The following is a 576,716-nucleotide window of genomic DNA, read 5'->3' on the forward strand; positions in this document are numbered from 1 at the left end:
CTTTTTCCCAGTTGTAGGTAATCTTTTTACTCTTTTGGTGAAGTCTTTGGATGAGCATAGGTGTTTGATTTTTAGGAGCTCCCAGTTATCTAGTTTTTCCTCTGGATTGTTAGTAATGTTTTGTATACTGTTTACGTACCTTGGCTATTCTTGGCCCTTCACATTTTTTTTTATTGTACTTTACATGAATGTTTAAAGAACAAACTAGCTTCTCATTAAACAATTAATACAGATACTGTTTTATGACATTGGTTAACAATCCCATGACATGTCAACACTCTCCCTTCTCGACATTGGGTTCCCTATTACCAGGTTTCCTGTCCCCTTCTGCCTTCTAGTCCTTGCCCCGGGCTGGTGTGCCCCTTTAGTCTCATTTTGTCTTTATGAGCCTATCTAATCTTTGGACGAAGGGTGAACTTCAAGAGTGACTTCATTACTGAGCTAAAAGCATGTCCAGGGGCCATACTCTCAGGGTTATCCAGTCTCTGTCAGGCCAGTAAGTCTCGTCTTTTGAGAGCTAGAATTTTGTTTTATATTTCTCTCCAGCTTTGTCTGGGACCCTCTATTATGATCCCTGTCAAAGCAGTCAATGGTGGCTGCTGGGCACCATCTAGTTGTACTGAACTCAGTCTGGTTGAGGCTATGGTAGTAGTGGTCCATTAATCCTTTGGACTAATCTTTCCTTCGTGTCTTTAGTTTTCTTCGTTCTCCCTTGCCCCTGAAGGGGTGAGATCAATGGAGTGTCTTAGATGGCTGCTCACAGGCTTTTAAGACATCAGACACTACTCACCAAAGTGGAATGTAGAACATACTCCTTATAAACTTTGTCATGCCAATTGAGTTAGACGTTCCCCAAGACGGCCCTTCATATTTTTATATAAATTTTAAAATCAGCATTTCAATCTTCACGTACACATAATTCTGCTAGTACCTGGATTGGAACTGCAATGAGATTTGACAGCTTTATAACACTGAGTCTTTTTTAGTTGCCATGCAGTGGATTGACTCATAGTAACTCCATGTGTTACAGAGTAGAATAGCTCTGTAGGGTTTTTATGGCTGTAATCTTAACAGAAGCAGATCACCAGACCTTTTCTTTCATGGTACCACTGGGTGGTACCTTTGGGTTAGCAATCGAGCACAATTTGTGCCACCTAGGGTTTCATGAACAGAATACAGCCTTCAAATTATTTAGGTGTTCTTTTATTTCTCTCAATAATGCTCTGTAGTTTTCAGTATATATCTTGCACCATTGTTACCAATTGCCAATCTGACACAAAGGGTCCTTGTGTTTTCCCTAGTAAGAATACACACAAAAGACAAACTTCATCTTCAGCAAGCTTTATTTTGCTTGAGTCAAGCAAAAGGAGTCAGCAAGGATCTAAGCCTCTCCAAAAGACTGACTCAAAAAGGGAAGCAAGGCTGGGGCTTATATGGGTTCGGTGGAGACAACAGAGTAATGAGTATTTAGGGGGATTCTGTCAAGGGTTGGATACTTCTCAGAATGGCAGTGTATTTTAATTAGGTTGAGCACGCATCTGGAACCTAAGACGGAATCCTCTCATATTCAAGATGGAGTCCTCTTGGTAGCCCTTGGCATCCCTTATTATGGGATATAGCGCAAGAGCACTTGATCTTCGGCACTACATCGCCATCTTCGCAGGGCTAAGGAAGGTTAAACAGGGGTCACACTTTGTTTTTCTGTGCATGTGGAGCCTGTAAGGGAGGAGGGGACTAGAAAAACACTAAGAAGGAGATAGTAATTCATGGGTTGTTTCGATCTTCTCTCATGTTGACAGGGTGGGTTCCTGTTTACCCAACTTCTACATGGTAATCTTTTAAAAGCTTTTTTGTTCCACCAGCACAGTTAACCCTATCTGTCTCAGGACAGGGTGTGGTTTCTGTTTACCCAACTTCTAGGTGGTAATTTTTTAACAGCTCTTTTGTTCAGCCACCAGCATAGTTAACCTTATCTGTCTCACCATCTCTCGTTATATTTATTACTAGTACTATCTTAATTTTTTTTTATCTTAATTTTTAGGACTAGCTAACTAGTCACTATCAGGGAATTCCACCTTCCTGTCTACTGCTAAGCTATTGGGACTTGAATCTAGTATGAGTTATACCATAGGAAAATGACAATACTGATATTTTAGTATTGGTTTTGCATATTACCAAATCAGTGGTGTTTCGTAGAAAATACGATACTGTTGTCATAGTCATGTACATGTTGTCCTCAGATGCTGTTACACTTGACAGAGGGCCAGGATTCATGGTTAAGGATTCTCTGTACTTCTGGATTGAATCATTCCAAGCAGAATGATTGAGGAAGAAAATTCCTGATTGAAATTGCTGAGGAAGCGTCAGGCCATGTGAAAGTGTATTTGACTTTGGAAAGAAATATAACCATGGGGGAAGGGAAGTTGTTGGGTTTTCAGGGGTCCTGGAAACCTGCCTCCTCTCTTCTTCCTTCTTCTTTAATCCCTACTATCCCCTCTTTCTTTTATCCCTAAGGTTTTCCCACCTCGATTCTAAAACAACTCCATGGGAGACCTCTGGAATTAGACGGAGGAGCCAAATTGGTTCTAAGGGAAATACAAATAAGTAATAAATATAAGAAAAGATGTTCAGAGTTACTGACAACAGGGAATTAGTAATTAAAACAAGACACCTTAGAAGGATTTTTAAAAAACAGGAGAGTGGTAAGAATGCTTTTGAACAAAACTAGTACATCTTTGGTTCATGGAAATTCTCAAGTACCATGAACTCCTTGGGTATGACTTGGGATGTAAATGACTTGGACTTCAGATTTTTTTTAAGTACTGAAATAACAATACTATACCAACAAAAATACTTATTTCAGCATTTCAGTACTTTAAAAAATCTATCTAGTGACTAATTCAGTTCCTATAGGGGGCCTTCTCCTTTCCTTTCCCTCTCAACCGCAAGAAAGTGATTAGATCCTTCTGTGTACTTACAATATAACACATATTTTTCCACTAGCACACAGGATTGCATTTGTTTACATGCCTGTCCTCTCCACGAGACAGCAAACAACTCGAGAATGTAAACCTTTTTCTTTTTTCTTCATTCAATGAAAATGTACTGAGCATCTACTAAGCAAGTGTGTTAGAAAATGAACATACAAAGATGAGTAAGAGAATGCTCCTGTCCTCAAGGAGCATTTTGTTTAGTCCGGGACAGGACAGTTACAAGACAGAGTACTAGAGGGCAGCGTGCACTGAAGAACAGATGAAGGGTGTAGAACCCAGACTGGGAGGTCAGGGCAGCTTCCCAAAAGAAGTTACAATCTTTGAACTGTTTTCTGGGGGAGAAAGCATTTCATTAATTTTATTTAAAGATTATAAAAAGAACTTCAGACCCAAAGTTTGCTATCTGCATCTGCTGGTCACAGAGCCATGGCCAGCCCAGGCATTATAAGCTGCAAGGTTCAAAACAAATGACCACCTCTGAGTCTGGATATTGGGCACAGCCAACGCATTTTACAGTTTTGTTTGTTTTTACAGCTGGAAGTCATTATTTACAAAGCACTAAATGGAATATACTGATCATCACTTGATTCTTCAGGCAGTTTGTCTGAATGTCCTTAAATTGTCACCCAAAGGAGCCTGAAGACCATCCCTCATTTCCACCATGAATCATACTCTAGCCAGGACTCAACATCAAAGACCAAACACAAAGTGTTGTCAGTGGAAATGTGTACAGGAAAAGTGAGAACATAGGTAAAGGGACACAAAGTTCTGAAGAGTCACCTCTAGATTATTGTTTTTGCCTCCTTCTGAAAGTTAAATTAAAGCCCCTCCTTCTCCCCACCGAAATTCAACTTTCACAGATAAAAGGGAGTCAATCGAAACTCCTCCCACTTTCTGAAGTGCCACTGGGAAATACCTCTCTCATTAGGACCCTCCTCCCAGTGATCTAGAGGTCAGGAAGCAATCAAGGTGTACTAATAAGGTCTCCTTGTCTCCAGGGAGTAATTTTCATCTTTGAGTGAAACCTAATCCAAGGGAAATTTGCTGTAAAATGGTAAACCTTCAGGCATTTCCTCAGAATAACACCAGTTGTCATCCAGTCAACTCCAATTCATGGCAACCCCATGTGCATCAGGGTAGAATTGTGTTTCATGGGGATTTTAATGGCTGAGTTTTCATAAGTTGACTGTCAGGTCTTTCTTCTGAGGTGCCTCTGGGTGGACTTGAAACTGCAACCTTTGGGTTAGCAGCCAAGTGCGTTAACCATTTATACCATCCAGGTACTCCTTTCCTTAGAATAAAAAGCTTCAGTAAATTTCTTTGCCTTTCTCGGGCAGGTTTTCTTCAGCAATAAAAATGAAGGGGCTGATTTAAATGTTATCTAAAGGCCCTTTGGCTTTGACTTTTCTATGATATTAGTATATTACTACAGTTGTTGATCTCATTCTTGTCCAGAATTGGGCAGAACCCATTTAAATCAAGATCTAATATTAACATATTTGTTCCAAGCTTTCTAAAAATACTATTTCATTGCATATTACTAAAAAGATTTGTAGCTATAATGGCCTCGACAAGCATTCCACAGCTTCTTCAGACATCCCACTACAGAACATCCTATATTTCAATTGATTTAATTCAACATGAACTCTGAATATCACAAATGACATATATTCAAAATTAAATACATCTGGAAGGAGCACTACAGTTTAGTCCAACGTGATCACCTTAAACTAAAAAAAAAAAACCCACTGCCGCCAAATTGATTCCAACTCATAGCAACCCTATAGGACAGAGTAGAACTGCTCCATAGGGTTTCCAAGGCTGTAAATCTTCATGGAAGCTGACTGCCACATCTTTCTCCCTCAGAACAGTTGGTGGGTTTTGAACCACTGAATTTTCAGTTAGCAGCAGAGTACTTTTAACCACTGCGTGACCAGGGCTCCTTCTGTGATCACCTTAGGATAAGAAAATAGGTCCAGAGAGGTTCGAGTGCCTTGCCTATGGTCACCTAGACATTTGCAAATGTACTGTTGTTCAGTCTCATATAACTTGAAAATCTGGGTAATTGTTTCCAATCAATTACTTGTACTTAGGACCAAAATGGAGTTACCTAAGTGGGGTATGACCAAAAGGGAACTGCCTAGACAAGGGGTGCTCACTGACTGAGATAAAAGCTAGATCAACCATTGAAAACAGGCATTCATCTACTTGGCTGTATTGATTAATCTAATGGGTGACAACATTAATGAATAACTATATATTGAGTCCTGAAAGAATACATCTCAATCTAGACATAATTAAGGAAATGGGCCTATCAAACTCATTGTCGTTAGGACAACAAGAAATTTAATTATAATTTCAAAACGGAACATTCTCATTTTACTATTCTAGTCTAGTGTTTTTTTTTTTTTTACTGGGTTAGTCTAGTGTTTAGGGTCGATATGAGTCGGAATCGACTCGACGGCACTGGGTGGGAGTCTAGTGCTTTAAATTCACCCATCTTTAAACGGAAAATTTGGCAATGATTATGGGTGATGATTACACAACATGATTAATGTAACTGATATCATGAAACTATACATGGGAAAAATGTTGAATTGGCAAATGTTTGCTATATATGTTTTTCCAATAAAAAAGAAAGAAAAGTAAATTCTCCCCCTCTTTAGATGTTAATCAAAAACTCAGAATTCACATTGTAAAAGTTTATTGAAATGATCAAAAAGCAAACAGCCAGACATTTGGTTATCTTTGCCACTACAATGTGTCATTTTGAATAGTATTTTTTAAATGGATTACAAGTGATATTTAAATGATTACTAGGAAAGTAAATTAAGTCTACTTAAGGCACTTCAGATGAAAGCCGATTTCAAAATCTCCACAAAAGTAACACTATTTTAAATGTAGCAAATCCGCTTTCCATAGATTTTAATCAGATCGCTACTTTTCTCTTTACAGAAGAATGTGCTCTTACAGATAAAGGAGACAAAAATATATATATATAAAACTTCCATTCTTTCAATGCTCATGGCAAATTATTTGGAGCTATAGATTAATGGCAGTAGTAGTCTCCTGGTCAGTCTGTACAAACCAGGGCATTTCATACAAGTCTCAACCATAAGAATCCCAGCATAAATTTATTTGGCCTGAGACAAGTACAAGAACAGCAGAAAAAGGAACCCAGAATCACATAATTTACAAGGGGAGTAATTAACAAAAAGCTACATTAGAGTAAAAATCAACTATATGGCTTCACCCACCAGATCTACTAACAACAAAAAAATAAAATAGGCAATTTCACCCATCTCTTTTTGCAAATTTCTATTTTATAACACACGTGGGAGATTTATTAGATAGTGAATTATCAGAGGCAGTGACAGTATTTTTTTAATTTGATACTTCTGAGATTTCTTTACAAATTTTTTTCACAACCACAATTCTCGTGTTTCCATAATAGTGGCATTTCAGGTTACTTTTCATGACTATGGGCGAGGTTATAGTTAGATCTAATAATAACCATCAACTTAATTTTTCATAGAAATTTGGTTAGTACATATGGTTAGCTCCACTGACAGGAAAAAACACAAAATTCAAACAAAACCCCTTCAAATTTTTTCATTGTTTCGCCACTTAAAGGGAGAGAATAAACGCTACAGTAATAGCAAAAACAGAACAGTTTTCATGAAACACTTTTTATACACAGGCAACAACTCAATTATTTCACGGTTATCTTTTCAAACTCTAGGTCCTCCTCCTAAACACAAGGGTTAATGAAATATGTCCTAACTTGTAATACAGAATTCAACTTCACCAGCTGAGTTATGTGTAAGCCTATTTTTCTCTTACGTACAAATATGTAATAATCTGCAGGAGCATTTTAGACCATTTATAAATTACACTGATTTAAGCACTAAGCTACATTTTTATTAGAGATAGGCCACCTTAAATAAAAGAAGGGAGGTGGAATGAATCTGAAATCTTACCAAAAACAAGGTAGTTAACACCACACTTATGAGAAATCATAATCCTATATTTAGAGATGCTTTCCAATGACTACAACCACCAAGAAGCACAGATAGCCCTGTATTTCAGTAGGGAAGATGAGAGAAGTACTGGCTAGGTATTTCTTTTTTCCTAAAGGCTAAAAGTGTACTCTGAAGAATGGTGTTCCATTTTCAGAAGACCATATAGCAGATATAGTTTCTCTGCCTAAAAGGAAAAATGTGCAAAGTATACACATCCATGCAAAGATGGAAAAGCTAAGAATGGATTCCTGATGCAGTTATCTGCAGCAGACATATGGGAGAACACCTGGTCAGGACTTTTATCTGTCATCTTTAGATAAGAAAATATAAAATTAAATGACCAAAAGTTAACTAAAGCCAGTTTTGAGCCTTCTTCTAATTAAAATGAAGTAGCAGTTTAAATTTATTTTATAATATATTGAATTCTACTAAATTAAATGCTCCACAATGTTCACTGGGAGGGGAAGTTTAAGAAGAGGAGAATCATATCCCAAATACTTCATGAATTTGAAAGGAAATTGCTTGTTAAGGCACTACACATCTTCTTTGGTTAAATGATGAACTATTTAAATCACTTGAAAAAAAAGAAGTAATACAAAATACATAAATTCTTCTTTTCACATACACATACATCTTTCGTTTTTCAATTTCCGTTACTCCAGTGTCTTCATTATCTCTGGGATCCTTTTTAACTCATCAGAAAGCTGAAAAAATATAAATATATACCAAGCCATTAGTCTGTGAAAGAAGTGTAGACTTTACTTGTAATCAATACGCAGTATCTTGATTTTAGCAGAATAAAGAGTGCTTTGGTACATGTGTGATAATCTCTGAGAAGCAATAACAAAAAGTAAGAAACACTGAGACTAGGCAGTCTTAGGAGAAATGGAAATAGACACAACCTCAAGTTAAATCTCTCTTGAACAGAGACACCAATTAACAACTGGATCAACCCTGGTGATCAAATAAGTAAAAGAAGTACTGGCAAGATTACCCTAACATTCTAGTTAGTACTCTATAGAGGAAAAATTATTTTCAAACACACAAACACTGAAGAATGAAAGTATAAAGTTGGAAGATTTTTACATGAAATAGTCAAGGGTCTAGGAGGTTTCTGTCTCAAAATTAAATAAGTTGCCAAGAAAAATAAATAAAAAAGATTAATTTACGTTGTCCATTAATCAGAAGACATCTTGACTTCAGCCATAGATTAGACAGGCCCATAAAACAAAAGGAGACTAATGGGCACACTAGCCGAGGAGCAAGGAAGAGAAGGCAGGAGCGGACAGGAAAGCTAATAATGGGGAACCCAAGGTTGGGAAGGGGAGAGTGCTGACATGTCATGGGGTTGGGGTTGACAACCAACATCACAAAATAATAACGTGTGTTAGTTATTTAATGAGAAACTAATTTGCTCTGTAAACCTTCATCTAAAGCACAATAAAAAAGACATCTAGAAATATGAATCAACTAGGAAGTTGTTCAAAATTATCTACTAAAAACTTGTGCTAAAAATATGAAGAATGAATTTGTGTCTCAAAAATATATATTAGTTGATATACTTTATCTTTACTGTTCATAGTCCTTTATACAACAGGACCAAACCAAAACCAAACACGTTGCTGTAGAGTTGATTCCGACTCACAGTGACCCTACAGGACAAAGGAGAACTGCCCCACAGGGTTACCAAGGAGCAACTGGTGGATTCCAACTTCCGACCTTTTGGTTACCAGCCAATCTCTTGACTATTTCGCCACCAGGGCTCCAAAACAGGATAGTATTGTGTTTAAAAAAAAATAGGAATTATATTAACATTGAGATTATGAAATTCACAACGCCCTCCCCCCATTATATAGGTACATTTATCTCAGCTATTAAGAAGGTAAATCTATAACCAGGAAAATAATTTCGTCTCTCAGCTTTAGGGACTTTTATGAATATTTCAAACTGATTAGATTTTCTTAAACATGCTTTCTTAAATGATCTGCAAACTGCATTGTGATCAAATGTTCTGTTTATGCCATTCAGCCTTGAGGTGTAGACATGAGAGGAAGTTAAAAAATATATACATAGATATTACTTCCTCCACAAGAGGAAGTGTAGTATGCAGACAAAGAGTTGTGTGAGTAAATGTGGTAAAAAATGTTCTAATCACTATGTGTTGTAGATTTCTGGACCAAATTACATGATGTCAGAGTAACTCCAACAGATAGTCCTGAGACAAGAAATCATATACTACTGTCTACTATACCACAATTATTTTAATTTTCATATGTAACATATCTAAATTAAGGCATATCTCTCTGTTCTAGAAGCTAGAATAGTTTGTAGGAAAGCAGAAAAGAATATAGTATAAGAAAATATTCTAAAATAACTCTAATTTTAAGTATAGGTAATCATCATATAGATTAAAAATAAAAATCATACCTATACGGGTATCCATGATATTTAGATCTGAAAATAGAGAGCATCCAACTGAAGAATAATACAACGAGTCCAATACCAGCCATGCACATTACTGCAGAAAAACAAAAGGAGAGTAAAATGAGCATGTAAACCATAGCAAACACACAAATCTAGTCTACACTTCTCAGAGTGAAAAGCAAGGGCTATAATCTACTGATAAATTTCAACTTTGCTACAATTTTCTTCCGTATTCTTTAATCTTCAGAAGTTTGCTTTCCCCTTTAATTTGCTCTATTACAATACAATAGAGTGACTCCATTTATATACTTGTACAATTAAATTGTAGGAATAATGAATTTCTTTAAAGCTATCTCACTCAAGAATTCAGTGTCAGAAGCCTTTTACTACTGACAAGAAAACTACTAATTAAACTACTGATTAAGTTATTAAACTTCTTTTAAATCTTTACAAGTAGCTTTATTTTATTATTGACATCTGATAATGTCATTGTGACAGCCTCACTTTAAAGTACTTTATTCATGTACAGGCAAAGTACAGTGCCTTCTATGAGGAACTGATTCAACGTGGATTCCTCATTTGAATAATGAAGAAAAACCTGATTACTAGCTCAAAATTCATAACTCACTCCACTAATCCCAGATGCTCTGCTTCAGCATCGTAATTAACAATCTTAACTCCAGATGCTGACCCTACAATGCTCAACTAAGGATTCCCAAGACTTGAAGTTGTTTGAGTCCATGGATTAAGACTGGCTAAAAAACCAACCCAAACCCACTGCAGGACAGATTAGACTGCCCCATAGGCTGTAAATCTTTACGGAAGCAGACTACCACATCTCTCTCCCAGGGAGTGGCCGGTAGGTTCGAACCACCAACCTTCTGGTTAGTAGCCTACTGCTTAACCACTACACCACCAGGGCTCCTTAAGACTGGCTAAGGAGCATTAAAAAGAAAAAAAAAACCCCAAAACCCATTGCTGTTGAGTGGATTTTGACTCACAATAACCCTACAGCCCTAGAGGACAGAGAAGAACTGCCCCACAGGGATTCTAAGGCTGTAAATCTTTATGGAAGCAGACTGCCACATCTTTGTCCTACAGAACAGCTGGTAAGTTCGAACTGCCAACTTCTCCATTAGCAGCCGAGCACTGAACCACTGCTTAGAGCTCCTATAAGGAGCATAAACCATACCAAACACCAAACACGTTGCCGCAGAGCCGATTTCGACTCACAGTGACCCTATAGGACAGAGTAGAACTGCCCCATAGGGTTTCCAAGGAGCGGCTGGTGGATTACAACTGCCGACCTTTTTGTTAACTGCTGAGCTCTTAACCACTGTGCAACCAGGGCTCCCTAAGGAGTGTAGAGGTATGGATATGGGAAATCATGTGTGCTACACTAACGAAAGCTTTAAAGAAACATACATATTCGCTAACATTAAAAACAACTTTTAGTTTTGGTATACTTAAAGAAACCAGTTGCCAGTTCTGATTCATAGCACCCCATGTTGTACAGAGTTAGAACTGTACTCCATAGGGTTCCCAAGACTGTGAACTTTTGGAAGCAGGTTGCCAGATCTTTCTTCCCAGGCATCTGTGGGTGGGTTTAAACTACCAACCTTTTGATTAGTACTTGAGCACCTAACTATCTGCACCACCCAGGGTCTCCTTGTTATATTTAGGGAAAAAAAAACTTCCCCTTTTCTAACTTTGACAAAATACGATCTATGGCTAAACATTTAAAAGTTAAACATAATATTTTTTCTGAGTATTAACAAATACTCAGCATAGAAAAAGTATAGAAAAGCATCACTTTAGGCAAAGGACTAAGATTCTAATAGATAAATGGAAAAAGACAATTTGCAGAAAGGAAAATACAAATGACTAATAAACATTTAGGAAAACATCCAACCTCACTAATAATCAAAAGAATACAAAATAATATAACATTTCCTCCTTATCTAATTTGCAAATATATTTATACATATGCATATGTATATGAGATTACTTAATGCTGATAAAGTTACAGTGAAACAAGCATTCTTAAATACCATTAGTAGGAATTGAAAATGTTACAACTTTTGGAGAAAAGAATTTGGCATCATCGGTTTAAAACATTAGGAGAATTGAAAATATGCATACACAGGACCACACAGTTACTTGACGTCTAGGAATCTATTCCAAGGAAATAATATGAAATGAGGATAAAGCTTAATGTACCATGTAGTTAGCACAGTAGCATTTATAAAATGAATTTCTAATGAAAATCAGAAAAAGCCTGAACATTTAACAAAATCACAATAAAAAAAAAAAAAAAAAAATTACATTATAGTTAGAGCATAATTTTAAAACTATGTATAAGAAAATATATATTACCATAGGAAAATACTCCAGTTTAAAAATGGGAGTACAAGATTCAACATTTTAGACATATAATTTTTAAAAAGTTTTGAAAATTGGAAGAAAATATATTACAATGTTAAAATTACATTTTTTCAGTGGTAGAGTAATGGGTGAGTCTCCCCTACAAAATGTTCCACACTCTTGTTTTTTCTCTTTTATTACTTTTATAATAGTAAAGAAGGAAAATAACATCCTTATCCTATAACTAATGAGGGAAAATGATTAACAGAATATTCTTTTTCAGTATTAAAGGCAGAACTGATAGATTTTGGAAAATGATATGACTTACTCTTTCGTTTCCCAATATCCATGTCAGAGGTAGCAGCTTCACATAAAAGCACCATCCCTAAGGTAACTCCACCATCTTAGAAAATTTGTTTAAGGAGAAATTCATACAGGCACGAAAGACATACCGTCTTATTATCCCTAATCTTTCATGAAGAAAATTAAAATGAATAAATAAACTTTCAACTCTTAATTACTAAAAAATAACTAAAATAAGCAATCTTGTGCCCATACAGCAAAACAATTATTTACTATGAAGATATAATTTAAAAGATTGAAAAGTTACTTCATTTGCACATACAAAAACTGTTATTTTAAAAAAGATGTCCCATTAAAACCTATACAGACAAAATAGAAGTTTTCCTGAAATTGGACGTTGGTATAACCTGCCTGAACATACTACCAACTATCACTCTGACCCCATACATATTTTAAAATATTAAATATCCATTTTGAATATTTCAATCCCTTTCCTCCCAAAATACCTGAAATATACACATTTAGAGACTAGCAACTAATTTTTTTATTGTGTTTTAAGTGAAAGTTTACAGTTCCAGTCAGTTTCTCATACAAAAATCTATACACATTGTTATGTGACCCATTGCTCTTGCTATGATTTGACAACACACCCCTCCTTTCCACCCCGATTTCCTATGCCCATTCAACCACCTCCTGTTCCTTTTTGCCTTCTCATCTCGCCTCTGGAGAGGAGCTGCCCATTTAGTCTCATGTATCTGCTTGAGCTAAGAAGCATCTTTTCATGAGTATCGTTTTATGTCTTATAGTCCAGTCTAATTTTTGTCTGAAGAGTTAGCTTTGGGAATGGTTTCAATTCTGGGCTAACAGAAAGTCCAGCAGCCATGTATTCCAGGGTCCCTCCAGTCTCGGTCTGACCATTAAGTCTGGTCTTTTTACGAGAGTTTGAGTTTGCACTCCACTTTTCTCCTGCTCCATCAGGGACTCTCTGTTGTGTTCCCTGTCAGGGCGGTCATCGGTGGTAGCCAGGCACCATCTAGTTCTTCCAGTCTCAGGCTGATGGAGTCTCTAGTTTATGTGGCCCTCGCTGCCTCTTGGGCTAATATTTTCCTTGTGTCTTTGGCGTTCTTCATTCTCCTTTGCTCCAGGTGGGTTGGGACCAATTGATGTATCTTAGATGGCTGCTCGATAGCTTTTAAGACCCCAGATGCCACTCATCAAAATGGGATGCAGAACATTTTCTTAAGCTTTGTTATGCCAATGGATCTGGATGTACCCTGAAGCCATGGTCCCCAGACCCCAACCCCTGCTACTCTGTCCCTCGAAGTGTTTGGTTGTATTCAGGAAACTTCTTAGCTTTTGATTTAGTCCAGTTTTGCTGAATTCCCCTGTATTGTGTGTTGTCCTTCCCTTCACCCAAGATAGTTCTTATCTATCTAGTCAGTAATTGCCCCTCTCCCTCCCTCCCCACCCTTGTAAGCATCTAAGAATGTATTCTTCTGTGTTTAAACTATTTCTTGAGTTCTTTTAACAGTGGTCTTATACAATATTTGCCCTTTAGTGACTAATTTCACTCAGCATAATGCCTTCCAGGATCAACCATGTTAGGAGATGTTTCACAGATTCATTATTGTTCTTTTTATCGTTGTATAGTATTCCATTGTGTGAATATACCACAATTTGTTTATCCATTTGTCTACTGATGGGCACCTAGGTTGTTTCCATCTTTCTGCTATTGTGAACACTGCTGCAGTGAACATGGGTGTGGATATATCTAGTCATATGATGGCTCTTCTTTCTCTAGGATATATTCCAAGGAGTGGAATTGCTGGATTGTATGGTACTTCTATTTCTAGCTTTTTAAGGAAGCACCAAATTGACTTCCAAAGTGGTTGTACCATTTTACATTCCCACCAGCAGTGTAGCAGTGTTCCAGTCTTTCTACAACCTCTCCAACATTTATTATTTTGTGTTTTTTGGATTAATGCTAGCCTTACTGGGGTGAGATGGTATCTCATTGTAGTTTTGATTTGCATTTCTCTAACGGCTAATGATTGTGAGCGTTTCCTCACGTATCTGGTAGCTGCCTGAATGCCTTCTTTGGTGAAATGCCTATTCATATCCTTTGCCCATTTTTTAATTTTTTTTTTGTTGTTGTTGTTGAGTTTTGCAGTATCTTGTAGATTTTAGAGATTAGACGCTGATCGGGTTTCTCATAGCCAAAAATTTTTTCTCCCAGTCTGTAGGTGGTCTTTTTACTCTTTTAATGAAGTCTTTCGATGAGCATAAGTGTTTGATTTTTAGGAGTTCCCAGTTGTCTAGTTTCTCTTCTGGTGTTTGTGCATTTTTAGTAATGTTTTGTATTGTTTATACCACGTATTAGGGCTCCTAGCATTGTCCCTATTTTTTCTTCCATGACCTTTACTGTTTTAGATTTTATAGCAACTAATTTTTATTTAAATATTTTTATCGTGAAACATAACATACAAATATAAGTACATCAAATATAATTACAGTTTAACAAATTACAAAGCAAATATTCTTGTAACCATCACCCAAGATTAAGAAGTAGAACAACCCCTGCACCCTGAGGCTCCTCACTGTGCCCACTAGGAACTAATATTTACTTGAAAAATAAATTCTCAAATTTTTCCAGAATTTCAACAATTAACCTTTAAAGCACAAATTACCACTAACTACCTAATTTTGTCCTATTTTTTTTTTTTTTTAATAAAGAAAAGTAAACCTCATGTCATAACCTTACTTTTATTCAGCTTAATAATACAGTTACAGTTCCTATCAACTTGATTCCAACTCATGATGACCTCATATCTGTCAGAGTAGGACTGTATTCCAAAGGGTTTTCAGAGGCTATTTATCAGAAGTAGATTGCCAGGCCTTTCTTCTGAGGTGCCTCTGGGTGGTCTCAAACTTTCAACCTTTCAGTTAGCAGCTGAGCACTTTAACTGTTTGAACCACCTAGGGACTCCAGCTTAATAACAACCAAAAAACCAAACCCACTGCAGTCAAGTCAATTACAACTCACAGAGACCCTATAGGACAGACTAGGACTGCTCCATAGGGTTTCTGAGGCTGCAAATCTTTATGGAAGCAGACGACCACATCTTTCTTCTACAGAGTGGCAGGTGAGTTCGAACTGCCAGCTTTTCAGTTAGCAGCTGAGCACTATAACCATTGTGCCACCAGGGCTCTCTCAGCTTAATAACAGGAGCTCCATAAATACAAAAAAGAACTACTCATGCAAATAGGTAACAGGTGGCATGGATGAACGCTAAAATAAGTAAAACAGAACTCTGAAACATACAGAATGTGTCTAGTAGAAAAGAAGGATTCACACACAGTTTCCTGAATACTAACAGTAGTTAAAATTTCCCAAATTGAACAAGAACAAAACAAGGATGCCCTTTATCACCACTAGTATTTAACATTGTGCTGAAGTCCTAGCTAGAGCAATAAGGCAAGAAAAAGAAATACATGGCACCCAAACTGGAAAAGAAGTAAAACTATCCCTATTCACAGATGGTATATGATACTGTACATAGAGAACGACAAAGATTCCACAAGAAAACTACTGGAACTAATAGAAAGATTCAGCAGAGTAGCAGGATACAAGATCAACATATAAAAATCAGCTGGATTCCTTGACACCAACAAAGAACTTCAAAAAGGAAATCAGGAAAGCAATATCATTTTACGTCACCCAGGACGTAAAAGACCAATACAAAGAAAACTACAAAACATTACTGCAAAAAACCAAAAGAGATCTACATAAATGGAAAAACATTAAATGCTCATGGATAGGAAGACTCAACACTGGGTAAATGTCAATTCTACCCAAAGCAACCTACAGAGATAATGCAGTCCTGACCCAAATACCGACAGCATTCTTCAGCAAGATGGAGAAATTAGTCATCAACTTTATATGGAAAGAGATCCCAGGTAAGCAAAGCATTAGAGAAGAAAAAGAACAAAATAGGAGACCTCACACTACCTGATCTCAGAAACTACTATACAGCCAGATCAAAACCAAAAGCAAACTCTTGCCATCGAGTCAATTCCGAATCACAGAGACTACAGGACAGAGTAGAACTGCCCCATAGAGTTTCCAAGGAGCACCTGGTGGATTCAAACTGCTGATCTTCTGATTAGCAGCCATAGCACTTAACCACTACACCACCAGGGTTTCCTGGTATTCAACCATAAAACCCAGTAAACCCATAAAAAAAAAAAAAACCCATACGTGGGAATAATTAAGCAGAAGAGAGGAAAATAGGTGTTCTTGTGGGGCTTGAATTTCTAATTTGCTTTATAGTCTACTCATTCCTTCATTGCCATCTTGCACTCTTCAAAACCCTGTTAGAGGTGATGCCCATTCTTCAGGTTTTTGCTTGCTTAGCCAAGTCTTCTTTTCCAGCAATTGATGTGATGAAGTTTTTGTTTCTTTGTTTGGCTTACTGAGGTTCTTTATACCTAGGTATGTGCAAGGATTGATCATTTCTATAGGCTTTGGTGGCAGAATACTCCCTGATTAATGGTTGAAACTTCTGTTTTTGGACCTGCCTTTGAATCATGATCTACATACGCTTTTAATGAACTTTCTACCTTGATATATCCCCCATATGTCTGTCACTTTGTCTTATTGAGGGGGCATGTGTGTTGCTGTGATGCTGGAAGTTATGCAAACAGTATTCAAATACCAGCAGGGTCACCCATGGAGGACAGGTTTCAGCTGAACTTCCAGACTAAGACAGACTAGGAAGAAGAACCCAGCAGGCTACTTCTGAAAAAAATCAGCTAGCGAAAACCTCATGAACAGCAACGGAACACTGTCCGATATAGTGCCAGAAGATGAGCCCCTCAGATTGGAAGGCACTCAAAATACAACTGGGGAAGAGCTGCCTCCTCAAAGTAGAGTCGACGTTAATGATGTGAATGGAGACAAGCTTTCAGGACCTTCATTTGCTGATGTAACACAACTCAAAATGAGAAGAAACAGCCGCAAACATCCATTAACAATCGGAACTCAAAATGAGAACAAACAGCTGCAAACATCCATTAACAATCGGAATATGGAATGCATGAGGTATGAAGATAGGAAAATCAGAAATCGTTAAAAATGAAATGGAATGTATAAACATCGATATCCTAGGCATTAGTGAGCTGAAAGGGACTGCTATTGGCCATTCTGAATCGGACAATCGCATGGTCTACTATGCCGGAATGACAACATGAAGAGGAATGCCGTTGCATTCATCATTAAAAAGAACATTTCAAGATCTATCCTGAATTACAATGCTATAAGAGGATAATATCCATATGCCTACAAGGAAGACCATTAACACAACTATTATTCAAATTTATGCACCAACCACTAATGCCAAAGATGAAGAAATTGAAGATTTTTATCAATTTCTGCAGTCTGAAATTGATCGAACATGCGATCAGAATGCATTGATAATTACTAGTGATTGGAATGCAAAAGTTGGAAACAAGAAGGATTGGTAGTTGGAAAATATGGCTTTGGTGATAGAAACAATGCCAGAGATCACGTGACAGAATTCTGCAACACCAGTGATTTCTTCATTGCAAATACCTTCTTTCACCAACATAAACGGTGACTATACACGTGGACCTTGCCAGCTGGAATACACAGGAATCAAATCAACTACATCTGTGGAAAGAGAAGATAGAAAAGCTCAATATCATCAGTCAGGACAAAGCCAGGGGCCAAATGCAGAACAGACCATCAATTGCTCAAATGCAAGTTCATGTTGAAACTGAAGAAAACTGGAACAAGTCGATGAGAGCCAAAGTAGAACCTTGAGTACATCCCACCTGAATTTAGAGACCATCTCAAGAACAGATTTGATGTGTTGAACACTGATGACCGAAGACCAGACAAGCTGTGGAATGACATCAAGGACAACATCCATGAAGAAAGCAAAAGGTCATTAAAAAGACAAGAAAGAATGAAAAGACCAAAATGGATGTCAGAAAAGACTCTGAAACTTGCTCTTGGAAAGGAAGAAATGATGAAGTAAAAGAACTGAAGGTTTCAAAAGGTGGCTCAAGAAGACAAAGTATTATAATGACATCTGCAAAGAGGAGGAGGTAGAAAACCAATAGGGAAGAACACACTCTGCATTTCTTAAGCTGAAAGAACTGAAGAAAAAATTCAAGCCTCGAGTTGCATTACTGAAGGATTCCATGGCGAAAATATTAAACTACGCAGGCAGCATCAAAAGAAGATGGAAGGAACACACACGGTCACTATACCAGAAAGAATTGGTCAACATTCAGCCATTTCAGGAGACAGCATATGATCAGGAACTAATGGTACTGAAGGAAGAAGTCCAAGCTGCATTGAAGGCATTAGCAAAAAACAAGGCTCAACAAACGGACGTCTCAACAAACAGATGCAGCACTGGAAGTGCTCACTCGCTCATGCCAAGAAATTTGGAAGACAGCTACCCGTCCAACTGACTGGAAGAGACCCCTATTTATGCCTATTCCCAAGAAAGGTTATCCAACCAAATGGGGAAATTATAGAACAATATCACATGCAAGTAAAATTTTGCCGAAGATCATTCAAAAGTGGCTGTAGTAGTGTATCGAGAAGAAACTGCCAGAAACTCAAGCCGAATTCAGAAGAAGACATGGAACCAGGGATATTGTTACTGATGTCAGATAGATCTTGGCTGAAAGCACAGAATACCAGAAAGATGTTTACCTGTGATTTACTGACCATGCAAAAGCATTTGACTGTGTGGATCAGAACAAATTATGGATAACATTGCGAAGAATGGGAACTCCAAAACACTTAACTGCACTCATAAGGAACCTGTACACGGATCAAGAGGCAGTCGTTCGAACAGAACAAGGGGATACTGTGTGGTTTAAAGTCAGGAAACGTGTGCATTACGGTTGTATCCTTTCACCATACTTATTCAGTCTTTATGCTGAGCAAATAATCTGAGAAGTTGGACTATATGATAAAGAATGGGGCATCAAGATTGGAGGAAAACTGATTAACCTGCGTGATGCAACACAACCTTTCTTGCTGACAGTGAAGAAGACTTGAAGCACTTACTGATGAAGATTAAAGACCATAGCCTTCAGTATGGATTATACTTCAACATAAAGAAAACAAAAATCCTCACAACTGGACCAATAAGTGACATCATGATAAACAGAGAAAAGACTGTAGTTGTCAAGGATTTCATCTTACTTGGATCCACAATCAGCACCCGTGGATGCAACAGTCAAGAAATCGAATGACACACTGCATTGGGCAAATCTGCTGTAAAAGACCTCTTTAAAGTGTTATAAAGCAAAGATGTCACCTTGAAGACTAAGGTGCGCCTGACCCAAGCCATGGTACTTTCAATCGCCTCATACGCAGGTGAAAGGTGGACGATGAATAAGAAGACCAAAGAAGAACTGATACCTTTGAATTGTGGTGTTGGCGAAGAACATGGAATATACCATGGGCTGCCAAAAGAATAAACAGATATGTCTTGGAAGAATACAACCAGAGTGTTCCTTAGAAGCAAGGATGGTGAGACTATGTCTCACACACTTTGGACATGTTATCAGAAGGGATCAGTCCCTGGAGTAGGATATCATGCTTGGCAAAGAAGAGAGTCAGCGAAAAAGAAGAAGACCTTCAATGAGGTGGACTGACAAAGTGGCTGCAATAACAGGCTCAAGCATAACAATGACTGAGAATGGCGCAGGACCAGGCAGTGTTTCACTCTGTTGTACATGGGGTTGCTGAGTCGGAATCGACTCAACGGCACGTAACAACAACCTCAATATATACCACTAAGGTCTCTGTGTGCTGTTGGTTATTAGCTGTCAAGAGCTGTGATGCACTTCCATGTGTATTGTTTCATTACAGTTATAGATTTATTAAACATTTACTATCACTGCCTACTGTATGCCAGGCACTATTAGATGCAGGAGTTTGCAAGGTTGACTGGAGCAGAGAACCTTTCTTGAAGAAGTTTATACTCTAGTAGGAGATACAAATGATGAAATAAAAATGTAATTACATTATCATGGTGTCATGGATTGAACAGTGTCCCCCCATAACATCTGTTAACTTGGCTAGGTCATGATTCCCTTGTACGATTCTATGATTGTCTACCATTTTATCTTCTGATTTGATTTCCCTATGTGTTGAAAATCTTACCACTATGATGAAATACGATGAATTAGTGGCAGTTATGCTGATAAGGTCTATAAGATTAGGTAGTGTCTTAAGCCAATCTCTTTTGAGATATGAAAGAAGAGACAAGGAAGCAGAAAGACACGGGGACCTCATACCTCCAAGAAAGCAGCACTGGGAGCAGAGCGCATCCTTTGGACCTGAGGCTCCTGTGCTGAGATGTTCCCAGACCAAGGGAAGACTGATGACAAGGATCTTCCTCCAGAGCCGACAGAGAGAGAAAGCCTTCCCCTGATCCGGCACCCTGAATTCGGACTTCTGGCCTACTGAACTGTGAGAGAATAAACTTCTCTTTCTTAAAGCCATCCACTTGTGGTATTTCTGTTATAGCATCACTAGATGACTAAGACACATGATTAAATGTTACTCTGAGAAAAGTGAGTAAAAATTAAAGGAAGTGGTTTTCCATAACATACAAAACTAGACTGTTAAGAGAGCTAGTAGAATTAAAGTATATTAAATACGACAAAGGGAAAGACATTTGCATAAAATGAAGCATAGTTACAAAATTATGGGAAAATTTTCAATTTACTTTATTGTGATCCAAGGTACATTTAAATAATGAGGTACGATTTCTTTGCCTACTGAATTAGTAGTTTAAAAAAATAAGAATAATAATGGCAAGGGCTTGCCATGGACACCAGTGCATTTATACACTTCTGGCAGCAAAACCCTTTTAGAAAACAATTTGGACATCCATCAGGAGCAACAGATGGACTCGTGCCCTTTGTTTAGAATTTTACTCCTAGAAATTTGGAAATATGTGAAATTATTTTTATTTCCTAGAAAACATTTATTGCAGTGTTCAACAAGAGAATAACTGAATTGTGATATACGTATTATATAAACACTAAAAATGTTGATTATTTTTCCTTTACTTTGTATTTTCTGATATCTCTGTAACCCTCACATACTTTTGTAACTATGAAGGCCATACAACATAGAAAATGTTTATAATACCTTCAGATACCAAACCATATATAAAGTATATCTGTAACTACAAAAAAGACACGTCCCCCTGCATAAAACATACACATGGGCAAAGAATGAAAGATGTAAAAATAAAAAAAGTCTTTAATGTTAAGGCTTAGATTATGGGTAAAATTTTTACATATTGCTACTTTATTTTTAAAATCCAAATATATTTATTGTATGATTCCATTTATGTAAAGTTAAAAAGTAGGCTAAACTAATCCAAGGTGTTAGAAGTCAGGGATAGTAGTTACCTTTGGGCAGGAAGGTAGCAATCAGGAGGGGTCACAATGGGAAGAACGGTCTGGGATATGGGTAAAGTTTTATTTCTTGATCTGCGTGGTGGTTACACAGGTATGTTCATTTTGTGAAATTTTATCAAACAGTATACTTACAATCTGTAAACTTTTCTGCATGAATGTAATACTTCAATTAAAAAGTATTAAATGTAATTTTAAAACTTGCTTAAGTAGATCAGGCAACTCATTATATAGTTTGCTTTATTAATCATACAATAAATGGTATAATACCAAAATGCTTATAAATATGTGGACATTTTCCAAAATCATAACTAATACTTAGTAGTAGTCTCTTCTATGAATTCTTAACACAGAAACTGTGTTGAGTCTTTAGTCTTCATGTCTACTAAAAAAAGGGGAAGAAGGAATTTAAGCCTTCTCTAATATTCCCTATCCCAAACAAAGTAAAATACACTCCTTTATTGTCTCACCATCATACCAAGCACATACACAGTACTTAGTGTCTTATAATCTGTATACATGCCTGTTTGTCCCAGTATTATAAGTTCCTTAGGCAAATCATGCATTCATTACATTTGGCAAAATAACTGCTCAGCAAATATTACATGACCCTATCCAACCACTACCAAAAAAGTAAAAACAAAATAAGAAAAAATATCACCCTGAAAAATATCCTATTTTGCGTAATCACAAAACTTATAAGAAATTCTATATTCCAACAAGTTTACAATATTTTCCAAATGTATGAGAGACCTTAACCAATGTTTAACCTTTAGATAGAAAAAGTAAAAAAAAAAAATTTCAATTTCTTAAACTTCTATATAATTATATACAAAAATTTAGGTCAAAGCTAAAAAACCAACAAACTGCAAATCAATATTTAACAATTTTCACTACCCTTTTTGCTTACTGTGGAATTTCAAAGTACTATTGAGTACTTTTAACTGAGTACATTTTAGATACTGAATATTTTCCAAGGTATAATAATTTGTTAATCCATCAAATCATAAATGAACATTTTCCAATTAAATCCTAGGATTTAAAAGCCATAAAGTTTGAGCAATATATATATACATATATATATGTGTGCGTGTGTGTGTGTATATATATATATATATAATTTTTTTTTTTGTAATTTTCTTTCTTACTACAGGAACCAAGTATTTATTACTTTTACCTTCTAATCTTCTCAGCTCACCATTACACAGCTAAATAGGTAAACCCTCCTGGTTTCAGACTGAAATTTAAACAGTAAATGTACTTTCCATATTTTTGTTGTTAGCTGCCATCAAATCAGCCCTCAATTCATGGCAACCCCATGCACAACACAATCGAACTATTGTGATCCATAGGACTTTCAGTGGCTGATTTTCAAAAGTAGACTGCCAGGCCTTTACTCCTAATCTGTCTTTGTCTTTGTCTGGAAGCTCTGCTAAAACCTGCTCAGCATCACAGCAACACATAAGCTTCTACTGATAGATGGGTGGTAGCTGTGCTTGAGGTGCATTGGTCTGAAATTGAATCTAGATCTTTCACATGAAAGGCAAAAATTCTAAACCACTTGAACCACCAGTGCCCTCAATTCTCATATTAGATAAGAAAACTGTTTAGAAAAATTCTGTTTTCCCAAATGTCTTTCAATGAAAACCAAAAGTTACATTTTTTTTTCAGAACGTTTGTCTTAAAATCTCTTTATCTAATCATCAACAAAGCAAAATAAAACAGAGGAAGATATACACAAACAATTACTAAAGGTGGTATTTTCAGTATTTTGAGTTTTTTCTTTTTATACTTATTGGTATTTTCTAAACTTTCTTTAATGATTGTATTACTTATAATTAGAAAAAAACTTTCTTAAACAAACTTACACATATTGATTGCATTCACTTTCAAAGTTCTTAGACTATGTTAGCTAGACAACCCATTTTCAATTTAATAAGGGGTGAATTAGATGATCTCTAATCATCTAGTTGATAAGATGAGAAGGCAGAGCCAATGACTTTACCACCAAGTTATTGTCAGATTCTCTAACAGCCTGTGCTACAACTGATCCCAATACATGTGGGCTATGAAATCACCTTGCAGAAAGCAATTTGGCCTTTGTTCATGGGGAGGCCAGTAAGAACCCTGAAGCCTCAGGCTCAGAGGTGCTTCCTGGATGAAGGCCATGCACAGGAGAGGTAGTGCATCCCTCTTTAGGACATGGAAGCTCCACGCTGTTACCCCTCCTAGACCTCACCGTATGTCTCTTCATTTGTATCCTTTTTGGGTGTAATAAGGCTGTAGCCATAAGTATGGTGTACTCTTCATGTGACTGTGAGACGTTCCACTGAATTAATGAACCCACAGAGGCAGTGAGAGCCAGCATGGGCTGGTGTCTGCCTATCTGGCAGTCTGAAAGAAGGTGTCCTTCTAATGCATGAGCTCCGACCTAGCTCTGCCTAGGGTCTGGCTGCATGGGTAGCTGGTCTGAAAGATGGTGTCTGTCTAATCTGTGAGCTCTGACCCAGCTTTGGGTGGCTAGGATCAGAGAGAGTGTTTGCTGTGTGAGCAGCTGAGGACGAAGGTGGAGAAGTGGGAAGATGAGGACTGGATTGGATTCATGCTAATCTTTACCACACAGCAAGGAAGGTGGGATTTACCCACTGTGCCCGTGGCTTAGTGCAATATCATTGTAAGGACACCTTGGCCAAGAAGCTTAATTCTGGGAACATTACATTTGTTCACCTTGTTGATTTGTTCCACAGAGTCACTGCTGATATATTCAGACAAGTATAAACTGTGTTCAGTAGTACTAGGAAATTTAGACTCTTACCTATCTGATGTCACTCTTATCCTTGCAGCTTAAAGAGGCATCAATTTTCAGATGTGAGAAAGTAAAAATTAACTTGGACTGAAAAAATCTGCTCTGCCATTGAAGAGGATAGAATAACACGTATAAAGCCAGCTGCAACTAAAAAATGTCATAATGACCCCCATCTTTGAGTAACTACTGCTTTTTTTACTCACTGAGTGACACTGTTGTCTAAAATCATAACAACAAAACCAACCAACCCGTTGCCATTGAGTCTATTCTGACTCACAGCAACCCTACAGGACAGAATAGAACTGCCCCATAGGGTTTCCAAGGCTGTAAATTTTTACAGATGCAGGCTGCCACATCTTTCTCCCATGGAGCAACTGGTGGGTTCGAACTGCTGACTTGTGGTTAGTAGCTGAGTGCTTAACCACTGTGCCACCAGGGCTCCTTTGAAATTATACCAGTAAGAATGAAACATTCCACTCTTGCCTGGAGGAGAGAAGTCACTTAGAAACAGAGAAGTAGCTTCAAATTACAACCAAAGAACAGAGTTTCAGATAAGGAGTTTCTGGAAACAAAATTCAACCTTCATCTTAAATTTGCAGTTTCCAAGGAAACAAAACTCTGGGTCCACTTTACAGTCCAGACCTGACGTTGACCTCTTTATAATCAGTCTTGCTTTGCTTTTAGCATATAAAAACATTGCTTCATTTAGACTTTACCTAAACTCTACCCTTCCTCAAATTCCTGTAACTATCTTTTCCTTTGGTAAGATGCCCCCTCTTCCTCTGATATGCAGCAATGAGCCAATAAACCTGACTTTATCAGACTGCAGATTTGTCCCTGGTGGCCTTCAGCTGATTGAGCTAAGACAGATGACACGATAATATGATTCCCAAAGGATATTATGACCTGAATTAATATGACAGGAGCCCCAAACAAACACTGTAGAGAGAACAGCAGAATTTGAGAAAATAGACAAATTATAATACAGCACAAGGATTATAAAGAGGATACTAAACAGAAGAACAATATGTGTTTCAGCTACAAACTGGGCTTGGCTGCTTCCATGGATATAATTCTGGGGGAAAAAAAGACAAAATGGAATCTTTAAATACATATTAAATTTTGGCATCCTAACGCTAAAATGGGCCATTTTTAAATCCTATAAAAATATTAATGCACCCAATGTATGTAAGCATGTAACATATTTTAGGTCTGTGGCACTCATCAGTAAAAAAGCTGAGTTACTACAAAAGCTATTTCAGTACTTATTTTTTATTTGTATTTTCACTGTATTTATACTGTTTAACAGTAGAATAGCTGAAAAACAAGTATTTACGTGTACAAGAGCGTGAGGTACAATAATGTAGACTCCAAGAAGACAGGGACCATGTTTTTCTTGTTTACCACTATGTCTCTAAGAATACGTAGCACAATACCTGGACAATGGATGCTCAAGTACTTGATCAATTATTCTACTGTATTTAGACGAATGCTGACATTCATTCTTAACCAGCTCGGTTAAAAGGACTCACCAAATGAGATAAGAAACTTCCCATTTTTAAGAGAACAGCACAGTATTTTCAGCAATTGAAGCTTGTTAACCAAGAGATGGAAAAGTCAAAAATAAATCTAGTTCCTTTATATGCTGGCACTGTTCTCATGTGCTGGCACTGTTCTCACAGGGTAATAATCATTAAGATTCACTTTGGTATATAAAAGAAAGAAACCCTGGCCTTTCCTTACCACATGTCCTGTGTGGGGATTCTTATGAGCATATGGTGGTCCTCTTATATGGTTCCACATTTGACCAGATGTCATAGCAAGCACAAAACACTAGGGAACAAAAAGTAATGAGATATTTATAATTGCATGGTTCAGATGTTCCCACCTTGATTAGACTGGCTGGTATAAAGGTACATCTGTTCAGGTATACATGCTGAAGCAAATCATTTTCAGATAAGTGATGCCTTTCTTTTTTATTTTTTAGTGATCCCTTTCTAAGGCCTGTGTTTTAACCACGAGGATCACAAGAATCACAATTCAGTAATATTTACTTCAGAAAGAAAACATTACTTTAAAATTATAAATAAGCTGACACAAATTTCAAAATTGAATTTTGAAAAGGCCCTCTAGAAGAATATTTTCAAAAGAACTGCAGGTTTTGATGGAGTTGACAGCCTATCATTTAGATTGAATAAAACCGGGTATAATCAGGTCCTCTCAGCTCTGGCTATTGTAATGAGATAACAGAGGAAATAAACTGATTTCAAGGCAGAAAATAAAAATATGTAAACTCCTTTCCCTCAGGTAAGAAATAAACAAAATCCTACTTCTCATATAAATGAAAGCTTACCTGAAAATACAATATTAAGAGTTTAACTCAATTTTTCGCCTAAATTTTACTCACCAAAGCCGCAAAAGCCCATCCAGTTTTGTTAAAGAGAAATTCCATATTGCTTCTTCGAAGATACACAAGTCCACCAATAACAGCCAAAAGCAATCCCAACATAAGTGGACCAGCGTAATTTGGAGGTCTAATTACTCTAATCTAAGTGGAAAGGAGAGAAAAACATTTTAAAGTATAAAATTTATTCATTAATTATATAGGTTGAACTAATTTGAAATGAAAGCAGTCAAAATTGGTATGGCTGCTCTAAGGAAAAATTATACTTTTTCATTACATACCCAATCAAAATAGTTTATATTTTATCCAAAAGTGGAATGTAATAAGTACAATATTCTGTTCAACCACAACATATGGATCATACTATCTTTTAGATTAAGAAGAATCTGCCAAGTACAGCTAGATAGTCCATGGACTTAAGAAGAGTGGTTTCCAGGCTGAATCCAATAGGGTAATAGAGGATGTTTCACTCTTTCATCGGGATGATTCTGTTAAATGGTACTTGTGAAGGGACAGCTAAACTATTACTTACCATCTCAGTGATATAGGGACAAGACCAATTAGGACATCCAAGTAAGAGTCAAAGGGGATAACAGCAAAGTACCTTTCATCAAAGTAAGGAAACTTACATTGACGTCAGTTCTGTCAGCTATCCACCGGGCAATCTGCTCAGCTGAAAAACCCCGCACCTGCAACTCATATGTATCACCTCGTTTGGGTTTCCCTTTTGCAGGAAAGTTGATGAAAGTTGGAGCCGAATTCATGTTTAGCTGAATAAAAAGTATTTCATGGAAATATAAATTATCAAGAAAATAATCTCAACTGCAAATATCTTAAAATTTAGGCATATCACAGATAAGGAAGCCCAGGTTTAGGAAGGTTAAGTGATTTGCCTAAGGAATTAATCAGTAAGTGGTGGAGCTAAGATTCAAACCCAAGGTTACCTGTGACCTTAACCACTATCTTTACCGATCAAATATTAATTCCTAGCCAAGAAACCTGCATTTTACTCCATTAGAATGGAAAAGTGTTCCCATACCACAAATATTTTAATCTGTTCAAAGATCATGCAAAAAGGATAAATTTATGAGAACTGTTTCATGTAGCTAAGGTAAGCTCCAAATAAGGTACATCCTCAATCTGGAGGGAATAAGACCAGGATAAGACAACGGCTCTAAAATTGCAGCAAAAACCAATACAAAATAGTAGCTATATACAGAAATCATCCATTCAAATGGGTTTATAAATGTTTACTGATGAGCATCACATTTCTCTCTTCTACATCGTGAGACCCGTGGTATGCTTGAAAAACAATACTGGGATTGCTGACATAAACAGACCATAACCCATTCATCTGCATTGTACGTTTCCTGACACAGACAATTGTACTTGTGGAAAACAGAAAATCTAATTAAGTCCAGGGGAAAGATCCTGACCAACAGATGCAAGCATCAGGTCCCCTTAGTAGGTAACTCCTACAGTAGACATTGGCTTATACAAGCAATTACAACTTGAAGATATCAGTCAATAAAATAATCCAATTCTCTTGCTTTGATTCTATGCTCACAATAAAACCCTTCTAAACAGTAATTTCTAGACTTTCCTATTAGGGGAGAGAGCGTACTGATTATGGAATATGATTATTTTGGTCTCTTTGGCAGTATATCACGGTGAGTTAATGACTTAATAGATAAGCCTTTTGGTTACCAGTGCCCAAGGATTTTTACACTTGGTCAGTGTGCACAAGGTCTCCATAGCTGGATAAATTCTGGCTACATTGTTCAAATTCAATTTCTAGGTCTGCAAAGCTAAGAATCAGATTCTAGACAGTGTTCACTTAACCAAATTCCTGCCCAAATTTTAAGCCAAAAAATTTTTTTTTGATATTTGTTTAGCTATGCCACCTTTGGATTGTTTTCAAAATGTATCTAATAAACAAAATTAAAACCATATAAATAGTATATGAATATACTTTCTTTGCAAAAATTTTTACAAATATAGGGTTACAGGAATGAATCCCACTCCATGCTGGTAGCCACTATTACCATTTCTGACCTTCCTGAACGTATTCATATACATGTGTATATATCGACAGAAAACATGTAATACTACTTTGTATCTGTTTTTGTAACATAAATGGTATCATATTAACTGTATTATTCTACAATTTGCTTTTCTAATTCAACCATGTTTGAGAGATCTGCTCACAATTAAAAAAACCAAACCCATGCTGTCAATTCTGACTCATAGTACATATGTATCAACCTCACTGTCATAATCTATTAAGAAATGACGCTATTATTGGACTTTAGGGTTTTTCTCCCTTTTTTCCAATTAAAAATAATGTTACAATGAACATCCTTGTACATATCTCCCTGTACACACATGAGAGTGTTTCTCTAGGGAACCACACACACAAAAAAAACACCCAAATCCACCGCTATTGAGTTGATTTAACTCTGACATGGATTTTATTACTCATGGCAACAGCAGTAGCCAAAGTATCAGCATTTTCATGCACCAGGTTCCCAAGCCCTAATTCCCAAAGGGGGCCAGTGGGTTGCATTATGGGAGAGGGATTCCAAGCTTAGGGAAGCCAAATCTTCTACATGAGTGGTAAGCATAAAGTCCTTTTGCTCTGACATGGAGCCCTGGTGGTGCAGTGGTTAAGAGCGTGGCTGCTAAAGAAAAGGTTGGCAGTTTGAATCCACCATCCGCTCCTCGGAAACTCTTTGGGGCACTTCTCCTGTCTCCTGTTGGGTTGATATGAGTTGGAATCAACTTGATGTCAATGGGTTTAGCTCTGAGATAGGGGTATTGTGTGTCCTGCCAGCATTCATGAAACTGTGGCAGGCTAACTTCTTAACTTGGGAGTAGGGTAAAATCTCAGGCTCTTCACAGTTCTTGACACCCTGAAGTAAATAAACCAGTTTAATTTTGTTTAAACTAGGGTTTCTCAAAGTTAATTTTTCCGAAGTAATTCTGATCAATACACTGTAGAACAAACCCTGGGAAATGTTACAGCAGGCAATATGGAGAGAATACTAAATGGAAGGTAAGTGGACCAGTTAAAAGGCTACTGCATTAGTTCAAGTGAGAGAAGATGAGGGTCCTGGAATGGAAAGGGGGAGGGGGTGGCTACGGCAGATGTCATAAAAGAAGATGAAGATGACAAATAAGTGTCAGTGATGATATAAAACACAGGAAGACCAGGTTTGGGTAGGAGAAAATAGAAGTTTAATTTGGTACATAATGAATTTTTGGATCAGGAAGTCAGTCATCCACGTGAAGATGCATAGCAAGGATTTATACTTAGATCTTTCCTTTCATGTTTTGTACAATTATTATTGAATAAAACATGTTCAAATATATGAGTTAGACCAGGGCGCATGACCCAGTAAGCAAGGTAAACACAGGCTTACTTGTGCTTACTACTAATCTGCAGTGACATGAAATTGTTCACTACAGATCAGTAAGTAAGCCCATGCTTACTGGGTCATCTGCCACTGCCAGGGACTGTAAATTTGAAAACAGGCTTTGATTCTGTAGGAAGGGGCTATGGGGCTGGGATAGAGACAGATGTCAGCCACACCTAGAAGCAGAATCTTTGATGTGGTAGAAAAATGTGAAATTGTTCACTACAGATTAATAAGTAGGCACAAGTAAGCCCACGTTACCTTGCTTATTGGATAAGATGCCTCTGTTAGGCACATTTATACTCAAACACAAAATTGAATCTGTGTCCTTAACGTTTATATGCAAAGGGGAAAGAACTAGTAGAGAGGGTGAAGTTAAAAGTACAGGTGAGAGGGATCATGATTGACAGAGCAGATGGGCACAGGATCCAGGGCACAGGAAAAGAGTTTAGCTTTGAACAAGAATTTTTTCCATTAAGACAAGAAGCAAGGGGGTAAAGACAGGTACCTAGTTTTGTTAAGTACTTCAGAGTGACCACCAATATCGCATAATGGTGGCATAATGGTAGGATTCATGATGTGATTTTAAAAACTACTTGACAGGTACTACCCAATCTTCATACTCTAATAAGTTATCATTGACAGCTACATTTCATGGTTCACTCATGTTTAGCTTTTAGTTCACCAACTACTACAAATCTTACATAAGACCAGTCCTATTTAACTGTTTGTGGCCATTTAAAAAAATGCATCGCACTTTGTCCAGATTTTACCTATTCCTACTAACAGAATAAGCCAAAGATCTTACCATCTGAAATACATCAGAGCCTTCATCAAAATCCACCATAGCAAAAAATATCTTGTTGGTAAATGCACTGGAATATCGCCAGGAGTTTGCCAGGATCTGGAATTCTTCATCAGCTTGCCTGAAGGCAATCAGATTTGTGAAGACAGCATATATATATATATATATATATATATATATATATATATATATATATATATATATATAAAGCAAATTTTAAAAGCAATCTAGTTTAATCAGCAGTAAAATACATTCAAACAAGCAATAGCAAAGTTTTTTCGACAGAGGAAAAACAAATATTTTAAAAATGCCAACCCAAGTCAGGCTCTTCTGACAGGGTTAGGGTAAACCTTGGAAAACACTGTCATTGTTTTGGCATAAAAGAAACCTTAGCCCAAGTATTGGGGACTTCACCAGAAAGTAGTAATTACATGACTACTCTTCATACTTTGTGTCTGTTGCCCATCCTAAAGCTCTTTCAGTGATCACTGAAAAATCTGAATAACTGTCTCTATAACAATCTTTAATATACTAAATTACTTCCAAAAGTTCAACGAGAATATAGTATTCAATTTTAAAAATCTAAAGCACAGATGCAATTTACCCATTGCCGTCGAGTCAATTCCGATGCATAGGGACCCTATAAGACAGAGTAGAACTGCCCTATAGGGTTTCCAAGGAGCGGCTGGTGGATTCGAACTGCCAACCTTTTGGTTAGCAGCCGAGTTCTAACCATTGCACCACCAGGGCTCCAGAGGCTACTTAGTAAATAAAAATACAGTCAAATGCATTACTACAGTGAAAGATAAGAAGAGTCTAGGAAATTCAGATTAATTAAAACCCAAGTCATCTTTGACTTTTCCCTTATCTTCCATATGCTTTCAGTTTCCAAGGTGTGTAAACTCTTCATTTCTGATTGTCTTTTAACTCCATTCCTTCCTGCTTATTTCCACTGCTATCATCAAAAGTCATATTTTTAATATGTGACATTAAGATATTAAAATACTGACTCTATTCCCTCCCCCCTTCAATCCTTACACCATATAGATCAGTCATCCCAAATGACCACCTTCCTGAAACCCCTCTTCTCAGAAACCACTGTTGCTTTTCTATTACCTTCAGAATAAAGTCTCCAAGCTCTTTCACTGGTTATTAAAGTTTTTTTTAAATCATCTAGCTCCAAATAATGCATCTAGCTTTTATCTAGCCTTACCACTTATCAATCTCAAACAGGATCCCTTAACTCCAGAACCTTGTTTACTACTATCTCTGCACCTTTGCATACATCAATGCTTCTAACCAGAATAATCTTCTTCTAGCTAAATCTGATGCATCTTGTGTAGGCCTAGCACACGTTCTATCTCCTCCATTAGGCCAATCCTAACCACTCCTATTATATGTCCTTCCTGAAATTTTACAGTATTCGTTATGTATACAGTTCATTTGGTACTTAATCATAAATTGCTTTATATTGCCTGATAAATTTTCATGTGTATAACTCATTTCCCTAACCAGATGATAAGGGTAGGGCATTCCTCTTACATGTCTCATCTCAACAGCATCAAACATACTATATTATACACATTGCTGTTACTTAATTTTTTTTAATAATTTTTATTGTGCTTTAAGTGAAAGTTTACAAATCAAGTCAGTCTGTCACATATAAGCTTATATACACCTTACTCCATACTCCCACTTACTCTCCCCCTAATGAGTCAGCCCACTCCTTCCTTCCAGTCTCTCCTTTCATGTGTTACTTAATTTTTAATTGTTCAATGAGTTTAGGAAAAGCTGAGCTAATTTTAAATTTGGTCTTGTAGAAAGTAAGATACCAGTAAGGAGTCAGGTTAGTGCGAATTCCATTAATTTGCATTTAAGACAAAATTATTAAGGAGTTTATGCTTATTCCTTGACATTTTTATACTTTTTAATATATTTTATTATGTTTTAGGTGAAAGTGTACATAGCAAATTAGGCTCTCATTTAACAATTTTTATACAACTTGTTCCATGACATTGGTTTATTTTTTGCATGTGTCAACACCATCATTATTTCCATTCTTTTTGTTCTGTTTCCATTAATCTATCTTCCCCGGCCCTCCTTTGCTTCTCATCTTTGTTTTAGGGTAAATGTTGACCATTTGGTCTCATATGGTTGATTAACTTAAGGGAGGACAGTATTCATGGGTGATATTGTTTATTTTATAAGCCAATCTATTATTTTAATGAAAGGTGACCACTGGGAGTGGCTTCAGCTCAAAGGGTATCTTAGGACAGTAGTCTCAGGGGCTCCTCTAGTCTATCAGTCCAGTAAGTCTGGCCTTTTATAGGAATTTGATTTTTGTTTTACATTTTTCTCCCATTCTAACCAAGACCTTCTACTGCGTCCCTGGATAGAACGGTAGGTAGGAGTAGCTGGGCACCACCTAGCTCTTCTGGTCTCAGGCTAGAAGAGGCTGCGGTTCTCACAGGCCATTAGCCATTAGTCCTGTGGACTGGTTTCTTCCTTGAGTCTTTGGTTTCCTTCACTCTCCTTTGCCCCCAACAGGAAGAGATCCATAATTAAAAGCTCGCAAGCTTTTAAGACCCCAGATGCTACTCACCGATCTAGGTTGTAGAATATTATCTTTATGAACTATGTTATGCCAATTGACCTGGATGTCCCCCAACACTATGGTCCAGAGCCTTCAAACCCAATTACTCAGTCCCACAAGATGAATGGATATGTCTAGGAAGTTACCTTAAATGTGCCCCCTATGTGCTCTATTATATATGTGACTTCATCCATGGTGGCTATTGCCTTTCCTATCATCAAAAATAACAAATGTTTACTATCTAGAAAGTAGACATTTTCGTACACTCTTGATCACCAGTGAGTGAACTGAATGAATTGGGAGTAGTTCTAGATTTTAAGTTTATTCGTAGTTAATACAAATTATTCTTTTTCTTTCTTCTATTCACTTAAAAAAAAAAACTTTTGATTTATATTCAGCAGACACCCCCAAAAATAAACACTTTGGAACCAAAAACTTTAACTATCTCCCACCTCTAGGAAGAAAATCCTTTAAGAAAAGTTACCAAGGCTTAGGATTGCATAACATAATATTCTGAAAGAAGGCTACGTATTCTTTCACATGGTCCAGGCTGTCTGATTTTGGAGAGTCTCCAAGTTCTTACTAAATTAATTCTTTACAGGGAGGCTTTGTCATTCATTTAAAGTGAATTCTCAGATCATAAACAGATCATACATACTGATCTAAAAATATAAGTAAAAAAACACTTAAAAAGTAAAAGCTATTTTTTAATATCTGCTATTTTGAATTATTCATGATGTTTTTATTTAAAGACCAATATTCCTATGATCAATCAGAAACAGTAAAATGAAACCAATATACCATTGTTTCATGAAAGTTTAAGTGAGATTATTCTCCATCTTAAAGGTTACATTCACTATAAAATAATCTAGAAAAAGGAAAAAAATCAATAAATTCAAATTCACAAAAAAAGACCAGACTTAATGGTATGAGAGAGACTGGAGGAACCCCCCAAGACTATGGCCTGAAGACACCCTTCTGAACTGGAACTAAAGCCATTCCTGGGGACTACCTTTCAGCCAAACCATAGACAGGCCCATAAAATAAACAATTTAACACCTAAAAGGACTGTGCTTCTTAGAACAATCAGTTATAGGAGATCGAAAGAGTGACATTTGCCCAAAAGCATAGATGAGAAGGCAGGAAGAGATAGAATATCAGGATGAAAGGAAACAGGGAAACCTAGGATGGAAATGGGGTGAGTGCTGACACATTGTGGGGAATGAAACCAATGTTACAGAACACTTTATATACAAACTATTTAATGGGAATCTACTTTGCTCTGTAAACTTTCACCTATGCACAATAAACATTTTTTTAAAAATTAAAAAAGAAAAGATTTATAGCCTAGGAAACCCTATGAGGCAGTTCTATATAAGGTCGTATAGGATCACTATAAGTCATAATGGACTTTATAGCACAGAACAACAACAGCAACAACAAATACAGACAACCAAGAACTGATACAAAAAGAGAAATAGTATTATGTGTTACTACGGATATCCTAAGTAAGGTATGCATACTAATTATTCATGTACCCACCGAACTAATTTGGTTCTTTTGTGATTGAGAAGTGTTTAAGATTTTATGAGTTAATTTTAAAATGCAGTTGAAAGTTCATACTTGCATACGATACACTGTCTATGAAGTTGGAGAGCAGTGAACATGACAATAACGGAGTAGTTTCTTGGTGGGGCTTTAACAAGGCGACGGAACTTGTCTCCATTCATTCTTATTACAGGTCTTTTACTGGTCCATTCCATCAGCTGACTAACCTTTTCAGATAAAACCATCTAAAAAAACAAAGGCAGCATGCTGTTAATACACTCACTTGACATTTAAAGTTCCTTTTAAATAGGCAACTTACTTAAAAACAAGACTAACAAGCAGAGATACATAGAAAATGTAAGAGATCTAAACATGAACTTTGGTAGTTGGCCTGATAATACTGATTCTTAAAATTACATTCTTCCATAACGAGATTTAATCAGATATTATCCTTTTGATGCGAACTATTTTTTTTTATTATCTACTAATAAATCAAATCATAAAACCTTTCATTTGCCAAAGACTACAAAGAATGTTGAGTTAAACCAATAGGTTAATTTTACATAAGAGATTGCTATTCTTTATAAAAAAAAAAAAAGGATAACATATGATCCAGAAATTCCAGTCCTAGGTATATACACGATGGAATTGAAAGCAGGAACACAAACAGATACTTGTATACCAATGTTCGCTGCAGCACTATTCACAATTGGAAAAAAGGCAGACATAACCCAAGAGTCCAACAAGTACAGTATAATCCCACTTATATGAAATATCTAGAATAGGCAAATGTACAGAGACCAAAGTTTATTCGTGGTTACCAGTGATAGGAAGGGGGGTGGGGGGAGAGGGGGTCCTTGCTCGGAGGGCACTGAGCTTCTGTTACGGGTGATGGAAAAATTTGGAAAATGATAGTGGTGATGGTTGCACAACATGATGAACATAATTTTCACTGAATTATACATGTAGAAAACATCGAAATGGCAAAAGTTTTACTATTTATGTACTTACCAAGATTAAATAAAAATAGCTACAAAGAAACTAGAAGAGTTAGCAAACAGTGCAGTGGAGATCAGACAGCCACAGGTCAAAAAAAAAAACAAAGATGCTCTAAATTGATACAAAAATTAACTCAATATTAATCACATACTTAAATGTAAAATATAACACTATAAAACTTTGAGGAAAAAAAACATAAGAGAAAATCTTCAGGATTTAGGGGCAGACAAAGAGTTCTTAGACTTGACACCAAAAGCATAGTCCATAAAAGGAAAAATTTGATTGGACCTCGTCAAAATTAAAAACTTTTGCTCTGTGAAAGACCCTGTTAAGAGGATGAGAAGACAAGCCACAGAGTAGGAGAAAATATTTTTGAACCAAAAATGTGAAAAAGGACTACTACCTAGAATATAAAAACCCGCTGCTGTCGCATCGATTCTGACTCATAGCGACCCTGTAAGACAGAGTAGAACTGCCTCATAGAGTTTCCAAGGAGTGCCTGGTGGATTTGAACTGCTGACCTTTTGGTTAGCAGCCATACCTCTTAACCACTACGCCACCAGGGTTTCCAGAATATATAAAGACACCTTAAAATGCAACAGTAAAAAAGGCAAACAATTCAATTTTAAAAAGTGGGCAAAAGAAATGAAGAGCCATTTCACCAAAGGATCTACAGGTGGCAAATAAACACATGCAAAGATGTTCAACATCATTAGCCATTAGAGAAATATAAAATAAGACCATAAAAAGACAACACTACATACCTGTTAGTAAAATAAAATATTGTCACAATACCAAATGCTGACAAGAATGCAGAGAAACTGGATTTGTCATACATTGCTGGTAGCAGTGTAAATACAGTAGAGCCACTCTGGAAAACAGTTTGGTGGTGTCTTATTTATCTACTACTGCTAGTAACAGAAATACCAAACGTGGATGGCTTTAACAAACAGAAATTTATTTCTCTTACAGTCTAGGAGACCAGAAGTTTGGGGGCTTACGTGTTGCTGTGATGCTGGAAGCTATGCCACTAATATTCAAATACCAACAGTGTCGCCCAAGGTGGACAGGTTTCAGCTGAGCTTCCAGACTAAGGCAGACTAGGAAGAAGGACCCGGTAGTCTACTTCTGAAAAGAATCAGTCAGTGAAAACCTTAAGAATAGCAGAAGAACATTGTTTGATATAGTGTGGGAAGACGAGCCCTCAGGTGGGAAGGCACTCAAAATACAAGTGGAGAAGAGCTGCCTTCTCGGAGTCGACATTAATGATGCAGATGGAGCCAAGCTTTCAGGGCCTTCATTTGCTGATGTGGCATGACTCAAAATGAGAAGAAACAGCTTCAAACATTCATTAATAATCAGAACCTGGAAGGTATAAAGTATGAATCTAGGAAAATTGGAAACTGTCAAAAATGAAATGGAACACATTAAGATTGATGTCCTAGGCATCACTGAGCTGAAATGGACTGGTATTGGTCATTCTAAATCAGTCATATGGTCTACTATGCCAGGAATGACAAAGAGGAATGGCATTGCATTCATCATCAAAAAAGAACAATTCAAGGCTGTCGGTGATAGGATAATATCTATGTGTCGACAATGAAGACCAGTTAATATGACCATTACTCAAATTTACACACCAACCACTAATTCCAAAGATGAAGAAATTGAAGATTTTCACCAACTTCTGCAGCCTGAAATTGACCAAACATGCAATCAGGATGCATTGATAATTACTAGTAATTGAAATGTGGAAGTTGGAAACAAAGAAGGATGGGTAGTTGAAAAATATGACCTTCGTGATAGAAACGATGTCAGAGATCATATTATAGAATTTTGCAAGACCAATGACGTATTCACTGAAAATACCTTTTTACACCAACATAACCAGCGACTATACACATGGACCTCGCCAGATGGAATATACAGGAATCAAATCAACTACATCTGTGGAAAGAGATGATGGAAAACCTCAACATTATCAGTCAGAACAAAGCGAGGGGCCGACTGGAACAGATCAATTGCTCACATACAAGTTCAAGTTGAAACTGAAGAAAATCAGAACAAGTCCACTTGAGCCAAAGTACAACCTTGAGTATAACCTGCCTGAATTTAGAGACCATCTCAAGAATAGACTTGACGCACTGAACACAAATGACTGAAGACCAGATGAGTTGTGGAATGACATCAAGGACTTCATACATGAAGAAAACAAGAGGTCTTTAAAAAGACAGGAGAGAAAGAAAAGACCAAATGGATGTCAGAAGAGACTCTGAAACTTGCTCTTAAACATCGAGTAACTAAAACAAAAGAAAGAAATGCTGAAGTAAAAGAGCTGAGCAGATTTCAAAGAAGATTTCAAGATGACAAATTAAAGTATTATAATGACATATGCAAAGACCTGGAGATAGAAAACCAAAAGAGAAGACATGCTTGGCATTTCTCAAGCTGAAAGAACTGAAGAAAAAAGTCAAGCCTCGAGTTGCAATAGTGAAGGAATTCTACAGGGAAAATATTAAATGATGCAGGAAGCATCAAAAGAAGATAGAAGGAATGCACAGACACTATACCAAAAAGAATTGGTTGATGTTCAAACATTTCATGAGGTAGCATGTGATCAGAAACTGATGGTATGGAAAGAAGAAGTTCAAGTTGCATTGGTGAAAACAAGGCTCCAGGAATTGACAGAATACCAACTGAGATATTTCAACAAATGGATGCAGTGCTGGAAGTGCTCACTCACCTATGACAAGAAACTTGGAAGATAGCTACCTGGCCAACCAATTGGAAGAGATCCATATTTATGCTTATTCCCAAGAAAGGTAATACAACCAGATGCATAAATTATTGAACAATATTATTAATATCACACACAAGTAAAATTTTGCTGAAGATCATTCAAAAGAGGCTGCAGCAATATGTCAACAGGGAACTGCCAGAAATTCAAGCCAGATTCAGAAGGGTGTGTGAAATCAGGATATCATTGCTGATGGCAGATGGATCCTGGGTGAAAGCAGAGAATACCAGAAAGATGTTTACCTGTGTTTTATTGACTATGCAAAGGCATTCGACTGTGTGGATCATAACAAATAATGAGTAACACTGCGAAGAATGGGAATTCCAGAACACTTCATTGTGCTCATGAGGAACCTGTACTTAGACCAAGGGGCAGTTGTTGGAAGAGAACAAGAGGATACTACGTGGTTTAAAGTCGGGAAAGGTGTGCATCTGGGTTGTATCCCTTCACCGTACCTATTCAATCTGTATGCTGAGGAAATAATCTGAGAAGCTGGACTATATGAAGAACGGGGCTTCAGGATTGGAGAAAGACTCATTAACAACCTGCCTTATGCAGATGACACAACCTCACCTGCTGAAAGTGAAGAGGACTTGAAGCACTTATTGATAAAGATCAAAGACCACAGCCTTCAGTATGCGTTACACCTCAACATAAACAAAACAAAAAATCCTCACAACTGGACCAATAAGCAACACCATGATAAACAGAGAAAGACTGAAGTTGTCAAGGACTTCATTTTACTTGGACCAACAATCAAAACCCATGGAAGCAGCAGTCAAGAAGTCAAAAGACACGCTGCATTGGGCAAATCTGCTGCAAAATATCTCTTTAAAGTGTTGAAAAGCAAAGATGTTACCTTGAAGAATAAGGTGCGCCTGACTCAAGCCATTGTGTTTTCAATTGCCTCATATGCGTGCAAAAACTGGACGATGAATAAGGAAGACCGAAGAAGAATTAACACCTTTGAATTGTGGTGCTGGAGAAAAAATATTGAATATACTATGGACTACCAAAAGAATGAAAAAACCTGTCTTGGAAGAAGTACAACCATGATGCTTCTAGAAGTGAGGATGGCAAGACTTCATCTCACATACTCTGGACATGTTGTCAGGAGGGATCAATCCCTGGAGAAGGACATCATGCTTGGTAAAGCAGAGCGTCAGCGAAAAAGAGAGAGACCCTCAACGAGATGGACTGACACAGTGGCTGCAACAATGGGCTCAAGGAGAACAATTGTGAGGATGGTGCAGGACCTTGCAGTGTTTTATTCTAATGTTGCACAGGGTTGCTGAGTCAGAATCGACTCGAAGGCACCTAACAAGAACAACATCTCTATTCAACCACAGAAATGTATGATCATTCCAACAAAACATACATGTACTTTGCATTATTTATAAATACGCAGGGTTTTTTTTTTAAACAAAAAGTCTTGAAAACACTTTTTCCAAGAAGGCCTATCTAAAAAATTTATGATATTATTCTTCCTGTTTATTAATGGACTAAAAAGACCAGATTCCCAAGGTTTCCATACCCAAACATTTTATCAAGTAGAAGAAATTATTTCAAAGAACTACACATTCCTTTTAAAGTTTTTATAAAATGGCATTATCACCTCAAAAGATTCTGCTTAATGTAGAGTCACTTAGGTTACTTCCTGAATTCATTTTCTTTAAAATGAACTGAAGACAGATTACAGCAAGAGATAAACTAGTTTTAAACTTTTACAATAAAATTACGTGAACATAGCCTGGCACATGAGAATTAGAAGTCAAAATCCTTATTTTCAATGATCTTTCAATATTTTAAAGTAAGCCTATGCCAAATTGGTTTTAGAGAGAAAGTAGTAGAAATACAAATAGAAATACTATTTGAAATGCCTAGTATGTCAGGCAGCTACTTCTCTCTTCCTAGAGTATATAATTTAGTTTAACTCTCAGAACAACACTATTGCCTTTAACTGTTGAGTAAGCAGAATCAAGAACGTTAAGTAATTTGCCCAAAGTCCCACAGTTAGTAAGACACAGAGCTGGGACTCAAACAATCCATGCTCTTTCTAAACTAGGGGTAATAAACAGTGACACTATTGATATTTTGGGCCAGATAATTCTTTGTTATGGGGAGCTGTCCTGTGAATTGTTAGATGTTGAGCAGTAACCCTGGATTCTATCTACTAGACACAAGTAGCATCCCTGTCCCTAGCTGTGACCAACAAAAATGTCTGCAGACATTGGCAAAGGCCCCTGGGGGCAAAATGCCCCCACTTGAGAATGCTGCTGTAAACCGAAGAGAATTTTCACAGTATGATTTAGGTTTTTATAATTGTATCATGTATTTTAAAATCTTTTTTTGTTTATCATTACTGATCAGGATACAACGTGAAAGACTCAGGAGTAAATAAACCAAAACTTCCCACAGCAACTCTTAGCATAATGGATGATAAATTTTCCAGACCCGTCTTTCTCAAACTATGGTATAAAGTAAACCGTTAAAAATGCAGACTTCCAGGTATCATTGCCAAATAAATCTGATTCAATAGGTCTAGGGGTAGTGCCCAGGAATATGGATTTTAACACGTAACCCCAAGTGACACTTCATATACACAAAAGTTTGAGAACTAGTGTTCTATATTTATGTGACCTTTTTTTAATTGAGGAAAAAATGTATAAAAAAATTTGCCATTTCAACCATTTTTAAGTGTACAATTCAGTGGCATTAATAATGTTCACAATGTTGTCCAATTATTACCACTATTTACAAAACTTCATCACCCCAAGAACTCTGTACCTATTAAAGAATAACTCCCCATTTCCTCCTCCAGCTAGCCAATTTAATTTCTGTCTCCATGCATTTGCCAATTCTAGATATATAAGTGGGATCACATACTATTTGTCATTTTGTGTCTGGCTTGTTTCACTTAGCAGAATGTTTTCAAGGTTCATTCACAAGGTAGCATGTATCAACTCCATTTCTCTTTATGGCTGGATAATATTCCATTGCATATATATACATTTTGTTTATCCATTCATTTGTTGAAGGATTCTGGAGCTGTTTCTACCTTTTGGCTATTATGAACAGTGCTGCAATGAACATTGGTGTACAGGTTTCCGTTTGAGTCTGTGTTTACAATTCTATTGTGTATATACCTAGGAGTGGAATTGCTGGGTCTTATGGTAATTCTAGGAAACCCTGGTGGTGCAGTAGCTAAGAGCTATTGCTGCTAACCAAAATGTCGGCAGTTCGAATCCACCAGGTGCTCCTTGGAAACCCTATGGGACAGTTCTACCCTGTCCTATATGGTTGCTATGAGTTGGAATCGACTGCACGGCAATGGGTTTTTTGGTTTTTTAAAAATAATTCTATGTAGACCTTTTGGAGGAACCACCAAATTGTTTTCCACAGCAGCTGTACTATCTTACATTCCCACCAGCAATGCATAAGGGTTTCAATTTCTCCACAACATCACCAACACCTGTTATTTTCCTTCCTTAAAAGCCATCCTAATCTGTGTGAAGTGGTATCTCTTTGGGGTTTTGATTTGTAATACTCTAACAACTAATGAAGGAGCCCTAGTAGCGCAGTGGTTAAGTGCTCATCTGCTAACCAAAAGGTGGGCAGTTTGAACCCACCAGCCACTCGCAGCATAAAGATGTAGCAGTGTGCCTTGGAAACCTTATGGGGCAGTTCTACTCTGTCCTATAGGGTCACTATGAGTCAGAATTGACTAGATGGCAACGGATTTGGTTTGGTTAATGACTAATGAGGAGTCCCTGGGCAGTGCAAATAATTAAACTCTCAACTACTAGCCCAAAAGGTTGGTGGTTCAAATCTGGCTTTAGGTACCTTGGAATAAAGTCCTGACAATCTGCTTCAAAAAAATCACAGCCTTGAAAACCCAATGAAGCACAGTTGTATTGTGCAACACATGAGTCAGTATCAACCCCATGGGATCTGGTTTGGTTTTAGGTTTTTTTGGTTAATGACTAATGCCGTTGAGCATGTTTTCATGTGCTTATTGGCTATTTGTGTATCCTCTTTGGAGAAATGTCTCAAGCCCTTCACCTTTTTTTTTTTTAAAAAACAGGATTAAACAATAATGAAATTTATTGAATCCCATGACAAGAAATCCACAAATTAGGCAGCTATGGAAACAATGTAACTAGGGCTTCAGTTCCATTTTTCATCAACTCCCTTGGCTCAGGCATTTTCCCTGTGTGTTGGTTTTATCCTGAAACAGGCCCACCTCATGATTCCAATATATTCTCAACCTCAAGACAAAATAACAACCAAAGGGGAAAGTTTCCTTTGCTAATTTTTTTAACAGATTTTGTTTTTAATTTTTTTTATTGTAATTTAGATGAAGATTTTACCAAGCAAACTAGTTTCTGATTAAACAATTAATACACACATTGTTTTGTGACATTGGTTGCCAACCCCATGACATGTCAACAATCTCCCCTTCTAAACTCTGGGTTCCCCATTACCAGCTTTCCTGTCCCCCTTCTGCCTTTTCGTACTTGCCCCTGGGCTGGTGTGTCCATTTAGACTTGTCTTGTTTTATGGGCCTGTCTAATCTTTGGCTGAAGGGTAAACCTCAAAAGTGACTTCATTACTGAGCTATAAGAGTGCATGGGGGGCCATATTTTCAGGGTTTCTCCAGTCTCTATCAGAACAGTAAGTCTAGTCTTTTTTTGTGTGTGTTAGAATTTTGTTCTACATTTTTCTCCAGCTCTGACTAGGACCCTTTATTGTGATCCCTGTCAGAGCAGTGGGTGGTGGTAGCCGGGCACCATCTAATTGTGCTGGACTCAGTCTGGTGGAGGCTGTGGTAGTTGTGGTCCATTAGTCCTTGGGACTAATGTCTCTCTTGTGTCTTTGGTTTTCTTCATTCTCCCTTGCTCCAGACGGGGTGAGACCAGTGGAGTATCTGAGATGGCCACTCACAAGCTTTTAAGACCCCAGACGCTACTCACCAAAATAGAACGTAGAACATTTTCTTTATAAACTACATTATGCCAATTGAGCTAGATGTTCCCCGAGAACATGATCCCCAGAGCCCTCAGCTCAGTAATTTGGTCCCTCAGGAATTTGGATGTATCTATGGAGCTTCCATAACCTTGCCTTGGACAAGGAGTGCTGGCTTCCTCCGTATTGTGTACTGTCTTACCCTTAAACGAAGTTATCACTTATCTACCGTTTATTTAGTATTTTTGCCTCCCTCCCCTTCTTCCCCCTGGGAACCATCAAAAATTGTTTCTCTTTGTGTGTAAACCTTATCATGAGTTTTATAGTAGTGGTCTCATACAATATTTGTCCTTTTGTGATTGGCTTATTTCACTCAGTGTAGTGCCCTCCAGATTAACCAATGTTGTGAGAAGCTTCCCAGATTCGTCACTGTTCTTTATCTTGCGTAGTATTCCATTGTGTGTATGTACCATAGTTTATTTATCCATTCATCTGTTTATGGGCATCTAGGTTGTTTCCATCCTTTTTGCTATTGTGAACAATGCTGCAATGAACATGGGTGTGCATGTGTCTATTCATGTGGCAGCTCTTACTTCTCTAGGATATGTTCCAAGGAGTGGGATTGCTGGATCATATGGAATTTCTATATCTAGTTGTTTAAGGAAGTGCCATATCGTTTTCCAAAATGGTTGTACCATCTTGCATTCCCACCAGCGCATAACAGTTACAATCTCCCGCAGCCTCTTCAACATTTGTTATTTTCTGTTTTTTGATTCATGCCAGCGAAGTCAGGGTGAGATAGTATCTCATTTTAGTTTTGATTTGCATTTCTCTAATGACTAGTGATTTCATGCATTTCCTCATGTATCTGTTAGCTGCTTGAATGCCTTCTTTGGTGAAGTGTCTGTTCATATCCTTTGCCCATTTTTTAATTGGATTGTCTTTTTGTCGTAGAGGTGTTGAATTTTCCTGTAGATTTTAGTTAGACATTAGACCTTTGTCAGATCTGTCATAGTCAAAATTTTTCTCCCAGTCTGTAGGTTCTCTTTTTACTCTTTTGGTGAAGTCTTCTGATGACTATAAGTGTTTAATTTTAAAAGAAGATCCCAGTTATCTAGCTTATCTTCTGGTATTTATGTAATGTTAGTTATGGCTTGTATCCTGTTAACGTAGTGCATTAGGGCCTCTAGAGGTGACCCTATTTTTTCTTCTACGATCTTTATAGTTTTGTTTTTTTATTTAGGTCTTTGATCCATTTTGAATTAGTTTTTATGTATGTTGTGAGGTATGGGTTCTGTTTCATTTTTTTTTTTTGCAGATGGACATCTAGTTTTGCCAGCACCATTTGTTAAAAAGACTGTCCTTTCCCCGTTTGATGGACTTTGGGCCTTTGTCCAAGGTCAGGTGACCGCAGGTCAGTGGATTTACATCTGGGTTCTTGATTCTGTTCCATTGGTCAATGTGTTTGTCATTGTACCAGTACCAGGCTGTTTTGACTACTGTAGCTGTATAGTAGGTTCTGAGGTCACATAGCAGGAGTCCTCCTACTTTATTCTTCTTCAATAGTGCTTTACTCATCCAGGACCTCTTCCCTTTCCATATAAAGTTAATGATTAGTTTTTCCATCTCTTTAAAGAAGGCTGTTGGTATTTAGACTGGGATTGCATTGTATTTGTAGACTGCTTTACGAAGAATTGACATTTTCACAATGTTAAGTCTACCTATCCATGAGCATGGTATGGTTTTCCATTTATGTAGGTCTCTTTTGGTTTCTTGCAGTAGTGTTTTGTAGTCTTCCTTGCATAGGTCTTTTACATCCTGGTTAGACTTGTTCTTAAGCATTTTATTTTTTTACGGGCCCTCTGCCCATTTCTTAATTAAGTTGCTTGTCCTTTTGTTTTTGAGTTATTTGTTCTTTATATATTCTGGCTAGTTGGCTGGCTGGACAGATGGCTGCCACTGAGTCAACTCCAACTAACTCATGGGGACCCTACGTACAACAGAATGTCCAATCCTGCATCACCCTCACAATCGCTGACAATTTTACGTGGCATCATTGCAGCTATTGTGACAATCCATCTCACCAAGCCTCTCCCTCACCCTCACCGGCCCTCTACTTCACCAAACAGGATGTCCTCCTCTAGTAACTGATTCCTCCTGATGACGTATCAAAACCACGTGAGTAGGACAATGTTCTGTTGTGATCCATAAGATTTTCGTGGGCTACTTTTTGGAAGTAGATTGCCATGCCTTTCTTCCTAGTCTGTCTTAATCTGGAAGCTCCACCACAGGTGACACTGATGGCATTTGAAATACTGGTGGCATAGCTTCCAGCATCACAGCAACATGTGAGCCACCATAGTGTAACAAACTGATGGATGGTAAACTCTTATCAGAAATATGGTTATTAAATATTTATTCCCATTCTATTGTTACGTTTTCACTTTCTTAATAAAATTTTTTGATGCACAAAAGTTCTGAATTTTGATGAAATCTAATTTATCTTCTTTTCTGCTCATGCTTTTGGCATCACATCTATGAACCCACTGCCAAAAGAAGGTCCTGAAACTTTACCTCTGTTTTCTTCTAAGAGTTTTATGGTTTTACTTCATATAAGGTCACTGATTCATTTTAAGTTAATTTTCTTATATGGTGTGAGTAAGGGTCCAACTTCATTCTTTTGTATGTGGAGATCTAGTTGTTCCAGCGCCACTTTATGAAAAGACTATTCTTTCCCCCATTGGATGGACCTAGCACCTTTGTCAGAAATTGACTGATTATAGATGTTGAGGTTTATTTCTGGACTGTGGATTCTATTCCATTGGTCTATATGCCTATCCTTGTTTGTACCCGTACCACCTGTTTTGATTTTTGTTGCTTTATAGTACATTTTGAAACTTCCAGTAAATTTTTCATTTCTGGTATTGTATTTTTCCCCTTGACTATTTCTGTTATTGCTTGGTTACTTTTTATAATTTTTCTCTCTATTGATATTCTCATTTTGTTCATGCATGGTTTTCTTGATTTTCTTTCATTCTTTGTGCAGGTTTTCCTTCAGTACCTTGAACATATTATTTACTGCTATTTTGGAGCCCTAGTGGTGCAGTGCTTAAGAGCTTGTCTGCAAACCAAAAGGCTGGCAGATCAAATCCATGAGCCGCTCCTCAGAAACCCTATGGGGGTGTCCTATAGGATTGCTATGAGTCAGAATCGACTTGACAAGAATGGGTTTGGTTTTTGGTTTTAATTTAACATCATTATCTATAAATTGCATTATCTGAGCTTCCACAGGAACAATTTCTGTCAGTTTACTTTGTTCTTTTGAATGGGCCATACTTTCCTGTTTCTCTGCATGCCTTGTGATATTTTGTTGAAACCTAGACCTTTGAATATCATAATGTGGTGATTATGGAAATTAGACTACTTACTTCCCTAGGGTTTGCTATTTATTTTTATTGCTGAAGGCTGTAGTAGTCTGTTTGTTTAGTGACTTCCTCTATTTTTGTAAAGACTACATTCCACGTCATGTGTGGGCACTGAAGTCTCTTTTCCTTAGCTTGTGTTCACCTTGTGTTTTGACAGAGATTTCTTTTAATGCCAAGTGTTGGTGGGAAATTAAACCTCTTCCAGTCTTGCAGATTGGCTCTGTCCTGTGGCACTCCTTCAACACTTAGCCAGGGTTCCCCTGAGCCTAGGGATCACCCCGAAGTGAAAGCATATGGTCTTCTCAGGTATTTTATGTGCATACGTCTTGCCCTGGACGCACGTGTGGCTTTCTAAATTCCTCTGTGGCTTACACAAGTTTTTTTTTTAATATTTGATTTTTTGTGTGTGTGAAAGCTTACACAGCAAATTAGCTTCCCATTTAACAATTACTATACATATTGTTCAGTGACATTGGTTACATTTTTCAAAATGTGTCAGTATTCTCATTGTTTCCATTTTGGTTAGTCTGTTTCCATTAATCTAGCTTCTCTGCCCCCCCCCCCTTACCTTCTCATCTTTGCTTTAGGGTAAATGTTGACCATTTGGTCTCATATAGATGATTGTTTAAAGGAGCATGGTACTCATGGGTGATATGGTTTATTTTATGAGCCAACCCGTCATTTAGCTGAAAGGTGACCTCTGGGAATGGCTTCAATTCCAAGTTTAAAGAGTATCTCAGGGCGATAGTCTCAGGGGTTCCTCAAGTCTCAACCAGTCCAATAAGTCTGGACATTTTTTTAAATTGTGCTTTAACTGACAGTTTACAAATCAAGTCAGTCTCTCATACAAAAACTTATACACACCTTGCTATGTACTCCTCGCTGCTCTCCCCGAGACAGCAGACTCTTCCTCTCCATCCTGTATTCCCCATGTCCATTCAACCAGCTCCTGTACCCCTCTGCCTTCTCATTTTGCCTCCAGACAGGAGCTGCCCACATAGTCTCATGTGTCTACTTGAGCCAAGATGTTCACTCCTCACCAGTATCATTTTCTGTCTTAAAGTCCAGTCCAATCCCTGTTTGAAGAGTTGGCTTCAGGGATGGTTCCAATCTTGGGCTAACAGAGGGTCTCGGGACCATGAGTTCTGGGGTCCCTCTAGTCTCAGTCAGACCACTACGTCTGGTCTTTTTACTAGAATTTGAGGTCTGCATCCCACTGTTCTCCTGCTCCATCAGGGATACTCTGTTGTGTACCCTGTCAGGGCAGTCATCAGTGGTAGCCAGGCACCATCTAGTTCTTCTGGTATCGGACCAATGAAGTCTCTAGTTTATGTGGCCCTTTCTGTCTCTTGGCTTCCTATTTGCCTTGTGTCTTTGGTGTTCTTCATTCTCCTTTGCTCCAGGTGGGTTGAGACCAACGGATGCATCTTAGATGACCACTTGCTAGCGTTTAAGACCCCAGATGCCACTCACCAAAGTGGGATGCAGAACATTTTCTTAACACCTTCTGTTATGCCAAGTGTTCTGACCTAGGTGTTAAGTTTGGACATTTTTAGGAATTTGCATTTTGTTCTATATTTTTCTCCCATTCTATCCAGGACCATCTATTGTGTCCCTGGTCAGAATGGTGGGTAGTGGTAGCCAGGCACCATTTAATTCTTCTAGTCTCAGGACAGATGAGACCGTGGATTGTGTGGGCTATTAGTGCCAAGGAATAGTTTTTTCTTCGAGTCTTTGGTTTCCTTCTTTCTCTTTTGCGCCAGACGAGTACAGACCCATAGTTGTATCTTAGATGGCTGCTTGCAAGCTTTTAAGACCCCAGGTGCTACTCACCAAACTAGGATGTAGAACATTATCTTTATGAACTATGTCATGCCAGTTGACCAAGTTGTCCCACAAGACTATGGTCCTAAGCCTTCAAACCCAGTAAACCAATCATGCAAGGTGTTTGGTTATACCTAGGAAGTATCCATATGTAACTGTGCCCCTATGTGCTTTATCATATATATGAATATATACGTAGCACATACCAACATGTATACACATATACCTACAGATACGCCTATATATGCACAACCATATACTCACATGGGCCTTCTTACACATACCCATGCATCCATATCTACCTATGTTCAGGTAGTCTCCAACTTAGAACACATTCGAGTTACAATGAACTGTACTTACGACCATCTGCTGTTTCCTTTATACATCTTATCATTAATAATATGTACTACATACAAAAAAAATTTTTTTAACTACATACAATGGTGCAGTGCATAACTTGCTGATGTTATCATTCCCAGTGCTCACTCGCAGATGTTCCTTTTTCCAATTTACTGTTCAAAACACTGTCGTATAGATTTAGTTTTCTAAACTCAATCAGGGGCTTCAGTTGCTTGAAAACATGCACCCAAATGGTGATTGCTTTCCTCAAGTCGAAAGATTCAGGTAGCTGCAGGATATTACTGTGAAATACATGAAGAAAAAGAAAAAGACCATACAGGCAACTCTCACTAATTTTCTGACTAGGAACACCATCCCTATTCCCAGGAATAATCCAGATGATCCAGAAACTTCCACAAGTAGAGTTATTACTGTAACTGGCAAAATGCCAACATCATCCAACTAAACTTCAACATTGGATTAAATTTTTATTTTTTGTGTATTTTTTCATGAATGTATAGGGTTGTTTTGACTCAGAATCAACTCAGTAACAATGGGTTTGGGTTTTTTTGGTATGTGTGCAAAGGCATTCGACTATGTGGATCATAACAATTTATGCATAACATTGCGAAGAATGGGAATTTCAGAACACTTAATTGTGCTCATGAGGAACCTGTACATAGATCAAGAGACAGTCATTCAAACAGAACCAGGGCATACCGCGTGGTTTAAAGTCAGGAGAGGTGTGCATCAGGGTTGTATCCTTTCACCATACTAATTTAATCTGTATGCTGAGCAAATAATTCAAGAAGATGTACTATAAGAAGATTGGGACAGCAGCATAGGAGGAAAGCTCATTAACAACCTGCAATATGCAGATGACGCAACCTTGCTTGCTGAAAATGAAGAGAACTTGAAGCATTTACTGATGAAGATCAAAGAGACTACAGCATCCAGTATGGATTATACCTCAACAAAAAACAAAAATCGTCAAAACTGGACCAATAAGTGATATCATGATAAATGGAGAAAGGAATGAAGTTGTCAAGGGCTTCATTTTACTTGGATCCACAATTAACAACCATGCAATCGGCAGTCAAGAAATCAAGAGAGGGATTGCACTGGGTAAATCTGCTATAAAAGACGTCTTTAAAGTGTTAAAAAGTAAAGATGTCACCTACAAGAATAGAATGCATCTGACCCAAACCATGGTGTTTTAATTGCCTCGTATGCATGCCAAAGCTAGGCAATGAATAAGACTGAAGAAGAATTGATACTTTTGAATTATGGCGTTGGCGAAGAATACAGAATATACCATGGACTGCAAAAGAATGAACAAATCTGTCTTCAAAGAAACACAGCCAGAATGCTCCTTAGAAGCAAGGATGGTGAGACTACATCTCATATGCTTTGGACATGTTATCAGGAGGGATAAGTCCCTAGAGAAGGACATCACGCCTGGTAAAAAGTTGAGGGTCAGCAAAAAAGAGGAAGACCCTCAACAAGATAGTTTGATACGGTGGCCACAACAATGGGCTTGTCTTAGTTATCTAGCGATGCTATAAGAGAAACACCACAAGTGGATTGCTTTAACAAAGAGAAATTCATTGCCTCACAGTCTAGTAGGCTAGAAGTCCAAATTCAGGGTGTCAGCTCCAAGAGAAGGTTTTCTCTTTCAGCTCTGGAGGAAGGTCCTTGTCATCAATCTTCCCCTGGATTAGGAGCTTCTCCGTGCAGGAACCCCAGGTCCAAAGGATGCGCTTTGCTCCTGGCACTGCTTTCTTGGTGTTATGAGCTACCCAACTCTTCGCTTGCTTCCCTTTCATCTCTTTTAAGATAAAAGGTAGTGCAGGTCACACTCCAGGGAAACTCCCTTTACACTGGATCAGGGGTATGACCTGAGTGAGTTTTACATCCCACCCTAATCCTCTTTAACCACAGGCAGAGATTATGATTTACAACATACAGGAAAATCACAAAATGGAGGACAACCACACAATAATGGGAATCGTGGCCTAACCAAGTTAATACATATTTTGGGGGGACACAATCCAATCCATGACATTTCACCCTTTGGTCCCCCAAAATTCATGTCCTTGCCACATGTAAAACATATTCACCCCATCATATCATAGCAAAAGTCTTAAACCAACTCCAAGTCCAAAATCCAAAAGTTCCTCTTCATGTATGAAATCTAGTATACAAGTTATTTGCTTCCAAAGTACAATGGCAGAACAGGCACAAGCTAGACATTTCCATTAGAAATAGGAGAAACTGGAGAGAAAGAGCGCATAACAGGCACCAAGCAAATCACAGAACACATTACATTAGCCATCAAGGCTTTGAAAATAATCCTCTCTTCTCTGAGACCATTTACACAATAGCCCTGCCCTCCAGACTCTAGGTATTGACCACACTCTCCGGATTCTGTGGTGGCCCCTCAGTCCTGGGCTTCAGCTCCACCTTCCAGGCTCACTGCGATGGCAACTCTGCTTCTTGGGCTTTAGGCACACCATTCTTCTAGACCATCTGAGTTGTGGCTCCACTCTTAGAAACACCAGAGGCTATGGCTCCACCCTTTGAAACCCTAGAGGTCATGGCCATACTTTTTGAGACTGAGGTAGCTCAGCTTCCTGCATTCCTTGGCCTCTTGGCCCTCAGGCCTCACGCCCGCATCTGCCCTGCTGGGTTAAGAGTTCCAAAGCTCACTAGCTTCATCGGTAAGTGCCTGCAGGCACCCCACTCTGCCAGAAAGCCTCCTGCGCACAGCCACTCAGCTCCTCTCGCTCCGTGGGTCAGCTCCAGCACTGTCTGGCACTGGTCTCCTGGTTCTGCTGCTGCCGATTTGCTGGTACTGCCAGTCCTCTGCTGGTGTTTCTCACCATCTGCTCCTTCTCTGGTGTTAACAGTTTTCCTCACTTCCTTCTGAGTCTTCTATCCATTCACAGTTTCAAAACTGCTTCCACATTTCAGGTATCTGTTAGAGCAGCACCCCACTCTCTTGGTACCAAATACTGTCTTAGTAATCTAGTGCTGGTATAACAGAAATACCACAAGTGGATAGCTTTAACAAAGGGAAGTTTATTCTCTCACAGTCTAGAAGGCTAGAAGTCCAAATTCGGGGCATCAGCTCCAGGAGAAGGCTTTCTCTGTCGGCTCTGAAAGAAGGTCTTTGTCATCAATCTTCCCTGGACTAGGAGCTTCTCTGTCCAAGAACCCCAGGTCCAAAGAATGTGCTCTGCTCCTGACACTGCTTTTTTGGTGGTACGAGGTCCCCAACTCTCTGCTTGCCTCCCTTTCACCTCTTTTAAGATAAAAGGTCATGCAGGCCATACACTTCAGGGCAACTCCCTTTACATTGGATCAGGGACGTGACCTGAGAAAGGATGTTACGTCCCACTCTAATCCTCTTTAAACACAGGCAGAGATTATGATTTATAACATATAGGAAAATCACAAAATGGAGGACAACCACACAATACTGGGAATCATGGCCTAACCAAGCTAACACATATTTTTGGGGGACACAATTCAATCCATGACAGGGTTCAAGCATAACAACTATTGTGACGATGGCTCAAGACCGGGCAGTGTTTCGTTCTGTTGTGCATAGGGTTGCTATGAGTCAGGACCAAGTGGGTGGCACCTAACAACAACAACATGTATGTATGAAAATATATCTGCAAGTTTATATGTAATGTTTCCAACCCCCAAAGACAAATGAAGATTGGATTTATAAGGATATTGATAATAAAAGGCAATATTAATGAACACTAAAAAAAAAACAACAAAGTATTCGACTTAAATGTCACAACGACTTACAACAGAGTCGTTGGAACAGAAAGGTCCTAAGTCAGGGACTACCTGTAACCATACACATATTTTTTGGTTATTACTGTTGTTGCAAAATTGTATATGTTATAGCATTTATACACAGGTGCTTTTGAATGCTGTAATTTACCAAGGACCCTCTTTCTCTGGCTTTCCTTCCAGTCTTTAGGCAACTGCTTCGATCGCACTCTTTATCCCCAGGACAGCTACAGGTAGTTACAGATTTTGGACATTGCCTGCCACTTTTCTGCCATGTGAGAGCTCTGTGATAGGCCAAGATGACTGCCTTGCATTAATCCTTCAGGGAGCCCCCATATAAGTAAGAACAGATACACACAATAATTTGAGAATGAAGTCTGTTCTGCTCCCTCTGGAGCCAGAGACTAAGGTCTCTCTCTGGGAATGTGGGCTACCGCTATATAGCTAGCACTGCTATAACAGAAATACCACAAGTGGATGGCTTCAACAAACAGAAATTTTTCTCTCACAGTCTAGGAGACTAGAAGTCTAAATTCAGGGTGTCGGCTCCTGGAAAAGGCTTTCTCTGTCGGCTCTGGGGAAAGGTCCTTGTCATCAGTCTTTCCCTGGTCTAGGAGCTTCTCAGTGCAGGGCCCCAGGTCCAAAGGACATGCCCTTCTCCTGGCTCTTCTTTCTTAGCAGTATGAGATCCCTCTTCTCTCCGCTTGCTTCTCTCTTTTATATCTCAAAAGAGATTGACTCAAAATATAACCTAATCCTGTAGATGGAATGTATATTAATGACACTGCTTCATTAATATAACTGCCTATAATTCTACTTCATTAACATCAACATCATACAGGTTAGGATTTATAAAACATAGGATAATTATGTTAGATCACAAAATGGTGGACAACTACACAATACTGGGAATCATGGCCCAGCCAAGTTGACACACACTTTTGGGGAACACGATTCAATCCACAACAACAGCCAAGGAAGAAGTGGTACATGGGAATGTAAAAATCCAAAACTTTCCTACAGTTTTGAAGTTGCTTTTTTTCTTCTTATTGTGGAATAATTTTAGGAAAAAATTACAAAGAGAGGAAAAATTACAAAAGGAGTTCCCACATAGTCTTCACCCAATTTCTCCTAATTTTAACGTTACATAACCATGATACATTATAGTAAACCAAACTCCAGACTATACCCAAATTTCACCATTTTTCCCACTAATGTACAATCCAGGACACCACATTGCATTTAAACAGTATTGTTACATGTGACGTCATCACTTTGACCTCCCCACAACATTCCCCCCCCCTTTTCTTCATTCCATAAAAAATCACAAAGGAGTAAATCTGAAAGGAACTCTGTTGTTGTTAGGTGCCGTCAAGTCGGTTCTGACTTGTAGCAACCCTTTGCACAACAGAACGGAACAGTGCCCGGTACTAAGCCATCCTTACAAGCGTTGTTATGCTTGAGCTCATTGTTGCGGCCACTGTGTCAATCCACCTCCCTAAGGGTCTTCCTCTTTTCCGCTGACCCTGTACTTTGCCAAGCATGATGCGCTTCTCCAGAGACTGATCCCTCCTGACAACATGTCCAAAGTACGTAAGACGCAGTCTCGCCATCCTTACTTCTAAGGAGCATTCTTGTTGTGCTTCTTCCAAGACAGATTTATTTGTTCTTCTGGCAGTCCATGGTATAATCAATATTCTTCGCCAACACCACAATTCAAAGGCATCAATTCTTCTAGGGTCTTCCTTACTCATTGTCCAGCTTTCGCATGCATATGATGCGACTGAAAATACCATGGCTTGGGTCAGGCACACCTTAGTCTTCAAGGTGACATCTTTGCTCTTCAACACTTTAAAGATGTCCTTTGCAGCAGATTTACCCAATGCAATGTGTCTTTTGATTTCTTGACTGCTGCTTCTATGGCTGTTGATCGTGGATCCAAGTGAAATGAAACCCTTGACAACTTCACTGTTTTCTCCGTTTATCATGATGCTGCTCATTGGTCCAGTCGTGAGGACTTTCGTTTTCTTTATGTTGAGGTGCAGTTCATACTGAAGGCTCTAGTCTTTGATCTACATTAGTAAGTGCTTCAAGTCCTCATCACTTTCAGCAAGCAAGGTTGTGTCATCTGCATAACGCAGGTTGTTAATGAGTCTTCCTCCGATCCTGATGCCCCGTTCTTCTTCATATAGCCCAGCTTCTTGTATTATTTGCTCAGCATACAGATTGAATAGTTATGGTGAAAGAATACAACCCTGGTGCACACCTTTCCGACTTTAAACCAATCCCCACAGTCTACTTCTGAAAAGTATTAGCCAGTGAAAACCTTATGAATAGCAGCGGAACACTGTCTGATATAGTGCTGGAAGATGAGCCCCCCAGGTTGGAAGGCACTCAAAAGATGACTGGGGAAGAGCTGTCTCCTCAAAGTGGAGTCGACCGTAATGATGTGGATGGAGTCAAGCTTTCGGGACCTTCATTTGCTGATGTGGCACAACTCAAAATGAGAAAAACAGCTGCAAACATCCATTAATAATTGTAACCTGGAATGTATGAAGTATGAATCTAGGAAAATTACAAATCGTCAAAAATGAAATAGAATGCATAAACATCAATATTCTAGGCATTAGTGAACTGAAACAGACTGGTATTGGCCATTTTGAATCAGACAATCATATAGTCTACTATGCTGAGAATGACAACTTGAAGAGAATGGTGTCGCATTCATCGTCAAAAAGAAGATTTCAAGATCTATCCTGAAGTACAACGCTGTCAGTGATAGGATAATATCCATACGCCTACAAGGAAGACCAGTTAATACGACTATTATTCAAATATATGCACCAATCACTAGGGCCAAAGATGAAGAAATAGAAGATTTTTATCAGCTGCTGCAGTCTGAAATTGATCGAACATGCAATCAAGATGCATTGATAATTACTGGTGATTTTAATGTGAAAGTTGGAAACAAGGAAGAAGGATTAGTAGTTGGAAAATATGGCCTCAGTGATAGAAACAATGCTGGAGATTGAATGATAGAATTTTACAAGACCAACGACTTCTTCATTGCAAATACCTTCTTTCACCAACATAAATGGCGACTGCACACATGGACCTCGCCAGGTGCAACACACAGAAATCAAACTGACTACATCTGTGGAAAGAGACAATGGAAACGTTCAATATCATCAGTCAGAACAAGGCTAGGGGCCAACTGTGGAACAGATCATCAATTGCTCCTATGCAAGTCCAAGCTGAAACTGAAGAAAATCAGAGCAAGTCCACGAGAGCCAAAATATGACCTGGAGTATATCCTACCTGAATTTAGAGACCATCTAAAGAATAGATTTGATGCATTGAACACTGGTGACCAAAGACCAGATGAGTTGTGGAATGACATCAAGGACATCATCCATGAAGAAAGCAAGAGGTCACTGAAAAGAAAGAAAAGACCAAGATGGATGTCAGAGGAGACTCTGAAACTTGCTCTCAAACGTCGAGCAGCTAAAGCAAAAGGAAGAAATGATGAAGTAAGAGAACTGAAGAGAAGATTTCAAAGGGCAGCTCGAGAGGACAAAGTAAAGTATGATGACACGTGCAAAGAGCTGGAAATGGAAAACCAAAAGGGAAGAACACGCTCGGTGTTTCTCAAGCTGAAAGAACTGAAGAAAAAACTCAAGCCTCAAGTTGCAATAGTGAAGGATTCCATGGGGGAAATATTAAATGACCCAGGAAGCATCAAAAGAAGATGGAAGGAACACACAGAGTCACTATACCAAAAAGAATTAGTCGATGTTCAACCATTTCAAGAGGTGGTATATGATCAGGAACAGGTGGTACTGAAGGAAGAAGTCCAAACTGCTCTGAAAGCATTGGTGAAAAACAAGGCTCCAGGAATTGACGGAGTATCAATTGAGGTGTTTCAACAAACGGATGCAGTGCTGGAGGTGCTCACTTGTCTATGCCAAGAAATATGGAAGACAGCTTCCTGGCCAACTGAGTGGAAGAGATCCATATTTATGTCTATTCCTAAGAAAGGTGATCCAACCAAATGTGAAAATTATAGAACAATATCATTAATATCACACGCAAGCAAAATTTTGCTGAAGATCATTCAAAAATAGGTGCAGCAGTGTATCGACAGGGAACTGCCAGAAATTCAGGCCGGTTTCAGAAGACGATGTGGAACCAGGGATATCATTGCTGATGTCAGATGGATCCTGTCTCAAAGCAGAGAATACCAGAAAGGAACTCTAGTATGTATTTATTTCAGTGTTTCCCAAATGGTGGTACACAAACTGCTGGTGGCACACATGAGGTAACTTTAGTTGATGTACAGGTGAACGTTTTAAACAGTTATGCATATATTTGAATAGGAATTTTAAAAATATATAACAATCCCATCAGATACAATTTCACATATAACATTTCCAAAACCAAAAAAACAAACCCGTTGCCGTCAAGTCAATTCCGACTCATAGTGACCCTATAGGACAGAGTAGAACTGCCATATAGAGTTTCCAAGGAGTGCCTGGTGGATTCGAGCTGCTGACCTTTTAGTTAGCAGACGCAGTTCTTAACCACTACACCACCAGGGTTTCCAATATTTCCAAGGATCAGTGTAAATTAAAAAAAAGGAAGTCAGTATAAAGATGGCTTAAAGGAAAATATTAAGCAAGCAATCGTAAAATGGATTTACAGATACCTTTTTTTTTAAGTAATGAGAGGGACTGAAATTTGGAACCACTGATCTCTTTCAAATCCTTCCTTATGCACATGAGGAAACTGAGGCATGGGGGGGAGTGGCTTATGCTTCCCAACTTCCATGTCCTACTTCTTCCTTGTAGAGTCTGGGCCTCTACGCAGACCCAGGAGATGGCTCCTGGGTGACTTAAGCCAATCAGAGTGGCCACATATATCCTCCCAGATGATAGGTGCAGTTATGGGCTTCAGATCATTCTGACCAATGAGACATGAAAGCAAATCTGCTAGGGAGCTTCTGGAAAAGTTTTCTTCCATCTTAAAAAGGGACATAACTTTCAACAGTGGGCAGGTTTAATTAACTAAGGCATCTCCACATGGAGGGAATCTCCAAAGTATGTTGTTTTGTTAAAAAAACCTAAGACAGGTGTATATCGTATGCAACTATCTAAAGAAGAAGAATATAAATATATGTACATTTGCCTATATTAAAAATTAAAAATGGAAAGATGAACCATAAACTTTAAAAAATGGTTATCTATAAGGGAAAACAGGAAATAGAGCAGAGTAGAACCTAGACTTCTCTAAAAACAACCTTGTTTGGTAAATTTTAGCTTGGTCCCACCCAAGTAAATATTTTACATGATGAAAAATTAAATTAAAAATTTTAATGCAATCCCTAAGATTTAAAAAGCAAAATGAAAATAAGAACTTAAGTATATATTGACTTGGTAGCATAACTACAGACAGGAAAGATTTCAAGTGACTTAAAACATGATAATTTGACTATATATCCTTGGTGGGATATACATGTCCAAAGGATAAAAAGAACTTCAAAAAAGTCTTAAACTATTTTTTAGTCATCATATTGTTGGCAGTTGAGTTGGTTCTGCTATTCTTAGACGGCGTATATACTGAGGAATAAAACAAGTATTTGTCTCTCAGGTAAGATGGTTAGTTTAAAAATCCTTTTTAATGAAATCTTATTGCTAATTAATATATAACTTTTTTTTATCTATCATATAAAATGTTGGGTAAGGTAAGTAAGCTTAATGAAGTCAACTTTTTCTTGATTTAGCATTTGGTTAGTTGCTGTAAATCTTTAACTGGTTTCCAGAGTTCTGACAAAGTTGGTTCTGCCAGTTTTTTTTTTTTTTTGGTGTTTCTCTGGGGAGATGGGACCATGGTGCTGCTTATGCCACCAACTAGCTCAGGAGTCTATCATTTTAATTCTTAAGGGCAGGGACCACATGTTATATAAATGTCTATACAAAACACAGGAAAATTCAATAAACATTAAGTGGTTCAGATGACAAACAACAGGAAAAAATAAACCATTCCTAATAATAAACCACCACCTTATCTCCTGGAATCGTTTAAAAATGCAATATTCTAGATAATCCAAATATAACACCACCTCAGTAATCCCTAGACACTTCTTTCATTAGTGTTCCTCTTTTGTCTTCTCTATTAAACCCAACCCACTGCCGTCAAGTCGATTCTGACTCATAGCGACCCTACAGGACAGAGTAGAACTGCCCCGTAGAGTTTCCAAGGAGCACCTGGCGGATTTGAACTGCCGACCCTTTGGTTAGCAGCCACAGCACTTAACCACTACGCCACCAGGGTTATCTTCTCTATTATACGGTGCTTTTTTTGTTTTGTTTTTTAATATAATAACATTTTTATTGGGGTAAAAATATACAACAAAACATTTGCCAATTCAACAATTTTTACATGTACAATTCACTGACATTATGTTCATCATGTACAACCATCACCACTATCCTTTTCCAAATAATTTACCACCACTAACAGAAATTCAGTGTCCCCAAAGCTGAGAACCCCTTCCCCTCCCTCCCGCTCCTTGTAACCACTTTGGTCTCTATGTATTTGTCTGGCTTCTTTTTAAACTGTGCTCTTTATCTCTGGTTTTTAGGAGTTTGACTATGAAGTACCTAGGTATGGTTATCTATGTATTTATCCTATTATATGGTTTTATAAAGGGATTTCTCTTTTCTTCAAATTTGAGTTAAATGTTTTCTTGATCAGGGTAAATCTCTAATCCCAAAGAACCTTCTCACCCTTTGTCAAGAGCCCATCGTTTGGGTACTGAAAGCCATGGTTCAGAAATAAAAATTGTGTTCTCCTACAACCTCTATACTAAGTCTTACTGTTCATTCTCTAGATATTCCTGTATATTCATAGTCACAACCTTCAAACAGAAATGATTAAAATGCCACTTGTGCCCTTAAGGTCCTTCTGTTTACTATCTAATACTTTAAATTAATAAGAAACACATTTTTCCAAGGACTATAGTACGGAAAGCGTCCCAGGGTGGTGCAAGTGGTTAAGCGCTTGACTACTAGCCGAAAGGTTAGTGGTTTCAACTCACCAGAGGCACCTTGGAAGACAGGTCTGGCGACCTGCTTCCAAAAAGTCACAGATTTGAAAATCCTGTGGAGCACAATTCTACTCTGCACAAATGTGGTCACCATGAGACTGAATCGACTTGACGGCAGCTAACAACAACGCAGTACAGAAAGGTAAGAGATTTTTTAAGTGAGCCACCCAGCAACCCAAAAAAGCAACTGATTTGGAAATACCTCCTATTGCAAATACTTTTTCCAGTAACAGTTTTAAACACTTAAGAAAATGTACCCACCCACAGATTTTAATACTCATTGAGTATTTTTATATAAAACAAAATACAGGTTTACTATGGGGAAACACATTAAATTTATAAGCAAAGATATTCATGATCAATTGAGTTTCTCTCCCTTATCCTTGGAGTACATTAATCTATTTTCAACTATTCAAATAAAACAAAAAGAACACTAATATTCACAGTTATTATATTTACCAACAAAGCTAAGTAAGCTTAAAATCTCTCTCTTCTCTTGAAACATTCCAATTAGCATAGACACAAAATAACCCCACTACGGGAAATGAATTAATGTCTCTAATCCCTGTTAGTAATAATCAATTAATGTCTCCAATCCCTGCTAGTAATAATCAAGTGTGATGAGAATCCAGGACAAGGGATCTAGAGGGCCAAGAAAGGAAAGTGAGACAGCAGTTTTAATTTCATTCAACCTGCTCTCATAATATTTATCACAATTAGCTCTAGCAAAGTACCATAATGCTTAACGACGACAAATTCTCCTAGTGTCACTGAATAGCACTCAAAAAAAATTGAGTATAAGAATCCATTAAAAATCATTTAAAGCTAAGATCTGATTCTACCATTCAGATTTATTTTGAATTTCAGAATAAAGGTAAGCATTACCAGTATGAATTCCTCTAAAATGTACCTCCCCTTCCTTCAAAAATTTTTTAGTGTACAGATAGTCCCCGACTGTCTTAGTTATCTAGTGTGCCACAAAAGAAATACTACAAGTGGATGGCTTTAACAAAGAGAAATTCATTCGCTCACAGTCTATAGGAGGCTAGAAGCCAGAAATCAGGGTGCCAGCTCCAGGGGAATGCTTTCTCTCTCTATCGGCTCTCGGGGAAGGTCCTTGTCATCAATCTTCTGTGGTTGAGGAGCTTCTCAATGCAGGGACCTCAGGTCCAAAGGAAGTGCTATCCTCCTGGCTCTTGTTTCTTGGTGGTATGAGGTATCCCCCCCTTTTCTCTTGCATCTCAAAAGAGATTGACTTAAAACATAACCTAATCTTGTAGATTGAGCCCTGCCTCATTAACATAACTGCCGCTAATCCCACCTCATTAACATCATAGAGGTAGGATTTACAACACATAGGAAAATTACACCAGATGACAAAATGGTGGACAATCACACAATACTGGGATTCATGGCCTAGCCAAACTGAAACACATTGTTGGGGATACAATTCAATCCATAACATTCTACCTTTTGGCCCCCCAAAATTCATTTCCTTGCCTCATGTAAAACACATTCACCCCATCAAATCATAGCCAAAGTCCTAATTCAACTCCAAGTCCAAAATCTAAAAATTCCTCTTCATCTGTGAAATCTAGAATACAAGTTATCTGCTTCCAAAGTACAATGGTGGAACACACACAAGCTAGACATTTCCATTACAAATGGGAGAAATTTGAGGGAAAGAAGGGATAACAGGCACCAAGCAAGTCAACAGAACACATTACATTAGCCCTCGAGGCTTGAAAATAATTCTCTGTTCTCTGAGACCATTTACACAATGGCCCTGCCCTCCAGACTCTAGATATTGGCCACACTCTCCAGATTCTTAGTGGAGGCCCCTCGGCCCTGGGCTTCAGCTTCACCTTTCAAGCCCACTGGAACAGCAACTCTACTCCCTTGAATTTGGGCGGCCCCATTCTCCTAGTCCATCTGAGTGGCGACTCACCCTTTGAGACCCCAGAGGTTATGGCCCAACTCTTTGAGACAGAGGCAGCTTGGCTTCCTGGACCCTCAGCACAAGACTGGAACCAGTCCCAAAGCCAATTCTTCAAACAGGGATTGGACTGGACTATAAAACAGAAAATGATGCCAGTAAGGAGTGAGCTTCTTGGCTCAAGCAGACACGAGACTATGTGGCAGCTCCTGTTTGGAGGTGAGATGAGAAGGCAGGGGGTACAGGAACTGGTTGAATGGTCACGGGGAATACAGGATGGAGAGGAGGAGTGTGCTGTCTCATGAAGGGGAGAGCAGCTAGGAGTACATACCAAGTGTGTATAAGTTTTTGTATGAGAGATTGACTTGATTTATAAACTTTCACTTAAAGCACAATTAAGAAAAAAAGAATTGACACCTTTGAATTGTGGTTTTGGTGAAGAATATTGAAAATACCGTGGAACTGCCAAAAGAACAAACATATCTGTCTTGAAAGAAGTACAACCATAATGTCCCTTAGAAGGTTTCCGAACAACTTTCATTAACTCAAGTCCTAAGTAACCGGTATTAGAACAATGAGTAAGGCGAACAGCATTAACCTATACAGTAACATAGCCATGCAAGATAACCAGATATAGGGGTACTCCCTGCAGTAAAAACATGTCAGTCCAGGTCACAAAAGGTGAGTAGGACCGTAGTGACCAGGTTAAAGAAGAGTGATTAGGATAACTGAGTAGAAACTGCCATGAAATAGATCTATAAAGCAGAAATACTTAACACACACCTCATACACTGCAGTTTACTTAAGGCATAACAAGTAAATATTCTCTCTGAATTGGAGGCGTAAGAAACAAAAGGAAGTGAATATAATTCAATAAAGGACATTGAGGGACCAAGAAATCAAGATCTTAATGGACGTCAGAACATAAGTGCCAGCAGACTTGTCTTTAGAGCCTCATTTTTAGGAGATTCCTTGAACTATGTTCTGCAGGAACTAACACTGATGCTTCTTACTTCTCTGAAGTTGGAAAGCACAACTCCCTGAACATGATATCAGGGTATGTCTTAGACATCTAGTGCTGCTATAATAGAAATACCACAAGTGGAAGGCTTTAACAAAGGGAAATTTATTTTCTCACACTCTAGGAGGCTTTAAGTCCAAATTCAGGACGTTGGCTCCAGAGGAAGGCTTTCTTTCTCTGTTGGCTCTAGAGGAAGATCCTTGTTATCAATCTCCCCCTGGACCGGGAGCTTCTCCACACAGGAACCCCAGGTCCAAAGGATGTGCTCTGCTCCCGGCACTGCTTTCTTGGTGGTATGACGTCCCCCTCTCTGCTTGCTTCCCTTTCCTTTTATCTCTTGTAAGATAAAAGGTGGTGCAGGCCACACTCCAAGGAAACTCCCTTTACACGGGATCAGGGATGTGACCTTAGTAAGTTTGTTACAAAGCCACTCTAATCCTCTTTAACATAAAATTACAATCATAAAATGGAGGACAACCACACCATACCGGGAATCATGGCCTAACCAAGTTGACACATATTTTGGGGGGACACAATTCAATCCATGACATTCCACATTTTGGCCCCCCAAAATTTATGTCTTTGCTACATGTAAGACACATTCACCCCATCATATCACAGCAAAAGTATTAAATCAACTCCAAGTCCAAAATCCAAAAAATTCCTCTTTATCTGTGAAATCCGGAATACTGGTTATCTGCTTCCAAAGTACAATGGTAGAACAGGCAGGCACAAGCTATACAGTTCCATTACAAATGGAAGAAATTGGAGGGAAATAAGGCATAACAGGCACCAAGCAAGTCAGCAGAATACCCTCGAGGCTTGAAAAAAAATTCTCTGTTCTCTGAGACCATTTACAACAATGGCCTTGCCCTCCAGACTCTAGGTGTTGGCCACACTCTCTGGATTCTGGGTGGGGGCCCCTTAGCCCTGGGCTTCACCTTTGCCTTCCAAGCCCACTGGAATGGCAACTCTGCTCCCTCACATTTGGATGGTCCCATTCTCCTACTCCATCTGAGTGGCTACTCCACCTTTGAGACTTGAGGCAGCTCTGCTTCCTGTGGTCCTTATCTCTTCAGCTTCTGCTTCCTGGTTCTCTGGCCTCTCAGCCCCTCGGGCCCTGCTGCCCGTATCTTCCCTGCTGGGGCAAGTGTTCCAAAGCTCTTTAGCTCCACCGATAAGTGGCACCCCACTCTGCCAGGAAGCCTCCTGCCAAAGGCACTCAGCATACTTGCTCCATAGGTCAGCTCCAGTGCTGCCCCACACCGGTCTCCTGGTTCTGCTGCTGTCGTTTCTCTGCTGCTGCTTCTCACTGTCTGTGCCGTCTCCGTATAACAGATTTCCCCATTTCCTTTTGAGTCCTCACCAGAACTGACTTTGATGTCCATAACTCCACCAACAGTCTCTTCAAGGCAATCTAAGCTTTTACTGTTAGGCACTTCAAAACTCTTCCAGCCTCATTCACAGTTTCAAAACTACTTCCACATTTAGGTATGTTTTAGAACAGCACCCCGCTCTCTCAGTCCCAAAGTTTGCATTACTTATCTAGTGCTGTTATAACAGAAATACCACAACTGGATGGCTTTAACAAAGAGAAATTTATTCTCTCATAGTCTAGGAGGCTAGAAGTCTGAAATCAGTGTGCTAGCTCCAGGGGAAGGCTTGCTCTCTCTGGCTTTCTCTCCCTATTGGCTCTGGGGGAAGGTCCTTGCATTCAATCTCCTGCAGTCGAGGTGCTTCTCAATGCAGGGACCCTGGGCCCAAAGGACGTGCTATTCTCCTGACTCTTGTTTCTTGGTGGTATGAGGTGCCCCTGTCTCTGCTCACTGTGATGGTTAAGGCTGTGTGTCAACTCGGCTGGGCCATGATTCTCAGTAGTTTAGCAGTCATATGATGTTGTGATCACTTCCATGATGAGACTTGATATAACGTGATCACCATCATGATGGAATCTCTTGTGAGTAGCTAATCAGTTGAAAGGGAGTTTCTTTAGGTGTGTGGCCTGCATCGAATATAAGTGGACATTCTGGCAAGGCTCGTAGGCTTTTGCTCACTCTGGATCTTGCAGTTGGCTCTTGTTCGTCTGATCTCAGGTTCTCAGGACTTGAGCTAGCAGCTTACCTAAGGTCTTGCCTGCCAATCTTGGAATCTGTTGATCTTCACAGCCTGTGAGCAAGAGCCCTGCTATCTGATCTGCTGATGTTGGGTTCACCAGTTCCTGGAGCTACATGAATCAGGAGATCTCTCTATCCTGACCCATGGACTTGGAAAGTTCCAGCTTCTACAACATCATGAACCATTTCCTTGATATAAATCTCTCTCTCCATATATATATATATTTATACACTTTACTGATTTTGCTTCTCTAGAGAAACCAATCTGAGACATGAACTTATGACAGAGCTCTGAGGACTCCTTCGTAAGTCAGTTCTGACATAAGTCGAAAAGCTCTTTTTTTTTTAGTTTTCATTATTATTACCTTTTATTACCAGTATCTTTATAAATCCAATCTTTGTCTTTGGGGGTTGAAAAAATTACACATAAGTTCACAGATACATTTTAATACATACATAAAGCCACCTCTGTCCCGTCAACTCTGACTCATAGCAGCCCTATAGGTCAGAGTAGAACTGTCCCATTGGGTTTTCAAGGCTGTAAATCTTTAAGAAGCAGTCTGTCACATCCTTCTTTGCAGAGTACTGGGCGGGTCCAAACCACCGACCATTTGGATAGCAGCCGAGCACTTTAACCACTGTGCCACCAGGGCTCCCAATAAATACATAAAACCAAAACCCACTGCCATCAAGTCAATTCCGACTCGTAGCGACTCTACAGGACAGAGTAGAACTGCCCCATAGGGTTTCCAAGGAGCACCTGGTGAATTCAAACTGCCAACCTTTTGGTTAGCAGCTGAGTTCTTAACCACTGTGCCACTAGGGCATACATACATACATAAAAAAATACACAAATCAAAAAAATTAATCTGACAATAAAGAAGAGTTGGGTAACGTTGGCATTTTGTCAGTTGCAGTTCTGGATCATCTGGATTATCCCTGGGAATAGGGAGCATTTCTAGTCAGAAAATCAGTGAGAGTTGCCTGTATGGTCCTTTTCTTTTTTTCTTCATGTATTTCATGGTGACATCCTACTGCCTGAATCTGCCTGTCAACTTTAGCAAAGCAATCCGTGTTTGGGTCCATGTTTTCAAGCAACTGAAGCCTCTGATTTAGTTTAGAAAACTAAATCTATAAGGCAGTGTTTTGAACAGTAAACCACAAAACTGAATATCTGTGAGCGAACACCTGAGAATGACAACATCAGCAAATTATGCACATAGTACATTTTACTAACAATAAGATGCACAACAACAAAAGACTAAACTGGGATCATGGTCTCGGGGGACATCTAGCTCAACTGGTATAACATAGTTTATAAAGAAAATATTCTACATTCTACTTTGGTGAGTAGTGTCTAGGGTCTTAAAAGCTTGTGAGCAGCCATCTAAGATAATCCACTGGACCCACTCCGTCTGGAACAAGGGAGAATGAATAAAACCAAAGACACAGGGGGAAGATTAGTCCAAAGGACTAATGGACCACAACTACCACGGCCTCCACCAGACTGAATCCAGCACAACTAGAAGGTGCCTGGCTACTACCACTGACTGCTCTGACAAGGATCACAATACAGGGTCCTGGGCAGAGCTGGAGAAAAATGTAGAACAAAACTCTAATTCACAAAAAAACACCAGACTTACTGGTCTGACAGAGACTGGAGAAACCCCGAGAGTATGGCCCCCAGACACCCTTTTAACTCAGTACTGAAGTCACTCCTCAGGTTCACCCTTCAGCCAAAGATCAGACAGGCCCATAAAACAAAACGAGCCTAAATGGGCGCACCAACCCAGGGGCAAGGACAAGAAGGCAGGAGGGGACAGGAAAGCTGATAATGGGGAACTCGTGTTCAAGAAGAGGAGAATGTCGACAGGTCGTGGGGCTGGCAACCAATATCACAAAACAATACGTGTATTACTTGTTTAATGAGAAATTGCTTTGCTCTGTAAACCTTCATCTAAAGCACAATTAAAAAGTTAAAAAAATTAAAAGCTTTTGTTTATTAAAATATTTTACCAAATAAGTGAAAAGACAATCTATAGGAAAATAACGTTGGAAACCATGTATCAGTTAAGAATCCAATACAAAAAGACAAACAACCCAATCAAAAAGTGGGCAAAGGACTTAACAGACATTTCACCAAACAGGATATTCAAATGGCCACCAAACAAATGAAAAGATGCTCAGCATCATTAGCCATCAGAGAGATGCAAATCAAAACCACAATGAAATACCATTTCACTCCCACTAGGATGGCTAAGACAAATAAATAAATAACAAAGGTTGGCTATTATGTGGGGAAACTGGAATCTTTATCCATTGCTGGTAGGAATGCAAAATAGTACAGCTGCTGTGGAAAACAGTACCACAGTTCCTCAAAAAACTAAAAATAGAACTACCATATGACCCAGCAATTTCACTTCCAGATATATATCCCAAAGACTTGAAAGCAGAGACCCAAACAGATACTTGTACGCCAACGTTCACTGCAGCACTATTCGCAACAGCCAAAAGGTGGAGACAACCTAAATACCCATCTATAGATGAGTGGATAAACAAAATGTGGTACATACATATAATGGAATACTACTCGGCCAGTAAAAGAAATGAAGTCTTGATGCATGCTACAATATAGAAGGAGCCTGATGACATTATGCTGAGTGAAATAAGTCAATCACAACAGGACAAATATTGTGTGACCTCACTCATGAAAAAAGACAAGAAAAGGATTTAAAAAAATTATATAGAGACCAAAGTTTATCAGTGGTTACCAGGGTCAGGAGAGAGGGGCAGAAGAGGGTTACTGCTTATGGAGTACTGAGTTTATGGTGATGGAAAAATCGTATTGACTCAGGGTAGGGTTGCACAGCCGATTAATATAATTACTGTCAACATGTTGTACACTTGTAGAAAACTGAATTGGAAAAAGTTATGTGATAGATATATTTACAACAATGACCGAAAAAAAAAGAGTAGCTGCTGAGGCTGCTTATGTACAACCAAACACCTCAGGGTATTTGTTTCCTTGGTTTGGAAGTTTAGTCACGGTTGCATGGGACATCCCAGTTAATTGGCCTAATATCATGTTTAGTGGTTTTGTTCTACCTCCTAGTTCATTGCGTACAACCTTGAGTCTTAAAAGCTTGCAAGGGCCATCCAAAGCACAACAGTCAGTGTCATGGACTGAATAGTGTCCAACCCCCCCGCCTCAAAATATGTGTCAACTTGGCTAGGCCATGATTCCCAGTATTTTGTGGTTATCCACCATTTTGGGATCTGATATCCTATATGTTCAAAATCCTAGCCTCTATGATATTAATAAGGCAGTATTATCTGCAGCTATGTTAATGAGGCAGGACTCAATCTACAGGATTAGGATGTATCTTGAGTCAATCTCTTTTGAGATACAAAAGAGTGAACCTAGCAGAGAGAGAGAGGTACCTCATTACTACCAAGCAAGGAGAGCCAGAGGCAGAGCGTGTCCTTTGGACCTGGGGTCCCTGCACTGAGACACTCCTAGCGTAGTGGAAGATTGTTGACAAGGACCTTCCCCCAGAACCGAAAGAGAAAGCCTTTCCGTAGAGCTGGTGTCCTGAATTCGGACTTCTAGCCTCCTATACAGTGAAAGAATAAACTTCTGCTTGTTGAATCATCCATCTGTGGTATTTCTGTTACAGCAACACTAGATAACTAAGACAGTTGGTTTCTATTCAACTGGAACAACATAGGAAGGAGAGTCAGGAATAGGAGGAGGAAATGGAGTATTTGGCTAATTGCTTCCAAGAACAACTGCCTCCTTTGCCATGAGACCAGAAGAAACGGATGGTGTCCAGCTACCGCTATTGAACATATTGATAAAAAATCCAATAGAATAATCCTGATCAAAGTAGGGGAAGTGCAGTACAGAATTTCAAATTCTTATGTATTCTCAACTTTCTGGAGCCATGGAGGCTGGATGAACCCCTAAAATTGTTCCCCTGAAATAATCTCTAAATCTTAAACCAAAAATATCCCCTGAAATCTTAAAACCAAACAATAGTTTAGCTGAACTAGTAAAGAATGGCTGCCTTGAACACTGTGCTTTTTTAAGATCTATCTATACAGGATGAAATTGACAACAGCAACTTGAAAGATTAGATAAGAAACTTAGGGGGCAGTGAGTCTATGTTAATGAAGGAGGAACAACTTGGAAAAGTAGGGTCAGAATGGCTACACAACTCGAAGGATGTAATGAACGTCACTCAATTGTATGTGTAGAAATTATTGAATGGGTATCTGTTTTGCTGTGTATATTCTCAATAAGAAAAAAACTTTTAAAAAGTTATTTTAAAAATATTACCAAAAACTCAGTTGAAAAAAATGTTAATACTGCGGAGGAGCATGATCTTATCTTATTTTCTAATAATCACCTAATGTCGTCTACATGGCACTTTAAAGCCCTCATCTCATTTGATTTTCACAAAAGCCAAAGAAATAGGCATTTTTTCCGTTCTACTGATAAGGAAAATGAGACTCAGAGTAACTTGATAAGGATCACTCGGGTTGGATTGAAGCACATACTCTTTAAAATTTTGGAAAAAAAAATTGTTTTGGAAACAGAAGAGGGAAAATAAAACTAATACGCCATTCTAGCATTATCATGACCATTTTTATTATATTTCAGCATGCTTTATACTTTTACCCGGTTTCATATTTCATATTATTTATTAAGATTCCAAGAGTAAGTAAAAATATGAATACTTTTATCAAAGACCATACTTTTTCATTTTTACGATGCTGCCTTCCCTAAGACACCACAAGATGTGAAGACAAGCAACTTCCCTTCTACCACAGAGGGGATAAAACTCACCATAAAAATGAAAGAGCCACTACAAAACAAACCTTTGTGGCCTAGTGGAGAGTACAGCCTTTAGAGTAGACCAGAGCTGAAATCTGAGTTCAGCCTCTTAGAGCTGTGCATCTCTGGGCAAGCCCCAATCTCTTTCTTGCTCAATGTCAGTTTCCTCATCTTTCAAACAAGGTTAACACTTAACTCTGCAGGGTTATTGTGAGGATTATACTTAACACGAGGGATTCAATAAATGTTAGTAAATAAGTCCATGTCCTAGTGAAAACATTGTTAAAAGTATAAATAATCAAATAAGTAGGGTATCATTCCATTTAACAATAGAAAGCGATAAGAAACTTGAGGTTTTTAGTCATATTCATTTAGGAGAGGTGTCTTTTTAAAAGCAATATTTAGATTTTAAAAACACACATTACCTTACTATTTAAACCCAAATCTACTACAGAGTATAGACCAGGGATTTTCTTTTTTAATAAGGTTGCAAAATTAACAAAAAATAAGCATTCTATAACAGATCACCTATATTTCTAAACTGCTTCTAAGTATTATCATAATAACTAAAAAAAAAAAAAGCCTAAAACACTCCCAGGGAGAGGGGGAAGAAGTGAAAACTAAAACAACTTTACTACCTGTCATGGATTGAATTGTGTCCCCCAAAAATGTCTGTCAACTTGGCTAGGCCATGATTCCCAGTATTGTGTGATTGTCCACCATTCCGTCATCTGTTGTGATTTTCCTATGTGTCGTAAATCCTATTTATATGATGTTAAGATGGGATTAGCGGCAGTTATGCCAATGAGGGAGGACTCAATCTACAAGACTGGACTGTGTCTTGAGCCAACCTCTTTTGATACAAAAGAGAGAAGTGAGCAGAGAGACACGGAGACCTCCTACCACCAAGGAAGAAGCCCCAGGAGAAGAGTGTGTCCTTTGGACCAGGGGTCCCTATGCTGAGAGGCTACTATTCCAGGGGAATTCTGATGACAAGGACCTTCCCCCAGAGCCAACAAGAAAAAAAGCCTTCCCCTGGAGCTGGCACCCTGAATTTGGACTTCTAGCCTCCTAGCCTGTGAGAGAATAAATTTCTCTTTGTTAAAGCCATCCACTTGTGGCTTCTCTGCTATAGCAGCACTAGATGACTAAGACACTACCCTACATTAATCCAATATTTACTGATGAGAAAATCCAATTTTAGGTTGTAAAATCTAAGCAAGCTTGCAAGCAAAAGAACAGATTCCTGACTGTACATGCACCTAATTAATTAGATCTTTATTGAGGACTTTTTCTTGGACAGACACTGTTGGGCGAGAGGGGAAAAATTTAATAAAAGTCCATTTTGCATTCAAGGCACTCAGGGTTTAATGGGAAAGATTGGAAGTACATAAACAATGACAATATGATGTGTGGAATTCAACCCAATTCACCTGGGGGAACCAGGAAAGGCTTAGCTGAGGAAGAAGGTAATGCTTGAGGTAAGACTTGAAGGAAGAGTAGGAACCTTCAGGTGAATGTGGGTGGGAGGGAAGAAAGGACACACTCCAGCAGAACGTCCTGGCATGCAGAGACTTGAAAAAGAGTACAGACAGATCAAGGAAGGTAGAAAGGTCAGAATGACTAGTACAGAGGAAAGCCTGGACAGACTGGGTTGTTGTTGTGTGCTGCTGAGTGGATTCCGACTCATACCAACCCTATAGGACAGAGTAGAACTGCCTCATAGGGTTTCCTAGGCTGAAATCTTTACGGGTGCAGGTCTCCAGGTTTTTCTCCCGAGGAGCCACCAGTGGATTCAAACCACCAACCTTTTAGTTAGCAGCCAAGTGTCTAGCCAGTGCGCCACCAGGGCTCCTTGGGACAGATTACTGTTGTTGTTGTTAGGTGCCATCAAGTTGGTTCCGACTCATAGCAACCCTATGTACAACAGAATGAAACATTGCCCAGTCCCACACCATCCACATAATCGTTGCTATGATTGAGCCCATTGTTGCAGCCATTGTCTCAATTTATCTCCTTGAAGGTCTTCCTTTTTTTCACTTACCCTCTACTTTACCAAGCACGATATCCTTTTCTCCAGGGACTGGTCTCTCCTGATAACACGTCCAAAGTACGTGAGACAAAGTCTCACCATTCTCGCTTCTAAGGGGCATCCTGGCTGTACCTCTTCCCAGAAAGGTTTGTTCGGACAGACTATTGAGACTCTCTTATACTTTGCAAAGTAGGCTGAAGGATTTTCAGATTTCCACATTAGCCCCTGTGGCAGCAGTAGGAAGGATGAATTGGAGGGAGACCAGTTACGCAGTTATTGCAACATACTTTCAACAGTGATAAGGATCTGAACAGTGGACATGAAGGGAAGGGAGTTAGAATCTTATTCCTTTTCAAAATTTTTAAAATTGCAATAATTCAGATAACATAAAGTTCACCATTTTAACCATTTTAAAATGTACAATTCAGTGCGAAGTCCTTTTTAAAATGATCAATTTCTTACTAAATAAGACCCTATACTTCTAGTTCAGGAAGGGAGTAAATGAATAAATATAAATTCACTGGTAGAAATGCTAACTTAAAAAAAAAAAAACCTTGGCTTTACAAAAAAAAAAAAAAACGCTTGGAAACAACTGAAATGCCCACCAGATGAATGAATAAACAAAATGTGATATATACATAAAAACCCAAACCCAGTGCCGTCGAGTCGATTCCGACTCATAGCGACCCTATAGGACAGAGTAGAGCTGCCCCATAGAGTTTCCAAGGAGCGCCTGGTGGATTCAAACTGGGATATATACATACAACAGAATATTATATAGCTGTAAAGAGAAATGAAGTTCTGATGAGTGCCGTAACATGGAAAAACCTTGAAAACATTACGCTGAGCAAAATAAGTCAGTCGCAAAAGGATAAATATTATATGATCTCGGGTATATAAAATAAGCAAATATATAGAAACTAAAGATTATTAATTGTTACCAGGGGTAGCAGGGAGGGGGAAAAGAGGGAGCTTTTGTTTCGGGGACATTGAGTGGTGAAATATTTTGGAAAAGTATAGTGATAAATCCAAAATGTAACCAATGTCATTAAATTGTAAATGTGGAAGTTGCTGTGCTGGCAATTTTTTTTAGTGTGTATAATTTCACCACACACAAAAAACCTTCATGTTTTTATGTTAAAAAAATTAGTGGCAATTGTAAAAATTCAGGCAATACCAGCATATAAGGGAAAAAGTAAAAGTGTTCCCCTTATCAACTATTCCACTCCCCAAAGATAGCCAATTAACAAACAGCTTGTTGTGTATCCTTGCAGAGGCTTCTCTATACATATAATCTCCTTGTGTTAGAGTTGATTCTGACTCATAGTGACCCTATAGGACAGCCCCATAGGGTTTCCAAGGATGATGTAGTGGTTAAGAACTACATCTGCTAACCAAAAGGTCAGCAGTTTGAATCCACCAGGTGCTCCCTGGAAACCCTATTGGGCAGTTCTACTCTGTCCTATAGAGTCGCTACGAGTTGGAATCTACTCGACAGCAACAGGTTTGGTTGTTTATAATCTTTACAATAGAAGACTACCACATCTTTTTCCCTGAGAGCGGCTGATGGGTTTGAACCACTTACCTTTTGGTAAGCAGTCAACTACTTAACCACTGCACAACCAGGCTCCTTCCACATACATATATATACACTTATATATGCGTCTTAAAAAAATAAAATGGCACTAGAAAATAAGACTATGTATTGCTCTGCATCTTGTTTTCCTCCTAAGAATGGCTTGGCAAACCAAAAAAAAAAAAAACCCGTTGCCATCAAGTCATTCTGACTTATAGCAACCCAGTGCTATATCCTTTTTAAAATGACCAAAGCCACCAGATTACAACTGCCCCACTGGGTTTCCAAGGCTGTAATCTTTACGGAAGCAGACTGCCACATCTTTCTTGTGTGGGGCGGCTGGTGGGTTCAAACTGCCAACCTTTTGGTTATCAGCCGAGCACTTAACCGCTGCACCACCAGGGCTCCTTCAATTGCTTGGAACTTCCTAAAAAAGCACATCAATTTCTAGCTTTACAGTGCATTATCCTGCTCCACCACACCTTTGATAATTGTATATTTTTTAATTTTACCTTTTGCCAACCTACTAATAATTAACTCATTGTTTTAATTTGCTAGCTTATTTTTTTCTTATGGAATAGTTCAAATATTCAGAAACAAAGATAAGACAGTTTCTTAATTTAGTTCAAGTTGGCAAACATCTGCAATGTTTAATTGGTATTTTACAAATTGCACTTACATATGTTGCGTGCTACAGGGAGCATAAAATGTTCAGAAAATAGCACTAAACTGGTTGAACTAGTATTTTAGTCCTTGTTCTGCAGTAGTTAACTGTGTAAACCTAGGACTCAGTTTTCTTCATCTATAAAATTGGAGTATCGGCATAAATAATCTCTGATAATCTGTTAAATCTCTAAGATTATATGGCTCTAAACAACAAATGTTTCAAAATACGATGTTAAAATTCCTCTTCTTGGATTGCTTAATGGTGAGTAAACAGTACTGTATCTCTCCCTACTTCCCAAAGCCGGTAAATTCCACAACGAGGGATCTCAGTTTTGTTCACGTATGTATACGAAGTGTCTAGAACGGTGACTGGTACGCTTAATATTTTGAATGATTGAAAGCTGGTTAAGTGCCCCTGATAAATTACTTTTAAGTAATTTATTGGAACACGTAATAAACCTGGCATAGTTTCACTCTTCAGTCTAATTTTTACACTCCTGAAGTGAAAATGCTACAAAAAATATAGCTCTTATACGTTCAAGGAGTTACATCTGCCGACAGCAGAAAGACGCTCTCATAGTGTACCCTCTAGACTTAAAGGCGAACTCCCCTCCCATCACGGGCCCCATACCTTAAGAAGTGTCAAAACTCGTAGCTACATACATTCACAGGCTTATAGAAGCCGGTTGTCACCTACCCCTCCCCAATCTCAGACTCTACACCCCGACAAAACAAGGAGTTACAGCGCCTTCCCTCGCGGACCCCTTAACTCCGAAACCGGCGGAACTGAAGCCATCAAAGGCACAGAACTGGCAGGGGAAGTGGTGGGCAGGAGAGAAGAGACCCTCTCAAGCTCCACTCTCACTGGTATCAGCCCGTGTTACAGCAAACAGCGTCCTCACCTCTTTCTTTCTTTGGGCAGAGGCCGAGGAAACCCCGTAAAAGAGCACCAGCGCCACTGCCGCGGTCGCAGAGACACACCAAAACCACCAACGCGCTGCCATGTTCGCTCCTCTCGCTCCCATAAGCGAAACTTTCCTCCCGCAAGGTCTGAGGGTGGGGCGTGAGAACAGGCAAACCTGCCCCTTGCCCTTCCTCATTGGTCCAAGTCAGCCCTGCCTGGCGAACCCTCGCATTACATCACAGAGCGCTATACTAGACGCCCGCTAAAAGACGGGTTACTCCTAATTGGTCCGGGTTAGCCAATAGAAATGAACTAATCTGGAGGTTTTTCATTGGCCCGCTAAGGATGATGGGCCGTCCCTTTCAATTACGTAATAATACGCGCCTCGAGGCTCTTCAAACACGCATGCGCAGTTGTGAAATATATGTGTGTGTTGGGCTTGCAAAATGGCTTAAGATCGGTAAACGCAGACACGTACCTTGTTGCTTCAGTCGGTTTGAGTTACGGCGACCGTATACGACAGAGTGGAACTGCCTCAGGGTTTCCGAGGAGGGGCTGGTGAATTCTAAGTGATGACCTTTTGTTAGCAGCGTGCTCTTAAACAGTATGCCACCAAGGCTCCGAGGTTGATAAACAAGGCGTCTTTTTTCCAGACTCATTCAGAAGTCCTTGAAGTCCACCCGTTTCGAGAAATTTCTAGAAAAATGGGACTTAGTCGAGTCATTGATAAGAGCTACTGTAGTCCCTCATCTTGCCTCTAAAGTATGTAAAGTCAATAAAAAAGTAAAAGTAAGAAAACAAAAATAGACAATATCAAAACCATAAACCAAACTTGTTGCTGTCCAGTGGATTCTGACTCATAGCCACCCTATAGGACAGTGGAACTGCCTGATAGAGTTTTCAAGGAGCACCTGGTGGATTGGAATTGCCAACCTTTTGATTAACAGCACTAGCACTTAACCACTAGGCCCCCAGGGTTTCCATACTTAATATCTGTGAGGGAGAATTTTAAGAAGTCAATTAGCAGGAGCTTGTTGAATATCTTCTCTGTCTCCGAAACTCGGTCAGGCATACTGAACAAAACAAAGTCAAAAATTATAAAAGACGCTTTGTGTTTATTCATAGCTTTTTTTTTTTTTTTTTAGTTACAGTGCTTGATCTACTATGTAAGACACCAACAAGGACTTAAATTACAAATTATAGACAGCAAGTGGCTTTTTTGTCATTTTTGTTTTAGAGATAAGCGCAAAAGGTTGGAAGGCAATACTTTGCCTGTCTTTAAAGTTTTTGTGGTCGTAGGTGGTTTTCATTAAACATCAAATTCCCCTACTAAAAATAATGAAAATCCTACACAGTTGAAGAAGTTTCCATTTATTTGGTCAAGTTCTGTTTATCATTGTTGAAGATCATTAAAAAATGGTTGCAACAGTACGTTGACAGATAACTGCCAGAAATTCAAGCCAGATTCAGAAGAGAATGTGGAACTAGGGATACCATTGCTGATGTCAGATGGATCTTGGCTGAAAGCAAAGAATACCAGAAAGATATTTTCTTGAGTTTCATTGGCTATGTAAAGGCATTTGACTGTGTGAATTATAGCGAATTATGGGTAACATTGCGAAGAATGGGAATTCCAGAACAACTTAATTGTGCTCGTGCAGAACCTGTACAGAGACAAAGAGGTGGCTGTTTGAACAGAACACGGAGATACTGTGTGACTTAAAATCAAGAAAGGTGTGCATCAGGATTGTATCCTTTCAATATACTTATTCATTCTGTATGTCTAGCAAATAATCTGAGAAGCTGGACTGTATGAAGAAGAAAGAACGTGGCATCTGGATTGGAGGAAGACTCCTTAACAACCTGCAATATGCAGATGACACAACCTTGCTTGCTGAAAGTGAAGAGGACTTGATCAAAGACTACATGTAGCCTTCAGTATGGATTACACCTCAACATAAAGAACACAAAAATCCTCACAACTGGACCAATAAGCAACGTAATGATAAATGGAGAAAATATTGAAGTTGTCAAGGATTTCATTTTGCTTGGATCCACAATCAATGCCCATGGAAGCAGCAGTCAAGAAATCACAGGATGTATTGCATTGGGTAAATCTGCTGCAAAAGACCCCTTTACAGTGTAAAAAGCAAAGATGTCACTTTGAGGACTAAGATGCACCTGACCCAAGCCGTGATATTTTCAATTGCCTCATATGCATGTGAAAGCTGGACAATGAATAAGGAAGACCGAAGAAGAATTGATTCCTATGAATTACGGGATTGGCGAGAAAAATATTGAATAGACGATGGACTGACAGAAGAACGAACAAGTCTGTTTTGAAAGAAGTATAGCCAGAGTGCTCCTTGAAAGCAAGGATGGTGAGACTTTGTTTTACATACTTTGGACATGTCATCAGGAGGGACCAGTCCCTGGAGAAAGACATCATGCTTGGTAAGGTAGAGTGTCATCAAAAAAGAGGATGACTTGACGAGATGGATTGACAGAATGGCTGCAACAGTGAGCTTGATCATTGCAAAAATTATGAGGATGGCGCAGGACCAGGCAGTGTTTCATTCTGTTGTACATAGGGTCGCTATGAGTTGGAATCGACTCCATGGCAACCAACAACAACAACATTATAACCTTATGGGAACATGGAAGTATACGTGGTCGGACATTACCTGAACGTACATTATGTGGCGCATGACTGTTTTTTTTTTTAAAAAAAAAAAAAAAGAGCAAGTGTAAAAGTATATATTATTTGCTACATTTGTGTAAAATAGAGGAGAAATAAGAAAAAAATACGAGTATTTACCTATTTTTGTAAAAGGAAACACAGAAAGGATAAACCAGAAACTAATGAAACTGGTTACCTATGGGATGCTGGGGAAATGAAGTGGAACGTATAGGGGAGGGAGTGATGCTTCTCTCAGTACAACAGTTTGTATAGTTTTGACTTTTGGAATAATGTTATTGTTTTTAATATTCTAAATATGTAATTAAATCAGAAAGAATGAGAAAAAATTTAAATTGAATACACAGAAAAAGGGAGTCCAACTCTATTTAAAATGGAAATCATAAACGCTAAGGAAAAAATAATCTAAATAACTTAAAATGCACTGTTGTTGTTTTTTGTTAGCTGCCATCGTGCCGGCTCCGACTCATAGCGACCCTATGCACAACAGAATGAAATACTGCCCGGTGCTGTGCCATCCTTACAATCGTTGTTATGCTTGAGCTCGTTGTTGCAGCCACTGTGTCAATCCACCTCGTTGAGGGTCTTACTCTTTTCCACTGACCCTGTACTCTGTCAAGCATGATGTCCTTCTCCAGGGACTGATCCCTCCTGACAGCATGTCCAAAGTATGTAAGACGCAGTCTCACCATACTTGCCTCTAAGGAGCATTCTGGCTGCACTTCTTCCAAGATATAATGCACTACTTTGACCATATACCTCTATTCTAAAGAAAAACAACTACAAGCTAGTCTTGAATTTACTACTTAGTAGGCTTTTAAAATTTTTTTTATTGATTTTGTTGTTGAGAACATACACAGCAAAGCATACACCAATTCGACGGTTTCTATGTGTATCATTTTAATGACATTGATTACATTCTTCGAGTTGTGCAACTATTTTCACTCTCCTTTTCTGAGTTGTTCCTCCCGTTATCATAAAGTCACTACCCCCTAAGTTTCCTATCTACTCTTTCATATTGCTGTCGTCAGTTTGATCCCATTAAAAAAAAACAAGAAAAAAAAAAACAACATTGTCATGAGTCGATTTCAACTCAAATCGAACTTATAGGACAGAGTAGAACTGCCTCATAGGGTTTCCATGGAGCGGCTGGTGTATTCGAACAAATGACCTTTTGATTAGCAGCTGATAGATCTTAAAAGGACACAATGTTTAAGGTAGACATTCTTTTTTTTTTAATAATTTATATCGTGCTTTAAGTGAAAGTTTACAAATCAAGTCAGTCTGTCGCATACAAGCTTATATACACCTTACTCCATACTCCCACTTACTCTGCCCCTAATGAGTCAGCCCTTCCAGTCTCTCCTTTCATGACAATTTTGCCAGTTTCTAACCCTCTCTACCCTCCCATCTCCCCTCCAGACAGGAGATGCCAACACAGTCTCAAGTGTCCACCTGATACAAGTAGCTCACTCTTCATCAGCATCTCTCTCCAACCCATTGTCCAGTCCCTTCCATGTCTGATGAGTTGTCTTCGGGAATGGTTCCTGTCCTGGACCAACAGAAGGTTTGGGGACCATGACCGCTGGGATTCCTCTAGTCTCAGTCAGACCATTAAGTCTGGTCTTTTTATGAGAATTTGAGGTCTGCATCCCACTGATCTGCTCCCTCAGGGGTTCTCTGTTGTGCTCCCTGTCAGGGCAGTCATCGGTTGTGGCCGGGCACCATCTAGTTCTTCTGGTCTCAGGATGATGTAAGTCTCTGGTTCCTGTGGCCCCTTCTGTCTCTTGGGTTCATAGTTATCCTGTGACCTTGGTGTTCTTCATTCTCCTTTGATCCAGGTGGATTGAGACCAATTGATGCATCTTAGATGGCCGCTTGTTAGCATTTAGGACCACAGATGCCACATTTCAAAGTGGGATGCAGAATGTTTTCATAATAGAATTATTTTGCCAATTGACTTAGAAGTCCCCTTAAGCCATAGTCCCCAACCCCCCGCCCTTGCTTCGCTGACCTTTGAAGCATTCAGTTTATCCCGGAAACTTCTTTGCTTTTGGTCCAGTCCAGTTGAGCTGACCTTCCATGTATTGAGTATTGTCCTTCCCTTCACCTAAAGTAGTTCTTATCTACTAAAAAAAATCAGTAAATAACCCTCCCCCACCCTCCCTCCCTCCCCCGCTCATAACCACAAAAGTATGTGTTCTTCTCAGTTTATACTATTTCTCAAGATCTTATAATAGTGGTCTTATACAATATTTGTCCTTTTGTCTCCGACTAATTTCACTCAGCATAATGCCTTCCAGGTTCCTCCATGTTATGAAATGTTTCGCAGATTCATCACTGTTCTTTATCGATGCGTAGTATTCCATTGTGTGAATATACCACAATTTATTTACCCATTCATCCGTTGATGGACACCTTGGTTGCTTCCAGCTTTTTGCTATTGTAAACAGAGCTGCAATAAACATGGGTGTGCATATATCTGTTTGTGTAAAGGCTCTTATTTCTCTAGGGTATATTCTGAGGAGTGGGATTTCTGGGTTGTATGGTAGTTCTATTTGTAACTTTTTAAGAAAACGCCAGATAGATTTCCAAAGTGTTTGTACCATTTTACATTCCCACCAGCAGTCTATAAGTGTTCCAATCTCTCCACAGCCTCTCCAACATTTATTATTTTGTGTTTTTTGGATTAATGCCAGCCTTGTTGGAGTGAGATGGAATCTCATTGTAGTTTTGATTTGCATTTCTCTAATGGCTAACCTTCCATCTTCTTTTGATGCTTCCTGCGTCATTTAATATTTTCCCCATAGAGTCCTTCAGTATTGCAACTCAAGGCCTGAATTTTTTCTTCAGTTCTTTCAGCTTGAGAAATGCCGAGCATGTTTTTCCATTTTGGTTTTCTATCTCCAGGTCTTTGCACATGTAATCATAATACTTTGTCTTCTTGTGCCGCCCTTTGAAATCTTCTCATCATCTCTTTTACTTCATCATTTTTTTCCTTTTGCTTTAGCTACTCGACGTTCAAGAGCAAGTTTGAGAGTCTCCTCTGAAGTCCATTTAGGTCTTTTATTTCTCTCCTGTCTTTTTAATGACTTCTTGCTTTCTTCATGTAGGATGTCCTTGATGTCATTCCACAACTCATCTGGTCTTCACTCATTAGTGTTCAGCACATCAAGTCTATTCTTGAGATGGTCTCTAAATTCAGGTGGGATATACTCATGGTTGTACTTTGGATCTTGTGGACTTGTTCTGATTTTCTTCAGTTTCAACTTGAACTTGCATATCAGCAATTGATGGTCTGTTCCACAGTTGGCCCCTGGCCTTGTTCTGACTGATGATATTGAGCTTTTTCATCTTCTCTTTCCACAGATGTAGTTGATTTGATTCCTGTTTATGCCGTCTGGTGAGATCCATGTATATAGTCACTTTTTATGTTAGTGAAAAAAGATATTTGCAATGAAGAAGTTGTTGGTCTTGGAAAATTGTATCATGTGATCTCCGGCATCGTTTCTATCACCAAGGCTGTCTTTTCCAACTACCGATCCTTCTTCTTTGCTTATAACTTTCACATTCACATCACTAGTAATTATCAGTGCACCCTGATTGCTTGTTCGATGAATTTCAGACTGGAGAAGTTGGTAAAAATCTTCAATTTCTTCGTCTTTGGCCTTAGTGGTTGGTGCGGAAATTTGAATAATAGTCATATTAACTGGTCTTCCTTGTAGGCGTGTGGATATTATCCTTTCACTGACAGCATTGTACTTCAGGATAGATTTTGACATGTTCTTTTGATGATGAATACAACGCCATTCCTCTTCAAGTTGTCATTCCCAGCGTAGGCCATATGATCGTCCAATTCAAAATGACAAATACCAGTCCATTTCAGCTTACTAATGCCTATTTCACTTTTGATGATTTCTAGTTTTCCTAGATTCATAATTTGTATTTCCAGGTTCTGGTTATTAATGGATGTTTGCAGCTGTTTCTTCTCATTTTGAGTTGTGCCCCATCAGTAAATGAAAGTCCAGAAAGCTTGACTCCATCCATGTCATTAAGGTTGACTCTACTGTGAGGAGGCAGCTCTTCCCCAGTGACAGCTCTTCCACCCTGAGGGGCTTATCTTCTGGCACTATGTCAGGCAATATTCCGTTGCTATTCATATGGTTTTTACTTGCTAATTCTTTTCAGAAGTGGCCTGCTGGGTCCTTCTTCCTAGTCTGTCTTAGTCTGGAAGCTCAGCTGAAACCTGTCTGGCACGAGTGACCCTGGTGGTATTTGAACACCAGTGGCATAGCTTCCAGCATCACAGCAAGACACAAACCCCCACAGTATGACAAACAGATGCGTGGGGGATATATATACATACACATACATATATATACACACACACATACACAGAGAGAGAGAAAACAGAAGTGGGAAAATATTACAAATTAGTGTTCCTATGTAATGAATATACAGTTCTTTCCCCTCAGTATTTTATTACGCAAATTTTAAAACATTAAAAAAATGGAAAGAATTGTATTGTGAACATCCATCCCCAAGATGCTACAATCAACAGTTTGCTATATTTGCTTTATCATGTACATATTTATCCATATACTACTGGAGTTCTTTTTACTATTTTTACAATTTTTCTCTAAATTTGAAATTATTTCAGAATAAAATGTTAAACCAATTAGTATGCAATTAAAAAAAAAAGTTTCCATCTAGTCAATTCTGGCTCATGTCAGAATAGAAGTGTGTTCCATAGAGTTTTCAACGGCTGATTTTTTCCAAAGGGCTTTCTTTCAAGGTGACTGCGAAGTGGACTGGAACCTCCAAACTTTCCGTTAGTACCCAGGAGCGTTAACGGTTTGCACCTCCCAGGGACTTACAAGTTGTTGTAGAATTGATTCTGATTAGTGGCATCCCCATGTATGTTAGAGTAGAACTGTGCTCCAGAGTTTTCAAGGCTATGACCTTCTGGATGCAGATTGCCAGGCCTTTTTTCCAAGGCACCTCTGCGTGGGTTCCAACTGCCAACCATTCCACAAGCGTTTAACCGTTTGCACCACCCAGGAACTCAACCCGGGGACTAGTATATAATAAAAGGAGATAAAAATTAGAGAAGTAAAGGAAGGTTTGGAGGGAAGAGAAAGAATTAATTAGTGTAGCATGAGATAAAACCCCAACTTGTGGAACTTTAACACTGTCTTGAAGTTAGTGTCTTAGCCTACTCAGCCTAAGTCAAAATCAGTGTCTCAGCTCTTCTCTAGAGAGTCCTAAACTTGGCTTCAAGGGGTTCTCTAGTTATTTATTAAACACCATCAAGCGTCATTTTTAATGTCTGCAACTACATTTCCCGAAAGCCCTCTATCTTTCCTCGCGGAAAAGAGAACAATTTGAGTGTTCCCCCCCCCCCCCGCCCCCACTTCAGTGTCGCGAGATTTCATCAAATCTCATTAGGAGCCCTTCCGAAAGCCATTTTGTTTTTCAGGGCTCTTTGCAAGGGTACCGGACGCGAATTGCACCTAACCAGCAGCTGCAGTTGCCGCGATTCTATTTACTTCCAAACGATGTTTTCCATGGCCAAAAACGCACTAAGTCGTCTTCAAGGTGAGCAAAAATTGTGAGCAAATCATTTTCAGCAGTCTCATATTCATTCGTCCTCGTGGTCTTTTTTGCCCTTTCCCTCCACCAATATCCCTGCTTTGTATTTCTAAAATGCTCTGTCCTCCCGCCTGTGTCCCCCCCGCCCCGCGCCCCGGCAATTGGGACTGTGTCCTTAACATTGGCTTTATAACCCCGGTTTTGCTTTGGTTCCCAGCCTTCTGTTGCCGAAGAGAGTAATAGTTCATTCCTGCCTACGATTTCAGAGAAGGACATTCTTGGTGGATACCTCTCGTTCCTGAAGTGATTTTCTAAGTTTTAGTTATGGTGGTACATTTATGTCTAAACCCGCGTAGAACCTCCTCCCCAATTCCTGTAGCCATGACGCAAGGAAACGTAATCTAGGTCTTCACCTGGTTTCATTGCAGAGAGACAACCTGAATGGTAACCCTGCAGCTTTCAAGTTATTTGTGGGTGATTAACAGAATATTAGCTGTCCAGAAAGCAATCATGTTCATTTTTTTTCCGTACTGGAAAATTAGGTACAGGGAAAATTTGAGACCAGCATTAATTATTGAGAATGCACTAGAGAGAGAGAGAAAAAAAAAATCTGTGCTTAATTTGTACTGAAGGTGACCTTGAGTAATTAGTATTTTTGCAACCTGAGCAGTTGTCTTACAGTCAAGGTGACCTTAAGCAATTACCTTTTTAGCCATTTTTCTCCCCGCCCGTCCCCCCACTTTACAGAGTCATGGAGGGGGTGGCTATTATAAGATTGCGTTCTTAACACTTAAGCACCTTTGAAAATAACCAAAAATAGTCACCTGTCTGGGTTTTCATGTTCCAAAAGCTACATTTTTATGGGGCAGTTCTACTCTGTCCCACAGGGTCGCTACGAGTAGGAATCGACTCAACGGCACTGGGTGGGTGTCTGGGTTTTCTTGTTCCGAAAGCTACATTTTTATTATTTCTTTCACTTTGGGCAAATGATTTAATTTCTCTGAATCTCGCTTTACTCCTTTGTGGAAACAAAAAACCCGTTGCCTGCCGAGTGGGTTCTGATTCATATCGACCCTACAGTTCAGAGTAGAACTGCCCCATAGGATTTCCAAGGCCGTATTCTTTGGGGAAGCTGACTGCCACATCTTTCTCCTGCAGAGTGGCTGGTGAATTTGAACTGCCAACCTTTCAGTTAGCAGCAAGCGCTTTAACCACTGCACCACCCGGGCTCTTTTGTAGTACCTCAGGAAAAGATTTTTTTTGTTGTTTTTCAATTTTTATAAATGTGGAATTCAGCACATACTCACTTTGAAACTGTTCTAGAATAGAATATATTGTGAAATGTTTGCAATTTCCTCATTCTAGGTGTGACTACTTAAAGGTGGTAAGGAAAGCCGTATAAAGCAGTCACGGGAAGAAACTATATCCTCAGCCCATCATGTCACATAGAAGCCATTATGTTCTTAAGTACTAGTAGGAAATGGACAACACTGCTGTTTTTCTAACATGCTTTTCATTACATACTTGATGTGAAAGTACCTTTTAAGGCCCTGTTTAAAACAATAATGACCTGCTTAGATTGGAAAAAATAGATTGGAGAGGAAGCAAAAAGCCAACCTGACCAAAAAAAACAGCTGGAAATACACATTTTCCAGTCTTGGTCCTTTCCTAAGCACTCCTAAGAAACTCCAAGAGACAGTTTGAAAACAATCCTTGTATCCCTCCTACTAGAATAATAGTAAAAGCAAAGTTATAATCTGGTTATTCTGCTCAAAAACCTTTACCAGCTCCCCTTGCCTACCAAAAAGAGTAGCCTAGTATTCAGGACCCTCCATGATCCTTTCTAGTTTAATGCTGTTAACATGTTTATACATCTACCAAACTTAATTGGTTTTCCAGTACGCTGGCCTTTTCTACTTCTGCCCGTGGTCAGATTCCCCTTTATGACATCTACATAACCAAATCATACTTGTCATTCAAAGCTCTTAGCTAAAATTCTGCTTCCTTGTATTATTATTTTTGTCTACATTGTCTAATTTCCTCGTTTAGACTGGAAGTTTCCTGAGGATGGGGTCTGTGTCTTAACATATTTTTATATACCCATTTCTTTTAGCATGCTGCCTTATTCATTAATGATTTTTAAAAAATAAATATTCCCCCAATTTTTAGTTTTTTTTTTTAGTAACTTTAAGGTGATAAATATTTAGTGTGCTTAAATTTGAGTTTCATTTTGAGTTTATTTGCCCTTGTATGTTTTAAGTTGTTGAGCACTGTTGAGTAAACTTCAGTGAAAATTTAAGACATTACTATTCAAGTTAATGAATAGGAACCAAGTTCCAAAGGTTATATAAATACTAATTTGAGGAAAATGTTACTGACACACTGCTGCTTTGCTTTTTCCCTCCAACGTTTTATTATGAACTTTGAAACAAGATGGAGGAGTTGTATGATGAACACCCACGTACCCACCACCTAGATTCTATAGTTAGCATTTTGCTATATTTGTTTTATCACATCTTATTTTTGATGCATTTTGAAGTATGCTACTTTGCTTTTAGCTAAAATATGCTTTAACATTTTCTTGAACCGTATTAATACTGTAAAGTTAAATTCCTTGGCTTTCTTTATTGGCAGTATCCATCACGTATATTCTGTTTTCCTGATTTTGTATAGATATGCTTCTGTATTCTTTTTTTTCTTTCTTTTAAGTTCGAAGCATTCAGCAAACAATGGCAAGGCAGAGCCACCAGAAACGTGCACCTGATTTCCATGACAAGTATGGTAATGCTATATTAGCTAGTGGAGCTACATTCTGTGTTGCACTATGGACATATGTAAGTACTAAAAAAAAAAAAAAAATGTAAGTACTAGTCATTGGTAATTTCTATTTTAGATGTTTTTCATTCTCACTTGGACCGTGTGTTCAAAATGTTTTTACACAGTAGCATACATTTGTGGTTAGGAGAGACTTAAGAGATTCTGTAATCTAATCACCCACCTAATGCATGGATTTCTTCCTTAACATTAAGCATTCATTTCCTAACATTTCCAATAGCAAGTTGCTCACTGGATCACAAAGCAGCCCTTTCCATATATGTAGCTATCAAAAGGATCTTACATTATGTTAGAATCTGCCTTTTTATATTCTATTCATCATTCCATTGCAACACAGAAATTCTGATCCTACTTCCATGTAACAGTCATCAGACAATGCTATCATGTCTCCTGAGGCCTCTTTCAGAGTAAACATGCTTAATTCTGCCAGTCATTTATTGTTCTGTGGTTTTCAGGATTTTCACCATCTTTGGTCACTTTACTGGATGTACACCACTTACCAGTTTTTCTTCTAAAATTGTGCATTCAGAATTGGCACAGTATTCCTGATAGATGAGATGTGAATTTAACTTGCTTTCAATATTTTTGTTTTCACATTTTATATTTAGCAATCTAATTACCAGTCGCTGTACTTGGTGGTTAAAAGTAGGAGTTTTGAAGCTGTAATAAATATAAAAGTTTGTTTTAATGTGTTTTTGCCTTAATAAACAAACTTTAAGAGACCTTTCCCATTCTTGTTTTGATCTGCCTGAAATGAGATATGCTATTAAAATAAATGAATACTTAATTATAAGGATAAACAGATGTTGTCTTTGAAGGAGTTTTTGGAGGAAATGCTCCTTGATGGTGAAGGGATATTACAAAGGGCTCTTTGGCATTTATTTAGGTAGTCGTGGTTGAAGGAAGCAATGTTTTGAGGAGGTAGTGTAAAAATGTGAAATATAATAGAATTAAGTTCAGTTCCTCAATCATACTAGTCATATTTCAGGTGCTTAATAGCCACATGTGGCTAGTGGCTACTGTATTAGACAGTAGAGATAGAAAACATTTTCATTATCTTTGGAAGTTATATTGGACAACACTGCTCTATTAGGACAGCATTTAGGTTTGGACTGCATGGAAGGCATTATAGCCCAGGTGAGTTTCTGTGTGTTTTCAAACCTATAGAGCAGAATACCTTTCTGACTTCTAAGAAATAGACTCCAAGGGAGAGTAGGTTCTGGTACTGACACCATTTTAATTCTTACAGGTAACAACACAAATTGGAATAGAATGGAACCTGTCCCCTGTTGGCAGAATCACCCCAAAGGAATGGAGAGATCAGTAATCAAACCAGCTGGTGGTATAATACTGAATTGTTTTAAAACCGACTTATAATTGATGCCAAGTAAAAGCACTGTGTACCCATTAAAATATGGCATTATTGAAGAAATAAAGTCCATTTGAAACTTTTATTGTAGGTTTTCATTGTTTCCTATGTAAATGAAACCAAGCTTGATTACCATTTATTTAGTCTTTGTGTTAATATTAAAGTCAAAATGCTATACAACTTCTTAAATAGCTTTTCTCTGTAAGGTAATGTGAAAGGAAAATTAAGTTATCATCTGGGAATCAACTTTACATTAAGCTGAATTATAGCTCATGAATAAATGATTATCTTTGAGCTAAAAATTTGGTGTCCAGATTTTGTTTATGACTACTATTTTCTACCTCTTATTTATGTTTATATTTGGAATTGGTATTACTAAGTCCTTTTCATTCCTGCCTAGAGAACTTATGGTGTCATTAGACCCAAGGGAAGAGTGGTCCTATAAAGTGAACTCCTAGGATGCGTGAAGACTGGTTAGCTCTTTGGCTCCCTTAGCATATTTATTTAGGTTTTAGATAATCGTATATATTAGGGAAGTTTAAAGTGTTACTAAAAAAAGGATCTGTCAAATACACTTTTTCCCTGTTGTCTATAACAGTGATCTTTCATGTTGCTTTACTGTAATCTATAACAGTGTTTGGTTTTGTGCATTATCCTGAGTTTGAACCCACCAGCAACTCCATGGGAGAAAAGACCTGGCAATCTGCTTCTGTAAAGATTTCAGCCTAGGAAGCATGAGGCAGTTCTACTCTGTCCTATAGGGTCGTTATGAGTTGGAATCTACTTGACAGCACCTAACAAGAACAACGTCGTGTGTTGATAATGCTCAAGTAAGCAGAAAATGGAATTTCAGTTGAGTAACCTATGTGTATTAGCTAAACTTAGAGATTTCTAAAATTCATTTACCTGATAGTATCAAAGGTATCAAAGGTATCAGATAAGTGGGTTTTAGGATTCTCCAAACTTGCCTAATGTAGATAAAGATTTATACTTAACCAGACATTTGTAAATTTTTTGCTTACCTGTATTACATGAAATACTAGAAGTATGCTCTAATGCAGTATGTCTTAGTTTCTCATTAAATTAAAATTTTCATTCAAGTCAGCAACTTCATAGTTTGAGTAGGAAAAATAATTTGAATGTCATTGCAAAATAAGTAGTTTGCAAGGTTTGTAACTATAGTAGTACCACCATTTGGTAGAATTCAAACAATATGATATCCCATTTGTAGAAAGGATGTTACTTATAAGACTAAAGTATTCAAATGCATGTAACCCTAAGATGTGACTAAGCAAAATAAGCATGGTTTTAAGGAAGCCTCAACCTTCGATTAGATGACTTTTTCATCACTGAATTACCACTGAGTATGATGGTGTGGTTAAGAGCTACGGCTGCTAACCAAAAGATTGGCAGTTTGAATCCACCAGGCAGTCCTTGGAAACCCTGTGGGGCGGTTCTACTCTGTCCTATAGGGTCACTATGAATCGGAATCGACTCAACGGCAACAGGAATTCTAAAGAATAGAGGTAATTTTTAGTATGATTTGTACTACTTCTGTCACATAAGTGTTAACTGTCAGCTATTTTGACAGGTTAAAAGGAGTATAACATTTTAGAGTGTCTATTTGTCCATTTGCCAGCAGAAGTATATGTTACTTTGTGTGATAAAACCTGGTGGTGATACAAGCTTCTAAAAATTTGTGGCTAACCATGTTCTGATGAAAACTGCCATGGCCCCTACTAGAAATGAAGCAGTAGTTTTAAGTTTTTTAATTTTTTCTATCAGTATTCGAACTTTGTAGCTTTTCTAGTGCACTCAAATAAAATAAACTTATAACACATCCCTTTGAGAGTTTTAATAATACCTAGAGTTGCAAAGTTGTCTAATAAACTAGTCAGTCTCCCGGTCCTCAAGTATCTGTGTGTCTGAAGAGTTCAGGTAAGTGACCTACTTTAGAAACATTTCAAATTCTTTAAATGCTTTGTTGTAGAGCTATGAAGTATCTTTTTAATTAGGGGGAATGTCATAAATCCCATTCTTAATTTCACTCTAACATGAATTAATTTGCCACCTGTGTACTGTTCTTTTAAATTCATTCAATAAACTTTAGGTACTTCGTTAGTTGTGGAAGTGCAGATGTTGAGTCTCACTTATGACTATTAACTTTGGCTGAGATTATAGGTGGCTCCAAAATGCTTACAAGGTGGTATTAGTATCTGCTCAATCCCCAGCAAACCTGATACTTCTCGAAGACATTTGCCTTTATTGAAACTCAGTCAAAATAATACAGTAATTATGAAAAAAGTATGCTCGTGTGTTGGTAAGGGGGATTAGGGATGATGGATTATAGATACAAGGTGTTTTGGAGTGAGGGAAATGCCCAGTTAAGAATGTACATGTTTGGTAGGGGACCTTACAGTGCGTAACGATACATTATTATTTACATAAAAGAACTAGAGAACTGGTAGATATGATATTCTCCTTCTGGTAAGGTTGTATTTCTGGTTTCAGCCTTTTAGTGAATTTCTTTGAAAACTTAAAATTGTTAATAGTTACAAACCAGTTTGTTAAGTATTGGAAGCCCACTTCAAAACTGTCTTAATACAATGTAATTTTTAAAATTTTCGATTTGGGCTGAATTCACATCTTAATAGTTAAGGCTGTGCTCACTGGTTGACATGTACAACTTTCAGGAAGAAAAGGAATCTTGAGGCTAATTTTATATTTATATAGGTGGGTGGGCAATTTTAAATGTTGCCTGACAAAGCTTAGTAGGAATTTAACAACAGGTAGGATGGAAAGTATTTAACCCTTAAATGTGCTTGCCTATGTGCCGGACACTGTTATAAGCCTTTAATGAATATTAAATTTATGTAATACTTATGCTTTGTGTACTCTCTTAGGCTTGATACTACTCTTCTATGGGAACTGGGCTCAAATGGTTCCAGTTGAAAATATAGTCATGTGATTAGTTTGCTCTTACATCTTATGACACATTTAATGAAAGGAAATATGAAAAGGCCACATCTTGCTTAGAAATAAGTGAAAAGCAGCAGCTCCCTCTCTAATGTTTATATTTTTAAATATCCTAAAATTCTGTTTTTTAAAATGTTAAGTTGGAAAATAATGCATTTTTCACAATTTTTTTTCTGTACCACTTATTTATTGCATTGTATTGTTACATTTTATGCATCTCATCTATCTAAACTCACGGTGATACTCTTAATTTTTGCACCCCCGGAACTCTAGCTATTTAAAATGATGGGTAAGTTAATGAGTAAACGGGAAAATTGTTCAGAGCTTGGGATGGCGATATGAAGGTTAGAGTCCCCTTCCTCTCAACACACACATAAAGATTATGAATTTGAAAACATACATTTTTTTCCTTGAGGTCATTTTTCAGTGAAAGGATAAGGTGAAATTCAAAGTTCTGTCATTTACATATGGAGTTAGGTAATACAGTCTAACAGAAGCAAGCTAATTACATGTTGGGGAAGGATGAAATGTGTAGATGACGACTTAAAAAGAGTTCTTATGGTACAGTGACAACTTGTTCCCCTTGGTTTGACGTTAGGAAACTACAGATGACAAAGGCACTGTTTTGGTGGAGTATTTTTGGTTGTTTTTTTTTGGGGGGGGTGGGGCTCTGCCGCGCCGAAGCGAAGACTTCCGCCCGAGGCTCCTTGTCAGTCCAGGGGCAGCAGGAGGCGGGAGAAGCTTGGCGTTTCCTGCGTTTCCCACTCACGTGACGCGCCCCGCGCGCGCGCGCCCTCTCTCTCCATTGCTTGTCCGTCCAGTTTCCGCCGGGGCACCACCCGGAAGTGGGGGTAGTGGAGGGAGGGAGGGGTAAGGCGGGAGGCGGTGGGAGCAAGGGGTGGAGAAAGAAAAGAAGCAGAGGGTGGGGTTGCGGCGGCCGTCACCGTCACTGCCACTGCCACTGCCACAGCAGTCGCTGCTACTGTGACCTCCCAGTGTGTGAGATTGAAGCCCGTGCTCTTGGATTTATTGCTGTAGCTCCGGAGGTTTGACGATAGGACAGAAAAACCAGGTAAGTCGTACGTTGGCTTCCCGTCATCCCCTTCTACTGGAGGGAGTGTCCTGTACTGTCATTCTGTACTACCGTGTGGTGGGAAGGTCATTTTCATATGGGGCAGTCTTCAAACTCTCACTCCTTCCCAACTCAGGTACTTGCCACACTTGAGGTTTTACCTCCTCAACCAAGGGAGACGGGAGGGGAGATGAGGTCCTGACCTGTGTCGCTTGTTGTACCCACCTGGGGAGAGTGCCCTGATCATTCATGGCGTATGTTACCTAATTAATTGAAGGTACGAAGAGGTCTGTGCCCAGTGCTGGAGGTCACGTAGACTGGGGTCTCTCCTTAATGACACCTCTTTATACTTTGGAAACTAAAACTACTAGGATCACCATTATTAATGAAATAATAAAAAGTAGATATTTTGCTTTTTGTCTTACTGTGGAAGCATAAGCTAAACTGTGAGAGCACTCGTTTCCACTTTGTTTTGTTTATTGTGCCCGCTTCTCAGTAAAGTTAGTCTCCATCCTTGTCCCACCCTGTTGCATCTTTATTTTTGACATCATTTTTGTTGTAGACATCATTTTTGTTGTAGACGTTGAGGTTATTCTAAACACTAACAACACTTTTATCATTTTATAATTCAGTGTTTTTCAGGATTTGATCTTTGTTTTAATCATAGTTTTGTCATTTACAGTACTATGTATTGAGACTTAATGTGTGCAGAACATTGAATTAGGTGATACTGAGGTGGGGTTGGGAGATGTACAAGATGTCCCTGCCCTTAAAAGAGTTTATAGTCAAGTTAGTTGAGTTCAGCAATGAAGACAGTGGGTTCTAGCAACACCACTGATTGAATAACTAGGCTGCTTATCTCATCCTTTTTTAAAGACTATTTTGAACTGAGATTTTATTATTTTTTCTTTTTTTTAATATTTATGGTGCTTTAAGTGAAAGTTTACAAATCAAGTTACTTTCTCATACGAAAATTTATATACACCTTGCTATGTACTCCTAGTTGCTCTCCCCCCTAATGAGACAGCACACTCCTTGTCTCCACCCTCTATTTCTGTGTCCATTCAGTCAGCTTCTGACCCCCTCTGCCCTCTCATCTCCCCTCCAGACAGGAACTGCCCACATCAAGTTACTTTCTCATACGAAAATTTATATACACCTTGCTATGTACTCCTAGTTGCTCTCCCCCTAATGAGACAGCACACTCCTCTCCACCCTCTATTTCTGTGTCCATTCAGTCAGCTTCTGACCCCCTCTGCCCTCTCATCTCCCCTCCAGACAGGAACTGCCCACATAGTCTCATGTGTCTACTTGAGCCAAGAAGCTCACTCCTCACCAGTATCATTTCTATCTTACAGTCCAGTCCAATCCCTGTCTGAAGAGTTGGCTTTGGGAATGGTTCCTGTCTTGGGCTAACAGAAGGTCTGGGGACCATGACCCCCGGGGTACTTCTAGTTTCATTGAACTGAGATTTTATTTTTTATATTTGAAGTTTTCTTGTGTTTAGAGTCATAACATGAGAGATGAGAGTTTTTTTTTAAACGGGAGGATCTCACAGTGTAGTAGAAAAGACAGATACATAATTACTTAAGCATTTTTTATTGCTAAAAACATTGAATATTAGGAACAGAAAATGCTAAGAGTCCAGGGAAGGGAGCATTTGAGATGGGCCTTGAAGAATGAATAAGGTTTAGCTTTGCAGAAATGGAGGTAGGATATGGCTTTTCAGGCAGCAGGAATAATGTGAGCATAGGCACTTGGGGGCTAGAAAGATGCAGAACATCCACAAACACACTGCTGTGTCAACATTGGAGCCCTGGTGACGCAGTGTGTTAAGAACTTAAGCTGCTAACCAAAAGGTTGGCAGTTGAAATCCACCAGCTGCTCCTTGGAAACCCTATGGGGCAGTTCTACTCTGTCCTATAGGGTCACTATGAGTCGGAATCGCCTCGACAACGCCAACGGGTTTGGGTTATAGGGTCAGTATGAATCAGAATCAACTTGATGGCACACAACAACATGTCAACATTACTATTTCTAACACAGGCACATCTTCTAGGACGTTACTCGTTAGTGAAAAAGCATATAGATTTCAGAGCTGTAAATACGGTAAGTTGACAGCTATATCCAACTACCCTCTAGCGCCTCTCCTTATCCTTAAAAAGTCTGTACATAATAAAAGAGCATGGAAATGACAAAAGCAGTGTTAATGTACAAGATTTAATTCTGACGTGAATTCAAACCTAAAACAGAAAAAAGTAAAAGGAAAGCTTCCTATACTTTAATTCTGTTTGAGTGTTGTGTCTTAAATGTAATTTGGAATAGTTTTTTTTAGTTGCCGGGAATGAATAACAGCATCATCTAAAGCCAGGAACTGTTCCAGGTTTTCCTCAAAGGAACTTCTGCTTTTCCTTGTCTCCTCCAAATTGATTTCTCTACGGATCATCTTAACCTGATAGAAACTTTTCTTTTCCAATCACAGCCTTAGAAAGATCCTGATTCCTGGTCTTCAGTTACGGTCAGATTAGACACTAATACCCTCAAAGGATAAGTTAATGTCTCTGTTCTCTAATGTGAAAGGTTGTTTTTCTTTTAAGCATACATGCAGAAGCAGTAAAGTTTGTTTAAAAAATAGAGTGCAGCTAACACACTACAACCTTTCTGTGAGAGCTCTAAGGCGATACATAACTTTTAATAAATTTCTTGTTATAACTGGTTTTATCTATATATTTTAAAATGCTGGACAAACTTTAATGAAGACTTTTGACATCCCAGTGAGTGAAAATAATCTTCATTTGCCAGTTGGGAAAGTTGTGAGGAGTGAAGATATGTTTGAGGTGATAACAGGCACTGGCAAAGATAATATTTGGGAGTTTTGTCTCAAAATTCTGTCTACTCATCTTTGTTAAAGAGCAGTACTAGTTTATAGTGTGTTTTTTTTTTTTTTTTAAACAGTGATCTTTTGTAGGACATAAGTCAAGGGGCGGGGTAGCCGATAGCCCTATAGTTAGTGGTTAGGCAGAGTATTTCTGTTAGTCAACCATCCCAGCAATCATGTTTTTCACTTCTAAATTCCAGTTTTTAGATTTATTTAATGTGACATAACTTTCTTGCTGACTTGCTGAGATAAAATGGCAGGAAAAGTATTAAAATTCCTTTAGAATGTGTTTCATGAAAGTGAAAGGGTACAATATTTCTGGTTTAATAAATACATTCCTAGTTTCTCCACCAGGAGCCCTGGTAGTGGAATGGTTAAATGCTCAGCTGCTAACCAAAAAGTTGGCATTTCGAACCCACCCAGAAGTTCCGTGGAGAAAAGACCAGGTGATCTGCTCCCATAAAGATTATAGCCTAGAAAACTCTATGGGGTAGTTCTACTTTGCTACGTTGGGTCACTATGAGTCGAAATTGACTCGGTAGCACCAAATAGCAACAACAGTTTCTCCGCCACTGCCAGCAAATTGAGGTGATACCTCATCTTTGTGAGTGGCAAATGTGTTGGTAGATTACATCAGTTTTCCCAGATATTTCTTTCCTTGAGGGAGATAAAGATAAAAATACCCATTTTGAGCCATTTTGTCCACATTTAGAATTATATAGCTATGTCTCAAGGAATTAAAAAAAAAAGGTTATCCATTTTTACATTACAAGTCTCTAATGTAAAAAAGCCCAATTTCCCTGACCTATAATCAGGAGTATCTTTTAACAATTTGCTATTTGAAATAAATGGGTTATTTTACATCTCAGGGAAAATGTTTTAGCCTGGCCATTTATATTAGTTGATTTTGTTTGTTTTGTTTTGTGTTATTGTATTTGCTGTTGATCTTGCAGGTGCAATTGATACCTAATCAAAGGCGATAGGGATGGGAAAATATCTGAATTACTGTCCTCCCCCACTCCCACCATAGAGTTTGCAGAGCACTGTTTAGTTCTTGGAAACCCTGGTGGTGTAGTGGTTAAGAGCTGCAACTGCTAACCAAAAGATTGATGACTGCTAACCAAAAGGTTGGCAGTTCAAATCCACTAGGCGCTCCTTGGAAACCCTATGGGGCAGTTCTACTCTGCCCTGTAGGGTCGCTGTGAGTCAGAATTGACTCAGCGGCAATGGGTTTGGTTTGTTTTTTTTGGGTATAGTTCTTGGATTTGTGAAGGAAATCATTTCTGCTCTCTTAAGTATTTACCTGAAGCACTCTACCTACCAGTCAGGAGAGGAGAACATTAACAGGGCTTCTGTTAAGACCTGAAAAACAGAGAGAGAGAATTTCAGAGTAGTGATCCCGCTAAAGAGAATTCTCAGGACTATTTAGGATAAGTTTGTAGCTGACCTCTAGTGTCATGAGGATACTTGAGAGATGATCCTTGAGCTAACAAAAGCTTATAGAGAGCCTAGTTGTTAAAGAGTTCCAAATGTAATCTCCTTTGTTCATCCCTGCACTTAAACAGTGGTAGGATAAAATAAGATGTTTAATTTTTTAGATGATGATAAAATTATTTGTTCTAGTAATTCTAATAGAATTCTTAAATTAGTGCTAGATTTTGTATTATTAAAATAATATTTACTGTAGTATTAATAAAATATTAAAAACAACAACATTAAATTATTTGCATACTAGTGGTTTCATTTTGACCTATAAATGCTTTCTTCTATGTTACTGTACTATTTCACTGTTAACTCTAAATATTACCTTTTAGTTCAGATTTATAGCCACAATATATTGGTAGTAATTTTAACCACAGCTCTAAATGCATTTTTAGGTACTTATTAGCATAGAGATTATTGTCATATTTCTTCAGGTATTGTCTGTCTAAAGTAAAGTGTTTATTTGTTCATCTGTTTCTAGTTAGGTGATAACAAGATAAATTTTAGTCATAAATACCTTTGTAGTTTTTAGATAGTTTTAAAGCCTTAAATTCATTGTGTGGTGATGGATAAAAGATTAGTTTATTTATACAGTATATTATTTCACTTTGAGTGCCAGAGTGTGGTTAGGATTGCCTAAAAGTTTGTCCACTATGTTTGTTACAAAAATAACCCACAAATTCCTGTTTCTTAACTTTAGGGCAAGTGGTAAGTCATGGGATTTTGAATCTTTAAGTAGTTTTTTGATGCACATAAGGGAAAGAGACCAGAACTGTTCCTTTTTCTGGTATAAAAAGTAAATCTGGTACTTTGTCTATTGTTTGCTCTTTGGTAAGAGTTGACATATTCTTTCAAAGGACCAAATTTTATTCTCAGACTTAGCAAGTGGCTAAACTGGGATTTAATGTCAGTCTGGCTTCAGAACCCATACTCTTACGCAGCATAAAAGAACTGTGTTTTTTTTAAAAGCACATGTATATTTGAGCAAAGTTGTCCTAAAAGGGGACACATATTTATCTTCTTTGAAAGTATGAATGAGCAAAAGGTATGATATGTCATTTATTGATTTGATAATTAAAAAATAAAATATTGGTATCTGATCATTTTCCTTGATACTTTGAAGCTAATCTCAGAGTAAGGACTCATAGTTTTGTTTTTAGCCAATTATATTATTTAGGGATAGGCTAAATTACCTAATGTTTAAAATGGTGTTAGTCTTATTTATATTCTCAGAGTCTTCCAGGAAGAGGAAGGAAATGGTCTATGTGTGTTTTTCCACCTTTACGGTGAACATATCTTTGAACTTGGCCAGACTTTGATATTTATAATAACACATATAGAATTTAATCTGTATGAAAAGAAAGTACAGTAAAACTTGATAATCAAGCATGAATTGGAACATTGCTAGCTACATCTTCTGGACTATTGGGTATTCAAAGCATCTTAACTTCACCATTATATTGTGAGGTTTTGCTGTTTTGGAGAGATAATATAGGATTAAGAGTGGGGATTCTGGAGCCAGACTGCCTTGGCAGGAATCCAGTTCCTCTGCTTACAACTTTTATGATGCTAGGCAGATTTCTTACCCCTCTGTGCCTCAGTTCCTTCAAATTTGTAAAATAGGGGAAATAATAGTACCTACCTCATAAGGTTGTCCTGAATACATGTAAAGCCCTTAGAACAGTGCCTGGCAGGTAGTAAGCACACAGTAAAATTTAGTTACTATTGTTATGTTAATATATTATTTACTGTAAAACTAATTTTAGCAGCCTATACAGTATTATAAATTATAGTTCTGTTGTATGATAAATTTAGTAGACTATAGGAGCAATAAACTGATCAGTCAATACTTTTAAGCAAATTAAATTTCTAAATTTGTTGTTGTTAGTTGCTGTTGAGTTGATTCCAACTTTGGTGACCCCATTTGTGCAAAGTAAACTGCTCCATAGGGTTTTTGAGGGCTGTGATCTTTTGGAAGCAGATCACCAGGCCTGACTTCCAAGGCACCTCTGGGTGGGTTTGAACTGCCAATCTTTTACCTAGTAGTTGGGTGCTTAACAGTTTGTGCCACCCAGGGAGTCCTACTTCTGAAAAATTTCTGAATTACATCACAAAAAAATGGAAAAATCAGATTGGGAGGGCACAGTAGCTAACATGACATCTCAAAAACTCATTATGGCAACTAGCAAATCAAATCATCTTACATGCTTATTTAACTTTTCCACCAAGAAGACTCATAATAATCGGCTTGTGTATTTAGTGAGCCACGGACTCTGGACCATCAAGATTTTCCAGATTATTTCCCTGATTGCCAAATGCTGAACCATACTTCTACTGAATTAGTTCTGAAATATAAAATTTAGGCATTGGAAAATGCTTTCTGCCTGTCTAAACTACTCTACAAAATAGCTTCATTCTTACAAAGTTGTGTGTAAATTGACTTTTTATAATCATATCAACACTCTAATTAGTAAATATTTATGGTGTGCTTGTTGTATATCCATTCTTTACCTAGGCCCTGTGAGATAATGCAAAGAAACATAAGGCACGTTCTCTAAAGTCTAGCCAGGGAAAGAAGTCTTATACCAAACAATTACAGATAAATGATACTGACTGTAAGAGTATTTGGAATTCAAAAAGAAAGTGGGTAGGAGTATTTGAAAGAGGTAGAACTTGGATTCATTTAATCATTCAGCAATTACTTACTAAGTAGCTACCATATGCTAGGCACTGGGGATATGATAGTGAACACAGCAGATATGATCCTGCTTTTGTGGAGTTTATAGACTAATGAGGTGATAGAATTTAAATATGTGGAAGAGAGTAGTCTAGGTTAGGGGACCAGTTTAAGCAAAGTCATAGAAAGAAATAGTAAGCATGGACTCATGGGACTTAGTGAGGAGAGACTTGCCTGATAGTAGTATAGATTTTATGTTGGGGAAGAGTATTGAAAGTGATAGATAAACAGTGTGAGGCCATCTTTTGAATGTTTTGAACGATTGCTTAAATCTGTGGTAAATTCCTTTGATTATAGTATTTTGGAGATGGTTAGCAGCGTGGGCTTTGGAGTCATATTTCCTTATTTGATCGCTTCTCCACTCTTTTTTTCTGAAGTTTAGAATTTTGTATTAAGTTTTATTAGTGACACAACTATGCAGGCAAGAAAATGATACTTGGCTGGGATCAGTAACCGAGTAACACTAGAGAGGTTAAGCAGTGTGCACATGAAGTGCCAGTGGGAAGTCCAAGGAAAAGTTGGAAGAAGTAGAAGGAGGTTAGGTAAGGAAAGAGAAGGAAATACGTTGTGTGATGGTTGGTAGAATGCCATCAGAAATGTCTTGAAGTAAAACAATATGTTAGCCTAGCCTTTGTTTTAGTTATGTTTCTGTAAGAAAAATGTGTTTCCTTTGTCCAGATATGAGGAACAGAAACTTAACTGCAGTTACTTGACTTGGCTATTTGAGGACTACTGGTGCTAGCATCTAGTCAGTTTCAGATTATCTTCTACACTTTAAGCATCTGGCTAGACCAATCGTGTCCCAGTTTTGTGTTGCACCTAAACACAACTTGCTTAGAAGCTTATGTACTAAATTTTGTTTGTAATTACTTTTAGTCCTCTCTTAACTTGGCTTAAGACATGAGTGAATTTGCAAATGCATGCCTGTTACAACCTGCCTTTAACTGTTATTATCTTTGTATTTAATGTTAGTCTAATCATGCTCTAAGAAGGTTTGACAGTATTATTTTGGCATTTTCTAGAATTTTTTTCCACAAGGAAGGTAAAAATGTTTATACAAGAGCGTCTTTGTCTCCTCCCAATCCTTTATTATGGTTTTTATGGTGATATCCAATCTTTTTATAAGGAGGAGCTTTTTTTTAAATCTCTGAGAGTCTTGAGATCAGAGCAGATACTGACAGTATAGTCCTTAAGAAGTAGTTGCTGGCTGTGCTATTCTCCCCTTCACACTGGGAATCTCAGCTCGAACATGTGGCAGAAAGGAAATGTAGCAGAGAGGAGAAGACCTTACTGGTAACTAGCTTGGAGGTCCATGAAGAGAGGTTTCTAGATCTACCAGTAGATCCTGCTCTGCAAGTTAGAAGTTCCTACTTCATTTCCTCCCAGGCTATTGTGTTGCACAACTCCAAGGGGCACCAGTCACATTGTTAGCCTGTAAAAATTATGATGTGGAGTTACGCAATATAGCGTTCCTGAAGTCTACCCAAACCACTTCTATTTTTAACCTCTTTCTGCCCTCAATATCTACTACATGCAGCAACCGTCACTTGGCCCAACAAGTTCATCACTTGAATCTCTTTACTCCCCACCTTAAAGCTCTTCTGTAATCCAACAGATAAAATTCAGATATCTATCTGAGGATTTCATCGGTGTTCTTACTTGAAGTAATTCAGTGAGCAGAAATGGACCATTTTGAATTGGACAATCATATGGTCTACTATGCCAGGAATGACAAATTGAAGAGGAGTGGCATCGCGTTTGTTGTCAAAAAGAACATTTAAAGATCTATCCTGAAGTACTAGGCTGTCAGTGATTGGATAATATCCATACTTCTGTAAGGAAGACCAGCTAATACGACTGTTATTCAAATTCACTTACCAATCGCTAATGCAAAATATGAAGAAAAAGATTTTTTACCAACTTCTGCAGTGTGAAATTGATCAGACATGCAATCAAGATTCATTGATAATTACTGGCTATTGGTATGCAAAAGTTAAAAAGAAGAAGTTGAAAAATATGGCCTCAGTGATGGAAACGACACTGGAGAATGTATGATAGAATTTTGCCAAGACCAACAAATCCTTCATTGCAAATACCTTTTTCAACAACATAAATGGCGACTATACACCTTGCCAGATGGAATACACAAGAAGTAAATTGACTACATCTGTGGAAAGAGATGATGGAAAAGCTCAATATCATCAGTCAGAACAAGGCTAGGGGCCGACTGTGGAACGGACCATCAATTGCTCATATGTAAGTTCAAGCTGAAGTTGAAGAAAATTAGAAGAAGCCCATGAGAGCCAAAGTACGACCTTGAGTATATCCTACCTGAATTTAGAAACCATCTGAAGAATAGATCTGAAGCATTGAACACTAATGACTAAAGACCAGATAAACTGTGGATGACATCAAGGACATTGAACACGAAGAAAGCAAGAGGTCATTAAAAAGACAGGGAAGGAAGAAAACACCAAAATGGATGTCAGAAGAGACTCAGAATGTTGCTGTTGAACGTCGAGTAGCTAAAGCGATTGGAAGAAATGATGAAGTAAAAGAGCTGAACAAAAGATTTTGAATAGTTGCTCGAAAAGACGAAGTATTACAATGAAATGTGCAAAAACCTTGAGTTAGAAAACCAAAAGGGAAGATCATGCTTGGCATTTCTCAAGATGAAAGAACTCAAGAACGTATTCAAGCCTTGAAATATTGACGGATTCTATGGGGGAAATGAAAAGACAGGAAGGAAAGAAAAGACCAAGATGGATGTCAGAGGAGACTCTGAAACTTGCTGTTGAGCATCGAGCAGCTAAAGCAAAAGGAAGAATTGATGAAGTAAAAAAACTGAACAGAAGATTACAAAGGGCCTCTCGAGAAGACAAAGTAAAATGTTATAATGATATGTGTAAAGAGCTGGAGATGGAAAACCAAAAGGGAAGAACACGCTTGGCGTTTCTCAAGCTGTAAGAACTGAAGAAAAAATTCAAGCCTTGAGTTGCAATAGTGAAGGATTCTGTGGGGAAAATATTAAATGACGCAGGAATCATTAAAAGAAATTGGAGGGAACACACAAGAATTAGTCGATATTCAACCATTTCAAGAGGTGGCATATGATCAGGAACTGATGGTACTGAAGGAAGAAGTCCAAGCTGCTCTGAAGGCATTGGCGAAAAACAAGGCTCCAGGAATTGATGGAATATCAGTTGAGATGTTTCAACAAACAGATGCAGCGCTGGAGGTGCTCACTTGTCTGTGCCAAGAAATCTGGAAGACAGCTTCCTGGCCAACTGACTGGAAGAGATCTGTTTTTATGCCTATTCCCAAGAAAGGTGATCCAACCGAATGTGGAAATTATAGAACAATATCATTAATATCACATGCAAACAAAATTTTGCTGAAGATCATTCAAAAACGGCTGCAGCAGTGTATCAGGAGGGAACTGCCAGAAGTTCAGGCTGGTTTCAGAAGAGGACGTGGAACCAGGGATATCATTGCTGATGTCAGATGGATCCTGGCTGAAAGCAGAGAATACCAGAAGGATGCTTACCTGTGTTTTATTGACTATGCAAAGGCATTCGACTGTGTGGATCATAATAAACTATGGATAACGTTGCGAAGAATGGGAATTCCAGAACACTTAATTGTGCTCATGAGGAACGTTTACATAGATCAAGAGGCAGTTATTCGGACAGAACAAGGGGATACTGATTGGTTTAAAGTCAGGAAAGGTGTGTGTCAGGGTTGTATTCTTTCACCATAGCTATTTAATCTGTACGCTGAACAAATAATTCGAGAAGCTGGACTATATGAATAAGGACAGGGCATCAGGATTGTAGGAAGACTCATTAACAACCTGCGTTATGCAGATGACACAACCTTGCTTGCTGAAAGTGAAGAGGACTTGAAGCACTTCCTGATGAAGATCAAAGACAGCCTTCAGTATGGATTACGTCTCAAAGTAAAGAAAACAAAGTTTCACAACTGGACCAATAAGCAACATCATGATAAATGGAGAAAAGATGGAAGTTATCAAGGATTTCATTTTGCTTGGACCCACAATCAACACTCATGGAAGCAGCAGTCAAGAAATCAAAGGATGTATTGCATTCAGCAAATCTGCTGGAAGAGATCTCTTTAAAGTGTTAAAAAGCAAAGATGTCACTTTAAGGACTAAGGTGTGCCTGACCCAAGCCATGGTGTTTTCAGTTGCCTCATATGCATGGGAAAGCTGCATATTGAATAAGGAGAATAAGAAGAATTGATGCCTTTGTATTATGGTGTTGGTGAAGACTGCCAAAAAAAGGAACAAATCTGTCTTGGAAGAAGTACAGTCAGAATGCTCCTTAGAAGCGAGGATGGCAAGACATCATCTTGCATACTTTGGGCAAGTTATCAGGAGGGACCAGACCCTGGAGAAGGACATCATGCTTGGTAAAATAGAGAGTCAGCAAAAAGGAGGAAGACCCTCAACAAGATGGATTGACACAGTGGGTGCAACAACAGGCTCAAACATAGCAACGATTGTGAGGATGATGCAGGACTGGGCAGTGTTTTCGTTCTGTTGTACGTAGGTTCGCTATCAGTTGGAATTGACATTACAGCACCTAACATGACAAGTGTACTCATTGGTGAAATTGCAATGATACCTGTCTATCTCATAGAGCTGTTATGAGAATCAAATAAAATAATGTGAAACCACTTTGTAAATTATACTTTTTGGATGGGTTATGTTGTAGTGGAAAAAGTACCGTATTTGAGTCAGGAGTCTGGCATTCAAGTTTCAATTCTATTATTAATGAACTGGGAACTTGGACAAATCGTTTTGTGTCCCTGGGTCTTTATTTCCTTATCTATAAAAGGAAAATAATATTGTCACTCCTTTCTACTGAGAAAACAAGAGATTGTTTCCTCACATTTAGTCAGTCACTGTTAGGGATTGAGTTGTGTCCCACAAATAAATGTGTCAACTTGGCTAGGTGCATCATTCCCAGTATTGTGTGATTGTCCACCATTTTGTCATCTGGTGTGGTTTTCCTATGTGTTGTAAATCCTACCTCTATGATATTAATGAGGTAGGATTAGAGGCAGTTATGTTAATAAGCAATCTGCAAGATTAGGTTGTATCTTGAGTCAGTCTCTTTTGAGATATAAAAGAGAGAAGCAAGCAGAGAGACAGAGGGACCTCCTACCACCAAGAATGAAGAACTAGGAGGGGAGCAGGTCCTTTGGACCCAGGGTCCCTGTGCTGAGAACCTCCTAGACCAGGGAAAGATTAATGACAAGGACCTTCCCCCAGAGCCTACAGAGAGAAAGTTTTTCCCCTGGAGCTGACATCCTGAATCCATACTTTTAGCCTCCTAGACTGAGAGCGAATAAATTTCTGTTTGTTAAGGCCATTCACTTGTGGTATTTCTGTTACAGCAGCACTAGATAACTGACAGTTACTACAGGAATAGCTTCAGATATAAGACTCAGCACAAAGCCAATTCCTTTGAGGCAGTGGTCAAATATATCCCAGATTTCCACATTTTCCAAGTTGGTACCATGCCATTTCTGATACTGGCTACTCTTCCTCCCCTCAGAACTCTTCCCTCCCCCATTTGGGCTTGGCAGTTTGCTGCAATGTCTCACAGAACTCACGAACTGTACTTATGGGTAAGTAGTTTATTAAAGAATAGGATACAACTGGGGATCAGAATCAACAGGGTCAGGATCAGGAAGCATGTAGGTCTCTCAGCTCCTCTCGATCATGCAGGCCTCCTCCTCCTCTCAGGCCCCTAAGGACAGGTTCCTCTAGGCCTCCCAAGGACAGGATCGTCTCGGCCCCTTGAGGACAGGATCCTCTTGGCCTCCTGAGGACAGGCTTCTCTCGACCTCTTCAGGACAGGCTCCTCTTGGGCCCCTGGGGACAGGCTCTTTTCAACCCCCTGAGAACAGGCTCCTCTCAACCCTGCCAGCTGTCACTGCTGGCTCTGCTGCTCGGCCCCTTCTGGGTCTCTCACTGTCTTTGGTGTTATAGGCCGTGACTGTGTTACAGCTCTTTTAGGAGGTTTCTTGCCTCCTCTATCTCCTTCTTCTCTATTCTTTGTTCCTTCTGCTTCTTTCTGCTGTTTCTCTTTTGCTTCTTCCTGTCTGAAAAACCTCTCTGGGGTTGGCTGCTTATATACACAGCTCCTTGTCAATTTCAAGGCATGGCCTTCCGACCAGGGCCATGCACTGACCAATCCCCTCTTGGTAGACCACAGGTACTTCATTTGCATAGTTGGCTACAGACACTGAATTTGTATAGTCTGTTGCCCAGTCCCTTGCATGGTGCATACCAATCAGAGGGCAGGCTGCAGTCTGCAGTACTGGACCAGACAAAAATATCGAACCAAAGGTTGTATACAACTTACCCAGGAAATGTCAGTCAACCTGGACCAAAGTAACATACCCTCTGGGGTAGAAAACTAGGGGCAAAGTAACTCCTGAGGGTTTAGAGGAAAAATCGCTCAAGCTGTTTTTGCAAAGAACCAAGGCAAAAGGCCACATAAAGGAACTCATTTCATTACAGTCAACCAAGTTGATTGTCTAGTTTTATTTATTTTTCATTGCGGTAAAAATATATATAACAGAACATTTGCCATTTCAGTCTTTTTTACATGTACAGTTCAGTGGCATTAATTATGTTGTGCAACAGTCATCACTATGTGTTTCCATAAGTTTTCTGCATCCTTAACGGAAACTAAATGCCCCTTAAGTAATGACCAGCTTTCTCCCTCTTGCCTACTCCTGGTAACCACTAATAAACCTTTATCTCTATGCATTTGTCTAGTCTAGATTTTTCATGGAAGTGGGACCATATGATATTTGTCCTTTTGTGTCTGACTTATTTCACATAGTATACTGTTTTCAAGGAGTATTGAAAGTGGTTTTTATCAAGGTTTATCCATGTTATAGCATGTATCAGAACTTCATTTTTCTTTACGGCTGAATAATATTCCGTTGTATGTATATATCACATTTTGTTTATCCACTCGTCTGTTGATGGATATTTGATTTGTTTCCACCTTTTGGTTATTGTGAATAGTGCTGCAAAAAATATTGTTATGCACCTTTTGGGAGTCCTTTGCTTTTTTATTTTTTATAATTTAGTATTAATGTTTTATTATATCAAAAGGTTACAAATTAAAACGAACCAAAGGAAGAGATGCATAGAGAAGAATCTGGGACTGAGAGGGTTCTAAACATTAAGCTTCCATGTCTTCAGAGACGTGTTATCCTCCAGGCATCTATGTGTGGCAGTATGTGCAGAGTATTGCCAACCCAGGAAGCTTATTCAAATTATGGTGTCCAGAGTTTTTATTGGAGTTTCAGTATGTAGACATGGTTGATTGAATCATTGCTCATGTTACTGAACTCAATCTCCAGCCCTCTCCCATTCCTGGAGATTGGGCTGATACCATGTTTGAGTCCCTGCTTTTAATTCTTTTCAGTATTTATATACCTAGGAGTGGAATTATTGGGTCATATGGTAATTTATATCTAACTTTTTGAGAAACTGCCATACTGTTTTCCATGGTGGCTGCACCATTTTATATTTCCGCTAGCATCCATCTTTTCTTTTTTTTATTTAAATATTGCTCAGGTCCTACCCACTCTTTAGGAAGTTGGCTCATAATTACTATATGAAACTTTTCAGGTTAATCTAACCATTTTCATCAAATCTGCTATTGCGTGTACATGTTAAGGACGCTGATTTGCAAGTGTCAGACCAGATATAATTTGCTTCAGTCACACCAAAGTATGGCAGTATCATCTTTGAACCATGCGTACTTATGCTTTTTCTAGTTTGATGTGTTTACCTTTCTCTGTGCTGCTATGTAGAAATTTAATTTCTACATTCATATCCATATCTTTTTCAAAGGGAGATGTTGTCAGTGATACAGTGTTAGACAGTTTTTAATTGGAAGATGTTAGTAAGTTCACCTATGTCTTACGTATTTGCGTGTGTGCGCATACACACACTTCATTGAAAGTAGGAAAACAGGCAAGAGAAGAGGGGTTTTAATAATTTATTTCAAAGACCCCAAAGAGTGTACTAAACCAAAATTTATAATTTAATTGTAGTTTGACTCCCCACAGGTTTTTCAGGATTGAAAAGGTGAACCACCTTTAAAACAAACTAACTGTAAGTCTTTTAAGGGAAGCATCTACTTTGTGAAAATTACATGTCTAAAATGAGAGAAAAAATACTCCCTTTTAGGTAAAGCAAATTTTTTTATAGCTTTTTTTTTGTTTTTGAGAATATGCACAGCAGAACATACTCTAATTCAACAGTTTTTACATGTACAGTTCAGTGACATTGATTACATTCTCCAAGTTGTGCAGCCATTTTCACCCTCCTTTTCTGAGTTGTTCCTCCCCCATTAACATAAACTCACTTTCGCCTCAGTTTCCTGTCTACTCTTTTGTGTTGGCATTGTCAGTTTGATCCTATATAGATAGATTTGAAAAGGGCACAATGCTCAAGGGAGACGTTCTTTAATAGTTAAGCTGAACTATTGTTTGGTATTAAGAAGATGTCAGGGTATAGTTTTGGTTTAAGGTTTTTAAAGATTATCTCAGGGCAATAGTTTCAGGGGTTCATCCAGCCTCCATGGCTCCAAAAAGTCAGAAGTCCATGAAAATTTGAAATTCTGTTCTGCATTTTCCCATTTTTGATCAGGATTCTTCTATAGAATCTTTGATCAAAATGTTCCGTAATGGTAGCCAGGCACCATCCGGTTCTGGTCTCATGGCAAAGGAGACAGTTGTTCATGAAGGTAATTAACCACACATTCCATTTCCTTCTTCTATTTCTGACTCTCCTTCTTTCTCTATTGCTCCAGTCTAATAGAGACCAATTGCTGTGTCTTGGATTGCTGCTTGAAAGCTTTTAAGACCGAGGCACTACACAATGAACTAGGAGGTAGGACAGAAGCACTGAACGTAGTATTAAGCCCATTTACTGGGATATCCCATTAAACCATGATCCTAAACATCCAAACCAAAGAACCAAATCCCATGAGGTGTTTGGTTGTATATAAGCAGCCTTAGAAGCTACTCTTATTTTTTCATTGTTGCAATATTATCTATCACACAGCTTTTGTCAATTCAGCTTTTTACAGTTGTACAGCGTATTGACAGCAGTTACATTAATTGGCTTTGAAAAATCAGTGTGATTTTTCCATTACCATAATTGAAACCTCAGTACTGTATAAGCAATAATCCCCCTTTCCTCTGTCCTCCCACCCTTGGTAACCACTAATAAACTTTATTCTTTATACATTGCCTTTTCTTGCCCTTTTATATAAATGAGGTCATATAATACTTATCCTTTTGTGATTGACTTATTTAACTCAATATAATGTTTCCAAGCTCCGTCCATATTGTAGCATATATTAAGACTTCATTCTTTTACTGGCTGAGTAGTATTCCATTGTATGTATGTACCACATTTTGTTTATCCGTTCATCTGTTGATGGCCATTTAGGTTGTTTCCACCTCTTGGATATTGCGAATACTAATGCAGTAACCATTGGTATACAAGTATCTGTTTGAGTCTCTGCTTTCAGATTCTTTGGATATATACCTAGGAGTGGAATTGTTGGGTCATATGGTTTTTATGGTAGTTCTATTTTTACTTTTTTTTTAGGAACTGCCACATTGTTTTCCACAACAACTGTACCATTTTGCATTCCCAACAGGAATGAAAGAGGGTCTCAGTTTCTCTACATCCTTGCCAACATTTGGTATTTTCTGGGTTTTTTTCATCTTAGCCATCCTAGTGGCGTGAAGTGGTACCTCATTGTGGTTTTGATTTGCATCTCTCTGATGGCTAAAGATGCTCAGCATCTTTTCATGTGTTTGGTGGCCAGTTCAATGTCCTCTTTGGTGAAATGTCTGTTCACGTCCTTTGCTGATTTTTTTGATTGGGTTATTTGTCTTTTTATTTTTTAGATTTTTATTGTGCTTTAGGTAAAAGTTTACAGCTCAAGTTAGTTTCTTATATAAAAAGTTATACACACATTGTTATGCGATCCTAGTTACTGTCCCTGTAATGTGACAGCATGTTCCCCATTTCCACCCCAGATTTCCCATGTCCGTCCAACCAGCACCTATCCCTTCTGCCTTCTTATCTCGCCTCCAGACCGGAGCTGCCCATTAGTCTTATGTATCTGCTTGAACTAAAAAGCTCATTTTCAAGAGTATCATTTTACGTCTTATACTCCAGTCTAATCTTTGTCTGAAGAGTTGGCTTCGGGAATAGTTTTAATTCTGGGTTAACAGAGAGTCCGGGGGCCATGTCTTCTGGAGTTCTTCCAGTCTCAGTCAGACCATTAAGTCTGGTCTTTTTACGTGAATTTGAATTCTGCAACCCACTTTTCCCCTGCTCCGTCAGGGACTCTCTGTTGTATTCCCTGTCAGGGCGGTCATTGTTGGAAGCTAGACAACGTCTAGCTCTTCTATTCTCAGGCTGATGGAGTTTCTGGTTTATGTGGCCCTTTCTGTCTCTTGGGCTTATATTTTCCTTGTATCTTTGGTGTTCTTCATTCTCTTTTGATCCAGGTGACTTGGAACCGGTTGATGCGTCTTAGATGGTCGCTCACTAGCTTTTAAGACCGCAGACGCCACTCACGGAAATGGGTTGCAGACATTTTCTTTCTTTTTTTTTTTTACATTTGATTTTTAAAGAAAAATTTTTATTGTGCTTTAAGTGAAAGTTTGCAAATCAAGTTGGACTCTCATACAAAATTTATAAGCACCTTGCTATAGACACCTAATTGCTCTCCCCCTAATGAGACAGCACACTCCTTCCCTCCACTCTCTCTTTTCGTGTCCATTTGGCCAGCTTCTAACCACTTCTACCCTTTCATCTCCTCAGACAGGAGATGCCAACATAGTCTCATGTGTCTGCTTGATCCAAAAAGCTCATTCTTCACCAGTATCATTGTCTATCCCATAGACATAGACAACTTTTCCCATAGTCCCTGTCTGAAGAGTTGGCTTTGGGAATGGTTCCTGTCTTGGGCTAACAGAAGGCCTGGGGACCATGACCTCTGGTGTCATTCTAGTCTCAGTCAGACCATTAAGTCTGGCCTTTTTACAAGAATTGGGGGTCTACATCCTACTGCTCTGCTGCTCCCTCAGGGGTTCTCTCTTATGTTCCCAGTCAGGACAATCATCGATTGTAGTTGGGCACCATCTAGTTCTTCTGGTCTCAGGATGATGTAGTCTCTGGTTCATGTGGCCCTTTCTGTCTCCTGGGCTTGCAATTACCTTGTGTCCTTGGTGTTCTTCATTCTCCTTTGCTCCAGGTGGGCTGAGACCAATTGATGCATCTTAGATGGCCGCTTGCTAGCATTTAAGACCCCAGACACCACACTCCAAAGTGGGATGCAGAATGTTTTCTTTTAAATAATTTTTATTTGCTTTAAGTGAAAGTTTACAAATCAAGTCAGTCTGTCACATATAAACTTACATACACCTTACTACATACTCCCATTTACTCTCCCCCTAATGAGTCAGCCCGTTCCCTCCTTCCAGTCTCTCCTTTCGTGACAACTTTGCCAGTTTCTAACCTTCACTACCCTCCCATCTCCCCTCCAGACAGGAGATGCCAACACAGTCTCAAGTGTCCACCTGATACAAGTAGCTCACTCTTCATCAGCATCTCTCTCCAACCCATTGTCCAGTCCCTTCCATGTCTGATGAGTTGTCTTCGGGAATGGTTCCTGTCCTGGGCCAACAGAAGGTTTGGGGACCATGACCACCGGGATTCTTCTAGTCTCAGTCAGACCATTAAGTCTGGTCTTCTGAGAATTTGGGGTCTGCATCCCACTGCTCTCCTGCTCCCTCAGGGGTTCTCTGTTGTGCTCCCTGTCAGGGCAGTCATCTGTTGTGGCCAGGCACCATCTAGTTCTTCTGGTCTCAGGATGATGTAAGTCTCTGGTTCCTGTGGCCCTTTCTGTCTCTTGGGCTCATAGTTATCGTGTGACCTTGGTGTTCTTCATTCTCCTTTGATCCAGGTGGGTTGAGACCAATTGATGCATCGTAGATGGCTGCTTGCTAGCGTTTAAGACCCCAGACACCGCTCTCCAAAGTGGGATGCAGAATGTTTTCTTAATAGATTTTATTATGCCAATTGACTTAGATGTCCCCTGAAACCATGGTTCGCAAACCCCTGCCCCTGCTTTGGTGGCCTTCAAAGTGTTCAGTTTATTCAGGACACGTCTTTGCTTTTGGTTTAGTCCAGTTTTGCTGACCTTTCCTGTATTGTGTGTTGTCTTTCCCTTCACCTAAAATAGTTCTTATTTACTATCTTTTTTAATCTAATTAGTGAATACCCCTCTCTCTCCCTCACACCCTTCCCACTCCTGTAACCATCAAAGAATAGTCTCTTCTCTGTCTAAACTCTTTCTTAAGTTCTTATAATAGTGGTCTCATACAATATTTGTCCTTTTACAACTGACTAATTTCAATCAGCATAATGCCTTCCAGATTCCTCCATGTTATGAAATGTTTCATGGATTCATCATTGTTCTTTATTGATGCATAGTATTCCGTTGTGTCAATATACCATAATTTATCCATTCATCCGTTGATGGTCACCTTGGTTACTTTCATCTTTTTGCTATTGTAAACAGGGATGCAATGAACATGGGTATGCATATATCTGATTGTGTAAAGGCTCTTACTTCTCTAGGATATATGCTAAGGAGTGGGATTGCTGGATCGTATGGTAGATCTATTTCTAGTTTTTTAAGGAAGCGCCAAATTGACTTCCAAAGTGGTAGTACCATTTTACATTCCCACCAGCAGTGTATAAGTGTTCCAGTCTCTCCACAACCTCTCTAACATTTGTTATTTTGTGTTTTTTGGATTAATGCCAGCCTTTTTTTTTTTTTTTTGTTGGAGTGAGATGGAATCTCATTGTAGCTTTGATTTGCATTTCACTAATGGCTAAAGATCATGAGCATTTCCTCATGTATCTGTTAGCTACCTGAATGCCTTCTTTAGTGAAGTGTCTGTTCATATCCTTCACGCATTTTTTAATTGAGTTTTTGTCTTTTTGTAGTTCCGTTTTTGCAGTATCATGTAGATTTTAGAGATCAGGTGCTGATCGGAAATGTCATAGCTAAAAACTTTTTCCCAGTCTGTAGGTAGTCTTTTTACTCTTTTGGTGAAATCTTTGGATGGGCATAGGTGTTTGATTTTTAGGAGCTCACAGTTATCTGTTTTCTCTTCTGCATTTTTGGTAACATTTTGTATACTGTCTATGCCATGTATTAGGGCTCCTAGTGTTGTCCCTGTTTTTTCTTCCATGAATATTTATCGTTTTAGATTTTATATTTAGGTCTTTGATCCATTTTGAGTTAGTTTTTGTGCATGGAGTGAGGTATGGGTCTTGTTTTATTTTTCTGCAGATGGATATCCATTTATGCCAGTACCATTTGTTAAACAGAATGTCTTTTCCCCATTTAACTGACTTTGGGCCTTTGTCAAATATCAACTGCTCATATGGGGATGCATTTAGTCTAGATTCTCAGTTCTGTCCGTTGGTCTATGTATCTGTTGTTGTACCAGTGCCAGGGCATTTTGACTACTGTGGCTTTATTAATAGGTTCTAAAATTAGGTAGAATGAGGCCTCCCACTTTGTTCTTTTTTGGTAACGCTTTTTTTTTTTTTACTTATCCGGGGCCTCTTTCCCTTCCATTTGAAGTTGGTGATTTGTTTCTCCATCTCATGAAAAAATGTCATTGGAATTGGGGTTGGAATTGCATTGTATCTATAGATGGCTTTTGGTAGAATAGACATTTTTACAATGTTATGTCTTCCTATCCATGAACAAGGTATGTTTTTCCACTTATGTAAGTCTCTTTTGGTGTCTTGCAGTAGTGTCTTGTAGTTTTCTTTGTATAGGTCTTTTACGTCTGTGGTAAAATTTATCCCTAAGTAATTTATCTTCTTGAGGGTTACTGTAAATGATGTTGATTCGGTGATTTCCTCTTCAATGTTCTTTTTGTTGGTGTAGAGGAATCCAACTGATTTTTGTGTGTTTATGTTATAAGCTGATACTCTGCTGAACTCTTCTATTAGCTTCAGGAGTTTTCTTGAGGATTCTTTAGGGTTTTCTGTGTATAAGATCGTGTCTTCTGCAAATAGAGATACTTTTACTTCTTTGCTACCAATCTGGATGCCCTTTATTTCTTTATTTAGCCTAATTGCTCTGGCTAGGACTCCCCAGCACAATGTTGAATAAGAGTGGTGATAAAGGGCATCCTTTTCATATTTCGGATCTCGAGGGAAATGCTTTCAGACTCTCCATTTTGGGTGATGTTGGCTGTTGGTTTTATATAAATGCCTTTTATCATGTTGAGGAATTTTCCTTCTATTCCTATTTTGCTGAGAGTTTTTATCATGAATGGGTGTTGAACATTGTCAAATGCCTTTTCTGCATTAATTGATAAGATCATGTGGTTTTTGTCTTTTGTTTTATTCACATGGTGGATTACATTAATGGTTTTTCTAATATTAAACCAGCCTTGCATACCTGGTATAAATCCCACTTGGTCATGGTGGATTATTTTTTTGATATGTTGTTGAATTCTATTGGCTAGAATTTTGTTGTGGATTTTTGCATCTATGTTCATAAGGGATACGTCTGTAATTTTCTTTTTTTGTGGTGTCTTTACCTGGTTTTAGTATCAGGGATATGGTCACTTCATAGAATGAGTTTGGTAGTATTCTGTCCTTTTCTGTGCTCTGAAATACCTTTAGTAGTAGTGGGGTTAACTCTTCTCTGAAAGTTTGGTAGAACTCTGCAGTGAAGCCATCTGGGCCAGGGCTTTTTTTTTTGTTGGGAGTTTTTAAATTGCGTTTTCCATCTCTTCTTTTGTTATGGGTTTTTTAATTGCTCTACCTCTGTTTTAGTTTATGTACGTTGTGTGTTTCTAGAAATTCATCCATTTCTTCTGGGTTTTCAAATTTGTTTGAGTGCAAAATTTTGTAGTAATCTGATAGGATTCTTTTAATTTCAGTTGGGTGTGTTGTAATATCGTCGATCTTGTTTCTTATTCAGGTTATTTGCTTCCTCTCCTGTTTTTCTTTTGTCAGTTTGTCCAATGGTTTACCAATTTTGTTAATTTTTTCAAAGAACTAGCTTTTGGTTTTGTTAACTTTTTCAGCTGTTTTTTTTTTGTTTTCTGTTTCATTTAATTCTGCTCTAATTTTTATTATTTGCGTTCTTCTGGTGCCTAACGGTTTCTCTTGTTGCTCTCTTTCCATATATTCAAGTTGTAGGGATAAGTCTTCATTTTGGCTCTTCCTTTTGTATGTATTTATTGATATAACTTGACCTCTGAGCACTGCGTTAGCTGTGTCTCAAAGGTTCTGATAGGAACTGTTTTCATTCCCATTGGGTTCTATGAATTTCTTTATTCCATCCTTGATGTCTTCTGTAACCCAGTCTTTTTTGAGCAGGGTATTGTTCAGTTTCCACGTGTTTGATTTCTTTTCCCTGCTTTTTCTGTTACTGATTTCTACTTTTATGGCCTTATGGTCAGAGAAGATGCTTTGTAATATTTCAGTGTTTTGGATTCTGCTAAGGCTTGGTTTATGACCTCATATGTGGTGTGTTCTTGAGAATTTTCCATGTGTGTTGGAAAAGAAAGTATACTGGCTGCCGTTGGGTGCAGTGTTCTGTATAAGTCTATGAAGTCGGTTTGGTTGATTGTGGCATTTAGATCTTCTGTGTGTTTATTGAGCTTCTTTCTGGATATTCTGTCCTTCACCGAAAATGGTGTGTTGAAGTCGACTATAATTGTGGAGCTGTCTATCTCACTTTTGAATGCTGATAGAGTTTGTTTTATATATCTTGCAGCCCTCTCATTGGTCCATAAATGTTTAATATGGTTATATCCTCCTGGTATATTGTCTCTTTAATCATTATATAGTGTCCTTACTTATCCTTTGTGGTGGTTTTAAGTTTAAAGTCTGTTTTGTTAGAAATTAATATGGCCACTCTTGCTGTTTTTTTTATTGTTGTTTGCTGGATAGATTTTTTTCCATCTTTTGAGTTTTAGTTTGTGTCTGTCTGTCTCTGGTAGGCAGCATATAGACGGCTCATGTTTTTTTTAATCCATTCTGCCACTCTGTCTCTTTATCGGTGCATTTAGTCTGTTTACATTGAGCATAATATGGATAGGTATGAGTTTAGTGCTGTCATTTTGATGTCTTTTTTTGTGTTGTTGACTGTTTCTTTTTCCCACTTAATTTTTTGTGCTGAGTAGTTTATCTTTATATATTGTCTTTTCCTCTTCTTTGTTGTTGATTTGGTTTCTGCTGAGTCTATATTTTTTTCTTATATTTTATTTTGATGAGTAGGATTGTTAGTCTCCGTTGTGGTTACCTTAATATTTACCCCTATTTTGCTAAGTTTAAACCTAACTTTCATTTCTTTATATTGCCTTGTCCTCCTCTTCATATGAAAGATCTATGACTCCATTTCTTAGTCCCTCTGTATTGTTTTAATGTTCTCTTCTTTTACATGACATCACTGTTTCCCTGTTTTGAGTGTTTTTTTTTATCTTGATTTATTTTTGTGGTTTACCTGTCTGGGTTGGCATCTGATTGCTCTGTCCGGTATTCTAGTCTTGGTTTGATATCTGATATTATTGATTTTCTAATAAGAGAACTCCATTTAGCATTTTTTGTAGTTTTGGTTTGGTTTTTACAAATTCCTTAAACTTCTGTTTATCTGGAAATGTCCTAGTTTCATCTTCATATTTGAGAGATAGTTTTCCTGGATATATGATTCTTGGGTGGCAGTTTTTTTCTTTCAGTGCTTTATATAAGTCATCCCACTGCCTTCTTGCCTGTATGGTTTCTGTCGAGTAGTCCAAGCATCTTCTTATTGGCTGTCCTTTGTAGGTAGCTTTTTGTTTATCCTTAGCTGTTCTTAAAATTGTCTCTTTATCTTTGGTTTTTGCAAGTTTGTTTGTAATAAGTCTTGGTGACTTTCTTTTAACATCTGCCTTATGTGGAGTACAATGAGCATCTTGGATAGATATCTTCTCATCTTTCATGATATCAGGGAAGTTTTCTGCCAACAAATCTTCAACAATTCTCTCCGTATTTTCTTTTATCCCTCCCTGTTCTGGTACTCCAATCACTCATAGGTTATTTATTTTGGTAGAGTCCTACGTGATTCTTAGGGTGTCATCATTTTTTTTTCATCTGATTTTTCTTCAGATGTATTGTTGCCAGTGCTTTATATTCAGTCTCACAGATTCTGCCTTTCACTTTTTCGATTCTGCTCTTCTGACTTTCTATTGAGTTTTCTAATTCTGTAATTTTATTTTTAATCTTCTGAATTTCTGATTGCTGTCTCTATGGATTCTTTCAGTTTATAAATTTTTCATTATGTTCTTGAATAAGCTTTTCATTTTCTTCCACTGCTTTGTCTGTGTGTTCCTTGGCTTGTTCTGTGTATTGCCTGATCTCCTTCCTGAAGTTGTTCCTGATGTTTTGAAGAGTCCTGTATATTAGTCTTTTATATATTCTGCATTTGGTAATTCCAAGAATGCACCTTTGTCCAGAAGATCCCTTCATTCTTTGTTTTGAGAGCTTGTTGAAGCGATCGTGGTCTGATTCTTTATGTGATTTGATATTGACTGTTGTCTCTGAGCCATCTATAAGGAATTATATAAGTTTATTTTATGTTTGCTTCCTGTATCCTAGCTTCTTGCTCGCTTTTGTTTTGCTATGCCCAAGTAGGTTGCTTGAGTGAGGTAGCTTGATTATTTTCACCTTTGAAGTTCTAATGTCCTGTCACCAGATGGCTGGCTAGAGCTGTTATCAGGTATATCAGCCTAGGAGTGCGTTCACTTTTGTTGTATGGGTTCAGGTCAGGTGTCCTGTTAGTTGGTCATCAAGTGTGTGGTACAGGTTTTGTCCTACAGTCTTAGAGGGGCAGGGGTGATTGGTGTAGGTACCCATATGTGGTTGCAGTGGGGGGTCATGCTTTGATCTAGGCAGGGGGCTGACAACCTTCCCCCGATTGTCTGTGAGGAAAGTGTGTCCCTGTTCTTTAGAGTACACAGGTGAGTGGGTTCTGCAGGTGGACCATGGTCACTCAATGCTTTTGGTTGTGAGGACTGGGAGGTACCCGTTATCCTTGGACTCCTGTTGCGGGTGGTTGGGTGACCTGATTGGAGTCACCAGTTCTTAGGCCCCTGATGTGGGTAGGTGAGGACTCTATTTAGTAGGCAAAGCGGTGGCAAACATCAAACACCTACCTCTCCACTACACAGATGAAACAGTTGCCGCCTGCCAGCAAGGGCCTATTCTTCTGAAATAGGCCCACACAGGTCCATGCAAGGAGGAAAGGCATTCAAAGTCCATGGACCGTTTATGCTTGGAGAGGAGCTGCTTCTGTCCTGAGCTCCCCTGTTTAGTGGAGCTGGCAGATTATCTTTTCCCCCACTTATGAATTTATACCTTCTCCAAGTCTGGGAGAATGGCTCAGGCTGCACTGTGGAACCTATCTCAGGACCAGGTAAATTGACAGCCACTGAAGCTGGCTTGGGGCTGGGGGTGCGGTAAAATATACACAAGTATTTAGCTTTAGCCGAGGACACTGTTCCTCTGTGGTTCCTGAGGTGTGAGTAGGCTGTGCGGCTGTTTGCTTCTCCAACTTCAGAGTGGATAATTTGGATCATGATTAGCCCAAAGCTGATCCCTAGGAGCTGAAGGTCAGATATACCTCCAGTCTCCGACCTTTTTTTGTAATCTTTTTAAGTGAAAGTTTACATATCAAGTCAGTCTCTCACACAAAAACCTATATACACCTTGCTACACACTCTCGATTACTCTCCCCCTAATGAGACAGCCTGCTCTCTCCCTCCAGTCTCTCTTTTTGTGTCCATTTTGCCAGCTTCTAACCCCCTCCACCCTCTCATCTCCCGTCCAGGCAGGAGATGCCAACATAGTCTCAAGCGTCCACCTGATCCAAGAAGCTCACTCCTCACCAGCATCCCTCTCCAACCCATTGTCCAGACCAATCCATGTCTGAAGAGTTGGCTTTGGGAATGGTTCCTGTCCGGGGCCAACAGAAGGTCAGGGGGCCATAACCACCGGAGTCCTTCTAGTCTTAGTCAGACCATTAAGTCTGGTCTTCTGAGAATTTGGGGTCTGCATCCCACTGCTCTCCTGCTCCCTCAGGGGTTCTCTGTTGTGTTCCCTGTCAGGGCAGTCATCAGTTGTAGCCAGGCACCATCTAGTTCTTCTGGTCTCAGGATGATGTAGTCTCTGGTTCATGTGGCCCTTTTTGTCTCTTGGGCTTCTAATCGCCTTGTGTCCCTGTTGTTCTTCATTCTCCTTTGATCCAGGTGGGTTGAGACCAATTGATGCATCTTAGATGGCTGCTTGCTAGCATTTAAGACCTCAGACGCCACTCTTCAAAGTGGGATGCAGAATGCTTTCTTAATAGATTTTATTATGCCAGTTGACCTAGATGTCCCCTGAAACGCTGGTCCCCAGACCCCTGCACCTGCTCCGCTGACCTTCGAAGCATTCAGTTTATATAGGAAACTTCTCTGCTTTTGGTTTAGTCCAATTTTGCTGACTTCCCCTGTATCGTGTGTTGTATTTCCCTTCACCTAAAGTAGTTCTTATCTACTAATTAGTGAATGCCCCTCTCCCACTCTCCCTCCCTCTCCCCTCTTGTAACCACAAAAGAATGTTTTCTTCTCAGTTTAAACTATTTCTCAAGTTCGTATAATAGTGGTCTTATACAATATTTGTCCTTTTGCAGCTGACTAATTTCACTCAACATAATGCCTTCCAGGTTCCTCCGTGTTATGAAATGTTTCACGGATTCCTCACTGTTCTTTATCGATGCCTAGTATTCCATTGTGTGAATATACCATAATTTATCCATTCATCCATTGATGGGCATGTTGGTTGTTTCCATGTTTTTGCTATTGTAAACAGAGCTGCGGTAAACATGGGTGTGCATATATCTGTTCCTGTAAAGGCTCTTATTTCTCTAGGATATATTCCGAGGAGTGGGATTGCTGGATCGTATGGTAGTTTTATTTCTAGCTTTTTAAGGAAGCGCCAAATCTATTTCCAAAGTGGTTGTACCATTTTACATTCCCACCAGCAGTGTATAAGTGTTCCAGTCTCTCCACAGCATCTCCAACATTTATTCTTTTGTGTTTTTTGGATTAATGCCAGCCTTGTTGGAGTGAGATGAAATCTCGTTGTAGTTTTGATCTGCATTTCTCTAATGGCTAATGATTGTGAACATTTCCTCATGTATCTGTTAGCTACCTGAATGTCTTCTTTAGTGAAGTGTCTATTCATATCTTTTGCCCATTTTCTAATTGGGTTATTTGTCTTTTTGCAGTGTTGTGTAGATTTTAGAGATCAGGTGCTGATCAAAAATGTCATAGCTAAAAACTTTTCCTCAATCTGTAGGTAGTCTTTTTACTCTTTTGGTGAAGTCTTTGGATGAGCATAGGTGTTTGATTTTCAGGAGCTCCCAGTTAGTTATCTAATGTTTTGTATACTGCTTATGCCATGTATCAGGGCTCCTAACTTTGTCCCTATTTTTTCTTCCATGATCTTTATCATTTTAGATTTTATATTTAGGTCTTTGATCCATTTTGAGTTAGTTTTTGTGCATGGAGTAAGGTATGGGTCTTGTTTCCTTTTTTTGCAGGTGCATATCCAGTTATGCCAGCACCATTTGTTAAAAAGACTGTCTTTTCCCCATTTAACTGACTTTGGGCCTTTGTCAAATATGAACTGCTCATATGTGGATGGATTTATGTCTGGATTCTCAATTCTGTTCTATTGGTCCATATATCTGTTGTTGTACCAGTACCAGGCTGTTTTAACTACTGTGGTGGTATAATAGGTTCTAAAATCGGGTGAAGTAAGGCCTCCCACTTTGTTCTTCTTTTTCAGTAATGCCTTATTTATCCGGGGCCTCTTTCCCTTCCATATGAAATTGGTGATTTGTTTCTCCATCTCATTAAAGATGTCGTTGGGATTTGGATGGGAATTGTATTAAATGTATAGATCACTTTTGGTAGAAAAGACATTTTTATAATGGTAAGTCTTCCTATCCACGAGCAAGGTATGTTCTTCCACTTAAGTAAGTTTCTTTTGGTGTCTTGCAGACGTGTACTGCGATTTTCTTTGTTCAGATTTTTACATCTCTGATAAGATTTATTCCTCAGTGTTTTATCTTCTTGGGGGCTACTGTCAATGGCATTGATTTGGTGATTTCCTCTTCATTGTTCTTTTTGTTGGCATAGAGGAATCCAGCTGATTTTTGTATGTTTATCTTGTATCCCGATACTCTGCTGAACTCTTCTATTAGTTTCAGTGGTTTTCTGGAGGATTCCTTAGGGTTTTCTGTGTATAATATCATGTCATCTGCAAATAGAGATGTTTTTACTTCTTCTTTGCCAATCTGGATGCCCTTTATTTCTTTATCTAGCCTAATTGCTCTGGCTAGGACTTCCAGCACAATGGTGAGTAAGAGTGGTGATAAAGGGCATCCTTGTCTGTTTCCCGATCTCAATGGGAATGTTTTCAGGCTCTCTCCATTTAGGGTGATGCTGGCTGTTGGCTTTGTGTAAATGCCCTTTATTATGTTGAGGAATTTTCCTTCTATTCCTGTTTTGCTGAGAGTTTTTATCACGAATGAGTGTTGAACTTTGTCAAATGCCTTTTCTGCATCAATAGATAAAATCATGTGATTCTTGTCCTTTGTTTTATTTATGTGGTGGATTACATTAATTGTTTTTCTAATGTTGAAACATGCCTGCATACCTAGTATGAATCCCACTTGTTCATGGTTCATTATTTTTTTTGATACGTTGTTGAATTCTGTTGGCTAGAGTTTTGTTTAGGATTTTTGCATCCACATTCATGAGGGATATAGGCCTATAATTTTCTTTTCTTGTGGTGTCTTTACCTGGTTTTAGTATCAGGTATATGGTGGCTTCATAGAATGAGGATGGTAGTATTCCACCTTTCTCTATGCTCTGAAATACCTTTAGTAGTAGTGGGGTTAACTCTTCTCTGAAAGTTTGGTAGAACTCTTCAGCGAAGCCGTCTGGACCAGGGCTTTTTTTTGTTGGGAGTTTTTTGATTACCTTTTCAATCTCTTCTTTTGTTATGGGTCTATTTAGTTGTTCTACCTCTGTTTGTGTTAGTTTAGGTAGGTAGTGTGTTTCTAGGAATTCATGCATTTCTTCTAGGTTTTCAAATTTGTTTGAGTATAGTTTTTCATAGTAATCTGATATGATTCTTTTAATTTCAGTTGGGTCTGTTGTAATATTGCCCCTCTCATTTCTTATTTGGGTTATTTGCTTCCTCTCCTGTTTTTCTTTTGTCATTTTGGCCAGTGGTTTATCAATTTTGTTGTTTTTTTCAAAAAACCAGCTTTTGGTCTTGTTAATTCTTTCAATTGTTTTTCTGTTTTCTGTTTCATTTAGTTCAGCTGTAATTTTTATGATTTGTTTTCTTCTGGTGCCTGTGGGTTTCTCTTGTTGCTCTCTTTCTATTTGTTCAAGTTGTAGGGATAATTCTTTGATTTTGGCCCTGTCTTCGTTTTGGATGTGTGCATTTATTGATATAAATTGGCCTCTGAGCACCACTTTTGCTTTGTCCCAAAGGTTCTGATCGGAAGTGTTTTCTTTCTCCTTGGATTCTGTGAATTTCTTTTTTTCCATCCTTAATGTCTTCTATAGTCTCGTCTTTTTTAAGCAGGGTATTGTTCGGTTTCCAAGTGTTTGATTTCTTTTCCCATTATTGATTTCCACTTTTATGGCCTTATGGTCAGAGAAGATGCTTTGTAATATTTCAGTGTTTTGGATTCTACTAAGGCTTGCTTTATGACCTAATAATGTGGTCTATTCTGGAGAATGTTCCATGTGCAGTAGAAAAGAAAGTATACTTGGCTCATATTGGGTGAAGTGTTCTGTATATGTCTATGAGGTCAAGTTGGTTGATTGTGGCATTTAGATCTTCCGTGTCTTTATAGAGCTTGTTTCTGGATGTCCTGTCCTTCACCGAAAGTGGTGTGTTGAAGTCTTCTGCTATTATTGCGGAGTAGTCTATCTCACTTTTCAATGCTGATAGAGTTTATGTATCTTGCAGCTCTGTCTTTGCTTGCATGAATATTTAATATGGTTATATCTTCTTGGTTTATTGTCCCTTTAATCATTATATAGTGTCTTTCCTTATCCTTTGTGATGGATTCAACTTTAAAGTCTATTTTGTCAGAAATTAATATTTCCACTCCTGCTCTTTTTTGATTGTTGTTTGCTTGATATATTTTTTTCCAGCCTTTGAGTTTTAGTTTGTGTCTCTGAGCCTAAGGTGTGTCTCTTGTAGGCAGCGTATAGATGAATCTTGTTTTTTAATCCATTCTGCCATTCTCTGTCTCTTTATTGGTGCATTTAGTCCATTTACTCTCAGTGTAATTATGGATAGGTATGAATTTAGTGCTATCATTTTGATGTCTTTTTTTTGCGCGTTGTTTTTTCTTTTTCCCACTTGATTTTATGTGCTGAGTAGATTTTCTTTATATATTGTCCTTTCCTCATATTTGTTGTTGTTGATTTTGTTTCTGCTGAGTCTGTATTTTTTCCTTGTATTTTATTTTGATGAGCAGGATAGTTTGACTCCTTTTTGGTTACCTTATTATTTACCCCTATTTTTCCAAATTTAAAACTAACTTTTATTTCTTTTATCACCATATGTTCCTCTCCATATGGAAGTGTATGATTACATTTCTTAGTCCCTCTTTATTATTTTAATGTTGTCTCCTTTCATGTAATAACATCACTTTTACCCTGTTCTGGGCTTTTCCTTTTTTTTTTTTAATCATCTTTGTTTTTTTTTTTGGATTTCCCTGTCTGGGTTAACTTCTGGTTGCTCTGCCTGGTGTTCTAATCTTGGGTTGATACCTGATATTACTGATTTTCTAACCAAAGAACTCCCTTTAGTATTTCTTGTAGTTTTGGTTTGGTTTTTATGAATTCCCTAAACTTGTGTTTATGTGGAAATGTCTTAATTTCATCTTCATATTTAAGAGAGAGTTTTGCTGGATATATGATTCTTGGCAGGAGATTTTTTCCTTCAGTTTTTTAAATGTCATCCCATTGCCTTCTTGCCTGCTTTGCTTCTGTTGAGTAGTCCGAGCTTTTTCTTACTGGCTCTCCTTTGTAGGTGACCTTTGTTTATCCCTAGCTACTCTTGTAATTCTCTCTTATCTTTGGTTTTGGCAAGCTTGATTATAATATGTCTTGGTGGCTTTCTTTTAACATCTACCTTATGTGGAGTTCAATGAGCATCTTGGAAAAATATCTTCTCATCTTTCTCAATATCAGGGAAGTTTTCTACCAAGAAATCCTGAACAATTTTCTCTGTATTTTCTGTTATCCCTCCCTGTTCTGGTACTCCAATCACTTGTAGGTTATTTCTCTTGATAGAGTCCCACATGATTCTTAAGGTTTCTTTATTTTTTAAAATTCTTTTATCTGATTTTTCTTCAAATGTATTAGTGCCAAGTGATTTATCTTCGAGTTCAGAAATTCTGTCTTGTACTTGCTCAATTCTGCTCCTCTGACTTTCTAATGAATTGTCTAATTCTGTAATTTTATTGTTAATCTTCTGAATTTCTGATTTTGTCTGCCTATGGACTTTTCCAGCTTATTAAACTTCTCATTATGTTCCTGAATAATCTTTCTAATTTCTTCAGTTGCTTTATCTGTGTGTTCCTTGGCTTGTTCTGTGTATTGCCTCATTTCCTTCCTGATATTTTGAATGGTTCTGTATATTAAACTTATGTATTCTGGCTCTGTTAATTCCAGGAATGCACTTTCATCTGGAAGATCCCTGGATTCTTTGTTTTGAGAGCCTGTTGAGGTGATCATGGTGTGTTTCTTTATGTGACTTGATATTGACTGTTGTCTCTGAGCCATCTATATGTTATATTAGTTTATGCTTGCTTACTGCATCGCGGCTGCTTGCTTTGTTTTGTTTCGGTATATCCCTATGGGCTGCTTGAGTGAGCTAGCTTGATTATTTTCACCTTTAGAGCTCTGATGTCCTGTCCCCAGCTGGCTAGAGGTGTTATCATGTATATCAGTCTAGGAGTCCATTCAGTTTTCTTGTATGAATTAAGCTCAGGTGTCCACATTGCTGATCATGAAGTGTGTGGTACAGGCTCTGTCCTACAGTCTTAGAGGGGCTGGGGTGATTGGCGTATATACTGGTATCTGATTGTAGCAGGGGGTCACGCTCTGAACAAGGCAGGGGGCTGAGAACCGAACCCCAAGTGTCTCTGAGGAAAACGCATCTCTGTTCCCTAGAGCTTGCTGGTGGGTGGGTTCTGCAGAGGGACCATGGGCACCCAAAGTTTTTGGTTGAAAGGACTGGGAGGTACCAGTTATCTTTGGACCCCATCAGGGGTGGCTGGGTGACCTTAATGGAGCTACCAGTCCTTAGGTCCCTGACGTGGGTAGGTGAGGACCTTGTTTAATAGGCAAAGCAATGCCAAACGTCAAACAACCGCCTCTGCACTGCACAGCTGAGACATTTGGAATTTGCCACCAAGGGCCTGTTCTCCCGAAATAGGCCCACACATGTCCATGGAGAAGGGAAAGGTGCTCAAGGTCCATGGACGGTTTATGCCTGGACAGGAGCCGCTTCTGTCCTGAGCTCCCCCAGTTAATGGAGCTAGCAAATTATCTTTTCCCCCGAATTAAAAAATTTTTTTCCTTCTCCAAGGCCGGGAGGAGGGTCTAGGTGCTCACCAGGGTCTATCTCAGGCCCAGGGAATCAGCAGCTGAAGTCAGCTTGGGGGTGGGGGGGGGCACGGTAAAATATACGCAAGTACTTAGCTTTTGCCGAGAGCGCAGTTCACGTCAGGTTCCGGAGGTGTGAGTGGGCTGTGTGGCTGGCTGCATCTCCCTGAGGAAACTGCAGCAAAACGCTAGTACCATCCCGCCGCCACCGCAGCTCCAGGAATGGTGCCTGAGGGCTCCCCGCGATTCAGGTCCGGTAACTCCTCTCCACTTCTGAATGGTCTCTTCCTCCCTCTGCCCCTCAATTTGTTGTCTAAGCTTGCCTTTGATGCTCAGGGCTCCCAGCTTGTCATGGATATACTCGTTTCACTTGTTTTTTTGGGTCTTTGTTGTAAAAAGGGCTTGCTGGAAGCATCTGTCTATTCTGCCATCTTGGCTCCACCCCCCCAGTCTCCAAACTTTTTACTAATGATTACACCAACCATCCCTCCCACTACACTCTCTATGTCTTTTCTGGGTTTGATAATCTCTTGCAGTGGCCACACAGAACTCACAGACCATAATTACAGTTAAGTGGTTTATTTAGGAACAGGGTACAACTGGGGATCAGGATCAACAGGCTACAACTCAGGATCAGGAAGTACATAGGCAAAGTCTTCCTTCTTCAGTGCAGGACAGTTGTTTTAGGTCTTCTTTATCATGCTGGCCTCCTTCCAGCCCCCTGAGGATGGGCTTTTCTTGACCCTGGTGCTTGTTGCCACCAGTTCTGCCACTGGGCCCCTTCTGGGCATGTTGCTGTCTTCAGTGTTACAGCCCTTGACCTGTGTTACAGCTCTTTTAGGAGGTTCCTTGCCTCCTCTATCTTTCTGCTGCTTCTCTCTTGTTTTGTCCATCTGCTGCTTCCTGATGTTTCTCTTCCTGGTTTTTTCCGTATCCAAAAATCCCTGTGGGGCTGGTTGCTTAAATATAGAAACTCCTTGTCAATTTCAAGGCATGGCACTCCCACCAGGGCCAGAAACAGTAGGCCACAGACACTTCATTTGCATAGGAGGCTACAACTCACCTAATTTTCATAGTCTACAAAAAATTTTTTTTTTTAATTGACAGAAAGTATCAAACCATCCTTGTTTAGAGATTACCTGGGAAATATCAGTCAACCTGCACGAAAGTAACAGACCCTCTGGGGTAGAAAACTCAGGGTGTAGGGGAAAAAAGTCTGTCAAGAATTTTTCTGAAGAACCAAGGGAAAAGGCCATGTAACGGAACTCATTTCACCATACCACTGTTAGCAGTTTCTTGTGTATTCTTCCACAGATTTGCAGTGCATTTACAAATCTGTGTAATGCCTATTTCACCTCCTTTTTTTTCACACAGATAGGATCGTATTATATATACTGTTTTGTACCTTGCGTTTTTCATTTAATATATATTGTATATCTTTTATCAATACATATAAAAAAAAATTTTTTTTTACATATACATCTACCTTATTTCATAAAATGGTTATATACTGTTCCATTGTGTAGATACGCTGTATGTTAATCAGTCTACTTTTTGATTAGCATTTAGATTGCTTTCAGTTATGTGCTATTATAAACAGTATTTCAGTGAATATCCTTGTACATGTGTCTTTTGTCTTTTGGATAATATTCCCAGAAGTGGAGTGTTGGATGAAGGGTCATGTACATTTGAAATTTTAATAAATAATGCTAAATTGTCCTCCAGAAAGAGTGTACCAATTGATACTTCACTAATAGCATATAAAAATTGTTAGCATTTTTTAAGGCTTTTGATACATACTGCCAAATTTTCCTCCAAAAGATTTTATCATTTTACACTTCCACTAGCAGTATAGGAGAGTGTCTGTTTACCCATGTTTACACCAGGTATTATTAAAATTCTTTTAATCTTTATTAATGTGTTACGTGAAAAACGATCTTCTGTTTATTTTTTTCACCAATTACTAAAGAGACTGCCTAGTTTTTCGTATGCTTTTTGACCATTTGTGTTTTTTCATCTGTGAAATGCCTATTTCCATTGTGCACTTTTCTTTGAGTGTTTACCTTTTCATTACTGATATGTAAGAAATCTTTGTATCCTAGAGATATTCATCATTTGCGTATAATATATGTTCCTAGTATTTTTTCCCAAATTATCTTTTATCTATTTGCAAGATTTTTTCTCTATGCAGAAGTTTCTAATTTTTATGTATCATGCCTTGGATGTCATGCTTAGAAAGGCCTTCCCTACCCCCACATTATACTAATATTTGATTATAATTTTTTCTAGTACTTTTTTGTATTTTACATTTAAATCCTTAATACTTGTAGAAATTATTTTATTTTATGGATATAATGTAGGGGACTAACTTTATTTTTTTTCTTTAAAACTTTTCTCACTGGGATATGGAATGTGTGGCTAATTGCCTTCATGAACAACTGCTTCCTTTGCCGTGAGGCCAGAAGAGCTGGATGGTGCCCAGTTAGCATTACTGAATATTTTCATCAAAGATTCCATAGAAGAATCCTGATCAAAAGGGGGAAGACGCAGAACGGAATTTTAAATTCTAATGGACTCTAGACTTTCTGGAGCCATGGAGGCTGGATGAACCCCTGAAATTATTGCCCTGAAATAATCTTTAAAATTGAAGCCAAAAATATTACCTGAAGTCATCTTAAAATTGAACAGTAGTTTACCTTAACTAGTAAAAAAGGTCTGCCTTGAGCATTATGCTCTTTTAAGAACTATCTATATGGGATAGTGGTTAAGTGTTAAGGCTGCTAGCCAGAAGGTTGGCAATTTGAATCCACTGCCACTCCTTGGAAACCCTATGTGGCAGTTCTACTCTGTCCTATAGGGTTGCTATGAGTTGAAATTGACTTGACGGCATCGAGTTTGGTTTTTTGGTTATATGGGATCAAAGTGACAACAGCAACTAAAAAGATTAGATAGGAACCTGGGGGGCAGTGAGTTTATGTTTTTGAGGGAGGAACAGTTCAGAAAAGTCTGGTGAGAATGGTTGCACAACTCAAAGAATATAATCAGTGTTACTAAATTGTATGTGTGGAAACTGTTGAATCGGTGTATGTTTTGTTGTATACATTCTCAACAACAATAACAAAACAAATAAAAATTAGGAAAAGAAACTGTAAAATTTCCTAATCTACCTGAAATACTGCTGCTATCATACATATACTAAATTCTTATGTATACTCTTTCTTGACTCTTTCTTCCACTGATATGTTTTCTATTTTTGTATCAGTAAGACACACCTTACTTTAAAAATATTTGTTATATCTTTATAATGCATTTTTTAAAATCTGATAAGACTCTCCTCCCGTATCACTTCTTTTTCATAATTTGTCTATGTGTTCTCAAATGTTTATTCTTTGATATGAGCCTTAGGATCATTTTTGTAGAATTAACCTCTTTTTACAATGTTTAATCTTCCTGCACATTTCTTATTAAGTGTATTCTAAATATTTTTATAGGTGTTTTTTGGGGGATGTGCTATATGAATGGGATCTTTTGTCATTATACTTTCTAGATGATTATTGTCAGTGTATAAGCAATTGATTTTGATATATTTAACTGCCAACTTTATTGAACTAATACTTCTTTGTATTAACTTGACCTTAATAAACTCTAATTACAGTGGATTTTCCAGGAAAACAAACATACCAACTAACAAACATATATTTTCTATAGAATGTGTACATTGATATCTGCTTCTTTCACTTGCGTTTTTCATTAGATTCATGTAACAATCTTATGATGTAGGTAAACCAAAAACCAAAACCAAACCCAGTGCCGTCGAATTGATTCCAACTCATAGTGACCCTGTAGGACAGGGTAGTACTGCCCCATAGAGTTTCCAAGAAACACCTGGTGGATTCAAACTGCTGACCCTTTGGTTAGCAGCCGTAGTACTTAACCACTACTCCACCAGGGTTTCCAGTGTCTTACATTAGAATTATCTGAGGTGTTTGTTAAAAATGCAGATTCCTGGACATGGCTTCTATCCTAATGAATTAAAATCTCTGGGCATGGGGCCTGGGAATTTGGAATTTTAAACTTCTCTCATTAGATGATTTTTAAGTACACTGAAGTTTGAGAACCACTGGAGAGAAAACTGAGGCTCTGAGAGTAATTTAGTGACTTTCCCAAATTCAAATAGGTAATTTATTCTTGACTCCAGACCTAGTGCTCACCACAATGTCTCTGAGTGTGTTTGTGTGTCTTCTAAAAATAATACTAAAGCTTTCATTTTTATCTTTAGAATATAACTCAGGAATGAATTTCTTTCAGTTTTGTTTTCCAGTTGCTTTAGAAGTTTTGTTGAGTGGGTATCTTAGGTTATCTAGTGCTGCTATAACTGAGATACCTCAAGTGAGTGGCTTCAAGGAAGAGAAATTGATTTTCTCATAGTTTAGGAAGCTAGAAGTCCAAATTCAGGGCACTGGATTTGGGGGAAGGTCCTTGTCCCTTTTCCACTTCTGTTCCTAGGTTCCTGGGTGATCATGTGGCATGTATCTTCCCCTCTCTTTGTACTTACTTTTATCTCTCAAAGGAGATTGATTTAAGACACAGTTTACACTAACACTGCCTCATTAATATAATAAAGAAAACCCATTCCCAAATGGGATTATAACCACAGGTATAGGGATTAAGATTTACAACACATATTTTTGGAGGACACAATCCAATCCATGACAGTGGATATGAGAGCTAACATCCCGTACTATATAATCTAAATATAACCAGCAAACCAGTTGCTGTCAACTCACTTCTGACTCCTGGAGACCTCATATGTGCTCCACAGGTTTCAGTGGCTGATTTTTCAAAAAGTAGATTTTCAGGCCTTTCTTCCAAGGTGCCTCTGAGTGGACTCAAACCTCTAACCTTTGGGTTAGCAGCTGAGCACATTAACCATTTGCACGACCCAGGGACTCCAATCTAAATAGATTATTATTAGATGCCGTCAAATAGTTTCTGACTCGTAGTGACCCTATGTGCAGCAGAACGAAACACTGCTTGGTCCTGCACCATCCTCACAATCATTGCTATGTTCAAGCCCCTTGTTGCAGCCACTGTGTCAGTCCATCTCATTGAGGGTCTTCCTCTTTTTCGCTGACTCTCTGCATTGCCAAGCATGATGTCCTTCTCCAGAGACTGATTCCTCCTGATAACATGTCCAAAGTTTGTGAGACGTAGTCTCGCCATCCTCACTTCTAAGGTGCACTCTGGCTGTAGTTCTTCCAAAACAGACTTGTTTGTTCTTCTGGTAGTTCACGGTGTATATTCAGTATTCTTCGCCAACACCATAATTCAAAGGCATCAGTTCTTCTCCGGTCTTCCTTACTCATTGTCCAGCTTTTGCACGCATAGGAGGTGACTGAAAATACCATGGCTTGGGTCAGTTGCACCTTAGTCCTTAAAGCGACATCTTTGCTTTTTGATACTTTAAAGCGGTCTTTTGCAGCAGATTTGTCCAATGCAATAATGTCATTTGATTTCTTGACTGCTGCTTCCATGGATGTTGATTGTGGATCCAAGTAAAATGAAATTTTTGACAACTTCAATATTTTCTCTGTTTATCATGATGTTGCTTATTCGACTAGTTGAGGTGTAATTCATACTGAAGGCTGTAGTCTTTGCTCTTTGTCAGTAAGTGCTTTAGTTCCTCTTCGCTTTCAGCAAGCAAGGTTGTGTCATCTGCATATAGCAGGTTGTTAATGAGTCTTCCTCCAGCCCTGATGCTGCCTTCTTCATATAGTCCATCTTCTCGAATTACTTGCTCAGCATACAGATAGAATAAGTATGGGGAAAGAATACAACCCTGATGCACACCTTTCTTGATTTGAAAGGAATCCCTTTGTTCTGTTTGAACAACTGCGTTTTGGTCTATGTACAGGTTCTGCATGAGCACAATTAGGTGTTACGGAATTCCCATTCTTCGCAGTGTTGTCCATAATTTGTTATGATTCACACAGTCGAATGCCTTTACATAGTTGATAAAACACAGCTAAACTTCTTTCTGGTATTCTTTACTTTCAGCCAAGATCTATCTGACATCAATAGTGATATCCCTTGTTCCATGTCTGAATCCGGCTTTAATTCTGGCAATTTTCCCTGTCAGTGTACTGCTGCAACCATTTTTGAATTATCGTCAGCAAAATTTTACTTGCATGTGATATTAATGATATCGTTCGATAATTTCCACATTTGATTGGATCACCTTCCTTTGGAATAAGCAGAGATATGGACCAGGGTTGGCCTATTCCAAATTTCTTGGCATAGACGAGTGAGCACCTCCAGTGCTACATATGTTTGTTGAAACATCTCAATTGATATTCTGTGAATTCCTGGAGCCTTGTTTTTTGCAACGCCTTCAAGTGCAGTTTGGACTTCTTCTTCAGTACTATCAGTACTGTGACTCTGTGTATTCCTTCCACCTTCTTTCGGTACTTCCTACGTCATTCAAAATCTGGCCCATAGAATCCTTAAAATTGCAAGTTGAGGTTTGAATTTTTTCTTTAGCTCTTTCATCATGAGAAATGCCGAGCATGTTTTTCCCTTTTGGTTTTCTAACTCCAGGTCTTTGTGCATTTCATTATACTACTTTGTCTTCTCGAGCTGCCCTTTGAAATCTTCTGTTCAGCTCTTTTACTAAGTCATTTATTCCATTTGCTTCAGCTACTCTGTGTTCAGGAGCAAGTTTCAGATTCTCTTCTGACATTCATTTTGGTATTTTCTTTCTTTCCTGTCTTTTTAATGAGCTTTTGCTTTATTCATGTATGTCCTTGATGTCATCCCACAACTCACCTGGTGTTCGGTCATTAGTGTTCAGTGTGTCAGATATGTTCTTGAGATGGTTTCCCAATTCAGGTACATATACTTAAGATCATATTTTGGTTCTAACAGACTTGTTTTAATTTTCTTCAGCTTGAGCTTAAGCTTGAATTTGCACGTGAGCAGTTGATGGTCTGTTCAGCAGTGGACCCCTGGCTTTGTTCTGACTGATGATTTTGAGCTTCTCCATGGTCTCTTTCTACAGATATAGTTGATATGATTCCTGTATATCCTATCCAGCAAGCTCCATGTGTATAGTCACCATTTATGTTGCTGAAAAAAAGTTTTTGCAATGAATAAGTCGTTGCTTTTGCAGAATTCTATCCTGTGATCTCCGGCGTTTTTATCACCAAGGCCATATTTTCCCACTACTTATTCTTCTTTGTTTCCAGCTTTCACTTTCCAATCACCAGTAATTATCAGTGCATCTTGATTGCATGTTTGATCTAAATGTAAAATGTCTTTGTATTAGATACCTTAAAGGTAGTGAGAATATCACAGTAAGTCCCTATTTTGTTGCTTACTGATTAAGTAAATTGCACTGACAGAATTTGTTTCTCTGGAAACGGTGTCAACACATAGGTCTCTGGGTAGTAATAACGTGACATGGTAGAGACCCAGGTTTCAGCCTTTTGAGAAGAAAGCTTAATCAGGAAAGAGATCTTTCCATTTTACTGTCTTTAGGCAGATTGAAATGACTTTAAGGTCTTATTTATCAAGGCGGTATGACCTATTAAGCTATTTTGCCCAAGGCAGATTTATTGTGGTTATTTGTTTTTATTGAATTTTTGGGTATAAAAAAGATACTCTCTCAGTCCCAAGCTATATTATCTCCTAATGTCAAAACCCTCGTTAACATGCAACCCTCTGTAATTGCCCCTTCAGTGAGTTTAAAAAAACAGTTTTATTGTATTGTTGTTAAGTGCTGCTGAATCATTCCGGCTCAGAGCGAGCCTGTGTACAACAGAACAAAATGCTGCCCATTCCTGTGCCATCCTCACAATCATTGCTGTGTTTGAGCCCATTGTTGCAGCCGCTGTGTCAGTCCATCTTGTCACGGGTCTTCCTCTTTTTCGCTGACCCTCTATCTTAACAAACATGATGTCCTTCTCCAGGGATTGGTCTCTCCTGATTTTTGTTGCTAGTTTTGTTGTAGTATAATATATGTAACAAAACATTTGCCAATTCAACAGATTTTACATGTACACTTCAGTGATATTGATTAGGTTCATCATGTTGTACAACTATTGCCAGTATCCTTTTCCAGATGATTGCTGCATTGAGCATTGGTGTAGAGGTTTCTGATTGATTTCCTGCTTGCAGTTCTTTTGGGTAGATACCTAGGTTTAGAATTGCTGGGTCATATGGTAGTTTTAAGTAGCCCTGGTTACTCATTGGTTAAGAATTAGGTCCTTAATTCTTTTAGATGCTATTGTAAATGCAACTGTTTTCTCAATTTCATTATCAGATAGTTCATTGATGGTGTGTAAAAACACAACTGATTTTTGCATGTTAACCTTGTACCTGCAGCTTTGCTGAATACATTTATTAGCTCTAGTAGCTTTCCTAGAAACGCTGGTGGTGTAGTGGTTATGTGCTGTGGCTGCTAACCAAAAGGTCAATGGCTTGAATCCACCAGGCGCTCTAGGGGGAAGTTCTGCTCTATTCTATAGGGTCGCTATGAGTCGGAATTGACTCGACGGCAGTGGGTTAGTAGCTTTCTTGTGGATTCTGTGGGATTTCCTGTAAATTGGATCTTGTCATCTGTGAAAAGGGATATTATTACTTTTTCCTTTCCAATTTGTATATCTTTTATTTATTTTTCTTGCAAATTGCTCTGGCTAGAAATTCCAGTAATATATTGAATAGCAGGAAACCCTGGTGGCATAGTGGTTAAGTGCTACAGCTGCTAACCAAAAGGTCGGCAGTTCGAATCTGCCAGGCGCTCCTTGGAAACTCTATGGGGCAGTTCTACTCTGTCCTATAGGGTCGCTATGAGTCGGAATTGACTCGACGGCACTGGGTTTGGTTTTGGTTTTATTGAATAGCAGTGGTGAGAGTGGTCATCTTGGACTGTTCTTGATTTTAAGGAGAAAGCTCTTAGTTTTTCTCCATTGCTTATGATGTTAGCTGTGGGTTTTTCATAGAGGCCCTTTATCATGCTGAGAATTTCCCTGCTATTCCTAGTTTATTTAATGTTTTTATTATGAAAGGGCATTGGATTTGTCAAATGCCTTTTCTGCATAGATTGAGATGAACATGTGGTTCTTTGTTTTGTTAACGTGGTGTATTACATCGATTGATTTTTTAATGTTGAATAATGCTTGCAATCCTGCAATTAATCTCACTTGATCGTGGTGTATAATCCTTTAAATATGGTGTTGGACTTGGTTTGCTAGTATGTTGTGGAAGATTTTTGCATCTATATTTATAAGGGATATTGGTCTCTAGTTTTCTCGTGGTGTCTTTGTCTTTGGTATCAGGGTAATAATGTTGGCCTCACAGAAGGAGTTTGGAAGTGTTCCCTCCTCTTCTATTTTTGGGAAGAGTTTTAAAAAAATTGATGTTACTTCTACAAATGTTTGGTAGAATTCCCCCATAAAGCCAAATGGCCCAGGACTTTTTTTGTTGTTGGGAAGCTTTGTTTACTGATTCGGTGTCTTCATTTGTTATGGGTCTATTGAGATCATCTATTTCTTCTTGAATCAATTTACATAGCTGATGTGATTCTAGAAGTTTGTCCATTTCATCTAAGTTGTCTCAATTGTTGGTGTATAGTTGTTCATAGTATTCTTTTTTAATCTTCTTTATTTTTGTAGGGTTGGTTTTAATGTCCCCACTTTCATTTCTGATTTTAGCTAATTGCATCTTCACTCTTTTTTTCTTTGTTCGTCTAACTAAAGATTTGTCAGTTTTATTGATGTTCTCATAAAACCCACTTGTGGTTTCGTTGATTATCTCTATTGTTTTACTATTCTAGATTTCATTTATTTCTGCTCTGATCTTTGTTATTTCCTTCCTTCTGGTAGCCTTGGGCATCGTCTGCTCATATTTTTCTAGTTCCACAAGATGTTTAGTTAGGTTATTGATTTGAGATCTTTTATTATTTTCTAATGTAGGCGTTTATTGCTAAAAAATTCCCTCTGAGCACTGTTTCACTGTATCCCATAGGTTTTTGTATGTTGTGCTTTCATTTCCATTTGACTCTAAATATTTTCTGATTTCTCTCGACACATCGGTTACTTAATAGTGTGTTGCTTAAATTAAGCTTATTTGCATATTTTCCAGTTTTTCTTCTGTTATTAATTTCTAGTTTCGTTTCCTTGTGGTTGGAGAAAATACTTGGTATGATTTCAGTCTTTTAAAATTTATTGAGGCTTGTTTTGTGACCTGAGATATAGTCTTTCCTGGAGAAGGATCCATGTGCACTGGAAAAGAATGCGTATTGTGTTGTTGTTGGGTAGAGTATTCTATGTATGTCTGTCCTTCAGGGATCCCCCAGACAGGTTAAAACAGACTTACACAATAATTTACTAATAAAGTCTGCTCTAGAGCCAGGGACCATGTTCCTTCCTGGGATGTGGGCCACTACAGCTTTAAGATGTTCATGCAGAGCTTGTGAGAAGGTGGAGTGCAGTCGAGTAGAAAACAAAAGCTTTCCTACCATTTATATATCACTTTTTTCTTGATTCAGTGCTCATTTCATTGTTGTAACCCTGTGACTGGTTTCAAAAGTTCTAACAAAGTTGGTTCTGCCAGTTTCTGATTGGTCATTTTTTGCATTTTTATGGGGGAATGAGAGCATGCAGCTGCTCAAACCATCATATTGCTCTGGACTTGAAATACTTTTTTCTCATCAAAACAGTCACCTTCAGGCTTGTCAGATATAATCTGTAGGTAAATCAAGTACTGCTTTGTAATGCTGCAGCTTTCTTCATAAAGAAAAATCTATCTTATACTTTTATTTCTAAGACAAAATAGTACCCAAAGCCACTGATGCAAAAACATTAAATACATATGAAACTAAAAACAATTATCAGCATTAATCCGTTATATAGAGAGTAAGTTGAAAACACTCTTATTTTAAATTTGTTACAACTGGTTAAGGACAAGTAAATTATAAATAAATGATAAAACTTTGCAGATGCTGAAAATGACAACCTAGCTTGACCAGACTTTTCGAGTATGTCATTAATGTTATGAAACAGTGCTGAAAGGTTAATGATACTAATTACCCTACCAACCTTTAAAATATCTTTAAAAGTTTTAATTATTAAAAAGTCTTGTACTGATGTCAGAATAGATCCTTGCAACAGAACATGAAGTCCCAGAAACAGACATATGTGTATGTATAAGAATTTAGTATATAACAAAGGCAGCTTTTCAGATCAGTAAGTGGTGTTGGGATAATTGGCTAACCATTTGAAATAAGAGTTTTTAGATCCTATCTTACATCAAAATTAATTCCAAATGAGTAAAATACTGAAATGTAAAAACAAAACAGAAAATGCTAGAAGGTTATAACAGTGAATATTAACAACAACAAAAACCTTGTGGTGGAGAACACCTTTCTAATCACAAGCCAAAAGCAGAAACCATAAAGGAAAAGATTGATAAAGTTTGATTATATGAAATTTTAAAATGTCATGTGGCAAAAACACCATGTAAACAAACTGCAAGAACATATGCCTGAGGTTTCTTTTTAGAGTGATGAAGATGTTCTGGAATTAGATAATAGTACAACTCTGTGAATATACTAATGACCGCTAAGTTGCACACTTTACAAAGCTGAATTTTATGGTATGTAAATTGTATTTCAGTAAAAAATACAATATATGTCAGACAGTTGACAAAATAAGAAATAAAAAATGCCAATAAACACATGAGAAGTTATTCAACCTCACTTATAATTTTAAAAATGAAAATAAAGCAATTAAGATACATTGCTTTCCCCTACTAGATTTGGTAAAATTGGTAAAATGTGTTCATCACTATGTGGCTTAAAACCCTAGTGCACCTACATTGTAATAGATAGTTTTTTCATATTTTTGGCTGTCCAGCATCCAAATACATAGCCTATGTTAAGAAAATCCCCTGCTGTATCTTTGTAATAGGCAGTAGGACCCTGGGTCCCACTATTGAAGCCAAAATATGTTTAGGGAAGGGGGGCCGATATTCCTTCTCCTTGTGCTCTTGAAGCTGAGATGCTGCTAAGTGATTTTGGACTCAGCTATCAGATGCTCCTGCCTGATTCTGAATACTGAAGACGTGATAAAAATACATGGGGATAGTTAAAAACAATCCATGGCAGTGGCAGCAGTGACAAAAGTCCTGAGAATGCCAGTGCCAGTAAAGCTATCCTTACCAGACTGTTCCAAGGGCATAACCTTGGCCTATTTTAGCCTCACTGGTTTCCTGCTCATTTTCCAAACCTGGCTGATCATATTTCCTTGTTGACTGTGTAAGCAATCTAATAGCCTACCAATAAATTCCTTTTCAGGTCAAGTTAGTCAGAACTGTTTTATGTTGTTTGCAAGCATGAGCCCAGACTAATACATAAATAATGAAATGCCACGTGGCCATTAAAGACAATGATGCAGACAAACAACCCAATTAAAAAATGAGCAAAGGACTCGAAGAGACATTTCTCCAAAGAAGATACACAAATGTCCAATAAGTACGTGAAAAGATGTTCAACGTCATTAGTGATTAGGGAAATGCAAATCAAAACCAAGGAGATACCACTTCACACCCACTAAGATGGCTGTTATCAGAAAAATGGAAAATAGGAAGTGTTGGTGAGAATGTGGAAAAATTGGAATCTTCATCCATTGTTGTTGGCAATGTAAAATGGTGCAGCCCTTCACACCCAGTAAGATGGCTGTTATCAGAAAAATGGAAAATAGGAAGTGTTGGCGAGAATGTGGAAAAATTGGAATCTTCATCCATTGTTGTTGGCAATGTAAAATGGTGCAGCCCCTTTGGGAAGCAGTTTGTTCCTCAAAAGGTTAAACGTAGAATTACCGTATGGCTCAACAGTTAGCATAGCTCCTAGGTATATACCCAAAAGACTTGAAAGCAGGGACTCATACAGATACTTGTACACCAATGCTCATTGCAGAATTATTCACAATAGCCAAAAGGTAGAAACAACCTAAATGACCATCAACAGATGAATAGATACAAAATGTGGTATATACACATACAATGAAGTATTTATCCAGCCGTAAAGAGTATTGAAGTTTTGGTACATGCTACAACATGGATGAGCCTTGAAAATGTTATACTGAGCGAAATAATTTAGACATAGAAGGACAAACATTGTATGATCCCCAAAACTAAAAAAACCAAACCCATTGCCATGGAGTCGATTCCGACTCATAGCGACCTTGTAGGATGGAGTAGAACTGCCCCATAGGGTTTCCAATGAGTGCCTGGTGAATTTGAACTGCTCTTTTGGTTAGCAGCTGTAGCTCTTAACCACTATGCCACCAGGGTTTCCTGTATGTGGAACATCCAGAATAGGCACATCTATAGAGACTAAAGTATATTAGTGATTACCATGGGCTGGGGGTTGAGGGAGTTGGGGTTTTTGCTTGAGGGGTACTGAGTTTCTATTTGGAGTGATGAAAAATTGTGGAAACAAACAATGGTGATGGTTGCACAACATGGTGAACACAATTAATGCGTTTGAATTGTATACTTAAAGTTGGTTAAGATGGCAAATTTTATGTTATGTATTTTACCACAATAAAACTTTTTAAAAATGATGCAGATCTCCGCTTTTAGACAGGAAAAGTGTTCAGGGTACATTAAGTGAGAAAAAGCAGATTTTCCTTCTACAAAATGTTTTCATAACCAACCTCCAGTGTGTTAACTGATGGTTTCCTGTCTGTCACTAAAATATTCATATGCCCACAGTGTGCTTACCATTTGTGGCCAGTGCTTGCATGAGTAGTTCTTGTTCCCACTGGTAAATTTGTTGGCTTACTTAGATTCAGCTGTGTTTGCTTCTAAGCCTGTTTATGCCCACTGAACTTGTTAACGTAGTCACTGGATTTAATTAAATTTATGTAAACTGATGAAATATGAGTGTAACAGAAAGTTTCTCTTTTTATGAAACCTAAGGTGAATGCTTTAGAAAGGCTTAATGAAGGTAGCTAAAAACACCTATTGCTGAAATAGCTTGAAAAACACCTTTAAGAAGTTGAGTAAAATAATCATTAAAATGTAAAAGAACTCTGTTCTCTTAAGTTTTTTCTCTAATAAAACCAAACTGCAGACTGGAAGTCTGGAAACTTGGAATGAAGCAATATAGGTGTGGTTTATGCATGAAAGAAAGGAAGGAATTCCAGAGAACCCATATGAAAAGAAAAGGCCTTGGCTTTACATATAAATATTGGAGAATTAATACACATATGTTTTAGGTATTTAGAAAATGACTAAACTAAGAAATTCAGGGTACTTGGTGGCTTGAGCAGATCTAAGATCCCCACCCTCCCCAAACAAACACCAGGAAAAGCAACTAGAAGCCTGTACTGGGCCCTGTGAGAACTCTGAAATGGTGGGTAAAGGACTGCAGCAAGAAGCTGCAAACTAAACCAAGACAAGGACAGATCTCATATGGGAGGAAAAGTGCTTCTTTTTTTGTTACATATATATTTCACCACAATTTACAAAAAAAATTACTGTATGACCCACTATTCCACTTGTAGGCATATATCCAGTAGACTTGAAAGTAGAGACTTAAGCAGGTATTTGTACACCAATGTTCATTGCAGTATTATTCACAGTAGCCCAAGATGCAAACAATCCAAATGTCCATCAACAAATGAATGGATAAACAAAATGTGGTACTTACATGTAATGAAATATTATTCATCCTTATAGAGATACGAAGTTCTGATACATTCTATGACATGGATGAATTTTGCAGAAATTTTGCTAAGTGAAATAAGTGAGATATGAAGGACAAATATTGTCTAATCCCACTTATGTGAAATATTTAAAATAGACAAGTACATACAGACAAAAGTTGATTATTGATTACCAAGGCCTGGGGGCAAGAGGGGCTAAGGATTTAATTCCTTAAGGGGTACTATGTTTCTCCTTGGGGTGATGAAAAGCATTTGGAAGTAGATAATCCACCTCAACGAGGTAGACTGACACAGTGGCTGCAACAAGGAGCTCAAGCATAACAACGATTGTAAGGATGGCACAGGACCGGGCAGTGTTTTGTTCTGTTGTGCATAGGGTCGCTATGAGTCGGCACCGACTCGGTGGCACCTAACAACAACAATGGTTATGGCTGGACTTTTGCATGCACATGAGGTGATTGAAAAGACCATGGCTTGGGTCAAATGCACTTTAGTCACGTAAAAGTTGGATAATGAAAAAAGGAAGACAGAAGAATTGATGCATTTAACTGTGGTATTGGTGAAGAATAATTGAATATACTGTGGACTGCCAAAAGATTAAACAAACTAGTTTTAGATGAAATACAACCAGAATGTTACTTAGAAGTGAAGATGGTAGGACTTCAGCTAGCTTTGGACGCGTCATCAGGAAAGACCAGTTGCTAGAAAAGGACATCAAACGAAAAAACCAAACCCTGTGCTGTTGAGTCGATTCCGACTCATAGCGACCCCATAGGACAGAGTAGAACTGCTCCATAGAGTTTCCAAGGAGCGCCTGGCGGATTCAAACTGCCAACCCTTTGGTTAGCAGCTGTAGCACTTAACCACTACACCACAGGGTTTCCAGAAAAGGACATCATGTTTCGTAAATTATGGAATTACAGGAGGGCCAGTGAAAACAAACAAATCCTCAGTGGGATGGATTGATAAAATAGCTGCAACAATGGACTCAAACTTTCTAACGATCACGAAGATGGTGTAGGACTTGGCAACATTTTGTTCTGTTATACATAAGGTTGCCATGAGTTGAAGCTGATTCAATAGCAGCTAACAACAACATGGTTGTACAATATGGTGAATGCAATTGATGTCTCTAAATTGTGCACTTTAAAGTGATTAAAGTAGCAAATTTTTTCCCACAATAAATTTTTTAAAAAGCATTCATTACCATTTCCAACCTATCTGTGTAGGATATAAGATAAGCTCCTGCATCAATTCCATATTTAACTCATGATGTGGTTGAAAATCAGCTGACACAGGAAATGTCAGATACGTGAATCTGGCTCCCCTATACCTTCCTTCTGTAACAATTGTAGCTGCGTTGTCTGAGGCAAGAAAAATTTCACTCATACTAAAAACATGTTTTTTTCCTTCAGTTTATTTTTAACATGGCAGCAGTTGCTTAGCCCCTGGTGGAAAGACACTTAGTAACTTGAGGAATATTTCCCAGTTTCTGGTGAACCTATCTCCATCTGTATTCGTTGCAGAGTATCAGTATTTTTCAAGCATTCTCCCCACCCCACTCCTACCTTTGTTTGGTTTTGCTTTATGCTATTTGCAAACATTGCCCTATTAAGTTAGTTCTTTTCAGGCTATTTTTAGCTCTGGACTCAAGTCTGAATTGGCTCTTTAAGCTTGAGTAAGTCTGATCTTTAGCTTCCTTAATTGTAAAAGGAGGCTACAATCTACTTATGTAATAAGATTGTTGTTATATTCATCTATATGAAAGTTTTATAAACTATGCAATGCTATGGGAATCTTTTGTTGTCATTAAAAAAAAGTAGCTGTTGAGTGGGTTCCAACTCAGGGCAACCCTGTGTGTTGCAGAGTAGAACTGCCCTCGGTAGGGTTTTCAAGGCTGTGACCTTTTGGAAGCAGATCACCAGGCCTTTTTACCAAGGTGCTTCTGGGTGGGTTTGAACCACCAACCTTTAGTAGTCGAGCACTTAACTGTTTGCACCACCCAGGGACTCTTTTTGTCATCGTGGGACAACTCATATATATATATATATATATGTATGTGTATGTGTATACGTATATGTAAACCTGTTGCCGTCGAGGCAATTCCGACTTATAGCGACCCTGTAGGACAGAGTAGAACTGCCCCATTGGATTTCCAAGGAGCGGCTGGTGGATTGTTAACCACTGTGCCACCACGGCTCCAACCTTTAATGCTTTTATAGGGGTCACAGAAATGGCTAGTAAAGCACATTGCTTTTTTCTTAATTTGAATGTTTTGTTCTTTTTTTTTGACCTTACTAATATGTGCTAAGCATTGCCTCCTAATCTTTTAGGAATGGTCAAATGGAAAGAACAATTACGTTTTAAAACATACACCTACCTATTCCAATCTCAGTCCTCTGTTTATATGATGACAATTTCTGCTGAAAGAGATTATTCAGTATTTTGAAAACAGGTTAAGTAATAAGGTTACTTTTCATTTTAAAGGCTTACACAGTTTAAAAGAAAGCGATGAATTATATAAAATAATAGAGAAGCTAATGTTTTCTCCTTTTGTTTTGAAGAAAAGCAAATGGACAGGTAAAATTTTGATTGATTTGGAAATATATAGATATCCTGCAGTTATCTCAAAGTTGTTTGCAAAGCTAGAAATCATCAATTGTTTAACACTTGTTTTTATAGTTCTGGTATAATAGAGCTGAGTGATTTTGAATGTTTATACGTTTGAGTTTATCATTGGTATCACTTATTGAATTATCTCAATTTTAGTAACTTCTAATTTCTGCACATTCCCTATACTTTTTTTCTCCTTTATTTCCTCTTAAAATGCGTTTATTTTCTTTTCAGAAATTTTTATAATGACCTAACTTAGGCCTACAAATAGTGTAGGGACTGTTATAAACAAGAGGAAGCTGAACTTCCTGTTGTGGTTCTCCCCAGTTGCACCACCTCTGCCCTCCCCAAACTCACCTGAATTTGGAGTTTATCACTCCTATGTACGCTTTTATGTTTTGACTAACACTAAAACCAAAAGAAACAAACCCATTGCCATCAAGTCAATTCCGACTTACAGTGACCCTATAGGACAGGGTAGAACTGCCCCATAGGGTTTTCAAGGAGTACCTGGTGGATTCAAACTGCTGACCTTTCGCTTAGCAGCCGAACTGTTTACCACTATGTCACCAGGGTTTCCCATTGACTGACACTACTGCTACAAAAACAATATATAGCATTCTTTTGTTTTTATGAAATTTCTTTTTTTCTCAGCTGTGCTTAATGAGATTTTTCTACCTTGCTACATGGTTCAGAGTTTCCCATGCTTGATGTTATTGACATTTGGGGCTGGATAATGCTTTGTTGTGGGGGCTTTCTTATGCATTGTAGAATGTTTAGCAGCGTCTCTGGCCTTTACTAACTAGATTCCAGTAGCACCCCTTATCCTAGTTGGGACAACCAAAAATGTCTCCAGAGATTGCCAAATGTCCCCTTGAGTTTGATATCTTTCCATGCCCATAGTGAGAACCACTGTTCTAGCTTATTTATTTTAATTGCTGCATCATGTTCACTACATATATATCACAATCAATTTTTTCATTTTCCTGTTGATGGACATTTAGGTATTTCCAAAGTTTTAGCCTATTAGCAACATTATTGCAATGAGTATTCTTGTCCATGTTTCCTTGTGTACCTATGTGAGACATTCCCTAGAGTATATGCCTAGAAATGAAAATGTTGAATTCTAGTATATAGAATTCAACATTTTCATTTCTAGGCATATCTTCGACTCTACCAGCTATTGCCAGTCTCCATAATGATTGTATTAATTTACACTCTCACTAGCTGTATAAGAGAGATCCTGTTGCTGCACATCCTCACGAACACTTAGTATTGTCAGATTTTGAAATTTTTGCTTATCTCATGGGTGTAAATGATATTAATTGCAGTTGTAATTTCCATTTCCTTGATTACTGCAGTGATTAAAGTTATCCAAATAGATTGTAATTCAAAAAAGAATTAAATTTTACCCCATGAGAACTTTTAAAAAAAATCCAGAAACCTTTCCTAAATTATGAGGATAATTATTTTAGGAGAATTTAAAAATAATGTTTGTACTTCTGTGATCAACTTAAGAAGTGGTTTTGAGCAATCAGCCTGAATATGTGTCATGTTTTGTACTCAACTTCTGCAGTTTTTGTTTCCAAAACAGAGATGACTATTGAGTCATAGCACTGTTCTTCCTGTTAGGATATGGTATTATTGGTGGTGATTACCATCAGTGTTTGGAGAGTGGCTGAACAAACTTTAATAACTAGAAATTATTTCCCTTAGTGTTGTTGAATGCTCTTGTTCTCAGAGTCACTCCATTACTAATTGCTGCATGCCAAATTTGTCTCTTTGATATTGTGATCTCCCGGAAGCCTACATTTTTTTTTCTGCCCTACCACATGAACTTGTTTATGCTTTCACTCTGTTTCCTGAGTCATTTTTGCTAAATGTAATGGGAGGTTACAAAAGATATTCCTGGTTTTGTGCCTATCTTTGAGACATTTAAAACTCAAAAGAGGGACATAACATATATTGCAAAATCAAACTATGTATATATGTAATAGAGTAACAAGAGTGAGATGGAATTCCTCTGAGGTTTTGTGGATAAAGTCCAATTTAAGTAGAGTTTGACAAAAAGATTGCAGGTCAGTTATGAAGGCAGAAGGGATTATATACGTATTCATAGTTGATTTAAGATGTTTAAATTAGGATATAGTGGGAAAAGTGGGTTTATTAATGTAATTTTCATCGAGGCTTAGATATTCTCACCTCCCAGCGTTATTATCAAGTTAGTTTATAAAAAGTGCCTTTCTGTTTAACTAGTCTCTCTTGATTCTATAGTAAATCTGAGGGGTGCTCCAGTACTTTGGTCTGGGGCATACCCCATAATAGAACTGTATTTCCTAACAAACCAGATATACTAACCTGCATCTAGTGTGATTTAATTTATTAAATAATACAATTAATTAGGAAACCCTGGTGGCACAGTGGTTAAGAGCTATGGCTGCTAACTAAAAGGTTGACAGTTTGAATCCCCCAGGTCCTCCTTGGAAACCCTATAGGGCAGTTCTACTCTGTCCTACGGGATTGCTTTGAGTTGGAATCGACTCAATGGCAGTGGGTTTGGTTTGGCTTTATAATTAATTAAATATTTTATTACATAACTAAAAAAAAAAAAAACTCAAAACCTGTTGCTGATGAGTCAATTCTAACTCACAGCAACCCCGTAGGATGGAGTAGAACTGCCCCATAGGATTTCCAAGGAGCAGCTGGTAGATTCGAAACTGCCAACCTTTTGGTTAGCAGCTGAGCTCTTAACGACTATGCCATCAGGGCTCCATATTATATAACTAGTTATATATAATATATAATTATATATGATATTATATTAAAGGAGCCCTGGTGATGCAGTAGCTAAGTGCTCAGCTGCCAGCTGAAAGGTTGGCAGTTTGAACCCACTAATTGCTCCATGGGAGGAAGGTGTGGTTGTCTGCTTCTGTAAGGACTACAACCTTGGAAACCATATGGGACAGTTCTACTCTGTCCTATAGGGCTGCTGAGTTGGAATTGACTTGATGGTAGTGGGTGGGTTTATGATATTATATAATTAATTTAAAATTATAATTAATATACTTAACTAATATATTTGAAGGAAAGTTTATTCTACTCTAATTAATGAACCTGACATTTTCCCATGAAACAATTTTATCAATTTTGATCATGTTCCTAGATCAGCCCTCAAATGTCCTCCCCGCCAAAAATAAATCCATTGCCATAGAGTCGATTCCAACTCATAGTGACCCTATAGGACAAAGTAGAACTGCCTCATAGGGTTTCCAAGGAGCGACTGGTGGATTTGAACTGCCGACCTTTTGGTTAGCAGCCCTAGGTCCTAACCACTGTGCCACCAGAGCTCCTCAGATGTCCCATTTGACCCATATCTGAGCTGTATCAGAGTACTAAGTCTTTGAGTACTCGATCCTGGAGGCAAACAGCCATGTGCTATAAGAAGAAAGAAGAAAGGTCTTTTTTTAAGTAGAAGACTAGCCTTAAGCAAAATATTGGTAGGATCTGTTTGTTTACACATTTTTCTACTTTGCTTTTCATACCATGTACTGCTTTTCAGTGACCCTCTCCCTAGCCCCTAATGCCCTCATTCATCCGTTACCTACTTCGGACTCTCCACCTGGGTCTGCCCTGTTCCATTCATTCCAGTGTCCTTTGCTCAAAATTACCTAGCTTTTCTGTTCTATCTGAGCTCCTGCTTTCTTGAGAGGCTGTTCTTACATAGGCATTGTCATTAGGTGCCATCGAGTCAGTTCCTCTCATAGCGACCCCATGTGACTGAGTAGAACTGCCACATAAGATTTTCTTGGCTGTAATCTTTACAGAAGCAGATTACCAGGTCTTTCTCCAGCGGAGCCCCTGGGTGGGTTTGAACCACAAATCTTTTAATTAGCAGCTGAGTGCTTAAGTGTTCCACCACCAGGGCTCCTTACATAGGCACTACCAAAAACCAAACCCACTGCCATCAAGTCAATTCTGACTAATAGTGACCCTATAGGAGAGTAGAACTGCCCCATGGGGTTTCCAAGGCTGTAAATCTTTAGGGAAGCAGTGGTAAAGCACTCAGCTGCCAACCAGAAGGTCAATGGTTCAAAACCACCAGCTTGCTCCTCAGGAGAAAGATTTACAGCTTCCTAAAGATTTACAGCCTTGGAAACCCCATCTGTTTTCCCCATGAAGTAAATTTTTGAAGAATCCAAGTCTGCTGTCTTGACAGACATTGTGCTACCTTTTTTTTTTTTAATACAAGCATTTCTTTGATAGTTCAGGGGCTGACAGAATTATACCTCCTAATGCCTACATAGGAGAGATGGGGGAGGGGGCTATTCTAGATTAAATGAGACAAAAGAGACATAATAACCAATCGCAATGTGTAAATCTCGTCTGTTTCCTGACTTGGGATAAATAAAATATGTTCTTGGGACATTTGGTAAAATTTAAATTTAGAATGGATATTAGATGATTTACGATTTACTAGCTGTGATAATGGTATTGTGGTTACATAGGAGTCCTTACTTTTAGGAGATGAATGGTAAAGTACATAAGGTGAAGAATTATGATTTCTAAAACTTACATTTGAATAGTTCAGAAAAAAACGGCAGATATAGCAACATGTTACCAATTGTTGAATTCAGGCAGAGGATAAACAGATTACTATTTCAACTTTTCTGTATGGTAGAAATTTTTTATAATAAAAATTAAGTGAAAAAAATGTATTAGCATAAATAATCTCTAAATTGAAATTTCGTGCAGTGGAAAATTCAGGCAGTGCAGAGAAACATTTTTGAGCAAAAGTAGCTAGTTCTAGCTCCCTAAACTAATTTAGTTCTACTACTTCTTATTCTACTTACGATTCCTTCAAAATTTCGGATTTTGTCGTATTTTTCTGTAGGAGAAGCTGCTCTGGCTAGAGGAAGATAGAGTTTCTCAGCAATGGCAGCCAATTTATACATATTGATTGTAAGTCACAGATTGTTAGAACATGAAAATCTTGAGTAGTGTAGTGCATTAGAAGTCATGATATTTTGATCTTGAATAAAGCCTGCTTCAAAGCAAAATGGGACAAAGTGTATTCTTTTATATTGATTAGATAGTGTGTGTTTCTATATGTAAATATAGGTAATACTTTAACGCTGATTTCATAAGAGGAATCAATGGGCATAACTGAATTGTTAACTATTGCATTTGGAATAAAAAACTGGTTGCTGTACAGTTGATTTCGACTCATGGTGACCCCATGTATGTCAGAGTAGAACTGTGCTCCATAGGGTTTTCAATGGCTGATTTTTAAAATGTAAATTGCCATTCCTTTCTTCTGAGATGCCTCTGAATTTCTGTGGGTCAGGAAGTTAGAAGTGGCTTAGCTGGTGTATCTTACTTAGGGTCTCATCAGATTGTAGTCAGTTTGTCAGCTGGGGCTGTGGTCATTTAAAGGCTTAACTGGAGCTGAAGAATCAGTTCCCATGTGGCTGACTTACCTGGCTATTGGTGGGAGTTCTCAGTTCTTTGCTGGTTGTTGGCTGGAGGCCTCAGTATCTTGCCATGCAGTCTTCTCTGTAAGGCTGCTTTGAGTAGCCTCATGATGTGGCAGTTGGCTTCCCTCACATTGGGTGATTCAAGAGAGAGGAAAAAGAGGAAGGACAAAGACATTCTTTTTGTTGGACGCAAGCCACTAAGTCCAGCCCATACTCAAGGGGAAAGAAGTTAAATTCTACCACTGAAAGGGACTAACAAAGAATTTGTGAACATATTTAAAAACTGCCATGGGAAGTTAGATAATAAGCATTAACAAGTAAATTATGGAGTATTTTAAAAGGAGAAACTTACATTGAAAGAAAAACAGAGCAGGGTAAGGAGAATCAGAGTTTGTGTATGTGGAAGGGGTGTAGGTTGCACTTTTAGACAGATCCTCATTAAGAAGTTGAGATTTGAGAAAAGATGTGAAGGCAATGAAGTTAGCCAGGTGGATATCTGGAAGGATAAAGTTCCAAACCAAGGGGATAGGTAAAGCAAAAGCCCTGAGGTGGAAGTCAGCCTGGCATGTCTTCAGCCAGGAGGCCAGTGTAACTGGAAGAGAGAGGGAGGTTTGCGAGTAGTAACAGAGGAGGTCAGAGAAATGAAGTTGAGGGGGTGGGTGGGGCAGATCATTTAGGACCTCGTTGGCCATTGTAAGGAGTTTAGTCATTCTGAGTTATCTCTTCATTGTAAATAATAAATGGAATTTTGTATGGGAAAATGTTTAGTAATTAGGAAAGCACTATACAAAGATTAGTTATTTCTGTTATTCAAGTATTATAAATTTTTGTTTTTCACTAGCATAGCTATAGGAACAACTTTTCTTTATCTCATCTAAGGGGAAGAAAATGTTTTGCCAAGTGTTTTAGGCTGGGTTCTTTAGAGGAGCAAAACCAGGGTGTGTGTGTGTGTGTGTGTGTGTGTGTGTGTGTATTTACTTCAAGGAAATGGCTCACACAGTTGTGGGGGCTGGCAAGTCCCAAATCTGTAGGTCAGATGGGAGACTGAATGCTTCGCCTGATTCACCTGGTTGCAGGGGCTAGCGAATCCAAAATCTGCAGGTGAGGTGGCTGGCTGAAGGCTTCTCCAAGAACCTGAGGTCAAACCATGAGATGAGTAAAGCATCAAGAAAGAGAGAGGGAAAAATCAAACACCTATGCTCATTCAAAGACTCCACCAAAAGAGTAAAAAGACTACCTACAGATTGGGAAAAAGTTTTTAGCTATGACATTTCTGATCAGCGCCTGATCTCTAAAATCCACATGATACTGCAAAAACTCAACTGCAAAAAGACAAATAACCCCATTAAAAAATAGGCAAAAGATATGAATAGACACTTCACTAAAGAAGACATTCAGGTACCTAACAGATATATGAGGAAATGTTCACGATCATTAGCCATTAGAGAAAAGCAGATCAAAACTACAATGAGATTTCATCTCACTCCAAGAAGGATGACATTAATCCAAAAAACACAAAATAATGAATGTCGGAGAGGCTGTGGAGAGATTGGAACACTTACACAGTGCTGGTGGGAATGTAAAAGGGTACAACCACTTTGGAAATCGATTTGGCGCTTCCTTAAAAAGCTAGAAATAGAACTATCATACGATCCAGCAATCCCACTCCTTGGAATATATCCTAGAGAAATAAGAGCCTTTACACAAACAGATATATGCACACCCATGTGTATTGCAGCACTGTTTGCAATAGCAAAAAGATGGAAGCAACCAAGGTGCCCATCAACAGATGAATGGATAAATAAATTATGGTATATTCACACAATGGAATACTACACATCGATAAAGAACAGTGAGGAATCTGTGAAGCATTTCATAACATGGAGGAACCTGGAAGGCATTATGCTGAGTGAAATTAGTCAGTTGCAAAAGGACAAATATTGTATAAGACCACTATTATACGAACTTAAGAAATAGTTTAAACTGAGAAGAAAACATTCTTTTGTGGTTATGAGATGGGGAAGGAGGGTGGGTGGGGGAGGGAGGGAGGGTGGGAGAGGAGTATTCACTAATTAGATAGTAGATAAGAACTACTTTAGGTGAAGGGAAAGACAGCACACAATACAGGGGAGGTCAGCACAATTGGACTAAACCAAAAGCAAAGAAGTTTCCTGAATAAACTGAATGCTTCGAAGGCCAGCATAGCAGGTGCAGGGGTCTGGGGACCATGGTATCAGGGGACATCTAAGTCAATTGGCATAATAAAATCTTTTAAGAAAACATTCTGCATCTCACTTTGAAGAGTGGCGTCTGAGGTCTTAAACACTAGCAAGCAGCCATCTAAGATGTATCAATTGGTCTCAATCCACCTGGATCAGAGGAGAATGAAGAACACCAAGGACACAAGGGGATTATGAGCCCAAGAGACAGAAAGGGCCACATGAACCAGAGACTACATCATCCTGAGACCAGAAGAACTAGATGGTGCCCAGCTACAACCGATGACTGCCCTGACAGGGAACACAACAAAGAACCCCTGAGGGAGCAGGAGACCAGTGGGATGCAGACCCCAAATTCTCAGAAGACCAGACTTAGTGGTCTGACTGAGACTGGAAGGACCACAGTGGTCATGGCCCTCAGTCCTTCTGTCGGCCCAGGACAGGAACCATTCCCAAAGCCAACTCTTCAGACATGGATTGGTCTGGACAGTGGGTTGGAGAGGGATGCTGGTGAGGAGTGAGCTTCTTGGATCAGGTGGACACTTGAGACTATGTTGGCATCTCATGCCTGGAGGGGCGATGAGAGGGTAGAGGGGGTTAGAAGCTGGTGAAATGGACACGAAAAGAGAGAGTGGAGGGCGAGAGTGGGCTGTCTCATTAGGGGGAAAGTAATTTGGAGTGTGTAGCAAGGTGTATATGGGTTTTTGTGTGAGAGACTGACTTGATTTGTAAACTTTCACTTAAAGCACAATAAAAATTATTTCAAAAAAAAAAAGAGAGAGAGAGGGAGAGAGAGTGGATGCTTTGCTGGAACATCCATATATATGCTGTGAACATATTTAAAAACTGCCCTGGGAAGTTAGGCAATAAGCAGTAACAGAAGGAAATTATGGAGTATGTTAAAAGGAGAAACTTATATGGAAAGAAAAATAGAGCAGTATAAGGAGAGTCTGAGTTTGTGTATGTGGAAGGACATTCCCCTTCCAAGTGATTGGCTGCTCACATCAGATATCAAAATGGAGGATGATTACATACTGTCCTATCAAATCACTGAGAATCATGGCCTAGCCAAGGTGACACATAACATTAACCATCACACCAAGCAAGTAGAAGAAATGAATGCTCAGATTTTATTACTAGTACATTTTCAGTTGGGGAGGTGGGAGAGAACTGGAGGAAGCATAATTTCCATGGCCAAAATTAATGAGTTTATTGTTTCTAACAGGAATGTAAAGAAGAAATAAAAATGAATCCAAGTATGGGTATGAATTCCACCACCATCTCTGTTGAGGGGATGACATGCAGCTCCTGTGTTTGGACCATTGAGCAGCACATTGGAAAAATGAATGGTGTATATCACATTAAAGTAAGTTACTCTTTGGAAGTTAATGAGGTCAAATGCTGTTGTAATTCTGCTAGGAAATGGGAATTATTTCTAACTCTGAGGTAGAAGCAGACACACTGACACATTTGGCAATGAAGACTATACATCTAATCCTGATGCTAAATATGTTTTCTTTGGCCCCTTAATATATCTTTCCTTTAAAGAAAATATGTAGTTTTCAATTTAAAACCATCTAAACATAGAATATTGATAAAATTGTGGTTATAGATTTTTATTTTATAAGTATATACCCCAAATATACATATATATTTATACATTTTATTGCCCTGTAAAAACGGCATGGGGAAGGTGTCTGACCTCCTCGAACCCCACAAGGGGGAAGGAGAACCAAGATCAACAGCCCAAGGCTGATTTCTATGAGGTGGAGGTCAGACATGCCTCCTCTCTTTCTGATCTCTACCAATTCTGGTACCAGCTGTCCCTCCCACAGCACTCTCTATTGCAGTGGCCACATAGAACTCACAGGCCATACTCACAATTACGAGGTTTATTAGGGCAGTAAGTTACAATTCAGGTCCAAGAGCACTCAGGTTACAGTTCTTCCATCAGAATAGCCTCTCCCCAGCTAGGCCCACAGGCACGTCTCTCCCTAGCCCTCAGTCTCTGCCCAAAGGCAATCAGCTTTCTGTTTCTGTAGCCCACTGCACCTCCTGCTGCTGGGTCTTTCCTTCCTTGGTGGTGGTGAGCTCCTGCCCTCTGCTCTGGAATTGTTTCTCTTTTAAGGCAAAACTGACCAGTCCCCTTTAGATTACCCTGTCACGCAGTCCTGCCCAGTCACCTGAGTGGGAGTTACAAGACCATGGCTAGAGAGGTCACACAAAAGTAATCAATCAGTAATGAATTGCACCGCATACCCTTAATCCTCATACTCAACTAAAGAGTATTTTCTCAGGAAAAAGGGTCTGGGATTTTCTCTTTTATCCATGGCAATTATTATTTTTGCAATTAAAAACTTAAGTGTAAATGTCTAGAAAATTATTGGTATATGTTATATACATGTGTTTAAGGAGGACTACATTATTATTTAACATTCTTTGAGCACAAACAACATTCTCAGTGTACTGTGATTGAAAATTCAGTTCAGGTTATAAAATAGCCTTCTGAAAACTTCTTGAGATGATCGTGGTTATCTTAAGAGTCTTCATGTGTATATGGCAGGAGTCAGAGCAGGCCAAATCCAGCTCTCTGTTTTCATATGGCTGGAAAGTTAAGAGTTTTTTTTTTTTAATGATTGGAAAAAAAAAAAAGAATAATATTTTATAAAAAAAATCTTTTTTTATAGCACATGAAAATAAAATTTCAGTGTCCATAAATAAAATGTTATTGGAACATAGCCACACTCATTATTTTACATATTGTTTATGCCTGTTTTTATATTACAACAACAGAGTTGAGTAGTTGTGAAAGAGACCATATGTGGTACTCTATTTGCTTCACAGTGGTGCTTGGCACACTACAAATTCTTTCTTCTTCTTCTTTTTTTTTTTTTAATTCCCTTGTACTTTAGGTGAAAGTTTATGGAGAAAATTAGTTTCCTATTCGATAGTGTACATGAAGTGTTCCATGATATTGGTTAAATTCCCCACAATGTGTCAGCAGTCTGCCTGTTTCTACCCTGGGTTTCCCGTTTCCTTTTGTCCACATTTTCTACCCCTTCCTGCCTTCCCATCTTTGCTTTTGGGCAAATGTCCTTTTGATCTTGTATAATTGATTATTCTAAGGAACATATTCCTCTCGGGTGTTATTGTTGATTTTATCTGTCTGTCTATTGTTTGGCTGAAAGGTGGTCTCCCGGAATGGCTTCAGTTCCAGGTCTGAAGGGTGTCTTAGGGCCATAGTCTTGGGCCTTCCTCCAGTCTCTGTCAGACTAGTTAGTCTGGTATTTTTTGCGAATTTGATTTTTTGTTCTACGTTTTTCTCCCGCTCTGTCCGGGACCCTCTGTTATGATCCCAGCAGAGCAGTTAGTAGTGGTAGCTGGACACCATCTAGTTCTCCTGGTCTCAGGGTCTTGTAGGCTGTGGTTCACGTGCTCCATTAGTCCTTTGGACTAATTGCTCCCTTGAGTCTTTGGTTTTCTTCACTTTCCTTGCTCCAGATGGGAGGAGACCAATAGTTGTATCTTAGATGGCTGCTCCCAATCTTTTAAGACCCCAGATGCTACTCAGTAAAGTAGAATGCAGAACACCGTCTTTACAAACTGTGTTGTTGGCACCCTACAAATTGCAGGGATGCAATTATAATTTGACTGTGCCATGCATATTGTTGTACTGCAGTACTTTATTTTTTATTACCAGTGTATACCATCACATCAAAAAAGAAAAAGCAAAATGGACTCTGGATGAAGTGCTTTAAAGGCACAGTGGAATATAGATTATTTTGTTAATGAATCTGATGGCAAAGCTTTGTGTTTATTATATAGTAATGCTAGAGAAGTACAGAAGAATATACCTTATGCTGACATTGCCAGACTAAGCAATGTATCTCATCACGGTAGAATTTCTTTACAAAAATAAAAAAAAACTGAAAATGAGGCTGTAATCAAAGTAAGTTTCTGAGGGGCTCACTTGTTAGCAAAGCAAGGAAAGAAGTTTACTGATGGTAAGTTAATTAAATTGTGTTTGCTTGCAGCAGCTGAAGAAATGTGTCCAGAGAAAATAAACTTGTTTAGACTACTAGCCTTTCGGCAAGAACAGTTGCTCAAAGAATTGAGGACATTGGGAGCAACATCATAATCAATTAAAAAACAAGAAAATGATTTCAAGTGGTTTTCCTTGGCTCTTGATGTGTTGATGGATGTCACTGATACTGTTCAATGGTTGTTTATTCAGGCAGTCAATGCTGAGTTTGAAGTGACTGAAAAATTAGTCCCTGTGAATAATTTTTTGTGGAAATAATCTGTGCAGATCAAATACAGACAAGAATATTTTCAAAGATGTTGTAGTTGAGACAACACTAATCCAGTACCACCTGAAGTGGAAACTGAATTAACAACTGGATGGTGTTAAAAATGTCTAGAACAGAAAAAGACTTTGTTGGGCAAATACAAAGTTTGTGAAAATGTAATATATTTATTTAAAGCCTATGGTTATTTATCATATTTTTCATCAGCAGGTACTTTTTGGAAAATACTTGAACCTATCATGTTATTGGAAACCCTGGTGGCGTAGTGGTTAGGTGCTACAGCTGCTAACCAAAGGGGCGGCAGTTCGAATCCGCCAGGCGCTCCTTGGAAACTCTATGGGGCAGTTCTACTCTGTCCTATAGGGTCGCTATGAGTTGGAATCGACTCGATGGCACTGGCTTTGGTTTGGTTTTGGTATCATGTTATTGCCACCACGCATCTGTCAGTTTGTTGTAATGTGCTGGCTTTCATGTTGATGTGATACTGGAAGCTTTGCCACTGGTATTTCAAATACCATCAGAGTCACCGTTGTTGGACAGGTTTCAACAGAGCTTCCAGACTAAGACAGACTAGGAATAAGGACCTGGCAGTCTACCTGTGTAAAAATTGGGCAGTGAAAACCTTATGAATAGCAGGAGAACACTGTCTGATACAGTGCCGGAATATGAGCCCCTCAGGTTGGAAGGCACCCAAAAGACGACTGGGGAAAAGCTGATTCCTCAGAGTAGAGTTGACCTTCATGATGTGGATGGAGTCAAGCTTTTGGGACCTTCATTTGCTGATGTGGCACGACTCAAAATGAGAAGAAACAGCTGCAAACATCCATTAATAATCGGAACCTGGAATGTACAAAGTATGAATCTAGAAAAATTGGAAATCATAAAAAAATGAAATGGAACGCATAAAGATCGATTTCCTAGTAGGCTTTAGTGAGCTGAAATGGACTGGTATTGGCCATTTCGAATCAGACAATCATATGACCTGCTAGAGTAGGAATGACAAATTGAAGAGAAATTGCATTGCATTTATCATCAGAAAGAACATTTCAAGAACTATCCTGAAGTACAACACTGTCGGTGATAGGATAATATCCATATACCTACAAGGAAGACCAGTTAATACAACTGTTATTCAAGTTTACATGCCAACCATTAATACCAAAGATAAATGAAAGATTTTTACCAACTTTTGCAGTCTGAAATTGATCACACATGCAATCAAGAGGCATTGATAATTGGAATGTGAAAATTGGTAATTGGAATGTGAAAATTGGAAACGAAGAAAGATCTGTATTTGGAAAATATGGTCTTGGTGATAGAAAGGATGTGGGGATTGCATGATAGAATTTCACAAGACCAAAGACTTACCCTTTGGAAATACCTTTCTCAACAACATGAACAACAACTATGCATATAGACCTCACTAGATGGCATACATAGGAATCAAACCAACTATTTCTGTGGAAAGAGATGATGGAGAAGCTCAATATCATCAGTCACAATAAGGCCTGGGGCCAGCTGTGAAACAGACCATCAGTTGCTCCTATGGAAGTTCAGCTTGAAGCTGAAGAAAATTAGAACAAGTCCATGAGAGCCAAAGTGCAAGCTTGAGTATATCTCACCTGAATATAGAGACCTTCTCAAGAATAGATTTGATCCATTGAACACTAATGACCAAAGACCAGGCAAGTTGTGGGATGACATCAAGGACATCATACGTGAGGAAAGCAAAAGGTCATTAAAAAGACAGGAAAGAAAGAAAAGACCAAAATGGATGTCAGAGGAGAGTCTGAAACTTGATCTTGAATGTAGAGTAGGTAAAGCGAATGGAAGAAATGATGAAATAAAAGAGCCTCCTACAACCAAATAGCTGTTTTAGCTCTATGTCACTGGTCTCTTTGTATAAATGCCCCTTGGAATAATTCTAGTATTTTTAGTAGGAGAAACCTTGAATTATGTTTTGTTATTACTTTTTGACATTTTTTGTTTCCATGTTCATAAAAATGTCTTTGATTTTAAGCCTTTGGGTTAAAATATGTTTTAATTAATTTTTATAACTATAGTCCAGGGTTTCTCGACCTTGACGCTATTGACATCTTGGGATGGATAATTCTTTGTTATCTTTGGGGGTCTGTCCTGTGCTTTATAGAATGTTTAGCAGCATCACTTGCCTCTACCCACTAGATGCCAGCAACACCTGCCTCCAGTTGAGACAACAAAAAATGTCTTCGGATGTCCCCTTGGGACAAAATTACCTCGAGTTGAGAACCACGGCTATAGTCCCTTCCCAGAGTACCTACTGTGCACTCTCTGGCTGTTCAGTTAATATTTGATGATGGTGAATTGCTTTATCAATAGGCTCATATGCCCTTTTTTCTTCTTACTAGATTCTTAATTTTTTTTTTTTTGGCCAGTGAGAAGTATAGTGAGCAGTGGTTCTCAAAGCCAGCATGAGAACCACCTGGGAGGACTTGTTAAAACACAGACTTCTGGACCCTATTCCCAGAGTTTCTAATTCAATAGATCTGGTGGAGCCTGAGAATATGCATTTCTAAAAAATACACAGTTGACTCTGATGGTGCTGATCCAGGGGGCCATGGTCTGAGAACCATTGTATTGCATGGGATGTACTTATACTAAAAAATTATTTGTTATTTATCTGAAATTTAAATTTAACTGGGCATCTTTTATCTTTATTTGCTAAATCTGATAACCCTACTTTGAGGAGTCATTCCTCTCCCCCTCCCGCCCCCCCCCCCCCAATTTCTAGCACTTGGCAACTACTGATTTGTTTTCTGCCCCTAAAATTTTACCTTTTTGTGACTGTCATATGAATGGACTCATACAGCATGTAGCCTTTTGAGTCTGGCTTTCTTCACTCAGCATAATGCATTTGAGATCCATCCATGTTGTTGCATGTATCTCTAGCTCTTTGCTTTTTATTTCTTAAGAGTGTTCCTTTGCGTGGATGTACCGCAGTTTGTTTAACCATCCACTTGTTGACAGACATTTGAATTGTTTCTAGTTTTTGATGATTATGAAAAGTAATGCTGTGAATATTCATATACAAGTATTTGTGTGAACATATATTTTAATTTCCCTTGGGAAGATACCTAGGATCAAAATTGTTCCATCAATTGTTAACTTTTTGAGGTATTGCCAAATGGTTTAACAAAGTGGGTATACCATTTTGTCTTCCCAGTAGCAATGTTTGAGGGTTCCACTTTCTTCACATTCTCTTCCACACTTGGTGTTGTCTTTTTAATTATAGACATTCTGGTGGGTGCGTAGTGGTATCTCATTAATTCTCATTTCCTTAGTGGCTAATGATGTTGAGCATCTTTTCATGTTTTTTCTAAACATTCGTGTGTCTTCTTTGGTGAAATTCCGGTCAAACCTTTTGTGAAATTGCTAATGGAGATTTTCCTTTTTTTTTTTTATTGTATTTTAGGTGAAGGTTTACAGAGCAAGTTAGTTTCTCATTAAACAATTAATAAACATGTTTTGTGACATTGGTTGCCGTGACATGTCAACACTCTCCCCTTCTTGACCTTGGGTTCCCCATTACCAGCTTTCCTGTTCCCTCCTGCCTTCTCGTCCTTGCCCCTGAGCTGGTGTGCCCATTTAGTCACATTTAGTTTTATGGGCCTATCTAATCTTTGGCTAAGGGGTGAACCTCAGGAGTGACTTTAGTACTGAGTTAAAAGGATGTCCAGGGGCCATACTCTTGGGGTTTTTCTAGTCTCTGTCAGAACAGTAATTCTGGTATTTTTTCGAGAGTTAGAATTTTATTTTACATTTTTCTCTAGCTCTGCCCTGGACCCTCTGTTGTGATCCTTGTAAGACCAGTTGGTGGTGGTAGCTGGGCACTATTTAATTGTGCTGGACTCAGTCTGGTAGATGGTGTGGTGGTAGTGGTCCATTAGTCCTTCGGACTAATCTTTTTCTTGTGTCTTTGGTTTTCTTTGTTCTCCCTTGTTCTAGGTGGAGTGGGACCAGTGCGGTATCTTAGATGACTGCTCACAAGCTTCTAAGACCCCAAATGCTATTCATCCAAGTAGGATGTAGAATATTTTCTTTATAAACTATGTTATGCCAGTTGAGCTAGATGTTTCCCAAGACCATGGTCTCCACAGCCCTCAGCCCAGTAATTCAGTACCTCAGGGAGTTTGGATGCACCTGTGGAGCTTCCATGACCTTGCCTTGGACAAGTTGTGCTGGCTTCCCTAGTATTGTGTGCTGTCAACCCTTCACAAAAGTTACCACTTAACTATTGTTTAATGTTTTTTCATCCCACCTCTCCCTTCCCTCGTAACCATCAAAGATTGTTTCTTTTTGTGGGTAAACCTTTTCTTGAGTTTTTATAGTAGTGGCCTCATACAATATTTGTCTTTTTGTGATTGACTTATTTCACTCAGCATAATGTCCTCCAGATTCATCCATGTTGTGAGTTGTTTTGCAGATTCATCATTGTTTTCTATCAGCGTAATATACCACTGTGTGTACGTACTATGGTTTGTTTATCCATTCATCTGTTCATGGGCACCTAGGTTGTTTTCATTTTTTACTATTTTGAACAATGATGAAATGAACATGGGTGTGCATATGTCTATTCATGTGATGGCTCTTATTTCTCTAGGATATATTCCCAAGAGTGGGATTGCTGGATCGTTTTGGTGTTTCTATTTCTAGCTTTTTAAGGAAGTATCATATCGTTTTCCAAAATAGTTGTACCATTTTGCATTCCCACCAGCAGTACATAAGAATTTCAGTCTCCCTGCAGCCTCTCCAACAGTTGTTATTTTCTGGTTCATGCCAATAATGTAGGGGTGAGATGGTATCTCATTGTAGTTTGGATTTCCATTTCTCTAATGGCTGGTGATTGGGAGCATTTCCTCATATATCTTTTAGCTGCTTGAATGTCTTCTTTGATGAAGTGTCTGTTCATATCATTTGCTGATTTTTTATTTGGGAGTATTTCTTTTTGTTGTAGAGGTGTTAGATTTTCCTGTAGATTTTAGAGATTAGAACTCTGTCGTATTTATCATAGCCAAAAATTGTTTCCCAGTCTGTAGATTTTCTTTTTCCTCTTTTGGTGAAGTCTTTTAAAAAGCATAAGAGTTTAGTTTTTAGAAGATTCCAGTTAGCTAGCTTATCTTCTGGTATTTGTGGGTTGTTAATTATGGTTTTTGCCATGTATTAGGGCCTCTAGAGTTGACCCTGTTTTTTCTTCCATGATCTTTATAGTTTTTGGTTTTATGTTTAGGTCTTTGATCCATTTGAATTAGCTTTTGTGTATAGTGTGAGGTCTGGGTCCCGTTTCTTTTTTTTTTTTTTACAGATGGACATCAGCTTTGCCAGCACCATTTGTTAAAAAGATTGTCTTTTTCCCCGTTTAATGGACTTTGGGCTTTTGTCAAAGATCAGGTGACTGTAGGTGAATGGATTTACATCTGGGATCTCAATTCTGTTCCATTGGTCAGTGTGTCTGTCGTTGTACCGGTACCAGGCTGTTTTGACTACCGTAGCTGTATAATAGGTTCTCAAGTCAATTAGTGTGAGTCTTCCTACTTTCTTCTTTTTCTTCTTCAGTGTTACGTTACTTACCCAGGGCCTCTCCCCTTTCCATACAAAGTTAATGATTAGTTTTTCCATCTCTTTAGAGAATGCTGTTGGTGTTTGGATCAGGCTTGCATTGTATTTCTAGATTGCCTTGGGTCGAATTGACATTTTCACAATGTTAAGCCTACCTGTCCATGAGCTTGACGTTTTTCCATTTATGTAGGTCTCTTTTGGTTTCTTGCAGTAGTATTTTGTAATTTTCTTTGTATAGGTCTTTTACGTCCTGGTTAGATTTAGTCCCAAGTACTTTATTTTTTTAGAGGCTATTACAAATGGTATTGTTTTCCTGTTAATCGTTCTCTTTATTGGTGTATAGGAATCCTACTAATTTTTGTATCTTGTATCCTGCCACTTTGCTGAATCATTCTGTTAGTTCCAGTAGTTTTCTCGTGGAGTCTTTTGGGTTCTGTGTATATAGTATCATATCATCTGCAAATAGGGACAGTTTTACTTCTTCCTTACCAATTTAGATGCCCTTTATTTCTTTTTCTTGCCTTATTGCTCTAGCTAGGACCTCAAGCACAATGTTAAATAGGAGAGGTGACAGAGGGCATCCTTGTCTTGTTCCTGTTCTCAAGGGGGATGTTTTCAGCCTCTCTCCATTAAGAATGATGTTGGCTGTTGGTTTTGTATCAAACTCAAAAAACCCATTGCCGTTGAGTTGATTCTGACTCATAGTGACCCTATAGGGTGGAGTAGAACTGCCACATAGAATTTTCAGGGAGCGCCTGGTGGATTTGAACTGCCAACCTTCTGGTTAGCAGCTATAGCACTTAACCACTACACCACCAGGGTTTCCTGGTTTTGTATACCCTTTATTATGTTGAGGAATTTCCCTCCTGTACTTGTTTTATTGAGAGTTTTTATCAGGACTGGTTGCTGGACTTTGTTGAATGCGTTTTCTGCATTAATTAAGATGATCATGTGATTCTTTTATTTTATTTATGTGTTGGATTACGTTGATTGGTTTTCTAATGTTTATGAATCCCACTTGGTCATAGTTTATTATTTTTTTGATATGATGCTGAATTCTGTTGGCTAGAATTTTTCATCTGTACTCATGAGAGATATTGGTCTGTAATTTTCTTTTTGTGTGGTGTCTTTGCCTGGTTATAGTATCATGGTTATGCTGGCTTCACAGAATGAATTTGGAAGTATTGCTTCCTTTTTTGTGTTCTGAAATAGTTTGAATAGTACTGGTGTAAGCTGTTCTTTGAATGTTTGGTAGAATTCTCCATTGAAGCCATTTGGTCAGGGTGTTTTCTTGTAGGGAGACTTTTTAAAATTACCTTTTCAGTCTCTTCTCTTGGTATGGATCTGTTCAGATTTTCAACTTCAGTTTATGTTAGTTTGGGTGGGTAGTGTGTTTCTAGAAATCTGTCTATTTCCTCTAGGTTTTCAAATTTGTTGGGGTATAGTTTTTCATAATACTCTGTTATAATCCTTTTTATTTCAGTTGAGTCTGTTGTAATGTCCCCATTTCATTTCTTATTTGGGTTATTTGTCTTCTTTTGTTTTTCTTTTGCGAGTTTGGCCAATGTTCTGTCAATTTTGTTGATCCTTTCAGAGAACCAATTTTTGGTTTTGTTGATTCTTTCTATTGTTTTTCTGTTCTCTATTTCATTTATTTCTGCTCTGCTCTATACTATCTCCTTTCTTCTCGTGGCTGTGGACTTCTTTTTCTGTTCTCTTTCCATTTGTTTGAGTTGTGTAGCTAATATTTTGATTTTTGTCCCTTTCTTTTTTTGATGTATACATTTATTACTATAAATTGACCTCTGAGCACTGCCTTTGCTGTGTCCCAAAAGTTTTGGTACAGTGTGTTTTCATTCTTGTTTGATTCTAGGAATTTTTTCATTCCGTCTTTTATTTCTTCTATTACTCAGTCATTTTTAAGAAGGGTGTTATTCATTTTCCATGTATTTGATTTTTTTCTTGCTCTTCCTGTTATTAATTTCTACTTAGATGGTGTTGTGATCAAAGAAGATACTTTGTATTATCTCAATGTTTTGGATTTTGTTGAGGATTGCTTTGTAGCCTACGATGTGGTCCGTTTTGGAGAATGTTCCATGTGCATTAGAAAAGAATGTGTACTTTTGTGTTGTTGGGTGGAGTGTTCTATATATGTCTGTAAGGTCCAGTTGGTTGATTGTGGCCTTTAGGTCTTCTGTAACTTTGTTGAGTTTCTTTCTTGATGTTCTATTCTTTACTGAGAGTGGTGTGTTGAAGTCTCCTACTTGTGGAACTGTCTGTTTCTCTTTTCAGTGCTGTTAGAGTTTGTTTTACGTATTTTGGAGCCCTGTCATTGGGTGCGTATATATTTATTATGGTTATGCTTTCATGGTGCATTGTTACTTTAATCATTATGTAATGTCCTCCTTTGTCTTTAAGGGTGGATTTTGTTTTAAAGTCTATTTTATCTGAGATTAGTATTGCCACTGCAGATCTTTTTTTTGGTAGCTGTTTGTTTGATGTATTTTTCTCCATCCTTTGATTTTTAATAAATTTATGTCTTTATTTCTGAGGTGTGTCTCTTGTAGGCAGCATATTGATGGGTCCTGTTTTTTTGTACGTTTCGTCTCTCTCTGTCTCTTTATGTGTGCATTTAAGCATTTTATGTTCAATGTGAGTATTGATAGGTGTGAGTTTATTGTTGTCATATTGTAGTGCTTTTTTTGTGGTGCTGATGTTTTCTTTCTTCCTCTTAAGCTCTTCCATGCTGAATTCCTTTTGTGTGTGAATTTTTTTTCTGTTTCTTTCATTTTTGGTTTACTGAGACCTTATGTTTTTCATCTTTATTTTAATGAGTAGGTTCGTTAACTTTCTTTGTGGTTATCTTGACATTTACCCCTATCTTTTTTAGTTGGAACCAGTCTTTTATTACTTGATAACACCTTGAATTCCTCTTCATTTGAAAATTCTATACCTATACTGTTTATTTCCTCTTTTATTGTTCTGACATTTTTGTCATTTACAGATTGACTTCTGTGGTTCCCTGTTGTAAATTTTTTTCTTTTTGTTTTATCCTTGAGAGTTAATTATCTTCATTGATATCTGGGTGATACTGCCTTAAGTCTTAGATTCAGGTTGTTGTCTGATGTTGTTGGCTCTCTAACCGAAGGACTCCCTCTAATAATTCTTGTAAGTTTGGTTTGGTTTTTACATATTCCCTTAATTTCCTTTTATCTGAAAATGACCTAATTTCACCATCATATTTAGAATGAGAGTTTTGCTGGATATATTATTTTTGGTTCACAATTTTATTCTTTCATGATTTTATATATGTCATTCTATTGCCTTCTTGCTTGCGTAGTTTCTGCTGGGTGATCAGTTTAGTCGTATTGTTTCCCCTTTGTATGTGACTTGTTTTTCTCAAGGTGTTCTGGATTCTTTGTCTTTGGCTTTAGCCAGTGTGACTATGATATGTCTTGGCATTTTTCTTTTGTGGTCTTTACTATATTGGGTCTGTTGAGCTTCTTGAATGGCTGGCTTTTTGTTTTTCTTGATATTAGGGAAGTTTTCTGTAAGCAAATCTTCAGTGATCCTCTCTTTGTTTTCCATTTTCTCCTCCTGTTCTGGAACTCTGATCACACACAGATTTTCCTTTTGATTATATCCCACATTGTTCTGAGGGTTTCCTCATTTTTCTTCATTCTTTTCTCTGATTTTTCCTTAAACAAAGTGGTATCCAAGGATTTGTCTTCAGTTTTGCTGATCCTATCTTCCATTGTTTCAAATTTACTCCTAAAACCTTCTATTGCAGTGCCCGTTTCTGAAATATTGTTTACCTTTTGGATTTCTAATTGCGGTTTTTGTCTGATTTCTGGTTGTTCATTTATTTTGATATTTTTTTCCTGCATTGTTTTCCTGAAATCTTCCATTGCTTTGTCTGTGTTTTCCTTGCTTTTTTTTCTATATTTCCCATAATTTGGTCTATTTTTTTCCTCATTTTTGTCTGCATTTTCCTTCACCTGTTAGAAAACCCTGAATATTAGAGTTTTTAATTCTCTATCTGGTTGAGATCATCTGGCATTTTATTTTGGTCGCTTTCTGGAGCCATCCTATTCTGTGTCTTTTATATGTTTTGATATTGTCTGCTGTCTCCGGGACATTCAGGACTTAATTTCTTCACTTATTGATTTTAGGTTTGATTGTTGCATTCTGCTTTTTTGTTTTATTTGGTTTTGTCTGGATATGCAGGCTGGTCGTGTTTTGTTGCTTCCTTGCCTGTGAGCTCGATGCTTCTCACCACCTTGTCCAGGTGGGTAGGTCCGATCACTCAGCTGTGGTGTATCAGGGCAGATCCAGTGGTGGTGCAGTGTTGGGGTTGGGGAGTTTGCAGTACGAAGTACCTCTGATAGGGTGAGGCCAGGGGGCAGTGCATGGTGGGGTCCACACGTGCTGAGGGAGCCTATCAGTGACAGTGACGCTGAGCTGGAGAGGCTGTGTGCAGTGACTTTCCAGTTGTGGCACAGCAAGGCCCCTAGAGAAGGACTGGGGGCAGAGCACAGGGCTGGGTGGGCAGAAGGAAGGAAAGGAAAGATAAAGAAGAAACAGAAAAGAAATGAAAGGAAAAAAAGAACAAAGTAAACAAACCAAAAAATCACAGCCTGTCAAGAAGGGAAGGGGATGGCACATGGGTAGATGGGCGGGAGAAGGGGAAGGAAGAGAGAGAGGGAGAATCAACAAAAAAAAGTAAAAAAGACAATATAAAAAAACAAACACAAAAAACAACCCCCGCAAAACAAACAATAAAATAGTGCTCAACTGGCCGGCTGGTGGGGGTGGGGCTGACTCAGGTGGCAGTGAGCTCTTGATTCTCTAGTAGAACAACCATGGCCCACCCACTGGCAAGTGGTGGAGGCCTCATAAAGGGGAGAATGGTAGGGGGTGGGAAAGCATGTATACCTGGCTACTGGGTCACTATCAATTGGAATCAACTTGACGGCAGTGAGTTTGGTTTTTGTGTTTTTTTGTTCCTGTTGGGAGCTCCTTGAAGTTGCCTTCTCATCCTCCCTGTCCACTGTCTGAGGTCCAAGATGGTGAATCTGGGTGGCATGAGCTGGTATCCCTCTGGCCGAGTGCACACGACCAGTTGGGAAGCATTGGAGGGCTTGTCCAGGGAAGAATGGTGGGGGTGGGGGGTGGGAAAGCATGGATCCCTGGTTACTGGGTGCTTGGACTCCTGTTGGGAGCTCTGTGAAGTTGCCATCCTGTACTCCCTGTCTGCATTTCCTTGGTGGCTCTAGTCTAAGGTGGTGAATCCATGCTGCATCAGCTGGTAGGGGACCTCCATTTCGTAGCTGTCCTTGTTCTCTGTCAGTTTCTTATTCTGTTCGGTGGTTGATCAAGTTCTTTATTCCTTCATTTGGTGATTAGCATTCCAGGATTGATGTTTGTATCTGTTCTACTTAGTTTTTTGGGTCTTTGCTATAGAGAGATGGCATGGTGCTTCCGTCTATAGCCCCATGTTGGGCCTGCCTCTGGGATTTTTATTTTCTTGTTATTGTTATTTATACATATTACAAATGCAAGTCTCTCAGATATGTGTTTTGCAAATATTTTTTATGCCTGTGAATTGTCTTCATTAACTTTAAAGTAGTGTCTTTTGCAAATTAGAAGTTTTTCATTTTGATGAATTTCAGCTAGTCCGTTTTTTCTTCTAGGGATCACGCTTTTGAGACAGATCTAAGAAACCTTTGCCTAACCTAAGGTCACAAAGATTCTCTTGTATGTTTTTTTCTGAAAGTTTTATAGCTTTAGGTTTTATATTTAGGTCTATGATCCACTTTGAATAAACTTATATAAGTTGTGAGGTATGGCACTAGATTAATTTTCTCTTTTTTGTTTGCCTATGGATGTCCAGTTGTTCCAGCACTATTTGTTGAAAATTTTACTCTTTATCCATTGAATTGCCTTTGCACCTTTGTTAGAAATCAATTGACCATATACTTATGAATCTATTTCTGTATGCTCAATCCTGTTCCATTGATCTTTTTGTCAGTCTGACTAATACCACACAATCTTGATTATTAGCTTTAAAATAAGTTTTTAAATTAGATAATGTGAGTCCTCAACTTTATTCTTCTTTTTAAAAATTATTTTGGCTATTTCTAGTTCCTTTGCCTTTCCATACAAATTTTAGAATCAGCTTGTAAATTTCCACAAAAATGATTGGGATTGTGTTGATTCTGTAGATCCATTTGGGGAGAATTAACATCGTAACAATATTGAGTTTTCCAATCCATACACATGTTATATTTCTCTATTTAAGTAGTCTTTTTTTTCTTTTGTCAGAGATCTGTAGTTTTTAGTATACCAATCCCATGTATATTTTGTTGGATTTATGTTTAAGTATTTTATGTTTTTGACTGCTGTTGTATACGGTACCTTTTAAAATTTTTTTAGTTTTAAGTAAATGAGTTTATTTATATGAAGAGTTAAACAAGGAACCATCATATAGTAATAAGCTCAATAAAGGGTTTCTGTTATTTTTCCAATCTAATTTTTTTTTTAATGTGGATGTTGAGGAGGAGTCGCAGATTTAGAGGGAGAGCAGAAGACCTCACTGAAAAGGTGACACTTGAGCAGAAAGCTAATGAAAAAGAGGGAATGACCTGTGTGGCTGTCTGAAGGTATATGGCTTACCAAGAGACTGGTGAGTGCAAGGCTTAGGGTGTTCATGGAATGGCAAGTAGACTGCTATATGGGGAACTGACTGTAGGAAGGCAAGGGCTTGGGAGCCTATAGCAATAATCCAGGCAAAAGATGATGGAGTCTTGATATGGTAGAAGTGGTGGAGGTGGTGAGAAGTAGTCAGCCAATAGATATATCTGAGAGTTCAGGCTACAAAATTATTGCTGTGCACTGACAGAAAGAGGAGTTAAACATAAAACATAAGGCCAAGTGATTTGGCCTGACCAGCTGAAAGAACTGAATTCCTATTTCTTGAGATGGGAAGACACAAAGAGGTACATGTTTGGCAGGTATATCAATCAGGATGGGCTGGTTAACAAATAATACCCAAGCATCACCGGCTTAACCCACAAAAATTTCTTTCTCACTCATGGTACACACCCATTGCCAGTTGGCAGAGAGCTCTGCTCAGAGCATTACATTAGCGATTGGGGACCCAGGGTGACTAAGGCTTCATCTTTTTTTTTCCTTTTTAATAATATCACATTGGGCTTTCAGTGAAGGTTTACAGAGCAGTTTAGGTTCTTGTTCAACGATTTCTACACAAGTTTTTCAGTGACATTGGTTACAGTCTTCACAATGCCTGAATGTTCTCATTACTTTCATTCTGGTTGTTCTGTTTCCATTAATCTAGTTTCCCTGCCCCCTTACATTCCCATCTTTGATTTTATTTTTAATGTGCAGGATTATTAGTTTCCTTTGTGGTTACCTTAATATTTACCTCTGTTTTTCTAAGTTTAAACCAATCTTTTATTTCTTTGTATCACCTTGACTTCCTCTCCATATGAAAGATCTATGACTACATTTTTTAGTCCCTCTTTTTTCTTTAAATGTTGTCATCTTTTACATATTGACATCTCTGTTTCCCTGTTTTTAGTGTTTTAGCTTCGATTTATTTTTGTGACTTCCCTATCTGGATTGATACCTCGTGGTTCTGTCCTGTGTTCTAGTCTTGGGCTGTTATCTGATGTTACCGATTTTCTAACCTGAGGACTCCCTTTAGCATTTCTTGTAATTTTGGTTTGGTTTTTGCAAATTCCCTAAACTTCTGTTTATCTGGAAATGTCCTAATTTCACCTTCATATTTGAGAGATAGTTTAGCTGGATATATGATTCTTGGTTGGCAATTTTTTTCCTTAAATGCTTTATATATGTCATCCCATTGCCTTCTTGTCTGCATGGTTTCTGCTGAGTAGTCTGACCTTATTCTTATGATATTGTCAGACAATATGATATTGTCTGCTGTCTTTGGGACATTCAGTAGTTATTTTCTTCGTTTCTTGATGGTAGGTTTGTTTCGTCCTGCTTTTTAGTTTTATTTGGTTAGTTCTGGGCAGGTGGGCTGCGCATTCTTTGTTGTTTGCTCGTCTGTAGTAGCAATACTTTTCACATCATTGTCCAGTGGGCGGGGCCAGTCAGTCAGCTGTGGTGCTGCAGGACAGGTCTAGCTGAAAGGGAGCGGCTTTGATGGGTTGTTTGTGGCATGTACTAGGGCCGACAGGGCAGGCCAGGAATCAGTGCTGGGCAGGTTCTGGTAGGCTGTGCCGGTGCTGTTTGGAGGTGTGATGTTCAGCACATGATGGAGGTAGGCAGAAAAGGGGGGAGGTTGTGATGTATGGAGCTAGTATGGGTATGGGAAAGAGGAGAGAGAAACAAGAGCCAACAAGAAATAGAAGAAAAAGACGGCATAGGGAGCTTGCCATTGGAGTGGAGAGATGAGAACCTGAGAAATGGAGAGAAGCAAAAAGGAAAAAAGGGAAAAAGAAAAAGAAATAAGTACATAAAAATTTGGAAAAGAAAAAAGAAGAAGAAAAGCCCCCAGGGGTCCCACCAGTGCAGCCGCAAAGACCAGGGAAGTCTCCCCGGTTGCGCAGCATAGCCTGACTAGAGGGGGTATAGATGTCACACAGAACCATGTATCCAGGAGACAGGAGAAGAATGTTAGTGTAGACAGACAAGAACTGAGAAATGAGGAAAGACAGAAAGGGAAAGAGAGAAGGAAAAAAGAAAAAAAAAGAAATTCCCGCAGGGATCCCACCTACGTGACTGCGCAGATTGGGGAAGTGGCTCCTAGGCTGTGCAGTACAGCCTTACTAGAAGGAGCTCACAAGTGCGAAAAGAGAAAGAAGACAAACACACAAAGCAAAAGAAAACAAAACAAGCAAAAAAAGCAAAAAAAAAAAAAAAGCCCCAGGGATCCCACCAGTGTGGTGTCACAGGTTGGGGGAGTGCGTCCCCAGTCAAGTGGGGCTTCACAGCCTTTCAAGAAGAAGCAAAGGTGGCAACTAGTGCCAGTTGTTCCAGAGAAAGGAGGGGGAGGTGGAGGGATGCACGGAAGAAACCAAAAGAGACAGAAAGAAGCAACAGCAGCTCAGGGACCTGGCCAGTGTGGACGGGGTGAATCCAAGCTGCCTGGGGTGGAAGTAGTTGCCTCCTGGCCAAGAGACTGTGGCTGGCTGGAAGCAGAGGAGGCTGAAGGGGGAGAGGAAGAAGGGTGGGAGTTAGGAAAGTGTATATCGCTTGTTACCGGTGCTCTGTCTCCTGCTGGGAACTTCGTGAAGCTGTTTTCCTGTACTCCCAGCCCACTGATCTGCGTTGTGGGTGGGGCGAATCCAAGCAGCATGGACCATGCACTTTCCGGCCAGCCAAGACACCACAGCCTGCCAGAAAGCTTGGAGTTAGAGCAGCGGGGAGAGGATTGGGGGCGGGAAAGCATTTATCGCTAGTTACTGGGTGATCTATCTCCTGCTGGGAGCTCCATGAAGCTGCTTTCCCATCCTCCCTGTCTGAAGATCTCCAACAGGAGTCCAATATGGCGAATCCGTGCTGGGTTAGTTGATAAGGAACCTCCGCACATATCTGTCCTTGCTTTCAGCCCTCTGTCAGTTTCTTATTCAGTTTCTTATTCGGTGTTTGGCTGAGTTCTTTATCTCTTCATTTGATGTTTTGGGTTCCAGGAATGACGTTTGTCTCTGTTTTACTTAGTTTTTTGGGTCTTTAATGTGGAGGGACGGCATAGTGCTTCTGTCTATTGTGCCATGTTGGCTGGAAGTGCCTGGAAGATTTCTTGGCTCTTTATTTTGGGAGTTTGCTGAAGCCATCATGATCTGCCCCTTTATGTGATTTGATATTGGCTGTTGTCTCCGAGCCGCCAATAAGTTATTGTATTTATTTATTGTTTGTTTTCTGTGTCCTAGATTCTTGTTTCGATATGCCCATATAGGCTGTTCATGTGAGCTAGTTTGATTATTGGCACCTTTGAAGCTCTAACGTTCTGTCACCAGGTGGTTAGATCTGTTACTAGGTATGTGAGCCCAGGAGTCTGCTTTTCTTGTATGGATTTGGCTCAGGGGTCCAGGTAGTTGGTAACCACGTGTGTGGTGCAGGCTTTCACCTACGATCCTAGATGGGCAGGGATGATCAGAGTAGCCGCAGCTATCTGGCTAGTAGAGGGTCACGCACTGAGTAAGGCAGAGGGCTAATGGCTGCCACTGAATGTCTGGGAGGAAAGCATGTTCCTGTTCCCTAGAGTGCGTGGGTGGTTGGGTTTTGCAGCTGGACTATGGGCACCAAATTTTGTTAGGTGTAAGGACTGGGAACCCCCCCCAAAAAAACCCAAACCTGTTGCCATTGAGTTGATTCCGACTCATAGCCACCCTATAGGACAGAGTAGAACTGCCCCATTGTATTTCCAAGGAGCGCCTGGTGGATTTGAACTGCCGACCTTTTGGTTAGCAGCTGTAGCTCTTCATCACTACTAAGCAACCAGAGTTTCCAAGGACTGGGAGGCAGCACTTATTCTTGGACCCCTGTCCTGGGTGGCTAGGTGGCATGGGTGGAGCCACTAGTCCTCAGGCCTCTGATGTGGGTAGATGAGGACCCTGCCTAATGGGCAGAGAGGTGTCAAATGTCATGAATCTGCCACTCTACCATATAGCTGATAGAGTTGAAATTAGGCTTCGGGTATATACCCTGTTGTTCTGTGCTGATGAGGGCTTGCATTGTTGAAATGGGCTCACACAGGTCTATGCAAGGGTAAAAGGCATTCAGAGTCCGTGGAGCCCTTATGTCTATGCCTAGGCAAAGGAGCTGTGCCTGCCCTGAGTTCCTGGCTTAGGGGTGCTGGCAGATTATTTTCTTCCTGTTTGTTAATTTGCTTCCTCTCCAAGACCAGGAGAATGGCTCAGGGCTCATGACAGGTCCAACTTCCAACCCAGGGGGTACAGCAATCACTGAAGCCAGCCAGGGACCCAGTGCAGAGCAGGGATAGGGCGGGTAAATGGGAGAGAGGTTCTTCCCAAAGGGGATGTTTTTCGATCTGTGCAGTAGGTTAAATGCATGTACTTATCTTTTGCTGATTGATCATTGCTTTTCACTGGTTCTGGAGGCTTGAGTAGACTCTCCGCCGCTGGGTCTCTCCCGATGTGGAAAATGCATCCCAAGCACCACTACTTGCCCCACTGAGCACGCCAGCTGATCCGACTTGCAGAGTGCCGGTTCCCCCCGAGTCAGGTCTGGCAACTCCTCACTGCTTCTGGACTGTCTCTCCCACCCCGTCACTCAGTCCAATTTCTCAAGTTTGCTTTTGATGTTCAGGGCTCCTAGATTGTCATATATAATTGATTCACTTGTTTTTTCTAGTCTTTGCTGTAAGAGGGACCACAGAAAGCATCTGACTACTCTGCCATCCTGGCCCTGCCCTGTGTATATGGTACCTTTTAAATTTCAATTTCCAGTTGTTCATTATAAGCATATAGAAATATAGTTCATTTTTGTATGTTGACTTTGTATTCTGCAACCTTGCTAAACTGACTGATTAAATCCATTAGCTTTTTTGAAGATTATTTAGGATTTTGTACATAAACAGTTAATGTCATCACAGAATATAGTTTTATTTCTTCCTTTTGAATCTGTCTTTTATTTCTGTTTCTTGGAATATTGAATTGGCTAGAACCTCCAGAACAATTTTAAATAATGGTGAGAGTGGGCATCCTTGCCTTGTTCGTGATCTTAGGGAAAAATATTTAGTCATTTACCATTAAGTATTGTGTTAGTTGAATTGACTCGACGGCAGCGGGTTTGGTTTTTGTTTTTTTATTATGTTAGTTATGGGTTTTTTGTAGATGTCCTTTATCAGGTTAAGTAAGTTCCTTTCTATTTCTAGTTTGTTGAGAGTTTCTTCTTTTTTAAATCATGAATGGATGTTGAATTTTGTCAAATTTTTTTTGCAGCCAGAGATGATCATATGATTTTTCTTTAGTCTCTTAGTATGGTGAATTGCACTGATTGATTTTTGAATGTTGAACCAGTCATTCGCAGAATAAACCTCACTTGGTCAGAGAATACTTATTTTTAATGAAAAATTTCAAGCATCCACAAAATTTGAACAATACAAGGAACCCCCTTATACCCATCACCTAGGAAAATCCTTACTCTTAACTTTCATGACGTTCTTATCAATTGAATTTGATAATGGGTTTTAGCGATACTAAAAAAAAAAAAAATTTTTTTTTCTAAGAGTTGGTTCAGGCCTTCCTGCCTGTTCTACTCTGTTAAGGTCCTTAACTAGTGAGTTGGAACTTCCCAGTAGATCTCCATGCCAGTTGCCATTTCTAAGCCGCCCTTAGTGCCTCCTCTTCCCTTGACACTGTCCAGGATTCTCAACACTGATTGTGTAGCTAATTTTAATAGTCCTTCCCATGCCTCATTCAGTTTGGTTCCCCACCTGTTCATTCCCATTTGTCTCCAACTTGTATCTAAGGGTCTAAAGAAATTAACAATCTTTTTGCCAAAAGATTGGGAATTTCTACTGTAATGGCAATAATATGTGGAAGCTTTTTGTTAAATATTATACTTCGAGTTGTGGGTTCTTGAAGCTGTTTATTTTCATTGCCAGAGCTTAATGAGTCAATCCCCAGACAAGTCATTTTGGCAGAGGTGTGTCCTCGTTTTTATAATCTGCTTATTATTTTAGTACATTATTTAAGTTTTCACCATCATTAAAACAATTTTTTTTTTTTTATCAGTGGTGGTTCTATTTATTGGAGGTTTTCTGTAATTTTGCCTTTGTGCAGTGTCATGGATTGAATTGTGTCTCCCAAAAATATCTGTCGACTTGGCCAGGTCTTGATTCCCTTGTATGATTGTATGATTATCTACCATTTTATCTTCTGATGTGATTGCCCCATGTGTTGTAAATCCTATCACTATGCTGTAATAAGATGGATTAGTGGCAGTTATATTGATGAGGTTTATAAGATTAGGTAGTGTCTTAAGCCAATCTCTTTTGATATGTAAAAGAGAGAAGTGAGGAGAGAGACTTGGGAACCTCATACCACCAAGAAAGCAGCACTGGGACCAGAGCATGTCCTTTGGACCTGAAATTCCTGCACTGAGATAATCCCAGACCAAGGGAGGACTGATAGCAAGGACCTTCCTCCAGAGACGACAGAGAGAGAAAGCCTTCCCCTGGAGCTGACGCCCTGAATTTGGACTGTTAGCCAACTTTACTGTGAGGAAATAAATTTCTCTTTTTTTTTTAAAGCCATTCACTTGTGGTATTTCTGTTACAGCAGCACTAGATGTCTAATACATGCAGTATTTTTTCCAGTGATGGTGGAAAGTAAATGCCGCTTTGGAACTTGATCAGCTTGCATCAATCCCAGAGTGATTTTGTTATGACTAGTTGAGACCCAGATGCAAAAAATACATTTTGATACATACTACCCAGAGCAAAAAAAAAAAAAATTTTTTTTTTTTTTTACCCAGAGCAAATGTTCCTATTTGAAAGGGAGCTTTGTCCAATTAGACATTAGATTAACACAGGATTTAAAAATAGGATCAGTGTATTCTTTCTAAATAGCAAAAGCTCATTGTATTCTTACATGTATGAATCATTGAATTGGAACTAGAACATTTTTTTTGTGTGTGTGTCTCCAGATCGGATATTTATGGGAGCTCTGTTTTTTAGTTATTGTTTTTATGTTTCTAAATTTTATTTTATCGTTAAGAATCTACACAGCGTAACGTATACCAATCCAGCAGTTTCTACATGTATGACTTAGGAACACTGATTACATTCTTGTAATAACACTCCTTTTCTGAGTTGTTCCTCCCTTATTAACATAAACACACTGCCCCTCAAGGTTCCAATCTAATCTTTCAAGTTGCTGTTGTCAATTTGATCCCATGTAGGTAATTCTTAAAAGAGCATCATGTTCAAGGCAAACTTTTTACTAGTTAAGCTAAACTATTTGGTTTTAAGACTTCAGGGGACATTTTTGGTTTAAGGGTTCAATGCCCATGGAAGCAGCAGTCAGGAAATCAAATGATGTATTGCAATAGGCAAATCTGCTGCAAAAGACCTCCTTAAAGTTTTGAAAAGCAGAGATGTCACTTTGAGGACTCAGGTGTGCCTGACCCAAGCCATGATGTTTTCAGTTGTGTGCATTGGAAAGCTGGACAATGAATAAGAAAGACCAAAGAATTTATGCCTTTCAATTATGGTATTGGCCAAGAATTTTGAATATACCATGGACTGCCAGAAGAACGAACAAGTCTGTCTTGGAAGAAGTACAGCATGCATGCTCCTTGGAAGTGAGGATGGTGAGACTTTGTCTTATGTACTTTGGACATGTTATCAGAAGGGACCAGTCCCTGGAGAAGGACATCATGTTGGTAAGGCAGAGAGTCAGTGAAAAAGAGGAAGGCTCTCTTTGAGATGGATTGACACAGTGGCTGCAACAATGGACTCAAATGTAGCAATGATTGTGCTGATGGTGCAGGACTGGGCAATGTTTCATAGGGTTGCTGTGAGTCAGAACCAACCCAATGGCACCTAACAACAACAAAAAAGGTTTGAAGATTATCTCAGGAAAATAGTTTTAGGGGTTCACCCACCTTCTATGGCTTCAGAAAGTCTAGAGTCCATGAAAATTTGAAATTTTGTTGTGTATTCCCCCCTTTTGATTAGGATTCTTCTGTGGAATCTCTGATCAAAATGTTCAGCAGTGGTAGCCGGGCACCATTCAGTTATTTTCGTCTCTTAACAGAGGAAGTTGTTCATGGAGGCAATTAGCCACACATTTCCACACATTTCATATCCTCCTCCTATTCCTGACTCTCCTTCTTCCTCCAGGTGAATAGAGACCAATTGTTGTGCCTTGGATGGCTGCTTGCAAACTTTTAAGACCCACAGGCACTACGCAATGAACTAGGAGGTAGGACAGATGCACTAAACACATTATCAGGCCAATTAAGTGGGATGTCCCATGAAACCATGACCCTGAACCACCAAACCAAGGAATCAAATCCCATGAGGTGTTTGGTTGTACATAAGCAGCCTCAGCAGCTACTATTTTTTTTGTTTGTTTTTGTCATTGAAAATATATCTGTCTTAGTCATCTAGTGCTGCTATAAGAGAAATACCACAAGCGGATAGCTTTAACAAAGAGAAGCTTATTTCTTCACAGTAGAGTAGGCTAAAATTCCAAATTCAGGGTGTCAGCTCCAAGGGAAGGCTTTCTCTCTCTGTCGGCTTTGGACGAAGGTCTTTCTCATCAACCTTCCCCTGGACTAGGAGCTTCTCTGCACAGGAACTGCACGTCTAAAGCACATGCTGTACTCCCAGTGCTTCTTTCTTGGTGGTATGAAGTCCCCAACTCTCTGTTTGCTTCCCTTTCCTTTTATCTCTTGTAAGATAAAAGGTGGTGCAGGCCACACCCCAGGGAAACTCCCTTTACATTGGATCAGGGATGAGACCTGAGCAAGGGTGTTACAATCCCACCCTAATCATCTTTAACATAAAATTACAATCACAAAATAGAGGACAAGCACACAATACTGGGAATCATGGCCCAGCCAAATTGATACACACATTTTTGGGGGGATATAATTTAGTCCATGTCAATACCTATCACAACTTTTGTCAGTTCAACTTTTTACAGCTGTACAACTTACTGACAGCAACTACAATAATCAGCTGTGCCACCCTACCTTTAATCAATGTGGTTTTAGTTATTTTTAATCTAAACGTTAATTTTTACTGATTTATTCTCCAGAGATTTGAAATTGGTTTTGGCTTTTCAATGAAGTACAGGATTTAAAATTTCCAGTCTCTACAGTGTTTTTGTCTGATTTTGACTTTTTATAAGATTTTGAGCAATTTAACTTCAGTTTGCTTAGTTTTTATTACAAAAAATTGGCTAATTGGCATATACAGAAACAAAAAACCTGTTGCCATCGAGTTGATTCCGACTCATAGCTACCCTGTAGGACAGAGTAGAACTGCCTCACAGGGTTTCTAAGGCTGGTGGATTTGATCTGCTGATCTTTTGGTTAGCAGCCGAGTTCTGTAGTGCTTCTTTATGAAGTTTGATACAAAATCCCCTTAATCCAAAAGTCATTTGAATTGTGGTGGTGATATGTGGGCAATTCTTAATGTGAACTGTAGGTGATTTTTTTCCATATCTGAACTTTTTTATCCCATGTCTGAGTTTTACATTCATTTTGGCCATACAAGGCCTCGTAAGCTTTATCCATTTTACTATTTCTGTGAGTGAAAACCCTGGTGGCGTAGTGGTTAAGTGCTACGGCTGCTAACCAAAGGGTTGGCAGTTTGAATCCTCCAGGCGCTCCTTGGAAACTCTAGGGGGGCAGTTCTACCCTGTTCTATAGGGTCGCTATGAGTCAGAATCGACTTGATGGCACTAGGTTTGGTTTTTTTTTTGGTGAGTGAAAAGGAGTCCTTGGGTTACACAAATGGTTAATACTTGGCTGCTAGCCAAAAGATTGGTGGTTCAAGTCCATCAGAGGTGCCTTGGAAGAAAGGCCTGACAATCTACTTCTGAAAAATCAGCCATTGAAAACCCTATGGAGCGTAGTTGTACTCTGACATACATGGGATAGCAGTGAGTCTGAATCAACTTGAGGCAACTGATATAGGGGAAAAACAGTGTTTATTTGTTAACAATACCCTCTGATCAGCTAAGACTTTGTTGATGGTTGTGGCTAGCAAAGCTTTATTTACATAGTGTGGTATGTTTTTTCCTAAGTTTTCTGTCCTGTAGATATCCATGTAAATTCTTGTATGTGAATTTTTCAATTTAATATGCTCCAAAGGTAGGGTTTTTTTTTCTTTCTAAATTCTCCATTTGTCTTGGTATAACTCCAGCCTTAGAGGCTCCTGAATTGACCACTTCCCCAAGGGTTAAAAAAAAAAAAAAAAGGGTATAGCTGCCTTTAATATGCTTTCGGGACAGAGCTAAGTTGAAAAGCTGAGTTGAAAGGTAACTGTTTTATTTATTTATTGTACTGCAGGTTTTTCCAAATGAGTTGATCTGCAAAACATTTAAATTTCAAATTTATAAAAACATTTTGTAATTTTTTCTCTAATCATAACTATTAAAAAAGTGGGTGGATATTTTGCAGTTTGTTGATTAGAGAAGAGGATAGCAAAGCAGCTCTGCAACCTTCAATCCTAAAGCTTTAAAAAATGAGTTTAATTTTAATAAGTGTGACACCTGCAGTTGATTTAGCTGCAAATGAAACCAGTTAAACCTCCACTTGATCAAAGGTGGTTGGTGCTGGGTGCTGGAGTAGAAGCTGAACCTCCCGAAGTATATAGTTGTATCTGTGCTAATTACAGTAAGGCTATTTTACCATCTAGAAACTAGTTCACATAATTTTTCTCCAAGTGACAAAACTTAGGTACTGTCCAGTGACAACTAATATATTTTCCAAAACCCATAATTCTTTTGCCTAGGAAGCTATTTTGGATGAATATTTGTTTCTGCCAAGGTAGCAATGTATAATTAAGAGACTGAACTCTCCTTTTATATTTACAAGTACATTCCTGTATGGATTCCCCTCCTCCTCAAAAAGAAAACAAAAAAACCTATCGTACCCTACTCATATGTAAGGCTGCCATTTCTATTGCATCTTCCCAGAATTTACCTCTAGTTAATAAGATCTGCTTAAGGTCAGACAAATGCAATTGAATTTTGATTAAACTGTAAAGGAAGAATAGCAGCCAGATAATGTGAAAGCACTTTGTGTAACCGACAGTAATTTATACAAATCTCAGTGACAGATACTCAAGGCTGTACTTTCCAGGGCACAGACATAATTTGATTGCTGAAAATAAAAGGAAACAGACACTTTCTCTGCCTTTTCCAGCTCTGCCTCTACCCCTTCAGTCAAATAGGATATATTAGTGACCTTTATTTTTCCTTCCTATAAAATATTTTAGTAAGTATTAAGTCTTCTGGAGTCCCTGGGTGGTGCGACGGTTAATGTGCTCAGCTGCTAACTCAAAGGTTGGAAGTTTGAGTTTACCTAGAGGCACCTTGAAAGAAAGGCCTGGTAATCTACTTCTGAAAAATCATCTATTGAAAACCCCATGGTGCACAATTCTACTGTGACACGTGGGGTCGCCATGAGTTGGAATCTACTCAGTGGTTACTCTTTTTTAAGTCTTCTAGGCTCAGGGACACATTTACTGTGAAGTTAATGAAGCTTAAGTTTTAGATCCCCTCACTTGCATCGACCCCTTCTAAGGCCCTGGAATGAGTCTTAGCAATGTGTTCACCAGGTCATGTATTTTTCTACAGTTTGCAAAAGTACAATATTTTAACCGCAGTTCCTTAAGACCACTGTCTATCTCCACTTAGACTTTTGTTCCATCTCCTCTTTGTGTTGGGTGGTGTTGGAATGGCCATGGGCATTTTGATGATCCGGCTAAGGGGAGGTTGAGATGCGGATATGTTTAGTTTAGAATTTGGGATTAGTCGGATATATGTGGTTATTAGTTTTTGCCAGTGGGTGGTAAGCTTCAAAGAATACTCCTACCACCCACTGTGCCTACTCATTAATTGTCATGACTTGAAGGTGCAGGGCTCAGTGTAAAACCAATAAATGAGTGTTATCAATTCAGACAGTATTTAGATAAGCACTGCACAAGTAAACTTGAAATACCCTGAAATCTTACAGTTCCTTTATGAAAGGAATGCGATAGAATATTTCCCACATTTGACAACAGCCCTAAAAATTTACCAGTATCGAATTGTGATGTTGAAAAGAACGTTTCTAATCTATTACTAAAAAACGTTTTGATCTAGAGGAAAGACTAAATTCTCTTTATTTTCTCTATATAGAAAATGATTTTATGAAATTATTGTCAAATGAAGAGGCAAACAGTATGCAACCAGAAATGTAGGGAAAAATCATTATAGAGCTATAAAAAAGAAAAAAAGAAACCACACCCGTTGCTGTTAAGTTGGTTCTCACTTACAGTGACCGTATAGAACAGGGTAGAACTGCCTCATAGTGTTTCCAAGGCTGTAAATCATTATGGAAGCAGATTGCCACATCTTTCTCCCTTGGAGTGGCTGGTGGGTTCACACCCCTGACCCTTCAGTTAGCAGTTGAATGCTTAACTGCTGCACCACCAGGGCTTCTGTAGAGGTGTATCAAGCATTATGATAAAATTGTTATTTTTCTTTTTTATGGTATTTATCCAGCTTTAAAAATTTACGATTTTGTTATGTATTCAGAATACATATTTTCATTTGTACAGAATTTTGTTATTTACAGTTCTGTATTCTTTTTCCTAAAGAGGGGCCCTCAAATTAAGTTTCAGAAGCCACAAAACCTGGATTAAACCTCTTTCTAGGCACCATATAGAAAATTGTCTTTGTCCAAACATAACGTATAGTCAGGATGTAGCTCAACCCAATGATACACAAATTTTGATCACTTTTTAAAGTTAGTGTTAAGGTTTAAAATTTCTGGATCATAATTCCTGAGATCACAAGACTAATGTGCAGTCATTTAGAAACCAGATTTGTGGAAACCATTATTTCCACTAAGTCAAGGAGCTCTTGGGTAGTGTTTGAATTAAAACTCAGATATGGAGTAATATAATTGTGGTGCTAAATTGAATGAGGTTGTGTTATTGAAAAATACAACAGCGGAACGTATTTGAGCTTTAACAGAATATAATGAAAGAAAATAGTCAAGAAGTCTGTAATCTTGGGTATAGAAATTTATTTTCTTTTTCAGCTCCAGCATTTAAATACCCTTTCGAGAATTGTGTCAAATTGTGCTGTAAATTAGTGTCATATTTTTGTTTGTCCTGACAATGCCAACACTGTGAACTTTAAAGGGATTAAGCTGAAACTTAATTTAATCACCCAGTGGTCTGTTCAAGGGAAAGATAAAATGGGCAGATAATGTGAAGGCCTTTCTCTGGGATTGTTTGGCCTTTTTGAAAGTAGAAATATAAAAACAAATCTAATTAGATGTAAGTACTGAATGACTCCAAAGTTTAATGCCCTATTAATTAATTACTTTGCCCCTGAAACTTAACAGTGGTAACTTTCTGAGTGATTTCCCCCTTACTCAGATAAAGGCTGTGGTCTATTCACTTAATATAGAGTATTCTTTAAAAAAATGACTTCCTAGATGCTAGCAGTTACTTAATTCATTCTGTGTGTCAATAAATACATTCCCTGCCCCCTTAAAATTAACGATTTTTTATTATTAAAAAAGTAGCACATGCAAATAGTAAAATCTTCTTCCCAAAGACAACTAGTTATCAGTGTTATATATCCTTTCAGAAATAAACTGTGAATATAAAATTATTTATGTGCATGTATATCTGTAAGTATGTGTGTGTGTGTATCCTCTTTTCATATAAATGGAAGCATACTATACAATCGTTCTACACCTTGCTTTTTTCTCCTAAATGTATGTTAGATATTGTTCCATTATCAGTGCACAGATCTTAATCTAGTCTTTTTATTCTGGCGTAGCATTCAATTGTATGGCTGTATTATAATCTGTTTAAATAGTTCCCTTATCAGTGGACTTTATTTTTGTTTTCTAACTTTTTCCAAGGCAAATGATAGTGCATTGGACATTCTAATGCACTGTTTTTCAAACTGATGCTCTCTTACCAACACTATATCAGGACAATACAGGCTTTTTGATTATTATAAATTCCTAGGTAATAATAGTTCACCATAAAGATGTAAAATCAATTATTCAGAGAGGCTTAGATTTCTGATTTAGTTGAACTTTTTCCCAAATGTTAAAGAAGGGTCAAATCCAAGATAAAAAATCTAACAGTGGAGGAATGGTGTGGAGAGGGATTTTCAGTACTTCCTTTGTATACTTTGTATTTAATTTTTATAATGAAAAAGTAATCATGCATTAGTTGTATAATTTTTTAAAGCAAATTGAAAATATATTAGAAATGAAAATTCTTAGAAGCACTCACTTTAAAGATAGCTTACTTCATGGACAATAATACTACAACTAAAAAAAACTAATGAAATCTCTGCATCTTTTTCATCTTAAAATATTTGATTTTGAATTTTTGGATTGGTTTTAGGCTATCGTCTTAGTGTCACTTAGAATTATCTCTGGCTAGTTCATAAATTGGCTTAATAGTTTTAAGTGGTGACCTTTATTTAGGTTTGTCAAATAAGGTAAGTGTTAATAAAGCAATACTGCTCTAAATACTAACAACATTTTTTAACGAGATGGAAAAACTTATCATTAACTTTATATGGAAAGGGAAGAAGCCCTGGGTAAGTAAAGCACTATTGAAAAAGAAGAATAAAGTAGGAGGACTCGCACTACCTGATCTCAGAACCTACGATACAGCTACAGTAGTCATAACAGCCTGGTACTGGTACAATGACAGATACATTGAGCAATGGAACAGAATTGAGAACCCTGATGTAAATCCATCCACCTATGGTCACCTGATGTTTGACAAGGACCCAAAGTCCATCAAATGGGGGAAAAGACACTCTTTTTTAACAAATGGTACTGGCAAAACTGGATGTCCATCTGCAAAAAAAAAAAAAAAAGAAACAGGACCCATACCTCACACCATATACAAAAACTGACTCAAAATGGATCAAAGACCTAAATATGAAGCCAAAAACTGTGAAGTTCATAGAAGAAAAAATAGGATCAACACTAGAGGCCCTAATACATGGCATTAACAGGATACAAACCACAACCAACAACACACAGGCTCCAGAGGATAAGCTAGATAACTGGGATCTTGTAAAAATTAAACACTTAGGTTCATCAAAAGACTTCACCAAAAAAGTAAAAAGAGAACGTACAGACTGGGAAAAAAAAAATTTGGCTATTACAAATCAGGCAAAGGTCTAACCTCTAAAATCTACAAGAAAATCCAACACCTCTACAACAAAAAGATAGATAATCCAGTTAAAAAAAAATGGGCAAAGAAAATGAACAGACACTTCATCAGAGAAGATATTCAAGCGGCCGACAGACACGTGAGGAAATGCTCGTGATCTCTAGCCATTAGAGAAATGCAAATCAAAACCACAATGAGATACCATCTCACTATCTCATTCCGGCATTACTGGCACGAATCAATGAAGCAGGAAATAACGAATGTTGAAGAGGCTGCAGGGAGATTGGAACTCTTATGCACTGCTTGTGGGAATGCAAAATGATAGAACCATTTTGGAAAATGATATGGTGCTTCCTTAGAAAGCTAGAAATAGAAATACTGTATGATCCAGCAGTCCCACTCCTAGGAATATATCATAGAGAAATGAGTTGTCACATGAATAGACATATACACACCTGTGTTCATTGCAGCATTGTTCACAAAAGCAAAAAGATGGAAACAACCTAGATGCCCTTCAACAGATGAATGGATAAACAAACGGTGGTACGTACACACAATGGAGTATTACACAGTGCTAAAGAACAACACTGAATCTGTATCACATAACATGGATGCATCTGGAGGACATTATGCTGAGTGAAATAAGGCAATCACAAAAGGACAGATATTGTATGAGACCAGTACTGTAAAAACCCATGTAAAGGTTTGCATACAAAAAGAAGCAATCTTTGATGGTTATGAGGGAGGGGAGAGGTGGGAATCAAAGAACACATAATAGACAACAGATCAGTGGTAACTTTGGTGAAGGGTAAGACAGTATACAGTACTAGGGAAGCCAGCACAACCTGTACAAGGCAAGGTCATGGCAGCTCCATAGACACATCCAAACTCTCTGAGGGACTGAATTTCTGGGCTGAGGGCTGTGGGGACCATGGTCTCAGGGAACATCTAGCTCAACTGGCATAACAGTTCATAAAGAAAATGTTCTACATTCTACTTTGGTGAGTAGCGTCTGGGGTCTTCACAGCCTGTGAGCGGCCATCTAGGATACTCCACTGGTCTCACCCCTTCAGGAGCAAGAAAAATGAAGAAAACTAAAGGTATAAGGGCAAGATTAGTCCAGAGGACTAACGGACCACATCTACCATGGCCTCCATCAGATTGAGGCCAGTACAACTAGGTGGTGCCTGGCTACCACCACTGACTGCTCTAACAGAGCTGGAGAAAACTGTGGAATAAAATTTTAACTCATAAAGACCAGACTTTCTGGCCTGACAGGGACTGGAGAAACCCTGAGAGTATGGCCCTCGAGCACCATTTCAGCTCAGTAATGAGGTCACTCCTGAGGTTCTCCCTTCAGCCAAAGATTGAACAGGCCCATGGAACAAAACAAAACAAAAGAGGTGCATCAGCCCTGGGGCAGAGAATGAAAGGCAGAAGGGGACAGGAAAGCTGGTAATACGGAACCTAGGGTTGAGAAGGGAGAGTGTTGACATGTGGGGTTGTTAACCAATGTCATAGAACAATGTGTGTACTAAATGTTTGATGAGAAACTAGTTTGTCCTGTAAACCTTCTAAACCTTCATCTAAGGTACAATTTAAAAAAAAGGAGAAAAAAAATTGATTTTTGAATTTTTAGATTGGTTTTAGTCTATCATCTTAGTGTCACTTAGAATTATCTCTTGCTAGTTCATAAATTGGCTTAATAGTTTTAGGTGGTGACCTTTATTTAGGTTGGTCAAATAAGATAAGTGTTAATAGAGCTTGGTGGTTTCTTATGATATTTTAATTTTCAGTGTCCTATATTAAAAAAATATTAAAAGCACTGGTAGAGTATTATTCTATTAATATACACACAGTTGTTTCTTTCGATATTTAACAGTGGAATTTATATTGAGACAGTTCTTGTTAGGTGCCATCGAGTCGGGTCCGACTTATAGCCACCCTATGTACCACAGAACAAAGCATTGCCCGGTCCCACGCTATGCTCACAATCCTTGTTATACTTGAGCCCATTGTTGCAACCACTGTGTCAGTCCATCTTGCTGAAGGTCTTCCTCTTTTTCTGTGACCATGTACTTTACCAATCATGATGTCCTTCTCCAGGGAATGACCCCTCCTGACAACATGTCCAAAGTATGTAAGACGCAGTCTCACCATCCTTGCTTCTCAGGAGCATTCTGGTTGTACTTCTTCCAAAAGAGATTTCTTCATTCTTTTGGCAGTCCATGGTATATTCAGTATTCTTCACCAACATCACAATTCAAAGGCATCAATCCTTTCTATCGTTTTTTTTTTTTTTCCTATTCTGGAATAGTTTATGTAATCAAGAAATTATTTCTTTAAGGTTATCAAAACTACCCGACAAAAAATCACAACACTTCAGAAAAAGCTGATTTTTTTTCAGGGCTAGATATAGTTAATAGAATCTATTATATGTTATTCTTAATAGGTGTAATAATTAATTTAAATAAAATGTCATGATTAATGGTGAAGCAATAAAAGTGTTTTCATTGAAGGCAGGAATAAGACAAGGATTCCAGCTTTGAAACACATAAGTAGAAGTTACAAATAAGGAAGTTATTTCCTGTTTGCAGCATGGAAACATCATAGGATAATATGAATTCTTATTTTGTATAGTATTTTATAGTTTATTTACATATGTCTTATAAATAAAAGTTAGGCTAGAGCAGTAGAAAGTGTAGCAAACTTTCCAGTGACAGAGATTTATGCTTTTAAAATTAGAACAATTTCTCACTGGATATGTTAATAAATTGACATTTTTTAGAAAAAAAGTTAGTTCAAAACCAGGTCTTGTTTAAGAGATACTAGATACAATGTATTTACACCTAAAGAGAGTAGAATACCTATTCCAGATTTTTTCAAGGTTGGTACTTTATCAGAAAAAATGTAGCACCTAGAGCAGTACTGTCCAATAGGAAATTCTGTGATGTTGGAAATGTTCTATATCTGCCCTGTCCAGTATGGCAACCACTAGCCACATTGGCCATTGAACATTTTAATATATGTATAGATTTGTTTAACCATCACTATGATCAGGATGCAGTATAGTCCCATCAACCCAAAAAACTCTCTCATTCTTCCCCCTTGTAGTCACCCTTGTTGGATATGTCATAGCCAAAATTTTTTTCCCAGTTTGTAGGTTCTCTTTTGGTGAAGTCTTTTGATGAGCATAAATGTTTGTTAGGAGCTGCCCGTTATCTAGTTTCTCTTTTGGTGTTGGTGCATTGTTAGTTATAGTTTGTATTCTATTTATGTGCCCCTAGCGTTGTTCCTATTTTTTTTTCATGATCTTTATCATTTTAGGTTTTATATTTAGGGCTTTGAACCATTTTCAGTTAGTTTTTGTGTCTGGCGTGAGGTATGGGTCCTGTTTCTTTTTTTTTTACAGATGGATATTCAGTTTTGCCAGCACCATTTGTTAAAAAGACTGTCTTTCCCCCATTTAATGGAGTTTGGGTCTTTGTCAAAGATCAGGTGACCATAGGTGGATGGATTTATGTCTGGGTTATCAATTCTGTTCCATAGGTCTGTATGTCTGTCATTGTACCAGGCTGTTGTGACTACCATGACTGTGCAGTAGGTTCTGAGATCAGGTAATGTGAAGCCTCCTGCATTGCTCTTTTTCTTCAGTAATGCTTTGCTTATCCAGGGCCTCTTTCCTTTCCATAAAAAGCTGGTGATTAGTCATTTTATGGAATGCTGTTGGTATTTGGATCGGGATTGCATTATATCTATAGATTGCTTTGCATAGAATTGACATTTTCACAATGTTGAGTCCTCCTATTCATGAGAACGGTATGTTTTACCTTTTATGTAGGTCTCCTTTGGTTTATTGCAGTAGTGTCTTGTAGTTTTCCTTGTATAAGTCTTTTACGTCCCTGGTTAGATTTATTCCTAAGTGTTTTATTTTTTTTAGGGGCTATTATAAATGGTATTGTTTCCCTGATTTCCTTTTCCAAGTTCTATTTGTTGGTGTAAAGGAATTGCAACTGATTATTGCATGTTGATCCTACTACTCTGCTGAATCTTTCAATTAGTTCCAGTAGTTTTCTCGTGGAACCTTTGGGGTTCTCTTTGTATAGTATCATATCATCTGGAAATAGGGATAGTTTTACTTCTTCCTTTCCAATTTGTATTCCTTTTATTTCTTTCTCTTGTCTTATTTCTCTAGCTAGGACATCCAGCACAATTTTAAATAGGAGTGGTAATAAGGGCATCCTTGCTTTGTTCCTGTTTTCAGGGGGAATGCTTCAGCCTCTCTCTGTTGAGAATGTTGTCGACTATTGGTTTTATATAAAAAAAAAACCTCAAAACCATTGCCATTGAGTTGATTCTGACACATAGTGACCCTATAGGACCGAGTAGAACTGGCCCATAGGGTGTTTAAGGTGCGGCTGGTGAATTTGAACTGCTGACCTTTTGGTTAGTAGCCAAACGGTTAACCACTGCACCACCAGGGCTCCTCGGTTTTTAGATACCCTTTATTATGTTGATAAATTTCCTTCTATTCCTATTTTATTTAGAGTTTTTATCAGGAATGGGTGTTGGATTACCATTCTTATAGGTATATAAGATATCTTGTGTTTGTTTTGTAAAGAAAACAAGAAAGATGAAAACTAATAGAGAAACTCTTTACGTTGAATATTTGTTGCATCCTTTTTGAATGTGGTGTGGTGATTGATATTTTTAAGTCCTGTATCATATAATTTCACTAAACTGACTTCTGAAATTTCCTTCCAAAAGGTTTCACTGGAAGAAAAAAATGCAACTATTATTTATAATCCTAAACTACAGACTCCAAAGACTCTACAGGAAGCTATTAATGACATGGGCTTTGATGCCACTCTCCACAATCCTAACCCTCTCCCTGTTTTGACTGACACTGTATTTCTAAGTGTTAGTGCTTCATTTGCTCCGCCATGGGACTATATCCAAAGTACATTGCTCAAGACCAAGGGTGTGGCAGACATTAAAATTTCCCCTCAGCAAAGAACTGCTGTGGTGACAATAATCCCTTCTATAGTGAATGCCAGTCAGATAATAGAACTGGTTCCGGGTGTTAGTTTAGATATTGGAACTCTGGAGAAAAAGTCAGGAACTTGTGAAGATTACAGTATGGCTCAAGGAGGTGAAATCTTGCTGAAAATGAAGGTGGAAGGTATGACGTGCCACTCGTGCACTAGCACCATTGAAGGAAAAATTGGGAAACTGCAAGGTGTTCAGCGAATTAAAGGTAATATGTCCGGTTTTATTGGTTTGATTGTTTTGTAAGGCTTAGTTTTCTGTTTTGGCCTTTAAACTTTTTGCTTTCTTCTTAAGCATGGGTTTTGGATCCATGGAACTTGAATGCTCACTGCTTCATTGAAGTTTGAAGTACAGTAAAGTTAATGATTATAATTAAAGGTTACATGAGTGTCAGACTGAAGTTTAGCAGAAACGGCTGCTGGAATTGAATTCATAGAGTGCAAGTTTCTTAACACAACATGCCTGGGATGCTCTTTACCTCTAATTTATCTTTATTCAGGTATATGTAAACTTGGAGACCATAGCCACAGTGGTCATATCTTTTACTTTTCTTCAGTCTATGTCAATAATAAAAAGAGCCATCATAGTGCAGTGGTTAAGTGCTCGGGTGCTAACCAGAAGGTCAGCGGTTCGACCCACAAGCTGCTCTGTGGGAGAAAGATGTGGCGGTCTGCTTTTGTAAAGATTACAGCCTTGGAAACCCTATGGGGCAGTTCTACCCTGTCTTATAGGGTCACTATGAGTCAGAATCAACTCGACGGCAGTGGGTTTGGTTTTTTGGTATGTCAGTAATATTTTAACAAAAGTATATTAAGAAAGGATGATGAGAAGAATGAGAGAGAAACAAGTATTTATTATATTGATTTGGTGTACAGAATGTTTTCTTAAGTGGCCCAGGAGTAACTAAATTAAATGATTTTCTCTATTTTTATCTAGTCTCTCTGGACAACCAAGAAGCTACCATTATTTATCAACCTCATCTCATCACAGCAGAGGAAATAAAAAAGCAGATTGAAGCTGTGGGCTTTTCAGCATTCATCAAAAAGCAGCCCAAATACCTTACATTGGGAGCTATTGATGTAGAACGTCTAAAGAACACGCCCGTCAGATACTCAGAAGGATCAGAGCAAAGGAGTCCATCATATACCAATGATTCAACAGCCACTTTTATCATAAATGGCATGCATTGTAAATCATGTGTGTCAAATATTGAAAGTGCTTTATCTACACTCCAATATGTAAGCAGCATAGCAATTTCTTTAGAGAATAGGTCTGCCACTGTAAAATACAATGCAAGCTTAGTCACTCCAGAAACCCTGAGAAAGGCTATAGAGGCAGTATCACCAGGGCAATACAGTGTTAGTATTACAAGTGATGTTGAGAGTACCCCAAGCTCTCCTTTCAGCTCGTATCATCAACAAATTCCTTTGAACATAGTTAGCCAACCTCTGACTCAAGAAACTGTGATAAACATTGGTGGCATGACTTGTAATTCTTGTGTGCAGTCTATTGAGGGTGTCATATCAGAAAAGGCAGGTGTAAAATCCATACGAGTCTCCCTTGCAAATAGCAGTGGCGTTATTGAATATGATCCCCTGCTAAACTCTCCAGAAACCTTGAGAGAAGCAATAGAAAACATGGGATTTGATGCTACCTTGCCAGGTAATTACTACTTTTTTCTTTGATTCCTCTAACACTCATTTATTTATACTTTGCTGATTCCGTTGGCTTTCATCATAGAAAAATGAATTATAGATACTCCAATTTTACTTTTTGGAAATAAGTCCTATGGAGATAGTCATCTGTATACAAAGATACATAAGAATACAAAGATTGCATTATTATTTATAATATTTAAAAATCTAGAAACAATAAATAAATCATGGTTAATTCCTATGATGAAATACTATGAAGCCATAAAAAACTGTATCATTAAAAGATACTTAATGCCATGACAGGATTCCCTGGGCGGTACAAACAGTTAAGTGCTTGACTGCTAGCTGAAAGGTTGGCAGTTCAAACCTGCCCAGAGGTGCCTTGGAAGACAGGCATGGAGATCTGCTGCTGAAAGGTCACAGCCCTTGAAAACCCTATAGAGCAGTTCTACTCTGCACACATGGGGCTGCCATGTTGGAATCGACTTGACAGCAACTAACAGCAACGCCATGGGAAAGTGCCAGATACATATTGTCAAAGTGAAAAAAAAAGTAAAAAAGCTGTAGATACGGTATGATAAAAAATTTATAAAAATATGGATATAAATATATACCATCAATATAATATTTATGTATTACGAATAAACAAAATTCCTGACAGGACACAAACCAAAATTTTAACAATGGTTTTCTTTGGGTAGGAGCCCTGGTGGCGCAGTGGTTAAAGCACTCAGCTGGTAACTAAAAGTTCAGTGGTTTGAACCCACCAATCACTCCATGGGAGAAGGATGTGGCAGTTCTGCTTCCATAAAGATTACAACTTTGAAAACCCTATGGGGCAGTTTTACTCTGTCATATGGTCACTGAGTCGAAATTGACTTGGCAGCAGTGGGTTTTGTGTTAATCTTTGGGTGGTAGGATAAGGGTGATTTTTGTTTCCATTGTACTTTCCTGTGTATTCCATGGTTTTTTTTTAACAAGTATTTTTTATATATATATATGTATTTGTTTATATAATAGGAGGAATTAAATATTATTTTACAAAGAAAAAAGATAGAAATAAAAAGAATGATTTTAACCATGGTTTTAAATTGAGGCATTTAAATTGAACTGGCTCCAGAACTGACCCAAAGTATATATTCAGTGGATTTTACCTATGTGAACTTGATTTGAACTAGAATTGATCCCAGCCTTGAATTAAACTGAAAAATACTATAATAAGATTTCTTTTTTTAAAATAATTTTTATTGTGCTTTAAGTGAAAGTCTACAAATCAAGTCAGTCTCTCACACAAAAACCCATATACACCTTGCTACACACTCCCAATTACACTCCCCCTGAGACAGCCTGCTCTCTCCCTCCACTCTCTCTTTTTGTGTCCTTTTTGCCAGCTTCTAACGCCCTCCACCCTCTCATCCCCCCTCCAGGCAGGAGATGCCAACCTAGTCTCAAGTGTCCACCTGGTCCAAGAAGCTCAGTCCTCACCAGCATCCCTCTCCAACCCGTTGTCCAGTCCAATCCATGTCTGAAGAGTTGGCTTTAAGAATGGTTCCTGTCCTGGGCTAACAGAAGGTCTGGGGGCCATGACCACTGTGGTCCTTCCAGTCTCAGTCAGACCATTAAGTCTGGTCTTATGAGAATTTGGTGTCTGCATCCCACTGCTCTCCTGTTCCCTCAGGGGTTCTCTGTTGTATTCCCTGTCAGGGCAGTCATTGGTTGTAGCCGGGCACGATCTAGTTCTTCTGGTCTCAGGATGATGTAGTCTCTGGTTCATGTGGCCCTTTCTGTCTCTTGGGTTCGTAATCACCTTGTGTCCTTCTAAAATTTCTTGCTTTAAATAATGGTTGAAAGTTATGTAACTAATTACAGTAGATTTTCCCAATGCAATACGTCCTTTGATTTCCTAACTACTGTTTCCATGGGTGTTGATTATGGATCCAAGTAAAATGAAATCCTTGACAACTTCAGTCTTTTCTCCATTTGTCATGATGTAGCTTATTGATCCAGTTGTGAGGATATTTATTTTATTTATGTTGAGATGCAGTCCATACTGAAGGCTGTGGTCTTTGATCTTCATCAATAAGTGCTTCAAGTCCTCTTCACTTTCAGCAAGCAAGGTTGTGTCATCTGCATATAACAGGTTGTTAATGAGTCTTCCCCGAATCCTAATGCCACGTTCTTCTTCATATAGCCCAGCTTCTCTGATTATTTGCTCAGAATACAGATTGAATAAGTGTGGTAAAGGATACAGCCCTAAAGCACAGCTTTCCTGACTTTAAACCATGCATTATCCCTGTCGTAGTCATCTAGTGCTGCTTAACAGAAATACCACAAGTGGATGGCTTTAACAAAGAGAAGTTTATTCTCTCATAGTCCAGTAGGCTAGAAGTCCAAATTCAGGGCACCGGTTCCAGGGGAAGGCTTTCTCTCTCTGTCGTCTCTGGAGGAAGGTCCTTGTCATCAGTCTTCCCTTTGTCTGGGAGCATCTCAGAGCAGAAACCTCAGGTACAAAGGACATGCTCTGCTCCCAGCTCTACTTTCTTGGTGGTATGAGGTTCCCCTGTCTCTCTGCTCACTTCTCTCTTTTATGTCTCAAAGAGATTGGCTTAAGACACTATCTAATCTTGTAGACCTCATCATTATAACTGCCACTAATCCATCTCATTATTTCATAGTGATAGGGTTTATAACACATAGGAAAATCACATTAGATGACAAAATGGTAAACAGCCATACAATACTGGGAATCATGACCTAGTCAAGTTGACAGATATTTTTGGGGGACACAATTCAATCCATGACAATCCCCTTGTTCCTTTCAAATGACTGCCTCTTGATCTATGTACAGGTTCCTCCTGAGCACAATTAATGTTCTGGAATTCCTATTCTTTGCAATGTTATCCATAATTCGTTATGATCCACACAGCCGAATGCCTTTGCATAGTCAGTAAAACATAGGTAAACATCTTTCTGGTATCTTTTGCTTTCGGCCAGGATCCATCTGACATCAGCAATAATATCCCTTGTTCTACGTCCTCTTCTGAATCCAGCTCAAATTTCTGGCACTTCCCTGTCAATCTGCAATGATACCTAACTCACAATTCTAACTCACAAAAAAAGACCAGACTTACTGACCTGATAGGGACTGGAGACACCCCGAGAGTATGGCCCCTGGATGCACTTTTAACTCAGTACTGAAGTCACTCCTGAGGTTCATCCTTCAGCCCAAGATTAGATAGGCCCATTAAACAAAACGAGACTAAAGGGGCACAGCAGCCCAGGGGCAAGGACTAGAAGGCAGGAGGGAACAGGAAAACTGGTAATAGGGAACCCAAGGTTGAGAAGGGAGAGTGTTGACATGTTGTGGGGTTGTCATAAAACAATATGTGTACTAACTGTTCAATGAGAAACTAGTTTGTTTTGTAAACCTTCATCTAAAGTACAATAATAAAAAATGTAAAAAAAAAAATCCTCTTCTTTAGTGTCGTAAAATCCAACTCTGCTATGCAGGGATTCCTTTGTCAAATAGATCTGATCCAGTTTTTGTCCAAGGTGAAGAAAGAACAAGTTATGTAGGTTAGTGGAAATTTTAACATCACCTGTTGTTTCTCCTGTTCCCTATAGGAGAGGAGAATATCTTTAGCTTCTTTTTGTAGCTTCATGGGTACACAATAGAGAATAATTCTGCCTTCGTGGGAGGCGATGAATACTGCAATGGATAAACAAAAAAAGACATTTTTTGAGACTGCAGGGAAGTTTCTAGGATAATAGGAGCTTCCCATTCTTCCACAGTCCACAAACATTTTAAGTAGAGATTCTCTGATTACTCCTTTGCTCAAAATGAACCTTACTGCTAACTTACTCCTTGTCTCTTTTTCCATTGTCCACAAAGACCTTTTTATATTTAAAAGGTACTATATATTTTTTTTATATATATTAGTGTTAAAAATTCAAATAGTACAGAAGTTTCTGTAGAAAGAAAATTTGCTTGTTTCTCTGTCATTCTATTCCTGCCTTAACCTCACTCTCCAGAAGTAGCCACAGTTAATAAATAGTTTGGTATGTAGCCTCCCAGGCTTTCTTGTGTTCTCATAATACATGCATACAAAAAAATTTAAATGACATCTCACTGCAGTACTGTTTTACAAATTGCATTTTGTCCCATGTAATATATCCCAAATTGCTTTATGTCAGTATGCAAATTATTAACATGATGATAAAAATTCATTGCAAAAATATAAGGTATCCATTAACAAACTACTCTCTGCGGAGAATGGGAAGATATTGGCTGGAAGAACTTGATATAACTGAAGTTTTACTTATTCAGTTTAGCTCAGATTTTCCTGGGAACTGGGGTGGGTAGTATTGAAATTGGAAGTCATTGCCTGGAAATTGTAAAGATAACATATAGCTGAAGGCTTAAGTAGGTCCTTGCTGGTTTTGAATGAATGGATTGACAGTACCTAGAGGTGTGGATTGTGATGAATAACAAGGATGTAGCTGGAGAATGATCAATATTGCAAATGAAAAGAATCTTCTTTTCCTTTCCACTAGATGTGAATGAGCCATCTGTATTAATAACTCAGCCCTCATTGGAAATGCCACTTTTGGCTTCAGCCAATGAATTTTATGCTAAAACGATGACATCAGTTCATGACAAGGAGGAGGCAAAGACTTCTAAGTGTTATGTACAGGTCACTGGCATGACTTGTGCTTCCTGTGTAGCAAACATTGAACGAAATTTAAGACGAGAAGAAGGTGAGAAATCCTTAAAGCCTGTTTTTAATGCACTGGTTTAGGGATTCTGTCCTTTTTGTTCTCTTACGTGTTTTGTAACCATATTTATGATTCTTGCCAAGGCCTCATAAAGATATCAGCAATGTGCAGGACAACGCTGATTTCCTGACAGTCAGTTTTTGTTAGTGCTATGTTCCCTTAGATAAAGATCCTATCTGTTTTATGTCACGATCACATTTTAACAGTAATGAAATTTGCGGGAAAATAGCAAAAGGAAGTACACAAAATTACTGTTCTTTATGGACCTAGATTGGATGGATTTTAAGAAATATAAATTTTCTAATAAAGCTATGCTTAAAATTAATAACGAGAATCCCTAGCAGAGCCCTGGTGGCGCAGTGGTTAAGAGCACGGCTGCTAACCAAAAGGTCGGCAGTTCAAATCCACCAGCCACTCCTTGGAATCCCTATGTGGCAGGTCTGCTGTGTCCTATAGGGTGGCTATGAGTTGGAATTGACTTGACTGCAATGGATTTTATGGGTTAGAATCCCTAAGAGTTTCACTATTACCATACCAGGACCAAGTATCAAACCAAAACCAAAATTTATGAATTACATCGTGCTTTTGGAGTAAAGATATTCAAAAGTTGCTTAATATCGTATACACGTTTTAATTTTAGGTTATAAAATCTACAACACTTTTTATTGTTACGCTTAAACATTTTAGACTATAAATTTTTCACTCATAGACCTTACGATATAGCGTGATGGATTTGTTAACCATACAGATATGTGATTATGTTTAATAAGACCAAGTCATAGTTTTAGTACTTTGGCAGCCCTAGCCTCAGGTGTCTTAATGATATAAACTGTTGTCACAAGGACTGAGTAAGTAAGTAAGGATTAATATAAGTTTATCCTTATTATTGGGGAAATGACTCAAAGTGCGTGTTGAAAATAATACAGACCTACGGCCAGTAGCATCACTTTATATATGAAGGCATGAACATTATAACAAAATGTATGGCAGACAGGGCCATCTTCAGTTCAGTATTATCTTGTCCACATTCTGTCATTTCTGCATATTTCATTTCAGCCTGTATTATTTCTAATTGGAATGCAGTCAAGACTAAAGCTTATGTTACCTTTTGTTTAAGTTAAAAAAAAAAAAAGAGAGAGAGGGGTTGCCAAGCAAAGTAAAGCTTGCGGGGTTCCTATTTAATTTGAGAGCCAACTATTTTCAGGATATTCAGAAATAACCTGTTTAATGAGACAAGCAATGCCTATGCCAATTATGAATCTTTTTTTTTTTAACCCATTGAGCTCATTCTCCCAATTATTCCCCTCTGCCACCTCTTAGGGAGTCCCTGGGTGGTGCAAACAGTTAAATGCTCAACTACTAACTAAAAGGTTGGCAGTTTGAACACACCCAGAGGTGTCTCAGAAGGCAGGCCTGGCAATCTGCTTCTGAAAGGTCACAGCCTCGAAAACCCCATGGAGCACAATTCTACTTTGCAACACATGGGGTTGCCATGAGTTGGAATCGACTCAACAACAACTGGTTTTACCACCTTTTATCCTAATTAGGAATACTCTTAGCCTAGCTTAGGTCACTACATTCATTTTTTTTTTTAAACTAGGTAGCACTGGTCTTCCCTCAATTAAGTCTGCATTATATTTCTAAAAATGAATAGAAAGTCCTAATTACAGTTTAGAGTAAGAATTTTAAAAAATTATCTATAGTTTATATAAATATTAAACTTATAATTTTGAAATTTAAAATTCAGATTTTCTCTTCTATTTCTGTGTATTTGGCTGTTGATTACATTCAACTGAAACAAAAAAGTTTTTTTCTACTTTCTCTATACCTGTCTGTTATTGCTGACATTTTCCCGAGGGCTGATCACCTGTATTATTTGGTACCCACAAAGCCGAGAAAGTAGAAAACTTTATATAGAAAACTTAGACTATATTAGGTACTTTTTTAAAATTAAAAGCTATTATTAAATTAATATATGGTCATTTTTTCTTATTTATCAAACTCTAGAGCTGCCTACAGTCTGTTGATCCCCATTCCCTGTCAGGTAGCCACCAAATGCCACAGATTCCTAGAAAGCTACTATTTCTGCTATGAGAAATTTATTTTTCTCCTGGCAATGACAATAATAGCTGGTCTTTAGAAGTGGGACTGTTGTTGACAGAAGGTTTACCCAGATAACAGCATGACTGCTATAAAATGAATTATTTTGTTCTATTAACAAATTATGTGGGACTTTTTTCCCCTAGAAATAAGAGCTTTTTAGATTAGTGTGCACCAGAATTTTAAGAAATGATTATTATTTGATTACAATATAGTGTCTATGTTGGTACATTCTTGGATATTTTGCTACAGTTGCAATAACTGATTTCCTACGTTCATGAGTTCCTTTCTCTAGGACTGTTACTAGCTTCTAAAATTTAGAAGATAAGGTCTCAACCAATTGAAGTTCATGAGCCTTAATTAGATCCCAATTCAAACAACCTGTTAAACTAATAAGCAGTTATAAGAAAAAAAAAAGTTATAAGACAATCGTGGAAATGTGAATACGGCCTGGATATTTGATAATATTAAGGAATTATTTTATTCTAGGTGTGACAATGGTATTACGTTTTTTTAAGAGAAGAATCTTTGTCTTTTAAAGAGATAAATTTAAGTATTTATACATGAAATTATATGATGTCTGGGATTTGCTTCAAAATAATTTGTGTAGAGGGCAGTGTGTGGAATGGGTAGGAATATAGATGAAACAAGATTACCCAGGTCTTATTGATAATTGTTGAAGCTGGGTAATGGGCACATCAAATGTTTTATGCTGGTCTCTCTTTTTTATATATAAATGAAATTTTCTATAATCAATGTTCTTTTAAAAACAAGGCCCCCTTTTCAAATAGCTTGGTTTCGGTTCAAGGCTTATATAAGAGTTAAGTAATGAATTTCTCCAGATTCACTTTAATAATTTCACATTTAAATGAAAAATGCTAAAAACTAATTATAAAATTACCCTTTTTATAAAGAATAGTGTTATCTGTATGATTTTTCTTATCCGTGGCCGTAGGAATATATTCTGTACTCGTAGCCCTGATGGCTGGCAAGGCAGAAGTAAGATATAATCCTGCTGTTGTACAACCTCTGATGATAGCAGAGTTCATCCGAGAGCTTGGATTTGGAGCCACCGTGATAGAAAATGCTGATGAAGGGGATGGTGTTTTGGAACTTGTTGTAAGTAAGATTTTTATGTGTTATTAATAAAAATTCCAGGAAAAAGTTGGTGAGGTTTCTTAGCAGAGTTCCAAAGATAATTAAAGTTTAGAAAATAAGACATATAAATATATAAGGATAATTAATGAAACTGGAAAATGGAAGGATAAGATGTGATTTATTAGTGGTCTTCAAGAGTAGAATGTAAAAGGTAATTGTCATATCTCTATCAAGAACAAAAATATAACTCATTTTGAATGAATAAATGAAAATCAACTTTTAACACATAGCGTGATTCCCACCTAGTAGCATATAAAAGAATGAATTCTAGATGCGTTAAAGACTTATACCAGGTGTAAAGTATATTGACTTAAAATAATCATTCTCTGTAACCCAGCAAATCAACTGCTAAGATTCTGTCCCATAAAAATATGTATGTAATCAGGAGTAAGACAAGGATGTCCACTCTCACCACCGCTGTTCAACATTGTACTGGAAGTCCTAGCCAGAACAGTTAGGCAAGAGAAAAAAATTATCAAAATTGGGAAGGAGGAAAGAAAACTTTCCCTTTTCTCAATGACATGATCTTATGTATAGAAATCCTCAGACATTCTACAAGAAAGCTATTAGAGTTAATAAATGAATCAGCAAAATGACAGGGTACAATGTCAGCACACAAAAATCAGCCAGGTTTCTGTCTACCAGCAATGAGCAAGCTGAAAAGGAAATTAAGGAAACAATACCATTTACAATAGCATCTAAAAGAATAAATAAAAAAATCCATTGCTGTCACGTCAATTCTGACTCATAGCAACCCTACAGGACAGAGTAGAACTACCCCATAGGGTTCCCAAGGAGCGGCTGATGGATTCCAACTGCCAGCCTTTTGGTTAGCAGCCGAGTGCTTAACCACTGTACCACCAGGGCTCCTAGTAACAAATTTAACCAGCGAAGTAAAAGAATTGTTCGCTGAAAATTATAAAGCATTACTAAAAGAAATTGAAGAAGGCCTAAATAAATATAAGGACATTCCGTGTTCATGGATTGAAAGGCTTAATATAGTTAAGATGTCAACACTACCCAAAGCAATCTATTAATTCAATGCAATACCAATGAAAATTCTAACAGCCTTCTTTGCAGAAATGGAAAAGCCAGTCTTCAAATTTATATGAAAGGGCAAGGGACCCTGAGTAGCCAAATAAGTCTTGAAGAAGAATCAAGTAGGAGAACTCACACTTACTGATATCAAAATACTAAAAAGCTACGGTAAACAAAACAGTCTGGTACTGGTATAATGATAGACATATCAATGTAATAAAATTGATAATCTAGAAATAAACGCATACATCTATGGACAATTAATTTTTTACAAAGATGCTAAGTCTATCCAATGGTTGAAAGAATAGCGTCTTTAATATATGGTGCTGGGAATACTGGATTTCCACATGCAAGAGAATTAGAGAGGATCTATACTTTTTTTTTTTATACCTCACACAGTACACAAAACCCAATTCAAAATGAATCAGGGACCTAAATGTGAGAACTAAAGGACTTGAATAGACATTTCACCATAGAGGATGTTCAAATGGCCACCAAAAACATGAAAAGGCGCTGAACATCGTTAGCTATTAACAAAAACCAAACCCAGTGCTGTCGAGTCGATTCCGACTCATAGCGACCCTATAGGACAGAGTAGAACTGCCCCATAGAGTTTCCAAGAAGCACCTGGTGGATTCGAACTGCTGACCCTTTGGTTAGTAGCTGTAGCACTTAACCACTGCGCCACCAGGGTTTCCTCATTAGCTATTCCCAGAAACCCAGTGCCGTCGAGTTGATTCCGACTCATAGCGACCCTATCATTAGCTACTAGAGAGATACAAATCAAAACCACAATGAAATACCATTTTACTCCCAGTAGAATGGTTAAAGGAGCCCTGGTGGCACAGTGGTTAAGCACTTGGCTGCTAACCAGAAGGTTGGCAGTTCGAACTCATCTGCTGCTCCATGGGAGAAAGATGTGGCATCTTGCTTCCATAAAGATTTACAGTCTTGGAAACCCTGTGGGGGCAGTTCTTCTCTGTCCTGTAGGGTTGCTGTGAGTCAGAATCAACTCAGTGGTAATGTGTTTTTTGGGTTTTTAGGATGGTTAAGATAGAAAAGGAAAATAACAAATGTTGGCGAGGATATGGGGAAAAATATAGAAGTTGTCAAGGATTTCATTTTACTTAGACCCACAACCAATGCTTATGGAAGCAGAAGTCAAGAAATCAAACAACGTACTGCATTGGGCAGCTTTGCTGCAAAAGAACTTTTTAAAGTGTTAAAAAGCAAAGATGTCATTTTAAGGACTAAGATGCACCTGACCCACGCCATGATATTTTCATTCACCTCATATCCATGCCAGAGCTGGACAGTGAATAAGGAACACTGAAGAGGAAGCGATGCCTTTGAGTTATGGTGTCGGCGAAGAATATTGAATATGCCATGGACTGCCAGAAGAACGAACAAATCTGTTTTGGAAGAAGTACAACCAGAATGCTCTTTAGAAGCGAAGATGGAGAGACTTCATCTCATGTACTTTGGATGTGTCATTAGGAGGGACCATACTTGGTAAAGTAGAGGGTCAGCAAAAAGGAGGAAGACCCTCAATAAGATGGACTGACACAGTGACTGCAACAATGACTGTAAGGATGGCACAGGACAGTGTTTCCTTCTGTTGTACATAGGGTCACTAAGTCAGAACCAAGTAGACGGCACCCGATAACAACAATATCATCTGTTGCTGATGGGAATGCAAAATGGTACAATTCGTTTTTTCTTTTTGTGCTTGTGTTTTTTGTGTTATATCTAATAAACGATTGCCTTACCCAGTGTTTTCTTCTAAGAGTTTTATAATTTTAGCTCCTACATTTGGATCGTGCATCAATTTCGAGTTCGTTTTTGTATATAGTATTAGGTAGGTGTTCAACTCTTTCATTTGCATGTGGCTGTCCGGTTGTCCCAGGACCATTTGTGGATAAGACTATTCTTTTCCCATTGAATTGTTTTGACACCTTTGTTAAAAATCAGTTGACTCTACAACATTAGACTTAATGGAGAAAGACTGAGAGCTTTCCACTTGAATTCTGGAACAAGACAAGGGTGCTCACTCTCATTACTTCTATTTGATATTGTAGTAGAAGTCCTAGCCAGAACAATAAAACAAGAAAAAGAAATAAAAGCTATTCGGATTAGAAAAGAAGAAGTAAAATTATCTCTAGTCACAGATGACATGATATAGAAAATCCTTAAGAGTACATAAGAAAACTTCTAGAGCTAATAAAGGCATTTAGCAAAGTGCAGGGTATAAGGTCAACAACAGCAACAAAAAAATCAGTTCCGTTTCTATACACTAGCAATGAGAAATCAGAAAGGGAAATTAGGGAAATGATTCCATTCACAATAGTATGTAAGAGAATAAAATAACTAGGAATAAATCTAACCAGGGATGTGAAGGACTTATACGATGAAAATTATAAGACTTGGTGAAAGGGATTAAAGGTGGCTTAAGTAAATGGAAAATGTTCCATGTTCCATGTTCAGGATTGGAAGACTTAATATTATTAAGATGTCAGTACTACCCAAAGTGATCTATAGATTCAAAGCAATCTCAATCAAGATTCCAGCAGCCTTCTTTATGGAAATGGAAAAACCAATCCTCAACATTATATGGAATGGCAAGAGGCCCCAAATAGCTGAAGCAATGTTGAAAGAGGAGAAAAAAGTAGGAGGACTCACACACTCCCTGATTTTAAAAGATATTATACAGCTACAGTAATCAGAATAGCGTGATACTGGTGTAACAATAGGCACATCAACCAATGGAATAGAATTGAGAGTCCAGATATAAATCCACACATCTATGGTCAACTGATTTTTGACAGGGGTGCTAAGTCCATTCAATGGGAAAAAAAGTGTCTCTTTAAAAACGTTCATCAAAAGACTTTACCAAAAAAGTGACAAGACAAGCTGCTGATCTGGAGAATATATTTGGAAACAGAGTATTTTCACTTCTGCTAGGATGGCTAAGATTAAAAAAAGAAAGAAAGAAAGAAAATAACAAACATAGGCTACAGCGTGGAGAAACTGGAACCCTTATCCACTGGGTAATGCAAAATGGTGCAGCCATTGTGGAAAACAGTATTATGATTCCTCAGAAAACTAGAAATAGAGCTACCATTCCTAGGTGTATACCCAAAAGACTTGAAAGTAGAGACCTAAATACTCGTACACCAATGTTCATTGCAGCACTATTCCCAACAGCCAAAAGGTGGAAACAACCTAAATGGCCATCAACAGAAGAATGAATAAACAAAATGTGGTACTTACGTGCAATGGAATACTACTCAACCAGTAAGAGACATGAAGTCTTGATACATGCTACAGTATGGATGGAGCTTGAAGATATTATACTAAGTGAAATAAGTCAATCACAAAAGGACGAATATTGTGTGACCTCACTTATATAAAAAGACAAGAACAGGCAAATGTAGAGACCAATGTGTATTAGTGTTTACCAGGGATGGAAGGGAAGTGAGAAAGAGGTTATTACTTTTGAATTACAGAGTTTTGGTTTATGGTGATGGAATAATCTCATTGATTAAGGGCAGGGTTGCAGAGAAGGTTAATGTAATTGCTGTCAATAGCTTGTACACCTCTAAAAAGTTGAACTGGCAAAGATTGTGTGATAGATATATTTACAACAATGACAAAAAAAGTAGCTGCTGAGGCTGCTTAAGAATAACCAAACACCTCATGGAATTTGGTTCCTTGTTGTGGAAGTTTAGGGTCATGATTTCATGGTACATCCCAATTAATTGGCCTAATAACACGTTTAGTGCTTCTGTTCTACCATCTAGTTCATTGCATGGTGTCTATGGTCTTAAAAGCTCTCAAACAGCCATCCAAAGCACAGCAATTGATCTCTTTTAGCCTGCAGCAACAAAGGAAGAAGGGGAGTCAGAAATAGGCGCAGGAAATGGAATATGTGGCTAATTGTCTCCAGGAACATCTGCCTCCATTACCAGGAGAACTGGACGGTGCCCAGTTACCATTACTGAACATTTCAGTAAAAAAATTTTATAGAATAATCCTGATCAAAAGGAAACATGCCGAGCAGAATTTCAAATTATCATGCAATCCAGATTTGTAGAACCATGGAGGCTGGATGAACCCCATGAAACTATTGCCCTAAGATAATCACCTGAAGTCTTCCTAAAACAAAGCAATAGTTTAGCTTAACTAGTAAAGAGTGTCTGCCTTAACATTATGTTTTTATGTGGGACCAAATTGACAACAGCAACTAGAAAGATTATATAGGAAGCTTAGGAGTCAGCGAGTTTATATTAATTGGGGAGGAACATCTCAGAAAAGGAGGGTGAAAATTGTTGCACAACCCTTGTTGTTGTTGTTAGGTGCTGTCGAGTCAGTTCCGACTCATAGCGACCCTATGTACAACAGAAGGAAACACTGCCTGGTCCTGCGCCATCCCTACAATCATTGTTATGCTTGAGCTCCTTGTTGCAGCCATTGTGTCAATCCACCTCATTGAGGGTCTTCCTCTTTTCGGCTGACCCTGTACTCTGCCAAGTATGATGTCCTTCTCCAGGGACCGATCCCTCCTGACAACGTGCCCAAAGTATGTAAGACGCAGTCCTGCCATCCTTGCCTCTAAGGAGCATTCTGGCTGTACTTCTTCCAAGACAGATTTGTTCGTTCTTTTGGCAGTCCGTGGTATGTTCAATATTCTTCGCCAACACCACAATTCAAAGGTGTCAACTCTTCCTCGGTCTTCCTTATTCATTGTCCAGCTTTCACGTGCATATGATGTGATTGAAAATACCATGTCTTGGGTCAGGAGCACCTTAGTCTTCAGGGTGACACCTTTGCTCTTCAACACTTTGAAGAGGTCTTTTGCAGCAGATTTAAGCAATGCAATGCGTCTTTTGATTTCTTAACTACAGCTTCCATGGCTGTTGATTGTGGATCCAAGTAAAACGAAATCCTTGTCAACTTCAATCTTTTCTCCGTTTATCATGATGTTGCTCATTGGCCCAGTTGTGAGGATTTTTATTTTCTTTATGTTGAGGTGCAATCCATACTGAGGGCTGTGGTCTTTAATCTTCAGTAGTAAGTGCTTCAAGTCCTCCTCACATTCAGCAAGCAAGGTTGTGTCATCTGCATAATGCAGGTTGTTAATGAGTCTTCCTCCAATCCTGATGCCCCATTCTTCTTCATATAGTCCCACTTCTCGTATTATTTGTTCGGCATACAGATTAAATTGGTATGGTGAAAGGATACAACCCTGACGCACACCTCTCCTGACTTTAAACCAATCAGCATCCCCTTGTTCTGTCCGAACAACTGCCTCTTGATCTATTTAAAGGTTTCTCATGAGCACAATTAAGTGTTCTGGAATTCCCATTCTTCGCAGTGTTATCCATAGTTTGTTATGATCCACACAGTCAAATGCCTTTGCATAGTCAATAAAACACAGGTAAACATCCTTCTGGTATTCTTTATTTCAGCCAGGATCCATCTGACATCAGCAATAATATCCCTGGTTCCACGTTCTATTCTGAAACCGGCCTGAATTTCTGGCAGTTCCCTGTCGATATACTGCTGCAGCCGTTTTTGAATGATCTTCAGCAAAATTTTGTTTGCGTGTGATATTGATATTGTTCTATAATTTTCACATTCGGTTGGATCACCTTTCTTGGGAATAGGCATAAATATGGATCTCTTCCAGTCAGTTGGCCAGGAAGCTGTCTTCCATATTTCTTGGCATAGATGAGTGAGCACCTCCAGCACTGCATCTGTTTGTTGAAACATCTTAATTGATATTCCATCAATTCCTGGAGTCTTGTTTTTCGCCAATGCCTTCAGAGCAGCTTGGACTTCTTCCTTCAGGACCATCAGTTCCTGATCATATGCCACCTCTTGAAATAGTTGAACATCGACTAATTCTTTTTGGTATAATGACTCTGTGTATTCCTTCCATCTTCTTCTGTTGCTTCCTGCGTCGTTTAGTATTCTCCCCATGGAATCCTTCACTATTGCAACTTGAGGCTTGAATTTTTTCTTCAGTTCTTTCAGCTTGAGAAATGCCGAGCGTCTTCTTCCCTTTTGGTTTTCCATCTCCAGCTCTTTGCACATGTCATTACAATACTTTACTTTGTCTTCTCAAGAGGCCCTTTGAAATCTTCTGTTCAGTTCTTTTACTTCATCAGTTCTCCCTTTTGCCTTAGGTGCTTGATGCTCAAGAGCAAGTTTCAGAGTCTCCTCTGACCTCCATCTTGGTCCTTTCTTTCTTTCTTGTCTTTTCAATGACCTCTTGCTTTCTTCATGGATGATGTCCTCGATGTCATTCCACAACTCGTCTGGTCTTTGGTCACTAGTGTTCAATGCGTCAAATCTGTTCTTGAGATGGTCTCTAAATTCAGGTGATATATACTCAGGGTCATATTTTGGCTCTCGTGGACTTGCTCTGATTTTCTTCAGTTTTAGCTTGACCTTGCATATGAGCAATTGATGGTCTGTTACACAGTCGGTCCCTGGCCGTGTTCTGACTGATGATATTGAGCTTTTCCATCATCTCTTTCCATAGATGTAGTCAGTTTGATTTCTGTGTGTTCCATCGGGCGAGGTCCATGTGTATAGTTGCTGTTTATGTTGGTGAAAGAAGGTATTTGCAATGAAGAAGTCGTTGGTCCTGCAGAATTCTATCACTCGATCTCCAACATTGTTTCTGTCATCAAGGCCATATTTTCCAACTACTGATCCTTCTTCGTTTCCAACTCTCAATTCCAATCGCCAGTAATTATCAATGCATCTTGATTGCATGTTTGATCAATTTCAGACTGCAGCAGCTGGTAAAAATCTTCCATTTCTTCATCTTTGGCCCTAGTGGTTGGTGCGTAAATTTGAATAATAGTCGTATTAACTGGTCTTCCTTGTAGGCATGTGGATATTATCCTGGTACTTATAGCATTGTACTTCAGGGTAGATCTTGAAACATTCTTTTTAATGATGAATGCAACACCATTCCTTTTCGAGTTGTTATTCCCAGCATAGTAGACTATATGGTTGTCCGATTCAAAATAGCCGATACCAGTCCAGTTCAGCTCACTAATGCCTAGGATATCGATGTTTATGCGTTCCATTTCATTTTTGACGATTTCCAATTTTCCTAGATTCATGCTTCGTACATTCCAGGTTCCAATTATTAATGGATGTCTGCAGCTGTTTCTTCTCATTTTGAGTCGTGCCATATCAGCAAATGAAGGTCCCAAAAGCTTTACTCCATCCATGTCATTAAGGTCGACTCTACTTTGAGGAGGCAGCTCTTCCCCAATCATCTTTTGAATGCCTTCCTACCTGGGGGGTTCATCTTCCAGCACTATATCAGACAGTGTTCCGCTGCTATTCATAAGGTTTTCACTGGCTAATGCTTTTCAGAAGTAGACTTCCGGGTTCTTCTTCCTAATCTGTCTTAGTCTGGAAGCTCAGCTGAAACCTGTCCTCCATGGGTGACCCTGCTGGCATCTGAATACCAGTGGCATAGCTTCCAGCCTCACAGCAACACACAAGCCCGCACAGTACGACAAACTGAGAGACACGTGGGGGTGCACAACCCTAAATTATTATTATTTTTAAATTGTGCTTTAAGTGAAAGTTTACAATTCAAGTCAGTTTCTCACAGAAAAACTTACACACATTGTCATGTGACCCTAGTTGCTCTCCCTATAATGTGACAGCACACTCCTCCCCACCCTGTATTTCCCATGTCCGTTCAGCCAGCTCCTGTCCTCCTCTGCCTTTTCATGTCACCTTGATAGGAGCTGCCCACGTAGACTCATGTGTCTACTTGTGCTAAGAAGCAAACTCCTCACCAGTACCATTTTATGTCTTATAGTCCAGTTTAATCTTTGTTTGAAGAGTTGTTTTGGGGAGTGGTTTTAGTTTTGGGCTAACAGAGGGTCTGGGGACCATGACCTCTGGGGTCCCTCCAGTCTCAGTCAGACCATTAAGCCTGGTCTTTTTCCTAGACTTTCAGGTATACATCCCACTTTTCTTCTGCTCCATTGGGGATTGTCTGTTATGTTTCCTGTCAGGGAAGTCATTGGTGGTAGCTGGGTACCATCTAGTTCTTCTGGTCTCAGGCTGATAGAGTCTCTGGTTTATGTGGCTCTTTCTTTTGGGCTCGGATTTTCCTTGTATCTTTGGTGTTCTTCATTCTCCTTTGCTCTAGCAGCATTGAGACCAGTTGATGCATCTTAGATGGCCACTTGCTAGCTTTTAAGACCCCAGACGTCACTCACCAAAGTGGGATGCAGAACGTTTTCTTAATAAACTTTGTTATGCCAGTTGACCTAGATGTACCATGAAACCATGGTCTCCAGACCCCTGCCCCTGCTACTCTGTCTCTCAAATTGTTTGTTTGTATTCAGGAAACTTCTTAGCTTTTGGATTAGTCTAGTTATGCTGACTTCCCCTAATAAATTATTTTAAAAAATCAATTTAATGGTAATGTAAGAATTTACTTCTGGATTCTCAGTTCTACTGCATTGATCTATATGTCTTTCCTTTATGCTGGTACTACACAGCCTTGATTCCTGTATCAGGTTGAGGAAGTTCTTTTCTATTCCCAGTTTGTTGGGTGTTTTTGCTATGAAGGGATTTTGAATTTTGACAAATGCTTTTCCTGTGTGAATTGAGATATTCATGTGGTTTTTGTCATTTATTCTATTAAATATGGTGTATTACATTTATTCCCCCATGTGTCTGTCAGTCTGTCATACTGTGGGGGCTTCTGTGTTGCTGTGATGGTGGGAGCTGTGCCACCTGTATTCATATACCAGCAGGGTCACCCGTGGCAGACAGATTTCAGCTGAACTTCCAGACTAAGATGAGGACGAAGGACCCGGCAGTCTACTTCTGAAAAGAATTAGCCAGTGAAAACCTTACGAATAGCGGCGAAACATTGTCTGACATAGTACTGGAAGATGAGCCCCTCAGGTTGGAAGGCACTCAAAATAAGACTGGGGAAGAGCTGTCTCCTCAGAGTAGAGTCCACCTTAATGTCGTGGGTGGAGTCAAGCTTTCGGGACCTTCATTCTTTGATGTAGCATGACTCAAAATGAGAAGAAACAGGAGCAAACAAGCATTAACAATCTGAATGTGGAATGTATGAAGTATGAAACTAGGAAAACCAGAAATCATAAAAAATGAAGTGCATAAAGATTACTATCCTAAGCATTGGTGAGCTGAAATGGACTGTTGTTGTTAGGTGCCGTTAAGTCATTTCCGACTCATAGAGACCCTATGTATAACAGAATGAAACACTGCCTGGCCCTGCGCTATCCTCACAGTTGTTACGCTTGAGTCCATTGTTGCAGCCACGTGTACAATCTATCTTGTTGAGGCTCTTCCTCTTTTTCGCTGACCCTCTACTTTATGCAGTAGAATGTCCTCCAGGGACCGATGCCTCCTGATAACGTGTCCAGTGTATGTGAGACATAGTCTCACCATCCTTGCGTCTAAGGTGCATTCTGGTTTTACTTCTTCCAAGACAGATTTGTTCATTCTTTTGGCAGTCCATGGTATATCCAGTATTCTTCGCCAACACCACAATTCAAAGATGTCAGTTCTTCTTCAGTCTTCCTTATTCATCGTCCTGCTTTTGTGTAGAGAAATGGACCGATATTGGTTATTTTGAATTGAACAATCATATGGTCTACTATGCTGGGAATGATAACTTGAAGACGAGTGGCATTGCATTCATTGTCAAAAAGAACATTTCAAGATCTATCCTGAAGTAGAACGCTGTCAACGATAGGATAATACCTATACGTCTATAAGGAAGACCAGTTAATAGGACTATTATCAAATTTATGCACCAACCACTAAGGCCAAAGATGAAGAAATTGGAGATTTTTAGCAACTTCTACAGTCTGAAATTGATCGAATATGCTGTCAGAATGTATTGATAATTACTGCTGATTGGAATGTGAAAGTTGGAAAGAAAGAAGGAGTGGTAGTTAGAAAATATAGCCTTGGTGATAGAAATGATGCTGGAGATCACATGATAGAATATTGCAAGACCAACGACTTCTTCATTGCAAATACCTTTTTTCACCAACATAAACGGTAATTATACACATGGACCTCACCAGATGGAATATACAGGAATCAAATCAACTACATCTGTGGAAAGGGACGATGGAAAAGCTCAATATCATCAGTCAGAACAAGGCCAGGGGCCCACTGTGTAACAGGCCATCAATTGCTCATATGCAAGTTAAAGTTGAAGCTGATGAAAATTGGAAGAAGTCAACGAGAGCCAAAGTACAACCTTGAGTATATCCCAACTGAATTGAGAGACCATCTCAAGAATAGATTTGATGCATTGATCACTGATGACTGAAGACTAGACGAGTTGTGGAATGACATCAAGGACAGCATACGTGAAGAAAGCAAGAGGTCTTTAAAAAGACAGGAAAGAAAGAAAAGATCAAAATGGATGTCAGAAGATCCTCCGAAACTTGCTCTTGAACTTCGAGTACCTAAAGCAAAAGGAAGAAATGATGAAGTAAAAGAAATGAACCGAAGATTTCAAAGGGCAGCTTGAGTAGACAAGTAATGTGTCATGATGACGTGCAAAGACCTGGTGATGGAAAACCAAAAGGGAAGAACATTTTCGGCATTTCTCACCCTGAAAGAACTGAAGAAAAAATTCAAGCCTCGAGTTGCAATATTGAAGAATTCTACGGGGAAAACATTAAACGATGCAGGAAGCATCAAAAGAAGATAGAAGGAATATGCAGTAACTACCAAAAAGAATTGGTTGATGTTCAGCCATTTCAGAAGATAGCATATGATCAGGAACTGATGGTACTGAAGGAAGAAATCCAAGGTGCAGTAAAGTAGAGGCTTTGGCAAAAAACAAGGCTTCAGGAATCTATGCCAAGAAAATTGGAAGACAGTTACCTGGCCAACTGACTGGAAGAGATCCATATTTATGCCTATTCTCAAGAAAGGTAATCCAAGTGAATATGGAAATTATCAAACATATCATTCATATCACATGCAAGTAAAATTTTGCTGAAGAGCATTGAAAAGTGGCTGCAGCAGTATATCTACAGGGAACTGCCAGAAATTCAAGCTGGATTCAGAAGAGGTTGTGGAACAAGAGATATCATTGCTGATGTCAGATGGACCCTGGCTGAAAGCAGAGAATACCAGAAAGATGTTTTCCTGTGTTTTATTGACTATACAAAGGCATTGGACCGTGTGGATTATAACAAATTACTGGTAACGTTGCGAAGAATGGGAATTCCAGAACACTTAGTTGTGCTCCTGAGGAACTATACATAGATCAAGAGGCAGTTTGGACAGAACAAGGGGATAACTTCGTGGTTTAAATTCAGGAAAGGTGTGCATCAGGGTTGTAACCTTTCACCATACCTATTCAATCTGTATGCTGAGCAAATAATCTGAGAAGCTGGACTATATGAAGAAGAATGAGGCATCAGGATTAGAGGAAGACTCATTAAGGATCTGCATTATGCAGATGACAGAACCTTACTTTCTGATAGTGAAGAGAACTTGAAGCACTTATACTGATGAAGATCAAAGCCCTTGGCCCTCAGTATGGATTAAACTTCAACATAAAAAAAAAACTTCACAACTGGACCAATAAGCAACGTCATGGTAAACAGGGAAATGATTGAAATTGTCAAGGTTTTCATTTTACTTGGATCCACAATCAACACCCTTGGAAGCAGAAGTCAAGAAATCAAAGACGCATCGTATTGGGCAAATCTGCTGCAAAAGACTTCTTTAAAGTGTTAAAAAGTAAAGATGTCGCCTTGAAGACTAAGTTGCATCTGAGTCACGCCGTGGTGTTTTCAGTTGTTTCATATGCATGTGAAAGCTGGACGATAAATAAGGAGGACTGAAGAACGGACGCCTTTGAATTGTGGGTTGGTGAAGAATATTGAAAATACCATGGACTGCTAAAAGTATGAACAAACCTATCTTGGAAGAAGTGCAACCAGAGTACTCCTTAGAAACAAGGATGGTGAGACTATATCTGGCGTATTTTGTCCATGTTACCAGGGGTATCAGTCTCTGGAGAAGGACATCATTCTTGGTAAAGTAGAGGGTGAACCAAAAGGGGAAGACCCTCAACAAGGTGGATTGACACTGGCTGCAACAGTGGGCTCAAGCATAACGACTATGAGGATGGTGCAGGACTGGGCAGTGTTTAGTTCTGTTGTACATAGGATTGCTATGAGTCGGAAATGACTCAACGGCATGTAACAACAACAAGAAATTACATTTATTTATTTTATACACTGAATTAACTTTGCGTTCTTGTGATAAATCCCTCTTGATTATGGTGTACGGTGCTTTTTTATGTATCGTTGGAGTAGTTTGTTGGTATTTTGTTAAGGATGTCTGCATCTATATTCATAAGGGATATTGCTCTGTAGCTTTCTTATATGTCTTGTTTGGTTTTGTTATCAGCAAGAATGACCTCATAGAATGAGTTAGGAAGTATTACCTCCACTTCTGTTTTTTGGAAGAGTTTGTGAAAAATTGGTGATAATTCTTCTTTAAATAATTGATAGAATTTTCCAGGGAAGCCGTCTGGTTCTGCGCTCTTCTTCGTGGAAAGTTTTTTGATTACTAAGTCAGCCTCCTTAGTTGTTATATGTATATCCAAATAATTTGTTTCTTCTTCAGTCAATTTCAGTAGTTTGTGTCTTTCTAGGTTTTATTAATTTCGTTTTGGTTATCTAACTTGTTTTCATACAATTAATTGTTCATAGTATATTCTCTTACAATTCTTTTTCCTTCTGTAACGTCAATAGTAATGTCTCCTCTTGTACTCCTATTTAAATAATTTTGGTCTTCTCTCTTTTTTCTTGATCAGTGTAGCCAGATATTTGTCAATTTTGTCAATCTTTTAAAAGAACCAACTTTGGTTTTAATACTTTGTTATTTTTGTATTCTCTATTTCATTAATTTCTGCTCTAATCTTTATTATTTCTTTTCTTCACCTTATCTTAGATTAAAAAAAAAATTTTCCAGTATTTAAGGTGGAAGGTTAGATTTGAGGTCTTTCTTCTCTTTTAATGTAGGTGTTTACAACTATAAATTTCCCTCTAGGCATTGCTTTTTATTTCATTTATTGTACTTTTAAACTAAAGGCTTTCTATTTGATACTTTCTTATAATTTCTGTTTCTTTATTGATATTCTCTATTTGGTGAGAGGCCATTCTCATACTTTCCTTTAATTCTTTACCCATGGTTTTCTTTAGTTCTTTGAACATATTTAAAATAGCTGATATAAATATTTGTCTAATAATTTCAACATTTAGGCTTCCTCAGAGACAGTTCCTATTAATTGTTATTTTCTCTGTGTATTGACTATACTTTCTTGTTTCTTTACATGCCTCTTAGTTTTTTATTGAAAGCTGGATATTTTAAATAATATAGCAGCTCTGGAGAACAGAGTCTACCCCTGCCCCTCCTTTCAAGATTTGTTGTTGTTACTGTTTGCTGTTATTTCTTTTTGTCATAATTTTTTTTTCTCATTCAAAGTTTGTATACCTATTGTTTTTTTGACATTGGTTGCGATCCCCACAATGTGACAGCACTCTCCCCCTGTCCACCCCGGGTTCCCTGTGTCCGTTCTTGCAGTTTTCCTGTCCCTTTCCTGCCTTCTTATCGTGCTTTTGGACAGGAGTTGTCCATTTGGTTTCATGTATTTGATTGAACTAAGAAGCATGTTCCTCACGTGTGTTATTGTTTGTTTTATAGGCCTGTCTAATTTTTGTCTGAAAAACAGGCTTTGGGAGTGGTTTCAGTTCTGGGTTAGCAGAGTGTCTGGGGGCCATAGCCTCCGGGGTTCCTACAATCTCTGTCAGACTAGTAAGTCTGGTCTTTTTTGTGAATTTGAATTTTGTTCTACATTTTTCTCCCACTCTCTTTAGAACTCTCTGTTGTGATCCCTGTTAGAGCAGTCAGTGGTGGTAGCTGGTTACTATCTAGTTCTTCTGGGCTCAGGCTGGTGGAGGCTGTGGTTCATGTGGTCCTTCAGTCCTCTGGGTAATATTTACCTAGTGTCTTTGGTTTTCTTCTTTCTTCTTTGCTCTGGATGGGATGGGACCAATAGATGTATCTTAGATGGCTGCTCACAAGCTTTTAAGACCCCAGATGTTACTCACCAAAGTAGGATGTAGAACATTTTCTTTATGAACTTTGTTATGCCAATTGACCTAAATGTGCCCCGAGACTATGGTTCCCAGCCCTTGGCCCCAACAACTAAGTCTGTCAAGTTGTTTGAATGCATTTGGAAAACTTCTATGACTTTGCCTTGGTCAAGTTTGCTGACTTCCTGTATATTGTGTATTGTCTTTCCCTTGACCAAAGTATACTTTTCTACTATCTAGTTAATGATTTTCCCTGCCCCTCCCTACCCTCGTAACCTTCAAAAAATGTTTTTTTCTGGGTGTAAACCTTTTCTTGAGTTTTTGTAATAGTGGTCTCATACAATATTTACTATTCTGTGGTTGACTTATTTTACTCAGCGTAATGCCCTGAAGTTTCATCCATGGTGTGAGGTGTTTCACGGATTCATCATTGTTCTCCATCTTTGCATAGTATTCCACTGTGTGTGTGTACCATAATTTTGTTTATTCATTCATCTGCTGATGGGCACTTAGGTTGTTTCCATCTTTTTGCTATTGTGAATAATGCTGCAATGAACATGGGTGTTCATATGTCTATTTGTGTGATGGCTCTTACTTCTCTAGGATGTATTCCTAAGACTGGGATTGCTGGATCGTATGGTATTTCTCTTTCTAGCTTTTTAAGGAAGTGCTACATCATTTTCCAAAGTGGTTGTACCATTTTGCATTCCCACCAGCAGTGCATAAGAGTTTCGAACTCCCTTTAACCTCTCCAACATTTGTTATTTTCTGTTTTTTTTTTGATTAGTGGCAGTGTCATGGATTGAATTGTGTCCCCCAAAAATCTGTGTCAACTTGGTTAGGCCATGATTCCCGGTATTGTATCGTTGTCCTCCATATTGTGATTGTAATTTTATGCTAAAGAGGATTAGGGTGGCATTGTAACACCACCCTTACTCATGTCACCTCCTGATCCAGTGTAAAGGGAGTTTCCTTGGGGTTTGGCCTGCACCACATTTTATCTCTTAAGAGATAAAAGGAAAGGGAAGCAAGCAGAGAGTTGGGAACCTCATACCACCAAGAAAGCAGTGCCAGGAGCAGAGTGCGTCCTTTGAACCCGGGGTTCCTGTGCAAAGAAGCTCCTAGTCTGGGGGAGGATTGATGAGAAGGCCAACAAGAAAGAGAATGCCTTCCCCTGAAGCTGACGCCCTGAATTTGGACTTTTAGCCTACTTTACTGTGAGGAAATAAATTTCTCTTTGTTAAAGCCATCCACTTGTGGTATTTCTGTTGCAGCAAATACTAGATGACTAACACAGCCAGTAATGTCAGAGTATAATGGTATCTCTTTGTAGTTTTGATTTGCATTTCTGTAATGGCTCATGATCATGAGCATTTCCTCACGTGTCTGTTAGCTATCTGAATGTCTTCTTTGGTGAAGTATTTGCTCACATCCTTTGCCCATTTTTTTTAAATTGAACTTTAGATGAAGGTTTACAGAACAAACTAGTTTCTCATCAAACTGTTAGTACACACATTGTTGTATGACATTGGTTAACAACCCCATGACATGTCAACACCCTCCCTTCTCAACCCTGGGTTCTCTATTGCCAGCTTTCCTGTTCTCTTCTACTTTCCAGTCCCTGCCTCAAGGCTGGTGCCCCCCTTTAGTCTTGTTTTGTCCCATGGGCCTGTTCAATCTTTGGCTGAAGGGTGAACCTCAGGAGTGGCCTCATTACTGAGTTGAAAGGGTGTCCAGGGGCCACACTCTCAGGGTTTCTCCAGTCTCTTTCAGGCCAGCAAGTGTGGTTTTTCCTTTTGGGTTAAAATTTTGTTCTACGTTTTTCTCCGGCTCTTTCCAGGACCCCTCTGTTGTGATCTCTGTCAGAGCAGTCAGTGGTGGTAGCCAGGCACCATCTGGATGTACTGGACTCAGTCTGGTGTAGATATGATCCATTAGTCCTTTGGACTAATCTTTCCCTGTGTCTTTAGTTTTCTTCATTCTTTCTTGCTCTCGAAGGGGTGAGACCAGTGGAGTATCCTAGATGGCTGCTCACAGGCTTCGAAGACCCAGATGCTACTCACCAAAGTAGAATGTAGAACATTTTCTTTATAAACTCTGTTATGCCAGTTGAGCTAGATGTTCCCTGAGACCATGGTCGCCACAGTCCTCAGCCCAGCAATTCAGTCCCTCAGGGAGTTTGGATCTGTCTATGGAGCTACTGTGGCCCTGCCTCATACAGGCTTTGCTGGCTTCCCTAGTATTGTGTACGGTCTTACCCTTCCCTTCATCAAAATTACCGCTTATCTATTAAGTGTTTTTCCATTCCCACCCTCTCCCCTCACTTGTAACCATCAAAGATTCTTTTTGTATGCAGACCTTTTCATGGGTTTTTACAGTAGTGGTCTCATACAATATTTGTCCTTTTGTGATTGACTTATTTCACTCAGCATAATGTCCTCCAAAAAAAAATTTTTTTAATGTCCTCCAGGTGCATCCATGTTATGTGATGCTTCACAGATTCAGCGTTGTTCTTTAGTGTTGCGTAATACTCCACTATGTGTATGTAGCACAGTTTATTTATCCATTCATCTGTTGATGGGCATCTGGGTTGTTTCCATCTCTTTCCTATTGTCCTTTGCACATTTTTTAATTGGATTATTTGTCTTTTTGTTGTTGAGGTATCGAAGTATTGTAAATTTTAGAGATTAGACCTTGTCAGCTATGTCGTAGTCAAAATTTTTTTCCCAGTTTTTATGTTCTCTTTTTAATCTATTGGTGAAGTCTTTTGATGAGCATAAGTGTTTAATTTTTATGAGTTCCCAGTTTCTTAGTTTTTCTTCTGGTGTTTGTACATTGTTAGTTATGGTTTGTATACTATTTTTGCCATGTTTTAGGACCCCTAGCATCTGAACTAATTTTATAAAATCTGTATTCTTTGTTGTATGTGGCCACTGAAGCCTCTGTTTGGTTATTTTAGTGATCAGCTAATGACTGAACACAGATTTTCTTAAATGACTGGAGCCAGGAAGTCTCTCAGTCTTTGTCGATGGGTTCTGTGTAGAGTTTTAATAGTTGCAAGCTCTGCATTAACCTTCACTTCTTGCTTGTGCAGCGCATAAAGTTGAGCCAGAGGTTAGAGCTTAGGGCCTTTTCAGGTCTTTTCTGAGCATGTGCACAGCCCTAAACATGGCCCCAGTACTATGCTGGTGTGTGGCCTTCTAGATTCCCACAAATATGTTGGATCTCCAGTGAACATCCAGTTTTTCAGCTTTTGCTTTTAAACTTTTTGGTTAGCCTTTTGTTTGAGACAACTGTTATCCGCTACCTGTTTAGCCAGAAAGTTAAATAATTGTCATTAATTTTTTTTTTTTTTTACAAATTCCCCCAAGGAAAAAGGCTTATTGCATTGGTTGAGCTCTAGTTAGGACAAACGTAGGTATCCTTATAAGTGGCCTCTTCCAGGGAATTATCAGACGGGTGTAATAATGACAGTTCTCTAGATATGTGGCTTTGAAGGATCTCCAACCCATTTCTGCCCCCCTGATTGATTCCATGATCTTTTAATTTTTTTTTTCTTTTTAACTATGGTTGTGGTCTGTTGGCTTTCAAGTCTACTGTGGAGCTGAAAGGAAGGGAATGTGAATAGGCAAGTTATAATAGCATATAACTTGCACTGGGTTTTTTGGGGTTTACTGTTCTTATTGGTATTCATTTCTTGAATAAGTGCTTCCTGTATTGCTTCAAGACTTTATTTAATTTCCAGATTTCTGAAATGTTGATACTGACAATTTTTGCCAGTTTTCTCATTGCTTTTATGAAGGAGATAATTTTCAGAGGTTCTTACTCCATCATTTTTTCTGGTATTCCCTTGGTAAATGTTCTTGAGTAAATGTTTCTTAATTTTTTTTATATGCTCTTTGGTCACTTTACAAAGTCTTTCAATGGTTATTTTGACAATTCTGTATAGTTTTGTCATTGCTTTTTGGGAAGAGGATTTGCCAAGTTCCTCACACAGTCATTCCAGAGATTTTGCCCCTCCAGTTTAGAATTTAATAACCAATTAAACTATAACCTCATTCAAGATATTGGTGAAATACATTTTTAGACATACAAAGACAAAAAAACTTTTGCTACCTGTTATGGATTGAATTGTCACTCTCCAAAGTATGTGTTGTAAATCCTAACCTCTATTCCTGTAGTTATAATCCTATTTGGAATTGGGTTGTATTTGTTATGTGAATGAGGCCAGATTAGTATAGAGTGTATCTTGAGTACACCTCTTTTGAGATATAAAAGAGATTAAACGAGCGAGAAAGCAGAGATGCCAAGCCACATGGAGATTTCTAAGGAACCAGGAAACAGAAGCCGAAGAGACAAGTACCCTCCTCCAGAGCTGACAGAGAAAGAAAGCCTTGCCCTAGAGCTAGCACCCTGAATTCAGACCTCTAGCCTCCTAAACTGTGAGAAAATACATTCCTGTTTGTTAAAGCAATCTTCAGGGGGTATTTCTGTTATAGCAGCTAAGTTATAGATAACTTAGACACTACCCATTAACTCTCGCTAAAAGTAATACTGAAAGCTGGATGAAAAATATATCAAGAAGGAAGCGAGCCGTTTGTTGCAAGAAACAATGATAGATGTCAAATCCTCTGTCACTGAGCAGTAGAGACAGGAAGAAGGGGGCTTTTTAGATGATATCCTGAAATTCTGTCAAGCCTGTTACAGCTGGGACCAGAACTTTGTTTGATGTGGTATAAAAATGATATTCTAATGATCATATTTTGGGTTAATGATCGTATTTGAAACATATTAAGAGTTCAGTTAAGATCCTATGTGGTAATCTGGTGTTACAAGTGTCCTTTTAGTTAAAAGTAGTATGTCTCCCCATGTTTAATGGAAGAAAAAGTGTATTTGTGAATAACAAAGCCTTTGTCTTTAACAGGTGAGAGGAATGACTTGTGCTTCCTGTGTTCATAAAATAGAGTCTACCCTCACAAAACACAGAGGGATTTTCTACTGCTCTGTGGCCCTGGCAACCAACAAAGCACATATTAAATATGATCCAGAAATTATTGGTCCCAGAGATATTATCCATACAATTGAAGTAAGTTCCAAGATTTTGTATTTCTATGTCTGTATGTATTCAATCAGTACTGTCTTGAATTGCTCCTGTTTTGAATGAAAATGAAAAAAATCTGACCCTTTTAGATAACATCTGTCTCAAAATTTGATGTGAATGTGTCTACCTTTTTTCTTGGTCTTTGTAGGACGAGTTCGGCAAAGGTGTAGTGCATTATTAATCAGGAGCAGGGTTAAGTTAGAGCTATAAATCATTTAAAAATATTTTAAAACGGAAGTATACTTTGTTATAAGTAAGATTCATATTATCACTAAGAGAGCAAAGCATCCTGCTAGATGCTTTATTGCTTGTTGTGTCAAAGTAAACGACTATTTAAAAATTTTATTGTGATAAAATACATATAACAAAACATTTGCCATTTGAACCATTTTTACATGCACAATTCGGTGACATTAATTACGTTCACCATGTCATGCTACCAACACCACTATCTGGTTTCAAATTTTTCATCACCCTTAACATAAACTCTATCCCTTAAGCAATACCTCCCCATTTCCCCTCCTACCTACCCCTGGTTACCACTAATAAACTTTGGTCTCTATGTATTTGCATATTCTAGATATTTCATATTAGTGGAATTACACAATATTTGTCCTTTTGTATTTGACCTGTTTCACTCAGCATAATGTTTTCAAGGTTCATCCACGTTGTAGCATGTTATCAGGACTTCATTTCTCTTTATGGCAGAGTAATATTCCATTGTTTGTATATACCACATTTTGTTTATCCATTCATCTGTTGGGTACTTTCCACCTCTTGACTATTGTGAGTAATGCTGCAGTGAATATTTGTTTACAAGTGTTTTTTTAATCCTCTTCTTTCAATTTTTCTTTTTTTTAATGTGATTTATTTATTGTGATTTTGGTGAAAGCTTACATAGCAAATTAGTATCTCATTAAACAGTTAATACACAAATTGTTTTGTGATATTGTTTGCCAACCCTGCTATGTATTAACATTCTCCCCTTCTCCACCCCAGGTTCTCTTTTTCCATTTGTCCAGTTTTCCTGTTCCCTCCTGCCTTCTCATCTTTGCTTTTGGGTTGGTGTGTCCATTAGTCTTGTATACATGATTGAACTATGAAGCACGTCCCTCATGTGTGTTGGTGTTGACCCTATAGACTTGTCTAATCTTTGACTGAAGAACCAACCTCAGGATTGACTTCAGTACTGAGTTAAAAGGGTGTCCAGGGGCCATACTCTTGGGGTTTCTTCAGTCTCTCAGTCTCTCTCATACCAGTAAGTCTGGTCTTTTTTGTGTGTGTGAATTCGAATTTTGTTTTGCTTTTTCTCCTGCTCCTTCCGGGACCCTCTATTGTAATCCCTGCCAGAGCAGTTGGTAGTGGTAACCAGGCACCATCTAATTGTTCTGGGCTTAGCCTGGTGGAGGTCATAGTAGTTGTGATCCATTAGTCCTTTGGACTAATATTTCCCTTCTGTCATTGATCTTGATTCTCCTTTGCTCCAGCCAAGATGGAACAGGTATCTTAGGTGGCCAGTTGCAGGCTTTTCAGACCCCAGTTGCTACTCACCACAGTCGGATATAGAACATTTTCTTTATAGACTATGTTATACCAACAGAGCTGGATGTCCCCTGAGACCATGGTCCCTAGCCCTCAGCCCGGTAGCTTAGTCTCTCAGGGTATTAGGATGTGTCTGTGAAGCTTCTGTGACTTTGTCCTGGTGATGTTGTGCTGACTTTGCTAGGTACAATCTTACTGGTCTTCTAGGAGAAAGTTACACAGAAGACATTTTCATAAAACATTCTTTCAGTTCTTTTGGGTATATAACTAGGAGTGGAATTGCTGGGCAATATAAAATTTCTGTGTTTAACGTTTTGAAGAACCACTAAAATGTTTTACTCAGCAGCTGCACCATTTTACAACCCCACCAGCAGTGCATGAGGGTTCCAGTTTCTCCACATCCTCCCCAACACTTATTTTCCATTTTTGCACATAATAGCCATCCTAGTAGGGGTAAAGTAGTATCTCATTGTGGTTTTGATTTGCATTTCCTTAATGACTAATGGGAGCCCTGGTGGCGCAGAGGTTAAGAGCTGTGGCTGCTAACCAAAAGGTCAGCAGTTCAAATTTACCATCTGCTCCTTGGAAACCTTATGGGGCAGTTCTACTCTGTCCTGTAGGGTTACTGTGAGTTGGAATCGACTCAGTGGCAACGGGTTTGGTTTTTCAGTTTGATTAATGGTGTTGAAGAGCCAAAATATGACCTTGAGTATATCCCACCTGAATTTAGAGACCATCTCAAGAGTAGATTTGACTCATTGAACACTAATGACCGAAGACCAGACGAGTTGTGGAATGACATCAAGGACATCATACATGAAGAAAACAAGAGGTCATTAAAAAGACAGGAAGAAAGAAAAGACCAAGATGGATGTCAGAAGAGACTCTGAAACTTGCTTTCAGACATCGAGCAGCTAAAGCAAAAGGAAGAAATGATGAAGTAAAAGAACTGAACAGAAAATTTCAAAGGGTGGCTAGAGAAGACAAAGTTAACTATTATAATGACATGTGCAAAGAGCTGGAGATAGAAAACCAAAAGGGAAGAACACGCTCGGCATTTTTCACGCTGAAAGAACTGAAGGAAAAAGTTCAAGCCTCGAGTTGTGATAGTGAAGGATTCTATGGGGAAAATATTAAACGACACAGGAAACATCAAAAGAAGATGGAAAGAATATACAGAGTCATTATACCAAAAAGAATTAGTCGACATTCAACCATTTCAAGAGGTAGCATGTGATCAGGAACCGATGGTACTGAAGGAAGAAGCCTAAGCTGCATGGAAGGCATTGGTGAAAAACAAGGCTCCAGGAATTGACGGAATATCAATTAAGATGTTTCAACAAGTGGATGTAACACTGAAAGTGTTCATTTGTCTGTGCCAAGAAATATGGAAGATAGCTACATGCCTGACCGACTGGAAGAGATCCATATTTATTCCTATTCCCAAGAAAGGTGATCCAAGAACAGTATCATTAATATCACATGCAAGTAAAATTTGCTGAAGATCATTCAAAAGTGGCTGCAGCAGTATATTGACAGGGAACTGCCAGAAATTCAGGCCAGATTTAGAAGAGGACGTGGAACCAGGGATATATCATTGTTGATGTCAGATGGATCTTGGCTGACAGCAGAGAATAACAGAAGAATGTTTACCTGTTTTATTGACTATGCAAAGGCATTCGTCTGTGTGGATAATAACAAATTATGGATAACATTGTGAAGAATGGGAATTCCAGAACACTTAATTGTGCTCATGAGGAATCTGTGCATAGATCAAGAGACAGTTGTTTGGACAACACAGGAAAGGTGTGTGTCAGGGTTGTATCCTTTCACCATACCTATTCAGTCTGTATGCTGAGCAAATAACCCGAGAAGCTGGACTATGAAAAGAAGAATGGGGCATCAGGATTGGAAGAAGACTCATTAACAGCCTGTGTATGCAGATGGCACAATCTTGCTTGCCAAAAGTGAGAGGACTTGAAGTACTTACTAATGAAGATTAAAGACCACAGTCTTCAGTGTGGATTACACCTCAACATAAAGAAAACAAAAATACTCACATCTGGACCAATAAGCAACATCATGATAAACAGGGAAAAGATTGAAGTTGTCAAGCATTTCATTTTACTTGGGTCCACAATCAGCACCCATGAAAGCAGCAGTCAAGAAATCAAAAGACGCATGGCATTGGGCAAATCTGCTGCAAAGGACCTCTTTAAAGTGTTGAAAAACAATGAAGTCACCTTGTAGACTAAGGTGCACCAGACCTAAGCCATGGTATTTTCAATCGCATCATATGCATGTGAAAGCTGAACAATGAATAAGGAAGAACGAAGACAAATTGATGCTTTTGAATTGTAGTGTTGGCGAAGAATATTGAATATACCATGGACTGCCAGAAGAATGGAAACCCTGGTGGCGTAGTGGTTAAGAGCTATGGCTGCTAACCAAAAGGTCCACAGTTCGAATCTGCCAGACGATCCTTGGAAACCCTATGTGGCAGTTCAAAAGAACGAAGAAATATGTCTTGGAAGTACAACCAGAATGTGCCTTAGAAGCAAGGATGGCAAGACTGTGTCTTACATACTTTGGACACGTTGTCAGGTGGGATCAGTCTCCGGAGAAGGCCATCATGCTTGGTAAAATAGAGGGTCAGCATGAAAGAGGAAGACCTTCAATGAGACGGATTGACACAGTGGCTGCAACAATGGGCTCCAATGTAACAATGATTGTGAGGATGGCACAGGACCAGGCAATGTTTCATTCTGTTGTGCTTCGGGTTGCTATGAGTTGGAACTGACTCGATGGCACCTAACAACAACAACAATGATGTTGAATAGCTCTTCATGTGCTCATTGCATTTGTATATCTTCTTTGATGAAATGTCTACTCCTGTCCTTTGCCCATTTTTTCGTTGTTGAGTTGTAGGAGTTTTGTTTATGTACATATATTCTGAATATTAAGCCTTTATTTTTTTTATCATGTATATGGTTCCCAAATATTTTTGCCCATTCTGTAGGTTGTTTCTTTACTTTCTTGATAAAGTCTTTTGATGCGCAAATTTAGTTTCTTTTTTTCTCCCCCCAGGCTGAATTATTAAAGTTTTTATTGAAATATACATACAGAAAAGTACATGTATGTGTCATATTGCTGTTATGCCACCCTGTGCATAACAAAACAAAACACTGCCTGGTCCTGTGCTGTCCTCACAGTCATTGTAATGTTGGAGCCCATTGTTGCAGCCACTGTGTCATTTCATCTCATCAAGGGTCTTCCTCTTTTATGTTGACCCTCTATTTTACCAAGGATGATTTCCTTCTCCAGGGACTGGTCCCTCTCGATAACATGTTCTAAGCACCTGAGACGAAGTCGCACTCATCTCACTTCCAAGGAGCACTCTGTGTTTCTTCCAAGACAGATTTGTTCTTTCTTCTGGCAGTCCGCGGTATATTCAGCATTCCTCACCAATACCATGATTCAAAGGGATCAATTCTTCTTTGGTCTTCCTTATTCATTGTCCAGCTTTCACATGCATATGAGGCAATTGAAAATATCGTGGCTTGGGTCAGGCACATCTTAGTCCTCAAAGAGGCATCTTTGCTTTTTGTACTTTAAAGAGGTATTCTCGAGCAGATTTGCTCAATGCCATATGTCGTTTGATTTCCTGACTGCTGCTTCCATGGGAGTTGATTGTGGATCCAAGTAAAATGAAATCGTTGACATTGTGAATCTTTTCTCCATTTATGATGATGTTGCTTATTGTTTCAGTTGTGACTATTTTTGTTTTCTTTAGGTTTAGGTTGATGTGTAATCCATACTGAAGACTCTAGTCTTTGATCTTCATCAGTAAGTGCTTCAAGTCCTCTAAGCTTTCAGCAAGTGAGGTTGTGTCATGTGCATATCACAGGTTGTTAATAAGTCTTAAAACAATACTGATGCCCCATTCTTCTTCATATAGTCCTGCTTCTGGGATTATTTGCTCAGCGTACAGATTGAATAAGTATGGTGAAAGGATGAAACCTTGAGACACACTGTTCTTGATTTTAAACTGTGCAGTATCCCCTTGCTGTGTTTGAATGACTGCCTCTTGATCTATGTGCAGGTTCCCATGAGCACAATTAAGTGTTCTGGAATTCCTATTCTTTGCAATGTTAGCTATAATTTATTATGACCCACACAGTCGAATACCTTGGCATCATCAATAAAACACAGGTAAACATCTTTCTGGTATTCTCTCCTTTTAGCCAAGATCCATCTGACATCAGCAGTGATATCTGTTGTTCCATGTCCTCTTCTGAATCCAGCTTGAATTTCTGGCAGTTGCTTCTCGATATACTGCTGCAACTGATTTTGAATGATCTTCATCAAAATTTTACTTGCTTGTGATATTAATGATATTGTTCGATAATTTCTGCATTCTTTTGGATCACCTTTTTTTTGAATGGGTACAAATATGCATCTCTTCCAGTCGGTTGGCCAGGTAGCTGTCTTCCAAATTTCTCGGCGTAGATGAGTGAGCAACTCCAATGCTGCGTCCCTTTGTTGAAACATCTTAATTGGTATTCTGTCTATTCCTGGAGGCTTGTTTTTCACCAGTGCCTCCAATGCAGCTTGGACTTCTTCCTTCAGTATAGTCAGTTCTTGATCATTTGCTATCTTCTGAAATGGTTGAACATCGACCAATTCTTAGCGACTCTGTGTATTCCTTCCATCTTCTTTTTGTGCTTCCTGCATCATTCAATATTTTGCCCGTAGAATCCTTCAGAATTGCAACTTGAGGCTTGAATTTTTTCTTCAGTTCTTTTTTTTTCAGGTTGAGAAATGCCGAGTGTGTTCTTCCCTTTTGGGTTTCTAATTCCAGATCTTTGCACATTTCATTATAATATTTTACTTTGTCTTCTTGAGCTGCTCTTGGAAATCTGTTCAGCTCTTTCACTTCATCATTTCTTCTATTCACCTTCGGTACTGTACATTCAAAAGCAAGTTTCAGAGTCTCTTCTGAGATCCATTTTGTTTTTTTCTTTCTTTCTTGTCTTTTTAATGACCTTTTGCTTTCTTCATATATGATATACTTGATATTCCACGGCTGGTCTGGTCTTCGGTCATTAGTATTTAGTGTGTCAAATCTGTTCTTGAGATGGCCTCCAAGTTCAGGTGGGATATACTCAAAGTCATATTTTGGCTCTTGTGGAATTTTTTGAATTTTCCTCAGCTTCATCTTGAACTTGCATATAAGCAATTGATGGTCTGTTCTGCAGTCAACTCCTGGCATTGTTTTGACTCATGATTTTGAGCTTGTCCATTGCCTCTTTCCACAAATGTTGTTGATTTGATTCCTGTGTTTTCCAGTTGGTGAGGTCCACGTGTATGGTTGCCATTTATTTTGTTGAAAAAAGGCATTTGTGATATAGAGGTTGTTTGTCTTGCAAAATTCTGTCATGCAATGTCTGGCATTATTTCTGTCACCAAGGGCATATTTTCCAACTACCAATCCTTATTCTTCGTTTCCAGCTTTCGTATTCCAATCACCAGTAATTATCATTGCATCTTGATTACATGTTTGATCAATTTCGGGCTCCAGAATTTGGTAAAAATCTTCAATTTCCTCATCTTTGACATTAGTGGTTGGTGTGTAAATTTGAATATATTAGTCGTATTCAGTGGGCTTCCTTGTGAGCGTATGGATATTAACCTATCACTGACAGTGTTGTACTGCAAGATAGATCTCGAAATGTTCTTTTTGACGATAACACGATGCCATTCCTGTTCAATTTGTTGTTCCTGTCATATTAGACTGTATGATTGTCTAATTCATAATGGGCAATACCAGTCCGTTTCACCTCCGTAATGCCTAGGATATTGATCTTTATGTGGTACATTTCATTGTTGATGATTTCGAATTTTCCTAGATTCATACTTTATGTATTTCCCTTTCCAATTATTAATGGATGTTTGCAGCTGTTTCTTCTCATTTGGATTCAGGCCACATCAGCAAATGAAAGTCCCGAAAGCGTGACTCCATCCATGTCATTAAGGTTGACTCTACTTTGAGGAGACAACTCTTCAACAGTCATATTTTGAGTGACTTCCAACATGAGGGGCCCATCTTCTACGACTATATTAGACAGTGTTCCACTGCTATTCATAAGGTTTTCACTGGCCTTTTTTTCAGAAGTAGACTGCCAGGTCCTTCTTCCTAGTCTATCTTAGTGTGGAACCTTTGCTGAAACCTGTCCACCAAGAGTGACCCTGTTGATATTTGAACTACTGGCAAAGCTTCCAGTATCAAAGCAGCATGCAAGCCACCACAGTACTACAACCTGACAGATGCATGGTGGATACAAGTCAGAAACATACAAAACTCTGAGTTTCCGAAAACTGAACATACCTGTGTAACCAGCACCCAGATCAAGAAACAGATCATTACCACCATCCTAGAAGCCCTTTCATATCACTTCAAATGACATAGCTTACGGTTGTTTTTTTTTTGTTTGTTTTCCATTCAAAAATTTTATTCACAAATCGTTTTGTGACGTTGGTTGCAATCCCCTCAGTGTGTTAGCATTCCCCCTTTCCCTTTCCACCCTGGGTTCTCTGTGTCCATTTGTCCAGCTTTCTTGTCCCTTCCTAACTTCTGGTCGTTGCTTTTAGACAGGTGTTGCCCATTTGGTCTTGTATATTTGATTGAATTAAGAAGCACGTTCCTCACGTGTGTTATCGTTTGTTTTATAGGCCTGTCTAATTTTTGGTTGAAAGGTGGATTTTGGGAGTGACCTCAGTTCTGAGTTAGCCAGGTGTCCAGGGACCATAGTCTCAGGGGTTACTCTAGTCTTATTAGAGCAGGAAGTCTAGTTTTTTTGTGTGTGTGTGTATGTGAATTTGAATTTTGTTCTACATTTTTCTCCGGCTCTGTCCAGGACCCTCTATTGTGATCCTTGTCAGACTGGTTGGTGACTGTGGCTGGGCATCATCTAGTTCTTCTGTGTTCAGGCTGGCGGAGGCTGGGTTCATATGATCTATTAGTCCTTTGGACTAATATTTTCCTTTTGTGTTTGGTTTTCTTCACTCTCCTTTGCTCAGAACATGATGGGACCAATAGATGTATCTTAGATGGCCGCTCATAATCATTTAAGACCCCACACACTACTCACCAAAGTCGAATATAGAACATTTTCTTTATGAACTATATTATGCCATTTGTCCTTGATCGTCCTCTGAGACCATGGTCCCCACCCCTCAGCCCAAGTAAATCGGCCACTTAAGGTGTTTGGATATGTCTAGGAATCTTCATTGTTTTCGCCTTGGTGAAGCTGTGCTGACTTATCCTATACTGTGTGTTTTCTTTCCCTTCACTAAAGTTAATACTTATCTACTATCTAGTTCACAATTTTCCCTTCCCACCCCTCTGTACCCTGTTAACCATCGGTGAATGTTTTTATCTGTGTGTAAACCTTTTCTTGGGTTTTTATAATAGTGGTCTCATACAATATTTGTCCTTTTGTGATTGACTTTTTCACTGAGCATAATGGCCTCCAGATTCATTGATGTTGTGAGATATTTTGCAATTCATCATTGTTCTTTATCGTTGGGTATTATTCCATTGTGTCTATGTACCATAATTTGTTTATCCATTCATCCATTGATGGGCACTTAGGTTGTTCCCATCTTTTTGCTGATGTGAATAATGCTCCAATAAACATGGGTGTACATATGTCTATTCGTTCGACAACTGTTTTTTCTCTAGGATATATTTCTTGGAGTGGGATTGCTGGATCATATGGTATTTCTATTTATAGCTTTTTAAGGAGATGCCATATCGTCTTCCATAGTGATTGTACCATTTAACATTCCCACAGCAGTGCATAAGAGTTCCAGTCTTCCCACAGCCTCTCCAATATTTCCTGTTTTTTTTTTTTTGATTAGTGCCAGTAATGTTGTGGTGAGATGTTATCTCATTGTAGTTTTGATTTGCATTTCTCTAATGGCTAATGATAGTGAGCATTTCCTCATGTTTCTGTTAGCCACCTGAATGTCTTCTTTGGTGAAGTGTCTGTTCATATTCTTTGCCCATTTTTTAATTAGATTATTTGTCTTCTTGTTGATGAGGTATTGAAGTATTTTATAGATTTTAGAAATTAGACCCTTTTGGATATGTTGTAGCCAAAAATTTTTTCCCAGTCTATAAGTTCTGTTTTTGCTTTTGGTGAAATCTTTTGATGAGCATAAGTGTTTAATTTTTAGAAGTTTGTAGTTATCTTGTTTATCTTCTGGTGTTTGTGCATTGTTAGTTATGGTTTGTATCCTACTTATACCATGTGTTAGGGACCCTAGTGTTGTCCCTATTTTTCCTTCCATGGTCTTTATCATTTTAGGTTTTTTATTTATGTCTTTGAGCCATTTTGAGTTAGTTTTTGTGTATGGTGTAAGGTATGGGTCCTGTTTCTTTCTTTTTTTTTTTTTTTACAAATGGACATCCAGTTTTGCTGGCTCCACTTGTTAAAAGTCTCTCCTTTTCCCATTTAATGGGCTTTGGTCCTTTATCAAAGATCAGCTGACCATAGGTGAGTAGATTTACATCTGGGTTCTAGATTCTTTTCCATTGATCTACGTGTCTGTCACTGTACCAGTACCTGGCTCCTTTGACTGCTGTAGCTGTATAGTAGGTTCTGAGATCAGATAATGTGAGGCCTCCTACATTGTCCTTTTTCCTCAATAATACTTTGCTTATCTGGGGCCTCTTTCCTTTCCATGTAAAGTTGGTGATTACTTTTTCCATCTTGTTAAAGAATGCTGTTGGTATTTGGATTGAGATTGCATTGTATCTGTAGATTGCATTTAGCAGAGTTGACACTTTCACAATGTTGAGTCTTCCTATCCATGAACATGGTATGTTTTTTTGTTTATGTAGGTCTCTTTTGGTTTCTTGCAATAGTGTTTTGTTGTTTTCTTTGTTTAGGTCTGTTATATTGCGGGTTAGATTTATTCCTAAGTATTTTATCTTTTTTTTTTCTATTAACTTTTATTAAGCTTCAAGTGAACGTTTACAAATCCAATCAGTCTGTCACATATAAGTTTACATACATCTCACTCCCTACTCCCACTTGCTCTCCCCCTCTTGAGTCAGCCCTTTCAGTCTCTCCTTTCGTGACAATTTTGCCAGCTTCCCTCTCTCTCTATCCTCCCATCCCCCCTCCAGAGAAGAGTTGCCAACACAATCTCAAGTGTCCACCTGATATAATTAGCTCACTCTTCATCAGCGTCTCTCTCCCACCCACTGACCAGTCCCTTTCATGTCTGATGAGTTGTCTTCGGGGATGGTTCCTGTCCTGTGCCAACAGAAGGTCTGGGGACCATGGCCGCCGGGATTCCTCTAGTCTCAGTCAGACCATTAAGTTTGGTCTTTTTATGAGAATTTGGGGTCTGTATCCCACTGATCTCCTGCTCCCTCAGGGGTCCTCTGCTGTGCTCCCTGTCAGGGCAGTCATCGATTGTGGCCAGGCACCAACTAGTTCTTCTGGTCTCAGGATGATGTAGGTCTCTGGTTCACGTGGCCCTTTCTGTCTCTTGGGCTCTTAGTTGTCGTGTGGCCTTGGTGTTCTTCATTTTCCTTTGCTCCAGGTGGGTTGAGACCAATTGATGCATCTTAGATGGCCGCTTGTTAGCATTTAAGACCCCAGATGCCACATTTCAAAGTGGGATGCAGAATGATTTCATAATAGAATTATATTGCCAATTGACTTAGAAGTCCCCGCAAACCATGTTCCCCAGAGCCCCGCCCTTGCTCCGCTGACCTTTGAAGCATTCATTTTATCCCGGAAACTTCTTTGCTTTTGGTCCAGTCCAATTGAGCTGACCTTCCATGTATTGAGTGTTGTCTTTCCCTTCACCTAAAGCAGTTCTTATCTACTGATTAATCAATAAAAAACCCTCTCCCACCCTCCCTCCCTCCCCACCTCGTAACCACAAAAGTATGTGTTCTTCTCAGGTTTACTATTTCTCAAGATCTTATAACAGTGGTCTTATACAATATTTGTCCTTTTGCCTCTGACTAATTTCGCTCAGCATAATGCCTTCCAGGTTCCTCCATGTTATGAAATGTTTCAGAGATTCGTCACTGTTCTTTATCGATGCGTAGTATTCCATTGTGTGAATATACCACAATTTATTTACCCATTCATCCGTTGATGGACACCTTGGTTGCTTCCAACTTTTTGCTATTGTAAACAGAGCTGCAATAAACATGGGTGTGCATATATCTGTTTGTATGAAGGCTCTTGTTTCTCTAGGGTATATTCCGAGGAGTGGGATTTCTGGGTTGTATGGTAGTTCTATTTCTAACTGTTTAAGAAAACGCCAGATAGATTTCCAAAGTGGTTGTACGATTTTACATTCCCACCAGCAGTGTATAAGAGTTCCAATCTCTCCGTAGCCTCTCCAACATTTATTATTTTGTGTTTTTTGGATTAATGCCAGCCTTGTTGGTGTGAGATGGAATCTCATCGTAGTTTTAATTTGCATTTCTCTAATGGCTAATGATCGAGAGCATTTTCTCATGTATCTGTTGGCTGCCTGAATATCTTCTTTAGTGAAATGTGTGTACATATCCTTTGCCCACTTTTTGAATGGGTTGTTTGTCTTTTTGTGGTTGAGTTTTGACAGAATCATGTAGGTTTTAGAGATCAGGTGCTGGTCGGAGATGTCATAGCTGAAAATTCTTTCCCAGTCTCTAGGTGGTCTTTTTACTCTTTTGGTGAAGTCTTTAGATGAGCATAGGTGTTTGATTTTTCGGAGCTCCCAGTTATCGGGTTTCTCTTCATCATTTTTGGTAATGTTTTGTATTCTGTTTATGCCCTGTATTAGGGCTCCTAGGGTTGTCCCAATTTTTTCTTCCATGATCTTTATCGTTTTAGTCTTTATGTTTAGGTCTTTGATCCACTTGGAGTTAGTTTTTGTGCATGGTGTAAGGTATGGGTCCTGTTTCATTTTTTTGCAAATGGATATCCAGTTATGCCAGCACCATTTGTTAAAAAGGCTGTCTTTTCCCCAATTAACTAACACTGGGCCTTTGTCAAATATCAGCTGCTCATACGTGGATGGATCTATGTCTGGGTTCTCAATTCTGTTCCATTGGTCTATGTGCCTGTTGTTGTGCCAGTACCAGGCTGTTTTGACTACTGTGGCTGTATAATAGGTTCTAAAATCAGGTAGAGTGAGGCCTCCCACTTTCTTCTTCTTTTTCAGTAGTGCTTTGCTTATCCGGGGCTTCTTTCCCTTCCATATGAAATTGGTGATTTGTTTCTCTATCCCCTTAAAATAGGACATTGGAATTTGGATCGGAAGTGCGTTAAATGTATAGATGGCTTTTGGTAGAATAGACATTTTTACTATGTTAAGTCTTCCTATCCATGAGCAAGGTATGTTTTTCCACTTAAGTATGTCCTTTTGAATTTCTTGTAGTAGAGCTTTGTAGTTTTCTTTGTATAGGTCTTTTACATCCTTGGTAAGATTTATTCCTAAGTATTTTATCTTCTTGGGGGCTACTGTGAATGGTATTGATTTGGTTATTTCCTCTTCGGTGTTCTTTTTGTTGATGTAGAGGAATCCAAGTGATTTTTGTATGTTTATTTTATAACCTGAGACTCTGCCAAACTCTTCTATTAGTTTCAGTAGTTTTCTGGAGGATTCCTTAGGGTTTTCTGTATATATAATCATGTCATCTGCAAATAGTGATAACTTTACTTCTTCCTTGTCAATCCGGATACCTTTTATTTCTTTGTCTAGCCTAATTGCACTGGCTAGGACTTCCAGCACGATGTTGAATAAGAGTGGTGATAAAGGGCATCCTTGTCTGGTTCCCGTTCTCAAGGGAAATGGTTTCAGGTTCTCTCCATTTAGAGTGATGTTGGCTGTTGGCTTTGCATAGATGCCCTTTATTATGTTGAGGAATTTTCCTTCAATTCCTATTTTGGTAAGAGTTTTTATCATAAATGGGTGTTGGACTTTGTCAAATGCCTTTTCTGCATCAATGGATAAGATCATGTGGTTTTTGTCTTTTGTTTTATTTATGTGATGGATTACATTAATGGTTTTTCTGATTTTAAACCAGCCTTGCATACCTGGTATAAATCCCACTTGATCATGGTGAATTATTTTTTTGATGTGTTGTTGGATTCTATTGGCTAGAATTTTGTTGAGGATTTTTGCATCTATGTTCATGAGGGATATAGGTCTATAATTTTCTTTTTTTGTAATGTCTTTACCTGGTTTTGGTATCAGGGAGATGGTGGCTTCATAGAATGAGTTGGGTAGTATTCCATCATTTTCTATGCTTTGGAATACCTTCAGAAGTAGTGGTGTTAACTCTTCTCTGAAAGTTTGGTAGAACTCTGCAGTGAAGCCGTCCGGGCCAGGGCTTTTTTTTGTTGGGAGTTTTTTGATTACCGTTTCAATCTCTTCTTTTGTTATGGGTCTATTTAGTTGTTCTACTTCTGAATGTGTTAGTTTAGGTAGGTAGTGTTTTTCCAGGAATTCATCCATTTCTTCTAGGTTTTCAAATTTGTTAGAGTACAATTTTTCATAGTAATCTGAAATGATTCTTTTAATTTCATTTGGTTCTGTTGTGATGTGGTCCTTCTCGTTTCTTATTCAGGTTATTTGTTTCCTTTCCTGTATTTCTTTAGTCAGTCTAGCCAATGGTTTATCAATTTTGTTAATTTTTTCAAAGAACCAGCTTTTGGCTTTGTTAATTCTTTCAATTGTTTTTCTGTTCTCTAATTCATTTAGTTCAGCTCTAATTTTTATGATTTGTTTTCTTCTGGTGCCTGATGGATTCTTTTGTTGCTCACTTTCTATTTGTTCAAGTTGTCGGGACAGTTCTCTGATTTTGGCTCTTTCTTCTTTTTGTATGTGTGCATTTATTGATATAAATTGGCCTCTGAGCACTGCTTTTGCTGTGTCCCAGAGGTTTTGATAGGAAGTATTTTCATTCTCGTTGCTTTCTATGAATTTCCTTATTCCCTCCTTGATGTTTTGTATAACCCAGTCTTTTTTCAGGAGGGTATTGTTCATTGTCCAAGTATTTGATTTCTTTTCCCTAGTTTTTCTGTTACTGATCTCTAGTTTTATTGCCTTGTGGTCTGAGAAGATGCTTTGTAATATTTCGATGTTTTGGACTCTGCAAAGGTTTGTTTTATGACCTAATATGTGGTCTATTGTAGGGAATGTTCCATGTGCGCTAGAAAAAAAAGTATACTTTGCAGCAGTTGGGTGGAGAGTTCTGTATAAGTCAATGAGGTCAAGTTGGTTGATTGTTGTAATTAGATCTTCCGTGTCTCTATTGAGCTTCTTACTGGATGTGCTGTCCTTCTCCGAAAGTGGTGTGTTGAAGTTGCCTACTATAATTGTGGAGGTATCTAGCTCACTTTTCAATTCTGTTAAAATTTGATTTATGTATCTTGCAGCCCTGTCATTGGGTGCATAAATATTTACTATGGTTATGTCTTCCTGATCAATTGTCCCTTTTATCATTATGTAGTGTCCTTCTTTATCCTTTGTGGTGGATTTAAGTCTAAAGTCTATTTTGTCAGAAATTAATATTGCTACTCCTCTTCTTTTTTGCTTATTGTTTCCTTGATATATTTTTTTCCATCCTTTGAGTTTTAGTTTGTTTGTGTCTCTAAGTCTAAGGTGTGCCTCTTGTAGGCAGCATATAGACGGATCGTGTTTCTTTATCCAGTCCGTGACTCTCTGTCTCTTTATTGGTGCATTTAGTCCATTTACATTCAGGGTAATTATAGATAAATAAGTTTTTAGTGCTGTCATTTTGATGCCTTTTTATGTGTGTTGTTGACAATTTCATTTTTCCACATACTTTTTTGTGCTGAGGCGTTTTTCTTAGTAAATTGTGAGATCCTCATTTTCATAGTGTTTGACTTTATGTTAGTTGAGTCGTTACGTTTTTCTTGGCTTTTATCTTGAGTTATAGAGTTGTTATACCTTTTTGTGGTTACCTTATTATTTACCCCTATTTTTCTAAGTAAAAACCTAACTTGTATTGTTCTATATCGCCTTGTATCACTCTCCATATGGCAGTTCAATGCCTCCTGTATTTAGTCCCTCTTTTTGATTATTGTGATCTTTTAGCTATTGACTTCCATGATTCCGTTATGTGTATTTTTTTTAATTAATCTTAATTTGTTTGTTTTTGTGATTTCCCTATTTGAGTTGATATCCAGACGTTCTGTTTTGTGACCTTGTGTTGTGCTGATATCTGATATTATTGGTTCTCTGACCAAACAATATCCTTTAGTATTTCTTGTAGCTTTGGTTTTTTCAAATTCTCTAAACTTGTGTTTATCTGTAAATATCTTAATTTCACCTTCGTATTTCAGAGAGAGTTTTGCTGGATATATGATCCTTGTCTGGCAGTTTTTCTCCTTCAGTGTTCTGTATATGTCGTCCCATTCCCTTCTTGCCTGCATGGTTTCTGCTGAGTAGTCTGAACTTATTGATTCTCCCTTGAAGGAAACCTTTCTTTTCTCCCTGGCTGCTTTTAAAATTTTGTGTTTATCTTTGGTTTTGGTGAGTTTGATGATAATATGTCCTGGTGTTTTTCTTTTTGGATGAATCTTAAATGGGGTTTGATGAGCATCTTGGATAGCTATCCTTTCGTCTTTCATGATGTCAGGGAAGTTTTGTGTCAGGAGTTCTTCAACTATTTTCTCTGTGTTTTCTGTCCCCCCTCCCTGTTCTGGGACTCCAGTCACCCACAGGTTATCCTTCTTGATACAGTCCCACGTGATTCTTAGGGTTTCTTCATTTTTTTTAATTCTTTTATCTGATTTTTTTTCAGCTATGTTGGTGTTGATTCCCTGGTCCTCCAGATGTCCCAGTCTGCATTCTAATTGCTCGAGTCTGCTTCTCTGACTTCCTATTGCGTTGTCTAATTCTGTAATTTTATTGTTAATCTTTTGGATTTCTACATGCTGTCTCTCTATGAATTCTTGCAACTTATTAATTTTTCCACTATGTTCTTGAATAATCTTTTTGAGTTCTTCAACAGTTTTATCGGTGTGTTCCTTGGCTTTTTCTGCAGTTATCCTAATTTCATTTGTGATATCATTAAGCATTCTGTAAATTAGTTTTTTATATTCTGCATCTGATAATTCCAGGATTGTATCTTCATTTGGGAAAGATTTTGATTCTTTTGTTTGGGGGGTTGTAGAAGCTGTCATGGTCTGCTTCTTTAAGTGGTTTGATATGGATTGTTGTGTCCGAGCCATCACTGGGAAACTAGTTTTTCCAGAAAATCCGCTAAAAAAATTGCAGTCAGATCCCTATCAGAGTCCTCCCTCTGGCTCAGGCTATTCGGATGTTAATGAAGCCGCCTGGGGAGGGTGGGGGAGGGGACAGAGAGATAGGAGAGTAGCACCTCAGAATATAGCCAGAGTTGCTTGTCTTGCTTGGAATGACTATTATATCTGAGAATCCTGCGGGGCGCATCGCCTATGTGTGCTGGCTGTGTGGAGATTGCCCCCGGGGGGTCTGGCCCGCTGGAGTCACGGTCAGATCCTCCGCTTCCAGCCCCACGCCCAGCGTCAAGGCTCCCCTACTGGGACGGTGCGCTCTCGACATTAAAATCAGGCGCTGCCTCCTGGGTACTTCTCGTCCCTCCAGCCGCCTGGCCGTGCGCCCCCGCGAACCAGTCGGGCCCCCTCCCGGGGTTAGTTCAGATGGGTGGAGCAGCTCCCCGTGCTTGTGCCGTGACCGAGTGTCCCGGCTGGGACGCTGTTCTCCCCGTTGCAATACCAGTCGCTGCCTCCCGGGGACTTCTGCTACCGGCTGCGTCCCACGCCGCCCGCGCGACCCAACTGGGCCCCCTCCCGGGGTTAGTTCAGGGGAGTGGAGCAGCTCTCCGTGTTTATGCCGTACCTGCGTCCAGTCCAAATCCCGGCGGGATGGTTCCCTGGCTGGGACGGTGCTCTCCCCGTTCCAAGACCAGTCACTGCCTTCCGGGGACTTCTCCTACCGGCTGCGTCCTACGCCGCCTGCGGAACCGGCTTGTCCCGCTCCCGGGGTTAGTTCAGGGGGGTGGAGCAGCTCTCTGTGCTTGTGCCGTACCTGACTGGTACGCTGGCTCCAGGCTCTGAAAACAATCGCTGCTTCCCCATATTAGTTCGTTCTCCGTCTCTAAATCTGTGTTTGTTGTTCAGGGTTCGTAGATTGTTATGTATGTGATCGATTCACTGGTTTTTCCGTGTCTTTGTTGTAAGAGGGATCCGAGGTAGCGTCTGCCTAGTCCGCCATCTTGGCTCCGCCTCAGTATTTTATCTTTTTAGGGGCTATTATAAGTGGTATTGTTTTCCTGATTTCCTTTTTGCGGTTCTCTTTGTTTTTGTGTAGGACTCCAACCATTTTTTACATTGATCTTAGATTCTGCTACTATGTGGAATCTTTCTTTTAGTTCCAGGAGTTTTCTTTTGGAATATTTGGGGTCCTCTACATACAAGATTATATCACCTGGCAATAGGGATAGTTTTACTTTCTCCTTACCAATTTGGGTGCCCATTATTTTTTTTTCTTGACTTATTGCTCTAGCTAGAACTTTCAGCACAACATTAAATTGAAGAGCATCCTTGTCTTGTTCTTGTTCTCAGGGCAAATGATTTCAGCCTCCCTTTGTTGAGAAGGTTGTTGGCTGTTGGTTTTCTATGGATGCACTTTATTATGATGAAGAATTTCTTTTCTATTCCTATTTTCTAGATAGTTTTTTTTTTTTATGAGGAATGGTGCTAGACTTTATCAAATGCCTTTTTTGTGTTGATTGGGATGATCATGTGAATCTTTTGTTCTGTTTATGTTGTGGATCACGTTGATTGATAGATTTCTAACGTTGAACCATCTTTGCATACATGGTATGAATCCCACTTGGCTGTGGTGTATTATTACTATTTTTTATATGATCCTGAATTCTACTGGCTAGGAATTTGTTGAGAATGTTTGCATCTATATTCGTGAGAGACATTGGTGTGTATTTTTTTTTGTGGTGTCTTTGCCTGGCTTTGATATCTGGGTTATGCTGGCTTCATAGAATGAACATGGGAGTATTCCTTCCTTTTCCTTGCTATGAAATAGTTTGAGTAGTCCTGGCGTGAGCTCTTCTTTGAATGTTTGGTAGAATTTTCCAGTGAAGCTGTTCTACCCTGGACTTTTTTTTGTCATTGTTTCATTACCTCTTCTCTCCCTTCTCTTGTTATGGGCCTGTTCAGTTTTTCTGTGTCAGTTAGCATAGACTAGTTTTGCCTGTTTTTTAACCTTATCTAAATGGAATCATATAATCTTGTGTCTTACCCCTATTATTCAATATTGTATTTGTATGTCATTTCATGAAATTATAGTTTGTTCCTTCTTAATCCTGTATGGTATCCCATCGTATGCCTATGTCACACTAGAGATATTTTAGTTGATAAGTCAGTCTTGGAAGTTAATAAAGAACTATATGTGCTTTCCACCACTCTTCTATCAGTTTGTCATACTGTGATGACATATGTGATGCTCTGATGTTATTAGCTGTGCCACTGGTGTTTCAAATACCAGGTTGAACAGAGCACATCTTTCTTAGAACATCACTTTTTCTCAAAAGTTTGGAAAAAAGTTTTGAATATACTTTTAAAAGTAACCAATGGCAGTTATTTTGCACTTAGATTCTGTATTTCATTTCTTCTCTCAGAGAAATACAATCAAGTCGTATGAATTCTGTCATTTGAGAAGGAATTTATTAGTATGACTTAAAAAAATTACTTGATAGTAATAAAGTTGGTTGGTGTAGGTTTATCAAGTTCAAATTTGAGGTTTAATGCATGTTTTTTGTTGTTAGTTGCTGGTGAGTCTGCTCCAACTCATGGTGACCCCATGTGCAACAGAATGAAATGCTGCCCAGTCATGTGCCATCCTCATGATCACTGGCATGCTTGAGTCCATTATTGTCACATTTCTTCCAGCACTATATCAAAAAATATTATGCTGTGATCCATAAAGCTTTCATCAGCTGCTTTTCACATGTAGATCACCAGACCTTTCTTTCTGGTCTTAGTCCGGAAGCCTTGCTGAAACCTGTCTAATTCCTTTTTTATATAATTAGAACCCCTACTGAGGATCACTGCATGTGAGTTAAATGATCAGTTTGAGAAGAGTAGGGTTGACATTAACTAGAGTTGAGGAAATATTAATTTCTTTAATGAAAGATTAGAAACAAAAATAATTAAGAGTAGGAATTATGTCTTTGTATCCTTCGTACTTACTTGCACTCAATAATTCAATTGAATTGTTCTGAATGACAATACCATGAGTTAAAATTTCTCTACATAATATTTGTGTATTAAGTGAAGAATTTTTTTCTCATGAATTTCCTTAGAGCCTAGGATTTGAAGCTTCTTTGGTCAAGAAGGATCGATCAGCAAGTCACCTAGACCATAAACGAGAAATAAGACAGTAAGTATTTTTGGAGTGTTAGTAAAAAACAGATTTTAGTAAAATGAGTCAAAGAAGAAATCAGTAGAGAAGAAAAAAATACTTAGAGTCAAATGAGAATGAAAACACAACATACTAAAACCTATGGGATGCAGTTAAGGCAGTACTAAGAGGGAACTTTATAGCAATAAACAGCTACATTAAAAAAGAAGTAACATCTCAAATAAATAATCTAACTCTACAGTTTGAAGAACTAGAAAAAAATATGTCTTAGTCATCTAGTGCTGCTATAACAGAAATACCACAAGCAGTTGGCTTTAACAAAGAGAAGTTTATTTCCTCACAGTAAAGTAAGCTAAATGTCCAAATTCAGGGCTTCAGCTCCATTGGAAGGCTTTCTTTCTCTCTCTCGGCCTTATCAGTCCTCTGGACTATGAGCTTCTCTGTGCAGGGACCCTGGGTCCAAAAGATGCACTCTACTCCTGTCACTGCTTTCTTGGTAGTATGAGGTCCCCGTGTCTCTCTGCTCGCTTCTCTCTTTTATATCTCGAAAGAGATTGCCTCAGGACACAATCTGATTTTGTAGAGTCCTTCCTCAACTAACACAACTGCTGCCCATCCTCCCTCATTAACATCATAGAGGCAGGATTTACAACATATAGGAAAATCACACAATACCAGGAATCATGGCCTAGACAAATTGATACACACATTTTTGGGGGGACATAATTCAATCCATGACAAAGTGCAGTCTAAGCCTATTGCTACCAGAAGAAAGGGAAATAATAAAGATCAGAGCAGAAATAAAAAAAAAAATGAAATAGAGATAGGCAAACAGAATCAATGAAACTAGAAGTTGTTTTTTTGAAAAGATCAATAAAATCGACAAAACTTATGCTAGACTGAAACAGAACAAGAGAAGATGCAAATATCCAAAATTAGAAACAAAAGCAGGGGCATTGCACTCGATTGTACAGAAATAAAAAGGATTGTAAGACACTACTATGAACAGTTGTATTCCTCCAAATTAGATAACTTGGAGCAAATGGACAAATTCCTTGAAACACCTAAAGTCCCTACACTGACTCAAGAAGAAATAGTGGATCTCAACAGACCCATAACAAATGAAGAGACTGAATCAGTAATCAAAAATGGTGCCAGGCTAGTATTACTGTACATTTAGATCTAAGATTCCACAGAAGAATTCTGATCAAAGGGGGAAAATGTAGAACAGAATTTCAAATTCTCATGGACTTCAGACTTCCTGGAGACATGAAGGTTGGATGATCCCCTGAAATTTGCCCTGAGATAATCTTTAAACCTTAAACCAAAAATATCCCCTGAAGTCTTCTTAAAACCAAACAGTAGTTTAGCTTAGCTAGTAGAAATTTCTGCTTTGAGCATTACGCTTTTTTAAGAACTATATGGGATCAAATTGACCACAGCAATTCGAAAGCTTAGATAGGAACCATAGGAGGCAGTGAATTTATGTTAATGGAGGAGGAGCAACTCAGAAAAGGAGGGTGAGAATGATTATGCAACTTGAAGAATGTAATCAGTGCCACTAAATGGTACATGCAGAAACTGTGGAATTGGTTTATGTTTTACTGTGTATATCCTCAATAACAACAACAAAATTAAATAATATATTAAAAAAATAGAAACAAAAACAAAAAACAACCTCCCAACAAAGAAAACTCCTGGACCAGATAGCTTGCTTTACTGGGGAATTCCATCAAACATTTATAGAAGTGGCTCCAATCTTATTTAAAATTTTCCAGAAAATAGAAGATGAGGGAACACTACCTAACTCATCCTATGATGCAAGCATTACCCTGATATCAAAGCCAGAAAAGACACCACAAGAAAACTACGGACCAATATCCCTAATGAATATAAATGCAAAACCAAACCAACTGCCGTGTAGTCAGTTCTGACTCATAGCGACCCTAATGGATATAGGTACAAAAATTCTGAATAAAATACTAGCAATTCAAATCTAAAAAACAGATTTTGACTCCTACTTACAAATTTAGCATCTTGTTAGAATGTCAGTTTTTACTATATTATTCTTATACTGGGTAGAGTGGTCACAACTTACTGTATTTGTCTGTATTACAGTCTTGAACTAAAGTTCTTACTAAAAGGATTTTTCTGTTCTTATTTTTTCTGTCTTAGATGGAGACGATCCTTTCTAGTGAGCCTGTTTTTTTGTATTCCTGTAATGGGGCTAATGATATATATGATGGTTATGGACCGCTACCTTGCAGCTCTTCACCACAATCAGACCATGAGTCAGGAAGAAATGATCAACATTCATTCTTCTATGTTCTTGGAGCACCAGATCCTGCCAGGATTGTCCATTATGAATTTGCTGTCCTTTTTGTTGTGTGTACCTGTACAGGCAAGTTAACTGTTAGCAAGTGTATTTGTTAATAATGATAATAGCCAAAATGTAGCAGGCAATGTTATTTTCAGCTGCAAAACAGATATTAGTCCGAAGTCTGATTATTTTATGCTGGATGCTTGACAGAAATAATCTTAAACTGAGTAGTTATTTTAACGTCAGTAATAGATTCTATTTAACCCCTAAGAATACTGTTTAACGATAAAGCAGGGAGAACAAAGTTTCAAGATTTTTGGAGTGGTATTGATACCTGCCATTACACATACTTTCTATACGTTATTTCGCCCTGGTACTTGAGTTCATTACTTTCTGTATGTTTTGAACCCTTATTTTGAGATAAACTTTTTACTGTGGAACATTTCCACCTAATAAATAGATACTTTTACCTGATCCCTATAAAAGGCAATAGAAGTTTTAAAAACACCTTAGTATATTTTTCTATACCAATGAAAAATAAGCTTTCCAGTTATGTTTACCTAGAAGAACAGCCAACAGATCTGATAGATTGTGATATACCACTTAGGTTGAGTTTTGGAAAGTGGGAGGTCAGTTTTATATAGAAAATCCTTGTTAAAACAATGTAATTCTTTCCCTAGTTTTGGTTTTTGGTATCATAAAAAAAAAAATCTAAGAACCATCTGACTTTCTTTATGTTATGGAATATCCATGGGATCATAGAGGGCATTCCTCCAGAGCATGAAACAAAAGATTGTCGTGCAGCAATTTGAATATTTCCCTCCACACAGGCATAATGCTAAAATACAAACAGTATTGTTTCAGCTTAAAAATCTCCCCTTATTTTTTTTTATTGTTTATGGATTAGATAAAGGCCAAAGAAAGTTAATAATGATACTTTACCATTGTTATTGAGGTATATATGTGAATTTCACCACTTAAAAAATTCAGTGATTATCGTTCCTGTATTGCAGTTTTTCGGAGGCTGGTATTTCTACATTCAGGCTTACAAAGCGCTGAAGCATAAGGCTGCAAATATGGATGTGCTGATTGTGCTGGCAACTACCATCGCGTTTGCCTATTCTTTGGTTATTCTTCTGGTTGCAATGTGTGAGAGAGCCAAAGTGAATCCTATTACATTCTTTGACACACCTCCTATGCTGTTTGTGTTTATTGCATTAGGTCGGTGGCTGGAACATATAGCAAAGGTAAAGTAAGAAAGGTGACATTTCTTTAAATATTGGGTGAATAAATGACCATGATAATTTCTAGACCAATTATTGGAAATGTACATTGGTTTATGTAGTTAACCATTTAGTGAAAGAAGTATTTTTGTTAAATATTCCTTTAGAAGATTTACCAAATTTATGGAATACTGAAATAGTACAGTATGTCTGTGTTTAAGAGAGACATTTGATAAGTACCTGTGATTTATCTCATATCACGTTATTAATTGAAAAATTGATGTGACAGTAAGGTTTAAAATAATGATGGAAAAAATTCACCCATAGTCCCATGCTATAATGTTAATTATTTTCTAATCCTGTTCCACGTGCCTTTATAGTTTATAGAGTTGCAAACGTAGAATACATACTACTTTTTACTTTTAACACTAACATTTTTCTCTGATAATTTAGTCTAGATCATTATTTGATATTTCTGACTAATATTCTGTCAGTACGCTGTAATTTACTAAACATTCTGGTTTTGTTCTCAAATGTTTCCAATTTTTTTTTGTTTTAGATAATCCTGCATCGCACACTCTCATGTGTAATAGTCAATAGTATCTTAGGATAAATTACACAGGATGTCGCTACTAGGTTAAAGGACACATGTTTTTTTTATGGCTTATGCTACAAGTCGTAACAGTTTTATAGTGCTGGCATGAATATGTCAGTGAACTCATTCTGCTACAACTTCATCGGCATTGAGTCTTATCTAAGTTCTTGCTAAGTTAGTGGCTTTAAATGGTATTTTAGGGTTGATTTTAGTGTACATTTCTTTCATTAATTGCAGGATAAACATTTTTCCATGCATTAGGTGTTTATATTTCCTCTTAAATGAATTACCTTTTCATGTCCTTTGTATAAATTGTGTTCCTAATATTTTTCTTATTTATTTCTTTAGAAATTATACCTAATAAAACTTTAAAAATATTTTGTGTAGTTCATATTTCTGAAGTGAAGAAGTTTCTGACTTGAAAAAATTATCGTTTTTAAAGCCATCTTTTGAGTAAATGCTAAAGGTTGTATCTTTATTTAAGACCAGAACTTTTTCTTCCTTAGCATTGTGAACATGTTTGTTTTAATTTGTAGGGCAAAACATCGGAGGCTCTTGCAAAGCTAATTTCACTGCAAGCTACGGAAGCAACGATTGTAACATTTGACTCTGATAATATCCTTCTGAGGTATTTGTCTTCATTGTTCCCCCCTCTCTCTTTGAACTTCTCATGTAAAATTTCAAATATACACAGAAGTAGAGACAAGAGTATAATGAACCCACATAATCTGCCTGCCAGTTTCATCAGTTATCCACATTTTGCCACTCTTATTTCTTCTATTTTATTTTCCTTCCTATTGCTGCTGCAGTATTTTAAAGCAAATTAAAACATTAAAATAAAACATGTTCATATTTAACTATAATACCATATCACACCTAACATAATTAACAATAATTCCTTAATATCATCTAGTAACGAGTCCATATTCACATTCCTCCAGTTGTCTCCAAAATACTTTTTTAAGTCTCTCTTGTTTGAAAAAGAATTTTAAAGAAAGCCCGTGCATTTGACTCTCATCCTTCTTAGGCCTCTCTTAATTTAGAACAAACAGTTCCTCTCTTTCTGTCTCCTTTTTTCCACATAATTGACTTGTCAAAGAAACCTCCGTCAGTTGTCCTGTAGAAGGTCCCACAGTCTGAATTTGTCTCCTTGGCTCATTGTGGTGTCATTTAACTTGATCTTTGCCTCTTGTGTTACCTGTAATCTGGAAGTTAGAGCTAAAGGCTTGATTAGGTTTAGTTCTTTTGTATTTCTCATTTTTATATTCATAAAATTGTTTAGGTAAATTAAAAAACCCAAGATCAAACCCACTGCTGTTGAGTTGATTCTGACTCATGGCGGCACCATGAGTTACAGAGTAGAACTGCTCCATAGGGTTTTCTTGTCTGTAATCATTACGGAAGCAGATAATCAGGCCTTTGTTCTGTGGCACTGCTGGGTGGGTTAGAACTGCCAACCTTTAGATCAGTAGTCGCGAGCAAACCGTTTGTGCCACCCAGAGACTGTAAGCAAATTTATACAATGAATGAATTACTCAGTTGAATAAAATCCATTACGTTATTTTTTAAAGCTTTCATTTATTTGTTCAGTAACTATTTAACAAATATTTAGAGGGCCTACTTTGTACCATGAGACATTGGTGGTCCATTGGTAGAATTCTCACCTTACACGCAGGAGTTCCCGGTTTGATTCCTGGCTGTATGCACAGCCTCATGCGCAGCTACCACCCGTCTGTCAGTGGAGGCTTGCATGTGGCTATGATGCTTGAACAGGTTCAGTGGAACTTCCAGAATAAGGCAGACTAGGAAGAAGGGCCTGACAATACATCTAAAAATCAGCCAGTGAAAACCCTATGGATCACAATGGCCCAATCAGATTGGGCAGTATCTTGTTCCGTTGTGGGTGTGGTTGCCATGAGTGGGGGGATGACTTGACATCGGCTAACAACAACAACTTTGTGCCAGGTACTGTGCTGTTCATCAACAGTGAACAGGACAAATGTAGTAGTTCCTAGTGTTAAATGTTGATTCTAGCTTCTCTTGGTAGTAATTATGGAGCTACATGCTTTTCATGTTAATTTATTTTCAGTGAAGAACAAGTGGATGTGGAACTTGTACAACGTGGAGACATCATTAAAGTGGTTCCAGGAGGCAAATTTCCAGTGGATGGTCGTGTTATTGAAGGACATTCTATGGTAGATGAGTCCCTTATCACAGGTGTGTTCTTACAGAGGATCATGACATGAAAGTGAAGTTAATCCAAGTTGTTAATGAAAAATAGCTATGAAAAGTGAAGAGCTTTGTGTAGAAACTATGGGATGTGTAAATTATGAGCAGTGAGAGAATATGAGTTCTTTTTAAGGCTGTATTAAACTAGTCTCCTCAGATTATTTTGTGGTTGTGGTTATGTTATTGAAGGCCCTTTTCACTGAGAGTTGTTAATTACTAGAATGTATAATGAAAGGAAATTGTCTTGGTCTGCTGTAGAGCCTGGTAGACTTTGGCATATTTTCCTGGGCAAGTACCTATTCTGTCTTCCTGCCCTCAAGATTGGTCTAGTCTGAGCTGGAATAGGACTTCAGGCTTCCACATCAGGGTTCAAGCTCTAAGACAGTAGGCCTGGAGTGGTCTTAGAGATCTTAGATAACTAAGTCAATCTAGAATAGAATCAAAATAACACCTTTTTACCTTAACCCTCAGAATAGTCCCAGAAGGGGCTTGTCCTATAGACTGTGTGGAATTAATTTAGGATGTTGTGTTTCTCAGTAGGGGCACTATTGCTAGTTCGGACAGGACAATTCTTAGTTCTGGGGGACTGTCTTACACATTGTAGTACATTTAGTATCTTTGACCCTGGCCCACTGAATTTCAGTATAAGTATCCCATGCCCTCCAGTCATTATTATAAGCAAAAATTCCCTTCCGCGTTTCCAAATGCTCCTTAGAAACAGGTTGAGAACCAACGATCTAGGTCTAAGGTGGCTCTCCTGAAGTATCTCCCAATAAGAGCAAATATGTTAGGTTTTTCTAGTTTAAGATGTGAATCCCTGGGTTTGGCCTAGAACTGACATAAAGAAAAGAGGAGGCAGCATCACCTAGGCATTTGTCTAGTTTCTATTTCATGAAGTAAGAATCTCCTTTCTAAATATTTTTTTTGAGAATTAACAAATAACAATGTGTTTGTGTTAGTGTTCATTTATGCTGCCTAAATCTATCTTTACTTCTCATACAGGGGAGGCAATGCCTGTAGCTAAGAAATCTGGCAGTACGGTAATCGCTGGCTCCATTAACCAGAATGGGTCACTACTTATCCGAGCAACTCATGTTGGAGCAGATACAACTCTTTCTCAAATTGTGAAACTTGTGGAGGAAGCACAAACATCAAAGGTAACTTAAGTGCCTAGGTGAAAGATTGTTCTCTTTAAAGCCCTCTCGGCATAAATCTTGGTCTAGTTTTTATATTTTCCTTTGACATGTTGTTATTTTTTTAATTCTAGGCTCCTATCCAGCAGTTTGCAGACAAACTGAGTGGCTACTTTGTTCCTTTTATTGTTATCATTTCCATTGCTACCCTCTTGGTTTGGATAATAATTGGATTTCTTAATTTTGAAATTGTGGAAACCTTCTTTCCTGTAAGTGACTTGTAAGAAGTCTTTACTATGTATGAAAGAGTTTGTGAATCTTTTTTGTAAGTAATTAAGTGGAAAATAACTTTAATAATTACCAGTATGTTTAAGGGGCTAGAATTGGAGAGTGATAAGAATAACATTTGTATTTCTGAAAGTATAAAAGGTGGTTTCTTTTCAGAAAGATTTTTTTCATATGATTTGTGATTTTCCAAAAGCAAGTACTGAACTTTTACATTTTATACTTAACCTCATTTCCAGCATTATTTTACTTTCCTAAATAACTAAGATATATTGAGGAAAACCTCAGGATCTCAGCCCTGCCACTTGCCTTCAGTATGATCTTAATTTCTCTCTGAGGTTCATTTTCTTTATCTATGAAATGAGGTTTTAACAGTACCCATTCTGCATAACTCAAAGTTGTTGTGTTAAGTAAGGTAATATATTAGGAACACTTTGTAATTTATTAAGTGCTTTATAAATATAAGATAGTATTATTGTCTGCTCATCTAGTTCTATGATAGTCTCTAAAGTATGGTGTTATAAAGTGGTAATACTCAGTAGATCTAGCCTGTGCCTCAAATTAGATATATAACCTTTAAGCCATTGCTTTTATCCTCAGTTTTCTCATCTGTAAAATAGGGATAATAATACCTAAGTTATAAGATTGGAGTTAGTGTAGATGAAAGTATACAACATATGTGAAAACATACACAAATGACATATATGAAAGCATAACACTAGATAGCTATGAAAGTTCCTTCCAACTCTGTTTTTATATAAACATCTAATCTAAGATGAACATTTAGTTTAAGTACTTGAAAAGTTAGTAAGAACCTAACACTCTAAAACCATTACTACTAACAAAGGCTTACTTTGTTGTGTTTCTTTTATTTAAAAAAATGCCATATCGTTTCACTGTCCCTTCAATTATAGAACAAGTAGAATCATAGGAATTATAAATCTCTTCCGTGTTCTGGTCATTCGTGTAATATAAAAAGGTTTCTTCAAGTGATTCACATTGGTTAAGTACACACTGAACAAGAAGATTGCCGGGAAGTGTTTTGTCACATGTGTCCTACAAGAATTTTTCTCATGGGTTCCTGGGGGTCTTAGGAGATTTCCCCTAAAAATGTCAATCGTATTTACCCACATGAACAAGTACTCAATGCCACTGAGAGTTTAACTAGCATATATACTCATTTCATAATGTTATGTCCGAAGGGATTTTGTTGAACAGTGATTAAGCTCCCTTCTCATGACAAGTGACCTTTTTTTCTTTTTTCATTGTCTCTAAAGAATAGCGTGCAAGCAGATTCATGGACTTAGTATACAGAAATTCAGAATTCTACTATTTGTTCAGAATTACATCTGCTGAGAATTATGTCACGTTTTCAGCTATCCTTGAGAGTCTGTAATAAAAAGTTATTTCCAACATGAGGCAAAAAAAGCTGAATTTTGTGTTTCTTGTAACTCTGGAACAGTTTGTAACTATGGAATCATCAAAAATGAAATCTTGATCTTGAAACTGTGACCTGTTTGCCCTGTGTCACAATTTCTTATATTTATATATAAGTGTTTAAAATGTGTTTTTCTTACTAGTCACTAAAATGTGTATGTTGGTAGCTAGGTAGGGTATATATGACTTCAAAATTGTGAGTTTATTTAAGTAGGGTTAAATTTTGTTCCTTTTGTTTTGTACAACTCTAAATCAGTAACCAAAATTTATGCCTTTCTTCTGTAGGGCTACAATAGAAGTATCTCTCAAACAGAAACGATAATACGCTTTGCTTTTCAAGCCTCTATCACAGTTCTGTGCATTGCATGCCCCTGTTCACTGGGTCTGGCCACTCCAACTGCTGTGATGGTGGGTACAGGAGTAGGTGCTCAAAATGGCATACTAATCAAAGGTGGAGAACCATTGGAGATGGCTCATAAGGTAAGATAGCTCCCAGAGCTAAGAATAGTCCTGTCTGACATAGCAATAGTGTCCCTACTGAGAAACACAGCACCCTCAATTTATTTCACATGGTTCATAAGATGGGCAGGAAGACAGAATAGGTACTTGTCCAGGAAAATTTGCCAGAATTTCTTGGGCTTCTAACCTATTTGTGTATGACTCCATGCTTGTGTTTTTCAAAGGGGGAGTGCTTATAATTATATTTCAGCTTCTTTGCCTTTGCTGCCATCAGCTGGCAGTTTCGAGCTATGACGTCAAGAATATAATCCAATCCATGATCTCTCTCATAGTAGGATTTTCATAATAATCTCAATCAGGTCTACTTGACTTCAACTAAAACCGTATTTCTACTACTATAAGCTTATTATGAAGATATAAACTATATACAAACGCATGCAGTAAACAGAACACAGCTTAGAACAAATTTAGAACCTCATCTAGCCAGTGGATTCAGGCTATTAATTAGATTTTTATTTTGATAAAATTTCAAACTTAAAAGTTGCAAGAATAGTACAAAGAACTTACATATACCCTTTACTCAGATTCCCCAGTTATTTTCATTTTCCCCTATTTCCTCTCTCATTTTCTTTGTCTCTTTCTCTGTCTTACACACACACACGCGCACGTGCGCACCACTCACACACATTTTTCCTGGATCATTTTAAAATGGATTCCAGTTATCAAGCCCCTTTACTGTTAAAGTAGTTCAGTGTGTTTCCTAAGAACAAGGACATTCTCTTACATAACCACAGTACAATTATCAAAATCAAGGAATTAGTATTGATATAATACCATTATCTATAATTTATGTCCCAATTTCCTCAGTTGTCTTAGTAATGTCCTTTATAGCCATTTTTTCTCTTGTCGAGAATCATACTTTGCATTTAGTTGTCATGCCTCTTTCATCTTGATTCCTCAGGCTATTCATTTTTCAGGGTTCATATTTCCAAGTTTTCTAAGAGGCTCTGTAATACCAGACTCTTCTCTTTTTCTTACCTGGGCTGTTTCCCTCATTGGTTCCCTGAGCTGTCTCCATCTCTCTGTAATGTACACCCAGTATAACCAAAGCAACCCAACAGGTCTTATCTGATGCTGACTTCAGTCTAATTAACTTTTCTGCCTACTTCCCAGTTTTCCCCAACTGACCTAGAATTTATTAGTATTAACAGCCTTTCTGTTTTCCCTGGAGGCACTAGAGGTGTCTCTTAATTAGCTTTTAAGAGTCAACCCTTAACAGTTAGCTCTAATTGTTTAACATATACCCATAGTCATTTAGCATGATTTGATTAGTTGTTGAACATTTGCAAATGAGAACTATTAGCTGTAACTAAAAGTATTTCTTCCCTAATTCTCCCTTTTGTTTTCCCAAAGACATTCAATGGGTTAGCTTATTAAGAGACAAAATAGTAATCTGTTTGCCAAAGTAAACCTTTGTCACATTTCTGGAAAGATGGAAACCCTGGTGGTGTAGTGGTTAAGTGCTACGGCTGCTAACTAAGAGGTCAGCAGTTTGAATCTGCCAGGAGCTCCTTGGAAACTCTACGGGGCAGTTCTACTCTGTCCTATAGGGTCGCTATGAGTTGGAATTGACTCGACGGCATTGGGTTTTTTTGGTTTGGAAAGATGATATTAAGGATTATCAAGTTATGTGGGTGTACTGTATTTTCATTTTCCTACAGGTAAAAGTGGTAGTATTTGATAAGACTGGAACCATTACCCATGGAACCCCAGTAGTGAATCAAGTAAAGGTGCTAGTGGAAAGTAACAGAATACCACGCAATAAGATCTTGGCCATTGTGGGAACTGCTGAAAGTAACAGTGAACACCCTCTAGGAGCAGCAGTAACCAAATACTGCAAGCAGGTACAGTTTTTTTTCCTTGCTTATTAGTGTAATCATCTTTCCAGGAATCACCCAAAGATCAAATCAGGTATAAAAAATAGAAAACCATTATAATCAGAGCCACGATAGATGAATCCTGATACAATGGGAGAAGAATGTGGAACAGAACCTCAAATTCCTAAAAAACAAGCAAACAAACAAACAAACAAACAAAAACAGACTTATTGGACTGGTTGAGACTGGAGGACTCCCCAAGGTTATTGCCCTGAGATACTCTTCAAAACTTGAGCCCCTGAGGTCACCTGGTAGCTAAATAACATATTGGCCCCCAAAATAGTGAATATCACCTATATGAGACCAAATGATCAACAATACTTTAAAACAAAGATGAGAATGTAAGGGGGCAGGGAAACTAGATTAATGGAAAAGGAATAACCAAAATGGGATTAATGAGAATGTTCACACACTGTGAAGAATGTAACCAATGTCACTGAAAAAGTTATGTAGAAATTGCTGATTGGGAACCTAAACTGCTGGACAAATCTTCACCAAAAACACAATAAAATATTATTTAAAAACAAAAAACAGAAGGCCAGCCTGGTGTTCGACTATGATGTATAGTTGGTATGAGGCTGGAGACTTGTATTTTCTCACTTAATTTTATGTCTTAGTTTCTTCATATAGAAAAGTATAACTATGAAAATGAAAATTGCTTGTAATCCTACCACACAGATAACCTCTGTTGATGTAAAAAATTAATAATAGAAGTAATACTATTTATGGTAGAAAATGCAGATTGGTCAGAATTACATAATGAAAAGTAAAAGCCTCATTCCCCACCTTCTTTCATAATTCCTCTCTCTAAAGTTTCACAATCGTTAACCTGTTAATGGTTTTTAAGGAGCCCTGGTGGCGCAATGGTTGAGTGCTTGGCTGCTAACCAAAAGGTTGGCGCTTCAAACCTTCCAGTGGCACTGCAGGAGAAAGATGTGGCAGTCTACTTCTGTAAAGATTTAAAGCCTCAGAAACCCTGTGGGGCAGTTCTGCCCTGTCCCATAAGGTCGCTGTGAGTTGGAATTGACTTGACAGCAATGGGTTTGGTTTTGGCCTTAACAGTTTTTAAAATAATAACTTTATTAATATATAATTCACATACCATAAAGTTCACCTTTTTAAAGTATACAATTTAATGGTTTTTAATATATTCACAAAGTTGTACATCTGTTAACAGTTTTTAAATGCGTATACCAGCATACATATTTATTTATTACTGTTTGTTTAAACTCTACGTAGAAAGATCACACAGTGACTACTTCTTGGTACATTTTAAAATAATTTTATTAAATGATTTTTCCATATCAAGACATACAGATCTGCCTTGTTTTTGATGTGTAATTGGTTGGGAGTCTTTGGTTTTGTTTTTCACTCTTACAACGCTACAGTGAACATCCTTGTCAGATTTTGCAAATTTATGTCTGCGTTAAGTGCCTGTTAATGTAATTGGTAGATCAGAGGATACACAAGGCTAAATTTAGATGAATATTACAACACCCATATGATAAATATTACTAATACCTACATAAACGGTTGTTTCAGTTTATACTTTCACCAGAAGTTAAGAGTGCCCATTTTCCCACCCTCTTGCCAACACTTTATTTTTTCCAATTTAAAGAGTGAAAAATGTCTGCTCACTGATGGTTTGATTTGCATTTCCTTAATTGTAAATAAAGTTGAGCATCTTGTCATATGTTTATTGGTCATTTGTATTTCTTTTTTTGTAACCCATCTGCATGTATCCTTTGCCTATAATTCCATGGGGTTGTCTTTTTTTCATTGATTTGTATAAGTTCTTTGTAAATTATTTCACATTAATTTTATAGTGAAAATGTGGCAATTTCTACTATTAGTGTTGCCATTTCTTTATTTGTTCTTTCCTTTTTACCTATTAACTATTACTGACCTGGCTTCTTTACACCCAAATCAAACAACAGAGAGGATGAAGATATAAAGAGCCAGGAAACAATGATGGCCACCAGAATTCTTTGGCTTACTAAGGACACAGAATCATACTAGAGAGCACTCTGGTAACTAAAGGCCCTGTTCTTTGTTACCCTTTGCCCTGTACTGAATAGAAAACCTGACTTGACTATAGAATTGAATTTTTAATTTGTGATTCTCTACTGGAGAGGGCACAGAATATTGATAAACCTCCTATGTTTTCTTTCCCAAACTCGTTATAATTTTTAGAGATTGGGATTAGAAATAAAGGATTCTGAAGTTCTTCCTGTGACTTTGGATATAATATTCAACACTCTGTTCCTTCATCCTTATCTAAATCCACTGTCAAGTAGGCAATGATAAGTGACCATTTTATTCTAAACATCTAGAATTAACCAGGCATGTAGCATGCGTGTAAACATTTAGAATTAACTAGGAGTAATCTGAATGAAAGGAGCCCTGGTGGTTCATTGGTTAAGTGCTTGGCTGCTAACAGAAAGGTTGGCGGTTTGAAACCACCAGCCGCTCCGTGGGAGAAAGATGTGGCAGTCTGCTTTCATTAACATTTACAGCCTTGGAAACCCTGTGGGGGCAGTTCTATTCTGTCCTGAAGGGTTGCTATGAGTCAGAATTTACTCTACGGCAATGGGTTTTTTTTTGTTTTTGTTTTTTGGTAATCTTTGAACATGCTAATGGATGAACTTTGATTATTAGAACAGCAGAGGAAATCCTTCTGTTTCTGTTTGTTAGGAACTGGACACCGAAACCTTGGGTACCTGTATAGATTTCCAGGTTGTGCCAGGCTGTGGTATTAGCTGTAAAGTCACCAATATTGAAGGCTTGCTACGTAAGGATAGCTGGAAGATAGAAGAAAATAATATTAAAAATGCAGCCCTGGTTCAAATTGATGGAAATAATGAACAGTCATCAACTTCGTCTTCCATGATTATTGATGCCCAGCTCTCAAGTAAGCAAATTTTGTTTGTAGTACCAGTTATGGGGAAGTTATGGACAGATGGCTGACTTTATAACCCAGAACATAAGAAAGAAAAATTGGCATCGTGGTTTCATTCTCTCAAATCAATTCCACCACAGGCCTTCTTCACTTTATTGAAGTTACTAAAGAACATTTCCCAACTGGGCTAATGGATAGATACCACTACAGGATGATGAGGTCTAGCCCTTAGGTGATCTTCTATTTTTATTCAGCAGTCCTTCTGTTTTTTTGTTTTAAACCACAGCTACTCCAAACATTTTACGTCTTTCACAAGATCTTATGACTCTCTCCCTAACCCCCTCAGCAAATCACCGTGCTTATTTTCATATAGAAAACTAGTGTTCTCAAGCATGTATTCTTTCATTTTTTTGCCTGGAATTATTCCTCTTTTAGGGGAGGAAGTATCCATCATCTTGCCTAATGAATTTCTTCATCTTTGCTGGAGATCCCATCTTCTCTTAACTCCTCAGAGACCTTACTGTCTCAGTTCTGTCCCCTTGCTGCTGCTGCTTTTTTTTCTTTCTTTTATTGTGGTAAAATGTACATAACATAAAACTTACCATTTCAACCATTAAGTACATTTACAATGTTGTGTCATCATTATCCAGACTTTTTTGTCATCCTAACAGAAACTCTGAAACCATTAAGAAATAACTCCCCATTTTCCCCTCCTCCCTGCCACTGGTAACCTCTAGTCTACTTTCTATCTCTAGGAATTTGCCTACTGTAGATATTTTATATAAGTAGGATCATACATTATTTGTCCTTGTGTGTCTGACTTACTGCACTTAGCATACTGTTTTCAAGGTTCATCCACGTTGTATCAGAACTCTGTTCCTTCTTATGGCTGAATATTTCATTGCATGCACGTACCACATTTTGTTTATCCAGTCGTCCGTTGATGAGTATTTAGGTTGTTTCTACCTTTAAACTATTGTAAATAGTGCTGCAATGAACATTGGTATATAAGTATCTGTTTTGAGTCTCTGCTTTCAAGTCTTTTGTGTATATACCTAGGAGTGGATTTGCTGGGTCATATGGTCATTCTTTGTTTAACTTTTTTGAGGAACTGCCAACTGTTTTCCATAGCAGCTGCACCATTTTACATTCCCATCAGCAGTGGATGAGGGTTCCAAGATCTCCATATCCTCGCCAACACTTGCTGTTTTCCTTTTATTTTTAATCGTAGCCATCCTAGTGGAAGTGAAGTGGTATCGATTTGCATTTCCCTAATAACTCTACGTACTCCTCACTTATTGACTATCTCATTATCCACCATATTGCATTTACAACAATAGTAAAAAATCTACTGACTATTTTGCACATTACTGATGCATGTCTGGCAGTAACGAATGCCGAGGTGGGAGATGAGAGTAATGCTGGCTTGTGATGGTTAAGGTTATGTGTCAACTTGCCTGGGCCTGATTCTCAGTGGTGTGGCAGTTGTGTAATGATGCACTCATCCTCCATTTTGCGATCTGATGTGGTCATCCTCCATTTTCCCATAATGCTCATTTTTGCATAACAACCTGCTCTTTGGAACCTAACCATGTTGATAAGTGAGGAGTGGGTGTAATGATGTTGATCATCTTTTCGTGCGCTTTGGCCATTTGTATATTTTCTTTGGTGAGATGTCTATTTAAGTCCTTTGCCCATTTTTTAAATTGGGTTGTCTTTTTGTTGTAGGACTTCTTTACAGAGCCTGGTTATTAGACCCTTATTAGATATGATTTGCAAATATTTTCTTCCCTTCTGTAGGTTGTCTTTTTATTTTTTTGATAATGTCCTTTGATGTACAAAAGTTTTAATTTTGATGAAGTCCAGTTTTACCTATTCTTTTGTTGCTCATGCTGTTGGTATCATATCTAACAATTCATTGCCAAATCTAAGGTCATGATCATTTACCTCTATATTTACTGGTTTTAGTTTTTATATTTTGGTCATTTACCCACTTACCATTAATTTTTTGTATGTTTCAAGGCAGAATTCTGTCTTAGTCACCTAGTGCTGCTATAAGAGAAATACCAACCACGAGTGGATGGCTATAATAAAGAGAAATTTATTCTATCACAGTCTTGTAGGCTAGAAGTCCAAATTCAGGGCATCAGTTCCAGGTGAAGGCTTTCTCTCTCTGTCGGCTCTGGAGGAAGGTCCTTCTCGTCAATCTTCCCCTGAACTAGGAGCTTCTCTGCGCAGGAACCTTGGGTGCACGGGATGTGCTCTGCTCCTGGCACTGCTTTCTTGGTGCTATGAGGTCCCCAGCTCTCTGCTTGTTTCCCTTTCCTTTTATCTCTTGTAAGATAGAAGGTGGTGCAGGCTACACCTCTGGGAAACTCCCTTTACGTTGAATCAGTGATGTGACCTTAGTAATGATGTTACAGCCCCACCCTAATCCTCTTTAGCATAAAATTACAGTCACAAAATAGAGGACAGCCACACAATACTGGGAATCATGGCCTAGCCAAAATGATATACATATATTTGGGGAGACATAATTCAATCCATGATAGAGTCCAATTTCATTCTTTTTCATGTAGACATGCTTTTGTTCCAACACCATTTGTTGAGTATTCATTCCACATTGAATGGACTTGACACTCTTGTTGAAAATCACCTGGCTGTAGATGTGTGGGCTTATTTCTGGGCTCTGAATTCTATTCCACTGCTCTAAAACTCTATCCTTACGCCAGTATCACTGTTTCAATTATTGCCAATTTATAGTAAGTTTTGAAATTGGAAGTGTGAGCCCTCCTACTTTGTTCTTCTTTTTCAAGATTGTTTTAGATTTTTGTTGCCCTTCACATTTCCGTATGAAATTGAGGATCATCTTTTCCATTTTTACAAAAAATGTTGATGAAATTTTGACTGAGATTGCATTGACTCTTTAGGTAGTGTTAATATCTTAATAGTATTAAGTCTTCCAATCCACGAACATGGAATATCTTTTCATTTATTTAGATCTTCTTTAATTTCTTTCAGCAATGTTTTGGAGTTTTCATTGCACAAGTCTTTCACTTCCCTGGTTAAATATGATCGTAGGTGTTTCATTCTTTTAGATGCTATTGTAAATGGAATTGTTTTCTTAATTTCCTTTTCAGGTTGTTCAAGGTCTGATTTTTGTGTGTTGATCTTGTAGCCTTCAATGTTACTAAATTTTTAAATTAGTGCTAGTAGCTTTCTTGTAGATTTGTTGGGATTTTCTATGACTAGGATTATGTCATCTGTGAACAGAGGTAGTTTTACCCCTTCCTTTTCAATTTGGATATTTTTTATTTCTTTGTCTTGTCTAATTACTCTACCTAAAACTTCCAGTACAATGTTAAATGGCAGTGGTGGAAGTGGGTCTACTGTCTTGTACCTGATCTTAGGGGGAAAGCTTTCAGTCTGTCATCATAGAGTATGATATTAGCTATACGTTTTTGATAAATGTCCTTTATCATGTTGAGGAAATTCTCTTATATTCCTAATTTGCTGAGTGTTTTTTATCCTGAAATGGTGTTGGATTTTGTGAAATGCCTTTTCTGCATTGATTGCAATGATCATGTGTTGCTTTTCTTTTGTTCTATTAATATAGTGTATTACATCATGTCTTAGTTTCATAGTGCTGTTATAACAGAAATACCACAAGTAGATGGCTTTAACAAAGAGAAATTTATTCTCTCACAGTCTAGGAGGCTAGAAGTCCAAATTCAGGGTGCCAGTTCCAGGGGAAGACTTTCTCTATCTGTTGGCTCTTGGGGAAGGTCCTTGTCATCAATATTCCCCTGGTCTAGGAGTTTCCCAGTGCGGGGACCCCTAGTCCAAAGGATGTTCTCCTTTCCTGGTTCTTTCTTCTTGGTAGTAGGAGGTACCCCTGTCTCTCTGCTCGCTTCTCTCTTTCTTATCTCAAAATAGATTGACTCAAGATACAACCTTATTAACATAACTCATAACTGTCTCTGATCCTGCCTCATTAACATCATCCCAAAACCAAACCAAACCCACTGTCGTCAAGTTGATTCCAGCTCATAGCTACCCTATAGATCAGAGTAGAACTGCCACATAGAGTTTCTAAGGAGCGCCTGGCGGATTCGAACTGCCGACCTCTTGGTTTACAGCCATAGTACTTAACCACTACACCACCAAGGTTTGTGTTCCCCTGTGATTAACATAGTAGAGGTAGGAATTACAACACATAGGAAAATCACATCAGATGACAAAATGGTAGAAATCACACAATCCTGGGAATCATGGCCTAGCCAAGTTGACACACATTTTGGGAACACAATTCAATCTATAACACATTGATTGATTTTCTTATGTTGAGTCACCCTTGCATTCCTGGGATAAATCTCACTTGGTCTTGGTGTATATAATCCTTTTAATAAATATGGTCTTTGATTCTGTTTACGCGTATTTTGTTGAGGATTTTTGTTTCCATATTCCAAAGTAATACTGGTCTGTGGTTTTCTTTCCTCGTATTGTCTTTATGTGGCTTTGGTATCAGGACAATACTGGCCTCGTAGAATGAGTTAGGAAGTGTTTCTTCCTCTTCCATTTTGTGGAAGAGTTTGTGAAAATTGACATTAATTCTTCTTTAACTGTTTCGTAGAATATACCAGTGAAGCTTCTAGTTCTGGATTTTTCTGTTTGGGAGGTTTTAGATTACTGATTCAATCTCTGTAGTAATTTTATTGAGGTTTTCTTTTTCTTCTTAAGTCAACTTAGGTAGTTTGTGTAAACAAAATTCCTGGTATAAGTCTAGGAATTTTCCATTTCATGTAGGTCATCTAATGTGTTGGTATACAATTATTCATAGTATTGTAACTCTTTTTGTAGTAATCGATGGCACTAGTTTTTTTTTTTAATCAGTACTAATGGCCCCATTTTCATTTCTGATTTTAGTTACTTGCATCTTCTTTCTTTTTTTCCTAGTAAATCTAACTAAAAGTTTGTGAATTTTACTGATATTTTTAAAGAACCAACTTTTGGTTTTCTTGTCTCTGGTGTTTTTCTATTCTATATTATATATTTCCACTTTAATCTTTATTATTTCCTGCCTGCTGTTAGCTTTGGACTTAATTTGCTCCTCTTTTTCTAGTTCTAAAGGTATACAGTTAGATTATTGATTTGAGATCTTTCTTTTTTAATGTAGGCTTTTACAACTGTAAATTGCCTTCTGAGTACTGCCTTCACTGCATCCCATAAATTTTGGTATGCTGTGCTTTCATTTTTATTCATCTCTTAAATATTGAATCTACCACATGTCTGTCAGTTTGTAGTACTATGGTGGTCTGCGTGTTGCTGTGATACTGGAAACTGCCACCAGTATTTCAGATACAACCAGGGTCACCCTTGGTGGACAGGTTTCAGTGGAGCTTCCAGACTAAGGCAGACTACGAAGAAGGACCTGGCTGTCTATTTGTGGAGAGACTGGCCAGTGATAACCTTGTGAATAGCCGTGGAACATTGTCTGACATAGTGTGAGAAGATGAGCCCCTCGGATGGAAAGACACTGAAAACATTACTGGGGAAAGCTGCCTCCCCAAAGTAGAGTCAACCGTAATGATGTGGATGGAGTCAAGCTTTTGGGACCTTCACTTGCTGATGCAGCATGCTGCAAACATCCAGTGGAACATGGAATGTACAAAGTATGAATCTAGGTAAATTGAAAATCATCAAAAATTAAATGTACCACATAAAGATTGGTATCCTAGGCATTAGTCACCTGAAATGGACTGGTATTGGCCATTTTGAATCAGACAAACATATGGACTACTATGCCAAGAATGACCAGTTGAAGAGGAATGGCAACGTGTTCATCATCAAAAAGAACATTTCAAGATCTATCCTGAAGTACAATGCTGTCGGTAATAGGATAATATCCATACATCTACAAGGAAGACCAGTTAATACGACTATGACTCAAATTTATGTACCAACCACTAAGGCCAAAGATGAAGAAATTGAAGATTTTTACCAACTTCTACAGTCTGAAATAGATCAAATGTGCAATCAAGATGCATTGATAATTACTGGTGATTGGAATGTGAAAGTTGGAAACAAAGGAGGATTGGTAGTTGGAAAATATGGCCTTGGTAATAGAAACAGTGCCAGAGATTGCATGATAGAATTTGGCAAGACGAATGATTTCTTCGTTGCAAATATCTTTCTTCAACAACATAAACAACGACTATACACATGGACTTCACCAGATGGAATACACAGGAATCAAATCAGCTACATCTGTGAAAAGAGACGGAAAAGCTCCATAACATCAGTGAAAACAAGGCCAGGGGCTGACTGTGGAACAGACCATCAATTGCTCATAGGCAAGTTGAAGTTGAAGAAAATTAGAACAGGTCCACAAGAGCCAGAGTATGACCTTGAGTATATCCACCTCTAAAGGCCATCACAAGAATAAATTTGGTGCACTGAACACTAATAACTGAAGACCAGATGAGTTGTGGGATGATATCAAGGACATCGTACATGAAGAAAGCAAGAGGTCATTAAAAAGACAGGAAGGAAAGAAAAAAGAACAAAATGAATGTCAGAAGAGACTCTGAAACTTGCTATTGAATGTAGAGTAACTAAAGCGAAAGGAAGAAATCATGAAGTAAAAGAGCTGAACAGAAGATTTCAAAGAGCAGCTCTAGAAAACAAAGTATTATAATGAAATGTGTTAGGATCTGGAGATAGAAACCCAAAAGGGAAGAACACGCTTGGCATTTCTCAAGCTGAAAGAACTGAAGAAAAAATTCAAGCCTCGAGTTGCAATATTGAAGAATTCTACTGGGAAAAATATTAAATGACACAGGAAACATCAAGAGAAGATGGAAGGAATATACACAGAGTCACTGTACCTGTAAGAATTGGTCAGTGTTCACCCATTTCAGGAGGTGGCATAAGATCAAGAACCAATGGTACCAAAGGAAGACGTCCAAGCTGCATTGAAGGCATTGGCGAAAAACATGACTTCAGGAATTGACAGAATACCAAGTTAGATGCTTCAGCAACAGCGCTGGAAGTGCTCACTTGTCTATGCCAAGAAATTTGGAAGACAACTACCAGGTCAACAGACTGGAAGAGATCCATATTAGTGCCATTCCAAAGAAAGGTGATCCAGCAGAATGTGGAAATTACTGAACAATGTCATTAATATCATACACAAGTAAAATTTTGCTGAAGATCATTCAAAAGTGGTTGCAGCAGTACGTGGAGAGGGAAAAGCCAGAAGTTCAAGCTGAATTCAGAAGAGGACCAGGGATATCATTGTTGGTATCAGATGGATCCTGGCTGAAAGCAGAGAGTACCAGAAAGATGTTTACCTGTGTTTTACTGACTATGCAAAGGCATTCAACTGTGTGGATCATAACAAATTATGGGTAACATTGAAAAGAATGGGAATTCCAGAACACCTAATAATGCTCATGAGGAGGCTGTAGTTAGGCCAAGAGGCAGTCCTTGTTATTAGGAGGGACCAGTCCCTGGAGAAGGACATCATGCTTGGTAAAATAAAGGGTTAGCAAAAAAGATGAAGACCCTCAATGAGATGGATCAACACAGTGGCTGCAGCAGTGGGCTGAAGCATGACAATGATTATGAGGATGGCACAGGACCGGGCAGTTTTCCTTCAGTTGTACGTAGGGTTGCTATGAGTGGCAACCGACTCGACAGCGCCTAACAACAACAACAAGTACTGACAAATTTACCTTGTGATTTCTTCTTTTTAATTTTATTATTTTTAGGTTAAATTTTACATCTCAATTTTTTTTTCATTCAAAAATTTTATACACGAATTGTTTTATGACATTAGTTGCAATGCTCTTAGTGTGTCAGCACTCTTTCCTTTTCTCTTTCCACCCTGGGTTCTCAGTGTCCATTCATTCAGTTTTCTTGGCTTCTGGTCTTTGCTGTTGGGCAGGTGTTGCCCATTTGGTCTTACATACTTGAATGAACTAAGAAGCATGTTCCTCGAGTGTGTTGTTTGTTTTCATAGGCCTGTCTAATCATTTTTTTTTAATTTTTATTGTGCTTTAAGTGAAAGTTTACAAATCAAGTCAATCTCTCACACAAAAACTTATATACACCTTTCCACGTACTCCCAATTGCTCTCCCCCTTAAAGAGACAGCCTGTTCCCTCCCTCCACTCTCTCTTTTCGTGTCCATTCCACCAGCTTCTAACCCTCTCATCTCCCCTCTGGACAGGAGATGCCAACATAGTCTCAAGTGTCTACCTGATCCAAGAAGCTCACTCCTCACCAGCATCCCTCTCCATCCCATTGTCCAGTCCAATCCCTGTCTGAAGAGTTGGCTTTGGGAATGGTTCCTGTCTTGGGCCAACAGAAGGTCTGGGGGCCATGACCACCGGGGTTCTTCTAGTCTCAGTCAGACCATTAAGTCTGGTCTTTTTATGAGAATCTGGGGTCTGCATCCCACTGGTCTCCTGCTCCCTCAGGGGTTCTCTGTTGTGTTCCCTGTCAGGGCAGTCATTGGTTGTAGCCAGGCACCATCTAGTTCTTCTGGTCTCAGGGTGATGTAGTCTCTGGTTTATGTGGCCCTTTCTGTCTCTTGGGCTCGTAATTACCTTGTGTTCTTGGTGTTCTTTATTTTCCTTTGGTCTAGGTGGGTTGAGACCAAATTGGTGCATCTTAGATGGCCACTTGCTGGGGTTTAAGATGCCAGATGCCACTCTCCAAAGTGGGATGCAGGATGTTTTCTTAATAGATTTTATTATGCCAATTGACTTAGATGTCCCCTGAAACCAAAGTCCCCAAACCCCCGCCCCTGCTACACTGGCACAGGCCTGTCTAATCTTTGGCTGGAAGGTAGACTTCGGGCTTGGCTTCAGTTCTGAGTTAGCAGGGTTTCTGGGGTCCATAGTCTTGGGGGTTACTCTAGTCACTGTCAGACCAGTAAAGTCTGGTCTTTTTTGTGAACTTGAATTTTGTTCTACAATTCTTACCTGCTCTTTCTGGGACCCTGTATTGTGATCCCTGTCAGAGTGGTCAGTGGTGATAGCTGTGCACCCTCTAGTTCTTCTGTGCTTAGGCTGGTGGAGGCTGTGATTCATATGGTCCGTTAGTCCCTTGGGCTAATATTTTCCTTGTGTGTTTGGTTTTCTTCATTCTCTTTTGCTCCAAATGTAATGGGACCAATATATGTATCTCAGATGGCCACTGATAAGCTTTAAAGACTCCAGATGCTACTCACCAAAGTAGAATGTAGAACATTTCCTTTATAAACTATATTATGCCAATTGACCTTGATGTCCCCCGAGACCATGATACCCAGCCCTCAGCCTCAGTAACTTGGCCCCTCAAGATGTTTGGATGTGTCTAGGAAGCTTCTATAACTCTGCCTTGGTCAAATTGTGAGGACTTCCCCTATAGTGTGTGTTCTCTTTCCCTTTACCAAAATTAACACTTGTCTGCCATCTAGTTTATGATTTCACTTCCTCATCCCTCCTCTATCTCGTTGATTGACTTTCTAATGTTGAACCATTCTTCCATACCTGGAATGAATCCTACTTGTTTCTGGTGTATTATTTTTTGATATGATGCTGAATTTTATTGGCTAGAATTTTGTTGAGTATTTTTGCATCTATATTCATGAGAGATATTGGTCTGTAATTTTCCCTTTTTTGTAGTTTCTTTGCCAGGCTCTAATATCAGGGTTATTTCATAGAATGAATTTGGAGTATTCTTTCCTTCTGTATGCCCTGAAATAGTTTGATTAGTCCTTCCTGGATGCTTGATAGAATTTTTGTTGAATGTTTGATGGAATTTTCCAGTGAAGCTGTCTGGGCCAGGGCTTTTGTTGTTGGTGTTGTTGGGAGTTTTTTTTTTTTAATAACCTCTTCACTCTCTTCAATTGTTATGGGTCTGCTCATATTTTCTACCTAAGCTTGTGTTAGTTTAGGTAGGTGGTACATTTATATAAATTTACCCATTTCCTCTAGGTTCTCAAATTTGTTGGAGTACAATTTTTCATAGTATTCTGTTACAATCCTTTTTTATTTCAGTTGAGTCGGTTGCAATGCCCTTCGTCTCATTACTTATTTGGGTTATTTGCCTCCTTCCCAGTTTTTCTTTTGTCAGTTTGGCCAGTGGTTTGTTGATTTTGTTGATCTTTTCAAAGAACCAACTTTTGGTTTTGTTGGTTCTTTTACTTTTCTGTTCTCTATTTCATTTATTTCTGTTTTATTCTTTATTTCCGTTCTTCTGGTGGCTGTGGGCTTCTTTTGCTGTTCTCTAACGTTTTGGTTTTGGCCCATTTGTTTTTTTTTTTTTTTTTTTGATGTGTGCATTTATTGCTGCAAATTGACCTCTGAGCACTTCCTTAGCTGTGTCCTGTAGGTTTTGGTATGATGTATTTCATTCTCATTTAATTCCAGGAATTTTTTAATTCTGTCTTTTATTTCTCCTATTAACCAGTTGTTTTTAAAGCAAGGTGTTATTCAGTTTCCATGTATTTGATTTTTTTTCCCTTGCTCTTCCAGTTGTTGATTTCTACTTTTATGGCATTGTAATCATAGAAAATGCTTTGTATTATTTCAGTGTTTTGAATTTTATTGAGGGTTGCTTTGTGGCCTAAAATGTGGACTGTTCTCGAGAATATTCCATGTGCTTTGGAAAAGAATGTGTGCTTTGCTACTGTCAGGTGGAGTGTTCTGTGTGTGTATATGAGGTCAAGTTGATTTTGGCGTTTAGAACTTCTGTATCTTAGTAGAGTTTCTTTCTAGATGTTTTGTCCTTTACTGACAGTCTCATGTTAAAGTCTCCTACTATTATTGCGGAACTGTCTCTTTCCAATGCTGTTAGAGTTTGTTTTATGTATTTTGGAGCCCTGTCATTGGGTGCATAGATGTTTATTAAGGTCATGTCTTCTTGTTGGTTTGTCTTTCGCAGTTGATTTTGCCTTAAAGTCTATTTTTATCTGAGATCAGTATTGCTACTCCTGCCCTTTTTTGTTACTGTTTTCTTGATATATTTTTTCCATCCTTTGATTTTTAATATATTTATGTCTTTGTGTCTAAGGGGTGTCTCTTGTAGACTGCATCTTGATGGGTCTTACTTGTTTTATCCATTCTGCCATTCTCTTTACAGGTTGCATTTTAGCGATTATCATTCAGTGTGATTATTGATAAACCCAGATAGGTATGAGTTTATTGCTGTCATATTGTGCTTTTTCTGGTGGTGCTGTTTTCTTTGTTCCTCTTACTTTCCTATGCTGAGTTCCTTTTGTTTGTGGATTTTCTTTTCTTTCATTTTTATAGATTTTGTGTTTAGTGAAGACTATGCTTTTGTTCGTTTTCTGATGAGTAGGTTTGTTAACCTTCTTTGTGGCTACCTTGAAGTTTACCCTTATCTTCCAAATTTTGAACCAGTCTTTTATCACTTTATATTGCTTTGACTTCCTCTCTATTTGAAAGTTCTATACCTACACTGTTTATTCCCCCTTTTATTGTTTTGACGTTGTCATCGTTTATAGATTGTTTCCCTGTTTTATGCCTTTAGCTTTGTTTTATTATTGAGAGTACTTTATCTAGGTTGGTACATGGCTGGTGGTGTCCTGTGTCCTATATTCTGGTTGTTGTCTGATGTTGTTGGTTCTCTAACCAAAGGACTCCCTGTAATATTTCTTGTATTTTTTTTTGTTGTTGTTTGTTTTTACAGATTTCCTTAATTTCTTTTTATCTGGAAATGTCCTAATTTCACCATTGTATTTGAGAGAGATATATTATGTTTTGGAGGATATATTATTCTTGCTTGGCAATTTTTTTTTAAGGTTTTATATGTATTATCCCATTGCCTTCTTGCCTGTGTAATTTCTGCTGTGTTATCAGAACTTAGGCTTATTGTTTCCCCTTTGTAAGTAACTTTTCATTTTTCTTGAGCTGCTATCAGTATTCTTTCTTTGTCTTTGGTTTTGGCAAGTGTGATTATGATGTGTCTTATTGACTTTGTTTTGGAGCCTGTCCTATGTAGGGTTCATTGAGCATCTTGGATGATCAGCTTTTTGTCTTTCATAACATTTGGGAAGTTTTCTGCTAGCGCATCTCCAACAGTCTTCTCTGTTTTCTACTTTCTCTCCTATTTTGGAACTCCAGTCATGCACAGATTTTTGCTTTTGATTGCAAACCACATAATTCCTAGGTTTTCTTCATTCTTTTCTCTGATTTTTCCTCACACAAAGCACTGTCCATGGATTTGTCTTTATTCTCGCTGATTTTGTGTTGCATTGTTTCAAATTTGCTCCTAACCTCTGTTGAGTTTTCCATATCTGAAATTTTGTCATTTATCTTTTGGATTTCTGGTTGCTGCTTTTGTATGATTTTAATTGTTAGTTTATTTTGATGTTTTATTCTTGTATTATTTTCCTGAATTCTTCTACTGCTTTGTCTGTGTTTTTCTTGACTTTGTCTATTTTTTCCTTGGGTTTGTCTGTGTCTTCCTTGATTTCATTCCTAATCGCTTGGAGAGCCTGAAATATTAATCTTTTGAATTCCATATCAGTTAGTTCCACTGTCTTCTTCTGCTGAAAAGTCATCTAAGTCTTTATTTTGCTCACTTACTGGAACCATCTTGTCCTGCTTTTTTATGTTTTGATATTGTGTGCTGTCTCCGAGACTTTAAAGTATTATTTACTTTATTTACTGATTGTATGTTCATTTTTTTCATCCTCCTTCTTTGTTTTGTTTTGATATGTCAGGATGGACGGGCCAGGCATGATTTGCTGCCTGCTCTTCTGTGGGCACAGTAGCTCTTACCATGTCCAGATGGGCAGGGCAGCAGTGGACAGGGTGTGCCTGCTTCGCTGTATACTGTTTTGATGAGCTGGCTGAGGGCAGCCTGGGCGAGCACTGTCTGCCTCATGATATTGGTCCAGTGATGTGGGAGCATTCACAGCCCCTCTCCAGATAGGAGGGGGTGTCGGATGGGGAATGATGTGGTCTTGCTTCCCTCTCTTAGTAGCTGGTTGAGTGGCAGGAGGGTAGGCTCAGTGTGGGCTGTTGTAGCGGTGAGCCTCAGCTGGCAACACCCTTGCTACAGTGGCATGGTGAGCTAGTAGGAAGCTATAGGGTACAGGGCTTGGTGTGTGGGACAAAGAAAAAAGATAGAAATAAAATAAAACAGAAAAACAGTGTGTTGGGAGCCATCTGGTGTAGGGGGTTGGTTGGACCCAGGATGGTGGTGGGCCAGTGCCTCTCTAGCCAAGGTGACGTGACCTGGCTCAGCACGAATGGGTAGAGGTGGGGTATAGGGCTAGGTGGGAGGGAAAAAGAAAAGAAGGAAAAGGAATAAGAAAATAAATAAAATGGCATGGCAGGACCTGATAGTTGGGGTGGTGGTAACAGAGTTGGCGGTGGGATGGTAGCTCTCTAGCCAAGGTGACGTGGCGTGGCCCAGCAGGAAGGGGTAGAGGTGGGGTATGTAGCTAGGTGGGAGGGAGAAAGAAAAGGAGGAAAGGAAAAAAATGGTGTGGTAGGAGCTGGTGGTTGGATGTGGGGGTGCCCAGGCTATCAGTGGGCCAGTAGCTCTCTATCTGTGGTGGTGTAGTCCTGTAGGAAAGGGTAGAGGTGGCATACAGGGCTAGGTAGGAGGGAGAAAGTAAAGAAAGAAAAGGAAAAAAAACATGGTGAAGCAAGAACTGGCAGGTAGAGGCAGGGCGGACCCAGGGTGGCTTCGGGCCAGTGTCTCTCTAGCCAAGGTGGCATGTCATAGTTTGGTAGGAAGGAGTAGAGTTGGGGTATGTGGCTAGGTGGAAGGGAGAAACAAAAGGAAGAAAGGGGAGACAAATGGTGTGGCAGGAGCTGGCAGACGGGGGCAAGATGGACCTGGGCTGGCAGCATGCTGGTGTCTCTCTAGCCAAGGTGGCATGGCGTAGCTTGGCAGGAAGGTATAGAGGTGAGGTATGGGGTGGATGGGAGTGAGAAAGAAAAGGGAGGGAGAAAAAAAGAGAAAAGGAAAAAAATGGTGTGCCAGAGGTCGGTGGGTGGGGGTGGGACAGACCCGGGCCGTTGGCTGTCTGTTATCTCTCTAACCTTGTATAGCCAAGGCAGCTTGGCATGGCCCAGCAGGAAGGGGTAGAGGTGAGATACGAGCTGGGTGGGGGGAAGAAACAAAAAGTGGAAAGGGAAAAGAACAAAAAACGGTATGGCATGACCCAGTAGGTGGGGGCAGGGGCAGACCCAGGCTGGTAGTGGGCAGGTAGCTCTCTAGCCAAGGTGGCTCATTGTGGCCCGTTGGGAGGGGTGGAGGAGGTATACAGGGCAGAAGGGTGAAGGGTGGGAAAGTGTGTTTCTCTGGTTACCAGGTTCTCTGTCTTCTGTTGAGAGTTCTGTGAAGTTGCCTTCCTCTACTCCCTGTCTGGGGTCATTAATGGCTGTGCTCCAAGGTGGTGACTTTGTGCCATATTAGTTGGCAGGGGACCTCCACTCCGTATCTCTCTTCATTCTCTGTTTTACTTCAGTTTCTTCTTCCATTTGGTGTTTGATCAACTTCTTTATCCTTTCGTTTGATGCGTAGGGTTCCTGGATTGACATTTGTGTCTGTTTCACTTAGGTTTTTGGGTCTTTGCTGCAGAGGGAAAGCATGATGTGTCTGTCTAGGGTGCCATTTTGTCTCTGCCTCTGTGATTTCTTCTTTGATCTGTTTGTTGCTTAATAGTGTGTTCTTTAATTTCTACATATTTGTGAAATTTCCAGTTTTTCTGTTATCGATTCCTAGTTTCATTCCTTTGTGGTTGGGAAAGATACTTTGTATTCTTCAATTTTTAAAAATTTATTGAGACTCATTTTGTTACTTTAATTATCCTTTGATTCCTCTTTTCTCCTGCCTCCAAATATTGGATATTCTCAAGGCTTTGTCCTCTGTCTTTTTTTCCTTATTTTACGTACTCTGTCTACAGAGAGACAATCTCCTTTGTGCCCACTGCTGCTTCTACCACCTGTAGGCTCCCACTACCACTCTAAAATCCGTATCTCTAGCTAAGACTTGTTTCCTGAGCTTCGTGTTGGTCCAGTTGCCCCAAAACATGATGTATAGCTGCCTAAATGTTCTAGCACCTCCCAACCTGTTTTTGCCAGAATAATTTTGCTAACATGCACATCTGATAATATCACTTTCTGACTAATGCCTTTATTACCGTGATTTATAATGTATTTTTGAGTTATGGACCTTTGGAAGAATGTGATAATAGCTATGGACCTGCCCCTTTGAAAAGTCTTGTTTCAGGAAGTTTGCATATATCCTGCAACCCATCCATGGATCTCTGTTAAGGATCTCAGTCTCCTGCAGGACAAAGTCCAGTATCTCTGGACTTTGTTCCAGATTTGTTCTTTTATGATCTGCCTCTTGTCTCCCTGTACCACCCATCTTTTCTCATTACTCCACTTGTACTCTATGTTCCATTCATACTGAACATTTACAGTTCCTCTTTTGTGCCATTTTATGTCTAGTACATCATATCATTTACTATTTTTGCTATATAATGCCCTTCCCCACAGTTGGCATCTAGCTGTTGAAATTATACTTATCTTTTAAGACCCAGCTCAAATCTCTCTTTGGTGAAGCTTTCACTGACTGACACACTCAGGCAGAGATATTTGCTCTTCTTTTTGAATCATAACTGTACTTAATCTCTGTTATTGTACTAAGTACATTACTTTATAATTATTTATTTACTTGCCTGTTTCTACCTATACTGTGATTTTTTTTATTTGTCTATGAACTATAGTAAATTCATTCATTTGACAACTTCTACTCAGAGCCTGTGTGTCATGCAGTTTAAGACACTACAGAATTAGCAATCAGGAAAATAGACAAAGTCCCTGCATCATGAAGCTTACTTTCTAGTTGGAGAACACAAGACAGTAAGCAAATAAATAAGAAAATATCGTAAGTGCGATGAAGATAGTGCTATGAAGAAAAATAAAGTAGCTTAAGGGGTATAGGGAATGCTGGGAATAGGGAGACTTATTTTGTATGGAGTGTTCATGGTAGGCCTCATTAAAAAGGTGACAGTTGAGCAAAGACCTGAAGGGAGTGAGGGAGAAAGCTATCTGAATATCTATCTGTGACAAGAGCATTCTAGGCAGAAGGAATAGTAAGTATAAAAGCCTTGAGGAGGAAGTGTACTTGACTTGTTTGAGCAAGGGGACCAGTGTAGCTAGTGCAGAATAAATGAGTGGGAAAGAAGTAAGAGAGGAGGTCAGAGAGGTAGTGGGGGACTAGATTGTATAAGGGCATCGGAAGGACTTTGTTTTTTACCCTGAGATGGGAAGCCATTTGAAGGTTTTGAGTGGAGGAGTGATAGAATCTGACTTAATATTTTAAAAAAGTTTTTATTGTGTTTTAAGTGAAAGTTTACAAATCAAGTCAGTCTCTCACACAAAAACTTATATACACCTTGCTACATACCCCCAATTGCTCTCCCCCTAATGAGACGTCCTGCGCCCTCCCTCCACTCTTTGTTTTTGTGTCCATTCCACCAGCTTCTAACACCCTCTACCCTCTCATCTCCCCTCCAGGCAGGAGATGCCAACATAGTCTCAAGTGTCCACCTGATCCAAGAAGCTCGTCCTTACCAGCATCGCTCTCCATCTCACTGTCCAGTCCAATCCCTGTCTGAAGAGTTGGCTTTGGGAATGTTTCTGTCCTGGGCCAGCAGAAGGCTTGGGGGCCATAACCACTGGGGTCTTTCTAGTCTTAGTCAGACCATTAAGTCTGGTCTTTTTACGAGAATTTGGGGTCTGCATCCCACTGCTCTCCTGCTCCCTCAGGGGTTCTCTCTTGTGTTCTCTGTCAGGGCAGTCATCGGTTATAGCCGGGCACCATCTAGTTCTTCTGATCTCAGGATGATGTAGTCTATAGTTCATGTAGCCCTTTCTGTCTCTTGGGCTCGTAATTACCTTGTGTCCTTGGTGTTCTTCATTCTCCTTTGGTCCAGGTGGGTTGAGACCAATTGATGCATCTTTGATGGCCACTTGCTAGCGTTTAAGACCCCAGACACCACTCTCCAGAGTGGGATGCAGAATGTTTTCTTAATAGATTTTATTATGCCAATTGACTTAGATGTCCCCTGAAACCATGGTCCCCAAGCCCCCTCCCCTGCTACACTGGCCTTTGAAGCATTCAGTTTATTCAGGAAACTTCTTTGCTTTTGGTTTAGTCCAGTTGTGCTGACCTTGCCTGTATTGTGTGTTGTCCTTCCCTTCACCTAAAGTAGTTCTTGTCTCCTATCTAATTAGCGAATACCCCTCTTCCATCCTCCCTCCCTCCCTCTTCTCATAACCATCAAAGAATATTTTCTTCTCTGTTTAAACTGTTTCTTGAGTTCTTATAATAGTGGTCTTATACAATATCTGCCCTTTTGCAACTGACTATTTTCACTCAGCATGATGCCTTCCAGGTTCCTCCATGTTATGAAATGTTTCACAGATTCCTCACTGTTCTTTATCAATGCGTAGTATTCCATTATGTGAATAAACCATGATTTATCCATTCATCCATTGATGGGCACCTTGGTTGCTTCCATCTTTTCGCTATTGTAAACAGTGCTGCAGTAAACATGGGTGTGCATGTATCTGTTTGTGTAAAGGCTCTTATTTCTCTAGGGTATATTCCAAGGAGTGGGATTGCTGGATCATATGGTAGTTCTATTTCTAGCTTTTTAAGGAAGCACCAAATCGATTTCCAAAGTGGTTGTACCATTTGACATTCCCACCAGCAGTGTAGAAGTGTTCCAGTCTCTCCAGAGCCTCTCCAACATTTACTATTTTGTGTTTTTTGGATTAATGCCAGCGTTGTTGGAGTGAGATGGAATCTCATTGTAGTTTTGATTTGCATTTCTCTAGTGGCTAATAATTGTGAGCATTTTCTCATATATCTGGTAGCTACCTGAATCTGACTTAATATTTTTAAAGTGTTACTCTGGCTGATCTGCTGAAAATAGACTTTGATGAGTATCAGTGGCAGAAGCAGGGAGATGAGTTAGGGGGTATTGCTGTAATGCATGTGAAAAACGGTGGTCTCTTAGGCCAGTAGAGGTAATGAGAAGTGGTCAAAATCTGGATGTGTTTTAAAGGGAGAGCTGAATGATTTGCTCATGGATTGGATATGGGATACAAACAGTAGTCAAGAATTATGCCAAAGTTTTTGGCTTAAGCAGTCAGAAGGATGGAGTTACCATTTAAGTAAGATGGGGAAGACCACAGGAGGGGCAGTATTGAGGAGAAAATCAGAAGTTCAGTTTTGACATGTTAATTTTAACTGTTAGACATCCAAGTAGAGATGTCATATAAATGGAAATATTAAGTAGGTAGTTGGCTACGCAAGTCTGGAGTTTAAGGAAATAGTCCTGGTCAGAGATAAATGTTTGGGAGATAAATGTGCTTATAGATCTGTGCTGTCCAACACAGTAGTCATTAGTCACATGTGACAATTATGAATTTAAATAAAAATTACATTAAATTTAAAATTCAGCTCTTCAAAAGTACTAGGTGTATATGAGTGCTCAATAGCCACATGTTGTTAGTAGCTACTGTATTAAACAAAGTAGTTATAGAACATTTCCATCATTGCAGAAATTTCTGTTGAACAGTACTGTTACAGGTAATATTTAAAGCCATGGGACTGGATAAGATCACCAAGGAGTGAGAGTAGATAGAGGAAAAAAGAGATTTAAAGACTGAGCCTTGGGGTACTACAAAATTAAGAGGTCAGGGAAACGGGGAATATTCAGCAAAGAAGACTGAGAAGGAATGGCCAGTGAGGAGATAAACCGTAAGAATGTAGTGTCTAAGAATCCAAGTTAAAAAAGTATTTCAAGAAGGAGAAAATGATCAACTGTGTAAAATGCTGCTAATAGGGCAAGTAAAATGAAGACTGAGAATTAACCATTGTGTTTATTAAAGTAAAGGTCACTGGTGTGCTATATGAAGAATTTCTTTAGAATAGTAAAGACATGGACTGCCAGAAGAACAAACAAATCTGTCTTGGAAGAAATAACAGCCAGTATGTTCCTTAGAAGCAAGGATTGTGAAACTTCATCTCATGTACTTTGAACATGTTACCAGGAGGGACCAATCCCTGGGGAAGGACATCATGCCTGGTAAAGTAGAGGGTCAGCAAAAAAGAGGAAGACCCTCAGTGAGATGGTTGGCACAGTGGCTGCAATGATGGGCTCAGACATAGCAACGGTTGTGAGGATGACGCAGAACCGGCAGTGTTTCGTTCTATTGTACGTATGGTCGTTATGAGTTGGAACTGACTTGATGGCACCTAACAACAGTAACAACAGTAGAGACAAAAGCTTTATTGAAGTCGGTTCACAAGAGGATGGGAAAGTATGAATTGGAGACAGCCAATAGAGACAACACTTTTGAGAAGTTTTGCTATGTGCGGAAGCAGAGAAATGGGGCAGATGGTGCAGGACTGGGCAACATTCCATTCTGTTATACCTAAGATCTCTATGAGCTGAAGGAAACATGATGGCAGCTAACAACAGCAGGAACAATCCATTAGAGATAGAAAATTTGATGATGCAAGATAGAGGGAGAGAACTGCTGGAGAGAGATTCTAGAATAGGTGGAAGGAGGGGGATCTAGTAAGAGGTTGGCCTTAAATAGTAGCAAGGGCAGTTCATAATGGCAGAAGGTAGTTGGTGAGATATGAAGAGAGTTTATAGAAGTTCTCTTCTGATTGCTTCTGATTTCTTTCTGGAGTAGGAAGCAAAGTCATCATCTGACATGAGAATGAGGGAGAAGAAATTGGAGATTTGAGAAGAGAGAAGATATGAAATAGCCATCTAGAAGAATGGAGAATGAATGAACTAGGGAAATGCAGTAGAATTAAGCATTAAGGGCCATTTAACTTAAGGGGTCACCAGTTGAAAATGAGGCAAGCCTATATAGTTGTATGTTTTTGTCCAACCACATTCAGCTACTGATACACAATAAATATTTTGAGTTTAATTGAATTGTTATGGAAGGTCAAAGGGAAAGCTTCACCAAGAAAACAACGTTTAAACTGGCTCTTGAAGAATATGAGAGAGAGTGCTATTTGGAGAGGAGGGGTAAGGATGTTCCTAGTGGAGGTGGCAATGTGTACAAAGGCCCAGAGTCAAGGAAGAGCAGAGTGTATTCCTAGAAAAATTGAAAATAACTGTTGTAGGCCATCTTCTACCAAAAGTATAATGTAGTAGCTGTGCAAGGTTAGACAGGGAGAACTTGCCTCATGGGTTTTTACAAAGATGAGAGGAGCTCACTGAATGTTCTATATTTTCTTTCAGAGGCTCTTAATGCTCAACAGTACAAAGTCCTCATTGGTAACCGGGAATGGATGACAAGAAATGGTCTCATCATTAATAATGACGTAGATGATTCCATGACTGAACATGAGAAAAAAGGTCGGACTGCTGTATTGGTGGCAGTTGATGGTAAGGTTTTCCATAAGTATGCTGACACAGTGTCGTGATCTTGGTTATTGTTTTATGTGCATTTTTGAGAAGCTTCTGTACTATAAGGGTTATTCAAGAGCAACTTGAATACAAAGTGAAAGTATTAACAATACATAGTTGTTATTGATTAATTAAAATTTTTCTTGCATTTTCCTGGCTTTATTATTTTCTTCCTTAGCCAACATTTAAAGAAAAATAGCTAAGAGGTAAAACTATATTCACAGATGACATGATCCTATATATAGAAAATTCCAAAGAATCTACTTAAAAGCTTCTAGAACTAATAGGAATTTAGCAAAGTTGCAGGATACAAGGTGAACACATAAAAATCATTTGGGTTTCTGTACACCAGCAATTAGAAATCTGAAAAGGAGATTAAGAAAACAGCTCCATTTACAATAGCATCTAAGAGAATAAAATATCTAGGGATAAATTTCCCAGGAATGTGAAAGAATTATACAATAAAAATTATGAAACACTACCAAAAGTGCTCATGGATTGGAAGACTTAATATAGTCAAGATGTTAGTACTACCAAAAGCAATCTACAGATACAACACAATCTTGATCAAAATTCTAACAGCATTCTTTACAGAACTGGAAAAACAAATCCTCAATTTTATACAAAAAGACAAGAGACCCCGAATAACCAAAGCAGTTTTGAAGAAGGACAAAGTAGGTGGTCTCAACAATTCCCAACTTCAAAACATATTACACAGCTATAGTAATCAAAATAGCCTGTTACTGGTTTAATGATAGACATATAAATCAATGGAATAGAATTGAAAACCCAGAAATAAATGCAAACATCCCTGGTTGATTGATTTTTGACGAGGGAGCCAAATCCATTCAATGGGTAAGGAACAAATGGTGCTGGCAAAACTGGGTTTCCACATGGCAGAAATATGAAGCAAGGTCCGTACCTCATGCCATACACAAAAACTAATTCAAAATGGATCAAGGATGTAAATGCTAAATATAAAACCATAAAGTTCTTGGAAGAAAATATAGGAGCAAAGCTTTGGGACCTAATTTATTTCAATGATAGATTATGAAACACAAGAACAAATGCATGAGCGGCAGAAAACAAAATAGATAACTAGGACCTCATAAAAATTAAATACTTATGTTCATCAAAAGAGTAAAAGGACAACCTAAAGATTGGGGAAAAACCTACAGGAACAATATAACCGATAAAGGTCTAATATCTAAAATATGTATAAACCTTCTACAACTGAACAACAAAAAGACAAATGACCCAATCAAAAAATAGGCAAAGGACATGAACAGACACTTCACCAAAGAGGATATTCAAATGGCCAACAAACACGTGAAAAGATGGTCAGAATTATTAGCCATCAGAGAAATGCAAATCAAAAGAAATGCAAATCAAAACCACAATGAGATACCATTTCATTCCAGCTAGGATGGCTAAGATTAAAAAAAAGAAAACGATAACGGGAAATAACAAGTGTTGGCGGGGATGTGAGGAAATTGGAACCCTCATCCATCGTTGGTGGGAATGCAAAATGGTACAACCATTGGGGAAAACGGTCTGACAGTTCCTCAAAAAATCTAGCGGTAGAGCTGCCATATGACCTAACAGTTCCACTCCTAGATATATACCCTAGGGATCTAAGTGACAGGACCAGACATATGCACAACCATGTTCATTGCAGCACTCTTCACAATAGCAAAAAGGCGGAAACAACCTAAATGTCCATCAAAGGATGAATGGATAAGCAAAATGTGGTACATACATACAGCGGAATACTCAGCAATAAAGAAAAATGAGTTCCCAAACATCTTGCAACATGGATGAACCTGGAGGGCAATTATGTTGCGCGAAATAAGTCGGTCACAAAGAGACAAATATTGTATGTTCTCACTTTTATGAAATGAAGTTAATAGATAAGTATACAGAAACTAATGTTATTAGTGATTACGGGAGGAGGGGGAAGGGAAAAGTACTCGCTAGGTAGCAGTCGCTTTTTGTTTATAGTAATGGGAAAGGTGGCACCAAATGTAGGTGAAGTTTGCACAGCATAACTGATGTAACTGATGTCAATAAGCAGTACATAGGGAAAAGGGATGAATGGGCAAATGCTAGATTATATATACCGTGGCTATGAGTCACAATCGACTCAATGGGCTTAGGTTATATATAATTTTGCAACGATAGTAAGAACCCAAAAAGAGGATGAAGGCTACAGATGCTGATACTAATTAGACATAACCAGTCACCTCACGGGGTTATTTCTCTTGGTTTGAGGGCTTAGAGTCACAGTCTTGTGGGACAATCCAGTCAATTGCCATAATACCGTTCTTAAAGTTTTTGTTCTACCTCCCAGTATGATGAGTCTGGGGTTTTAAAAACTTACAAGTGGCCATCTAAGATCCAACTATTGGTCTCTATTTGTCTGGAACAAATGAGAAAGAAGGAAATCCAAGAATCGGAGAAGAAACTCGACTACAGGACTAATTGTCTCCATGATCCACCATCTCCTCTACCTTGGGAACAGAACTAAGTGGTGTCTGGCTACCACTACTGAACATTCTCATCAGGGACATAATAGATGGATCTTGATAGAATGGCAGAAAAATGTGAAACAGAACTTCAAATTCTTAAAGAATCCAGACTTACTGGACCCATTGAGGCTGCAGAAGTCCTGAAGACTGTGACCCTGAGTTACTCTTCAAACCTTGAATTGAAACTATCCCCTGAAGTCACCTTTAAACTAGGTAACAGTTTAGCTCAAAAAGTAAAGATTGTCACCTTTGAGTATTGTGTTCTTTTTAAAAAATTATATAAGATCAAATGGTCAGCAGCTATCTTTTTTTTGTGTGTGTGCTTTAGGTGAAAGTTTATAGCTCAGGTTTATTTCTCATTCAAAAGTTTATACACATACTGTTTTGTGACATTGGTTGCAATCCCCACAATGTGACAATATGCTGCCTCTTTGCACCCCAGGATTCCTGTGTCCATTCGTCCAGTTGCTGTCTCTTTCTGCCTTCTTGTCCTGCTTTTGGACAGAAACTGCCCATTTGGTCTTGTATATTTGATTGAACTAAGAAGCACATTCCTCACGTGTGTTATTTCTTGTTTTATAGCCTGCCTAATCTTTGTCTGAAAAGTGGGCTTTGGAAATTTTAAAGCATAGATGAGTAGGGTGGGAGGCAGAGAGTTCAAGTTAATGGGAGTGAAACAACCAGAAAGAAATAACGAGAATGCTGACACAATGTGAAGAATGTAACTGATATCATTGATCATTATGTCTAGAAACTGGAATGGGAGTGGGTTTTGCTGTGTATATTTTCACCAAAAATAAAAATATTAATTAAAAGAAAAATTGGACCCTGCTGAGCCTTGTTGCTGCCTCCCGGGTCCCCAGCTGTCTGAGCCCCTCAGCTCTGCGCAGCCCCTGCTCCCGTGCCTGCCGCCAAGTGCTGGGATGGCGATGATTGTGTCAGTTGGCAGAACCAAATGGGCAGTTGGTAGCCGCCGCCGAGGACAAGGCAGCGGTCGAAGATCGTGCTGGGGGCCGCAGGCTCTGCTATTGCCACTGGCAGCGGAGGAGGAGGCTTCCCCATTCGCTGAGCTTAACCAAGAAGGCCATTCAGTGGCCTATATCAAGCAAAGCAAACATAAACCAGTTTTAATCTGCGTTTTATGGAAAGTGATAGTCTTTTTCACAGTGCTTGATTTAACTATCAGAGCATGAGGTATAAATTCACAGAATCTAGAAAAATCATCATGAAGTTATATGTATTTCTGGTGAATACTGGAACTACCCTAACATTTGACACTGAGCTTACAGTGCAAAGTGGGGCAGACCTTGAGCATGCCATTGAAAGTAAGATTGCTATTCAGCACCAGGTGCTGGTGGTCAGTGGAGGAGAATGCATGGCTGCAGATCCAAGAGTGTACCTACAGTGCTGGGACAGACACAAATCTAATTTTTCTTTTTAATAAAGAAACCTTATGTGACCATCCACCAGTTATTCCTAAAACTGCCTTTTCAGCTGAAAATGACATGGAAATAAAATTTGAAGAGTTCCTGAAGATGTCTGCAGTTTTTCACACTGTAGCTTCAAGGACAGCACTTGCAATGGAGATGTATGAAGTTGCCAAGAAACTTTGCTCTTTTTGGGAAGGTCTGGTTCCATGATGAACATCTTCAACACCAAGGCTGGGCTGCTATCATGGCCAATTTGGAGGACTGTTCAAATTTATACCAAAAGCTCCTTTTCAAGCTTGAAAGAATTTATTTAAATAATCTGCAGTCCATAGAAGACATCAAGTTAAAACTTCCTCATTTAGGAACAGCAGTGGCTAAGATTCCACTGTTGGAGTGCCTAACCAGACATAGTTACAGGGAATGTTTGGGAAAACTAGACTCTTTACCTGAACATGAAGGCTCAGAAAAGGCTGAGATTAAAAGATCCACTGAACTAGTGCTCTCTTCTGATACACCTAGAACAACTAACAAATTGTTATTAACCTCATTTCACAAGTAAGCAGAAGATGTAGCGCCAGATACTACAGATGCTGAAAGTGGCAAAGAAATTAGACAATCTTGTCATAGTACTGTCCAGCATGATGAAACTTCAATAGATGCTAAAGATGGTGATCTACCTTTTTTCAGTGTTTCTTTATTAGACTGAGTAAATGTTCAAGATATACTTAATGATGTGGATCTTTGGTCAGAAGTGTTTTGATTCTATGAGCAGACTTGATCCAAGGATTATTTGACCATTTCTAGCAGAATGCCGTCAAACTGTAGCCAAACTTGATAATCAGGATATGAAAGCCTTTAAAGGGCTTGAAGATAGGCTTTATGCCCTGGACTAGATGATTGCTAGCTACAGCAGACTGGTGAATGAACAAAAAGAACTTGCTCAGGGATTTTTGGCTAATCAAATGAGAGCTGGAAACTTGAAGGAATCTGTATTGCCTGATTTGTGCCCGAGTCATGCAAATCAGTTGATGATTATGTTGCAAAACCATAGAAAACTATTGGATGTTAAACAGAAGTATACCACTGCCAAACAAGAACTAGCAAATAACCTGCATGTCAGATTGAAGTGGTGTTGCTTTGTAATGCTTCATGCTGATCAAGATGGAGAGAAATTGCAAGCTTTACTTTGCCTTGTAATAGAGCTGTTAGAAAGAGTCAAGATTGTTGAAGCTCTTAGTACAGTTCCTCAGATGTACTGCTTAGCTGTAGTTGAGGCTATAAGGAGAAAATTGTTCATAAAACACTGCTTTAGTCAGAGATTTCCATCTCTGACTATATGAAGCAGAAAAATTACAAAGGGAATTCTTTGGGAAATTATTCAGGAAATCTTTCTTAAGAAATCATCTGTTTAGGGGACTGGACTTCTGGCCCCCTTCCTTTTGTACTCAAAAGCCGCGAAAGTTTAACTGTGAACTTCCAGATATTTCATTAAAAGGTTTGCAGTTTCTGCAATCATTTTGTCCTTCAGAAGTTCAGCCATTCCTCAGGGTTCCCTTACTTTGTGACTTTGGACCTCTACACCAGCATGTTCTTGCTCTGCATAATTTGGTAAAAGCAGCACAAAGTTTGGATGAAATGTCACAGACCATTACACATCTTCTGAGTGAACAAAAGACCCCCGCAAGTCAGGCATCCCCACAGTCTGCTTTTTCACCAAGGATAGAAAGTGCAACAGGAATAACAGCTACTGCCTCACCGAGAACTCCCCCTCCACCCACTCACTGTTCAGGATCCCTTATGTCCTGCAGTATGTCCCTTAGAAGAAATTATCTTCAGAGAGCATTGATGCACATATATGTGATTTTGAAACTATTCCCTGTCCAAACACAGAACAAATTCTTGACCAAGATTCTTTAGACTTGGATTCAGTAGCAGAAAGTCCTGAATCACATTTTATGTCTGCTGTGAATTAGTTTGTAATAGAAGGAAATTTATCATCTCCTAATCCTATAAGTGATCCACAAAGCCCAGAAATCATGGTGGAATCACTTTATTCATCAGTTATCAGTGCAATAGATAGCAGGCGTATGCAGGATACAAATGTTTGTGGTAAAGAGGATCAGGAGATTGTGCTTCCAGTGTCCAGTTGGAAAAATGTAGAGTTGTTGCCCAAGACCCTCACTTCAATATACAAACCATCAAGGAAGACCTTTGCCACTTCAGAACATTTGTTCAAAAAGAGCAGTGTGACTTCTCAAGTTCTTTAAAATGTATAGCAGTAGAAATAAGAAACATTGAAAAAGTAAAGTGTTCTCTGGAAATAACACTACAAGAAAAGCATCAAAGAGAACTACAGACTTTAAAAAATGAATAGGAACTAAACTTGATGCACTAATAAAGGAGAGTGAAGAAAATGAAAATAAAATTAAAAAAAAATTGAAAGGAGACCTAGTATGTCTTGAGGAGGTTTTGCAAAATAAAGATCACGAATTTGCTTTGGTTAAGCATGAAAAAGAAGCTGTCATCTGCCTGCAGAATGGAAAGGATCAGAAACTTTTAGAGACAGACAATATTATACACACTCAAAATTGTGAAATTAAAGAACTGAAAGAGTCCCAAGAAATAGTGCTAGAAAACTTAAAACTCCATGTTGAAAATGATGAGAAGAATGAGAGCAGAACTTCAGTATTTAGAACAAAGCTGTCTTAAGGAATTAGAAGACACTCTGCAAGTTAGGCATACACAGAGCACAAAGTTAATTTGGAGAAATTAAAAGAGGAAAATCAACACAGAATTGATCAGATACAAGAGTCTCATGCAACAGTTGTCCAAGAAAAGGAACAGCTACAGGAATTAAAACTCAAGGTTTCTGATTTGTCTGACATGAGATGCAAACTAGAGGATAAACTTAAATGTTGAAGAAGCTGAAGCCGATGAAATAAAGCTTTTGCTGGAAGAAAGCAAAGCCCAATAGAAAGAGACCTTAAAATCTCTCCTTGAACAAGAGAGAGAAAATTTGAGAACAGAGATAAGCAAGTTAAACCAAAAGATTCAGGATAATAATGATAATTGTCAGGTAGGCTTAGCAGAGCTAGGAACTTTTATGACAATTGAAAAAGATTACTGTATTTCAGAGTTAATTAGTAGACATGAAGAGGAATCAAATACGTATAAAGCTGAGTTAAACGAAGTAACATCTTCGCATCACCAAGCATATGAAATAGAAAAAAAAAACTGAAAGATCAGATAGTTGAACTACAAAATAAATCGGAGTCAGATTTGAGTACTTTTGAAAAAACAAAAATATGAAAAAATGATTCAACAAGAAGAAAAATATGAAGCCGTTACCCATTAACTTGAAAAAGAAAAATTGGTCATGAGCCAGGATCAAGACAGAGAACAGTTAATTCAAGCTTAATTCTGAAAAAGAAGAAGCCATTAAGACTGCACTCAATGAATTTAAACTGGGGAGAGATGCTGCTGAGAGTTACTAGAAACAGTTCAGTATCTTGAGACTTAATTAGCAAAAAGTCCTGCCATTGAATCTACCAGAGAAGAGTCTTTAAGTTTAGTTGCTGAACTTTCAAGGAAAGCTTCAGGAAGAAAAAACCGAGTTTCTAGAACAACTTGAAGAGCAAGAAAAAAGAATGAAGAAATGCAAAATGTTCGAACATCTTTGCTGAACAACAGACCAGTTTTAACACTGTTTTAAAAAGAGAGAAAATGAGAGAACAATAAATGATGTAAGCGATAAGTTGAAAAGTACAGTGCAGCAACAAGAGTGAGATAAAGATTTGATAGAGTCACTTTCTGAAGATTGAGTTTGTTTGCTTGAGGAAAAGAAAAAACTTGAAAAAGAAGTCAGCAAGTTGGTAGTATCAGCTTTCTTCCTCCACTTTATGTAGCTGCAGCCCCCAGAACCTTATGGAGCTTGAGCACCTGAACTACCTGGTGAAAGAGAGATCTGCCATGGAAACAGCACAAGAAGAGAGATTGGATTCAGCAATGGAGACAAACATTTTGTCTGTACAAGAAAATATCCATATGTTGTCTGAAGAAAAACAGATAATAATGCTGTTAGAATGGACATTGCAACTGAAAGAAGAAAATAAGCGGTTAAATCAAAGACTCATGTCTCAGAGCATGTCGTCAGTATCTTCAAGGCATTATGAAAAAATAGCTATTCAAGATTTTCAGGTGGGAGATTGAGTACTATTCCTAGATGAACGCTATGATAATTATGTATTATTTACTGTTAATCCTTCCTTCTATTTTTTGCATTCAGAATGTCTGCCTGGCATGGATCTCAAACCAGCTTCAGGCGCATCTAGAAGACCCTGGGTACTTGGAAAAGTAATGGAAAAGGAATACTGTCAAGCCAAGAAGGCACAAAACTGATTTAAAGTCCCTTTGGGTATAAAGTTTTATAGAGTAAAAGCAGTGTCCTGGAATAAGAAAGTATAATTTATAGAAGAAATTAATAACATTCTGTGACATTTTTCTTATCTGTCCTACAGTGCTCATTCATCACTCCAAAAATACCAAGCCATCCATCTTTTTATACAAAGCCATCATGACAATACTCTTCACTGGTGTACAACATTGACTTTGTAACTGGCTTCATTTTAGGAACAATAAATTCATCGAAACCCTTGGCTGAATTAAAATGGTTTTGGTTTTGTTTTTTTTTACCCAGATAACTCTAGAAATGTGGACTAAACTAGTTCATTTTCTCAAAGGGCATACCTATGCATTGTGGCTTTTAATTAGCCATATTAATTGCCTGTTAAATATACTTTAGGTTAAACTTAGATGTTAAATGTTAGTTATTATTACCAGTATTTGTCCTTTTTGTGAAATCAGTATCAGATACTTGCACTCTTTAACACATTCTTTATAAAATGTGTAGGAGGAGTATTATTGCATGCACATAATCATACTTTTGAGTTTGCCTCTGTAGATTACTAAAGCAAATCGTTCCATTTATTTTTTTTTAATTTTTATTGTGCTTAAAGTGAAAGTTTAAAAATCAAGTTGGACTCTCATACAAAAATTTATAAACACATTGCTATATACTCCTAATTGCTCTCCCCCAATGAGACAGCCTGCTCCTTCCCTCCACTCTGTCTTTTCGTGTCCATTCCGCTAGCTTCTAACCCCTTCTTCCCTCTCATCTACCCTCCAGATAGGAGATGCCAACATAGTCTCAAGTGTCTACTTGATCCAAGAAGTTCATTCTTCACCAGCACCTTTTTCTATCCCATTGTCCAGTCCAATCCCTGTTTGAAGAGTTGGCTTTGGGAATGGTTCCTGTCCTGGGCTAACAGAACATCTGGGGGCCATGAACACCGGGGTCCTTCTATTTTCAGTCAGACTGTTAAGTCTGGTCCTTTTACGAGAATTTGGGGTCTGCATCCCACTGCTCTCCTGCTCCCTCAGGGGTTCTCTGTTGTGTTTCCTGTCAGGGCAGTCATTGGTTGTAGCCGGGCACCATCTAGTTCTTCTGGTCTCAGGATGATGTAGTCTCTGGTTTATGTGACCCTTTCTGCCTCTTGGGCTCATAATTACCTTGTGTCCATTTATTTTTTAAAAAATGCCCTCTGATGTTTCAAGGAAAAGGGAACTCGGTAATTTGATTGACTGATTTTTAAGATAAGCCATAAATTATCAGCAATCTTTAAAAGCAGTTTCAGTGATTGGCCGTCTGGGTTCTAAAGGGAAGAGTCTGTGCCATTGACAGTTTCAAATGAAGCACTCAGACCTTCCCATCATATTTATTACTTTGTTTAGAATAATCATATTGATGAAATCATAATTCGTGGTTGAGTTTCAGAAAAAAAGATATTCATTGTACATTAACCATATATATATATTTAAAAAAACCTGTTGCCGTTGGGTTGATTCTGACTCATAGTGACCCTAAAGGACAGGGTAAAATTGCCCCATAGGGCTTCCAAGGAGCACCTGGTGGATTGAACTGCCGACCTCTTGGTTAGCAGCTGTAGCTCTTAACCACTACGCCACCAGGGTTTCCATTAACCATATAGAGGTCATTTAAATAATAAAATATTTTATCATAAAAGACGTACAGAATTTTAAAACAATAAAGATTTGAACCTGGAAAAAGAAAAATATCCACTCAAGGATTTTTAAAACCCTTAAAAAAAATTACATTGAAATAATAGCAAAATAAAATAACATCCATAATTTCATCATCCTAACTTTTTTTTTTTTAACACAGTGTTCCCCCATGTGTCTATCAGTTTGTTTTACTGTGGGGGCTTGCATATTGCTGTGATTCTGGAAGCTATGCCACCAGTATTCAGTTATCAGCATGGTCACCCATGACGGACAGGTTTCAGCTGAGCTTCCACACTAAGACAGACTAGGAAGAAGGGCCCGGCAGTCTACTTCTGAAAAGAATTAGCCAGTGAAAACCTTATGAATAGCAGTGGAACATTGTCTGATGTAGTGCCAGCAGATGGGCCCCTCAGGTTGGAAGGCACTCAAAAGACAACTGGGGAAGAGCCGTCTCCTCAAAGTGGAGTTGACCGTAATGATGTGGATGGAGTCAAGCTTTCAGGACCTCCATTTGCTGATGTGGCATGACTCAAAATGAGAAGAAACAGCTGCAAACATCCATTAATAATTGGAACATAGAACATACTAAGTATGAATCTAGGAAAATTGGAAATGATCAAAACTGAAATGGAACGCATCAACATTGATATCCTAGGTATTAGTGAGCTGAAATGGACTGGTGTTGGCCATTTTGAATTGGGCAGTCACACGGTCTACTATGCCGGAAATGACAACTTGAAGAGGAATGGCGTTGCATTCATTGTCAAAAAGAACATATTAAGATCTATTCTGCAGTATAGTGCTATCAGTGGTAGGATAATATCCACACACCTAGAAGGAAGACCAGATAATACAACTATTGATGTACCAACCACTAAGGCCAAAAGTGAAGAAATTGAAAACTTTTACCCCAACTCCTTCAGTCTGAAATTGATCGATTATGCAATCAGGATGCATTGATTGATAACTACTGGTGATTGGATTGTGAAAGTTGGAAACAGAAGAAGGATCGGTGGTTGGAAAATATGCCAGAGATCAAATGATAAAATTTTGCAGCACCAATGACTTCTTCATTGCAAATACCTTTTTTCAACAACATAAATGGTGACTATACACTTGGGCCTCACCAGATGGAATACACAGGAATCAGACTGACTGTATCTGTGGAAGGAGACCGTGGAGAAGCTCAATATCATCAGTCAGAACAAGTCCAGGGGCTGACTGTGGAACAGACTATCAATTGGTCATATGCAAGTTCGAGTTGAAGCTGAAGAAAATTAGAACAAGTCCATGAGAGCCAAAGTACAACCTTGAGTATATCCCACCTGAATTTAGAGACCATCTCAAGAATAAATTTGATGTATTGAATGCTAATGACTGAAGACCATATGAGTTGTGGGATGACATCAAGGATATCGTACATGAAGAAAGCAAGAGGTCATTAAAAGACAGGAAAGAATGAAAAGACCAAAATGGATATCAGAAGAGACTCTGAAACTGGCTCTTGAACGTCAAGTAGCCAAAGCAAATGGAAGAAACTGTAAAGTAAAAGAGCTGAAGAGAAGATTTCAAAGGGCAGTTTGAGAAGACAAAGTAAAGTACTATAATGAACTGTGTGAAGACCTGGAGTTAGAAACCCAAAAGGGAAGAATACGCTCAGAAATTTTCAAGCTGAAAGAACTGAAGAAAATATTCAAGCCTAAAGTTGCAATACTGAAGGATTCTCATGGGAAAATATTAAATGACTCAGGAAGCATCAAGAGAAGATGGAAGGAATACGGAGTCATTATACCAAAAAGAATTGGTCGATGTTCAGACATTTCAGGAGGTAGCATATGATCAGGAACTGATGGTCCTGAGGGAAGAGGTCCAAGCTTCACTGAAGGCATTGACAAAAACAAGGCTCCAGGAATTGACAAAATACCAATTGAGATGTTTCAACAAATGGATTCAGCACTGGAAACGCTCACTCGTCTATGCCAAGAAATTTGGAAGACAGCTACCTGGCCAACTGACTGGAAGAGATCCATATTTATGCCTATTCCCAAGAAAGGTAATCCAACTGAATGCAAAAATTACTGGGCAATGTCATTAATACCACATGAGAGTTAAATTTTGCTGAACTGAGGATCATTCAAAAACAGCTGCAACAGTACATTGACAGGGAACTGGTAGAAATCCAAGCTGAATTCAGAAGAGGACGTGGAACCAGGAATATCATCGCTGATATCAGATGGATCCTGGATGAAAGCAGAGAATACCAGAAAAATGTAATTGACTCAGTGGCAACGGGTTTGGCTTTGTGTGTGTGTTTTATTGACTATGCCAAGGCATTCAACTGTGTGGATCATAACAAATTATAGATAACATTGCAAAGAAGGGAATTCCAGAACATTTAATTATGCTCATGCGGAACCTGTACACAGATCAAGAGGCAGTTGTTCGAACAGAAAATGGGCATACTGCGTGGTTTAAAGTCAGAAAAGGTGTACATCAGGGTTGTATCCTTTCACCATACTTATTCACTCCGTATGCTGAGCAAATAATCCAAGAAGCTGGACTATTTGAAGAATGGGGCATCAGGATTGGAGAAAGACTCATTAACAACATGTGATATGCAGATGACATAACCTTACTTGCTGAAAGTGAAGAGAACTTGAAGCACTTACTGATGAAGATCAAAGACCACAGCCTTCAGTATGGATTACACCTCAACATAAAGAAAACAAAAATCCTCACAACTGGACCAGTAAGCAACATCATGAAAAGATTGCAGTTGTCAAGGATTTCATTTTACTCAGATCCACAGTCAGCATCCATGGAAGCAGAAGAAATCAAAAGACGCATTGCACTGGGCAAATCTGCTGCAAAAGACCTCTTTAAAGAGTTAAAAAGCAAAGATGTCACCTTGAAGACTAAGCTGTGCCTGACCCAAGCCATGGTGTTTTCAGTCACCTCATATACACGTGAATGCTGGATGATGAATAAGAAAGACCGATGAAGAATTGATGCCTTTGAATTGTGGTGTTGGCAAAGAATATTGAACTTCCAAAAGAACGAACAAACCTATCTTGGAAGGAGTACTTCCAGAATGCTCATTAGAAGCAAGGCTGGCGAGGCTATATCTCGCATACTTTGGGCATGTTATCAGGAGGGATCAGTCTCTGGAGAAGGACATCATGCTTGGTAGAGGGTCAGTGAAAAAGAGAAAGACCCTCAAAGAGGCGGATTGACACTGTGGCTGCAACAATGAGCTCAAGCATAACAACAATTGTGAGATTGGCGCAGGAGTGGGCAGTGTTTTGTTCTGTTGTACATAGGGTCGCCATCAGCTGGAACCGAGTAGATAGCACCTAACAACAACAACAACACAATGTCAGTTTTAATTTCATGTATTCCATTTCCCTTTTTGTTCATTTATGTTCATATTTTTACATAATTATAATATTAATACACAAATAATTTTTAAATGGGTATATTTTATTATATGTATACCTCAATAAAGTTGAATAAGAATTAAAAACCCTTTGTACACATACTGTTTTATTCTGCTTTATTTTATTTAATAATAAATATTTTCCAGTTTTGCTAAATGTTTTTATTTTAATGGTGCATAATTTATCAAACTTGTATGCCACAATTAACCTAATCATCCCCCTGTTCTTGGAAATTTGGACTATTTCTAATATTTCAATATTGTCAGTAATACTATAGTAAGCACCTTTGAGGTTTTCGGTGCTTTCTTTTGTTATTTCTTAGGGTAAATTTCCAACTGTGAGATTAATGAGTCAACATTTATAATCCTTGCTAAGTATGAAGGCATTATCTTACTTTAGCTTTTCTAGGATAAGGAAGAAGTAGAGAATATTATTTTACTTTAAAAAAGTGAGATAAAATAAGTACTTGCCATGATTTGTTTTTCCAATATAAAAAGCCAATTTTGTCTCCAACCCCCTTTACCTTAAAAAGAAAAAAAAAGATAGTCGTTTTCATTTTCATTTGTCTTTAAATTAGCTAAGGTATTTGAAACTATTGGCTAACACCTGTCTAAGGAGAAAACAGGTCCTTCAGTAAGGTCTCTCTTTATTTTCCTGCTAGTAGTTTTTTAGTAACCCCTAGTATTCATATGTAATCAGCCATTCTTCACTCTATGAATTTTCATAATCAAATACTGAGGTTATAAAGTCTTTGTGGACTCAGAGAGATTTTGAGTTAAGCCAACCCCTCAACAATGTTACTTAATGTAATTGATTTATTTCTGAAATTTTAATATTTTTCTTTTTTCACTGTATTTAAAATGCTCTTCTTTTTTTGCTCTTCCTGTATTAGATGAGCTGTGTGGGTTGATAGCCATTGCGGATACAGTGAAGCCTGAAGCAGAATTGGCTGTCCATATTCTGAAATCTATGGGCTTAGAAGTAGTTCTGATGACTGGAGACAACAGTAAAACAGCTAAATCTATTGCTTCTCAGGTAATTGATTTACTTAGTTACTGGAATGAGGGTGTGTAGTAACTTCTAATTCTTCATATACATTTTCTTTTTTTCCTTCAGACTCTATAAGAGTTCATATTACCTATTATTTTTATCATCATTGAGTAGCTGTAGCTGGTTCCTTAAAGAGGAATTGACTTGTCATGCCGGAAGGTCTTTGGACTTTGTACGTTACTTAGTAAAGGCTATTTGCCTAGTTCATGGGTTGCTAAGTGACACTGTACACAGTTTCTATTGATGCTTCCTTTGAAATGTTGCTCATATGCTTCCCTAAGTACTGTCAGCCTAAACCAGGCTTTAATAATCTCATGCCTAAAACATCACGATAGCTTCATGCACTTCCCCCACTAGCCCACCGTGAACAACACTGAGGGAACAATTTTTCTAATGTATTGGTTTGGCATACCATTTTTCTGCTACTGACTTCCAAATTTGCCTTACTTCCAAAACTTTTATATGATTATTTTCTACTTTGGAATGTTGTTTCCTCTCTTCTTTAATATCAGTCACATGTGAATACATTCGTGTATAAAAAAATACAGAAGGATATAAAGTAAAAAGTTTAAGACATCCACCTAGAACAACAGAGGAAGAAGGAGAGTCAAGAATAAGAAGAGGATATGGAATGTGTGGCTAATTACCTCCTTTGCCATGAGGCTAGAACTGGATGTTGCCTGGCTACCATTACTGAACATTTTGATCAAAGATTCCATAGAAGAATCCTGATCAAATGGGGGAAAATGTAGAACGGAATTTCAAGATCTCATGGTCTCTAGACTTTCTTGAGCCATGGAGGGTGGATGAACCCCTGAAACTATTGCCCCAAGATAATCTTTAAATCTTAAACCAAAAATATCATTTGAACCCTGTTTCTGTTGAGTCGATTTTGACTCATAATGACACTATAAGGCAGAATAGAACTGCCCCATAGGGTTTTCTAGGCTATAATCTTTACGGGAGCAAATTGCCAGGTCTTATCTCCCTTGGAGCCATTGGGTGGGTTCAAATCATCGACCTTTTGGTTAGCAGCTGAGTGTTTAACTATGTGCTGCTGCGGCTCTTTAAAATCCTTTGAAGCCATCTTAAAACCAATGAATAGTTTATTTAGCTTAACTAGTAACAAAGGTCTGCCTTGAATATTATTCTCTTTTAAGATCTGTCTATATGGGATCAAATTGACAACAGCAACTCAAAAGATTAGATAGGAATCTTAGGGAGCTGTGAGTTTATGTCAATGAGAGAGGAACAACTTGGAAAAGGAGGGTGAAAATGGTTCCACAATTGGAAGAATGTAATCAGTGTCACTGAATTGTACATGTAAAAACTGTTGAATTGGTGTATGTTTTGCTGTGTGTATTCTCAACACCAATAGCAAAATAAATAAAATTTAGAAGAAAAAAAGGGCAAAGGCATATGAGATTGATCACACTAGCTTTTATGAGTCTTGAGTTTTAGGCCTACACTCAGAGGTATGTACTGGTCCTCATAAAAATATCACCAGCCATAATAAAGGCCAAGTACTACATTTTTTACTTTCCTTTTTCATCAGGTTGTTTCTGTAATTCTGAAAAATGCCTTTTTTCTAATTTAAGACTTTAAAAAATATAGTCATAGAGTGTATTAGTGTAAATTAAAGGTCATGAGTCCAACTGCCTCATTTTAGAGGAAGAGAAACTAGGTTCAATAGAGGTGAAGGACTTTACCCAGAAAGCTTGTGATAGTTGCAGCTCTTGTTGTTAGCTGTGGTCCAGTTGACCCCCAACTCATGGTGACCCCATGCACAATGAGATCTGACCATTGTGATCCACTGGGTTTTCATTGACTGATTTTTCAGAAGTAGTTCTCCAGGTCTTTCTTCCAGATTTAGCTCTATTGAGGATCTTATTTAAACTAAAAGACCTAATATAACAGAATTTTATTGTTTTTAGATCTTAAATTCACTTACCTTCCTCTTGGTGTACCAGTTTTCCCCTTCCCCTTTTCACCCAACAGACATATATGTACTCTCTCACTCTATGCATTGCCATTCAGATGGACAAGTGACACAAGCATAAACTAGTCAGCACCCTGCAGTCCTTTGACCACAGTAATTGGTTCAGAAATGGATACATGACCCAATCAGAACAAAGGAGACAGATTTTTTTTTGCTAGTAATACTGAGACAAAGACTTTTTCCATTTACTCTTTCCATAGGGCTGAAATACAAGGACGTAAGAACTGCAGATGTTGTAGCTGTCACAAAAGGTCAAGCTATGTAAGAATGAAACCAATACAAAGAGGAGAGGAAAAAAAGAATATATATTCTGAATCCCTTTATCGGGGTATTCCTGAAGCTAGCTTGAGCTCTTGAGTTTTAGATGCATTGGGCCAGCAAATTCCCTTTCCTCCAAAAAAAAAAAAAAAAATCTAACAGTATGCCTTAGAGTTTTTTCCATGCTGAACATACAATGTTATTTTTTTTTTTTACATTGCTGCATGGAATTCCATAATATGGATGTATCATAATTTGTTTAACCATACCCCTGAAGATGAGCATTTAGGTGGTTTTAAAATTTTTGTTGTTACAAACAAGGCAATAATGAACATCCTTAGATATACATCTTTTTGTACATGTATAAGTATGTCCAAAGTATAGCTAGAAGAGGAATTACTGGGCCAAAGGATATGCACAGTTTGATAGATGCTGCCAAATACCCTACAAAAGCACATTACCAGTTTACACACCCATTAACAGTGTATAAGAGAGCTCATTTCTCCACATCTAAAAAATTTGGATATCTGATGGGTGAAAATGATGGCTCATTATTGTTAAGCATGTTTCAGATACACAGTAGTATTTCTTGCCATGAATTAAATTTATTTTTCCTCATGTAGGTTGGCATTACCAAGGTGTTTGCTGAAGTTTTACCTTCCCACAAGGTTGCTAAGGTGAAACAACTTCAAGAGGAGGGGAAACGGGTAGCAATGGTAGGAGATGGAATAAATGACTCCCCAGCTTTGGCAATGGCTAATGTTGGAATTGCCATTGGCACAGGCACAGATGTAGCCATTGAAGCAGCCGACGTGGTTTTGATAAGGGTGAGTTCTGTGGCCTTTTTTTTAACCTGTCATCTTTTATTGGACACTAGTTCTCAATTAGGGTGTGAAAGGACAGTTCTCAAGAGGGAAGGGGTGCCGGGGCAAAAGCATCCCCAGCCAGGAATGCAGACGGCATCCTTTCCACTGGCTCCTCTCAGTGGTACTTACGTAACCGCTTATGTTTGAGTTCCTTGTAAGAAAGGCAGTAGTTGAAAACCACATAATTTCCAGTATCATGGAAACCCCAGCAATGCTCCCCTCCTTCACATTGACATACTTGTTGTAATACTGGTCATAACCTCTCTGAAATACTCCCACAGTGCCACTTGGAGTGAAGCCCTATATCAGTATCCAACTGGGCAGCTCCCCGATTTTGACATCCATGAGTTTCTTCTCCTTCAGTGGTATGACAGACACCATCTTGGAGTACTGGGTATCTGCTGTGCCGGGTTGTATGAGTGCGGCTTAACATTTGAGAAACTATTTGTATTAGAGTTCTCTAGAGAAATAATCAGTAGGATAGACAGAGAGACAGACAGACAGACATAGAGTGATTTAAGGAAGTGTCTCATGCAATTATGGGGGCTGACAAGTCCAAAATCTGTAGGTAAGGGGGCAAGCTGAAAACTCCGGCAATCTTGAGTCAGAAATCCATAGGCCAGGCAGTAGATTTGAAACTTAAGCAGGATATCTGGGTTACAGACTTAACGCAGAATTCCTTTTCCTCGGGAAACCTCAGTTTTTACTGTTAAGGCCTTTTGCTGATTGAGTGAGGCCCACCCACATTATCGAGAGTAATCTCCTTTACTTACAGTCAATTGATTATAAATGCTAATTAAATCAACAAAATACCTTCATAGCAGCATCTAGAATAGTGTTTGACCAAGCAACTGGGTACCATAGTCTAGCCAAGTTGACACATAAAATTAATCATCACAGTTCACCCCTTGTCAATTTGTCACCCATCCAAATCTTTTTAAACCATACTTAATCTCCAAATAAAGACAATGACAAAGTCATAATTTTGCCTAACATAACTATCCTGTGTACAACCAAAAATGCACTAACCTTTTCCCAGGGAGGATGCAAAGTCCTTGGGTGATGTTCACTCTTGTCTTTGATATCCTGTAACTTAAATACTATGAGGTAAAGTTAATACATCTTATATGATAAGTAAGAGAATAAGAGAGGGAAGAAAACAGGTATTTGCTACACATAAATATTCATAACAAAATAAGGAAGAAAAATTCATTCCAATAACAGTCCCCATGTTTGCAACTGGTCTTGTGGTCATAGCTGGTATTTATAATTACTTCCTTCTACTATCCGTTCCATTTTCCCTTTGCCCTCAGCATGCACTTCAGATGGTCGTGGTTCTTTGCCTGGTGGGGTGACCCAACCCTTCATTCCTGAAGGGTCTAGGCCATTAGTAGTCCTGCCTGAATTGGGTTTTTGTAGTTTTCTATTGATTTTAATCACAGGGTATGGCAGTGCTAAAAGGTGCTCTAAGGGATCTCCTGTATTCCAGACATACTCTTCTTAACCTCCATTGTGTAGTGACAGTCCAATTTCCCTTGGTAATCAGAAACAATTATACCAGCCAGTATAGTAACTCCCCTCTTTGCTTGTTGATTCAGAGGCATGAAGAGCCCAAAGTGGCCAGATGGCAGTCTTGACTTCCAGTTCAGTGGAGTTATTGTTGTGTGTCCTGGTGGAAGTATTCCTGTCTTTAGAATTAAGACCTCTAAATCAGCAGAGCATGTGGGGAGAGGAAGCTGAAATTTTGCAAGTGATCACTAGGGGTAATAGAGAATGGTGCCACTCCTATTTCTATCATTTGATTCCTGGACCCATGAATCCTAGCTATGGGAGAAATAGCACCATATATTGGACGCTGATTTAGAGCATATACTGCCTCCTGGAGAACACTGCCCCAGCCCTGCAAGGTATTGCCACCTATGACGTGTTATAACTTTGTCTTCAAAAGGCCATTCCACTGTTCTATCAAGCCAGTTGCTTTGGGATAAGAAACATGCTAAGACTAATGAATTCTATTACTATGAGCTCAGTGCCGCACTTCATTTGTTGGAAGTGAGTTACTTTATCAGAGGCAATGCTGTGTGGAATAACGTGGTGGATAACGCACTCTGTAAGTTCATGGATGGTAGTTTGGGCAGAAGCATTGCGTGCAAATCCACATCCAGAGTAAGTGTCCATTCTAGTAAGAACAAAATGTTGCCCTTTCCATTGTGGAAGCAGTCCAACGTGATCAACTTGTCACCGGCCTGCTGGCCGATCACCCCAGGAATGGTGCCATATTGGGGACTCGGTGTTGGTGTCTGCAGCTGGCAGATTGGGCACTCAGCATGGCTGTAGCCAGGCTGGCCTTGGTGAGTGGAAATCCACATTGCTAAAAACCCAAAAACCCATTACTGTTGAGTCAACTCTGACTCATAGTGACCCTATAGGACATAGTAGAAATGCCCCATAGGGTTTCCAAGGAGCACCTGGTGGGTTCGAACTGTCGACCTTTTGGTTAGCAGCAGTAGCACTTAACCACTACGCCACCAGGGTTTCCATCCACACCGATAAGCCCATGCGTAACTTCCATCCCTGCCACGTGGCCACTTTGTTCATGAGGCCATTTGGCAATGACAGGAATCATGGGAAAGAGGCTGACTGGTGTCCACAGAATGCGTTACACTATCTACTTGATTTTTAAAATCTTGTTCTGTTGAGGTTACCCTTTGGTAAACATACGCATGGAACATAAATATCTTCACATTTTTGCCCACTGTGAGATGTCCTGTCCATATACCTCTTACCCAGATTCCCTTGTCACCAATTTTCCAATCATATTCCTTCCAAGTCCTTGACCATCCAGCCAATCCATTGGAAGAAGCACATGAATCGGTTTATAATACACTTCTCACCACTTTTCCTAAGCAAAATGAACAACCAAGTGTACTGCCAGAAGTTCTGCCCACTGAGAGGATTTCCCTTCATTACCATCCTTCAGCGATGTCCCAGAAAGGCTGTAATACTACAGCTGTCCATTTTTGAATGGTGCCTGCATATCATGCAAAACTGCACTGCTATCGAGTCAATTATGACTCATAGCGACCCTAGGACAGAGGAGAATTACCTCATAGGGTTTCCAAGGCTGTAAATCTTCATGAAAGCAGGCTGCCACACCTTTCTTCCGTGGTGCCGCTGGTGGGTTCAAACTACTGACCTTCCAGTTAGCAGCTGAGTGCTTTAACCCCTGTGCCACGAGGGATTCTTGCATACCATGCAGAATCATCTCTAAACCAGGCATGAGTTTTCTCCTCCTCAGTCACCTGATCGGAGGGAACTCCCCATGAGGCTATATGTGTAGGCTGGGAGAGAGAAGGTAATGTAGTGGTTGTAGGGACCATAAGCACTTGGGCTACTTCCTCATATAACTTACTTGTGCCTTCATGCCTGCTTGAGCTTGATCTAATGTATATGATTTCCAGTTGATGATGGAATGCTGCTCTACATGCCCACCCTTATGGCTTTGTGAATCAGGCAGCAAACACCCAGTTCATGATGGTCAGCTCAGGTCACATGATAATGTGGCCCATGGTTAAGTAGTCAGCCTTTACTAAGGCCCAGTAGCAAGCTAAAAGCTGTTTCTCAAAAGGAGAGTAGTTATCTTCAGAGGATGGCAGGGCTTTGCTCCAAAATCCTAAGGGTCTGTGTTGTGATTCACCAATAGAGGCCTGCCAAAGGCTCTAAACAGCATCTCTTTCTGCCACCGACGCTTCATGCACCATTGGTTATGCTGGAACCTATGGCTCAAATGGCAGAGCAGCTTATGTGGCAGCCTGGACCTAGAGCAGAGCTTTCTCTTCTTCTGGTCCCCACTCAAAACTAGCAGCTTTTTGGATCACTCATGGACTGGAGTAGCACACCCAGAAGAGGAATAGGTTGCCTCCAAAATCCAAAGGTGCCCACTAGGCATGGTACCTCCTTTTTAGATGTGGGAGAGGCCAGATGCAGCAACTTATACTTCACCTTAGAAGGTATATCCTTACATGCCCCATACTATTGGACCCCTAGAAATTTCACTGAGGTGGAAGGCCCTGAATTTTTGTTGGGTTAATTTCACACACTCTGACTTACAAATGTCTTACCAATAAATCTAGAATATTTGCTACTTCTTGCTCAGTAGGTCCAATCAGCATACTGTTATCAATATAATGGATCAGTGTGATGTTTTTTGGAAGGGAAAGACAATCAAGGTCCCTGTAGACTAAATTATGACATAGGGATTCATATGGAGAGTTGATATATATCCCTGAGGTAGGACCAAAAAAACACATTGCCATCGAGTCGTTTCTGACTCATAGTGACCCTGTAGGATAGAGTAGAACTGCATCATAGAGTTTCCAATGAGCACCTCGTGGATTCGAACTGCCAACCTTTTAGTTAGCAGCCGTAGTGCTTAACCACTGCACCACCAGGGTTTCCTGAGGTAGGACAATGATGGTATATTGCTGGCCTTTCCACCTGAAGGCACACTGCTTCTGGTGGTCGTTACTAACAGATATCGAGAAAAAAGCATTTGCTAGATCAGTAGCTGTGTGCTAGGCACCAAGATATGTGTTAATTTGGCCAAGTAATGAAACTACATCTGGAATAGCAGATGCATTGGAATCACTACCTGGTTAAGTTTACTATAATCCACTGTCATTCTCCTAGATCTATGTTCTGCATGGCCAAATAGGCTAGTTGAATGGGGATGTAGGAATCACCACCCCAACATCCTTCAAGTCCTTGATGGTAGCACTAAGCTCTACAGTCCCTCCAAGAATGCAGTATTGCTTTTGATTTACCATTTTCCTAGGTGAGACAGTTCTAGTATCTTCCACTTGGCCTTTTCTGCTGTAATAGCCCTCACTCCATAGGTCAAGAAACCAATGTGGGGATTCTGTCAGTTGTTGAGTATATGTATTCCAATCATGCATTCTGGAACTGGGGAAATAACCACAAAATAGGTTTGGAGACCTTCTGGGCCTGCTGCGAAATGGGCCTGAACTAAAACTCAGTCAATCACCTGAGTTCCAATGGCCCCTACTCTGACTGGTGGACCACAGTGAGATTTTGAATCTCCTGAAATTGTGTTCAGTGTCTAGTAATCCCCCAAAAGTCTAGTATTTCCTTTCCCCCAGTGCACAGTCATCCTGGTAGAAGGCCATAGGTCTCTTTGAAGAAGACTGGGAGAAGGATTAGCAGTATAAAATTTTGGCATGTGTCTTAGTCATCTAGTGCTGCTATAACAGAAATACCACAAGTGGATGGCTTTAACAAAGAGAAATTTATTTTCTCACAGTCTAGTGGGCTAAAACTCCAAGTTCAGGGCATCAGCTCTAGGGGAAGGCTTTCTCTCTCTGTTGGTGCTGGAGGAACGTCCTTCTCATCCATCTTCACCTAGACTAGGAGCTTCTTCATGCAGGAACCTTGGCTCCAAAGGACACCCTCTTCTCCCCATGCTTCTTTCTTGGTGGTATGAGGTCCCCACTCTCTGCTTGCTTCCCTTTCCTTTTATCTCTTGTAAGATAAAAGATGATGCAGGCCTCACTCCAGGGAAACTCCCTGTACATTGGATCAGGGATGTGACCTTAGTAAGGGTGTTACAATCCCGCCCACCCTCATCCTCTTTGACATAAAATTACAATCACAAAATGAAGGACAACCACACAATACTGGGAATCATGGCCTAATCAAGTTGACACACACTTTTGGGGGATACAGTTCAGTCCATGACAGCATGTAATGGGGTTCTTCCTCAAGGGACCTGGCTTCCCCTTTATTGTAGGGATTGTGAGTCTGTGAACTGGCTGAAGTCTGGGAATTGATTGAGGAGCCATGGCTCTCTGTTTTGGTGATTCAAGCTGGACCTCTGTTAACTTGACCTAAAATCTTTCACTTATACAGATCAAGTAAGATTTTACTATATGGCTCATGTATTTTTCCTTCAGGGACACCATGATCAACTAGCTAACACCATAGGTCTCTGCAAGTGGAATTATTCTGAATACTGCTTTAACTCCACTGTTAATTATGGTAATCACACCCACATTGTCTTCAGTGATTAAGTGCTGCCTCTTGGCTCCTGCTACCCCATTGAATTTAGGTTTCCCAATGCAGTGACAGTGGCTCCCACTTTAATATCTGACTTGCAGAGAAGTGCAACCATAGAGCTCTCCAAGGATGCTGGGACTTCCCTCACAAATTTATTCCTCACAGCTGTGTTAAAGGTGTGTCCTCTGGACCTCCTGAGGTGGTGAGCAGGTTGTACATAGTAAATCCACTCTAACATGCCAGTCTCCTTAAGCCTTTGGATACCTATGTCTAGAGTACCAAGTCAGTTCTAGCATTTCAGCTTCAATTAGTGCAGCTCACCTTTTGGTTTATGTTTCAGCCAACCAGCCAACTAATTAGAGACCTTTCTATCCCTCAAGCTACAACATTGACTCCAATATCTCTACTTAGGGGACCTAAATCAATAAATTCAATCTGTCCCAACTTTTTGGCCCTTCCACCATCATCCCACATCTTTAATATCCATTCCTACATGTATTCTCCAGGCTTCTGTCTGTATAGTATAGTGGCACACTACACTGTCTGTATACATTTGAAAAATCATGTATTTCTTTTGAGCATAGCACACCTCCTCATGGGTCACAGTTTGTACCTCACTTTTCAAGGCGTGCTGGGACGTGAGTTCAGTTATAGGTCTAGAAGAAAAGATGGGTGGCGAAGGGTGGTTCAGTAGTGTTGGAAGGCAAATACCTCAGGGGAGGCAATTACAGGTTCCTCAGGCAATGCCAGGTTAATTTTCTCAGATGTGTGGAAGGGCTACTTCTACTGGTAAGGAATACTCAGCATAGTGTAGGTGTTCAGTGTCTTCAGCTTCACCAGTATCTGCCCATATGTCCCCATTCAGATTTTCAGGATCCAGTTTTTGCTGGACTAAGTGGGGGAAAGAAATGCCCTCACTTTAACATCAGGTACCCTGCATGGCTGGGAATTTAATTGGAGTTTTAATCCAGCCACTCTTTAGATTAGACTCTAAGTTTGGTTTTCAGTAAACCTTAGCTCTGTGGCTACAGGACTTAAGATTTTCTTTCAAGGAACACATAAAAGCTTTTATTTATGGAGCGCTTGAGCTGGGAATTTGAAGTCCTGAGCTCATCCTTTCCTTTCTGCACTGTCTAGTGAAATTCGGAGCAACCAGCCTATCTCCATTATACTTATCAGTTTGACAAAAAAGTTGTAAGGTATCAAATACACTGTCACCCAGAACCTTGTAAGTATTTGATTAGGACTATCCAATGATAATATTTTGTACATCATGTCATGGACTATCGGTGCCCTCTTAACTATTGGAAATAAAGTGATTAGTGTCTTTAAATCTAATAACATTAGAAAACCAATTCCAGACCCCCCAGAACTAATTCAGAAAACTCATCCTTAAGATTCTTTTCCTGTAGAACCACTCTAGGCACCTAATATGTAATTAGGGTTGTTCAGAGAAACAGAACCAATGGGACCACTCTTGCTATATATGTGTGTGTGTGTGTGTGTGTGTGTATTGTGTCTGTGTATAGTATATGGAAAGTTTTATTAATTACCTCCTGATTTTCTGTATATATATCTATACAAAAAAACCCCACTGCCGTCGAGTTGATTCCTCTCAGTGACTCCATAGGGTTTTCAAGGCTCTAAATCTCTATGGAAGCAGACTGCCACATCTTTTTCCCACGGAGCGGCTGGTGGTTTGGAACTTCCTGCCTTTTGGTTAGCAGGTGATTTTTTTAACCTCTGTGCCAATAGGACTCCATATATATATATGCACACATACATACATGTATGTATATATAGTACATAGAAAGTATTACTAATTACTTCCTGATTTTCTGTATGTATATATATGTGTATACACACACACATGCATGCATGCATAGAGAAAATAGGGAGGTAATTAGTGTGTGTGTATATATATATATATATATAAAGGAATTGGCTCACACGGTTCTGGAGGCTACAAGTCCAAAATCCTTAGGCTGGGCAGCAGGTTGGAAAATCCTGCAGTCTTGAGTCTGAGATCCATAGGTCAGGTGGCAGGTGGGAAACTTAGGTAGGATATCTTACAGTCTTAATGCAGAATTCCTTCTCTTGGAAACTTCAGATTTTGCTTTTAATACCAACTGATTGAATGAGGCTTATCCACATTATTGAGGGTAATCCTTGCTTAAAGTCAACTGATTATAAATGTTAATCAAATGTAAATACCCTCATAGCAGCATCTAGACTAGTGTTTGACCAAACAACTGGGCCCCATAACCTAGCCAAGATGACACATAAAATTAAGCATCACACTTCCCCACATAGTCAGTGATAGTGTTGTAAGGTATATCAAGCATATTCTGTCCTTTTAATTCCCATGCTCTCAACCATTAAGGATGTGAGAATTTGGCATGGGAGTACAGAAAGTCTTACTGATTACCTCCTGATTTTCTCAATCCAACTGAACAAATGTGAACTACAAGCTCCTAAAGGAATAGTGGAAACCCTGGTGGTATAGTGATTAAGTGCTATGGCTGCTAACCAATAGGTCGGCAGTTCGAATCCACCAGGTGCTTCTTGGAAACTCTATGGGACAGTTCTACTCTGTCCTGTAGGGTCTCTATGAGTTGAAATTGACTCGATGGTAGGTTTTTTTTAAAGGAATAGTGGAGTCCCTGGGTAGTGTAAACTGTTAATGCACTTGGTTGTTAACTGAAAGGTTGCAAGTTTGAGTCTACCCAGAGGCCACCTGAGAAGAAAGTCCTAGTGATCTACTTCTGAAAATTCAGCCATTGAAAACTCTGTGGAGCGCAGTTCTAGTCTCACACACATGGGGTCGCCATGAGTTAGAATTGACTCAACTAAAACTGGTAAAAGTGAATAATAAAATTTAGAGATGTATTTACAATAAAATTATCTTCAACAAATATTAGCTGAGGTTATTTTAATGGTATTTCACTTCTGTCCCAGCATACAACTCTAAAAGTGTTTTCAAAATCCTGAGAAAAATTCCTGAAAATGCTGATTCAAATATTTAGCAATATCTGAGACTTATAGTTAATTTGTCTATTATCTCGAGTTGCACATAATCATTAACCAGTTAAGTTAGAGTCTCTTACTAACATCAGAAATATTTCTGTTCTCAGAATGATCTTCTGGATGTAGTGGCAAGTATTGACTTATCAAGAAAGACAGTCAAGAGGATTCGGATAAATTTTGTCTTTGCTCTAATTTATAATCTGGTTGGAATTCCCATAGCTGCGGGTACGTGACTGGTAAACAGTGTTGTCTTTTTCTTCTGAAGTCATTAGAGACCTATCACATTTGAACTTATAGCCTTGTGCTTAATTTTTGTATATATCCTCTTTGTATGATGAAAGAGAATGTTAAAATGAATAATTCTAATTTTCAATTGGAATGAACATTGCTGACATGTGTAAGAATGTTCACAGCAACATTCTATTAGTGAAAAATTGGCAACGCTTATCTCCATCAACAAAAGGATAAAATGTTGAAAAATATTAAAAAGGAAGTATTTTTATTTTATATATGTGTTTTGTATATATATGGTTTATTTATTTCCATATATATGGTAATCTCTGTATAGTATTATATGCTGTAACTAATCCAGATTTGTTTCCTAGGAGTTTTTATGCCCATTGGTTTGGTTTTGCAGCCCTGGATGGGATCCGCTGCAATGGCTGCTTCATCTGTTTCAGTAGTACTTTCTTCTCTCTTCCTTAAACTGTAAGTATGATGGCTTCCTCAAGTTTGTATTTTATATTTCTTTTATAATTTGCAGTCTGTCTTGGTAGGTTATATTCTTATATTAATCAATGATAAGCCCAAGCCTTTCCTAATAATAAATGTTAGTTATGTAGTTGTCACCTTATATAGTTTATACATAGCAACCACAAGCACTGAGTAGGGTAAAATCTAGTACATTGGCTATGTGAAGTAGGATCTCATTTGACTCAACACAATTTCTCGCCACTTTTCTAGCAGAGATCACCTCAGTATACTATCATACCAGGTTAATTTACTTCTGTAATTAAAAAAAAATTATTGTGGTTAAATATATATAACAAAAAGTTTGCCATTCTAACCACTTTCAAGTGCACAATTCAGCGACATTAATTGCTTTCACCAAGTTGTGCTACAATCACCACTATCCATTTCCAAATTTTTTTCATCGCCCCAGATGCAAACTTAGTACCCCTTCAGCAATAACTTCCCATTTCTCCCTTCCCACAGCCCCTAGTAACCACCAATAAACTTTTGTCCCTTTGCAATTGCCCATTTCAGATATTTCATATAAGTGGAGTCATACAATATTTGTCCTTTTGTGTCTGACTTATTTTACACAGCATAGAAAAAAAAAATTTTTTAATGTTGTCTAGGTTCATACATGTTATAGCACGTATCAGGACTTCATTTCTCTTTATGGTTGAGTAATAGTCCATTGTATGTATATACCACATTTTGTTTATTGATTCATCTATTGATGGATACTTGGGTTGTTTCCACCTTTTGGCTACTGTGTATAGTGCATTGGCTGTGCAAGTATCTATTTGAGTCCTTGCTTTCAATTCTTCTAGGTATATACTAGCAGTGGAATTACTAGGGCAGCCCTGGTGGTACAGTGGTTAAGTGCTTGGCTGCTAACCAAAAGGTTGACAGTTTGAACCCACCAGCCGCTCCATGGGAGAAAGATGTGGAAGTCTGCTTCCATAAAGATTACAGCCTTGGAAACCCTGTGGGGAAGTTCTACTCTGTCCTGTAGGGTCACTATGAATCAGAATTGACTTGATAGCAGCAAGCTTGGTGTATTTTTTTATGGTAATTCTGTGTTTAACTTTTTGAGGATATGCCAAATTGTTTTTCTACTTCTTTCATTTTTTAATGTAACAAGCATCTAGTTCACACTTAGTTACTACAAGCTAGTGTACTTTTGCATCTGTCCAGGTATAGGAAACCAACTTACGAGAATTATGAACTGCATACCCGGAACCAGATAGGACGGAAGAGTCCTTCAGAAATCAGTGTTCATGTTGGAATAGATGACACCTCAAGAAGTTCTCCTCAACTGGGATTGCTGGACCGGATTGTTAATTACAGTAGAGCTTCCATAAACTCACTACTGTCTGATAAACGCTCCCTAAACAGCATTGTTATCAGTGAACCTGACAAGCACTCACTCCTGGTGGAAGAATTCAGGGAAGATGACACTGCATTGTAAAAGGGTAGAGAGAGTACCACTAGCTTAACTTGTTATGCACTGACAGAGCATTCATGAAGTCATCTTACCTTTTCAAAATGTTATGGAAAGATTTTATGTTGTTCATGCTCTTGTATTAGGAGTTCTATTTGAGTTACATTTGTCTAATGACAAAAATATCTTTTTCAGGACATCAGCTCTGAACCTAGCTTTATTTAAAGTGAGTTTCCAGTATTTTTTGTTTTCACTAGCAACAGATAAGGTAGAGCAGTGAGGTTTACAATAGGTATCCAATTAAAGACTGCTGAATTGCTCCTGAAGTGATAGATTTTTTTTAATTTGACCAGAAGAAGAAAAGGAGAAAAGTCCAAAGAGGATGATTAAAATTTTGAATATTTGAGAACATGAACTTGAGATTCTTGAGCCCTATCCTGCCAGACTGGGGAGCAATGACTTCGAAAGCACTGTTTAAAGCATCTAGTTTTAGAAAGGAAACAGTAAAAAGTGTTTGAAAATAAACGTGCCTTATTTATTCCAGGCTTTCTTTCTCCTTCATTCCCCCAGTATCTTTGTCCTTGCATTTGCTTTCTTAGATGCTCCAGTATATTTCCTTTGACTGTCTTCTTTTGAGTGAGTCAGGTTTGGATGGTTCTTCATATTTAAAATTAACTCATAAATTTTCAATATTTTGTCCCCCCCCCTTTTTTTTTACCTTGTAGCTCAAAGGTCTTTAAGGATCTGTAGGGTTCCCTGCCTCCCACCTTTCTCTTGTAAAAAATATTATAAAGTTCTTCCTTCAACCTTTCTAGTTGTCTGTGAGCTTTCAATTCACTCCTGCCGAGTTCAGCTATAAGAAGTTGTTTTTAGTGTAGTCTATTTACCAGCCTCAGTCCAGAAACTTAAAAAAAAAAATTGAGCCTCTTCTGGAATTGATATTTTCAAAGATTAACACTACCATCTTTAACATATACGGGTCATATAATATTACTAGCACAGTGGTTAAGAGCTTGGCTGCTAACCAAAAGGTCGGCAGTTCGAATCTACCAGCTGCTCCTTGGAAACCCTATGGGGCTATTCTACTCTTTCCTGTAGGGTCGCTATGAGTCGGAATTGACTTGACAGCAACGGGTTTTTTGGATTCACTACTTTGAGTTGTTTTGGAAAGAATACAAACCCTTACTTGAGTATATATAATTTAATAGATTTTAATTATCTTTTTTTTAGTGTTTCAGATAACCTCTTGAAGAGACTAAAATGATATTGCACAAAGCTGCTTTTACCAAAAAAATACAAGAAATTATAATACAGAAATTAAAATTCCTCTAGAGTGATACCTTTTAGACAGATCTATACTTTTCTCTGGTTTAAAATATTTGCACTTAATAGTTAGTGTGGTTGGCAAATTTAGGAGCTTGTTCCCTCTGTTATATGAATTTAGAAATTCCCCCTGGGAATTAATACACTGATCAAAGGTCTGATTCTTGTATCACTATTTAAATTTCCTTGTTAATTGCAGGGTGGAATTACATATGCAGAAAATGAAAATGAAGAGAACTCATAAGGAAACTCCTAGCATTTTGTTCCTATTGCCGTATGTAAAGCTGCTAGCACAGTACCTGGCAGCTTTGTACTCAGTTAATGTTCTTTTCTCCTTTTGAGGTCAGTAATAAATGTAAAAAATCATTTTTGTAGAGCAGGGTCTAAAATCAAGTAGGGGTTGAGGAATAGGGTTCTTCCTCTCCTATCCACTTTCTCTCTAACACACACAAAATGTTTACAACAGTGTTCCATGCTGTCTTTTCAGATTTGGAAAAGTTCTAATTTTTTCTCACCTGTCTTAAAGAGTAAACTGAAATTTGTGATGAAGGTGCTATCAGTCTACAAAGGCAAACCCATTTCAATGAAATATGAATGAGTTTGTATGTCTAGGCTCATTTTTAAGCCAATGCCCTATGCCATCTTCTCTGCTCCCAGTTTGAGTTTTAATATTTGTTTCTTATTTTAATTCCAGCAACCCATCATACCAAAACTTGTTTCTTCTAGAAGAAACAGCTGATATGACAATTGAATGATAGACTTTTCTCAACTCCAGAGCCAAAATGAAAAAAGAAGCATCCCTCTCTCTTTTTTTTTTTAATCAGTTGAACATAGCCAGCTACTATTTTTATTATCAATATTATTGTGTGTGTTTGAGTCTTCCTCTTGGCCCCACATGCATGTCGAAGGACTGGGAGAAATAGTCTATAGTCTGGGAATAATCAAGGATATAAATTTCAGTCCTTACTGTAAGAACAGGAAACATGCTGTTTAGAAAGAGTCATTTTTAAAGCATCTATAGCCACATTTCAATTTTCTACAAGTCTCTTTTGTAATCCTGAACTCCCATTAGCTTCAGAGAGAAGCTGTATTCACTGGACAGAGAGGTATCTATGTAGAGAATCAAAAACATTGCTCTCAGTTAGTGACTAGCTTACTAGTAACCATTTACTTACTAGTGTGTGTGTATTCACATACATGCATATATATATATATCACGAAACAAAAGGCAAATGGATTTATGTTTGAATTTGATATTTGAATATTTGAAGTTCTTTATTTTACTCTTCTGTGTTCACTCAGCAACTATGCCCTCAGTCTGAAGATAACAAGGACAATTTGATATCCAGTGCTGGTTCAAACTCAACCATGGGGCACCTTTTATCTTAGATAGCCAAAGATGCCTTTTGAGTTTCAAATATTAAAACACAACTAAAGTATTTAGTGTTGTAGAATAGAGACGAAAAATATTGTTATCAGTTGTGAAAATAGAAATATAAACTTTCCTAGCTTAATGTCAACATTTTGAAATGTTAAATTGTTGCCTTGTGAACAAAGTATTTTATGTTGTGCTTTGGCTTTTTAAAAATTATTCTTTGTTCAGATGTAAAGAATTGTTAAAATAGCACTGTAGACAAGATGTTCCCCAAAATTTAAGTGTGCATATCTTTTCTGTACACAGTTTAAAATCAAGAGTGTATGTTAGAGAAAAATCTTCCATTACTTGTGGATCTTGCTTTACATTGATTTTTCTTAATATTTATTTTACTCTATTTTGTTATTTTCTTTGGATGAGGCATCTGATTACTGGTTATTTTAATAAGAATAAAAACATCCCTGGAATTGCTCCATTTTTTTGTTTGTTTTATTTTTTTTCTATATTTAAAAAAGTATTATTTTGCCAAATACAAAAAGATAGACTCGTGCCAAATTATTATCTATTTTTACACTAACTTTCTCCAGTCCCCCAATCTGGTATGAGTAGCCAGGTAAAGCACAAAGCATGAATGATTGTTCTTCAATTTAGTTTAGTTTTAGCTTCTTAAATGACATTGATAATAAATGCCTTTTGTAGCCAAAACCAGATGTCTCAACCTTATGTTTTTAGATAAAGAAATGTTTAATTAAACATTGTTTGGTCCCCAAAAGAGTAGTGGACAATATTGTGCAGCATTCATCTACTGTAGTTAAGATACTCAGTAGTTCGTTTTTCCATAAGCGTGTTATTGATCGTATTTCTGCCAATGATGTGCCTCCAACTTTATAATTATAGTGTTGTAAAAAAATCTTGTCAGTTTCTCTTTTGTTAAATCATCCATCCCCTCTGTCAGTATTTCCAAACTGGTTGTATTTTTAGTTTAGTCCCTCCCCCACCAACAATTAATCTAATATGGGGTAGGGTTGGAGGCAGTACCACACATTCCACCAGGGTGGGAAGGACAAAATCTATTTTTCTCCAGATACCAGTCCGCCTGCCATATCATTTAGTGAGGATGAGAAATAAAGGAATATAATTGTCCTCCTTTTGTTTGTAATTTCTAATACATTCTTGATAGTGTGTTTAAATACCCAAAATGAGCTAAACAGAGAAAGGAGCTTTTCTTGCCTTTGGGGAGCCCTATATGGTGTGTTCTCGGATCCCACCAACAATACACTCTCATGCCAAACACTCCTTTGAATTAAGGATTATAAATTTATTTTAATGATGAAAAACTAGTTTTTATTTCCCCCCAAGTTCTTGGGATTACTCAAGGTGATAAAATAAGATTGAAAATAGGAGCATAGAATAAAATCCCTGGGCATTCACTCACCTGGCCAGCCTCCCTTTTCTATTGGTGTTCTGACTAGCCTCAGAGAAGGACATGCAGTGATGGCAATATCCCAGGTGAGTTTTCAAAACCTTCCAGCAAAAAACAAAACAAGGACGGAGCCAACATGGTGCTATAGGCAGAAACACCATGCTGTCTCTGCAGCAAGGACCAAAAAAAGCTAAGTAAAACGGATACAAATGTTAGTCCTGGAACCCTAAGCATCAAATGAAAGGATAAAGAACTAGATCAAGCACCGAATGGAAGAAGAAACTGACAGAGAACAGAGAAAGAGGAGAGTTCTGGAGTGAAGGTTCCCTGCTAGCTAACACGGCAGAGCTTTGCTGTCTTTGAGCACAGCCACCAACGACCCCTAACGGGAAGTATGCGAAGGCAAATTCACAGAGCCCCCAACAGGAGACAGAGCACCTGGTAACTAGAGATACAGGCTTTCCCACTCCTCACCCTTCTGCCTTGTGTGCTGCCTGTGCCGCTTTCCAATGGGCCATGGTCGCTTACTTCTGCCCTGGGAAGGCCCCACCTTCACCGACTGGCTCCCTCAGTGCCATATTTTTTTGGTTTTGTTTTTTGTTCCTCTTTCCCTTCCTTCTTTTCTCCCACCCACCTTGCCCCATGTGCTGCCCCCACTCCTTATCAATGGGTTGTGCCACACCGCTTGGGTGGTGAACCACCAGCACACCACCTCCCTGGGTCTGCCCTGCCCTCACTGGCCAGCTCCCTCAGTGCCATATATTTTTATCTTTCCCTTTCTCCCTTTTCCTTCTCCCTCCCACTTAAGCTCTGCACTACCTCTGCTTCCTGACAGGCCATGCCACGCTGCCTGGTGAGAAACACCAGCTCACTGCCACCTCATTTCCACCCTGGCCCATTGGCCAGTTCCCTCAGTGCCATTTTTTTGTTTATACACTCTTTCCCTTTCTTCCTTTCTTCCAGTCACTGAGCCCCATAAACTGACCCCGCCCCTTCTCAATGGGCTGTGCTACACTGCTTGGCTAGAGAGCCACCAGCACTCAGCCTCCTCACGTCTGCCCGGCCTCCACCTGCCCACTCCAGCTGTGCCACATTTTTGTTAATTTATTTTTATTTCTTTTTCATTTTTTGCTTCTGTTCCTCTCTTCTTTCTCTTCTTTGACTTAGCTCCACACATCAAATCCTCTCCCTTCCCTCCTGCCTCTCTGCAACACACACCCAGCGCCATGCCACAGAGTGGCAAATACACAGAACTTTGGACCCCCAGGCCCCAACCCATGCCACCCCCTGGTGCTGATCTGAGTACCACTCCCCTGAGTGGCACCAGTGTAGACCCCTGGATACCGCCATGCTACCAGCCAGCTCCATCCCACTGAACTCTGTGCCCTGGAGTGGCACCACTGGGGACCCCTGGACCCTGCTCTGCTCTGTGCTGCTCCACAGCCCTCCCCACCAAGCACTGCACCCCCGAGCGGGATCAGTATGAACTACCTACCCCACCCACTGCCATCCCCAGGCCTTGCCCTGCTGAGTGCCACAAACCTGAGCAGTGCCATGCGGACTTACAGACACTACCCTGCCTTGCTGCCCCAGGCCCGCCCTCTCAGCCCCAGCTCATGCTGCAAACTACCCATTCCTGCCCCACCTGCCATGTTGGATCTGCCCTGCTGCACCATAGCTGAGCCGCCAGCCCTGCCCACCTGGACAAGGTGGTGAGAAAACAGACAAGCAAGCAACAAAACACACCCAGCCTGCCCACCTGGGCATAACCAAATAAAACAGCAGGATGAAACAAACCTACAATCAATAAAAGAAGAAAATAATTCCTGAGTGTCTCGGAGACAGAAGACAATATCAAAACATGTACAAAAACAGGACAGGATAGCTCCAGTAAACAAAAAATAGCAGATGACCTTCCAGTAGAAGAAAAGGCACAGAAACTACCTGATAGGGAAATTAAAAGTGTAATATTCAAGGCTCTCCAAGACATTAGGAAAGAGATGAAGGAAAACAGACAAAACTAGGGAAAAAAATAGAAAAAATCAGGGAAAATACAGACAAAATCAGGGAAAACACAGACAAAACAATGGAAGAATCCAGAAAAATGATACTAGAACAAAATCTCAAAGAACTAGAAATCATATAAAAACAGCAATTAGAAATCCAAAACACAAAAAACAAGATTTCAGAAATGGGCAGCAAAATAGAAATTTTCAGGAGCAAATTTGAAACAATGGAAGACAATCAGCAAAATTGAAGACAAATCCTTGGATACCACTTTGTGAGGAAAAATCAGAAAAAAAAATGAAGAAAATCTGAGAAGTATGTGGGATAAAATCAAGAGCAAAAATTTGCATGTAATCAGAGTTCCAGGAAAGGGGGAGAAGACAGAAAACACAGAATCATTGAAGATTTGCTGAGAGAAAACTTCCCTAATATCCAGAAAGATGAAAAAGTGACCATCCAGGAAGCTCAATGAACCCCATATAAGATAGACCCCAAAAGAAATCACCAAGCCATATCATAACCACACTTGCTCAAACCAAAGACAAAGAATTCTGAGATCAACTTGAGAAAAAGAAAAGTCATTTACAAAGGGGGAACAATAAGACTAAGCTCTGATTACTTAGCAGAAACCATGCAGGCAGGAAGGCAATGGGATGATACATATAAAACCTTGAAAGAAAAAACTGCCAGTCAAAAATAACTTTATCCTGCAAAATTCTCACTGAAATATGATGGAGAAATTAGGACATTTCCAGACAAACAGAAATTAAGGGAATATGTAAAAACCAAACCAAATTTACAAGAATTATTAAAGGTAGTCCTTTGGTTACAGAACTAGCAACATCAGACAACGACCTGAATCTAGGACATGGGACAGCATCAATATCAACCTAAGTAATGAACTCTCAAGAATAAAACAAAACTAGAAGACTTAGAGTTGTGATGAGTCGGAATCGACTCGACGGCAGTGGGCTTGGTTTTTGGCTAGAAGACTTACAACAGGGAACCAGAGACAATCTGTAAATGACAACATCAGAATAATAAAAGGGGGAAATAAATGGTGTAGGTATAGAACTTTCAAATGGAGAAGTCAAGGTGATATCAAGTAATAAAAGACTGGTTCAATTTAGGAAATTGGGAGTAAATTTCAAGGTAACCACAAAGAAAGTCAAACCTACTCATCAAAATAAAGAAGAAAAACATAAAGTCTCAGTAAACACAAAATCTACAAAAAGAAAAAAACCTCAAACAAAAGGAATTTCGCACAGGAGAGTAAAAGGAACAAAGAAAATGTCAGCACCACAAGAAAAAAAAAAAGCACTACAAAATGATAGCAATAAACTCACACCTGAATGTAAATGGCTTAAATGCACCCATAAAGAGACAGAAAGTGACAGAATGGATAAAAAAAATGACCCATCAATGTGCTGTCTACAGGAGACACACCATAGACACAAAGACATAAATATAATAAAAATCAAAGCATGGAAAAAAATATATTAAGAAACAGCAACCAAAAAAGTCTTAGCTAAAATAGACTTTAAGACAAAATCCACCATAAAAGACAAGTAAGGGTATTATATAATGATTAAAGGTATAATCTGCCATGATGGCTGTCATGGATTGAATTGTGTCCCCCCAGAATATGTGTCAACTTGGTTAGACCACAATTCCCAGTACTGCGTGTGGTGGTCCTCCATTTTGTGATTTCCCTATGTGTTATAAATCATAATCTCTGCCTGTGGTTAAAGAGGATTAGGGTGGGATGAAACATCCTTGCTCAGGTCACATCCCTGACCCAATGTAAAGGGAGTTTCCCTGGGGTGTGGCCTGCACCACCTTTTGTCTTACAAGACATAAAAGGAAAGAGAAGTAAGCAGAGAGTTGGGGACCTCACGCCACCAAGATAGTAGTGCCAGGAGCAGGGTGCATCCTTTGGACCTGCGTTCCTGTGCGAAGAAGCTCCTAGTCCAGGGGAAGATTGATGACAAGGAACTTTCTTCAGAGCTGACAGAGAATGCCTTCCCCTGGAGGTGATGCCCTGAATTTGGACTTGTAGCCTACTAGACTGTGAGAGAATAAATTTGTCTTTGTTAAGGCCATCCACTTGTAGTATTTCTGTTACAGCAGCACTAGATGACTAAAACAACGGCATAGCCATAATAAATATCTATGCACACAATGACAGGGCTCCAAAATACATAAAACAAACTCTAAGAGCACTGAAAGAGAATGGGAAAAAATTTTGACTATGACATATCCAACAAGGATCTAATCTCTAAAATCTAGAGGAAAATTCAATACCTCTATAAAAAAAGACAATCCGATTAAAAAATGGGCAAAGGATATGAACATGCACGTCACCAAAGAAGACATTCAGGTGAATAACAGAGACATGAGGAAATGTTCGTGATCATTAGCCATTAGAGAAATGCAAAACTACAATCAGATACCATCTCACTCCCACATCACTGTCACAAGTAAAACACACACACACACAAAATAACAAATGTTGGAGAGGCTGTGGGGGACTGGAAGTCATGCACTGCTGGTGGGAATGCAAAATGATACAACCATTTTGGATAACGATATGGCACTTCCTTAAAAAGTTAAAAAAAAAAACTTTTTAAAAAGTTAGAGATAGAAATATCATATGATCCAGCAATCCCACTCCTAGGAATATATCCTAGAGAAATAAGAGCCGTCACACAAATAGACATATACATATTCATTGCAGCATTATTCACAATAGCAAAAAAGATGGAAACAACCTAAGTGCTCATCAACAGATGAATGGATAAATAAACTATGGTATGTACACACAATGGGATACTATGCAATGATAAAGAACAATGATGATTCTGAGAAGCATCTCACAACATGGATGAATCTGGCAGGCATTATGCTGAGTGAAACAAGTCAATCAAAAGGACAAATACTGTATGAGACCACTATTATAAAAACCCATGGAAAGGTTTGCACACAGAGAGAACAATCTTCGATGGTTATGAGGAAAGGGAGGGGTGGTATCTTAGTCATCTAGTGCTGCTGTAACAGAAATACCACAAGTGGATGGCTTTAACAAACAGAAATTTGTTCTCTCGCAGTCTAGTAGGCTACAAGTCCAAATTCAGGGCATCAGTTCCAGGGGAAGGCTTTCTCTCTCTGTCAGCTCTGGAGGAAGATCCTTGTCATCAATCTTCCCCTGGACTAGGAGCTTCTCTGCACAGGAACCTCAGGTCCAAATGACACGCTCTCCTCCCGGCACTGCTTTCTTGGTGGTATGAGGTCCTCCACTCTCTTGTTTGCTTCTTTTTTCTTTTATCTCTTGTAAGATAAAAGGTGGTGCAGGCCACACCCCTGGGAAACTCCCTTTACATTGGATCAGGGATGTGATCTGAGCAAGGGTGTTATATCCCGCCCTAATTCTTTTTAACCACAGGCAGAGATTACGATTTATAACACATAGGGAAATCACAAAATGGAGTGCAGCCACACAGTATTGGGAATCATGGCCTAATCAAGTTAACACATATTTTTGAGCTACACAATTAAATCCATTACAGGTGGGGAGACAAAACACTAACTAGACAATAGATAAAAGGTAACTTTGGTGAAGGGTATGACAGTACACAACACTGGGGAATCAGCACAGCTTGATTAGGGCAAACTCATAGAAGCTTCGCAGACACATCCAAATTCCCTGATGGACCGAGCTACTGGCCTGAGGGCTGGGGACCATGGTCTCGAGGGACATCTAGCTCATTTGGTATAACATAGTTTATAAAAAAAATTTTGTACATCCTACTTTGATGAGTAGTGTCTGAGGTCTTAAAAGCTTGTGTGCAGCCATATAAGATACTTCGTGGGTCCCACCCCAACTGAAGCAAGGGAGAATGAAGAAAACAAAGACAGATACCAAAACAAGGCAAGAACACCACAAAAAAAAAATACAGGCCATTATCTGTCATGAATATAGATGTAAAAATAAAATTCTAGCCAATAGAATTTAGCATCATATAAAAAAATACACCCCGACCAAGTAGGATTGATACCAGGTATGCAAGGATGGTTCAACATTAGAAAATCAATCAACGTACTCCACCACATAAATAAAAGGAAAGAAAAGAATCACATGATCATCTCAATCATCGCAGAAAAGGCATCTGACAAAGTCCAACAACAATTCCTGAAAAAAACTCTCAATAAAATAGGTATAGAAGGAAAATTTCTCAACATAATAAAGGACATCTATGCAAAACCAACAGCCAACATCATTCTCAATGGAGAGGCTGAGAACATTTCCCCCCAGAACAGGAACAAGACAAGGATGCCCTTTATCACCACTCCTATTTAACATTCTGTTGGAAGTCCTAGCTAGAGCAATAAGGGAAGAAACAGAAATAAAGGGCATCCAAATTTGTAATGAAGAAGCTAAACTCTCTATTTGTGGATGATATGATACTATGCTTAGAAAATCCAAAAGACTCCGTGAGAAAACTACTAGAATTAATAGAAAGACTCAGCAGATTAGCAGGATACAAGATCAACATGTAAAAATCAGTTGGGAGGTGGGGCCAAGATGGCGGAATAGACAGACGCGTCCCGCGAGCCCTCTTACAACAAAGACCCGAGAAAACAAGTGAAATGAGTATATTTATAACAAGCTAGGAGCCCTGAACATCAAAGGCAAGCTTAGAGAAAGAACTGAGGGGCAGGGGGAGGAAGAAACGGTTCACAAGTAGAGAGGAGTTACCAGACCTGAATAGCCGGGAGCCCTCAGGCACAATTCCTGGGAGCAGCTGCAGTGGGCTGGTACTAGCGTTTGGCCACAGTTTCCTCAAGAAATAGCCAGCCACACAGCCTACTCACACCTCTGGTACCAGAGAACAGCACTCTTGGCAAAAGCTAAGTACTTGCGTATATTTTATCACACCCCCCCCCCGCCCCCAAGCCGGATTCAGCAGCTGTTGATTTTCCTGGGCCTGAGATAGGCCCTGTTGAGCGCCTAGCACCATCCTCCAGGACCTGGAGAAGGAACAAATTTACAATAGGGGAAAAGCTAATTTGCCAGCTCCATTAACCGGGGGAGCTCAGGACTGAAGTGGCTCCTGTCCAGGCATAAACAGTCCATGGACTTTGAGTACATTTCCCCTCTGCATGAACCTATGTGGGCCTGTATCAGGAGAACAGGCTCTTGTTGGCAGACTGCAACTGTTTCAGCTGTATGGTGGAGAGGTGGGTGTTTGATGTTTGACACGACTTTGCCTACTCAACAGGGTGCTCACATACCCACATCAGGGGCCTAAGGACTGATGGCTCCATTCAGGTCACCCAGCCATCCACGACAAGGGTCCAAGCATAACTGGTACCTCCCAGTCCATACAACCCAAAACATTGGGTGTCCATGGTCCATCTGCAGAACCAACCCACCTGTACGCTCTAGGGAAAAGGGACTCCCTTTCCTCAGAGACACTTGAGGGATGATTCTCACCCCCCTGCCTTGTTCAGAGAATGTCCCCTGCTGCAACTAGATACCGGTACCTACACCAATCACCCCTGCCCCTCTAAGACTGAAGGACAGAGCCTGGACCACACACTTGATGAGCAGCTACCTGGAAACCTGAGCTGAATTATTACAAGAAAAGTGAATGGACTTCTAGACTGATATACCTGATAACACCTCTAGCCATCTGGGGACAGGATGTCAGAGCTCCAAAGGTGAAAATAATCAAGCTAGCTCACTCAAGCAACCCATTTGGCCATATCAAAACAAAACAAAGCAAGAAGCTATGGCACAGTAAAAAAAAAAAAAAAAAACATAAACTAATACAATAACTTTTAGATGCCTCCGAGATAACAGTCAATATCAAGTCACATAAAGAAATGGACCATGCATGCCTCAAAAAGCTCTCAAAACAAAGAATCAAGAGATCTTCTAGATCAAAGTGCCTTCCTGGAATTACTGGAGCCAGAATACAAAAGATTAATATATAGAACCCTTCAAGACATCAGGAAGGAAATAAGGCAATACGCAGAACAAGCCTAGGAACACACAGATAAAGCAGTTGAAGAAATTAAAAAGATTATTCAGGAACATAATGAAAAATTTAATAAGCTTTAAAAATTCATAGACAGCGATCAGAAATTCAGAAGATTGACAATAAAATCACAGAATTAGACAACTCAATAGAAAGTCAGAAGAGCAGAACTGAGCAAGTGGAAGGCAGAATTTGTGAATTTGAAGATAAAGCACCAGGCACCAATATACCTCAAGAAAAATCAGATAAAAAAATAAAAAAAACAAAGAAACCTTAAGAATCATGTGGACTCTATTAAGAGAAATAACCTACAAGTGATTGGAGTACCAGAACAGGGAGGGATAAAAGAAAATACGAAGAGAATTGTTGAAGATTTGTTGACAGAAAACTTCGCTGTTATCGTGAAAGATGAGACGATATCTACCCAAGGTGCTCACGGAACTCCACATGAGGTAGATTTTTTAAATAATATATATCATGCTTTAAGTGAAAGTTTACAAATCAAGTTACTCTCTCACAAAAAAAACCCGTATACACCTTGCTACACACTCCCAATTACTCTGCCTCTATTGAGACAGCCCGCTCTCTCGCTCCACTCTCTCTTTTTGTGTCCATTTTGTCAGCTTCTAACCCCCTCCACCCTCTCATCTCCCCTCCAGGCAGGAGATACTAGCGTTTAAGATCCCAGACGCCACTCTTCTAAGTGGAATGCAGAATGTTTTCTTAATAGATTTTATTATGCCAATTGACTTAGATGTCCCCTGAAGCCATGGCCCCCAGACCCCTGCCCCTGCTACGCTGGCCTTCGAAGCATTCAGTTCATTCAGGAAACTTCTTAGCTTTTGGTTTAGTCCATATGTGCTGACATCCTCTGAATTGTGTGTTGTCTTTCCCTTCACCTAAAGCAGTTCTTATCTACTATCTAATTAGTGAGTACCTCTCTCCAACCCTCCCTCCCTCCTCCCTCTTGTAACCAAAAAAGAATGTTTTCTTCTCAGTTTAAACTAGTTTTCAAGTTCTTATAATAATGGTCTTCTACAATATTTGTCCTTTTGCAACTGACTAATTTCACTCACCCTAATATTTTTTAAATGCCTTCCAGGTTCCTCCATGTTATGAAATGTTTCACAGATTCCTCACTGTTCTTTATCAATGTGTAGTATTCCATTATGTGAATATACTATAATTTTTTTATCCATTCATCCGTTGTTGGGCACCTTGGTTGCTTCCATCTTTTTGCTATTGTAAACAGTGCTGCAATGAACATGGGTGTGCATATATCTGTTCGTGTAAAGGTTCTTATTTCTCTAGGATATTTTCCAAGGAGTGGGATTGCTGGATCGTATGGTAGTTCTATTTCTAGCTTTTGAAGGAAGCGCCAAATCGATTTCCAAAGTGGTTGTACCATTTGACATTCCCACCAGCAGTGTATCAGTGTTCCAGTCTCTCCACAGCCTCTCCAACATTTATTATTTTGTGTTTTTTGGATTAATGTCAGCCTTGTTGGAGTGAGATGAAATATCATTGTATTTTTGATCTGCATTTCTCTAATGGGTAATGATCGTGAACATTTCCTCATGTATCTATTAGCTACCTGAATGTCTTCTTCAGTGAAGAGTCTATTCATATCTTTTGCCCATTTTTTAATTGGGTTCTTTGTCTTTTTGTAGTTGAGTTTTTGCAGTATCATGTAGATTTTAGAGATCAGGCACTGATCAGAAATGTCATAGCTAAAAACTTTTTCCCAGTCTGTAGGTAGCCTTTTTACTCTTGGTGAAGTCTTTGGATGAGCATAGGTGTTTGATTTTTAGGAGCTCCCAGTTATCTAGTTTATCTTCTGCAATTCTTAATAACGTTTTATATACTGTTTATGCCATGTATTAGGGCTCCTATCATTGTCCCTATCTTTTCTTCCATGATCTTTATCCTTTTAGATTTTATATTTAGGTCTTTGGTCCATTTTGAGTTAGTTTTTGTGCATGGAGTGAGGTATGGGTCTTGTTTCATTTTTTTGCAGATGGATATCCAGTTATGCCAGCACCATTTGTTAAAAAGACTGTCTTTTCCCCATTTAACTGTTTTGGGGCCTTTGTCAAATATCAACTGGTCCTACGTGGATGGATTGATGTCTGGATTCTCAATTCTGTTCCATTGGCCTATGTATCTGTTGTTGTACCAGTACCAGGCTCTTTTGACTACTGTGGCACTATAATAGGTTCTAAAATCAGGTAATGTAAGGCCTCCCACTTTGTTCTTCTTTTTCAGTAATGCCTTATTTATCCAGGGCCCATTTCCCTTCCATATGAAGTTGGTGATTTGTTTCTCCATCTCATTAAAGAATGTCACTGGGATTTGGATTGGAATTGCATTAAATGTATAGATAGCTATTGGCAGAATAGACATTTTTATAATGTTAAGTCTTCCTATCCACGAGCAAGGTATGTTCTTCCACTTATGTAAGTCTCTTTTGGTTTCTTGCAGAAGTGTACTGTAGTTTTCTGTGTAGAAGTCTTTTACATCTCTGGTAAGATTTATTCCTAAGTAGTTTATCTTCTTGGGGGCTACTGTAAATGGCACTAATTTGGTGATTTCCTCTTCGATGTTCTTTTTGTTGGTGTAGAGGAATCCAATTGATTTTTGTATGTTTATCTTGTATCCCGATACTCTGCTGAACTCTTCTATTAGTTTCAGTAATTTTTTTGAGGATTCCTTAGGGTTTTCTGTGTATAAGATCATGTCATCTGCAAATAGAGATACTTTTACTTCTTCCTTGCCAATCTGGATGCCCTTTATTTCTTTATCTAGCCTAATTGCTCTGGCTAGCACTTCCAGCACAATGTTGAGTAAGAGTGGTGATAAAGGGCATCCATGTCTGGTTCCCGATCTCAGTGGGAATGCTTTCAGGCTCTCTCCATTTAGGGTGTTGTTGGCTGTTGGCTTTGCATAAATGCCCTTTATTATGTTGAGGAATTTTACTTCTATTCCTATTTTGCTGAGAGTTTTTATCATGAATGGGTGTTGGACTTTGTCAAATGCCTTTTCTGTATCAATCGATAAAATCATGTGATTCTTGTCTTTTGTTTTATTTGTCTGATGGATTACATTAATTGTTTTTCTAATGTTGAACCATCCCTGCATACCTGGTATGAATCCCACTTGGTCATGGTGAATTATTTTTTTGATATGTTGTTGAATTCCATTGGCTAGAATTTTGTTGAGAATTTTCGCATCTACGTTCATGAGGGGTATAGGTTTATAATTTTCTTTTCTTGTGGTGTCTTTCCTTGGTTTTGGTATTCAGGGATATGCTGGCTTCATAGAATGAGATTGGTAGTTTTCTGTCCTTTTCTCTGCTCTGAAATACCTTTAGTAGTAGTGGTGTTAACTCTTCTCTGAAAGCTTGGTAGAACTCTGCAGTGAAGCCGTCCAGACCAGGGCTTTTTTTTTTTTTTGGGGGGGGGAGTTTTTTGATTACATTTCAATCACTTCTTTTGTTATGGGTCTATTTACTTGTTCTGCCTCTGTGTTAGTTTAGGTGTTTCTAGGAATTCATCCATGTCTTCTAGGTTTTCAAATTTGTTTGAGTACAGTTTTTCATAGTAATCTGATACGATTCTTTTAATTTCAGTTGGGAGTTGGAATTGATGGCACTGGGTTTTGGGCTGTTGTAATATCACCCATCTCATTTCTTATTTGGTTTGTTTGCTTCCTCTCCTGTTTTTCTTTTCTCAGTTTGGCCACTGGCTTATCAATTTTATTGATTTTTTCCAAAAAAACAGCTTTTGGTCTTGTTAATTCTTTCAATTGTTTTTCTGTTTTCTATTTCATTTAGTTCAGCTCTAATTTTTATTATTTGTTTTCTTCTGGTGCCTGAAGGTTTGTTTTGTTGCTCTCTTTCTATTTGTTAAAGTTGTAGGGGTAACTCCTTGATTTTGGCTTTTTCTTCTTTTTAGATGTGTGCATTTATTGATATAAATTGGCCTTGAGGACTGCTTTTGCTGTGTCTCAAAGGTTCTGATAGAAGTGTTTTCATTCTCATTGGATTCTCTGAATTTCTTTATTCCATCCTTAATGTCTTCTATAATCCAGTCTTTTCTGAGCAGAGTATTGTTCAGTTTCCATGTGTTTGATTTCTTTTCCCTGCTTTTTCTGTTATTGATTTCCACTTTTGTGGCCTTATGATCAGAGAAGATGCTTTCTAATATTTCAATGTTTTGGATTGTGCTAAGGCTTGCTTTATGACCTAATATGTGGTCTATTCTAGAGAATGTCCGTTGTGCCCTACAAAAGAAAGTATACTTGGCTGCTGTTGGGTGGAGTGTTCTGTATATGCCCACGAGGTCAAGTTGGTTGATTGTGGCATTTATATCTTCCATGTCTTTATTGAGCTTCTTTCTGGATGTCCTGTCCTTCACCGGAAGTGGTGTGTTGAAGTCTCGTACTATTATTGTGGAGCAGTCTGTCTCACTTTTCAATGCTGATAGAGTTTATGTATCTTGCAACCCTGTCATTGGGTGCATAAATATTTAATATGCTTGTATCTTCTTGGTATATTGTCTCTTTAATCATTATATAGTGTCCTTCCTTATCCTTTATGATGGATTAAAATTTAAAGTCTCTTTTGTCAGAAATTAATATTGCCACTCCTGCTTTTTTTGGATTGTTTGCTTGATATATTTTTTCCATCTTTTGAGTTTTAATTTGTTTGTGTGTCTAAGTCTAAGCTGTTTCTCTTGTAGGCAGCATATTGACGGATCGTGTGTTTTAATCCATTCTGCCACTCTGTGTCTCTTTATTGGTGCATTTAGTCCATTTACATTCAGAGTAATTATGGATAGGTATGAATTTAGTGCTATCATTTTGATGTCTTTTTTTTGTGTGTTGTTGAGTGTTTCTTTTTCCCACTGAATTTTATGTGCTGAGATGATTTCCTTTATATTTTGTCCTTTCCTCATATTTGTTGTTGATTTTGTTTCTGCTGAGTCTCTATTTTTCCGTTGTATTTTATTTTCATGAGTAGGATAGTTTGTCTCCTTTGTGGTTACCTTATTATTTACCCCAGTTTTTCTAAATTTAGAACTAACTTTTATTTCTTTGTATCACCGTATCTTTCTCTCCATATGGAAGGTGTATCATTACATTTCTTAGTCCCTCTTTATTATTTTAATGTTGTCTTCTTTTATGTAATATCATCACTGTTACCCTGGTTTCAGCTTTTTTTTTTTCATAATCTTCCTTTGTTTTTTTTTTTATTTATTTCCCTGTCTGGGTTGACTTCTGGTTGCTCTGCCCAGTGTTCTAGTCTTGGGTTGATACCTGATTTTATTGATTTTCTAACCAAAGAACTCCCTTTAGTATTTCTTGTAGTTTTGGTTTGGTTTTTACGATTTCCCTAAACTTGTGTTTATCTGGAAATGTCTTATTTTCACCTTCATATTTAAGAGACAGTTTTGCTGGATACAGGATTCTTGGCAGGCAATACTTTTTCTTCAGTTTTTTAAATATGTCATTCCATTGCCTTCTTGCCTGCATAGTTTCTGCCGAGTAGGCTGAGCTTATTCTTATTGGCTCTCCTCTGTAGATGACTTTTGTTTATCCCTCGCTGCTCTTATAATTCTGTCTTTATCTTTGGTTTTGGCAAGTTTAATTGTAATATATCCTGGTGATTTTCCTTTCAGATCTACCTTATGTGGAGTTTGATGAGCATCTTGGATAGATATCTTCTCATCTTTCACACTATCAGGGAAGTTTCCTGCCAACAAATCTTCAACAATTCTCTCTGTATTTTCTGTTATCCCTACCTGTTCTGGTACTCCAATCACTCGTGGGTTATTTCTCTTGGTAGAGTCCCACATGATTCTTAAGGTTTCTTCATTTTTTAAAATTCTTTTATCTGATTTTTCTTCAAATATATTAGTGCCAAGTGATTTATCTTCGAGTTCAGAAATTCTGGCTTCTACTTGCTCAATTCTGCTCCTCTGACTTTCTAATGAGTTGTCTAATTCTGTAATTTTATTGTTAATCTTCTGAATTTCTGATCGTTTTCTGTCTATGGATTTTTCCAGCTTATTAAACTTTTCATTATGTTCCTGAATAATCTTTCTAATTTCTTCAGTTGCTTTATCTGTGTGTTCCTTGGCTTGTTCTGTGTATTGCCTCATTTCCTTCCTGATATCTTGAAGGGTTCTGTATATTAAACTTTTCTATTCTGGCTCTGTTAATTCCAGGAATGCACTTTCATCTGGAAGATCCCTGGATTCTTTGTTTTGAGAGCCTTTTGAGTTGACCATGGTCTGTTTCTTTATGTGAATTGATATCGACTGTTTTCTCCAAGCCATCTATAAGTTATTGTATTAGTTTATGCTTGCTTACTGTGTCATAGCTGCTTGATTTGTTTTGTTTTGATATACCCGTATTCTTTGCTTGAGTGAGCTAGCTTGATTATTTTCACCTTTGGAGCTCTAATGTCCTGTCCCCAACTGGCTAGAGCTGTTATCAGGTATATCAGTCTAGGAGTCTATTCAGTTTTCTTGTATGAATTCAGCTCAGGTTTCCAGGTAGCTGATCATCAAGTGTGTGGTTTAGGCTCTGTCCTACAGTCTTAGGCAGGGGTGATTGGTATATATACTGATATCTGATTGCAGCAGGGGGTCATGCTCTGAACAAGGCAGGGGGCTGAGAACTCACCCCCGAGTGTCTCTGTGGAAAATGCGCCCATGTTCCCGAGAGCGTGCAGGTGGGTGTGTTCTGCAGAGGGACCATGGGCACCCAAAGTTTTGGTTGAAAGGACTGGGAGGTATGAGTTATCTTTGGACCCCTCTTGCAGTTGGCTGGGTGACCTTAGTGGAGCTACCAGTCCTTAGGTCCCTGATGTGGGTTGGTGAGGACCTTGTTTAATAGGCAAAACAATGTCAAACTTCAAACACCCACCTCTCCACCTCACAGCTGAAATTGTTAGAGTTTGCCGACAAGGGCCTATTCTGAAACAGGCCCACACAGGTCCATGCAGAAGGGAAAGGTGCTCAAGGTCCATGGATGGTTTATGCCTGGATAGGAGCAGCTTCTGTCCTGAGCTCCCCTGGTTAATGGAGCTGGAAAATTATCTTTTCCCCTAATTGCAAATTTTTTCCTTTCCCAAGGCCAGGAGGATGGCTCTAAGTCCTCAACAGGGTCTATCTAAGGCCCAGGGATTCAGCCACTGATGCCGGCTTGGGGGTGGGGTGGTGCAGTAGAATATACGTAAGTACTTTGCTTTTGCTGAGAGTGCCATTCTTCTCAGGTTCCAGAGGTGTGAGTAGGCTGTGCGGCTGACCGCTTCTCCCTGAGGAAACTGCAGCTGAATTCTAGTTGCAGCCCGCTGCTGCCGCTGCTCCGGGAAGGGTGCCTGAGGGCTCCCCTTGATTCAGGTCTGGTTACTCCTCTCCACTTCTGAACGGTCTCTTCCTCCCCCTGCCCCTCACTTCATTGTCTAAGCTTGCCTTTAATGCTCAGGGCTCCCAGCTTGTCAGAAAGATAGTTGTTTCACTTGTTTTTTCAGGTCTTTGTTTTAAAGAGGGCTCGACGTAAGGGTCTGTCTCTTCTGCCATTTTGGCTCTGCCTTCCACATGAGGTAGATTTTAAAAGAAAGTCACCAAGGCTTATTATTATCAAACTTGCCGAAACCAAAGATAAAGTGGGAATTTTAAGGGTAGCTAGGGATTGAAAAGTCACCTACAAAGGAGAGCCAATAAGAATAAGCTTGGACTACTCAGCAGAAACCATGCAAGCAAGAAGGGAATGGGATGCCTTACATAAAAAACTGAAGGAAAAAAAATGTCAGTCAAAAATCATGTATGCAGCAAAACTGTCTCTCAAATATGAAGGTGAAATTAGGACATTTCCAGATAAATAGAAGTTTAGGGAATTCTTAAAAACCGAACCAAAACTACCAGTAATACTACAGGGAGTTCTTTGCTTAGAAAATCAATAATATCAGTTATCAGCTTAAGACAAGAACACTGGACAGAGCAATTAATTTTTAACCCAGACAGGGAAATTACAAAAATAAATCAAGATGAAAAAATGCTCTAACAGGGAAAGAGTGATGTTACTATATAAAAGAAGACGACATTAAAACAATAAAGAGGGACTAAGAAATGTAGTCACGTATCTTTCATATGGAAAGGAAGACAAGGTGATATAAAGAAATAAAAGTTAGGTTTAAACTTAGAAAAATAGGGGTGAATATTAAGGTAAGCACAAAGGAGACAAACTATCCTACACATCAAAATACAATACAGGAAAAAAATAGAGACTCAGCAGAAACAAATTAACAACACCGAATATGAGGAAAGATAATCTACTCAGCACAAAAAATTAAGTGGGAAAAAGAAACTGTCAACAACACACAGAACAAGACATCAAAATGATAGCACTAAATTCATACCTATCCATAACTACTCTGAATGTAAATGGACTAAATGCACCAATAAAGAGACAGAGAGTGGCAGAATGGATTAAAACACATGACCCATCTATATGCTGCCTACAAGAGAAACACCTTAGACTTAGACACACAAACAAACTCAAACTCAAAGGATGGAAAAAAATATATCAAGCAAACAACAATCCAAAAAGAGCAGGACTGGCAATATTAATTTCTGACAAAAGAGACTTTAAATCCATCATAAAGGATAAGGAAGGACACTATATAATGATTAAAGGGACAATATACCAAGAAGATACAAGCATATTAAATATTTATGCACCCAATGACAGAGCTGCAAGATACCTAAAACAAACTCTATCAGCATTGAAAAGTGAGACAGACTGCTCCACAATAATAGAAGGAGACTTCAACACACCACTTTTGGTGAAGGACAGGACACCCAGAAAGAAGCTCAATAAAGACGTGGAATATCTACACGCCACAATCAACCAACTTGACCTCATAGACACATACAGAACACTCAACACAACAGCAGCCAAGTATACTTTCTTTTGTAGTGCACAACGGACATTCTCTAGAATAGACCACATATTAGGTCATAAAGGAAGCCTGAGCATAATCCAAAACATTGAAATTTGATAAAGAATCTCTGACCATAAGGCCATAAAAGTAGAAATCAATAATAGAAAAAGCAGGGAAAACAAATCAAACACTTGGAAACTGAACAATACCCTGCTCAAAAATGACTGCATTGTAGAAGACATTAAGGATGGAATAAAGAAATTCATAGAATCCAATGAGAATGAAACACTTCCTATCACAACCTTTGGGACACAGTGAGGGCAGTGCTCAGAGGTCAAGTTATATCAATAAATCCACATATGCAAAAAGAAGAAAGGGCCAAAATCAAAGAATTATCCCCACAAATTGAACAAATAGAGCAACAAAAGAAAACCTTCAGGCACCAGAAGAAAACAATAAATATTAGAGCAGAACTAAATGAAATAGAAAACAGAAAACAATTGAAAGAATTAACAAGACCAAAAGCTGGTTCTTTGAAAAAATCAAGGAAATTGATAAATCATTGGCCAAACTGACGAAAGAAAAACAGGAGAGGAAGCAAATACCCTGAATAAGAAATGCAATGGGCGATATTACAACAGACCCAACTGAAATTAAAAGAATCATTTCAGATTACTGCAAAAAATTGTACTCGTACAAATATGAAAACCTAGAAGAAATGGATGAATTCCTAGAAACACGCTACCTACCTAAACTAACACAAACAGAGGTAAAACAACTAAATAGACCCATAACAAAAGAAGAGATTGAAAAGGCAATGAAAAAACTCCCAACAAAAAAAAGCCCTGGCCTGGACGGCTTCACTGAAGAGTTCTACCAAACATTCAGAGAAGAGTTAACACTGCTACTACTAAAGGTATTTCACAGCATAGAAAATGACAGAATACTCCCAAACTCATTCTATGAAGCCAGCATATCCCTGATACCAAAACCAGGTAAAGACACCACAAGAAAAGAAAATTGCAGACCTATATCCCTCATGAACTTAGATGCAAAAATTCTCAACAAAATTCTAGCCATTAGAATTCAAGAATATATGAAAAAATATTCACCATGACCAAGTGGGATTCATACCAGGTATGCAGGGATGGTTCAACATTAGAAAAATAATTAATGTAATCCACCACATAAATGAAACAAAAGACAAGAATCACATGATTTTATCAATTGATGCAGAGAAGGCATTTTAGAAATTTGAACACCAATGCATGATAAAAATTCTCAGCAAAATAGGAATAGAAGTAAAATTCCCCAACATAATAAAGGGCATTTATACAAAGCCAATAGCCAACATCATTCTCAATGGAGAGAGCCTGAAAGCATTCCGCTAGAGATCGGGAACCTGACAAGGGTACCCTTTATCACCACTCTTATTCAACATATTGGTGGACGACCTAGCCAGAACAATTAGCCTAGAAAAAGAAATAAAGGGCATCCAGATTGGCGAGGAAGAAGTAAAAGTATCTCTGTTTGCAGATGACATGATCTTATACACAGCAAACCCTGAGAAATACTCAAGAATACTCCTGAAACTAATAGAAGAGTTCAGCGGAGCATATGGATAGAAGATAAACATACAAAAATCAGTTGGATTCCTCTACACCAACAAAAAGAATATCAAAGAGGAAATCACCAAATCAATACCATTTATAGTAGCCCCGAAGAAGATAAAATATTTAGGAATAAATCTTACCAGAGATGTAAAAGACTTATACAAAGAAAACTTCAAGACACTATTGCAAGAAACCAAAAGAGACTTACATAAGTGGAAAAACATACCTTGCTCGTGGATAGGAAGACTTAACATTGTAAAAATATCTATTCTACCAAAAGTGATCTATAGATTTAATGCAATTCTGATCCAAATTCCAACGACATTCTTTAATGAGATGGAGAAACAAATCACCAACTTCGTATGGAAGGGAAAGAGGCCCTGGATAAGCAAAGCATTACTGAAAAAGAAGAACAAAGTGGGAGGCCTCACTCTACCTGATTTTACAACCTATTATAGCGCCACAATAGTCAAAACAGCCAGCTACTGGTAAAACAACAGATACATAGGCCCATGGAACAGAATTGAGAACCCAGACATAAATCCATCCACATAGGAGTAGTTGATATTTGATAAAGGCCCCAAATCAGTTAAACGGGGAAAAGGCAGTCTTTTTCACAAATTGTCCTGGCATAACTGGATATCCATCTGCAAAAAAAAAAAAAAAAGAAAGAAAAGAAAAGAAACAAGACCCATACCTCACACCATGCACAAAAATGAACTCAAAATGGATCAAAGATCTAAACATAAAATCTAAAACGATGAAGATCATGGAAGAAAAAATAGGGACAAAGTTAGGAGCTCTAATACATGGCATAAACAGTATACAAATCATTACTAACAATTCAGAAGAAAAACTTGATAACTGGGAGCTCCTAAAAATCAAACACCTATGTTCATCCAAAGACTTCACCAAAAGAGTAAAAAGATTACCTACAAACTGGGAAAATTTTTTAACTGTGACATCTCAGATCAGCGCCTGATCTCTAAAAGTCTACATGATACCGCAAAAACTCAACTACAAAAAGACAAATAACCCAATTAAAAAATGGGCAAAAGATATGAACAGACACTTCACTAAAGAAGACTTTTTGATAGCTAACAGATACATGAGGAAATGTTCACGATCATTACCCATTAGAGAAATGCAGATCAAAACACCAATGAGATTCCATCTCATTCCAACAAGGCTGGCATTAATCCAAAAACAAAATAATAAATGCTGGAGAGACTGTGGATAGAGTGGAACACTTACACACTGGTGGTGGGAATGTAAAACAGTGCAACCACTTTGGAAATCGATTTGCCACTTCCTTAAAAAGCTAGAAATAGAGCTACCCCACGATCTGGGAATCCCACTCCTTGGAATGTATCCTAGAGAAATAAGAGCCTTTACACAAAGATATGCACACCTATGTTCATTGCCGCAGTGTTTACAATATCAAAAAGATGGAAGCAACCAAGGTGTCCATCAGTGAATGAATGGATAAATAAATTATGGTACATTCACACAATAGAGTACTACCCATTGATAAAGAACAGTGATAAATCTGTGAAACATTTCATAACATGGAGGAATCTGGAAGGCAGTATGCTGAGTGAAAGTAGGCCATTGAAAAAGGACAAATATTGTATAAGATCCCCATTATAAGAACTCTAGAAATAGTTTAAACAGAGAAAAATTATTCTCTGATGGGATGAGGCAGGGGAGGGAGAGGTATTCACTAATTAGAGAGTAGATAAGAACTACTTTAGGTGAAGGGAAAGACAGCACACAATACAGGGGAGGTCAGCACAATTGGACTAAACCAAAAGCAAAGAAGTTTCCTGAATAAACTGAATGCTTCGAAGGCCAGCATAGCAGGTGCAGGGGTCTGGGGACCATGGTATCAGGGGACATCTAAGTCAATTGGCATAATAAAATCTTTTAAGAAAACATTCTGCATCCCACTTTGGAGAGTGGTGTCTGGGGTCTTAAATGCTAGCAAGTGGCCATCTAAGATGCATCATTTGGTCTCAACCCACCTGGAGCAAAGGGGTATGAAGAACAACGAGGACACAAGGTAATTATGAGCCCAAGAGACAGAAAAGGCCTCATAAACCAGAGACTATATCAGTTTTGAGAACTAGATGGTGCCCGGCTACAACCGATGACTGCCCTGACAGAACACAACAGAGAACACCTGCGGGAGCAGGAGAGCAGTAGGATGCAGACCTCAAATTCTTGTAAAAAGACCAGACTTAATGGTCTGATTAAGACTAGAAGTACCCTGGTGGTCATTGTCCTCAGATCTTCTGTTAGCCCAGGCCAGGAACCATCACAAAAGCCAACTCTTCAGACAGGGATTGTACTGGACAATGGGATAGAAAAAGACGTTGGTGAAGAATGAACTTCTTGGATCAAGTAGATGCTTGAGACTAGGTTGGCATCTCCTATCTGGACGGGAAATGAGAGGCAGAGGGGGTCAGAAGCTGGTGTAATGGACACAAAAAGAGAGAGTGGAGGGAAGGAACAGGCTGTCTCATTAGGGGAAGAGCAGTTAGGAGTATATAGCAAGGTGTATATAAATTTTTGTATGAGAGACTGACTTGATTTGTAAACTTTCACTTAAAGCACAATAAAAAAAAATCAGTTGGATTCCTATACACCAATAAAGAGAATGATGAAAAGGAAATCAGGAAAACAATACCATTTATTATAGCCCCTAAAAAAATAAAATGGGAATTAGTCTAACCAGGGATCTAAAAGACCTATGTGAAGAAAACTACAAAGCACTACTGCAAGAAACCAGAAGAAATCTACATAAATGGAAAAACATACCATGCTCATGGATAGGTAGACTTAATATTGTGAAAATGACAATTCTACCCAAAACAGTTTACAAATATAATGCAATACTAATCCAAATACCAACAACATTCTTTAAAGAGATGGAAAAACTTATCATTAGCTTTATATGGAAAGGGAAGAGGCCCCTGATAAGTAAAGCACTACTGAAGAAGGAAATAAAGTAGGAGGACTTATGCTACCTGACCTTAGAACCTACTATACGGCTATGGTAGAATCTTTTCACTGTACTTATTGAATCTGTATGCTTAGCAAATAATCTGAGAAGTTGGACTATATGAACAAGAATGTGGCATCAGGATTGGAGGAAGACTCATTAACAACCTGTGATATGCAGGTGACCCAACCTTGCTTGGTGAAAGTGAAAAGGGCTTGAAACACTGATGAAGATCAGAGACTACAGCCTGCAGTATGGATTACACCTCAACATAAGCAAAACAAAAATCCTCACAACTGGACCAATAAGCCACATCTTGATAAACAGAGAAAAGATTGAAGTTTTCAAGGATTTTGTTTTACTTGGATTCACAATCAATGTCCATGGAAGCAGCAGTCAGGAAATCAAATGATGTATTGCACTGGGCAAACCTGTTGCAAAACACGTCTTTAAAGTGTTAAAAAGCAAAGATGTCACTTTAAGGACTAAGGTAGGCCTGACCCAAGGCATTATATTTTCAATTGCCTCATAAGCATGCTACACCTGGACAATGAATAAGGAAGACCAAAGAAGAATTGACACCTTTGAATTATGGTGTTGGCAAAGAATATTGAATATACCATGGACTGCCAGAAGAACAAACAAGTCTGTCTTGGAAGAACTACAGCCAGAGTGCTCCCTGGAAGTGAGGGTGGCAAGAATTTGTCTCACGTATTTTGGATATCGCTAGACCGTCAGGGAAAAAAGAAGAAGACCTTCAAGGAGATGGATTGACACAGTGGCTTAAAAATGGGCTCAAACAGAACAATGATTGTGAGGATGGCGTAGGACCGGGCAGTGTTTCGTTTTGTTGTACATGTGGCTGCTATGTGTTGGAACCGACTCAACAGCATCTAACAACAACCATACATATATATATATGCATATATACCTTCCTATGTAACCACAGACATATTTCTTGTTGTCATTGCAAAATTGAATATGTTACATCATTTACCCAAAATGTCCCTTATCCTTGTGTACATCTTAGTGACATCATTTACCTTGGTCAGAGTGTGTACTCTTCACCCACATTATGTATTACCTTTCCCATTACCAAACATACAAGTGTCTAGTATCTACTGAGTGATTACCTCTCCATCCCCCCTTCATTGCTGGTAACCAGCAATGAATGTTGATTTCTGTATGTGTTCCTATTTTTGTCTTTTTTTTAAAGCAGGATCATATTGTGGAAAACAGGGTGGCGGCTCCTGAAAAAAATAAAAATAGTACTACCATATATTCTGCAATTCGATTCCTTGTTTCATACCCAAAAGTCTTGAAAGCAGAGACTCAAAAAGATATGTGAATGAAGAACACCAAATGCACAAGGAAAATATTAGCTCAAGAGACAAAATGTCCACATAAACCAGAGACTCCATCAGTCTGAGACCAGAAGAACTAGATGGTGCCCGGCTACTACCAATGACTGTCCTGACAGGGAACACAAGAGAGAGTCCCAGACGGAGCAGGAGAAAAGTGGGGAGCAGAACTCAAATTCACATAAAAAGACCAGACTTAATGGTCTGACTGAGACTGGAGACACCCCCAAAACTATGGCCCCTAGATGCTCTGTTAACCCAGAACTAAAACCCTTCCCAAAGCCTACTCTTCAGACAAAGATTAGACTGGACTGTAAAACAAAAAATAATACTCGTGAGGCGTATACTTTTACTTCAATCAGATACATGAGACCAAATGGGTGGGTCCTGTCTGGAGGTAGGGTAAGAAGGCAGGAAGGGTCAAGAACTGGTTGAATGGACATAAGAAACCTGGAGTGAAAAGGGGGAGTGTGCTGTTACACTGCAGGGATTGCAAATAACATTGCAAAACAATATGTGTATAAATTTTTGTATGAGAAATTAACTAGCTGTAAACCTAAAGCACGATAATAATAAATAAATAAATAAAAACAAATAGTAAAAAGCAAAACGAAAAAGATATGTGTACACCAAAGTTCATTGCAGCACTATTGATGGTAGCCAAAAGGTGGAAAACAACCTAAATGCTCATCAACAGATGAATGGATAAACAAAATATGGTATATACATACAATGGAATACTACTCAGCCAGTAGGAGATACAAAGTCTTGATACATGCTACAGTATGGATGGAGCTTGAAGACATTTTGCTGAGTGAAATAAGCCAATCACAAAAGGACAAATATTGTATGACTTCACTTATATAGAAAAGACAAGAAAAGGCAAATACATAGAGACCAAAGTTTATTAGTGGTTACCAGATGTGGGAGGGAGGGAGAAACGGGGCTTTAACGGTGATGGAAAAATGGCATTGATTAAGGGTGGGGTTGCGCAGCTGATTATTGTAATCGATCTCAATAAGCTGTACACATTTAAAAAGTTGACTTGGCAAAAGTTGTGTGATAGATATAACAATGACAAAAAAAAAGACTAGATGCTGAGGCAGCTTATGTACAACCAGACACCTCTTGGGATTTGGTTCCTTGGTTTGGAGGTTTAGTGTCATGGTTTTATGGGACATCCCAGTTAATTGGCCTAATAATGTGTTTAGTGCTTCTGTTCTACCCCCTAGTTCGTTGTATAGTACCTGGGGTCTTAAAAGCTTGCAAGCAGCCATTGAAGGCACAACAATTGGTCTCTATTCACCTGGAGCAACAGAGGAAGAAGTAGAGTCAGGAATAGGAGGGAGATATGGAATGCGTGGCTAATTGCCTCCATGAACAACTGCCTCCTTTGCCATGAGACCAGAAGAACTGGATGGTGCCCGGCTACCATTATTAAACATTTTAATTAAAGAGTCCATCAAAGAAACCTGATCAAATGGGGGGAAATGCAGAACAGAATTTCAAATTCTCATGGACTCTAGATTTTCTGAAGCCATGGAAGGTGGATGAACCCTGAAACAATTGCCCTGAGATGATATCTAAACCTTAAATCAATAATTTCCCCTGAAGTAATCTTAAAAAACTAACAAGCAATAATTTAGCTTAACTAGTAAAAAAGGTCTGCCTTATCATGGAAGCTTCATAGACATATCCAAACCCCCTGAGGGACCAGCTTACTGAGCTGAGAGCTGGGGACCATGGTCTCAGGGGACATCTAGCTCAATTGGCATAACACAGTTTATAAAGAAAATGTTTTACATCTTTGGTGAGTGACATCTGAGATTTTAAAAGCCTGTGAGTGGCCATCTAAGATACTCCACTGATCCCACCCCATCTGGAGCAAGGGAGAATGAGAAAACCAAAGACACAAGGGAAAGATTAGTCCGGAGGACTAATGGACCACAGCTACCACAGCCTCCACCAGTCTGAGTCCAGCACAACTAGATGGTGCCCAGCTACCACCACGGACTACTCCGACAGGGATCACAATAGAGGGTCCCGAACAGAGCTGGAGAAAAATGTAGAACAAAATTCAAACTCACAAAAGAAGACCAGACTTATTGGTCTGACAGAGACTGGAGAAACCCCAAAGAGTATGGCCCCTGGACTCCTGTGGTTCACCCTTCAGCCAAACATTAAAAAAAAAAAAAAACATTAGACAGGTCTAAAAAACAAAATGAGGCTAAATGGGCACACCAGCTCAGGGGCAAGGATGAGAAGGCAGGAGGGGACAGGAAAGCTGGTAATGGGGAGCCCATGTTTGAGAAGGGGAGAGTGTTGACATGTTGGGGTTGGCAACCAGTGTCATAAAACAATATGTGTATTAATTGTTTAAAGAGAAACTACTTTGTTCTGTAAACCTTTATCTAAAGCATGCATGCACACACACATACGAAAACAATCCAGTAGCATTTACAAGGTAAAAAAAATAAACAAGGTAATTTCAACCTCAAAAAAAAAAAAAAGTCTGCCTTAAGCATTACGCTCTTTGAAGAACTATCTATATGGGATCAAACTGACAGCAGCAACACAAAAGATTAGATAGGAACCTTAGAGGGCAGTGAATCGATGTTAATGAAGGAAGAAAAACTCAGAAAAGGAGGGTGAGAATGTGCAACTTGAAGAATGTAATCAATGTCACTAAATTTTGCGTGTTGAAACTTGAATTGGTATGTTTTGCTGTGTATATTCTCAACAACAAAATAAGTAAAATTTTAGATGAAAAAAAGTGGGATCATACAATATTTGTCCTTTTTTGGTGACTTTATTCACTCAGTGGATTGACACAGTGGCTGCAACAATGGGCTGAAGCATAGCAACGATTGTGAGGATGGCACAGGACTGGGTAGTGTTTTTCGTTCTGTTGTACATAGGGTTGCTATGGGTCGGAACTGACTGGACGGTACCTAACAACAACAACATTTCACTCAGCATAATATCCTCCAGATTCATCCATGTCATAAGATGTTTTGAAGACTCCTCATTATTCTTTATGGCTGCATAGTATTCCATTGTATGTATGTACCACATTTTGTTTATCCATTCATCCACTGATGGGCACTTAGGTTGTTTCCATCTTTTTGCTGTTGTGAATAGTGCTGCAATGAATATACATTTGCATATATCTGCTTGCATCACTTCTATTAGGTCTCTCGGGTGTATACCTAGGAGTGGGATTGCAGGATCATAAGGTATTTCTATTTCTAGTTTTCTGTGGAAGTGCTATGCCATTTTCCATAGTGGTTACCAATCTCCCCACATGCTCACCAGCATCTATTGTTTTCTGTTTTTTTGATCAGTGCCATTTTAGCAGGGGTATTTCAGTGTAGTTTTGATTTGTATCTCTCTAATGGCTAATGATCTTGAACATATTTTTATGTGTTTGTTGGTCACTTGAATGTCCTTTTTGGTGAAGTATCTGTTCATGTCCTTTGCCCAATTAAAAAATTGGGTTGTTTGTGTTTTGTTGTTGAGTTGTTGAAATTTTCTATATATTTTAGAGATTAGACCTTATTGGATATGTTATTCCCAGTGGTTTTTGCCAGTCTGCAGGTTCTCTTTTTATTCTTTTGGTAAAGCTTTTTGATGAGCATAAGTATTTAATTTTTTTGAGGTTCCAGTTATCTAATTTGTCTTCTGCTATTCATACATTTATAGTTGTGTTTAATAGTTTATTTTAAAAAAAAGATTAGGTCCTGTAGTTTTATCCCTAAGTTTCCTTCCAAGAACTTTATAGTTTTAGGTTTCACATTTAGGTCTTGATCCATTTTGAGTTAGTTTTTGTGTATGGTGTGAGGGATGGGTTCTCTTTCATTTTGCTGCAAGTTGGTATCAAATTTGTAGACACCATTTGTTAAAGAGACTGCTTTTTCCCCTACTGAATGGACTTTGATCCCTTGTCGACAATCAGTTGTCCATAGATGGATGGACTTATTTCTGGGTTCACAAGACTATTCCACAGGTCAATGTGTCTATCATTGAACCAATACCAGGCCGTTTTATTACTGTAGTTGTCTAGCATGTTTTGAGATTATGGAGTGTGAGGCCTCTTATTTTATTCTTCTTCAATATTGCTTTGGCTATTCAAGGCTTCTTTCCTATCTATATAAAGTTGGTGATTACTTTTTTCCATTTCAGTATAGAATGTTGTTAGGATTTGGATTGGGATCACATTGTATTTATGGATCGCTTTGGGTAGTATTGACATTTTCACAATATTAAGTCTTCCAATCCACGAGCATGAAATGTCCTTCCATTTATGTAGTCTCTTCTAGTTTCTTGCAGTAGTGTTTTGTAGTTTTCATTGTATAAGTCTTCTACATTCCTGGTTAGGTTTATTCCTGAGTATTTTATAATTTGGGGGCTACTGTAAACAGTATTGATTTCTTGATTTCCTTTTTGGAATTCACCCTGTTAGTGTAAAGGAAATCAACTGATTTTTGCATGTTCATCTTGCACCCTCCAACATTGCTGAATTCTTCTATTAGATCCAGAAACTTTCCCGTGGAATCTTTGGGGTTTTCTATGTATAGGATCATGTTATCTGTGAATAGGGATTGTTTTACTTCTTCCTTTCTGATTCGGATACTCTTTTTTTCTTTCTTGCTTTATTTCTCTAGCTAGGACTTCCAGTACAATACTGAATAAGAGTGGTGTTAATGGGCATCCTTGTCTCATTCCTGTTCTCAAAGTGAAGGATCTCAGCTTTTCTCCATTGAGAATAATGTTGGCTGTTGGTTTTGCATATATGCTCTTAATTATGATGAAGAATTTCCCTTCTATTCCTATTTTGCTGAGATTTTCATCAGGAAAGTGTGTTGTATTTTATCAAATGCCTTTTCTGCATCCATTGATATGATCGTGTGATTCTTTTTCTTTATTTTAGGAGGTGAATTGCATTGATTGATTTTTTAAAATGTTGAACAACTTTGCATTCCTGGGATGAATCCCACTTGATCATGATAGATGGTTTTCTTAATTTGTTGAATTCTGTTCACTAGAATTTTGTTGAAAATGTTTGTGTCTATAATCACGAGTAATATTGGTCTGTAATCTTTTTTGGTGATTTTTTACCTTGCTTTGGAATCAGGGCGTTGCTGGCTTCATAGAATAAATTACGGAGTTTTCCTTCCTCTTCTATATTTTGGAAGAGTTTGAATAGAATCAGTGTCAACTCCTCTCTGAATGTTTGGCCTAATTCCCTGGTAAAGCCATCTGGGCCAGGACTTTTTGTTTGGAGTTTTTGGTTTTTTTTTTACCTTTTCAATCTCTTGTTATGGGTCTGTTCAGATTTTCAACCTCAGATTTTGTTAGTTTAGGTAGGCGGTGTTCTTCTAGAAATTTGTCCATTTCTTCCAGGTTTTCAAATTTGTTGGAGTACAGTTTTTCATAGTAATCTGTTACGATCCTTTTTATTTCCGTTGGATCTGTTGTAACGTCCCCCATTTCATTTCTTCTTTGGGTTGTTTTCATCCTTTCCTGTTTTTCTTTTGTCAGTTTGACCAATGGTTTGTCGATTCTTTCAAAGTACCAACTTTTGGTTCTGTTGATTCTTTCCATTGTTTTTCTATTTCATTTATTTCTGCTCTGATCTTTATTATTCCCTTTCTTCTGGTGGCTGTGTGTTTCTTTTGCTGTTCTCTTTCTACTTGTTCGAGTTGTATAGCTAACATTTTTATTTTGTCCTTTTCTTCTTTTTTGATGTGTGCATCTATTGCTATAAATTGACCTCTGAACACTGCCTTTGCTGTGTCTCAAATGTTTCAGTGTGAGGCGTTTTCATTCTCATCTGATTACAGGAATTTCTTGATTCCATCTTTGATTTCTTCTATCACCCAATGGTTTTTAAGCATGATGTTATTCAGTTTCCATGTATTTTTTTCCCTTGCTCTTCATGTTATTAACTTCTACTTTTATGGCATTGTGATCAGAAAACATGCTTTGCATTATCTCAATGTTTTGGATTTTGTTGAGGGTTGCTTTGTGGGCTGAGATATGGTCTATTCTGGAGAACGTTCCATGTGCATTGGAGAAGAACATATACTTTGCTGCTGTTGGGTGGAGTGTTCTACATATGTCTGTGAGGTCAAGTTGGTTGATTATGGCCTTTTGATCTTTCGTATCTTTGTTGACTTTCTTTCTAGATGTTCTGTCCTTTACCAAGGGTGGTGTGTCTCCTCCTATTACTGTGTAACTGTCAATTTCTCTTTTCAGTGCTGTTAGAGTTTGTTTTATGTATTTTGGAGCCCTGTTATTGATTGCTTAGATGTTTGTTACAGTTCTGTCCTCATGGTGGATAGTCCCCTTAATCATTATATAATGTACTTCCTTGTCTTTTATGGTGGATTTTTTCTTAAAGTCTATTTTATCTGAGATTAGTATTCTGTTTATCTGGAAATGTCCTAATTTTGCCATCATGTTTGAGTGAGAGTTTTGCAGAATATATTATTCTTCTTTGGCAATTTTTTCATTCAAGGTTTTATATATGTCATCCTATTGCTTTCTTGCCTTGTATGGTTCTGGTGAGTAATCAAAGCTTAGTCTTATTGTTTCCCTTTTGTATGTGACTTTTCATTTTTCTCCAGTTGCTCTCAGGATTTTTTGTCTTTGGTTTTGGTGAGTGTGATTATGATATATCTTGGTGGCTTTCTTTTTGGGTTTATCTTATATGGGGTTCTTTGAGCTTCTTGGATGGTCACCTTTTATCTTTCATGAAATTAGTGAAGTTTTCTGTCAGCAAATCTTCAATGATCCTCTCCGTGTTTTCCATTTTCTCCCCCTGTTCTGAAACTTTGATCACACCCAAATTTTTGCTCTTGATTGTATCCCAGGTCAATATCAGGTTTTCTTCATTTGTCTTCATTCTTTTCTCTGATTTTTCCTCTAACAAAGTGGCTAATTGTTATTTATTTTGGCATTTTGTTCCTTTATTATTGTCCTGAATTCTTCCATTACTTTGTGTTTTCCCTGATTTTGTCTGTATTTTCCATGATTTTTTTCTATTTTTTCCTTAGCTTTGTCTATGTTTTTCTTCATCTCTTTCCTAATCTCTTGGAGATCTCTGAATATTATACTTTTGGATTCCCTATCAGGTTATTCCAGTGCCTTTTCTTCTACCAGAAGTTCATCTGGTGATTTATTTTGTTCGCTCACTAGAGCCATCCTGTCCTGTTTTTGTATATGCTTTGATATTGTCTGCTGTCTCTAAGACATTCAGGAATTATTTTTTTCATTTATTGATTGTAGGTTTGTTTGCTTCACCCTGCTTTTTTTGTTTTATTTGGTTATGTCTGGGCTGGAGAGCTGGATGTTTTTTGTTGCTTGCTTGTCTATGGGCCTGGTACTTTTCACTCTTTTGTTCAGGTGGGCAGGGCTGGTCACTCAACTATGGTGCAGCAGGGCAGGTCCAGTGGGAGGGGAGAGGGGCAAGGATGGGTCGTTTGTGGCACAAACTGGGGCTGGTGGGGCAGGGCTGGTGGCAGTGCGAGGCGTGGTGTGGGAGTTTAGTTGTTCTTGTTGGTGCTGCTCGAGGGTGTGCTATTCAGCACGCAGTGCAGATTAGGCAGGAGGGAAGGGAGAGGATGTGATGTGCAGAGCAAGTGCTCTGTCTCCTGTTGGGAGATCCATGATGTTGCCTTCACATACTCTCTCTCTGGGATCCTTTGTGGCTGTGGTCCAAAATGTTGAATCTGTGCCACGTTAGCTATCGGGGGACCTCCAATCCATAGCTCTCCTCATTCTCTGTTCTCTGTCAGTTTCTTCTTCCATTTGCTGCTTGATCAGGTTCTTTATCCCTTCACTTGATGCTTATGGCTATAGAATTGACATTTGTATCTGTTTTACTTAGTTATTTGGATCTTCGCTGCAGAGGGATGACGTGATGCTTCTGTCTATACCTCCATGATGGCTCTACCTCCCCTGGATTTGCTTTTTTAATGTAGGCATTTATTGCTATGAAATTCCCTCTGAGCAATGCTTTTGCTGCTTCCCATAGGTTTTGGTATGTTGTGATTTCATTATCATTGGATTCTAAGTATTTTTTAATTTCCCTTTTGATTTAGTCTATGATCCAATAGTTTTTTAGTAGTGTGCTGTTTTGTTTCCACATATTTATTTTTTCCTTATTCTTTCCATTATTAGTTTCTGGCTTCATACTGTAATTTAATGGCCAGAGAACATGCTTTGTATGGTTTCAATTTTTAAAAATTTATTGAGGTTTTCTTTGTGACCTAAGTTATGGTTGATTATGGAGAATGTTTCCTGTGCCTTGGAGAAAAATGTGTATTGTGGTGCTGTTCTGTGTTCTCTCTCTCTATGTATATTTTAGGTACAGTTGGTTAATAGTGTCATTCAGGTTTTCTACATCTTTATTTATTTCGTTTCTAGTTGTTTTATCCATCGTTAAAAGTGGTTATTGAAATCTTCTACTATTATTGTCCCCCACACATCTGTCAGTTTGTCACACTGTGGGGGCTTGTGTGTTGCTGTGATGCAGGAAGCTATGCCACCTGTATTCAAATAACAGCAGGGTCATCTATGGTGGAAAGGTATCAGCTGAGCTTCCAGACTAAGACAGACTAGGAAGACAGACTCGGCAGTCTACTTCTGAAAAGAATTAGCCAGTGAAAATCTAACGAATAGCAGTGGAATGTTTTCTAATATAGTACTGGAAGACGAGCCCATCAGGTTGGAAGGCACTCAAAATATGACTAGGCAAGGGTTGCTACTTCAAAGTAGAGTCGACCTTAATGACATGGATGCAGTCAAACTTTCAGGACCTTCATTTGCTGATGTGGCACAACTCAAAATGAGAAGAATCAGCTGCAAACATCCATTAATAAACAGAACCTGAAACGTATGAAGTATGAATCTAGGAAAATTGGAAATCATCAAAAATGTAATGGAATGCATAAACATCGATATCCTAGGCATTAGTGAGGTGAAATGGACTGGTATTGGTCATTTCGAATCAGACAAGCATATGGTCTACTATGCCAGGAATGACAACTTGAAGAAGATTGGTGCTGTGAAAAGAACATTTCAAGACCTATCCTGAAGTACAATGCTGTCAGTGATAGGATAATATGCATATACCTACAAGGAAGACCAGGTAATACAACTATCATTCACATTTAAGCCCAAACCACTAAAGGTCAAAAATGAAGAACCTGAAGATTTTTCCCAACTTCTGCAGCCAACCAGGATGCACTGTTACTTGTAATTGGAATGTGAAAGCTGGAGAAAAAGAAGAAGGATTGGTAGTTGGAAACTATAGCCTTGGTGATGGAAATGATGCCAGAGATGGCATCATTGAATTTTGCAAGACAAAGGACTTCTTCACTGCAAATACTGTTTTTTCACCAACATAAACTGTGACTGTACACATGGACCTTGCCAGATGGAATATACAGGAATCAAATTGACCATATCTGTGGAAAGAGATGATGGAAAAGCTCAATATCATCAGTCAGAACAAGGCCAGGGCCCAACTGCCTATCAGACCATCAGTTACTCATATGCAAGTTCATGCTGAAACTGAAGAAAATTAGAACAGGTCCTTAAGAGCCAAAATATGACCTTGAGAATATCCCACCTGAATTTAGAGACCATCTCAAGAATAGACTTTACATGTTGAACACTAATGACCGAAGACCAGATGAGTTGTGGAATGAAATCAAGGACATCATACATGAAGAAAGCAAGAGGTCATTAAAAAGACAGGAGAGAAAGAAAAGACTTAAATGGATGTCAGAAGACTCTGAAACTTGCTCTTGAACATCGAGTAGCTAAAGCAAAAGGAAAAAATGATGAAGTAAAAGAACTGAACAGAGGATTTCAAAGGGTGGCTTGAGAAGACAAAGTAAACTATTATGACGACATGTGCAAAGAACTGGAGCTAGAAAACCAAAAGGGAAGAACATTCTCAGCATTTCTTAAGCTGAATGAACTGAAAAAATTCAAGCATTGAGTTGCAATACTGAAGGACTCTACAGGGAAAATATTAAACGATGCAGGAAGCATCAAAAGAAGATGGAAGGGGCCAGGATGGTGGAGTAGTAACACATTTCCTGTGGTCCCTTTTACAACAAAGACCTGAAAAAACAAGTGAATTTAGGAGCCCTGAACATCAAAGGCAAAGTTGAAGAATTGTACTGAGCAATAGGGGGAGGGAGAGAGAGTTCAGAAGCACCACGGAGTTGCTAGACCTGACCTGGTGGGAACTGACACCCCACAGGCTGGATCCACTGGCGCAAGCACTGTGACACAAGCAGTGGAATTCGGGACCCATTTTCCACATTGGGAGAGATTGAGCAGCGGAGAGTGCACTCATGGCTCCAGAATCAGTGAAAAGTGGCACTCAATTGACAAAAGATAAGTACATGCATCTAACCTACTGCACGGATCAAAAAACACCCCTTTGTGGAAAATCCCTTGCTGATTTACCTGTCTTCTTCCAGCTCTGCACCGGGCCTGAGCTGACTTCAGAGACTGCTGTGTCCACAGGGCTGGAAGTAAGACCTGTTACCCACTCTGAGCCATCCTCCCAGCCTCAGAGAGGGAGGAAATTAACAAAGAGGGGAAAAGTCATCTGCCAGCTCCCCTAAGCTGGGAATTCAGGGCAGAAACAGCTCCTTTGCCTAGACACAGGCATAAGGGGTCCATGGACTTTGAATTCCTTTCATCCCTGCATAGATCTGTGTGGGCCCATTGCAACAGTGTAGGCCCTCATTAGCACAGTTCAACAGGGCATATACCTGAAGTCTGAACTCAACGGTACCAGCTATATGGTGGATAGACATGTATGTGACATTTGACACCTCTCTGTCTATTAAGCATTTCACCTACCCACATCAGGGGTCTGAAGACTGGTGGCTCCACTCACACCGCTCAGCCACTCGTGACAGGGGTCCAAGAATAAGTGGTGCCTCCCAGTCCTTACAGACAACAGCATTGGGTGTCCATAGTCCAGGTGCAAAACCAATCCACCTAGGCGCTCTAGGGAACAAGGACATGCTTTCCTCACAGACACTCAGCCCCCTGTCTTGCTCAGTGTGTGACCCACTACTGCAGCAAGTTAGCTGTGCCTACACAAATCACCCCTGCCTGTCTAGGACTGTAGGTGAAAGCCTAGACCACACACTTGGTGACTGACTAACTGGACAAATTTAATAGGATGCAAAAATTCATAGAGAGACAGCAAAGAGAAATCCAGATTAACCATAAAAGTTCAGAATTAGACAACTCAAAAGTCAAAGGAGCAGAATTGAAGAAATGGAAGTCAGAATTAGCAAGATTGAAGATAAAGCACTTGACACCAACATATTTGAGAAAAAAATCAGATAAAGAAATCAAAAAAATGAAGAAACCCTAAGGATTATGTGGGGCTGTATCAAGAGGAATAACCTACGAGTGATTGGAGTACCAGAACGGGGTGGGGCGGAATAACAGAAAATACAGAGAAAATTGCCGAAGATTTGTTGGCAGAAAACTTCCCTGATATCAAAGAAAGATGAGAAGATATCTATCCAAGATGCTCATCGAAACCTACACAAGGTAGATCCCAAAAGAAAGTCTCCAAGACTTATTATAATCAAACATGACAAAACTAAATATAAAGGAGAGTCAATAAGACTAAGCTTGGACTACTCACCCGAAACCATGCAGGAAAGAAGGCAATGAGATGATATACATAAAGCCTTGAAGGAGAAAAATTGCCAACCAAAAATTATATATTCAGCATAACTGTGTCTCAAATATGATGATGAAATTAGGGCATTTCCAGATAAACAGAAGTTTAGGGAATTTGCAAAAACTAAACAAAAATTACAAGAAATACTAAAGGGTGTCCTCCCGTTAGAAAATCAATAACATCAGATAACAACCCAAGACTAGAACACAGGACAGAACAACCAGGTATCAACCCAGATAGGGAAATCACTAAAATAAATCACAACTAAAACACTGAAAATAGGGAAACAGAGGTTATTACGTAAAAGATGACAACATTAAAATAAAAAAGAGGAACTAAAAAATATAGTCATAGATCTTTCATATGGAGAGGAAGTCAAGGTGATATAAAGAAATGAAAAATTTTTTAAAACGTAGAAAAATAGGGGTAAATATTAAGGTAACTACAAAGGAAACTAACAATCCTACACATCAAAATAAAAAACAAAACATAAATACTCAGCAAATACTAAATCAATAACAATGAAAAAGATGAAAAGAAAATACATAAAGAAAAATGACTCAGCATGGAAAATTAAGTGGAACAAAGAAACTGTCAACACACAAAAAAAGACTCAAAACGACAGCACTAAACTCATACCTATCAATAATTACACTAAATGTAAATGGACTAAATGCACCAATAAATAGAGAGGGGCAGAATGGATAAGAAAACATGATCCGTGTATATGCTGCCAACAAGAGACACACCTTAGACTTAAAGACATGAACAAACTAAAACTCAAAAAAATATATCAAGTAAACAACAACCAAAAAAGAGCAGGAGTGGCAATATTAATCTCTGACAAAATAGACTTTAAAGTAAAATCCACCAAAAGGATAGGGAAGGACACTGTATAATGATTAAAGATAACCATACTAAATATTTATGCACCCAAAATACATAAAACAAACTCCAACAGCATTGAAAAGGAGATCGACAACTCCACAATAATAGTAGGAGACTTCAACACACCACTTTTGGTGAAAGACAGAACATCCAATAAGAAGCTGAATAAACATATGGGAGATCTAAATGCCACAATCAATCAACGTGAGCTCATGGACATACACAGAACACTCCATTCAACAGCAGCCAAGTATACTTTCTTTTCCAATGCACATGGAACATTCTCCAGAATAGACCACATATTAGGCCATAAAGCAAGCCTTAACAAAATCCAAAGAGTTGAAATATTACAAAGCATCTTTTCTGACCATAAAGCCATAAAAGTAGAAATCAATAACAGAAAAAGCAAGGAAAAAAAAATCAAATACATGGAAACTGAACAACACCTTGCTCAAAAACTACTGGGTTATAGAAGAAATTAAGGACTGAATAAAGAAATTCACAGAGTCAAATGAGAATGAAAACATATCCTACCAGAACCTTTGGGACACAGCAAAAGCAGTGCTCAGAGGCCAATTTATAGCAATAAATGCACATATCTGAAAAGAAGAAAGGGCCAAAATAAAAGCATTAACCCTACAACTAAAACAAATAGAAAGGGAGCAGCAAAAGAAGCCCTGGGTACCAGAAAAAAGCGAACAGTAAAAATTAGAGCAGAAATAAATGAAATAGAGAATAGAAAAACAACTGAAAGAGTTAACAAGACCAAAGGCTCTTTCTTTGAAAATATGAACAAAATCGATGAACCACTGGCCAAACTGACAAAAGAAAAAAAAAAGTAGAGGAAGCAAATAACCTGAATAAGGAATGAGATGGGTGATATCACAACAGACCCGACTGAAATTAAAAGAATCATAACAGAATACTATGAAAAACTGTACTCTAACAAATTTGAAAACCTAGAGGAAATGGACAAACTTTTAGAAACACACTACCTACCTAAACTAACACAAACAGAGAATCAAAAAACTCCCAACAAAAAAAAAGCCCTGGCCCTGATGGCTTCACTGGAGAATTCTACCAAGCTTTCAGAGAAGAGTTAACACCACTACTACTAAAGGTATTCCAGAGTATAGAAAACAAAGGAACACTCCAAAACTCATTCTCTGAAGCCCACATAACCCTAATATCAAAATCAGGTAAAGACACCACACAAAAAAAGAAAATTACAGACCAACATCCCTTATGAACTTAGACGCAAAAATCCTCAACAAAATTCTAACCAATAGAATTTAACAACATATCGAAAAAAATAATTCACCATGACCAAGTGGGATTTATACTTGGGAACACAGGAACGGTTCAACATTAGAAAAACAATCAATGTAATCCATCACATAAATAAAACAAAAAAACAGGAACCACATGATCTTAATTGATGCAGAAAAGGCATTTGACAAAGTCCAAAACCCGTTCATGATAAAAACTCTCAGCAAAATAGGAATAGAAGGAAAATTTCTCAATGTAATAAAGGGCATTTATACAAAGCCAACAGCCAACATCATCCTAAATGGAGAGAGTCTGCAAGCATTCCCCTTGAGTTCGGGAACCAGACAAGGGTACCCTTTATCACCGTTCTTATCCAACATTGAGCTGGAGGTCCTAGCCAGATCAAATAGGCTAGAAAAAGAAATAAAGGGAAAGCAAATTGGTAAGGAAGAAGTAAAAGTATCTCTTTTTGCAGATGATATGATCTTATACACAGAAAACCCTAAAGAATCCTCAGGAAAACTACTGGAACTAATAGATTTCAGCAAAGTATCAGGATACAAGATAAACATACAAAAATCAGTTGGATTCCTCTACACCAACAAAGAGAACATTGAAGAGGTACTCACCAAATCAATACCATTTACAATAGCCCCCAAGAAGATAAAATACTTAGGAAGACATTTAACCAGAGAAGTAAAAGACATATACAAAGAAAACTACAAGACACTATAGCAAGAATCCAAAAGAGACCTACATAAGTGGACAAACATACCTTGTTCATGGATAGGAAGACTTAACATTTTGAAAATGTCTATTATACCCAAAGTCATCTATAGATACAATGCAATCCTGATTCAAATTCCTATGGCATTTTTTAATGAGATGGAGAAAAAAAATCACCATCTTCATATGCAAAGGGAGGAGGTCCCGGATAAGTAAGCATTACTGAAGAAGACCAAAGTGGGAGACCTTACACTACATGATTTTAGAACCTATTATACCGCCACGGTAGTCAGGACAGCCTGGTACTGGTATAACAACAGATACACAGACCAATGGAACAGAATTGAGAATCCAGAAGTAAATTCATCCACCTATGAGCAGCTGATGTTTGACAAAGGCCCAAAGTCCATTAGTTGGGGAATAGATCATCTCTTTAATAAATGGTACTGGCATAACTGGATATCCATCAGCAAAAAAATGAAACAAGACCCATACCTCACACCTTGCATAAAAATGAACTCAAAATGGATCAAAGGCCTAAATATAATATCTAAAATGATAAAGATCATAGAAGAAAAAATAGGGACAATGCTAGGATCCCTAAGACATGGCATAAAGAGAATACAAAACATTACTAACAATGCACAAACACCAGAAGAGAAACTAGATAACTGTGAGCTCCTAAAAATCAAACACGCTCATCCAAGGACTTCGCCAAAGGATTAAAATACAACCTATGGACTGGGAAATAAATTTTGGCTACAACAGATCTGATCAGAGTCTAATCTCTAAAACCTACAAGATACTGCAAAACCTCAACAACAGAAAGACAAATAACCCAATTTAAAAATGAGCAAAGGATATGAAAGGCACTTCACCAAAGAAGACATTCTGGTGGCTAACATATAGATACATGAGGAAATGGTCACGATCATTAGTCATTAGAGAAATGCAAATCAAAACTACAATGAGATACCATTTCACCCCAACAAGGCTAGCATTAATCAAAAAAACACAAAATAATAAATGTTAGAGAGGTTGTGGAGAGACTGGAACACTTACACCCTGCTGGTGGGAATGTAACATGGTACAACCACTTTGGAAATTGATTTGGCACTTCCTTAAAAAGCTAGAAATAGAACTACCGTATGATCCAGCAATCTAGCTCCTTGGAATATATCCTAGAGAAATAAGACCCCTCACACGAATAGATATATGTACAATCGTGTTCATTGCAGCTCTGTCTACAATAGCAAAAAGATGGAAACAACCTAGGTTCCCATCAAAAGAAGAATGGATAAAGAAGTTATGGTGTATTCACACAATGGATTACTACACTACCCAATGGTAAAGAACAATGATGAATCTGCGAAACACCTCATAATATGAATGAATCTGGAAGGCAGTATGCTGAATGAAATTAGCCAGTCGCGAAAGGACAAATATTGTATGAGACCACTATTATAAGAACTCAAGAAGAGCTTTAAACAGAAGAAAACATTCTTTGATGGTTATGAGGGTGGGGGAGCAGGGAAGGAGAGGGGTATTCACTCAAGACTTATTTTAAGTGAAGGGAAGGACAACACACAATACAGGGAAAATCAGCACAATTGGACTAAACCAAAAGCTAAGAGGTTTCCTGAATACAACCAAACACTTCGAGGGACAGAGTACCAGAGGTGGGGGTCTGGGGACCATGGTTTCAGGGGACATCTAGGTCAATTGGCATAACCAAGTTTATTAGGAAAATGTGCATCCCACTTTGGTGAGTGGTATCCGAGGTCTTAAAAGCTAGGAAGCAGCCATCTAAGACACATCAATTGGTCCCAACCTGCGTGGACCAAAGGAGAATGAAGAACAGCAAAGACATAAGGAAAATATGAGCCCAATAGACAGAAAAAAAAAGGGCCACATAAACCAGAAACTCCATCAGCCTGAGACCAGAAGAACTAGATCGTGTCCAGCTACCACCAGTGACCGTCCTCACAGGAAACACAACAGAGAGTCCCTGATGAAGTGAGAGAAAAGTGGGGTGCAGGACTCAAATTCTAGTAAAAAGACCAGACTTGAGGGTCTGACTGAGGCTGGAGGTACCCCGGAAGACATGATCCCTGGACTCTCCATTATCCCAGAACTGAAACTATTCCTGAAGCTACCTCTTTAGACAAAGAATAGACTGGGGTACAAGACAAAAAACGATACTGGTGAAGAGTGTGCTTCTTGGCTCAAGAAGATAAAAAAACTAGATACATGAGACTAAATGGGCAGTTCTTGTCCAGAGGCGATATAAGAAGGCAGAAGGGGACAGGAGCTGGTTGAATGGACACCGGAAATACAGGGTGGAGAGGAGGAGTGTGCTGTCACATCTTACGGAGAGCAACTAGGGTCACATAACAATGTGTGTAAGTTTTTGTATGAGAAACTGACTTGAACTGTAAACTTTCACTTAAGGCACAATAACTAAATAAATAAAAAGAAGATGGAAGGAATACACAGAGTCACTATATCAAAAAGAATTGGTCAGTCATCAGGCCAACATGCTGCCATAGACAGAAGCACCACACTGTCTCTCCACAGCAAAAAAAAAAAAAAGACGAGAAAAACTAAGTAAAACAGAGACAAACGTCATTTCTGGAACCCGAAGTGTCAAACAAAGAGAGAGAAAACTCAGCCAAACACCTAATGGAATAAGAAACTGACAGAGGACTTAGAGCGAAGAGAGATATGTGCCGAAGTTCCTTAGCGCAGCATGGATTTGCCATCCTGGACTTCTGTCGGAGATTGGTTGATGCGGAGCACGGGAAAGCAGCTTCACAGAGCTCCCAGCAGGAGACAGACCACCTGGTAATCAGTGATATACCGTTTCCCACCCCCAATCCTCTCATCGCTACTCTACTTCCAAGCTTCCTGGCTTTCTGTGGCTCTGCTGGCCTGGAAGTGCAGCGTCTATGCCACTTTACATCGCAGATTGGCAGACAGGGAATAAGGGAAAGCAGCTTCACGAAGTTCCCAGCAGGAGACAGAGCACCGGTAACCAGCAACATACACTTTCCTAGCACTCACCCTTCTTCCCCTCCCCCTTCGGCCTCCTCTGATTCCCGCCAGCTGCAGTCTCTTGGCCAGGAGGCAACTGCTTCCGTCCAGGCCAATTGGATTCACCCTGTCCACACTGGCCCCGTCCCTGGGCCGGTGTTTCTTCTTTCTGTGTTTCGGTTTCTTGCGTGCCTCCCACCACCTCCCCCTCCTTTCTCTCAAACACTTGGCTCCATATGCCATCTTCGCTTCTTCTTGAAAGTCTGTGAAGCCATGCTCCACTGGGGATCCACTCCCCTTGCCCCAGACACCGTGCTGGTGGGATCCCTGGGGCTTTTTTTTGCTTGTTTTGTTTGCTTTGCTCTGTTTTGTTTTGTTTGTATGTTTGTTTTCTTTCTCTTTTCTCACTTGGAAGCCCTTTCTAACCAGGCTGCACTGCACAGCCTAGGAGACACTCCCCCAATCAGCACATCCCCATAGGCCGGATCCCTGGGGACATTTTTTTTTCTTTTTTCCTTCTCTCTTTTTCCCTTTCTGTCTTTCTTCATTTCTCGATTCTCATTTGTCTATACTTACCTTCTTTTCCTGTCTCCTGAATACCTGGTGCTGTGTGACATCTATGCCCCTTCTAGCCAGGCTATACTGTGCAGCCTGGGAGCCACTTCCCTGGTCTTTGCAGCTGCACCAGTGGGATCTCTGGGGGCTTTTCTTCTTTTTTCATTTTCCAAATTTTTATCTAGTTATTTTTTTCTTTTTCCCTTTTTGCTTCTCTCCATTTCTCAGGTTCTCATCTCTCCACACCAACGGCAAGCTCTCTTTGCACTCTTCTTTTTGTTTTTTTCCCTTTGTTTGTTTTGGCTCCTGATTCCCTCTCCTCCTTTCCATACCCATACTAGCTCCATACATCAAAACCTGCCCCCCTTTCCTGCCTACCTGCACTGTGCACTGAACATCACACCTCTGAGCAGCACAGGCATGGCCTACTGGAACCTGCCCAGCCCTAATTCATAGTCCACCCTGTTGGCCCTGGTACATGCCACAAACAACCCATCCCAGCCCCTCCTCTTCAGCTGGACCTGCTCTGCTGCACCATAGTTGACTGACTGGCCCTGTGCATTGGACAAAGAGGTCAAAAGTATGGCTACAACAGACGAGCAAACAACAAAGAATGCACAGCATGCCTGCTCAGACACCAAATAAAACAAAAAACCGTGATGAAACAAACAAATCTACAATCAAGGAATGAAGAAAATAACTACGGAATGCCCCAAAGACAGCAGACAATATCAAAACATATAAGAAACAGGAGAGGATGGCTCCAGTAGTCATCCAAAATAAAACACCAGATGACTTTCCAGTAGAAGAAAATGCCCTAGAACTACTCAATAGGGATTTCAAATCTAATATTCAGGCCTCCAAGAGTTGAAACAAAAAGTAGACTAAAATGAGGGAAAAAAATAGATGAATTTATGGAAAAGGCAGACGAATTCATGGAAAATACAACAAAAAAAAGAAACAATTCAGGAAAAATGCCAACATAAATTCACAACTAGAAATCATACAAAAACAATTAGAAATCCAAATGATAAACAACAAGATTCCAGAAATGGACAGTGTCATAGAAGGGCTGAGGAGCAGGTTTGAAATGATGGAAGACAGGATCAGTGAATTTGAAGACAAATAATTGGTTACAGCTCTGCTTGAGGAAAAATCAGAAAAAAGAACAAAGAAAAATGAGGAAACCCTGAGAATTATGTGGGATACAATCAAACGCAAAAATTTGCGAGTGATCAGAGTTCCAGAACAGAGAGAAAATGGAAAACACAGAGAGGATCATTGAAGAATTGCTGACAGAAAACTTCCCTAATATTATGAATGATGAAAAGCTAACTATCCAAGAAGCTCAACGAACCCCATATAGGATAGACCCCATTAGAAAAACACCAAGGCACATCATAATCACACTCACTAAAACCAAACACAAAGAAAAAATCCTGTGAGCAGATCAAGAAAAACAAAAAGTCACATACAGAGGAAAACAATTAGACTAAGCTCTGACTATTAGGCAGAAACCATGGAGGCAAGAAGGCAATGGGATGATATATATAAAAATTTGAAAGAAAAACATTGCCAAACACAAATAATGCATCTGTTAAAACTTTCATTCAAATATGATGATGAAATTAGGACATTTCCAGATAAACAGAAATTAAGGGAATATTTAAAAATCAAACCTACAGGAATTATTAAAGGGATTGCTTCAGTCTGAGAACATCAGACCACAGCCTAAATGTAGGATGCAAGATTGTACCAGCCAGATACCAATACAGGAAATGAGCTCTCAAGGACTATCCAAAACCAAGAGAACTGCAACAGGGAACCAGAGAGGTTAATCTGTAAATAACAACAATGTCAGAACAATAAAAGAGGGGATAAATGGTGTAGACATACAACTTTCTAATGGAGAGGAGGGCAAGACAATACTAAGTAATAATAGACGTGTTCAAACCTAGGAAGATAACGGTAAATTTCAAGGTAAGCACAAAGTTAACAAATCTCATCAAAACAAAGAAGGAAAACACAAAGTCTCAATAAAAACAAAATCTACAAAAACAAAAGAAATCCACAAAAAAAGGAACCCAGCACAGGAAAGCAAGATGAACAAAGAAAATCTTAGTACCACAAAAAAAAAAAAAACTACAAAATGATAGCAGTAAACTCACACCTATCAATAATTACACTGAATGTAAATGGCCTAGATGCACCATAAAGAGACACAGAGTGGCAGAATGGATTAAAAAGAAAAAAAAACAGGATCCATGAATATGCTGTCTACAAGAGACACACCTAAGATACAAAGACTTAAATTTATTAAAAATCAAAGGATGGAAAAAATATATCAAACAAATAACTACCAAAAAAGAGCAGAAGTGGCAATACTAATCTCAGATAAAATAGACTTTAAAACAAAATTCATCATAAAAGACAAAGAAGGGCACTATATAGTGATTAAAGAGATGATCCATCATTAAGACTTAACCATAATTAACATCTACACACCAAATGATGGGTCTCCAAAATACATAAAACAAACTCTAATGGCACTGAAAAGAGAAATTGACAGTTCCACAACAACAGTAGGAGACTTCAACACACCACTCTCAGTAAAAGACAGAACATCTAGAAAGAAACTTAACAAAGATACAAAAGAGCTAAAGAGCACAATCAGCCAACTTGACCTCATAGACATATATAGAACACCCCACCCAACACCTGCAAAATACTCATTATTTTCCAAAGCACATGGAACGTTCTCCAGAATAGACCACATCTTAGGCCTCAGAGCAGCCCTCAACAAAATCCAAAACATTGAGATAATATAAAGTATCTTCTCTGACCACAGTGCCTTCAAAGTAGAAATTAACAAGAGGAAGAGTAAGGAAAAAAAAATCAATTAAATGGAAACTGAATAACACCCTGCTTAAAAACCACTGGGTAATGGAAGAACTCTGAGATGGAATAAATAAAATTCCTAGAATCAAACGAGAATGAAAACACATCATACCAAAACCCTTGGGACACAGCAAAGGCAGTCCTCAGAGGTCAACTTATAGCAATAGATGCACACATCAAAAAAGAAGAAAGGGACAAAATCAAAACATTAGCTACATAACTTGAACAAATAGAAAGAGAACAGCAAAAGAAGCCCAGAGCCACCAGAAGGAAAGGAAATAATAAAGATCAGAGCAGAAATAAATGAAATGGAGAAAAGAAAACAATAGAAAGAATCAACAAAACCAAAAGTTGGTTCTTCGAAAGGATCAATAAAATTGACCAAAATCAAACCAAAACCAAACCCAGTGCCGTCGTAGCGACCCTATAGACCAAACACAGGCCAAATTGACAAAAGAAAAACAAGAGAGGACACAAATAACCCAAATAAGAAATGAAATGGAGGACATTACGACAGACCCGACTGAAATAAAAAGGATCATAACAGAGTATTATGAAAAACTATACTCCAATGAATTTGAAAACCTAGAGGAAATGGACAAATTTATAAAAACATGCTACCTACCCAAACTAACACGAAACAATGTTGAAAATCTGAACAGACCCATAATAAGAGAAGAGATTGAAAAGGTAATAAAAAAAACTCTGAACAAAAAAAAGTCCTGGCCCAGATGGCTTTAGCAAGAATACTACCAAACATTCAGAGAAGGGCTTACACCAATACTACTCAAACTGTTTCAGAACATAGAAAAGGAAGCAATACTTCCAAATTCTTTCTATGAAGCCAGCATAACCCTGATACCCAAACCAGGCAAAGACACCACAAAAAAAGAAAACTACAGACCAATATCTCTCATGAATATAGATGTAAAAATTCTCAACAAAATTATAGCCAATAGAATTCAGCATCATATAAAAAAAATACACCATGACCAAGTAGGATTCATACCAGGTACGCAAGAATGGTTCAACATTAGAAAACCAACCAACGTAATCCACCAAATATATAAAAAGAATCACATGATCATCTCGATACAGAAAACATATTCGACAAAGCCCAACACTCCCATTCCCGATAAAAACTCTCAATAAAATAAGTATAGAAGGAAAATTTCTCAACATAATGAAGGGCATATAAGCAAAACCAACGGCCAACATCGTTCTTAATGCAGAGAGGCTGAAAAAATTCCTGCTGAGAACAGGAACAAGACAGGGATGTCCTTTATAACCACTCCTATTTAACATCATGTTGAAAGTCCTAGCTAGAGCAATAAGGCAAGAAACAGAAATAAAGGGCATCCAAATTGGTAATGAAGAAGTTAAACTGCCCCTATTTGTGGATGATATGATACTACACATAGAAAACCCAAAAGACGCCATGAGAAAACTACTGGAACTGATAGATTCAGCAGAGTTGCAGCATACAAGATTAACATACAAAAATCAGTTGGATTCCTATACACCAATAAAGAGAATGATGAAAAGGAAATCAGGAAAACAATATCATTATAATAGCCCCTAAAAAAAAAATTGGGGAATAAATCTAACCAGGGATGTAAAAGACCTGTACAAAGGAAACTATAAAACACTACTGCAAGAAACCAAAAGAGGTCTACATAAATGGAAAAACATACCATGCTCATGGATAGGAAGACTCAAAATTGTGAAAATGACAATTCTACCCAAAGCAATTTACAAATACAATGCAATACCAATCCAAATACCAACAACATTCTTTAAAGAGATGGAAAAACTTACCATTAAATTTATACGGAAAGGGAAGAAGCCCCAGATAAGTAAAGCGCTATTGAAGAAGAAGAATAAAGTAAGAGGACTTGCACTACCTGACCTCAGAACCTACTATACAGCTACAATAGTCAAAACAGCCTGGTACTGGTACAACAGATACATTGACCGATGGAACAGAATTGAGAACCCTGATGTAAATCCATCCACCTATGGTCACCTGATCTTCGTCGACAAGGGCCCAAAGTCCATCAAATGGGGGAAAGACAGTCTTTTTAACAAATGGTGCTGGCAAAACTGGATGTCCATCTACAAAAAAAAATGAAACAGGACCCATACCTCACACCATATATAAAAGCTAACTTAAAATGGATCAAAGACCTAAATATAAAGCCAAAAACCATGAAGTTCGTAGAAGAAAAAATAGGAACAACACTAGTGTCCCTATTACACGGCATTAATAGGATACAAACCACAACCAACAACACACGTGCTCCAGAGGATAAGCTAGATAACTGGCATCTTCTAAAAATTAAACGCTTATGTTGCTCAAAAGACTTCACCAAAAGAGTAAAAAGAGAACCTACAGACTGGGAAAAAAAATTTGGCTCTTACAAATCAGACAAAGGTCTAATCTCTAAAATCTACAAGAAAATCCAACACCTCTACAACAAGAAGACAGATAATCCAATTAAAAAATGGGTAAAGGAAATGAACAGACACTTCACAGAAGTCATTGAAGCAACCAACAGACATACGAGTAAATGTTCACGATCTCTAGCCATTAGAGAAATGCAAATCAAAACCACAATGTGATACTGTCTCACCCCAGTATTGTTGTTGTTGTTAGGTGCCGTCGAGTTGGTTCCGACTCATAGCGACCCTATGCACAACAGAATGAAACACTGCCCAGTCCTGCACCATCCTTACAATCATTGTTATGCTTGAGCTCATTGTTGCAGCCACTGTGTCAATCCACCTCGCTGAGGGTCTTCCTCTTTGCTGCTGACCCTGTGCTCTGCCAAGCATGATGTCCTTCTCCAGGGACCGATCCCTCCTGACAACGTGTCCAAAGTATGTAAGACGCAGTCTTGCCATCCTTGCCTCTAAGGAGCATTCTGGCTGTACTTCTTCCAAGACAGATTTGTTCGTTCTTTTGGCAGTCCGTGGTATGTTCAATATTCTTCGCCAACACCACAATTCAAAGGCGTCAACTCTTCTTTGGTCTTCTGAAGACCCCGGCATTACTGGCAGAAATCAATAAAGCAGGAAATAACTAACGTTGGAGAGACCGCAGGGAGATCGGAACTCTTATGCACTGGTGGTGGGAATGCAAAATAATACAACCATTTTGGAAAACGATATGGCGCTTCCTTAGAAAGCTAGAAACAGAAATACCATATGATTTAGCAATCCCACTCCTAGTAATATATCCTAGAGGAATAAGAGCCACCACAAGAATATACATACGTATACCTACGTTCATTTCAGCATTATTCACAATAGCAAAAAGATGGAAACAACCTAGATGCTCATCAGCAGACGAATGGATAAACAAACTGTGGTACATACATGCAATGTAGTATTATGCAACAATAAAGAACAACAATGAATCTGTTACGCGTCTAATAACATGGATGAATCTGGTGGGCATTATGCCGAGTGAAATAAGTCAATCACAAAAGGACAAATGTATGAGACTACCATAAAAAACTCATGAAAAGGTTTACATATAAAAAGAAACAATCTTTTTTGGTTATGAGGGAAGGGAGAGGTGGGGATGGAAAAACACTATATAGACAATAATAGATAAGTGGAAACTTTTGTGAAGGGTAAGACAGTACAAAATGCCGGGAAGCCAGCACAACCTGTATAAGGCAAGGCCATGGTAGCTCCATAGACATGTCCAAACTCCCTGAGGAGCCAAATTGCTGGGCTGAGGGCTGTGGGGACCAGGATCCCGGGGAATATCTAGCTCAACTGGCATAACATAGTTTATAAAGAATATGTTCTACATTATACTTTGGCAAGTAGCATCTGGGGTCTTAAAAGCCTGTGAGCGGCCATCTAGGATACTCCACTGGTCTCACCCCTTTGGGAGCAAGGAAGAATGAAGAAAACTAAAGCTACAAGAGAAAGATTAGTCCAAAGGACTAATGGACCACATCGACCATGGCTTCCACCAGACTGAGTCCAGTACAATGAGATGGTGCCTGGGTACCACCACTGACCGCTCTGACAAGGATCAAAATAGAGGGTCCCAGACAGAACTTGAGAAAAATGTAGAACGAAATTCTAACTCAAAAAGAAAGACCAGACTTGCTGGCCTGACAGAGACTGGAGGAATGCTGAGAGTATCACCCCTGGACACCCTTTCAGCTCAGTAATGAGGTCACTCCTGAGGTTCGCCCTTCAGCCAATGATTGACTAGGCCCATGGAACAAAACATGACTAAAGGGGTGCACCAGCTCTGGGGCAGGGACCGGAAGGCAGGAGGGAACAGGAAAGCTGCTAATAGGGAACCCAGGGTTGAGAAGGGAGAGTGTTGACATGTCGTTGGGTTGTTAACCAATATCATAGAACAATGTATGTACTAAGTGTTTGATGAGAAAGTAGTTCGTTCGGTAAACCTTCACCTAAAGTACTATAAAAAAAAGAAAAAGCCAAGAGTCGGTCAATGTCCAATCATTTCAGGAGGTAACATATGATCAGGAATCAATGGTACTGAAGGAAGAAGTCCAAACAAGTTGTGCTGAAGGCATTGGGGAAAAACAAGGGTCCGGGAATTGATGGAATACCAGTTGAGATGTTTCTATAGACAGATGCAGCACTGGAAGTGCTCATTCGTCTATGTCAAGAAATTTGGAAGACAGCTACCTGGCTAACTGACTGGAAGAGATCCATATTTATGCCTATTCCCAAGGAAGGTGATCCAACCGAATGTGGAAATTATCGAGCAATATCATTAATACCACATGCAAGCAAAATTTTGCTGAAGATCATTCAAAAGTGGCTGCAGCAGTATACAGGCAGGGAACTGCCAGAAATTCAAGCTGAGTTTAGAAGAAGATGTGGAACCAGTGATATCATTGCTGATGTCCTATGGATCCTGGCTGAAAGCAGAAAGATGTTTACCTGTGTTTTATTGACTATGCTAAGGCATTTGACTCTGTGAATCATAACAAATTATGGATAACATCACGGAGAATAGGAATTCCAGAACACTTCATTGTCTTCATGAGGAATCTGTACATGAATCAAGAGGTAGTCATTCAAACAGAATGAGGGGATACTGCCTGGTTTAAAGCCAGGAAAGGTGTTCGTCAGGGTTGTATCCTTTCACCATACCTATTCAATCTGTATGCCAAGCAAATAATCCAAGAAGGTGGACTATATGAAGAAGAATGGGGCATCAGGATTAGAGGAAGACTCATTAACTACCTGCATTATGCAGATGACACAGCCTTGCTTGCTGAAAGTGAAGAAGACTTAAAGCACTGATGAAAATCAAAGACCACAGCCTTCAGGATGGATTACACCTCAACATAAAGAAAAAAATCCTCACAACTGGACCAATAAGCAACACACACACACACACACACAAATCAAATCCACTGCCGTCGAGTCGATTCCGACTCATAGCGACCCTGCAGGACAGAGTAAAACTGCCCCACAGAGTTTTCAAGGAGTGCCTGGTGGATTCAAACTGCCGACCTTTTGTTTAGCAGCCATAGCTCTTAACCACTACATCACCAGGGTGTCTGGGACCAATAAGCAACATCATGATAAATGGAGAAAAGATTCAGGTTGTCAAAGATTTCATTTTCCTTGGATTCACAATCAATACCCATGGAAGCAGCAATCAAAATATGCATTGCATTGGGCAAATCTGCTTCAAAAACCTCTTTAAAGTGTTGAAAAGCAAAGATGTCATTTTGAGGACTAAGGTGCACCTGACCAAAGCCATGGTAAATGTCATGTAAATGTCAAATCTGCACAATAAATAAGGAAGACAGAAGAAGAATTGATGCCTTTGAATTGTCGCGTTGGTGAAAAATATTGAATATATTGTGGACTGCCAAAAGAAAAAAAAAATCTGTCTTGTCAGAAGTACAGCCAGAATGCTCCTTAGAAGCAAGGATGGTGAGACTACATCTCACATACTTAGGACATGATATCAGGAAGGATCAGTCCCTGGAGATGGCATCATGGTTGGTAAGGTAGAGGGACAGCGAAAAAGAGGAAGACCCTCAATGAGATGGATTGACACAGTGGCTGCAACAATGAGCTCAAGCATAGCAACAATTGTGAGGATGGTACAGAGTCGGGCAGTGTTTCGTTCTGTTGTGCATTGGGTTGAAACCTACTTGATGGCACCTAACAACTACAATGACTATTTTTGTAGATCTGTATTTCTTTTTTTAAGTCTGTTAAGGTTTGCTTTATAAATTTTGAGGGTATCGCATTTGTGCATAAATATTTGTAATTGTTATATATTCTTGTTGGACTGGTCCTTTCATCATTATATAATGTTCTTTTTCGTCTCTTATAATGGATTTTGACTTAAAGTCTATTTTGTCAGATATTAATATTGCCTCACCTGCTCTCTTCTGGTTAGTTTATTTGGTATGTTTTCTTCCATCCTTTGATTTTCAACCTATTTATGTCTTTGGTCCTAAGGTGTGTCTTTTGTAGGCAACACTTTGATTGGTCACTTTTTAGAAATCCATCCTGCCACTTTCTGTCTCTTGTCTGGTGCATTTAATCAATTTACGTTCAGTGTGATTATCGGTAAGGATGAATTTACTGCAGCCATTTTGTTATGTTTTTTTTTTTGTGCTGTTAATGTTGTCTTTGTTCTTCTTTACTTTCTGTGCTGAGTTCTTATTGAATGTGGATTTTTTTCCTTTCATTCATTATTGTTGTTTTGTGTTTACTGAATCTTTTTGTTTTTCTTCTGTGTTTTGGTGAGTAGATTTATTAATTTTCTTTGTGGTTATCAGGTCGTTTACGTTTAACATCTTATATTTAAAACTGTCTGTTGTGTCTTTAAATCACTGTACACTTCCTCCCCCTTTTGTTTTGATGTTGTTGTCGATTACAACTTTTATCTGTTTCCCTGTAATCGTTTTTTAACTTTATTTTATTGTTGTAGTGTTTTCACCTGGCTATACTATTGGTATCAGGGTGACGCTGTCATGTATCTTTCCTTAGGTTGTTGTCTGTTGTTTTTGGTTTTCTGTTTAAAGGGCTCCCTTTAGTAGTTCCTGTAGGGCTGGTCTGGTGGTTACGAATTCCCTTAATTTCTGCTTATCTGAGAATGTCCTAATTTTCTCCTCATTTTTGAATGATAATTTGGCTGGATATATAATTTTTGGTTGACAGTTCTTTTATTTCAGGGGTTTGTATACGTCATCCCATTGCCTTCTTGCCTGTATAGTTTCTGATGAGAAGTCGGTGCTTAATCTTATAGGGACCCCTTTGTAGGCGATATTTTGGTTTTCACAGGCTTCTCTCAAAATTTGTTCTTTGTCTTTGAATTTCGAAATTTTGATAATGATATGTCTTGGTGACTTTCTATTGGGGTCTATCTTATATGGTGCTCTTTGAGCTCTCTTGATAAAAATTTTCACATCTGTCATATGTGGGACATTTCCTGCCATCAATTCCTCAAAGATTCTTTCTGTACTTTTTTCTGTTCCACTTCTGGGATTACTAATATGAGCATATTATTCCTCTTGATGGTGTTCTACATAACCTATATGCTTTCTTCATTTTTCTTCTGTCTTTTTTCTGTTTGTTCTTCTTACCAAGTAATAGCAAAAGTTTTATTCTCTATTCCATTGATTCTTCCTTCCATTGTTTCAATTCTACTTCTGTGTCTTTCCATGGAGCTGTTTATTTCTGTTATTTTGTTGTTCTTGTTTTTTAAGGATTTTATTTGTTGTTTTGTTCTAGTGTTGTTTTCCTGAATTCTTCTAGTCTTTTTTCTGTGTTTTCTTTGATCTCTTTGAGGAGACTTAATAGCAGCTTTTTGAAGTCTTTGTCCAGTAGTTCCACTATTTGTTCTTCATCATAGATCTTTTCTGTTCCTTTATTTTGTCCATTTTCTTGGTTCATCTTTTCCTGGCTCTTCATATGATTTGTAATTGACTGCTGTCTTCGAGGCATTAAGGTTTTATTTTATTTATTTAGGTCCCTTCCCTGATGTGAGGCACCAGGTTTCAGGTGGTCAGGATCCTTTCACAGCTCTTGAGGGATAATTGAATTCCTTTCCATTGGTGTGAGCAGTTAGTGCTGCCCCTGCAGTGCAGGATTGGTCACAAGGAGGTGAAGGCAGGTTGGGTTGCAGAGGCCCACATGGCTGGGGAAAGCTGGAGTGAGGGGCTTAGTTCTGCTCAGTCAGAGAGGGGTTGGCAGAGCCAGGCACGGAGCCTTGCTTATTCAGGGAGGGGCTGGAAGGGCATGGAGTCCCACTCACCTGGGAGGGGTTTGGCAGGGCAGGGCATGAAGTCCCATTTGGCTTGGGAAGGCCAGGAGGGTGGGGCACTGAGGCCTGTTCATCCAGTAGGGGTCTGTTGGTGAGGGTGGAGGCCCGTGCAGCTGGTATGGGGGGAGGGGTGAAGGAGAGCCTTTCTGGATTTGCACAGATTGCCTGCACCTAAGGGAGGGGAGGGGAATGGAGTGGAGCCTGTGTATCTTAGCACAGATGGCACATGCCTCTGGAAGGGGAGGAGGGCAAAGTGGAGCCTGTGTGCATTAGTGTAGATGGCCTGTTGCTCAGGGAGGGGAGAATGGGAAGTGCAGCCTGTGCACATTAGTGCAGATGGCATGTGCCTCCGTATGGGGATGGAGGCAGAGTGGAGACTGCACAGACTGGAGGGGAGGGCAGTTTGCTCCAGGCCTGTTCTGGGGAGCTGGATTCTAATTGTTGCTCTGTGGGTTGACTTTTCAATGTGCGTCTCCCATCTAAATGGGCATGTGTTGCCACCAACAAGCAGCCCTCGCACTAATTCCTAGTGCCTTCCCTTCTTTGTGGAAACCCTGGTGGCGTAGTAGTTAAGTGTTATGGCTGCTAACCAAAGGGATGGCAGTTCAAATCCGCCAGGTGCTCCTTGGAAACTCTATGGGGCAGTTCTACTCTGTCCTATAGAGTTGCTATGAGTCGGAATCGACTCGACGGCACTAGATTTGGGTTTTGGTTTTCCCTTCTTTGCACTTGCCACAGAGACTGGAGTTCACAGTCACCCTTCTCTACTTCCCCTTTTCTCCTCTGCAAATCTGTACTTCCTGTCTATTCTAGCCCTTAGGTTCCAACATTTCAACCTGCCTCAATTTGCTCTAGAAGCACTTCCCTGTGGTTCCCTGGCTTCAAAGCTACACCACTCCTAGGTGTCACCCTCTTGGGGGTACCCCATCCCAGGACATGTCCTGCCCACCACATTTCTTTCCAGGCTTGTTTATACAGAATCTCTGCCACCAGCTGTGTCCCCTTAGAGGTTGCTTTCATGAGTTCCTCACTCAAGTCTGTTGCTTGATGCCTTCCCAAAATGGCCACGCTGTGCCATGCCAGCTGGCAGTGTGTGGTTGATTCGTGAATCTCTGCTTTCCTGCTGGTCTCATTCTATTTCCCCTTCCAATTGGTGTTTCTTCAACTCTCTATTTGATATTCTGGGATGCTAGGTTGTTATTTGTATCAGTTTTACTTAGTTTCTCAAGTCTTTGTTGTAGGGGGTAATTATGGCACATCTCTGTAAGCTGCCATCTTAATCAGAACTCCTGTTGTGTATATTTTACCACAATAAAGTTAAAGAAAACAAATAAACAAAAGCACCTATTGCTCTGCAACACACACCAAGCAGAATTTTGGCACTTCTAAGGAACCTCCTCCAAGCTGCACAAAAAGGAAGAGAAATGATGAGGAAGATAATGCATTTTTCTTTGGGTCACATGTCTCTGGTTGTTTCCTAAGAGCTCAGAGCAATCATCTTGAGGTTTGAAGCTTCCCAAGAGAGAATGTTCTTATTTTAAAGAAAAATCTGACTACAGATAGATGAACAACAGGAATACATGCCTAGAGCTTCTCACAGGTATGTTGTTTTTCTTGACCCTTGATTGCGCCCCAGCAATATACAGGGAATTATGAGAAGAAATCCCCAGGTTCTCAGAATGGTACCAAGAGATAGATGGCATTGCTAGAGCCTGAAGAAACAAGAGAACATTTTCACCTTCAAAGTAATTCATTTCAGAAATTCTGCCATAGGTGTTGACATTACATGGAGGTATTCTAGTATTTATTTTCCTATTACCCAACAAGCCCCTGCTTCCTCCTGCTTACACCTTTACACCCATACCCCCTGGCTTAAGCAGTTCTTATGAGTTTGGGATCCCCATGTACATCCTAAGATATGTGCTGCTGCAACTACTAGGCAGAATCTGCTGTGCAAATTATTACAATGCTTTAAAAATGTACTTCCAGACTCATTCTATAAGCTCTCTAAGATACCATAAGCAAATTCAGGAGTAATTTTCATTTTGACTACTGCAGTGGTTCTTGATTGGGTTTTCAACACACCTCAGATGTGCCAGAAGCAAAGAGTTGAAAGACGGGGGTAGAATTCCAGACAGAACTCTGAGCCTATATTACCTACCGTCCATGCAGTAGCCTTTGGGGAGCAGGCATCAAGGTCTGTGTTTTCACTACCTCTGCTGAGGTGGTAAGAGCAGTGGATTTGAGGTCAGGAAACCTAGATTTGAATCTCAACCATACCACTTAGTGGCTGAGTCATGCTACTTTTCTGGGCCTCCTTTTTTCTTCTGCAAAACTTCACAGAGAATTATGTGGCAGGACTGTAAATTACAAAATGCTGGACAATTTTAAGGTAACTTTTCTGAGTATCAAGTCTTGTAGACACCCCTCAGGCTATAGAATGCACTCTGGATCACCTACTCTCTTATCTCCTCCAGCCTCACACTAGTTTTCAAATAATAGCACTGTCAAGAAATGTCCTAGCGTAGTAATGAAAGCATCCACTCTCACCAACTACACAGAGAAAAAAATGGAATACTAAAAATAATAATAATAAGCTATTTATGATTTGATTCATAGCAGGCTTTCTACTGAGATTGTTAGAGTGCCTTTTCATAGATGGCATGGGGCGTTATGTGAAGGAGTGTCAGACTCCTGTGTTAGCTATGAAGTCCGTTTTTTTTTTTTTTTTTTTTACATCATCAGGACTCCTTCACACATTTTAGGCTTTCCACAGTCCCTTAGTCTCTGCCCCCAGCTGGAAACTCAGGAATGCCTTTGAAAGATAAGGAGTAAAAGCAATGGGGTCATTATTCTCAGAAAAGAAGCTCAGGAGTTCTCTCGAGGCACGTTAGTCCCTGTAAATGTGATAAGATTAGATTTCTGTTCTCAGAATTAAGCTTATATCCTGTCTGAAAATTGTTTGATTTGGGTGCTGACATATGTGTGCATGGAGACTAAGTTCCCCCAGCTGTACTCTGTATTAGGTAGGCTCCAGAGAAACAGTGAGGTCAAAGACTGCTATTCCCTGTTGGGCCAACCCTGTCCTTCAGGGGTCAGGGTTTGTGGAGGCCCCAGTGTTGAGAGGGGAATTTTAAATTATAAAGCAGATGGCTTAAAGTGTGTGTGTGTGTGTGTGTGTGTGCCCAACCCTATTTTTAACCTTAGTAACATTAGGAGGGTTGTGAGCTGATTGTTTTCTGTATAGATTGACTTGATAATTGAGGGTTGGGGCTAGCCCCAATTCCTTGAGCAGTTATTTGGTGCAGGGGCAAACAAACAGCAGTTATTCTGGTGCAGGAGTAGGCCGTAGGAATTGTTTGAAATCCAAGCCGAACTCAGGTTTTGCTAGTTGTTCATAGAGTGTTGTCCCTGGACTAGCAAAATCAACATCTCTTGGGAATTTGATCAAAATTTGAATTCTTGGGCCCCTCTCCAGACCAGGTGAATTTAAAACTCTGGGTGGTGAGGCCCAGCAATCTATGTTTTAACAAGCCCTCCAGGTGATTCTGATTCATACTCCAGTCTGAGAACTTCTGGTTAGGGCTTCAGTTCACAACCTTGGCTATACACCTGAGGCGTTTGTTTAAAGCACAATTCTGAGTTGTGGCCCAGGAATCTCTAGGTGATTCTACTGCTCAGGCAGGGTTGAGAACCACAACTGCATGATCACCTTACAAGCAAGTTACTTGTTACTATGTTGGGTTTTTGTCATAGGCCTTCCATCCTCTTGTCTAGATTACCGCTTGCAGTTATAGGATTAGGTGGAGTTTCCTGGCTCAGGGTCTATCTCTGTGTCAAGGCCTAGGCAGAGAATGACATCTGTGTTTCCTTGGTAGAGAAGCTAGACTCTATCTGCCTATTAGTCTCCCCTCTATCTCCTCTCTTAAAGGTCTAGAAGAAGCAGTCTGACTCCCCTGTACAGAGGCTTAGAAGGAGAGTCTCTGTAGAAAGATTGGATGTGGGATGGTGGTTGCTAAAATACAGCTACTAAAGCCCCTTGAATCTTCTCTGTTTCAAAATTGACATCTCCAGTTCCTTCAGTTCTTTCATCATCTCTCAATTATTCCAAGCTCCATTGAACACATTTTCTACGATCTTGAGTTAGGCACTTTTTTGTTTGTTTGTTTTGTTTTCATTTCTCAATTTTGAAGTGAGACTTATGTCTGTCATCAAACAAAGTCTGGCCAACAAGCACATGAAAAGATGCTCAACATCATTAGCCCATAACCAAAAAAAAGCCAAACCCATTGCCATTGAGTCGATTCTGACTCATAGCGACCCTATAGGGACATGCCAATCAAAACCACAGCAAGATATCACCTCATCTGCATTAGAATGACAATGATAAAAAAAAAACCCAACAAGTGTTGGTGAGGTTGTAACTCTCATCCATTGTTGGTGGGGATGTAAAACAGTACAGTCACTACGAAAACAATTTGGCAGTTCCACAAGAAGTTGAACACAGAACTATCATATCACTCACCAATCCCAATATTGGTATATACCAGAAGAAGTGAAGGCAGGAATGCAAACAGAAACCTGTACACCAGTGTTCATTGCAGCACTTTTCACAATAGCCAGAAGGTGGAAACAACTGAAATTTCCATCAACAGATGAATGAACAAACAAAATGTGACATATACACACAATGGAATACTACTTAGCCATAAAGAGAAATGAAGTCCTGATACATCCCATAACATGGATGAACCTTGAAAACATCATGCTGAGCAGAATGAGTCAGTTGCAAAAGGACAAATATTGTATGATCTCACATATATGAAATAAGCAAATATATAGAAACAAAAGATCATTAGTGGTTACCAAGGCAGGGGGAATTTATGCTTAGAGAGCATTATGTTTATATTAATGGTGGTGAAACAATTTGGAAAAGAGTAACGAAAATGGGTACACAACTTGAAGAATGTAATCAATGTTGCTGAATTGTACATGTAGAAATTGTTGAGATTGCATATGTAGCAAAACTTGTTGGTTGATTGGTTTGTTTATACATATGTAGGGTTACCATGTAATTTATTATCAAACCAGAATACTTTCAAGAGTGAAAGAGGATGATGACCGAATGGGATGACAGAGCAACAGGCATAAACACAGACATGATGATCACCCTATATACATGACTTGTTTCCAAGACCTTCAGCATGCTAGTCACCCTCCTTTAGATACCCACTCCATTTTGTCAATGGCTCATTTAAAAAATGGTGAACAGAAAAATTCTAGATATAATCTGACCAAGGGAACAATATTTCCCAAGACTGTATTAGCTACTTGGACAGCTCTATAACATGGATGACCCATTAAACAAAAGTATTTAGTTTAAAATTTTTCGAAGATTACCAGGAATGATTTTTTAAAAAAAGTGTATCTATGAAGTCCTTTAATATCTTAGAATGTTATTGATCTAGGTTTGGAGAATTTAACTCCTATAACATTTTGTTTATGCATATATTAGAGCACTGATTTCCATGTAGCAAAACTTACTTGTGTTATGTGAATCCATCTCTTAAATTTTTGCTCAAGGGCAGGGACCGTGCCTTATACTTCTTGATGATGTGAGCAGTGCCTCGCACAATGGCTGAAACAAGTAGGTGCTCAACAAATGTGTATGGAATTAACAAATTTATACATGAACTTAAAACAGCTATATATTCTCTTAAGGGGGAAGTGATGGTTCAGTGGAAGAATTCTTGCCTTCTGTGCAGGAGACCTGGGTTCGATTCCTGGCCAATGCACGTCATATGCAGATACCATCCATCTGTCAGTGGATGTTTATATGTTGCTAGACGCTGAACAGGTTTCAGCAGAGCTTCCAGACTATGATGGGCTAGGAACAAAGGCCTGGCACCCTACTTCCAAAAATCAGCCAATGAAAACACTGTGAATCACAATGGTCTGATCATGGGGATGGTGCAGGACTGGTTTACTTTTCATTCCATTGTGCAAGAGGTTGCCATGAGTTGGGGGCCAATTCCAGGCAGCTAATAACAACAAATACATTCTCTTACCAATACCAGAAATATCTTAGCATTCAGCTTCCTCTTTTTGTTTTTAATTGTGCTTTAAGTGAAAGTTTACAGCTCAAGTTAGTTTCTCATACAAAAATTTATACACACATTGTTATGTGACCCTAACTGCTATCCCTGTGTCAGCACACTCAGCTTCCTCTTAGCCACATTTTTTCTATTCTCTCCAACATGAAAACATTGTTGCTGTTTTAATTCAAAAACTATAAATAAAATACAGTTGAGTAGTTTGGGTTTCTCTTTGTTACCTTTTAGCCTTATATTCAGGGTGAGCATATTTTGCAGCCTCATTGCAGATCAATTAATGTTATTATTGGTGACCCCTTTCACTCTCAAAAGCCCTGACTTTGTTGCTAAATTATATTTGGTCACCCTTCTTAGGTCACCTTCCTTTTTCTTATTCAGAACATAACCTAAGAAGTCCTTCCTGTTGTCCTCAGTATGTCTTGTAAGACTCAGTTGCATTAATAACAGTATTTTTATAGGCATGTCACTTTTATATTTATCCTCAGTGATGTGTGCTATGGTTTTTCTCCAGGGAACAGCTTTAAATTGCAGAGAGTAAAGGCTGGAAGGTTAGGACTGGGAAAAACTATTAAACAAACACTTCTTTAAACTATAAAGTGGGTTGTGGACTCTTCTTCCCTGGAGACCTTTACACATAGGCTCAGCATTCTTCTGTCTTGTATTAGGTAAAGACTGACTTCGAGGTCTTGATGAACTTTGGAAGTCCCTCCCTCCCAGCTTTAGGATTCTCTACTTTCTAAGGCCAGTTTTGCTGTGAAGGTCAGTGGGTTGTATCTAGGGCTAGGGTCAACAGATTACTCTAGGATGGGTGAAGTCATGGGACAAGAAAAGGTTGGTCTATGTTAGAGAAGGAACAGATGGGCAGCAGTCAGTCTAGGCACCTCTTGGCGGAATTTCAGGGTCCATCTTTCTCAGGCTGGGTTTTCAAACCTCATCTACAGAAGTCAAGGGCAGTTGCAGCCTATGTCCTATTTTTCCTGAGTCCCATTGCTACTTCTTACTCCCCGCCCCTCTCCCCGCTAAGGGCAGCTGGCCTAACTTCTGAGATGGGGAAAACCAGGGTGCCCAAAACCCCCTCTATTCCGAAAACTTCTGAGACGGGGAAAACCAGGGTGCCCAAAACCCCCTCTATTCCGAAAGCTCCTTAGTGACTGGGAAATAAATAAACCGTGGTTTTTTGAATCAGCCTCTTGCATAACTCTGTTATTTCAGATCAAGTCTTTCTAGTCTCGATGAGTTACAGTCTGCTCCCCAATCCCTACTGCACACCCACCCTCACTTCCAAACCCACCCAGCACCAGTTCCTGTTGAGCAAGTAAAAAGTGTACCTTGGTGAGCTGCACAGTAGCTTTCATTTCCTCTCTTGGATTTTGCTGAATTGGCCCAGGAATTTGGACATAGTTCCAGCGTCCCAGAAGGGTCAAGAAAATTTCTGCAGCACTTTCAACAACACAGAACATTTCTCCCCCTCTCCCTCTGCATTTGACTCCATGCCCCCTCAGTTCAGTTTTGCTTTCCTCCAGGGAGCACCATGAACTCCAGCTGGTGGGTAACATAACAAGAGGTGATGAGCTGACCAGGAGCCTGGTGGCTCAGTGTTTAGCAACAAGTTTTTGACCTGAGAAACTCTGTGGATGATTGGGTCATTAACTGAATTCCAGGTTACATAGATGAGGAAACTGAGGGTGAGACAGGTATATAACTTGCATACAGCTAGTAAGTGACAGAGCTGGGATCTGAAGCCAGGTTTTTCTGACTTCAAAGCTGAGCCTACTTCAGGTCAGATCAGCCTAAGAACTTCCCTCCGCTTTTCCTCACTTTCCAGGAATGGGATGGGTTGGAAAGATCAAGTGCTCCCCCTAGATTTTTAGATGGATTTTAAAGAATGCGAAGGTTCCAAGACTCTTAAGGTTCAGGAATGTGGCTCCAATCAATCAGCAATCCCTCCTGCTGATAGATGTAATGGGAAACGACTTGTATCAGGCCTGTGTAAACTGTTAAAAGCTAGGTCCCCTCGTGGTCTAGTCTGGGCATAGAGTCAAAACATAAATTCAGCTTTGAGAGCCTTTTCTGTATATTTTCTTAAAGGACCAGTACCAGAGTTTACATAGCATGTTAAATAGTAAAAAAAAAAAAAAAACTTTTTAAAGCTTGATAAAATTCCTCTTAAAGTCTCCACAACAACAATTCAAATATGTCTCTTTCTGCCCACATTCTCACTCTCTTTCTCACTTCACAAATACCATATGTAATGCTATGTATGCATTTGCATCCTGAATTTTTCAAGCTAGTCCCAATGAAAAATATTCTAACCCTACGAAGGCAAATGTGTACTAACATGTCTTGACTTTTGGCTCAGAAAATACGATAACTGTAGGCAAGCCTTTTTCTAAAAAAAAAAAAAAACAAACTGGTTGCCGTCGCATCGATTCCCACTCACAGCAACTCTATAGGACAGAGTAGAACTGGCCCATACAGCTTCCAAGGAGCACCTGGTGAATATAAATTGAGTAAAGCAACACAGTAATAGTATCATAAAATTGCATTAAATAGGATACAGACTCCTAGTCTGCTATATAAAGTTTTTATTTCTTCACTATCCTTGCCTTATTTTTAATATCATAATCAGAAGAAATTGGCTCTGTCCTGTCCCGGCTCTTCTAAAGACTCTGTGCATAGTGTTATGTGACAGGCCTGTAAAATCAAGCTGCAGAAACAGTGTCTGTTTGGGGCCTTTGCACAGATTCTTCCCTACTTACTCTCTTGACCTTCTGGTTTCTACTCTTATCTCCCTGGTGTACTAAACCCTGCTTCACATTTGCTTCTACAACGAGTTCATTTTAACTGTTCTTAAGAACTTCTCTGGATTACAGGCCTCAGTTTTCCACTTTGGCATTGAGCCTGAACGCTCCTTTAATATTGTCGTATCAGTAGCAGCTTCACATAAAAGAAGCGTCCTCCATCATTCCTGGCCCCATGGAACACTTACCAACAAGGCTTGCCCGTTTCTATTCCTTATCAGAAGGGCACAAAATCTGGACGTTTACAGGTACTTTTGAGGCAAGTTTTGGGCACTTAAGACTACATTATGGCTGTTTTCCTTCCTTTAAAATTTTCTGTAGCAAATGCATAGATTATAGGGGTCAGGTTGCTATTCCTTGTCATCCATAAAAGCATAGAACACATTAATCTGACAGTGACATCTTTTTTTTTTAATTTTTATTGTACTTTAGATGAAGGTTTACGGAGCAAACTAACATCTCATTAAATGATTAATATACATGTTGTTTTGTGACATTGGTTGCCAACCCCACAACACGTCAACATTCTCCCCTTCTCGACCTTAGGTTCCCCATTATCAACTTTTCTGTCCCTTCCTGCCTTCTCATCTTCATCCCTGGGCTGATGTGTTCATTTAGTCTCATTTTGTTTAATGGGCCTGTCTAATCTTTGGCTAATGGGTGAACATCAGTAGTGACTTTATTACTGAACTAAAAGGGTGTCTGGGGGCCATACTCTTGGTGTCTCTCCAGTCTCTGTCTGTCCAGAAAATCTGCTCTTTTTTTGAGAGTTTGAATTTTGTTTTACATTTTTCTCCAGCTCTATCTGGGACCCTCTATTGTGATCTCTGTCAGAGCAGTCAGTGGTGGTGGTAGCCAGGCACCAACTAGTGCTGGACGCAGTCTGGTGGAGGCTGTGGTAGTTGTGACCCACTAGTCCTTTGGACTGATCTTTCTCTTGTGTCTTTGGTTTTCTTCCTTCCCCCTTGCTCCAGATGGGGTGACACCAGTGGAGTATCTTAGATGGCTGCTCACAAACTTTTAAGACCCCAGATGCTACTCACAAAAGTAGAATGTAGAACACTTTCTTTATAAACTGTGTTATGCTAATTGAGCTAGATGTTTCCTGAGACCATAGTCCCCTCACCCCTCAGTCCAGTAATTCAGTCCCTCAGGGAGTTTGGATTGTCTATGCAGCTTCCATAACCTCCTTTGGACAAGTTGTGCTGGCTTCCACAGTATTGTGTACTGACTTACCCTTCACCAAAGTTTCTACTTATCTGTTGTCTATTTACTGTTTTTCCGTCCCCACCCCTCCCCTCTCTTGTAACCATCAAAGGTTGTTTCTTTTTGTGTGTAAATCTTTTCATGAGTTTTTATAGTAGTGATCTCATACAATATTTGTCCTGTAGTGATTGGCTTATTTCGCTCAGCATGATGCCTTCCAGGTTCATCCATGTTGTGAGATGCTTCGCAGATTCATCATTGTTCTTTATTGCTGCATAGTATTCAATTGTGTGTATGTACCACAGTTTCTTTATCTATTCGTCTGTTTTGGGGCACCTAGGTTGTTTCCATCTTTTAGCTATTGTGAACAGTGCTGCAGTGAACATGGGTGTGCATATGTCTATTCGTGTGATGGCTCTTATTTCTCTAGGATATATTTCTAGGCATGGGACAGTGGGATGGTATATTTCTATTTCTAGCTTTTTAAGGAAGTGCCATATCATTTTCCAAAATGGTTGTACCATTTTGGATTCTCACCAGCAGTGCATAAGAGTTCCAACCTCCTCGCAACCTCTCCAACATTTGTGTCATGGGCTGAATTATGTCCCCCCCAAAATGTGTGTATCAGTTTGGCTGGGCCATGATTTCCCATATTGTGTGGTTGTCCTCTATTTTGTGATTGTAATTTTATGTTAAAGAGGATTAGGGTGGGATTGTAACACCCTTACTAAGGTCACATCACTGATCCAATGTAAAGGGAGTTTCCCTGGGGTGTGGCCTGTACCACCTTTTATCTTACAAGAGATAAAAGGAAAGGGAAGCAAGCAGAGAGTTGGGGACCACATACCACCAAGAAAGAAGCACCAGGAGCAGAGCACATCCTTTAGACCAGGGGTTCCTGAGCAGAGAAGCTCCTAGTCCAGGGGAAGGTTGATGAGAAAAACCTTCCTCCAAAGTCAACAGAGAGAGAAAGCCTTCCCTTGGAGCTGGCGCCCTGAATTTGGACTTGTAACCTACTAGACTGTGAGAGAATAAATTTTTCTTTGTTAAAGCCACCCACTTGTGGTATTTCTATTATTGCAACACTGGATGACTAAGACAGAATTTGTTACTAGAAGCAGGGCTCTGCTCTAAAAGATACCTAAAATGTGGAAGCGCTTTTGAAACCATGAATGAATGGAAGACTCAGAAGGAAGCGAAGAGAATTGTTAACACTGAGGAAGGCACAGATGGTAAGAAACAGCAGCAGAGGACCGGCAGCAGCAGAACCAGGAGACCAGCACCAGACAGAGCTGAAGCTGACCCATGGAGCAAGAGAGCTGAGTGCCTGTGTGCAGGAGGCTTCCTGGCAGAGTGGGGTGCCTCCAAGCACTTACCAGTGGAGCTAGGCTTGCCCACCCATGAGCTGAGTGCCTTCTGGGCAAAGTTTACTGGCAGAGTGGAGTGCTCCAGGCACTTATCAGTAGAGCTACGGAGCTTTGGAACACTTGCCCCAGCGGGGCTGATGTGGTCATGAGACCTGAAGAGCTGAGAGGCCAAGAAACCAGGAAGCAAAAGCTGAAGAGACAAGGAACACAAGAAGCTGAGCTGCCTTAGTCTCAAAAGGAATGGCCAGGACCTCTGGGGTTTCAAAGGGTGGAACCATGGTCTCCGGTGTTTCTAACAGTGGAGTTACCACTCAGATGGACTAGGAGAATTGTGCGCCTAAAGCTGAGGGAGCAGAGTTGATGTCCCAGTGGGCCTGGAAGGCAGAGTTGAAGCCCAGGGCTGAGGGGCCTCCACTCAGAATCTGGAGAGTGTGGCCAATACCTAGGGTCTGAAGGGCAGGGCTGTTGTGTAAATGGTCTCAGAGAACAGAAGATTATGTTCAAAGCCTTGAGGGCTCATGTAATGTGTTCTGCTGACTTGTTTGGTGCCTGTTATGAATTCTTTCCCTCCAATTTCTCCCATTTGTAATGGAAATGTCTAGCTTGTGCCTGTTCCGTGGTATTCTGGAAGCAGATAACTTGTATTCTAGATTTCACAGATGAAGAATTTTTGGATTTGGGGCTTGGAGTTAAGACTTTTGCTATGATATGACGGAACGAATATGTTTTGCATGTTGCGAGGATGTGAGTTTTTGGGGGCTAAAGGGTGGAATGTCATGGACTGAATTATGTCTGCCCAAAAATGTGTGTATCAATTTGGTTGGGCCATGATTCACCGTATCGTGTGGTTGTCCTCTGTTTTGTGATTGTAATTTTTTGTTAAAGAGGATTAGGGTGGGATTGTAACACCCTTACAAAGGTCACATCACTGATCCAATAGAAAGGGAGTTCCCCTGGGATGTGGACCGCACCACCTTTTATCTTACAAGAGATAAAAGGAAAGGGAAGCAAGCAGAAAGTTGGGGACCTCATACCACCAAGAAAGAAGCACCAAAAGCAGAGCGTGTCCTTTAGACTGGGATTCCTGAGCAGAGAAGCTCCTAGTCCAGGGGAAGATTGATGAGAAAGACCTTCCTCCCGAGCTTACAGAGAGAGAAAAAGCCTTCCCCTGGAGTTGATACCCTGATTTCGGACTTGTAATCTACTAGACTGTGAGAGAATAAATTTCTCTTTGTTGAAGCCATCCACTTGGTGGCATTTCTGTTACAGCAACACTAGAAGACTAAGACAATTTGTTAGTTTCTGTTTTTTTTTTTTCATTCATGCCAGTGATATCAAGGTGAGATGGTATCTCATTGTGGTTTTGATTTGCATTTCTCTAATGGCTAGTGGGAAACCCTGGTTGCGTAGTGTTAAGAGCTACAGCTGCTAACCAAAAGGTCGGCAGTTCGAATCCACCAGGTGCTGCTTGGAAACCCTGTGGGGCAGTTCTACTCTGTCCTATAGTGTCACTATATTTCTGAATAGATTCGACAGCAACAGGTTTGGTTAATGGCTAGCGATCACGAGCATTTCCTCATGTGTCTTTTAGCCTCTTGAATGTCTCTCTGGTGAAGTGTCTGTTCATATCATCTGCAAATAGGGACAGTTTTACTTCTTCCTTACCAATTTGGATGCCCTTTATTTCTTTTTCTTGCCTTATTGCTTAAGCTAGGACTTCAACCACAATGTTAAATAGACGGTGGTGATAAAGGGCATCCTTGTCTTCTTCCTGTTCTTAAGGGGAATGTTTTTTTTTTTTTTAAATTTTTATTAAGCTTCAAGTGAACATTTACCATTCCAATCAGTCTGTCACATGTAGGTTTACATACATCTTACTCCCTTCTCCCACTTGCTCTCCCCCTATTGAGTCAGCCCTTACAGTCTCTCGTTTCGTGCCAATTTTACCTTCTTCCCTCTCTCTCTATCTTCCCATCCCCCCTCCAGTCAAGAGTTGCCAACACACTCTCCTGTGTCCACCTGATTTAATTAGCTCACTCTTCATCAGTATCTCTCTCCCCCCCACTGACCAGTCCTTTTCATGCCTGATGATTTGTCTTCGGGGATGGTTCCTGTCCTGTGCCATCAGAAGTTCTGGGGAGCATTGTCTCTGGGATTCCTCTAGTCGCAATCATACCATTAGGTGTGGTCTTTTAATGAGAATTTGGGGTCTGCATCCCATTGGTCTCCTGCTCCCTCAGGAGTTGTCTGTTCTGTTCCCTGACAGGGCAGACATCGATTGTGGCCGGGCACCAACTAGTTCTTCTGGTCTCAGGATATTGTAGGTCTCTGGTTCAAGTGGCCCTTTCTGTCTCTTGGGTTCTTAGTTGTCGTGTGACCTTGGTGTTCTTCCTTTGCCTTTGCTCCCGGTGGGTTGAGACCAATTAATGTATTTTAGATGGCTGCTTGTTGGCATTTAGGACCCCAGGTGCCACAATTCAAAGTGGGATGCAGAGTGTTTTCATAATAGAATTGTTTTGCCCATTGATTTAGAAGTCCTCTCAAACCAAGTTCCCCAGACCCCAGCCCCTGCTTCGCTATCCTTTGAAGCTTTCATTTTATCTCGGAAACCTCCTTACTTTTAATCCTGTCCAATTAGGCTGACCTTCCATGTTTTGAGTGTTGTCTTTCCCTTCACCCAAAGCAGTTCCCATCTACAGATTGATCAATAAAAAGCCCTCTCCCTTCCTCCCTCCCTCCCTCCCCCCTTTGTAACCACAAAAGTATGTGTTCTTTTCCGTTTTTTCTATTTCTCAAGATCTTATAATAGTGGTCTTATACAATATTTTTGTCCTTTTGCAACTGACTCATTTCGCTCAGCATAATGCCTTCCAGATTCCTCCATGTTATGAAGTGTTTCAGAGATTCGTCACTGTTCTTTATCGATGCGTAGTATTCCATTGTGTGAATATACCACAATTTATTTACCCATTCGTCCGTTGATGGACATCTTGTTTGCTTCCAGCTTTTTGCTATTGTAAACAGAGCTGCAATAAACATGGGTGTGCATATATCTGTTTGTGTGAAGGGTCTTGTATTTTTAGGGTATATTCCGAGGAGTGGGATTTCTGGGTTGTATGGTAGTTCTATTTCTAACTGTTTAAGATAACGCCAGATGGATTTCCAAAGTGGTTGTACCATTTTACAACCCCACCAGCAGTGTATGAGAGTTCCAGTCTCTCCGCAGCCTCTCCAACATTTATTATTTTGTGTTTTTTGAATTAATGCCAGTCTAGTTGGTGTCAGATGGAATCTCATCGTAGTTTTAATTTGCATTTCTCTAATGACTAATGATCGAGAGCATTTTCTCATGTATCTGTTGGCTGCCTGAATATCTTCCTTAGTGAAATGTGTGTTCATATCCTTTGCCCACTTCTTGATTGGGTTGTTTGTCTTTTTGTGGTTGAGTTTTGACAGAATCATGTAGATTTTAGAGATCAGGCGCTGGTCTGAGATGTCATAGCTGAATATTCTTTCCCAGTCTGTAGGTGGTCTTTTTACTCTTTTGGTGAAGTCTTTAGATGAGCAAAGGTGTTTGATTTTTAGGAGCTCCCAGTTATCTGGTTTCTCTTCATCATTTTTGGTAATGTTTTGTATTCTGTTTATGCCCTGTATTAGGGCTCCTAGGGTAGATCCTATTTTTTCTTCCATGATTTTTATCGTTTTAGTCTTTATGTTTAGGTCTTTGATCCACTTGGAGTTAGTTTTTGTGCATGGTTTGAGGTATGGGTCCTGTTTCATTCTTTTGCAAATGGATATCCAGGTATGCCAGCACCATTTGTTAAAAAGACTATTATTTCCCCAATTGACTGACACTGGTCCTTTGTCAAATATCAGCTGCTCATAAATGGATGGATTTATATCTGGATTCTCAATTCTGTTCCATTGGTCTATGTGCCTGTTGTTGTACCAGTACCAGGCTGTTTTGACTACTGTAGCTATATAATAGGTTCTGAAATCAGGTAGGGTGAGGCCTCCCACTTTCTTCTTCTTTTTCAGTAATGTTTTGCTTATCCGGGGGTTCTTTCCTTTCCATATGAAATTAGTGATTTGTTTCTCTATTCCCTTAAAGTATGACATTGGTATTTGGATTGGAAGTGCGTTGTATGTATAAATGGCTTTTGGTAGAATAGACATTTTTACTATGTTAAGTCTTCCTATCCATGAGCAGGGTATGTTTTTCCATTTAAGTGTGTCCTTTTGAATTTCTTGTAGCAGAGTTTTATAGTTTTCTTTGTATAGGTCTTTTACATCCTTGGTAAGATTTATTCCTAAGTATTTTATCTTCTTGGGGGCTACTGTGAATGGTATTGATTTGGTTATTTCCTCTTCGGTGTTCTTTTTGTTGATGTAGAGGAATCCAAGCGATTTTTGTATGTTTATTTTATATCCTGAGACTCTTCCAAACTCTTCTATTAGTTTCAGTAGTTTTCTGGAGGATTTCTTAGGGTTTTCCATGTATACGATCATGTCATCTGCAAATAGTGATAGCTTTACTTCCTCCTTACCAATCTGGATACCCTTTATTTCTTTGTCTAGCCTAATTACCCTGGCTAGGACTTCAAGTACGATGTTGAATAAGAGTGGTGATAAAGGGCATCCTTGTCTGGTTCCCGTTCTCAAGGGAAATGCTTTCAGGTTCTCTCCATTTAGAGTGATATTGGCCGTCGGCTTTGCATAGATGCCCTTTATTATGTTGAGGAATTTTCCTTCAATTCCTATTTTGGTGAGAGTTTTTATCATAAATGGGTGTTGGACTTTGTCAAATGCCTTTTCTGCATCAATTGATATGATCATGTGGTTTTTGTCTTTTGTTTTATTTATGTGATGGATTACATTAATGGTTTTTCTGATATTAAACCAGCCTTGCATACCTGGTATAAATCCCACTTGATCAGGGTGAATTATTTTTTTGATGTGTTGTTGGATTCTATTGGCTAGAATTTTATTAAGGATTTTTGCATCTATGTTCATGAGGGATATAGGTCTAAAATTTTCTTTTTTTGTAATGTCTTTACCTGGTTTTGGTATCAGGGAGATGGTAGCTTCATAGAATGAGTTGGGTAGTATTCCGTCTTTTTCTATACTTTGAAATACCTTCAATAGTAATGGTGTTAAGTCTTCCCTGAAGGTTTGGTAGAACTCTGCAGTGAAGCCATCTGGGCCAGGACTTTTTTTTGTTGGGAGTTTTTTGATTACCGTTTCAATCTCTTTTTTTGTTATGGGTCTATTTAGTTGTTCTACTTCTGAATGTGTTAGTTTAGGTAAGTAGTATTGTTCCAAGAATTTATCCATTTCTTCTAGGTTTTCAAATTTGTTAGAGTACAATTTTATGTAGTAATCTGATATGATTCTTTTGATTTCATTTGGTTCTGTTGTGATGTGGTCCTTCTCGTTTCTTATTCGGGTTATTTGTTTCCTTTCCTGTTTTTCTTTAGTCAGTCTAGCCAATGGTTTATCAATTTTGTTAATTTTTTCAAAGAACCAGCTTTTGGCTTTGTTAATTCTTTCAATTGTTTTTCTGTTCTCTAATTCATTTAGTTCAGCTCTAATTTTTATTATTTGTTTTCTTCGGGAGCCTGATGGATTCTTTTGTTGCTCACTTTCTATTTGCTCAAGTTGTCGGGACAGTTCTCTGATTTTGTCTCTTTCTTCTTTTTGTATGTGTGCATTTATCGATCTAAATTGGCCTCTGAGCACTGCTTTTGCTGTGTCCCAGAGGTTTTGATAGGAAGTATTTTCATTCTCGTTGCTTTCTAAGAATTTCCTTATTCCCTCCTTGATGTCTTCTATAACCCAGTCTTTTTTCAGGAGGGTATTGTTCATTTTCCAAGTATTTGATTTCTTTTCCCTAGTTTTTCTGTTATTGATTTCTAGCTTCATTGCCTTGTGGTCTGAGAAGATGCTTTGTAATATTTCGATGTTTTGGATTCTGCAAAGGTTTGTTTTATGCCCTAATATGTGGTCTATTCTAGAGAATGTTCCATGTGCGCTAGAAAAAAAAGTATATTTTGCAGCAGTTGGGTGGAGAGTTCTGTATAAGTCAATGAGGTCAAGTTGGTTGATTGTTGTAAGTAGGTCTTCCGTGTCTCTATTGAGCTTCTTACTGGATGTCCTGTCCTTCTCCAAAAGTCGTGTGTTGAAGTCTCCTACTATAAATGTGGAGGTGTCTATCTCACTTTTCAATTCTGTTAAAATTTGATTTATGTATCTTGCAGCCCTGTCATTAGGTGCGTAAATATTTAATATGGTTATGTCTTCCTGATCAATTGTCCCTTTTATCATTATATAGTGTCCTTCTTTATCCTTTGTGGCGGATTTAAGTCTAAAGTCTATTTTGTCAGAAATTAATATTGCTACTCCTCTTCTTTTTTGCTTATTGTTTGCTTGATATATTTTTTTCCATCCTTTGAGTTTTAGTTTGTTTGTGTCTCTAAGTCTAAGGTGTGTCTCTTGTAGGCAGCATATAGATGGATCGTGTTTTTTTATCCAGTCCGTGACTCTCTGTCTCTTTATTGGTGCATTTAGTCCATTTACATTCAGCGTAATTATAGATAAGTAAGTTTTTAGTGCTGTCATTTTGATGCCTTTTCATGTGTGTTGTTGGCCATTTCATTTTTCCACATGCTTTTTTGTGCTGAGACGTTTTTCTTAGTAGCTTGTGAGATCCTCATTTTCATAATGTTTAACTTTGTGTTTATTGAGTCGTTACGTTTTTCTTGGCTTTTTTCTTGAGTTATGGGATTGATATTCCTTTTTGTGGTTACCTTTTTATTTACCCCTATTTTTCTAAGTAAAAACCTAACTTGTATCCTTCTCTTTCGCCTTGTATCACTCTCCATCTGGCAGTTCAATGCCTCCTATATTTAGTCCCTCTTTTTGATTATTGTGATCGTTTATCTATTGATTTCCATGATTTCCTGTTGTGTGTATTATTTTGTTTATTTATTTATTTTTTAGAATTAGTCTTAATTTGTTTGTTTTTGTGCTTTCCCTGTTTGAGTTGCGTTGATATCAGGACGTTCTGTTTTGTGACCTTGTATTGTGCTGGTACCTGATATTATTGGTCATCCGGCCAAACAATCTCCTTTAGCATTTCTTGCAGTCTTGGTTTAGTTTTTGCAAATTCTCTAAACTTGTGTTTATCTGTAAATATCTTAATTTCTCCTTCATATTTCAGAGAGAGTTTTGCTGGATATATGATCCTTGGTTGGCAGTTTTTCTCGTTTAGTGCTCTGTATATGTCGTCCCATTCCCTTCTTGCCTGCATGGTTTCTGCTGAGTAGTCTGAACTTATTCTTATTGATTCTCCCTTGAAGGAAACCTTTCTTTTCTCCCTGGCTGCTTTTAAAATTTTCTGTTTGTCTTTGTTTTTGGCAAGTTTGATGATGATATGTCTTGGTGTTTTTCTTTTTGGATCAATCTTAAATGGGGTTCGATGAGCATCTTGGATAGATATCCTTTCTTCTTTCATGATGTCAGGGAAGTTTTGTGTCAGGAGTTCTTCAACTATTTTCTCTGTGTTTTCTGTCCCCCCTCCCTGTTCTGGGACTCCAATTACTCGCAAGTTATCCTTCTTGATAGAGTCCCACATGATTCTTAGGGTTTCTTCATTTTTTTTTAATTCTTTTATCTGATTTTTTTTCAGCTATGTTGGTGTTGATTCCCTGGTCCTCCAGAAGTCCCAGTCTACATTCTAATTGCTCGAGTCTGCTCCTCTGACTTTCTATTGCGTTGTCAAATTCTGTAATTTTATTGTTAATCTTTTGGATTTCTACATGCTGTCTCTCTATGGATTCTTGCAACTTGTTAATTTTTCCACTATGTTCTTGAATAATCTTTTTGAATTCTTCAACAGTTTTATCAGTGTGTTCCTTGGCTTTTTCTGCATTTATCCTAATTTCATTTGTGATATCTTTAAGCATTCTGTAAATTAGTTTTTTATATTCTGTATCTGATAATTCCAGGATTGTATCTTCATTTGGGAAAGATTTTGATTCTTTTGTTTGGGGGGTTGGAGAAGCTGTCATGGTCTGTTTCTTTATGTGGTTTGTTATGGACTGCTGTCTCCGAGCCATCACTGGGAAACTAGATTTTCCAAGTAGTCAGCTAAAAAAAAATGCAGTCAGATCCCTATCTGAATTCTCTCTCTGGCTCCGGGTATTCGGATGTTAATGGGGTCGCCTGGGGAGGGTGGGGGAGGGATCTGAGAGCTAGGAGTGTAGCACCACAGAATATAGAGCTGAACAACACGTTCACGCTCCGCCCCCATTCGCCAAAATCCGGGCTGGACGGGTCCCTGGCTAGGACACTGCTTTCCTTGTTCGGAAACCAGTCAATTCCTCCTGGGGACTTCCTCCGGTGCGCGGCACCGCTCGTGGGCACTGGGTGGGCGTTTCCCGCACGAACGGGTGGGCCCGCCCCCAGGGTCTATTCAGGCGATTATAATTAGGTCCCGCGGTCACGCCCCGCCTGTGCGCGCACCCAAATCCCAGCGGGATGACTTCCGGGTTAAGACGCTGCTTTCCCTGTTCGGGAACCAGTCACTTCCTCCCCGGGACTTCTCCTTCCAGAGCGCCACACCTCTCGCGCGAACTGGTTTGGGGTCACCTGCACGGCCAGGTGGGCCCGCCCCCTGGGTCAATTCAGGGCAATAAAAATGGACTCCGTGCTCACGCCCTGCTCGTGCGCGCGCCCAAGCCCCGGCAGGACGGCACCCCGTCTGGGACGCTACTTTCTGCGCTTCGGGACCAATCAGTTCCTCCGCACGGCCCGATGGGCCCGCCCCCTGGGTCAATTCAGGGCAATAAAAATGGACTCCGCTCTTACGCTCCGCTCGTGCGCGCGCCCAAGCCCCGGCAAGACGACACCCTGTCTGGGACGCTACTTTCTGTGCTTCGGGACCAATCAGTTCCTCCCGGGGACTTCTCCTTCCGGTGTGCCACACCTCTCGCGCAAACTGGGAGGGCGTCACTCGCACGACCAGGTGGTCCCGCCCCCTGGGTCAATTCAGGGTAATAAAAATGGACCCCGCGCTCATGCCCCGCCCGCGCGCGCGCGCGCGCGTGCCCAGATCCCAGCGGAATGGCTGCCCGTCTGGGATGCTGCTTTCCCTGTTTTGAGACCAGACACTTCCGGGGATTTCTCCCTCTGGTGTGCCGTGCCACACGCGCGGACTGGGTGTGCGTCCTCCCGCACGAACGTGTGGGCCCCGCCCTGGGGTCACTTTAGGGAAATATAGTTGACCCCCCACCCGCTCGCGCCCCGTCGGCTTCTCGCCTAACTCCCGGCGGGACGGCACCCCAGCTGGGACGCTGTTCTCCCCCCTCCCAGATCAGTCACTGCCTCCCGGGTGCTTCTCCCTCCGGCTGCGCCCCTACGCCGCCCGCGCCAACCTGCTAGGCTTCCTCCCGGGATGGGTTCGGGGGGGAAGGGGTGGGCCCCCTTTCTGTGCCGTCTGCCCCCCTGGGCTCTGCCCCCGATCGAGCTCCGAAGGTCACCTGCCTGGTGCGCTGGCTCCTAGTTCTGAAAAGAGTCGCTGTCTGTCCGTATTTGTTCGTTTTCCGTCTCTAAGTCTGTGCTTGTTGTTCAGAGTTCGTAGATTGTTATGTATGTGATCGATTCCCTTGTTTTTCCGAGTCTTTGTTGCAAGAGGGATCCGCGGTAGCGTCCACCTAGTCCGCCATCTTGGCCCCCCAAGGGGAATGTTTTAAGTCTCTCCATTAAGAATAATGTTGGCTGTTGGTTTTGTATAGATGCCCTTTATTATGTTGAGGAATTTCCCTTCTATATCTATTTTATTGATAGTTTTTATCAGGAATGTGTGTTGGACTTTGTTGAATGCCTTTTCTGTGTTGATTGAGATAATCACGTGATTCTTCTATTTTATTTTATTCATGTGGTGGATTACGTTGATTGATTTTCTAATGTTGAACAATCTTTGCATACCTGGTATGAATCCCACTTGGTCGTGGTGTACTATTTTTTTGATATGATGCTGAATTCTATTGGCTAGAAATTTGTTGAGAATTTTTGCATCTATATTCATAAGAGGTATTTCTTTTTTGTGGTGTCTTTGCCTGGTTTTGGTATCAGGGTTATGCTGGCTTCACAGAATGAACTTGGAAGTATCCCTTCCTTTTCTATGTTCTGAAATAGTTTTAGTAGTACTGGTATAAGCTTTTCTCTGAATGTTTGGTAGAATTCTCCAGTGAAACCATCTGGGCCAGGGCTTTTTTAAATTACCTTTTCAGTCTCTTCTTTTGTTATGGGTCTGCTCAGATTTTCAACTTAAGTTTCTGTTAGTTTGAGTGAAAAAAAAAAAACATTGCCATCGAGTTGGCTCTGACTCCAAGCGACCCTATAGGACAGGGTAGAACTGTCCCATAGGGTTTCTGAGGAGCACCTGGTGGTTTCGAACTGCTGACCTTTTGGTTAGCAGCTGAACTTCTAACCACTACACCACCAGGGCTTCTAGAAATTTGTCCATTTCCTCTAGGTTTTCAAATTTGTTGGAGTATAGTTTTTCATAGTACTCTGCTATGATTATTTTTATTTCATTTGGGTCTGGTGTAATGTCCCCCATTGCATTTCTTATTTGGGTTATTTTCATCCTCTCCTGTTTTTCTTTTGTTGGCTTGGCCAATGGTTTATCAATTTTGTTGATTCTTTCAAAGAACCACCTTTTGGTTTTGCTGATTCTATCGTTTTTCTATTCTCTATTTATTTCTGCTCTAATCTTAATTTTTCAGTTTCTTCTGGTGACTGTGGGATTCTTCTGCTGTTCTCTATTTGTTCAAGTTGTGTAGCTAATGTTTTGATTTTGTCCCTTCTTTTTTGATGGGTAAATCTATTGCTATAAATTGACCTTTGAGCACTGACTTTGCTGTGCCCCAAAGGTTTTGGTATGATGTGTTTTCATTCTCATTTGATTTTAGGAATTGTTTGATTCCATCTTTGATTTCTTCTATTATCCAAGTTGTTTTTAAGGGGGATGTTGTTCAGTTTCCATGTGTTTGATTTTTTTCCTTGCTCTTTCTGTTATTATTGTTTACTTTTATGATGTTGTGATCAGAGAAGATACTTTGTATTATCTTAGTGTTTGGGATTTTATTGAGGGTTGCTTTGTGGCCTAAGATGTGGTCTATTCTGGAGAACATTCCATGTGCATTGGAAAAGAACGTGTACTTTGTTGCTGTTGGGTGACGTGTTCTACATATGTCTATGAGGTCAAGTCGATTCACTGTGGCCTTTAGATCTTCTGTATCTTTGTTGAGTTTCTTTCTAGATGTTCTGTCCTTTACCAAGAGTGGTGTGTTGAAGTCTCCTACTATGATTATGGAGCTGTCAATTTCTCTTTTCAGTGCTGGTAGAGTTTATTTCATGTATTTTGGAGCCCTGTCATTTGGTGCGTAGATATTTATTATGGTTGTCTTCATACGGATTGTCCCTTTAATCATTATATAATGCCCTTCTTTGTCCTTTATAGTGGATTTTGTTTTAAAGCCTATTTTATCTGAGATTACTATTGCCACTCCTGTTCTTTTTTGGTAGCTGTTTGAACTTGATATATTTTTTCCCATTCCTTGGTTTTTACTATATTTTTGTCTTTGTGTGTCTTGTAGACAGCATATTGATGGATTTTTTTTCTTACTCATTCTGTCACTGCCTGTCTCTTTATGGGTGTCTTTAGGCCATTCAGTGTGATTATCGATAGGTGTGAATTTATTGCCTTCATTTCATAGTGTGCTTTTTTTGTGGAGCTGATGTTTTGCTTGTTCTTCTTACTCTCCTTTGCTGAATTCCTTTTGTTTCTGGATTTTTTTCATTTCTTTTGTTTTTGTAGATTTTGTGTTTACTGGGACTTTATGGTTTTCCTCTTTATTGTGATGAGTAGGTTTGTTAACTTTCTTTGTGATTACCTCGAAACTTACCCTTATTTTCCTAAGTTTGAACCATTTTTTTATTACTTGGTATCACCTGGACTTCCTCTCCATTTGAAAGTTCTATACCTACACTGTTTATTCCTTCTTTTATTGTTCTGACGTTGTTGTCATTTACAGAATAATCTCTCTGGTTCCCTGTTGTAAATCTTTCAGTTTTGTTTTATCCTTGGGATTACCTAGGTTGGTATCTAACTGATGTGGCCTTGTGTCTTAGATTCAGGCTGTTGTCTGATGTTGATTTTCTAACCGAAGGACTCACTTTAACAGTTTTTATAAGCTTGGTTTGGTTTTTACATGTTCTCGTAATTTCTCTTTATCTGGAAATGTCCTAATTTTGCCATCATATTTGAATGAGAGTTTTGCAGGATATATTATTGTTGGCTGACAATTTTTTCTTTCTCGGTTTTGTATATGTCATCCATTGCCTACTTGGCTGCATGGTTTCTGCTGAGTAATCAGAGCTTAATCTTATTGTTTCTCCTCTGTATGTGACTTTTCATTCTTGACTGCTCTCAGGATTCATTCTTTGTCTTTGGTTTTAGCAAATGTGATTATAATATGTCTTGGTGATTTTCCTTTGGGGTGTATCTTTTATGGGGTTCGTTGAGCTTGGATGGTCAGCTTTTTGTCTTTCATTATATTAGAAAAGTTTTCTCTCAGCAATTCTTCAATGATTCTCTCTTTGTTTCCCATTTTCTTCCCCTGTTCTGGAACTCATACCACTCGCAATTTTTTGCTTTTGATTGTATCCCTCATGATTCACAGAGCTTTTTCATTTTTCGTTGTTCTTTTCTCTGATTTTTCCTCTAACAAGGTGTTATCCAAGGATTTGTCTTCAGTTTTGCTGATCCTGTCTTCTGTTGTTTCAAACTTACTCCTCAAAACCTTCTATGACACTGTCCATTTCTGAAATCTTGCTGTTTATCTTTTGGATTTCTAGTTGCTGTTTTTGTATGATTTCTAGTTGCATGTTTATTTTGACATTTTGTTCCTGTATTATTTTCCTTAATTCTTCCATTGTTTTGTGTGTCTTTTCCATGATTTTGTCTATTTTTTCCTTGTTCTTGTCTTCTTTTTTCATCATTTCTTGGATAGCCCTGAATATTAGGGTTTTGACTTCCCTATCAGGTAGTTCCAGTGTCTCTTCTTCTACCAAAAGGTCATCTGGTGTTTTACTTTGGATGCCTACTTGAATCTTCATGTCCTCTTTTTTTTTTTTTTAATATGTTTTGATATAGCCTGCTGTCTTCGGGACATTCAGTAATTATTTCTTTGTTTACTGGTTGTAGATTTGTTTGTTTCATCCTGTTTTTTTTTTTTTGGTTATGTCTGGGCAGGCAGGCTGGGAGTTCTTCATTGTTTGCTCATCTGAGGGTGCCATACTGCTCACCATCTTGTCCAATGGACAGGGCCAGTCGCTCAGCTATGGTGCAGCAGGGCAGGTCCAGCAAATATGGACGGGTGGGGATGTGTCTTTTGTGGCACATACTGGGCCAACAGGGCGGGGCTGGGGGGGCAGTGCACGGCAGAATCTGGTGGTCCATGCATGTGCCACTTGGGAGTGTGGTGCTCAGTACACAGTGCAGATAGGCAGGAGGGAATGAGATGTGTGGAGCTAAGTGGGTGTAGGGAAGAATAGAAAAAAGAGAGAAAAACAAAGCCAAAAACAAAAGGAAAAAAAGGCACTGTGGGAGCCTGCCATTGTAGTGGCACAGACCCAGGGAAGCTGTGTGCCCATGGCTTCTAGCTGGGTGGTGTGGCACAATCTGTCATGATTGGGCACAGTCAGCACACGTGGCTAGATAAGCAGGAGAAAGGAAAGGAAGGAAGGAAGAGAGAGATAAGAAATTGGAAAAAAAGAGAAAGGCACACTCGGCCAGGTTGTTGGGAGAAAGGAAAGGAAGGAAGGTAGAGAGAGACATGAAACTGAGGGGAAAAAAAAGCCAGGTGGTTGGGAGGAAGGAAAGGAAGGAAGGTAGAGAAGGACAAGAATCTAAGAGAAAGAAATAAAGAAAAAAACCAAAAAAGTCCTGAGGGAGCCCACCAGAAGTGGCTACCCAGCCCTGTGGTGCTGCACAGCCCGTCAAGAAGTAGTGGAAGTGGCACACGGTGACAAGTGTTTGGGACAAGTGTAAGGAAGGAAGATAGAGAGAGACAAGAAACTGAGAAAAGAGGGAAAAAATGCCTTGAGGGAGCCCACTGGCATTGTGCCTCGGATGAGTGAAGCAGCTCCCCAGCCGAGTGGCACTGCAGAGTCTTTCAAGAAGGAGTGGATATGGCATACGGTGCAGGTGTTTGGGAGAAAGGAAAGGAAGGGAGATAAAGAGAGACGAGAAACTGAAAAAAGAGAAAAATGCCCCCAGAGAGCCCACTGGCTTGGTGGCGTGGACTGGGAAAGGTGCTCCCCAGCTAAGCAGCACTGCTCAGCTCATCAAGATGGAGTGGAGATGGCAGACAGCACCAGGTGTTCATGAGAAAGGAAAGGAAGGAGGTGAGAGAGAGAGAGAAGAAACCAAAAGAAGCCAAAAAAAGTAATTAAAAAATGGCATTGAAGGAGCTGGCTGGTGGGGGCAGGGTGAATCCAAGCAGCAAGGAGCCGGCACTCCCTGGCCAAGTGATTGTGGCCTGCTGGAAAGCAGTAGAGGCCACACAGGAGAAAGAAAGGTGGGGAGTGGGAAAGCATGTATCACTGGTTACCAGGTGCTCTGTCTCCTGCTTGGAGCTCCGTGAAGCTTCCTTCCTGTACTCTTTGTCTACCATTCTTGGTAACTGAGGGGTCCAAGATAGAGAATTTGTGCCACGTTAGCTGATAGGGGACCTCCAGTTTGTAGCTCTCCTTGTTCTCTGTTCTCTGTCAGTTTCTTATTCCTTTCGGTGCTTGGATGAGTTCTTTATCCCTTCATTTGATGTTTAGGGTTCCAGGATTGATATTCATATCTGTTGTACTTAGCTTTTTCGGTCTCTGCTGTGGAGGGACAGGGTGGTGCTTCTGTGTATAGTGCCATGTTGTCTCTGCCTCTCACAGTGACATCTTGTTCCACCTAGTTTCCCCCAGTCACCCCACACTTATATGAGACATATTTATTTCTACTACTGCTTTTCCTTCTTCCTCTTTCCACTCCTTTTTCTTGCCCCCTTTCTCCTACCCCCTTCTTTTTATGTTTATTTTTACAGTGAATCTCTCATCCTTTGATCCATTCTGTTCTTATTGTTTTGTAAGGTCAAATTGCCTTAAAACATTGGCCCAAATGATGGCCAAACTTAAACCTAGCATTGAATCAATCTACTCATCTCATTCAAAGTGTCAGTAACAAACCCATTGGTGTCAAGCTGATTCCAGCTCATAGCGACCCTATAGGACAGAATAGAACTGTCCCATAGGGTATCCAAGGAGTGGCTGGTGGATTTGAACTACTGACCTTTCGGTTAGCAACCAAGCTCTTAACCACTGTGTCACCAGGTCTCCATAATGCCAGTAGGCTGCCTTAAAATTGAAATTGCAGCTATTATTAGAGCATTGCTTTTTTGTTTTATCTGTCATGAACATGAATATAAAATTAACATTTGTCAAGGCAATCACTAAGAGATAATAACACACTATCCCTGTGATGCAATCATTGCTGCAAATGTTTTGGGGCCTCCTATTTTGGAATTAAGGGCTAACACTATATAGTGTTATATAATACTATACTATACACTAATACTATATAGTGGAAAGAACGTGAGGTTCTCAAATGATATAGACTGATCTGCCACTGAACTCTGAACTGTGCAATATGTTTTAAGTCCTGCTCTCTGAGATTCCAGTTCCTCGTATATAAAAATGGGTTAAAACTATTTACCTCACTGAGTTTTCTCATGAATCAATAAGCTAATGTTTGTGAAAGTGCCTGGCACATAGTTGTTGTTGTTGTTAGGAGCCATCGAGTAGGTTCTGACTCATAGCAACCCTATATACAACAGAACGGAACACTACCTGGTCCTGTGCCATCCTCACTATTGTTTTGCTTGAGCCCATTGTTGTAGCCACTGTGTCAATCCATCTAGTAGAGGGTTTTCCTCTTTTTTACTGACCTTCTACCTTACCAAGGATGATGTCCCTTTCAAGGGACTGGTTCCTCCTGATAACATGTCCAAAGTAAGTGCTTGATAATTTCATGGTTTCAAACTTAGAGCCAGTTTATCATTTGTGCAAGGAATTTAATCTTCTACTTTTACTGTCCCTGTACACTCTCCCTTGGTTGATGGTTCTATTTTTCCCTCTCTCTTTGTGTTCCAGTCAAACTCAACTATGCACTTCCTTAAAAAATTAGGAGTATGAAGAATTTTCCTCACTTAGTACATATGAAAATATATATCAAATAATATAATTAGTTTTAAAAACATGTATAGATGCCAGCCCATTAACAAAAAGACTTTCTCTATCACCTCTATGTTTTAATAGAGTATTGGAGATTGTGGCTAACATGTTAATACCAATATAAAAGAAAGCCATAGGAAATGTAAGAATTTGAAGAAGAGAGATGTAACTTTCATTACCTGCAGAGAATATAATCATTAACAGACAAAACACGACAGAATAAATAGATATTCTGAAACAAATATGACAGTTCAGAAAGATTGCCAATTTTGAGATCAATAATAGCAATAATTTAAAAAATTTCTTTACCCCTGCTATGCCAAACTAGAAAATAAAATAGGGAATAATATATCCCTCAAAATAACAAGATCTAAAAGTTTTCAATGAATAACCTAACACAGAAGGCACAAATTTTCAGAGAATATTTTAAAATTCTTTAAAAATATAAAGGAAGATTTGACTAAATGAAGCTATACCATGCCCATGTTTGGAATGATTTAATATGGTAAATGTATCAATCCATCCCAAATTAACTTCCAACTTCAATGCAATCCCACACCAATTTTCAGTTGGATTTGGGGGAAAGTTGGTAGACTTACATTTATAACGGAAAATTTTTCTTGAATGCAGTGGAAAACTTTAAAAATCAACTTGAGAAAGAAGAGCAAAGAGAGAATTCACCCTATTACATATTAAAATATATCTTTAAGCCACAGTAATAAAATGACACAGTACACTTATAGAAACTGATAAGTAAACAAGAAACAGAAAAGAGAACTCAGAAATACATTCAAGGATGCATGGTAATTTGACATATGATAAAGATGCCCCTAGATGCATTGGAAAGGTGACAGATATTTCTACTTCACCAACTGGAAAAAATAGCTGGATTGTTACCTTTCACAGTACAGAAAAATGGAATTTGGACGGATTAGACATAAATAGGAAAGAAAGCTAAATGCACATATCTAATATAATCTTTGTTGTTAGGTGCTGTGGAGTTGGCTGTGACTCATGGCAACCCTAAGTACAATAGAACAAAACTTTGGTCAGCCCTGTGCCATCCTCACAATAGTAGTTATGTTTGAGCCCATTGTTGCAGCCACTGTGTCAATCTATCTCGTTGAGAATCTTTCTTTTTTTCTCTGACCCTCTCCTTCACTAAGCATGATGTCCTTCTCCAGGTATTGGTCCCTCCTTATAACATGTCCAAAGTAAGTGAGACAAAGTCTTGCCATCCTCGCTTCTAAGGAGCATTCTGGTTGTACTTCCTCCAAGACAGATTTGTTCATTTTTCTGGAAGTCCGTGGTATATTCAATATTCTTTGTGAACACCACAGTTCAAATATAACCTAAGGAGGCAAAAAAATATATATTTTAAACGGGAACCCAAAAGCAAAAACCATAAAGCCAAAAAGATGTCTTTTACTATAGTATAATTAAAAATTTCTGATTATCGAAGGACATTATAGACAAAATTAAGTGATAGATGACAGAAAATATTTAAACCATCAAAACCAACAAGGGATTAATAGCTAGAATAGACAAGAATGCCCCCAAATCATCAAGTAAAAAACAAGAAAACCAATTTTAAAAATGGAGAAAGGATATAAATAAGCAGGTCACTAAAAGAAAAGTCCAACTGGCTACCAAATACATGAAAAGACTCTAAAACTTACAAATATTCAGATAAATGTTAATGGGGACAATGAGATAGCACTATAACACCATCAGAACTGCAAAAAATTATTAAAGTGAACAGTGCCAAGTATTGCTGATTTTGTGAGGAGATGGGCCCTTGATAGTCTTAATATTACAGACTTGAATGAGTGTCTTGCATTAATTATAGAAGCTTTACAGAGTTATATTTCATGATTCTATTCTTTTTTTTTTTATTCAATATGATACTGCCATGATCATAAATGTACCAATCCAAGAAATTCCCATTTTATTGGGTCAGTGAAAGAAGACCCTCAGTGAGATGGATTAACATAGTGGCTGCAACAATGGGCTCAAACATAAAATGATTGTGAGGATGGCACAGGACTGTGCAACATTTGGTTCTATTATACATAGGGTCACTATGAGTCAGAGCTGGCTTGATGGCACCTAACAAACACACGTATGTATATATTGCCAGTTTCTGTAATAGTTATTTGTTTTGTTATTACTAGAATTACAAACAGTGCTATAATAAAAAAAATACATATCATATATCTTTGTATACCTATGAAAATATATACAGGCAGTCCCCAGGCTATGAAAGAGATCCATTCGTAAGTCTGTCTTTAAGTTGAATTTGTAGGTAAGTTGGAACAGGTACATATGGTTCTTATTTAGCATCAGTTAGTTAAATGTTTGTCTTGTTGTTGTTAGGTGCTGTTGAGTCAGTTCCAACTCATAGCGACCCTATAGGACAGAGTAGAGCTGCTCATAGGGTTTCCAAGGAGTGACTGGTGGATTTGAACTGCCGACCTTTTGGTTAACAGCTGAGCTCTTAAACACTAAGCCACCAGGGTCTTTCTATGTATATATAAAAAAAAAAAATAGAACACTTAATAAATGCTTCCAAATACACTAAGACATCTGTTTAAATTTTGTTTTGTTTTATTTATGAAACAAAGTAGAGAATAAGAAAGTATACGAGGCATACAGTTAGAAAAATAGTTTACCTGAAGCCCCTTAAAATTCTGAGGCTGAAAAAAAATATTTTGAGAACATCTGAGTCAGGGTCTCTCAAACTGTTTTTCACAAGATGTAACAAGAACAACACTTGATGCATAATAAGTGCCAGGTCATCTCTATGCACCATTACATTAAACTGCACAGGAACTTGATGAGGCAAGTTGGATTCTTATCATCCCCATGAAACAGATGAGGAAACTGAGGCTTAATGAGAACAGTCATTTTCCTAGGTCAGCATGCTCAGATGGGCTAGGAAGAAAAGCCTGGCAACCTACCTCTGAAAATCAGAGGGATGGGTAGGACCAGGCAGTATTTCAATCTTTTGTGCATGGGGTCACTGTGAGTCAGGGCCAACTCGACAGCAACAGCAACAAGCAGAAGAAAAGAGCAGAATTAGGACTAAAACTCAGACCTGTCAGATCCCACAACCTGGGTCTCTTAATTTGGAGAAAAGCTGCCTGCAGTCAACCTCCCCTCTTGCTTCTATCACAGGTTGGCACTTTAAAGGAAGCCCTTCAGAATTCAATGCCCTCCTTGTTTAGTTAATCATATCCTTTTTCCTATACTATGAACTGCTTTGTAACATCTCACAGAATGAGTGTTCTGCAAACAGAACTTGAGCAACCATGACTCAGGTCAGCTTTGCAGAGTAGAAACTTGGGCTGGGAGAGTAAATGACTTGCCTCCAGTTGCATAGCTAATAAATGTCAGAATTGGCACCATAAGGCCAGGCCTCCACATCACAGAGAAGTGCTCTGCTGTGTTCGGCTGCCTTACATCACCACTCTATTTCTAAACCATACTCTGAGCCAGCAGGTGCAATTGCAGCTAAACTTACCAGGCTGAACATCAGGACTAATCTTGTAGGAATACTGTTAAATCAGCCTCTCATTAGAAGAGCAATAATGCTCCAGCGCGCAGGGTGCTTTCCCACTTATGGAACGCTTCCACAGAACTCTTCTGATTCAAGGCCTTGCTGTCTCTAGGTATATCTGAATCGATCCAACAGTGAAATCTTATAACAATACAATGATGAAGTCTTATTCATACATTTTGTTGTTGTCAGCAGTCATCGAGTCAACTCCAACTCACAGTGACCTTATGTACAACAGAAGGAAATGTTACCCAGTCCTGGGTCATCCTCACAGTTGTCGACATGTTGGAGGCCATTGCTGTTGCAACCGTCCTGCTAGTCCATCTCACCCTCACTGGCCCTCTATTTCACTGAACATGATGTTCCACTCTAGCGATTGATCTCTCCTGATGACATGACCAAAGCAAGCAAGTCAGACAATGTTCTGTTGTGATCCATAGAATTTTCATTGGCTGATTTTCAGACGTATATCATCAGTCCTTTCTTCCCAGTCTGTCTTAGTCTGGAAGCTCCGCTGAAACCTGTCCACCATGGGTGACCCTGCTGGTATTTTAAATACCAGTGGCAAAACTTCCAGCCTCCCAGAAACACGCAAGCCACCACAATATGACAAATTGACAAATGAGTGGTGGCCATAAATTTTATACCTCTCAAAATAAACTTTCATCACTCAGTATACGCTGAAACATCTTAAACATAATAAATACAGTAATGCGTGTGTTCGTTATTACAAACCATTGTGTTTAACTCAAAATTTTAATATAATAGGCTTTTTGGCAGTTCGTTCTTAAGTATGAGTTGTCTGTAAGTCAGGTGTTCTTTTCTTTTTAAATTTTTATTGTACTTTAAATGGAGGTTTACAGAACATACTAATTTTTCATCAAACAGTTAATACACACATTGTTCTATGACATTGGTTAACAACCCCACGATATGTCAACACTCTCCCTTCTCAACCTTGGGTTCCCTATTACCAGCTTTCCTGTTCCTTCTTGCCTCCTAGTCCCTGCCCCTGAGCGGGTATGCCCCTTTAGTCTTGTTTTGTTCTATGGGCCTGTCCAATCTTTGGCTGAATGGCGAACATCAGGAGTGACTTCATTACTCAGCTGAAAAGGTATCTGGGGGCCATACTCTCAGGGTTTCTCCAGTCTCTGTCAGGCCAGCAAGTCTGGTCTTTCTTTTGAGTTAGAATTTTGTTCTACATTTTTCTCCAGCTCTGTCCAGGACCCTCTATCGTGAGCCTTGTCAGAACAATCAGTGGTGGTAGCCGGGCACCATCTAGTTGTACTGGACTCAGTCTGGTGGAAGCTGTGGTAGATGTGGACCATTAGTCCTTTGGACTAATCTTTCCCTTGTATCTTTAGTTTTCTTCATTCTTCCTTGCTCACTAAGGGGTGAGACCAGTGGAGTATCCTAGATAGCAAGTTGGACGTTGTTAACCTGGGGACTTATATACAAAGAAAATTAGAAAAAACAAAAAACAAAACTCAACTATGTTGTTTCCCTCCTTCCTTTGTGGCTACCAGTTCTCTTGAGTCAAAACCTAGAACTTCCATATAAGGATGGTATGTTGGTGTTGGCCTAGAGTTATAGGGAAAAGTAAGGAAACAATTTTATTGAGCTCCACAGTGTACCAGGTATCAAACTGGGCACTTCAAATTGTCTTATTGAATCTTCACAACCTATGAGGGAGCAGGTATTATTATTCCTTTGTGTGGATGAGGAAATAGGTTCAGAGAGGTTAAATAATTTGTCTAAGGATGCAGGATTAGAGCCAGGTCTGTTTTTGCTGATGCTCTTTTCACTACATCACCACAAATGACTATGGGAACAGGCTGAAACTGGGAGTCAAGATGAGAGAAACCTTGGCCAGCAATTATCAGTAAGCAGACTGACAGATCTAAAAATTAATTTTAGCTGTATTTTTTTCTGTTGCTGTGAATGCCATATGCTGATAACATGTAGAGTTGCCTGAGAGATATAAGTGCAAACTGTGGTGAAATCAATGGCTTTAAATCAAGTACTCATTTATTCATTCACGTTAAGGTAGAGGTGGTCTGTAAACCTTGATTTTTTGCCCCTACCATAGGCCCCAAAATGAATCTCCAATGATATAATATCAGGTATCAGCCCAAATGGCTAGTCAGGTATTTTGTTTTGCAGGAGTGGGATGCTTATTAATCCTCCTTAATTAAATCAAATTGGCAATTGCCTTCTTTGCCTCCATGTGCTGACAATTTTGATTGTAGGAGAAAGAACCTTGGTCTTTGGTGATATACATTGAGATTGCTGTGACAATGGGTTTGTTATGGAAGTTAATGTTGGAGGACAAGGCTTTCTAGTTTTATTGAAACAGCTATGAAATGTTTATTAGTAGAAATAAATTTTAAACTAGAAATTTTTCTCTTTTCTTTGCAGCAAAGTCAAAATGAAAGGACCATTCCTTCAAAAGTGAGCATCGCACATGTGAAAGGATTTTTTTTTTCTTACAGTAACTCTGAGGCTTGAGGCTGACAAGATGGATTCAGAGCACCTCCAGCCTCAACTGCTGTGGACCATTTTAATTGGGCTTTCTCTGCCATATTTGGCAGAGACATATGGGTTCAGTAAATGTATGCAGTATGAATTTGACATTCACCATGTGTTCTGCATTCAGAAGAAGATCACGAATTTGATAAATGCCATTAGTGACATCCCTGGATACACCACTCACCTCAACCTGACACAGAACCAAATTCATATCCTTCCTCCCTATACCTTCACTAATTTGTCTGCCCTGGTGGACTTGCGACTGCAGTGGAATTTCATTCAGGAGATTGGCATGGGGGCCTTTTGGGGACTTAAAAACCTGACCTTTTTGAGTTTAGTAGAAAATAAGATTAAAAGTGTGAACAACTCATTTGAGGGCCTATCCAACTTGAAGACCTTGCTCCTGAGCCAAAATAAAATTACCCATATCCACAAAAATGCCTTTGCCCCCCTTGTCAAATTGAAACATGTAAGCTTATCCCAAAATAATATAAAGAATTTTTACAATATTCTTGAAGCAGTCCAGCATCTTCCATGCCTGGAATACCATGATCTTTTTAGCAACAGCATCATCTCCTTGGACCACCACCCCAGGTCATTGGTATCACTGACCCATCTGAGCCTGCAGAGGAACCAGCTAACAGAGTTAAATTTCTCTGCTTTGTTACTGCCTAATCTGACCACTCTGGATGTCTCTCAGAATGGCCATCAAGTCATCCAGAATGTGTCTCTAGAAACTCTGCCCCTACTTAAGGGCTTGAATCTGAGTGGAACCCTGGTGAACTTAGAAGCACTCCCAGCCAAACACCTGCAGAATCTAAGGGAAATGGACCTCAGTAACCAGGAGTTTAGAAGCAGACACTTAAACTTGAACACAGTATGTCACCTCCTCAGAAACTTACCCATATTAGAGACTTTGGTTTTTCAGAAAAATGGTGCTGATGCAGAGGGCATAAAGTACCTTTCCAACTGTACAAGGCTTTTGTCCCTTGACCTGGGCAAAAACAATGATCTGGTTTACCTCAATGACAGTGAGTTTGATGCTATGCCCAGCCTTCAAAGGATGAATCTAAATAAGTGTCAGCTTTCCTTTGTCAGCAACAGAACTTGGAGTGCCCTCCAGAACTTGGAAGCCCTAGACCTGAGCTACAACAAGTTTAAAAGCTTTCCAGATTTTGCATTTTCACCCCTGTGGTGCCTGCAATTTCTCTTTCTCTCTAGAAACCCCATCACAGAACTTGATAATATGGCCTTCTATGGGTTGTATTCATTGAAGGAGCTTAACTTAGGTGGGTGCTGGATAGTAACAATTGACAAGTACTCCCTTGCTCCATTTCCAAATTTAGAGAGTTTACACCTTAGAAACAACAATATTCGGTATCTGAAGCATAAAACCTTTCAATTTTTGAAGAAGCTCAAAGTTTTGATTCTCTCTTGCAATCACCTGGAAGCTATAGAGAAGAGTGCATTTTCTGGCCTCACTAACCTATATAAACTTGATCTGGCATACAATATATTGTCAGGATTTTATGCAGACATTTTCTTGGGCCTTGAAAATCTAGAAATTTTGGATCTCAGTTTTAATAAAATTACATATGAAACCATTAGGACCTTGAAAATTCCTCCATTTATAAACCTCAAGTCTCTAAAACAACTCAACCTAGAAGGACAAATGCATGGGATTCAGGTTGTTCCAACCAGCTTCTTCCAAGGACTGAATAGTTTACAGGAGCTACTACTAGGAAAAAATCCCATGGCATTCCTGGACCAGCTCCAGTTTGACTCCCTGACTAATCTCACGAAGTTGGATATCTTAGGAACAAGAGCTGAAGACCGAAATCTCTATTTAGATACTTCTTTATCCCATAAACTCAAAAAATTAAAAGTGCTGCACCTGGAAAATAACAACATAGAATCATTGACCCCTGGTATGTTCTCTGGTTTAGAAGGCCTTCAAGTCTTCTCTTTAAGATTCAACAACCTAAAAGTCATTAATCAAAGTCATCTGGAAAATCTGAAGTCTCTGATGTACTTTGATATCTACAGGAACAAACTGCAGTGCAACTGTGACAATGTGTGGTTCAAGAACTGGTCAATAAATACAGAAAATGTCCACATCCCCTACCTCTGGAGCTACACCTGTCAGCAGTCAAATACCCAGAGTTTTCTTGATAGATTTTGATGATAATGTGTGTAATTTTGATCTGGGGAAGGTCTGCTTCTTCTTTGCCTTCAGTCTGGTCCTCATAACCATGATCTTCTCTTGGTTCGATGTCAAGATAACTTCATCATTATGGTATGGGCTCTACATATTTAAAACTTGGTGCTTAGCCAAATGGTATAAGAGAGAGAAGGACTTCACCTATGATGCTTTTGTCTCTTTCACTGCCACTGATGAGCAGTGGGTATATGAAGAGCTTGTTCTAGCCCTAGAAGAAGGTGGCCAGCCCACATCTAAGCTCTGTCTGCACCACCGGGACTTTGAACCAGGTGTGGACATCTTTGAGAACATCCAGAATGCCATCAACACCAGCCGGAAAGCTTTGTGTGTGGTCAGTAGCCACTATCTGCACAGTGAATGGTGCCGGCTTGAAGTACAGCTGGCCAGCATCAAGATGTTCTATGAGCATGAGGATGTTATCATCTTGATATTCCTGGAAGAGATTCCAAACTATAAGCTATCTAGCTACCACCGATTCCAGAAACTTGTGAATAGGAAAACATTTATCACCTGGCCAGACAGTGCCCACGAAAGGCCACTCTTCCGGGCCCGTGTTAGAAATGCATTGGACAACAAAACTGTGGAGAATGACAATGCACAGCTAATTGTGGCTGAATGACTGGAAGCCTTCATGGCCTCAAATCCAAACATATAAGGTCTGTAGGAGCTACGAGTGTGACTGAATGTGCCTGTTCTGTAGGGAAAAGTGCATGGGTTGCTCACAATCATAAGACCTAGGATCATTTGGGTAATGTCCATCAAGCAACTGGTAAAGTGGAGGGGGCTGCTTGAAGAAGCTTTAAGAACAGAGTCTGCACTATTAAAGGATTACATATCTGGAATGCATACCTGTTTTACTAAGGGGAGGGCTTGGGGGACCAGTCACCTGAAAGTCTGAGGACCAGGAGGGACCTCATATGTGGTTAAGAACATTGCTCAGCTAGTTTGATCCAAACCAATTTCTGTCAATATAAATTGAACTATACCCCTTATAAGAACCTGTAACAACAGAAATACCTTGTACAGGGCTCAATAAAAGCAAAAAAGTTAGAATTCTGTTGTATTTTTCTTTACAGCATAAGATTCCAGAGTTCAGCTTTTTCATCTGTTTAAGTCAGAGCACAAGAGCTAGGAGAGATCTAGTTGGGATCCAACAATTTACTTAACGGGTAGCAGCCTTGATGAGCTAGCAGAGAAATGATGGGTGTAGAAACTTCACCCAGCTAGGACGAAACATATTTCATAGAGCAGTTTTTAGCAGCCATCTTAAAACAGGGGTGTAGACTCCAGTGGTTGCATGCTTCAGGCACAAACACAAACCAGTGTCATGGAGGAAACAATGCCTAGTGAGAACAATACCCAGCATAGGGGCAATGTCTCTGGCATTAGGCCAAAGTGCTACAAATTCCTGTAGGAAGGAATTTCTTACAAAAAAAAGTGCTACAAATTTCTGTAGGAAGAGGGACCATAGGGCCCAAGAGAAGGTGAACTTATAGTGTGAGTAGTCCTTTTCTGATTATCTTTCCAGGAGAGCTTTGCCTTTTGTCCCCTGGCTTCCTTCTTCAGTTTTTCCCTTATTCCTAAAACTCTGGGAGGAATTTGTTGAGGAAAGACTATTTAGGGAAGAATTTTTAGTAGCTGCATGTTTTAGTCATCTAGTGCTGCTATAACAGAAATATCTCAAGTGGATGGCTTTAACAAACAGAAGTTTATTCTCTCACAGTCTAGTTAGGCTAGAAGTCCAAATTCGGGGCATCGACTCCAGGGGAAGGCTTTCTCTCTCTCTGTTGGCTCTGGAGGAAGGTACTTGTCTTCAAACTTCCCCTGGTCAAGGAGTTTCTCAGCACAGGGACCCTGGGTCCAAAGGACACGCTCTGCTCCTGGCTTTCTTGGTAGTATGAGGTCTCCCACTCTCTGCTCGCTTCCTTTTCCTTTTATCTCTTGTAAGATAAAATGTGGTGCAGGCCACACCCCAGGGAAACTCCCTTTACATTGGAGCAGGGATGTGACCTTAGTAAGGTGTTGCAATCCCACCCTAATCCTCTTTAACATAATCTAATCTTGCCTCCCGCCATGTGTCTGTCAGTTTGTTGTACTGTGGGGGCTTGTGTGTTGCTGTGATGCTGGAAGCTATGCCACCGGTATTCAGATACCAGCAGGGTCACCCATGGAGGACAGGTTTCAGCTGAGCTTCCAGACTAAGACTGACTAGGAAGAAGGACCCAGCAGTCTACTTCTGAAAAGATTTAACCAGTGAAAACCTTATGAATAGCAGTGGGAGAGCCATCTTCACAATACAGAGGTGGCTTGATTCCAGAGGGCTTACCTCAAGTGGTCCCTGAGAGTCTGTGGAGATAGATGAGTACAAAGGACTCAAGTTGGCACTGGGCTGCAGTCCTCAACTTCTCTGGAATTGCCAAAGACAAGATGTCTTCAAATCTTGCTGACTATACCAAGAAATGCCATCGACTGACAACACATGCTCTGTTTAAAATAAGAGTAGAGATTTATTGACAGCAAAGGCAGCTTGAGTCAGGGACAGGTTGGATCTCACAAAGTAAATACCAGCACTCTGAAAATCTGCAGTCACACTGGCATAGTTATAGGGTTGAATAAGGAACTTAGCTTACAATTTTGTGATTGATAGGCAAGCAATCAGTAAAGTGAAAGGCTGGATAACTCGAAGTGGGGATTTTGTTGGGATTGGTTAACAGAGTATCCGTGGGTTAAGGGGATTGGGTACACTCACATAATTGCAGATGTGCATGCTTGCAAGGGGGTCACAAGATAACTGATAGGGGGCCACGACCTGCTGGTTCTGTGCAGCCAGAGGCCTGATATCATATGCATATGAATGGGAAGAAGTCAGCCTGTTGGTTCCACCCAGTCAGAGGCCGAAGGCCATATGCATATGAACAAGTCAAGGTTATATTCCCAGGAATGCAGAAGCAGGAGTCACAAAATGGAGTCTGGCCTGCACATGAGCCAGCCATCCTAGGCATGCTAGGTACCTCAGTTTTGGAATCCTTGCACAATGTAAACTTGAAGGCAGTTTCCAAAATCTTTTTAAGTAACTTAGGCTAAATTGAGTATACAGGATGCGTTTGTGAAGAGAAAAAGGTAATTTTGTCCTAATGTTAAAAAAAAAAAACCTTGGTTGTTCCAGAATGAGAAAAAGGGAAACATAAACCATAAACCTAGATATAAAAAGTTAAAAAGGTGAGGTAGGAAGGCTAGCTAAGATTTGATGGGTTTATCTACAAGATTATAAAAAAAAAACTCCCCCCCTGAAAACCCAAACACATTGCTGTCGAGTGGATTCTGACTCATAGCAACACTATAGGACAAAGTAAAACTGTCCCATAGGGTTTCCAAGGAGTGGCTGGTGGATTTGAATTTCCAACCTATTGGTTAGCATATGTAGCTCTCAACCACTGTGCCACCAGGGCTCGAAAAAAAAGGAAAAAAACCGAAGGACCCTTCCCAATAAGACAGGAAACAGAGGGCCCCCCAAATCTACAAAGTAACAAGAAATGGGCCAGGGCACAGAAACAAAGCTATTACCCAGAACAATGGGGCAAGGTATTGGAAAATAGCTTGCAAACTTCTTTAAAGTTGTCTTTCAGAAGCAGCTGCAGAAAACCAGCCCCAGGGACATGTGCAGAACATCCACCTGTGACCACGGTGTGACATCCACCATGGGCAATGAGGGGCTGCAGCATTCATACAAAAAACAGCTGCCACCCTAGTATTAAACCAAAAAGGTATATTCAAACTGTATTTTCTCTCATTTCTAGTGTCCATAACTTCAGGCCTACTTATGATCCTATAACATCCTAGAGTAATCTCAATCACAATAAATACACTAACAAAAAATGCCCATCCAGCTATCATTACTAATCAGCACCCATAATTATACAACAAAGACCCACCAGAATAATCTTCATGAATAAGCCCAATTTCTTCGCTATTAAAAATTTATTCAATTCTCCAAATTACTTGAATCACAACCCACCAACTCAAATCTCCCACCACCCAATCATCACAACACCATAAGTCCCTCCACTAACAATCCCACAAGCAATGCACCCAAAACTACAACACTTGATCCTCAAGCCTCAGGATACTCCTCAGTAGCCATAGCAGTAGTATTACCAAAAACTACCATTATTCCAGCCAAATATACTAAAAACATTATCAATGCCAAGAAAGACCCTCCAAAACTCACAATAATTCCACACCCTAGTCCACCACTTACAGTTAAACCCAACCGCACATAAATAGGAGAAGGCTTAGAAGAAAACCCAATAAATCCCACCGTAAGAAGTACACTCATGATAAAAACAACATACATCATTATTCTTATATGGATTATAACCACGAAAAATCACCTGAAAAATCACTGTTGTACTTCAACTATAAGAACACTTAGTGGCCAACATTCGAAAATCTCACCCACTAAACAAAATTATCAACCATTCCTTCATTGACCTCAGAACTTTGGCTCACTTCTTGGAGCATGCCTAATCATCCAGATCTTAACAGGACTATTCCTCGCTATACACTACACATCAGATACAGCAACCACATTCTCATCTGTTACCCATATCTGCCGGGATGTAAACTATGGCTGAATCATTCGATATTTACGCGCTACCGGAGCATCCATATTCTTCATTTGCCTATACGCACATATTGGATGAGGCATTTACTATGGCTCTTTTTTCTACCCAGAAACTTGAAACATTGGCATTATCCTACTAAAAACACTACTATTCACAGTTAAAGCTACCGCCTTCACAGGTTACTTATTTCCATGAGGACAAATATCATTCTGAGGTGCAACCGTAATTACAAATCTCCTCTCAGCAATTCCATATATTTGCACCAACCTAGTCAAATTAATCTGAGGGGACTTCTCAGTAGACAAGGCAACCCTAACCCGATTCTTCACCTTCCCCTTTATCCTCCCATTTATCGTAAACTCACTAGCAGCGGTACATCTACTTTTTATTCATGAAACAGGCTCCAATAACCCAATAGGCTTAATCTCAAATTCAGACAAAATTCCATCTCACCCCTACTACAGTATTAAAGACCTTTTAGGACTCTTCCTTCTCAGCCTATTACTACTTCTGCTAACTTTATTCTCTCCAGACATACTAGGAGACCTGATAATTATACACCAGCCAACTCAATAAGCACCCCACCTCATATCAAACCGGAGTGATACTTTCTATTTGCTTACGCTATCCTACTATCCATCCCAAATAAACTAGGAGGAGTCTTGCTCTAGTACTCTCCATCCTTACCTTAGCACTCATACCACTACTCCACACATCCAAGCAACGAAGCATAATATTTTGACCACTTAGCCAAACCCTCTGTTGAATCCTAGTAGCAGATCCAATTACACTCACATGAATTGGCAGACAACCAGTAGAACATCCCTATACTATTATTGGCCAACTGGCTTCAGTTCTATACTTTTCCATCATCCTAATTCTTATACCAATCGCTGGACTAATTTAAAACAACCTCCTCAAATGAAGGTCCTTATAGTATGATAAATTACAATGGTCTCATAAACCATAAATGAAGACTCGTCTTCTAAGGACACTCAGGGAAGAAGCCTCTTCACCATCAAAACACAAAGCTGAAATTCTTCTTAAATTATTCCCTGCTTATATAAATACTCACTATGTACATTGTGCATTATGTGTATATCCCCATATATAGTACTATTTATGTTTAATCTTGCATACCCCATACTATGTATAGTCATACATTATATTATCTGCCCCATGCGTATAAGCAAGTACATGTTATTCATGTTAAAGGACTAAACATGATAATTACCCATTAATGTAACACAACCATGACTACTAACATTCCCATGTACTTTCCAGAACTGCATAGTACATTTAAATCCTTGGTCGTACATAGTACATCCCTGAGAAATTTCCAGCCAACATGCTTATCACCTTCCAAGTCTGTGTCTTGACTACCTACCTCCAAGAAACCAGCAACCCGCCCAAGCTATACCCCTCTTCTCGCTCTGGGCCCATCAATTGTGCGGGTTTCTATACTGAATCTATATCTGGCATCTGGTTCCTTCTTCAGGGCCATCTCACCTAAAATCGCCCACTCTTTCCTCTTAACTAAGACATGTAGATGGACTAATGATTAATCAGCCCATGATCATAACATAACTGTGGTGTCATGCATTTGGTTTCTTCTAAATTTTGGGGGTGATGTGACTCAACTATGGCTGTCTGAGGCCCTTACACAGTTAAGCAACTTGTAGCTGAGCTTAAATTGAATATTACTCTCTGGCATGTAAATAAGAGGTGCTATTCAGTCAATGCTCGAGGACATTAAATTTTTTAAGGCTCAATTCCCAGCGCATAAGCATACGGGTACGCATACACATACACCTACGCGTATGCATAATTACATGCAATTATCTAACGCAAATCCCCCACCCCCTTAATTACTCTTAACTCAGCTTCTATAAGCATATTTTTTATCTCGTCAAACCCCCAAAGCAAGATTATACTATAGATTAAATTAAGAGCATGGCTAAATAGACAAATAAATCATTCACTAATAGAGATAACTATTTTTACCTCCAATACTAACGTGCCACTTTAATTAATTTTCTTTTTAAGAGCTAGGCCTGTAGATCTAAATTTACAAACCTTTAAATTTGCTTGAAAATAGCTCTTACCCCACCCCCCCGCCCTGCTTCTACTACTAAGAGGTCTTAGACCACCCCCGCCCCCGTTAATATAGCTTAAAAAACTAAAGCAAGGTGCTGAAAACACCTAGATGAGTCTACCCCGACTCCATAAACACAAAGGTTTGGTCCTGGCCTTTTTATTAGTTGTTAGTAAATTTATACATGCAAACATCTTCCCACCAGTGAGAATACCCTTTGGATCATTATCAATCAGAAGGAGCTGGTATCAAGCGCACACTAGTGCAGCTCATAACGCCTTGCTCAACCACACCCGCATGGGATACAGCAGTAACAAAAATTTAGCTATTAATGAAAGTTAGACTAAGTCATATTAACAAAGGGTTAGTCATTTTTGTGCCAGGCACTGCTGTCATACGATTAACCCAAACAATAAACAACGGCGTAAAGCGTGTTTAGGAACAAAACAAAATAAAGTTAAATCTTACCTAAGCTGTAAAAAGCCAAAGATAAGACAAAAATAACCTACAGAAGTGACTTTAATAACTCTGAATACACGATAGCTAAGACACAAACTGGGATTAGATACCCTACTATGCTTAGCCCTAAACCTTAATAACCACTAACAAAGTTATTCTCCAGAGAACTGCTAGCCAAAGCTTAAAACTCAAAGGACTTGGCAGTGCTTTATATACATCTAGAGGAGCCTGTCCTGTAATCGATAAACCCCGATTAACCTTACCACCACTTGCTAATTCAGTCTGTATACCGCCATCTTCAGCAAACCCTTAAAAGGCATTAAAGTAAGCTTAATAATAACCATAAAAAGTTAGGTCAAGGTGTAGCCTATGCAGTGGTTCAAGATGGGCTACATTTTCTAGTCCAGAATATACTAACGAATGTCATTATGAGAAAAGTGACTGAAGGAGGATTTAGCAGTAAATAAAGAATAGAGAGCTTAATTGAATCAGGCCATGAAGCCGCACATACTGCCTGTCACCCTCCTCAAATATTTTTAACCGCATAACCATATTTAAACTTAAACAAGTAGGAGAGGAGACAAGCCATAACAAGGTAAGCATACTGGAAAGTGTGCTTGGATTACTCGAAGTGTAGCTTAATGCAGGATATGACCTACACCCGGAAGATTTCATCTTATACTTTCCACATTGAACCAAACCTAGCTCAACCAATCCTACAATCAACTTCCATAATACCCTAAATTAAAACATTTTATTACCAATAAAAGTATAGGAGACAGAAATTTTACTTCAGTGTTATAGAGACAGTACTACAAGGGAATGACAAAAGACAAATTTACAGTACAAGATAGCAAAGATTAACCCTTGCACCTTTTGCATAATGAATTAACTAGAATAATCTGACGTTGTGAACTATAGCCAGAAACCCAGAAACCAGATGAGCTACCTATGGGCAGTCTTTAGGATTAACTCATCTATGTGGCAGAATAGTGAGAAGACCTGTAGGTAGCGATGAAAAGCCAACTGAGCCTGGTGATAGCTGGTTGTCCAGGATAGAATTTTAGTTCTACCTAAAATTTACTCAAAAAACAAAAGTAATCCTAATGTAAATCTTAGAGCTCTTCAAAAGAGGTACAGCTCTTTCAACACAGGCTACAGCCTTAACTAGAGAGTAAGTAATAATAACTTCATAGTTGGCCTAAAAGCAGCCATCAATTAAGAAGGCGTTAAAGCTCAACAACCACTCATTTTAAAAAATACCAAAATAATTGACCACCTCCTAGAGATAATACTGGACTAATCTATGTAAATAGAAGAAATAATGTTAATATAAGTAACAAGAACTATTTCTCCCTGCATAAGCTTATATCAGATCAGATGCCAACTGATAGTTAACAACCCAATAAGTCCTGCTATGGATCCCAGAGGCCTCAAGGACAGGGGCCATTTGGAAAGTTGCTGAGCGCACCGTAGTTAACATGTCCCCACCTATGCCTGTGAATAAACATGAATCTTTTCCTGCCCAAGAACTTTAAAAAACCCAGGCTAGTCTTTTGTTCTGAGACGGGGGTAAGAGTTGCTTTAGGCCCTCCTTGTCTGCTTGCAAGCCTCTTCCATAAAGCTTTGTCAGTGTGGAAAACTCTATGTGCCTTACCTGCTCATTCTTGACCACTGAGAGGGAAGAAATTTATTCGATTCCGGTAACACCAACAGGATGGAAATCTTTAAAGATATTAAAAGAATAGGATAAATAAGGCAGACATTGATTGATGAGGTTAAAACAGGGCAAAGGCTGTCTTAATACAGTTATCAGAAACTGGATGGATCCCCAACATAAACAAATCTTTTCTATTGTAAAGGAATTTTAAAAAGCCGCAAGATAAAAATCTCAATGAAAGCACACCCAAAATTGCCTAGAGAGATGTCTGGCAGAGATATGGATTAACAAGGGGCAGGTTCTCTGTCCCACCCTAAGGTCATATGCATATGAATGAGTAAGATGATCTGATATAAAAAAGACTTGTTTCCAAAACCAGTTGGTATAATCTTTAAAGAGCTAAGGTCAGATTTAAAAAATGGGCAATGATTGATAAGGAAAAGGTAACAGTTTGTATAAAAATTTAAAATATTTACATGAACTTTGTTTCAACAGTAATTATGTTTTGTGGTATATAGGCTTCAGGATAATTTCCAAGATCTTTAACTGACTTAAAAAAAAAAAATTTTTTTTTTTTTTTTACTGATACTAAATTGGGTTTAACTTATTTATTTATTTTTTGCTTTTTTTATGCCAGAGAGAGGATATATATATGTGTGTGTGTGTATAAATTGGATTTCTCTCTGTTAGAATGACAAAATTTTCTTTAATTACAGGATTGAAGGGTTAATTTTATCTTCTGTGTACTCTGACTATATGTTATGTGTCTCACTAGAATAAATGGAGTTTATGTTGAATTTTACATCTTTGACTAAAAAAAAAGCCTTATGGCTTTTGAAAAAGCTGAGGTTTTTACTTTTAAAACCTCTTTATTACCACTTTGGTTAAATAGTTATCTAAGTATTGTTTCTTGGTGACCTATAATAGACTGCTGACAACTTTTAAACTTCATGGAAAGTCACCAAAGATTTGCTCCCACTTTGTAGAAGAAAAGTTCTAGAAATAATAAAGTTTATTTAATATGCTATGATGGCATGATACGTGTTGTCTAATATTCCTTGGGTTAAAAATTTGTATGAGTGTTAGTATGTTTTGCCTGATATTAGACAACAAGATTTTTAAATTGCTCACTTGATCACAGCTTTATTTCTTAAATCAAAGCTAATGGTTTTAAATGGGAATTTGCATTGTTTACCTACAGAGTTTTATTAATATTCAGATGTTTAGAGACTTGATAATCTTGGTATATTCTTGATAGATCCTAATATATGCAGTTATATCTCAGACTTATTATACCTTATATTTGAAGTCCTTTGATAATAGGGTTAATCATTATGTTTAGAGATACTTGGTTTAATGCTTTTTAATTGGTTTTTTACTTTTGTAATAAATCAGGTTTTTATTAATAATAATAGATTAACCATGGCCATTTTTTTTTGCTGTCTGTGGATAGCTTTTACTTTGCTGACTTCCTGAAACACTTGACCAAAGTATTTCTACAAAAATGGACTATATCAGAGATTTGTGGAAAAGAACTATGATAGATATTTGGAATGTGAATACAACTGGACTGAATCAACATTTCCAGAACTCTTGTGTAGAAGATGATGGCTTTCATGAGACAAAACTACTGATCTAGGATTGAGTGAAACAGAAATTAATTACATAGGACGGAGGGGACTAAAAGATTACTATGGGTCCCTGCAGGGACTATTGCTAATGATTTGATGTTCTATTTTCTGAATATAAGAAATCCCTTTCTCTTTTCTCCTACACTATCTATAACTTATAACAATTCAAAAGGCCATGTTTATGCACACAAAAATGAAACATTTGTCTCCTCGATCCCCCCCCAATTGGAAAACTCTTAGTGAGTATTCTTATTTCTGTGGCAATATGATTAATTGCATAAGCTCAATAAGAATCTGTCCTCTTAATGCTCACTATCATTAGCCATTAGAGAAATGCAAATCAAAACTACAATGAAATTCCATCTCACCCCAACAAAGCTGGCATTAACCTAAAAAACACAAAATGATAAATGTTGGAGAGATTGTGGAGAGACTGGAACACTTGTACACTGCTGGTGGGACTGTAAAATGGTACAATCACTTTGGAAATCGATTTGGCGCTTCCTTTAAAAGCTAGAAATAGGTGGGGCCAAGATGGCGGACTAGGTAGACGCTACCCCGGATCCCTCTTGCAACAAAGACTCGGAAAAACAAGTGAATCGATCACATACATAACAATCTACGAACCCTGAACAACAAACACAGATTTAGAGAAGGAAAACAAACAAATATGGGGAAGCAGCGACTGTTTTCAGAGCCTGGAGCCAGGGTCCCAGTCAGGTAACCTTGGCGCCCGGTTTAGGTCAGGGCCCAGGGGAGCTGACGGCACAAAAAAGGGGCGCAGCCCTACCCCCCTGAACTGAACCGGGAGGGGGCCCAGTCGGTCTGCGTGGGTGGCATGGTGACGCAGCTGGTTGGAGAACTCCCGGGAGGCAGTGACTGGTTTTGGAGCCGGGAGTGCTGCGTCCCAGCTGGGGAACCCTGGCGCCGGGTATTTGACTGGGCGCTGTCATGGCGCAAGCACGGGGAGCAACCCTACTCCCCTGAACTAACCCTGGGAGGGGACCCAGCCGGTCAGCGGAGCTGGTGCGGTGACACGGCTGGCAGGACGAGAAATCCCCGGGAGGCAGCGACTGATTTTGGAGCCGGGAGTAAAGCGTCCCAGCAGGGGAACCTTGACGCTAGGATTTGGACTGGCAGCGGAGGATCTGACCGCGGCTTCAGCGGGCCAGACCCCCGGGGGCAATCTCCACACAGCCAACACACATAGGCGACACGCCCCTCGGGAATCTCAGATATAATAGTCATTCCAAGCAAGACAAGCAACTCTGGCTATATTCCGAGGTGCTACTCTCCTATCTCTCTGATCCCTCCCCCACCCTCCCCAGGTGGCTTCATTAACATTGGAATTTCCTGAGCCAGAGGGAGAACAACTCCGGCTCCGCGGCGGCTTTGCTTCCCCCCCCCCCTTTTTTTTTCTTTTGGTCTTTTTCTAACCCACTCTTCCGGCCTGAGAAAAGGAACCACAAAAAAACCAGGGTCCAAAAATCCATCCCTAATTGGACTAAAAACACAGAACCAGCTACAGCCAAGCATATATGATCCAAATCTCGGACTTTCATCCTTACAGGGAACAAGGTGGCAGTTATAATCCAAAGGCAGTTCTGATAGGGATCTGACTGCATTTTTTTTTAGCGGAATTTCTGGAAAAACAAGTTTCCCAGTGATGGCTCGGAGACAGCAGTCGATATCAATCCACATAAAGAAGCAGACCATGACAGCTTCTCCAACCCCCCAAACAAAAGAATCAAAATCTTTCCCAAATGAAGATACAACCCTGGAATTATCAGATACAGAATATAAAAAACTAATTTACAGAATGCTTCAAGACATCACAAACGAAATAAGGCAAACTGCAGAAAAAGCCAAGGAACACACTGATAAAACAGTTGAAGGACTCAAAAAGATTATTCAAGAACATAGTGGAAAAATTAATAAGTTGCAAGAATCCATAGAGAGCCAGCATGTAGAAATCCAAAAGATTAACAATAAAATTACAGAATTAGACAACGCAATAGGAAGTCAGAGGAGCAGACTCAAGCAATTAGAATGCAGACTGGGAAATCTGGAGGCCCAGGGAATTAACACCAACATAGCTGAAAAAAAAATCAGAGAAAAGAATTTTAAAAAATGAAGAAACCCTAAGAATCATGTGGGACTCTATCAAGAAGGAAAACTTGCGTGTGATTGGAGTCCCAGAACAGGGAGGGAGGACAGAAAACACAGAGAGAATAGTTGAAGATCTGCTGACAGAAAACTTCCCTGACATCATGAAAGATGAAAGGATATCTATCCAAGATGCTCATCAAACCCCATTTAAGATCGATCCAAAAAGAAAAACACCAAGACATATTATCATCAAACTTGTCAAAACCAAAGATAAAGAGAAAATTTTAAAAACAGCCAGGGAGAAAAGAAAGGTCACCTTCAAGGGAGAATAAATAAGAATAAGTTCAGACAACTCAGCAGAAACCATGCACGCAAGAAGGGAATGGGACGACACATACAGAGCACTGAAGGAAAAAAACTGCCAGCTAAGAATCATATATCCAGCAAAACTCTCTCTGAAATATGAAGTCGAAATTAAGATATTTACAGATAAACACAAGTTTAGAGAATTTGCAAAAACCAAACCAAAGCTACAAGAAATACTAAAGGATATTGTTTGGTCAGAAAACCAATAATATCAGATACCAGCACAACACAAGGTCACAAAACAGAACATCCTGATATCAACTCAAATAGGGAAATCACAAAAACAAATTAAGATTAATTAAAAAAAATGCTCATAACAGGGAATCACTGAAGTCAAAATGTAAAAGATCACAATAATCAAAAAGAGGGACTAAATACAGGTGGCATAGAACTGCCATATGGAGAGTGATACAAGGCAATATAGAACATTACAAGTTAGGTTTTTACTTAGAAAAATAGGGGTAAATATTAAGGTAACCACAAAGAGGTATAACAACTCCATAACTCAAGATAAAAGCCAAGAAAAACGTAACAACTCAACAAACATAAAGTCCAACACTACGAAAATGAGGATCTCACAATTTACCAAGAAAAACATTTCAGCACAAAAAAGTATGTGGAAAAATGAAATTGTCAACAACACACATAAAAAGGCATCAAAATGACAACACTAAACACTTATTTATCTATAATTACGCTGAATGTAAATGGACTAAATGCACCAATAAAGAGACAGAGAGTCTCGGACTGGATAAAGAAACACGATCCGTCTATATGCTGCCTACAAGAGCCACACCTTAGACTTAGAGACACAAACAAACTAAAACTCAAAGGATGGAAAAAAATATATCAAGCAAAGAACAAGCAAAAAAGAAGAGGAGTAGCAACATTAATTTCTGACAAAATAGACTTTAGACTTAAATCCTCCACAAAGGATAAAGAAGGACACTACATAATGATAAAAGGGACAATTGATCAGGAAGACATAACCATATTAAATATTTACGCACCCAATGACAGGGCTTCAAGATACATAAATCAAATTTTAACAGAACTGAAATGTGAGATAGACACCTCCACAATTATAGTAGGAGACTTCAACACACCACTTTCGGAGAAGGACAGGACATCCAGTAAGAAGCTCAATAGAGACACAGAAGACCTAATTACAACAATCAACCAACTTGACCTCGTTGACTTATACAGAACTCTCCACCCAGCTGCTGCAAAGTATACTTTTTTTTCTAGTGCACATGGAACATTCTCTAGAATAGACCACATATTAGGTCAAAAAACAAACCTTTGCAGAGTCCCAAAACATCGAAATATTACAAAGCATCTTCTCAGACCACAAGGCAATAAAACTAGAAATCAATAACAGAAAAACTAGGGAAAAGAAATCAAATACTTGGAAAATGAACAATACCCTCCTGAAAAAAGACTGGGTTATAGAAGACATCATGGAGGGAATAAGGAAATTCATAGAATTCAACGAGAATGAAAATACTTCCTATCAAAACCTCTGGGACACAGCAAAAGCAGTGCTCAGAGGCCAATTTAGATCGATAAATGCACACATACAAAAAGAAGAAAGAGCCAAAATCAGAGAACTGTCCCGACAACTTGAACAAATAGAAAGTGAGCAACAAAAGAATCCATCAGGCACCCGAAGAAAACAAATAATAAAAATTAGAGCTAAACTAAATGAATTAGAGAACAGAAAAACAATTGAAAGAATTAACAAAGCCAAAAGCTGGTTCTTTGAAAAAATTAACAAAATTGATAAACCATTGGCTAGACCGACTAAAGAAATACAGGAAAGGAAACAAATAACCTGAATAAGAAACGAGAAGGGCCACATCACAACAGAGCCAACTGAAATTAAAAGAATCATATCAGATTATTATGAAAAATTGTACTCTCACAAATTTGCAAACCTAGAAGAAATGGATGAATTCCTGGAAAAACACTACCTACCTAAACTAACACATTCAGAAGTAGAACAACTAAACAGACCCATAACAAAAAAAGAGATTGAAAAGGTGATCAAAAGACTCCCAACAAAAAAAAGTCCTGGCCCAGACGGCTTCACTGCAGAGTTCTACCAAACTTTCAGAGAAGAGTTACCACCACTACTACTAAAGGTATTTCAAAGCATAGAAAATGACGGAATACTATCCAACTCATTCTATGAAGCCACCATCTCCCTGATACCAAAACCAGGTAAAGAAACCACAAAAAAAGAAAATTACAGACCTATATCCCTCATGAACATAGATGCAAAAATCCTCAACAAAATTCTAGCCAATAGAATTCAACAACATATAAAAAAAATAATTCACCATGATCAAGGGGGATTTATACGAGGTATGCAAGGCTGGTTTAATATCACAAAAACCATTAATGTAATCTACCACATAAATAAAACAAAAGACAAAAACCACATGATCTTATCAATTGATGCAGAAAAGGCATTTGACAAAGTCCAACACCCATTTATGATAAAAACTCTCACCAAAATAGAAATTGAAGGAAAATTCCTCAACATAATAAAGGGCATCTATACAATATACAAAGCCAACAGCCAACATCATTCTAAATGGAGAGAACCTGAAAGCATCTCCCTTGAGAACGGGAACCAGACAAGGATGCCCTTTAACACCGCTCTTATTCAACATCGTGCTAGAAGTCCTAGCCAGGGCAATTAGGCTAGACAAAGAAATAAAGGGTATCCAGATTGGCAAGGAGGAACTAAAGCTATCACTATTTGCAGATGACATGATCTTATACACAGAAAACCCTAAGGAATCCTCCAGAAAACTACTGAAACTAATAGAAGAGTTTGGCAGAGTCTCAGGTTATAAGATAAACATACAAAAATCACTTGGATTCCTCTACATCAACAGAAAGAACATCGAAGAGCAAATCACCAAATCAATACCATTCACAGTAGCCCCCAAGAAGATAAAATACTTAGGAATAAATCTTACCAAGGATGTAAAAGACCTATACAAAGAAAACTACAAAGCTCTACTACAAGGAATTAAAAAGGGACCTACTTAAGTGGAAAAACATACCTTGCTCATGGATAGGAAGACTCAACATAGTAAAAATGTCTTTTCTACCAAAAGCCGTCTATACATACAATGCACTTCCGATCCAAATTCCAATGTCATTTTTTAAGGTGATAGAGAAACAAATCACCACCTTCATATGGAAGGGAAAGAAGCCTCGGATGAGCAAAGCATTACTGAAAAAGAAGAAAGTAGGAGGCCTCACGACACCTGATTTCAGAACCTATTATACAGCCACAGTAGTCAAAACAGCCTGGTACTGGCACAACAGGCACATAGACCAGTGGAACAGAATTGAGAACCCAGATATAAATCCAACCACATATGAGCACCTGATATTTGACAAAGGCCCAGGGTCATTTAATTGGGGAAAAGACAGTCTTTTTAACAAACGGTGCTGGCATAATTGGATATCCATTTGCAAAAGAATGAAACAGGACCCATACCTCACACCAAGCACAAAAACTAACTCCAAATGGATCAAAGACCTGAACATAAAGCCTAAAATGATAAAGATCATGGAAGAAAAAACAGGGACAACCCTAGCAGCCCTAATACAAGGCATAAACAGAATACAAAACATTGCTAGAAATGACAAAGAGAAACCAGATAACTGGGAGCTCCTAAAAATCAAACACCTATGCTCATCTAAAGACTTCACCAAAAGAGTAAAAAGACCACCTACAGACTGGGAAAGAATTTTCAGCTATGACATCTCAGACCAGCGCCTGATCTCTAAAATCTATACGATTCTGTCAAAACTCAACCACAAAAAGACAAACAAACCAATCAAGAAGTGGGCAAAGGAAATGAACACACACTTCACTAAAGAAGATATTCAGGCAGCTAACAGACACATGAGAAAATGTTCTCGGTCATTAGCCATTAGAGAAATGCAAATTAAAACTACGATGAGATTCCATCTCACTCCAACAAGGCTGGCATTAATCCAAAAAACACAAAATAATAAATGTTGGAGAGGCTGCAGAGAGATTGGAACTCTCATACACTGCTGGTGGGAATGAAAAATGGTACAACCACTTTGGAAATCTATCTGGCATTATCTTAAACGGTTAGAAATAGAATTACCATACTACCCCGAAATCCCACTCCTCGGAATATACCCTAGAGAAACAAGAACCTTCACACAAACAGATATATGCACACCCATGTTTATTGCAGCTCTGTTTACAATAGCAAAAAGCTGGAAGCAACCAAGGTGTCCATCAACGCATGAATGGGTAAATAAATTGTGGTATATTCACACAATGGAATACTACGCATCGATAAAGAACAGTGACGAATCTCTGAAACATTTCATAACATGGAGGAATCTGGAAGGCATTATGCTGAGCGAAATGAGTCAGAGGCAAAAGGACAAATATTGTATAAGACCACTATTATAAGATCTTGAGAAATAGTATAAACTGAGAAGAACACATACTTTTGTGGTTACGAGGTGGGGGAGGGAGGGAGGGAGAGGGTTTTTTACTGATTAATTCGTAGATAAGAACAGCTAAAGGTGGAGGGAAGGACAACACTCAATACATGGAAGGTCAGCCCAATTGGACTGGACCAAAAGCAAAGAAGTTTCTGGGATAAAATGAATGCTTCAAAGGTCAGCGGAGCAAGGGCGGGGGTTTGGGAACCATACTCTAAGGGGACTTCTAAGTCAATTGGCAAAATAATTCTGTTATGAAAACATTCTGCATCCCACTTTGAAATGTGGCATCTGGGGTCTTAAATGCTAACAAGCGGCCATCTAAGATGCATCAATTGGTCTCAACCCACCTGGAGCAAAGGAGAATGAAGAACACCAAGGTCACACGACAACTAAGAGCCCAAGAGACAGAAAGGGCCACATGAACCAGAGACCTACATTATCCTGAGACCAGAAGAACTAGTTGGTGCCCGGCCACAATTGATGACTGCCCTGACAGGGAGCACAATAGAGAACCCCTGAGGGAGCAGGAAATCAGTGGGATGCAGACCGCAAATTCTCATAAAAAGACCATACTTAATGGTCTGACTGTGACTAGAGGAATCCCGGTGGGCATGGTCCCCAAACCTTCTCTTGGCACAGGACGGGAGCCATTCCCGAAGACAACTCATCAGACATGAAAGGTACTGGACAGTGGGTAAGAGAGAGATGCTGAAGAAGAGTGAGCTAATTATATCAGGTGGACACTTGAGACTGTGTTGGCAAATCCTGTCTGGAGGGGGGATGGGAGGATAGAGAGAGATGGAAGTTGGCAAAATTGTCACGAAAGGAGAGACTGGAAGGGCTGACTCATTAGGGGGAGAGCAAGTGGGAGTAAGGAGTAAGATGTATATAAACTTATATGTGACAGTTTGACTTGATTTGTAAACGTTCACTTGAAGCTCAATAAAAGTTAATAAAAAAATAAAATAAAAGCTAGAAATAGAACCACCACACGATCCTGCAATCCCACTCCTTGAAAAGTATCCTAGAGAAATAAGAGACTTTACACGAACATATATGTGCACACCCATGTTCATTGCAGCACTGTTTACAATAGCAAAAAGATGGAAGCAACCAAGGTGCCCATCAACGGATAAATGGATAAATTATGGTATATTCACGATGTCTGTCAGTTTGTCATACTGTGGGGGCTTGTGTGTGGCTGTCATGCTGGAAGCTATGCCACCGGTATTCAGATAACAGCAGAGTCACCTATGGAGGACAGGTTTCAGCTGAGCTTCCAGACTAAGACAGACTAGGAAGAAGGACCCGGCAGTCTACTTCTGAAAAGCATTAGCCAGTGAAAACCTTACGAATAGCAGCAGAACACTGTCTGCTGTAGTGCTGGAAGATGAGCCCCCTAGGCTGGAAGGCACTCAAAAGATGACTGGGGAAGAGCTGCCTCCTCAAAGTAGAGTCAACCTTAATGATGTGGGTGGAGTACAGCTTTCGGGACCTTCATTTGCTGATGTGGCACGACTCAAAATGAGAAGAAACAGCTGCAGACATCCATTAATAATTGGAACCTGGAATGTATGAAGCATGAATCTAGGAAAGTTGGAAATCATCAGAAATGAAATGGAATGCATAAACATCGATAACCTAGGCATAGGTGAGCTGAAATCGACTGGTATTAGGCATTTTGAATTGGACAATCATATAGTCTACTATGCTGGGAATGACAACTCAAAGAGGAATGGTGTTTCATTCATTGTCAAAAAGAATGTTTCAAGATGTATCCTGAAGTACAACGCTGTAAAATAAAAAAGTGATAGGATAATATTCATACGCCTACAAGGAAGACCAGTTAATACGACTATTATTCAAATTTACGCACCAATCACTAGGGCCAAAGATGAAGAAATAGAAGATTTTTATCAGCTGCTGCAGTCTGAAATTGATCAAACATGCAATAAAGATGCATTGATAATTACTAGCGATTGTAATGTGAAAGTTGGAAACAAAGAAGAAGGATCAGTAGTTGGAAAATCTAGCCTTGGTAATAGAAACAATGCCGGAGATCGAATGATAGAATTTTGCAAGACCAATGACTTCTTCATTGCAAATACCTTCATTCATCAACATAAATGGCGACTACACACATGGACCTTGTCAGATGGAACACACAGAAATCAAATTGACTACATCTGTGGAAAGAGACGATGGAAAAGCTCAATATCATCAGTCAGAACAAGGCCAGGGGCCGACTGTGGAACAGACCATCAATGGCTCATATGCGAGTTCAAGCTGAAACTGAAGAAAATCAGAGCAAGTCCAAGAGAGCCAAAATATGACCTGGAGTATATCCCACCTGAATTTAGAGACCATTTCAAGAATAGATTTGACGCGTTGAACGCTAGTGACGGAAGACCAGACGAGTTGTGGAATGACATTGAGGACATCATCCATGAAGAAAGCAAGAGGTCATTGAAAAGACAGGAAAGAAAGAAAAGACCAAGATGGATGTCAGAGGAGACTCTGAAACTTGCTCTTGAGCACAGAGCAGCTAAAGCAAAAGGAAGAATTGATGAAGTAAAAGAACTGAACAGAAGATTTCAAGGGGCCTCTTGAGAAGACAAAGTAAAATGTTATAATGACATGTGCAAAGAGCTGGAGATGGAAAACCAAAAGGGAGGAACATGCTCGGCATTTCTCAAGCTGAAAGAACTGAAGAAAAAATTCAAGCCTCAAGTTGCAATAGTGAAGGATTCCATGGGGAAAATATTAAACGACACAGGAAGCATCAAAAGAAGATGGAAGGAATACACAGTCATTATGCCAAAAAGAATTAGTTGATATTCAACCATTTCAAGAGGTGGCATATGATCAGGAACCGATGGTACTGAAGGAAGAAGTCCAAGCTGCTCTGAAGGCATTGGCGAAAAACAAGGCTCCAGGAATTGATGGAATATCAGTTGAGATGTTTCAACAAACAGATGCAGCGCTGGAGGTGCTCACTCGTCTATGCCAAGAAATATGGAACACGCTTCCTGGCCAACTGATTGGAAGAGATCCATATTTATGCCTATTCCCAAGAAAGGTGATCCAACCGAATGTGGAAATTATAGAACAATGTCATTAATATCCCACGCAAGCAAAATTTTGCTGAAGATCATTCAAAAACAGCTGCAGCAGTATATTGACAGGGAACTGTCAGGAATTCAAGCTGAGTTTAGAAGATGCGGAACCAGTGATATCATTGCTGATGTCAGATGGATCCTGGCTGAATGCAGAGAATACCAGGATGTTTACCTGTGTTTTATTGACTATGCAAAGGCATTCCACTGTTTGGATCATAACAAACTATGGGTAACATTGCGAAGAATGGGGAATTTCAGAACACTTCATTGCGCTCGTGAGGAAACTTTACATAGATCAAGAGGCAGTTGTTTGGACAGAACAAAGGGATACTGCATGGTTTAATGTCAGGAAAGGTGTGTGTCAGGGTTGTGTTCTTTCACCATACCTATTTAATCAGTATGCTGAGCAAATAATCCGAGAAGCTGGACTATATGAAGAAGAACGGGGCATCAGGATTCGAGGAAGACTCATTAACAACCTGCATTATGCAGGTGACACAACCTTGTTTGCTGAATGTGAGGAGGACTGGAGGCACTTACTGGCGGAGATCAAAGACCACAGCCTTCAGTATGGACTACATCTCAACATAAAGAAAACAAAAATCCTCACAACTGGACCAATGAGCAACATCATGATAAACGAAGAAAAGATTGAAGTTGTCAAGGATTTCATTTTACTTGGATCCACAATCAACAGCCATGGAAGCAGCAGTCAAGAAATCAAAAGACGCATTGCATTGGGTAAATCTGCTGCAAGGGACTTCTTCAAAGTGTTGAAGAGCAAAGATGTCACCTTGAAGACTAAGGTGCACCTGACCCAAGCCGTGGTATTTTCAATCACATCGTATGCATGTGAAAGCTGGACAATGAATAAGGAAGACCGAAGTAGAGTTGACGCCTTTGAATTGTGGTGTTGGCGAAGAGTATTTAATATACCATGGACTGCCAAAAGAACGAACAAATCTGTCTTGGAACAAGTGCGGCCAGAATGCTCCTTAAAGGCAAGGATGGCGAGACTACGTCTTACATACTTTGGACGTGTTGTCGGTAAGGATCAGTCCCTGGAGAAGGACATCATGCTTGGCAGAGTACAGGGTCAGCGGAAAAGAGGAAGACCCTCAGCGAGGTGGATTGACACAGTGGCTGGAACAATGAGCTCAAGCATAACAACGATTGTAAGGATTGTGCAGGACCAGGCAGTGTTTCGTTCTGTTGTCCATAGGGTCGCTATGAGTCAGAACCGACTCGACGGCACCTAACAACAAGAACAATATTCATGATAAAGAACAACGATGAAACCGTGAATCATTGCATAACATGGAGGAATCTGAAAGGCATTATGCCGAGTGAAATTAGTCAGTTGCAAAAGGACAAATGTTGTATAAGACCACTATTAAAAGAACTCGAGAAATAGTTTAAACGGAGAAGAAAATATTCTTTGATGGTTACGAGAGGGGGCAGGGAGGAAAGGAAGGAGAGGGGTTTTCACTAATTAGGTCGTAGACAAGAACTATTTTAGGTGAAGGGAAGGACAACACACAATACATGAGAGGTCAGCACAACTGGACTAATAAACCAAACGCTTTGAAGGCCAGCATAGCAGTGGCGGGGGTTTGGGGACCTTGGTTGCATGGGACATCTAAGTCAATTGGTATAATAAAATCTATTAAGAAAACATTCTGCATCCCACTTTGGTGAGTGATGTCTGGGGTCTTAAACGCTAGCAAGCAGCATCTAAGATGCTTCAATTGGTCTCAACCCACCCCACCTGAAGCAAAGAAGAATGAAGAACACCAAAGACACAAGGTAATTATGAGCCCGAGAGATGGAAAGGGCCACATAAACCAGAGACTACATCAGCCTGAGACCAGAAGAACTAGATGGTGCCCAGCTACAATCGATGTCAGCCCTGACAGTGAACTCAGCAGACAACCCCTGAGGGAGCAGGAGAGCAGTGAGATGCAGACCTCAAATTCTCATAAAAAGACCAGACTTAATGGTCTGATTGAGACTAGAAGGTATCCGGTGGTCATGGTCCCCAGACCTTCTGTTAGCTCAAGACTGGAACCATTCCCAAAGCTATCTCTTCAGAGAGGGATTGGACTGGACTATAGGATAGAAAATGATACTGGTGAAAAGTGAGCTTCTTGGATCAAGTAGACAGAGGAGAATGTGTTGGCATCCCCCATCTGGAAGGGAGGGCTGAGGGGGTCAGAAGCTGGCGAAATGGACACAGAAAAAGAGTGGAGGGAAGGAGTGTGCTGTCTCATTGGGGGAGAGCAATTAGGTGTATATAGCAAGGTATATATAAATTTTTGTATGAGAGACTGACTTGATTTGTAAACTTTCCCTTAAAGCACAATAAAAATAATAACAATAAAAAAAGAATCAGTAGTCTTCGTTAACAGGGCATAACTGTAAACCTCAGTCATGTAACCAATCTTTGACTGGAAAGTCATATTTAAAGTGATCGCTCAGGGAATCAGATATGAGCAGGCACTTTTTTTTTCTTTTTATTTATTGTGCTTTAAGTGAAAGTTTACAGTTCAAGTTAGTTTCTCATGCAAAAATTTATACACACATTGTTATGTGACACTAGTTGCTCTCTCTATAATATGGCACCATACTTCTCCATTCCATCCTGGATTTCCCATGTCCATTATTATTATTTTTTTATTCAATCAGCTCCTGTCCATTTCTGCCTTCTCATCTCACCTCCACACAGAAGCTGCCCATTTAGTCTCGTGTATCTACTTGAACTTGAACTAAGAAATACACTCTTCACGAGTATCATTTTATGTCTTATAGTCCAGTCTAATCTTTGTCTGATCAGTTGGCTTTGGGAATGGTTTTAGTACTGGGTTAACAGAGAGTCTGGGGGCCATAACTTCCAGGGTCCCTACAGTCTACGGCAGACCATTAAGTCTGGTCTTTTTACTAGAAATTGAGTTCTGCATCCTACTTTTCTCCTGCTTTGTCAGGGACCTCTCTTTTGTGTTCCCTGTCAGGTGGTCTTTGATGGTAGCTGGTCACTATCTAGTTCTTCTGTTCTCAGGCTGATGGAGTATCTGGTTTATGTGCCCCTTTCTATCTCTTGGGCTCATATTTTCCTTGTGTCTTTGGTATTCTTCATTCTCCTCTGCTCTGGGTGGGTTGCGACCAATTAATGCATCTTAGATGGCTGCTTGCTAGCTTTTAAGAGTCCAGACGCACTCACCAAAGTGGGATGCAGAACATTTTCTTGATAAACTTTGTTATGCCAATTGACCTGGATGTTCCCTGAAACCATAGTCCCTAGACCACAGCCCGTGCCACTCTGTCCCTGAAAGTGTTTGGTTGTATTCAAGGAACTTCTTAGATTTTGGTTTAGTCCAGTTGTACTGACTTCCCCTGTATTGTGTTTTGTCCTTCCCTTCACCTAAGATAATGGTTGTCTACTATCTAGTTAGTGAATTCCTCTCTTCCTCCCTCCCCACTCTTGTAACCATCAAAGAATATTTTCTTCTGTGTTTAAACCTTTTCTTGATTTTTTATAATAGTGGGCTCATACAATATTTGTCCATTTGCAACTGACTAATTTCACTCAGCATAATGCCTTCCAGATTCATCCACGTTATTCATCATTTTTTTATCATTTCATAGTATTCCATTGTGTGAATATACCATAATTTGTTTATCCATTCATCCATTTCATCAGTCGATGGGCACCAAGGTTGTTTTAATCTTTTTGCTATTGTGAGCAGTGCTGCAATGAACATGGGTGTGCATATATCTATTCTTGTGAGGGCTCTTACTCCTCTAGGATATATTCTGAGGAGTGGGATTGCTGGATCATATGGTAGTTCTATTTCTAGCTTTTTAAGGAAGTGCCAAATCGATTTCCAAGGTGGTTGTACCATTTTATGTTCCCACCAACGGTGTATAAGTGCTCCATCTCTCCACAACCTCTCCAACATTTATTATTTTATGCCTTTTGGATTAAGGCTAGCCTTGTTGGGGTGAGATGGTATCTCATTGTAGTTTTGATTTGCATTTCTGTTGTGGCTAATGATCGTGAGCATTTCCTCATGTATCTGTTAGCCACCTGAATGTCTTCTTTTGTGAAGTGCCTGTCCACATCCTTTGCCTGTTTCTTAATTGGGTTATTTGTATTTTTGCTGTTGAGGTTTTGCAATATCTTGTAGATTTTAGGGATTAGACCCTGATCGAATATGTTGTAGCCAAAATTTTTTTCCCAATGTGTAGGTTGTCTTTTTACTCTTTTGGTAAAGTCTTTGGAAGAGCATAAGTGTTTGATTTTTAGGAGCTCCCACTTATCTAGGTTCTCTTCTCGTGTTTGTGCATTGTTAGTAATGTTTTGTATTCTGTTTATGCCATGTATTAGGGCTCCTAGTGTTGTCTCAATTTTTTCTTCCATAATCTTTATCGGTTTAGATTTTATATTTAGGTGTTTGATCTATTTTGAGTTAGTTTTTGTGCATGGTGTGAGGTATGGGTCTTGTTTCATTTTTTTTGCAAATGGATAGTCAGTTATGCCAGCACCGTTTGTTAAAGAGGCTGTATTTTCCCCATTTAAGTGACTTTGTCCAATATCAGACAAGGACAGATACATTGAACAACGGAACAGGACTGAGGACCCAGACGTAAATTCATCCACCTGTGGTCACCCGATCTTCGACAAGGGCCCAAAGTCCATCAAATGGGGGAAAGACAGTCTTTTAGTCCTGGCAAAACTGGATGTCGATCCTCAAAAAAATGAAACACAGCCCATACCTCACACCATACACAAAAACTAATTCAACACGGATCAAAGACCTAAATATATAACCAAAAACTATAAAGATCATGGAAGAAAAAACAAGGTCAACTCTAGAGGCCTTAATACATGGCATTAACAGGATACAAACCATAACTAACAATATGCAAACTGCAGAATATAAACTAGAAAACTGGGATCTAAAAATTTAACACTTATGCTCATCAAAGGTTTCACCAAAAGAGTAAAAAGAATATTTACAGGTTTGGAAAAAATTTGGGGGTATTACAAATCAGACAAAGTTCTAACGTATAAATCTACAGGAAAATCCAGCACCTCTACAACAAAAAGACAAATAATCCCATCAAAAAATGGGCAAAGAAAATGAACAGATGCTTCACCGAAGAAGACATTAAAGCAGTTAACAGACACATGAGGAAGTTCTCGGAATTACCAGCAATTAGAGAAATACAAATTACAATCACAATGAGATACCATCTCACTCTGGCATTACTAGCACAAATCAAAAAACAGTAAATAGCAAATGTTGGAAAGGCTGTGGGTAGATAGGAACTCTTATTCACTGTTGGGGGGGGTGCAAAATGATACAACCATTTGGAAAATGATATGGTGCTTCCTTAGAAAGCTAAAAATAGAAATACCATATGATCCAACAATCTCACTCCTAGGAATATATCCTGGAGAAATAACAGCCATCACAGGAATAGGCACATGCACACCCATGTTCATTGCAGCATTATCCACAATAGCAAAAAGATGGAAACAACCTCGAGGCCCATCAACAGACGAATGGATAAACAAACTGTGGTACATACATAAAATAGAGTATTACAGAACGATTAAGGACAATGATGAATCTGTGAAGCATCTCATAACTTGGATGAATCTGGAGGGCATTATGCTGAGTGAAATAAATCAACCGCAAGAGGACAAATATTGTATGAGACCATTACTGTAAAAACTCATGAGAAGGTTTACACACAAAAAGAAACAATCTTTGATGGTTATGAGGGAGGGGAGGGTTGGAGATGGGAAAACACTAAATAAGACAATAGATAAGTGGTAACTCTGGTGAAGGGTAAGACAGTACACAATCCTGGGGAAGCCAGAACAAGTTGTACAAGACGAGGTTGTGAAGGCTCCATAGATATATCCGAACTCCCTGAGGAATCCAATTGCTGGGCTGAGGGCTGTGGGGACCATGGTCTCGGGGAACCTCTAGCTCAACTGGCATAATATAGTTTATAAAGAAAATGTTCTACATTCTACCTTGGTGAGTAGCATCTGGGATTTTAAAAGCCTGTGTGCAGCCATCTAAGATACTTCACTGGTTTCACGCCTTCGGGAGCAAGGGAGAGTGAAGAAAACTGAAGACACGAGGGAAAGATCAGTCCAAAGGACTAATGGACCACAACTACCATGACATCCACCAGGCTGAGTCCAGTACAATGAGATGGTGCCTGGCTACCACCACTGACTGTTCTGACAGGGATCACAATGGAAGGTCCTGGACAGAGCCAGAGAAAAATGTAGAACAGAACTCTAATTCACAAAAATAGAAGACCAGACTTACCGGCCTGATAGAGTCTGAAGAAATCCAGAGAGTACGACCCCTGGACACCATTTTAGCTCAGTAGTGAAGTCTCCTGAGGTTTACCCTTCAGCCAAAGATTAGACAGGCCCATAAAACAAAAGGAAACTAAAGGGGCACAATAGTCCAGGGGCAAGGACTAGAAGGCAGGAGGGGACAGGAAAGTTGGTAATAGGGAAACAAGGTCAAGAAGGGAGAATGTTAACATATGCTGGGGTTGTTAATCAATGTCATAATACACTATGTGTACTGTTTTATGAAAAGCTAGTTTGTTCTGTAAATCTTCATCTAAAGTACAATAAAAAAAAAACAATAAAAAAGAAAAAAATAAATAAAGTATTTTAAAGCCAAAATAAATAAATAATATGAGCTTAACATAGTGGCTTGTGAGTATTCCACTGCAACCGACCTGAGCATCAACGTGGTGACTGAGAGTGGCACTTATCTTAAATTTTGATCAATAAACTGAGAGTATGATCAAAGGGAAAAAATGATAACCTGATTAAAATAGGCCCCAAATGGCATCTTTTGTGCTGAGCCCCCACAGCAGCAAACAGAAATCTAAGTTTTCATTTCATGTAAATGCCTAACTTTATTTATTTATTTTTTGGGAACATTTTATTGTGCTTTAGGTGAGAGTTTACAGAGCAAATTAGTTTCCCATTTAATAATTCATATGCAGATTGTTTCGTGACGTTGATTGCAATCTCTGCAATGTGTTAGCACTCTCCCCCATTCCACCCTGGGTTTCCCATTTCCATTCCTCTGGTTTTCCTGCCCCTTTCTGCCTTCTCATCTTTGCTTTTGGTCACGAGTTGCCCATTTGGTCTCATGTACTTGATTGTTCTTTTTTTTTTTTACTTGATTGTTCTAAGGAGCATGTTCCTCATGGGTATTATTGATTGTTTTATATACCTGTCTAATATTTGGCTGAAAGATGAACTTTGCCAGTGACTTCATTCCTAAGTTAGAAGGGTGTGTAGGGGCCCAAGTCTTAGGAGTTCCTCCAGTCTCTGTCAGACCAGTAAGTCCGTTTTTTGGGTTTTTTTTTTTTAATTTGAAAAATTCTACATTTTTCTCCCACTCTGTCTGTGATCCTCTATTTGATCCTGGCCAGAGGGGAAAATGGTGGTAGCTAAACACCATCTAGTTCTTCTGGTCTCAGGCTAGTGGAGGCTGTAGTTCATGTGCTCCCTTAGTCCCTTGGACTAATTGCTGTTTTGTGTCTTTGATTTTCTTCATTCCCTTTTGCTCTGGATGGGATGAGACCAATAATTGTAAATTAGATGGCAGCTCGCAAGCTTTTAAGACCCCAGAAGCTATTCATCAAAGTAAGATGTAGAACATTTTTTTTTTATGAACAATGTTATGACAATTGACATAGATGTCCCCCAAGACCATGGTCCTGAACCCTCAGCCCCAGCAACTCGGTACTTTGAGGTGTTTGGTTGTGCCTAGGAAGCTTCTATGACTGTGCCCCCTGTGTGCTGTATTATATATATATGAGTATACATGCTGAGCATGGAAACCCTGGTGGCATTGTGGTTAAGTGCTATGGCCGCTAAGGGGTCAGCAGTTTGAATCCACCAGGCGCTCCTTGGAAACTCTACGGGGCAGTTCTACTCCATTCTATAGGGTTGCTATGAGTCACAATCGTCTCGATGGCAGTGGTTTTTTGGGTTTGCTAAGCATACAAATATGTATGTAAAATTATTCACAACCAAACTTATATATGTATGTGGGTGTACTCCTATACTCCCATCTACCCCTATTCAGCATACATATCTACCTATATATCTGCTCATAAATTACTGTTTGTTTTTACTGTTGTTGTAGGGCTGTATATGTTGTAGTATTTACTATGGTTGCCTTTTTTTTTTTTGCATTCCTTTTAAGCGTCTTCTTTTGCCTTGGTCAAGCTGTGCTGACTTCCCCTGCATTGTGTATTGCCTTTCCCTTCACCAAAGTTAACTCAAGTCTACTATCTAGTTAGCGATTTTCCCTCCACCCCCTCTACTCTCTGGTAACCATCAAAGATTGTTTCCTTCTCTGTGTAAACCTTTTCTTGAGTTTTCATAATAGTGATCTCATGCAATATTTGTCCTATTTTGATTGACTTATGTTGTATAATGTCCTCCAGATTCATCCACGTTGTGAGATGTCTCGAGGACTCATCATTGTTCTTTATCATTGCATAGTATTCCATTATGTGTATGTAGCATAATTTGTTTATCCATTCATCTGTTGATGGGCACTTAGGTGGTTTCCATCTTTTTGCTATAGTGAATAGTGCTGCAGTGAACATGGGTGTGCATATGTCTATTTGTGTGATGAATCTTATTCTACAGGATATATATCTAGGAGTGGAATTGCTGGATCTTGTGGTATTTCTATTTCTAGATTTTTAATTTTGTTGAGAATTTTTGCATCAATGTTCATGAAGGATATTGGTCTGTAAGTTTCTTTTTTAGTGGTGTCTTTGTCTGGCTTTGGTATCAGGGTTATACTGGCTTCATAGAATGAATTTGAGAGTGTACCTTCTTTTTCCATGTGCTGAAATAGCTTGAGTAGTATTGGTTTCAGCTCTTCTCTGAATATTTGGTAGAATTCTCCAGTGAAGCTGCGTGGAACAAGGTTTTTTTTGGGGGGTGGTGGTGTTTAATGCCCTCTTTTGTTATGTGTGCATTCAGATTTTCTACTTCAGTTTGTGTTCATTTAGGTATGTAGTATGTTTCTAGAAATTTGCCTATTTCCTCCAGATTTTCAAATTTATTGGAGTACAGTTTCTCATAGTATTCTGTTATGATTACTTTTATTTCAGTAGGTTCTGTGGTAATGTTACCCATTTCATTTTTCTTTAGATTATTTGCAATTTGTTTTATTTTCTTTTGACCATTTGGATAGTGGTCTGTTGATTTTATTGATCCTTTCAAAGAACCAACTTCTAGTCTTGTTGATTCTTTGTATTGTTTTCCTGTTTTCTCTTTCATTTATTTTGGCTTTAAGTTTTATTATATTCTTTTTTTGGCAGCTGTAGACTTCTTTTGCTACTCTTTTTCTATTTGTTCAAGTTGTAGGGTTAAAGTATTGATTTTGGCCCTTTCTTCTTTTTTTGACGAATGTGTTTATCTTTATAAATTGGCCTCTAAGCACTGCTTTTACTGTGTCCCAAGTGTTTTGGTAAGTTGTGTTTTCATTCTTGTTTGATTCTAGAATTTTTAATTTCTTCTTTGATGTCTTCTATTACCCAGTGTTTTTTTTTAATTTTTTATTGTGCTTTAAGTGAAAGTTTACAAATGAATTCAGTCTCTCATATAAAAATTTATATACACCTTGCTATATACTCCTAGTTGCTTTCTCCCTAATGAGACAGCACACTCTTTCTCTCCACCCTCTATTTTCGTGTCCATTCAGCCAGCTTCTGACCCCCTCTGCCTTCTCATCTCCCGTCCAGACAGGAGCAGCCCACAAAGTCTCATGTGTCTACTTGATCCAAGAAGCTCACTCCTCACCAGTATCAGTTTCTATCCTATAGCCCAGTCCAATCCCTGTCAGAAGAGTTGGCTTTGGGAATGGTTCCAGTCCTGGGCTAACAGAAGGTCTGGGGACAATGACCTCCAGGGTCCTTCTAGCCTCAGTCAGACCATTAAGTCTGGTCTTCTTACGAAAATTTGAGGTCTGCATCCACTGCTCTCCTGCTCCCTCAGGGGTTCTCTGTTGTGTTCCCTGTCAGGGCAGTCATCGATTGTAGCTGGGCACCATCTAGTTCTTCTGGTCTCAGGCTGATGTAGTCTCTGGTTTATGTGGCCCTTTCCATCTCTCGGGCTCATAATTACCTTGTGTCTTTGGTGTTCTTCATTCTTCTTTGCTTCAGGTGGGGTGGATTGAGACCAATTGAAGCATCTTAGATGGCTGCTTGCTAGAGTATAAGACCCCAGACACCACTCACCAAAGTGGGATGCAGAATGTTTTCTTAATAGATTTTATTATGCCAATTGACTTAGATGTCCCCTGAAACCATGGCCCCAAACCCCCGCCCCTGCTATGCTGGCCTATGAAGCATTCAGTTTATTCAGGAAATTTCTTTGCTTTTGGTTTAGTCCAATTGTGCTGACCTCTCCTGTATTGTGTGTTGTCTTTCCCCTCACCTAAAATAGTTCTTGTCTAATATCTAATTAATGAATACCCCTCTCCCTACATCCCTCCGCACTCTCATAGCCATGAAAGAATGTTTTCTTCTCTGTTTAAACTATTAATCGAGTTCTTTTAATAGTGGTCTTATACAATATTCATCTGTTTGCAACTAATTTCACTCAGCATAATGCTTTCCGGATTCCTCCATGTTATGAAATGTTTCACGAATTCATTGTTGTTAGTTATTGTTGTGTAGTATTCCATTGTGTGAATATATCATAATTTATTTATCCATTCATCCATTGATGGGCACCTTGGTTGCTTCCACCTTTTTGCTATTGTAAACAGCGCTGCAATGAACATGGGTGTGCATATATCTGTTCATGTAAAGAATCTTATTTCTCTAGGATATATTCCAAGGAGTGGGATTGCTAGAGAATATCAAATGGTAGTTCTATTTCTAGCTTTTTTTTTAAAAAAAAATTCCAATTCGATTTCCAAAGGGTTTGTACCATTTTACATTCCCACAGCCGTGTATAAGTGTTCCAGTCTCTCCACAACCTCTCCAACATTTGTTATTTTGTGTTTTTTGGATTAATGCCACCCTTGTTGGAATGAGATGAAATCTCATTGTAATTTTGATTTGCATTTGTCTAATGGCTAATGATTGTGAGCATTTCCTCATGTATCTATCCGTTGACCACCTGAATGTCTTCTTTGGTGAAGTGCCTGTTCACATTCTTTGCTCATTTTTTAATTGAGTTATTTGTCTTTTTGTAGTTGAGTTTTTGCAGTATCATGTAGATTTTAGAGATAAGGTGCTGATCGGAAATGTCGTAGCTAAAAACTTTTTCCCAGTCTGTAGGTAATGTTTTTACTCTTTTGGTGAAGTCTTTGGATGAGCATAGGTATTTGATTTTTAGGAGCTCCCAGTTATCTGGTTTCTCTTCTGGTGTTTGTGTATTCTTAGTAATGTTTTGTATACTGTTTATGCCATGTATTAGGGCTCTTAACGTTGTCCCTAATTTTTCTTCCATGATCTTTATCATTTCAGATTTAAGATTCAGGTCTTTGATCTATTTTGAGTTAGTTTTTGTGCATGGTGAGAGGTATGAGTCTTGCTTCATTTTTTTGCAGATAGATATCCAGTTATGCAGGCACCATTTGTTAAAGAGGCTGTCTTTTCCCCATTTAACTGACTTTGGGCCTTTGTCAAATATCAACTGCTCATATGTGGATGAATTTATGTCTGGATTCTCAATTCTGTTCCATTGGTCTATGTGTCTGTTGTACCAGTACCAGGCTGTTTTGACTACTGTGGTGGTATAATAGGTTCTAAAATCAGGTAGAGTGAGGCCTCCCACTTTGTTCTTCTTTTTCAGTAAAGCTTTACTTATCCAGGGCCTCTTTCCCTACCGTTTGAAGTTGGTAATTTGTTTCTCCATCTCATTAAAAAATGCTGTTGGAATTAGGATCAGAATTGCATTGTATCTATGGATAGTTTTTGGTAGAATAGACATTTTTATAATGTTAAGTCTTCCTATCCATGAGCAAGGTATGTTTTTTCACTTACGTAGGTCTCTTTTGGTTTCTTGCAGTTGTGTCTTGCAGTTTTCTTTCTATAGGTCTTTTACATCTCAGGTAAGATTTATTCCTAAGTATTTTGTGTTCTTGGGGGCTACTTTAATGGTATTGATTTGCTGATTTCCTCTTTGATGTTGTTTTTGTTGGTATAGAGGAATCCAAATGATTTTTGTATGTTTATCTTCTATCCTGATACTCTGCTAAACTTGTCTATTAGTTTCAGTAGTTTTCTTGAGGATTCTTTAGAGTTTTCTGTGTGTGAGATCATGTAATCTGCAGATAGAGATACTTTTACTTCTTCCTTACCAATCTGGATGCCTTTTATTTCTTTATCCAGCCTAATTGCTCTGGCTAGGACCCCCAGCGCAATGTTGAATAGGAATGGAGATAAAAGGCACCCTTATCTGGTTCCCATTCTCAAGGGGAATAATTTCACACCTTCTCCATTTAGGATGGTGTTGGCATTGTATAAATGCCTTTTAACATGTTGAGGAATTTTCTTTTTATTCCTATTTTGCTGAGAGCTTTTATCATGAATGCGTGTTGAACATAATCAATGCCTTTTCTCCATCAATTGATAAGATCATGTGATTCTTGTCTTTGTTTTATTTATATGATGGATTACATTAACTGTTTTTCTTATGTTGAACCATCTCTGCATACCTGGTATGAATCCCGCTTGGTCATGGCGAGTTTTTTTTTTTTTTTTTATGTTGTTGAACTCAATTGGCTAGAATTTTGTTGAGGATTTTTGCATCTATTTTTACAAGGGGTATAGCTTTGTAATTTTCTTTTTTGTGTGGTGTCTTTACCTGGTTTTGGTATCAGGGATATGCTGGCTTCATGGAATGAGTTTGGGAGTATTCCATCCTTTTCTATGACCTGAAATACCTTTAGTAGTAGCGGTGTTAACTCTTCTCTGAAAGTTTGGTAGGTCTCTGCAATGAAGCCATCCAGGCCAGTGCTTTTTTTTTTTGTTGTTGGGAGTTTTTTGATTACTTTTTCAATCTCTTCTTTTGTAATGGGTCTATTTAGTTGTTCTACCTCTGTTTGTGTTAGTTTAGGTAGGTAGTATGTTTCTAGGAATTCATCCATTTCTTCTAGATTTTCAAATTCGTTAGAGTATAATTTTTCATAGTAATCTAATATGATTCTTTTAATTTCAGTTGGGTCTGTTGTAATATCGCCCATCTCATTTCTTATTCAGGTTATTTGCTTCCTGTCCTGTTTTTCTTTTGTTAGTTTGACCAAAGGTTTATCAATTTTGTTAATTTTTTCAAAGAACCATCTTCTGGTCTTGTTAACTCTTGCAATTGTTTCTCTGTTCTCAATTTCGTTTAATTATGCTTCAATTTTCATTATTTGTTTTCTTTTGGTGCCTGAGGGTTTCTTTTGTTGCTCTCTTTCTATTTGTTCAAGTTGTAGGGATAATTCTTTGATTTTGGCCCTTTTTTATGTGTGCATTTATTGATATCAATTGACCTCCGAACGCTGCTTTCGCTGTGTCCCAAAGGTTCCGATAGGAAATGTTTTCATTCTTGTTGGATTCTATGAATTTCTTTATTCCATCCTTGATATCTTCTATAACCCAATCGTTTTTGAGCAGAGTATTGTTCAGTTTCCAAGTGTCTGGTTTCTTTTCCCTGCTTTTTCTGTTTTTTGTTTTCTACTTTTATGGCCTTATGGTCAGAGAAGATACTTTGTAATGTTTCTATGTTTTGGATTCTGTTAAGGCTTGCTTTATGGCCTAATATGTGGTCTATTCTAGAGAATGTTCCATGTGCATTGGAAAAGAAAGTATACTTGGCTGCTGTTGGGTGGAGTGTTCTGTATATGTCTACGAGATTGAGTTGGTTGATTGTGGCATTTAGATGTTCCGTGTCTTTATTGACCTCCTCCTGGATGTCCTGTCCTTCACCGAAAGTGGTGTGTTGAAGTCTTCTACTATAATTGTGGAGCTGTCTATCTCACTTTTCAATGCTCTTAGAGTTTTATGTATCCTGTAGCCCTGTCATTGGGTGCATAAATATTTAATATGGTTATATCCTCCTGGTATGTCGTCCTTTTGATCATTATATAGTGCCCTTCCATATCCTTTGTGGTGGATTTAACTTCAAAGTCTATTTTCTCAGAAGTGAAAATTGCCACCCCTGCTCTTTTTGATTGTTGTTTGATTTATTTTTTTCCATCCTTTGAGTTTTAGTTTGTTTGTGTCTCTAAGTCTAAGGCGTGTCTCTTGTAGGCAGCATATAGATGTGTTGTGGTTTTTTAATCCATTCTGCCACTCTCTGTCTCTTTATTCGTGCATTTAGTCCATTTACATTCGGCGTAATTTTGTATAGGTATGCGTTTAATGTTGTCATTTTGATTTCTTTTTCATGCGTGGTTGACAATTTCTTTTTCCCACTTAATCTTTTGTGGTGAGTAGTTTATCTGTGTATATTGTCTTTTCCTCTTAATCGTTGTTGTTGATTTCGTTTCTGCTGATTTTCTATTTTTTTCTTGTATTTTATTTTGATGAGTAGGATTGTTAGTCTCTTTTGTGGTTACCTTAATATTTACCCCTAACCTAACTTTTATTTCTTCATATTGCCTTGTCTTCCTCTCCATATGAAAGATTTATGACTATATTTCTTAGTCCCTCTTTATTTTTTTTAATGTCTTCTTTTACACAATGTCATCGCTGTTTCCCTGTTTTGAGCATTTTTTTATCTTGATTTCTTTTTGTGATTTCCCTCTCTGGGTTGACATCTTGTTGCTCTGTCCTGTGTTCTTGTCTTGGGCTGATACCTGATATTATTGATTTTCTGACTGGAGAACTCTCTTTAGTATTTCTTGTAGTTTTTGGTTTGGTTTTTACGAATTCCCTCAACTTCTGTTTATCTGGAAAATCCTAATTTTGCCTTTTATTTGAGAGACAGTTTTGCTGGATATAAGATTCATGGCTGACAATTTTTTTTCCTTCAATGCTTTATATGTCTTCCCACTGCCTTCTTGCCTGCATGGCTTCTGCTGAGTAGTCCGAGCTTATTCTTATTGGCTCTCCTTGTAGGTGACTTTTTGTTTATCCCTAGCTGCTCTTAAAATTCTCTCTTTATCTTTTCTTTTGGTAAGTTTGATTATAATATGTCTTGGTGACTTTCTTTTAACTTCTATGTTATGTGGAGTTCAATGAGCATCTTTGATAGATATGTTCTCACCTTTCACTATATCAGGGAAGTTTTCTGCCAACAAATCTTCAACAATTCTCTCTGTATTTTCTGTTACCCCTCCATGTTCTGGTACTCCAATCACTCATAGGTTATTTCTCTTGATAGAGTCTCACATGATTCTTAGGGTTTCTTCATTTTTAAAAAATTCTTTTATCTGATTTTTCTTCAAATAAATTGGTGCCAAGTGCTTTATCTTCAGTCTCACCAATTCTGCCTTCCATTTGCTCAGTTATGCTCTTCCGACTTTCTATTGAGTTGTCTAATTGTGTATTTTATTGTTAATCTTTTGAATTTCTGATTGCCGTCTTTCTATGGATTCTTGCTGCTTATTAAATTTTTCATTATGGTCTTGAATAACCCTTTTAATTTCTTTAACTGCTTTATCTGTGTGTTCCTTGGTTTGTTCTGCATATTGACTGACCTCCTTCCTGATTTCGTTCCTGATGTCTTGAAGAGTTGTGTATATTAATTTTGTGTATCCTCTATCCGGTAATTCCAGGAAGGCACCTTCATCTTTAAGATCCCTGGTTCTTAGTTTTGAGAGCTTGTTGAAGCAATCATGGTCTGCTTCATTATGTGATTTGATATTGACTGTTGTCTCTGAGCCATCTATAAGTTATTGTATTAGTTTAGTTTGTTTGTTTACTGTATCCTAGGTTCTTGCTTTGTTTTGTTTTGATTTGCCCAAATAGGCTCCTTGAGTGAGGTAGCTTGATTATTTTCACATTTGAAGCTCTAATGTCCTGTCACCAGATGGCTAGAGCTGTTATTAGGTATATGAGCCTAGGAGTCTATTCACTTTTCCTGTATTGATTCAGTTTAGGTGTCCAGGTAGTTGGTCATTAAGTGTGTTTTACAGTCTCTGTCCTACAGCCTTAGAGGGGCAGGGGTGATTGATATAGGTACCAGTATCTGGTTGCAGCAGGGAGTCACCCTCTGAACAAGGAAGGGGGCTGACAATCATCCCTCGAGTGTCTGTGAGGAAAGCACTTCCCCGTTCATTACAGTGCACAGGTGGGTCGTTCTGCAGATGGACCATGGGCACCCAATGCTTTTTTTGGTTGTAAGGACTGGGAGGTACCACTTATCCTTAGACCCCTCTCACAGGTGTCTAGGTGACTTGGGTGGAGCCACCAGTCCTTAGGCCCCTGATATGGGTAGGTGAGGACCCTGTTTAATAGGCAAAGTGGTGTCAAACATCAAACATCCACCTCTCCACCACACAGCTGAAACTGTTGCAGGCTGCCAACGAGGGCCTATTCTCCTGAAATAGGCCCACAGAGGTCCACGCAGGGGGAAAGGTATTCAAGGTCCACGGACCGTTTATGCCTGGACAGGAGCCATTCCTTTCCTGAGCTCCTCAGAGTAGTGGAGGTGGTAGATTATATTTCCCCCCAGTTGTGAATTTATTCTTCTCCACGGCCAGGAGAATGGCTCAGAGTGCTCAGCAGAGCCTATCTCAGGCCCAGGGAAATCGACAGCCACAGAAGCTGACTTGAGGGCTGGGGGTGCAGTAAAATATATGCAAGTACTTAGCTTTTGCTGAGAGCGCTGTTCTCTGGTTCCGGAGGTGTGAGTAGGCGGTGCAGCTGGCCATCTCCCTGAGGAAAGTGCATCTGGAACACTACTGCCTGCTTCGCCGTGGTCACTCCAGTGAATGGTGCCTGAGGGTTCCCTACAATTCAGATTTGGCAACTCCTTACTGCTTCTGAACCATCTCTCCCTCTCCCTGCTGCTCAGTCCATTTTCTAACTTTGCCTTTGATGTTCAAGGCTCCTGGCTTGTCATAAATATAATCATTTCACTTGTTTTTTTCAGGTCTTTGTTGTAAGAGGGATCACCCGAAGTGCCTTAGTACTCCACCATCTTGGCCCTGCATCCTATCCAGTGGTTTTTAAGCAAAGTGTTATTCAATTTCTCTGTGTTTGATTTTTTTTCTTGGTCTTTCTCTTATTGGTTTCTAATTTTATTGCATTGTGATCAGAGAGGATGTTTTGTATTATTTTGATGTTTTTGTATTTATTGAAGCTTGGTTTTTGGCCTACGATGTGACCTTTTCTGGAGAATGATCCATTTACTTTGCTGTTGTTGGGTGAAGTGATCTGTATATGTCTAAGAAGTCAAATTGGTTGATTGCGACTTTAGGTTTTCTGTATCTATGTTGAGTTTCTTTCTAGTTCTCTCCTTCATTGAAAGTGGTGTGTTAAAGTCTCCCACTAATATTGTTGAGTTGTCTATCTTTTCAATGCCATTAGTTTGTTAATGTATTTTGGAGCTCTGTCACTGGGTGCACATATATTTATTATGGCCATGTCCTCTTGATGGATTGACCCTTTAATTATTATATAATGTTTTTCTTTGTCTGTTATTGTGGATTTTGCCTTAAAGTCTATTTTATCCAAGATTAATATTGCCACTCCTATTCTTTTTTGGTTACTGTTTGCTTGATATATTTTTTTCCAACCTTTGATTTTTAGCTTATTTATATCTTTGTGTATTAGATGTGTCTCTTGTAGACAGCATATTGATGGGTCATGTTTTTTATCCATTCTGCCACTCTCTGTGTCTTTACTGGTGCATTTAAACCATATACATTTGGTATGATTATCGATAGGTGTGAGTTCATTGTCATTTTGTTATTTTTTTTGTGTGTGGTGTTGATGGTTTCTTTGTTCTGCATAATTTTCTGTGCTGAGCTCTTTTTGGATTTTCTTTTCATTTCCTTAATTGTTGTTGATTTTGTATTTACTGAGTCTTTATGATTTTATTCTTTTTTTTTAGCTATGTGGGTTTGTTAATTTTCTTTATGGCTACCCTGAAGTTTACCTTCATCTTCCTACGTTTTTCTTTTAATTAATTTTTATTAAGCTTCAAGTGAACATTTACCATTCCAATCAGTCTGTCACATGTAGGTTTACATACATCTTACTCCCTTCTCCCACTTGCTCTCCCCCTATTGAGTCAGTCCTTTCAGTCTCTCGTTTCGTGCCAATTTTGCCATCTTCCCTCTCTCTCTATCTTCCCATCCCCCCTCCAGTCAAGAATTGTCAACACACTCTCCAGTGTCCACCTGATTTAATTAGCTCACTCTTCATCAGCATCTCTCTCCCCCCCACTGACCAGTCCTTTTCATGCCTGATGATTTGTCTTCGGGGATGGTTCCTGTCCTGTGGCATCAGAAGTTCCGGGGAGCATTGTCTCTGGGATTCCTCTAGTCGCAGTCATACCATTAGGTATGGTCTTTTGATGAGAATTTGGGGTCTGTATCCCATTGGTCTCCTGCTCCGTCAGGAGTTGTCTGTTGTGCTCCCTGACAGGGCAGACATCGATTGTGGCCGGGCACCAACTAGTTCTTCTGGTCTCAGGATAATGTAGGTTTCTGGTTCATGTGGCCCTTTCTGTCTCTTGGGTTCTTAGTTGTCGTGTGACCTTGGTGTTCTTCCTTTGCCTTTGCTCCAGGTGGGTTGAGACCAATTGATGTATCTTAGATGGCCGCTTGTTGGCATTTAGGACCCAAGGTGCCACAATTCAAAGTGGGATGCAGAATGTTTTCATAATAGAATTATTTTGCCCGTTGACTTAGAAGTCCCCTCAAACCAAGTTCCCCCGACCCCAGCCCCTGCTCCGCTGACCTTTGAAGCTTTCATTTTATCCCGGAAACTTCTTTGCTTTTAGTCCAGTCCAATTAGGCTGACCTTCCTTGTATTGAGTGTTGTCTTTCCCTTCACCCAAAGCAGTTCTTATCTACTGATTGATCAATAAAAAACCCTCTCCCTCCCTCCCTCCCTCCCCCCTTTGTAACCACAAAAGTATGTGTTCTCTGTTTTTTCTATTTCTCAAGATCTTATAATAGTGGTCTTATACAATATTTGTCCTTTTGCCTCTGACTCATTTCGCTCAGCATAATGCCTTCCAGATTCCTCCATGTTATGAAATGTTTCAGAGATTCGTTACTGTTCTTTATCGATGCGTAGTATTCCATTGTGTGAATATACCACAATTTATTTACCCATTCATCCGCCGATGGACACCTTGGTTGCTTCCAGCTTTTTGCTATTATAAACAGAGCTGCAATAAACTTGGGTGTGCATATATCTGTTTGTGTGAAGGCTCTTGTATCTCCAGGGTATATTCCGAGGAGTGGGATTTCTGGGTTGTATGGTAGTTCTATTTCTAACTGTTTAAGATAACACCAGATGGATTTCCAAAGTGGTTGTACCATTTTACATTCCCACCAGCAGTGAATGAGAGTTCCAATCTCTCCGCAGCCTCTCCAACATTTATTATTTTGTGTTTTTTGGATTAATGCCTGTCTAGTTGGTGTGAGATGGAATCTCATCGTAGTTTCAATTTGCATTTCTCTAACGGCTAATGATCGGTAGCATTTTCTCATGTATCTGTTGGCTGCCTGAATATCTTCTTTAGTGAAGTGTGTGTTCATATCCTTTGCCCACTTCTTGATTGGGTTGTTTGTCTTTTTGTGGTTGAGTTTTGACAGAATCATGTAGGTTTTAGAGATCAGGCGCTGGTCTGAGATGTCATAGCTGAATATTCTTTCCCAGTCTGTAGGTGGTCTTTTTACTCTTTTGGTGAAGTCTTTAGATGAGCATAGCTGTTTGATTTTTAGGAGCTCCCAGTTATCGGGTTTCTCTTCATCATTTTTGGTACTGTTTTGTATTCTGTTTATGCCCTGTATTAGGGCTCCTAGGGTTGTCCCTATTTTTTCTTCCATGATCTTTATCGTTTTAGTCTTTATGTTTAGGTCTTTGATCCACTTGGAGTTAGTTTTTGTGCTTAGTGTGAGGTATGGGTCCTGTTTCATTCTTTTGCAAATGGATATCCAGTTATGCCAGCACCATTTGTTAAAAAGACTATCATTTCCCCAATTGACTGACACTGGTCCTTTGTCAAATATCAGCTGCTCATACGTGGATGGATTTCTATCTGGGTTCTCAATTCTGTTCCATTGGTCTATGTGCCTGTTGTTTTACCAGTACCAGGCTGTTTTGACTACTGTAGCTGTATAATAGGTTCTGAAATCAGGGAGAGTGAGGCCTCCCACTTTCTTCTTCTTTTTCAGTAATGCTTTGCTTATCCGGGGGTTCTTTCCCTTCCATATGAAATTAGTGATTTGTTTCTCTATCCCCTTAAAATATGACATTGGAATTTGGATCGGAAGTTCGTTATATGTATAGATGGCTTTTGGTAGAATAGACATTTTTACTATGTTAAGTCTTCCTATCCATGAGCAAGGTATGTTTTTCCACTTAAGTACGTCCTTTTGAATTTCTTGTAGCAGAGTTTTATAGTTTTCTTTGTATAGGTCTTTTACATCCTTGGTAAGATTTATTCCTAAGTATTTTATCTTCTTGGGGGCTACTGTGAATGGTATTGATTTGGTTATTTCCTCTTCGGTGTTCTTTTTGTTGATGTAGAGGAATCCAAGTGATTGTTGTATGTTTATTTTATAACCTGAGACTCTTCCAAACTCTTCTATTAGTTTCAGTAGTTTTCTGGAGGATTCCTTAGGGTTTTCCATGGATACGATCATGTCATCTGCAAATAGTGATAGCTTTAGTTCCTCCTTGCCAATCTGGAAACCCTTTATTTCTTTGTCTAGCCTAATTGCCCTGGCTAGGACTTCAAGTACGATGTTGAATAAGAGTGGTGATAAAGCGCATCCTTGTCTGGTTCCCGTTCTCAAGGGAAATGCTTTCAGGTTCTCTCCATTTAGAGTGATATTGGCTGTTGGCTTTGCATAGATGCCCTTCATTATGTTGAGGAATTTTCCTTCAATTCCTATTTTGGTAAGAGTTTTTATCATAAATGGGTGTTGAACTTTGTCAAATGCCTTTTCTGCATCTATTGATAAGATCATGTGGTTTTTATCTTTTGTTTTATTTATGTGATGGATTACATTAATGGTTTTTCTGATATTAAACCAGCCTTGCATACCTGGTATAAATCCCACTTGATCAGGGTGAATTATTTTTTTGATGTATTGTTGGATTCTATTGGCTAGAATTTTGTGGAGAATTTTTGCATCTATGTTCATGAGGGATATAGGTCTAAAATTTTCTTTTTTTGTAATGTTTTTACCTGGTTTTGGTATCAGGGAGATGGTAGCTTCATAGAATGAGTTGGGTAGTATTCCATCTTTTTCTATGCTTTGAAATACCTTTAGTAGTAATGGTGTTAAGTCTTCCCTGAAAGTTTGGTAGAACTCTGCAGTGAAGCTGTCTGGGCCAGAACTTTTTTTTGTTGGAAGTTTTTTGATTACCGTTTCAATCTCTTTTTTTGTTATGGGTCTATTTAGTTGATCTACTTCTGAATGTGTTAGTTTAGGTAGGTAGTATTTTTCCAAGAATTTATCCATTTCTTCTAGGTTTTCAAATTTGTTAGAGTACAATTTTACGTAGTAATCTGAAATGATTCTTTTAATTTCATTTGGCTCTGTTGTGATGTGGTCCTTCTCGTTTCTTATTCGGGTTATTTTTTTCCTTTCCTGTTTTTCTTTAGTCAGTCTAGCCAATGGTTTATCAATTTTGTTAATTTTTTCAAAGAACCAGCTTTTGGCTTTGTTAATTCTTTCAATTGTTTTTCTGTTCTCTAATTCATTTAGTTCAGCTCTAATTTTTATTATTTGTTTTCTTCGGGTGCCTGATGGATTCTTTTGTTGCTCACTTTCTATTTGTTCAAGTTGTTGGGACAGTTCTCTGATTTTGATTCTTTCTTCTTTTTGTATGTGTGCATTTATCGATATAAATTGGCCTCTGAGCACTGCTTTTGCTGTGTCCCAGAGGTTTTGATAGGAAGTATTTTCATTCTCGTTGTTTTGTAAGAATTTCCTTATTCCCTCCTTGATGTCTTCTATAACCCAGTCTTTTTTCAGGAGGGTATTGTTCATTTTCCAAGTATTTGATTTCTTTTCCCTAGTTTTTCTGTTATTGATTTCTAGCTTCATTGCCTTGTGGTCTGAGAAGATGCTTTGTAATATTTCGATGTTTTGGATTCTGCAAAGGTTTGTTTTATGACCTAATATGTGGTCTATTCTAGAGAATGTTCCATGTGCACTAGAAAAAAAAGTATATTTTTCAGCAGTTGGGTGGAGAGTTCTGTATAAGTCAATGAGGTCAAGTTGGTTGATTGTTGTAAGTAGGTCTTCCGTGTCTCTATTGAGCTTCTTACTGGATGTCCTGTCCTTCTCCAAAAGTCGTGTGTTGAAGTCTCCTACTATAAATGTGGAGGTGTCTATCTCACTTTTCAGTTGTGTTAAAATTTGATTTATGTATCTTGCAGCCCTGTCATTGGGTACATAAATATTTAATATGGTTATGTCTTCCTGATCAATTGTCCCTTTTATCATTATATAGTGTCCTTCTTTATCCTTTGTGGCGGATTTAAGTCTAAAGCCTATTTTGTCAGAAATTAATATTGCTACTCCTCTTCTTTTTTGCTTATTATTTGCTTGATACATTTTTTTCCATCCTTTGAGTTTTAGTTTGTTTGTGTCTCTAAGTCTAAGGTGTGTCTCTTGTAGACAGCATATAGATGGATCGTGTTTCTTTATCCAGTCCGTGACTCTCTGTCTCTTTATTGGTGCATTTAGTCCATTTACATTCAACATAATTATAGATAAATAAGTTTTTAGTGCTGTCATTTTGATGCCTTTTCATGTGTGTTGTTGGCCATTTCATTTTTCCACATGCTTTTTTGTGCTGAGACGTTTTTCTTAGTAGCTTGTGAGATCCTCATTTTCATAAAGTTTAACTTTATGTTTGCTGAGTCGTTACGTTTTTCTTGGCTTTTTTCTTGAGTTATGGAATTGATATTCCTTTTTGTGGTTACCTTATTATTTACCCCTATTTCTCTAAGTAAAAACCTAACTTGTAATGTTCTATATCGCCTTGTATCACTCTCCATCTGGCAGTTCAATGCCTCCTATATTTAGTCCCTCTTTTTGATTATTGTGACCGTTTATCTATTGATTTCCATGATTTCCTGTTATGTGTATTATTTTGTTTATTTATTTATTTTTTAGAATTAATCTTAATTTGTTTGTTTTTGTGCTTTCCCTATTTGAGTTGCGTTGATATCAGGACGTTCTGTTTTGTGACCTTGTATTGTGCTGGTACCTGATATTATTGGTCATCAGGCCAAACAATCTCCTTTAGCATTTCTTGCAGTCTTGGTTTAGTTTTTGCAAATTCTCTAAACTTGTGTTTATCTGTAAATATCTTAATTTCTCCTTCATATTTCAGAGAGAGTTTTGCTGGATATATGATCCTTCGTTGGCAGTTTTTCTCCTTCAGTGCTCTGTATACGTCGTCCCATTCCCTTCTTGCCTGCATGGTTTCTGCTGAGTAGTCTGAACTTATTCTTATTGATTCTCCCTTGAAGGAAACCTTTCTTTTCTCCCTGGCTGCTTTTAAAATTTTCTGTTTGTCTTTGTTTTTGGCAAGTTTGATGATAATATGTCTTGGTGTTTTTCTTTTTGGATCAATCTTAAATGGGGTTCGATGAGCATCTTGGATAGATATCCTTTCGTCTTTCATGATGTCAGGGAAGTTTTGTGTCAGGAGTTCTTCAACTATTTTCTCTGTGTTTTCTGTCCCCCTTCTCTGTTCTGGGACTCCAATCACTCGCAAGTTATCCTTCTTGATAGAGTCCCACATGAATCTTAGGGTTTCTTCATTTTTTAAAGTTCTTTTATCTGATTTTTTTTCAGCTATGTTGGTGTTGATTCCCTGGTCCTCCAGAAGTCCCAGTCTACATTCTAATTGCTTGAATATGCTCCTCTGACTTTCTATTGTGTTGTCTAATTCTGTAATTTTATTGTTAATCTTTTGGATTTCTTCATGCTGTCTCTCTATGGATTCTTGCAACTTATTAATTTTTCCACTATGTTCTTGAATAATCTTTTTGAGTTCTTCAACAGTTTTATCAGTGTGTTCCTTGGCTTTTTCTGCAGTTATCCTAATTTCATTTGTGATATCTTTAAGCATTCTGTAAATTAGTTTTTTATATTCTGTATCTGATAATTCCAGGATGGTATCTTCATTTGGGAAAGATTTTGATTCTTTTGTTTGGGGGGTTGGAGAAGCTGTCATGGTCTGTTTCTTCATGTGGTTTGATATGGACTGCTGTCTCCGAGCCATCACTGGGAAACTAGATTTTCCAGGTAATCAGCTATAAAGAAATGCAGTCAGATCCCTATCTGAATTCTCCCTCTGGCCCAGGGTATTCGGATGTTAATGGAGCCTCCTTCGGAGGGTGGGGGAGGGATCAGAGAGCTAGGAGTGTAGCACCTCAGAATATGGAGCTGATCCCCGCGTTCACAGTCCACCCCCGTCCGCCAAAATCCCAGCAGGACGGCTCCCCGGCTGGGACGCTAATCTCCCCGCTCCAAGACTTGTCGCTTCTGGGGACTTCTCCCTCCAGTGCGCCGCACCACTCGCGTGAACTGGGTGGGCGTCTCCGCACGAACGGGTGGGCCCGCCCCCGGGGTCTATTCAGGGGAATATAATTTGACCCCGCGCTCACGACCCGCCTGCGCGCGCCTGAATCCCAGCGGGACGGCTCCCCGGCTGGGACGCTGCTTTCCCCGCTCCGAGACCAGTCACTTCCTCCTGGGGACTTCTCCCTCCGGTGCGCCGCACCGCTCGCGCGAACTGGGTGGGCGTTACCCGCACGACCAGATGGGCCCGCCCCTGGCGTCTATTCAGAGGAATATAACTGGATCCCCCCCCGCACTCACGCCCCGCCCGCGTGTGCCTGAATCCCAGCGGGATGGCTCCCCGGTTGGGACGCTGCTCTCCCCGCTCCAAGACCAGTCACTTCCTCCCAGGGACTCCTCCCTCCAGTGCGCCGCCCCGTACGGGCGTACTGGGTGGGTGTTCCCCGCACGAACGTGTGGGCCTCGCCCCGGGGTCTCTTTAGGGAAATATAGTTGATCCCCGCACTAGCGCCACAGCCGCTTCCTGCCAAACTCCCGGCGGGATGGCTCCCCGGCTGGGACGCTGCTCCCCCCGCTCCAAGATCTGTCACTGCCTCCCGAGTGCTTCTCCCTCCAGCTGTGCCGCTACGCCGCCCGCGCCAACCAGCTAGACTCCCGGGGGGGTAGGGCTCGGCCCCTTGTCTGTGCCGTCTGCCCCCCTGGGCTCTGCCCCAGATCGGGCTCTGAAGGTCACCTGCCTGGTACGCTGGCTCCTAGTTCTGAAAACGGTCGCTGTCTGCCCGTATTTGTTCGTTTTCCGTCTCTAAGTCTGTGTTTGTTGTTCAGAGTTCGTAGATTGTTATGTATGTGATCGAGTCACTTGTTTTTCCGAGTCTTTGTTACAAGAGGGATCCGCGGTAGTGTCCACCTAGTCCGCCATCTTGGCCCCGCCTCCCTTCCTACGTTTAAAGCAGTCTTTTATTTCTTGATATCACCTTGACTTCCTCTCCATATGGAAGTTCTATAATTATGCCATTTATCCTCCCTTTTTGTTTCGAAGTTGTCATCATTTACAGATTGATGTCTCTGACTCCCTGTTTTCAGTGTAGCTTTATGTTATTTTTGAGGATTCTTTATCTGGGTTGGTATCTAACTGATCCTGTAATGTGTCTTAATCTCAGGTTTTTAATATTTCTTGTAAGTTTGGTCTGGTTTTTACAAATTCCCTTATTTTCTGTTTTTTTGGAAAGTTCCTGTTTCGCCATGTTATTTGAGAGACAATTTTACTGGCTATATAATTCTTAGTTGGCAATTTTTTTTTTCTTTTAGGGTTTTACATATGTCATCCCATTGCCTTCTTGCTTGCATGGTTTCTGCTGAGAAATCAGAGCTCAGTCTTATTGGTTCCCCTTTGTAGATGATCTTTCTTTATTCCACGCTGCTCTCAGTACTCTTCGTCTTTCTTTTTGGGAAGTTTGATTATGATATAGCTTGGTGATTTTCTTTTGGGATCTATTTTGCATGAGATTTGTTGTGGTTCTTAAATGGATATCTTCTCATCTTTAATGATATTAGGGAAGTTTTCTGCCAGCAAATCCTCAAAACTTCTCTCTGTGCTTTTTATTGTCTCCTGTTCTGGAATTCAAATCATGAGAAAATTACTCTTCTTGATAGTGTCCCACAAAACTCTTAGGGTTTCTTCATTTTTCTTCTTTTTTTCTGACTGTTCCTCATACAAATTAGTGTTGAGGAATTTGTCCTCTATTTCCTGATTCTGTCTTCCATTGACTTGATTCTTTTCCTATGTCCTTCCATTAAGTTGTCTCTTTCTGAAATTTTATTGTTAATCTTCTGGACTTCTAGTTGCTGTTTTTATATGGTTTCTAATTGTCTATTTATTTTGTTGTTTTATTCTTGTATTGTTTTCCTGAATTCTTCCAGAGTTTTGTTTTTGTTTTCCTTGGTTTTGTTTGTTTTCCTTGGTCTCTTTCTTGATCTCTTGGAGGGCCCTTTATGTAAGTATTATGATTTCCTTATCAGGTAATTCCATTACCATTTCTTCCTCAGGAGGTTTTCTGGTTCTTTATTTTCATCACTTGTTGGAGCCATCTTGTCAGCTTCTTTAGGTGATTTGACATTGTGAGGGTTGTCTCTGAGGCACTGAAGTGTTATTATATGAATTTATTAATTGTATATTTGTTTGTTGAATCCTTATTTTTTGTTTTGTTGTATCCAGGCAGGTGGGATGGGCGTGCTACTCTGATAGCTAGTCTGACTGCACTGGAGCACTCGTCACCTGTCTCTGGGTGAGTGGGGGAGTTGTTAGGTGTGTGAGTGAAAGTCTTTGTTCACTGGTCTTCCTGGGTGGCTGAGGGTGGGTTGGAAGGTGTAGGTCACTGTTTTCAGTCCAGTGACACAGGAGTGGGCAGTGGCACTTGCTGAGTGGGTGGGGTGACAGGTGTGGCAGTTGTGGATGGCTAGCAGGGGAGTGGTTGCAGCCTTCCACCAGATTTCGGGGTTGAGTGGTGGGCAGATGTGCACAGTTATGCTCCTGCCACCTCTCACCAGTTGGTGGGGGAGTGAGTAGTGGGCTGGCGTGAGTGCAGCCACACTGCCACTGCCTCTAGCTGGGTTGGGCAGGGTCTGGGCAGTGGATAGGCATGTGTTGCCCCTTGCTGGGTGGTGGAGGTGAGTGGCGGTAGGCTGCATGTGTGATTGCACTGCCACTGCCTCTTGCCAGGAAGGGGGAAGGAGAAGGGAACAGCGGGCGGGTGAGTGTGAGGTTGCACCACTGCTGTCTCTCACCAGGCAGTGGGGCAGTGAGGGGGTGGTGGGAGGGTGTGCACGTGGTAGCAGCTATTTGCCAGGCCTGGGGGGGTGTAGGTGGTGGACGGGCAAGCACATGTGAGCATGCCTATTACCACTTGTCAGGTAGGCAGGAGAGGGCTGTGGATGGGGCTGGGTGGGGGCAGAGGTGATGAACTTGTGAGACAGATTCCAGTCAGGTGGGGTGCCTGATGTATGAGACCCTTTGCTTATTTTGATCAGGAGGGTGGGTGAGGGGGGAGTACACCCCTCTCACTAGTATATGTGGGTGCCAGGGCACTTCTTGTCCACTGCAGCCAGCAGTCGGGACCTGTCCCTACCCTACTGTGAGAAGGGGTGCACCTGGGATCCAGTCAGGTTGGAGACCTCCTGCCAATACTCCACAGGTCCACCTCCTTGTGCACACCACTCACCCCAGTGGTCAGGAACTGCCACTCATGAGTATATCTGGCCCTGGATCCTGGTTCGCTCCCCGCTTTCTTATAGGCAAGTCTGTAATTCTCACTCTTCTTTTTGTTTTCCTTCCTTAGATTTGCATCATGATCTGCTCACCTTCCTTCTCCCCAGATGTGTCTATCCAGTTTCTCTGTCTATTGTTGGAATGTCATGAAGTTGTCTCCCAGTGGTCCTCACCTGGGGTTGCTACTGTCTTTGTCTTAAGATGGTCACATTGACCTGGGATGGCTGACAGAGACCCTCCATTCCTTGTTACTTCTTGTTCACTGTGTTCATTCAATTTTTCCTTCCAGTTGGTATTTGATTCAATTCTTTATCCTTTTTTGTTGTTCAGGGTTCTGGGATTGTTATGTTTTACTTGGTTTTTCATGTCTTTCCTGTAGAAGGACAATATGGTGCATCTGACTAAGCTGCCACCTTGGCTTCTCCTCCAGATGCCTAGTTTTTCCAGTAGCTGAAATCCAACTCAATAAATTGACTGTCCCTGAAAAGGAAACCTAAGCTAGCCACTCAGGACTGTCTACCATTATAAAAACTTTTCTGCCTGTACTGCACTTTGGAACTATTGACTGACTTTCAGACTAGACATTCACCAGTTCATGAACTGTAAAATAAAGCTTATGACTTAGTAAACAAATTTACATTTGTGAATTTTTAAAATTTTTAACAGCATAATGTTTTCAAAATTCATCCATGTCATAGCATGTATTATAATTTCATCCCCTTCATGGTAGGATGATACTCTGTTATACACACAAGTAAAATAAAAAACCAAACCCATTGCCGTTGAGTTGATTCTGACTCATAGCGACACTATAGGACAGAGTAGAACTGCCCCATAGGGTTTTCAAGGAGCGACTGGTGGATTTGAACTGCCAACCTTTTGGTTAGCAGCCAAATTCTTAACCATGGAATTCTCTTCCCACAACTCTATTGTAAGTTGATTCTGAGGTAAGTCAAATGCCTCATTTTTTTTTAGTTTTTGTGATTACTGCCTTTTATTAACAGTATCATTATAAATCCAATCTTTATTTTTCTTTGGGGGTTGGAAACATTACATATAAACTTACGGATATATTTTAAAACATACATACATAAAAAACGCACAAATCAAAAAATTTACTCTTATGATGAAGTAAACTGACAACGTTGGCTTTTTTTTTTTTAGTTGCAGTAATATCTCCACTTCTGGAAGGTTCTGGATCATCTGGATTATCCCTAGGAATGAGGATGGTGTTTCTAGTCAGAAAATTAGAGCTGTCTGTATGGTCCTTTCTTTTTTCCTTCATATATTTCATGGTAACATCTCACTGTTTCCTGAATCTGTCTATCACCTTTAGCAAAGCAATCAGCATTTATGTCCATGTTTTCAAGCAACTGAAGCCCCTGATTTAGTTTAGATAAAACTCTAGCTAATCCTTTCACTGTAAATTTTTTTTTTTTTTACAATTTCTCTCCTTCCTCTTCCTCATTTCTTACTTCTTCAGCATTTCTTTCCTCTTCTTAATCCATTAAGTCTTGATCTGTCAATTTCCCTTCTTCATGATCTATGAGTTGTTCCACATGGGAGATATCAAGTTCTAAATTCAGCATTCTTGCCATATGGATGATTTTTCCACCAATCTCTCTCATCATATTATCTGATTAAATGCTTGGAACTTTCTATCCATTATGACTCCCAACACTGACACCAACTTCATTGTAGACCAGGCCATAGCCTGCTATATGGCAATGTTTTGAAACAGTAAATCACAAAATTGAATATCTGTGAGTGAATATCTGAGATTGATAACATCAGTAAATCACACACTACAACATTGTATGTAGTACATATTACTAATGATAAAAAAAATTTTTTTTTTAATGATAAGATGTACAAAAAAAGGGAATGGTCTTAAGTGTGGTTTGTCATAACTTAAATATGTCATAAGTTGGATACTACCTATATATACCACATTTTGTTTATCCATTCGTCTGTTGATGGACATTTGAGTTGTTTCCACCTTCTGGCTATTGTGAATCACACTGCAAGAAACATTGGCATACAGGTATCTCTTTGAATCCCTGCTTTCAATTCTTTTGGGTATATACATAGTAGTGGAATTGCTGGGTCATAAGGTAATTCTATGTTTAGTTTATTTATTTACTTTAGTTTGTTTTAGGTGAAAGTTTACAGTGCAAATTAGTTTCTTGTTAAAAAATTTATATGCAAATTATTTTGACATTACTTGCAATCTCTGCAATGTGTCAGCACCCTCCCATTTGCTTTACACCCCAGATTCCCCGTGTCCATTCGTCCAGATTTCCTGTCCCTTCTTGCCTTCTTGTCTTTGCTTTTGGGCAGGTGTTGCCCATTTGGTCTCGTGTACTTGGTTGAACCAAGGAGCATGTTCCTCACCTATGTTGGTTTTTATTTTATAGACCTGTCTAATCTGTGGCTGAAAGGTGGACTTTGGGAGTAGCTTCAGTTCTGAGTTAGCAGGGTGTCTGGGAGCCATAGTCCTGGGGGCTCCTCCAGTCTCTGTCAGATCAGTAAGTCTGGTCTTTTTTTTATATGAATTTGAATTTTTTTCTGCATTTTTCTCCCGCTCTGTCCAGAACCCTCTATTATGATCCCTGTCAGAGGTGTAGCTGGGCACCATGCTGTTCTTCTTGGCTCAGGCTGGTGGATGCTGTGGTTCATTAGTCCTTCGGACTGATATTTTCCTTGTGTCTTTGGTTTTCTTCATTTTCCTTTGCTCCAAACTTGATGAGACCAATAGATGTATTTTAGATGGCTGCTTGCAAGCTTTTAAGACCCCAGATGCAAATCAACAAAGTAGGATGTAGAACATTTTATTTATGAACTAAGTAATGCCAATTGACCTAGATGTCTCCTGGGACTATGGTCTCCAGCCCTTATCCCCAGTAACTCAGTCCCTCAAGGTGTCTGGATGTGTCTAGGAAGCTTCTATGGCTTTGCCTTGGTCAAGTTGTGCTGACTTCCCCTATATTGTGTGTTGTCTTTCCTTTCACCAAAGTTAACACTTGTCTACTATCTAGTTAGCGATTCTGTTCCCACCCCTCCCCTCCCTTGTAACCATCAAAGATTTTTTTTTCTGTGTGTAAATCTTTTCTTAGGTTTTTATAATAGTGGTCTCATACAATATTTGTCTTTTGTGATTGATTTATTTCACTAAGCATAATGCCCTCCAGTTTCATCCATGTTGTGAGATGTTTCACAGATTCATCATTGTTCCTTATTGTTGCATAGTATTCCATTGTGTGTATGTACCACAATTTTTTTACCCATTCGGCTGTTTATGGGCACTCAGGTTGTTTCCCTCTTTTTGCTATTGTGAATAATGCTGCAATGAACATGGGTGTACATATGTCTATTTGTGTGATGGCTCTTATTTTTCTAGGATATATTCCTAGGAGTGGGCTTTCTGGATCACAGGGTATTTCCCTTTCTATTTTTTAAAGGAGGCACCATATAGTTTTCTCTAGTGGTTGTGCCATTTTACATTCACACCAGCAGTGCATAAGAGTTTCAATCTCTGCACAACCTCTCCAACATTATTTTCAGTTTTTTTTGATTCACACTAGTAATGTTGGGATGAGATGGTATCTCATTGTAGTTGTGGTCTGTTTTTTCCTAATGACTAATGATTGTGAACATTTCCTCAATGTCTGTTAGCCTCCTGAATGTCTTCTTTGCTGAAGTGTCTGTTCATATCCTTTGTCCATTTTTTAGTTACGTTATTTTTCTTCTTGTTATTGAGGTGTTGAATACATTTAATGTTGTGAGGAACTGCCAAAATGTTTCCCACAGCAGCCATACTATTTTACACTGTTATCAGAAATGGACTAGGGTTTTAGTTTCTTCATATCTTCAGCAATGCTTGTTATTTACAATTTTTTATAATAGCTATCCCAGTGGGTGTGAAGTGATATTTCATTGTGGTTTTGATTTGTATTTCCCAAATGACTAAAGGTGTTGAGCATCTTTTCTTGTGGTTATTGGCCATTTGCACATATTCTTTGGAGAAAAGACAAGTCCTTTGCCAATTTTGGGTTTTTTTTTTTTTTGTACTTTTGCTGTTGAATTGTTGGTTTTTCGTTTTCTATACGTCCCGGGTATTAAACCCTTGTCTTAGGCTGAGTTCTCCAAAGAAACAAAACCAGTAAAAATATATAAATATATGTATATAGAGATTTATATCAAGGAAATGGCTTACAAGGTTGTAGAGGCTGAAAAGTCCCAAGTCCCTGTGTTGGAATGGAGGCTTCAAGGATGCTGGGGCTTCCTTCACAAATTTATTACTCACTGTTGCAGTAAAAGATGTGTCCTCTGGGGATTCCATGTGTGGGTTTGGAGGTCTAACCTGATAAACCCATGCTAACATGTCATTTTCCCTAAGCCTTTGGATACCTTCTTCTACAGTATACCAAGGCAGGTCTGGTACTTCAACTTGATTTAGTGTAAGCCACCACATAATCCATGCTTCAGCGACCCAACCAAATAAACTATTAGATCCTTTCCTAACTTCTCGAGCTTGAACACTGAATGAAGAATCTGTGCTTACTGGGTCCATATCAGTAAACTGAGACTGATCCATCTTTATGTTCCCTGAACCATTATCCCATACCCTTAACAGCCATTCTCACACATATTTTCCATGTTTCTGTTTGTACATATTAGAAAAATCAAGCAGTTCTTTGGGAGAGTAGCATACCTCCTCCTGTGTCACACTTTGTACTTCACATTTTGGGGCTTGCTGGGACTTAAGTCTAGGTCTAGAAGCCAAAATGCGTGGTGAGCCTATGTTTTGAGAACATTTAGTTTTTCTTATAAGGTATCTGCCTTAGGTGATGCCCCAGGCAATGAATCAGACAAAGGCTTTACAGACACAGCTAGGTTAATATCATTGATTGGAAGAGAGTGGTTAATGGCTTTACTGGGAAGGATGCCTTAACAGACAAACATGGAGTCATCACTTCAGAAGGGAGTGAGAGGGCTGGTTCTGTTGGCAGGAGTGATTCAATGGAATTTAGGGGCTGAGAGTCTCCAGCTTCCTGATTATCTGCCCATATGTCCCCATCACAAGTTTCAATGTCCCATTTCTTCCCAATCAATGCCTTCAGTTTAACTTCAGACACCAATCAAGGTTGGGAATTCAGTTGACATTGTAATTCAGCCATTGTTATGATAATACTGGGTTTGGTTTTCAGCAATATCAGCTCTGTTACTACAAGAAATAAGGTTTCCTTCCAAGGCACAAGTGGAAACGTTGAGTTCATTTATGTGGCACTTGAACTTTGACTCTGAAGCCCTGGGCTCATCTCTTTCTTTCACCACTTTGTCTAACGAGAGTAGGACCAACCAATCAGCTTCCTTATACTTTTCATTATGACTGAATCGTGGAAAGGCATCAAACACGTGATCACCCAGAATCTTGCCTCTCCCAATACCTGATATTTTGGGTATTTCTATTGCCACCTCACCACATGGATTAGCAGTGCCCTCTTTACTACTAGAAGCAGAGTTGTCAACATCTTTAAGACTAATCAGACTTGAAAACCAATTTAGAAAACATCCTTACAGTTTTGTTTCTCTAGAACCATTCTTGGTACCAAGCAAAACCATTAAAAGGTATAAATATAAATATAGAGAGATTCATGTCAAGAAAATTGCTCACATGGTTGTAGAGGCTGGAAATTCCCACGTCCTTGGGTCAGCCTGGAGGCTTCTCCCAACTCGCATAGCTGCAGGGGCTGGCGAACCCAATATCGGTAGGTCGGACAGCAGGGCCCTGACTCACAGACTGCAGAGACCAATGAATCCCAAGATCAGCAGGCAAGACGGCAGGTAAACTGTTAGCTTCAGTCCCAAGAACCAGAGGCTAGACAAACAGGAGCCAGCAGCAAGATCCAGAGAGAGCAACAGACCATGACCTTTGCCAGAAAGTCAACCTGTATTGAATGCAGGCCACACCCCCAAGGACACTCCCTTTCAACTGATTGGCTACTCACAGCAGATCCCATCATGGAGGTGATCAAATTATATCAGATCTCATCATGGAAGTGATTACATCATTATACGACTGCCAAACTACATCATAACTACCAACGCACTGAGAATCATGGACCAGCCAAGTTGACACACAACCTTAACCATCACGCCAGGCACCCTTGTCTTGATCCTGATCTTAGGGGGGAAACTTTCAGTTTTCACCATTGAATATGATGTTAGCTGTAAGTTTTCCAAAAATGGCTTCTATTTTTTTGACGCATTTCTCTTCTATTCTTAGTTTGCTGAGTGTTTTTTTCATGAAAGAGTGTTGGATTTTGTCAAATGCCTTCTCTGAATTGACTGAGAAAATCATGTGGTTCTTTTCCTTTGTTCTATTAATGTGGTGTAGTGTGTTGATTGATTTTCTTATGTTAAGCCACCATTGAATTCCTGGGATAAATCTCAGTTGGTCATGTTGTATAATCCTTTTAATGTGCTGTTGGATTCACTTTGCTAGCATTTTCTTGATAATTTTTGTTTCTGTATTCATAAGGGATATTGGTCTGTAGCTTTTTTTGTGACTTCTTTATATCACATTGGCATCAGGGTAATGCTGGCATCATAGAATGAGTTAGGAAGTGTCCTTCCTCTTATATTTTTTGAAAGAGTTTGAGAGGGGTTGGTGTTACTTATTTCTGTGTTTGGTGTTAATCACCTTTGAAGCCATTTGGTCTTGGACTTTTCTTTATTGGGAAGTTTTTGATGACTTTCAATCTCTTTACTTGTTATAGGTCTGTTGTGATTTTTTATTTCTTATTGAGTCAGTTTAGGTTGTGTGTTTTTAGATTTTTTTTTCTGTTTTATCTAGGTTTTCTAATTTGCTGGTGTACCACTGTTCATAGTATTCCCTTATATTTCTTTGTATTGCTGTAAGGTTGGTAGTAATGTCCCCACTTTCATTTATGATTTAAGCCACTTGCTTCTCCTTTCTTTTTCTTGTTAGTCTAGTTAAAAGTTTGTTGACTTTATTTATCTCGCCAAAGGACCAACTTCTTTTTTTTTTTTTGAGTTTTTGGTGAAAATTTCCACAGCAGGTTAGGTTCCCATTTGACAATTCCTGCATAAATTATTCAGTGGCATTCATTACATTTATCACAATGTGCCAACATTATCTTTAATTGTGTTCTGTTTGTTCCATTTCTAGTACTCTAATTTCCTTGCCCCCTTATCTTCTCATCTTTACTTTTGAGTAATTGTTGACCTTTTGTTCTCATATTGATGGTTTTTAAGTACAGCACCAATCTTATAGGCAATAACTTTTATTTTGTGCACCACTCTGCTATTTTGCCAAAGGATGATCTCAGGGAATAGGCTTGGTTCCAGGTTTAAAGAGTGTCTTTCAGCCATAGTCTCAGGGAGTCCTCTGTTCTCTACTGTTCCAAGTTTGTTTATTTTTTTTAAAATAAGAATTTGAATTCTGCTCCACATTTTTCTCCCATTCTATATGGGACCATCTATCCTGATCCCAGTCAGAACTGTCTGTGGTGGTAGTTGGGCACCATCTAGTTCTTCTGGTCTCAGGGTAGGTGAGGTTGTAGCTTGTATAGACTTGTTTCTTCTCTGAGATTTTGGTTACTTTCTTAATAATTTGCTCTTGGAGAGCAAAAACAACAACAAAAAACTGTTGCCATCTAGTCAGTTTTGGCTCATAGTGACCCTATATGACAGAGTAGAATTGTCCCACAGTGTTTCCAACAAGTGGTTGGTGAATTCAAACTGCCAACCTTTGGTTAGCAGCCTGCGCTCTTACCTACTGTGCCACCAGGGCTCCTGTTTCTGGACAGTAGAGACACATATTTGTGTCTTAGGTAGCCACTAGCAAGCTTTTAAGACCCCAGATGCTACTCACTTCACTAGGATGCAGGTCATGATTTTTGCGAGCTATGTTATCCCAATTGACTGAGTTTTCCCATGAGACTATGATCTTAAGCTTTCAAACCCAAAAAACCAGTCTTGGAAGGTGTTTGGTTATATCTGTGAAGAATCTGTATTTGTGTCTTCAACTAATATATGTCCTTGCACCCACATGTTTGTGTTTGCATGTACCTTTATAGATACTATAAAAAAACCTATATATATATACTATATATACTAAATACATACTATATATGATACTTCTATCTGTTCTCACATATGTACACATCTGTACCTACCCATATACCAATATGCCTATATCCATCCATATGTGCTCAAACACTTGTTTTTACTTTGGTGTGCTGTGCTCACTACATCTACATTCAGTGTCACTTTTCCCATCACCAATAAAAATAATAGGTCTCTACGATCTAAAGCATGCTTTCCCCTCCCTCCACCTCTCCTAGGTAACCATCAATGAACATTGGTCTCTCTCTATATATTTATTCTCGTCTTCTTATAAAAAAGGGATCACAATATTTGTCCTTATATGCTTGACTTATTTCACTTAGCATTATGCTCTCTAGGTCCACCCATGTTATAATATGTTTTGTGGACTTGTCATTGTACTTTATGGTTGTGTAGTATTCCACTGTACGTATGTACTACAATTTGATTATCCATTCATCTGTTGATGGGCACTTAGGTTGTTTCCATACAGGCAATATCCGGGTTACGAAGTTCAACTTATGGAAAACTCATACTTAAGAACGACTATCATAAAAAAAAAATAAAGCCTATTATATTAAAAATTTGAGTTAAAAACAATGGGCCATACTAATGCACACATGCACTACTTTGTGGCACTCAAGAACACATCGCACGGTTTGGAAGTGTTTCATATGCATAAAAACTGTTGCTGTCAAGTCGATTTCAACTCATAGCGATCCTATAGGACAGAGTAGAACTGCCCCATAGGATTTCCAAGGAGCAGCTAGTGGATTAGAAATGTCAACCTTATGGTCAGCAGCCAAGCTCTTAAGCTCCAGGACTCCTTTATATGCATAAAAACTAAAAAAAAATATATACTATATACGAAGAAACCCTGGTGGGGTAGTGGTTAAGTGCTATGGCTGCCAACCGAAAGGCCGGCAGTTAGAATCTACCAAGTGCTCCTTGGACCCTGTGGGGCAGTTCTTCTCTGTCCTATAGGGTCACTATGAGTCAAAATTGACTCGATGGCAATGGGTAATGGGTATATTTTAAGACAAACATTTGACTAAGGCTCATTAAATAAGAACCATATCTACTTTTTCCAACTTACACACAAATTCAGCTTAAAGATAGGCTTAGGCACAGATCTCATACGTAACCAGAGTATGCCTGCATTTGCTATTGTAAATAAAGCAGCAACGAACATAGGTGTACATATGTCTGCTCATGTCATTATTTTTAGGTCTCTAGATTTTTTTTTTTTTAGAGTATATACCTAAGAGTGGGATTCCTGAATCATAGCGTAGTTCTATTTCTAGTTTTTTGAAAAAGCACCTACTATCATCCATAGTGGTTGTACCATTTTGTATCCCACCAGCAATGGATAACGGTTCAAAGAATCAACTTCATTGATTCTCTTTATTGTTTTTCTATCCTTTATTGCCATGCTAATCTTTATTATTTCCTTCTGTCTTATAGCTTTAGCTTTAGTTTTCTCTTCTTTTTCTAGTTCCTCCAGGTATAAAGCTAGGTTATTGACTTAAGATCGTTGTACCTTTTTAATATAGGCATTCACAGCCAAAATTTCCCTTTAAGCATTGCATTCACTGCTTCCCATAAGCTTGGAATGTTGTGCTTTTGTTTTTTTTTTATGTTTAAACATTTTTTAATTTTCTGCATCTTTCTTCTTTGCCCCATTGTTCGTTTAATAGTATATTGTTTAATTTCCACATATTTGTGAAATATTCAGCTTTCCTTCTAGTATTAATTTCTAGTTTCATTCCTTATGGTCAGAGAAGATACTTTGTATCATTTCAATCTTTTAAAACTTATTGAGACTTGTTTTGTGAACTAGCATATGCTCTATCCTGAAGAATGTCCCATGTGCACTGGAGAAGAATGTGTATTTTGCTGTCGTTGGTTAGAATGCTCTATTAGGTCTGTTAGGTCTAGTTGATTTATAATATTATTCACACCTATTTCACTTAATTGTCCTCATGAGAAACTTGCATAGATCAAGAGGCAGTTGTTCGGACAGAACAAGGGGATACCGATTGGTTTAAAGTTAGGAAAGGTGTATGTTGGGGTTGTATCCTTTCACCATACTTATTCAATCTGTATGCTGAGCAAATAATCAGAGAAGCTGGACTATATGAAGAAGAACGAGGCGCCAGGTTTGGAGGAAGACTGATTAATAATCTGCGTTATGCAGATGACACAACCTTGCTTGCTGAAAGTGAAGAGGACTTGAAGCACTTACTAGTGAAGATCAGAGACCACAGCCTTCAGTACGGATTGCACCGCAACTTAAAGAAAACAAAAACTGTCATGACTGGATCAATAAGCAACATCAGGAAAAACGGAGAAAAGATTGAAGCTGTCAAGGATTTCATTTTACTTGGATCTACAAACAGCATCCATGAAAGCAGCAGTCAAGAAATTAAAAGACGCATTGCATTGGGTAAATCTGCTGCAAAGAACCTCTTTAAAGTGTGGAAAAGCAAAGACGTCATCTTGAAGACCAAGGTGCACCTGACCCAAGCCATGGTATTTTCAATCGCATCATACACATGTGAAAGCTGGACAACAAATAAGGAAGATTGAAGAATTGACGCCTTTGAATTGTGCTATTGGTGAAGAATATTGAATATACCATGGACTGCCAAAAGGAAGAACAAATCTGTCTTGGAAGAAGTGCAATCAGAATGCTCCTTAGGAGCAAGGATGGCGAGATTACGTCTCACATACTTTGGACATGTTATCTGGAGGGATCAGGCCCTGGAGAAGGACATCATGTTTGGCAAAGTACAGGGTCAGCGGAAAAGAGGAAGACCCTGAACAAGGTGGATTGATACAGTGGCTGCAACAATGAGCTCAAGCATAACAACGATTGTAAGGATGGCGCAGGATCAGGCAGCATTTCATTCTCTTGTGCATAGGGTCTCTATGAGTCACAACTGACTCCACGGTACATAACAACAACAACATTTTCTTACTAATCTTCTGTTTAGATGTTCTATTCATTATTGAAAGTAGTGTATTGAAGTCTTCAACTATTATTGTAGAACAATTTCTTTCTTCAAAGCTGTCAATGCTTTCTTCATATATTTTGGGATTCTTGTTTAGTAAACATATATATTTATAATTGTTACAGCTTCTTGATGAATTGACCCCTTTATGATTATATAGTGTTCTCTGTTTCTGTACAATTTTTGACTTCAAGTCTATTTTGTATAGCCACCTCAGGTTTCTTTTGGTTTCCATCTGCATGGAATTTTTTTTTTTAATTCTTTCATTTTCAACCTATTTTGTCTTTGGATATCAAGTGGATCTTTTCTAGGCAATGTATAATTGGATCATGTTTACTTATTCAAATTGCCAATATCTGCCTTTTGATTGGAGAGTTTAATATATTTATATTTAAAGTATTTACCAATAATGAAGGGCTTATTTCTGTCATTTAGTTATTTGTTTTCTACTGGTTTTATACCTCTTTGTCACTGATTTTCTCCAGTACTGCTTACTTTTTTGTCTAGTTGATTTTTCTTTTTTTTAATCTAAATGTTTTGATTCCCTTCTTGGTTTCTTTTGTATATATTTTTTAGATATCTTCTTTTTGGTTATCATGGGGAGTACTTTTAACATTCTAAATTTATAATAGCCTAGTTTAGATTGATACCAATTTAACTTCAATAAAATACAAAAATTCTGTTCCTATACGGCTTCACCTATTCCTCCTTTATGTTGTTGTTGTCACAAATTACATCGCTATTCATTGCGTGCCCAGTAACATAACTTTGTACATACGTTTCATGCATTTGTCTTTTAAATCATGTAGGACATAATAAGTAAAGTTACAAATAAAAAACCCCATAAAACTAGCCTTATATTATCCTTGAAATTACCTTAACTAGAGATTCTTTTTTCATAATACAACTTTGAGTTACAGTCTAATATCTTTTCATTTCAATCTTAAGTGCTCCCTTCAGCATTTCCTGTAGGTCAGTTCTCATGGTAACAAACTCCCTTAGCTTTTGTTTATCTGGGAAAGTCTTAATTTTGCCCTGACTTTTTTTATCTTTAAAAATTTTCTTTTAAATTTATTTTGTTGGAGGCAGAGCCAAGATGGTGGAATAGACAGAAGCTTCCAGCGAGGCCTCTTTACAGCAAAGATCTGAAAAAATAAGTGAAACGAGTATATTTCTGAAAAGCTAGGAGCCCTGAGCATCAAAGGCAAGCTTTGAAAAAGAACCGAGGGACAGGAGGAGGAAGAGACGGTTCGTAAACGGAGAGGAGTTACCGGACCTGAATCATGGGGAGCCCTCAGGCACCATTCACGGAGCGGCAGCAGTGAGCTGTTACTAGCATTGGGCAGCAGTTTCCTCGGGGAGAAGCAGCCAGCCATACAGTCTACTCATACCTCCAGAACCAGAGAAGATCGGCACTCTCGGCAAAAGCTAAATGCTTGCAAATACTTTACGGCGCCCCCCCCCCATCCCCAAGCCGGCTTCAGTGGCTGTTGATTTCCCGGGTCCTGAGATAGGCCCATTTGAGTGCCCTGAGCCATGCTCCCAGATTTGGAGAAGGAATAAATTCATAACAGGGGAAAAAGATAATTTGCCAGCTCCACTAACTGGGGGAGCTCAGGACAGAAGTGGCTCCTGTCCAGGCATAAACGATCCATGGACTTTGAGCACTGTTCCCTTCTGCATGGACTTGTGTGGGCCTATTTCAGGAGAATAGGCCCTTGTTGGCAGACTCCAACCATTTCAGCTGTGCAGTGGAGAGCTGGGTGTTTGATGTTTGACATTACTTTGCCTATTAAACACGGTCCTCACCTACCCACATCAGGGGCCTAAGGACTAGTGGCTCCACTCAGGTCATCCAGCCAACCCCGACACAGGTCCAAGGATAACTGGTACCTCCCAGTCCTTACAACCAAAAACATTGGGTGCCCATGGTCTGTCAGCAGAACCCACCCACCTGCATGCTCTAGGGAACAGGGATGCACTTTCCCCAGAGACACTTGGGGGTCGGTTCCCAGTCCCCTGCCTTGTTCAGAGTGTGACACCCAGCTGCAATCAGATACCGGTATATACACCAATCACCTCAGCCCCCCTAAGACTGTAGGACAGAGCCTGTACCACACACTTGAGGATCAGCTGCCTGGACACCTGAGCTGAATTCATACAAGTGAATGGACTTCTAGACCGATATACTTGATAACACCTCTAGCCATCTGGGGACAGGACGTCAGAGCTCCAAAGGTGAAAATAATGAAGCTAGCTCACTCAAGCAACCCATTTGGGTATAGCAAAACAAAACAAAGCAAGAAGCTATGACACGGTAAGCGAGCATAAACTAATACAATGACTTATAGATGGTTTGCAGAAAACAGTCAATATTAAGCCATGTAAAGAAACAGACAATGATCACCTCAACAAGCTCTCAAAACAAAGAATCCAGGGATCTTCTAGATGAAAGTGCATTCCTGGAATTACCAGAGACAGAATACAGAAGATTAATATACAGAGCCCTTCAAGACATCAGGAAGGAAATGAGGCAATATGCAGAACAAGCCAAGGAACACAGAGGCAAAGCAACTGAAGAAATTAGAAAGATTATTCAGGAACCTAATGAAAAATTTAATAAGCTGGAAAAATCCATAGACAGACAGCAATCAGAAATTCAGAAGATTAACAATAAAATTACAGAATTAGACAACTCAATAGAAAGTCAGAGGAGCAGAATTGAGCAAGTAGGAGCCAGAATTTCTGAACTTGAAGATAAATCACTTGGCGCTAATATATTTGAAGAAAAATCAGATAAAAAAACATTAAAAAAAATGAAGAAACCTTAAGAATCATGTGAGAGTCTATCAAGAGAAATAACCTATGAGTGATTGGAGTACCAGAACAGGAGGGATAACAGAAAATACAGAGAAAATTGCCAAATATTTGTTGGCAGAAAACTTCCCTGATATCACGAAAGATGAGAAGATATCTATCCAAGATGCTTATCAAACTCCACATAAGGTAGATTTTAAAAGAAAGTCACCAAGACATATTATAATCAAACTTGCCAAAACAAAAGATAAAGAGAGAATTTTAAGAGCAGCTAGGGAAAAACGAAAAGTCATCTACAAAGAGAGCCAATAAGAATAAGCTCGGACTACTCAGCAGAAACCGTGCAGGCAAGAAGGCAAGGGGATGACTTATTTAAAAAATTGAAGGAAAAAAATTGCCAGTCGAGAATCATATATCCAGCAAAACTCTCCCTTAAATATGAAGGTAAAATTAGGACATTTCCAGATAAAGAGAAGTTTAGGGAATTCGTAAAAAACAAACCAAAACTACAAGAAATACTAAAGGGCGTTCCTTGGTTAGAAAATCAATAATACCAGGTATCAACCCAAGACTGGAACACTGGCAGAGCAATCAGAAGTCAGCTCAGACAGGGAAATCAAAGAAACAAAGCAATATTTTTTTAAAAAAGGTCAAAACAGGGTAATAGTGATTTATTATATAAAAGAAGACAAAATTAAAACAAAAAAACACTAAGAAATGTAATCATAGATCTTGCATATGGAGAGGAAGATATGGCGATACAAAGAAATAAAGGTTAGGTTTACATTGAGAAATATAGGGGTAAATAATAAGGTAGCCACAAAGGAGGCAAACTATCCTACTCATCAAAATAAAATACAAGAAAAAAAATAGAGACTCAGCAGAAACAAAATCAACAACAACAAATATGAGGAAAGGACAATACATAAAGATAATCTACTCAGCACATAAAATTAAGTGGGAAAAAGAAACTGTCAGCAACACACACAAAAAGACATCGAAATGATAGCTCTAAATTCCTACTCATCCATAATTACGCTGAATGTAAATGGACTAAATGCACCAATAAAAAGACAGAGAGTGGCAGAATAGATTAAAAAACAAGATTCCTCTACATGCTGCCTACGAGAGCAAACCTTAGACTTAGAGACACAAACAAACTAAATCTCAAAGGATGGAAAAAATATATCAAGCAAACAACAATCAAGAAAGAGCAGGAGTGGCAATATTAATTTCTGACAAAATAGACTTCAAACTTAAATCCAGCGTAAAGGATAAGGAAGGACACTATACAATGATTAAAGGGACAATACACCAAGAAGATATAGCCATATTAAATATTTACACATCCAGTCACAGGGCTGCAAGATACATAAAACAAACTCTATCAGCATCGAAGAGTGAGATAGACAGCTCCACAATAATAGTAGGAGACATCAACACACCACTTTTGGTGAAGGACAGGACATCCAGAAAGAAGCTCAATAGAGACATGGAAGATCTAAATACCACAGTCAACCAACATGACCTCATAGACATATACAGAACACTCCACCCATCAGCAACCAAGTATATTTTCTTTTCTAATGCACATGGAACATTCTCTAGAATAGCCCACATATTAGGTCATAAACCAAGCATTAGCAGAATCCAAAAAAATTGAAATATTACAAAGTATCTTCTCTGACCATAAGACCTTAAAGGGGAAATGAGTAAAATGAAAAGCAGGGAAAATAAATCAAACTCTTGGAAACTGAGCAATACCCTACTCAAAAAAGACTGGATTAAAGAAGACATTAAGGATGGAATTAAAGAAATTCATAGAACCCAATGAGAATGAAAACACTTCATATCAGAACCTTTGGGACACAGTGAAAGCAGTGCTCAGAGGTCAATTTGTATCAATAAACGCACATATATAAAAAGAAGAAAGGGCCAAAATCAAAGAATTATCCCTACAACTTGAACAAACAGAAAGAGAGCAACAAAAGAAACCCTCAGGCACCAGAAGAAAACAAATAATAAAAATTAGAGAAGAACTAAGTGAAATAGAAAACAGAAAAACAACTGAAGGAATTAACAAGACCAAAAGCTGGTTCTTTGAAAAAATCGACAAAATTAATAAACCATTGGCCAAACTGACAGAAGGAAAACAGGAGAGGAAGCTAATAACCCAAATAAGAAATGAGCTGGGCGATATGACAATGACCCAACTGAAATTAAAAGAATCATATCAGATTACTATGAAAAATTGTACTCTAACAAATTTGAAAACCTAGAAGAAATGGATGAATTCCTAGAAACACACTACCTACCTAAACTAACACAAACAGAGGTAGAACAACTAAATAGACCCATAACAAGAGATTGAAAAGGTAATCAAAAAACTTCCAACAAAAAACGCCCTGGCCAGGCTGGCTTCATTGCAGAGTTCCACCTAACTTTCAGAGAAGAGTTAACACCACTACTACTAAAGGTATTTCAGAGCATAGAAAAGGATGGAATACTCCCAAACTCATTCTATGAAGCCAGCATATCCCTGATACCAAAACCAGGTAAAGACATAAAAAAAAAGAAAATTACAGAGCTATATCCCTAATGGACTTAGATGCAAAAATCTTCACAAAATTCTAGCCAATGGAATTCAACAACATATCAAAAAAATAATTCACCATGACCAAGTGGGATACCACAAAAAAAAAAAAATTACAGAGCTATATCCCTCATGAACTTAGATGCAAAAATCCTCAGCAAAATCCTAGCCAATAGAGTTCAACAACATATCAAAAAAAAATAATTCACCATGACCAAGTGGGATTCATACCAGGCATGCAGGGATGGGAAACCCTGGTGGTGTACTGGTTAAGTACTACGGCTGCTAAGCAAACTGTCAGCAGTTCGAATCTGGCAAGTGCTCCTTGGAAACTCTATGGGGCAGTACTACTCTGTCGTATAGGGTCGCTATGAGTCGGAATTGACTCGATAGCACTGGATTTGGTCTTTTGGGTTTATGCAAGGATGGTTCAACATTAGAAAAAGAGTGAATGTAATCTATCACATAAATAAAGCAAAAGAATCACATGATTTTATCAACTGATGCAGAAAAGGCATTTGACAAAGTTCAACACCCATTCATGATAAAAACTCTCAGCAAAATAGGAATAGAAGGAAAATTCCTCAACATAATAAAGGGTATTTATACAAAACCAACAGCTAACATCACCCTAAATGGAGAGAGCCTGAAAGCATTCCCCTTGAGAACGGGAATCAGACAAATATGTCCTTTATCACTGCTCTTATTCAACAATGTATTGGAGGTCCTAGCCAGAGCAATTAGGCTAGATAAAGAAATAAATGACTTCCAGATTGGTAAAGAAGAAGTAAAATTATCTCTATTTGCAGACGACATGATCTTATACACAGAAAACTCTAACGAATCCTCAAGAAAACTCCTGAAACTAATAGAAGAGTTCAACAGAGTATCGGGATACAAGATAAACATACAAAAATCAGTTGGACCCCTCTACACCAACAAGAACATCGAAGAGGAAATCACCAAATCAGTACTGTTTACAATAGCCCCCAAGAAGATAAAATGTTTAGGAATAAATCTTCCCAGAGATGTAAAAGACTTATACAAAGAAAACTACAATACACTTCTGCAAGAAACCAAAAGAGACCTACATAAGTGGAAAAAACATACCTTGCTCTTGGATAGGAAGACTTAACTTTATAAAAATGGCTATTCTACCAAAAGGGATCTATAGATTTAATGCAATTCCAATCCAAATTCCAATGACTTTCTTTAATGAGATGCAGAAAAAAATCACCAACTTCATATGGAAGGGAAAGAGACCCCGGGTAAGTAACAGATTACTGAAAAAGAAGAACAAAGTGGGAGGCCTCACTTTACCAGATTTTAGAACCTATTATACCACCACAGTAGTCAAAACAGCCTGGTACTGGTACAACAGATACATAGACCAGTGGAACAGAATTGAGAATCCAGACATAAATCCTTCCACATATGAGCAGTTGATATTTAACACAGACCCCAAAACGGTGAAATGGGGAAAAGACAGTCTTCTTAACAAATGGTGCTGGCATAACTGGATATCCATCTGCAAAAAAATGAAACAGGACCCATACCTCACTCCAAGCACAAAAAAGAGCTCAAAACGGATCAAAGACCTAAAGATAAAATCTAAAACGATAAAAATCATGGAAGAAAAGATAGGGACAACGTTAGGAGCCCTAATACATGGTCTAAACAGTATACAAAACATTACTAACAATGCAGAAGAAAAACTAGATAACTGGGAGCTCCTAAAAATCAAACACCTATGCTTATCCAAAGACTTTAAGTGTAAAAACATTACCTACAGACAGGGAAAGAGTTTTTAGCTATGACGTTTCCGATCAGCACCTGATCTCTAAAATATACACGATACTGCAAAAACTCAACTGCAAAAAGACAAATAACCCAATTAAAAAATGGGCAAAAGATATGAACAGACGCTTCACTAAAGAAGACATTCAGTTAGCTAACAGATTCATGAGGAAGTGCTCAGGATCATTAGCCATTAGAGAAATGCAAATCAAAACTACAATGAGATTTCATCTCAGTCCAAAGAGGTTGCCATTAATCCAAAAAACACAAAACAATAAATGTTGGAGAGGCTGTGGAGAGATTGGAACACTGATACACTGCTGGTGGGAATGTCAGATGGTACAACCACTTTGGAAATCGATTTGGAGCTTCCTTAAAAAGCTAGAAATAGAACTGGCATGCGATCCTGCAACCCCACTCCTTGTAATATATCCTAGAGAAATAAGAGCCTTTACACGAACAGATATATGCACACCCATGTTCATTGCAGCCCTGTTTACAATAGTAAAAAGATGGAAGCAACCAAGGTGCCCATCAACGGATGAATGGATACACGAATTATGGTATATTCACACAACGGAACACTACGCATCGATAAAGAGCAGTGATGAATGTGTGAAACATTTCATAACATGGAAGAATCTGGAAGGCATTATGCTGAGTGAAATTAGTCAGTTGCAAAAGGACAAATGTTGTATAAGAGCACGGTTAGAAGAACTGAAGAGTTAGTTTAAACAGAGAAGAAAATAACTCTTTGACGGTTAGGAGACAGGGGAGGGAGGGAGGGTGGAAGAGTTGTATTCACTAATTATATAGTAGATAAGAACTACTTTAGGTGATGGGAAAGAGAACACACAATACAGGAGAGGTCAGCACAACTGGACTAAACCAAAAGCAAAGAAGTTTCTGGTATAAACTGAATGCTTCGTAGGCCAGCATAGCAGGGGTGGGGGCTTGGGGACCATGGTTTCAGGGGACATCTAAGTCAATTGGCATAATAAAATCCATTAGGAAAACATTCTGCCTCCCACCTTGGAGAGAGGCATCTGGGGTCTTAAATGCTAGCAATCGGCCATCTAAGATGCATCAATTGGTCTCAACCCACCTGGATCAAAGGAGAATGAAGAACACCAAGGATACAAGGTAAATATGAGCCCAGGAGACGGAAAGGGCCACATAAACCAGAGACTACACCAATCTGAGACCAGAAGAGCTAGATGGTGCCCGGCTACAACCGATGACTGCCCCGACAGGGAACACAACAGAGAACCCCTGAGGGAGCAGGACAGCAGTGGAATGCAGACCCCAAATTCTCATAAGAAGACCATGTTTAATAGTCTGACTGAGACTGGAAGGACCCCGGTGGTCATGGCCCCCAGACCTTCTGTTGGCCCAGGATAAGAACAATTTCCAAAGCCAACTCTTCAGACAGGATTTGGACTGGACAATGCGTTGGAGAGGGATGCTGGTGAGGCGTGAGCTTCTTGGATCAGGTAGACACTTGAGACTATGTTGGCATCTCCTGCCTGGAGGGTAGATGAGAGGGTAGAGGGGGTTAGAAGCTGGTGGAATGGACACGAAAAGAGAGAGTGGAGGTAGAGAGCGGGCTGTCTCATTAGGGGGAGAGCAATTGGGAGCATGTAGCAAGGTGTATATAAGTTTTTGTGTGAGAGACTGACTTGATTTTTAAACTTTCACTTAAAGCACAATAAAAATTTTTAAAAATTAATTTTGTTGTTATTGTTGAAAGTATGCTCAGCAAAACATACACCAGCTGAACAGTTTCTACATGTACAATTCAGTGACATTGATTGCATTCTTCCAGTTGTGTAACCATTCTCACTTTACTTTTCTGAGTTGTTCCTCTTCCATTAACATAAACTCACTACCATCTAAGTTTTCTATCTAATGTTTCCAGTTGCTGTTGTCAGTTTGATCCCTTTTAGATATTTCTTAAAAGAGCATCATGCTTAAGGCAGACATGTATTACTCATTAAGCTAAACTACTGTTTGATTTTAAGAAGATTTCAGGGTGTATTTTTGGTTTAAGGTTTAAAAATTATCACAGGGCAATAGTTTCAGGGGTTCATCCACCCTCCATGGCTCCAGAAAGTCTGGGTTCCACGGGAATTTGAAGATCTGTTTTCCATTTCCCTCCTTTTGATCAGGATTCTTCTACAGAACCATTGATCAAATTGTTCAGTAATGGTAGCGGGTGCCATCCAGTTCTTCAGTCTCATCCAAGGGAGGAAGTTGTTCATGGAGGCAATTAACCACACATTCACTTCCTCCTCCTATTCTTGACTCTCCTTCTTCCTCTGTTGCTCCAGGTGAATAAAGACCAATTGTTGTGCTTGGTTGGCTGCTTGCAATCTTTTAAGACCCCAGGCATTACGCAATGAACTAGGAGGAAGAACAGAAGCTCCAACACCTTATTAGGCCAATTAACTGGAATATCCCATGAAACTATGAACTAAGCCTCCAAACCAAGAAACCAAATTCCATAAGGTGTTTGGTTGTACATAAGCAGCCTCAACAGCTACACTTTGTGTTTTTTTGTCATTGTTGTAAATATGTCTATCACAAACTTCTGCCAATTCAACTTTTTACAGTGTACAACTCATTGACAGCACTGACAATAATCGACAGTACAAGCCTACCCTTAATCAATGCAGTTTTTCCATCACCGTAAACCAAAATTTAGTCCTACATAAGTAATAATCCCCTCTTTCCTCCTCCCTCTCGCCCCTGGTAATGCCTAACAAACTTTGGTCTCTATACATTTGCCTTTTCTTGACTTTTTATATAAGTGAGGTCATACAATATTTGTCCTTTTGTGATTGACTTATTTCACACAGCATGATATCTTCAAGCCCCATCCATGTTGTAGCATGTATCAATGCCCTCACTCTTGAAGGATAGTTTTGCTGGATATATAATTCTTAGTTGACAGTTCCTTTTTCTCAGCACTTTAAATATGTCATCATACTGCCTTCTGACTTCCATGGTTTCTGAGGAGAAATCAGCACTTAAACTTACTGTGGATTTATTTTCTGTGACAATGTACTTCTCATTTGCTTCTTTCAGTATGTTTTATGTTTCATTTCAAGAGTTTGATTACAATATGCTTCAGTGTGAATCACTTTGGGTTTATCCTACTTGGAGTTTGTTGAGCTTCTTGGATGTGTACATCTATGTCTTTCACAGTTGGGAAAATTTCAGTCATTATTTCTTCAAATATTATTTCTACCTCTTTTCTCTCTCTTCTTCTGGGACTCCTATATTATGCATGTTGGTCCACTTGATAGTGTCTGTTGTGGACTGAATTGTGTCTTTCCAAAATATGTATTGAAGTCCTGGCCCCTATACATGTGAATGTAATGTAATGTAATTGTCATGGGTTGAATTATGTCCCCCCAAAAATGTGTGAATAAACTTGGTGAGGCCATGATTCCCAGTATTCTGTGGTGGTCCTCCATTTTGTGATTGTAATTTTATGTTCCCCCACACATCTGTCAGTTTGTCGTACTGTGGGGGCTTGTGTGTTGCTGTGATGCTGGAAGCTATGCCACCGGTATTCAGCTAACAGCAGGGTCACCTATGGAGGACAGGTTTCAGCTGAGCTTCCAGACTAAGACAGACTAGGAAGAAGGACCCGACCTGGCAGTGTACTTCTGAAAAGCATTAGCCAGTGAAAACCTTATGAATAGCAGCAGAACATTGTCTGCTATAGTGCTGGAAGATGAGCCCCCCAGGTTGGAAGGCACTCAAAAGATGACTGGGGAAGAGCTGCCTCCTCAAAGTAGAGTCGACCTTAATGACGTGGATGGAGTAAAGCTTTCAGGACCTTCATTTGCTGATGTGGCATGACTCAAAATGAGAAGAAACAGCTTCAAACATCCATTAACAATCGGAACCTGGAATGTATGAAGTATGAATCTAGGAAAATTGGAAATCATCAAAAATGAAATGGAACGCATAAACATCGATATCCTAGGCATTAGTGAGCTGAAATGGACTGGTATTGGCCATTTTGAATGGGACAATCGTATAGTCTACTATGCTGGGAATGACAACTCAAAGAGGAATGGTGTTGCTTTCATTGTCAAAAAGAATGTTTCAAGATGTATCCTGAAGTACAACGCTGTAAAAAAAAAGTGATAGGATAATATTCATACGCCTACAAGGAAGACCAGTTAATACAACTATTATTCAAATTTACGCAGCAACCACTAGGGCCAAAGATGAAGAAATAGAAGATTTTTATCAGCTGCTGCAGTCTGAAATTGATCAAACATGCAATCAAGATGCATTGATAATTACTGGCGATTGGAATATGAAAGTTGAAAACAAAGAAGGACCAGTAGTTGGAAAATATGGCCTTGGTGACAGAAACAATGCCGGAGATCAAATGAAGGAATTTTGCAAGACCAACTACTTCTCCATTGCAAATACCTTCTTTCACCAACATAAACGGCGACTATACACATGGACCTCACCAGATGGAACACACAGAAATCAAATTGACTATATCTATGGAAAGTTTTTTTTTTTTTTATGGAAAGAGACGATGGAAAAACTCAATATCATCAGTCAGAACAAGGCCAGGGGCTGACTGTGGGACAGACCATCAATAGTTCATATGCAAGTTGAAGCTGAAACTGAAGAAAATCAGAGCAAGTCCACGAGAGCCAAAATATGACCTGGAGTATATTCCACCTGAATTTAGAGACCATCTCAAGAATAGATTTGGCTCATTGAACACTAGTGACATAAGACCAGATGAGTTGTGGAATGACGTCGAGGACATCATCCATGAAGAAAGCAAGAGGTCACTGAAAAGACAGGAAAGAAAGAAAAGACCAACACGAATGTCAGAGGAGACTCTGAAACTTGCTCTTGAGCATAGAGCAGCTAAAGCAAAAGGAAGAATTAATGAAGTGAAAGAACTGAACGGAAGATTTCAAAGGGCGTCTTGAGAAGACAAAGTAAAGTATTAAAACGACATGTGCAAAGCGCTGGAGATGGAAAACCAAAAGAGAAGAACATGCTCGGCGTTTCTCAAGCTGGAAGAACTGAAGAAAAAATTCAAGCCTCAAGTTGCAATAGTGAAGGATTCCATGGGGAAAATATTAAATGACGCAGGAAGCATCAAAAGAATATGGAAGGAATACACAGAATCATTATACCAAAAAGAATTAGTCGATATTCAACCATTTCAAGAGGTGGCATATGATCAGGAACCAATGGGACTGAAGGAAGAAGTCCAAGCTGCTCTGAAGGCATTGGCGAAAAACAAGGCTTCAGGAATTGATGGAATATCAACTGAGATGTTTCAACAAACAGACGCAGCGCTGGAGGTGCTCACTCATCTATGCCAAGAAATGTGGAAGACAGCTTCCTGGCCAACTGACTGGAAGAGATCCATATTTATGCCCATTCCCAAGAAAGGTGATCCAACCGAATGTGGAAATTATAGAACAATGTCATTAATATCACACGCAAGCAAAATTTTGCTGAAGATCATTCAAAAACGGCTGCAGCAGTATATAGACAGGGAACTGCCAGAAATTCAGGCCGGTTTCAGAAGAGGACGTGGAACCAGGGATATCATTGCTGATGTCAGATGGATCCTGGCTGAAAGCAGACAATACCAGAAGGATGTTTACCTGTGTTTTATTGACTATGCAAAGGCAGTCGACTGTGTGGATCTTAACAAATTTTGGATAACACTGCGAAGAATGGGAATTCCAGAACACTTAATTGTGCTCATGAGAAACCTTTAAATAGATCAAGAGGCAGTTGTTTGGACAGAACAAGGGGATACTGATTGGTTTAATGACAGGAAAGGTGTGTGTCAGGGTTGTATTCTTTCACCATACCTATTTCATCTGTATGCTGAACAAATAATACGAGAAGCTGGACTATATGAAGAAGAATGGGGCATCAGGATTGGAGGAAGACTCATTAACAACCTGCATTATGCAGATGACACAACCTTGTTTGCTGAAAGTTAAGAGGACTTGAAGCACTTACTATTGAAGATCAAAGACCACAGCCTTCAGTATGGATTGCACCTCAACATAAAGAAAACAAAAATCCTCACAACTGGACCAAAGAGCAACATCATGATAAACGGAGAAAAGATTGAAGTTGGCAAGGATTTCATTTTACTTGGATCCACAATCAACAGCCATGGAAGCAGCAGTCAAGAAATCAAAAGATGCTTTGCATTGGGTAAATCTGCTGCAAAGGTCCTCTTCAAAGTGTTGAATAGCAAAGACGTCACCCTGAAGACTAAGGTGCGCCTGACCCAAGCCATGGTATTTTCAATCACATCATATGCATGGGAAGGCTGGACAATGAATAAGGAAGACCGAAGAAGAGTTGACGCCTTTGAATTGTGGTGTTGGCGAAGAATATTGAATATACCATGGACTGCCAAAAGAATGAACAAATCTGTCTTGGAAGAAGTGCGGCCAGAATGCTCCTTAGAGGCAAGGATGGCAAGACTGTGTCTTACATACTTTGGACATGTTGTCAGGTGGGATCAGTCCCTGGAGAAGGACATCATGCTTTGCAGAGTACAGGGTCAGTGGAAAAGAGGAAGACCCTCAACGACGTGGATTGACATAGTGGCTGCAACAATGAGCTCAAGCATAACAATGATTATAAGGATGGCGTAGAACCGGCAGTGTTTCGTTCTGTTGTGCATAGGATCGCTATGAGTTGGAACCGACTCGACGGCACCTAACAACAGCAACAACAAATTTTATGTTAAAAGTATTAGGGTGGGCTTGTAACACCTTTATCAGGTCACATCCATGATCTAATGTAAAGGGAGTTTTCCTGGCGTGTGGCCTGGAAAGGAAAGGAAAGGAAAGCAAGCAGAGAGTTGAGGACCTCATACCACCAAGAAAGCAGTGCTGGGAGCAGAAAGCGTCCTGTGGACCTGAGGTTCCTGCGCTGAGATGCACCCAGACCAAGGGAAGATGGATGACAGGGACCTTCCTCCAGAGACAGGAAACCTTCCTCTGGAGCCGACGCCCTGAATTTGGACTTGTAACTTGCTAGACTGTGAGAGAATAAATTTCTCTTTGTTAAAGCCATGCATTTGTGGTATTTCTGTTATAGCAGCACTAGATGACTAAGACAGTAATGTAATCACCTTGCACAATACAATCTAATGTAAGACAGTCAGTTGAGGTCATGCCACTGTAGGGTGGATCCTAAACCTGTCACTTCTGAATTATATAAAGAGCAAGCCTAGACAGACAGATGCCATGTGAGAATTATCCATTCAGTTTACTGCCTAAGGACATAGCAATTTTCTTGATTTCCTTTTCCCTAGGTCCACTGGTGGCACCGTGGTATTCAGTGAGTTGGTTAGTTAGCAGAAATTAGTGATGTCTTTGGCCCCTGATAAATGAGAATCTTTGAGTTTACTGGTATAGCCTATGGATGATCTTATTTCCCCCCCTCTAAATATGTGTTTCTTTTTCAGTTGTATTTATTTAATTATTTTGAGTAGGAAATATATTAACATGGCTCAAAAATAAAAACAAAATAACTAGGCTTACATTTAGAACTTCCATTTCTACTCTTGTCCACATCTACCTCACTCTTCCTACTGCCATAGATAATAATTTTATTAGTTTCTTACATATCCTCTCAGTGTTTCTTTTTGCAGATACACACAAAAAAAACCCAGTGCAGCAGATACAAGCAAACAAAAATAAATATATATTCTTATTACCCCCTCTTCTACACAAAAGGTAGCATATTACTATACATTTTTCTATATCCTGCTTTCTTCATCTAATTACATCCTGAGGACCTTTCCATATCAGTACTTAAAGAGTTCCTTCATTCTGGTAAGACACTACACAATACTGGGGAAGCCAGCACAATTTGTTCAAGGCAAGGTCATGGAAGCCCCATAGACACTTCCAAACTCCCTGAGGGACCAAATTACTGGGCTGAGGGCTGTGGGGACCATGGTCTTGGGGAACATCTCGCTCAACTGGCATAATAGTTCATAAAAAAAAGTTCTATATTCAACTTTGGTGAGTAGTGTCTGGGGTTTTAAAAGCTTGTGAGTGACTATCTACTGGTCTCACCCCATCAGAAGCAAGGGAAAATGAAGAAAACCAAAGACATAGGGAAAGATTAGTCCAAATGACTGATGGACGACAAGTACTACAGCCTCCATCAGATTGAGTTGAGTACAACTAGATGGTGCCCAGCTACCACCACCAACTGCTCTGACAAGGATCACAATAGAGCGACCTGGACAGAGCTGGAGAAAAATGTAGAACAAAATACTAACTCACACACACACACACACACACACACAAAGGCCAGACTTACTGGTCTGACAGAGACTGGAGAAACCCTGAGAGTATGGCCCCTGTATACCCTTTATACCCTTTTAGCTCAGTAATTAAGTCACTCCTGAGGTTCACCTTTAGCCAAATATTAGACAGTCCCATAAACCAAATGAGACTAAAGGGGCACACCAGGTAAGGGGCAAGGACTAGAAGGCAGGAGGGGACAGAAAAGCTGTTAATAGGGAAACAAAGTTCAAGAAGGGGAGACTGTTGACATGTCACGGGGTTGACAACCAATGTCACGAAACAATGTGTGTACTAATTGTTTAATGAGAAGCTTGTTTGTTCTAGAAACCTTCATCTAAAGTACAATAATTAAAAAAAAAAGAGATCATTCTTTCTTATAGCTTCGTAGTACTATATTCAATTGTGTGGATATACTATAGTTTAACTTGTCCCCTATTGATGGAATTTTTCCAGTCTTTTGCTATTAAAAACAATGAGACAATGTACATTAATTCTAATGAGAGCAGATACATCCTTACTATAAATTTCCAGAATTGGAACTGCTGATCAAAGAGTAAATGCATTAAATCTTTCTTCCACTTGGAGTTTAACCTACCATATGATGTGAAGAAGGGATCAAACTTTATCTTTCTCTATATAGTTATCCAGTTGTCTCAACATCAGTCTTTCAAAAAAGCCTATTCTTGTTGCACGACATGGTGAATGTAATTAATGTTGTTGAATTGTACACTTAAAAATGGTTAAAACAGCATATTCTTTGTTATATATGTTTATTACAGTAAAAAAGTCCATTCTTACCCCACTGATTTGATTGTATACTATAGCTTCTGTATGCATTTTATTCTATTTATGGACTTTCTATTCTCTTCCATGGGTCTTTCTACTCATGTTCAGTGACTCATTGTGTGCTTTTTTCCATTTTGCAAGGTTGGCCCAGCATGTGTGTATTAGGGAGGTACAAGTACTGTAACAAAGAGACACAAGAGTTTATACAAGTAGGTTAACAAAGATAGAAGTTGATTTCTCTGTCCTGTAGCAATCTAGAGGTAAGCAGTGCAGGGCTGGTAAGGAAGTTCTGCCATCTCTGAGTACAAGGCGGCTTCTCTAGCTTTTGCCATCTCCTACACAGCAGGAGGGGGAAAGGCCCAGAGGTGAGCATGAAATTTTCCTTTTAAGGGCACAATGTCTAAATGGTTCTCATCTGTTGTCTAGAATTTGGTCACATGACTGCTCCAAGTTGCAAGGGAGATAGGGAAATGTAGTCTTTTTCTAGACAGTAATGTGCCTGGCTAAAACTGAGGAGTTCTATTAGTAACCCACTCGACTGCCGTCGAGTCGATTCTGACTCATAGTGACCCTATAGGACAGAGTAGAACTGCCCCATAGAGTTTCCAAGGAGCACCCGGTGGACTTGAACTACGGACCTTTTGGTTAGCAGCTATTAGTACAGAAGGGGAAAATAGTCACTGCTACAATAGTGAGCTGGTGCTAAGGCTAGAAGATATTGGGACTGAGAAACCATTTTAATCCTCCTGGAATTCAGATTTCTGGGTCCATGGAGTTGGGGTCACTCGCCCAGGCCATTTGCCCTTACATGTCCTTTTGAACCTTGACTCTTTAAGGAACTGGTTTTCCTGGAGTTACCTTCAGGTCAAACAATAGCCTAGTAAGCAGCTTAGCGGAGACCAGTCTGCCTTAGGCATTGGGCTCTTTTGGAGAATTATTTATGTGCAGCCAGTTTCGAGACGCAGAAACTTCAGGGTCTGACTGGAAGCTGTGTTTTAGGATATATGGCATGTTCTTAATGACTCTGTTTTTACAACTGACTGACCCTGAATCCCTGCATGTGCTCTGAGAAACCAACATGGAAGAAATTTTCAAAGACCTTCAGGAGACTACCCTTCCTTGACCTCGCCTATATAACCTGCTTTCCCTATCCTCTCTTCAGGCTGCCTTCCTGATTCCTTTGGGTTGATGCTGCCTGATTCGAATCGTATCTACTCACAATAAGTATATTCTGTCACATGAATTTTTGGTGTTTCTCTGTGCGTTTAGGTCTTTAACAGGGCATTATAACCTAAAAAAAATGGCATAAATTTTTCCCTCCAAGAATTCACAGTAGGGAGACTGGAGCAGAGGAATCTAGGGTTCATACAGGCTTTATCTTCTTGCCTTCAAACTTTTGGGGTTTTTTTTGCCCAGAATCTTATTTACTGTTTGTTAGAGTTTTGCTCGCTCTCTTTCTTTCTGTGTGTGTTGCTCTATGTGTGCATTTTTTTGGTTCTTTTTTCATTGCTTTACTTACACGTCTTTGGAGATATCTATCTATTTCTGAGGTAACCCTTGGGGTTGGTTAATGAATTAATTGGCTAAAAGAAATCTCCCAGGAAACAAAAACCATGGACTATTTATACCTCTGAAGTCCTATATCCCTTCCATTGATATCCTGTGTGAATGTGATGATGGACAGTTTAAGTGGTCCAAATAAGTGACCCATTTATATTTGCAGAAGTCTAATTTGCATATGAAATGGGATCTGGGTTATAGACACTGCTAAGCTAAATGATAGGAATAAAACCAAAAAGGTAAGGGAGACCATATATCATTATATTTATCAAATGACCAATTTATCACCTAAATTGTAATACTTTGGGGAGTGAAAAGGGGGACTAAAGTAACTCAATATATATGAAATATTTACTTATTGACTGACAATTTGGTTTCATTATGTTGGTGGAGCATAAAAGAGTTCTATTAAAAACTGATTTCAAAAATAATTCTTTCTAAAAATAAAAACAACATTTATCATTGGTTACTGGGTTATCCCTGTACTTAAAACACACATCATCTTCGATGTCTTTCAGTAATGTGTTATACTTTTCACTGTACAAGTCTTTTACCTCTCTGGGTAAATCAATTCCTAGGTACTCTATTCTTTTAGGTGTTATTGTAAATGGTATTATTTTGTTAATTTCCTTTTCAGACTGCTCATTGCTGACGTATAAGAACTCTATTAATTTTTGTGCATTGACCTTGTATCCTGCCACTTTGCAGAATTTATTCATTAGCCCTAATAGCTTTCTTGTGGATTCTTTGGAGTCTTCTATACATAGGATCATGTCATCTCCAAAAAGGGATAGTTTTACTTCTTCCTTCTTAATTTGGATACATTTTATTTCTTTTTCTTGCCTAACTGCTCTAGCTAGGACTTCCAATACAGTATTGGATAGGGGTGGTGAGAGCTGCCGCCTTGTCTTGTTCCCTGACCTTAAGGGGAACAGTTTCAGTCTTTTTCCACTGAGAATCATGTTCGCTATATATATATATATTTAAAATAAATGCCCTTTATCCATTTGAGAAACTTCCCTTCTATTTCTAGCTTGGTGAGTGTTTTTGTAATGAAATGGTATTGAACTTTGTCAAAAGCCTTCTCTGCATCCATTGAGATGATCATGTGTTTCTTTTCCTTTGTTCTATCCATGTGGTGAATTACTTGATTTTCTAATGTTGGACCACTCTTGCCTTCCTGGATAAATCCTGCTTACTCATGGTGTATATTCCTTTTAATATGCATTTGGATTCAGTTTGCTAGTATTTTTTCCCATGATTTTTGCATCTATATTCATAAAGGATATTGGTCTACAGCTTTCTTTTCTTGCAGTGTCTTTATCTGGCTTTGGTATCAGGGTATTGATGGCGTTATAGAATGAGTTAGGAAGTGTTCCCTTCTTTTCTATTTTGTGGAAGAATTTGAGAAGAATCAGTGCTAAATTTTCTTGAAATGTTTGGTAGAATTCACCAGTGAAACCATCTGGTTCTGGACTCTTCTTTTTTGGGTGGTTTTTGGTTACTGTTTCAGTCTCTTCCCTTGAGAGTTTCAATTGAGAGTTTCGATTTCTTCTAGACTCAATTTAGGTATTTCTTATTTTTCTAGGAATTTATCCATTTCATCTAGGTTATCTAATTTTTGGCATACAATTGTTCATAGTATTCTATAATCCCTTTTATTTCTGTAAGGTTGGTAGTAATGCTGTCACATTCATTTCTGACTTTAGTTACTCGTATCTGTTCTTCTTTGTGAGCCTAGCTGGCAGTTTGCCAATTTTGTTGATCTTTTCAAATAATCATCTTTTGGTTTCACTGATTCTGTCTACTGTTCTTCTGTTCTCTATTTCGTTTATCTCTGATCTAATCTTTATTATTTTCTTCTTCTTGCTTAGTATGCTCTTTCTTTTCTAGTTTCTCAAGGAATAAATAAGGTTATTAATTTGGCCTCTTTCCTCTTTTATAATGCAAGTATTTACAGCTATAAATTTCCCTCTGAATATTACCTTTGATTCATTCCATAAGTTTTGTCATGTGCTTTCATTTTCATTTGTCTCTAAATATTTTCTTATTGCCACTATGACTCTTCTTTGAACCTTTGATTGTTTAATAGTGTGTTGATTAATTACCATGGTTTTTCTAAAGTTTCCAGTTTTCCTTCTGTTATTTATTTCTAGTTTTATTCTATTATAGTCAGAGAAGATACTTTGTACGACTTAAATCTTTAAAAAATTTTTGAGGCCTGTTTTGCTACCTAACACATGGTCTATCCTGGAGAACGATCCATGTGCAATGTAGAAGAATGTGTATCCTGCTGTTGTTGGGTGAAGTGTTCTATAACTATCTGATAGGTCTAGTTTGCTTATTGTGTCATCCAGGTCCACTATTTCTTTGTAGACCTTCTGTCTGAATGTTATGTCCATATTGAAAGTGGTTTGTTGAACTCTCCACCTATGATTGATGAATGATCTATTTCTCCCTTCAGTTTTGTCAGTGTTTGCTTCATGTATTTTGGAGGCTCTGCTGTTAGTTGCATTTATATTTATAATTACTATCTCTTCTTGATTAATTGATACTTTTATCATTTTATAACTTGCTTCTTTTTCTTTTATAACTGTTTTTGACTTAAAGTATCTATTGGCTAATATTAATATAGCCACCGCAGCTCTCTTTTGGTTTCTATTTTTTTAAATAATTTTATTGTGCTTTAAGTTAAAGTTTAAAAATCAAGTCAGTCTCTCACATATAAGCTTATATACACCTTCCTACATACTCCCACTTACACTCCCCCTAAGGAGTCACCCAACTCCCTCCTTCCAGTATCTCATTTTGTGACCATTTTGCCAGTTTCAAACCCCTTCTACCCAACCATCTCCCCTCCAGACAGGAAATGCCAACATAGTCTCAAGTCTGTCCACCTGCTGCAAGTAGCTCACTCCTCATCAGCATCTCTCTACAATCCGTTGTCCAGTACAATCCATGTCTGATGAGTTGGCTTCGGGAATGGTTCCTGTCCTGGGCCAACAGAAGGTTTGGGGACCATGACCACCAGGATTCTTCTAGTCTTAGTCAGACCATTAAGTCTGGTCTTTTTATGAGAATTTGGGGTCTCCTTTATCCCACTGTTCTCCTGCTCCCTCAGGGGTTCTCTGTTGTGCTCCCTGTCAGGGCAGTCATTGGTTGTAGCTGGGCACCATCTAGTTCTTCTGGTCTCAGGATGATGTAGTCTCTAGTTCATGTGGCCCTTTCTGTCTCTTGGGCTCATAATTACCTTGTGACATTGGTGTTCTTCATTCTCCTTTGATCCAGGTGGGTTGAGACTCATTGATGCATCTTAGATGGCTGCTTGCTAGCGTTTAATACCCCAGACGCCCCACTTCAAAGTGGGATGCAGAATGTTTTCTTAATAGAAATTATTTTGCCAATTGACTTAGATGTCCCCTGAAGCCATAGTCCCCAAACCCCCGTCCCTGCTCTGCTGACCTTCGAAGCATTCAGTTTATTCAGGAAACTTCTTTGCTTTTGGTTTATTCCAGTTGTGCTGACCTTCCCTGTATTGAGTGCTGTCCTTACCTTCACCTAAAGTAGTTCTTATCTACTATCTAATCAGTAAATAACCCTCTCCCACCCTCCTCCTCCCCCCTCTCGTAACCGCAAAAGAATGTGTTTTTCTCAGTTTAAACTATTTCTCAAGATCCTATAATAATGGCCTTATACAATATTCGTCCTTTTGCATCTGACTAATTTCACTCAGAATAATGCCTTCCAGGTTCCTCCATGTTATGAAATGTTTCACAAATTCCTCACTGTTCTCCATCAATACATAGTATTCCATTGTGTAAATATTCCATAATTTATTTATCCATTCATCCGTTGATGGACATCTCAGTTGCTTCCAGCTTTTTGCTATTGCAAACAGTGCTGCAATAAACATGGGTGCGCATGTATCTGTTCGTGTAAAGGCTCTTATTTCTCTAGGATATATTCCAAGGAGTGGGGTTTCTGGGTTGTATGGTAGCTCCATTTCCAGCTTTCTAAGGAAATGCCAGACCAATTTCCAAAGTGGTTGTACCATTGTACAATCCCACCAGCTGTGTATCAGTGTTCCAATCTCTCCACAGCCTCTCCAACATTTATTATTTTGTGTTTTTTGGATTAAAGCCAACCTTGTTGGATTGAGATGGAATCTCATCGTGTTCTAATTTGCATTTCTCTAATGGCTAATGATCGAGAGCATTTCCTCATGTATTTGTTAGCTGCCTGAATATCTTCTTTAGTAAAGTGCATGTACATATCATTTGCCCAATTTTTAATTGGGTTGTTTGTCTTTTTGTGGTTGAGTTTTAACAGAATCATGTAGATTTTAGAGATTAGGGGCTGGTCAGAGATGTCATAGCTGAAAATTTTTTCCCAGTCCGTAGGTGGTGTTTTTACTCTTTTGGTGAAGTCTTTAGATGAGCATAGGTGTTTGATTTTTAGGAGCTCCCAGTTATCTGGTTTCTCTTCGTCATTTCTAGTAATGTTTTGTATTCTGTTTATGCCTTATATTAGGGCTCCTAACGTTGTCCCTATTTTTTCTTCCATGATCTTTATCGTTTTAGACTTTATGTTTAGGTCTTTGATCTATTTGGAGTTAGTTTTTGTGCATAGTGTGAGGTATGGGTCCTGTTTCATTTTTTTGCAGATGGATATCCAGTTATGCCAGCACCATTTGTTAAAAAGACTTTTTTTCCCCCAATTAACTGACACTGGGCCTTTGTCAAATATCAGCTGCTTATATGTGGGTTCTGAATTCTGTTCCATTTGTCTATGTGTCTGTTGTTGTACCTGTATCAGGCTGTTTTGACTACTGTGGCTGTATAATAGGTTCTAAAATCAGGTAGAGTGAGGCCTCCCAATTTATTCTTTTTTTTTCAGTAATGCTTTACTTATCCGGGGCTTCTTTCCCTTCCATATGAAGTTGGTGATTTGTTTCTCCATTACATTAAAAAATGTCGTTGGAATTTGGATCGGAAGTGCATTGTATATATAGCTGACTTTTGGTAGAATAGACATTTTTACTGTTACATCTTCCTATCCATAAGCAAGGTATGTTTTTCCACTTCTGTAGGTCCCTTTCAGTTTCTTGCAGTAGTATCTTGTAGTTTTCTTTGTATAGGTCTTTTACATCTTTGGTAAGATTTATTCCTAAGTATTTTATCTTCTTGGGGGCTACTGTGAATGGTATTGATTTGGCAATTTCCTCTTTGATGTCCTTTTGTTGATGTAGAGAAATCCAACTGATTTTTGTATGTTTATCTTGTAACCTGAAACTCTGCCGAACTTTTCTATTAGTTTCAGTGTTTTACTTGAGGATTCCTTAGGGTTTTCTGTGTGTAAGATCATGTCATCTGCAAATAGAGATAATTTTACTTCTTCCCTGCCAATCCGCATGCTCTTTATTTCTTTGTCTAGCCTAATTGCTCTGGCTAGGGCCTCCAACACAATGTTGAATGAGAGCGGTGATAAAGGCATCCTTGTCTGGTTCCTGTTCTCAAGGGAAATGCTTTCAGGCTCTGTCCATTTAGGATGATGTTGGCTGTTGGCTTGGCTTTGCATAGATGCCCTTTATTATGTTGAGGAATTTTCCTTCAATTCCTATTTTGCTGAGAGTTTTTATCATGAATGGGTGTTGGACTTTGTCAAATGCATTTTCTGCATCAATTGATAGCATCACGTGGTTTTTGTCTTTTGTTTTATTTATATGGTGGATTACATTAATTGTTTTTCTAATATTGAGCCAACCTTGCATACCAGGTATAAATCCCACTTGGTCATGGTGGATTACTTTTTTGATATGTTGTTGAATTCTATTGGCTAGAATTTTGTTGAGGATTTTTGCATCTATGTTCCTGAGGGATATAGGTCTGTAATTTTCTTTTTTTGTGGTGTCTTTACCTGGTTTTGGTATCAGGGATATGCTGGCTTCACAGAATGAGTTAGGTAGGAATCCATCCTTTTCTATGCTTTGAAATACCTTTAGTAGTAGTGGTGTTATCTCTTCTCTGAAAGTTTGGTAGAACTCTGCATTGAAGCCGTCCGGGCCAGGGCTTTTTTTTTGTTGGGAGTTTTTTGATTACCTTTTCAATCTCTTTTTTTTGTTATGGGTCTATTAATTGTTCTACTTCTGATTGTGTTAGTTTAGGTCGGTAGTGTGTTTCTAGGAATTCATCTACTTCTAGGTTGTCAAATTTGTTAGAGTATAATTTTTTGTATTAATCTGATATGATTCTTTTAATTTCAGTTGGGTCTGTCGTGATATGGCCCATCTTGATTCTTATTCGGGTTATTTGTTTCCTTTCCTGTATTTCTTTATTCAGTCTGGCCAATGGTTTATCAATTTTGTTAATTTTTTCAAAGAACCATCTTTTGGCTTTGTTAATTCTTTCAATTGTTTTCCTGTTCTCTAATTCATTAATTCTGCTCTAATTTTTTTTATTTGTTTTCTTCTGGTGCCTGAGGGATTCTTTTGTTCCTCGCTTTCTATTGTTCAAGTTGTAGGGACAGTTCTCTGATTTTGGCTCTTTCTTCTTTTTGTATGTGTGCATTTATCAGTATAAATTGACCTCTGAGCACTGCTTTTGCTGTGTCCCAGAGGTTTTGATAGGGAGTGTTTTCATTCTCGTTGCATTCTATGAATTTCTTTATTCCCTCCTTAATGTCTTCTATAACTCAGTCTTTTTTGAGCAGGGTATTGCTCAGTTTCCAAGTATTTGATTTTTTCCCCTGATTTTTCTTTTATTAATTTCTACTTTTATAGGTTTAAGGTCTGAGAAGATGCTTTGTAATATTTCGATGTTTTGGATTTTGCGAAGGTTTGTTTTATGACCTAATATGTGATCTATTCTAGAGAATGTTCCATGTCCACTAGAAAAAAAATATACTTTGCAGCTGTTGGGTGGAGTGTTCTGTATAAGTCTATGAGGTTAAGCTGGTTGACTGTAGCAATTAGATCTTCCGTGTCTCTATTGAGTTTCTTACTAGAAGTCCTATCCTTTGAAAGTGGTGTGTTGAAGTCTCCTACTATAATTGTGGAGGTGTCTATGTCACTTTTCAATTGTATTATAGTTTATTTTATCTTGCAGCCCTGTCATTGGGTGCATAAATATTTAATACGGCTAAATCTTCCTGGTAAATTTTCCCTTTAATCATTATGTAGTGGCCTTCTTTATCCTTTGTGGTGGATTTAACTTTAAAGTCTATTTTGTCAGAAATTAACATTGCCACTCCTGCTCTTTTTTGATTGTTGTTTACTTGGTATTTTTTTCCATCCTTTAAGTTTCAGTTTTTTTGTGTCTCTAAGTCTAAGGAGTGTCTCCTGTAGGCAGCATATAGACAGATCATGTTTTTTTTATCCAGTCGGAGACTCTCTTTCTCTTTATTGGTGCATTTAGTCCATTTACATTCAGTGTAATTATAGATAAGTATTAGTTTTTTTTTTATTAGTTTAGTGCTGTCATTTTGATGCCTTTTTGTGTGTGTTGCTGACAATTTCATTTTTCCACTTACTTTTTTGTACTGAGAAGTTTTTCTTTGTAAATTGTGTGTTCCTCATTTTCATAGTAGTTAAATTCATTTTTGCTGAGTCATTATGTTTTTATTGGTTTTTATTTTGAAGTATGGAATTGTTAGACCTCTTTGTGGTTCCCTTAATATTTACCCCTATTTTTTTAAGTAAAAACCTAACTTGCATCGTCATATATCTCCTTGTTTTCCTGTCCATATGGAAGATCTATGCCTCCTGTATTTAGTCCCTCTTTTTTGATTGTTCTAATCTTTTACATAATGACTTCAATGATTCCCTGTTTTGGGCATTTTTTTTCTTTTTTAAATTAATCTTATTTTGCTTTTGTGATTTCCCTATTGGAGTTGATATCAGGATGTTCTGTTCTGTGACCTTGTGTTGTACTGGTATCTGATATTATTGATTTTCTGACCAAAGAATTTCCTGTAGTAATTCTTGTAGCTTCGGTTTGGTTTTTGCAAATTCTCTAAGCTTGTGTTTATCTGTAAATGTTTTAGTTTCACCTTCATATTTGAGAGTTTTTGGCAGTTTTTCTCCTTCAGTGCTCTATATATGTCAGCCCATTGTCTTCTTGACTGCATGGTTTCTGCTGAGTAGTCTGAACTTTTTCTTATTGATTCTCCTTTGTAGGAGACCTTTCTTTTATCCCTGGCTGCTTTTAAAATTTTCTCTTTATCTTTGGTTTTGGCAAGTTTGATGATAATATGTCTTGGTGATTTTCTTTTTGGATCAATCTTATATGGGGTTCGATGAGCATCTTGGATAGATATCCTTTCGTCTTTCACGATGCCAGGGAAGTTTTCTGCCAACAGATCTTCAACTATTCTCTCTGTATTTTCTGTTATCCCTCCCTGTTCTGGAACTCCAATCACACGCATGTTATTCTTCTTGTTAGAGTCCCACATGGTTCTTAGGGTTTCTTCATTTTTTTAAATTCTTTTATGTGATTTTTTTTCAGCTATATTTTTGTCAATTCCCTTATCCTCCAGGTCCCCACTCTCCATTCCAATTGCTCTATTCTGCTCCTCTGACTTCCTATTGAGTTGTCTAATTCTATAATTTTACTGTTGCTCTTTTGGATTTCTGAATGCTGTCTCTCTATGGATTCTTGCAGCTTATTAATTTTTCCACTATGTTCTTGAATAATCTTTTTGAGTTCTTCCACTGCTTTATCAGTGTGTTCCTTGGCTTTTTCTGTAGATTGCCTTATTTCATTTTTGAGGTCATCCCTGTTGTCTTGAAGCATTCTGTAAATTAGTTTTTTATATTCTGCATCTGGCAATTCCAGATTGTATCTTCATTTGGGAAAGATTTTGATTCTTTAATTTGGGGATTTGTAGAAGCAATCATGGTCTGCTTCTTTATGTGATTTGATATCCACTGCTGTCTCCAAGCAATCTATAAGATATTGCAATGATTTATTTTACATTTGCTCACTGAGTCTTATCTTCTTTTTTTGTTTTCTTTCAATATACGTAGATGGGCTACTAGATTGCGCTGTTTTGATTGTTGTAGCCTTTGAATCACTTATGTCCTATTACCAGCTGGTTTGAGCTGTTACGAGATATAAGCCTAAGAGTCCATTCACTATTCTTGAATAGAATCAGCTTAGGCGTCCTGATTTTGGGTCACCAAGTGTGTGGTGTAGACTCTCACCCATTAACTTAGAGCAGTAGTGGTGATAGTTGTATGCACTAGATTCTAGTAGCTGCAGGGGGCCACACTCTGAGGAGGGCAGGATGCTGACAGCCTTTCCCCATGTGCTGGTGAGGTAGGTGTGTCTCCATTCCTAGAGCACTTTGGTGGGTGGGCTCTGCAGCTGTACCTTAGGCACCCAATGCTTGTACCTCTAAAGATTGGTAATCATCACTATCCCCAGACCTCTTTAGCAGGTGGCCAGGTGGTTTGGGTGTAGCTTCAGCCCTCAGTTCCCTGCTGTGGATCAGTGAGGGCTCTGTTTAATAGGTAGAGTGGTATCAGACCTCCAAAACTTGTCTTTTCCCCGCTTGACGAAAACAATTACAGTCATTTCTCTATCAGAATTGCCTTTGCATTATAATAGCCACCTTGTTCCCTGTAGGGATGAAAGCCAAAGACTGTGGATCTCTTATGCTTGGCTGGTGCTGGCTCTGTATTTTTATTCCAGTTTAGGGAAGTCAGGAAAGGGTTTCCCCCCCCTGGGTTGTTAATTGCTCCTTCTCTCAGGGCAGGAGAATGGGTTAGGAAAAAAAACCCCAGCAGAGCACTTCACTCCCTGGCCCTGGAAATTCTAATGTTAGTGAAGCCAACTGGGGCAGGGAGGGGAGGGATCAGATAGATAGGAGAGAGTAGTGGCAGCCAGATAGACAAAGTTACTTATCTTGTTTGGTGAGGACTGTTTTATCTGAGATTACAGAGGGATGTGTAGCTTGTGTGCACTGGCTGGGTTCCTGCTGAGATTGCCCCCTAGGGTCAGGCCTGCTTCCAGTGCTTGCCCCGTCTCAGGAAGCCGTGATCAGCTCCTCCTCCTAGTCCAAAGCCCAGCGCCAAGGTTTTCTGTCTGGGACGCTGCACTCCAGGCTCCAAAACCAGTCGCTGCTTCCCGTGATTTCTCGTTCTCTTGTCAGCCGTGTCGTCTTGCAGCCTGCGTGCACTGTCTGGGTTTCCAATGAGGTTACTTCAGGGGGCTATGACTGCGTCCCGTGCTTGCGCCATCTCAGGAAGCCATGATCAGCTACTCTGAGCTTAGTCCAAAGCCCAGTGCCAAGGTTTTCTGACTGGGATGCTGGCTCCAGGCTCCAAAAACAGTCGCTGCTTACCCGTGGTTGCTCCTTCTCTTGTCAGGTGCGTCAGTGTGTAGTCTGCTTGCGCTTGTTGAGTCTCTACCAAGGTTACTCCAGGGGGTTAGGGGTTAGGGCTGAGTCTCATGCTTGCCCCGTCTCAGTAAGCTGTGATCAGCCCCACCAGTCTGGCACCAGGGAACCGCGAGAGCTCAAGTTTGTGGCACGGGACGCCAGTTCCAGAAGCAGTCGCTGCTTCAGGGTGCGGCTTTTCACTCCCCTGTCACTCAGGTCAACTCCTTAGTTCTGTGTTTGATGGTCAGGTTTCGTAGATTGTCACGTATGTGATCAATTCACTTGTTTTTCCGAGTCTTTGTTGCAAGAAGGATCCATGGTGTCTTCTACCTAGTCAGCCATCTTGGCCCCACCTCCTGGTTTCTATTTTTGTGGAAATTTTTTTCTAACTTTTCACTTTTAACCTATTTATGCCTTTTGATTCAAAATGGATCTGTTGTAGACAACATACAGTTGGGTCATGTTTTCTTATCCATTCTGCCAATCTCTGTCTTTTGATTGAAGAGCTTAATCCATTACATTTAAAGGAATTAGCGATAATGAAGGACTTACTTCTGACATTTTGCTATTTGTTTTGTGTGTGTCATATACTGTTTTTGTCACTCATTTCCTCCAATACTGCCTACTTTCATGTTTAGTTGATTTTTTTTTTTTGCAGTGAATGGTTTTTATTCCCATCTTGTTTCCTTTTGTGTATTCCTTTTTTTAAAAAATGTTTGTTGTGGTTACCATGGGTATTACTTTTACCATTTTAAATATATAACAACCTTGTTTAGCTTCAATAACATACAAACTCTGTTCCTATACTCCTTCCTCCCTTTATGTTGTTGATGTCACAAATTATGTCTTTACACATTAGTACCCAATATTATATATTTATTTTTTATGTTTTTGTCTTTTATATCATATAAAACCAAAAACGCATTGCCATCAAGTTGATTCCAACACATAGCAACCTTACAGGACAGAGTAGAACTGCCCCACAGGGTTTCCAACAAACAGCTGGTGGATTCAAACTGCCGATCTTTTAGTTAGTAGCTGAGCTCTTAACCACTGTGCCAGCAGGCTCCTTACATTATGTAGTACATAACAAATACACAGTAAATCCTGCAAAAGCTGGAATCCATGTAAGGCAGAAACATGTCAGAGAATGAAAACTCAACTATTTTCCACTAATAGAGAGCAAGAGAGAAGTGGTGAGCCTGCAACATGTTAAAGGTGGAACACTTCTGAGGCCCAGAAAAACACGGCAGTCCTGCTGAGTTCTGGCACTCATGGGTTTCACTGTAGTTATTAACCAAAAATACATTGAAACTGGCTTTTATATTTGGCCTTGAAATTATAAAAAAAATTATAGGAGATCTTTATTCATGCAGTTTTGAGTTACAATCTAGTGTCATCACCTACTAATTTCTACACCGTTGCTGTTGAGTCAATTGTGACTCATGGCAACCTTATGTGTGTCCAAACAGAACTGTGCTCCATAGAGTTTTTCAAGGGCTGACTTTTCAGAAGTAGATTGTCAGGCCTTTCTTCTGAGGTGCCTCTGAGTGGACTTGAACCTCCAACCTTTCAATTACCAGCCCAGTGTACTATCCGTATGTACCACCCAGGGACTCCACCAATCTCCAGGACTCCCTTTACCATTTCTTTTATTGTATGTCTGGTTCTAGCAAACTCCCTCAGTTTTTATTTACATTGGATGTCTTAATTTCATTCTTCTTTTTGAAATATATTTTTGCTGGACATAGGATTCCTGGATGATAGTTTTTGCATTCAACACTTTGAATATATCATCCCATTGCCTTCTGGCTTCCATGGCCTCTGAGATGAAATCAACATTTAGTCTTATTGGGTCTCCCTTGTACGTGATGGTTTGCTTTTCCCTTGCTTCTTTATATTTGGTTTTTCATAGTTTGATTATAATTTGTCTCAGTGTAAATCTTCTTGGATTTATCCTACTTAAAGTTTGTTGAGATTCATGTATGTGCAAATCATATTTTCATCTTTATGCTCATTGCTGTTTCTCCTCTCCTTCTGGGACTCCCACAATGCATATATTGATCTGTTTAATGGTGTCCCATAGGTCTCTTATGCTCTGTTCATTTTTCTTTTATCTTTTTTTTTTCTTTCTGTTCCTTAGACTGGATCATTTCATTTGTCCTATCTTTAAGTTTTTAATAGTTGGAATGTGGGATGTATGAAGTATGAATCTAGGAAAATTGGAAGTCATCAAAAATGAAATGGAATGCATAAATATCAATATCCTAGGCATTAGTGGGCTGAAATAGACTGGTACTGGCCATTTTGAATTGGACAATCATATGGTCTACTATGCTGGGAATGACAAATTGAGTAGAAATGGTGTTGCATATATTGTCAAAAAGAACATTTCAAGATCTAAACTTGAAGTACAACACTGTCAGTGATAGGATAATAGCCATAGAGCTACAAGGAAGACCAGTTAATACTATAATTCAAATTTACACACCAACCACTAAGGTGAAAGATGAAGAAATTGAAGATTTCTACCAACTTCTTCAGTCTGAGATTGATATAACATGCAATCAAAATGCATTGATAATTACTGGTGATTGGACTGCAAATTTTGGAAACAAAGAAGAAGGATTGGAAATATGGTCTTGGTGACAGAAATGATGCCAGACATCACATGATAGAATTTTCAAGACCAATGACTTCTTCATTGCAAATACCTTTTTTTCACCAACATAAATGGCAACTATACACATGAACTTTGGTGGATTGGATACACAGGAATCAAATTTACTACATGTATGGAAAGAGATGATGGAGAAGTTCACTATAATCAGTCAGAACAAGGCTAGAGGTCAACTGTGGTACAGATCATCAATTGCTCATATGCACATCGTCTCACTTACTTTGGACGTGTTATCAAAGAGGGAGTACTCCCTGGAGAAGGACATCACGCTTGGTAAAGCAGAGGATCAATGAAAAAGAGAAGATCCTCAAGGAGATGGATTGACACAGTGGCTGCAACAGTAGGCTGAAGCATAACAATGCGAGGATGGCGCAAGACAGGGCAGTGTTTTGTTCCCTTGTACATAGGGTCGCTGTGAGTTGGAACTGACTCGACAGTACCTAACAACAAACATCTTTAGGTTTATGGATTCTTTCTTCTGCCAGCTCAAAGGCTCCTCTAATGAATTTTGCATTTCAGTTATTGTACTTTTAAGCTCCAGAATTTGCATTTGGTTTCCTTTTATAACTTAAATCTCTTTTATATTTTCCTTTTGTTTGTTTTCTTGGTTTCCTTTAGTTCTTTGACAATATTTAAATCAGTTGTGTTAAAAATGTGTATCCAGTAGGTTCAATGTCTGGTCCTCCTTAAGGATGGTTTATGTTGATTTATTTTGTTCCTGTAATTGGCCATCCTTCCGTTTCTCTGTATGTCTTAATGATTTTTTTTTTGGAAAACATAATATTTGAATAATATAGTTTTCTAGAACTCAGGGTCTCCTTCCTCAGGGTTTGCTAGGTTTCTTCCTTCCTTCATCCCTCCCACCCCCTCCTTTCTTTCTTTTTTCCTCTTCCTTTCCACTTTTTCTGTTTTTTGAAAGCTGTGGTAGTGCGCTAGCTCAGTAATTTTTCCAATCTAGTTTTGCAGAAACAAATGGAAGAAAAACCATTTGGGGGGGGGACTTGCAGTCTTTGCAGAATGGCTCTATGCTGGGGCAATTCTTAAGCAGGCTAACAGTTAGCCAGGAGACTCACCTGAGAAGAAATTTTAGGATTACCTCAAACCTTTCTGGGCATGCTTCTTGGCCTGGGTATGCATATGGCTTTCTAAATTATACACATTCAGGTGCCCTTAAATGCCCCAGTTTCCCATACACATTCAGGTGCCCTTAAATGCCCCAGTTTCCCGAGGGAATTCTCTCCTGTGGTTTTGACCCTAGTGTTCAATCACCTTCCTTTGCCCTAGGCAACCATGAGCTCCTCTGTTCCCCTTTCAGTGCTTCAAGCTATGCCTGCTGCTCCTCTTTACTAAGTGACCTCCAAGATGGACCAGACAGAGACAAGCATTTTTTTTTCTTTAGTCTTTTCAGTAGTGGTTTGACTGATTCCAATACGGTAACACCATACTTTGTTAATGAAGTGTGCTCTGCTCACTCCAGATCCAGGGGCCATGATTCCAAGCTGGAAATGTGGCTGCTGCTTCTATCTAGCCAGCTTCCACCAGAGGCAGGAGTAGTGCTCAAGCTAGTGTAAAAAAAAAAAAAAAAACTCCAAGTCTTCCTACCATTCTGCAAGCCTTCATCCCACTGCAGTGATCCTCTGACTGTTACCCAGAGTTCTGGTAAGACTATTACTATCATTTCCTGCCTTAAAAAAATTGTGTGAGGATGAGAGCATGGAGCTTCTTATTCCACTGTCTTGGTTCTGGTATCAAGCTACCCACTTTGAAAGGAAGAGTTTAAATAATTTGTGGACTTATTTTGAAACCACCACAAACTCGAAACATAATGCTCTCACAGGACATTCCAAGCAAGAAGGTAGAGGGTGAGGGACAAAAAAGCACTACTCCTCTAGTTGTTCTTGCTTTTATCCATGAGTAGTCTTTCCCAGAAAGTATCAGCTGACTTCCCATTACATCTCCTTGGCCCAAACTTGGCCAATGACCATTTCAAGGCCAGTTCATGATAAGGTGAATGAGATTACCAAGCTTAATCTAGGTCAAACCTGATTCATCCCTTTGGGCTGGGAGATGGGCCTATCTTCTCTGTGCACTTATCACTGACCCAATACCCAATCAAATCAGGTTTCTGTTAGCATGAAATGTTGTGGATGGGGAATGACTTCAGTAGGCAACAGTGACTACAACAAATGGCTTCCTAATGCTCTTCGATTAAAAAACAAATCTTTAACACGGTTGTTAGGTCTCTTAGTTATCTAGTGCTGCTATAACAGAAATACCACAAGTGGATAGCTTTAACAAAGAGAAGTTTATTTTCTCACAGTAAAGTAGGCTAAAAATCCAAATTCAAGGTGTCAGCTCCAGGGGAAGGCTTCTCTCTCTTTCAGCTCTGGAGGAAGGTCTTTCTTGTCAATCTTCCCCTAGACTAGGAGCATCTCTGTGTAGGAACCCTGGGTCCAAAGGACATGCTCTGTTCCTGGTGCTTCTTTCTTGGTGGTATGAGGTCCAACTTTCTGCTTGCTTCCCTTTCCTTTTATCTGTTGAGAGATAAAAGGAGGTGTAGGCCCCACCCCAGGGAAACTCCCTTTACATTGGATGGGGAAGTGACCTGAGTAAGAGTGGTGTTACAATCCCACCCTAATCCTCTCAACATAAGATTACAATCACATAATGGAGGACAACCACACAATACTGGGAATCATGGCCTTACCAAGTTGGTACACACATTTTTTGGGGGACATAATTCAATCCATGACATTAGGCTTAAAGGATTTGGTCCTTGTTTACCTTGCCTCAACAGCATAATTTCAGGTCTCTCTTTCCCTAACTCTATTTTCCAGCAACATTATTTCTTTTTTATGTTGTCTCAGGCTTCTTCCCACCTTAGGATCTTTTTACTTCTCTGCTGCTACTTGGCTAACTAGCATTCGTCCTTCAGATCTGTAACTGATAAAGCTTTCTGATCTTTCTGAGCTTCAATGTTCTCATCTGTAAAACAGATAATAATAGTACCTACTTCACAAAGCTATTTTGAGGAGTAAATGAGTCATGTATGTTCAGCCCTTAGCATAGTGTCTGGCATACAGTAGGTGCTCAATACAGTAATTGGCAACTATTAAGTCCAGGCTGTCAGAGTGTACGCTTGCTTTGCTTTCCCAGCTGATGACCTTGGTTGCTATTTTATCTTATTCAAAAAGAATTATTTCTAACTACCACAGGAACCCAGGAGGAATGAAATAAGTGTCAAATGGAGGTGTATGCAGAGCTGATCATGGAACCCAGGAAATCCATGTGGGCCTCAAAAATAGGCTCATTTGGAAGTAACTTCAAAGAATTACTTGCCAATGAGATTTCTCATAATATACAGTGACAGGTTAAAAGAAACTCACATTTATCTTATAATTTAAAACTTGGATCTCAATATCAGTGCACTCTCTGGTGGTACAGTGGTTAAGAGCTCCGCTCCTAACCAAAAGGTCGGCACTTGGAATTCACCAGCAGCTCCTTGGAAACCCTATGGGGCAGTTCTACTTTGTCCTGTAGGGTGGCTATGAGTTGGAACTGACTCTACAGCACATAAAAACAACAAAAAATATTTTCCTATAGAAGGAAGTATAGTATAGTGGTTAAGTGTATGAACTCTTCATGTGGACTGCCAAAGTCTGAATCTACCACTTACAAGCTGAGACCCTGAATAAATCATTAAATCTCTTTTGTGCATCAGTTACCTCATCTGTAAAACGAGAATGACAGTACCTACTTCCGAGTTTTATGAGCATTAAATTAGTTAATATAAGAAAGCTATGTTTGCTACTAAAATTAATTCTGTCGTAACTAGAGCAATTACATAGCATTTTTTATTCAAAACGAGTGAAGGCAAAAGAGACCTGGGCCATTTGACTTTTGCGAGGTCTAGATTATTAAGTAAGGTCATGCAGCAGCGCAACACGAGAATTTCATTTGGGAAGCCTGGAAACCAGGGAAGTTGTGCAAAATGAGGTGTCAGTTGCATTAATCCTGGCAGGGCTGCTGGGAATTCCAAGGGGTAGGGGATGGCGCTTTTCCTAAGGCTGTTTTCAGCTTCTCTTTCTGCATTAACCGCCATTTTGCACGGCGCTGTAGCTCTTCTAAACGCGGCTCAGTGGAACAGGGCGGCAGCGGAAGCCCCGGGCTTTTCACACACCCTTTTCACTTCCGCGCCAGCCCCACCCTGCACCTCCCCCCTCCACCTGCAGGGCAGAAGGCTCCGCCTCCCCGCTCATGCCCCTAGTCGCGAAGGTTCCCGGTCGCTCGCTGCGTGCCAGACGTGACAAGTGGAAGCAGCACGTCTCACCAGCCCCATCTCAGACAGACAACGCCTGAGACCAATGGCAGGACTCCGGCCCCTTGGGCGCCATCCAATGGCGGTTGCTCTTCTCCCCGCGCACGGCGCGTTGGGCCAGGAAAGGGCGGAGCGGGAGGAGGAGCCGAGAGGCCCCGTGGTCCCGGCGTGCGCGCTACAGTCGTTCACACGCGGGCGTAGCACACCTCAGCTTGCACAGTTCCTGCTCGCTGCCGCTGTCTGAGCCCCGAGCCGCTGGCCTCCGCCGTATTGCCGAGATGTCTCTTTCCAACAAGCTAACTCTGGACAAGCTGGACGTGAAAGGGAAACGGGTGGTCATGAGGTAATTCTACATGTTTCCTGCCCTCCGGGCCAGGGAGAGTTGGCTGCTCATCTGCCCAAAGTTCCTTTAGTCCTCGGCTCGGCCCCAGGGGTCTTAGGCTTGCAGGGCGAGGCTGTCCTCTTGTGGCTGAAGTTGGGCCAGGGTTTGATTGTTTCTGATAGCGTTTCCACCAGCCCAGAAAGCAAGGCATAATCTCCCTTTGGGGTGGATCCCATTGAGGAAGGGCCCAGATTGTTGGGACCCATTTTGCCCTTCTGTCGTCTCCAGCTCCCAGTTGGCGAGATGGGAGCTAATACTTACCTTACAAATCCCTAGGCCTAAGGGAGGGACCTTGAGAGGTCATTTGGTTAATTTCCCTTCCCCCACTGGCCTAGATCATCCCAGAGGAATGAGAATCGACCCACATTTCAAAGGTTCCTTCTCAAAAGAAGATCTTCCCCAGAGGATAGGATGTTGATTTAAATGTTCAGGATTGAACCCCTCTAAAGAATCTACTCGAAGGCAACGGATTTGGTTTTTGGTTAAAGAGTTAGGGCGGAAGGGTGAGGTGGGGCAGGGCGCGCGGGAGCAGGCCCTGCAGAGCTTACGTAACTGCCCTACCGTATCGTTGGATTCCCGGTCGTGGGGTTTGCATCAGGATTGTTACTCATGCTGAGTAATGGTAGAGCAGGGTGTAGCTGTTCATTCTTGCAGTCCTCTAACCTCACCCTCAAGTGTGGCTAGAGAAGCAGGATATTAGAAGTGGAGAGGGCTCCCGCATGCACTTTGGGATCTCTTTATCTCTGCACGTGTGGAGCCCTGGTCACTTACCAAATATGGCTTCTCCTTTATCTTCCAGATTTACTGGTAAGGGTTAGGGAACTATTACATTTATCCTTTTTGTAACATGTGGTGCATATGTGCACTTCAGGAGTACAGTGCAGAAGGATAGGTATGTAAGTGATGGACTTGATTATTTATATAACTTGACAGGATCCAAGGGTGGTGGTTTCTGGGGTCCATAAGTATTTGCATTATGGCACTATGCAGTTTTGTCCTTTTTGGGAAGTGGCTGATTGATGGGCAAGCATGTGAATGGTGTGATCCAGCTCCTCTCCCAATTTGGGCAGGCATCTTTTGGATATTAACATAAACTAGTAGGGGATCTCCCTTTACATGACCCTTAAACACATCAGAGCACTTATGAGTTAGAGAGCTGTATGGGTACTCTTAAGAGGTCATGTAGCTCTCCCCTTGTCTCTAATTTCGTTAAAAAAAAATTAGGGCCAATTAAAATGAACAAAAAAACCAAACCCGTTGTCGTCGAGCCGATTCCTGCTCATAGCAACCTATACGACAGAGTAGAACTGCCTCTTAGGGTTTCCGGGGAGCAGCTGGTGGATTTTAACTGCCGACCTTTTCTGAGCTCTTAACCACTGCACCACCAGGGCTCCGTTATGGCCAATATGAGGTTGCAAATAGCCTTCTCTGCCTTGCTGTGGAGATAGTTGGAAGAACCCAATAGCTTACGGCCATGAGAAACACCTGTGTCCACGTTTTCCCAATGACATGGGCCTTTGTAATCTGGACAGAGGTAGGAATCACAGCCATCTTAGTATTAGATAAAGGCCCCTTATGGTCCTCAGACAAGTTTGGGATTGCTATTGTTAGTTGCTCTGAGTCCTGTTGACCTTATGTATAACAGAATGAAAAGTTGCTTGATCCTGTGCCATCTTCATGATTGTTGGTATGTTAGACCCTATGAAAAACAAAGGACAGATGGACGGTTGTATGCAGCTAGCTCTTGTTAGGTACCATTGAGTCGGTTTGGACTCATAGCGACCCTGTAAGTTTTAATTATTTTCTCCCAACTCACTGTGCTCAAGGTCGTGTCTGATTTATCCAGGCGTATACCAGCTGAAAGAAAAATGGGTGGGGCATCATGCTGGTCCCTTTCCTATAATTGCAGACTTAGTCTTTTTTCTGTCCCCAGGGAAACTAACTTGAGGAATTAACTGGGCTCAGGGAGTGGGACTGGAGGAGGTGCTTCTCTTTTCTCCCTCTAGACCTACTATCATGAAATTTCTTTCTTCCCTGGGGCTCAAAGTTTCCTTTAGCACAGATTAACTCAGAGCCTTGAAATGATGGGCTAGTCCTGTTTTGATTATGGAAATTGATCTGTCCAAGAACGTTGAGCTGACAAGTTAGTGGTGCAGCTAGGGCTAGAACTTGGATCTCCTGTCTACCAACCAGATCCTCTAAATACTTGGACATAGTGTAATAGACCGTTTCTTTGCTGAAGGTTGCAGACAGTAATTTTTTCCCAGTAATCTGTGGATAAATTATATTTTTTGGGGTGGAGGACAGGAAGTTACTTTGTTCCCTGATTATTAATGTATCTCTTGTGAACAGAGAGACACTGTATGACTACTTTTTGGAAGAGCCTAGGCAGCCTTGCGATGTCAGTCCAGTTTCTTTTTGTTTCAGTGCCCTTATGTGATGGTTGTTGGTAGTGTTTGAGAAATGGGGACTCCTGAGTGGTGGCTACTTCACTTGCCTCTCTTTGTCCTACGAAAGGGAACTCTGATATTTGCTGAGTGTCCTGGTCCCCTGGTTTGCATTGCCAAGGGAAAATGACTTATTTCTTGAGGAAACTTTAGATAGCTAGAAACCTCTGGCTGGTTCCACCTCACTTATTAGGACTCCAGTTGACTTTATTGCCCTTCACAGTTCATATAAGTAAACGTCCTGCTTATTTTTGCAATGTCATTTCCTTTCTTTCTCTCACAGGTTGCCTGTCACGCCCCTTTGCCTGCTTGTAAAACACTTCCCTTTTGCATGCTCCCTCGTTTTTTTGAGTTTTTTTTAATTGAGTGTTTTTGTCTGACTTGTTATAACCTGTTAAAGCAACAGCCTTGATGTAGTAGAAAAAAAAAACAGAGGCAAAACTGAAAACAGAAGAAAAAAAAGACTCTTTAACACAGGCATGTTGTTGTTGTGTGCCATTGAGTTGATTCGCACCCATAGCCACCCTATGTGACAGGGTAGAACTGCTCCATAGGGTCTCCTAGGCTGTGATCTTTACAGGAGCAGATCTCCAGGTGTTTTCTCCTGTGGAGCTGCTGGTGGGTTCCAGTCTTGGACCTTTCGGGTAGCAGCTGTGCGTTTAACCATTGTGCCACCAGGGCTCCTTAACACAGGCATAATACCCCCCAATTTTCCAGTAATGGACAGTGAAGCAATGGTGGGCACTCCTCTGTTGAGAGCTTTTAATGGAACTGGACCTAGACTCCTGAGATTTCAGGTGCTAGAGACTTAATATTCTTATTCTAGCTATATCAGTATTTTTGTAACATTTTATCTTGAGATAATTGTAGATTCACAGGAGGTGGCCAAGGTAGTACTGAGAGAGTACTGTGTATAGTTCATCTGATTTCCCTCAGTGTAACATATAATCAGGAAATTGACATCACACAATGTGTGTGTACGGTCCTATGACATTTTGTCACATTTGTGGATTTGTATTAACGATCACTGCAATCAAGATACAGAACTGTTCCACCACCACAAAGATCTCCCTCATGCTACCCCCTTTATAGTCACACCCCCTTTCTTCTCCACTCCCAAACTCCACCCTGCCCCTAACCCCTGGTAACTACTAATTTGTCCTCCATTTCTAGAATTGTGTCATTTCAAAAATCTTACATAAATGAATCACATAGTATGTAACCTTTTGGAGTTGGCATTTTTCACTCAGCACAAGTGCCTCAAGATTCATCCAAGTTGTTGTATGTATCAATAGTTCATTTCTTTTTATTGCTGAGTAGTGTTCCATGGTATGGATATACCACATTTTGTTTAGCCATTTACCCACTGATGAATATTTCAGTTGTTTCTAGGGTTTGGCTGTTACAAATAAAGCTGCTATGAACATTTGTGTACAAGTTTTGGTATAGACATTTGCTGTTATTTCTTTTGGGTAAGCACCTAGGAGCGCAATTGCTGGGTAATACGGTCAATCTATGTTTAACCTTCCGAGGAACTGCCAGACTGTTTTTCAAAGTGGATGCACCATTTTATATTCCACCAGCAGTATATGAGTGATGAATTTCTCTGCGTCCTTGCCAGCATTTGCTGGTGTCATTATTTTTTATTTTATCCAATCTGATAGGTGTGTGTAGTGATATCAGACTTTGTGCCTGAGACAAAGTTCAGGAGTGTTTCAGGGTAGTGGAAAAGGGAGGGGTGCAGATTTCAGACAAAGGTGGAACAGGTGGAATGTATGGGCAAGAGCAGCACCTGTGATGTACTCAAGGAGAAGCTAAAAGCAAAGCTGTTGAGAATCTAGGAGATGATGAGGGAAGGTAATCCAGAAATGAAAGGAGAGTACACATTCAATTTTCTTAGTAAGCTGATGCCATGGAAGCTTGGGTAGATGAGATAGATTCTTATTTCTGCCCAAACAAGTTTCTTTCTGTAAGGATTTGGGCGTAGGGAACAGCACTGCAAGGGATAGCTTGTGCTCACCCTCTTGGTTTCAACCCTTTTTCTGAGAGGCTACATGTGGGGAAATGACCCATGGTAATGGGATACTCTGTCCTCTTTGGAATGCACTTAAGGCTGGCAAGGACCTTGTTCAGGATATTTAAAGAAGATACTTAAAATCAGAATTAAGTGGCCTCACATCTTTGATCACTCACTAAGGGAGTATGGGAAAATGCTAGAGGAAGGACGGGGCTTTATGATCAAGGACAGCAGCAACAGTCTTTGATCTAGGTCATACCTTCCCTATACTTCCTTAAGTGAGTAATGATAAATGTTTATAGTAGTGGTTGATCTTACCTTTTAAATCACAGAATTACATTTTGGAAAAGCATTAACATATATAATAATAGCTATCACTTAAATGGCACTTATCCCTGGGTGGTACACATGGTTGAGTGGTTGACTACTACCTGAAAGGTTGGCAGTTAGAACCCATCCAGAGGCATCTTGGAAGAAATGCATGGCAATGTGTTTCCAAAAGGTCACGGCCTTGAAAATCCTATGGAGTGCATTTCTACCCTGACACACGGGGTCACCATGAGTCAGAGTTAACTTGATGACAACTTTTTTTTGGTGTATACCAGGTAATCTAAGGCGGTTGTGCCATCTTAATCACTTCTCTTGTAATTGTGTTTGTCAAGCCGTCTCCTCTGGGTTTTTTTATCTTTTTTTTTGCCTGTGTTTTGCTTTAAAGAGTAGTTACTGTGTGAACTTGGTACTGGAAACTGGGTTTCTTCCTAGTCTCAATGCCCCAGGCTTTCTCCAAAAATAATAATATTTTCTTGGTGTGTTTTACTTTTCTAGTTAATATTTTTCTTTTGTATGATCTTAGCTTTACAAGGACCCAGAAATAGTATCAAAGGAATCAGAGTCAAGATACTCCTTATTACCCCTTACCTTCCAGTTGCACCTGTCATGAAAGTCCCAGATGGAAATTTTAGATGAAATTGGTTTTAGCTTCCCAGGCCATCAGGGCTAGTTCCTGTGATTTAAGTTAGGTTTTATTGTTAATTTAAAAAATTTCTTTATTAAAGTATGATACACATACTTCAAAGGGTACAAATCATAAGCTTAAAGAATTACCACAAGATGAGCACATTTGTGTAATCATCTGGATCAAGAAATAGAACGTTACCAGGAGCTCCTTCTGGTGCTCTATTCCAGTCACTACTCCCAACCTCTTCTTCATGGCCGACCACTGTCTTGACTTCTCTTAATTATTTTCAAGGTGAGTTTTGAAATTCATACTTATTTAACTGGTTCACTAAAAGTGTCTCCTACTTTTTGAGGGAACAGTAAGTTGATTATGGCCCTGAACCTGAAACTGTTTCTTTTTTTAGGGTGGACTTTAATGTTCCTATGAAGAACAACCAGATAACAAACAACCAGAGGTAAGATCACTGCTAAGCCATGGGCTGGGCTTAAGATATATGGTATGGGAATATAGGATTAAATGATTTTCCTTTTTTATTGTAGAACTAACCTAATTTTATTGTAGAACTAACCTAATTACATGGTATGGGAATATAGGATTAAATGATTTTCCTTTTTTATTGTAGAACTAACCTAATAATAAGATCTTGGCTGTCCACCATCCTACCATCTGATCTACTTTTTAACGATAATTTTGACACTAAATTTATAATACTATAGAAATTGAAAAAAAAAATAATCATCAGAATGATTTTTTTTTCTTCTCTTTGTTTTTTGAAAACTCGAAAAATTTTGGGTTTTGCATTTTTAAAGAATATCAAACAAAGTTTAAGGTTGCCTGGCTCCCCTTGGAAAATGAAAAAGTATACAAGAGAAGGATGTTTTAATACCAATAGTTAGTACACTTACATGTAGTTTTACAAGCCCCTGTTCTAGTTGGGGTGCCCTGGTGGCGTAGTGGTTAAGAGCTCAGCTGCTAACCAAAAGGTCGGCAGTTGGAATCCACCAGCTGCTCTTTGGAAACCCTATGGGGCAGTTCTGCTCTGTCCTATAGGATCACTATCAGTTGAAATTGACTCGATGGCATTGGGTTTTTTTTTAATTCTAGTTGGAAGGAGCCCTGGTGGCACAGTGGCTAAGGTGCTCAGCTGCTAACTGAAAGGTTGGCGGTTCTAGCCCACTAAGCTGCTCCATGGGAGAAAGATGTGACAGTCTGTTTCTGTAAAGATTACAGCCTTGGAAACCCTGTGGGGCAGTTCTACCCTGTCCTGTAGGGTTCCTATGAGTCAGAATTGTTTCGATGGCAGTAGGTTTGGTTTTGGTTATTCTAGCTGGCCCAGATAAAACCAGTTTTTGAGAATTTTTATTTTTAGTTCTAACAAGTAGAAGAGAAAAGACTTCAGAAGGAATATTTTCAGCTGTTTTAGGCTGCTGCAAATGTCTTGGCTCCTAGATTCAGAAGCAGAAATTTAAGTGATAGTACCGTTTTGGCTTTTAACTAGATTATTAAAAAAGGTTTTATTTTAAATTTTAAATGAAGGATTTGAGTTAGAAAAGTATTTTCCTACCATTGGGACCAGTGTTGTCTAATGGAAGTGTAATGTGAGCCACATATGTAATTTAAATTTTCCTATTTGCCACATTAAGAAAGTAAAAAGAAACAGATTAATTTTAATAATATATTTTATTTAATCTAGTCAATTCAAAGTAGTCATTTCAACATGTAATCAATATGAAGAAATAATCAAATGGCTGTTTTACATCTTTTTGATGCTAGTCACATTTCTAGTACATGTGGTTAACTCATTGCCATCAAGGTGATTCTGACTTATAGCAACCCTATAGGACAGGGTAGAACTGCCCCATAGGGTTTCCAAGGCTATAAATCTCTGCGGAAGCAGGCTGCCACATCTTTTTCCTGTGGAGCGGCTGGTGGGTTCGAACTGCCAGCCTTTTGGTTAGCAGCCAAATGGCTTTAACCACTGCACCACCAGGGCTCCTTACATGTGGTTAGTGGCTACCATATTGAATGGCACAGGTCTAGACTCAACATCTTCAGGTATTGGCTGGAGACTAGAGCCTTGCATTCTGCCAAGCACGTCTCTGCTGCACCATAGTGGCAAGGCCATTGTACAAGCCAGTTCTGTCCCGTCTTGATTTTCATTATGTTCTCCAGTGCACAGAAAAGATTGGAAATATGCCACACAAGGTATTTCATGAATAAAGAGCAGAGGAACATGTCTGGGTAAATCTGTCATTTTCAGAAATCTGTGAAGTTGATTAACAAAATGAAGCCTTAAAAATAGTAGAACTTGCTGATGGGGATAGCCCTGAAAATTAATTAATTATTTTGATTTCATTGAGCAGACTTTGTACCTGATAAAGAAACTTTGTACCTAATAAAGTTTCTTCTTTATTTGAGATAAATGCATTTTTGTATCTGTCAAATGGCATAAGATATTTTAGCAACATAACTTGATTTTTTATCATTCCATTCTCTGCTCTGATGTCACCTTCTCAGAGAGATGCTCCCTGACTACTCTTATCTAAAATACTCCCACCACCACTGCTCCCAGTCATTCTCTTTGCCCTACTTTGCTTTATCTTCTCCTTAGCTCTTATCACCATCTGATATATTATGTGTATATATATATTTATTGTCTCTCCTTCCCCTAGAATTTCACTTCTAAGAGAGCAGAGATTGTTTTATTTACTCTTGTATTCTCAGAACTTGGGATGATGTTTGGCAAAAAAGCATGTAATTAATAAGTGTCTGTTGAATAAATGATTTTCTATGTTACCAATTTTAATTTCTTATAAACTGGCAGAAACCGAAGGCTAGAAGCATATTTGTAACACGAATTTTAAGTGTTTAAAAGAAGTTTAATTATTTTCTGATTAAACTATAATAAATGTGCTGCATTATGTAAACCAAGTTCTATATAATTCATTTATTTTTTCCTAAATAAAAAAGTGACTTAGTATCTATAATGGGTGCAGAAAAGTTACTACATATATTTTAATTTCCCACAAATTTCCTTTGATAGCTTCAAAATTTGGGAATTTTATATGTCTTCCACATAATTGGGATGTTTTGGGGTTCCCCAAGATCATACATGTATTTGGTGGTTTGCTAGAAGGATTCATGGGAACTCGGCACATAGCTGTACTCAAAGCTACGATTTATTATAGAAAAAGGATACATGGTGGAATCAACGAGGGGAAAAGACACATGCAGAGTCTGGAAAAATCTATGCATAGGCTTCTGATGCTGTCTCCCTTCTGTGAGGTGAGGTGAGGTGACAAACTGTGTATGCTCCTTTCTCCAGCAGTGAAAAATACAGTGACATCTGTGCAATGTTTCTGTCCAAGGAAGCCCATTAGAAGCTAAGCTCTCAAGATTTTTTATTGGGGATGGTCATGTAGGCACTGTTTGCCTGGCAAATACCAAAATTTCAGACTCCTAAAGGGAAGCAGGTGTTTATCATAAATCACATTGTACAGACAGTCTAGGAAATGGGAATGGCCCTTATCAGTTACAGAACTGAAGAGCATTTAGAAAACCAAGTTCCAGATACCAGCTAAGGGCCAACCTTGCAAGCGGGTCCTTCTAAAGATAGCCTCAGGCCTACTATGTTAACTCTTTTCTGCACAAGGGGTAAATTCATGATGAATTTGTACAATCCTAGGTGAATGATCGACATCATATTTAACTTTTTCCCTGAGTATGGGAGAACTACCATTGAGTTGCTGATAGTAGATTTGAAGGAGTTTGGAAAAGAAAAAGGGCTTTGTGTTTTAGAAGGTTGTGAATAAAATAGTGCTCACTAATTCCTGGAAGTAACCTTGCTCTATCTGGTGTCTCCTTTTGGTTACAGGATCAAGGCCGCCATCCCAAGCATCAAATTCTGTTTGGACAATGGAGCCAAGTCAGTTGTTCTTATGAGCCACCTGGGCCGGCCTGATGGTATCCCCATGCCTGACAAGTACTCCTTAGAGCCAGTTGCTGTAGAACTCAGATCTTTGCTGGGCAAGTAAGTGCTAGGCTCTGGTGGTGTTGAACTCTGTGACAGTAGTTGTTATTAAGTATGTTGTTACTGGTTCTTAACTTTCAGACTGCTCAAGTCCCTCCATCTGTTGCTCTTCCCAGGGATGTTCTGTTCTTGAAGGACTGCGTGGGCCCAGAAGTGGAGAAAGCCTGTGCTGACCCAGCTTCTGGTTCTGTCATCCTGCTGGAAAATCTCCGCTTTCATGTGGAGGAAGAAGGGAAGGGAAAAGATGCTTCTGGGAACAAGGTGGGACCTATGATTTTGACATTATTAGGGGTGAGACTTGGAGCCATGGTGGCATAGTGGTTAAGAGCTATGGTTGCTAACCAAAAGGTCAGCAGTTCAGATCCACTGGCTGCTGTTTGGAAACCCTGTGGGGCAGTTCTGCTCTGTCCTGTAGGGTTACTGTGAGTCAGAATTGACACAATGGCATTGGATTTGTTTTTTTATTTTTTTGGTTAGGGTTCAGACTGAATAGAGAGGGAACTCATTTTTTGTCTGTAAAAGCCTTTTATTGAAAGTATGATGTACATATAAAAATGTATAGATCATAAGTGTATAGCTCAAAGAATTATCACCAAGTAAACACACATGTGTAACCACCATCCAGGTCAAGGAATAGTATAATACCAGAACCCCAGAAGCCCTCCTCATGCTCAAGTGGTTTTGAAATACCTTTGAAAAAATAATGTGAACATCATTAAGGTGTAAGTGTATTCAGTGAATATGTTAAATTCTGATTGTCCCTTTGTTGTACACCTGGCCTAAGAAACATGAGGACTTTTTCTGACAGTTAATTTTTTCAGAGAGATAATCACATCAGAAGGGTAGGCTGTGATTCCCAAGTCTGATAATAAACATTCACAGGGTGGTTGTGGGGGTGAATGTCCGTGCTACACCAGCTGTTCCTCCAGAAGAGCAAGTTTTAGATTTTTTTTGTTTGTTCGTAAGTCAAAGCTGTAACAACATTTTCTAAGCAGTAGGTCCCGATGTGTTGTAGAAGGACAATCTGTATTCATATTTGGAAAGAGAATTAGTGTATAACTTGATCTTGGAACTTTTATTTATTTACTTTGTTGTTAGTGAAAGTATATACAGCAAGACATACACCAGTTCAACAGTTTCTACATGTACAATTCAGTGACACTGATTACATTCTTCAAGTTTTGCAACCATTCTCACCTTCTTTTCTAGTTATTCCTCCCCATTAACATAAACTCATTGCCCCCTAAGTTTCCTATCTAATCTTTCTAGTTGCTTTTGTCAGTTTGATCCCAAATAGATAGTTCTTGAAGCAGCATAATGCTCAAGGCAGACATTTTTTACTAATTAAGCTAAGCTATTGTTTGGTTTTAAGAAGACTTCAGGGGATATTTTTGGTTTAAGGTTTAAAGATTATCTCAGGGCAATAGTTTCGGGGGTTCATCCAGGCTTCATGGCTCCAGAAAGTCTGGATCCCATGGGAATTTGAAATTCTGTTCTACATTTTCCCCCTTTTGATCAGGATTCTTCTATAGAATCTTTGATCAAAATGTTCAGTAATGGTAGCCGGGAACCATCCGGTTCTGGAGGCAGTTGTTCATAGAAGCAGTTAGGCCACATATTCTATTTTCTCCTCCTATTTCTGACTCTCCTTCCTCTGTTCCTCCCTGTGAATAGAGACTCATTGTTGCGCCTTGGATGGCTGCTTGCATTGAGCCTGGTACTTTTAAAACAGTGAATGAAATTTGGTATATTTGGGATTTTCTCATAAAAGAATTTATCTCAGCAGAAATGTACTTTCCTAAGTCAAGTGGAAAGGGACTATTTGGGACAGTTGATTGTAGTTAGGTAAATGATGGTCATGATGATATTGCCTTGGATTTAAGACATTTTTCTTAAGTATAGAGCATTTTCTTTTGAATCTCTCTTTATGGTAAGGACATAGAGGTATCATCTTCATTTTATAAAGAAACCAAGTTTAAGAAAGTTAGAGGTGGTGGTGCTGTTGCTGGGCCATTAGATCAGCAAACTTTTTCTGTGAAGGACCAGATAGTAAATATTTTAGGCTTTGTGGGCCATATAGTCTGTTACAATGGCATATGGTCCCTGTTGAAACTCTGTCATTGTAGAGCAAAAGCAGCCAAAGACAACCCACAAGTCATATAACTCTGACGTGACTAGCAGAATTCAGATATTAAATGATAAAGCTGACTCTTTGAGGATGATTTTGAATTTGCCAAATGGCTAGAAGGGAAGCTGAAGACAGTCTTTAGTACTTTCTACTTCTAAAGGTCTTTAGTATCTTGGGAAACAAGATGCTATCAGATTCTCATCTCAGTTTCCGTATTTTTTGTACTTCTGACATTTCTTAAGGTCATCAGGAGTGCCTGATGTTTCTTTTCTTAGCACAACACGCTCTGGCCTTACCTTATTCTACCTTTGGCATGGTTTCGCGGCAGTAGTAGGGGTCAAATGCTGCTGATCTTAAGGCTGGTGCCCTTTTAAACTGAAATCCAAGATGCACAAACTTAAGGGATTAGAACTGACAGGCGGCAACCAGAAAATGGAGGCAAAAGCTTTTATTTAGGAAATGATGAACCGACTATGCTAGTCTATAACTTTTTTTAAAACAATATTTTATTGTGTTTTCAGTGAAGGTTTGCACAGCAGTTGAGGTTCCCATTCAACAGTTTCTACACAAGCTGTTCAGTGACATTGGTTATATTCTTCACAAATGTGTGAGCATTTGAGCATTCTTATTTCCATTTTGGTTGTTCATTTTCATTAATCTAGTTTCCCTGCCCCCTTACATTCTCATCTTTGTTTTAAAGTAATTGTTGACCTTTAGTCTTATATAGGTGATTTTTTTAAAGGAGCACAGGACATATGGTTGATATTCATTATTTTGTGAGCATATCCGTTATTTAGCTACAGGTGACCTCAGGGGTTAGTTTTTGTTCAAGGTTTGAAGAGTATCTCAGGGTAGTAGTCTATGGGAGTCCTCCAGTTTCAACCAGTCCAGTAGGTCTGGTTGATTTATTTATTTGTTTATTTAGGAATTTGAGGTTCTGTTCCACATTTGTCTCCTATTCTGTCGGGGTCCATCTGTTGCGGCCCTGATTAGAACAGTCTGTAGTAGTAGCAGGGCACCATGTGGTTTTTCTTGTCTCAGGATAAATGAGGCTGTGAATTGTGTGTCCTGTAGACTAGTTTTTTCTAGTCTGTAACTTCTTAATTAACTTTACTTTTAGTGCCCAATGGCTTTTAATACCTAAAATTTCAGGAGCGAGTCCTATGTTAAAAATGGATTAAAAAAACTAAGTGAGTGCATAAAATTTTTTCTTTATTCAGAGTGCCTGTCTTGATTTTTTAGGAGCATTCTCTTCCTTCTAGTGATTGGCAGATCAAAAATTAGAAATGAGTTCTGGTATTTTTTCTATAGCACCTTTTTCATGAAGAGCTTTCAATTTATCCCATTTTTCCTCAGTTACTAAATAGAGGGGTTATCATGTCTTCTCAATAGATGGGAAAATTTCAGGGACAGAGCAACTTGCCTAAGGTTACACAGTGAATTAGTCTCAGAGCTGGGCTTAGAACCCAGGCCTTGTGACATTTGGGCAGTGTTATCATCACTCAAAATGACATCTTCAGTAACCAGTGACAGATGATATTCCATTCTAGAGAATTATAGAGGCACTGAAGTCTTTAATTTTACCATTAGTGCCTCTACATTCTGTAGGTCAGTAGAAGAAAGCCGCATTCTTTGTAGGGGCCTACTTCACCTCCTTGATGCATAGGAGGATGGGAGTGGGCAGTGACTAAAGTGAACATCTGTTCTAGGCTGTGTACTCTTCTCCTCCATGTTTGGCTTCGTCTGGCTTATTTCCTGTGCATCTTTGCTTAGTCTCCTGCCAGAGACTCTTTGCTCATCCTGCCATCCTGATTTTTGGAGATCGCTGGATGGCGAGCTGACATTTCAAGGCCCTATCTTCACTCCCACTTTTTTCTTTTCTCTTTTTGTGAAAGTGTGTTTCTTCCTTTCTTAAATGCCTAACTTCCAGGTAAGGCTATAAAATATTGCCTTTTAGCCAATATAAAGTATTTCCAAGGTCCTTAAACTTAGTGGGGGCCTTCTCTGTTGTCATGTTTCTATTTGGCTTCTCTGTCCCAGCCTGCCCTTGTTGCTTTTTTTGAGGAATGCCTGTGAGCTCTTCTTCCCCCAGCCACTGGTGAGTCAGGTAATACTAATTTTTTAAGGAGATTATGTTAAAATGAGGAAATGAGTCATGTTAAGGAGAGGGAGGGGTAATCACAATCTTATCCTAGGGGATAGGGTAGAGGCCAAAGGGATGTGGTTAGCTTCATACCATATCCACTTTGTTTAGAGGTTAAGCCATGGTTCAGGAATCTTAGGTTTACAGTTCAAGGGAAGGTGAGGGAGAGCAGAAATACGCAGAAATGACCAAAAGAAGAAAGAACAGCTCTCTTTGCCAGTTGTAAAAAATTGCTGTCCCACCAGCTCTGGGTCTTTAGAGATATTTAAGAGGATTCTTGGTGGTATGGAATGCTTTTACAATTGTCTTTGGAGCCAATTGCCTTTGTTATTTATTTATTTATTGTTGTTGTTTTTTCTCTGCAGATTAAAGCTGAGCCAGCCAAAATAGAAGCCTTCCGGGCTTCACTTTCCAAGCTAGGTGATGTCTATGTCAATGATGCTTTTGGCACTGCTCACCGAGCCCACAGGTACCAAGAGCCTTGTCCAGTGTTGTATGAGATCACGATTCCTGTTTACTCAAGCAGCCCAAGCTCTGGGTTGCTCTTGGAGATTTCTATATTAGACTATGGTCCTTTGAGTTTCTGTCTCTAATTGGTGCTACCACTGTAGCTCTTGTTGAGTATCCCTGATCCAAAAAGGAAATAAAAGTAAAAATGCTGGTAATTATGGAGTTTTTCGACAAAGCTCGCTAGTCTTTAGGAAGAGGTTGCTCTTTCCCACTTTGAATATTTCATGTAGAGTTCTCCCTTTGTGAATGTTATGAGACCAGAATCTTATGCTATCAGTAGGAAGCACATTGAAGATTTCTCTCCTGTTGTTATTAACTGTTTGATTGCTTATTATGATTAATCTTTGGCTTACTGAAGACTATTAATTGGGTAACTTCAATTCTACCTAAGGTCATTGCTTTTTATTTGTTTCCCTTGACCCTGCGTTATTAGTCAAAAACCTTATCTTGTACCTAAGTGTTTTTGTTGCAGTTTAGGGTGCAAACCGTTAAGCGCTTGGCTGTTAACCGAAAGGTTGGCTGTCGAATCTACCCAGCTGCTCTGTAGGAAAAAGACCTGGTAATCTGCTCCCATAAAGATTACAGCCAAGAAAACCCTATGGCGCAGTTCTACTCTGTCACAAGGGGTTGCTATGAGTTGGAATTGCTTTAACGGCACCCAACACGGGCATGAAAACCATGGTCTCGTGAGGCTCAAAAGTGAAAGTATTTCAGTGAGAAGGAGGCCTCTAGAACTGAGAGAAATAATAGGAATTGACTAGAAACTGAATGTCTTGGTTTTTTCTAGTTCCATGGTGGGAGTGAATCTGCCACAGAAGGCCGGTGGTTTCTTGATGAAGAAGGAGCTGAATTACTTTGCCAAGGCCTTGGAGAACCCAGAGCGACCCTTCCTGGCCATCCTGGGCGGGTATGAAGAAGTCTTTAAGATCACGCTTTAAGTAGTGTGGTTGCCTGGTAGTAAGTCATAACTTGGGTGGTTTACTCTCAGCTATTACAGTTAGGTTTTTTTTACTACAGTTAAACTGGGCAGTAGAGGGAAATTTAATGAAGGGACTATTTGTAAAGGTATGGGAAACCAAAAAGGGAAGGTGCAATAATCTGGGGCTAGCAACAGCCATTATCATTCCTGGGCCTGAAGGGACAAGGAGTGGCAGAATTCAGAGAGGGTGGTTGTGTGGAGAGGGCCCTCTGACAGGAACTGTAGTCTTTAGTTAATAGACATAGTGATGGACATCTGGCAGGGAGGAAGCCAGGGAAATAAACACTCTTGATCTCTCTCCAATCCCTTGTGGATGCACGTCACACACCCAATTGGCTGAAACTCAACTGGAAGCCAGAGGGCAAGGGAGCCTGTGATATAACCCTTGCAGGTTAGCCTCCTGGGACAGAGAATAGGGCAGAGAACGATAGAAAATGGTTCTGGAGGGAATAATGGGAAATATCCACTATGGATGGTCTTCTGATAATTTTGAAGTGCTTAAACCTTTCACAGGCATAGTCTGGCAAGGTATAATTATGAAAACCTCCTCATATGTGTTTAAAATATCACTTTGACCTCATTTTTCCAGATCACATATCTATTTTATATTTTCTTCTATGGGGTAGGTACCATGTGGATGATGATATTCTAGTGGCTTAGTTAAAATAGAAATTTTAGAATTGAGGCTAGGAGGTACATCTTAGGTGGTAAAGTAGGGATAGATTGCTGAGACTGCTAGAAGAAATAGATACTTCTGTCACCTGTTATGGCTGTCTAGGTAGCAGCCTCTTTCTTAATGGCTGGAGGCCCCTGACCTTTCTATGAGTAGCGTTCTTTTTCAGGGGACTGAACACACTCAGCATTCCCTATGAAAGTTGACTCGGGTTGGGTCAGTTTCAGCTAACAGTTGCTCTCCAGGCTTTATGAGCCCAGTTTCAGGATCCAGAAAAAAATTCTGGTGGGTACAGGTTGTTTTCTGTGTCTTGTTCTTGCAAAAAAGTATGTAATAGAAGATTACCTGTCTTGTGCACTGGGTTATAAAGGTCAGACTCAGATCTTTGCTTCCCTGGAGGTTAGGATTTGAGCTGACTGGTTTTGTTCTCCAACCTTCTGTGTGCCTGGAATATGGTAATCAGTGCCACCTAATGGTTATGATGAGGTTTTAGGCTCAACATGAATAGTTGTTTTGGGGATGTTGGTGTGGAGGTTTTTTTTGCCACTTTTCTGGCTGTGTACTCTCCTTAGCCATTAACAATTGTTTTTTTACTGAAAAATTTATATTTTACTAAAAAACTTCATTGTGGAAACATTCAAACATGTACAGAAGATGAGAGAATATCAAATATCCATTACTCTGCTCCAACAACTATTGATATTTTTGCCAATCTTGTTTCATTTTATCCCCCTAATTTTCGTCAGGAGCATTTTGAAGCAGCAGAGATCATATAATTTCACTTAAAGTACTTTTGTATGCATCTCTTAACTGATAAGTAGATTTCTTTTAAATAACCACATTATGTCTAACAAAATTTAACAACTTTTTTAATATTATCTACTACCTACTTTATATTCATATGTCCTCAATTATCTTCAAAATACCTTTTTTACAATTGGTTTGTTTGAGTCAGGATCCAAACAAAGTCCATGCGTTGTGTTTGGTTGTTGCCAGCCCATTGCCATCAAGTCATTTCCGACTCATGGTGGCCCCATGTGTGTCAGAGTAAAACTGTGCTCCATAATAGGGTTTTCAATGGTTGATTTTTTCAGGAGTAGATCACCAAACCTTTCTTCTGAGGCACCTCTGGGTGTGCAAAAGGTTAACGTGCTCAGTTGCTAACCTAAAGGTTGAAGGTTCAAGTCCACTTAGAAGTGCCTTGGAAGAAAGGCTTGGCAATTTGGTTGTTAGCTATCTTTTATTCTATAATAATCCCCTCTTATTATTTTTCATTCCATTGATTTGTTGAATAGGCATTTGAGCTGTAGAATATCCTGCATTCTTTAGAAGAGGTTGAGTATTTTTTCTTCCTTTTATTTATGTTATATACACACACACACACACACACACACACGTGTATGTATATACTTTTTCTTTTTAAATGCAAATTATAAATATATCCATTCTTCCTTGTGGCAACCACTCTTCACAAGTAAAATAAGCAGTCTCTTGCCACCCATTCCCCCCCATTATTGTTATTTCATAACTGTTTCACAAATCCTAGCATAGGGTCTTTCACAGATTAGGGACCTTACAGTTTATTGATGAAGAGGGAAACAGACCTAAGGTGATTTGTCCATTTAAGTGGGATTTAGATAATATGGGCATATATATGGAAGGCAAGCTATTACTTATGGGAGGGATGTTAAAGGTTATGCTTCAAGTGAGTTTTTTTCTGGTTAGTTTGAATATTTTTCTCTCATGGGGAGGTAAAAGGTACATCTGTATTTATTGTCTTATTTCCCTCTACTAGGATATAAGCTCCAAAAGGGAGCTTTGTTTTGACCACTAATGTTTCTTAAAGACCTAGAATAGTGCTTGGCACAGAGTAGGTGTGTTAATAATTGTGTTAAATTGAATGGTCCAAAAGAATAATAAATACCATAAAGCAAATGTCCCAACAACTGAGCTTAGCCCTAAGGATGTGAATATATACTAGGAATATCTATTCTACCTCAGTGTATATTGAGGTACAGTCTGATCACTGGTGTAAGATTAGGACAATTCTGAGTGCGTTCAGGGATCCTGGGCACAATTAACAACCTTGACCCTCTGAATTATTTTTGGGGGAGTGATGCAGAATGGACCTATTTGTAACCCATGGTTTCTTCAGCCAGGAGTAGGTCTTCTAAGCCCTTCTTGTTTAGAAATTTATTGGCCTTTTAGGTTAGAGAAACATAGAACAGTGTCAGCCAGTACTTTTGTCACTTTGTGCGAATTTCTCTGTACCTGTGCCTTGATACAAATAGGCCCAATATAACAGGAATTCTCTGGTTCATTGTTTGTTCTTTTAGTGATGATTCTTGCTTTCCTTTTTAGAGCTAAAGTTGCAGACAAGATCCAGCTGATCAATAACATGCTAGACAAAGTCAATGAGATGATTATTGGTGGTGGAATGGCTTTTACCTTCCTTAAAGTACTCAACAGCATGGAGGTAGGAAAACTGACAAGTAGATGTCAAATAGCTCTCCATGATGAATAGTAGATTATGTAAGTCTAAAATGAAAACCATCTTCTGATATGAGTCCCCAAAACTCTCCATACTTTTTATTTTGGTGGTTCTTTTGTCCTTACATTGTCGTTTGTATTGTGTCTCGTTCCTGTCTGCTTTGTGAGGCAATCATATTTTTAGTATACAGGCTCATTATCATTGTCTTGACTTTTCTGTGTAGATTGGCACTTCTCTGTTTGATGAAGAGGGAGCCAAGATTGTCAAAGACCTGATGTCCAAAGCTGAGAAGAATGGTGTGAAGATTACCTTGCCTGTTGACTTTGTCACTGCTGACAAGTTTGATGAGAATGCCAAGACTGGCCAAGCCACCGTGGCTTCTGGCATACCTGCTGGCTGGATGGTGAGTCATTTTGGGTAGTTTGTAGTATGAGTGAACAGAAGCTTTTTTTTATCTTTCATTCATTCGACCAACAAGCATTTCTTTAAAAAAAACAATGTCGACAGGGATGTCTGTCAGAGAGGGCTCTAAGTGTTGAAGTGAGACCCTTCTTGTTGGAGCATCCATGTGGAAAAGCAGTAGTATCAGATTGCTACTGTCTTCATCAGTAATGTTGGGGCAAAACCATTTTTTCTTCATCCATTTAATGCTTATTAAGTACTGTGTGCTGGGGATTGTGCTAAGTACTTCCATGGCTCAGGCTGTTCTAGATTATGTTACTTCCTAGAAGTGTGTATAAGAAATCTTTCTTATATGAAAACATTAAAGTAGAAGTATACTGAGTATAAGCCAGGAAAAATGTATTTGTGTATATTAAAGACTAATATGAATAGCTGATTTTAGTGTTCAGGAAAGTCCACATATTATCATTCTAATAGCTGTATAAAATTGTATCATGTTGATATACTAGTTTGCTTGTCATTTTACTTTTGTCTGTCATTTGGGTTTTATTTAATTAAGTGGTTCTCAAAGTGTGGTCCCAAGACCTGCACCATCAGCATCATTTTGAAACTTGTTAAAATGCAAGTTCTTGGGCCCCACCCTAGACCTACTTAATCAGAAACTCGGGGGGTGAGGCTCAGCAATTTCTGTTTTAACAAGTCCTCCAGATGATTCTGATGCACTCCAAAAGTTTGAGAACCACTGATCTAGTTCAGTATTTCTGAACCTCAGCACCACTGACACCTTGGGCCAGATAGTCTTTCTTTGGGGGGACTACTGTGTGTATTGTAGGATGTTTGAAGTGTCCCTGGCCACTAGATGCCCATAGCACACCAAGAATGTTTCCAGACATTGCCACATGTACCCTGGGGAGGGGCAGAATTGACCCTGGTTGAAAATCACAAATCTAGTTCTTTACTATTCTGAGTAGTGTGGCTAAGAATGTCTTTCCACCACCCTTCTGTCAGTTTGTAGTCTGGTGGTGGTTTGTGAGTTGCTATGGTGCTGAAAGCTATGCCACTGGTGTTTCAAATACCAGCAGGGTTACCCATGGTAGACAGGTTTCAGTGGAGCGTTCAGATTAAGACAGACTAGGAAGAAATTCCTGGTGATCTCGGAATCGACTCGACGGCAGTGTTGTTTTTTTTACTAAAAATTAGCCAGTGAAAACCCTATGGATCACAACAGATATTGCCTGATAAGTGCTGGCAGTTGAGCCCCCTAGATTGGAAAGCACTGAAATTAGAGTGGCCGCAATAGTGGACTCAAGTATACCAGCGGTTGTGAAGGTGGTGCAGGACTGGCCGGTGTTTTGTTCCAGTATATGTGGGGTTGCCATGAGTCAGAGCTGACTAGACAGCAGCTAACAATGAGAATGATGTCTTTATCAAATAACTTTTGAGGCTGTGCATTAGGACTTAATTTTTTAGTCAAAGGGCATGTACAGCTTTGTAAGACTGAAGAATTTCTTTTGGTTCTTGAGTTCTGGTCTTGGTCGGGGTGGTATCTGCTCCTCTGGCTAACTTTTCTCGGTAGCTCATCCTCTCTTTTAATTCTGCTCTTAGGGCTTGGACTGTGGTCCTGAGAGCAACAAGAAGTATGCTGAGGCTGTCGCTCGGGCTAAGCAGATTGTGTGGAATGGACCTGTGGGGGTATTTGAATGGGAAGCTTTTGCCCGGGGAACCAAAGCTCTCATGGATGAGGTGGTAAAAGCCACTTCTAGGGGCTGCATCACCATCATAGGTAAGGGGTCCTGTACAAAGCTAATACTCATGAGCTGGCAGAATTCTGATTAGGGGAAGGTAGAAGGGAAGTGGTTAACTTTCCTTGGGTTTCTTGGCTCTGGGTGAATCTTGAGAGCTAAACAGGTGTGTAATTTATGGAGGCTTCTCTTGATGGGATGGAGTTGAGTGTTCATCAGCTACCTTATAGGCTTGAGAGCCCATTGCCTTGTAGTTTTGGTGCCAATTCTTTGTCTTTTTTCTTTTCTTTCCCTTTTTACCTGGCCTTCATCCAACAGGTGGTGGAGACACTGCCACTTGCTGTGCCAAATGGAACACAGAGGATAAAGTCAGCCACGTGAGCACTGGGGGTGGTGCTAGTCTGGAGCTCCTGGAAGGTGAGGTTCTTTCCCTTTTTCCAGCTTGTTAGCAGGTGGGGAGGCGGTACAGTGAGGCATAGGTAGAGTGGAGTAGAAGAAGTCAGGTGGGTAGGTTTGTCATTAGCAGTCATTATTAGCTGGTAGTAAAAATGGAGGGACTTCAGATAAAGCTCTTGGCATCCATTTGAGGTGGGGATGGACAGATAGGAGAACTTATTCTCAGAAGAAGTAGACTTATTCTCTAGTAGACTTGGGACCCAAAATGCAAAAGTTTCTTAATTCCTGGCCATATACTGTTAAGAAGAGCTGATACATTATTGGGAAGATAGAAGGTGGCAGATCTGGCTTAGTGGGCCCTATAGTAATGCTGTCTCTCTGTGTGTACTCTCTCAAAAACAGGTAAAGTCCTTCCTGGGGTGGCTGCTCTCAGCAGTGTTTAAGTGTTTTCCTGCCCTTTGGTTCCTGTGCACAGTCTAAGTCAACTTAGCGCTTTCCCTCATATCTCCACTTGGCATTAGCTAAAATCTTCCCCCATGTCAAGATTCAGCTAGTGGCCAAGAGATGAAGCACCAGGAACCCTTAAACAGGTTCACAGCATCTCAGCTCATCTTTATTGCACCCTGGATTTTCCTACATTCTTCAAGATCCCATTTGAATTTCTTAGTGGCTAACCCATTGTGCTTTCTAGTGTGTATATTTATATTTTGCCTGTTAAAGGAAAGTGAGCTGTGTTAGTTCAGTTCTTTTTTAAGTTGCTTACTCTGATTAGCTTTGTCACTGTTTTATTATTGGCATGGAAAGAAGATGAAATTCCAGCTTTAGGTAGGGATGAGGACAAAGTTGATCATCTGTTAAATAAACAATAAAATTGTCCATTTAAACTGGCACTTTTTTTTCCTGTCATACTTTGTTAGGATGAGTCTTGGGGAAACTTGGGGAAAGGGATCAAATAATCTACATCTCTGCAAGAAATGGGGCAGCAGCAGCAGGGTGGTACAAGGGATTAGATGTTTAGTCTTCATCAAGGGCTTACTTATGGCAGACATTGTGCTGGGTGCTTTATTTTAGATTTTATCAGTTATACATAATCATAACTTAAAAAGTCAAGGCTTGTAACAAAAAATAGGCCCCAGCCCATTCCTCCCATGTCTGATTCCTACTCCACAGAGGTGACTGCTTTCAACTCTTTGCTTTTCTCTGGTATTTACCTTCATGTTTCCAGTAAGATGCTAATACCGTTAACATCTCCATTTTTTAAAAGACACCTATTAATAGCTTCTATTCCACATATACTTTCCCTTCCTCATTCTCCCAGTAGTTTTGTCATGATTATAGGCTAGATCAATAGTCTACATTGATTGTAAAGACTATTCACAGCTGAAGTATATTGTATGCTATGACTATATTATGTAATATTTTCTTTGGCGTTTATTATAGTTTTTTTTTAAAACTATTTTTGTGTGTGTGTACATACCACTAATTCTCGAAATATATCAGGCAATCTTTGTTATGGGAGACATTCCTCCCCGAGTACATTGTGCTCCTGCTTAAGTTTGTACTGGCAGCCCTCTAAGTTTGCTGTACAGCTGTTGCTCTGGGATTTCCTATAACCCTCTTGAGGATTCCTTTCACCTCCTGTGTCAGACTCCCTTTTTCTTGAGTCCCTTTTTTCATTTACTGTCATTCATAGAACAGAAAACTACTTCTGAGAAAGGGTGCTTGGGAGGTAGGTTTTTTGAGACCTTGTATGTCAGCCCTTATACTTGATTACTAGTTTGGCTATGTAGAGAATTTTAGCTTGGATATCAGTTTCCAGACTTGAAGGCATTGCTTCATTGTAGATGTTGAGAATCTAGTGTCATTCTGATTCTTTCACTGTCCTTCTGGTTTTTCTTTTCCAATCTATTGTCATTTTAATGGGGTTTTGGGAGAAAGCAGAAGAAAATTAGTGATTTCAAAGACCATATTTAAACACAAATACTGTGCCAGGCATTTTACATGCAAGATGTGTATTTCACTTTTACAGATGAATAGTTAACTCGTGGACGAGATCACAGAGCTTAGTAAGCAGAGATTCAAATCCAGGTTTGTCTGACTCCAAAGGCTTTTTCATTGTGCCTCACTTCTGAAAATGATGCTTCTAGAACTTTTTTGCTTGACTCTGGAGATAACAACAAAAGAAAATTTTGATGGCTGCTTTAAACAAAAATTTGAAGTCTCATTTTTTTTCTGAAAAATGTTTTTTAGTTAATACTGTACCCATATTTTTAGTTAATTTTAATGTGTTTTAACTTGGTTGAATACAATTGACATTCTGTGTAGATGCACCATGTTTGTGCACACCTCTAAAAGTACTCTGGTTTGAGAGGCAGGAATTCTAGTCTTTTTACATATGAGGCCCAGAGGTTCATGCTACCCACAGATCCAACAAATTAATGTCACAGTTGAGCTAGAATTTAAGTAAACTGATACCTTTTTTCCCCCTGACTACGTTTTCCCCAACGTTTTATTATGAAAAATTTCAAATGTATAGAGGTTTTGAAAAAACTGCAAACACCCATAAACCCAGCACCTAGACTCTACAATTGCCAAGTCATCCATTAATCCCCGATAACCTTTTTCTTTAAAATCCCTGATAGCCATTTTTTTTTTTAATCTCTGATTACCTTTTAAGTACTTTCTACTAGAATCTACTTCTAGTATCTGCCCCATTTGGGTTATTAATCCAGAAAATGAATGGGGAAACTCCAGTCATGGAAAAACTTGGCAAAAGTAGCCAAATATTTTTATTATTTATTGTGCTTTAAGTGAAAGTTTACAAATCGAGTCTCTCATATAGAAAGTTATACACACCTTGCTGTGTAATCCTAGCTGCTCCCTCCCTAATGAGACAGCACATTCCTCCTCTCTACCCTGTATTCCCCGTGTCCGTTCAACCAGCTTCTGGCCCCCTCTGCCTTCTCATTGCACCTCCAGACAGGAGTTGCCCACATAGTCCCACGTGTTTACTTGAGCCAAGAAGCTCACCCCTCACCAGTATCATTATCTCGTATAGTCCAGTCCAGTCCCTGTCTGGAGAGTTGAGTTCGAGAATTGTTCCGATCTTGGGCTAACAAAGTGTCCGGAGACCATGACCTCCAGGGTCCCTCTAGTCTTAGTCCATTAAGCCTGGTCTTTTTATGAGAATTTGAAATCTGCACCCCACCGTTCTCCTGCTCCATCAGGGATTCTCTGTTGTGTTCCCTGTCAGGGCAGTCATCGCTGGTAGCCGGGCACCATCTAGTTCTTCCAAAATTAGCCAAATATTTGAGGACCCACTATGTGCTTAGGACATGATGAAGGGACTGTAAGACAGAATTTATATACTGGAGGAATTTACAGCCTAGTTGTGGAGGATAAGGTGTTCCAGACAAAGAACATCTAATGAGCATATAAACTAGACTAGTATAAGGATGTTCTTCCTGATTTAATATAGAATTATGAATTGTTTATAATACTGCAAGGCTTAGGCTTAAGTGGGAAATTCACTTTTAACCCCCAATGTATGTATGCCTATATGCAGAAAAAAAATCTATAATCCTGTTATAAATGAAGGCTTCAATCTATCCTTTAGCTCAATGTTTTCCTGCTTTTTTTCCTTTTATGTCCAAGGGGTTTGCACATGATACAGAAGTCAAAAAGGGGTATACGATGAGAAGGGTTTTTCCTACCTTTGTCCACTAGCTACCAGTTTCTCTCCCCATAAACAATTACTGTAAGACCAGTTTTCTTCTATCTGGAGGTATTTAATGAGTATAAAAGGCATATCCGTGTGTGTGTGTACACTCACACACATAGATGGATATATACATATTGGACACATTATACACACAGTTTGTGCCTGCTGTTCTGACTGCACTGTTACCTTTTCCTACCTATTGAGTAGGACACTTCTTTCTCTCTGGATTCCTTGAACCTTAGTGTATATGAGATCTTCCATTTTCCCCCACGCTGGCTGTATTACCATATTTATATTGTGATCAATGACGCTCATTTCCTACTTGTAAAAGCACAACTTGGGATGCCAACGCCCACACCTCATTCATCATCTGTACTTTTTTTTTTTTAATTTCACTTAGAAGATAGAGGAAGAGAGCTGTCTTAAGTCATTCTCAAAGCTAGATTTAGTTGGGAAAGTTAGGGAAGGGAGGATCTGCAAGATAAAGGAGTCTTCATCTAAAAGAGTAAACCATTCACCAGCTAACCTATTAAGGGCATGACTACTCAGGTTGCAAGCCTAACTGTAAGCACAAATTCCCACCAAAGACAGAATGTTATGCTTTTAACAGATTTAACCCTATATTTGATTCATTTTTATTTTGTTTCACCATGAGTCATGCCGATGTGAGATAGAAGTAAGCAATTCTCTTCATTCATTCATTAAACAAATCTTAATTGCTTGCTGGCTCTCAGAATTACGGAATGTCTTAAAAGACAAAATGAAAAACACTGATAATAATCAATTTATTATTAATAACCTTGGAACAAATAATAATAATTACTTATATAGCAATTTACAATTCTGAAAGAGCTTTCACATATACCAATGAAACCCTCACAACATCCCTGTGAGGTAGGCAGGGTAGGTGTTATCTGCCTATTACTGGTGAGGAGAACAAGGCTCATAGGTGAAATAAGGTCACATAGTTGGTAAATGATGAAGCCAGGACTAGAACCTAGGCCTTACATGTTGCCTCCCTGAGAACATTCAAGTAATGAAATCGTATGCCATATACTCAACATTTCTCTCCTCTGATGATCAGATCTGTTTTTATAAGTTTTATACCACCTTTCCCTAACATCTAAAAACACTCAAACTGTGATGAGGCATGTCTACCCTGTTACTGGACTACTGCTCAGACTAATTATAATAACCATCCTTAGATAAAACTTGCTGTGTTTTAAGTTTCCTTGGCTACAAATTCGAAATTATGAAGTAAACAATTTTAGAAAATTCTGCAAATGTATTCCTAAGTTGAAAAACTAACCAAAATAAAACAGGTCTGTTTTTATTTTTGAAAGCTTTATAATCTTTCCCAATAAGATTTTTAGATGTGTAAAAATGGAAAATAGGAAAAATGTGTTTAGCAATATAGCCACACTGAGAAACCTACGCAGGGTGCCCCTAAATGGAAGTCACATCACTGATTTGTTTTCCTTTTCAACTTTATAGAGGAAGAAGCGTTAGAATCTACTTTCAGGTTTGATTCCATATTATATGTGAGATCCTTAGCAATAAGTTAGAAAAATGATCTGAGTTAGACCCACACGAGGGTTGAAGCAGTAGTGATCAAAGCATATGTGCATGTGCTAGAAAGGAAGAAAATGCTCACTCCACAGTGGTTTTGCCTGGGCCCAGTGTAAATATACTTATATCAAGGCAGATCTTTAATAACGTGTTGTGTCTTCTATGTTACACTTAGAAATATGAAATTAGGTGGAGTTATCAACTTGGAATATAAGACTGAAAATAACCAACCCTAAACTACCTGTCAGTAATAGTGCACTGGATTCAACAGGTGTAGAAGGCAAGGGATAAGACCAAACTGCTTTGGTAAAGAGAGAAAAACTAAGTGCAAATGCAAACCTTGATGTTAAAGTAAACCACAGAACATGAGGCATGCTTTAGAACCGAAAATAAGGTGTATTATGAAGAATATTTTTACATTTCCAGTTCTGGCCTTTGAAGAGGGATGGGGAGAAACTTAAGCCTACTGGGGAAAATGCAGAAAATGAATGGGATCTAGAAAAGGGAGCCGAGGAGGTGACAAGTTAGAGAAGACCAAAAAACAACTTAAAATACATTCAAAATGGATTTAGGATCACTCTAAATCTATCTTCTCCACAAAAGTGTTTCCTAAATTGAGAGATTTGGTCAAAGTTAGTGACAATAAAAGTAACGATTTACCTTAAAAAAGAAAGTATTTAAATGTAAATGAGAAATTAGCTGTCAAGGACTAGTCACTGACCAGACTGTAGAGACTGAAACTTAAGTGTGTTGTCAGTGATACATGGCAGAAAATTACTTCCAAAAATACAACTGCCATAGGACTCAACATTAATAAAACTCTTAAGAAACAACTCTTAATGTTTTGTACTTACAACCTAACATAAAAATGCTTCTACTCTTACTATAAAGAAATTAAATTTTTAGCTAAAGTGAAAAATACTGCAGCTACGTTTTTCTAGGATAAAACTTGAGAAGATATAGAATGTTCTATTCCAATATACTGGGCTCAAAACGAATTATACTTTTGAAATGCACCTAGGCTAGATTATACTCCTTACATAATATCATTGTCATCATCATCATCATCATGTCTTCTCTTCAATGGGTTTGATTCATTGGTCGTGTTCTGTGATGAAGCCATGTTGGTAGTAATAAGAATATTTTTGGACCCCATCATTGAAGGATTAATCAGAACATTTTGAACTGCAGTTGTTGCGGGAACTGTAAAAAGAAGAAACCCCCACCCAAACTATAAATAACCAAGAATCCCAAACATGGTAAAAAGTATACAGGAAGCTGAATGTAATTCCAATACTAATTTCAAAAGTATGAAGTACAATTATAAAAGAAACTCAGGTAAGGTAATTATACTGCATGAAGAATTCAACTCATTTTTTAAAATACTTTATAAAGTACTTAAATGTAGCTAAGTGCAAAAAGTAAGGTTTTTTTCTGGGGGGGGGAGTTGGGGGACTTAACTACCTAAAATTTCAATTAGTACTTAGATGTGGGAAACAGTGCACTGGATTCATTGTGGAACATACTAAATGCACTTGTTAGCAGTAAGGAATCACGCTCCCTGTATAGGCCAACATTTTATATAAGTTGTTTACTATGTGAAGTTAGGTTTCAGAAGATGTGAAATCTAAAAATATGCACTAATAAACTATGCTGTAACAGAATTCTTATATTATTCCAACTTTGTATCTATGAAGTGAGTAAAGGTACAAAGATAAAATTTTCATTTGAATTTACATTTGTGACTGGATTGCACACACATATTCACCTTGAAGTTTTATCTTTTTCCTGAGCTTTAACCCTAAGTGCTTTGCCCTGTAGATGCCTTAGATTTGTGGATCTAACATCTCTTTAGTTCACAGTGCCCTTTGAGAATCTGATGACCACACTGAATACTCCCTCCTTACCCCTTGAAAATGTTACATGCATGTAGAATTTCATACAGTTTTAGAGGGCTGATAGGCCCCTCTGAAGAACCTTGATTTGCAGCATTACTTCCACCTTCTTGTCATGATATTAAACAATTTAACTGTTACTATAGGAACACAAACTGTTCACTTATTACTCCCACATTTTAAAATTCAGAAAAAATACTTTAAAAGACACCCCCCCCCACCCCAAGAATATTACCTGGTTTGATAGGTGTGGACTGAGAAGGTGGAATCTGCACTGTAAACCTTTGGCTTGCCACTGACACTGGAGTTGCAACTTTATTTGGGACAGATACTGTTTGTGGGGCCGCTGTAGTTATAATTAACAGACCATGTTAGTTGGATGACTTATTATACAGGTTTATAGTCTACACTCCCTACCTTACCAGAAACTACCTTCAAAGCACACAGAACTAATGAAAGGTGAGAAAAGAAATCATTATAAATAAAAGCAAAGTAACTTCAGTAAAGTTTACCAGCTCAGTAGTTTAGATGCTACAAAATTCAGCATTGTTTTGTGGTAAAGAATGGAGGCTCTCTGGACCCTAAATGCTTGAGTTTGAATTCAGGCTCTATCACTTACTAGCTGAGTGTCCTTGAGCAAGTTATTTAATCTTTTTGTACCTCTGTTTTCTCATCTGTAAAGTGGAGATAACAGTAACTGTTTCATAGGACTGTTGTGAGAATTAAATAAAATAACCCATGTAAAGCTCTTAATAGCAGCTGGCACACAGTAAGCACTGAATTTTAGGTATTTTTATTACTACATGAAGCCATGAAGTTGAGAGCTTAAATAAGCCAGCAGAGTAAAGACCTAAGTTTTCTATTAATTACCTTAGGTGGTACTTTTAATTGCTCTCCACTTGCTGAGAGTAAGGTGATGTCTACTATGCCTATGAACCTAAACCAACCTACTTTTGACAAAAGAAGACTATCAAATACACCCCTTGGAGTCTGCCAGTGGGCATGAAAAACGTACTCCTTTTCTATACTCATAGACTTTGAGCAGAAGGGTTCTTGGAGATAACCTAGTCTAAACTCCTTGTCACCCAAATTCTACCCATTAATCCAAGGTACAATTCAAATACCACCCCATTTCAGAAAACCTTCCTTGATTTGCTCAGTTAGAAGTCTCTCCTGTCTCTGAAATTCCTTTAACACTTCATAGGCACCTTAATATCTTGTCTCGTTTGCTAGATTACGACCCTTCCTAACATTTTTTTTATCCTTAAGAGTACGACTCTTGCGCCTTGTTCATAATAAGCACTCAACAAATGTTCGCTTAACGAATGAGTTTTCCAAATGATAAGACTGACATCATAGCTCTCTCTCTCCTCAAAAAAATCATTTATGGAAACACAGCTGTTGCCAGTTTTTCCTTTGGAGAACCTGTCTTTCCATATCTCCCTTCCCCCTGGAACCAGCAGTCTATCCAGGGATAGATTTGCTGAACAAACTACAGCTATCGTCATCTGCAGGGACAAAGAGGAAGAAGTCCCAAATGGGGGAAGAAAACCCAAAAGTTCCAGGAATTTGGGTTCTAGTGCTTTCTCTTGCAAGTCCAGAAGATGAGGCCTTAACTCTTAACATATCACCCTCCCTAAGCAAGTCTTCCCATGTATTAAGGAGTGGTTCAAAGAATCTGGTGAAACTTAGTGACGCAATCCAAGTATCTTGTCAAGAAAATTCATAATAGTTAGATGTCTTTTTGGCCATTACCATAAGTGACTGTAAATGCATTGAAGGAGGCAGAGAATTTAGGCTTTAAGATTGTAGAGAGTAGATGCTTTGGTTTGTGCTTTATAAAACTAATTTAAGTTGTTTTAAAAGTTTAAAATTTGCATGTTTAATAGCAGTTTTTAGTAGCACCCTCCATCTAGATTTTTAAAAGAATTCTAAAACTTGCACAACAAAGGTCTAACTAAGAATAAAAATCACAACTGACAACTGAAATTAGTTAACTTGGCAAACATGTATAACTGGTTATAACAGTCCAGGTTTTTTTTTTAAAAATTGGTATTATATTATCAAAAAGTAACAAGGAAACAGATTATATATGCAAATTTCTGTCCAGAAAGGTTACATGGAGGTAATTAGAAGTATACAACTAATACTATACTAAGCTGATTTTAAAATGCAGAAATACAAATTTAATCCTGAGAATATGAACAAATGGTCTACACACCTCAAAAAATCAAATGTTGCTTATACTAGAGTTATACAACAGCTATAGGATTCACGTTATAAGCAATAAGTCAAGAAATTAATACTGGTCAATGAGTAGGAGTTTTTTCTGAAATATTTTGCTTACTAGACTATGAAAGAAATCCAGCAGGAATATAGGAAAAAAATCAGTAAATCTAAATCCATTATTTACTGTTTTCCTTATTATCTAAACATTAAAAAGAAACCACAGCCCAAATAATGGTTTCTAAATACCACTCTCCACTAAAAGGAACCAGGGCTGTATGGAGAAGTGGGTGATTCTAGAAATAAAACAGGAAAAAATAAAAGATGAGCCTAGAACACCTTGTGCTAGAAAGCAAGGCATGATGCAGATCTGTTTGAAAAGGGGATAAGAGCCAGCTTGGGCTTCTCATAAGCTTTTGTACATTTTAAAACTTCTTTGTTTTGCCTGCATTCTCTTGCCAGTTTATTCAGAAATTTCTTAAAAGTTCTGATAACAAGTAGACTACTGCCATTAGTGTTTGAACTACTTCATTTGTACAGCAGACAGAAAGAACATAGAGTAAAATCCTGTTTTTAGTATCATACCAACAATGCTGGGCTGGTATGTCCAATTCTATACTCATTTGGGATCAGCTTGTCCTTGTTGCCTTCTCATTTTGAAATTGGATAAAATATGTTTATAGCTTTACTAGAAGATGAGTAAAGGTATCAATGCAACACATACATGGGGATCTCTGACTCACCTTTCGACTTGGATTATAGTTCAAAACCCAGGGCTGAGGCACTTCTTTAACAGCCAGAAAAGTTCCCCCTCCCACTTACCTATAGTAGGAGTGGTAGGTCTGCTACTAACAGCACCAACACTTAACCGTGGAACTAGTCTTCCTTGGTTAGGTCCCTAGGTAAAAAATAATCTTATTTTAATGTTAAGATCTGACACATAAATTTACCAGGAATGAAATAAGGATTATTGATGTGAATTATTAATAAACCATGGCAAGAATTTGCTGTTTTACTTCTATCAGTATTCTAAATCCAAACTTTAAACTAGGGTTTTCATACACACACATATACACACGTACACACACGTATATATAAAATCCTATATAGTATTTAAGGTAGACTCTTACTTGAACAGAGATACCAGCTAATTTCCTTGTGATTTTTAATCTCATCCTAACTAGCCAATATCTTAAACCAAAAAGAAATAAAATCATACTGGAATTTCAGACAACAAAGGCAACTCAATGTGTAGAGAACTTTTTCAGTGGTGTAACCCTTCCCGGAAAGCCTCAGAACGTATTTCAGAAAGCTGGCCCAATTCCTGATGGTGTATCATTCACTCTGTTATCAAGCCTCACTAAGAAAACTGTGTAATGGAAAGACTGGGACTTAGGAGACCTGACAGTCAGTTCTACGTTTGTTACTAACTCCATGAATGAGTTCAGACTCAGTTTCCTGATGCAAAAAATAAGTATGAGGTTAGATGAACACTAAAGTTCCTCTGAGCTCTAAAAATCCTGGATCCTTTATTTTGTATTTTAACATAATAGCTAATTACGGAAGTGATATTTGCAAGGAAGCAAATTTAAAAAATATAAAAAATCGTAAAGAATGAAAATTCCAGAACACTTAATTGTGCTCATGAGGTACTTGTACATAGATCAAGGGACAGTTGTTCGAACAGAACAAGGGGATACTGCATGGTTTAAAGTCAGGAAAGGTGTGCGTCAGGGTTGTACGCTTTCACCATACTTATTCAATCCGTACTCTGAGCAAATAATCTAAGAAGCTGGACTATATGAAGAAGAATGCGGCATCAGGATTGGAGGAAGACTGATTAACAACCTGTGTTATGCAGATGACACAACCTTGCTTGCTGAAAGTGAAGAGGGCTTGAAGCACTTACTGATGAAGATCCAAGACTACTGCTCTCAGTATGGATTGTATATCGACATAAAGAAAACAAAAATCCTCACAACTGGACCAATAAGGAACATCATGATAAATGGAGAAAAGATTGAAGTTGTCAAGGGTTTCATTTTACTTGGATCCACAATCAACACCCATGGAAACAGCAGTCAAGAAATCAAAGGACATTACTGCATTGGGCACATCTGCTGCAAAAGATCTCTTTTAAGTGTTAAAAAGCAAAGAGATGACTTTAAGGACTAAGGTGCACCTGACCCAAGCCATGGTGTTCTCAACTGCCTCATATGCATGCAAAAGCTGGACAACCAACAAGGAAGACGAAAGAAGAACTGATGCCTTTGAATTATGGTGTTGGTTAAGATATACCATGGACTGCCAAAAAGAACAAACAAATCTGTCTTGGAAGAAGTACAACCAGAATACTCCTTAGAAGCAAGGCTGGTGAGACTTTGTCTCACTTACTTTGGACATGTTATCAGGAGGGACCAGTCCCTGGAGAAGGACATCATGCTTGGTAAAGTAGAGGGTCAGCGAAAAAGAGGAAGACCCTCAAGGAGATGGATTGACACAGTGGCTGCAACAATGGGCTCAAGCGTAAGAATGATTGTGAGGATGGTGCAGGACCAGGCAGCATTTTGTTCTGTTGTACATAGGGTCACTATGAGTCGGAACCAACTCGACGGCACCTAAAAACAACAAATTTAAAACAATCCTAGTAAATTATCTTAGCCTTTATCTACAGCTGTATCTATGAGGTAGACTGGTACTTTTTAAAATTGCCTTATCACATCCCTTCTTTTTAAAAAGTTGACTAGAAATTCCTACCTTTTTAATCAAGGACTTCAGCCTATAGTTTGGAGCTGTTAAGCAGTATCTGTCAGGTGGCAGTCTTGGTCCTGCATATGGCTTAATCAGTGGTAAAGGGGTTTGATTTTTCTGCCTTGCAATATCCAATAAAAACTAAAAAAAAAAAAAAAAAACTATTAGAACCACAATTTCAAAAATTATAAGTACAAATAACTTCGAATGAAAGTTTGCTCACATCTCTCGGAGGAGGAGAGGTAAAAGACTGGTCAGCACGACACTGGATTGCCAGTCTCACATCATCTGCATCAACATTAGGTTTTTTAGCATGGCTTGAATAAATTTTTGCATCATCCAGAATTGTAGTCACATATCCTTTAAGCATAAAATAGTTTTTCTTAGACACAGGAAAACAGCTTAATATTTATGACCACTTTTCTTAAAAGGTTCCACTAATTTCTAGAAAGTTTATGAATTCTGGTGTTAATACCTAACTGTACTATCTATATGATCAATTTTAAACAGATCTGAAAGTATAAATTCTACTGTCTCCTAGCTTGAGCTTATTTTTACTGCTTTAGACAGAATTCTATTACATTAACTTAAAATAATTTGGTTGAAAATATGGTCTCGCCAAATTCACAAGTTAGGCAAAGTTTTCGTGTTTTGTTAACTTACGGAAAGCAAATTCCAACATTTGATTTATAACCCTTGGTTCATAGTCTGTAATGCCCATATCCTTCAGGATTTGCGCCATCACCTGTGGATTCAAATAAAAACACCAGATGCATAATAAATAGGTACTGGAAATCAAGGCTGGACCGACGGTTGTATTTATTTTACCATACATGTCCCCTTACTCTGGGCTCCAAATTCTCACGCATCCTTTTCCTCCCAAACTAATGTCTTGATCACACCAAATCACATGGAGTTCTTTGCTGGAAACTTTTTTTTTGAGGGGGGGTCGGGGCGGGGGCAAAGAGGGAAAAAAAAGGCCTGGCGTTGGCTTTCCCAGCAGAGCGGTGGGTACAGCTGGTTGTCATTTTCGAGCTGGTTGTCATTTTCAGATGTGGCAAAGGGGGAAACTTAAGCACCAGAACCCCAGACGCAGAGAGTCAGGGCTCCCGGATCCCGCGAGGGGGATAAGGTAACAGGGGCCGAGGCCCTGGAGACAAAGCCTTGTGGGCGACCTGCGCGCACTCCGTGACAACTGCGACCCTCCCGCGGGGTTCGGCCAGTTCGGCGGGAGAGTGCTTCAGGGGCCAGGGCGCACCCCTATCTCCCATTCCTTCTAGACGTCCCGGCCGGGCTGATGCTGGCACGGGCGCCCGCCTTCCAGACCTCTGCCTGGGCCTGACTCCCAAGTTCTGGGCCGTGCTGAGCTTCGTACCCCGTATCTCATCCTTCGCACTCACCAAGGCATCTCTCGGAGCGTTCTTGGGAGTCGCCATCTTGCTCGACTCCATGCTATCCGAGCTGCCGTCATCCGGTGATAGAGGGCAGCTGGCGGTCTCCTCACCCAGGCTCCACCCCTGGGGGGTGCAGAAGGCGGGGTTACCGCTCCGGGACCGGCTGGCGGCCGTTTTACAACAGCTGATGGGGGGGGGGGGCGGGGGACGCTCAGTAGAGGCTGCTGGAAGCCGGGCTGGGCGAGAGCCAGAGCTCCCGCACCTGAGAGACTAGGGGCCGCCCAGGAGGACTGAAACAGGCGAGTAAGCCTTCTCCGCTGGGCCCTCACTGCTCTCTTCTTGCTCGGGGCGTACCAGAAACAAGAAGCTCATTTTTAATATATGTCCCAAATATTGCATGGGACATACCCTCCCCCCCAAAAAAAAACCAAACCCACTGCCGTCGAGTCGATTCCGACTCATAGTGACCTTATAGGACAGAGCAGAACTGCCCTATAGAGTTTCTAAGGAGCGCCTGGCGGATTCGAGCTGCCCACCTCTTGGTTAGCAGCCGTAGCACTTAACCACTATGCCACCAGGGTTTCCGCATGGGACATACTTATACTAAAATATTATTTTTCTATTTGACATTCAAATTTAACTGAGCATCTTATTTGCTAAACTTGGCAACCCTATCTTATAGCCTGCTCTCCACAAAGCAGGACTTTGGTCAGCTCCTTTCACACTGAAAGCCCTACCACATGGTTCCACATGATGAATGTAATTAATGTCATTGAGTTAACCGTACATGTAAAAAATGTTCAAATGGCAAATGTTATGTTTTACCACACACACACACACACACACACACACACACGCCCTACCACGGTTACCCGTTTCACACCAATGAAAAGCTAAAGCCTCTGATGGCCTGCAAGAGTCCCTACTGGAATTCCTCCACCCTTGTCCCTCTGAGGCCTACACAGGGCCCTCACTTGCCTCCAGATGGCCAAAAGTGTAGTGACCTTTGAAAATCATCTATCCAGACCAAGTGACTTGAAAAACGTGCATCAGTTAACCATCGCTCGGTTAAAAGTCTTCCAAAGAATTATTTATTATCCCGCCACGCCACACAATCCAAGGCGCTAGCGTTTTCCACCTTGGAAAAAGGCACCAGGAGTCACTCGTGCTGGAAACGGCAGTCCGCCATGTTACCGCTCTCTCCCTCACGATCCACGTTCAAGCTAGCAGCAGGGCTACCGCCCAAAGGTACACCAAATTTATCCCCAACTCTGCATCTCAATCCAGTGCTACCACCCTAATAGTCCAAAGCCAACAGCATTACTCACCCAGACTACAGAAATAAGCCTTAAAATAGAGCTAGTTCTACCCAGCCCCCTCCGTTCGTTGCACAACCAGAGGAATCTCTTAGTCATAAATCAAATCATTCTCTGGCTTAAAACCCTGTAATGGCTCCCTCATTGAGAATAAAATTCGTACCAATTTTCGGGCCTAGTGGGCCTTTCAGTTTTTGGGTGCCAGCTTACCTCATCGGGCTCCTCCATAACGGCTGCCCGCCAAGCAGCCATCTTGAACTGTGGGCCCTTCCGCCGAGATGCACGTGTTTCGAACACGTTGATTCTGACGCGAAGACTGATTCTGGCACGTGGCAAGTGCCTTTAGCAGACTTTTAGCATGGCAAACATCTATGTAAAATAAATAATTTTCTAAAGAGGTAATATACGAACAGGGTGTGAAGTGAAAACAAATACATATATATATATATATATATATATATATATATATATATATATATATATATATATATAAAAGAAGAAACAAGGATAAGAAGCTTGAGATATGTATATATATAAAAAGAAGAAACAAGGATAAGAAAGCCTGTTCTCCAGCCACTCATTTCCCTTTCATAGAAGGGGCCACTAGTTAACCAGTTTCTTGTCTATGCAATTTACAAATATTACATGTTTATATTTTGTTCCCCTATCCAAATGGTAATATATTCTTGGGGCCCTGAAGCTAAACCCATTGTCAGATGACAGGATTCTGATTCATAGGGACCCTAAAGGACAGAGTGGAACTGCCCCATAAGGTTTCCAAGGCTGTAAATTTTTATGGACGGAGACTGCCACATCTTTATCCCATGGATCCAACCTCCATTGGTTTCAACTCCGGACATTATGGTTAGCAGCCCAGTGCTTTTAACTACTGTGGCCACCAGGGCTCCTCACTCTTGGGGTGACCAGCCTTTAAAGAGCCAACCTGGGACACACCTGTACTAGATGAAAAAACCTATAACATATAATGAATAATTATACACGTATGTGCCATTAGTATAAAACAAAAAAATTATTTGAAGTGTGTTTTTCTGTGTTATTGAATTTTTTGCTTCATAAAAAAAGATGCTATTATTTAAGCAAAACAATAGAACTAGTTAACAGTGACAATTAGTAGTAATTAATTGTTGTTGTTAGGTGCTGTGGAGTCAGTTCTGACTCATAACGACCCTATAGGACAGAGCAGGACTGCCCCAAAGGGTTTCCAAGAAGTGAATGGTAGATTTGAACTGCTGGCCTTTTGGTCAGCAGCTGTAGCTTTTAACCACTGGGCCACCAGGGCTCATAGTAATTAATAGTAGGGCTAATTAATATGTGTGAGAAAAATATAACAATTTTTTTTTTGGCCTTAACAAACAGAAATTTATTCTCTCACAATCTAGGATGCTAGAAGTTTAAATTCAGGGCACCAGCTCCAGGGGAAGGCATTCTCCATCTGTCAGTTCTGGGGGAAGGTCCTTGTCATCCATCTTCCCCGGTCTAGGAGCTTCTTAGCGCAGGGATCCTGGGTCCAAAGGACACGCTCCACTCTTGGCTCTTCTTCCTTGGTGGTAATGAGGTCCCTCTCTTCTCTGCTCACTTCTCTCTTTTATATCTCAGAAGAGATTGACTCAAGATACAACCTAGTCCTGTAGACGGTGTTCTGCCTCATTAACATAACTGCCTCTAATCCTGCCTAATTAGCATCATAAAAAAAATAATTTCATAGAGGTTAGGATTTACAACACATAGGATAAATGCATCAGATCACAAAATGGAGCACAGCCACACAATACTGGGCATCGCGGCTTAGCCATATGGACACACATTTTGGGGGGACACAATTCAATCCATAACAAGGAACATGCTTATTTTTTACACAGCCAAATGATGCCTCATTGGCAAGATGCTTCTTATGCTATTCCAAACATATTTCATACCAAAATTATTTAAATGCAAATGTTTTGTCTGTTCAGAATTATTTATAAAACAATGGTCGTTTAAAGAAAATGTAGTACTTAATGTTTCCTGAAGTGTGGGAACATTATTTTTAGATTGATTATGTACCCTTCCTGTAGAAGTATGTTTTTTGTCTTTTCCTGTATACAAATTTGACAGTTTCCTTTTCAAAGGGAATCAACTAGGGATAACAGTTTTTGAAAAGTTTACCAATTATATACTTAATATTGCATGTCAGATTTGACTAAGAATTTTTTATTACTTTGTAGCTTTTTTACATGAGCTAAAGAGAGAAAGGGCCAGGAAAGGAGAAATCATTTGTACATCTTGCATTTGTAAAAAGGGAGACTTTACGATGAAATTCTAAACCTTGTGATGACTACTCAAATGTTTAAAATTATGAATGATTAAGGAAACACTTTTGTGGTTATCACTTAAAATTGATATGACCTAAAATACATTCTTAATAATAGCTTCCATTGGATATGGTGAATGTTTTACTCAGTGTTTAACTTATATTTGTACTCTAGGGTGTGTGTTTTTATAAAATTCATGCATTTATGGTAAAGTCGAGAGTGTTTATACTATGATACAGTTGTAAATAATTTTCTAAGAGGGCTTTAATATAGTCTGCAGTTGTCCTGAAATATTTTTTTATTAAACTTATCTGACTACTGTTCTTCCCCCTAGATTGGTACAATGTAGTAGGTAAGAATTTATTCAAAGAACTAAGCCAAATTGATGAGAAAAGTACAGCTATATATAGTGGTGATGCTGTAATAAAGTTGTTTTATCTTTTAAATAAAAGTGTTGGAGTTGATCCTTGTTGGGAAAAAAAAATATCTCTACATTGGGCTTTATTATGTCAGGCTTGTAGTATGACCAGAAAGAAATTGTCCAAGATGGTGCCCAGCTGCCACCGACGACCGCCCTGACAGGGAACACAACAGAGAATCCCCGACGGAGCAGGAGAGCAGTGGGATGCAGACCTCAGATTCTCACAAAAAGACCAGACTTATGGTCTGACTGAGACTAGAAGGACTCTGGAAATCATGGTCCCCAGACCTTCTGTTAGCCCAGGACTGGAACCATTCCCAAAGCCAGCTCTTCAGACAGGAATTGGACTGGACTATAAGATATAAAATGATACTGGTGGGGAGTGAGCTTCTTGGCTCAAGTAGACACATGAGACTATGTGGGCGGCTCCTGTCTAGAGGTGAGATGAGAAGGCCGAGGGGGACAGAAGCTGGCTGAATGGACACGGGGAATGCAGGGTGGAGAGGAGGAGTGTATTGTCTCATTAGGGGGAGAGCAACTGAGAACACATAGCAAAGCACATATAAATTTTTGTATGACAGACTGACTTGATTTGCAAACCTTCACTTAAAGCACAATAAAAATAAAAATTTTTAAAAAAAGGAAAGAAATTGTCCAGCTATCATAAAACAGAGACATCTTTTTAAGAGATTTTGTGTGCATTTTTTTTTCAGAATTGAAGGATTTTTTTTTATTAACTTTTATTGAACTTCAAGTGAACGTCTACAAACCAAGTCAGATTGTCACACACAAGCCTGTATACACCTTACTCCGCTCTCCCACTTGCTCTCCCCCTAATGAGTCAGCCCTTCCAGTCTCTCCTTTCGTGACAATTTTGCCAGCTTCCAACTCTCTCTATCCTCCCATACCCCCTCCAGACAGGAGATGCCAACACAGTCTCCAGTGTCCACCTGATATCATTAGCTCACTCTTCATCAGCATCTCTCTCCTACCCACTGTCCAGTCCCTTTCATGTCTGCTGAGCTGTCTTTGGGAATGGCTCCTGTCCTGTGCCAACAGAAGGCCTGGGGACCATGAACGCCGGGATTCCTCTAGTCTCAGTCAGAGCATTAAGTATGGTCTTTTTATGAGAATTTGGGGTCTGCATCCCACTGATCTCCTGCTCCCTCAGGGGTTCTCTATTGTGCTCCCTGTCAGGGCAGTCATCGATTGTGGCCGGGCACCAACTAGTTCTTCTGGTCTCAGGATGATGTAGGTCTCTGGATCGTGTGGCCCTTTCTGTCTCTTGGGTTGTTAGTTGTCGTGTGACCTTGGTGTTCTTCATTCTCTTTTGCTCCAGGTGGGTTGAGACCAATTGATGCATCTTAGATGGCCGCTTGTTAGCATTTAAGACCCCAGACACCACATTTCAAAGTGGGATGCAGAATGTTTTCATAACAGAATTATTTTGCCAATTGACTTAGAAGTCCCCTTAAACCATGGTTCCCACACCCCTGCCCTTGCTCCACTGACCTTTGAAGCATTCATTTTATCCTGGAAACTTCTTTGCTTTTGGTCCAGTCCAATTGAGCTGACCTTCCATGTATTGAGTGTTGTCCTTCCCTTCACCTAAAGCTGTTCTTATCTACTAATTAATCAGTAAAAAACCCTCTCCCACCCTCCCTCCCTCCCCCCCTCGTAACCACAAAAGTATGTGTTCTGCTCAGTTTATACTATTTCTCAAGATCTTATAATAGTGGTCTTATACAATATTTGTCCTTTTGCCTTTGACTAATTTCACTCAGCATAATGCCTTCCAGGTTCCTCCATGTTATGAAATGTTTCAGAGATTCATCACTGTTCTTTATCGATGCGTAGTATTCCATTGTGTGAATATACCACAATTTATTTATCCATTCATCCATTGATGGACACCTTGGTTGCTTCCAGCTTTTTGCTGTTGTAAACAGAGCTGCAATAAACATGGGTGTGCATATATCTGTTTGTGTGAAGGCTCTTGTTTCTCTAGGGTATATTCTGAGGAGTGGGATTTCTGGGTTTTATGGTAGTTCTATTTCGAACTGTTTAAGAAAACGCCAGATAGATTTCCAAAGTGGTTGTACCATTTGACATTCCCACCAGCAGTGTATAAGAGTTCCAATCTCTCCGCAGCCTCTCCAACATTTATTATTTTGTGTTTTTTGGATTAATGCCAGCCTTGTTGGAGTGAGATGGAATCTCATCGTAGTTTTAATTTGTATTTCTCTAATGGCTAATGATTGAGAGCATTTTCTCATGTATCTGTTAGCTGCCTGAATATCTTCTTTAGTGAAGTGTGTGTTCATATCCTTTGCCCACTTCTTAATTGGGTTGTTTGTCTTTTTGTGGTTGAGTTTTGACAGAATCATGTAGATTTTAGAGACCAGGCGCTGGTCGGAGATGTCATAGCTGAAAATTCTTTCCCAGTCTGTAGGTGGTCTTTTTACTCTTTTGGTGAAGTCTTTAGATGAGCATAGGTGTTTGATTTTTAGGAGCTCCCAGTTATCGGGTTTCTCTTCATCATTTTTGGTAATGTTTTGTATTCTGTTTATGCCTTGTATTAGGGCTCCTAAGGTTGTCCCTATTTTTTCTTCCATGATCTTTATCGTTTTAGTCTTTATGTTTAGTTCTTTGATCCACTTGGAGTTAGTTTTTGTGCATGGTGTGAGGTATGGGTCCTGTTTCATTTTTTTGCAAATGGATATCCAGTTATGCCAGCACCATTTGTTAAAAAGACTATCTTTTCCCCAATTAACTGACACTGGGCCTTTGTCAAATATCAGCTGCTCATACATGGATGGATTTATATCTGGGTTCTCAATTCTGTTCCACTGGTCTATGTGTCTGTTGTTGTACCAGTACCAGGCTGTTTTGACTACTGTGGCTGTATAATAGGTTCTGAAATCAGGTAGAGTGAGGCCTCCCACTTTCTTCTTCTTTTACAGTAATGCTTTGCTTATCCAAGGCTTCTTTCTGTTCCATATGAAGTTGGTGATTTGTTTCTCTATCACATTAAAAAATGACATTGGAATTTGGATCGGAAGTGCATTGTATGTATAGATGGCTTTTGGTAGAATAGACATTTTTACTATGTTAAGTCTTCCTATCCATGAGCAAGGTATGTTTTTCCACTTAAGTATGTCCTTTTTAATTTCTTGTAGTAGTGCTTTGTAGTTTTCTTTGTATAGGTCTTTTACATCTTTGGTAAGATTTATTCCCAAGTATTTTATCTTCTCGGGGGCTACTGTGAATGGTATTGATTTGGTGATTTCCTCTTCGATGTTCTTTTGTTGATGTAGAGGAATCCAAGTGATTTTTGTATGTTTATCTTATAACCTGAGACTCTGCCAAACTCTTCTATTAGTTTCAGTAGTTTTCTGGAGGATTCCTTAGGGTTTTCTGTGTATAAGATCATGTCATCTGCAAATAGAGATAATTTTACTTCCTCCTTGCCAATCCGGATGCCCTTTATTTCTTTGTCTAGGCTAATTGCTCTGGCACAATGTTGAATAAGAGCGGTGATAAAGGGCATCCTTGTCTGGTTCCCGTTCTCAAGGGAAATGCTTTCAGGCTCTCTCCATTTAGAATGATGTTGGCTGTTGGCTTTGTATAAAAAAATTTTTTTTTTTTTTTTTGTTGAGGAATTTTCCTTCAATTCCTATTTTGGTGACAGTTTTTATCATAAGTGGGTGTTGGACTTTGTCAAATGCGTTTTCTGCGTCAATTGATAAGATCATGTGGTTTTTGTCTTTTGTTTTATTTGTATGGTGGATTACATTAATAGTTTTTCTAATATTAAACCAGCGTTGCATACCTGGAATAAATCCCACTTGGTCGTGGTAAATTATTTTTTTGATATGTTGTTGAATTCTATTGGCTAGAATTTTGTTGAGGATTTTTGCATCTATGTTCATGAGGGATATAGGTCTGTAATTTTCTTTTTTCTGTGATGTTTTTACCTGGTTTTGGTATCAGGGAGATGGTGGCTTCATAGAATGAGTTAGGTAGTATTCCGTCATTTTCTATGCTTTGAAATACCTTTAGTAGTAGTGGGGTTAACTCTTCTCTAAAAAAAAAAAAAAAAAAAAAATTTTTTTTTTTTTGGAAAAAGTTTGGTAGAACTCTGCAGTATAGCCATCCGGGCCAGGACTTTTTTTGTTGGGAGTTTTTTGATTACCGTTTCAATCTCTTTTTTTGTTATGGATTCTGTTTAGTTGTTCTACTTCTGAATGTGTTAGTTTAGGTAGGTAGTGTTTTTCCAGGAATTCATCCATTTCTTCTAGGTTTGCAAATTTCTTAGAATACAATTTTTTGTAATAATCTGATATGATTCTTTTAATTTCAGTTGGGTCTGTTGTGATGTGGCCCTTTTCGTTTCTTATTCGGGTTATTTGTTTCCTTTCCTGTATTTCTTTAGTCAGTCTAGCCAATGGTTTATCAATTTTGTTAATGTTTTTGAAGAACCAGCTTTTGGCTTTGTTAATTCTTTCAATTGTTTTTCTGTTCTCTAATTCACTTAGTTCAGCTCTAATTTTTATTATTTGTTTTCTTCTGGTGCCTGATGGATTCTTTTGTTGCTCACTTTCTATTTGTTCAAGTTGTAGGGACAGTTCTCTGATTTTGGCTCTTTCTTCTCTTTGCATGTGTGCATTTATCGATCTAAATTGGCCTCTGAGCACTGCTTTTGCTGTGTCCCGGAGGTTTTGATAGGAAGTATTTTCATTCTCGTTGCATTCTATGAATTTCCTTATTCCCTCCTTAATATCTTCTATAACTCAGTCTTTTTTCAGGAGGGTATTGTTCAGTTTCCAAGTATTTGATTTCTTTTCCCTAATTTTTCTGTTATTGATTTCCACTTTTATGGCCTTGTGCTCTGAGAAGATGCTTTGTAATATTTCGATGTTTTGAATTCTGGAAAGGTTTGTTTTATGACCTAATATGTGGTCTATTCTAGAGAATGTTCCATGTGCACTAGAAAAAAAAGTATACTTTGCAGCCGTTGGGTGGAGAGTTCTGTATAAGTCAATGAGGTCAAGTTGGTTGATTGTTGTAATTAGGTCTTCCGTGTCTCTATTGAGCTTCTTACTGGATGTCCTGTCCTTCTCCGAAAGCGGTGTGTTGAAGTCTCCTACTATAATTGTGGAGGTGTCTATCTCACTTTTCAGTTGTGTTAAAATTTGATTTATGTATCTTGCAGCCCTGTCATTGGGTACATAAATATTTAATATGGTTATATCTTCCTGGTCAATTGCCCGTTTTATCATTATGTAGTGTCCTTCTTTATCCTTTGTGGAGGATTTAAGTCTAAAGTCTATTTTGTCAGAAATTAATATTGCTACGCCTCTTCTTTTTTGCTTATTGTTTTCTTGATATATTTTTTTCCATCCTTTGAGTTTTAGTTTGTTTGTGTCTCTAAGTCTAAGGTGTGGCTCTTGTAGGCAGCATATAGACGAATCGTGTTTCTTTATCCAGTCCGAGACTCTCTGTCTCTTTATTGGTGCATTTAGTCCATTTACATTCAGCGTAATTATAGATAAATAAGTGTTTAGTGTTGTCATTTTGAAGCCTTTTTATGTGTGTTGTTGACAATTTCATTTTTCCACTTACTTTTTTGTGCTGAGACGTTTTTCTTAGTAAATTGTGAGATCCTCGTTTTCATAGTGTTTGACTTTATGTTATTGAGTCATTACGTTTTTCTTGGCTTTTATCTTGAGTTATGGAGTTGTTATACCTCTTTGTGGTTACCTTAGTATTTACCCCTATTTTTCTAAGTAAGAACCTAACTTGTATTGTCCTATATCGCCTCGTATCACTCTCCATATGGCAGTTCTATGCCACCTGTATTTAGTCCCTCTTAAAAATTTTTTTTTCTTGATTATTGTGATCTTTTACGTATTGACTTCAATGATTCCCTGTTATGAGCATTTTTTTTAATTAATCTTAATTTGTTTTTGTGATTTCCCTGTTTGAGTTGATATCAGGATGTTCTGTTCTGTGACCTTGTGTTGTGCTGGTATCTGATATTATTGGTTTTCTGACCAATTTCCATTAGTATTTCTTGTAGCTTTGGTTTGGTTTTTGCAAATTCTCTAAGCTTGTGTTTATCTGTAAATATCTTAATTTCGCCTTCTGATTTCAGAGAGAGTTTTGCTGGATATATGATCCGTGGTTGGCAGTTTTTCTCCTTCAGTGCTCTGTATATGTCATCCCATTGCCTTCTCGCGTGCATGGTTTCTGCTGAGTAGTCTGAACTTATTCTTATTGATTCTCCCTTGAAGGAGGCCTTTCTTTTCTCCCTGGCTGCTTTTAAAATTTTCTCTTTGTCTTTGTTTTTGGCAAGTTTGATGATAATATGTTTTGGTGTTTTTCTTTTTGGATCAATCTTAAATGGGGTTCGATGAGCATCTTGGATAGATATCCTTTCGTCTTTCATGATGTCAGGGAGGTTTTCTGTCAGCAGATCTTCAACTATTCTCTCTGTGTTTTCTGTCCTCCCTCTCTGTTCTGGGACTCCAATCACACGCAAATTATCCTTCTTGGTAGAGTCCCACATGATTGTTAGTGTTTCTTCATTTTTTTAAATTCTTTTATCTGATTTTTTTTCAGCTATGTTGGTGTTAATTCCCTGGTCCTCCAGATTTCCCAGTCTGCATTCTAATTGCTCGAGTCTGCTCCTCTGACTTCCTATTGCGTTGTCTAATTCTGTAATTTTATTGTTAATCTTTTGGATTTCTGCATGCTGTCTCTCTATGGATTCTTGCAACTTATTAATTTTTCCACTATGTTCTTGAATAATCTTTTTGAGTTCTTCAACTGTTTTATCAGTGTGTTCCTTGGCTTTTTCTGCAGTTTGCCTTATTTCATTTCTGAGGTCATCCCTGATGTCTTGAAGCGTTCGGTAAATTAGTTTTTTATATTCTGTATCTGATAATTCCAGGATGGTATCTTCATTTGGGAAAGATTTTGATTCTTTTGTTTGGGGGGTTGGAGAAGCTGTCATGGTCTGCTTCTTTATGTGGTTTGATATCAACTGCTGTCTGTGAGCCATCTCTGAGATACTGTAGTGATTTATTCTATGTTTGCTCACTGAGTCTTGTTTTGTTTTCTTTCAATATACGTGGGTGGGCTACTAGATTGTGCTGTCTTGATTGTTGTAGCCCTTGACTTACTTATGACCTATTACCAGCTGGTTAGGGCTGTTGCCAGATATATATGCCTGAGTCTATTCACTATTCTTGTGTAGAATCTGATTTTGGGTCATCAAGTGTGTGCTGCACCCTAACACCTATCCACCTTGAGAAGTAGTGGTGATAGTTGTGTGCACCAGATTCTATTAGCAGCTAGGGTTCACACTCCAGGGGGGGCAGGATGCTGACAGGCTTCCCCCAAGTGTCAGTGAGGTAGGTGTTTCTCTATTCCTAAAGCACCTTGGTGGTTGGGCTCTGCAGTTGTACATTAGGCCCCCAGTGCAAGTACCTCTACAGCTTGGTAGGTGTCACCCTCCTTAGACCCCTAAGGCAAGAAGCTAGGTGGTCTGGGGGGAGCTTCAGCCCTCAGTTCCCTGTTGTGGGTCAGTTAGGGCTCTGTTGAATAAGCAGAGATATCAGACCTGGGAAACTTGTTTTTCCAGTAAATCTGCTAAAAAAAAATGCAGTCAGATCCCTATCAGAAATGTCTTTGCATTGTAATAGCCACCTTGTTCCCTGTAGGGATGAAAGCCCGAGATATGGATCATATATGCTTGGCTGGAGCTGGTTCTGTGTTTTTAGTCCAATTAGGGAAGGATTTTTGGTCCCTGGGTTTTTTCTGGTTGCTTCTCTCAGGCCGGAAGAATGGGTTAGGAAAAGACCAAAAAAAAAAAAAAAAAAAGGGAAAAGAAAAGCCATGGAGCCGGAGCCGTTCTCCCTCTGGCTCAGGAAATTCCAATGTTAATGAAGCCGCCTGGGAAGGGGAGGGGTCAGGAAAACAGGAGAGAGTAGCACCCCAGAATATAGCCAAAGTTGCTTATCTTGTTTGGGATGACTATTTTATCTGAGATTCCCAAGGGGCGTGTCACCTATGTGTGCTGGCTGGGTAGAGATTGCCCCCGAGGGTCTGACCCGCAGAAGCCACGTCAGTTCCTCTGCTGCCAGCCCACAGCCCAGCGTCAAGGTTCCCCGGTTGGGACGCTGCACTCCCAGCTCCAAAACCAGTCACTGCCTCCCGGCGACTTCTCCTCCTGGCAGCCCCGTCGCCGTGCCGCCCGCGCGGACTGGCTGGGCCCCCTCCCAGGGTCAGTTTAGGGGGGTAGGGCTGCACCCCGTGTTTGTGCCATCACAAGATGTTGTGTTCAGCTCCCCTGCGACCAGTCCTAAGCCCGGCGCCAAGGTTACCTGACTGGGATGCTGGCTCCAGGCTCCGAAAACAGTCGCTACTTCCTCGTAGTTGTTCGTTCTCCGTCTCTGTCACTCAGGTCAACTCTTTAAATCTGTGTTTGTTGTTCAGGGTTCGTAGATTGTCGTGAATGTGATCAATTCACTTGTTTTTCCGAGTCTTTGTTGCGAGAGGGATCCGAGGTAGCGTCTACCTAGTCAGCCATCTTGGCCCCCTCCCCTCGTGCCAACAATTTTTAAAATATTTCTGCTCTCTGTCACAGCAATTTAACTTTTTAAAACTCTTCATTGGCTATTTAAAATTTTGTAGGTCATATTATGTATTTTAAAGATTCATAAATGTAAGACTTTTAAAAAAGAGTATAAATACAATATGACAGAATAAACAGATATCATCTATATTTAGTAAAAAGTAACAAGTATGTTTCTTTTGGTCCCATGGTACAGTAACGTATTTTTGCTCTTTCTGTTTTCTTTTCAAATAATACTTCTATAAACCACCTGCAATCTTTATGACAACTTTATTTTTTCTGTAGTGGCAAAACTGAATATAGTCAAGTGTAAAATTCACTTTGACTTGTATCTCTGCTCTTATCAAGTGCACGTTAGACTGATTCCTGGTATAATCAAGCTAAATATCCTCTCAATGAAAGTGTTTGAGTATGGATTTCTTAGGATTTTTACTTACTAGCAACAGGAGGTTTTTAGACTTTAGGAATTAGTTCCCACTTCTCCAAAAATGTCCATCCATTACCGACTTGTCTTGGTAGACCAGCTGTTTGTCAGTCATTTGGGCACTTTGCATCAATACATTCATCATATAGGCTGTCCATGACTAAAATGTCCATCATTTTTGAACACTCTGAAGCACATTAGGTATTACCATAAATTAAACATCTTTCTGAGGTAAATTGGTTTTAAAGCACAGAGGTAATTTGAACTCGTGAAATTGAAATTGGATTCCAAATAAGTTAAAATTTTAGTAAAGAAATGAACAGAGCTTGTTTAACTTGTGTACTTTTTTTTTTATTCTGAAGCAGTCTTATTTCCAAAAATTGAATCTTCTCTTTCTGTATGAGGTTTTGTTGCAACCTACACATAACATCAAACAACTTAGGTGCAGTCAGTTAATCTTTTTCTAGCTTCCTTATGGCTTCTTCAAAGATCATCAAACAGTTTTGGAGAAACTGTATATAAATCTCTGTTTTTTTCTAGTCCTTTGCTCCATTCTCATCCTCAATGTATATCCATATTAGAAAAGGATGTTTTTTTGTCCCACATTTTGACAATATGAGTTTTCAGCCGGTCAACATTTATTTTCTGTGACCAGGAACAATGATAACCATTCCCATAGGGTACATGTCTGTTATGGATTGAAATGTGTCCTCCCAAAATATGTGTCAACTTGGCTAGGCCATGATTCCCAGTATTGTGTGGTTGTCCTCCATTTTGTAATCTGATGTACTTATCTTCTTTGTTGTAAATCCTGACCTCTATGATGTTAATGAGGCAGGACACAATCTACAGGATTAGGTTGTATCTTGAGTCAATTTCTTTTGAGATATAAAAAAAGAGAAGTGAACAGAGATAGAAAGGGACCTCATTACCACCAGGCAAGAGGAGCCAGGAGTAGAATGCATCCTTTGGACCCAGGGTCTCAGCGTCGAGAAGCTCTAAGACAAAGGGAAGATTGATTATAAGAGCTGACAGAGGGAGAAAGCTTCCCCTGGAGCTGGTGCCCTGAATTTAGACTTCTAGCTTCCTAAACTATGAGAGAATGAATTTCTGTTTGTTAAAGCCATCCACTTGTGGTATTTCTGTTATAGCAGCAATAGACAATGTCTAAAGGAGGTTATCTCCTTCCATTACTTTTTATAAATTAAAAAATCTCACTAAATGCTTCTGTACATTTTAAAGAAACTGAAAAGTGACCTATGAAAGCCTCAATAGCACAGGTAAACAATTTGCATCCCTTCTTAGCCATATTGTGTACAAACTGCACAAACATTTAGTAGGTAAGATCTTTTCATTTTCTCTGGTATGAAGTTTATGGACTGAATGTAATTTGCCAAAATTTATATTTCCATTGTCTGGTGAATATGAACATAGATGAATTAAATCTAGTTTGCATTAGGAGAAGATATCAACAATCTTTTGTTTTATGTTTTCTGTGGTTTTATTAAAATTTTCATAGAATTAAAGAAGACTATTTGAAACTCCATTTTTCAAATCAAAGTTCCTAAGAGTTAGAAGGAACATATTTTTTCTCATTGTATGATTTGACAAATCACTTCATAAACTTGTAGAAAGGATGATCATTGGTAAGGTCTGACAGAATCAGCTCTACACTGTAAGAGGTCAACACATCTATTATCAAAATTTCCCAGTTTGCTTACCCACAGGACATTTTAATGGCAACCTCTGTATCAGGGAATGTAACTTAATTTCATACAACAATCGAGGGAACTTCACAATGATGAATGCTTGTTCATGTGGTATCCCAAAGCTAATTCAAACGCTGTAATTTTTGACTGAGTAATTGGTGTGTTTTTGGAAATGAGAAAAGTTTTGATTGATGTAGAAGTAATTTCCTATCTCATCCCAGACTTTTGAGATTTAGTTTTCATGTGTGCTTTCATATCCCTTTCTCCACCAAGCCCAATCCCATATTCTTTCTTGCATATTATGCAGTATGCTGTATTTTGATTACTTATCTCATTAATCCAGTTATATGTCCCTCCATCTGTCATTAAAATAGCAGTGGTTTAGCCTTCTTTTCGGGTGATGCCTGGGTCATGCTAACATTGGTATTGTAATCATTCTCGTGTTATAATCTGAATTCTTAGAAAACATGGTCACACTGTTAATAAAGTTGAAAATTAAACCACCTTGATCTTGATACAAAGCACAACAGTTAATCTACAGACAAAGTTAAAGACAGACTATTAATTCTCATGATTACAACACACTTAAGTTGCACACTTAAGTGACATCACTTGGAGTGATGCAACAATGGATGATCCATTATTTGTGAATGGTAAATCATGATTCCCAGCATCAGTGATACAGGGAAAACATCTCACTAGTGACAGCGACTATGTCACATACATTTGACATTAAAAACTGTGTTCAATTCGGCCCCTGTCTTGGAGGGTTACTATATGGACTCTGTGCTTTTTCCCCAACTGTCTGCACCTATCACTCCAAATCAAGACTTTTCATGCTCCAGGAAGGAGTTTCCTGGGACATGGAATTTTCAGTGCTAAACCAGGACAGTTCTGGGCACACCAGAAGAGTTGGTCACCCTATCACTGATCTGAATTCTGTTTAAAATTTCTAAAAATGACATCTTGAAGAGCTTTCCATATGAATACCTATAGAACTACCTCATATATATATTTTTAAATAACAATTTTACTGAGATATAACTCACATACCATACAATCCAACTAAGTGCATACAATTTGGTGGTTTGTGGTTTTTATTATATTCACAGAGTTGTGCAACCATCACCACAATCAATTGTAGAAAATTTCATCACCTCAAAAAGAAACCCCATACCTATTAGCAGTCACTCCCTCTTCCTCCACAAATTTCTGGTAACCTACTTTGTCTGTATACGTTTGCCTATTCTTGCCATTTCATATCAATAGAATCATCCATTATATAGTCTTTTACATCTGTCTTTTTCACTTAGGGTAATGTTTTCGAAGTTCATCCATGTTGTGGCATATATTAGTACTTTGTTCCTTTATATTACCAAATAATATTCCATTGTATGGAAATAGCACATTTTATCAACCCATCAGTTTATGGTCATTTGGGTTGTTCCCAGTTTTTAGGTATTATGAATACTGCTGCTATGAACAAATATGTATAAATTTTTGTGTGCACATATGTTTGCATTTCCCTTGTGTATGTACTTAGGAGTGAAATTCCTGGGTCATATATATTGTGTTAGTCATCTAGTGCTGCTATAACAGAAATACCACAAGTGGATGGTTTTAACAAAAAGAAATTTATTTCTTCACAGTAAATAGGTGAAAGTCCATATTCAGGGTGTCAGCTCCAGGGGAAGGCTTTCTCTCTCTGTCGGCCTTCTCATCAATCTTCCCCTGGACTAGGAGCTTCTTTGCATAGGAACCCTGGGTCCAAAGGACATGCTCTGCTCCTGGCACTGATTTCTTGGTGGTATGAGGTCACCCTGCCTCTCTGCTCACTTCTTTCTTTTATATCTCAACAGATTGCCTCAAGACACAATCCAGTCTTGTAGATGGAGTCCTGACTCACTAACACAACTGCTGCCCATCCTCCCTCAGTAACATCACAGAGGCAGGATTTACAACATACAGGAAAATCACACAATACCAGGAATCATGGCCCAGCCAAGTTGATACACACATTTTTTGGGGGACATAATTCAAACCATGACATATATGGTAAGTCTATCTTTAACCTTTTGCCTCTCTTTTTGTTTTTAACATGAACCGTATTTTAACCAGACCTCTACTGCTACAAATTTAGAATGCTTCCAACCTTTTCTATTAAAAGCAATGCTGCAACAAATATTCTTGAATACATATTTTTACATACATGTGAAAATATATTTGTAGGATATATACCTAAGATCGTAGTGGCTGAGTTAATGGATAGTTACATTTGTAATTTTGAATGATACTGCCAAATTTTCCTTCAAACAGATTGTACTAGTTTATATTCTCACTAGAATATGATTCTCTACACTCTCAACAACAGTTCTTTTTTTTTTTTTGCAAAGCTGATGTGTGAAAATAGTAGTTTAATATTTTTAACATCATTGAAGTGCATGTTACCATATTAATTTGCTGTGGCTGCTGTAACATATTACCACAAACTGGGTGACTTAAAACAACAAAATTTATTCTTTCACAATTTTGAAGGCAGGAAGTTTGAAATCAAGGTGTTGGCAGAGGCCCCAGAGGCTCTATGGGAGAATCTGTTCCTTGCCTCTTCCAGCTTCTTCTGGCTGCCACATTTCTTTGCTTGTGACTGCATTACCAATCCTCCCTAAAAGATTCTTTAGCTAAAACTCGTATAAAATGTGAGGAAATTAAAATTTTTCCCTTGTGGATCCACCAAAAACCCATTCCAGTTCTTCTGATATATATCCTACTTCCTCTTCCCGCATCTCCTTTGTGTTTACTCTCAGAACCTTGTTCAACCACCATGGAGTCCTTAATTTTCCCTCTTCCTTCTTCTAAATTGGATGCACTCAATGTCTCTTAAAATTGCAATCCCCACAAAAGAGGAGATCCTGACACTGATTTATGTACATATTAAGCCCTGGTCATGTTCAGACCTCCATGCTATTGTTAAAGGTTTATCATATCCCAGAATGGAAAGATAAATTCATTAAAGAATTCAAACTTGTTTTTGGCAAACACAACCCAGTTCTTCCTGACATCTACCAACTAATACATCTTTTGGTGGGGCCAGGAGATGCAAAAACTTGGTCAGAAAGGCTAATTGAGAAGACTTAAAAAATGACAAAAAGAAATGAAATACATTGTACTCAATAAGAATAACTTGAAGCACATAACTCAGGGCAGGAACTTTTGAGAACTAAACTGTAGGTCTTTCTGGCTAAAATAAACTGGACCTTTATTTAATTTTGCAAGCAGAAAAATAATGAATCTGTAACAGACTTTGGAGACTAGCACCTTTAGACAGTATTCTGGATTTGCCCCTTATTTGACATTCCCAATGCCCTTTCCACTTTTTTTGTTGATGGTGTCTTAGGTTGGGTTCTCTAGAGAAGTAAAACCAGTAAGGCATATAAATATATACATAGAGAGAGATTTATATTAAGGAAATGGCTCATGCGGTTGTAGAAGTTGGAACGCCTCAAGTCTGTGGGTCAGGCTGGAGGTTTCTTCTAATTTACTTAGCCACAGGGCTCGTGAATCCAAGATCAGCAGGTCAGACAGCAGGTAAGCTGTTAGCTCAAGTCCCAAGAACCGGAGGTCAGATGAAGAGGGCCAGCTGCAGGATCCAGAGAGAGGAAAAGCCCACGAGCCTTGCCAGAAAGTCCACCTATATTGGATGCAGACCACAGCCCAAAGGAAATTCCTCTTCAACTGATTGGCTACTCACAGCAAGCAGATCCCATCATGGAGATGATCACATTATATCGAATTTCATCATGAAGGTGATCACATCATTATACTTCAACCTAACTGCCAAACCACTGAGAATCATGGCCCAGGCAAGTTGACACAAAATCTTAATGATTACAGTCCACCCCTTGTCAACTTGACACCTGTACACATCTCCTTAAACTATACACAATCTCTGAATAAAGACAATTAAAGTCATACATGCACCTAACATGATACAAATAACATGCATACAACCGAAAATGCACTAGCCCTGTTTACATCTTCTATTTTATAAGTGAAGAAAAGAAAATTATTTGATGCACTTATATAAGGAAGAAATACGCATAACAATTATAGTCCTGGTTTCTGCAACTGGACATGTGGTCAAAACTGGTATTTAGAACTACCTTCTTCTACCACACATTCCTTATTCCCTTTGCCCTCAGCAAGCACTTAAGGGGTTGAGGATCTTTGCCTGGTGCAGTGACCCAAACCTTCATTTTTGAAGGGTCTAGGCCATTAGTAGTTGTGTTGGAATTGAGTTGCTGTAGTTTTCCATTGACTTTAATCACAGGGCATGGTAGTACTAAGAGATGCCCTAAGGAATCTCCTGCATTCCAGACATATTCTTCTTTACCTCCATTATGTAATATCAATCAGATTTCCTTTTGGTAATCAGGATCAATCACACCAGCCAATATGGTAAATCCGTTCTTTGCCTGTTGATCCAGAGGCAAAAAGAGCCCAAAGTGGCCAGGTGGCATTTTTAACTTCCATTTCAATGGAATCAGTGATGTGTCTCCAGGTGGGGAGCATTCCTCCCTTTGGAACTAAGACCTCTAGACCCGCAGAGCATAGGGTTAGGGGGACAGGAAGCAAAAAAATTTGCAAGTGGGACACTAAGGGTAATAGTGAGTGGTGCCACTCCTATTTCCACCCCTTAATTCCTGGACTCATGAATCCTGGCTATGGGGAAACAGCACCACATATTGGACACTGGATTAGAGGATATACAGCCTCCTGGAGAACATTGCCGCAGCCCTGCAAGGTGTAGCCATGTAGCTGGGGATGTAACTGTGCTTTAAAAGGCCATTTCATTGTTCTACCAAACCAACTGCTTCAGGATGATGGGGAATATGGCAAGATCAGTGAATTCCACGGGCATGGGACCACTGCCACATTTCATTTGCTGTGAAGTGAGCCACTTGATCCGAGGTGATGCCGTGAGGGATGCCATGGTGGTGGATAAGACATTCTGTAAGTCCATGGATGGCAGTTTTGGTAGAAGCATTGAGTGCAGGCAAGGCAAATCCATATCCAGAGTAAGTGTCTTTTCTAGTAAGAGCAAAATGCTGACCTTTCCATGATAGAAGTGGCCCAATGTAATCAACCTGCCACCAGGTTGCTGGCTAATCACCTCAAGGAATGGTGCCACATCAGGGACTCAGTGTTGGTCTCTGCTGCTGGCATATTGGGCACTCAGCAGTGGCTGTAGCCAAGTTGGCCTTGGTGAGTGGAAGTCCATGTTGCTAGGCCCATGCATAACTTCCATCTCTGCCACCAGGGCCACTTTGTTCATGGGCCCATTTGGGCAATGATGAGAGTCGCTGGGGAAAGAGGATGACTGGTTTCCATAGACCATGTCATCCTATCAACTTGATTGTTAAAATCCTCTGCTGAGGTCACCGTTTGGTGAGAATTCAATGAAATACAAATATCTTCACTTCTTTGGCCCATGCAGTGAGATCAATCCGCATGCCTCTTCCACATGCCTCCTTGTTCTCCAATTTTCCAATCATGTTCATTCCAAGTCCCTGATCATTCAGCCAAACCATTGGCCACACCCATAAATCTGTATACAGTTACACATCTGGGCATTTCTCCTTCCAAGCAAAGTGAACAACCAGGTGCACTGCTTGAAGTTCTGCCCATTGGGAGGGTTTCCCTTCAACTTTGTTCTCAGGGAGGTCTCAGAAAGGGGCTGTAGTGCTGCTGCTGTGCATTTCAAGTGGTGTCTCCAAATTGTGCAGAGCCATCTGCAATACAGGCATGAGTTTTATCTTCCTCAGTCAACTGATCATAAGAAACTTTCCATGAGGCCATAGGTGCAGCCTGGGAGATGAAATGTAATATGACAGGAGTGGAGACCATGAGCATTTCGGCCACTTCCTCATGCAACTTATTTTTTCCTTCAGGTCCTGCTCAGGTCTGATCTCATGTATACCACTTCCATTTAATGATGGACTGCTGCCGTGCACGTCCAACTTTATGGCTCTGTGGGTCAGACAACAACCATTTCATGATGGGCAGCTCAGGCCTCATGGTGACTTGGTGTTCCATGGTTAAGTGTTCAGTCTCTACTAAGGCCCAGTAACAAGCCAAAGCTGTTTCTCTAAAGGAGAGTAGTTATCTACAGAGTATGGCAGGGCTTTGCTCCAAAATCCTACGGGTTTGTGCTGTGATTCACCAACAGCAGCCTGCCAACGACTCCAAACAACATCTCTATCTGTCGCTGACACTTCAAGAACCATTGGACCAGCTGGGTCATATGGCACAAATGGCAGAGCTGCTTGCATGGCAGCCTGAACCTGTTGCCTAGCCTTCTCTTCTTCTGAGCCCCAGTCAAAACTGGGAGCTTTTCTAGTCACTTGGTGAGTAGCACACCCAAATGATAAATGTGTAGCCTCCAAAATCCAAAGAAGCCCACTAGGCAATGTCCTGCTTTTTAGTTGTGGGAAGGGCCAGATGCAATAACTTACCCTTCACTTTAGAAGGAATGTCTCAACATGCCCCATATCACTGGACCCTTAGAAATTTCACTGAGGTGGAAGGCACCTGAATTTTTGTGGGCTTGATTTCCCACCCTCTAGCACACAAATGTTTTACCAATAATCCAGAGTCATTGACACTTCTTCCTTATTCAGCCCAATCAGCATAACATCATCAATGTAAGAGACCCCAGTGTGACATCTTGTGGAAGGGAAAGACGATCAACATCCTCAAATTATAACATAGGGCTGGACAGTTGAGGTAGCTCTGAGGTAGAGCACTGAAGGTGTATTGTTGGCCTTGCCAACTGAAGGAAAATTGCTTCTGGTGGTCCTTCAAAATAGGTATGGAGAAGAAGCCATTAGCCAGATGAATAGCTGCATACCAGGTACTAGGAGATGCATTAATTTGCTCAAGCAGTGAAACTACATCTGGAACAGCAGCTGCAATTGGAGTCACCACCTAGTAAAAGTTTTTAATAATTCATTGTCATTCTCCAAGATCCATGTGTTTTTTGCACAGGCCAAATAGGCGAGTTGAATGGGGATGTGGTGGGAATCACCACACCTGTATCCTTCAAGTCCTTGATGGTAGCAGTAATCTTTGCAATCCCAGGAATATGGTATTGCTTTTTATTGAGTATTTTTCCTAGGTAGGGACAGTTCTAATGTCTTCCACTTGGCTTTTCCTACCATAATAGCCGTTACTCCACTTGTCAGAGATCGCACGTGGGGGTTTAGCCAGGTGCTGAGTATATCTATTTCAATTATGCATTCTGGGACTCTGGGAATCACTACAGGATGGGTTCAGGAATCCACTGGACCTACTGTGACATAGACATGAGCTAAGACTCCATTAATAAATAACCTGACCTCCATATGCCCCCACTTTGACTGGTGGGCCACAGTAATGTTTTGGGTCTCCTGGAATTAGTGTCAGTTCAAAGCCTGTATCCAATCCCTGAAAAATCTGATTATTTCCTTTTCCCCAATGAACAGTCACTGTAGTAAAAGGCCATAGTTTCTTTGGGTTAGGCTGGGAGAAAGATCAACAGTACAAATTTTTGGCAGTATAGTGGAGTCCTTCCTCTAATGGACCTCCCCTTCATTCAAAGGGTTGTGTGTGTTTAAACTTGCTCAAGTCTGGAAATTGACTGAGGGACTGTGACTCTCTATTCTGGTGATTTGAATTTGAATGTTATTCAGTTGACCTAGAATTCATCTGCTTGTACAGATCAAGTAAATATTTAGTAGATTTACTATCTATTTCACTCCTAGGGACACCATGACTAACTAGCTAATGCCGTAAGTCCATACGAGTCAGACTATTCTGATTACTGCTTTGAGTCTGTTGTCCATTATGGTAACCACGCCCACCCTGTCTTTGTGGATTGAGTGCCGCCACTTGGCCCGTACCACCACGGGGTCCAATCAGCTCCATTGTAGTTAGGTGTCTTAATTCAGTTAGAGCAGCTCCCACTATCAAATCTGAGTTACATAAAATAGAAATAACAGAAGTCTTCAAGGACTCTGGGGCTCCCTTCACAAATTTGTTCCTCATGGTTGTGGTAAGAAGTGTGTCCTCTGGGCACTCCATATGTGGGTTTGTGGGCCTAATCTGACAAACCCACTCTAACATGCCAATTTCTCTAAGTCTTTGGATAGATTCTTCTGCAGTATACCAAGGCAGGTCTGGTACTGGTACTTCAACTTGACTTAGTGTAGGCCACTGTGAAATCCGTACTTCAGCAAGCCAACCAAATAAACTATTAGATCCTTTCCTAACCTCTTGAGCTGAAACATTGAATGGAGAATCTGTGCTTAGTGGGCCCATATCAATAAACTCAGACTGATCCATCTTTATGTTTCTTGCACCATCATCCCACACCCTTAATAGCCATTCCCACACATATTCCCCAGGTTTCTGTTTGTAGATATTAGAAAAGTCAAGCAGTTCTTTTGGTGTGCAGTGTAGCTCCTCCTGGGTCAAACTTTGTACTTCACCTTTTGGGGCTTGCTGGGACTTAAGTCTAGTTATAGGTCTAGAAGCCAAAATGGGCGGTGGGAATGTGTTTTGTGAACATTCAGCATTGTCTTGTAAGACATCTGCCTCAGGTGATGCCCCAAGCAATGACTCAGACACAGGCACTTTAGACACATCTGGGTTAATCTCATCAGATGGGGGTGGAGAGGCTAGTGGTTTTACCAGGGAGTGTGGTTTAGCAGACAAACATTAAATAATCTCTTCAGATGGGAGTGAGAGGGCTGGTTCTGTTGGCAGGAGTGATTCAACAGAATTTCGGGACTCAGTGTCCCCAGCTTCCTAATTATCTGCCCATATGTCCACATCCCAAGTTTCAGGATCCCATTTCTACCCAATCAATGTCCTCACTTTAACTTCAGATACCACTCAAGGTTGAAAATTGAGTTGGCATTGTAATTCAGCCAGTCTTACAATAAGACTCTGGGTTTGGTTTTTGGTGCTATCAACTCTGTTACTACAAGAAATAAGCTTTCTTCCAAGGCACAAGTAGAAATTTGAGGTTGTTTATGTCACACTTGAGCTTGACTCTGAAACCCTGAGCTCATCTCTTTTTTTCACCACTTTCTCTAGTGAAAGGAAGACCAACAAACCAGTTTCCTCATACTTCTCATTAGGACAAAATTGTAGAAAGGTATCAAATATGCAGTCACCCAGAGCCTTGCATTTCACCAATACTGATCTATTGGTGGTGATATTTTGGGTATTTCTATTGCACCGTCATTAGCAGTGCCCTCTTTACTATTGGAAAGAGAGTTATCAACATAGTGATGTTATTACAGAAGTACAAGTGGATGGTTTCAAAAAACAGACGTTTATTCTCTTACTGCTTAGGAGGCTAGAAGTCCAAATTCAGGGCATCAGCTCGAGGGGAAGGTTTTCACTCTCTGTTGGTTCTGGAGGAAAGTCCTTATCATCGATCCGTCCCTGGACTAGGAGCTTATCAGCATAGGAACCTCGGGTCCAAAGGGCACACTCTGCTTCTAGTACTGCTTTCTTGTTGGTATGAGGTTCCCATGCCTCTCTGCTTTCTTCTCTCTTTTATGTCTCAAAAGAAATTGACTTAAGACACAACCTAACTTGTAGATTGAGCCCTGCCTTATTAATGTAACTGCCACTAATCCTGCCTCATTAATGTCATAGAAGTAAGATTTACAACACATAGGAAAATCACATCAGTTGTCAAAATGGTGGACAATCACATGATACCTAGAGTCACACCTTAGCCAAGTTGACACATATACTTGGGGGACACAATTCAGTCCATGACGATAGACTCAACAACCAATTTAGAAAACTCATCCTTATAATTTTGTTTCTCCTTAACCACTGTTGGTACAAAATGTCTTAGACTGAGTTCTCTAGAGAAGCAAAACCAGTAAAGCATATAAATACACATATATAGAGAGATTTATATCAAGGAAATGGCTCATGTGGTTGTAGAGTTTGGAATGTCCCAAGTCCGTGGGTCAGGCTGGAGGTTCTCCTGATTTACTTAGCTGGCAAACCCAAGATTGCTAGGTCAGACAGCAGGGCTCTGGCTCACAGGCTGTTAAGACTGACGAATCCCAAGATAGGCAGGCAAGACCGCAGGTAAGCTGTTAGCTCATGTCCCAAGAATTGGAAGTCAGGCAAACAGGAGCCAGCCGCGGGTTCCCGAGTGAGAAAAAGCCCACAAGGCCTGCCAGAAAGTTCATTTATCCTCGATGCAGGTCATGCCCCCCAAAAAACTCCTTTTCAGCTGATTGACTACTCACAGCTAATCCCATCATGAAGGTGATGCATTATATCAAATCTCATCAGGTAAGTGATCACATCATCATATGGCTGCCAAACTTAATCATAACTGCCAAACCACTGAGAATCATGGCCCAGGCAAGTTGACACACAACTTTAATGGTTACAGATGGTTTAAAGCCATAAATCACAGATATAGTATGTAAACAAAAGACTGACTGGAAAACCAACACATTCCATGAACTTCAGCGTTTGGAAGATATTTGAAATGGATTTAGATACCAAGGGTCGGCAGTTTGAATCCGCCAGGCGCTCCTTGGAAATTCTGTGGGGCAGTTCTACTCCGTCCAACAGGGTCGCTATGAGTCGGAATCGACTCGACGCCACTGCATGGTTTAGATACCAAAAAGAGGAAAAATCCAAATTAAGCTCCTGGCTTTACAATTAAAGCAATTAAAAAATCACTCTCTCAAAGGACAATAAACACTTTCCCTTTGACAGAGATTCTGGGGGTGTTTTAACTTCACCCTCATTCTCGAAGGACAGTTTCGCTGGGTATAGTATTCTTGGTTGACAGTTACTTTCTTTCAGCACTTTAAATATATCATTCCATTGCCTTCTGGCTTCCACTGTTTCTAAGGTGAAATTGACGATTACTCTTATTGGGTCATTATACATGACTGTTTGCTTCTTTCTCTCTGCTTTCAGGATCCTCTCTTTATCTTTACTTTTTGAGAGCCTAATTATGATGTGTACTGGTGTAGATCCTAAGGATCCCTGACAGTGCAGTGATTAAGCACTTGGCTGCTAACCAAATGATTGGTGATTTGAACCCACCAGCTGCTCCGTGGGAGAAAGATATGGCGGTCTGCTTCTGTAAAGATTAAGCTTTGGAATCCCTATGGGGGCAGTTCTACTCTGTCCTATAAGGTGGCTATGAGTTGGAATTGACTTGATGGCAATGGGTTTTCTTTTGTTTTTGGTGTAGATCTCTTTGGATTTATCCCTCTTGGAGTTCTCTGAGCTTCTTGGATTAAAGAATGTTTGCCTTGGGCATTGTGCTCTTTAAAAAAGCTATCTATATGGGATCAAATTGACAACAGCAACTCTAAAGTTTAGATAAGAAGCTAGAGGGCAGTGAGTTTATGTCAGTGGGGGAGGAACAGTTCAGTAAAGGAGGGTGGGAAATGTCGCACAACTTGAAGAATGTAATCAATGTCACTGAATTGTACATGTAGAACTTGTTGAAGTGGTGTATATTTTTCTGTGTATATTTTCAGCAACAATAAAGAAAGGGCGGGGAGACACTGGAAAAAGAGCTGTCCTATCTTAGCTAAAAAGACAAAGAAGCTAATGCTTCCTTCTCCTCCTGAGGAATTACGAAGGGTTTCTGAGGGAGATTCTAGGACCCAATTTCCAATGAGTTCCTTAAATAAACAAGGAGATCTATCTGTAACAATAGGACAAAAACAAACCTTTGTAATAGACATGGATACCACTCTGTCAACCATAAATCCTACCACAATTTCCACCCTGGAGCTCCCCTGGAGCCATTAAACTACTCAGGTGGTAGGAATTTTGAACAATCTCCAAATTTTCCATTACCCAACCTGTGACTATAACTCTTGGCCCCAACACTAGTCAACATGCATTTCTTCTCTGTGACCCCACACCAGTAAATTTAGTTGAGAGATATCTCATGTGACTGGAACGGCTAAATCAAATACTCCTCAGATGGACTGTTTCTAGAAATACCTGAAGATTCTTCTCTATATGATCATCTAATAGGACAATTAGATGTCACTGTGTTGACTCTACGGCAGTGGTGGGGTGGGTGTCTATCCCCATAAATGTGACCTAATCCCAATTTGGGGACTTACATGAGGTTTCTGATTCCCTCTGGACCAACAATTCTACTGACATTGGAAAAATTCCAGGGGCTGAACTCATCAAAGTAGAAATGAAGTTTCCTAAACCCTTCCCTGAATTTGCTCAATCCCCTATAAAACCCAAGGAAGGATTAATGCCCATGTTGAAGACTTACAAATAGGGCACTTATTATTCATAGTCCTTGCACTAGTCCTTGTAATACTCTAGGGATCGTTAAAAAGCCTCATTGGTATAATGTTTTGTGCAAGATCTCAGGGCATAAGATCTTGATTCCGTCTTTTCCAGTGGACCCTAACCCAAATATTATTTTTCCTCAATACCACTTGAAGCCACCTACCATATTTTTACACAAATAACACCTGTTTCTGTGTTTGCTTGTCGCCTGCGCCCTCCCCTTTTGAGGTATTTTTATAAGTGTTGCTATTCTAGTTTTTTCTTTAGCATGTTGCTGTGAAGAAAGATTACATAATGTGAATGCAAGGATACCTCTCTGGGGGAGGGCGTGGCTGGCAAAAAAACTCAGAAGACATGCATTATTTGTGTAAAAATATGGTACTTCACTGTGGTGTATTTATGTTATACCTCCTTTAGCATCTCATTAGATTCAGTTGATATTTATTTGTCTTATCATGGGATAATCAGCAATATACCTGAACTCTTACACTCCAGAGATTTACTGAAGCCCAGTTTTATTTCTCTCAAATTCTTAATCAGGATCTTAAGAAGTTGATATTTCCTTACAATTCTTTCCTAATACAATATGTACATAATCTTTTACTATGTTCAAAAGTGACCAAATCTCTAGATTGATTGTGTTTATTTATTAAAAGTCTTAGCTCAGAAGGGGGCATAAAGCCTCCAAAGAAATTTATTTTTGGACCCTCACTTTTGTTCCAACACTTTGCTGCCGAGTTGATTCCTACTCATAGCGACCCTATAGGACAGAGTAGAACTGCCCCGTAGAGTTTCCAAGGAGCGCCTGGTGGATTTGAACTGCTGACCTTTTGGTTAGCAGCTGTAGCACTTAACCACTAGCCACCAGGGTTTCCAATTTTGTCCCAGTCATCTATATATGCTATCCTTATACCAGCACCGCATGGTTTTTATTACCGTAGTTTTGTAATCAGTTTTGAAATTGGGAATTGTGAGTTTTCCAACTTTGTTCTTATATTTAAAAATGTTTTATATATTCTAGGTCCTTTGCATTTCCATAAACATTTTAGGATCAGCATGTCATATCCTACAAAAAATCCTTCTTCAATTTTTATAGGGACTGTACTGAATATTTACAGATTTATATCAACTTCACAAAAATTGCCAACTAGAAATGTTGAGTGTTCTAATCCGTTAACATAGACTATCTTATGCATTTATTTAGCTCTTTAATTTCTCTCAGCGCTGTTTTGTAGTTTTCAGTGTACAGGTCTTGCATTTCTTTTCTCGAATTTATTCCTAAATATTTTATTCTTTTTGGTATTATTGTGAATTAAATTGTTTTCTTAACTTCATTTTTAGATTGTCCCAATTGATTTTTGTATACTGATCTTGTATCTTGTACCCTTGCTGAACTCATTTATTAGTTCTAGTAGCTGTTGAGGGATTCCTTATACATATAGAATTTTGTCATCCGTGAATAAAGACAGTTTAAATTTTTCTTTTCCATCCTGGATGCCTTTAAATTTGTTTTGTTTTTAGCGTGGTAAAAATATAATGAAATATTTGCCAATTCAACAATTTTTACATGTACATTGATTTACAGCGACATCGATTATATTCATCACGTTGCTCAACCATTACAACTACCCTTTTCCAATTATTCCACCACCATTAACAGAAACTCAGTACTCCGTAAACAATGACTCCCTCTTTCCTCTTCCCTTCTGCCCTTGGTAATCACTAATAAACTTTGGTCTCTGTATATTTTCCTTTTTCATATAGTGGGATCATACATTTGTCCACCTGTGATTGACTAATATCACTCTTTATAACGTTTTCATGGTTCATCCATGTTGTAGCGTGTATCAGAACTTCATTTCTCTTTATGGCTAAGTAGTATTCCATTGTCTGTATCTACCACATACTGTTAATCCATTCATCTATTGATGAAAATTTAGGTGATTTCTACCTTTTGGCTCTTGTGAATAGTGCTGCAATGAACATTGGTGTACAGGTTTCTGTTTGCGTTCCTGCTTTCAATTCTTTTGGACTCACACCTAGGAGTGGAATGTCTGGTTCATATGGTAATTCTATGTTTAACTTTTTGAGAAACCATCAGATTGTTTTTCACAGTAGCTGCACCATTTTACAATCCCACCAGCAATGGATGAGGGTTTCTATTTCTTCTCATCCTGGCCAATACTTGTTTTTTAATTTTTAAATCATAGCTATCCTAGTGGGTGTGAAGTGATCTCTCATTGTGGTTTTGATTTGCATTTCCCAAATGACTAATGATATTGAGCATCTTTCATATCCTTGTTGGCCATTTGTATTTCTTCTTTGGCGAAATACCTATACTATTCCTTTCCTCATTTTTTTTATTGGGTTGTTGGTCTTTTTTGGTTAAGTTGTAGGGGTTCTTTATAAACTCTGGATATTAAACTCTTCCCAGATATGTGATTACCCCAAATTTTCTTTCAATCTGTAAGTTGTTTCCTCACTTTCTTTTTAAAAAAATTTTTATCGTGCTTTAAGTGAAAGTTTACAAATCAAGTCAGTCTCTCATACAAAAATTTATATACCTTGCTATATGCTCCTAATTGCTCTTGCCCTAATGAGACAGCACACTCCTTCCATCCACTCTCTCTTTTCATGTCCATTTGGCCAGCTTCTGACCCTCTCCGCCCTCCCGTCTCCCCTCCAGACAGAAGATGCCAACATAGTCTCATGTGTCTACCTGATCCAAGAAGATCACTCTTCACCAGTATCATTTCATTTTCTATCTCGTCGTCCAGTCCAATCCCTGTCTAAAGAGTTGTCTTTAGAAATGGTTCCTGTCATGGGCTAACAGAAGGTCTGGGGACTATGACCAATAGGGTTCTTCTAGTCTCAGTCAGACCATTAAGTCAGGTGTTTTTACGAGAATTTGGGGTCTGCATCCCACTGCTCTCTTGCTCCCTCAGGGGTTCTGTGTTGTAGTCCCTGTCAGTAGAATCATCAGTTGTAGCCAGGCACCATCTAGTTCTTCTGGTCTCAGGCTGATGTAGTCTCTGGTTTATGTGGCCCTTTCTGTCTCTTAGGCTCATAATTACCTTGTGTCTTTGGTGTTCTTCATTCACCGTTGCTCCAGGTGGGTTGAGAGCAATTGATGGATCTTAGATGGCCACTTGCTAGCATTTAAGACCCCAGACGCCACTCTCCAAAGTGAGATTCACAATGTTATCTTAATAGATTTTATTATGCCAATTGACTTAGACGTCCCCTGAAACCATGGTTCCCAGCCCTCCGCCCCTGCTACGCTGGCCTTCGAAGTGTTCAGTTTATTCAGGAGACTTCTTTGCTTTTGGTTTAGTCCAGTTGTGCTGACCTCTTCTGTATTGCGTGTTGCCTTTCCCTTCACCTAAAATAGTTCCTATCTAATTGGTGAAAACCCCCTCCCTCCCTCCCTCCACTCCTTCCCCCTCATAACCATCAAAGAATATTTTCTTCTCTGTTTAAACTATTTCTTGAGTTCTTGTAATAGTGGTCTCATACAATATTTGTCCTTTTGCAACTGACTAATTTCACTCAGCATAATGCCTTCCAGCTTCCTCCATGTTATGAAATGTTTCAAGGATTCATCACTGTTCTTCACTGATGTGTAGTATTCCATTGTGTGAATATACCATAATTTATTTATCCACTCATCTGTTGATGGGCACCTTGGTTGCTTCCATCTTTTTGCTATTGTAAACAGTGCTGCAATGAACATGGGTGTGCATTTATCTGTTCGTGTAAAGGCTTTTATTTCTCTCGGATATATTCCAAGGAGTAGGATTGTTGGACCCTATGGTAGTTCTACTGCAAGCTTTTTAAGGAAGTGCCAAATCGATTTCCAAAGTGGTTGTACCATTTTACATTCGCACCAGCAGTGTATAAGTGTTCTAATCTCTCCACGACCTCTCCAACATTTATTATTTCGTGTTTTTTGGATTAATGCCAGCCTTGTTGGAGTGAGATGGAATCTCATTGTAGTTTTGATTTGCACTTCTCTAATGGCTAATGATCGTGGGCATTTCCTCATGTGTCTGTTTACCACCGGAATGTCTTCTTTGGTGAAGTGCCTGTTCATATCTTCTTCCCATTTTTTAATTGGGCTCTTTGTCTTTTTGTAGTTGAGTTTTTGCAGTATCATGTAGATTTTAGAGATCAAACCCAGTCTTTTTTCAGGAGGGTATTGTTCATTTTCCAAGTATTTGATTTCTTTTCCCTAGTTTTTCTGTTATTGATTTCTAGCTTCATTGCCTTGTGGTCTGAGAAGATGCTTTGTAATATTTCGATGTTTTGGATTCTGCAAAGATTTGTTTTATGACCTAATATGTGGTCTATTCTAGAGAATGTTCCATGTGCACTAGAAAAAAAAGTATATTTTGCAGCAGTTGGGTGGAGAGTTCTGTATAAGTCAATGAGGTCAAGTTGGTTGATTGTTGTAAGTAGGTCTTCCGTGTCTCTATTGAGCTTCTTACTGGATGTCCTGTCCTTCTCCGAAAGTGGTGTGTTGAAGTCTCCTACTATAAATGTGGAGGTGTCTATCTCATTTTTCAATTCTGTTAAAATTTGATTTATGTATCTTGCAGCCCTGTCATTGGGTGCATAAATATTTAATATGGTTATGTCTTCCTGATCAATTGTCCCTTTTATCATTATATAGTGTCCTTCTTTATCCTTTGTGGTGGATTTAAGTCTAAAGTCTATTTTGTCAGAAATTAATGTTGCTACTCCTCTTCTTTTTTGCTTATTATTTGCTTGATATATTTTTTTTCCATCCTTTGAGTTTTAGTTTGTTTGTGTCTCTAAGTCTAAGGTGTGTCTCTTGTAGGCAGCATATAGATGGCTCGTGTTTCTTTATCCAGTCCGTGACTCTCTGTCTCTTTATTGGTGCATTTAGTCCATTTACATTCAACATAATTATAGATAAATAAGTTTTTAGTGCTGTCATTTTGATGCCTTTTCATGTGAGTTGTTGGCCATTTCATTTTTCCACATACTTTTTTGTGCTGAGACATTTTTCTTAGTAGATTGTGAGATCCTCATTTTCATAATGTTTAACTTTATGTTAGTTGAGTCGTTACGTTTTTCTTGAGTTATGGAATTGATATTCCTTTTTGTGGTTACCTTATTATTTACCCCTATTTTTCTAAGTAAGAACCTAACTTGTATCGTTCTATATCGCCTTGTGTCACTCTCCATCGGGCAGTTCAATGCCTCCTATATTTAGTCCCTCTTTTTGATTATTGTGATCGTTTATCTATTGATTTCCATGATTCCCTGTTATGTGTATTATTTTGTTTATTTATTTATTTTTTAGAATTAATCTTAATTTGTTTGTTTTTGTGCTTTCCCTATTTGAGTTGCATTGATATCAGGACGTTCTGTTTTGTGACCTTGTATTGTGCTGGTACCTGATATTATTGGTCATCAGGCCAAACAATCTCCTTTAGCATTTCTTGCAGTCTTGGTTTAGTTTTTGCAAATTCTCTAAACTTGTGTTTATCTGTAAATATCTTAATTTCTCCTTCATATTTCAGAGAGAGTTTTGCTGGATATATGATCCTTGGTTGGCAGTTTTTCTCCTTCAGTGCTCTGTATATGTCGTCCCATTCCCTTCTTGCCTGCATGGTTTCTGCTGAGTAGTCTGAACTTATTCTTATTGATTCTCCCTTGAAGGAAACCTTTCTTTTCTCCCTGGCTGCTTTTAAAATTTTCTGTTTGTCTTTGTTTTTGGCAAGTTTGATGATAATATGTCTTGGTGTTTTTCTTTTTGGATCAATCTTAAATGGGGTTCGATGAGCATCTTGGATAGATATCCTTTCGTCTTTCATAATGTCAGGGAAGTTTTGTGTCAGGAGTTCTTCAACTATTTTCTCTGTGTTTTCTGACCCCCCTCCCTGTTCTGGGACTCCAATCACTCACAAGTTATCCTTCTTGATAGAGTCCCACATGATTCTTAGGGTTTCTTCATTTTTTTTTAATTCTTTTATCTGATTTTTTTTCAGCTATGTTGGTGTTGATTCCCTGGTCCTCCAGAAGTCCCAGTCTACATTCTAATTGCTCGAGTCTGCTCCTCTGACATCCTATTGTGTTGTCTAATTCTGTAATTTTATTGTTAATCTTTTGGATTTCTACATGCTGTCCCTCTATGGATTCTTGCAACTTATTAATTTTTCCACTATGTTCTTGAATAATCTTTTTGAATTCTTCAACTGTTTTATCAGTGTGTTCCTTGGCTTTTTCTGCAGTTTGCCTGATTTCGTTTGTGATGTCTTGAAGCATTCTTTAAATTAGTTTTTTATATTCTGTATCTGATAATTCCAGGATTGTATCTTCATTTGGGAAAGATTTTGATTCTTTTGTTTGGGGAGTTGGAGAAGCTGTCATGGTCTGGTTCTTTATGTGGTTTGATATGGACTGCTGTCTCCGAGCCATCACTGGGAAACTAGTTTTTCCAGAAAATCCGCTAAAAAAAATGCAGTCAGATCCCTATCTGAATTCTCCCTTTGGCTCAGAGTATTCGGATGTTAATGGAGCCGCCTGGGGAGGGTGGGGGAGGGATCAGAGAGCTAGGAGTGTAGCACCTCAGAATATAGAGCTGATCCCCGCGTTCAAGCTCCGCCCGCGTCTGCCAAAATCCCAGTGGGACGGCTCCCCAGCTGGGATGCTGCTCTCCCCGCTCCAAGAGCAGTCACTTCCTCTCGGGGACTTCTCCCTCCGGCGCGCCACTCGGCTCGTGTGAACTGGGTGGGCGTCGCCCTCAGGAACAGCTGGGCCCGCCCCCAGGGTCTATTCAGGGGAACGCGCTCACGCCTCGCCGGCGCTCGCCAAAATCCCAGCGGGATGGCTCCCCGGGTGGGATGCTGCTCTCCCCGCTCCGAGACCAGTCACTTCCTTCCGGGGACTTCTCCCTCCGGTGCGCCACACTGCTCGCGCGAACTGGGTGGGCGTCACCCACACGAACGGCTGGGCCCGCCCCTGGGGTCGCTTTAGGGAAATATAGCTGATCCCCACGCTCGCGCCACGCCTGCTTCCCGCCAGACTCCCGGCGGGACGGCTCCCCAGCTGGGACGCTGCTCTCCCCGCTCCAAGATCAGTCACTGCCTCCCGGGTGCTTCTCCCACCAGCTGTGCCTCTATGCCGCCCGCGCCAACCGGCTAGGCTCTCTCCCGGGATGAGTTCGGGGGGTAGGGCTGGGCCCCTTGTCTGTACAGTCTGCCCCCCTGGGCTCTGCCCCAGATCGGGCTCCGAAGGTCACCTGCCTGGTACGCTGTCTCCTGGTTCTGAAAACGATTGCTGTCTGCCCGTATTTGTTCATTCTCTGTCTCTAAGTCTGTTTGTTGTTCCGAGTTCCTAGATTGTTATGTATGTGATCGATTCACTTGTTTTTCCGAGTCTTTGTTGCAAGAGGGATCCGCGGTAGCGTCCACCTAGTCCGCCATCTTGGCCCCACCTCTCATGGTTATATGTTGAGTAATAAAAGTTATACCCTGTAGCATAAAAAAATACTTATGGTAACATTGCCTAATAAAGCAAATCCATTTTCTTTTTAAGGCTTCCCAACAATAACATTAAAGTGAAATAGTTCTTTGAAATCAGCATACTATGAAGAAGAATCCAATGTGATTCACATGATGCCCTACTTTTATACTAGTTATTCTTATTGTCTTAAACATACAATTGTGTAGGAACTAAAAATAAAATGCAGCATGGAGACTTTATATGTCATCACTATTTTCTTTAACTGAAATTATAATACACTAGCACTTTAGCACTTAGCCCTAAAATTATATGTGGTTTTCAAGACCTAGAATGGTAATTTACTTATAATAATGGGAAAAATAATAAATATCAGTTCGTGATAAACTTTATATAGCAGCCATATGGATTCCATTGTTAGATGATAACATTCTTGAAAAATTCTTGAGTTGTAGCATAACATTACTTTAGGATACAAAATGATTGGCGTAAGAACAGGAACAATCATCTCACTTTGGAATAATAAAGCTTCTATGAACCAAATATTTATTAATTCTTATTACTATCAAAGCAATACTATATACTATACATTTTCAATATAGTATATATAGTATATTGCTGGTCTAAAGAGCCCTGGTGGTGCAGGGTTTAGCAGCTACTGCTGCTGACTAAAAGGTCGGCAGTTCAAATCCACTAGCCACTCCTCGGAAACCCTATGGGGCAGTTCTACTCTGTCCTATGGGGTCACTATGAGTTGGAATCAACTTGACAGCAATGGGTTTTGGTCTAAAGAAGTAACTGTGAATATATGAATGAATGAATGAACTTTCTGCAGGCCTTTCCAGTCAGCTCCTACCAGAAAATCATCTAAAATTAAAAGTGACTCTCAATATCTCAGAAATCTTGGCTTTTAAAAAATGGAATTTTTGAATTCTGATTTTTAAAAATACCTTACTTGAAGGTCTAGTAAGATTGACAGATGAGTCTTGGTTGTTATGTCGATACTAAACTCCTATTAGAAATATGTTAATTTAATAGCACCCAATCTGGTTCAAAGAGCAAAGGACATTAGTGGAACAGATTATAGTAAAGTAATTTCACACTAATATTTAAATTCACTCTGATATCAAACAATACACATCTAATTACATTTCCACTGACCTTGAATATTCTGAATGTTGCTGTCATCAGACTTGATGGTGAAGGTCTCCCCAGGGTTAACTTGCACCAGTATAATCTAGAAATAAACCATACTTTAATACTTTTTTGTTACCTAATCTAGGAAAAATCATTGTTCAGAAGAACACATCAGGATCCATGCTCACGCCACACACAAAAACCAATTCAAATCAACCAAAGGCTTAAATGTGAAAACTAAACATAAAATTCTTAGAAAAAAATGTGGGGGCAAAACTGTGGGACCTAGTTTTTAGTGAGGGACTATCAGATATGACAACAAAGCAGGAGCAGCAAAAGGCCAAATAGATAAATGAGACTTCATAAGGATTAAATGCTTTCGTACATCAAAGGATTTTATCAACAAAATGAAGGACAACCTACAGAGTAGGAGAAAATTTTGGGAACCCTATATCTGATAAGGGTTCAATGTTCAAAAATATAAAAAACTTCTACAACTTAACAAAAAGACAACTCAATTAAAAAATGGGCAAAGGATTTGAGCAGACGTCTTACTAAAGAGGATATCCTAATGGCCAACAAACATTGTCGCTAGCTATTAAAAAAAAAGAGGTGCAAATCAAAACCACAATGAGATAACTATAAAAAACAAAACAAAGAACAATGGAAAACAACAGATGTTGTTCAGAAATTGGAGCCCTCATCCATTGCTGGTGAAATGTAAAATTTGTACAGCCACAGTGGAAAACAGTTCCTCAAAAAGTTGAACATAGACTATCATATAAGCCAGCAATCCCAGTCCTAGGTATATACCCAGAAGTGAAAGCAGGAACACAAACAGAAACTGGTACACCAATGTTCATTGTAGCACTTTTCCCATAACAGCCAAAAGGTGGAAACAAGAGAAATGTCCAACAACAGACGAATGGATAAACAAAATGTGGTGTATACTCACAATGGAATACTACTTAACCATATAAAGAAATGCCACAACATTGATGAACCTTAAAAACATCATGCTGAGCGAAATAAATCAATCACAAAAGGACAAACACTGTATAATCTCACTTACATGAAATAGGCAAATACATAGAAACCAAAGATTATTAGTTGTTATCAGAGATAGGAGGGAGAGGGGTAAGGGGATTTTATGCTTGGACAGCGTTAAGTTTATTTTAACAGTGGGGAAATGATCTGGAAAAGGACAGTGAGAATTGGTGCACAACGTGAAGAATGTTATCAATGTCACTGAGTTGTAAATGTAGAAATTATTGTTATGTATATTTTACCACATTAAAAAAGAAAAATCATTGTTATCCTTTTAAATAACATTCGGACTCACTAATTATTGGGGTTTCAGAATGCTCCAGGAAAAGAGTACAAGTAGATTAATGGGAACTTAATAGAAATGCAATCAATTGATAAATACCCCTAAGTAAGAACAGGAGCCCTGGTGGCACAGTTGTTAAGCATTCAGCTGCTGAGCCAAAGGTAGACAGTTTGAATCCACTAGCCACTCATTGGAAACTGTATGGGGCAGTTCTACTCTGTCCTATAAGGTCACTATGAGTTGGAATCAACTTGACGGCAATGGGTTTTAAGTAAGAACAGGTCCTGCTTCACCCAAGTAAAAATTAACATAATAAGACAATAGAAAATAGGTGCATTGAGATGGAAAGACCAATTCCCTCCTTGAAACAAAAAATGGAAAACAAAAACTCTGAAGGCGAAATTCAGACACACTTGTTGAATCCAGTACTGAGGACAAGGAGGCCATTTGGCAAATCTTTTGGGATGAGTCATCATTTGTGAATTATCAGTGGTGTACTGCATTCCAACAGTGGTGTTCCGATGATAACTATGTAGTAAAAAAAAAGAAAGGTAATTTTAATTTCAATAAGGACATTATTATCTTAATTCCTTCTGACCATGATGATGTTAAACAAAAATTTTATTCTTAAGAACAAAAGAAAAACATAGACTTTTTTTTTTTGGTCTTCATTTTGATTTCTAGTCTATAAACTTTTTTTTTTTGTATTATTGTACTTTAGATGAAGGTTTACAGAACAAATTAGCTTCTAATTAAACAATTAGTACACATATTTTGTGACATTGGTTACCAACCCATGACATGTCAACACTCTTCACTTCTCAACCTTGGGTTCCCTGTTACCAGCTTTCCTGTCTCCTCCTGCCTTCTAACCTTGCTCCTGGATGGTGTGCCCCTTTAGTCTCGTTTTGTTTTATGGACTTGTCTAATCTTTGGCTGAAGGGAGAACCTCAGGAGTGACTTCTTTAGGGAGTTATAAGGCTGTCTGAGGGAAATAGTCTTGGAGTTTCTCCAGTTTCTGTCAGGCCAGTAAGTCTGGTCTTTTTGTAAATTAGAATTTTGTTCTACATTTTTCTCCAGCTCTGTCCGGGACTCTCTCTTTTGATCCCTGTCAGAGCAGTCAGTAGTGGTAGCCAGGCACCATCGAGTTGTGCTGGACTCAGTCTGGTGGAGGTTGTGGTAACTGTGGTCCATTAGTCCTTTGGACTAATCTTTCCTTTGTGTCTTTGGTTTTCTTTCTCACTTGCTCCACACAGGGCAACACCAATGGCGTATCTTGGATGGTCCCTCACAAGCTTTTAAGACCCCAGACGCTACTTACCAAAGTAGAATGTAAAACATTTTCTTTAAAAGCTATGTTATGTCAATTGAGCTAGATGTTCCCTGAGTCCATGGTCCCCATAGCCCTCAGTCCAGCAATTCAGTCCCTCATGAATTTGGATGTGTCTATGGAATTTCCATGACCTTGCCTTGGACAAGTTGTGCTGGCTTCCCCAGTATTGTGTACTGTCTTACCCTTCACCAAAGTTACTACTTAACTATTGTCTATTTAGTGTTTTTGCATCCCCACTCCCCCACCCCCTCATAACCATCAAAGATAGTTTCTTTTTTTGTGTAAACATTTTCATGAGTTTTTATAGTAGTGGTCTCATAGAATATTTGTCATTTTTTGATTGACTTATTTCACTCAGCATAATGCCCTCAAGATTCATCCATGTTGTGAGATGCTTCACAGACTTATCATTGCTTTTTATTGTTGCATATACTCCATTGTGTGTATGTACTATACCTTGCTTATCCATTCATCTTCCATGACCTTGCCTTGGACAAGTTGTGCTGGCATCTGTTGATGGGCATCTGGGTTGTTTCCATCTTTTTGCGATTGTGAACAATGCTGCAATGAACACGGGCGTGCATATGTCTATCTGTGTGACGGCTTTTATTTTGCTAGGATATATTCCTAAGAGTGTGATCGCTGGATCATATGGTATTTCTATTTCTGGCTTTATTCTAAGGAAGCGCCATATCGTTTCCCAAAATGCTTGTACCATTTTGCATTCCCACCAGCAGTTCATAAGAGTCCCAATTTCCCCACAGCTTCTCCAACATTTCTTATTTTCTGTTTTCATTTGATTCATGCCAGTAGTGCAGGGATGAGATGGTATCTCATTGTGGTTTTGATTTGCATTCTGTAATGGCTGGTGATTGTGAGCATTTTCTCATGTGTCTGTTAGCCGCCTGAATGTCTTTTTTGGTTGAAGTGTCTGTTCATTTCCTTTGCCCATTTTTATAGATTATTTGTCTTTTTGTTATAGAGTTGTTGGATTTTCCTGTAGATTTTAGAGATTAGATCTTTGTTGGATTTTTAATTTTTACAAGATCCCAGTTATCTAGCTTATCTTCTGGAGTTTGTGTGTTGTTAGTTATGGTTTGTATCCTGTTAAGACCGTGTATTAGGGCCTCTAACATTGATCCTATTTTTTCTTCTAGAATCTTTATGGTTTTGGGTTTTATATTTAGGTCTTTGGTCCATTTTAAATTAGTTTTTGTATATTGTGTGAGGTATGGCTCCTGATTCATTTTTGTGCAGATGGACATCCAGTTTTTGGCAGTACCATTTGTTAAAAAGATTGTCTTTTCCCCATTTGGCAGACATTGGGCCTTTGTTGAAAATTGGGTGCCCACAGGTGGATGGATTTGCATCTGCGTTCTCAATTCTGTTCCATTGGTCAATGTGTCTGTCGCTATACCAGTCCCAGGCTGTTTTGACTATGGTAGCTGTATAGTAGGTTCTGAGGTCCGGTAGTGGGAGCCCTCCTACTTTCTTCTTTAATAGTGCTTTACTTATCTGGGACCTCTTCTCTTTCCATAAAAAGTTAGTGATTAGTTTTTCCATCTCTTTAAAGAACGCTGTCAGTATTTAGATCAGGATTGCATTGTATTTGTAGATTCCTTTGGGTAGAATTGACATTTTCACAATGTTGGGTCTACCAATCCATAAGCATGGTATGTTCTTCCATTTATGTAGATGTCTTTTGGTTTCTTGCAGTAGTGTTTTGTAGTTTTTTTGTATAGGTCTTTTATATCCCTGGTTAGATTAATTCCTAAGTATTTTATTTTGTAGAGGCTATTATAAATGGTATTGGTTTCCTGATTTCCTTTTCATCATTCTCTTTATTGGTGTATAGGAATCCAACTGATTTTTGTATGTTTATTTTGTATCCTGCTCCTCTGCTGAATCTTTCTATTAGTTCCACTAGTTTCCTCATGGAGTCTTTTAGGTTTTTCATGTATAGTATCATATCATCTGCAAATAGGGACAGTTTTACTTCTTCATTACCAATTTGGATGCTCTTTATTTCTTTTTTTTTTTCCTTATTGCTCTAACTAGGACTTCCAGCACAGTGTTAAATAGGAATGGTGATAACAGGCATCCATGTCTTATTCCTGTTCTCAAGGGGAATGTTTTCAGCCTCTTTCCATTAAGAATGATGTTGGGTGTTGGTTTTGTATAGATGCCCTTTATTATGTTGAGGAATTTCCTTCTATACCTATTTTATTGAGAATTTGTATCAGGAATGAGTGTTGGACTTTGTCAAATACTTTTCTGCATTGATTGAGATGATCATGGGACTCTTTTATTTATGTGGTGGATTACATTGATTGATTTTCTAATGTTGAATTATGCTTGCATACCTGGTATAAATCACAAAGGTCGTGGTGTATTATTTTTTGATATAATGCTGAACTCTGTTGGCTAGAATTTTGTTGAGAATTTTTGCATCTATATTCATGAGAGATACTGGTCTTTAATTTTCTTTTCTTGTGGTGTCTTTGCCTGGTTTTGGTATCAGGGTTATGCTGGCTTCACAGAATGAATTCAGAAGTATCTCTTCCATTTCTATATTCTGTAATAGTTTGAGTAGTACTGGTGTAAGCTCTTCTCTGAATGTTTGGTAGAATTCTCTAGTAAAGCCATCTGGGCCAGGGCTTTTTTTGTTGTTGTTGTTCAGAGCATTTTTTTTTTTAAATTACCTTATCAATCTCTTCTCTTGTTATGGACCTATTCAGATTTTCAACATCATTTTGTGTTAGTTTGGGTAAGCAGTGTGTTTCTAGAAATTTGCCATTTCCTATAGGTTTTCAAGTTTGTTGCAGTATTGTTTTCATAGCGCTGTTATCATCTTTTTTATTTCAGTTAGGATGTTGCAATGTCCCCCATTTCATTTCTTATTTGGGTTATTTGCATCTTTTCCTGTTTTTCTTTTGTCAGGTTGGCCAATGGTTTGTCGATTTTGCTGATCCTTTTTTAAAGAACCAACTTTTTGTTTTGCTGATTCTTCTATTGTTTTTCAGTTTTCTCTTTCATTTATTTTTGCTCTAATTTTTATTTATCCTTTCTTTTGGCAGCTGTGGACTTCTTTTGCTGCTCTTTTTCTATTTTGAGCTGTAGGGTTAAAATATTGATTTTGGTCCTTTTTTGACACGTGTTTATTACTATGAATTGTCCTCTGAGCACTGCCTTTGCTGTGCCCCAAAGTTTTTGGTATGGTGTGTGTTCATTCTCATTTGATTCTAGGAATTTTTTGATTCCATGTTTAACTTCTTCTATTACCCGGTGGTTTTTAAGCAGTGTGTTTTTCAGTTTTCAAGTATTTGATTTTTTTCCCTTGCTCTTCTTGTTAATTTCTACTTTGATGGCATTGTGACCAGAAAATACGCTTTGCATTACCTCAACGTTTTGGATTTTGTTTAGGGTTGTTTTGTGGCCTAAGATATCATCTGTTCTGGAGAATGTTCCATGTGCCTTGGAATAGAATATGTACTTTGCTCCTGTTGGGTGGAGTGTTCTATATATGTCTATGAGGTCAACTTGGCTGATTGTGGCATTTAGATTTTCTGAATCATTGTTGAGCTTCTTTCTAGATGCTCTGTTCTTTACTGAGAGTGGTGCATTGAAGTCTCCTACTATCATTGTGGAACTGTCAATTTCTCTTTTCAGTGCTGTTAGAGTTTATGTATTTTGGAGCCCTGTCATTGGGTGTGTTGATATTTATTATAGTTATGTCTTTAATCGTTATATAATGCCCCTCTTTGTCTTTTATGGTGGATTTTGTTTTAAGGTCTATTTTATCTGAGATTAGCATTGCTACTCCTGCTCTTTTTTGGTAGCTGTTTGCTTGATATATTTTTCCTTCCTTTGATTTTTAATAAATCTATGTCTTTGTTTCTAAGGTGTGTCCTTGTAGACAGCATATTGATGGATCCTGTTTTTTTTTTATCCATTCTGTCACTCTCTGTCTCTTTATGGGTGCATTTACACCATTTATATTCAGTGTACATATAATAGGTGTGAGTTTATTGCCATCATTTTTTGGTGCTGACGTTTTCTTTGTTCTCTTAGTCACCTGAGCTGAGTTACTTTTGTTTGTGGATTTTTTTCATTTATTTTGTGTTTGTAGATTTTGTGTTTACTGAGACTTTATGTTTTTCTTCTTTATTTTGATGAATAGGTTTGTTAATTTTCTTTGTGGTTACCTTGAAATTTACCCTTATCTTCTAAGTTTGTACCAGTCTTTTATTACTTGGTATCACCTTGCCTTCTCCATTTGAAAGTTTGATACCTACAACATTTTTTCCTTCTTTTATTGTTCTGATGTTGTTGTCATTTATAGATTAACTCTCTGATTCTCTGTTGTGAATCTTTTAGTTTTGATTAATCCTCGAGAGCTCATTACCTTGGTTGGTATCTGGCTGATGTGGTCTTGTGTTCTAGATTCAGGCTGTCATCTGATGTTGTTTGTTCTCTAGCAGAAATGCTCTCTTTAATAATTCTTATAAATTTGGTTTGGTTTTTTACATATTTCCTTAATTTCTGTTTATCTGGAAATGTCCTAATTTCACTGCCATATTTGAATGAGAGTTTTGCAGGATATATTATTCTTGGTTGGCAATTTTTTTTTCTTTCAAGGTTTTATATATGTCATCCCATTGCCTTCTTGCTTGCACTGTTTCTGCTGAGTAATCAGAGCTTAGTCTTATTGTTTTCCCTCTGTATGTGACTTTTCATTTTTCTTGAACTGCTCTCAGGGTTCTTTGTTTTTGGTTTTAGTGAGTGTGATTATGATATGTCTTGGTGATTTTCTTTTGGGGTCTATCCTAAATGGGGTTCATTGAGCTTCTTGAATGGTCAGCTTTTCATCATTCACAATATTAGGGAAGATTTCTGTCAGCAATTCTTCAATGATCCTCTCTGCATTTTCCATTTTCTCCCTCTGTTCTGGAGCTCAGATCACTCACAGATTTTTGCTTTTGATTGTATCCCACATCATTCTCAGGGTTTCTTCAATTTTCTCCATCCTTTTCTCTGATTTTTTCCTAAAAGTGGTATCCAAGTATTTGTTTTTAATTTTGCTGATTCTGTCTTCCATTGCTTCAAACCTACTCCTCAGAGCTTCTATGACACTGTCTGTTTCTGAAATCGTATTGTTTATCTTTTGGATTTCTGATTGCTGTTTTTGTATGATTTTTAGTTGTGAATTTATTTTGACATTTTATTCCTGTATTATTTTTCTGAATTCTTCCATTGTTTTGTATGTCTTTTACATTTTGTCTATTTTTCTTCTTTTTTATCTGCTTTTTCCTTCAACTTTTGGATAGCTCTGAATATTAGAGATTTGAATTCCCTATCAGGTAGTTCCAGTGCCTTTTTTTCTACTGCAAGGTCATCTAATGCTTTATTTTGGACTCCTACTGGAACCATCCTGTCCTTTTTTTTTTTTAAATATATTTTGATATTGTCTGCCATCTTCAGGACATTCTGTAGCTATTTTCTTCATTTATTGATTGTAGACTTTTTTTTGTTTTGTCTTTTTGTTTTGATTGGTTATGTTTGAGAAGGCAGGCTGTGTATTTTTTGTTGTTTGCTCATCTGTGGGCATGATATGTCTCACCAGCTTGTTCAGTGAGCATGGCCAGTCACTCAGCTATGGTGCAGCAGGGCAGGCCCAGTGGAAAAGGAGGGGCTGGGATTGGTTGTTTGTTGCATGTATTGGGACCGACAGGGCAGAGCCGGGGTTCAGTGCAGGGCAGGTTCCAGTAGACTGTGCCTGTTCTGCTCGGGAGTGTGATGCTCACCACATGGTGCAGATAGGCAGGAGGGAGTGAGGAGGTTGTGATGTGTGGAGGTAAGTGTGTGTGGGAAAGAAGAGAAAGAGAAGAGAGAAACATGAGCCAAAAAAAAGAAGTGTTGAGGGAGGCTGCCGTTTTAGTGGCACAGACTTGATGAAGCCATAAGTGAGTGGCTTTCTAGGCAGGCCCATCAAGAAAGGACAGATATGGCACATGCAACTAGGTGGGCAGTAGAAAGGGAAGCAAAGAAAGGAGCAAAAGATATGAAATTAGATAAAATTAATAAAAGGAAAAAAAAGCACACATGGCTAAGTGGTTGGGAGAAGGGAATGGAAAGAATGTAGAGAGAGACAAGAAAACAAGAGAAAAAATGCTGGGTGGTTGGGAGGAAAGGAAGGAAGGTAGAGAGAGACAAGAAACCAAGAAAAAAATAAAAAGAAATTTAAAAAATGTCCCAAGGGAGCCCACTGGTGTGGTGGTGCAGACTGGGGAAGTGGCTCCCCAGCTGTGTGGCAGTGCATAGCCTGTCTAGGAGCAGAGATGGCACACGGCACCAGGTGTTCAGGAGAAAAGAAGGGAAGGATGGTAGAAAAGAGACAAGAAATTGAGAAAAGAATAAAAAAAATCCTCAATGGAGCCCACTGGCTTGGTGTCTGGGACAAGGAAAGTGGCTCCTAAGCTGATTGGCACTGCACAGCCCATCTAGAAGGGTCAGAGATGGCACACAGTGCCAGGTATTCAGGAGACAGGAAAAGAAGGAATGTAGAGAGAGATGAGAAACTGAGAAATGGAGAAGAAGAAAAAAACTGCCTTCTGGGATTCCACTGGTGTGGCGACCAGGACTGGGGAATTGGTTCTCCAGCCCAGCAGTGCTTCACAGCCTGTCAAGAAGGAGCGGAGATGGTACATGAAGCCAGGTGTTCGGGAGGATGGAACATGAGGAGGTGACAGACAGAATAAATCAAAAGAAGTCAAAAACAATAAAAACAACAACAAAAAATGGCACTGAATGAGTGGGCTGATGTGGGTGGGGTGAATCCAAGTGGCAAGGATCCAGCGCATCCTTGGCTGAGTGACCATGGCCCACCAGAAAGCGGTGGAGGCTGAACGGGGGAAGAAGGGTGGGGATGGGAAAACGGTATCGCTGGTTACCAGGTGCTCTGTCTCCTACTGGGACCTCCTTGAAGCTGTCTTCCTATCCTCCCTGTCCACTGTTCTCCATGGCTGAGGAGTCCAAGATGGTGAATTGGTGCCACATTAGCTGGTAGGGGACCTCCATTCTGTATCTCTCCTTGCTCCCTGTTCTCTGTCAGTTTCTTATATCATTTGGTGCCTGATTGAGTTCTTTATCTCTTCATTTGATGCTTAGGGTTCCAGGATTGACATCTGTCTCTGTTTTACTTAGTTTTTCAGGTCTTTGCTGTGGAGGGATGGCGTGGTGCTTCTGTCTATAGCGCCATGTTGACTTTGCTCATCAAACAAAATTTTAAGCTAGAGTACAATCTCTGCTCTTTAAAAAAAGCAAAAAAACAAACCACTGTGGAGAAGAAAAGTTAGCGAAACTTTTGCGTTACATATGTAAATAAGACTTGAACAGACTAATTTAAAGTAGGAGCAAATGCTTAATCTGAACTACACCTTCTCTTTCTTTCCGGAGACCAGTCTTATAAGTAGAAGCCATTGCTGCTCAAAACTGTACTTGTAAATACTAGAAAGTTACACTCACAGCTATGAATGAGTATGAAGGAACTCCAGTTTGTATTAGAGTCATATTTTTTAACCATACACCAGAAGACACTGTAGGTAGTATAACTTTAAGACATAACTTCAGAACTTTTGAGACAAACAAGAAAGGCTGAAAAAACAATTAAATCAACCTCAAAGGAGGATATAAGTTAGTGGTAAATGTCTCTTAAGCAATTTTAAAAGGCCCACAAAGGAGATGACAGTGATGTTGGTAAAAAGACTAAAAACTTCCAAACTAAGTGATACACTATATCTAAATAAAAACTAATACTGGATTCAAAAACATTTTGACCAGCTATTCTAATGAAAAAAGAAAAAAAAATGCAAAACTACACTTACCTGATGCATGGGAAATTGGAGGTATAGGAGATATTTCAGTAAGAGTAGATGCAAGCCTATTTTCAGTCATGTCTGAAAAGGCTGGCTTTCACAATAAGTGATGTTTCTAAAAAAAAAAAAGTGAAATCGTAGATTAATCAAATGAAGTCAAAGTCATAATTTGCGCCTTACAAAATACTTCTAAGAAAAACCATCTTAACTAATTTTTCTCTCCAGAAATATTTATCTGAAATTGTTTTGAGGAAACCCTTCATAATAATTGTTAATCTTCATAAATGAAAGAGTATAAAATTTGGAGTCAAGAGTTTTGACTTGATTGCACGCTTTTGATTTATATGAAGACTTATAAAGATAGATCCATTTCACAGATACTGTGAAGAATGGTCTAGTTAAATAATTCATTGGTAATTTGATCAACTCAGTTCAAGATCAAACAATTATTTTTCAATCTATGATGTAAACTGACAAATGTTCATATTGCTTAGATAATTGTAAGAATTAACTAGATCCCTTTTAAAATGAAAAACCTGTTGCCATTGAGTTGATTCTGATTCTTAGCAACCCTATAGGACAGAGCAGAACTGCCCCATAGGGTTTCCAAGAAGTGGCTGGTGGATTCGAACTGCCGACCTTTTGGCTAGCAGCCAAGCTCTTAACCATTGCGCCACCAGGGCTACTTTAAAATGATAGGGACATATATTTACCTTAACTCTCTTAGCTATTAAAACCAAATATCTTAAACATAACCCAAAGCTTCAAAACCAAACCTTAAAACTTAAAATACTTTTCAGATTCAAATATTTTGTGTGTATATGGCACCAAGTAACAAAATATGCTATAGTAGTCCAGATCCTTTATTCCAGAAAAACTTGGACACAAATCAAAAAGAAAAATCTAGTTCTTATGAAGGTGGAGTAAGAGAATTCTCAAGGGTAACCTCTTGTTGCTAAGCATGTCCTCCAAATGAAGTGTACTGTTGAGGTGCTGTAACTCCTTGGTAACATTGATGCAAAAGAATGTTCACTATGTCATAACACTAGTCACTACTTACATCATTGCCTTATCAAGTTTTTTGATGTAGCCTTTGGAGACTTCTTACTTGTGACGGCAGCCTTCCATAAACTAGCTTATGCTAGGGTTTTTTTTTTTTTAAGAAAACTGTTGGAGATTCATAAAGAGATATGGAGTGTACGTAGCAGGAAAATTCGTATGTTCTCTTAGGTTGGGGATATAGGAAATAATTACCAACTTAATTTTTTTTTAATATCTACTCAATAGGGACAAGCACCTTCGACTAATTTGAAACTTTTACCACACCACCAAATTTGTTTAATTCAGGGCAAAAGCCATTGCTCTTTAGCTCATTCTAATGACTCGATTGGTCAAGATTTAAAGCATAACCAACCCACAATGACATTTAAAAATAGAGACTTGAGAAATGAACTATTTCTATATCTATCCCTTCCTATTCCTTAACTTGTTTGTTTTTATCAGAACTTCCAATCACTGGAGCGAATGGTGTGTCAAGTTATAGGGTTTACTGCTTCACATCTATCTTTTCTGTAGCTATGTATCAACTTAGATCTAGAGTTAATTTAACCACTCATTCAATTTAGGGTGACATCCACACCTCAACAGATTCAAGATAGACACGCTGAGATAACAACCCTTTAGTAAGAACTGAAAAGGAAGTTTTAATTGTTTTGAAACTAAAATTAATTAGTGTTAGGCTCTCTAAAATATAAATATGTTTAAAAATTCACCTTTAACAAGTAAACATTAAAACCAAAAAAAAAAACCCAAACCGGTAGCTGTTGAGTCGATCTTGACTCATAGTGACCCTATAGGACTGAGTAGAACTGCCCCATAGAGTTTCCAAGGAGCGCCTGGTGGATTCGAACTGCCGACTTTTGGGTTAGGAGCCATAGCTCTTAACCACTAGGCCACCAGGGTTTCCAAGTCAACATTAAAAAAAAAATTATATAGTATTAAATGCCCCATTTAGAGGGATTATTTTTAGTATTCCAGTTTTACAGGTTAAGTGGTGTCATTAAAGGAGTCAGATTTCTTTTTACCGCTTAAAGAACTTCTTATTTTTCCCCTTATGTTTTTTTGTTATTACTTTTATCATTTTAAAATTAAATGTTAAATTCACGCTTAAATTTTCAATTTCTTAAAAATGCTACGACCAATTGTTTATAAAAAACAAGCAAAATTCAAGAATAGGAATGGCATCACAATTATTTTTCATGAATATACATTTATCCTTTTTAGTTTGTAGAATAAAATATTGAATACTCAAAGTGCAGAAATTGTAGAATGTAACTTTTATAGATATGTCAATATTATAACAGGCATAATTATAACTATACTATTATACTATTCTTCTGTAGACTCTAATTAAACATCTGCTTTAAGTGCAGCTTTCATCCAGCATATGAAGTAACATAACTACATAATAAAGTACAGCTTGACAAAGGCTTAGTTATCAAGGGTTTGTTTTTTCAGTGTTGCAGAGAATTTCTAGGGTTACTTCATTAAATACCTCTCCCTCAACACAGTCTATTTTCAGTCTTACGGGGGTGAAGTACCTTTCTCAATGCAGGTTTAATATGCAGTTTTTTAGCCTCTTGAAATCTGATAAATCTTGAAATCCCTTGATAAAATCCTATAGAAGCCTCCATTCTGCTATTCTATTCTCCCCACAAATTTACCATTATTCCCCAGCTACTTTGCACTATAGTTGGCCTACAAATGTAATGCTTTAACATTAAACAGGTCGAAAGAAACAAAATGCCATGTGAAGAAAAGCACAAAATATTGAGTGGCATTTCAAGTAAAACAAAATATATTCTTCTAGAAATAAAACCATAAATCTATGGCCATTTGATTTTCAACAACGATCACAAGTCCATTCAATGGAGAAATAATAATTTCTTCAACAAATGGTGTTAGAACAACTGTATTTCTATATGGACAAGGATGAAGTTGGACCCTACTTCATACCATGTTATGGACTAAATTGTGTCCCCCCCCCAAAAAAAAAATACGTGTTGGAGTCCTGACACCTATACCTATGGATATAATTCTATTTGAAAATAGGGTTTTCTTCATTATGTTAATGAGGCTGTATCAGTGTAGGGTGTGTCCTAAACCTAATTACTTCTGAGTTATAAAAAGAGCAGATTAGACACAGGGGGATGACAGGCACTCTTTAATGATGACAAGGGCAGATGAATCTATGAGCCCAGGAACTCCAAGGATGGCTACTAGAAGCTGAAAAAGACAAAAAAGGACCTCCCCCTAGAACCACACTCTAAATTCAGATTTCATGCCTACTGAACTGTGAGAAAATAAATTTCTGTTCTTTAAAGCTACCCACTTGTGGCATTTCTGTTATAGCAGCACTAGGAAACTAGAAAAACCAGGAAACTAAGAAGAATTTGGTACTGAGAAGTGAGAGTGCTACTGTAACAAATACCTAAAATGTGGAAGTGGTTTCAGAATTAGGTAATGGATGAGGCTGGAGGAATTTTGATTTGCTTGATAGTAGGAGTTTAGACTGCTTTAAAGATACTACTGGTAGAATTACGAACATTGAGTGTGATTCTTATGAGGGCTCAGAAAGAATTGAGAGCTGTGAGGAAAGCTTCTATCACCATGAACAAAATGTTGCTAGAAATGTGGATGTTAAATGTATTTCTTTTGATGCTTTAAAAGGAAATGATGAACACATGATTGGACACTGGAGGAAGGGCTATTTTTTTTATAAAGTGACAAAGAACTTGTCTGAATTATGTTAAAATATTTTGTGGAAAGTAGAACTTATAAGTGATGAACTTGGATATTTAGCTGAGGAGATTTCTAAGTGAAATCTTGAAGGGTCAACGTGGTTTCTCTTTGTCGCTTATAGTAAAATGTGGGAGGAAATAGATAGACCCAAAAATGAACTGTGCCACTAGTTTTGGAAAATTTTGTTGTACAAATAAGGAAATATGTACTGGAAATTTCACGAAGGGTGTGGCTCCACATCTTTTGCTAAAGAGATTAAACCTCTGACTGATGGATCTAATTAACCACCACAGGAGAAATCATGCCAGCTTAGACTGAAAGGAATAGAGAAAGGAAGAAACGAAGGGAAGTTGTCTGAATACTGGAATTTTATAGGCAGGAAACTGGCTGTTTTCAAACACCTGTTGTCCTCCAAGAAAAGGAAGGCACGATCCCAAGAGCAGTTCAGAGATCAGCAGAACTGTTAAGGAAGCACAGGGCATGGGGCAGGGATGCTTTGGTTTCAAGGGGCGGATCCAACGTCTCCTAAGTTTCATAGAGTCCAGTCACCACCACCTTGGTTCTGGAAGGTGGGGCTGCCATTCAGGTGAGCCAAGAGAATGGGGTCACAGCTCAAAGTTGAGTGAGTGGGGCTGCCAAGTCAGTGGACCAGGAGAATGGAGCCACCCAGGACTGAGAGGGTGGGGTATCACTCAGGTGGATCAGGAGAATGGGGCTGTCCAAAGCTGAAGGAGCAGGGTTGACATCCCAGTGGGCCTGGAAGGCAAGGATGACACCCAGAGCTAAGAGGGCTCCACCCAGAATTCAAAGACCATGGCTAAAAGGGAGAGCCACGGTACAGAGGATCCTAGAGAACAGAGGATCATTTTCAAGCCTTGAGAGCTAATGGAATTTACTCTGCTGGGTTTTGGACTTCCTTAGTACCTGTGACCCCTTCTTTCTCTCCAATTTCTCCATTTGGAATGGGAATGTCTTAAAAAAAAAATATTTATTTATTTATTTTACCTTGTGTCTATTCCACCATTGTACTTTGGAAGCAGATAACTTGCATTCTAGATTTCACGCGTCCACAAATGAAAAGGAATTTTGCCCCAAGATGGAACACATCCAGAGTCTCCCTCATACTTGATTTAGATGAGTCATAAGATAAGATTTTGGACTTAGAATTGATGCCGGAATGGGCTAAGACTTTTCGGGGTGCTGGAATGGGGTGAATATATTTTGCATGTGGGAAGGCCATTAATTTTTGGAGGACAAAGGGTGGAATGTTATGGGTTGAATTGTGTTCTTCCCAAATATGTGTTGCAGTCCTATAGACACCTATATCTGGATGCAATCCTCTTTGGAAATAGGGTTTTCTTTGTTATGTTAATGAGGCCATATGTCCTAAACATAATCACTTGAGTTATTAAAAAAGCAGATCAGACACAGATACAAGGAGAAGACAGACACTATCTGATGATGACGGAGGCAGATGAATCTACACACCCAGAAACTCCAAGGATTGCCAGCTACTAGAAGCTGAAATAGACAAAAAAGGAACTCCCGCTAGAGCCACACTCTGAATTTGGACTACACATCTCCTGAACTGTGAGAAAATAAATTTCTGTTCTTTAAAGCCACCCACTTGTGATATTTCAGTTACAGCAGCACTAGAAAACTAAGGCATGTCATGTACCAAAATTAACTCAAAATGGATCAATGACCTAAATATAATAGCTAAAAGTATAAAAATCTTAGAAGAAAATGTAGGGGTAATCCTTCAGGACCTTGTTTTCGGCAATGGATTCTTAGATAGGACACCAAAAGAAGGAGCAACAAAAGAAAAAAAAACAGATGAATTGGTTTTTGATATTAAAAATTTTGTGCATCAAAAGACTTTATCAAGAAAATGAAGAGACAACTTGAGAATGTGAGAAATTTGGAAAACATGTGTCTGATAAGGGTTTTATATCCAGAATATATAAAGAATACCTGCAGCTCAACAACTAAAAGGCAAACAACCCAATTAAAAATGGGCTAAAGACTTGAATAGATGTTTCTCCAAAGAAGATATACAAATAGCCAATAAACATATGAATAGATGCTCAATGTCATTAGTCATTAGGGAAACGGAAATCAAAACCACAATAAAATGCCACTTCACACCTACCAGGATGGCTAACACCAGAAAAATGGAAAATGACAGGTGCCGGTGAGGATGTAGAGAAATTGGAAACCTTGTACATTGCTGGTGGGAGTGTAAAATGGTGCAGCAGCTGTGTAAAACAGTTTGGGTGTGCAGTGGGTCTGGGAAGAGTGTTAAACAGAATTACCATATGAAACAGCAACTCCACTGCTAGATATATACACAAAAGAATTGAAATCAGGGACTCAAACAGGTAATTGTAAACCAATGTTCATTGTAACATTATTCACAATAGCCAAAAGGTGGAAACAACCCAAATGACCATTAACAGATGACAGATTTAAAAAAAAATGTGATCTATACATACAGTGGAATATTATTCAGTCATAAAGCGAAATGACATTATTATACATGCTACAACATGGATGAATCTTAAAAACATTTTGCATAGTGAAATGAGTCAGACACAAAAGGAGAAATATATGATCCCACTTACATTAAATATCTAGAATAGGCAAATGCATAGAGACCAAAGTAGATTAGTGTTTTTTTTTTTTATGGGCTGTATGGAGCCTTGGTGGCGCAGTGATTAAGAGCTCAGTTGCTAACCAAAAGGGCTGTAGTTCAAATCCACAGCTCCTAGGAAACAATACTGGGCAGTTCTACTTTGTCTATAGGGTCACTATGAGTCAGAATTGACTTGATGACAACGGGTATGGGCTGGAGGGAGGGAAGAATTGGGAGTTATTGCTCAATGGGCACTGAGTTTCTCTTTGGGGTGATGAAAAGTTTTGGAAATAGTGGTGATGGTTGCACAACACGTAATGTCATTGAATTGTACACCTAAAAATGGTTAAAACGGCAAATTTTATGCTGATACATTTTCTATCACAATAAAAAATAAATACTAAAAAATTCACCTTAATAAAGTATCTGCATATGAACAAAAACATTAACTCAGGTTGAAACAAGGAATTGTAAAAAAACATTAACTCAGGTTGAAACAGGGAATTATAGAACCCATAAAAAAATATTAGCTTACTTAGAAACAAAAAGTCTTATAAATTCATTCTTAAAAGTTCTATAGTTTTGA

The 576,716-nt window shown here is 39.0% G+C and overlaps 6 protein-coding genes and 2 pseudogenes across 15 annotated transcripts; 5 read left to right on the forward strand and 3 right to left on the reverse strand.

Moving 5' to 3' along the window:
* Window positions 1-5,680: 5,680 nt before the first annotated feature.
* On the reverse strand, window positions 5,681-75,719 carry MAGT1 (magnesium transporter 1). 2 transcript variants are annotated; one of them, XM_010592705.3, is made up of 10 exons: window positions 75,507-75,719; window positions 35,234-35,403; window positions 31,021-31,138; window positions 27,426-27,566; window positions 26,800-26,940; window positions 26,136-26,225; window positions 25,404-25,467; window positions 12,132-12,206; window positions 9,443-9,533; window positions 5,681-7,719 (listed from the first exon to the last, which is right to left on the reverse strand). In XM_010592705.3, exons 1-10 carry the CDS (start codon window positions 75,702-75,704, stop codon window positions 7,704-7,706), a joined length of 1,104 nt encoding a protein of 367 aa, XP_010591007.1. In that variant the 5' UTR covers window positions 75,705-75,719; the 3' UTR covers window positions 5,681-7,703. The 2 variants fall into 2 exon arrangements, with proteins under 2 accessions (XP_010591007.1, XP_064134646.1); XM_064278576.1 differs by lacking the exon at window positions 75,507-75,719 and adding an exon at window positions 72,375-72,590.
* A 7,939-nt stretch (window positions 75,720-83,658) lies between these two features.
* LOC100658215 (cytochrome c oxidase subunit 7B, mitochondrial) lies at window positions 83,659-88,085 on the forward strand. Its single transcript, XM_003412712.4, has 3 exons — window positions 83,659-83,804; window positions 86,508-86,632; window positions 87,883-88,085. Exons 1-3 carry the CDS (start codon window positions 83,765-83,767, stop codon window positions 87,958-87,960), a joined length of 243 nt encoding a protein of 80 aa, XP_003412760.1. The 5' UTR covers window positions 83,659-83,764; the 3' UTR covers window positions 87,961-88,085.
* A 3,797-nt stretch (window positions 88,086-91,882) lies between these two features.
* Window positions 91,883-303,992, forward strand: ATP7A (ATPase copper transporting alpha). 6 transcript variants are annotated; one of them, XM_064278581.1, is made up of 24 exons: window positions 91,883-92,050; window positions 94,097-94,159; window positions 151,265-151,405; window positions 186,610-187,099; window positions 187,828-188,553; window positions 193,101-193,304; window positions 196,378-196,541; window positions 216,705-216,866; window positions 236,836-236,912; window positions 239,070-239,295; window positions 240,228-240,461; window positions 241,569-241,660; window positions 243,122-243,249; window positions 244,264-244,418; window positions 244,529-244,663; window positions 246,402-246,596; window positions 248,297-248,479; window positions 251,207-251,423; window positions 271,731-271,877; window positions 286,267-286,409; window positions 289,305-289,508; window positions 298,754-298,871; window positions 299,252-299,354; window positions 300,573-303,992. In XM_064278581.1, exons 3-24 carry the CDS (start codon window positions 151,286-151,288, stop codon window positions 300,844-300,846), a joined length of 4,497 nt encoding a protein of 1,498 aa, XP_064134651.1. In that variant the 5' UTR covers window positions 91,883-92,050; window positions 94,097-94,159; window positions 151,265-151,285; the 3' UTR covers window positions 300,847-303,992. The 6 variants fall into 6 exon arrangements, with proteins under 6 accessions (XP_064134651.1, XP_064134647.1, XP_064134648.1 ...); XM_064278577.1 differs by lacking the exon at window positions 94,097-94,159 and adding an exon at window positions 104,730-104,802; XM_064278578.1 differs by lacking the exon at window positions 94,097-94,159 and adding an exon at window positions 147,238-147,305.
* On the forward strand, window positions 271,885-280,135 carry LOC100657645 (RB1-inducible coiled-coil protein 1-like; annotated as a pseudogene).
* On the reverse strand, window positions 286,818-307,488 carry LOC135228964 (ATP synthase subunit f, mitochondrial-like; annotated as a pseudogene).
* A 60,124-nt stretch (window positions 307,489-367,612) lies between these two features.
* Window positions 367,613-395,541, forward strand: LOC100656971 (toll-like receptor 13). Its single transcript, XM_064278583.1, is given in 3 exon segments — window positions 367,613-370,141; window positions 391,124-393,398; window positions 393,400-395,541. Coding segments are annotated over 2 exon segments (2,850 nt in total). The 5' UTR covers window positions 367,613-370,141; window positions 391,124-391,223; the 3' UTR covers window positions 394,075-395,541.
* A 93,123-nt stretch (window positions 395,542-488,664) lies between these two features.
* On the forward strand, window positions 488,665-510,677 carry PGK1 (phosphoglycerate kinase 1). Of its 2 annotated transcripts, none has more exons than XM_003412710.4 (11): window positions 488,665-488,832; window positions 494,697-494,747; window positions 498,168-498,323; window positions 498,440-498,584; window positions 502,960-503,063; window positions 503,892-504,011; window positions 507,118-507,232; window positions 507,471-507,650; window positions 509,255-509,432; window positions 509,710-509,808; window positions 510,190-510,677. In XM_003412710.4, the coding sequence occupies exons 1-11, from the start codon at window positions 488,768-488,770 to the stop codon at window positions 510,228-510,230; spliced, it is 1,254 nt and encodes a 417-aa protein (XP_003412758.1). In that variant the 5' UTR covers window positions 488,665-488,767; the 3' UTR covers window positions 510,231-510,677. The 2 variants fall into 2 exon arrangements, with proteins under 2 accessions (XP_003412758.1, XP_064134654.1); XM_064278584.1 differs by lacking the exon at window positions 488,665-488,832 and adding an exon at window positions 494,039-494,584.
* Window positions 510,678-512,008: 1,331 nt separating this feature from the next.
* On the reverse strand, window positions 512,009-523,440 carry TAF9B (TATA-box binding protein associated factor 9b). 3 transcript variants are annotated; one of them, XM_003412709.4, is made up of 7 exons: window positions 523,350-523,440; window positions 522,613-522,694; window positions 522,173-522,309; window positions 521,956-522,090; window positions 520,021-520,096; window positions 517,208-517,318; window positions 512,011-516,280 (listed from the first exon to the last, which is right to left on the reverse strand). In XM_003412709.4, exons 1-7 carry the CDS (start codon window positions 523,398-523,400, stop codon window positions 516,114-516,116), a joined length of 759 nt encoding a protein of 252 aa, XP_003412757.1. In that variant the 5' UTR covers window positions 523,401-523,440; the 3' UTR covers window positions 512,011-516,113. The 3 variants fall into 3 exon arrangements, with proteins under 3 accessions (XP_023407196.1, XP_003412757.1, XP_023407195.1); XM_023551427.2 differs by lacking the exon at window positions 523,350-523,440 and having other exon boundaries at window positions 522,613-523,336; XM_023551428.2 differs by lacking the exons at window positions 517,208-517,318; window positions 523,350-523,440 and having other exon boundaries at window positions 512,009-516,280; window positions 522,613-523,336.
* Between the last annotated feature and the right edge of the window lie 53,276 nt (window positions 523,441-576,716).

This window comes from Loxodonta africana, chromosome X (assembly GCF_030014295.1).
Source record: "Loxodonta africana isolate mLoxAfr1 chromosome X, mLoxAfr1.hap2, whole genome shotgun sequence".
Classification (NCBI taxonomy): domain Eukaryota; kingdom Metazoa; phylum Chordata; class Mammalia; order Proboscidea; family Elephantidae; genus Loxodonta; species Loxodonta africana.

What these genes read in the sequence shown, in the direction of transcription:
- MAGT1 (XM_010592705.3), bottom strand. Translation starts at nt 75,704, where the DNA reads ATGAGGAAGGGCAAGGGGCAGGTTTGCCTGTTCTCACGCCCCACCCTC. An exon ending in GATGGGCTTTTGCGGCTTTG is followed by an intron (nt 26,226 to 26,799) that starts GTGAGTAAAATT and finishes TTTGTTCCCTAG; the next exon opens with TGTTTTGTGCTTGCTATGAC. An exon ending in GGATATTGGGAAACGAAAGA is followed by an intron (nt 9,534 to 12,131) that starts GTAAGTCATATC and finishes GTTTTTCTGCAG; the next exon opens with TAATGTGCATGGCTGGTATT.
- LOC100658215 (XM_003412712.4), top strand. Translation starts at nt 83,765, where the DNA reads ATGTTTTCCATGGCCAAAAACGCACTAAGTCGTCTTCAAG. An exon ending in CGCACTAAGTCGTCTTCAAG is followed by an intron (nt 83,805 to 86,507) that starts GTGAGCAAAAAT and finishes CTTTCTTTTAAG; the next exon opens with TTCGAAGCATTCAGCAAACA. An exon ending in GTGTTGCACTATGGACATAT is followed by an intron (nt 86,633 to 87,882) that starts GTAAGTACTAAA and finishes TAATTCTTACAG; the next exon opens with GTAACAACACAAATTGGAAT.
- ATP7A (XM_064278577.1), top strand. Translation starts at nt 104,770, where the DNA reads ATGTCTCACAGAACTCACGAACTGTACTTATGG. An exon ending in ATTTGATGCTACCTTGCCAG is followed by an intron (nt 188,554 to 193,100) that starts GTAATTACTACT and finishes CCTTTCCACTAG; the next exon opens with ATGTGAATGAGCCATCTGTA. An exon ending in CCGACGTGGTTTTGATAAGG is followed by an intron (nt 289,509 to 298,753) that starts GTGAGTTCTGTG and finishes TTCTGTTCTCAG; the next exon opens with AATGATCTTCTGGATGTAGT.
- PGK1 (XM_003412710.4), top strand. Translation starts at nt 488,768, where the DNA reads ATGTCTCTTTCCAACAAGCTAACTCTGGACAAGCTGGACGTGAAAGGG. An exon ending in TTCCTGGCCATCCTGGGCGG is followed by an intron (nt 504,012 to 507,117) that starts GTATGAAGAAGT and finishes TTTCCTTTTTAG; the next exon opens with AGCTAAAGTTGCAGACAAGA. An exon ending in GGGCTGCATCACCATCATAG is followed by an intron (nt 509,433 to 509,709) that starts GTAAGGGGTCCT and finishes TTCATCCAACAG; the next exon opens with GTGGTGGAGACACTGCCACT.
- TAF9B (XM_023551427.2), bottom strand. Translation starts at nt 522,784, where the DNA reads ATGTATGGTAAAATAAATACAACCGTCGGTCCAGCCTTGATTTCCAGT. An exon ending in TGAAGTCCTTGATTAAAAAG is followed by an intron (nt 520,097 to 521,955) that starts GTAGGAATTTCT and finishes TTTTTTACCTAG; the next exon opens with GGACCTAACCAAGGAAGACT. An exon ending in GTCCACACCTATCAAACCAG is followed by an intron (nt 516,281 to 517,207) that starts GTAATATTCTTG and finishes TTCTTTTTACAG; the next exon opens with TTCCCGCAACAACTGCAGTT.